Below are 492,498 nucleotides of genomic sequence, written 5' to 3' on the forward strand. Positions count from 1 at the left end.
CAATTCCCTGCATCAACTGCCGAGTGCTGGGGTAGTTGGTGCCACTTCAGGGAATTCTGAAGGGAAGATCCACAGGACAAATGGTCCTGGCAGCTGCTAGGGCCTTGCTCCAATATTCCCTGACTGGGGCTGGCGAGCCACAAGCAGCAAGGCTCCTGGCTGGCTAAGCCCAATTTGTTACGGAGTCCAAGCTCGCTCTGCTCACCGCACGACAGGCCAATAAATCAGGAGACGAGGTGTCGAGGCAAGGAATAGTGACTTTATTTGGAAAGCCAGCAGGCCAAGAAGATAGCAGACTAAAGACTCAACATAACCATCTTATCGGGATCTGGATACCAGTTTCTTTTATAGAACAGAGAGGGGGAGGAGGTGAGGAAGTAAAGTAAAAAGGCCGTTTGTCTTGCAAAATATCTCCTTGCTTGGCCGCATTGAGGAGGGGATGTGTTAATTTCTTTTTTCTGCAGCCATTCACAGGTGGGCAGGGTCAGAATGTCTCTCTGTGAGCTGAACAAAGGCACTGTAGTTTAACAGTCAGGCATAGGTGCAGGGTTCCCTGTGGCAGGCCATTAAGCTTACAGTTATAGACAGTGATTCTAATAACAAAAGCAATGAAAAGCAAAGGCTAAAGTAAAAGAAACAGATCCAACATGGAGTCAGAACTAGCTCTTCCCTATTACAGTAAGATATTTTCTAAGATAGGCTTTTATTGTTTTCAGATAACATACATTTTCTTTCATAAGTTCTTTACATGGGTCCCATGTTGATTTGTTGTGGATGCTTTTGTTTATTTATTGTTTTTCCTATTTATTGATCTTTAAATGAGGAGAGATCTATTCAACCCTGACACTTGTCGAAACGTAGGATGGGCAGATTGCTCTCCAGCAGCACCCTCTCCATGGGTGTTGCAAGAATATACTTCTCAGAGCTAAAACTCAATGGTGACTTGATGTGCCATTGTATGGATATACCAAGGTTTACTTTTCTGTTCCTATGTAGATAGACATTTGGGTCAGCATGAATAGTGCTGCTACAGCATTCTTGTCATGCCTCTTGGTGTACATACTCATGCATTTCTTCTGGAGAATGAAATGTTGTGAGAATGAAATGCTGGGTCATGTGGATTGCATATTTTCAGTCTTAACAGATAATGCCAATGCACTATGAATAGCAAACCAAAACCACTTAAATATCCAGTAACATTTTTTATTTGATTCAACAAGCTGGCATATCTTCATAGTTAACAAAATGTTGGAATGAGACATGAGAAAATTTTCTCTTGAAGTAGAGCCTCTAGGAAACACCAAAGAGAATAAAGCTCCTTCATTTGATTATTATTACGGAAAATCATTTTAAATTATTGGGAGTTTAAAGAAAATAAATCTATTTTCCTCATGCATCACATATTGACAAGCCCATAAGAGCTGCACATCTGAGGAGAAGCACAGATGACTGGAGTGCTCTATGATGATTTGTACAGCTTCTTTTTAAAAAGATCATAGTCTGTAAAAAACAACACAAATATTTATGATTACATCATCTTTTTAGAAACAATCATTATCAGATCATCCAAAAAATTACTGTGATACAATTACACAGAGTCCTGGTTTTGAAGTCACACAGCCCCAGACATATCCCAGCTCTGCCACTTACGGGCCCCATGATCCAAACGTTTCCTAACTCACCTCAGTTAGTCTCAGTTTCTAAATTCTACAACTTGAAAAAAGACTTTACATTAACTGGTATAACTTAAAAATTAATATGTGTATATAGTAAAAAAAAATTCAAACTACAAAAGGACAGAAACATGCGGAAAGTAAGCCTCTTTCCCCCCAGTCTGACCTACAGTGCTGTTTCCATGCCAGCAACTACTACTTACCAAGTTCACGTTGATCTTTCCAGGATTATTCTGTGTATATTGCAAGCATAATGCATGTATGTACATGTTCGTATATCTACATAGGTATTTCTAACTTATAACTACAGAATATGACACACAAAGGAAAGTACAAAAAAAAATCATTGTACAGCTTAATGAATTAATGTGTACTACTCATCTCTGTAAATACCACCCAGGGCAAAAAATCCCATAAGCTCCCACTTTGTTCCAATCACAACCCTGTTCTTACCCTCTAAAAGAAATCACTATTCTGATTTTTATTTGATTTTTACAGTAATCACTTCCTTGCTTTTCTTTATATCATTACCTAAGTGTACACTCCTCAACACACAGTTTAGTGCTGACTTTGAATTTTATATAAATAGACTCATACTGTAGATTTTTTTTTTGGGATTTGGCTTCTTTCAGTTCTTATTATATTTGTGAGATTCATCCATGTGTTTGTCTTTAGTTCTTCTTCATTCTTTTTATCTGCTGTAGAGTAGGAATTAACAAACTTTTTCTGCAAAGGGCCTAACAGTAAATATTTTAGGCTTTGTGGGCCAAAAGACAAAATCAAGCATATTATGTAGGTACTAAAATAACAAGAAAGAAAACAAATTTTTATTGATAAAATTCAGAAGACAGTAATAATAATTGACTACAGTTTTTTGTAATACAGGTCTCCTGCAGAAAAGAATGAAACTCTTATTTAGGGGATAACATTTTGCTTAATTGGGGTTCAGGTAATTTAAATTGATTGCAAATGTTCATCTGTTAATGGTGATGTGTAATGAGACTTCCCCCCATTGCAGTTTTGAAAATGTCTTTCAGACAAATATTATATGATATCACTTATATGTGGAATCTAAAAAATAGTACAGAACAGAAACAGACTCACAGACATAGAAAACAAACTTACGGTTACCAAAGGGGAAAGGGGCAGGGAGGGAAAAATTAGGAATGATTAATAGATACACACTACCATATATAAAATAGATAAACAATAAGGATTTACTGTATAGCACAGGGAATTATATTCAATATCTTGTAATAATGTACAGTGGAAAAGAATTTTAAAACTGAATCACTTTGCTGTATACCTGAAACCAACAAAATATGTAAATCAACTGTACTTCAGTTTTAAAAAATGTCTTTCACAGATAGGTGCTGGCAATACTGATCTCAATCCATAAGCATGTGCTTTTAATTGTGCATATTTATTGCTTGGAAGGCATTTATAGAACTCCATTAGATTCTTCTCTTGATATTTGCCTTTTAGCACATCATTATAATGCAGATTAATCACTTCCATGAAGGTTAGATGGACATGCCTCCACTGCACAGTTAAATAACTTTGAAATACGGAAATTTCCTTTGCACTTGTTTCAAGGTCCAAAAAACGCTCCTGGAAGTATAGTTTAAGCTCAGAAAATACATTCACTGCAAATATGCATGGGAATGGACACCTTGTTTTTTTAGCTTTGGTAGCACAGGAAGTATATAAAGCAGCTTACTATTTCTTGTGATTCAGACAATGTTAGTTGCCATTGAAATGACTTTATCATAGTATAAATTCTACATACAGGTTCTGTTTTGCCTTGTAATTTTAGGTTGGATTCATTAAAAAATGTTACCAAGCCTGCAGCAAAAGCTAATTTCCAAAGTCATTCAGTGTTCCATGATGGTGGTTAAGGGTAGTTTTCTTAGAAAAATCTCAATCTTGTTCTGAGCTCAAAAAATCACACAAAAATGCTACCAGTGCTAAAGCATCAAATGTCATGGTGGTAGGGCAAGTCAGGATATTCTGCTATTTCTGACAAAAAAAATTCATGGAACAATGAATTAACAATGGATAAATCCATGAGGCTGAGTGAGGATCACATTGACACAGCTGGCTAAATAACACATGATAGATTCAAACATCTTTCTACTAGTAAAGGGGTTATCTACCAAAAACCTAAAGCTGACATTCTGGGGAAATTTGGCCTTACGTCTGGGGCTCCTCCAGATTCCAATCCGTCATGCTTGCTCACACAGAGTTTTTAAAAGTCTTGCTGGTTTCTGTTTCCCTTAGTAAAGTCTTAGAACCAGATTTGGCCAGTGCCTCAAGGGAAGAAAATGGCCAGTGATCTTAGATCACTTAGGAAGGACTCTTTCCTCTCTACCATTTTAGTTCATCGAGTTCCCCTTTGTTGCCAGAGCTCTTCACTGTCTCTGAAAGGTTACATTTACAATATATCCATAATTTTCTCTAATTCTTGAAGCTACCTACTGTATCTACTTAGAATCAGAAGACATGTCTATTTTGTTTTATTAATTCCTGTTACTTTTGTTTCCTTCCTTTTACTTTTTCTGCATCTAATTTGCCATTCTTTTTCTAAATTCTGGAAAAGGATACTTAGTCTTACTTTCACCTTTTCTCTTCTAATAAATGCCTTTAAGCCTACAAATTTCCATCTAAGCACCACATCAGTCCCATTTCACATGTTGGAGATATATGTAGCATTTTGGTCATTTTTCAGTTCAAAATATTTTCAAGTTTCTATTCTGATATTTTCTTTGATGAACAGATTATTTACACCTGAACTTCCTAATTTCCAAACAAATTAGAATTATCTTGTCATTGATTTCTAGTTTCATTCCATTTTTATCAGAGAACACACTTTGCCACGATTTCAACTTTGAAATAGTTGACACTTGCTTTATGACACAGTATATAGTCAGTTTTTGCAAATGTTCTCTGTGTGCTTGAAAATAATTTGCATCCTGGAGTTGTTGGGTAAAATATTCTATAAATGTCCATTAGGTGAAATTTCTTAACTATATATCTCAAATCTTCTATTTTTTAGTTTTTTTTCCTCTGCTTGCCGTATCAGTTCCTGATAGAGATTAAAATTCCCAGCATTATTATGGATTTTTCTATTTCTCCTTGCAGTTCTCTTAACCTTTGCTTCATATGGTTGAGGCCATGTTATTAGATATATTCAAATTCTGACTCATTATACCTTCCCAATGAATTAAACCTTTATCTTTATGAAGTGTCCCTCTTTTGCTCTAGTAAGTACTTTCCGGCTTAAAGTCTTCTTTGTTTGTCATTAATATAGTTAACATCAGCTTTCCTGTGGATGGTGTTTTCATGGTGTCTTTTACTTTCCTTTAACTTGTAACCATTCTGCATATTTAGATTTTATATATAAAAGGCATACAATTGAGTTATTTTTTTAATTCCTTCTGACAAATTTTGACTTGACTTTGAGCATTTAGTCTATTTACATTTAATGTAATTAAATGATGAGTCAATGATAAACACCTACCATTTTATTCAGAGCTTTCTGTTGGTTCTGTTTCCTTTTTCTCTCCTTCTGTCCTCCTTTTGTACTGAGTGTTTTTTATTTATTTCATTTTCTTCTATTAGTTTAGATGTCATACATCTTTTCACTATCCTTTAGGATTTATCCTAAAGGATACAAAATGTTTCCTTGAGTTATCAACTGTAATGTTAGGTGATACTTTTATCCTCTTCCTAGACAATGCAAGTGGCTTGGGACAATTTAACCCATCTATGCCCTTTCTGACTTATATACTATTGTTGTTGTATAACTGTACTGCTGCTATTGTTGCTGTTTCTTCTAATTGTTGTTATATGCCATCAATAAATATTTATCCACATGTTGATCCTTCATTTATCTCCAACCTTCCAACTGGGATAATTTTCCTTCTGCTTGAAGAACACCCTTTAGTAATCTATTGTAGGGCAAATCTCCTACTGACAAATTTTCTGTTTCATTTATCTGAAAATGTCTTTTATTGTCATTCTCAAGGATATTTTTGAAAGGTATAGAATCCTATTTTATTATACTATTTAAGCATATTGAAAAGATCATTCCAGTATTTTCTGGCTTTGTTTCTGGTGAGAAGTCAACTCTCAGCTTAATTATTGCTCTTTTGAAGGTAATTCATCTTTTCTCTCTCAATACTTTTAAGATTTTCTTTTCTTTTGTTTTCAGTAGTCATATTAAAATGCATCTAGGTATAGATTTCTTTTTATTTCGTCTACTTGGGGTCAAGAAGCCTTCTTAAACATTGACCCTTTCATTGGTTTTAGAAAATTCATATTTTATATGATTTCCCAACATATTTCTTCTCTTAGAAGTCAAATTTCTTGAATCAGTTGTCCATGCCTACTATCCTTTTGTCGCTTCCTAAGGATTAAGTTATACTACATCTATCCTTTTTTTCTGTAGTTTCCAATTCTTTGTCTCTGTGATTCTTTCTAGATAAATTATTCTGATCTTTTAATTTACAAATTTTCTCTTCAGCTGTATATATCCTGTTCTTAAATCTATTCATTGAGTTTCTCATGTTGACTTCTGTATTTTTAAATTCTAGAACTTCTGTTTTCTTCAAATCTGCTATATCATTTTTATCATTTCTAGTTCTCTTAAAAATTTCCATATTGACTTTCATTTCTTTGAACATGGTAAGTGTCTTAGCTCAGGACGCCATAACAAAATACCTTAGACTGGGTAGCTTAAGTAACAGAAACATATTTTCTTTTTCTTTTTAAATGAGAACTCAGGATTTACTCTTTCTTTTTTAAAGAGAAACTTTTTTAAAAAAATTAATTAATTTATTTATTTTTGGCTGTGTTGGGTCTTCGTTTCTGTGCGAAGGCTTTCTCCAGTTGTGGCAAGCGGGGGCCACTCTTCATCGCAGTGCATGGGCCTCTCACTATCGCGGCCTCTCTTGTTGCAGAGCACAGGCTCCAGACGCGCAGGCTCAGTAGTTGTGGCTCACGGGCCTAGCTGCTCCGCGGCATGTGGGATCTTCCCAGACCAGGGCTCGAACCCGTGTCCCCCACACCGGCAGGCAGACTCCCAACCACTGCGCCACCAGGGAAGCCCCTAAAGAGAAACTTAAAAAAAAAAAAAATTATTACTTATTTATTTATTTTTGGCTGCATTGGGTCTTTGTTGCTGCATGTGGGCTTTCTCTAGTTGCAGCGAGCGGGGGCTACTCTTCGTTGTGGTGCACGGGCTTCTCATCGCGGTGGTTTCTTTTGTTGCGGAGCACGGGCTCTGGGTGCGTGGGCTTCAGTAGTTGTGGCACGTGGGCTTAGTTGCTCCGCTGCATGTGGGACCTTCCTGGACCAGGGCTTGAACCCATGTCCCATGCATTGGCAGGCAGATTCTTAACCACTGCGCCACCAGGGAAGCCCAGGATTTACTCTCTTAACCACTTTCATATATAACATGTAGCAGTGTTCATTATATTTATCATGTTTATTACATCCCCAGTACTAATTTGTCTTGTAACTGAAAGTTTATATCTTTTGATTGTCTTCATCCAATCTCCACTTCTCCCCCCACACCTCTGGTAACCACAGATGGATCTCTTTTTCTGAGTTTGTTTTTGAAGTATAATTGACTTACAAAACTATGTTTGTTCTTATTACACAACATAGTGATTCGATTTTTCTATACATTTCAAAATGATCCCGATAAGTCTAGTTATGATCTGTCACCGTGCAAAAATATTACATAATTTTTGACTATATTCCCCAAATTGTACATTTCCTACCCAAGCCTCATTTATTTTTGCAACTGGAATCTCCCTCACCTATTTCTCTCTTCCATCCACCCCCTCCCCTCTGGAAACCGCCTCTTCGTTCTCTGTAGCTATGACTCTCTATATGGTTATGATTTTATTTTTTCTTTTGTTTATAGATTTCACATATAAGTGAAATCATACAGTATTTTTCTCTCTCGGTCTGATTTATTCCACTTAGAATGATATCCTGTAGATCCATCCATGTTATCACAAATGGCAAGGTTTCATTCTTTTTTATGGCTGAGTAATATTCCACTGTGTATACATGTACCACATCTTCTTTATCCATTCATCTACTGATGGGAACTTAGGTTGCTTCCATATCTTGGCAACTGTAAATAATGCTGCTATGAACATAGGGGTGCACATATCTTTTTTAATTAGTGTTTTCATTTTCTTTGGATAAATACCCAGGAGTGGAATTGCTGGATCACATGGTAGTTCTATTTTTAATTTTTTGAGGAATTTCCGTACTGTTTTCCATAGTAGCTGCACCAATTGACATTCCCACCAACAGTGCACAAGGGTTCCCTTTTCTCCACAGCCTTGCTAACACTTGTTTTTTGTGGTCTTTTTGATAATAGCCATTCTGACAGGTGTGAGGTGATATCTCATTGTGGTTTTGATTTGCATTTCGCTGATGATTATTGATGTTGAGGATCTTTTCATGTGCCTGTTGGCCATCTGTATGTCTTCTTTGGAAAAAGTCTACTTGGATCCTCTGCCTATTTTTTTAAATTAACTTATTATTTATTTATTTATTTGGCTGCATCGGGTCTTAGTTGTGGCATGCGGGATCTTCATTGTGGCATGTGGGATCTTTTGTTGCAGTGTGCGGGCTTCTCTCTAGTTGTGGCGCATGGGCACCAGAGCACACAGGCTCAGTAGTTGCGGCATGCGGCCTCTCTAGTTGTGGCATGCGGGCTCCAGAGTGAGCGGGCTCAGGTGTTGTGGTGTGCAGGCTCTCTAGTTGTGGTGCACAGTCTCAGTAGTTGTGGCACACATGCTGTAAAGCGTGTGGGCTCAGTAGTTGTGGTGCGCGGGCTTAGTTGCCCCGTGGCATGTGGGATTTTAGTTCCCTGATCAGGGATCAAACCCGCGTCCCCTGCATTGGGAGGCAGAGTCTCAACCACTGGACCACCAGGGAAGTCCCCCTCTGCCTAATTTTTAATTGAGTTTTTTTTTGATGTTGAGTTATATGAGTTCTTTGTATATTTTGGATATTAACCCCTTACTGTATATATCATTTGCAAATGTCTTCTCCCATTCAGTATGTGGCCTTTTCATTTTGTTGATAGTTTCCTTAACTGTGCAAAAGTTTTTTAGTTTGATATAGTCCTATTTGTTTATTTTTGCTTTGTGTCCCTTGCCTAACGAGACATAGCAAGAAAAAAAATACTACTATGGCCAGTGTCCAAGAGCATCCTACCTGTGTTTTATTCTAGAAGTTTTATGGTTTCAGGTCTCATATTTAAGTCTTTAATTTACTTTGAATTTACTTTTGTGCATGGTGTGAGAAAGTAGTCCAGTTTGGTTCTTTTCCATGTAGCTGTCTAGTTTCCCCAACACCATTTATTAAAAAGGCTGCATTTCCCCATTGTATATTCTTCCCTCCTTTGTCATAGATAACTGCCCATATAAGTGTGAGTTTATTACTGGGCTCTCTGTTCTGTTCCATTGATCAATTTGTCTGTTTTGTGCCAGTATCATACTGTTTTGATTACTGTAGCTTTGTAGTATAGTTTGAAATCAGGGCGTATCGTACCTCCAGCATTGTCCTTCTTTCTCAAGATTGTTTTGGCTATTAGGAATTTATTTTCTCACAGTTCTGGAGGCTAGAAGTCCAAGATCAAGGTGCCATCACGGTCCGTTTCTGGGGAGGACTCTCTTCCAGGCTTGTAGATGGCTGCCTTCTTGCTATGTCCTCACATGGCAGGGAAAGAGAGAGAAAGCAAGCTCTCTGGTGTCTCTTCTTATAAGAGCACTATTCCCATCATGAGGGACCCACCCTCCTGATATCATCTAATCCTAATTGTATCCCACAGTCCTCATTTCCAAATGCCATCATATTGGAGGTTAGGGCTTCAACATATGAATTCTGGGGGGGGGGGGAGACAATTCAGAGCATTGCATTCCATCCCAGCCTCCCAAAATTCATGTCCTTCTCACAGGCAGAATACATTCATTCCATCCCAGCAGCCCCAAAGTCTTAAGTCATTCAAGCATCAACTCTAAGGTCTGAAGTCCAAATTCTCATCTAAATCAGACGTGGGTGAGACTCAAGGTATGATTCATCCTGAGGCAATATTCCTCTCCAGTGGTGAAGCAGGCACATTATGTACTTGCAAAATACAATGGTGGGACAGGCCTAGGACAGATATTCCCATTCCAAAAGGGAGAAATCAGAAGGAAGAAAAGAGTAATGGGTCCCAAGCAAGTCCAAAGCCTAGCTAGACAAATTCTGTTGGATCTTAAAATTCAAGATTAATCCCCTTTGGCTCAGCATCCTACCTTCCAGGTCCACTGGGATGGCAGCATTACTCCAATGGCTCTGGGGATGGCCCCACCCCTCCAGCTCTGTTGTCCCCCATCCCCACAGCCTCGGTGGGGATCCCATCGCTGCACCTCTGCCAGGGTAGGGTGCCATAGGTGGTCCCATCCTTAAGGTTCTGGGCAGAGGCCATCTGACCTGTTGAAACCGAGGAAGTGGTTGATAAGCCTTCAGGATTATTTTTCCCTCTTCTTAAATGCTGCACATTTGCAGCATAATGGCTCTATCATGTCATCCTGTCAAATCCAAGAAGTCTGATGCCTTCCTTCATCTTATGTCCATTCCTTCATTTCAAACTGGCAGAGTTCCTACTCTTATAATTCCATAGACTCTTTATCAAATAGGTGTTCAGCCACACCCTTAGTGTTATTTTTCAGAATGGATTTTCTCATATTTTGAAATATGGATAGGCTGAGAATTTTCCAAATCTACAAGTTCTTGTTTGTTTTGCTTAACTATTCCTTCTTCAGTTCATCTCTCTCCATTCATATTTTCCTATAAAAGCAGTCATGAGGAATCAAGCTGCTCCTTCAACACTTTGCTTAGAAGTCTTCTCAGCTAAATATCCGATTTCATTGCTCAGAAGTTCTACATTCCACAGAACACTAGAACAAAGTTCAGCCAAGTTCTTTGCCACTTTATAACATGGATTGCCTTTCCTCCAGTTTCCAATAACACATTCCACATTTCCATCTGAGACCTTGTCAGAATTGCCCTTAACACCCATATTCCCAGCATGCATCTCAAAACTCTTCCCACCTCTACACATTATCTAGTTCCAAAGTTGCTTCCACACATTTAGGTATTTGGTACAGCAGTGCTTCACTTGTGGTGCCAAAATCTTAGATTGGGCTGCCATAAAAAAATACCATAGACCTGGTGGCTTAAACAACAAAAATGTATTTTCTCACAATTCTGGAGGCTTAGAAGTACATAGCAGTAAGCATAGTTATTCTAAAATCTGTGTCTAATAATTCCAATAGCTTAGATCCCTTTAGGTCTGTTTCTGTTATCTGTACTTTCTGCTGCTTGTTCAAATTGTCATGTCTCTTCATATACTGGATATCCTTGCTGTGTTCTGGAACTTGTTCATGAAAAATTGTGAAAATAAATTGAGGTCTAGGATGATGCCAACTTTCTCCAAAGGGAATTTAAGTGTTGTCCCTGACAGTTTCCTTGAGGCAACAGGAATCAAGGATCTTCTAAATTTGTTTTATGGGACTGAGGGTTTTTTGATCTTTCAGATGATTAGAAGCTAAACTGTAGTGTATTCGAGGGGTGATTTACTTCCAGTGAACACTTTCTACTAGGGCATAACCTTATGGAGTCCCAGCCCAAATGGAGGAGGTTTACTAGGGACTCAACCTTGACTCCAGTTTTTGTCCCTCTAGTTTTGCAAAGCTTGTGAAAGTACTGCTCAGCTTTTCAGCCACATTTACTAGAATCTGCGTATTCTCTAAGGAAAAAAATGGCTCCAAATGCCAGACTCAACTCCATGGATTTTACTACTCGTAAATCTTCCCCCAGAAATGCCTCACTATTTTATTACCTCTTTTGTCTTTAGCTGATTTAAAAATTTTGTTTTTAATCAGTAGTCCATGCCTACTGACCCTCTCACTAAATATTATGAAATAACCTCACATCTGTCCTTCCCTCTGAGAGAAGGAAGAGGAAGTGATATATACTATGGGGGCAACTAAGCATCATGTTCCAACCATTTAATAAAGTATTAAGAAGATACTGTATTAATTTATTGGTTAACCTTCCTTGCTGAGTGTCTGTAGCTAGCCTGGAAAGTAGGTTTTTTTTGAAACTATATTTTATAACCACAACATGCTTTACATAGTGAAAGTAAAATACGTTTCATTAAAACCTAAGTATAGAGCTTCCCTGGTGGCGCAGTGGTTAACAATCTGCCTGCCAATGCAGGGGACACAGGTTCAAGCCCTGGTCCAGGAAGATCCCACATGCTGCAGAGCAACCAAGCCTGTGCGCCACAACTACTGAGCCTGCGCCCTGGAGCCCACGAGCCACAACTACTGAGCCCACGTGCCACAACTACTGAAGCCCACATGCCTAGAGCCCATGCTCCACAACAAGAGAAGCCACCGCAGTGAGAAGCCCATGCACTGTAATGAAGAGTAGCCCCCACTCGCCACAGCTAGAGAAAGCCCATACCCAGCAACAAAGGCCCAGCACAGCCAAAAATAAATAAATTAAATAAAATAATTTTTTAAAAAAACAACCTAAGTATAAAAGAAAGAATCACTTTAAAACTCTTATGGCTTGATTTCAAAGATCACCGTAGATGTCATAGAACAGGTGTTATACTCAGAAGTAAATGCAGATGTATTCAATTCAAACGATGTAAATTATTAATCTTATTTAAGTGGCATGGAAGAAAAATGACTACCCCAACGTTAAAGATGATTTATTTTTAATTTTTAATTTATATTGGAGTATAGTTGATGAACAATGTTGTGTTAGTTTCAGGTGTACAGCCAAGTGATTGAGTTATACATATACATGTATCTCTTCGTTTTCAAATTCTTTTCCCATTTACGTTATTACAGAGTATTGAGCAGAGTTCCCTATGCTATAGAGTAGATCCTTGTTGGCTATCTATTTTAAATATAGGAGTGTGTACATGTCAATCCCAAACTCCCCCCCACCATTCCCCACTGGTAACCATAAGTTCGTTCTCTAACTCTGTGAGTCTCTGTTTTATAAATAAGTTCATTTGTATCATCTTTTTTAAAATTCCACATATAAGTGATGTCATATGATATTTGTCTATCTCTGTCTGACTGACTTCACTTAGTATGATAATCTCCAGGTCCATCCATGTTGCTGTAAATGGCATTATTTCGTTCTTTTCTATGGCTGAGTAGTATTCCCTTGTATATATGAACCACATCTTTATGCATTCATCTGTCAATGGACATTTAGCTTGCTTCCATGTCTTGGCTATTGTAAACAGTGCTGCAATGAACATTGGGGTGCATGTATCCTTTTGGAGCATGGTTTTCTGCAGATATATGCCCAGGAGTGGGATTGCTGGATCATATGGTAATTCTATTTTTAGTTTTTTAAGGAACCTCCATACTGTTTTCTATAGTGGCTACACCAGTTTACATTCCCACCAACAGTGTAGGAGGGTTTCCTTTTCTCCACACCCTCTCCAGCATTTATTTTTTGCAGATTTTTTAATGATGGCCTTTGTGATTGGTGTGAGGTGATATATCATGGTAGTTTTGATTTGCATCTCTCTAATTATTGGCATTGTTGAACATCTTTTCATGTGCCTCTTGGCCATCTATATGTTTTCTTTGGAGAAATGTCTCCTTAGGTCTTCTGCCCATTTTTTGATTGGGTTGTTTGTTTTTTTGATATTGAGCTGCATGAGCTGTTTGTAAATTTTGGAAACTAATCCCTTGTCGGTCGCATCATTTGCAAATATTTTCCCCCAGTCTGTGGGTTGTATTTTCACTTTGTTTATGGTTTCTTTTCCTGTGCAAAAGCCTTTGAGTTGAATTAGGTCCCATTTGTTTATTTTTGTTTTTATTTCCATTACTCTGGAGATGGGTTGAAAAAGGTATTGCTGCGATTTATGTCAGAGTGTTCTGCCTATGTTTTCCTCTAAGAGTTTTATAGTATCTGGTCTTACATTTAGGTCTTTAATACATTTTGAGTTTATTTTTGTGTATGGTGTTAGCGAGTATTCTAATTTCATTTTTTTACATGCAGTCCAGTTTTCCCAGCACCACTTATTGAAGAGGCTGTCTTTTTTCTATTGTAAACTCTTGCCTCCCTTATTGTAGATTAATTGACCATAGGTGCATTTATTTCTGGGCTTTCTATCCTGTTCCATTGATTTATATTTCTGTTTTTGTGCCAGTACCATACTATCTTGATGACTGTAGCTTTGTAGTATAGTCTGAAGTTTGGGAGCCTGATTCCTCCAGCTCCGTTTTTCTTTCTCAGGATTGCTTTGGCTATTCAGGGTCTTTTGTGTTAACATGCAAATTTTAAAATGTTTTATTCTAGTTCTGTGAAAAATGCCATTGGTAATTTGATGGGGATTGTGTTGAATCTGTAGATTGCCTTGGGTAGTATAGTTATTTTGACAATACTGATTCTTCTAATCCAAGAACATGGTATAACTTTGCATCTGTTTTTGTGTCATCTTCGATTTCTTTCATCAGCATCTTATAATTTTCAGAGTACAGGTCTTTTGTCTCCTTAGGTAGGTTTATTCCTAGGTATTTTACTCTTTTTGATGCGATGGTAAGTGGGACCGTTTCTTTAATTTCTCTTTCTGATCTTTTGTTATTAATGTATAGAAATGCAACAGGTTTCTGTGTATTTTGTATCCTGCAACTTTACCAAATTAACTGATGAGCTCTGGTAGTTTTCTGGTAGCATCTTTTTTTATATATATATAAATTTATTTATTTTTGGCTGTGTTGGGTCTTCATTGCTGTGCACAGGCTTTCTCTAGTTGCAGCGAGTGGGGCCTACTCTTCATTGTGGTGTGTGGGCTTCTCATCACCGTGGCTTCTCTTGTTGCAGAGCACGGGCTCTAGGCATGTGGGCTTTAGTAGTTGTGGCACATGGGCTTAGTAGTTGTGGCTCACGGGCTCTAGAGTGCAGGCTCAGTAGTTGTGGCGCATGGGCTTAGTTGCTCTGTGGCATGTGGGATCTTCCTGGACCAAGGATCAAACCCATGTCCCCTGCATTGGCAGGCAGATTCTTAAGCACTGCACCACCAGGGAAGTCCCTTTTGGTAGCATCTTAAAAAGAGTTTCTATGTATAGTATCATGTCATCTGCAAAGAGTGACAGTTTTACTTCTCCAATTTGGATTCCCGTTATTTCTTTTTCTTCTCTGATTGCCGTGGCTAGGACTTCCAAAACTATGTTGGATAATAGTGGTGAGGGTGAACATCCTTGTCTTGTTCCTGATCTTAAAGAAAATGCTTTCAGCTTTTCAATTGTGAGTATGATGTTACCTGTAGGTTTGTCTTACATGGCCTTTATTCTGTTGAGGTAGGTTCCTCTATGCTCACTTTCTAGGGAGTTTTTATCATAAATGGGTGTTGAAGTTTGTCAAAAGCTTTTTCTGCATCTACTGAGACGATCATATGGTTTTTATTCTTCCGTTTCTTGTTTTTTTTCTAAACATCTTTATTGAAGTATAATTGCTTTACAGTGGTGTGTTAGTTTCTGCTTTATAACAAAGTGAATCAGTTATACGTATACATATGTTCCCATATCTCTTCCCTCTTGCATCTCCCTCCCTCCCACCCTCCCCATCCCACCCCTCTAGGTGGTCACAAAGCACCGAGCTGTTCTCCCTGTGCTATGCGGCTGCTTCCCACTAGCTAGCTATTTTACATTTGGTAGTGTATATATGTCCATGACACTCTCTCACCCTGTCACATCTCATCCCTCCCCCTCCCCATATCCTCAAGTCCATTCTCTAGTAGGTCTGTGTCTTTATTCCCGTCTTGCCACTAGGTTCTTCATGGCCTTTTTTTTTTCCCTTAGATTCCATATATATGTGTTAGCATTATTGTATTTGTTTTTCTCTTTCTGACTTACTTCACTCTGTATGACAGACTCTAACTCCATCCACCTCATTACAAATACCTCCATTTCATTTCTTTTTATGGCTGAGTAATATTCCATTGTATATATGTGCCACATCTTCTTTATCCATTCATCCGATGATGGACACTTAGGTTGCTTCCATGTCCTGGCTATTGTAAATAGAGCTGCAATGAACATTTTGGTACATGACTCTTTTTGAACTATGGTTTTCTCAGGGTATATGCCCAGTAGTGGGATTGCTGGGTCGTATGGTAGTTCTATTTGTAGTTTTTTAAGGAACCTCCATACTGTTCTCCATAGTGGCTGTATCAATTTACATTCCCACCAACAGTGCAAGAGTGTTCCCTTTCCTCCACACCCTCTCCAGCATTTATTGTTTCTGGATTTTTTGATGATGGCCATTCTGACTGGTGTGAGATGATATCTCATTGTAGTTTTGATTTGCATTTCTCTAATGATTAATGATGTTGAGCATTCTTTCATGTGTCTGTTGGCAATCTGTATATCTTCTTTGGAGAAATGTCTATTTAGGTCTTCTGCCCATTTTTGGATTGGGTTGTTCGTTTTTTTGTTATTGAGCTGCATGAGCTGCTTGTGAATCTTGGAGATTAATCCTTTGTCAGTTGCTTCATTTGCAAATATTTTCTCCCATTCTCAGGGTTGCCTTTTGGTCTTGTTTATGGTTTCCTTTGCTGTGCAAAATCTTTTAAATTTCATTAGGTCCCATTTGTTTATTTGTGTTTTTATTTCCATTTCTCTAGGAGCTGGGTCAAAAAGAATCTTGCTGTGATGTATGTCATATAGTGTTCTGCCTATGTTTTCCTCTAAGAGTCTGATAGTGTCTGGCCTTACACTTAGGTCTTTAATCCATTTTGAGTTTATTTTTGTGTATGGTGTCAGGGAGTGTTCTAATTTCATACTTTTACATGTATCTGTCCAATTTTCCCAGCACCACTTATTGAAGAGGCTGTCTGTTCTCCACTCTATATGCTTGCCTCCTTTATCAAAGATGAGGTGACCATATGTGCGTGGGTTTATCTCTGTGCTTTCTATCCTGTTCCATTGATCTATATTTCTGTTTTTGTGCCAGTACCTAACTGTCTTGATTACTGTAGCTTTGTAATATAGTCTGAAATCAGGGAGCCTGATTCCTCCAGCTCCATTTTTCGTTCTCAAGATTGCTTTGGCTATTTGGGGTCTTTTGTGTTTCCATACAAATTGTGAAATTTTTTGTTCTAGTTCTGTGAAAAATGCCAGTGGTAGTTTGATAGGGATTGCATTGAATCTGTAGATTGCTTTGGGTAGTAGAGTCATTTTCACAATGTTGATTCTTCTAATCCAAGAACACAGTATATCTCTCCATCTATTTGTATCATCTTTAATTTCTTTCATCAGTGTCTTATAATTTTCTGCATACAGGTCTTTTGTCTCCTTAGGTAGGTTTATTCCTAGATATTTTATTCTTTTTGTTGCAATGGTAAACGGGAGTGTTTTCTTAATTTCACTTTCAGATTTTTCATCATTAGTGTATAGAAATGCAAGAGATTTCTGTGCATTAATTTTGTATCCTGCTACTTAACCAAATTCATTGATTAGCTCTAGGAGTTTTCTGGTAGCATCTTTAGGATTCTCTATGTATAGTATCATGTCATCTGCAAACAGTGACAGCTTTACTTCTTCTTTTCCGATTTGGATTCTTTTTATTTCTTTATCTTCTCTGATTGCTGTGGCTAACACTTCCAAAACTATGTTGAACAATAGTGGTGAGAGTGGGCAACCTTGTCTTGTTCCTGATCTTAGTGGAAATGGTTTCAGTTTTTCACCATTGAGGACAATGTTGGCTGTGGGTTTGTCATATATGGCCTTTATTATGTTGAGGAAAGTTCCCTCTATGCCTACTTTCTGCAGGGCTTTTATCATAAATGGGTGTTGAATTTTGTCGAAAGCTTTCTCTGCATCTATTGAGATGATCATATGGTTTTTCTCCTTCAATTTGTTAATATGATGTATCACGTTGATTGATTTGCGTATATTGAAGAATCCTTGCATTCCTGGAATAAACCCCACTTGATCATGGTGTATAATCCTTTTAATGTGCTGTTGGATTCTGTTTGCTAGTATTTTGTTGAGGATTTTAGCATCTATGTTCATCAGTGATATTGGCCTGTAGTTTTCTTTCTTTGTGACATCTTTGTCTGGTTTTGGTATCAGGGTGATGGTGGCCTTCTAGAATGAGTTGGGGAGTGTTCCTTCCTCTGCAATTTTTTGGAAGAGTTTGAGAAGGACAGGTGTTAGCTCTTCTCTAAATGTTTGATAGAATTCGCCTGTGAAGCCATCTGATCCTGGGCTTTTGTTTGTTGGAAGATTTTTAATCACAGTTTCAATTTCAGTGCTTGTGATTGGTCTGATCATATTTTCTATTTCTTCCTGGTTCAGTCTTGGCAGGTTGTGCATTTCTAAGAATCTGTCCATTTCTTCCAGGTTGTCCATTTTATTGGCATAGAGTTGCTTGTAGTAATCTCTCATGATCGTTTGTATTTCTGCAGTGTCAGTGGTTACTTCTCCTTTTTCATTTCTAATTCTATTGATTTGAGTCTTCTCCCTTTTTCTCTTGATGAGTCTGGCTAATGGTTTATCAATTTTGTTTATCTTCTCAAAGAACCAGCTTTTAGTTTCATTGATTTTTGCTATTGTTTCCTTCATTTCTTTTTCATTTATTTCTGATCTGATCTTTATGATTTCTTTCCTTCTGCTAGCTTTGGGGTTTTTTTGTTCTTCTTTCTCTAATTGCTTCAGGTGCAAGGTTAGGTTGTTTATTCGAGATGTTTCCTGTTTCTTGATGCAGGCTTGTATTGCTATAAACTTCCCTCTTAGCACTGCTTTTGCTGCGTCCCATAGGTTTTGGGTCGTCGTGTCTCCATTGTCATTTGTTTCTAGGTATTTTTTGATTTCCCCTTTGATTTCTTCAGTCATCACTTCGTTATTCAGTAGTGTATTTTTTAGCCTCCATGTGTTTGTATTTTTTTACAGATCTTTTCCTGTAATTGATATCTAGTCTCATAGCCTTGTGGTCGGAAAAGATACTTGATACGATTTCAATTTTCTTAAATTTACCAAGGCTTGATTTGTGACCCAAGATATGATCTATCCTGGAGAATGTTCCATGAGCACTTGAGAAAAATGTGTATTCTGTTGTTTTTGGGTGGAATGTCCTATAAATATCAATTAAGTCCATCTTGTTTATTAATGTATCATTTAAAGCTTGTGTTTCCTTATTTATTTTCATTTTGGATGATCTGTCCATTGGTGAAAGTGGGGTGTTATAGCCCCCTACTATGATTGTGTTGCTGTCGATTTCCCCTTTTATGGCTGTTAGTATTTGCCTTATGTATTGAGGTGCTCCTATGTTGGGTGCATAGATATTTACAATTGTTATACCTTCCTCTTGGATTGATCCCTTGATCATTATATAGTGTCCTTCTTTGTCTCTTGTAATAGTCTTTATTTTAAAGTCTATTTTGTCTGATATGAGAATTGCTACTCCAGCTTTCTTTTGATTTACATTTGCATGGAATATCTTTTTCCATCCCCTCACTTTCAGTCTGTATGTGTCTCTAGGTCTGAAGTGGGTCTCTTGTGAGACAGCATATATATGGGTCTTGTTTTTGTATCCATTCAGCCAGTCTGTGTCTTTTGGTGGGAGCATTTAATCCATTTACATTTAAGGTAATTATCGATATGTATGTTCCTATTCCCATTTTCTTAAATGTTTTGGGTTTGTTATTGTAGGTCTTTTCCTTCTCTTGTGTTTCTTGCCTAGAGAAGTTCCTTTAGCATTTGTTGTAAAGCTGGTTTGGTGGTGCTGAACTCTCTCAGCTTTTGCTTGTCTGTAAAGGTTTTAATTTCTCCATCAAATCTGAATGAGATCCTTGCTGGGTAGATTAATCTTGGTTGTAGGTTTTTCTCCTTCATCACTTTAAGTATATCCTGCCACTCCCTTCTGGCTTGCAGAGTTTCTGCTGAAAGATCAGATGTTAACCTTATGGGGATTCCCTTGTGTGTTATTTGTTGTTTTTCCCTTGCTGCTTTTAATATGTTTTCTTTATATTTAATTTTTGACAGTTTGATTAATATGTGTCTTGGTGTGTTTCTCCTTGGATTTATCCTGTATGGGACTCTCTGTGCTTTCAGGACTTGATTAACTATTTCCTTTCCCATATTAGGGAAGTTTTCAACTATAATCTCTTCAAATATTTTCTCAGTCCCTTTCTTTTTCTCTTCTTCTTCTGGGACCCCTATAATTCGAATGTTGGTACGTTTAATGTTGTCCCAGAGGTCTCTGAGACTGTCCTCAGTTATTTTCATTCTTTTTTCTTTATTCTGCTCTGCAGTAGTTATTTCCACTATTTTATCTTCCAGGTCACTTACCCGTTCTTCTGCCTCAGTTATTCTGCTATTGATCCCATCTAGAGTATTTTTAATTTCATTTATTGTGTTTTTCATCATTGCTTGGTTCCTCTTTAGTTCTTCTACATCCTTGTTAAATGTTTCTTACATTTTGTCTATTCTATTTCCAAGATTTTGGATCATCCTTACTATCATTATTCTGAATTCTTTTTCAGGTAGACTACCTATTTCCTCTTCATTTGTTAGGTCTGGTGTATTTTGACCCTGCTCCTTCATCTGCTGTGTGTTTTTCTGTCGTCTCATTTTGCTTATCTTACTGTGTTTGGGGTCTCCTTTTCAGAGGCTGCAGGTTCGTAGTTCCCGTTGTTTTTGGTATCTGTCCCCAGTGGCTAAGGTTGGTTCAGTGGGTTGTGTAGGCTTTCTGGTGGAGGGAACTAGTGCCTGTGTTCTGGTGGATGAGACTGGATCTTGTCTTTCTGGTGGGCATGTCCACGTCTGGTGGTGTATTTTGGGGTGTCTGTGGCCTTATTATGATTTTAGGCAGCCTCTCTGCTAATGGATGGGGCTGTGTTCCTGTCTTGCTAGTTGTTTGGCATAGGGTGTCCAGCACTGTAGCTTGCTGGTCGTTGAGTGAAGCTGGGCCTTGATGTTGAGATGGAGATCTCTGAGAGATTTTCGCCATTTGGTATTACGTGGAGCTGGGAGGTCTCTTGTGGACCAGTGTCCTGAAGTTGGCTCTCCCACCTCAGAGGCACAGCCCTGATGCCTGGCTGGAGCACCAAGAGCCTTTCATCCACATGGCTCAGAATAAAAGGGAGAAAAAATAGAAAGAAAGAAAGAAAGAGGATAAAATACAGTGAAGTAAAGTAAAGCTATTATAAAGCAAAGCTATACAGACAAATTGTCACCCAGAAGCATATACATATACACTCACAAAAAAAGGAAAAGGGGGAAAATTAATATATCCTGCTCCCAAAGTCCATCTCCTGAATTTGGGATGATTCGTTGTCTATTCAGGTATTCAACAGATGCAGGCACATCAAGTTGTTTGTGGAGTTTTAATCCGCTGCTTCTGAGGCTGCTGGGAGAGATTTCCCTTTCTCTTCTTTGTTCGCACAGCTCCCGGGGTTCAGCTTTGGATTTGGACCCGCCTCTGCGTGTAGGTCGCCTGAGGGCGTCTGTTCCCCGCCCAGACAGAATGGGGTTAAAGGAGCAGCTGCTTCGGGGGCTCTGGCTCACTCAGGCCGCGGGGAGGGAGGGATACGGATGCGGGGCGAGCCTGCGGCGGCAGAGGCCGGCGTGACGTTGCACCAGCCCGAGGCGCGCCGTGTGTTCTCCCGGGGAAGTTGTCCCCGGATCACGGGAGCCTAGCCGTGGCGGGCTGCACCGGCTCCCGGGAGGGGTGGTGTGGAGAGTGACCTGTGCTTGCACACAGGCTTCTTGCTGGCAGCAGCAGCAGCCTTAGTGTCTCATGCCCGTCTCTGGGGTCCGCACTGATTGCCGTGGCTCGCGCCCATCTCTGGAGTTCGTTTAGGCAGCGCTCTGAATCCCCTCTCCTTGTGCGCCGCGAAACAAAGAGGCAAGAAAAAGTCTCTTGCCTCTTCGGCAGCTGCAGACTTTTTCCCGGACTCCCTCCTGGCTAGCTGTGGCGCACTAGCCCCTTCAGGCTGTGTTCATGCCGCCAACCCCAGTCCTCTCCCTGGGATCCGACTGAAGCCCGAGCCTCAGCTCCCAGCCCCCGCCTGCCCAGGTGGGTGAGCAGACAAGCCTCTCGGGCTGGTGAGTGCTGCTCGGCACCGCTCCTCTGTGCAGAAATCTCTCTGCTTTTCCCTCTGCGCCCCTGTTGCTGTGGGTTCCGCGCTGATAGCCGCGGCTCGTGCCCGTCTCTGGAGTTCGTTTAGGCGGCACTCTGACTTCCCTCTCCTCGCACACCAGGAAACAAAGAGGGAAGAAAAAGTCTCTTGCCTCTTCGGCAGCTGCAGACTTTTTCCCGGACTCCCTCCCGGGTAGCTGTGGTGCATTAACCCCTTCAGGCTGTGTTCACGCCGCCAACCCCAGTCCTCTCCCTGGGATCCGACTGAAACCCGAGCCTCAGTTCCCAGCCCCCGCCCGCCCCGGCGGGGGAGCAGACAAGCCTCTCGGGCTGGTGAGTGCTGCCCGGCGCCGAGCCTCTGTGCGGGAGTCTCTCCGCTTTGCCCTCCACACCCCTGTGGCTGTGCTCTCCTCCTTGGCTCCGAAGCTTCCCCCCTCCGCCACCCGCAGTCTCTGCCCGTGAAGGGGCTTCCTAGTGCATGGAAACCTTTCCTCCTTCACAGCTCCCTCCCACTGGTGCAGGTCCCGTCCCTATTCTTTTGTCTCTGTTATTTCTTTTTTCTTTTGCCCTACCCAAGTACGTGGGGAGTTTCTTGCCTTTGGGGCGGTCTGACGTTTTCTGCCAGTGTTCAGTGGGTGTTCTGTAGGAGCAGTTCCACGTGTAGATGTATTTCTACTGTATCTGTGGGAAGGAAGGTGATCTCCGCATCTTACTCTTCCGCCATCTTCTTCTCCTCCTCTTCCGTTTCTTAATATGGTGTATCACATTGATTAATTTGCAAATATTAAAGAATCCTTGATCCCTGGATAAATACCACTTGATCATGGTGTATGATCCTTTTAATGTGTTGGATTCTGTCTGCTAGTACTTTGTTGAGGATTTTTTTATCTATGTTCATCTGTGATATTGGCCTGTAAATTTTCTTTCTTTCTTTCTGTTTTTTTTTTTTTTTTGGTGTTATCTTTGTTTGGTTTTGCTATCAGGTTGATGTTGGCCTCATAGAATGCGTTTGGGAGTGTTCCTCCCTCTGCTGTATTTTGGAAGAGTTTGAGAAGGATAGGTGTTAGCTCTTCTCTAAATGTTTGATAGAATTCACCTGTGACCTGCCATCTAGTCCTGGACTTTTGTTTGTTGCAAGTTTTTAAATCACAGTTTCAATTTCAGTACTTGTGATTGGCCTGTTCATATTTTCTATTTCTTCTTGGTTTAGTCTTGAGAGATTGTATCTTTCTAATAATTCATCCATTTCTACTAGGTTGTCCATTTTATTGGCATATAGTTGCCTGTAGTAGTCGCTTATGTTCCTGTGTATTTCTCTGGTGTCCATTGTAACTTCTCCTTTTTCATTTCTAATTTTATTGATTTGAGCCCTCTCTCTCTTTTTCTTGATGAGTCTGGTTAAAGGTTTATCAATTTTGTTTATCTTTTCAAAGAACCAGCTTTTAGTTTCATTGATCTTTTCTATTGTTTTCTTCATTTCTATTTCGTTTATTTCTGCTCTGATCTTTATGATTTCGTTCTTTCTACTAACTTTGGGTTTTGTTTGTTCTTCTTTCTCTAGTTGCTTTAGGTGTATGTTAGGTTGTTTATTTGAGATTTTTCTTGTTTCTTGAGGTATGATTGTATTGCTATAAAATTCCCTCTTAGAACTGCTTTTGCTGCATCCCATAGGTTTTTTTTTTTTAATGTATGTGCATACATGTGTGTGTACAGAAGATTCTTTGAGTCAGAGACAAGGACCACTTACTACTCACAGAAATAGCATCAACTATAGCAATAGTGTGTGTCAGTTTCTTGAGTATCAGTTCTCACAACGGTGATTTGGTGAGGGCTAGATGGCACATGCACATGTTTTGGGGTACAGTATGGATAAGGAACCCCATGGTGGGAAAGACAGACATTATATAGGGCTGCTGGATTCCTGTCCATATGAGAGAGAGAGAGAGAGAGAGAGAGAGAGAGAGAGAGAGAGAGAGAGAGAGAGAGGGAGAGGGAGAAAGAAAAAGAGAAACATCTTTGCTGTGGAGTACAAGAGAGTAAATTCCATTCCAGAGAGGGAGACTGATATTTTACTCTCCTGGGAGACGTCCTCCATCTGTGCTGTAAAAAAAGCTGCCCTCTCTGGATTGAAGTGTTTCATAGGTTTTGGGTTGTTGTGCTTTTGTTTTCATTTGTCTCTAGGTATTTTTTATTTCCTCTGATTTCTTCAGTGATCCATTGGTTGTTTTATTGCATACTGTTTAGCCTCCATGTGTTTGTTTTTATAGTTTTTTTTCTTGTAGTTGATTTCTAATCCCATAGTGTTGTGGTCAGAAAAGATGCTTGATATGATTTAAGTTTTCTTAAATTTACTGAGGCTCACTTTGTGGCCCAGCATGTGATCAGTCCTGGAGAAGAATGTGCCCTTGAGAAGAATGTGTATTCTGCTGCTTTTGAATGGCATGCTCTATAAATATCAATTAAGTCCACCTGGTCTAATGTGTCATTTAAGGCCTGTGGTTCCTTATTGATTTTCTTTCTGGATGATCTGTGCATTGATGAAAGGGGGGTTTTAAAGTCCCCCACTATTATTATGTGGGGGATTTCTCCTTTAATGGCTGTTACTATTTGCCTTATATATTGAGGTCCACCTATGTTGGGTCCATACATATTTACAATTGTTGTATCTTCTTCTTGGATTAATCCCTTGATCATTATGTAGTGTCCTTCTTTGTCTCTTGTAATAGTCTTTATTTTAAAGTCTGTTTTGTTTGATATGAATATTGCTACTCCAGCTTTCTTTTGATTTCCATTTACATGGAATTCCTTTTTCCATTCCCTTACTTTCAGTCTGTATGTGTCCCTATATCTGAAATGGGTCTTTTGTAGACAGCATATATATGAGTCTTGTTTTTGTATCCATTCAGCCAGCCTGTGTCTTTTGGTTGTGGCATATAATCCATTTATTTTTAAGGTAAATATTGATATGTATTTTCTTATTGCCATTTTGTTAATTGTTTTGGATTTGTTTTTGTAGGTCTTTTTTCTTCCCTTCCTCTTTTGTTCCCTTCTCTTGTGATTTGATGACTGACTTTAGTGTTGTGTTTGGATTTCTTTTCTTTTTTGTGTGTTTATCTATTGTAGATTTTTGGTTTGCCGTTCCCATGATGTTTTGATACAGCTGTCTATATATAAACAAAATTGTTTTGAGTTGCTGGTCTTTTAATTTCAAATGCATTTCCAATAGCCTGCATTTGTGCTCTCCTTTTCTCACGATTGCTGGTTTTGATATCCTATTTGTGTGTAGATGATTTCCTACCTTTACCATATGTTTGCCTTTACCGGTGAGTTTTTCCATTCATAATTTTCTTGTTTCTAATTGTGGCCTTTTCTTTTCCACCTAGAAAATTTCCTTCAGCATTTGTTGCAACGCTGGTCTGGTGGTACTGAATTCTCTTAGCTTTTGCTTGTCTGTAGAGCTTTTGATTTCTCTGTCAAATCTGAGAGCCTTGCTGGGTAGCTTATTCTTGGTTATTGGTTCTTCCTTTTCATCACTTCAAATATATCATGCGACTCCCCTCTGGCCTGCAGAGTTTCTGCTGAGAAATCAGCTGATAACCTTATGGGAATTTCCTTGTATGTTGTTTGTTGCTTTTAAGATTTTTTCTTTGTCTTTAATTTTGGTCAATTTCATCACTGTGTATCTTGGTGTATCCCTTCTTGGGTTTATTTTGCCTGGGACTCCCTGCACTTCCTGGACTTGGGTGACTGTTTCCTTTCCCATGTTAGGGAAGTTTTCAGCTATTATCTCTTCAAATGTTTTCTCAGGTCCTTTCTCTCTCTTCTCCTTCTGGGACCCCTATAAAGCAAGTATGTTGGTATGTTTAATGTTGTCCCAGAGGTCTCTTATACTGTCCTCATTTCTTCTCATTCTTTTTTCTTTATTCTGTTCCACAGCAGTGATTTCCACCATTCTTTCTTCCAGCTCACTTATCTGTTCTTCTGCCTCAGTTATTCTGTTATTGATTCCTTCTCATGTATCTTTCATTTCAGTTATTGTATTGTTCATCTCTGTTTGTTCTTTAAAGCTTCTAGCTCTTTGTTAAACACTTCTTGTATCTTCTCAATCTGTGCCTCCATTCTTTTTCTGAGATCTTGGATCATCTTTACTATCATTACTCTGAATTCTTTTTCAGGTAGACTGTCTATCTCCCCTTCACTTAGTTGTTCTTCTGGAGTTTTATCTTGTTCCTTCATCTGGGACATATTCCTCTACTGTCTCATTTTGTCTAACTTTCTGTAATTGCGGTTTCTGTTCTGCAGGCTGCAGGGTTGTAGTTCTTCTTGCTTCTGCTGCCTGCCCCCTGGTGGATGAGGCTAAGAGGCTTGTGTAGGCTTCCTGGTGGGAGGGACTGGTTCCTGCCCACTGGTGGGTGGAGCTGGCTCTTGTCCCTCTGATGGGCAGGGCCATGTCAAGGGGTGTGTTTATCAGGCAGCTGTGTGCTCGGGAAGACTTTAAGCAGCCTGTCTGCTGATGGGTGGGGCTGTGTTCCCGCCCTGTTGGTTGTTTGGCCTGAGGTGTCCCAGCACTGGAGCCTACAGGCTGTTGGGTGGGGCCAGGTCTTGGTGAGAAAATGGTGGCCTCCAGGAGGGCTCACGCCAATGAGTACTCCCCAGAACTATTGCCGCCAGTGTTTTTGTCCCTGCAGTGAGCCACAGGTGCCCGCCTCCACAGGAGACCCTCCAATACTAGCAGGTAAAACTACCCAGTCTCTTATGAGGTTACTGCTTTTCTCCCTGGTGCACACGGGACGCTGTGTGCACCCTCCAAGAGTGGAGTTTGTTTCCCCCAGTCCCGTGGAATTCCTGTGATCAAACCAATGATGGCCTTCAAAGCCAGATTCTCTGGGGGCTCCTCCTCCCATTGCCAGACCCCCAGGCTGGGGAGCCTGACATGGGGCTCAGAACCTTCATTCCTGTAGGTGAACTTGTGTGGTAAACTTATTTTCCAGTTTGTGGGTCACCCACCTGGCATGTATGGGATTTGACTTTATCATGGTCCTCCTACCATCTCATTGTGGCTTTTTCTTTGTCTTTGGATGTAGGGTATCTTTTTTGGTAAGTTCCAGTGTTCTTTCTTTTGTCAATTGTTGTTCAGCAGTTAGTTGTGACTTCAGTGTTTCCATAAGAAGAGGTGAACTCATGTCCTTCTACTCTGCCATCTTGTCTCAGCTGTGTGTCTAGGCTCATTGTTATAATTTTTACTATTGCCTTAAGTTAGCCCCCATCATCTCCTATCTTCCACCAGAAAGCTGGGTCTGTTTATATGTCCAGAGAATGCTGTGATATGCTGTCCAGATCACTGTTTCAGGACCAAGGCACTCAATTCTTCAGCTGCATGGAGAATTGGCTAGCAATGCCATGCACCTGAGCTCTTCCCAGTGCATACTCTCAGCTTCCTTCACTCACTCTCCAACATCAACCAGATGATAGGGAGAGACCCAAGGGACCTGACAGAGGAACTGCATTTCTAAGGCTGGTTTTTGACAATAATAAGAGGCAAAATGCTTTGATCCTTGAATTTATGTTATATAGATAGTATATAACATTATATGTAAATACATGGCTTATATCTTCAGTGATTTCAGAGGTTATTTATTTCATTATTAATAAAAAACAAAGGATTTTCTGCTGTAATTTTCAGCCATAGTTTGGTATTTAAGAATTCTTTATCAGTTTTCCCTCTACTCTCTTTCTTAACTGCCCCCTCATCTGAAACTTCCTTCCATGTGCCTCTGAGACTTAAGGTCCCAATAGATTTCCCTGCAGAAGGTCTCTTGGTCACATGTTCATGGGTAAACCTCAAGTGAAGCGAATTATTTGTATAAGATTATATAGTTAGAGGTAGAGCTACCAACACCCAAACCTTCTCAGTGCCAGGTGCAAATTTCCCCGTAAAGCCTTAGTGCCTTCCCTAACCTGAGAGCACACCCTCAAGGTCAAAATAGCAGATGATGTGCCTCTACCATGGGAGGGTTAAGGGAGAAGGTAGAGGCAAAAGGTTTACTCCGTTTCCCCTTCTCATGAGAATTTTACTTTGAACTGACCCTCTAGCTCTATTTTCCAGTAATGTGATAAGGTGGTATGTGTCAACTGTGTTACTAAGCAACACTACTTACTTAAGGTGAAAACGACCCCTGATTGGAACTAGCATCTGACTTGGAGGAATTATAAATAAGTTATTAATACCTAACAGGAAACTGTAACTTTGAGGTTTCCTGAGTGTGCTGACTTTTGTAACTGGGCAAATTCATTGGGGGGGGACCCTGGAAACTATGCTGATGGAATTATTACAAGAGATACTGGTCCAGGAGCATGTAAACCAGGGCAGCTCCTGCACCCACCCAATGCATCTGGTCTCTTTTCCTTGCACCTGAGCTTTGTAACCTGGGGGCTAAAGGAAATAGCTATGTGGTCTTCTGTGTGGATTCAGTGAGAGCTCCCACAGGAAGAGAAACAAACACCTAATGCTGCCCTGCTAGAAGCTGTGGGTCCTGTATTATATCTGTCTTTCTGAGTAGAGTGATACTCAAATCATACCAAATATGGCCTATGTTAGTCTTGTGAGTATGAATGTTTAGTTGCACCTAAGACCAGGCCCCTGGTTGATACTGCAGAGGGCATCAGGGCTAGAATTGGGCAGGCTGTGCCTCATGCCATGTTTATAGCTAGAACAGTGCGATGTGGAGTTAGACAAGGTACCCCCTAAGAACAAGCTTTTTTTTTTTTTTAATAACACTGACACATTTTGTAGCTTTATCTGTGATGGCATACAGTCATATGCTAAAAGAACCTATAAAAGTAATTTTGAGTCCCGTTTTCTGGTCACAGGAGTCCAACTGCTGTCATATCAACTCTGTTCTCTAACACTTTCAATAGCAGATTCCATAGAAATGCACTAATTTTTCCCCCTGTATTCCCCCATTCAATCTGGGCTGCCATAATCAGACAGACAGAAAGCACGAGGACACTTTTTTCTTGCATCTGTAGTGGAAACCTTAGCAGACAGTAACTGCTTCAGGCCTGTCAAATAGATGCATGACATGCACCAGTTTAAATGGGAATGCCTCATTTTCCATGTTAGGATTGTTAGAGTACAGCACAGAGCTGAATGGTGCTGCTTGTCCTCCTCTCTACTTCCAGATGGAAGAGCAAACTCACCTTAGCTGTTTTGCTCATTTTCAGTTTCTCCCTCAAGTAGCTCAGTGTCTGATGCTTGCTGTTGCTCAACAGAATGCTTCTCGAGCACGTCTTCCATGTGCCTGTGGATGACCTGATGGGCTGCGAGGATGTGCTTCTGCTGTGCATTCCTCACTGTGCCAAAGGGACAGAAGACTTATTACTCCGCAAGTTGGAACATATCATTCCCAAAGATTCTCAAGAGAGTAGTGACAGAAATGGTAACTTACTTTGCAAACCACATATTCTCTTACTTAAGCCTGACTGGATTAAAGAAAAATTACCTGCTCTCTGTTTTGGAAGGATACATTCCAAGGGTAACTCAACCCAAATCTTACTATTGCTGCTCCCCCTGTTCCGCTCTCTGCTCAGTCCAGTCCTGCTCCTCCCCACCAGGTTTGCCTACATTCTACTGCTTAGCAGCTTCCCTCACCTGGAATGCCTGCACTCTAAATCCTGCCCTTCTGCAAAGCCCAGCCCAAGTCCCAGCTCCTCCAGGAAGTCTCCTTTGACTGAGTCAGCCCACATTTACCATGACCACACTTGAGTTTGTACAAACCTATTGAGCACTGAAGTACTTCATGTGAGTTACATTTTGTTTACCTAGATTGTAAATGACTGACATAAAGGTAAAGACCTTGTTTCATACTTCTCTTTGAGCCTTAGTCCCTAATATGAAGGGTACTTGTTGAATGATGAGTTTCTGAGCTCCTGGCTTTAAAAGTTGGTCCTAGTTCCACATTCTAAGAATATTTATTACCAAGACTTAGTACATTAAGCATCCCGTTTGCCTTGGAAAGAAAGAGGTAATTGTGATGATGATGATGATGATGATGATGTCCTTACTCTGTGCCAGGCACTGTTTTAAGCAGTTGGCATATACTTACTTACTCATTTAAGCCACCCACAACCCTAAAAGAGAGTATTATTAATATCCCCATTTTCCGACACGGCAACTGAGACACAGAGAGATTAGGTAATTTGCCTAGTCATACAGCTAGTAAAGCATAATAAGCAGTACTGTGGATTCTGTGCTATTGAGGTGTCAGCTAGTTTATACAGGGTAAATCACATAGCAACTTACAACACTTCAGAGCAGTATGGTCGAAAGAATGGGGACTTTGGAGCCACACAGACCATGGTACAATCTGCAAACTGTATAATGTCTCTAAGCACTAATTTCTGTAACTGAAATATGAGAACACATCTATAGATGTTGTTGTAAGAAATTTAAATAAGGTATTTCTAAAAATGCTTAGTACATTGTCTGGAACTTACTTAGTATGCATTTAAACCTTGGTAGTTACTATTATTTTCATCTGTATAAAGGTCTTCAAGGTCATTCCCTTCCATGAACTTTTAGAAAAATGAGAGTTGGTGGATTAGGAAGACTCTGAGCTCACCTCCTCTCATGGGTACACCAAAATTACTATTTACAGAGAAACTACTGATGAGAAAGACCAGAACCTACCAGAAAAGACCTCTACAACTAAAGATATAAAGAAAGAACCTCAATAAGATGGGTAGGATGGGTGGAGTTGTGGTATACTCAAGAGCTGTACCCGTGGTAGGTGACCTACAAACAGGAAAATAACTAGAATTGCAGAGGTTCTCCCCAAGGAGTGAGGGGTCTGAGCCCCACATTGGGCTCCACAGCCCAGGGGTCCTGCACTGGAAAGATGAATACCCACAATATTTGGCTTTGAAGGCTAGTGGGGCTTTCTTTCAGGAGACCCTGTGGGCTGTGGGAAATAGAGACTCCACTCTTAAAAGGTACACACAAAATCGTATACACTGTGGCACCCAGGGCAGAAGCAGTAATTTGAAAGGACCCTGGGTCAGAACCACCCACGGATCTTGGCAAGTTTCCTGGGGTGGTAGGAGACAACTGGACCTCACCCTGGGGACACAGACACTCATGGTAACCATTTTGGGGAGCTTGTTCTACCACATGGACACTGGTGCTGGTGAGCACCATTTTGTAAACCTCCCTCTAGCTAGCTCATCAGCCTCAGGACCCAGTACTGCCCACACCCACCAGCCTGTAGGCACTGGTACTGGAATGCCTCAGGCCAAGCGACTAGCTGGGCAGGGACACAGCCCCACCTACCAGTGGGCAGGTTGCCTTAAAACACCCTGAGCCCACAGCCACTCATGGACATGGCCCTTCCACCAGAGCGCACAAGCACTAGAACTGGGACCCCCAGGGCCTGCAGCAAGAGACCTTAGGACCTGGCTCAACCCATCAGTCGGCTGGCACCAACCCCAGACCTGCTGGGCCCCAGCCCCACCCACCAGCAGGCCAATACCAGCTCTGAGACACTTTGGGCCCCTCAGCCAGCCTCCCCAGAATCTGGCCCCACTCACCAGACATGGAATGGATAAACAACAAGGTCCTACTGTAAAGCATAGGGAACTATATTCAATATCCTGTGATAAACCATAATGGAAAAGAATATAAAAAGAGAATGTATATATATGTACAACTGAATCACTTTGCTGTACAGCAGAAATTAACACAACATTGTAAATCAACTATTCTTCAATAAAAAAATAAGGCAGAACAGCAACAAAAAAAGGAACTCTAGAGAAGAATGGATGAACAGAGTGAGAGGTTAGAAGTTTTTAACAAAGAGTTAGAAAATATAGAGAACCAAACAGATGAAAATATAATAACTGAAATGAAAAATACACTAGAAGGAATCAACAGTAGATTAAGTAATACAGAGGAATGGTTCCATAAGCTGTAAGACAGAGTAGTGGAAATCATTCAAGCTGAATAGAAAAAAAGAATAAAAAGAAATGAGGACAGTTAAAGAGACCTCTGGGAAAACATCACCCATACTAACATTTACATTACAGGGGTCCCAGAAGGAGAAGACAGAGAAAGGGACGGAGAACATATATGAAGACAAAACAGCTGCAAACTTCCCTAACCTGTGAAATGAAACAAACATGCAAGTCTAGCAAGCACGGAGAGTCCCAAAGATGATCAACCCAAAGAGGACCACACCAAAACACTCTGTAATTAAAATGGCAAAAATCAAAGATGATAAAGGGATATTATTAAAAGTAGCAAGGGAAAAGCAACAAGTTATGTACTAGGGAACTCCCATAAGGCTATCAGATGACTTTTCAGCAGAAACTCTCCAGGTCAGAAAAGAGTGGCAAGATAGAGCTGAAGTGATGAAAGGGAAAACCTACAACCAAGAATGCTCTACTTGGCAAGTCTTTCATTCAGATTTGATGGAGAGATCAAAAGTTTTACAGACAGGCAAAAGCTAAAAGAGTTCAGTACCACCAAATCAGCTTTGCAAGAAATGTTAAAGGGACTTCTCTAAGTGAAAAAGAAAAGACCACAACTAGAAACATGAAAATTATGAAAAGAAAAAGCTCATTGGTAAAGGTAAGTATATAGTCAAGGTAGTAAATCAACCACATACAAAGCTAGTAAGAGGGTTAAAAGACAAAAGTAGTGGGCTTCCCTGGTGGTGCAGTGGTTGAGAGTCTGCCTGCTAATGCAGGGGACACGGGTTCGAGCCCTGGTCTGGGAAGATCCCACATGCCACGGAGCAGCTGGGCCCGTGAGCCACAACTACTGAGCCTGCGCGTCTGGAGCCTGTGCCCCGCAACGGGAGGGGCCGCGATGGTGAAAGGCCCGTGCACCGCGATGAAGAGCGGTCACCGCACCGCGATGAAGAGTGGCCCCCGCTTGCCGCAACTAGAGAAAGCCCTCACACGAACCGAAGACCCAACACAACCAAAAAAATAAAAAAAATAAAAAAAAAAAAAAAGACAAAAGTAGTAAAATCACCTATATCCACAATAAGCAGTTAAGGGATGCACAAAACTAGATATAAAATACGATGACAGGGCTTCCCTGGTGGCGCAGTGGTTGAGAATCTGCCTGCCAATGCAGGGGATGCAGGTTCGAGCCCTGGTCTGGGAAGATCCCACATGCCGCGGAGCAACTCGGCCCGTGAGCCACAATTACTGAGCCTGCGCGTCTGGAGCCTGTGCTCGGCAACGAGAGGCCGCGATAGTGAGAGGCCCGCGCACTGCGATGAAGAGTGGCCCCCGCTTGCCACAACTAGAGAAAGCCCTCGCACAGAAACGAAGACCCAACACAGCCATACATACATACATACATACATAAATTAAAAAAAGAATGTAAGCAGACAAGAATAGCATTAAAAAATAATAATAAAAAAAAATACGATGACAAAAACAATAATTGTGAAGGGAGGGGAGTAAAAATGCAGAGTTGTTAAAATGTGTTAGAAATTAAGAGATAAGCACTTAAAATAATCATATATAGATACAGATAGACCTATATACATCTATGTATAAACCTGATGGTAACTATAAACCAAAAATGTATAATAGATACACACAAAAAAAGAGACAGGAAGCCAAACAACACTGAAAACAATCATCAAATCACAGGAGAAGAGAAGGAAAGAAGAAAAGAACAAAAAAGAATTACAAAAAACAACCCCAAGGCAATTAAAAAATGGCAATACCTACCTGTCCATAATTACTTTAAATGTAAGTGGACTAAATTCTCTGATCAAAAGACATACAGTGACTGAATGTATACAAAAATAAGAGCCATATATATACTGCCTACAAGAGACTCAGTTGAGATCTAAAGACATACACAGACTGAAAGTGAGAGGATGGAAAAAGTTATTACATGCAAAAAGAAATCAACAGGAAGCCCGGGTGCAATACTTATATCAGACAAAATAGACATTAAAACAAAGACAGAAGAGCCAAAGAAGGAGACATTACATAATAATCAAGGGATTAATCCAAGAAGAAAACATAACATTTCTAAATATATATGCACCCAACACAGGAACACTTAAACATATATTAACAGATGTAAAGGGAGAAAATCAACAGTAGCACATAATACTAGGAACTTTGTGTGTGTGTGTGTGTGTTAAAGAATTTACTAATTTATTTTACAGCAAGACCTATAATATGGGTCCCTCTGTCACAGGCAATGAAAACAGGCAATCCCTACTGAGGAATGAAATTATTCAGAAATTTCTCTGCAACAAAATACAAACAGATTTTCTGCAAGAATAGTTTTCTCTTCATCTAGAAATTTACATATTTATAGAAAACCCACAGACATTTTAATCTTTACTCTCTCTTTTGACTCCATCCAGGTTTCCAATACAGTAAGTCCCCTACATGTGAACCTTCAAGTTGTGAACTTTCAAAGATGCGAAAATGCCCCTGTGTGCCAACTGTTGTACTGTTCTACTGTACTTTTTGAAGTACTGTACTGTAAGATTAAAAATGTTTTCTATATTTTTTGTGTTTTTTATGTATTATTTGTGTGAAAAGTATTATAAATCTATTACAGTACAGTACTATGTAGTTGATTGTGTTAGTTGGGTACCTAGGCTAACTTTGTTGGACTTATGAACAAATTGGACTTACGAACATGCTCTCGGAATGCAACTCCTTTGTATGTAGGGGACTTACTGTACTAGGGACTTTAACACCCCACTTACATCAATGGACAGATCATCCACACAGAAAATTAATAAGGAAACACTGGCCTAAACGTCACACTAGACCAGATGGACTAAATAGATATTTATATAGAACACGTATTCCAAAAGCAGCAGAATACACATTCTTTGCAAGTGCACATGAAACATTCTCCAGGGTAAATTACATGCTAGGCCACAAAACAAGTCTCAGTAAATTTAAGAAAACTGAAATCTTATCAAGCATCTTTTCTGATCACAGCTCTATGAGACTAGAAACCAACTAAACAACCAATGGATCACTGAAGGGATCACTGAAGAAATCAAAGAAGAAATTTTTAAAAAATACATGGAGACAAATGAAATAAAAAATGCAGTGAGCTGAAATCTCTGGGATGCTGCAAAAGCAGCTCTAAGAGGAAAGTTTATAGTGATACAGGCCTACTTCAGGAAAGAAAAGTCTCAGATAAAGAACCTAACCTTACACCTAAAGCAACTAGAAAAAGAAGAACAAACAAAAGTTAGTAGAAGGAAAGAAATCATAAAGATCCGTGAAGAAATAAATAAAATAGAGCCTATTTCTAAAAAAGTAGAAAAGATTAATGAAACTACGAGCTGTTTCTTTGAAAAGATAAACAAAATTGATAAATCCTTTATGCAACTCATCAAGAAAAAAAGAAAGGGCCCAAGTAAATAAAATCAGAAAAGAGAAAGGGAAGCAACTATATGGCAATAAAATGGACAACCTGGAAGAAATGGACAGATTCTTAGAAAGGTATAACCTTCCAATACTGAACCAGGAAGAAATAGAAAATATAAACAGACCAATCATAAGTAAAGAAATTGAAAATGTAATTAAAAATCTTCCAAGAAACAAAAGTCCAGGACCAGATGGCTTCACAGGTGAAGTCTATCAAACATTTAGAGAAGAGCTAACACCCATCCTTCTCAAACTCTTCCAAAAAATTGCAGAGGGAGAAACACTCCCAAGATTATTCTACAAGGCCACCATCACCCTGATACCAAAACCAGACAAAGATATCACACAAAAAATAAAATTACAGACCAATATCACTGATGAACATAGATGCAAAAATCCTCAACAAAATACTAGCAATCACAATCCAACAACACATTAAAAGGATCATACACAATGATCAAGTGGGATTTATCCCAGGGAAACAAGGATTCTTCAATATTACGCAGATCAATCAGTGTGATACACCATATTAACAAATTAAAGAATAAAAACCATATGATCATCTCAGTAGATGCAGAAAAAGCTTTTGACAAAATTCAACACCATTTATGATAAAAACTCTCCAGAAAATGGGCACAGAGGGAACCTATCTCAACATAATAAAGGCCATATATGACAAACCCACAGCAAACATTCTCAATGGTGAAAAACTGAAAGCATTTCCTCTAAAATCAGGAAAAAGACAAGGATGTCCACTCTTACCACTATTATTCAACATAGTTTTGGAAGTCCTAGCCATGGCCATCAGAGAAAAAAAATACAAATTAGAAAAGAAAAAAAAACTGTCACTGTTTGCAGATGACATGATAATATACCTAAAAAATCCTAAAGATGCCACCAGAAAACTACTAGAACTAATCAATGAATTTGGTAAAGTTACAGGATACAAAACTAATACACAGAAATCTCTTGCATTCCTATACACTAACAACAAATGATCAGAAAGAGAAATTAAGGAAACAATCCCATTTACCACTGCAACAAAAAGAATAAAATACCTAGGAATAAACCTACCTAAGGAGGCAAAAGACCTGTACACAGAAAACTATAAAACACTGATGAAAAAAATCAAAGATGATACAAACAGATGGAGAGTTATACCATGTTCTTGGATTGGAAGAATCAATATTGTGAAAATGACTATACTACCCAAAGCAATCTACAGATTCAATGCAATCCCTATCAAATTACCAATGGCATTTTTCACAGAATTAGAACAAAAAATTTTACAATTTGTATGGAAACACAAAAGACCCTGAATAGCCAAAGCAATCCTGAGAACGAAAAACAAAGCTGGAGGAATCAGGCTCCCCAACTTCAGACTATACTACAAAACTACAGTAATCAAGACAATATGGTACTGGCACAAAACCAGAAATATAGATCAATGGAACAGGATAGAAAGCCCAGAGATAAACCCAGGCACTTATGGTAAATTAATCTATGACACAGGAGGTGAGGATATACAATGGAGAAAAGACAGTCTCTTCAATAAGTGGTGTTGTGAAAACTGGACAGCTACATGTAAAAGAACGAAATTAGAACATTCTCTAACACCATACACAAGAATAAACTCAAAATGGATTAAAGACCTAGGATGTAAGAGCAGATACTATAAAACTCCTAGAGGAAAACAAGCAGAACACTCTTTGACATAAATCACAGCAATATCTTTTTGGATCCACATCCTAGATTAATGAAAATAAAAACAAACATTAAAAAATGGGACATAATTAAACTCAAAAGCTTTTGCTTTTTGAGCACAGGAAACCATAAAAAAAAAGACAACCCACAGAATGGGAGAAAATATTTGCAAACGAAGCAACTGACAAGGGATTAATCTCCAAAATATACAAACAGCTCATGCAGCTCAATATTAAAAAAAACCCAATCAAAAAATGGGCAGAAGATCTAAATACTCATTTCTCCAAAGAAGACATATGGATGGCCAAAAAGTAGATGAAAATATGCTCAACATCACTAATTATTAGAGAAATGCAAATCAAAACTACAATGAGGTACCACCTCACACCAGAATGGCCAGAATGGCCATCATCAAAAAGTCTACAAACAACAAATGCTGGAGAGGGTGTGGAGAAAAGGGAACCCTCCTACACTGTTGGTGGGAATTTAAATTGGTACAGCCCCTATGGAGAACAGTATGGAGGTTCCTTAAAAAAATAAAAATAGAACTACCATATGACCCAGAAATCCCACTCCTGGGCATATATCTGGAGACAACCACAATTCAAAAAGATACATGCACCCCAATGTTCATTGCAACACTATTTACAACAGTGAAGACACTGAAGCAACCTAAATGTCCATTGACAGAGGAATGGATAAAGAACATGTGGTACATATATACAATGGAATACCACTCAGCCATAAAAAAATAATGCCATATTCAGAAACATGGCATTATCATACTAACTGAAGAAAGTCAGACAAATACAAATATCATATGATATCCCTTATATGTGGACTATAAAAAAATGATACAAATGAACTTCTTTACAAAACAGAAACAGACTCAAACTTGAAAAACAAAGTTATGGTTACCAAAGGGGAAAGATGGTGGCGGCGGGGATAAATTAGGAGTTTGGGATTAACACACTATTATATATAAAATAGCTAACCAACAAGGATCTACTGTATAGCACAGGGAAATCTACTCAATATTCTGTAATAACCTATATGGGGAAAGAATCTGAAAAAGAATGGATATATGTATATGTATAACTAAATTACCTTGGTGTACACCTGAAACCAACACAATGTTGTAAATCAACTATATTCTAATATAAAATAAAAATTTAAAAAACAAACTGAAGAATAAAAGCCATACGATCATCACAATAGATGCAGAAAAAGCTTTTGACAAAATTCAACATCCATTTATGATAAAAAACCTCCTCCACAAAGTGGGTGCAGAGGGAACATACGTCAACATAATAAAGGCCATATATGAATTAAATGAAAAATGAATTAAACACCTAAATGTAAGACCAGAAAGCATAAAACTCCTAGAAGAAAACACAGGCAGACACACTGACATATACTGTAGCAATATTTTTTGGCTCTGTCTCCTAAGGCAAAGGAAACAAAAGCAAAAATAAATAATTGGGACCTAATTAAACTTAAAAGCTTTTTGCACAGCAAAGGAAATCACTGACAAAATGAAAAGACAACCTACTGAATGGGAGAAATATTTGCAAATGATAAGACCAATAAAGTTATCCAAAATATATAAATAGCTCATACAACTCAGTATCAGAAAAACAAACCCAGTTAAAAAATGGGCAGACGATTTGAATAAACATTTTTTTTTGGCCGTGGCATGTGAGATCTTAGTTCCCCAACCAGGGATCAAACTCACACCCCCTCCAGTGGGAGTGCAGAGTCTTAACCACTGGACTGCAAGGGAAGTCCCTTGAATAAACATTTTTTTAAAAAGAAGACATACAGATGGCCAACAGGCACATGTAAAGATGCTCAACATTGCTAATCATCAGAGAAATGCAAATGAAACCCACAGTGAGATATCACCTCACACGTGTCAGAAGGGCTATCATCAGAAAGACCACAAATAACAAATGCTGGAGAGGGTGTGGAGAAAAGGGAACCCTCATGCAATGTCAGTGGGAATGTAAATTGATGCAACCACTTTGGAGAACAGTATGGAGGTTCCTCAGAAAAGTAAAAATAGAACTACCATATGACCCAGCAGTCTCACTCCTGGGTATATATCTGAAGAAATGAAAATACTAATTGGAGAAGATACATGTACCCCAATGTTCATAGCAGCATTATTTACAATAGCCAAGAAATGGAAGCAACCTAAGCGTCCATTAATAGAGGAATGGATAAAAAGACATGGTGTGTGTGTGTGTACACACACACACACACACACACAATGGAATACTACCTAGCCATAAACAGAATGAAATTTTGCCATTTGCAACAACATGGATCAACCTGGAAGGTATTATGCTTCGTGAAGTAAGTCAGAAAGAGAAAGACAAATACTGTATGTTTCCACTACATGTGGAATCTAACAAATCAAACAAACAAATGAATTTAACAAAGCAGAAACAGATCCACAAATATAGAGAACAAACTAGTGGTTACCAGTGAGGAAAGGGGAAGTTGGGAGGGGCAAGATAGGGGTAGGGGATTAAGAGGTACAAACTACCACATATAAAATAAATAAGCTACAAGGATATATTGTACAGCACAGGGAATATAGCCAAAATTTTATAATAACTTTAAATGGAGTATAATCTGTAAAATTTTAAATCACTTTGTTGTACACCTGAAACTAATATAATGTTATAAATCAACTAGACCTCAATAAAAAAAATTTTTTTTAATTCATCCAAATAAAAATTAATAATGAGATATCTCAAACAGTCTGTATGTAATATTACTTAATTTGGGGTAAAGAGTATCTATAACACATGGATGTCTTATTTGGAAAGAGAAACAAAATGTCCTAGTGCGTGCTCCCTGTCCAGGTGGCTTTCTTCATTTGGGCTACATCCACACAAAGGGAAGAAGTTAGGACTTGCCCAGCTTGCCCACAGACAAGTCCCACTGATTCCTTTACATCTTGTGCCCGCTCCAGCTCCTCCCCCTCAGAGCCAGGAGAAGCTGGGGAGGGGGGTCACAAACTAGTAACTATTAAACAGAGGATTTCCCCCCTCCTTCAATTCCCTCAGGTGGAACTGATCTGAAGCAGGTTGGCCTCACCTTGGACAGAGGAGGAGAAAGGAGTTGCATATTTTCTTAAGGATCTAGAAAACATAAGATCCCTTTTATAATATAAGGTGATACAAAAATATTATTTGATTTAATTTAACAAAATAAATTTTGTTGGTAGAGGCACTATCATACACTGTTGATGGGAGTATGAATTAGAACAATCTTTTTGTGGGGGCAGTTTGGTGGTATCTATCAAAATATGAAACACACCTTATTTCCAGCACTGTACTGCTAGGAGTTCACTCTCAGAAGCATGACCAGAGTGTTCACTGCTATTTACAGGAAAACACACTGGGAACAAACTAGATGCTGATTGCTGGGGTGGGTGCTGGTTTAAAAATTAAAGTACAGTCATGTAATGGGAAAACAAGATATTTCTTTGTTCTCGTCCAATGCATTAGAACTACCATTCCTTTCTCACTGGTTACGTGATCTTAAATATTAACACTTCTCTTAAACCTGTCTAGAATTCCCCTGCAAACTCTAAAGCCTCCCAAGCTCTTATTTCACTTAAATATTAATCTTCCAGTTGCATCCTTCCCTCTGGGATCAGGACTGTCACCAAGAGTCTGAAAGCTCCGGAAGAACACTGTTTTTAAAAACATATTTTTTTCTCCTTCTCTATTGACTAAAAGCATCAATCTTTAAAAACATGCCACTTTTGGCAAACGATAAGTGAGGATATTTATACTGAGATCAGTCCTGGCAGGAACAGGAGATATTGTGACTCAGGCAGAGCTGCAGAGTCAATTTAGGTCTGTCAGGCTTCCCAGCTTTTCAACACCTGCCTTGCATGTGCCCTGCCTGCAAAAGGCTACTACAGTTGGAAAACCCTGTATATTCTCAACATTTGCTTTATATTGAAAAAAAATCAAATTACAAAATACAAACTTATGGTTACCAAAGGGGAAAGAGGTGGGGGAGGGATAAATTAGGAGTATGGGATTAACATATACACGCAAGTATATATAAAACAGATAAACAACAACAATTCACTGTTATAGCCTGGGGAACAAAATTCAGTATCTTGTAATAACCTACAGTGGAAAAGAATTAGAAGAGATATATATATATATATATATATATATATATATATATATATATATATATATATATATATATATATAATAAACTGAATCACTTTGCTGTACACCTGAAACTAACATAATATTGTAAATCAACTATATTTCAATAAAAACCAAACCAAAACAAAACAACAACAAAAACCAAAATACACCTCTTCTGGGAACTTGGGAACTGCCTCTCTCTCTTTTTTTTTTTTTTAAATTGGAGTGTAGTTGCTTTACAATGGTGTGTTAGTTTCTGCTGTAGAAAAAGTGAATCAGCTATATGTATACATACATACCCTCCCTCTCGAGCCTCCCTCCTACCACCACCCCTCCATCCCACCCCTCAGGAACCGCCTCTTCAAGAAGGTTTGGATTTTGATGCTCCGTCAAACTTATTAGAACTGCACCCATCCATACTAGAGGTGATTATATTCTGCAGTCAGACAGCATCGAGAGAACCTGACAACTCTGAAATAAGAAAATTCAGTGATTCTTCAGAATTTTCCCCGTACCTCTGCTCAGTTTTAAATCTCTGGAATATTGAAAATAGTTTCTATCTTTAAAAAGATCATCACGTGAAGCATTTACATTGGCTTACCCTTTTCTTTGACAAAGTCCTTTTGCAACTCTGGGATCAGGAAACTATAAACCAACTCGGCAACAATCTCCTCTGACTGAAGCTGAGTTCGACTGAAAAATAAAAAACAAATTAAACGAGTATTTCCTTTGTTGCCTTACTTGAGCTGCCGATTTATAGTTGGATCCTCCTTGTTTGTGTAAGGAACTCCACTGCTCAAATCCCACCACTGCCTTTTCCTTAAGTGATCTGAAATAGCACATTCCTGGTGAGTTTGGTTAACTCCATGGAAAATCCAAATTTGTCCTTCACTTACCCTGCCTACCAGGAAGGGAGTGTTAGAGATACAACTTATAAATGGAAGCCAGAAACCCTGTGGTGATGTCCAAGTAAAATTGGACATACTTATTCACATTGCTTTCATGCTTTGTGGTATTCTAAAAGTAAGAAATATGAAAGTGCTCCAGGCTGCAGAGGATAACTGAAAATTCTATTCCCAATGCTCTTACCATACAAAGGTACAGGCCTGCTGGCTGCTGCCAAAACAATGCATACTGAAGCATGAGTTATATATTTGTTTCTCCTTGGTGGTGAAATCTTAAGCTCTTGAAAAATACATATGAGTAACAGCAAAAGGCTGTCCATCCCACCATCTGTCCCCTTGGTACACACCGGCTTTCCATTTCATAAGCAATGTCATTGATTTCCTCAGCCATCTTCTCTATTTCTGCCCTGGCTTGTTCTTCTGCAGTAGTCTCTTCAGTGTTCAGTATTATATCCTCCAGATAGGAAGTTACAGTACTTTGGTGAACTTTAATTACCTGCAAAACCCCAAAATACTCCAGTTACTCAGAACAGGAATGCTACTACCGTACACAAGAAAAATGCATGAACATTGGTTGACTTTTTTAGCACATCTACTTCATTCATCAGTAGTCCCCTCAATTCATTATTCTTTTTTTTAAAACTATAGATGGTCTGTTTCTAATCCACCGATCTACCCACTCTGGGCAGCCCCTTCCTATCTGGCTCATTTTAGAATTACGGGGTGGGCAATACAACACTGCAGAAAGATCATGGGCTTGAGTCAATAACCCTGTTTTGGATCCTGGCTTTGTTCTTACCAGCAATGTAATTTGGTCAAGCTACCTAACTGTGGCAGAGACTAAGATGTATTACACAATGTCCTTTCTTTATTCCTCTTAAAGGATTCTTACAGGGAAAGACGTAGCTTTTTTTTTTTTTTTTTTTTCTCTTTTCATTTCTCATTTCATGGGGACAAAATGCACCAGTCATCTTAAACTGCCAAGAGGGTCACACCCAAGGGACAGAAAAGCAGGAAGCTAGAAGGATCCTGGGTCTCTGGTGAATTTTTTTAACTTTTTTAATCTTTTCAGCCCTGGACTGCTTCTTTTTAAAGCTTTCTTGAAAGAATATAGAATATACATTTAGAAAAGTGCAGAACAGGGAGATCAGCTCAGTGCTTTGTGACCACCTAGAGGGGTGGGATAGGGAGGGTGGGAGGGAGGGAGATGCAAGAGGGAAGAGATATGGGAACATATGTATATGTATAACTGATTTACTTTGTTATAAAGCAGAAACTAACACACCATTGTAAAGCAATTATACTCCAATAAAGATGTTAAAAAAAAAAAAAAAAGGGGCTTCCCTGGTGGCGCAGTGGTTGAGAATCTGCCTGCCGATGCAGGGGACACGGGTTCGAGCCCTGGTCTGGGAAGATCCCACATGCTGCGGAGCAACTAGGCCCGTGAGCCACAACTACTGAGCCTGTGCGTCTGGAGCCTGTGCTCCGCAACAAGAGAGGCCGCGATAGTGAGAGGCCCGCGCACCGCGATGAAGAGTGGCCTCCGCTTGCCGCAACTGGAGAAAGCCCTCGCACAGAAACGAAGACCCAACACAGCCAAAAATAAAAATAAATAAATAATAAAAAAAAAAAAAAAAGAAAAGTGCAGAGCGCATAAATGTACAGTGCAATGAATGAGGGTCAAGCCACTGCTAGGATCCCAGAGGTCACTGTGAATTCTACCTGACCACAGACCCTTCCCACTCTCATGAGTTGATGGTAAAGACTTCCTATTCTTTAGAGTTTTGCTCCCTAAGTCAACCATAAATAATAGTTTAGTTTTACCTGTTTTACAGGTAGATACCAAGGAAGTATCACAAGCATCAAGGGTGTCATACTTAGTTTTGTATGCATTCTGTCTCAACAGATTTTGAGCTTTGGGGGAAGGGCACTTTTTATTTAATGTGTGAGTATTTCTTTGTATCTGAGATAATGCTTGGGACTCAGTAACAACTCAGTGCCTGCTTCTTGACTGGCACTGCAGCAGGACTCTGAATATGAAATGTTTACTGAATATCTACCTGTAAAACACCAAGTCCATAACCTTGAATTCCTATGCCTTCCTTATGGGAGAGACCCAATGACCAGTTTAATACAGTTCAACCGAACAACCAACCAACCAAAATATATTTTCTCAAAGTCTGTTACGTGCAGAGGGCTATGCTGGTGCTGTGGAAGGCACGTGCCTGCTCCATGGGGACCACAGACTTATTCAGGAAACAAGTCATACCTAGATGGAACGGTTAGACAGTTGAGTCTTGTAATAGTTCAGAGGTGGAAAGTTTAATGTGGTTCACCTCTAGTAATACATGTACTTGTGTGTTTACATATATCTTTATAAATGTGTATGTTTCTGGACACATTTGTGCTTGTATGTGCATAAGTGAATAAGGAAACATATGGGTGGCTATATGTGTGTACCTCCCATCTTTGCTAATATTGTGCATGTGGGCTTATGTTTGTGAGTGTGTCTTAACTTATAGATGTGCAAAAGTGTGTATGTGTTTAAAATATGAGTCTATGACTTTCTGTATCTATGATTCTCAATATCTACATGTTATTTTTCTGGAAATTTACTCATGTGTACATTTCTTGGTTTTGGTCTATTTATGTGTAAGCATATTTATCTTTAAGAGGGTCATATGATGGGAGATAGGGAATTTAAATGATGCTGGGGTCCAGAGATGGATACTTATTTTACATAAATGATCCTTAAATCAGGCTGGAAGGGTCATCTTAACCCTTTCTTGCCCCTCCTAGACATGCTGACATTTCCTGGGATCATTCCCACTTAAAAGATAACTTCCTAGAAGCCTTTCACCAGCTTCTTCCTTTCCGTGTTTCTGAGGATACTGGTTCCTCTGTCTCTTTCCTTTTATTCTCACTCCCAACTGGTTCTTCCCATCCCAGCTGGTTTTTCCTTAGTGATATTAGGTAGAGGAGAGTAAATTCTGGTTTGCTAAAAATTTCTACATTTCAGTAACTCTTTTTAAGGAAAAATGTGTTAGGATGGTAGGAAGCTAGAATATGAATTATTATTATAGGCTGTATGACACTACAGTTAAAAAGCTTTAACCCAAAACTTTTTTAAGCTGTATAGTAGATGGGAAATCTGTTTAATTTTAATCAATTTCTTATCTGAAAAAACACACACCAAATACTATTCAGGGGTCAATCCTAATTCCATGGGAATTGGGTAAATCCTTTGAATCCCAGATCAAATAAGAAGACCCCAACTTGACATAGCATTTTTTTTTTTTTTTAACCTGAGGAGCTCAAAACTATCCACATATATTAATACAATTCAGACAGCCTCTTAGATAGGAATTTTTTTAAGTTCCAGGTTGGCTTTTTTCTGCCTTTCCCATCTGGCCCACATCTGACGCAAGGGAAACTCACACAGCCTTTGCCTTCATATATTCTGGGTGTTCTGGCCGCCCCTGCAGCCTCTTCTGTGCCCACCTCCCCTCAGCCTGCCCAGCTCCCTCCTCTCCACTCCGGGGGTGAGACGCCCTAACTGAAAGAATACACATCAAGCTCTCCAAGAAAGGGGAAGTACTCGTCCCCACCTCTGGGTGTGATTTTTGGGGGGAATTAGTCACAGCACAGCTCCCTTTAAAGAAATCTTCCTCACAAATCCCCTCCAGTTTTAACACTTGAGCTTTTGTATACTTGATGAGGGTGAGAGTGCTTTGAGATATTACTAGTTCCTCAGATTTCCTCTGAGTTTGCATCTTGGTCACTTTGGAATTTCACATCTCTTGGGTCTTGGTCAGAATTCTGATTTACCAGCCTGGCATTCCTAATTCCCAAGATTGTATCTTTAGTCAAAATCTCTCTTCTAAACTCCATCTTGTATATCCATCTGCTGAAATGACACCTCCACTAAGATGTCTCAAACTTAATATAAATCAAGCTCTTCATTCCACTCCTGCCCCTAAACCTATTCCACCCTCAGCTTTCCCGCCTCAGAAAATAGAACCACCCCTCAGAAAATAGAACCACCATCTCCCCACTCACTGACACCAGAAACTGGACATCATACTTGACTTTACCCCATTTCTCACTCTGGCCTGAGTTACTTCATCAGCCTCCTTCCAGGTCTCCTTGTTTCCACCCTGTCCTCCCTACAACCTGTTCACACAGCAAAGCAGAGTGACTTCTTCAAAATATGTCACCGGGCCCCATTTGTTTCCTTCATGAAACTTAACACATTTTCTGATCCTACACTTATTTGCATGTTATATAGGATTTAAGCACCAGGAGAGAAGGGGCCACACCTGGTTTTTCCCTCCAAAGTACCCCACAATGCCTTTGCACAGTGCTGGGCATATCATAGGAACTCGATACGTTATTTGTTGAAGACAATGAAAAACAAAAAACGAAAGTCATTTCATATCATACGTTTCCTGGCAACGTCCCCACTCGCCTCCTTAAATATCTGGTCCTCCTCCTGCAGGCGCCTCTCTTCCACCTGGCGCCGGCCACTCTCTTCGGCTTCACGCATCCTGCGCTGCCGCTCGGCCAGCATGGCCAGGGCGTGGACCCTCCTCTCCTCCTGCAGTCTCACCAGCTCTTTGGACAGGAAGTCAAACATGTCTGCCAGCACCCATCCTTCCAGTCCGGCCAAATGGTTTTCAACCAGTGACACCTGGAAAATAATAATATAACTATGAGGATACAGATTCCACTAAGAATGGTGATTTATGAGGAGGGATGCTGGATTATCCTTGACAGTCACTTCACTTTCAGAATGCACTTAGTTTTTATTAGGACTGTTATCTCCAGACTGGCCCCAACCCAAGGGTTTTACTAGGAAAACTTATGATACAAACTTAGACTTGAGAAAGTAAATTGCTCAATCAGTCACTGCTGGATGATAGTCTTCAAATTATAAAGAGGAGTTAGCAAAACATTTGTTAGTGTCCACACAGAATTTTTTTTTCTTTCAATTTTATCCAGAAGGTAAAGTGCTTGGGTCTTCCCAGACATGAAGGGAAATGTCAAGGTTTTTATTAAAAGATAATATTGGAGTTCAAAAAAATAGAATCTCTTAAAAATTCACTCATGATACCTTTTAATTTTTCAATGCTTTGTCCTTTAACACAAGTTCGGGGAATTTTAAGATCTTCAGTAACATGAAAGTAGAAAACCTTAGTACTTTTTATTCATTTAAATAATTTCAAAGTCATTAAGAACTATCTTTGAAACAGAGCAGGAAACAAGCCTACATGTCTGTGTAATCACTGAGGTAAAATAGGGGCCTAGAGTTCTTGGCCAGGAGTAAGCCACAGTATCTATTTATGGATGTCTCTGTGCTGGCTTCGGCACAGGAGGAATAAAAGTGAGAAGATTGTACTGTGTTCCTGCTCCTATCCTCAGGGATAAGGGGGAAAGGCTCTTCTCCCAGGCACTTGCTGCTCTCACACTGACGGTTCTCCTTCAATATGAGAGAAGGAGAAAATGAGAGGATCGGCTTTGCTGTAGGTACCCGTGGGGTGCCCACTCCCCCAGGTGCCTGCATCTTACTGGTGTATCCAGGAACAGCTGAAGGTAAGCAGGGCGAGTCTGTGGCTATGTGACAGTTCTTCCCATTAATTCCTCCCTTAGCTCTTAGCTGTCATGATGTCTATCAAGTATTTATCCACTAAATGAGGTAGATGGGTTGAAAATCCTGGATTGTCTTAGCTATAGCTGCTAAAGTCTATAATCAGAAACCCTGAAGGGGCCAAGGAGGGCATTTTTCCGTCCAGGTCCTGGGTATTCTGCTGCCAGGGCATTCTGCTCCCTATCTGAACAGAAGTGCAGCCCGTCTCCATCATTCCCAGGGCTCCAGGATGCCCAGATTTAGAGACTCCAGTGTCTGCATTCTCCTCTTCTTTCCCTGGTTCCTCTGCTGGGTCTCACAGTCTGTGGCTTTCTTCCTCCCTCCCTGCAAACCAGCTCCCATCACTCAGAGACCATCCCCAGTCCTGCTGTCATGTAAAAGGAATAAAGTGGTGCTCGTTTCCGAGCTGCTTCACATTTGTGCCTAATTCACAAAACAAGAGTTACATTTGTTACTAAAGGTGGGTCATGTTAGCTTTGACGTAAGTTTACTTTCTTTTTGTTTGGCCGTACTGCGCAGCATGTGGTATCTTAGTTCCCCAACCAGGGATCGAACCCATGCCCCCCCTGCATTGGAAGTGCGGAGTCTTAACCACTCCACCGCCAGGGAAGTCCCAAATTTACTTTCTTGTAACACTAAACTCTGTGCAAATTGGTTCTTTTTCATTTTGATTTACAGATAAGTGGGACAGATAGTAAAAGTGTATCTAGGGCTTCCCTGGTGGCGCAGTGGTTGAGAGTCTGCCTGCCAATGCAGGGGACACGGGTTCGAGCCCTGGTCTGGGAAGATCCCACATGCCGCGGAGCAACTGGGCCCGTGAGCCACAACTACTGAGCCTGCGCGTCTGGAGCCTGTGCTCCGCAACAAGAGAGGCCCGCGCACCGCAATGAAGAGTGGCCCCCACTTGCCGCAACTAGAGAAAGCCCTTGCACAGAAACGAAGACCCAACACAGCCAAAAATAAATAAATAAAATTAAAAGTATGTGTCACATTTTAACAAAAACAAAAAAAAAAGTGTATACTGTAGTCAACCACATTAAATACTATGTGTATATAGACAAATGCCAGAAGAAAGTAGGAAACACATTTACAGTGGTCGAGTTAGAGCTGCAATTAGCAGCTACTGTCAGTCACACAGAGCTCAGATGACCCGGTGAAAGTCACAGAATATCATATTAACATATTTAATATGCAGTTTAAGGAGCATGAGCTATGTACAGCTCCAAAACTCATAAATGAGTGTGGATAGTTTTTAAAATCCCATTTCTCACTTTTTTCTTATTGCTTTAATTACTTATTCATTCTGCTAAGCTCCCACTGAAATATAATAGAGTCACCAAATATTTAAGAAAGATGGGAAGAGAAAACCTTTTAAAAATGTGGGGTTTTTTTCTTTTCTTTTTGCAAATAAAAAACTAAGAGCAGACTCAATTCAGGGAGGGCACAGCCCGTTCAAATTCTGGACTGCAGCACCACTGATGAAAAATGCTGGGCTTGTGGGAGGTGTTTCTTTTTCCTCACATCATTTATTGTTACTATAATGTTGCTTGTAGAATAATAAAAATCAAGGGCGAAAATGGGACAAGAAAAGGAGAGGAAAGGAAAGAACCTTGTGCTCGTGCAAGTTCCTCTGTCGCTGCAAGGCCAGGGTCACCTGCTTCTCGGCTTTCTTCACCAGCCTGTCCTCTTCCTGCAGTGCGTGGCTGGTGCGCAGCTCCTGGATCAACTCCAGCCGCTTCTCTTTCCCTTCAAACATCTGTGTCAAATCAGATCAGAGAGAGACTTGCAAATCAGCATCCATTGTGCCAGGCACGAGGCCTCGCAGGCAGTGACCTGTGAGGCGCTTGTGAGCAGAGGGTTCTGTTCTGCCTTTCGGGGCCACAGAGCAGGTGTGCGCCACAGAGCTAGTGGTCAGCCCTCTTTTCTGTACCTTCAGCTGCTCAGGCAGAGAAGGAGCTTAGCTATAGGTTAGTTATTGACTCAGTTTCTTAAAATGCCTCTCAAAGACAAGGTGACAACTATAGGGTCATGTTAAGAAACTAGAGCCTTCTCCTCATTTCCTCTGCTCCTTCCCTAAGAAGCCTGGGGGTGGTATTTTTCATGGTCATATTTTCTTTTCCGAGAGATTTGCCCCTCATCTGGAATACATGATCTGCTGTCTGAACCTAACTGCTGTGTTTCTCCTGGGGAAATACTGGCAGGAGGATAGAGAATAATGCTGAACACAGGATGCTCATCCAGCCTCCCTGGACTTACCATAACTGAGTCTCTTAAGAGTTACAGCTGTCTGGGGAGAAAAAATGTTTCAGCTGAGGCTTTGTATCAGTCCATTTTTAAACTGAAGTGTGAGCTTGCTCTAGTGGCACAAATAATCTGGCTAAAGCTTTTAGTCAGGAAGACCAGAGTTGAATTTGCTGGCAGTTAACATAATCCCTCTCAGACTCATATTACTCGCCTGTAAAATGGGTAATTGATACAAGAAAAAAAAAGAGCTGATATATGTAGAGCAAAGAATATATAATGGGGGCTTCCCTGGTGGCGCAGTGGTTGGGAATCTGCCTGCCAATGCAGAGGACACGGGTTCGAGCCCTGGTCTGGGAGGATCCCACATGCCGCGGAGCAGCTGGGCCCATGAGCCACAACTGCTGAGCCTGTGCGTCTGGAGCCTGTGCTCCGCAACAAGAGAGGCCGCGACAGTGAGAGGCCCGCGCACTGCGATGAAGAGTGGCCCCCGCTCGCCGCAACTAGAGAAAGCCCTCGAACAGAAACGAAGACCAAGCACAGACATAGATAAATAAATAAATTAATTAAAAAAAAAAAAAAAGAATATATAATGTGAGCATATGGTAAGAGTTCAAAACTGTAGTTATTACTTAGCTATTTCATTTATTATTCAGGTATTGCTAGCTATATACAAACGCAGATAATTGTATTACAACTTTGTGGAAAATTAGAGAATCTACTTGTGATGTTTAGGGTCAAAATTCAGGTATGAAAATTGCTGGATTTAGCAATTCCAAGGAAGACATTAGCTTCACACTGCCTTGGTTACACTACAGCAAACAGCAGGCGGTCCTTTCTTGCCTTGTTACTGTGCCACTCGGGCAAACTATGGCAATGCAAGAGCATAGTTCCATAGGACAGCAGGGTGCAAGAGGCAATTCACCCCAAGGAACCAAGCACATATGTGTTCTGTAAATCTGTTCTCAAAGGAGAAGAACAGGGCCAGTGGTTGCAACCTACACACCATGTTCTGAACGACTCTGCCCCGGAGTAACTTTTGAAGGTAGATCACAGCCATTTCTATATCTTCTTCTTCCTAAAAGAACAAAGGGAGAACCAAGCAGCTTGAGAACAGCAGCAGTCAGCATCAAATACTTTTTTGAAGATTTATATCAAGCAAAAGATTTATATCTAGCAAAAAGCTAGATGCCAGAAGGATTTAAAGAGAATAAAACATCATCCCTCTATGAACATACAGGACTTTAAATGAGTGTTACTTACTGTATTGTTAAAATTCATTATTATTTTTTCATGATAAGTAAGATATTAATAAATTACATCAGAAGCAAAAAATTCACCCACTGTCATGGTATCCTTACAAATTAAGCCATTTTCATTTTTTCTATATTCCTTTCCAGCAAAATCTTTCTTGAAGAAGTAAGTATTGCTAATAACATCCCTTTTGCAATAGTATTTTCATGTTTGATCATGCATAGACAAAGAATACAGCTGGTCTATATCAGTCGAAAATGAGGTGCTTTTCACAAGAATTTAGCTAAACTGGTAAAATAAGAATATAATGGATAAGATCAGCTATCTACAAAAATCACCTTAAATAAGTGTATGTCAAAAGCAGAAAGATCAGAGTCTGCAAATTTACTTAAAGCCCCTCTGATTGCAAAAGTAATCAACAGTGGAATCAGTGGCATTAACACTCGTGAATGACAACGTGTTAACCACAGGCAGTGGTCGGCACAAAGTCTAGAAAAGGGGATACTGCCCAGAAGCACATCGTGTCCAGTCAGCGGGAGCATTCCAGTCCTTCCAGAGACATCGGAGCCATCGGAGGTGCTAGTGAGATCTCCCATCAACTCCCCTCCCTCTGACAAAGCACAACAACCCTCTGTACAATTTGGCTTCTTGTGAGAACTGCCCTGTATTGGGAGATAACAAGCTGACCTCCCGAGAGCAATATCCTGATATACCAGGCAGTTACATATTTCTCCGTAAAGTGACAAATTTGCATTGTGGCATCTCCAGCAGTTTCTTGTAGGTTTAGTCTGAGTCAGTCCTTTAAATCCTAACCAACTATGGAATGTTGACCAAACTGAGTCTGGGACCCTGCGAAGGTGAGGTACGGCCCTGGTCAGGGTGAACTCTCTGAGCCAGTCTTGATGACACCTCTGGTATTGCATTCCTCTCTAATTCCAGCTGTCATCAGCCACTTCCTCATGTGGGAAGACAGTTACAGTAACTGATCATCATTCGATCTTTTTTTTTATTTGACGTACATCAGAATTACCTTCTGATGCCTATTTTTCTTGGGAAGATTTTCTTCTTTGTGTTTTTATTCTTGAAAAGGATTGACTTTAGATTTCATTTCATTTTGCTTGTTTTTGTGTGTGCATTTGAAACATAAGAATAAAGGCAACGTAAGTCAGATCTTGGGAAATGAACACTGTTATGTTAGGTTTGTTTTTAACCCAAACTATCTGGAGAATAAACAGCAATACTGAATTTAGCTTTTCAAATAAAAGAAGCTTCAAACTTACATTGGAACTCAACTCCAAAGTTGGAGTTGGAAGTCGAGGTTGAGGTATTGGCTTTCTTTGAAGAAAACGCATTGGTTTCTTTGCTTCGAGGCCCTTATTCTTCTTTTCCAACAGTGCCTGAAATAACACACCAGTGTCATTTCTTACCTTTGTATTTTTTCCCACTACCAAATCTAGGCCACAGATCTGAATATCAATCAGAAATAATTTTCTCTATGGCCATGCTAGGATGGTTTGAGAAAGTCCAAACCAGGGTGCATCTATGATATTCCCATGCATAAGTTAACCACTGAACAAACATGAAACATATTCTAGGTGTATCCATTTTAATCAAAAGTTTTGGAGACTTTAAACATTTTTTTTTTTGAGTTTTTGAAAGGTTCTGTCATGTGTATATGCAAGCAAAACCCCCAACTCCTATTCTTCCACATGAGCTAATTTGCTGTTTTAAATGACTGCCTGGGCAATAGAAAATTGTCCTGTGTAGTAAATGACTGAAATATTTAGTATGTTTTGTTGTTATGGGGGAACTAAGGGGCATTAAATGGCAATTATCTCCAAGTGAAGAGAGCTTTACTTTGGGCTTGAAGGCCTACACATCAAGATTTTTGAACATGGTTCCTTGTGGAAGAGTGTATGTGTTTCTCTTTAAACATGCACTTTATTTTCTTACTTTTGATCATCAAAAATCCTGCCAAAATTATACATAAGATTTTGTTCATCAGTTCCATTTTCAGACATAGGGGGATACTTTTTAACTTAAAAGTATCAAAAATTCTGATCTCTGTGATTTTAAAATCACACTTTCATTACTTTTTCATCACATAATTTTTATATTATTTTTTCCATAAAAACACAAATAAGTGATAAAACACTTAAATAAGTGATAAAGCACTAAGCCAAGACTTGAAATTAATAAAAATATGAAAATTATGAGTAAAATTTGGAACCACATCCAATTATTGTGGTTGTAACAGAGCATCCGAGTTTCCTGAAAATAAATCTGACGGCAAATATATATAATAGCTCTATGATAACCCAAACTAATGAATCAATAGGAAGCAGCAGCAGTTTAAAAGTACAGTTTGCCCTTGAACAACATAGGTTTGAACTGCATGGATCCAGTTATACATAGATTTTTTTCAATAAATATATTAGAAAAATTTGGGGAGATTTTTGACAATTTTTAAAAACTTACAGAAAAACCACATAGCCCAGAAATATTGAAAAAGTTAGGTATGTCATGAATGCATAAAATATATGTAGATATTAGTCTATTTTATCATTTACTACCATAAAATATACAAAATCTATAAAAAGTTAAAATTTATCAAAACTTATGCACATAAACACTTACAGACCATACCTGGTGCCATTCAAAGTCAAAAGAAATGTAAACAAACGTAAAGATGCAGTGTTAAATCATAACTGCATAAAAGTAACTGTAGTAGAAACTATACTACTGTAATAATTTCATGACTACCTCTTATTGCTTCTGCTGTGAGCTCAAGTGTTGCTAGTATCCACTTAAAATGTAGGGTGACACTAATCATCTATGAGTGAACAGTTCATCTCTCCAGTAAATTGCATGTCATGGTAACAAGTGATCTCTAGCAGTTCTTGTATATTCTTCATTGGGTTTAGTGCAATTCCGTAAACCCTGAGTAACACCATGGGAGCCATACGAAGTGCCACTAGTGATGGTGGGAGTGCTCCCAAGAAGCAGAGAACAGTCGTGACATTACAAGAAAAAGTTGAATTGCTTGATATGCACCGTAAATTGAGGTCTGCAGCTGCAGTTGCCCACCATTTCAAGATAAATGAATCCAGCGTAAGGACCATTGTGAAAAAAGAAAAATTCATGAAGCCATCACTGTAGCTACACCAGCAGATGTGAAAACCTTGCAATCTTTGCAAAATACCTTTTTATCGCATGTTGAAAATACAGCTTTAATGTGGGTGCAGGATGAAAGGCATACCTATAGACTGTAATATGATTCACGAAAAAGTGAAGTCATTATAGGAGAACTTAAAGTAAAAGGAAGGGGAAGGATCTAAAGCTGGAGAATTTAATGCCAGCAAAGGATGGTTTGATAGTTTTAGAAGGAGGTTTGGCTTAAAGCAAGGTAACAGGAGAAACAGCTTCTGCTGACCAAGAGGCAGAAGATATGTTCCCAGACACCACTAAGAAAATCATTGAGGAGAAAGGATATCTGCCTGAACAGGTTTTTAATGCAGATAAAAGTACCCTATTCTGGAAAACAATGCCACAAAAGACATTTATTAGTAAGGAAGAGAAGCGAGCACCAAGATTCAAGGCAGGAAGGGACAGGCTTACTCCACTGTTTTGTGCAAATGCAGTTGGGTTCTTATCAAGACTGCCCTTATCTACAAAGCTGCTAACCCTCCAGCCTTGAAGGGAAAAGATAATCACCAGCTGCCAATCTTTTGGTTGTAAAAGAAGGCCTGGATGTAAAAAAGGCCCTTTTTCTGGATTGGTTCCATTAATGCGTTGTCCATGAAGTCAGGAAGTACCTTGCCGGTAAGGGACTGCCTTTTAAAGCTCTTTTGCTATTGGACAACATCCCTGGCCACCCAGAACCCCATGAGTTCAACACCAAAGGCGTCAAAGTGATCTATTTGCCCCCAAACACAATGGCTGTAATCTAGCCTCTAGATCAGGGGGTGATAAGGACCTTTATGGCTCATTACACATGGTACTCTGTGGAAAGGATTGTCAGTGCTATGGAAGAGAAACCTGATAGAACACCACAAAAGTCCAGAAGGATTACACCATTGAAGATGCCATCATTGTTACAGAAAAAAACTGTGAGAGCCGTTGAGCCCAAAACAATAAATTCCTGCTGGAGAAAACTGTGTCCAGATGTTATGCATGACTTTACAGGATTTATGACAATGTCAATCAGAGAAATCATGAAATAGATTCTGGATATGACAGAAAAGGTGGTGGTGGGGTGAAGGGTTTCAAGACATGGATCTTGGAGAAATTCAAAAGCTAAAAGACAGCACACCAGAGGGATGAACAGAAGACGACTTGATGGAGGTGCGTGCTCCCAAACCAGTGACACACAATGAGGATGAGGATGTCGAAGAAGCAGTGCCAGAAAACAAGTGACATTAGAGGATCTGGGAGAACAATTTCAATTATTCAAGGCTGCTTTTGACTTCCTTTTATGACACGGACCCTTCTATGATATGGGCACTGAAACTAAAGCAAATGATGGAAGAAGGATTGGTACCATATAGAAACATTTTTAGAGAAATGAAAAAGCAAAAAAAGTCAAACAGAAATTACAATGTATTTCTGTAAAGTGTTCCTGCCTCTCCTGCCTCCCCTTCCACCACTTCCACCTCTTCCACCTCTGCCACCCCTGAGACAGCAAGACCAACCCCTCATCTTCCTCCTTCTCTTCAGTCTACTCAACGTGGAGACCACAAAGATGAAGACCGTTATGGTGATCCACTTCCACCTAATGAATGGTAAATAATCATCATGCCATACAGTTAATAAACTACTTATCTGTTGTTTATGTGTGTGTCTTTGTGTAAAAATCTAATAACTATACAAGATGTTTTCATGTCATCATGATCATCATCACCTAAGTATTCACTGTGTAGAACATTGTGTCCAAGACTTGTATTGAGTTCAGTGAAGTAAGGTCAAACAAGAGAGCTGTGTTACAGATTTCAACTGAAGAAACTGTTTTAAGAAGGAGAGAGTAACCAGTCAAGTACTGCAGAGAGAAGAGAATTGACCGCTGTGTGGTAGTTAGCAATGTGGAGGGCACTGCTGACAACAGCAGATTCATTGGAGAGTCTTTGTTTTAAAGTCTGTTTTGTCTGGAGAAGATCAAGATGGTGCAGTAGGACACAGAACTCACCTCCCCCAACGAGTACATCAAAAATACATCTACATGTAGAACAATTCTCACTAAAAACTAACTGGAGACTCAGAGAAACACTCTGGCACAACCAAGGCTGTAAGAAAGATCCATATGGAACTGGGTAGGAAGAGAAAAGAAATGATCAAGTCACAACCTCCCAGAAGAGGGGGTTAATACAGGCAGAGATCCTCCCTAGGGAGTGAGCAGTTTGAGTCACATATTGGGCACCACAGTCCTGGGGTCTGACACAGGGACGACAAATCCCCTTGGCTGGTTAGAGGGACAGTGGGAGTAACAGGTGGACTGTGGGAGCCTGTACTCTGCTTGGAAGGAGCATGTGCATGCTTGCTCACAAAGCAGGGCAAAGAGGGCGGACTGAAAATTTCATGGGTGGCTGGCTGGTTTCCCATGAATGCCTCGGCGTGCGCACCAGCCTGAGCCAAGAGAATGCTCCAGCCCTGCTTAAAAGCTTGGCTGTGAGACACAGAAGTAGTTCAGACATAAAGCAGCATCTGAGCAGGGTGGGGACAGCCATTGCTGGTGCTTACACAGGCAGGGCATCAGGGACAGTCCAGATCTCTGGCCCCAGCCAGACTACCACAGTCTGTGCCAAGGCCCGTGCTCCAATCCATGCCAAGTACTCTATACCAGCCTCTCTTGCTCCAGCATTGCTCTCATTTGGCGTAAGGGTGCCAGTGCTGGGAATGGGGAGAGTGCACACTTGGAAGGAATGGAGCCAGCCCAGACCTGACCCTCAGGGCTTCTGCTACATCAACGTGGTATAGGAACCCACCCTTGATAGGGCGGTGATGGTCACTGAGCAGAGGGGAAGCCCTGTGTTACAACAGGCTTTGGCCCTAGCACCTCCATCTCCAGCCCCACCTTCTACCAAGGTGATAGTTGCCAACATGCCCTGAGAAAACGTGACTTGTGTTCATGTCAAATCCAGCTCTCCCACCAAAGCCACTGGGTACAGACAGACTGTATAGGGATGCTCCCCTATAAGGACACCCCTTCAAAACCACTATAGGTAACTGTTTCATCTAATTTCATAGAAACAAAAGAAAAGCAAAATAAGAAGACAGAGGAATTTGTCTCAATTGAAAGAGCAAGACAAAACCCCCTGAAAAAACAACCAATTAAACAGAAATAAACAATTTACCAGATAAAGAATTCAAAGCACTAGTAATAAGTATGATTTCTGAATTAGGAAAAAAGGATAGATGAATACAGAGAGAATTTTAACAAGGAACTAGAAAATATAAAAAAGGACAGGTCAGAACACTGAAGAAGACAATAGCTGAAATGAAAACACAGAAAGAATGAATAGGAGATTGGTGATAAAGAAGAACATATAAGTGATCTGGAAGATAGAATAATGGAAATCACCCAATCAGAACAAGAAAAGAAAAACAAAAAATGAGAACAGTTTAATGGATCTATGGAACAACATCAAGGATATCAACATTTACATTATAAGGGTCCCAGAAGGAGAAAAGAGAGAGAAGGGGGTCAAAATGTATTTGATGAAATTATGGCTGAAGCTTTCCAAACTTGAAGAAAGAAAACATATCCAGGTACTATACAGGAAGCACAGAGTGTCCCAAACAAGGTGAACCCAAACAGACCCACACCAAGACATATCATAATTAAAATAGCAAAAGTTAAAGATAAAGCAAGAATTCTAAAAGCAGCAAGAAAAAAACAAAGAGTCATATACAAGGGAACCACCATAAAGCTATCAGCTGATTTTTCTGCAGAAACTTTGCAGGCCAGAGGGAGGGCCGTGATATATCCGAAGTATTCAAAGGGAAAAATCTGTAACCTAGCAAGATTATCATTTAGAATTGAAGGAGAGACAAAGAACTCAGACAAGCAAAAACTAAATAAGAGTTCATCAGTACTAAACCTACACTAAAATGTTAAAGAGTCTTCTCTAAGTTAAAAAAAAAGCCTATGACAAGGAGGAAGAAACTATGGTAAAGGAAAAATCCCACTAGGAAAGGAAAATATACAGTAAAGGCTGAGGATCAACCACTTAAATAAACGAGTACAAAGGTGAAAGACAAAAACTGTAAAAGCAAATATAACTACACACGTAGTGAAGGTATAAACATGAAGACATAAAATAGGACATCAAAACACAAAATGTGGGGGGAGGGAGCAAAAAAGGTAGATATTTTACAATGTGTTTGAATTTAAATTACTACCAGTTTAAAAGAAGTAGATTTAGTTATAGATCAACATATATGAATCCCGTGGTAACCACAAATCAAAAACCTACAGTAGTTACACAAAAATGGAGAGGAAAGGAACATAAGCACACTACTAAAGAAAATCATCAAACTAAAAAAGAAGAAGCAAAAAGAAGACATGAACAGAGAAAAACTACAAAAACAACCAGAAAACAAGTAATAATAATAAGTACAAACCTATCAATAATTACTTTAAATATCAATGGACTAAATGGTCCAATCAAAAGACATGGGGTGGGTGACTGAATAAGAAAGACAAGACAAGAAAGCAGGGGTAAAGTGTTTTGTTTGGCTAATTGAAACTTTGGCTCTCATACGCCAGTGCCCAAGCTCTTGAGCCTAATATTCCTTCCTCAACCAGTAGCCTTGATAAAACTTACAAAACTCTACTTGAAGAGTTTATACTTTATTGCTCCTTTTCTCAAACCAGGGAGAGGTTCCTAAGGTAAAAGGAAATGTCTTGTATCTGGATTGTGTGGAGCTGACTTAGGGATATGTATTTTTGAACTCATCCAACTCTATATGCAACTATGTGTATTTTCTTATATGTAAATTATACCTCAGTCAAGCTGATTGAAAATATTCAGATAAATGTGTACACACACACATACAGGATGGTATTAAAATATTACCCCTTTAAAAAAAAAAAAAGCAGGGGTAGCAATACCCATATCAGATAAAATAGACTTTAGAAAAGTCTATAACAAAAGATAAAGAAGAGCTTTATGTAATGATAAAGGGATCAATAAAGAGGATATTACACTCATTAACATGTACGCACCCATTACAGGAACACCTAAATATATAAATCAAATATTAACAGACATAAAGGGAGAAGTTGATAATAATACAATAATAGTAGGGGACTTTAAATCTGACTTATATCAATGGACAGATCATCCAGACAGAATATCAGTTAGGCAACACTGGTCTTAAATGATACAATAAACCAGCTGGGCTTAATAGATATCTACAGGACATTCTATCCCAAAACAGCAGAATATACTTTGTTTTCAAGTGCACATGGAACATTATCCAGGATGGATCACATGCTAGGCCACAAATCTCAACAAATTTAAGAAAATAGAAATTGTGTCAAGCATTTTTTTTCTACCACAATTGTATGAAACTAAAAATCAGTTACAGAAAAAAAAAAAGGGAAAAGCACAAACACGTGGAGACTAAACAACATGTAACTAAAAAAAAAATAGGTCAGTGAAGATATCAAAGAGGAAATACCTCAAGACAAATGAAAATGGAAACACAACTTTCCAAAATTGGTGGAATGCAGCAAAAGCAGTCCTAAGAGGAAAGTTTATAGTGATACAGGCCTACCTCAAGAAACAAACAAAAAATCTCAAACAACCTAACGTTCCATTGAAAGTAATTAGAAAAAGAAGACCAAACAAAGCCAAAAGTCAGCAGAAAAAATGAAATAATAAAGATCAGAGAGGACATAATAAAACAGAGACCAAATAAATAATAAAAAAGATCAATGAAACCAAGGGCTGGTTTTTGAAAAGATAAACACAGTTGACAAACCTTTAGCCCGGCTCCTCAAGAGGAAAAAAGAGGACCCAAATCAACAAAATGAGAAATGAAAGAGGAGAAATAACAACTGATATCACAGAGATACAAAAAATAAGGAAATACTATGAATAGTTATATGACAACAAATTGGACAATCGAAGAAATGGACAAATTTCTAGAAACATATAACCTTCTAAGACTGAATCAGGAAGAAATAGACAATCTGAATAGACAGATCACTACTAGTGACTTGAATCTGTAAAAAACAAAACAAACCAAAAAACCCTAAACAAAACACAACAAAAACCCTCCCAGCAAACGGAAATCCAGAACAAGACAGCTTCACAAGGGAATTCTACCAACCTAGCCTTAACTTTTCCAAAAAATGGAAGAGGATGGAGCACTCCCAAAATCATTCTATGAGGCCACCATTACCCTGATACCAAAACTAGACAAAGACACTGCAAAAAAAGAAAATTACAGGCCAATATCTTTCATGAATATATATACAAAAATCCTCAACAAAATATCCGCAAACCCAATCCAACAATATATAAAAAGGATCATACACCATGATCAAGTGGGATTTATTTGAGGGATGCAAAGATGGTTCAATATTCACAAATCAATCAATATGATACATCACATTAACAAAAGGAAAGGCAAAAATCATATAATCATCTCAACATAGGCAGAAAAAGCATTTGACAAAATTCAACATCCATTCATGATAAAAATTCTCATCAAAGTGGATATAGAGGGAACATATATCAACATAATAAAAACCATTTATCACAGACCCACAGCTAACATCATACTCAATGGTGAAAAGCTGAAAGCTTTTCCTCCAAAATCAGGAATAAGACAAGAATGCCCACTCTTGCCACTTCTATTTAACATAGTGTTCGAAGTCCTCATCACAGTAATCAGACAACAAAAAACAAAAAACCTCATCCAAATTGGAAGGGAAGAAGTAGAGCTGTCACGATTTGCAAATGACATGATACTATATATAGGAAACCCTAAAATTTCCACAAAAGAAACTATTAGAACCAATAAAGTAATTCAGTAAAGTTACAGGATATGTGCTTTTCTATATACTAATAATGAACTATCATAAAGAGAAAGCAAGGAAACAACCCCATTTAAAGTCACATCAAAAATAATAAAATACCTAAGGAATAAACTTACCAAGGAGGTCAAAGACCTCTACTCTGAAACTATAAAACATTGATGAAGGAATTTGAAAATGATACAAATAAATGGAAATATATACTGTGTTCTTGAATTGGAAGAACTAATATTGTTAAAATGTCCATACTACCCAAAGCAATCTACACATTTAATGCAATCCCTATCAAAATATCCATGACATTTTCAACAGAACCAAAACAAATAACCCTAAAATTTATATGTACCACAAAAGACCCTTAATTACTAAAGCAATCTTAAAAGAAAAAAGCTTGAGGTAACATGCTCCCTGAATTTGGACTATACTACAAAGCTACAGTAATCAAAACAGCATGGTACTGCCATAAAAACACACATAGATCAATTGAACAGAATAAAGAGCTCAGAAATAAACCCATGCACTTATTTTCAATTAATTTTTGTCAAAGGATGCAAGAATATACAGTGGAGATAAGACAGTCTCTTCAATAAGTGGTGCTGGGAAAACTGGACAGCTACATGTAAAAGAATAATATTAGAAACTTTCCTCACACCGTATACAAAAATAAACTCAAATGGATTAAAGACCTACATGTAAGAATGGAGACCATAAAACTCGTAGTAAAGAACATAGGCAGAAAACTCTTGGACATAAATTGTAGCAATATTTTTTATGGATCTGTCTCCTAAGGCAAAAGAAACAAAAGTAAAAATGAACAAATAGGACCTAATTAAACTTGAGCTTTTGCACAGCAAAGGAAACCATCAACAAAATGAAAACACAACCTACTGAATGGAATAAAATACATGCATATAATATGACCGATAAAGGGTTATTATCCACAATGTACAAACAGCTCATACAAGTCAGTATCAGAAAAACAAACAATCCGATTAAAAAATGGGCAGAATGTAGTGAGGTGGATGGAGTTAGAGTCTGTCATACAGAGTGAAGTAAGTCAGAAAGAGAAAAACAAATACAGTATGCTAACACATATATATGGAATCTAAGGAAAAAAAAAAAAAGGTCATGAAGAACCTAGTGGCAAGACGGGAATAAAGACACAGACCTACTGGAGAATGGACTTGATGATATGGGGAGGGGGAGGGGTAAGATGTGACAGGGTGAGAGAGTGGCATGGACATATATACACTACCAAATGTAAAATAGATAGCTAGTGGGAAGCAGCCGCATAGCACAGGGAGATCAGCTCGGTGCTCTGTGACCACCTAGAGGGGTGGGATAGGGAGGGCGGGAGGGAGGGAGCCACAAGAGGGAAGAGATATGGGAACATATTTATATGTATAACTGATTCACTTTGTTATAAAGCAGAAACTAACACACCATTGTAAAGCAATTATACTCCAATAAAGATGTTAAAAAAAAAAAAAAGGGCATAAGACTTGAATAGACACTTTACCAAAGAATACATACGAATGGCCAGTAGGCACATGAAAAGATGTTTAACATTGATAATTATCAGAGAATGCAAATCAAAACCACAATAAGAGAGTGGCTATCACACTCACACCTGTCAGTGTGGCTATCATCAAAAAGACCACAAATTATAAATGTTGGTGAGTATGTGGAGAAAGGGGAACCCTTGTACACTGTTGGTGGGAATGTAACTTGGTGCTGCTACATTGGAAATCAGTATGGAAGTTCCTCAAAAAAAAAAAGAAAAAAGAAAAAATGAAACAACCATGTGATCCAGAAATTCTACTCGTGGATATATATCCAAAGAAAACAAAAATACTAATTTGAAAAGATACATGTACCCCCATGTTCAAAGGATCATTATTTACATTTGCTAAGACATGGAAGCAACCAAAGTGTCCATCAACAGAAAAATTCATAAAGGAGATGTGGTGTATATATACAATGGAATATTACTCAGCCATAAAAATGAATAAAGTTCTGCCATTTGCAACAACATGGATAGATCTAGAGAGTATTATGCTCAGTGAAGTAAGTCAGACTGAGAAAGACAAAGACTGATGTTATCACTTATATGTAGAATCTAAAAAATTAAACAAACAAATGTATATAACAAAACAGAAACAGATCCACAGATACTGAGAACAAACTAGTGGTTACCAGTGGGGAGAGGGGAGGGGGGGAGGGGCAAGATAGGGATGGGGTGAGATTAAGAGATATAAACTACTATGTATAAAATAGATAAGCAACAAGGATATATTGTATAGCACAGGGAAATATAGCCATTATTTTGTAACAACTTTACAGTATAATCTATAAAAATCTTGAATCACTGTGTTGTACACTTGAAACTAATAAAATAATGTAAATCAACTGTAATAAGAAAAAAGATTGGAGTGGATATCTTAACATAGGCACAAGGTGAGTGATATTTAATATAAAATTAATAATGTGTTAGTTTTATTATTGATTTATAACTTTGCTTTCAAAGAATTACATTACCGTACCAAATGCCTCTCTCTCTCATAATTTGAGAAACTGCGTATCACCCTATTACCACAGGTAAGTGACTTTTTAAAAAAATGTAACAGTGTTTCCAAGTCTGTATTATGAATATGACTGTAATACTATAGGCCATTAAAATTTTATAATAATTCATTCATTAGTGTATGGGCTAGGCTATGTGAAGAAATTGTATTGATTACACTAGGCTACCATTAAGCAATCATATTGCCGCTTCTTTGTTATCAGTGCATGAATCGTTATTCCCGTAAGTAAAAATAAATTTTTTAATGTAATTTTTTCATTTTTAATGTTGGTATTAGTAGTACATATAACTTCTACTGTATTTTGTATCATATAATGCAATACTGACAATATTGATATAGGTAGATACTGACTGACAGAGGATTCATCTTGTCAACAGATGACATAAACTTATGGTATCAATAAATACAGTACAGTACTGTAAATGTATTTTCTTTTCCTTATGATTTTCTTAATCTTTTCTCTTTATTGTAAGAATATAGTATATACTACATGTACAAAATACATGTTGATTGACTGTTTATGTTATCAGTAAGGGTTCTTGTCAACAATAGTCTATTAGTAGTTGGATTTAAGGGGACTCAAAAGTTTTAAACAGGAGTCAAGATGGCGGAATAGGTGGATGCAAGGTTCGTGTCTCCTCACAAGTAGGGCATCTACTAGGCACTGGTGGGGGACCTTGGACACCTAAGGGGATGGGAGGAATCCCCATGTGACCAGGTAGGACGTGGGAGGGGGAAAAAAAGTGGAGGTGGGATGGGACCGATGCCCCTGAGGGGGAGCTGGGGGAGGGGAGAGATTCCCACACTTGGAGTGGCCCACTCATGGCATGGGGATTGGTGGGGATGGAGAGGGACTTTTGGAGGGTCGGGGGATCAGAAGGGAACATGGCCAGTGTCTCCCCCACCCCCTCAGACCCCAGAAAGCCTGCTGGGGTCCTGGGCCTGAGCCCCCCACCCCCAGGGCCCCCTGTGGCCGGCTGGGACCCGGGTTTGAGCCCTGCCCTCCCAATCCAAGGCCTCTCCTGGCTGTGTGGGTACTGGGCCTAAGGGCCCCCCCACACACACACACGTTTTTGTTTTTTTTTTTTTCTGTGCGAGGGCTTTCTCTAGTTGCGGCAAGTGGGGGCCACTCTTCATCACGGTGTGTGGGCCTCTCACTATTGCGGCCTCTCTTGTTGCGGAGCACAGGCTCCAGACGCGCAGGCTCAGTAGTTGTGGCTCAAGGGCCTAGTTGCTCCACAGCATGTGGGATCTTCCCAGACCAGGGCTTGAACCCATGTCCCCTGCATTGGCAGGCAGATTCTCAACCACTGCGCCACCAGGGAAGCCCCTTTTTTTTTATTTTATTTTTTCATTTAATTTTTATTTTTTCATTTTTTTGCTGTGCTGGTTCTGTTTTGCTGTGTTGTTGTGGTTTAATTTTAATTTTTCTAATTTTATTTTATTTTTTATTCTTTGTTATTGTTCTGTTCTTTTTTATTTGTTGCCCTTTTTTTTCTTTTGCCATGTCACATGGCTTGTGGGGTCTTGGTTCCCAGGCTGGGGTTGGGCCTGAGCTCCTGTGGAGGGAGCGCCAAGTCCAAACCACTGGACTAACAGAGAACCTCAGGCCCCAGAGACTATTAATAGGTGTGAGTTCTCCCAGAGGTCCTCTTCTTGGGCCTTAGACTTTAATAGGTGTGAGTTCTCCCAGAGGTCCTCATCTTGGCACTTAGACCTGTCTCCAACCAACTGCCTGCAAACCCCAGTGCTGGACGCCTCAGGCCAAACAACCAGTAAGACAGGAACACAGCCCCACCCATTAAAAAAAAATGAGACGACAAAAAAATACGTTAGAGATGAAGGAGGAAGGTAAAAACCTACAAGACCAAATACATGAAGAGGAAATAGGCAACATACCTGAAAAGGAATTAAGAGTAATGACAGTAAAGATGATCCAGAATCTCAGAAATAGAATGGAGGCACGGATCAAGAAAATACAAGAAATGTTTAACAAGGATCCAGAAGAACTAAAAAACAAACAGTGGTGAACAACACAATAAATGAAATGAAAAATACACTAGAAGGGATCAATAACTGAGGCAGAAGAATGAATAAGTGAGATGGAAGATAGAATGGTAGAAATAACTGCCAAGGAGCAGAAAAAAGAAAAAAGAATGAAAAGGGAGGACACTCTCAGAGACCTCTGGGACAACATTAAATGCACAAACATTCAAATTATAGGTGTCCCAGAGGAAGAAGAGAAAGAGAAAGGGTCTGAGAAAATATTTGAAGAGATTATAGTCAGAAACTTCCCTAACATGGGAAAGGAAATAGCTACCCAAGTCCAGGAAGCGCAGAGAGTTCCATACAGGATAAACCCAAGGAGAAACACTCTAAGACACATATTAATCAAACTAACAAAAATTGAATTCAAAGAAAAAATATTAAAACCAGCAAGAGAAAAGCAACAAATAACATACAAGGGAATCCCCAAAAGGTTAAGAGTTGATCTTTCAGCAGAAACTCTGCAGGCCAGAAGGGAGTGGCAGGATATATTTAAAGTGAGGAAACGGTAAAACCTACAACCAAGATTACTCTACCCAGCAAGGATCTCATTTAGATTTGACAGAGAAATCAAAAGCTTTACAGAAAAGCAAAAGCTATGAGAATTCAGCACCACCAAACCAGCTTTACAACAAATGCTAAAGGAACTTCTCTAGGTGGGAAACACAAGAGAAGAAAAAGACCCACAAAAACAAACCCAAAACAATTAAGAAAATGGTAATAGGAACATACATATTGATAATTACCTTGAATGTAAATGAATTAAATGCTCCAACCAAAAGACACAAACAGGCTCAATGGAGACAAAAACAAGACCTGTTTGGGACTTCCTTGGTGGTCCAGTGGTTAAGACTCCATGCTACCAATGCAGGGGGTGTGGGTTTGATCCCTGGTCAGGGAACTAGATCCTGCATGCTGTAGCTAAAGATCCCGCGTGCAACAGCTAAGACCCGGCACAGCCAAATAAAAAAACAAACAAAAAAAACAAGACCTGTTTATATGCTGTCTACAAGAGACCCACTTCAGACCTAGGAACACATAAAGACTGAAAGTAAGGGAATGGAAAAGATATTCTGTGCAAATGGAAATCAAAAGAAAGCTTGAGTAGCAATACTCATGTCAGATAAAATAGACTTTAAAATAAAGACTGTTACAAGAGACAAGAAGGACACTACAAAATGATCAAGGGATCAATCAAAGAACAAGATATAACTATTATAATATTTATACACCCAACATAGGAGCACCTCAATATATAAGGCAAATGCTAAAAACCATAAAAGGGGAAATCGACAGTAACACAATAATAGTGGGGGACTTTAACACCCCATTTACACCAATGGGCAGATCATCCAGACACAAAATAAATAAGGAAACACAAGCTTTAAATGACACAAAAGAACAGATAGACTTAATTGATATTTATAGGACATTCCACCCGAAAGCGGCAGAAGACACTTTCTTCTCAAGTGCACACGGAACATTCTCCAGGACAGATCACATCTTTGGTCACAAATCAAGCCTTGGTAAGTTTAACAACATTGACACTGTATCAAGCATCTTTTCTGACAACACTATGAGATTAGAAATCAGTTCATGAAAAAAACTAAAAAACACAAACACCTGGAGGCTAAACAATACACTACTAACTAACCAAGAGATCACTGAAGAAATCAAAGAAGAAGTCAAAAAATACATAGAACCAAATGACAGTGAAAACACGAGCACCAAAACCTATTGGACGCAGCAAAAGCAGTTCTAACAGGGAAGTTTATACCAATTCAATCTCACCTCAAGAAACAAGAAAAACCTCAAATAAACACTCTAACCTTACACCTAAAGCAACTAGACAACAAAAAAAACCCCGAAGTTAGTATAAGGAAACAAATCATAAAGATCAGAGCAGAAGTAAATGAAATAGAAACGAAGAAAACAATAGCAAAGATCAATAAAACTAAAAGTTGGTTCTTTGAGAAGATAAACAAAATTGATAAACCCTCAGCCAGACTCACCAAGAAAAAAACGGAGAGGGTTAGGACCCGTGCAGAAGGGGAGAGGCACCACATGGAAAAGAGGGCCTCTGGAGTGTGGAGTTCCCGAGTTTGGAGCTTCAAGATGGCAGAGGAGTAAGACGTGGAGATCACCTTCCTCCCCAGAAATACATTAAAAATACATCTGCATGTGGAACAGCTCATACAGAACACCTACTGAACACTGGCAGAAGACCTCAGACTTCCCAAAAGCCAGGCGGCTGACACAGTCTTGGTGCTCCAGCCGTTTGTCAGGCCTGAGCCTCTGAGGTGGGAGAGCCAAGTTCAGGACATTGGTCCACCAGAGACCTCCTGGCCCCCCGTAATAGCAAATGGTGAAAGCTCTCTCAGAGATCTCCATCTCAACGCTAAGACCCAGCTCCACTCAACGACCAGCAAGCTACAGTGCTGGACACCCTATGCCAAACAACTAGCAAGACAGGAACACAACCCCACCCATTAGCAGAGAGGCTGCCTAAAATCATAATAAGTTCACAGACACCCCAAAGCAGACCACCAGACGTGGTCCTGCCCACCAGAAAGACAAGATCCAGCCTCATCCACCAGAACACACACATCAGTCCCCTCCACCAGGAAGCCTCCACAACCCACTGAACCAACCTTACCCACTGGGGGCACAGACCAAAAACAACAGGAACTACGAACCTGCAGCTTGCAGAAAGGAGACCCCAAACACAATAAGTTAAGCAAAATGGGAAGACAGAGAAATACACAGAAGGAGCAACGTAAAAACCCACCAGACCAAACAAATGAGGAAATAGGCAGTTTACCTGAAAAAGAATTCAGACTAATGATAGTAAAGATGATCCAAAATCTTGGAAACAGAGTGGAGAAAATACAAGAAACGTTTAACAAGTACCTAGAAGAACTAAAGAGCACACAAACAATGGAGACAACACAATAAATGAAATTTAAAATTCTCTAGAAGGAATGAATAGCAGAATAACTGAGGCAGAAGAATGGATAAGTGACCTGGAAGATAAAATAGTGGAAGTAACTACTGCAGCGTAGAATAAAGAAGAAATAATGCAAAGAATTGCGGACAGTCTCAGAGACCTCTGGGACAATATTAAACACACCAACATTTGAATTATAGAGATCCCAGAAGAAGAAGAGAAAAAGAAAGGGACTGACAAAATATTTGAAGAGATTATAGTTGAAAACTTCCCTAATATGGGACAGGAAATAGTCAATCAAGTCTAGGAAGCACAGAGAGTCCCATACAGGATAAATCCAAGGCGAAACACGCCAAGACACATATTAATCACAAAATCAAAAATTAAGCACAAAGAAAAAATATCAAAAGCAGCAAGGGAAAAGCAACAAATAACATACAAGGGAATTCCCATAAGGTTAAGAGGTGATCTTTCAGCAGAAACTCTGCAACTTAGAAGGGAGTGGCAGGACACATTTAAAGTGATGAAAGAGGAAAACCTACAACCAAGATTACTCTACCCAGCAAAGATCTCATTTAGATTCGACGGAGAAATTAAAACCTTTACAGACAAGTAAAAGCTAAGAGAATTCAGCACCACCAAACCAGCTTTACACCAAATCCTAAAGGAACTTCTCTAGGCAGTAAACACAAGAGAAGGAAAAGACCCACAATAACAAACCCAAAACAATTAAGAAAATGGTAATAGGAACACACACATTGATAACTACATTAAATGTAAATGGTTTTAATCTGCAACCAGAAGACACACACTGACTGAATGGATACAAAAAGAAGACCTGTATATATCCTGTCTACAAGAGACCCACTTCAGACCTAGGGACACATACAGACTGAAAGTGAGGAGATGGAAAAAGATATTCCATGCAAATGGAAATCAAAAGAAAGCTGGAGTAGCAATTCTCGTATCAGACAAAATAGACTTTAAAATAAAGACTATTACAAGAGACAAAGAAGGACACTACATAATGATCAAGGGATCAATACAAGAAGAAGATATAACAATTATAAGTATTTATGCACCCAACATAGGAGCACCTCAATACTTAAGGCAAATGCTAACAGCCATAAAAGGGGAAATCAACAGTAACACAATCATAGTAGGGGACTTTAACACCCCACTTTCACCAATGGACAGATCATCCCAAATGAAAATAAAAAGGAAACACAAGCTTTAAATGATATATTAAACAAGATGGACTTAATTGATACTTATAGGACATTCCATCCAAAAACACCAGAATACACTATCTTCTCCAGTGCTCATGAAACATTCTCCAGGACAGATCATATCTTGGGTCACAAATCAAGCCTTGGTAAATTTAAGGAAATTGAAATCGTATCAAGTATCTGTTCTGACCACAATGCTATGAGACTAGGTATCAATTACAGGAAACAAATCTGTAAAAAATACAAACACATGGAGGCTAAACAATACACTACTAAATAACCAAGAGATCACTGAAGAAATCAAAGAGGAAATCAAAAAATACCTAGAAACAAATGACAGTGTAAACACGATGACCCAAAATCTATGGGATGTAGCAAAAGCAGTTCTAAGGGGGAAGTTTATAGCAATACAATCCTACCTCAAGAAACAAGAAACATCTCCAATAAAAAACCTAATCTTACACCTAAAGCAATTAGAGAAAGAAAAACAAAAAACCCTGAAAGTTAACAGAAGGAAAGAAATCATAAAGATCAGATCAGAAATAAATGAAAAAGAAATGAAGAAAATGATAGCAAAGATCAATAAAACTAAAAGCTGGTTCTTTGAGAAGGTAAACAAAATTGATAAACCACTAGCCAGACTCATCAAGAAAAAAAGGGAGAGGGCTCAAATCAATAAAATTAGAAATGAAAAAGGAGAAGAAACAACTGACACTGCAGAAACACAAAGCATCATGAGAGATTATTACAAGCAACTGTATGGCAATAAAACGGACAACCTGGAAGAAATGGACAAATTCTTACAGAAGCACAACCTTCCGAGACTGAACCAGGAAGAAATAGAAAATATAAACAGACCAATCATAAGCACTGAAATTGAAACTGTGATTTAAAATCTTCCAACAAACGAAAACCCAGGACCAGATGGATTCACAGGCAAATTCTATCAAACATTTAGAGAAGAGCTAACACCTATCCTTCTCAAACTCTTCCAAAATATAGCAGAAGGAGGAACACTCCCAAACTCCTTCTATGAGGCCACCATCACCCTGATATCAAATCCTAACAAAGATGTCACAAAAAAAACTGCAGACCAATATCACTGATGAACATAGATGCAAAAATCCTCAACAAAATACTAGCAAACAGAATCCAGCAGCACATTAAAAGGGATCATACACCATGATCAAGTGGGGTTTATCCCAGGAATGCAAAGATTCTTCAATATACTCAAATTAATCAATGTGATAAACCATGTTAAAGAACTGAAGAAGAAAAACCATATGATCATCTCAATAGAGGCAGAAAAAGCTTTCAACAAAATTCAACACCCATTTATGATAAAAAGTCTCCAGAAAGTAGGCATAGAGGGAACTTACCTCAACATAATAAAGGCCATATATGACAAACCCACCCCCAACATCCTTCTCAATGGTGAAAAACTGAAAGCATTTCCTCTAAGATCAGGAACAAAACAAGGTTGTCCACTCTCACCACTATTATTCAACATAGTTTTGGAAGTTTCAGCCACAGCAATCAGAGAAGAAAAAGAAATAAAAGGAATCCAAATTGGAAAAGAAGAAGTAAAACTGTCACTGTTTGCAGATGACATGATACTATACATAGAGAATCCTAAAGATGCCACCAGAAAACTACTAGAGCTTATCAATGAATTTGGTAAAGTTGCAGGATACAAAGTTAACGCACAGAAATCTCTTGCATTCCTATATACTAATGATGAAAAATCTGAAAGAGAAATTAAGGAAACACTCCCATTTACCACTGCAACAAAAAGAATAAAATACCTAGGAATAAACCTACCTAGGGAGACAAAAGACCTGTGTGCAGAAAACTATAAGACACTGATGAAAGAAATTAAAGATGATACCAACAGATGGAGAGATATACCATGTTCTTGGATTGGAAGAATCAACACTGTGAAAATGACTATACTACCCAAAATAATCCACAGATTCAATGCAATCCCTACCAAATTACCAATGGCATTTTTTACAGAACTAGAACAAAAAATCTTAAAATTTGTATGGAGACAAAAAAGACCCCGAATAGCCAAAGCAGTCTTGAGGGAAAAAAGTGGAGCTGGAGGAATCAGACTCCCTGACTTCAGACTATACTACAAAGCTACAGTAATCGAGACAGTATGGTACTGGCACAAATGCAGAAATATAGATCAATGGAATAGGACAGAAAGCCCAGAGATAAACCCATGGACCTATGGTCAACTAATCTATGACAAAGGAGGCAAGGATATACAATGGAGAAAAGACAGTCTCTTCAATAAGTGGTGCTGGGAAAACTGGACAGCTACATGTAAAAGAATGAAATTAGAACACTCCCTAACACCATACACAAAAATAAACTCAAAATGGATTAGAGACCTAAATGTAAGAGTGGACACTATAAAACTCTTAGAGGAAAACATAGGAAGAACACTCTTTGACATAAATCACAGCAAGATCTTTTTTGATCCACCTCCTAGAGTAATGGAAATAAAAACAAAAATAAACAAATGGGACCTAATGAAACTTCAAAACTTTTGCACAGCAAAGGAAACCATAAACAAGATGAAAAGACAACCCTCAGAATGGGAGAAAATATTTGCAAACGAATCAACGGACAAAAGATTAATCTCCAAAATATATAAACAGCTCATGCAGCTCAATATTAAAAAAACAAACAACCCAATCGAAAAATGGGCAGAAGACCTAAACAGACATTTCTCCAAAGAAGACATACAGATGGCCAAGAGGCACATGAAAAGCTGCTCAACATCACTAATTATTAGAGAAATGCAAATCAAAACTACAATGAGATATCACCTCACACCAGTTAGAATGGGCATCATCAGAAAATCTACAAACAACAAATGCTGGAGAGGGTGTGGAGAAAAGGGAACCCTCTTGCACTGTTGGTGGGAATGTAAATTGATACAGCCACTATGGAGAACAGTATGGAGGTTCCTTAAAAAACTAAAAATAGAATTACCATATGACCCAGCCATCCCACTACTGGGCATACACCCAGAGAAAACCATAATTCAAAAAGACACATGCATCCCAATGTTCATTGCAGCACTATTTACAATAGCCAGGTAATGGAGGCAACCTAAATACCCATCGACAGACAAATGGATAAAGAAGATGTGGTACATATATACAATGGAATATTACTCAGCCATAAAAATGAACGAAATTGAGTCATTTGTAGAGACGTGGATGAATCTAGAAGACTGTCATACAGAGTGAAGTAAGTCAGAAAGAGAAAAACAAATATCACATAGTAATGCATATATGTGGAACCTAGAAAAATGGTACAGATGAACCGGTTTGCAGGACAGAAATTGAGACACAGATGTAGAGAAGAAATGTATGGACACCAAGGGGGGAAATCAGCAGGGGGGTGGGGGTGGGGGTGGGATGAATTGGGAGATTGGGATTGACATGTATACACTGATGTGTATAAAATTGATGACTAATAAGAACCTGCTGTATAAAAAAAAAATTAAATTAAAAAAACAATAAAAACATTAAAAATAATGTTTATGATAAACAATAAAAAGAAACCCAATTAAAAAATAAGCAGAGTATCTGAATAGACATTTCTCCAAAAAAGATATACAAATAACCAAAAGGCACATGAAAAGATGACAAAATTCATTAATTATTAGACAAATACAAATCAAATCCACAATGATATATCCCCTTACACACTCTAGGATGGCTATAATAAGAAAGATGGAAAATAACAAGAGATGGAAAAGATGTGGAAAAATTGGAATGCTCATACATTGCTGGTGGGAATGTAAAATAGTGCAGCCACTTTTAACAGTCTGGCAGTTCCTCAAAAAGTATAATATAGAGTTATCATGTGACGCAGAAATTACTCCTAGGTATAGACCCAAGAGAACTAAAAAACATGTACATGAATGTGAATATGAGCATTATTTATACAAAAATAGACAAAAAGTAGAAACAACTCAAATTTCCATCAACTGATACGTAGATTAACAAATGTGGTATATCCACACAATGGAATATTATGCAAGCATAAAAAGTAAGGAAATACTGAGACATGCTCCAACATGGATGAACTTTGAAGACATTATGCTACATGAAAGAAGCCAAACACAAAAGGCCATATGTTGTATGATTCTATTTATATGAAATGTACAGAAAAGGCAAATCCATAAAAAGAAAGTAAATTAGTGGTTGCCAGGTGGTAGGGGGAAGAGGGTAATTGGGAGTGACTGCTAATGGTTATGGGGTTTCTTTTGGGGATGCTTAGAATGTTCTGGAATTAGACAGTGTTGATGGTAGAACAATCTTATAAGTATGCTAAAAATAACTGAATTGTATACTTTACAAGGGTTAACTTTATGGTATGTGAATTATATCTCAAAAAAAAGTAAAGGATTCATACAGACTTCCTGAGACAAATAAAAACTGAAGGAGTTCATTTCCAGCAGACCTGCCCTGTAATAAATGGTGAAACAAGTTCTTCAGGCAGGAGAAAAATGACATACATCAGAAACTTGGATCTATATAAGAAAGGAAGAGTGGAAGATATGGAATAAATAAAGGTAAAATGAAATATGTTTTCTTATTTTTAATTGACCTAAAGGATAACTGTTAAATCATAGTGATAGTAAAAATGTATTGATAGTAAATGATATGATAGTAAAAATGTATTGGGTGATTATAGCATATGGATCAATGAAATGAATGACAGCAATGTCACAGGGACAGTAGGGAGGAATTGGGAATAATCTACTATAAGGTATCTGCATGACATGTGCAGTTATAGTATTATTTCAAGGTGGACTTAGATTATTTTATATGTAAAATCACATATTCTAGTTCACAAAGCAAGCCTCACTAAATTTCAAAGAATAGGTATCATACAGGCCAAGATCTCTGACGATAGAGCAATTGAGAAATTCATTAGAAAATTAGTTACAATTCCTGCATATTTGGAAATTTTAAACACATTGTTAAATACTCACAGGTCCAAAAATCACAATGGATGTTTTAAAAAATTAGATATTAATACTAATGCCAAAGTATATCTCAAAACTAATGGAATGTACCATAATCAGTGTTTTGAAGGAAATGGTTAGCTTTAAATATTATATAAAACTGATGAGTGCCTGAAAATTAATGAGCTACATGTCTATTTTAAGTTAGGAAAAGAACCACAAAACTAACCCAAAGAAAGTAGAAAGAAAGATAAAATAAATATGAGTGGGAATTAATGTAATTGAAGAAAATATACATAGAGAAAATCAACAAAATCAAAAGTTCAAATGTTTGAAAAAAATACCAAGAAAATAAACCTCCAGTAAAATTGATTAAGGAAAATGAGTTAAAGTACAAATAAATAATATTATGAATGAAAAGAGTGGGCATGATTATAGATAAACACTAAAAAGATTTTAAAGTATTGATAATATTATCAACAACCATATGCAAAAAAATCTGAAAAGTTAGGTGAAACGGAATTTGTAAAGAAAACATAATTTACCAAAATGCTGCAGAAAGTTCTGTAAGTTGTAAGGAAACTGAAGGAGTGCTTAAAATTTTTCCCATGAAGAAAACATCCGTCTCAGATAATTTTATATGAATATTCTACCAACCTGAAGAGAAAGATCATCTCAAATTTATTTAAACTCTTTTCAAAGTAGGAAAAAAGGAATACTCCCCAATTCATTTCAGAAGACCTGTATAACTCTGACACTGATGCCACATATAGTCAAACTGAGAAAGAAAAATAAGGCCATTTCGCTCATGAATATAGAATAAAAATTCTGAACAAAATATCAGTAAATCAAATCCAACAACATATTAAAAATAATACATCCTGACCAAGTTATGTTCCTACTAAGTATGTGAGGACAGATTAATATCTGTAAAAAACTATAAATGTTCCTTATTACAATAATAATTTTTTAAAGAAAAAATATATAATTATCTCAATAGATGCAGACAAAACATTTGATAAAAATCAACATAAACACATGATTAAAAGCTTCAGTAAATTAGGAATAAAAGGGAACTTCCATACTCTAATAAAGAATATCTACAAAAACTCTTACAGAAAGAGAAAATGATGAACATAGAACTCAGAATCGGTAAATGGAGACGGGGATAATGTGGGAAAGAACCACACAGATATAAGTAAATAATTGTCAAGGTCTTAATTTTTATCTTGAGTGTGGGCTCCCATGGATCTTTATGCTATTACTAACTGAACAAACAAACATGCATGGACCAGTGATGACGGTATGTCATAAATCAGTGAGTCTCAAAGTGTGGTTCCTGCAACATCAGCATCCCCTAGAAACTTGCAAAAAAAATGCAATTACTCCAGCCCCACTCCTACTGAATCAGAAACTTTGGGGGTGGGGCCCAGCAACATGTGTTTTAACAAGCCCTCCAGGTGATTCTGATGCAGGCTAAAGATAGAGCACCACTGTCATATACTATGGATTCAAATGTATCCATGTCTGAACACCTATAGTCCAATTAACAAAAGAGAAAGCCAAGCTGACGGATGAAGCTGCACAGCTGGCTCATGGGAGATGACCATCAAACTTTCTCATTTAGCTGAGTTTAAACTAGATGAGTGGGATGCTGAACATGACTCCCTTTCTTCATGATGCCCTGGTAACAAATCTAAAAGGGAGAAAATGAGGCCTATTACACTATTAAAATCAACAGTAATCCTGAACCCTAGAAACCTGTTACACCTCAATGTTGTGTCACATTTTACTGTGTAGATCCAAAGTCAGAACCACTTTTAGAAAGTAGCGTGACTTCTGCAAATGGGGAGAATAACCTCTAAGAGGTTTTCCTACAGTTTGAAATGAGGGGGAAAAACACTGATTGGCACAGCACAGGTAACTGCCAGAAAAGTCTAGAGAGGAGAAAGAATGTAGGCTTGTGTGTTGAGAACTACTGGACATTGCTGCCCAAGACAAAGTGCAATTTTTGGAGTGTAGTATATCTCTGTAAAAGTCACACTAGAAGCATCTTGTCTTCCAGATAAGAATTATACCTTATGAACCTCTGCCAACTCATGGTCCATCCTTGCAGCCCTCTTTAGAAAACCATCTTTGGTGGTAGTGACTTTTGGTTTTGGAGGTCTGATTCGGGGTTGTGTCACAAATTCTGGGAGACATGACTCAAGTTCGACTAATCCTGTAGGAAGGAAGTACATGTTTAGTATCCGGTGCTTAAATACATCATTTGGAAGTATGCTGTTAATTTTAGTAGCTGTGTGCCAAGTGGTTTCATTTAGAATTATTGATAAGGTGTATCTCATATAATTGAATTGTCCCTGAAATATAAAGGAAATTTCTATATAATTATATTCTTGATGACTTAGATCATAAAATAAGAAATGCATTCTAAAATGAAAACATTGCCCTACAAAAATGTAACATTCCACAATAATAGACAGAAAATTAATGATCATATGAAACATGGCACCACCATTCTAAAGTGGATGTACACCAGGTTATCATATTCAGCTCTGGAGATGGTCAGCCAGAGGTGCAAGTTCAATTGTGTGACCATCAACTCATGATCTTGGCCATGTGATACTCCAACCTCTCAACTGAAATTTAAATAATTTTAAAAAGCCTCTCTTGGACTTTATAACAGGTATAACCCTCTCCACTAATTTATCCCCTACTTATCCATCCCCTTGCCCACTAGTTTTCTGGCATTTCTTCATAAAGAGCCAATTTCATTAAATATTTCTTGTTTGCTTCACAAACCTGGTATAAAATTTTTTTCTATTTCATTTTTGCAAAACTTTGATTTTACTGACATTAAACATGTTTAAATGTTTAGTAGTTTACTGACTTTACTCCTTAATAAATTGTTGCATAGTGTATCCATTTATTTATTTGGGTCTTAGCAGTTTTTATTGGTTTCTGTGAACTCATATTATTAATAATACTAAACATGCAATTGCTATTTCTTGCAAATATTTTAATTTTTGATTAGCTTTTAATCTAAACTGCTATATTTTATATATTTATATTTCTAAGATAATACTCTTATACTAGACTTGTAATTATGTGAATTGCTTACCTTCATAGGTGTTGAGATAGTGGTTTTTTACTACAAAGTCCTCTGAGTTGTTGTCTGTGAAACGACCAAGGCGAGATAGAGGTCCATAGACCTGTGATGCATAATCAGAATAATCCTTGATGATATTTCTTCTCTCCAACTTCCCTTCTATATTCTTTCCCTTTCCCAAAAGTTTTCTGATTGCTAAAATAAAACATACCTCCATGACTATCTCCAAAATATTGTTCTGAATGGTCCAAATGCAGACTAGTAAACCATAGTTTTATTCACAGGAAGGCTACTGAACTGAATTTCATTACGATCACTCACTGCAGCCAGAACACTTAAAACATAGATCTGACATCTGTGTGATCCAGATTGTCATGAGACAGGTGGCCATGACAGAAGCTGAATCAGCTAGTGTTCTCAGTTGGTACTCATCAAAAATCTTTTATAACTGCATTCTAAGCTCTGGGCCAGAAAGAGGTATTCAATGAAAGTTTGTCAAATGAATGAAAGAAACTCAAAGTAACTGAAAAATATGTGTTCAATAGAGACTGAGGGAATTATTCTCTCCTAAGAGAATAATTAAAAGGGAAGGAAGACTACAGGTTCTTCAAAAATTTCTGTCCATCTTGGCTAACACCAGAATAAATCAGAATATATCCAAGCTTATAGATTTCAGAATTGTTTGGCAGTCTCAGCTGTACACAATAGGAGTTTACTCATCTAAGGAGTCAGGCTTACTACTTCCACCTGTTCCTTTTCTTTCAATCCCATCACAGACCCATCCCCTTTTGAAGGCTCTACATCATGCACTCAATGGGTGTAAAACAATATTATGAGATTTTGAAGTCACAATTGAAAGAGGTGGTTGCACTTGCCACTGCTGCCTTTTGGATGTTATTTATATTTGATCCTCAGTGCTTCTGTGTGTGACTTGGGATTTCATAATTACATAAAAATAGTTTACATTTTAATAGTTATTTATAAAAATTAGTCAACCCATCATTGGTTATATCTAGTACTGAAAAGAAAAAACTGTTGACCATATCTAAATGCATACCTAGCACCTAGTTAAGTAAAAAGTCATTTTCTCACACACACACACAAAAATTCAGGGGCATATAACAGTGAGAACAGATAACAGGGACCTGATTTATCTGGGGGCAGGGGTCCTTGAAGGTCTCCCCTGAGGAAGTGACATTTGAGTTGTGCCTTAGCCTGGGTTCCCCCACAGGCAGAACCTGAGACAAAGGCATGTGTACAGGTAGTTTATTTGGGAAGGTGATCCCAGAGGGCAAGAGAGAGGGACAGGAGGAGTAAAAAAAAAAAAAAAGTAAGTCAACCCATCACTAGTTATGTCAACTACTGAAAAGAAAAAATGTTGACAGTATCTAAATGCATAGGTGCAGCTAGTTAAGTTAAAAGTTATTTTCTCACATCAAGAAAAAGTTTAAAAGTTCACTAAAAATAATTTTTAAGGAATTAACTTTTTGTAATTGTTTTGCTAGGAAAAATATTTTGAATAATTTTTAATGTGATTACATTGCTATTATTATGTGTATAAATTGCTAATTTGCATATATAAGCGATGCATTACAACTTTTATAAGTTAATTATATTAAAAGTCACTCAGCAAATACAGCAAATAAAGCTAAATGCTAATAAGTTAAATTTTCTTAATTTAAATTTTAATTTAAATTTTTTATTTAGTTATTCTTAATCCTCCACTGACTCCTCTTTTTATGTATAAAGTACAGATATATTTATAGTACATAAACAGATATACAGTATACCTGTGGTATTAAAATTTCATGGCAGGGGGATGAATTGGAAAAAAGATGTCTGAATGTCTTTTTTAGTGGAAACAATGAAAAAAAGGTTGAGAAACAGGGCTCTCTATCCAGGGCCTCAGCCCATGAATATGGGGAGCCCAACACCTACACACACGCCCCATAATGTCAATAACTTGACTACCTGTTAGAACATCATTACTTGATTTTCTTAGTGAGGAATTTTCCTCCACCCTTCTACTTTTGAGAAATAACTCATCTCCTGTTCCTTATCTATTAAATAACACTAGGACCAAAAAAGAATTATATCACAGTTAAGTCAGGTTTGGTCAAAGACCCAAAGCAGAGCCAACTTTTCCATTCTCTTCACGGTTCATACTGCACCATCACCTGATACATGTGTGCGGTGAATCTGTGCCAACTTTGCCTCCTTCACCTCCTGAAGTTTAGACCACTGGGCATTCAAGCACGCCATGTTTACTTCATTTTGATTCTCATCACGCTTCTTCAGCAGCTCTTTTAGAACTTCCAGGCGAATCTCCTGCAGTCTTCAAGTAAATCACAAAACATAAAGAAGTCTACAATCTCTCAAATAGGGTGCTCTACTACAGAGAAAGGGAACACTTGCCATAAACAGAAGCTTCTCTTTGGGCTGGTATCATATTCATGTATCTTAAAAAGACCACTCTGGCAAAAGTGTGACAAATGAATTGGGGGTTTGGGGTGGCAACTCAATAGTGAGTCTCTGTATAAGAGGAATATGTATGGGTGTAGTTCTGAAGGACAAAAAAGAGTTTGCTAGGTAGATGGGGTAAAAAAGGGCTCTCCAGGCAGATGGGCCTAAGTGAACAGCAGAATGTTTGTGCACAGTTCCAGGTCGACTGGTATTGCTGGAGGGTTAAATAATAGGAGGAGTGAGAGAAAATGAGGTTGTGGCATGCAGCCTTAAGTGGTGAATGTGAAAATGCCAGCAGCTGACACATATAGATAATCATTCTTCGCTTCCCTTCCCCTCACCTTCACCTTGTTCTCCCAGGACTACCTTGCTTATGTGTACATATGACTTCAAAATTTGTACTTCAGCCCAGGTATTTCTGAACTAGAACTTCTATCTACTTGAATCTCCAGCTATATCCCCTGACAACCTCAAAAAAACCTCACTCATTTTATTCCCCCAGAAATCTACCCCTTCTCTTACCTTCTTCCCTCCTCTAATGATTCCTTCTCTAAAACACTTCTTACATCTGTTCCCTAGCCCATGTCTTTGTCATCTCTCTCCTGACTTGGACTCTGGTTGTTAGTCTAGTCTTTCCTCCTTTCAATCTTTGTTCCACATAGCGGTCAAGATTTTCCTTCCTAAAATGGAGATTTGAATATTTTACTCTTAAAAATTTACACAGTAATTTATTCAGTCACTCATTTGTCAAATATTTATGCCAGGCAGGGAATAAACAATGGTGAACAAGATAAAATATGTTGTCTCAAGAAGCACTGTTCTAGTGGAGTAGGCATATAAACCAACATTTACAACACAGGGAAATACATACCAGCCCAAAAGAATGAAAAGACTCCTGTGGGAGAAGAAATGGCAGAGCGCCTCTTCTAGCACTATTCCCAGTTGATCAAAGGGAAGGAGGGGGATGGTGGGGAAGCCTTCCTTCAGGAGCCATTAACCCAGCACTTGAGGATAAACAAGGGTTGAGATTTGCCACATTGACAAGGGAGAAGTGCGGCCTCAGCAGAGAGAGCTGAATATTCTACTCAAAAGGACTAGAGACAGGGCAAACATGTTATACTGGTGGAGGTTCTCAAAGTGAATACACATGGGAGGGTAGGGAAACAGTGACAAGTAAATACAGGGAGGTAGGCGTTTTTAAAAATAAGCACACACCAACAGTCCCCTTTCTTTATAGAGTTGGAAATCCTAGGTTCAATTCTCAACTTCATCACTTACCTCAGCCTCTTCAGTCATAAAATGGACGTAATAATAGTATCCATCCCCTAAGGTTGTTGTGAACGTTAAATGAGTGAATGTACACAACATGCTAGAACAGTAGTTCTCAAACTTGAGCATACATCAGATAACCTGGAGGACTTGCTATGACACAAATTGCTGTGCCTCGCCCCCTGATTCAGTAGGTCTGGGATGGAACCTGAGAATTTGCATTTTTAACAAGTTCCCAGGTAAGTGCTGATGCTACCCATCTGTGGACCACACTCTGAGAACTACTGGCTTAGAACTTAGCTCAAGCATGAAATAAGCACTCTGTAAGTGCTGAATGCTTTATGAATATCATCATTATCATCTCCATCACCATCATCATCATCGATATTATCATCTACCTGATAGCTTTTTACTCATCCTTCAACATACAGCTCAGAAGCTACCTCATCTCAGTACTTTTCCCAAATATCTACCCATCTCAAACAGAACTAACTCTTCTCCTGCCTGGGTTCCCCTAGCTCTTTGTGTATAGAGCAGCACATCACCTGAAGATCCTGCCTGCGAGTTATTGGTTTGAAGGTCTTTCACTCCATCCCCACCCACCTGCCCCCCTTCCACCCCTCACCCCCTGTTCCAATGGTCCATAAGAAGCCCTGTCAGGGTAAAGCAGTTTCCTGTTTCCAGTCCTGAGGTGGGACTCAAAATATATTTATTAAAATTAACCTCAGTTTAACCAAAGTACATGTTCTCAGGTGATATCTTCATTCTGGCCAGATACATTTGTAATATTCTTAATGTCCTTCTGACAAGAATATTCCTCTTCAAATTGCAGCAATAAATTTAAATTTCTGCAGACAGGATTGGGTATGTGACACCTACTCTGCCCCAAACACGATTTTCTATTAAATTGCAAGCTTTTACCAAACATCACAGTCTGCATCCAGGGTTCATCAGAAGGTGTTGCAAAAAGATAAACATATTTTGAATTCAGAACCACACTGAATCCCTAACTCTATTGGTCCCTAGCTTGCTTGCATGTAAGCACACTGTCAGGGGCTTGGTAGTACTGCTGTGAGCAATGAAGTACCTCAGCACAGCCTGGAACAAATGGCACCCTCAAACTTCCCTTCCTTTCCTTCTTGCTAGGGAGCTGTAATTTTTTGGTCCTCATCATTTCTACATATTCCAGAGACAACCTCATTACTGAAAATACATCAGTTAAAATGACTGAAAATTCAACCAGAAATACCTTAGCATATTATTACTTACGTACTATGAGCTCATCTCTTAATTGAAAAGTTCCACTGTTTGTCTTTTAAACAGAAAAATGCCTCATTGGCTATAGCTAGAACCCAAGGTGTACTGACGGTGAATCTAGTACCAGGGGGAAAGAGATGGGGTCAGCCAGGAGGCTGTTTGATGGATAGGAAGAGGGCCAAAGTCTAGGGACCGTGGCACTGGGAATGAACAGAAAGGGACAGTTTGAAAGACATTTTGCAGAAATCAGTGGGATTCTAGGTAAGACCCTAAAGAGAAAAGGGAAGAGAAGAATCAGAGATGCCTTGAGGAACTGTTTAAATTTGGGTTCCACACTGAACTACACACACAAAGAAGGCATTATACATTTTTATATTATTGGAGAGAAAATTATAGAGCTATTGCTCCTGAAGCCCAATTTCCTAACTACAGATTAAGGATTGCTTTTAAACCCATACATTTGGGAAAACGCTCTAAAGGTTAAAAGTATTAACATTAATCCCATCTGTGCCGAAGCAATTATCTGGGTGATTAAGAACCTACTTTTCGATCTCCTGCTCTCTGAAGGCCCACTCCTTCCTCTCCATGGCATTCATCATCCTCCTCCTCTTCTCAAACTGGGAGGTGTCACTCAGAGGGGGGAGAGTGGCTTCCCAAGCACGCTTCTCCCGGGCACGTTCTATCATCTCTACCTCAGCTTGTCCTGCCGGGAGACCTCGACCTGGAAGATGAAGCAGAACACTTTAGAAACACACAGACAAACTCATGTACCTATCAGTATTTAATTTACTCCCTTTCAGTTCCTGTCCTCTTTAAATTCAAGGGCTATGACAGGATGAAATGATATCAGGACACATCTCCAGATATGCCTCAGAGTTTATTATCTGCCCTGCACTGTCTCTTGTTAACAATTCAGCCAGAAGACATTTTAGTTACATGTAAGATGCTAGAAAGTATTTGAAGATATTAGGTGATTATGAAATAATCACACCTTGGAATGTCCTATATTGGAAAAATTCATATTTTGAAATACAAAGAAATATCAAAATAACTTGCAGAAAGGTCATAGTTAGTACGTGGTGAAACTCAGAATTTGCAAGTGGCAATCTGACCCTTACGGTCTTATGTATTACACTATACTCCCCCTCTAATAAAAACAAATATGAAACAAACATGAACTATACAGACCAGCCCACAGCTAATATCACACTCAACAGTGAAAGGCTGAAAGCTTTTCCTCTGAGATCAGGAAAAAGAAAATGGTGCACTCTCTCACCACTCCTATTTACATAAAACTGGAAGCCCTAGCCAGAGAAATCAAGCAAAAAAAAAAAAAAAAAAAAAAGAGGGCTTTCCTGGTGGCGCAGTGGTTAAGAATCCGCCTGCCAATGCAGGGGACATGGGTTCGATCCCTGGTCCGGGAAGATCCCACATGCCGCAGAGCAACTAAGCTCGTGTGCCACAACTACTGAGCCTGAGCTCTAGAGCCTGCAAGCCACAACTACTGAGCCCAAGTGCTGCAACTACTGAAGCCTGCGTGCCTAGAGCCCATGCTCCACAACAAGAGAAGCCACCTCAATGAGAAGCCCGCACACCGCAAGGAAGAGTAGCCCCCGCTCGCCACAACTAGAGAAAGCCCACATGCAGCAACGAAGACCCAACACAGCCAAAAATAAATAAATAAATAAATTTTTAAAAAAAAGAAATAAAAAGGCATGCAAATCAGAAAGGAAGAAGTAAAATCATCTCCGTTTGCAGATGACATGATCTTATGTAGAGAAAACTCTAAAGACTCTATCAAAAAACTGTTAGAACTAATAAATAAATAAAGTTGCAGGATACAAAATCAATACATGAAAATCAGTTGTATTTATACACACTAACAATATCTATAAAAGAAATAAAACTATTCCATTTACAATAGTATCAAAAACAATAAAATTCTTAGGAATAAATTTAACCAAGGAGGTGAAAGATCTATACAGTGAAAACTATTAAAACATTGATGAAAAAAATTGAAGAAGACACAAGTAAAAATATATATATATCCCATGTTCATGGATTGGAAGAACTAATATTTTTAAAATGCCCCTACTACCCAAAGCCATCCATAGATACATCCCTATCAAGAGTCCAGTGGTGTTTTTCACAGAAATAGAAAAAACAATCCTAAAATTTGTATGTAACCATAAAAGACCCATATAGCCAAAGCAATGTTAAGAAAACAAAACTGGAAGAAACACTTCCTGATTTCAAACTATATTACAAAGCTACAGTAATCAGAACAGTATAGTACTGGCATAAAAACAGACACACAGAGCAACGGAACAGAATAAAGAGCCAGAAGTAAACCCATGCATGTGTAGTCAACTAATATTTGACAAGGAAGTCAAAAATAGTCAATAGGGAAAAGACAGTCTCTTCAATAAGTGGTGCTGGAAGGGCTTCCCTGGTGGCGCAGTGGTTGAGAATCTGCCTGCTAATGCAGGGGACACGGGTTCGAGCCCTGGTCTGGGAGGATCCCACATGCTGCGGAGCAACTGGGACCGTGAGCCACAACTGCTGAGCCTGCGCGTCTGGAGCCTGTGCTCCGCAATGGGAGGGGTCGCGATAGTGAGAGGCCCGCGCACCGCGATGAAGAGTGGTCCCTGCACCACGATGAAGAGTGGCCCCCGCTTGCCACAACTAGAGAAAGCCCTCGCACGAAACGAAGACCCAACAAGCTAAAAAAATTAAATAAATAAATAAATAAATAATGTAAAAAAAAAAAAAACATTAAAGCACCATAATCTCAAAAAAAAAAAAAAAAATAAGCGGTGCTGGAAAAACTGGGTATTCACATGCAGAAGAATGAAACTGGACCCTTATCTTACATTTTTCACAAAAATTAACTTGAAATGGATTAAAGACTTAAATGTAAAACGCTTAGAAGAAAAGATAAGGGAAAAGCTCCTTGATATTAGTCTTGGCAATGATATTTTGGATATGACACCAAAAGCACAAGCAACAAAAACAAAAATAAACAAATTGGACTACATCAAACCAAAAATCTTCTACACAGCAAAAGAAACAATCAACAAAATGAAAAAGCAACCTATGAAATGGGCAAAAACATTTGCAAACCATATATCTGATAAGGGGTTATATTCTAGATATATGAGGAACAGATATTACTCAAAACAAAAAACAATGTGATTTTAAAATGGGCAAAAGATCTGAATAGACATTTTCCAAAAAAACATATAGAGATGGCTAACAGGTACATGAAAAGGTGTTCAACATCACTAATCATCAGGGAATTGCAAATCAAAACTACAGTGAGATATCACCTCATGCCTGTTAGAATGGCTATTATCAAAAAGAAGAGAGAGGACGCTCTCCTCTTCCAAGATGGACTGCATTCTGCCTATGGAATGTGTATCTCTGCTTTCATTTTACTATGGTTTAATTCTTTCTTGTACGAAGCCAAGGACCCTCACTCGGCGGCCTATCCCAGGAACTCACCCGAGACCTGGGACATGACCACCCTCTTCAAGCCCCATTTTCCTGCAACCTCTTTACAAAGGATATTAATAAATCTACTTCTTACCCCCCCCCCAAAAAAAGACAAGCAATAACAAGTGCTGTCAAGGATGTGGAGAAAAGGAAACCCTTGTGCACTGTTGGGGGGAATGTAAATTGGTACAGTCATTATGGCAAATAGTTCCATAAGAATTCCATAGAGGTTCCTCAAAAAATTAAAAATAGAACTACCATATGATCTAGCAATTTTCCTTCTGGGTATATAGCTGAAGGAAATGAAATCACTACATCAGAGAGGTATCTGCACCCCATGTTCATTGCAGCATTATTTACAATAGTCAAGACGTGGAAACAGCTGAAGTGTCTATCGGCAGATGAATGGATAAATAAAGTGATATATATATATAAAGTGATATATATATATATATATATATATATATATATATATATAGTCACAAAAAAAGAAGAGAATCCTGCCATTTGTGATAACATGGATGAAACTTGAGGGCATTATGCTAAGCAAAATAAGTCGGTCAGAAACAGATAAATACTGTAAAATCTCATTATATCTGGAATCTAAAAAACTGAATTCATAGAAACAGAGAGTACACTGGTGGTTGCCAGGGGCAAAGTGGTAGGAGAAATGGGTGAAAGTGGTCAAAGGGTACAAACTTTCAGTGATAAGATGAATAAATTCTGGAGAGCTAATGTACAGCATGCTGACTACACTTAACAAAACTGTATTGTACACTTGAAAGTTGCTAAGAGTGAATCTTAAATGTTCTCACCACACACACACACACACACACACACACACACACACACAGTAAATATGTGGGGTGATGGATGTGTTAACTAACCTTATTGTGGTAATCATTTTGCAATATATATGTGTACCAAATCATCATGTAGTACATCTTAAATTTACACAATGTTACATGTCAATTATGTCTAAATAAAGCTAGGAAAAAGAACTATACATAAACAAAATATAGTATATTTTTAATTTAATATTTACATATGTGATATTTTACTATAAATATTCTGTTACTTGCTTTTTTATTCAGCTTTGTTTTGGGAATCTGGCCATGCCAATATATAGAGACGTAATTTCTTTCTTCCATTGTAGGACTCTACCACAATTTAAGCTATCTGCTCAAATTGACATTTAGATTGGTTCTAATTTTTTGATTATACATAATAATGCTGCAACAAACATCTAATACTGGTCTCATTATGCCCATGTATGAATTTCTCTAGGAACCTTAGAAGGATCTAGAGCCTAGCAACTAATCACAAAATACAATCATTTAAAATATTTCTGAATATTGCCAAATTTGCCTCCACAAAGCATATTTTTTCTCAAGCTTTCTGAGATTCTCCTGACCCTCTTCCACAGTCCATGCTACCTAGTCTCAGCTGCTTTTCACAGTCCTTACAAGTATTTAGTGGTTCAAAGACTCATATATACATGAGTTTCACTGAGAATGGAATTTGTTCTTGGGAGTTGTTCTTTTGGAGTTGTGCTTGTTGCTTTTGTGTAATTTCTGGGAAGAGAAAAGATGCTGATTTACATACATGGTTACACTGCGAGTAGAGATTTGGATTAGAATTGCTTGAAGATATAAAATACTTGTGAGAGAAATAATACTTATTCAAGCATGAGTCTTCCCATTTATAAACACAATGTTCCTCTTTTTTTGTCAAATCTTTGTGTATGTGCTTAAGGAACAATTTATATTTTTCTCCATAAATGCCTTGTGCATGTTTTATTAAGTGCTTTCCTGGGACTTTGTTATTTGTTGTTATTAAAAATATGATTTTTGATTTTTCAATAATATTTCTAATTACATATTGCTCATACATACAAAAATTACCAATATTTGTATGTTGGTTTCATAATAGGATACCTTATTAAACTGAGGTTCTTAGTTCTGATAATTTATTTCATTTGATTTTTCTATATGAGTACATTGTCTGCAAATATAGTTTTGCTTCTTCTTTCTAATCCTCATACCTAATTCTTCTTATCTTACTGCACTGACTCAATTATTTCTCTATCAGGATGCTATTATTGTCATATTGGGCAAACAATTAATTGTTGGATGAAACTGCCCCATGCAGGGCAGGATGTTTAGTATCCATGCCAGCCTACCTCCCCCAAACCCAACCCATTTGTCTCATCATTATTACATACAAAAATACCATCCAGGTTTCCAAATGTCCCTGGGGGTGATAGGTCATAGCCTAGTTTAATATGCTCTGGGCTGAGATCTTCTCTGCATTGCTAAATAATAGTGGTGATAAAGGAATCACTGTCCTTTTCTTTATTTTAAGGGTAAAGCTTCTCAAGTCTCACCTTTAGTATTATGTTTATCGAAGATAACCTTTATTAAGTTCCTAAAATTTCCTTCTGATCTCAGCTTATTTAGAGTTTATAACATGAATGCATGTTGAATGTTATCAAACAGTACTTTTCCTGCACCTATAGAAGCATTTTTCTGACATTTTCTGTTAAAATGGTAAAATGCATTGGTTAGTTTTCTGATATTGTACTAAACTTGATTTTGTACAATTAACCCATTTGGTTATGATAAGTCATCTTTTTAAAATACTACAAGAGGGCTTCCCTGGTGGCACAGTGGTTAAGAATCCACCTGCCAATGCAGGGGACACGGGTTCGAGCCCTGGTCCGGGAATATCCCACATGCCGCGGAGCAATGAAGCCCATGTGCCACAACTACTGAGCCTGTGCTCTAGAGCCCGCAAGCCACAACTACTGAGGCCACGTGCCACAACTACTGAAGCCTGTGCACCTAGAGCCCGTGCTCCGCCACAAGAGAAGCCACGACAATGAGAAGCCCACACACCGCAACAAACTGTAGCCCCCGCTCACTGCAACTAGAGAAAGCCTGCGCACAACGAAGACCCAACACAGCCATAAATAAATAAATAAATAATAAATAAAGTGTACAATTCAATGGTGTTCATATAAAAATAAATAAATAAATAAATAAAATACTACAAGATTTGATTGCTGAACCTAGGGTTTCTGCTCCAGCAACTTGGGAGATGACCCTGCCCCAATAGGGCAGTGATGGCCACTGAGCAGAGAGGAAGGCCTGCCTCACACCTGGCTATGGCCCTACCCCCTCCATCTCCAACCCTACCTCCTACCAAGTTGATAGCTGCCAGCACACTCTGAGTAAACAAATGACTTCTGTTCGTGTCAAATCTAGCTCTTCCACCAAAGGCACTGGGTACCTGCAGAGTATATAGGGACACTTGTACATAAGCCCACCCATTAAAGATCGCTGTAGGTAACTGTTTCACCTAAATTCATAGAGACAGAGAAAGTTAAGCAAAATGAAAAGACACAGGAATGCATCTCAATTGAAAGAGCAAGAAAAAAACCTCTGGAAAAAATAGTGAAACAGAAATAAACAATTTATAAGATAAAAAATTCAAAGCATTAGTAATAAGAATGCGAGCTGAATTAGGGAAAAGAATAGATGAGCAGAGTGAATATTTTAACAAGGAACTAGAAAATATAAAAAAGAACCAGTTAGAACTGAAGAATACAATAACTGACATCAAAAACACACTAGAAGGGGGACTTCCCTGGTGGCTCAGTGGTTAAGAATCCACCTGCCAATGCAGGGGACATGGGTTTGAGCCTTGGTCTGGGAAGATCCCACATGCCGTGGAGCAACTAAGCCTGTGCACCACAACTACTGAGCCTGCGCTCTAGAGCCCGCAAGCCACAACTACTGAGCCCATGTGCCACAACTACTGAAGCCTGTGTGCCTAGAGCCTGTGCTCCACAACGAGAAGCCACTGCAATGAGAAGACTGTGCACCGCAACTAAGAGTAGCCTCCACTCACCACAACTAGAGAAAGCCTGCATGCAGCAACAAAGACCCAACACAGCCAAAAATAAATAAATAAAAATAAATAAATTAATTAATTAATTAATAAAAAAGAAGATGAATAAAAGCTTGTCTTTAAAAAAAACCACACACTAGAAAGAATGAATAGCAACTAAGTGATAAAGAAGAATGCATAAGTGATCTGGAAGATGGAATAATGGAAATCACCCAATCAGTGCAGTAAAAAGAAAAACAAACTTTAAAAAATGAGAACAGTTTAAGAGATCTCTGGGATAACATCAAGTGTACCAACATTCCCATTATAGGGGTTTCAGAAGGAGAAGAGAGAGAAAGGTTGTGAAATGTATTTGAATAAATTATGACTGAAAACTTCTGGAACCTGAAGAAGGAAACAAATATCCAAGTACAGGAAGCAAAGAAAGTTCCAAACAAGATGAACCAAAACAGACCCACATCAAGATAAATCATAATGAAAATGGTAAAAATTAAAGAGAGAATTCTGAAGGCAGCAAGAAAAAAACAAAGAGTCATTTACAAGGGAATACCCATAAGGCTGATGTCTCTGCAGAGACTCTGCAGGCCAGAGAGAGTGACATGATATATTCAAAGTGCTAAAAGAGAAAAATCTGCAACCTAGGATACTCTATCCAGCAGGATTATCATTTAGAATTGAAGGGGAGATAAAGAACTTCTCAGACAAGCAAAAAACTAATAGAGCTCATCAATACTAAACCTACCCTAAAAGAAATGTTAAAGGGTCTTTTGTAAGTGGAAAGAAAAGGCTATAATAAAAGGTAAGAATCTATGTGGAGGAGGGGCGTAAAAAGGTAGATATTTTGAATAGGTGTGAACTTAAATTACTACCATTTAAAACAAGTAGATGTAGTTATAGGTCATAATACAGGAATTCCATGGTAACCACAAATCAAAAACCTACAACAGATACACAAAAATGGAGAGGAAAGGAACATAAGCATACTAGTAAGAAAATCATCAAACCACAAAGGAAGAAAAAGAAACTAAAAGAAGAAGAAAAGAACAGGAAAGACCTACAAAAACAACCAGAAAACAAGTAACAAAATGGCAGTAAGTACATAACTATCAACAATTACTTTAAATGTCAATGAACTAAATGCTCCAATCAAAAGACATAGGGTGGCTGAATGGATAAAAACGCAAGACCCATCTCTAGGCTGCTTACAAAAGACTCACTTCAGAACTAAAGACACACAGAGACTGAAAGTGAGAGGACGGAAAAAGATATTTCATGAAACAGAAATGACGAGAAAACGAGGGTAGCAATACTCATATCAGACAAAATATACTTTAAAACAAAGGCTATAAAGAAAGACAAAGAAGGGCATTATATAATGATAAAGAGATCAATAGAAGAGAGGATATTATACTCGTTAACATATATGCACCCAGTACTGGAGCACCTAAATATATAAATCAAATATTAACAGACAAAAGGGAGAAATTGACAGTAATATAACAATAGTAGAGGACTTTAACACCCTACTTATATCTTTGGACAGATCATCCAGACAGAAAATCAATAAGGCATTAGTGGTCTTAAATGATACAATAGACCATATGTTGGACTTAATGGATATCTACAGTACATCCATCCAAAAACAGCAGAATACACATTCTTTTCAAGTGCATATGGAATATTCTCCAGGACAGATCACATACTAGGCCATAAAACAAGTCTCAACAAATCTAATAGAAATTATATCAAGCATTTTTTCTGACCACAACAGTATGAAACTAAAAATCAATTATGGCAAGAAAAATGAGAAAAGCACACACATGTAGAGACTAAACAACATGCTACTAAAAACCAAAGGATCAATGAAGAAATCAAAGAGAAAATCAGAAAATATCTTGACAAATGAAAATGGAAACACAACCTTCCGAAAATTTATGGGATGCAGCAAAAGCAGTTCTAGAAGGGAATTTTGTAGCAATACAGGCCTTCCTCAAGAAACAAGAAAAATCTCAAATAAACAACCTAACCTACCACCTAAAGGAATTAGAAAAAGAAGAGCGAAGCCCAAAGTCAGCAGAAGGAAGGAAATAATAAAAATCAGAGAGGAAATAAATAGAGCAAAAAAAAAAAATTAGAAAAGATCAATGAAACCAAGAACTGGTTCTTTGAAAAGATAAACAAAATTGATAAAACTTTAGCCAGGCTAACAAGAAAAGAGAGAGGACCCAGGTAAACAAAACAAGAAGCAAAAGACGAGAAGTAACAACCAATAACACAGAGATTTACAAACTTATAACAAAGTACTACTAACAGTTATAAGCCAACTAATTGGACAACCTAGAAGAAATGGAGAAATTTCTAGAAACACACAAACTTCCAAGACTGAATGAGGAGGAAAAAGATCATCTCAACAGACAGATCACTAGTAGTGAAATTGAATTTGTAATTTAAAAAACTCTTACCAAACATATAAAGAAGAGCTAATAATATCCTTCTCAAACTAATCCAAACACTTGAAGAGAATGAAACACTCCCAAATTCATTCTATGAGGCTACCACTACCCTGATATCAAAACCAGACAAAGACGCTGCAAAAAAAAAGATTACAGGCCAATATCTTTGATGAATATAGATACAAAAATCCTCAACAAAATATTAGCAAACTGAATCCAACAATATATAAAAAGGATCATACACCATGATCAAGTGAGATTTATTTGAGGGATGCAAGGATGGTTCAGTATTTGCAAATCAATCAATGTGATACACCACAGTAACAAAAGGAAGGAGAAAAATCACACAATCATTTCAATAGATACAGAAAAAGCATTTGACAAAATTCAAAATCCATTCATGATAAAAACTATCATTGACGTTGGTATAGAGGGAACACATTTCAGCATAATAAAGGCCATTTATGACAAACTCACAGCTAACATCATACTCAAAGGTGAAAAGCTTTCAGTCTTTACTCTAAAATAAGAAAAAGACAAGGATGCCCACTCTCACCCCTTCTATTTAATGTAGTATTGGAAGTTCTAGTCACAGCAATCAGACAAGAAAAAAAATGCATCCAAATTAGAAGGGAAGAAGTAAAACTATCACTCTTTGTGTATGACATGATACTATATATAGAAAACCCAAAGTCTAATACCCGAAAAGGTATTAGAACCAAAAATGAGTTCAGCAAAGTTGCAGGATACAAGATTAATACACAGAAATCTTTTACTTTTCTATATACTAACAATGAACTATCAGAAAGAGAAAGCAAAACAGAAAAAAATCCCATTCAAAATCCCATCAAAAAGAGTAAAATACTAAGAATAAACTTAACCAAGGAGGTGAGAGACCTATACTCTAAAAACTATAAAACACTGATGAAGGAATTTAGAAATGATACCAAGAAATGGAAAAATATCCTGTGTTTTGGATTGGAAGAATTAATATTGTTAAAATGTCCATACCACCCAAAGCAATCTACAGATTTAATTCAATCCCTAACATAATACCCATGACATTTCAACAGAACTAGAACAAATAATCCTAAAATTCATATGAAACCACAAAAGACTCCAAATTGCCAAAGTAATTTGAGAAAAGAGAACAAAGCTGGATGTATCATGCTCCCTGACTTCAGACTATACTACAAAGCTACAGTAATGAAAACAGCATGGTACTGGCACAAAAACAGATATAGAGATCAATGGAACAGAATAGAGAACTCAGAAATAAACTCATACTCCTATGATCAATTAATCTATGACAAAGGAGGCAAGAATATACAATGGAGAAAATACAGTCTCTTCAATAAATGGTACTGGGAAAACGAGACAGATACATGTAAAAGAATGAAATTAGAACATTCTCTCACAACATATACAAAATAAACTCAAAATGGACTAAAGACCTAAGTGTAAGACCTGAAACCATAAAATTCCTAGAAGAAAACATAGGCAGAACACTCTGACATAAATCATAGCCATATTCTTCTGGATCTGTCTCCTAAGGCAAAGGAAACAAAAGCAAAAATAAACAAATGGGACCTAGTTAAACTCAAAAGCTTTTGCACAGCAAAGGAAATCATTGACAAAATGAAAAGACAACCTACTGAAAGGGAGAAAATATTTGCAAGTGATATAACTGACAAGTGTTTAATATCAAAATATATAAACAGCTCATACAACTCAATATCTAAAAAACCAAACAACCCAATTAAAAAATGGACAAAAGAGCTGAAGAGACATTTTTCCAAAGAAGACATACAGATGGCCAACAGGCACATGAAAAGATGCTCAACATCACTAATCATCAGAGAAATGTAAACCACAATCAGATGTCACCTCACACCTGTCAGAATGGCTATCACCAAAAAGTCTACAAATAACAAACATTGGGAAGGATGTAGAGAAATAGGAACCCTTGTACACTGCTGGTAGAAATTAAAATTGATGCAGCCACTATGGAAAACAGGAGGTTCCTCAAAAAACTAAAAATAGAACTACCATATGATGCAGCAATTCCACTCCTGGGTATATATTCCCCCCCCAAAAAACAACCCCAAAACACTAACTTGAAAAGATACATGCACCCCAATGTTCATAGCAGCATTACTTACAGTAGCCAAGATATGGAAGCAACCCAAGAATCCATCAACAGGTGAATGGATTAAGAAGATGTGGTGTATGTATACAATGGAATTTACTCAGCTATAAAAAAGGAATAAATTTCTGCCATCTGCAACAACGTAGATGGACCTAGAGCATATTATCCTCAGTGAAATAAGCCAGACGGAGAAAGACATAGTGTATGTTATCACTTACATGTGGCATCTAAAAAATAAAACAAAGGAGCGTATATAACAAAACAGAAACAACCTCACATAGAAAACAAACTAGTGGATACCAATGAGGAGAGGGAAGGGGTGGGAGGGCGAGACAGGGGTACGGGATTAAGAGATACAAACTACTATGTATAAAATAGATAAGCAATGATGATATATTATACAGCACATGGACATACAGCCATTATTTTGTAATAACTTTAAATGGAGTATAATCTATTAAAAATTCACTATGCTGTACACCTGAAACTAATATAATCTTAATTTTTAAATGTAGGGCAAAAGTGATGCATAGTGTTCTCTTATAGTCCCTAAATCGTTTAGTCTATAGTATGTCCCTCTTCCAATTCTAATACTCTTTATTTGCAACTTCTGTCTTTGTTCTTGATGTTTCCCACAAGAAGTTTCAGTATATTATTAATCTTTATCCAAAAAATTTATGATCGTAATGACTATTTCTTCTGCCTTTTTAAGGTTTCTTATTGGTTTCTGATTTAAAATTTATTATTTACTTAACTTGTGAAGATTAAATAAGTTAAAAACATAAAGCACTTGGAACAGTTCTTGGCACATAGCACTCAATGTTTTCTTAGTGCTTTCGGTGTCAACCTTTTACTGTGTCATTATTTTTTACTTATTTTTATGCAAACATTCTACTAATGTATAATATACACACAGAAAGGTACACAAAGGAACATCCCAAATAACCAGCACTCACATCAAGGAACAGAATTTACCAGAACCCTAGATTGCCCATCATACTCCCTCCCAGTCTCTACTTGCCTCAAGGATAGCCACCAGCCTGAATCCTAACATATTAATTTAGTTCTGATAGGTTTTGATCTTCATATAAATGAAATCAAAATGTAGGTACTCTTTAGTGTCTTACTTCTTTTGCTCAGCAATATGTATGTGAGATTCACCCATGTGGTTATGTGTAGCTGTACTTTCATTCTCATTACTATATAGTATTCCACTGTGTGAACATACTACAGGTTATTCATCCGTTCTATGGTTGATGGACATCTGGGTTGTTTTCAGTTCAGAGTTACTATGAATAGTGCTGCTATGAACATTCTTGCATTGTCTCTTGGTGAAAATTATATATGCATTTCTTATAGTAGAGCTAAGTACTCACTTTTCTTGTGTATATAGTGAGGGATGACGTTCCTGGGTTGTAGGTATTGTGTCAGCTTTAGAAGATACTACCAGTTTCCAAAGAATGGTTGCAATATATACATGCAGTATATGAAATTCTCTTTGCTTCAAATCCTTATCATCACTTAGTAATATCAATCTTTTTAACATTGGTTATTCTGGTATGTCTGTAGTATCAAACTGAGATTTTAATTTGCATTTCCCTGATGACTAATCAGGTTGAACACTGTTTCATATGTTGATTGGCCATTTGAAAACCCGTTTTATCAAGTGACTGCTCACATCATTTGCTAACTTTTCTATTGGGTCGTCTTTTTCTTGTTGATTTGTAGGATTTCTTTATGTGTTCTAGATATGAGTCTTCTGTCATATGTAGGTATTGCAAATATCTTCTCCCAATATGTGGTTTGCCTTTTCACTATCTTAATGTATTTTGGTGAACAGAGGTTCTTAATTTTAATGTGATCTAATTTCTTAATTTTCCCTTTATGGTTAGCATTTTTTGTTCTATTTAATAAAATGTGTGCCTACCCAAGATCATGAAAATATTCTCTTATGTTTCCTTCTAAATTTTTGTTTCACCTTTCACATTTAGACATCTGGGATTGGTTCAGTTTATGGTGTGAACTAGGAATCGAGTCACTGTTTTCAAGATGACTAATTGACTCAGCACCATTTATTGAAAAGGTCATTTTTTTTCTAGTGTACTGTAGTACTATCCTTGTCTTAAGTCAGATGATATCTACTTGTGGGTTAATTTCTGGACTCCCTATTCTGTAACAATGATCTATTTGTGTAGCTTTGAGAATATACCACACTGTGTAATTACTGCAGCTTTAAAGTAAGTCTTTGTATCTCATAGTGTATACTGTTCTGTTTCTTCACATTTGCCTTGGCTACTTTTGACCCTTTGACATTTCCATATTAATTTTAGAATCAGGTTATCAATTTACACACACACACACACACACACACACGTTGGGTTTTTTTGTTTGTTTTTCCCAGTACTGCCTGGAGGTAGAAATCAGAATCAAAGTTCACTTTTGCACATGGATATCTAATTGTTTCATCAACATTTATTGAAAAGACCTCCTTTTTCCCACTGAATATAGTGGCATCTTTCTCATAAATCAAATGACTATAAATGTGGAGTGAGAAATCGGCCAGTTCAAAGGAGCCCAGAGCCATAATTATTTCCTTGAAATACTACAGCCAAGTTATTTCCACATTCAGTTTCTTAATGCATAATCAGATCTACAGCAGGTCTCGCCATGGCTTACCACATGCAAACTCTTTTATGTGAAATACATTAAGCGTCTTGTTCAAATCACCTAAATCCTAACTTTTGATAGCTTAATCTGAAAGAGGAGCATTAAAAAATCTTCCACTGTGAATAGGAATTTGTCCATGTTTCCTTGTGATTCAATCAATTTTGCTTTATATTTTGAGTCTATGCAGACTAAATTCCAATTCATAACAGATATAACTTCTGGTGGGTTTTTCCTTTTATAACTATTTCATGTTCTTCATTATCCCTTTTACTGTTTTCTGATTAACTTTGGTCTAATATTAACATTGTTACACCAGCTTTTTTTGCGTCAGCTTTCAGTATATTTTCCACTCCTTTATTTTCAAAGTGATAATGCTATTTTATAAATAGCAAGCTGTTTTTGCTGGGTTTTAATGAATTCAATCCAAGAATTTTTTAATAGGCAAGTTTAAGTCACTTTTATTATATATTTTGATTATTAAAATATTTGAACATTTTCCCTACACTTTACTATGTATTTTCTATTTATCGTGTTTTTTCTTTGCATTTTCCCCCATTTCTACTGTTATTTCCACTTTTTCCCCTTTACCAATTGTGAAATGATATATTTCTTCTCTTTTTTCCAGAGGTTACACACAAATTTTTTAACCTAGAAATTTCCACTCATAGTTTTCTAATAAAGTCTAAAGGTAATTAATATTGCTCTCTCTCCAAAAGAAAATAGAATTTTCACATGCTTTATTCTTATTTCTTCTTAACTCCAGTACTCAGTGTGGTTCTTAAACCAGCAGGAGCAGCAGCATCTGCGAGCTTGGTAGAAATGCAAATTCTCCACCCTTTCTCAGACCTAGTAAATCAGAATCTCTGGGATGGGGCCATGAATCAGTGTTTTAACAAGCTCACCAGATGATTCTTATTCATGCTAAAGTCTGAAAAGGACTGATCTAGAGCAGAGGTCAGCAAGCTTTCTCTGTGAAAGGCCAGTGAGTAAATACATGAGGCTTTGTGGGCCACACAGTCTCTTTCAGTTACTCAATTCTGCATGGCAGTGCAAAAGCAGGCAAGGACACTACGTAACAAATAAGTTTGGCTGTATTCCAATAAAACCATTTTAGGGTCACTGGAATTTTAATCTCATATCATTTTCACATGTCACAAAATAGTACAAATAATTTTCACATGTCACAAAATAGTACAAATAATTTTCACATGTCGCAAAATAGGTTTTTTTCATCCATTTTTAAATGTAAAAATCATCCTTAACTTGCAGGCCATATAAAAAAAGGCAATAGGCCAAACTGGCCTATGGACCATAGTTTGCCAATTCTGATCTAGAGTTTTAGTACTTGCTTCATTCTTATTTTTTTTTTTAAGTATCATTTTTAAAAACTCAACACTTTAAATTTTTAATTACATATCTTTCTCTTTTTTTGCTCATCACGTTCTTAAACCCTGCTTCTTCCTTTTGGGCTTATTTTTCTTCTTGTTGAAGTATGTCCTTTTGTTCTTCCTTTTCGGATTAATAGCTAACATGTATAGAATGCTTATTTACATACTAAGCACTGGTCTAAGCACATTACATAAGTGAATTTAAATTAATCTTTACAATATCCTATGAGATAGACCTATGAAATGTCCTATCCTGTGAAAGTGTCCTTATTTCACCTTCACTCCTGAATAACAGTTTGGCTGGTATAAGAATTCTAGATTTGGGATTATTTTCCCACAGCACTTTAAAGATAATACTACAAAATGCCCACCTGGAGTACTCCTGCTCTTAGAGAACCTGGAATTCCTTGCATAAATGGCCCCAAGCCCACTTCCAAAATCTACATGGGCCTCTTCTCAGGATTCAGACTCCTGAGGGCAGACTATATGCTGCTGTTTGTTCACCCTTAAGCCCAAGGCATGGCCAAGAGGCAGCTGTTTGCAAGGATGTGTAAACAGAAAATGGAAAAGCCAGGTGGGGCAATCATATACATGCATGACAGGCCCCTCGTGATGTGGAACAGAGCCAGAGAAAAGGGCAGGCCACTAGACAGCCTCTCCCATTGCTGCCACATTCCAGCATGCAATCCCAAAGAGTCTAAGAATTTTAAATGTACATTTGTCCTTTCAACTTTTTAGAAAGATTTATTTGTGAAAAATATAGAACGTATTTTATCTAACAGATAGTAGCTTGATTTATAATTTTTAAACATCTATACATATATCAATAGTATATGGGCCTCTATTTGAACCTCCACCCAGAGCCTCACCAATGAAGAGGTAGGCCTAACTCATGGAGGTTTTTATTGATACTTCAACCCCAGAGCTGCCAGTGGCAGGGCTCCAGATTAGGCCTTTTACCAAGTGAAGCACTTCTGAGCCCCTGCCCAGATTTTTTGTTTTAGATATCCTGGTTCTGGTCCTCCTGCAGCTCAATGCTAAGCCCTTGTCACACCAAGAGGTAAAGCCCAAGGCCCCAGGTAGGAGCACTTGGCTTAGACTGGCAGGCACTGGGCTTCAGTCCTATCTGTGGGCAGGAGAAAAGTTTCTGTCTCCTTTAGTTTAAGCAGGTAACTCAGATCTGCTCCCCACTGTTCAGAGTCCCTGCTTACCATCACAGGTTCCCAGCTATTTCTTTCTTTTAGGAAGAAGTCTCCACTTCTAGACTATGGAAATTTTCCTCCTTGCTTTTAAGTGTGGTTATTAATCTTTATAATATGTTTTTTATGTGCTCAGAGCAAAGGGAAAGATGTCAGCATACTTTTAACCTGTCATCTAGACCTGAAATTAGAGCCTCTGGTTTAAAGTGTGGGTGTCAAGAATGCTTAATCTGTATTCATAAAGTGGGCCAGGAAACAAGAATCAAAACTAGAACTCAGATATGAACATCTTCTTGGCCTGTGATGCAGAATTGATCACAGCAATTAATTACATTGGGGAAACAAAAGTGATCTCATTTTAATAAAAATCATTACAGTGTACCAACTATCTCCATGACCTTAGAGGAGTCAGCCTCTCTGGTTCTCAGCTTCCCAGCTACAATCAAGTGGGTTCAATAAGCTAATGCCTAATAGTTTCTAAAGGTCCCTTCTCTTATTAATTTTTATAGTTTCACATAATAAGGGCCTAGACCAGAGTGAATTTCTATACTCTGAGAGTGAATTTCTGAGCCTGGAAGATATTAGAATTTCAGAGATAATATCAAAAGAAATCATCCAAATCATCAAATAAAGTATATATAAGGGAGCCTTGATAAATTGCAAGATATTTTAGCAAAGAAAGATAATATTATTACATATGTTGGAATACGCATTCAGTATTATACACTCAAGAAAGGTTTATGTGTAAAGAAGGAGTATGAATGCCTCAGTGAAAAAGAACTGATTCACTGGGAGAAACAGTGAGAAGAGGGAGGGGAGTCGTCAGCAAAGTAACCACAAAATTAAGCCAAAATATAACTTCAGCTTCAGGGGAAAAGGACAATAAGCCTCCTTACAGTGAAAAGGGCGTAAATACCTTTGAACAAATCTATCAGAAAATGTATGAGTCTATGAAGTAGCCCTACTGAGCAAGACACTTTAAATAGCAATACTTTAAACCACAGTTGCCTCTATGTGTGTCATTTCCAAGAACTCAGTAGCATGTGTGCTTATCAGGACTGTCATCTGCAAATATTCAAAAGAATTACCAACTCACCCCAAGTGAGAGTTGCCAGGGTCAGCAGTTCAGGGATGGAATCCTGACATACTATGTATTCTGGAGAATACGGGTCTGTTTGAACTTCGGCATCGCGATAATCAGTCTGAGTGCCCACAGTATACTTTGAAGGAATGGGGAGGTACTTAGTAGAAGGAGGAGGAAAAGTATATGGCTCTGCCCTAAAAGAGAAAATCATTTTAAAAATTAAAACCTGATACAATCACTTTATACCTATCAATAGGTTTTGAAACATATATGATAAAGAGTTAAACAGTCTTTCTATATAAAATGCCCTTGTGAATCAATAAGACAGTTAAATAGCCACAGAGAAATGGGTAAAGGACAGTCCAGAAAACAAAAAGTAAAACTTCTAACAATCATATGAAAAGATAATGAACATAACTAGTAATCTAAGAAAAGTAAATTAAAACAGCAAGATGCTATTTTATTATATAACATAAGCAATGATTTAAAAGTTTGAAAGTACCTAGCATCAATGAAGTTGTGAAGAAACAGACATTCTCATAAACTGTTGATGGAAATACAAATAGGTACAACCTAACTAACAGGTAACTTATCAATATATATCAAACCCTTAAAATACCCTTTTGCCCCAGCAATTGTACTCCTAGGAATTTATTGTAGGAAATAATTCAATGACTGTGCAAAGATATATGCAAACATGTTTACAAAGTCTCATTTATTAGAGTAAAAAACTTTTTTTAATGGCCTATTTTTAAAAAATGGTTATACCTGGAGTCATTAGGCATCAACCTTGGACCCATTATTTTCACCTTTGTTTTTTTCATTCTGTCTATTTTTAAATACAAAAAACCTCTTTAATTCACTTAAACATATGCCCACCCTTACACATAATTTCTTAAACAATAAGTATGACAGCACATATGGTTTAATGTTTCAGTGCAGTGTTTTCTTGTGCTTTTGAGTTTGCATCCCTCAATCCCTTTTTCTTCCTTATCCACCTGTAGCAGTACCTTCTCTATATACCCAATATCTAGGGTATGTATCTCAGTTGTATCCTTGAATTATGTCTTCCATATTTTTTTGCACACTTATTTTCTACACTGACACAAATATACACAAATATAGTGTTATTTTATCATTTGACTAACATGAAATCATACTATAAATATATTTTTGCATCTTGCTTTTTCGACTAAACAACACTTCACGGAAACCCTTCCCAATCTACTCATGTGACTCTTTCAAAAAAAAAAATTACAAACTTAATCACCATCAGTAGAAAAGTTGTTTTTTAAAAAATGGCACATACATAATGGAATTTATCCAGCTATTAAAACTTACAATGTAATGTATATTTATGAACAAACAAAAATGTCTATGATCCAAAGTAAAGTAGAAAAAATAACACTGTAAAGCAGTATGTACATTAGGAGTACATTTTTATGCTTTTAAAGACTGTGTTATTAGGCACATAAAAATGCCTAGATGGACACACAATAATGAAAGCAATTATTTCTAGATAGTAAGGTTATAGAGAGAATTTTTTTCATGTTTATAGTCTTCCGAATTTTCTAACTTTTTTTTTAACCTGTATATATACTACTTATAAAATAAGAAAAAAATATATAACCATTTCCATTTAAAATAAATCATTTTGAAGAATTGGTTAAATTACACAAACAATAAATAATGGAGAAAAAGAGAGAGATTTCCATTATGAAAAAGTCAAAGGCAAGGGGAGGTGCTTATACATGAGCACAGCATGTACAGCTTAGCTCAAAGAAAAATGCATTTCAAGCCAATTAGAAAGAAGTGTCTATTTGACATTTCGACCTGTGATGGAACAGTACTTTAAATTGTTTTTAATGCTGAATTCTAACAGGCATTGAAATCATTTTTCAGCAGCTGCTATTAATTTCTAACACATGTAGACGTATAGCTTCTTAAGTTTTCAGCAGAAAGTATGCTACTATAAAAATTCTACTTGAGGAAATAACTTCAAATTAGCTTTATCATCACAGATCATGTGAATATTATAACACCATAAGTTGAATCAAGAGAATTACTGTTTTCTAAATTAAATAATTTCACATTTGACCCATCTGATCAAATGTGCTAGGATTATGGTAAAGCCTGAGGAATCCTTCTGACTAAGCTTTCTGCTGACTTGGGACCCTTCTATGTGGGTCTGAGGATAGGACGCAAAGGAGGAATGCTACTTTGACAAAAAGTCCTATGCAACTCAATAGTACAGTTTCTTTCCCAACCGACTTGTTATTTTTCTCCAACCTATTCTTTTTCTCTCCATTTCAGTTGGTTTTAGAGGAGAGTAAAATGTGAATAAGAAAGAGCAAGAATCTCTTTCCCACCTCTGCCCAACCTCGATCGGGACCCAATGCCAGAAAGACTCCATATCTGCTTCCTACTTGGCTTGAGCCCTGCCTTGTCGTGGATCCCATCCTCAGCCTTACTTAGTCTGGCTTTGGTATCTTTACAGCAGCCACTGCTGCTCTATTCCCTTCATCCAGGCCCCTCCTCCTCTACTATGGGCCACTACCAGGAATATGTACTGTCTGCCACACCCAGTCTTCTAGATTTTCCCTTCCAGCCCCAAGTGAATTGCACACAAAGAGGAGCTTCACAAAGCTAGCAAATCTTGTTTTGTTATTATGAACTCTATTGAATGTCTGCATTTTTTAAAGGCAATTTTTTAGAGCAATCTTAGGTTCATAGCAAAATTGAAAAGAAGGAACATAAACTTCCCATATACCCCCTGCCCCACACATGCATAGCCCGACACATTATCAACATGACTCACCAGAGTGGTAGCTTTGTTACAATTGATGAACCTCCATTGATACTTCACAGTCACCCAAAGCCCACAGTTTACTTTAAGGTTCACTCTTGGTGTTGTACATTATATGCGTATGGACAAATCCTTACATGTCTATGTATACATGTATAATAACGTGTATCCATCATTATAGTAACATACAGAGTATTTCCCCTACCCTTAAAATCCTCTGTGCTCCTATTCATCCTTTCCCCATTCCCCCCAACCCTCTGGCAACCAATGATCTTTTTACAATCTCCATAGTTTTGCCTTTTCCAGAATGTCATATAGTTGGAATCATATAGTATGTAACCTTTTCAGATTGGCTTCCTTCTCTTAACTATATGCATTTAAGATTCTTCCATGTCTTTTCATGACTTGATAGCTCAATTCTTTTTAGTGCTGAATAATATTATATTGTCTCAATGTACCATAGTTTATTTATCCATTCACCTACTGAAGGACATCTTGGTTACTTCCAAGTTTTGGCAATTATGAATAAAACCGCTATAAACATCTGTGAGCGGGTTTTTCTGTAGAGATAAGTTTTCAACCTCTTTGGGTAAATACCAAGGAGCAGGATTGCCAAATCATATGGTAAGAGTATGTTTAGTCTTGTAAGAAACTGCCAAACTGTCTTCTGAAGTGGCTATAGCATTTTGCATTCCCACCAAAAATGAAAGTTCCTGCTGCTCCACATTTGGTGGTGTTAGTGTTCCAGATTTTGCCCATTCTAACAGGTGTATAGCGGTATATTGTTTTAATTTGCATTTCCCTGATGACATGATGTGGAGCATCTTTTCATATCCTTATTTGCCATCTGTATATCTTCTTTGTGAGGTATTTGTTAAGGTCTTTGACCTTTTTTAAAATCAGGTTTTTTGTTTTCTTACTGTTGAGTTTTAGACTTCTTTGATTATTTTGGATAACAGTCCTTTATCAGATATGTCTTTTGCAAATATTTTCTCCTGGTCTGTGACTTGTCTTCTCATTCTACTGACATTGTCTTCTGTAGAGCAGGAGTTTTAAATTTCAGTGAAGTCCAGATTCTCCGTTATTTCTTTAATGGATCATGACTTTGGTGTTGTATCTAAAAAGTCATCACCATACCCAAGATCATCTAGGTTTTTTTCCTATGTAATCTTTTAAGAGTTTTATATTTTTGTATTCTACATTTAGGTCTGTGATTATTTTGAGTTAATTTTGTGAAGGGTGTAAGGCTTGTGCCTAAATTCATTTTTTTGCACGTAGATGTCCAGTTGTTCCAGCATCATTTGTTTAAAAAGACTGTCTTTGCTCCATTGTATTGTGTGTTCTTTTTGTCGAAGATTAGTTGATTATATTTATGTGGGTCTATTTCTGGGCTCTCTATTCTATTTCATTCATCTATTTGTCTATTCTTTCCACAATACCACACTTTCATTATTATAAAAGTTTTACAGTAGGTCTTGAAGTCAGGTCATGTCAGTCCTCCAACTTTGTTCTTCTCCTTCTATATTGTGCTGCTTATTCTGAGTGTTTTGCCTCTTCATATAAACTTTAGAATCACTTTGTCAATATCCACAAAATAACTTGCAGGGATTTTGATTGAGATTACATGGACTCTATAAATCAAATTGGGAAGAACTGACATATTGACACTATTGAGTCTTCCTATCCATGAACATGGAATATTTCTCCAGTTACTTAGTTGTTCTTTGATTTCTTTCATCAAAGTTTTGTAGTTTTCCTCAAGTAGATCTTGTGTATATTTTATTAAATTTATACTCAAGTATTTCATTTGTTGATGCTAATGTAAATGGCACTGTGTTTTATATTTCAAATTCCACTTGTTCTATATAGGTATATAGGAAAGCAGCTGACTTTTGTATACTAACCTTATATCCTACAACTTTGCTATAATCACTTATTAGTTCCAGGAGGGTTTTTTTTTTTTTTTCAGTAAATTCTTTCATATTTTCTACATAGATGAATATGTCACCTGCTAAAAGACAGTTTTATTTCTTCCTTTCCAAACTGTATACCTTTTATTTCTTCTTCTTGTCTTATTGAATTAGCTACGACTTCCAGTATGATGTTGAAAGGGAGTGACGAGAGGGGACATCCTTGCCTTTTTCCTGACCTTAGTGGAAAAGCTTTGAGTTTCTCACCATTAAGTATGATGTAAGTTTTTGGTACACAGTCTTTATAAAGTTGTGTAACTCCTCTCTAATCCTCTCTAATCCAAGTTAACTGAGAGTTTTAATCATGAATGAGTATTGGATAATGTCAAATACTTTTTCTGGCCTCTAGTAATATGATCATGTGATTTTTCTTTTTCAGCCTGTTGATGTGATGCATTATATTAACTGATTTTCAAATGTAGAATCAACCTTGCATACCTGGGATAAATCCCACTTGGTTGTGGTGTATAACTCTTTTTATACATTGTTGGATTTGATTTGCTAATATTTTGTTGAGGATTTTCATGCCTACATTCATGAGAGATGTTGGTTTGTAGTTTTCTTTTAATGTCTTTGCCTGGTTTTAGTATTAGAGTAATGCTGGCCTCAAAGAATGAGTTAGCTTCTATTATCTGAAAGAGACTGCAGAGAATGGTATAACTTCTTCCTTAAATGTTTGGTAGAATTCACCAGCAGACCCATCTGGGCCTGGTGCTTTATGTTTTAGAAAGTTATTAACTACTGATTCAAAAATTTGTTAATAATAATATAGGCCTTTTCAGATTTTCTATTTCTTCTTGTGTGAGTTTTGGCAAATTGCTTTTCAAGTAATTAGTCCTTTTCATCTAGAATATCAAATTTGTAGGCATAGAGTTATTCACAATATTCCTTAATTATCTTTTTAATGCCATGGGATCTGCAGTGATCCTTTTTCATTTCTGAAAAGGGGATCCTTTTTCATTTCTGATATTAATAATTTGTGTCCTCTCTTTTTTTCTTAGTTAGCCCGGCTTGAGGCTTATCAGTTTTAGTGATCTTTTCGAAGAACTTTGTGGTTTCACTTATTTTCTCTATCGATTTCCTTGATCAATTCTGCTGATTTATGGGACTTCCCTAGTGGCACAGTGGTTGAGAATCCACCTCCCAATGCAGGGGATGTGGGTCCAATCCCTGGGCAGGGAACTAGATCCCACATGCATGCCGCAACTAAGAGTTCGCATGCCACAACTAAGGATCCTGCGAGAAGCAACTAAGGAGCACACATGCTGCAACTAAAAGAGCCCACGAGCCACAACTAAGGAGCCCACAAGCTGCAACTAAGACCCAGCACAACCAAAATAAATAAATAAACATTTTTTAAAAACTACATGGCTTATACTCTCCATACACTTGAAAAAAAAATTCCATTGATTTATGCTCTAATTCTTATTACTGCTTTTCTTCTGCTTGCTTTGGATATAATTTGCTCTTCTTTTTCTAGTTTCTCAAGGTGGACGCTTCAATGATTGATTTAGATCTTTCTTCTTTTCTAATACATGCATTCAATGCTATAAATTTCCCACTAAGCACTGCTTTCATTGCATTGCACAAATTTTTATAATTTGTATTGTCATTTTCATTTAGTTTAAAATATTTTAAAATTTCCCATGAGATATCTTTTTTGATCCATATGTTATTTAGAAATATATTGTTTAATATCCATATATTTGGGGATTTTCAGTTCTCTCTCTGTTCTTAATTTCCAGTTTAATATCACTATGGTCTGAGAGCAGACATTGTATTATTTCTATGCTTTTACATTTATTAAAGTGTGTTTTATGGCCCAGAATGTGGCTATCTTGGTGAATGTTTCATGTGAGCTTGAGAAGAATGTGTATTCTGCTGTTGTTGAATAAGTAGTCTATAGATACCAATTATATACAACTGATTAATAGTATTGTTAAGTTCAACTAGGGCCTTACTGATTTTCTGTCTGCTAGATGTATCCATTTCCAACAGGAGGTGATAGTGGATTCATCTACTTCTCCTTGTAATTCTATTACTTTTTGCCACATGTAGTTTCACACTCTGTCATCAGGCACATATACATTAAGGATTATTATGTCTTCTTGGAAAACTGACCTCTGTATCATTATGTAATGCCTCTCTTTATCCCTGATAATTTTCCTTGCTTTGAAGTCTGCTCTGTCTGAAATTATTATAGCTATTGTTGCTTTCTTTCAGTGTTAGTATGCTATAGTTTTCTCTATCCATTTACTTTTGTTCTTTTTTTACATTTTTTAATTGAAGTGTAGTTGATGTGTAATATTATATGTTACAGGTGTACTATACAGTATTTCACAATTTTTAAAGGTTATACTCCATTTATAGTTATTATAAAATATTGGCTATATTCCCTGTGTTGTACAATATATACTTGTAGCTTATTTTATACATAATGGTTTATACCTCTTAATCCCCTATTCCTATACTGCCCCTCCCCCTTTCCCTCTCCCCACTGGTAACCACTAGCTTGGTCTCTATATCTGTGAGTCTGTTTCTTTTTTCTTATATTGACTAGTTTGTTGTATTTTTTAGATTCCACACATAAGTGATATCATACAGTATTTGTCTTTCTCTGTCTGACTAACTTCACTTAGGATAATACCCTCCAAGTCCATCCATGTTGTTGCAAGTGGCAATTTTCATTCTTTTTTATGGCTGAGTAGTATTCCATTGTATATATATACCACATTTTCTTTATTCATTCATCTGTTGATGGATGCTTGAATTGCTTCCATATTTTGGCAACTGTAAGCAATGCTGCTATGAACATTGGGGTGCATGTATCTTTTCAAAATAGTGATTTTGTTTTTTTCGGATATATACCCAGGAGAGGAATTGCTGGGTCATACGGTGGTTCTATTTTTAGTGTTTTGAGAAACCTCCCTACTGTTTTCCACAGTGGCTGTACCAATTTACATTCCCACTAACAGCGTAGGAGGGTTCCCTTTTCTCCACCTTGCTAACGTTTGTTATTTGTGTTCTTTTCGATGATAGCCATTCTGACAGGTATGAGATAATATCTCGTGGTTTTGATTTGCATTTTCCTGATGATTAGCAATGTTGAGCATCTTTTCACGTTCATGTTGACCACCTGCATGTCCTCTTTAGAGAAATGTCTATTCAGGTCTTTTGCACATTTTTTAATTGGGTTGCTTAGGTTTTTTTGATGTGGAGTTGTATAGGCTGTTTATATATTTTGGATATTAACCCCTTATCAGTCATATCATTTGCAAATATTTTCTCCCATTCAGTAGGCTATCTTTTCATTTTGTTGATGGTTTTCCTTGCTGTGCAAAAGCTTTTAAGTTTAATTAGGTCCCATTTGTTTATTTTTGCTTTTATTTCCTTTGCTTTAGGAGACTGCTCCAAAAAAATATTGCTACAATTTATGTCAAAGAGTGTTCTTCCTATGTTTTCTTCTAGGAGTTTTATGGCTTCAGGTCTTATATTTAGGTCTATGAGTTTATTTTTGTATATGGTGTTGGAGAATGTTCTGATTTCATTCTTTTACATGTAGCTGTCCAGTATTCCCAGCACCACTTATTGAAGAGGCTGTCTTTTCTACATTGTATATTCTTGCCTCCTTTGTCATAGATTAACTGACCATAAAAACATGAGTTTATTTCTGGGCTCTCTATTCTGTTCTAATCTATCCATTTACTTTTAATCTATATGTGTCTTTATACTTAAAGTAGGCTTCTTAGTGACAACATATAGTCGGTTCTTGTCTTTTAATTGGTTCATTTAGACCACTGATGGCCAAAGTGATTATTGATAGTTGGATTAATATCTACCATATCTATTTGTTGCACTTGTTCTTTGTTCCTATTTTATCTTCCACCCTTTTTCTGTTTTTTTGTAGTTTTAACCACGTTTTATATGATTCCATTTTCTCTTCTTTATTAGCATATCAGTTATACTTCCCTTTATTTTTTACTTTTTTAGTGATTGCCCCAGAGTTTGCAATATACATTTACAACTAATCCAAGTCCACTTTCAAATAACACTATATCACTTCTCAAGCAGTGTAAGTACCTTATAATAACAAAATAATCCTCATTCCTCCCTTTCATCTCTTTTATTATTGCTGTCATTCATTTCACTTATATATAAGCATATACATGATATATTCACGAGCATACATAATCAAATACATTGTTGCTCTTATCATTGTTAATTTTTTTTCTGAATAGGCTCCTTTAATAATTAGTCAAAGAGGAAAAACAAACTGCCCACCATTTGTCTTCCATTGTCTTCCTTTTTTTAAAAATTGGAGTATAATTGCTTTACAATGTTGTGTTAGTTTCTGCTGTACAACGAAGTGAATCAGCTATGTGTATACATATATCCCCTCCCTCTTGGACCTCCCTCCCATCTCCCCCCATGCCGCCCATCTAGGTCATCACAGAGCACTGAGCTGAGCTCCCTGTACTACACTGCAGGTTCCCACTAGCTATCTGTTTTACATATGGTAGTGTATTTATGTCAAACCTAATCTCCCAATTCATCCTACCCTCCCCTTCCCCCCTGTGTCCACACATCCGTTTTCTACATCTGTGTCTCTATTTCTGCCCTGGTGGTCTTAGTATTTTGAATAAACTGTTAAAAAATAAGTTTTTATTTCATCTTCATTTATTCTGTCTTTGATGTCCTTCTTTTCTTTATGTAGATCCAAGTTTCTGACCTATATTATTTCCCTTCTCTCTAAAGAACTTCTTCTAACATTTCTTGCAAGACAGGTCTAATGGCAACAAATTCCCTCAATTTTTGTTTGTCTGAGAAGGTCTTTACTTTGCTTTCATTTCTGAAGGATATTTTGCAGGATACAGAATTCTAGGTTGATTTTTTTTCTCTCAACACTTCAAATTTTCACTTCTCTCTCTTCTTGCTTGCATGGTTTCGGAGAAGTCAGATGTAATTCTTATCTTTGTTCCTCTATAGGTGAGGTAATTTTGTACTTTGGCTTCTGTCAGAATTTATTCTTTATCTCTGATTTTCTTTAGTTTGAATATAATATGCCTTGGTGTAGCTTTTTTTTTTTTTTTTTTTTTTTTGGTGTAGCTTTTTTGATATTTATCCTGCTTGATGTTCTCTGAGCTTCCTGACTCTGTAGTTTGATATCTGACATTAATTTGGAGAAATTTTCAGTCATTATTGTTTCAAATATTTCTTCTGTTCCTTTCTTTCTTCTCCTTTTGGTACTCCCATTATACGTATGCTATGCCTTTGTATTTGTCCACAGGTTTTGGATATTCTGGATTTTTCAGTCTTTGTTCTCTCTGCTTTTCAGTTTTAGAAGTTTGTATGGATATCTGCTAGCTCACAAATTCTTTCCTCAGCTATGTCCAGTCTATTAACAAGCCTATCAAAGGAATTCTTCATTTCTGTTTCAGTGTTTTTGATCTCTAGCAATTTTTTTTTTTAGTTCTTTCTTAGAATTTCCATCTCTTTGCTTACATTGCCTGTTTGATCTTGCTTGAAGTCTACTTCACCCATCAGAGCCCTTAGCATGTTCATCACAGTTGTTTTAAATTCCTTTTCTGATAATTCCAACATCCCTGCCATGTCTGGTTCTGATGCTTATGCTGTCTCTTCAAATTGTGGTTTTGCCTTTCAGTGTGCCTTGTAATTTTTTTTCTTACAGCTACACATGATGTGCTGAGTAAGAAAAACTGTAAATAGGTCTTTAGTAATTTGGTGGTAAGGTGTGGGGGGAAGGGAAGCATTCTATTTTCATATATTAGGTCTTTCTTTCAGTGAGCCTATGCATCTGGACTATGAGTTTCATAAGTGTTTTTCAGTTTTTTCTTCCCCCTTAGGTGGGGCAGGATGGCAAAAGGGGACTGAAGTTGGGTATTTCCTTCCCCTCTCAGTTAGGCTCTGATAATACCCCAGCAGGTTAGGCTCTGGCTCACTAGTTTCTCCTGACAGCCGGCCTTGTTAAGAAGAACAGAGTGCTCTAGCATATTTCAAAGTGGTTCCTTTTTCCCTCCTCCTGCCAGAAGCATGGGGGGATTTTTCTCCAATATTTACTGTGAGAACCTGGTTGAGTTCCTGGAGGTAAATCACAAAATTGTGGGAGCCCCCATGACTGGGTCCTCCTGGAGTTTTTCATTCTCAGAGTCTTCCACACTGAATCTCCAGCAACTTGTCAATTACAGTTCAGGTTTTCCTACCTAGGAATGGTTCTCAGGGCAGTTTCTACTCATGAATCTCTGTTCTGGGTAGCTATTACTCCCTGTATTTGCCTGTCTGTTTTTAAAATCTTCAGTTAATAGTAACTTCCAAGCACGTCATATGTGGAACTGGAAACCACTATTGAACATTTTAAAAATATTACTTTTTATCCTCTTCACCAAGATGCTTACATAGAGTCCAAAGTAAAGGTTCCAACAGCTAGCCATGGAAAGAGTGTGGCTGGAGAAGGCCAGCTGTCCCCAGACAAGTCCATACTTGCTAACATAAAGTGGAATTATCCTCACCACTCAGAAACTCAATGCTGCCAGAATTCCAGAGTTGACTTCACAGATGGTTACTGATTCATTCTTTAAAACTTCTGAGAAAGAAAGAGACTATCTAGAATGTCAACTGTCATGCTTTAACTCTCAAAGGAAATCTTTATCCCTTACATCACAATTAGTTAGGAAGGAGTGGAGGGGCCCAGTGTTCATCACTGTAGACCTCAGAACTCCCCACAATCAGCTGAACAATTTTTAGACCTAATGTGATTATGACCTCCAAAGCAGGAGAGCCAGTGAGCCTGCTTCTAAAGAATTACCAAAGGTATCTATAAGGAGATACCTGTCTTATAGCTTCTCTTTTGCTCATACAAAGCATTTCATAGAAAACAAGTCTGCAGTTGTCCCCAGGTAAAGTGACAATACACAAAGTTGCTCTGTCTAGGAGGAGAGCAGAGGATCTTTCCTCCATCCATGTAAGAGCCAAAGGTATCCATATACAGTCTTAAAAAATTAGAGGGGAACTGGGATCATAATTGGCACTTATATTGAGGATTACAGACCTTTGATAACATATATCCTATTCCTAAGATGCTATATCATTAAGAGTAACCATATCCTTTAAATGCATGTTTGAAAGTCAAGCCCTATCTAACTTTCTATTCAGAAATCTGAGACCTTAAGAAAGGTTTCTTTTCCCGTTCATTTCAAGAATACCATGGATTTTTTTCTCCTACAGAAATTTTAAGTTATATTGACATGGGAAAGAGTATAGCAAAAATTAGATGAGCATATGTATGTATCTATTCAAAACAAAAGTTATAAGCAAAAAACAACTACCCTCAATATGTCTGATGCTCTTGGTTATTTTCTATTCTATTTTGTTTTTTAAAATGCTGCTCATGACCCACTAGAAGACCTTCTAATGGTTAGTGATCCAAAGTTTAAAAATATTGATTTAGACAACTATCCTCTGGAAACAAATATGGAAGCAAATAATAAATAAAATAAACTGGAAAAAAAGTTTTTAAATAATGGTTACTTACCTGGTTGATGCAAAAACAACATTGAATGGCATCTGTTGATAAAATGGAAGGAAAGGCCTGGGGGAGAAAGGAAAACACAAATGTGTGGGACTTTTGCATTGTGTGCTCTCTGAGCTTTCGTCCATTGTTAATATTTGTCCCTTGAAATCAGTGAGTTTGAATACTTCATATATCAGTAATTCTCAAACTTTGGCATACACAAAAATCACTGGGGAGTGGGAAGATTCTTGTGTAAAATTCAAATTCCCAGGTCTAGCCCAGGAGATTCAGTAGATATAAGGTAGAGCCAGTGAATCTGCATTTTTAATAAACATCCCAGTGTGTTCTCTGAAGATGGGAAACAAGCCATACTCTGAGAAACAGTGCCGTATACTTGGGCTTCAGCTGGTCATTAGTCCCCAGCAACTTCTCAAGTTCCCTGAGATATTCTGAAATTCCCAATGATTTACTTAAAAAAATTTCCCCCAAAAAATCTAGAAATTGAGTGTAGTATGTTAAGAATTTAACATTTCTCTGAAAAAAAATCAGCATAATGTGGACTACAAGTTTACTTTTCTCAAATGAGCTTATGTAGATATAACATCAAGACTATTTTGCTAACTCAGGACCTATAGGGAAATCCTCATCTTATTTTAATCTGATCTGAGTGTATGATTATCACATCAGTATTACTCACAAATGATACAAAGTGAATCTTTTGACCATGTTGGTTTTGGCAACATTCACACAGAGAGAGCATATTTCACCTATTTGCTCTCTTTTAACACTTTCCCCTGCACTACGGCTGTCATGGTGTCTTTTTGCTCTATCTCACTTCATTTGACAACTTCATTTTGTTCTCAAATATACATTCTTATTTGTAATTAGTACCTCTAATGTCAGGCAGACTTAGTTGGAACCCCAACTCTACCACTTGCTATTTATGTGACCTTGAGCAATTTACTTCTCCTCTCTTGGTCTCAGCTTCCTTACTGGTAAAATGGGGATAATATATCTTATCCTATATTTCTGTTCTGAAAATTGATATTGTATACGTAAAGCACTTATAAAGTGATGCCTGGCACACTGCATGCACTTAAAAATGAGAGCTGCTATCATTATTACAAAGTGGCCTCTAATAATATTAGGGCTCATATTCACAGTAATTATTTTCTACCTTTCAAAATATTTATAGCGATTCTTTCCAGTAACATCAGGATCTTCATAAACTTCTTTAGGCATCTGAAAAGAAGTGTCAGTTCTAAAACGAAGCAGGAAAACATTATTCAAGTCTAACATATAATTTCCAATTCATATTTATATGTCTATAAAGTAGGGGATACACAGGGTAGCTCAGACTGAGAGCAAAGTCTTCTATAACATGCATCTTACTGTCCTACATCTCAGACTAGAATTGTTACTTTCCCTGAGCCAGGAAACCAGGAGCCAACAAGTAGAACTGAAAGCTAATAAATGAGTAGACTTACGAAATCTCACATACGAAACTACCCACTTTTAGTTAATGGCACATGAGAATTACAAAATTTTAAAAAACGAAGTTTTATGTCTAGGCTGTAAGGTAGCATTTTAAAAGAAATTTACTAGGTATGAACTTGTAAATATCCCTTAAAAGAATAAGCAATTCAAGAGATCTGTCTCTGAAGGTGCCTTGGCTGCAAGTCTCCAAAAAGTGTATTTGGATACTAGCAGAAAAGTACACTTGCAATTTCTAAGATGAATCAAAGAAACAATAAACGCATTCACTTCTACCTTTGGTGGTAAGTTATCACTTAATATACATATGCACTCCAACCTTTGGAGAACATCTACTGACCAATAAACCTATAACCATTGCTCCTGAATCAGGCTTGTTTTGGTCAAAGGGCTTAAGAAAGAGAATTTGAGCTCAACTGGTCTAGGTATAACATCACAATTGTATATTTTTTTTTAAGATTTTTTTCTTTGATGTGGACCATTTTTAAAGTCTTTATTGAATTTGTTACAATATTGCTTCTGTTTTATGTTTTGGTTTTTTAGCCACAAAGCATGTGGGATCTTAGTTCCCTGACCAGGGATCGAACCTGCACCCCCTGCATTGGAAGGTGAAGTCTTAACCACTGGACCACCAGGGAAGTCCCTGTACATTTTTAAACAATACAGAATGAATAAATAAAATTTTTAAGAAGAACAATGCATTCATTAAAAACATGAGTAGCAGCTGAAGCTACCGGACACTTACACAGCAAGTTTCCGGAGGGCTTCTTTGTGTCTCTCCTCATGTCCCTTCCAGTCCTGACTGATGAATGATGGAACAGGATCTGCCTTGCTCCAATACACAGAATATCTTGGATAATGAATCAGGCTACTGAACATGGTTCTATACCTGGGAACCCTTCTCTAATGTTAGGACAGGAAGGCAGGGGAAAAAAGGACAAAATTATATCATCAGATTTTCTAAAGTATTTTACTACTGCAAACTTTTTAAAGGCACAAAACAGTGTATATGACATAGGCTATTGGTATATGCATAGACTATCTCTAGAAGGGTATTCAAGAAACTGATGCTAATGGATGATTATGTGAAGAGGGCTAAGGGTAGCATTTACTTTATACCATGTAAGCTTTTGTACTCTTTGAATTCTTTCAACACAGGCATATATTACTTTTCTCATTGAAATAACTTAGGTTATAATGAGTCCTTTATTCACTATTAGTTAGTTAATCCTCACATTGGGCCACAAGTATTAAGATACTTTGTCCCCTGGTAATCGTGGCAAAGTAATCTCTGCAGAATATAAAATCCAGTGGAGATTTGGTGATTAGCCAATCTGATCAGCGCAGTTAGCCAAACTAGATGGTTCAGGTCCATTAGGCTGCCTTAGTGGATGAATAAGACCTACCAGTTTGCTTCGAATCAGGGTGGCCTGAATATTTGCCTGGCTGTGGTCTTTCTCACTTGACATGATAAACAATGGATCTGTGAAATAAACAATAAGGTAGTATAAGGAATAGAACATATCTACTCCTAGGCAGAGAATAGTAAAGAAATATAATTTCTTAATTGGAAAACAAATTAGAAAATTTAGATATTGCCTAACTCTGCAGCAGCTCATAGCCTTATTACTCTACCACCAGTGAGGGTCTATGAGATGCATTTCTTTTCTGTGTATTCCAAAGTCAGTTAATAGAATCAGAATGCAAAAAGAAGGCTGAACGTGTTTTCAAGCACCATAGCCTAAATAGGCTCTCTTCTCTCCTATGAACAAACCGCCTTCTGGGTCTGGATAGTCCTGGAAATACTGCAAGAAGAAAGACCATGTATATACACACAACACCCATTTCCAAGGGAAAGAAACAATAACTTTGGACACTATCTCCCATATTCAGTTCACAGGAGAGATACAAACTCTTAACAGTGTTTGAGTTTAAACTCTATCACCCATAACTGGTAGACAGGGTAAGAAAATGTCATTCTCTAATAAGAGATAAAGAAGATCAGCTATTTTTAGAATTCACCCCTTAAGATGGGACTAAGTTATTTCTCCCAGTTCAAAAAAGATTGCCCTGCTGCTATAAGTATGGGTTTGTTAGATATATCTCTAAAGTGACAAAGAATATTCATGATTGATTATACTACCCCTTAAAATCAAACAATTTGACATTAAGTTCACAAGCAACCTTCAGATACAGACTTGATTTATCAAGTAGACATCTCTTGAGAAACAAATACCCTGACCAACTAGTCTAGACATCTTGGTAACATATATTTCTCCACAGAAATTATTAAATTGGTATTGTGATTTAGAAATAAATCTCTTTTGAATTTAGATGATGTAAGTCAATTTCCAGAACCTAATGACTCCTCAGTTACCCAGTTGCACACGAACAGCACAACTGCAGCCACTGACCCAGTGATTTCTTTTAAATCATTTAAAATAAGAGTATGTAGAAATTTCACTTTGTCCTATACTATTTCCAATGTATCAGAGATGTTGAAGCTATAGTCGTTCTTCTGTTTAAACAGGTGCATTCATTCTGTCTTCAAATTCAGTAGCCTATAATTTGAGGCCATAAAATCTGGTCTCTTCATTCCTAATCAGCCCAGTTTCCATCACTTCTCAACTCGATATCACTGGGTCAGTAGTTGCAATTGTGCTGGTCAACTGAAATTAATTTAACCCACATTTCTCCTAAGTCTGAACAATAAATAATAAACCATTCTCCTCTTATTTCCATAAGGAGTGTGGAGACATGACATCTACAGGAACATTTTTACATCTATAAAAGATAATGACACAATACTCTATGATTTGTGACTACACATTCTACAACATAGCCTAAAACTGTGCTCAAAATCAGTGCTCAAATGGCAATGGAGAGGTCTCTGAGATGCCCAAGTAATAGCAGTCACCAGGTCATTACTTGCTTACTCCTAGACAGTTATTAAGTGCTTTATGTGCAATATTCCATTTAATCCTCAAAAAACCCAATGAGGTCGGCACTAGGCCTCCATTTTATAGAAAAGGAAACCAAGGCTTCAAGAAGTCAGCAACTGAGGGGATCAAAATGGTGGAGTAGGAGGACATGGAGCTCACCTCCCCCCATAAACACATCAAAAATATATCTACATGTGGAACAATTCTCAATGGAAACTGGCAGAAGAACTGCTATACAACCAAAGCTGCAATAAAGATCTCCATGTAACTGGGTATGATGGGAAAAAAAGGTATCGGATCAGGACCTGCAACCCTGGGAGGGATCTGAAAGGAAGAAAAGGTCCACATGGGTGGACCTTCACTCTGGGGAGTGAGCAGATCAAGCCACAGTTTGGGCATCCAATTCCTGGGATTCCTGCACAGAGGAGTAAAGCCCCCTTGCCTGCTGGGAAATTCACTGAGACAGACAGAAAGACTGAAGAAGCCTAGACTCTACTCGATAGGAGTGCACGTGTGCTGGCTTGCTAACAATCAGGGATGAGAGAGCCTTGCACTGGTGGCTGCCACCTCACCGCACTTCCCAATCCAAATGGGCGAATGGCCTAGCCCCACTCAGTCCACACCACAGCTTGGCATGAGATCTGGGCAGAGACCTGGTCTAGCTATGCAGAGACAGATCAGAGGGCCTGGGAGGTTATCGGGGTTGGGGGGCCCTGCAGAGCCCATTATAAGTGCACGCACAGGGGCAGTGGGTCTAGCTGGGCAGAAATTGTCAGCGTGTGTACCTGGTGGCACCACAAGAGTGTGAAGGGGCTAAGTACTGAATCTCGGGCAGACAGGCCCTGGGCAGGGGTATGCAGCAGTTCATTTCCCAGCAAGAGCGCCCAGCCTCCGCCCACTCCACACCACAGCTTAGCACTACATCTTGGGAAGAACGGTCCTGGGAAAAGACTGCCACAGAGGCAGCCCAGATCTCAGGCAGCAAAGCAGCCAGCTCAACTCCTGCAACCACAACCTGACTGCCAGCCCCAGCCTAGCAAATGCCCCAACCCCATCCACTCCACACCACAGCCCTGCACTAGATCTGGGATGAACACAACAGAGAAAGGGACGTGAACTTGGACTGCTTCTGAGTGGAACCACGGATGCCCACACAGGTGGTGCACAGGTCTTCTGTGACCACACAGGCCTCATTTGCTTCAGGATTTACCTCCCTTGGGGCAGGATGCACACTCAAGGGCTACAGAGCCTGATCGAACCCAACCCTCAGGCCAACTATTCCAACAACTGGGGAGCAGGCCCTACCCCCAAAAGTACGGTGACAGTCACGGAGCAGAGAGGAAGCCCTGCCTCACATCCAGCACAGGCTCTAGATATGACAACACCAAGCACACCTCCTATCAAGGGGGTAACGACAAGCACACCCTGAGGAAAAATCTGGCTGGCATCCATACCAAAACCAGCCCTTGCACCAAAAATACTGGAGACATACCATCTTTGCAGGGTCAATCCCACATAAAAACACCCCTTCAAGACCACAGTAGATAGCTGTTTTCTCCTAAATTCATAGACAGGGAAAGTTAAGTAAAATTAAAAAGCATAGGAACTATTTCCAATCAACAGAACAAGAGAAATCCCCTGAAATAACGAATAATGAAACAGACCTCACCAGTCTACTAGACCTTGAGTTCAAAAAGAAGGTAATAAAAATGCTAAAGGAATTAAGAAAGATTATCAATAGAAATGCAGATCACTGTAACAAGGAACTAGAAACTATAAAGATGAACCAATCAAAATTAGACAATTCAATTGCTGAGATAAAAACCAATCTAGAAGCAATGAATAGCAGACTAAATGACACAGAAGAATGAATAAGTGATCTGGAAGATAGAATAATGGAAATTATTCAATCAGAACAGCAGACAGAAAGACAAATGAAAAAAATAAAGGCAACATACGAGATCTATGGGATAATATGAAGTATGCCAACCTACACATAATAGGGGTTCTAGAAGGAGAAGAGAGAGAGAGATAGAAGGGGATCAAGAATGTATTTGAAGAAATTATGGCTGAAAAGTTCCCAAACCTAAATAAGGAAACAGATATCCAGGTACAGGAAGCAAAGAGGGTCCCAAACAAGATGAACACAAACAGACCCACACCAAGACATATCATAATTAAAACAGCAGAAGTTAAAGATAAACAGAAAATTCTAAAGGCAGCAAGAAAAAAACAAAGAGTTAGTTACAAGGAAAACCTCATAAGGCTATCAGCTGATTTCTCTACAGAAACTTTGCAGGCCAGTAGGGAGGGCCATGGTATATTCAAAGTCCTGAAAGGGAAAAAACTGCAACCCAGGATACTCTACCCAGCAGGATTATCATTTAGAATAGAAGGAGAGATTTAAAAATACCTCAGACAAGCTAAAACTAAATGAATTCAGCAATACTAAACTTACCCTAAAAGAAATATTGAAGGGTCTTCTCTAAACAGAAAAGAAGCAAGAAACTATAGGAAAGGCAAATATATGAAAGGATTAAATATCATTTAAATAAGCCAGTACATAGATTAAAAAATATTTTGTAAAAGCAACTATAACTACAATTAACAGTAAAAGGATAAGCATGAAGATGTAAAATAGGGCATGAAAATCACAACATGTGGGGGAGGGGAGTATAAAAATGTAGATCTTTTAGAATGTGTAAATTTAAAGCAAGTGGATATAGTTGTGGGTCAACATAATTGAATTCCATGGTAACCACAAATCAAAAACATACAATAGGGGGACTTCCCTGGTGGTGCAGTGGTTAAGAATCTGTCTGCCAATGCAGGGGACATGGGTTCGATCCATGGTCCGGGAAGATCCCACATGCTGCAGAGCAACTAAGCTCGTGCTCCACAACTACTGAGCTTTTGCTCTAGAGCCCGCGAGTCACAACTACTGAGCCCACGTGCCACAACTACTGAAACCTGCACACCTAGAGCCCGTGCTCTGCAACAAGAGAAGCCACCACAACGAGAAGCCCACGCACTGCAACAAAGAGTAGCCTCCGCTCACCGCAACCAGAGAAAACCTGCACGCAGCAATGAAGAACCAACGCAACCAAAAAAAAAAAAACACAGATTCACAAAAACCAAAAAGAAAGGAACTCAAGAATACTACAAAAGGAAAAACAAAAAGAATACATGAACAAAGAAGAACTACAAAAACAACCAGAAAACAAGGTTTAAAATGGCAGTAAGTACATACCTATCAATAATTACTTTAAGTATGGATGGACTAAATACTCCAATCAAAAGACATAGAATGGGGACTTCCCTGGTGGTGCAGTGGTTAAGAATCTGGCTGCCAATGCAGGGGACATGGGTTTGAGCCCTGGTCTGGGAAGATCCCACATGCCACGGAGCAACTAAGCCCGTGCACCACAACTACTGAGCCTGCACTCTAGAGCCCGCAAGCCACAACTACTGAAGCCTGTGCACCTAGAGCCTGTGCTCCACAACAAGAGAAATCACCGCAGTGAGAAACCCAAGCACTGCAGTGAAGAGTAGCCCCCGCTCGCCTCAACTAGAGAAAGCCTGCACGCAGCAATGAAGACCCAACTCAGCCAAAAAAAAATTAAAAGAATAAAATAAATAAATTAAAAAACAAAAGATACTAGCAAACTGATTCCAGCAATACATTAAAAGGATCATACACCATGATCAAGTGGGATTTATCCCAGGAATGCAAGGATTCTTCAGTATATGCAAATCAACCAATGTGATACACTATATTAACAAACTGAAGGATAAAAAACTATGATAATCCCAACAGATGCAGAAAAAGCTTTCCACAAAATTCAACACCCATTTATGATAAAAACTCTTCAGAAAGTGGACACAGAGGGAACCAACCTCAACATAATAAAGGCCATCTATGACAAACCCACAGCTAACATCATACTCAATGGTGAAAAGCAGAAAGTATTTCCTCTAAGATCAGGAAGAAGACAAGGATGCCCACTGTCATCACTTTTATTGAACAGTTTTGGAAGTCCTAGCCACAGCAATCAGAGAAGAAAAATAAATAAAAGGAATCCAAATTAAAAAGAATAAGTAAAACTGTCATTGTTTGCACATGACATGATGCTATACATAGAAGATCCTAAAGACGCTATCAGAAAACTACTAGAGCTCATCAGTGAATTTGGTAAAGTTGCTAGATACAAAATCAATGTACAGGAAACTGTTGCATTTCTATACACTAACAAGGCAATATCAGAAAAAGAAATTAAGGAAACAATCCTGTTTACATCATATCAAAAAGAATAAAACACCTAGGAATAAACCTACCTAAGGAGGCAAAAGACCTCTACTCTGAAAACTATAAGACACTGATGAAAGAAACTGAAGATGACACAAACAGATGGAAAGAATGAAACAGATGGAAACAGATGGAAAAACCATGTTCTTGAATTGGAAGAATCCATATTGTTAAAATGACCATACTACCCAAGGCAATCTACAGATTCAATGCAATCCCCATCAAATTACCAATGGCATTTTCACAGAACTAGAAAAAAAATTTTTTTAATTTGGATGGAAACACAAAAGACCCCGAATAGCCAAAACAATCTTGAGAAAGAAGAACAGAGCTGGAGGAATCACACTCTCTGACTTCACACTATACTACAAAGCTACAGTAATCAAAACAGTATGGTACTGGCACAAAAACAGACATACAGATCAATGGAACAGAATAGAGAGCCCAGCAATAAACCCATACACCTACAGGCAATTAATCTATGACAAAGGAGGCAAGAATATACAATGGAGAAGAGACAATCTCTTCAATAAGTGGTGCTGGGGAAACTGGACAGCTACATGTAAAAGAATGAAATTAGAACATTCTCTAATACCATATACAAAAATAAACTCAAGATGGATTAAAGACCTAAGTGTAAGCCCAGATACTATAAAACTCCTAGAGGAAAACATAGGCAGAAGACTCTGACATAAATCATAGCAATATTTTTTTTGGATCCATCTCCTAGAGTAATAGAAACAAAACCAAAAATAAACAAATGGGACCTAATTAAACTTAAAAGCTTTTGCATAGCAAAGGAAACCATAAACAAAACAAAGACAACCTACAAAGTGGGAAAAAATATTTGCAAATGATGCTACCAGCAAGGGATTAATTTCCAAAATACACCAACAGCTCATATACTTTAATATCAAAAAAACAAACAACCCAATAAAAAGTGACCAGAATACCTAAATAGACATTTCTCCAAGAAGGCATATAGATGGCCAACAGGCACATGAAAAGATGTTCAATATCGCTAATTATTAGAGAAATGCAAATCAAAACTACAATGAGGTATCACCTCACATCAGAATGGCCATCATTAACAAGCCTACAAATAATAAATACTGGAGAGGGTGTGGAGAAAAAGGAATCCTCCTACACTGTTGGTGGGAATGTAAATTGGTGCAGCCACTATGGAGAACAGCATGGAGGTTCTTTAAAAAACTAAAAATAAAGTTACCGTATGATCCTTAAATCCCACTCCTGGGCATTTATCTGGAGAAAACTCTAATTTGAAAAGATACATGCACCCCAAAGTTCATAGCAGCACTATTTACAATAGCCAAGACCTGGAAGCAACCTAAATGAACATCAACAGATGAATGGATAAAGAAAATGTTGTGTGTGTATGTGTGTGTGTGTGTGTGTGTGTGTGTATATATATATATATATATATATATATATATATATATACACACACACACACACACCCCACATATATATATATGTATATACAATGGACTATTACTCAGCCATAAAAAAATAATGAAATAATAACATTTGCAGCAAAATGGATGGACTTAGAGATTATCTATCATATTAAGTGAAGTAAATCAGGCAGAGAAAGACAAATATCATATGATATCACTTATATGTGGAATCTTAAAAAAATGATACAAATGAACTTATTTACAAAACAGAAACAGACTCACAGACGTAGAAAACAAACTTATGGTTACCAAAGGGGATAGTGTGGGAGGGGAGGGGAGAGATAAATTAGGAGTTTGGGATTAACATATACACACTACTATATATAAAACAGATAAACAAAAAAGACCTACTGTATTGCACAGGAAACTATATCCAATATCTTACAATAACCTATAAAAGAAAAGAATCTGAAAAAGTATATACGTGTGTGTGTATATATATATATATATATATATATATATATGTATCTGAATCACTTTGTTGTACATCTGAAACTAACACAACATTGTAAATTAATTCAACTTAAATTTTTTAAATGGTTAAAAATTTTAATTAAAAAAATTTTTTTAAGAAAAGATGAAAAGAATATTTTACGAAATACGAGAAGAAAGAGCTAAAAAGAATTAAAAGTTTTCCCTCTGGGAGGTAATAATTAAAAAGGCAGGACAGTGTGGGGAAGAGAAGTGCTGTTTTGTTCGGTTCTGGTTTTGGTATGTTTGGATCAGCCACTTCATTTACATGATTTCCTAAACTTGTAATTTGCAGATGTCTGGAGCTCTTGCCAACTTGTTTCCTACCAACTAACCACAGCAACAATTTCTGTTTTGGCTCAACCAAGCTGCAGTCCAAGCAGCAGGCACAGCCCAGTGTCTCTTTACCTCATGTCTGCACCAAGTGTCCCTCACCTTCCCCTTAGTTTTTCTCTGTGACCTGGAGAGGTGCAAATCCATGGGAAATGCATATCACCTTCGCATGTCTCTTACTGAGGAGACATAAACCAAGGTTTTAACCAAAGAGAGACAGAAGCCAGCAGGTAAATTCTCCTTCCACTCCAGGGCTGGATTATTGATAGGCAAAGTAACACATACTGCTTCTCAGAAAAATGGTTTTACTTTTACTTGATACAAACTTTGTGGTAATCACCCTGGTAACACATAAGTCTTATTTTCTCTCTGACATTCCCTGTCTCAGTCACATTTCCCTATCTCTGGTTTCTTTTGGATTGTACTTCTTAATAAAGTAGTAGCCTATGAACGTTTACCTCAAGGTCTGCTTTGGGAAAAGCCCACAGGAAAACAGCTGATATCAGGGGAAAAAAAAAATTGAAAAAGAAGAACAAACAAAACCCAAAGTCAGAAGAAGGAAGGAAATAATAGAGATCAGCGAGGAAATAAGATAGAGATAAAATAACCATAGAAAAGATCAATAAAACCAAGTGCTGTTCTTTTGTTTTTGTTTTTTTTTTTTTTGAAAAGAGGAACAAAATTGACAAACCTCTAGCCAGGCTCACCAAGAAGAAAAGAGAGAGGACCCAAATAAATAAAATAAGAAATGAAAGAGGCAAAATAACAACTGACACCACATAAATACAAAAACTCATAAGACAATACTGTGAACAGTTATATGCCAACAAATTGGACAACCTAGAAGAAATGAACAAGTTTCTAGCAACATACAGCCTGCCAAAACTGAGCCAAGAAGAAACGGATAATTCGAACAGACCAATCATTGAGGTGAAACAGAATCTGTAATTTAAAAAAAAAAAACTCCCTCCACATTGTAAATTAACTCTACTTAAAAAACAAAACGAAACAAAACTCCCTCCAAAGAAAAGTCCAGGTCAGGATGACTTCACTCGGGAATTTACCAAACTTACAAAGAAGAATTTATACCTACCCTGCTCAAACTATTCCAAAAAATTAAGAGGAGGGAACACTCCCAAAGTCATTCTGTGAAGCTACCATCACCCTGATACCAAAACCAGACAAAGCCACTACCAAAAAAGAAAATTACAGGCCAATATCTTTGATGAATATAGATACAAAAATCCTCAACAAAATATTAGCAAACTAAATCCAACAATACATAAAAAGGATCATACACCATGATCAAGTTGGATTCATTCCAGGGTAGCAAGGATGGTTCAACATACACAAATCAATCAATGTGATACACCATATTAACAGAAGGAAAGACAAAAACCACATGACCATCTCAATACACACAGAAAAAGCATTTGACAAAATTCAATGTCCATTCATGATAAAAACTCTCACCAAAGTGGGTATAGAGGGAACATACCTGAACATAATAAACCACAAACCCACAGCCAACATAATAGTCAATGGTGAAAAGCTGAAAGCCTTCTAGCTAAATTCAGGAACAAGAAAAGGATGCCCACTCTCACCACCTCTATTCAACATAGTATTGGAAGCCCTAGCCATAGCAATGAGACAAGAAAAAAAATAAAAAAGTATCCAAATTGGAAGGGAAGAAGTAAAACTGTCACTATTTACAGATGGCATGAGACTCTATATAGAAAACACTAAAGTATCCATACAAAAACTATTAGAACTAATAAATGAATTCAGCAAGGTAGCAGGATACAAGATGAATATACAGAAATTTGTTGCATTTCTTTATACTAACAATTAAATATCAGAAAGTTAAAAAAAAATCCCATTTAAAATTGCATCAATAAAAAAATATCTAGGAATAAACCTAACCAAGGAAGTGAAAGACCTGTATGCTGGAAACTATAAAACACTGATAAAGGAAACTGAAGATGATTCAAAGAAATGGAAAGATATCCCATGCTCTTGGATTGGAACAATCAGTATTGTTAAAATGGCCATACTACCCAAAACAATCTACAGATTTAATACAATCCCTATCAAAATACCCATAACATTTTTCACACAACTAGAACAAATAATCCTAAACTTTATATGGAAACACAAAAGACCCAGAATTGTCAAAGCAATCCTGAGGAAAAAGAACAAAACTGGAGACATACCCTTCCAGACCTCAAACTATTCTACAAAGCTACAGTAATCAAAACAGCATGGTATTGGCACAAAAACAGACACATAGATCAACAGAACAGAATAGAGAGCCCAGCAATAAACCCATGTACCTATGGTCAATTTATCTATGACAAAGGAGGCCAGAATATACAATGGAGAAAAGACAGTCTCTTCAACAAGTGGTACTGGGAAAGCTAGACAGCTAGCTACATGTAAATTAATGCAATTAGAACACTCCCTCAAACCATTTACAAAAATAAACTCAAAATGATTTAAAGACCTAAATATAAGACATGAAACCATAAAACTCCTAGAAGAGAACATAGGGAAAATATCCTCTGACATAAATTGTAGCAATATTTTCTTAGATCAGTCTCCTAAGGCAAAAGAAATAAAAGCAAAAATAAACAAATGGCACCTAATCCAACTTAAAAGATTTTGCACAGTAAAGCGAACCATCAACAAACTGAAAAAACCTACGGAATGGGAGAAAATATTTGCAAACAATGTGACCAACAAAGGGTTAATAACCAAAATATACAAACAGCTCACACAACTCAATATCAAAAACAAACAGGGACTTCCCTGGTGGCGCAGTGGTTAAGAATCCACCTGCCAATGCAGGGGACACGGGTTTGATCCCTGGTCCAGGGAAGATCCCACATGCCATGGAGCAACTAAGCCTGTGTGCCACAACTACTGAGCCTGCACTCTAGAGCACGCGAGCCACAACTACTGAGCCCATGTGCCACAACTACTGAAGCCCACGTGCCCTAAAGCCTGCATGCCACAACAACTGAGCCCACGTGCTGCAACTACCGAAGCCCGCGCACTCTAGGGCCCGTGTGCCGCAACTACTGAGCCCATGTTCTACAACTACTGAAGCCTGCACGCAAAGAGCCCATGTTCCACAACAAGAGAAGCCAACGCAATGAGAAGCCTGCGCACCACAATGAAGAGTAACCCCTGCTCACTGCAAAGAGAGAAAGCCCGCATGCAGCAACGAAGACCCAACGTGGCCATAAATAAATAAATAAATAAAAACAACCCAATCAAAAAATGGGCAGAAAACCTAAATAGACATTTTCCAAAGAAGACATACAGATAGCCAAGAAGCATATGAGAAACTGCTCAACATGACTAATTATTAAAGAAATGCAAATCAAAACCACCCTGAGGTATCACCACACAGTGGTCAAAATGGCTATCATGAAAAAGTCTATAAATAATAAATTCCTAAGAGGGTGTGGAAAAAAGGGAACCCTCCTACACTGTTGGTGGGAATGTATAAATTGGTGCAGCCACTATGGAAAACAGTATGGAGGTTCCTTAAAAAATTAAAACTAGAGCTAATATATGATCCACTAATCCCACTCCTGGGTATATAGCTGTAAAAAATGAAAACTCTAATTTGAAAAGATACCTGCACCCCAATGTTCATAGCAGCAGTATTTACAACAGCCAAAATATGGAAGCAACCCAGTGCCCATCAGCAGATGATTGGCTTAAGAAAATGTGGTATATATATATATATATATATATACACACACACACACACACACACACACACACACACACACTGGACTATTACTCATCCATAGAAAAAGAATGAAATATTGCCATTTGCAGCAACATGTATGAATCTAGAGAATATTATACTTGGCAAAGTAAGTCAGACAAAGACAAATATTGTACGATATCACTTATATGGGGAATCTGAAAAATAATACAAATGAATCTACATACAAAACAGACTCACAGACATAGAGAATAAACTTATGGTTACCAAAGGGGAAAGGGAGGTGGGAGGGATAAATTAGGAGTATGGGATTAACAGATACAAACTACTATACATAAAATAGATAAGCAACAAGGATTTACTGTAAATTAAATATAATAACCTACAATGGAAAATAATCTGAACTATATATATAAATAACTGAATTACTTTGCTGTATACCTGAAATTAACACAGTACTGTAAGTCAACCATACTTCAAAGAAATTTATTAAAAAATAAATAAGTTGGCAACTTATTGATTCGCAGTTGATTTGAACACCAATCCTTTCGGCTCCCAGGCCTAATGTTATCAAAAGCCCATGAATTTAATGGGGGAAATTTTTCCATGGAAATCATGAAACAGCCCCTCAGCCAATTTACCCATATTGTAAAAATAATTCTAAGAAGCACAGGAAGTTGTCACAACAAAGTAATGGTGACGATGAGGAAGTGTTTCAAACCCCAAAATATGATGATTACTTTTTGGGAAAACTATAATCAATTGCAGATTCTGGGGGGAAAGAAAGGAGGAAAGAGCTCTTGATAAACCCAAGAAGTATTTTAAAATATTTTTGAAAGCTAGGAAAAATATATCATATTTAAAAGACTTTAATTAGCAGGGCAGTAGTGTAGCTACTAATCCATCAACAAATGTAGATTCAGGGAAGTGACAAAGTATTGTGGGCACTTCGAGTGAGACACTTGAGAGATACAAAGCATTAAAGTCAAGTTAAATGCAAAATGGTATATAAATGAGGTAAGATTTATAAAAGAATGGTGTTAACTCTAAAGTACTATACAAATGTAAGCAATCATTACACATTCCCAACACCAGGAAATGGCTACCCTAAAGATTCCCATCCAAAGGAGACCCTGGGATTCCCAGAGGAAATAACACGTGGTTAAAAGTAGGGTGATGAGGGCAAAACTGGAAAAAATCATGCTTTACTTATTATAATTATTTTAGTAGTAAATTCAATAATTCAAATAATTCATAATAAATTACATAGCACCTAACATATGTACCAGCACTGGAATAAGTGCGGAGAAGGCTACAAAAATGTATAGAACAAGAACTTAAAGAACTCAGGGAACTTATGGTCCAGTAGAAGAGACAGAACATAAATGAACAATCAGGTCGTTAAAATAAACTGGGGCTTTACTGGCCCAAAGGACCTAGTGGACCTAGTTTATAAGCAACACTTTGATGGATAAGAATAAGCTTAAATAAAAAGAGAAACCTCAAAACAAAGATGAGATAAACTGGCCCTTCTTTACCTAGAATGCCAAATTTGGAGTTGCCCAGGGAATGGAAGCCGGAAGGTCATTCTCTTTGGGCATTTTATGCAGTTTGCATGCGGGAGTGTTGAGTGAATCTCCAAGTCAGAACGCCAGGAACAGGATTCAGGACGATTGCTTAAGGCTGTGCAAATTATCAGAAAAAGAGGGTGGAGAAGAGTCAGGTGTTCCCGCTCAGTGCTCTGAGATGCAGAGCGCACCTGCGGTCTCCGAGACACACCACCGCCCCCCCGTTCCCCGAGAGCGTCACCATCTGGGGGGCTTGGAGCTGCCCCCACCCAACAGAAGACGACCGCGGGCAAAGGATCCGTCCTGAGGTTCGTCTTTTGTCCGCCGCGCCCCCGGCCAGGTCCCACCGTCTCAAAGCCCACCTGGCCCACGAGTCGGCAACTCAGGAGGGAGGTCTGGAGCCGCCCTTACCGTATAGGAAATCATATGTTCGATTGGCAGAGACTTTGCCCCAGGGCCCCGACCTCCCTCCGCACCGGGTTTGAGACACCTGCAGCTTGGCCTGGGGCTCTTCGATGGTCACTACGTGACTCATGGTGCCGGCTCTTCCCTGCGGCCAGCCAGGACCGACTACGGAGACCGAAATACTGTGTGCAGTGTAGCTATAGTAACCCCCGCGAGGAACGAGGGCTGAGCGAGGACACACAGCTAGTCCAGAGGAGAGGGGCGGCACTCGCGTGAGAGAGGAGGAGCCGAGTGACAACAAGGAAGGGGCGGGGCGAGGAGCAGGAGAGGCGGGGCTGAGCGAAGTTACGGGGCGGGGCTCGTGAAGGGAGGGGCGGGGCGGGCGTGGTGGAGGAGGAGCCGAGTGATGACAAGGGTGGGGTGGGGCGAGGCGCAGGAGCATAAGGACCGGAAAGTGCGCGGAAGAGAGGAGCGTGAGGTGTGGCGGAAGAGGGAGGGAGAAAGGAGGAAAGAAGGGCAGGCCTGGGGAGGGGAGGGGAGGAGGGAAGGGAGAGGAACGGCCTCGCTTCCCACTTAACTCCCGTGACCAAGCCACGAGCATTTAGCCGCCCGCCAGGGTCAAGGCCAGGGGCCCGCAGGCTGGGGAAAAGGCTGCTGCTTGAATCCTGCAGCCATCGGCCAGTTACACTCCGTAGCCTCTTTCGGAAATGCCTGGGAAATCGCAGCACCTTCTAGAGTAGCTGGGGGTTTCATTTCGGACATCCCCTCTCCGCGGGGCTTGTTCGAGCTGAGGAATCCAAGCTCCTGAACGTCAGCCTTTGGCACACTGAGCTCTGGCCGTGAGTGTCAGCGTTTGGGGTGGGCTGGGTAATTAGTAACTGTTGATTCGCATTCTGCTACCCTTTTCTGAGCCCTGGGCATTAAATCAGCTGAAGATGATGTGGTGTAGTAGGCACTGGCTCTGCTTTTTAAAACTATTATGGAAAATTTTTTAACATAGGCAAAAGTGAATCCAGTTTTAGTAATGAACCCTCACTAACCGTCACCAAGATTCAACAATTATCAACATTTTGCCAATCTAGTTTCATCTATCGCCTACCCCCCTTTTTGCTTGAGTATTTTAAAACAAACCCAGACATTATTTTACCCTTAAATTAATCTGCATCTCAAAATGATACGGATTTTTAATTTAATCGCCATCTTAATTTAATCGCCATGTTTAACTTAATCAACATCTAACAAAATAATTCCTATGTATTTAATACTCAGTATGTATTCAAATGTCGCTGGTTGAGTCCAAGATGTCATTAAATAGTTGTTTTTTTCTGATCAAAAGATCCAAAAAAAGTCTTCACATCGCATTTTGGTATCTCTTAAGTCTTTTATGCTAGAGCAGTGAATTTCTGATACCTTCAATAGTTTTCTTTATTACCTGGGATTCCTCTGTAAAAAGAACTTTCCCTCACCAACTTATTGGTTATCCTGAAATACAGGGATCATAGAGAAAAGTCTGCATGAATGCTGGATTCTTTCACTTTAGTTATCAAATTTCACAGAAATGAGTTGGTGCCCTAGCAACCTCCAATGTTAACCAATAAGATTTTCTTTGATTAGTATCATTATGAATGCATGCATTTGTACATATCAGATTCTTTTAATACATTATGATCCTTATACTTTATGATGCTCAAATTATCCCATTTGGCTAGTGTCGCACATTAGAGTTAGCGTCTTTGTCTTTTTGATAAAATCCATAGACACTTCAATAAGCCTCCTGGCCTGCTATCCCTCTTTCCACACATACTCCTGGTTTTATTTTCTCTACTCCTGAACTTCTTGGGTTTTTTGCAAACCAGCCAGATATTTTGCCACTCAAACTGATTCCTTTCCCTAAAATGCCTTTTCCTGTTTATGCCCCTCAACTAATTTAGGTATTCTTCCAGACTCAGTGCTAATTTTGCCACCTTTATGTGGTCTCCCAAATCACCCAAATAGACCAAGGCTTCTTTCTTTCTTCCTTCCAGTGCTGTAGTAGCACCAATGGCATTGACCACCTTGTATTAGTAATTGTTTGCAACTTTGCTCTCCACACCTGTGAGTTCATTGAGGGCACAGGCCTTTACATGTCATTTTGTATCTCTGAAGTACCTGGTACCTGAAAGCTTAACAAAATGATTCCTAAGTGAATAAATCCATCCATTTATAATATAAATTTACTGTCTACTATGAAATAGGTATTGAAGATCTAAGATAATTTGTACAGCTCACTGTATGATGGAGAAAACAGACTCAAAAACATGTAAAATACAGTGTTATAATGGCATGATAATATTTTTCTGTCTTCGGGCATAGCTACATTTCCCACTTTCTGTTCCTTCTTCCCAGAATGCTCCTCACCCCTACCCCCATCTTATCCCTGCTGACTCCTCATCATCTAAAGTCTCAGCTAGAATGTCCCATCCTCAGAAAGACTTTTCCTCACTCTATCAGATAAATTATCTGAAGTAGCCAACAGTCAGCCCCCTTGATAAGCATAATGGAAGACACTAACCAATAGAATATGTCAAATGTAGTGGTTTATATATGATGACGTGATTGTTTTACATAGACTGTAGTAACTCCATTTTGCTGGAGTTGCTCACTCTCTCCCTTGCTGGCTTTGAGGAAGCAAGTGGCCATGTTTGGAAACCCCAAGCAGCAAGGAACTACAGGTAGCCTCCCAGAGATGAGGGTGGCCTCTGACCACAGCAAGTGAAAAACCAAATCCTTCAGTCCTACAACTGCAAGAAACTGAATTCTGCCAGCAACCTAAATGAGATTGAAAGCATATTTTCCCCCAGTAGAACCTCAGATGAGACCACAGTCTCAGCCAAAATCCTGATTGCATCTTGAGACCCTAATCAGAGGAGCCACTTAAACCATTCCCAGATGCCTAAGTACAGAAGTGAGATAATAACAAATAAATGTGTATTACCACTAGGTTTGTGGAAATACTGTTGCGCAGCAAGAAATGACTAATATGCAATCTTTATGAAATTAAGTTGGAGAGGGGTGCTAGTTAATAATCCAGGTTCATTAAAATCAAAGTTACACTTTGTAGGTTTGGGAGACAGTTCTCCATGGGTCTCTCATGCGTATGCTTGTCTTGCAAGGGGGTAGCTGTCTGCCCTTTCCTTTGTTTGTGTAGGAAACAACCTTGGACAATAGAAATAATGTCTATCTCTGGAGCAAGGGGCAGGTTTGCTTACAGCCTTAGAAGTCAGAGATCCTGTCTCCTTTTGAGCAAAGGGCAATCCTTCTTACTGCCCATTATTAAAGATTTGGGTTTCCTAAGCTTCCTTTTCTGTGTTGCAACATCTATGATGTCACCTGGCCTTCTTCACATCACCCTGTGGGAATTGGGGCTCAGGGAAGTGGTGCAGAAATTCTGATACTTGGTTGCTTCTGCTATAAGTAATAAATGATCCTTCATCTCTGACTCAGCAGTTTGCTGGCTTCTACCAGCATTCGTGGAACTGTGGCAGGCAAACAGGGTAAATCTCAGACACTTCAGGGTTCTTGAAAAGCTATAGAGAATTTATGTACAGCACGTATTTATCTGCGGCAATTGGAAAGCATATTTTTTGCAGCGGCAGAAATGTAAATACTACACAAAGTTTCTGCTGAACCTATTAACTAGACAAGTGAGAATTCAAGCCTTGTAATTCTTCTCTCTCAGCATGTGGTGTCACTCCTTCTCTACCAACTTCAACTATCCACCCTTACTTGATAAAGTCTCCATACCTGGGGTTAGTTAGGCATGAAAAATGGTTAAGAATACCTTTATCGTGGTGAGATTTTAGAAAGTATTTCCTTAGTTGTTGCTTGTTACATCACCAGGCCTGTCATCCCATCCACAGAATGCCTGCTTGGTACCACCTGTAGCTATGGTACTACGGTATGTGTCCCCATAGAACCATACAATAACAGATTCACTGTACTATGAAAAAGTCCATTACAGTCACCATTGCAACTCTTGCTGCCTACAAATTTAGCAATTATAGCAACAGCAAAGAGTGCCAGAGGCTTAAAAGTAAAGTATTGCTGGTTAAAATTGGAATTGGGAAGTAAGAACTTGATATAAACTAACCTCCGAGTTGCCTACGTAAACAGCAGGTTGAATCCAATTTTTCATTATTTAGTCTCCATGGCTACCTACTCTAAATTTAATCTCTAATTACAGGTCTCTCAAACTGCTGTGTTTTTCTTGGGGGAAGTGAGTTATTGAGATTTTTTCCTGGGGTAGAATGGGAAACATTAAATTACAATATTTTATACTCCTTTTTCTTTAACTAAGGCCATCCCATAAGTATAAAGGCATTTAGGCTGTGTAAGAAAAGTAAAGCATGGTGTTAATGTAAAGATCAATAATTGATCTGAACACTTACTTATTCATAAATTAAAAGGCAGAAGAAAATATAACCCATGTGTGTGGGTTAGCTGTACCATTCTGAAACGAGAGGAGAGTTAAATAGCTGGATATAAATGACTATTTCACTTTGGAAAGGAGTATCCTTTGGTCTTTTATTCAAGGGCAGAAGAATATTCTGTCCCAAAGAAGTGCTTGTTGAAAAGAGTTTAAGACCCACAGTGCTCAGGGAGGAAAACAAGGGCTTGTTTATATCTTGAACACAGCAAGTTAAAGGAAGTGTGGGTGGGGCAAGGCCTGCCAATACTAGCTTACCCTGAGAAAGTCGTAGAGTGTGCTCACTGCAAGTATCCTGTCTTCACTGAAGCAGGGAAGGACAACGGGCAAGAAAAATCTTTTCTCAGTTGCAGAAAGGCTGTTTCAGTTTTTTGGTCTATAATCTGTGTCTACAGTTTATCACAATTCATTAACTCCCTAAACTCTCTTGGATATTTCTCATTTCTTCCTTGTTCATTTCGTAGACACAAAAGTTCAGTTGCCCAATTAAATACAGAACAATGATTAATTTTAAAATAATATTCACCTTTCATTTAGACAAATTAAGTGAGATAGTAGATAGACCACGGACCTTAGAGGGAGAAGATGTGGAGACTCAGGGCTGTCACTTACAAGTTACGTGACCTTGAACAAATCATGTCCATCTATGAACCTCAATATTCTCAGCTATAAATGTAGATAACACAGTCAACTGTTACTGAACCCAAGTTCATGTGCCAGATGCACAGTGAGGCCAAACAAACTGAAACATTGGAGTTTGGAGCAGAGAAATGTTTATTACAAGGGCCAAGCAAAGAGAATGAGCAGCTCATGCTCAAAAGACCTGAACCTCCCCCATGGGTTTCAGGGAAGAGTTTTTAAAGGCAAATTTGCGGGGAGAGCCACAGGGTGTGTGACTTTCTTCTGAATGGTTGGTGGTGAGGTAACAGGGTGGTGTTCCAAGAATCTTAATCATCAGCCGTCTGGTTCCAACCAGTCTGGGGTCCCATGTGCTTGTGCTCAGGTTGCAGTTACCATCCTCCACCTGGGTGGGGGCCTTAGTTCCTGTAATGGGACTCAGATCTGTATCAGGTTGTTATGTATATCCTTTTAGGAGGAACTAGGAGTCTTGTGACCCTATTGTTCTAATCACTAACTATCTGAATGTGTACTTTGGGACTCAGGGAAAGTCTAGGAGGCTGAAGCCTTTTTCCTATAAACAAGAAACAAGGGACCTAGAAAGGCTTTTGTACCTGGGAGGGCCCCAAAGGGTCCCTGCTTGGTTTCACAACTACTGTGAAGATTAAATGATGGTTCACAAACTCAACAGTCCTACATATATGGAAGGTATTGCAGTTGAAGATTATGTTGTCATTTCAACTGATTATTCATTCTAAGTGAGCACATTCTAAAAAATCTGGGTTCTCTGTGAAGAATTATCAGTTCCAGGGACTTCTCTGGTGGTCCAGTGGGTAAGACTCCACGCTCCCAATGCAGGGGGCCCAGGTTCGATCCCTGGTCGGGGAACTAGATCCCGCATGCATGCCGCAACTGAAGATCCTGCATGCCGCAACGAAGATCCCACATGCTGCAGCTAAGACCCAGCACAGCCAAAATAAATAAATAAATAAATATTTTTTAAAGTGATGAAAAGAAGAATTATTAGTGCCAATATGAGTTATTGGACAGTACTAAAAGGGAAAATCAGTTCAAACAACATTTTCTTTTGTATTTGTTTTTGTTTGTTTCTCTGCTTATTTAAGGGAGATCTTTCTGTGGAAAAAAGTGCTTCCAGATTCTTGGCAGCAACAGGGCAAACTAAAGCTTTGGGGGAATAATTTGTCTGAGTAAAAAGCAGTTATGCTGTGTCTCATGTGCTAACTACTGTTGGGGGCCCAAAATGAGTATGACAAGATGACCACACATCTTCTAGAAAGTCACAATACCTCTTTATGACAAAATGATTGTTTTTACTTAGAAGCAAGGAAGTGGCTTAACCCTTAGAATAAAATTTTCCACACCACCTAAAAGTGTAGTTTCTTTGTTCCACACCACCTAAAAGTGTAGTGAAAGAGGACATTTTAAATTCCATTTAATTAAATTCCATTTCTACCCCATAAAGCAGTGTTTTCCAAACTGCATAGAGCAGGATGCAACCAGCATAGTTGTCCTTGGTCTTCAGGCGCAGGACTTAATTGTCCTCCTCTGTGCATGACACATGATCATCATTGCTCCCTGCAAGGGTACTTTAGTTGCATTTATCTTTATTCTCTGCCCCCACTTGCCTCTCCTTATAGGCAACCATTCTGTTTAAATAAGCAAATCATTTCACACATGTGTTCGTACACGTATTTTTGTTTTTGCAACCTTCTTTAAATATATGCAAATAGTACTGGGCTATGTATCTATTCTCTTTCTTTTTTTCACTACCCATGCTATTTTTAAAATGTGTGCATTTTACTATGTGGGTATGTTGTCAATTTCTTCTAGTTTGGACCCTGTACTCCACATTTCCCTATCTACCTCCCCAGTGATGAATGCCCAGATTGCCTCCAGTTCCCTGCTACATAAATATGCTGTGACAGTTATCCCCATAACATGTTCCCTTATGGACTTGCTGGGAAGTTCTTTGGAATATAGATCCAGGAATAGAACTGCTGAGTCATAGGATATGCACCTATTCTTAAATTAACTGGGTACTGCCTAACTGCCTTCCAAAATGGCAGGACCAGTCTCCATACCCAAGGATTCCTGCATACTCATCAGTACTTGGCATTATCCAAGTACTAATCTAATTTCAATCTAATGGGTGTAAATGATACCTCATTGTTGTTTTATTTTCCATTTTTATGATTAGTACTCTTGGAACAGCCCTTTTTGTGAGTGCTGACCTTGGATTTTCTCTTCTACATATTCTACATATTCTCCTGTGTTAAATAGGCAGAGAAACAAACAAAAAAATTTGCTTGAGTATTTTTGCTTCTATATATTGTCTGTTCATATCTCTTCTCCATTTTTCTATTGAGGTTGCTGTTCTCTTATTGTTACTAAGTTCCATAAGTATTCTAGACATTAATCCCATGTTGGATTTAGATATTTCAGGTATCTTTTACCAGTTCGTCATCTATTTGTTAACTTTGTTTACAGTGTCTGTTAAAAGACACTGAGGCATATTAAAATTTTTAAGAGTTTAATTGAGGAAAAATTGATTCCAACCAGGAAGCGCCAAACCAGAAGTGGTTAGGAAAACTTCAACAGGAGCTCCGGGAGAGGCTTTTATAGAAAAAAGGTGGAAGAAAAGTAAGGAAATTAATTATTGACTGGCTACAGCTTAAAGCCTAGTTAGCTGCTTGCGACTGGTTTCCTTTAGCATTTTTTTAACCTTGAGGCATTTATAGGCTTAAATTTTGGTTTGCTTATGTAGGTCGCCATGTCATTAGCGCCACATCAGTCTAATGGCCTCCTTATTTTGTTACAGATCCCCAAGAGGTCGGTGACCCCTCAATGGGTCCTTTGCCTGGAGTTGCAAATGCCAATCAGATGAACCCGGGTTTGGTATAGCAGAGCAGAAGCTTTATTCATTGATCAAGGAATGGTGAAGAGAGAGCTTGTGTTCTAAATATACCTTCTCCCCCAGGGGAGGGGAGTAAAGGAATTTTAAGTGGTTAGGAGGCAGGGACATAATCAAGGCTCTAGGAAATGGGGGGAGATTTTCAGGGGCATGTGCAGTCTTCCACACTTCTTTGCACACTGCATGGATTGTGCCTAGCAAAGTGCAAGTTTCCCCCCTGGGTGGAGATTTTAGCATAGTAATGAAGCAAAGGTAACTTTTGGACACTGCCAGGTTTCATCTGCGCAGAAACATTTCTGTGGTCAAGTCAGAGCCGGTTCAGGTTGGTTGACCACTGCACGTTTCTGGAAGCACAGCTGTAAAACATCTTTGACAAATACCCGGTGCTTTGAAATAAGCAAAGAGATAAATCAAGGCAAGGATCCTTTAGCTCTTAGAGGCAGATATGGGTAACAGTTTATATAATTCAGCATGTCCTTTGTAAATCCTCAAGCCTTTATTTTCATGTAATTAACTTCATCAATTTTTTTACTTACAATTTGTTCTTTTGAAATGTCATCAAACAGGTTGTTCCGCACCCCTTGGTATAATCTCCTCTATCTTCTATTAATTTCTTAGTTTGACCTTCCACATCTAGATGTGGAATTTAATTTTTTCCAGTTTATTTTCTTTTCCCCATTGATTTGTTGAACTGTGTTTATTGCATACTACATTTCCAAGCGATGTCGACGTTGCCTGTTCAAGAAGCACTCTTTGAGTAGCAAGATAACTGAACAATGGGAGTGAACAGCTAGTTGAAATAATAGTGGATAAGGGTGACTTCAGGAGAATGTAAGGGCAGGATGTTGTATTATTAAACATATCAATGCAGACTGAAGTAAAAATCATGCTAATTAGTAGTTTTCAGATGACGAAATGGGGATGGTCTTAGTATCTTCGAAAATACACACATAGAAATTACTCCTACAGGGCACCAGTTCACAGACACTCCTAAGGATTCCCTGAGCTAAATCTCTGAAATACAGAAACAAACCTCGGTTAGGTGATACTGAAAGTTTGATTACCCAAAATATCTATCCCTAGGCAGCTATTTTACGAACGCCTGGAAGTCCTGCTCTAAAAAATAAGTTCATTCTTTCTCCAACAGTTCTCTGCAGAAAAAACCGCAACGGTATGGGCATTATATTGCAAATAACGTAGGCACCAGTTTACTTTCTACTTAGGTAGATAGGTGTTAACTGAATTTGAGAAATGACGAGGAAAAAGCATTTTTCTAACCGGTATATTTGCCCTGTGACTGGACAAGTCATACTGAAATCAAATCAGTTGGAGAGGAAGCTATAAATACCAACTAGCTGAGGATTTAAAGCGTGTGGGGTGAGGTATGAGTAGCAGAGAATTTTTTTTTTTTTCAAGACTTGTGAATTGGATTGTTCAAATTGAAGGGGGGTGGAGAGGACAATAAAAAGGCAGATAATGCTGAGCATAAAATACTGGGAACTAATCTGATATTCAAGAGGAACTGGCTTTCGCTAGTGGTTTCTCTTGTTTGGCGTGGACAAGTCATTTCACCTTCTCGGGCTTCTGTTTTCGACATTCGTGGTGGGTGTAGGGTTGAGATATCTCCGAGTAACCTTCCTACTTTCATCCTTTGTGGGTCCTCCCCAAGTTGATTTACAAACTCGCAGCACTTTCATCTCGCCTCTCTGCGCCTGCGCTGAAGAGGCGCTCTCGCGTTAATGGCTTCATTTTTGCCTCTTCTGCGCACGCGTCTTTTTTCCCTTTTTAATCCCTTCTTCTCCTTCCCCCCACCCCCAATTGTCAGAGGGAGGTAGGACTTCCTGTTCTTTTCACAGCGACTACCGGAAGTGATTGCGGGTAATCGGCGGCGTTTGCGGAGGCTGGAGAGTTTAGGGTGTCTGTACTAGTTGCTGCTTTGGGCGCGAAAAATGCCGGGTCTGGCGGCCGCAAGCCCTGCCCCATCTGAGTCGCAGGAGAAGAAGCCTCTGAAGCCCTGCTGCGCCTGCCCGGAGACCAAGAAGGCGCGCGATGCGTGGTCAGTGCGCAGCCAGGGAGGGGGCGGCCGGCAGGCTCCGCGCGCTGCGTTCGGGCGCCTCTGCCCGGCGTGGAGCTGGTCGTGGCCCTCGCTTTGTCGTGCGGCGCTCTTGAGGGTTGTAGAGCCCGGTAGGCTTCGCAGTCAGCTGTCTGTAAACTGAGCCCGTAGCTCAGGCTGGGGAAACATGAGGGGATTGGCGAGAGATCGGATTGACCCGGGCTCGCTTCGTCCGTTCCTTCTTTACTGCAAAGGGTTTCTGAGCATCTGTTATAGGTCAAGCACTGCCTTAGGTCCGAAGACGTAGAAATGGGTAAAGATGCTGCTTGATTTAAAGGAGCTTAAAGTTAATGGAGCATTAAAGTTAATGATTGCTGTACCAGGTTTGGCAGTATCAAAGAGTAAGTTTTCTGGTAATTTCTGCCAAAATTTAGACATAGTAGGACACAGGACAGGGTACGTTTCTTAACAGTAGGGAAGATCCCCTTAACCCCACCCCTTTTAGATAGATGATTTAAAAATCAACCAGGCTATGACATAGGTGACATTATAGTGTTGAGAATAGTACATCTACAATACCATCAACCCGCAAAAGGTTTTGTTTGTTATTATTGTATACAGCTATTGTATACAGCAAGGACCCCCAACCGGGCTGCACAGCGAGCCATGGGTGAGTGAAGCTTCATCTGCCGCTCCCCAGCTCCCCATTGCTCTCATTACAGCCTGAACCATTCCCCCATCACTCGCATTGCAGCTTGAACCAACACCTACCCACCCCGCCACCCCGACCCTGTGGAAAAATTGTCTTCCACAGAACTGGTCCCTGGTGCCAAAAAGGTTGGGGACCGCTGGTATACAGCCTCTATTGTGGAACAAATCTCAGAAGAAATCTTCAGATAATGTGGATATACACCTCTCCCTCCAGCCCCTTTTTGTCCTCACATAGAAAGTAAAGAGATCATAAGTGGCATAGTGGGGGAATAAAGTTGTAGGAGCTCAGTGCTTTTTATTAATACTCAGTACTTTGCAAATAATACTGTGAAGGTAGAATTGAAAGACTACTATGATCGGTAACTATACTTACACACTTTAACAGTAAGTACTTATTGAACCTTCAGATATTATTGTATTATGATTAAGAGTCTGGGATCCAGTGTCAGGGTTTGAATTCTGGTCCACCAACCAGCTTTGTGACCTTGAGCAAATTATTTAACATATCTGCCTCATATCTGTAAAATGGTCCTAATAAAAGTATCTGCCTCCAGGATTACTGTGCTATAAGCCACATCAAGTGCCTAGCACAGTATTTACAGCATTCAGTAAACGATCAGGGAGGGCTAGCTATGATTTTCATAAGGACCTTGCTATCCCAAGCAGACAGCCCTTAAAGTTATCGAAGGATACGTAGGATTTAGAAGGAAGGAGAACCTACCTTTCTTTAAATTACTTCTGCATCAATTACCTCTGACTGCTATGGCTTCTCCCCAGATATCTAGAGTCAGGAGTCAATTTTTTTTTTTGTAGTTGAATTTGGCTTAACTTGATTCTTTGCTAAAATTACATTTTCAGGCCCTTAGAAATAAAGCTGTGTGGTCCTAGTCTTTCCTTTTACAAGTAAAAAGTTCTTTGATCATCATGAGTGGGGCTCATCAGGCTGCTCTTGGCAGCCAAATGTTTTTTGCTCTTTGTGTTGGGTGTCTTGTGGTTAGAAGTAGATTTACTTAGGTGTATTTGAATGTAGAGCAGAATCAAAAATTTAATTCCTCTGGGATAGGCAAAAAATTAAGCTCTTCTTTCTGTCCATTTAATGTTAACTTTTTATTCAGTTTATTTCATTATAGAGCGGTATTATTCCTTGGATATTGTCTAGAGGCAATATTTAATATGCATAATTATTTCTTCTAATCAGATTCCTTCTTTCCCCGCCCCCCCCAAAACTAGTTATCTGTGGGACATTTTCATGGGCAAGGAAGTATCACAAGAGCCAATAAAACAAAGCCATTTGGTATAATAGCATTTTTTAAAACTCCAGTTGTATTCAGTGAGATCCGTGTTCGGCCTCACTCCCCATCACTGTCTTGCATGCTGATTTACCACTAATGTGCTTAGTGCCTACTTTGTTAGATAACAAGTACATTTTGTTTTATAGCATCATTGAGAAAGGAGAAGAGAACTGTGGACACCTAATTGAGGCCCACAAGGAATGCATGAGAGCCCTGGGATTTAAGATATGAAATGGTGAGCACGCTACTGTCTTATTGGGAAGGTAATACATAGGCTGATTGCTTCAAATTTGTGTATTGCTTTACAGATTTAGCGGTCATTGGGCAACATTCTCTCTGAAAGGTAGTTCACCTGGTTAATCTAACATTCCTAAGTATCACTGGAAAGATAACGTCTCAGTTTCTAGTGTACGGAGTAAATGATGCTAATAAATTGAGAGGGGTGGGACTTCCCTGGCTGTCCGGTGGTTAAGACTCCACGCTTCCACTGCAGGGGACTTGGGTTTGATCTCTGGTTGGTAGGGATCCTGCATGATGCGTGGTGCAGCCAAAAAAAAAAAAAAACTTAGAGGTGTTTGGTGGATTTGGGAAGGGGAGAATTAAGCTTTCAAGAAAGGGCTTGGCAAAAGCCTTTAGAGTTATGTTAGAGACAGAGGAATCACGGCTTAGGAAGTTCAAAATATTCACTTGTCTGACTTAAAAGGGAAGTGTTCTCTATTTTTTGTTTCTAATCTTGTGAGTTTTTAGGAAGTGTTTTTAAATACGGAGTAGGCAGCTCATGGAAGCATTGCTTTCTGCAAAACAGAAATGGAATCGTTGCTGTTTCTTTTGTACCATGCTTTATTCTAATAAAACTAAAACCTCAGACCATTATTTGAAGAACTTTGAATTCAAATTTTAATGCTGAAAGTGACCTTAAGTGACGTGTATACAACAATACCACAAATAAATTATCTCCTTTTGTTTGGAACTCTTCCTTCAGATAGCAACCTGACTTACTCCCTCACTTCAGATCTCTCTTCAGATCTGTTTTCAAGCCTGCTAATTGGAGAGGCTTTCCCTCAACATTCCATCTAAAATAGCATCCGTTCCCCATCACTCTATCCTGGCACTGTCCAGTAGAACTTTGTGTGATAATGAAAACATTCTGTGCCTGCACTCTACAGTATGGTAGCCACTAGCCGTATGTGGCTGTGGAGCCCTTGAAATGTGGCTAGTAAAGCTGAGGAACTGAATTTTTTGTATGTTTGTTTTTTTATTTTAATAGCCACATGTGGCTAGTGGCTGGGCTACACCATTGCCTGCGTATTTTGTATTTATTAATCATCCGAATTGCTTTACTTCAATTAGAATGTAAGTTCTGAGACAGAAATTTTCTATTTACTCACTGGCATATCTCCAGGACCAGTCACAGTGCCTGGCACATAATAGTTGCTCAATAGAGGATTGTTAAATAAATCAACAAATGAGGAAACTAAGGCCTATAGATATGAAGTGACTTCCTATAGGCAGGGTCAGAACTGGAACCTCTGTCTCCAGAGGCTCCCTCTGCTTGGTGCCCTTACTCCCCCATAAGATCCACACCACACCACCACTTATAACTTAATAATAGCTGAGAGATAATGCCAAAGCTACATACCAGTGTAGGAGTAATAGAGAGCCTGGCTTCTTTCCCTTTCACCTCTTTCCTGCCTCTTTGGAATTTTACATGTGGCCAGTCTTCCTCACTGAGCTGTGAAAAAGGAGGGATAAAGAACCTGTCCTCAGCTGATAAGAAGTATCACTGTGTAGTGGAAAACAGTCTAGGCTGGAAGTCCTGAGGCTTAACTTGGTTCTCCTGTTCTCTAGCTTAGCATGTGTTTTACTTTAGCTACATCTATATTCATCAAGACATTAATCCTATCTGGATTTCACTTTTTTCATTTATAAAAAGAGAACCATAATATATTTTGTGATTTTACACATGGTATGATATCTGTGTATACAGGATATACTTAAGTGCTGTTAAGATTAGATGGTTATTTAAAGAAATCCCATGGTGAATCATTCTGTAAAATAAGTAAATATGGTTGTGGGGAGCTATTCTTAAAAAGTATAACTATTGATTATTTCAAAGACATGAAATCTCAACATTTGTACATGATTTCCTTGTTCCTAATCTAACTTTCTTCGTAGTCAGTTTTGTTAGCTGTTGCTTAGGGTTAAACCTGCCTTGATAAAAAGGGTGATTTGTAAAAATGCTAATTTTTAGGAGCATCAGAAGTCTCTTGGACTTCATGTGGACCTCACAGGTGATAGAATTATTGCTATAACTAGCATATATTCACGAGGACCAGACGATATCATGGTTTTCTATGTTATTGGGACAGAGAGTAAGAGTGATTCCTGTGTACTTCATTTGTGTATAAAAGAAAATGCAAGAGCTTTGGGCTTAGAAGACCTGACCTTTAACTGATTGTACTATCTTGGGCAAGTCCTTAACTTTCTGAACCTTAGTTTTCTCATGTGTAAAGGAGAGAGAACAGTACATGACCAAACTACTTCATTAGAGTCATTATGATGATTAAATTATATATGTGTGAATAGGCTTTGTAAACTGTCAAAGGGAAACCAGAACAGAAGAGCCATATCTTGGAAGTCATGGATAGCAGACATTCTATTGAGGTCTGTTTAATATATGTCCTGATTATTTTTGAATCCTGGTTACAGAAAGAAGAATCTGAATCCACATAGGGCCTTTCTAAGAATTTAAAATAATCATTTTTAAATTTTCAGTATAATACTACTTTTGGAGGAGGAACAGGTGTTTGGATCTGCATTGGTCCCAGGTGTCCTATTTCCCTGGCCCCCATGGGGAAATGGAAGGACAGTGAAGTCAAAAAGAGACTTGCTCAAGTTAAGAGTGGATAGTTGGTGGCATTAAAACTAGAATCTAGGTCTTTCTTACTCTCCAAATCTCAAGCACTTTATACTTCACTCCCTGCACTTAATGAGATTTTATTCCAACATGTTCATTTTTAGGATTACACATAGTCTTGAACTTCAATCCTAAAACTTTATTTTGAATGCTAATTACAAAGACCTGTTGTTGAAATGCATAGGTGTATATAACTCAGTAACCAGGTCAGTGACTGTAGGGTAAAATCCAGTGCTACTGTCTGCACTGTTACAAGATAAACTTAACTAAATTGGTATTTCTTAAACTATTAGACCACATTTTTCCGAGGATAGCTTCAAAAGAAAAATATTTTGCAATCTTAGATATTCCCAGTAATGATCATGAAACTTCCTTAATTCGAAAACTTTTGTAGATTTTAATGTTATTTTCTAAATAAGATAGATCTTAATTGTACCTTGAATCCAGTAAACTGGACTTAGTATGAAAGTAAGTGTACCTGTATAATCACCCGAGGAATGTTTTCCAAAATTCACAAGCCTGAGCCCTGATCTGTACGTGTTGACTCAGAAGCTCCTAGATAATTTTCAAGTGTCCTCCTCTTTAAGAACCACTGGCTTAAGCTGAAGACATAGTAGGGATAGTACTAAATATAAATTGTCTAAAGATTTAATAGCAGCAAAGGCAGAGACTTGAAAACTACTCCTAAGGAAAAACAGGGTGTGATGGTGGTGATTCTAGTCACTTCTAGCTTTTGACTGCTTCTTTTACTGAAAGAGAAACTAGAGGAACCTAAAACCTGCTTAGAAATGATGTAAAGAGGAAATGGCAGCTGGTATCTTTCTGCCTTTAGGAGCCAGGAGGAACCTAGAGAATCCAGCTCGGGGGCTAAAATCATTGAAAGAAATTAAAGGACCGTCACTGAGTGGTGGTGATACTCAGTATTTATTAAGCTTAACTGAACTTAATAGTTCACACACACAAAACGCACACAGAGACAACTGATGATGTATTAAAATATGATCCTGAGAGTCAAGAAAAAGGGTCATTTCTGCTATTTGAACATTTATTCATTCAATAGATATCTATTGTTTAAAACTCTAGAAAATGCCAAGATGAGAAGACACAGGGTCTCTTCTGTCAAGGACTTTATACCCAGAGGCTTTCAGTGGGTAGCCCCTCCTGATGTATAGTAGCCGGTAACAAAAGCGGTAGCAATGCTATGTAGACTGCTATCTGTTGAAATGTTGAGTGGCTTCATTTTTGCTTATCTTTAAGTGTATTCTTCCTTTGAGCCTTAGAAAAGAGAGAGTTTATATATTTACATTGTTGTTAAGGCTTATCTTCTTTTCTAAACCAAATGCAGGGAATAGCTAGGTGAGGGAAGCGCTTGAATTAGACTTGAAGAGTTGGCTAGCCCAAATCACTCAGTTACCTTTATGGCATTGTTCCTGTCTTCTGGGATAGGGGGTGGGGGTGGGGGTGGGGGTGGCGTGGCTGCCAGCTGTCTGGAGAGAAGCCTGGTACACCAGCAACCCCATCCTCTGCTGCTCTCCCTTTTTGATCTTTCCAAATTCATTTCAGAAGTGTTACCCTTACTTTGCCCTTGGGATTGAGTAACTTTCCACAGGAAATGCCTGTGTACAGAGCTGACCTTCTGCCTTCCACTTCATGGATCTTTGCCAAACACTTGAGTCAGAACGGAGGGGGCTACAGGTCTCTTCTCTTTAGTATCTGCAAAAGTAAACTCCCTTAGTCTTTTGTGGAAGATGTTTTTGAGAAAATAAATAAATGTGTAGTTTTTACTTCAACAAAGACTTTAAAGGTTAAACCTTGTAATGGATTAAACAGTTTCCGTGATGTTTTTATTTAAACAGAACTAGAATTTTAACATGTGGATCTTTTATTTCATGACTGGTTTAGAATAATTGTGGCAGTTAGTTAATAGTCCTCAGCTGAGGCACTCATTTCTAGCATCTTAATTCCCTGACTCCATAGGTCTGACATGATGCTTGAAACCTGACTTTCTAAAATATATCTTTTTCTGCAGGTGGTCTGCTCTGGGAATGAATAATTCCTGAAAACTGAAGAAGATTTAATAACTTTGGGAGCTCTTTGATGAACATTGATAAATTAAAAAGTATTTATAACTTATTAAAAAAAAAAGAATATCCCTGGTCAAAAGTCTTCAGGTGTGTTTCTTTTTGTGTTCCTCACATGGTGTTTATGTATTTATTTTTCTTAAAGAATACCTGTGGCCATAATTCAAAAAGAGTTATGTACCACAATGTTCATTGCAGTTCTGTTTACAATAGCCAGGACATGGAAGCAACCTAAGTGTCCATCAACAGACGAATGGATAAAGAAGATGTGGTACATATATACAATGGAATATTGCTCAGCCATAAAAAGAAATGAAATTGAGTTATTTGTAGTGAGATGGATGGACCTAGAGACTGTCATACAGAGTGAAGTAAGTCAGAAAGAGAAAAATAAATACTGTATGCTAACATATACGGAATCTTAAAAAAAAAAAAAAAAGGTTCTGAAGAACCTAGGGGCAGGATGGGAATAAAGACGCAGATGTAGAGAATGGACTTGGGGACACGGGGAGGGGGAAGGGTAAGCTGGGACGAAGTGAGAGAGTAGCATGGACTTACATATACTACCAAAGTAGATAGCTAGTGGGAAGCAGCCACATAGCACAGGGAGATCAGCTCGGTGCTCTGCGACCACCTAGAGGGGTGGGATAGGGAGGGTGGGAGGGAGACGCAAGAATGAGGAGATATGAGGATATATGTATATGGATAGCTGATTCACTTTGTCATAAAGCAGAAACTAACATACCATGGTAAAGCAATTATATTCCAATAAAGACATTAAAAAAAAAAAAAAAACCTGTGGGTTCCTCATCTGTGGATTCGACCAAACTTAGATCAAAAATATTGGGAGGGGGGGCTTGCCTCGTCGCGCAGTGGTTGAGAATCTGCCTGCCAATGCAGGGGACACGGGTTCGAGCCCTGGTCTGGGAAGATCCCACATGCTGCGGAGCAACTAGGCCCATGAGCCACAACTACTGAGCCTGCGCGTCTGGAGCCTGTGCTCCGCAACAGGAGAGGCCGCGACAGTGAGAGGCCCGCGCACCGCGATGAAGAGTGGCCCCCGCTCGCCACAACTGGAGAAAGCCCTCGCACAGAAACGAAGACCCAACACAGCCAAAAATAAATAAATAAATAAATAAATTTAAGAAATTCTCCCCTCAATTAAAAAATATATATATATAGTGGGGGGTGGGGGGTGGGGGTGGGTGAATTCCAGTAAAACTTGAGTTTGCTGCTTTTTCAACTATTTACATAGTATTTACAACTGTTTACATTGTATTTACAAGTACTTGCATAACATTTACATTTTATTATGTATTGTAAGTGATCAGGAGATGATTTAAAGTATATAGGAGGATATGCTTAAGTTATATAGAAAAACTACACCATTTTATCAATATATAAGGGACTTGAGCAAATGCAGAGTTCAGTATCCACAGGGGTCCTGGAACCAATCGCCCAGGATCCTGAGGGATGACTGTGGTATAAACAAATCTTGTAATACAAGCCCTGTGGTCCTATTAGCTGCTTATGAGCTAATGAGACAATTGGTCATATTCTGTCTTCAAGTAAATGGAGCTTTAGATCTCAACAACAAAAGACACTGAGAAACATAAATAAGTGAATATGTAGGGTTCATGTATCACGATTGGAAAATTGCTTCTTACAAAAGAGCTGAACTAAAATGTTCCGTAAGATTCCTTCCTAGTTAATTAAGAGCATGGATTCCTTCCTAGTTAATTAAGAGCATGGCTTCAAAGTGTGACAGACTTAAGTTCAACAGCTGGCTATGTGACCTCAAGCAAGTCAGTCAACCGTTTGTGTCTTTCTCATCTGAAAGAAAAAAACAGGGAGAGTAGCAATACCTAAGTTACAAGATTGTGCTTACGCATTGAAATGGTGTACATAAAGCATTTGGCACAGTAACATTCAGTGTTACTAACATTCTAATTCTTTGAGTCTGTATTCATATTTTTCACTTTAATATTCGTTTGGATGTAGAGTTTTTATTTTATTGATAGTAAGCACTTTATAGTTTTCAGAGCATTCTTTTAGGGTGAAGAATAGCATCTTGGACTCCTAAGGCAGATGATGTGAACCAACTTTCCACCCAATACAGATCCTTGGCAGATGGTTATCCAGATTCTGCTTGAATATGTCCTGGGACTACAAAAGGAAAAAAAAAAGAAAATCCCTAACCTTATCATCTCCCAATGTTAATTTTTGCTGTTCCAAACTTTTATTATACATTTTTCTAAAACAAAAAATTAGATCATTTTTCTATACTACATATTTTTAATGCAATCACAATATTAATTGCCTTTTCCCCTTGATATATTTTACCACCTGTGAGTTCAGTTCTACAATATGAGTTGTAGTAGCTATGTATAAATCTACTCTATGGCTTACCAATTCCCTATCTACATACATTCAACAATCAAATGTTTTATAGAATGCCTGCTGTGTGTCAAATACCCTTCTAGGAATTGGGTCTCAGAATTGAACAGGATACATACCAGATACCTAAATTATTTCTGATTTTAAAATACATTGTTTTGCTGGCTGGTTTTATGGAAACATGTAAGGAAGAAAGAAAGAAGTCACCTGAAATCCCACCAGTCTACAATAGGGCCACTTTTTGGTGACCTTCTTGCCATTTATCTCTTTCTGCATGTATGTTCACTTTTTATTTTTTTGCTACTCCATTATAATACTGCAATGGAAGTTTCTATAGGAAAGTCTTTACAAGTGTCTTTACTAATCATTTAACTAAGGATGGGCCAGAGTTTTCAAGGCTTTGAATGAGTACTGCCTGACTGATCTCTAGAAAGGGGGTGCCCATTTATAATACCTTAATACCTGTGGGTGCCTGTTTCCCTAAGCTCTTAGCAAGGTTAATTTGTTTCAGCCTTTGCCAGTTTGATACCCTCACCTGATTTGTAAAGAATTAACACACCCTTCTTGACATCGGCCATAGTTAAAAGTACATCTCACAAGACCCTCTGCCCACCCTTCTCTAGTGCTTAAGCCTTCCCAGGAATCATGTGCAGCATTTTGGTACTAACGGTAATAGATGTCACCACAATAATTTGAAAAATGAAGAACTTAGCTTCCTAATAGGTGATCACCACATTCTGACCACCACATACCTCTTTGCTAAGCCCCTGCTATTCACAATACATCCCCAAATCTCAATACAGATACATTCACACTATTCTCTATAATTAGTTCCCTTCGTCTAACGTGAAACATTTGCCTTGAAGGTTGATAAGAACAGGACCATGTCCCTAAGCAAGATCTCCATTAGGTTGACTATACCTTCTGCAGGTCTGATGTGAGGCTGATGGAGAAACTATAATCCCCATTTTACAGGTGAGTACAGGCACTCAGGTTAAGGAAGTTGCTCTGGTTAAATATCTGGTGAACTGGGATGTGAGTCTTGGTCATTAGAGTTCAAGCCCAAAAGCCCAATGTTCTTTCCTGTACCAGGTGTCTAATATAAACATCATATATTCATAGTTGTAAATTCATTTATTCACTCAGTACATATTTAGTGAAGGCTTATTATGTGCAAGGAACTGCCCTAAGTGTTGAGTATTTATGTATGAACCAGACATATCCCCTGTCCTCAAGAATAGAGGCTGCTTGACTCAACATTTACTGAGGACATAGTAAATGCCAACTATGTGCTAAGTAGTGAACAAAGATTAGTAAGACATGGCCTGCTCTCAAAGAGCTTATATTCTGGTGGATATATGTATATAAGTTATAAAAATATAAAGTTGAATATTCAGTGCTATGATAAATATTTTCCTTAAAAGAGTACATGTGTGACTATACCCAGTGTTTCTTTCTTTAGCTATTATAAACTGCTAGATGGTAGTTCTATCTGTGTTAATTATGGTGCTTTTGACAGCTAAGTAATACAAAATCCTCATCAAGGGAAACACATAACTGGCAGTCCAGGGTTAGGGAAAGCTCTAGATGCAATGATATCAAGGCTCAGTGGTGCCATCCAAGACTCAAGTAACTTTCATCTCAGAGCTCTCTCCTAGGACTAATGAAGCTAATAATGTACTTTCTTGTTCAAGTGCAGCAGAGGAAAGAGAAATCATTCCTAAGGCATGAAGTCCCCACACCCACCCCCCTTTTTTTTGGTCTGATTGAGCCAAATTATGTTATGTGTATTTTTATGGACCAATAATAATTGTCAACAGAATGCCTTTTGCTGACTGGCTTAAACAGGATTTCCTCCTTGGATCCATGTGTAGGTGAGATATCAGAACAAAACTGGAATTCTGTTACAAGGAGGAAGTGGTAAATGGTAAATGGGTATTGAGTAGACAACCAACTTTGCACTAAATCATCGTGTTCACTTAACAACCAAGTCATCCTGAATGGTCAGATTGAGTTTAAAGGAGCAGTTCCTCTCAGTTTACTCAGACTTTTGAGAGAAAATTATTGGTAGCAAATAACAAGTCATATGACGTTCAGTTTTCATAGAATAAAACAATCAGCAGATGTTCGGAGAACTGTTGGTTGAATAGTAGTCCTTACGGAGATCCTTAGGGAGATCGGAATCTGAATGCCTTCAACTGCGAGTACCAGAATACCCAACTACAGAGACTTAAGTAATAAATGTAATTTATCTCCTGTCATAAAGTCTGAAGGTTGAAAGTTTCAGGTTTGAGACAATGGCTCAGTGATACTTTGAAGAACCAAGGCTTGTTCTATTTTTCTCCTCTTTAACCTTCTCATCCTTAGGCCTATCCTATTTCATGGGTACAGTGGCTTCAAACATTACATCATCATACAACTGTATTCAAGCCAGGATGAAAGGTAGTAGCCTTCCTTACTGTCTCTATCAGAGAGTATACGTTTCCCCAGATACTCCCACACACGTGTCCTCTTATGTCTCATTGGTCACATGTCCACTCCTAAACTAGTTGCCATTGTGGGGAATGGGATATCGTGCTTGGATTTGACCAGTCTTTTTTTTTTTTAACTTGGAAGTCTTTTTGATACCAGTTTTTATTGTTTTTTTAAAAATATTTATTTATTTATTTGGTTGTACCGGGTCTTAGTTGCGGCAGGTGGGCTCCTTAGTTGTGGCATGCGAACTCTTAGTTGCAGCATGCATGTGGGATCTATTTCCCTGACCAGGAATCGAACCCGGGCCCCCCGCATTGGGAGCTCGGAGTCTTATCCATTGCACCACCAGGGAAGTCCCTTGACCAGTCTTATTTCAGGCCCTGGCAACTGGGAGAGAAGCCCACCCTCCTTTACATATCGCCCAAGCAAAATCAGAGTTCCATAAACTGGGGGAAAAAGGAGAAATGGATAAGGAACCAGTAGTGTCTGCCTAAGATCAACTCAGCAGTATGTGTCCAATGCCTAGAATCATGCCTGTGTTCTATTTTAATAACTATATTAGGAAAGCATTAAAAGCATCAAGCCCAGTGTTTCTCAAACTACCTGTGGTGAAACTACATGTAGTTTCTCAAACTATAAGTAGTAAACTACTACTACTTTAATTTTTTCCAATTCACAGACTAATAAGTTTCCTGTCAAACTGTATAAAGATGTCTTAAGTTCTCTCAGTTTCTGTCCATATCTCATCATGGACCAGTAACAGCTCTCGGGCCAGCCATGGTCCATGACCACTCTTGGAGAGATGGTGTAGCCGGCTGACTTCGTAATCTGGCCCCGGCCTGCCTCTCCTGCCTCGTGCCCTGCTGCTTCCTTTGATTCACTGGTAACAAACTGTTCTCTGTTACCAGAATATGCCATGTATTTTCATTTTACTTCTGGACTTGACTTCACATTCTGTTCTCCCTTCCTGGAATGCCCTCCCCTAGCTGGGGAACACCTACTCAGCTTTTTAAACCAGCTTAAATGTCATCTTCCCTTGTGATGTTTTTCCTGAATTCTTTGCTCCCCTATCAGTGCTTCCTTTGAACCCCTTCCTATCTCATGGTTGTGGTAGCGTCAGGCATTATATCATCACACAACTGTATTCAAGCCAGGCTGAAAGGTAGCAGGCCTCCTTACTGTCTCCACCAGGGAGTAGACTTCTTCCAGAAGCTCCCTGACACATTCTCTTATGTCTCATTGGTCCCATGCCCAATAAGTGTATTTTTTGGGTTGTAGTTCTTTCTGGGTCAGTCTCCCTCACTCATTGTCTTCCTCATCTTCTACCCCCAGTGCCTGGCACACATACTTTGTCCTAAGTAAATGCTTATTCAATAGAATTGACTCAACAAATGATGTGACTTCTGTGTCTTTCCTTTTATTCTCCCCAAATATTTTCTACCGTGCTTCTGCCTGCGTATTTGTGGCTTTCCTTGTAAGAACATTCCATTTTGACACACACTTTTTTCTTTCCTCTTCTATCAAACCTGGTTTTAAAAACAAAGATACAGCTTTTCACTGTATTCCTGTCATAGGTCCCACCCCACAGGCATCACTGTCACTGTCACTACAGGCAGCATGTGGGGTTTATGCCACCCCAGCGGCATACTCAAATCCCTGGTAGCAATGAATGAGCCTGCATATGGACACATATTAACTCCCCAAAGTACCTGGCAAGGTGGTACAGCACAGAAAACAGACAATTTAGAGTCACAATGGCCTAGGCTTTAGCCCCTATTCACATACTATCTCTGTCACCTTGGGGATGTTCCTTAACCTCTCTGAGCTTGTTTCTTTCATTAAAAATAAAGTATCATGGGGAGACATGAGGAAACAATAACTGCTTGATAAATGTTAGTACCTTCTGCTCAGATGAGCACATTTGTGGATTGACAAAGAAGGCAGGCTGAGAGCAGCAGTCAGTTGGTCTGCCTGTCTCTTTAAGGGCTCAGGACCAGCCCATTGGTCAGGCTTGCTGAGAAAGATGACCTGCTTTGAAATTCTATCTTGGGCAGAGCCTTGGTTGTTTCTGTTCCTGTGCTTCTCATTTCCTTGCTCACAGCTGGCAGAGACAGCCACTCTGACAGCTCCGGGGGTGAATGACTAAGGTGGAGGGATGAGCAGCTGCTGCTTGCTACAGGGGGTGGCTTGGCCAGGGGGCAGGCAGGTGACAGAAAAGCAGCATATGGAAATCCCCAAACTCCACTGCTGAAATGACATCAAGGACCCAAATGGTTGCTGTGGGAAAGGCTGGGGGCGAGGGCCGCGGGATGGGGCACGGGGCCCTTCTCCAGGAGCTCTCTAGCTCTTTTCCTTTGCCACTGATTTTCCCCCTCAACGTTAGAAAAAAGGGAATAAGATGCACATTTGTTGGTTAGGTGATTGTAATTAAAGAAGAAAAAAACCAGCTTCTTTCAACATCCCATACATTTTCACACCTCCGTGCCTATGCTTCTTCTGCTGTTCTCACTGCTAGAAATCCTCTTCTCCCTCTACCTGGCTAATTCAACCCCTGCACCCCAAATTCCTTGTTAGCACCTGTGTCTTCCTTCTTCAATGCCACCTTCCTTCTAGGCTGCCACCTCTCCTAAACTCAACTCAGTTACTATGCTTCCCACACTGAATTGAGGTTGTTTTTTGAGGTATCTCTCCCTTGATAGAGTGAAAGCTCTTGGGAATCTTTGATTCTCTAAGTGCTTGGCTCATAGCAGGCACTCAATGTGTGTTGAGTTGAAAACTTCTACTCCTCTGCATATTTGACAATTCCTAATTTCTCACTAATTTTAGTTAGGTTACTAGCAGTATAATAAAGGTCCCTATGGATTGAGCACTTGAATAGTTCTGGAAGGTTACTGGGTGCCTCCACCCCCTGTCCCCGCCCCCATACCTCAGGGGCTGTAGGAGTAATGGTAATAAGGAAACAAAATCAAGGAGTCATGTGGAAGCCAGAGGGACATTTCTTAGTTTAGTGTTTGCATATTCCCAGATTTCAAATTGATGACCCAAGGTAGACCCCAGGTTCATCCAGAAGTTCCTGAACGTCCTCAGACTTTCTGGGGGGAGTGGAGTTAGGAGTCATGGATCTCGTCCTGTATTTCCACTAACTGTGCAAACTACTTGGGACACAGCAGTTAAGTCTGATAGATGAGATCAAATCCTGCCTCTGGGACTTCCCTGGTGGCGCAGTGGTTAAGAATCCGCCTGCCAATACAGGGGACACAGGTTCGAGCCCTGGTCTGGGAAGATCCCTACATGCCGTGGAGCAACTAAGCCCGTGTGCCACAACTACTGAAGCCCGTGCGCCTAGAGCCTGTGAGCCACAACTACTGAGCCCACATGCCACAACTACTGAGTCTGCGCTCTAGAGCCCACGTGCCACAATTACTGAAGCCCGCGTGCCTAGAAGCCCGTGCTCCGCAACAAGAGAAGCCACTGCAATGAGAAGCCCACGCACCGCAACGAAGAGTAGTCCCCGCTCACCGCAACTAGAGAAAGCCCGCACGCAGCAACAAAGACCCAATGCAGCCAAAAATAAATAAATAAATAAATTTATTAAAGAAAAAAAAAAAATCCTGCCTCTGTCACTTACTACCTGTTGGAACTTGTTACCTCTCTAAACCTCAGTTTCTTTCAGATGTAGAAGGAGGATAATATTTATTTGGAATGGTTGTGTGATGACTAAATCATGTGTATGTAAAATACCTAATCTGCGTTTGCCATTTTGTAGGTGTTCAATAGGTGATGGTTATTATAATTTGCCAATATTGGGGTGGGTGGGGTGATGGTCTGAGCAATGTATTACCATTGTATTAACTATTACTAGATCCAGATACACGCAGGAGAAAGTCAGAATTCAAAAAGCTGCTTTGCATAGCTAATTTTGTTTAATGGTTGTCAAATAAATGCTTATTTCAAATAAAGTCATATTTCCAACGTGACTTCATAAAGGCCTTCAAGGGGTTTTCCACTTCTCACTGTTAGCATTTTTTCTGATAATAGTCCCACACTTTCCGACCTTGAAGTGTCCTCCTACCTCAGGAGAGCCCCCAGCCCTCCCAGAGGGGGCTCTGGACAGTGTCCTGCCTGAGGTGTGGCAGTAAATTCTGTGCTCACTTTCCCTTTGCCCACCCTCTCACACACACACACACACACACACCCCCACATGCCTCTTTTGCCCCAGGTCTTATCTTGTCCTCTGGGGAGGTATGTTAAGTGCTCTTCCAGCCTGCCTGTGTGCCTGGCCTGTTTTTTCTCACTGCCAGTACCTCTTGGATTCCAATTCCAAACATGGTATCCGTCTGGGGTCACCCTTTCTTCCGGTGCCAAGAGAGATGCATTCCAAATGGAGCACAAATGTGCCTCCCGTGCTGGGCTCTCCTCATTCTGTTTGGGGACAACGGAGAGCAGGATGTGGCTGCTTTTTTATCCCTCACTGCTGAAGTTTTCAGCCCCATAGTCCTATCTTTTCCTCAGGACAATTTAGGTTTCCTGCCAGGAGCCAAGTGTGAAGACCGTCCTAAGAAACCTGGAGCCGTGCACGCTCGTCAGAGCTCTGCAGGGAGGGCCAGAGCCTTGCTGAGGGAAAGAGAAAGAAAGGTTTTCAGTTCTCCATGAAGTGTATTATGTTCTGCCATTCATTCCCCAAGCTACTGGAAGCATTCCTCCCAGGAAAGGTGGAGCTGTGGGGAGAAGCCAATGGTGAGATGACATCTGAGAGGACAGGCTAACCCACTTCCTGGATTTCCCACGTGGGGACGGTCTTAGAGCCCGACAGGCTTTGAGGCCCGAAGATGAGCAGCAACGGCAGCGCAGTGGGCCAGCTCCTCTGGAGCGGGCCGCTGTGCGTCGGCTGGAGGCGGGACCAGGAAGGGGCTGTCTACCACCTGGCCACCTGCCTCCTGCTCCTGGGCTTCATGGGGGGCAGCGGGGTGTATGGGTGCTTCTACCTCTTTGGCTTCCTGGGCACGGGCTACCTGTGCTGTGTGCTGTGGGGCTGGTTCGATGCCTGCGGCCTGGACATCGTCCTCTGGAGCGTCCTGCTGGCGACTGCCTGCGTGCTCCAGCTGGCACACCTGGTGTACCGCCTGCGCGAGGACACCCTCCCTGAGGAGTTCGAGCTCCTCTACAAGACGCTGTGCCTGCCCCTGCAGGTACCCCTGCCAGCGTACAAGGAGATCATTCGCTGCTGCGAGGAGCAAGTCTTGACTCTGGCCACGGAGCAGACCTACGCCATGGAGGGCGAGACGCCCATAGACCGCCTGTCCCTGCTACTTTCTGGCCGGTAAGCCGCTCCGTCAATGCCCAGCATTTCTTCCCCACGCCCACGCTTCTAATTTCCCAGTGCCTCCCTTTCCATTTCACGTCCCTTCCACTGAGGAAGGATGTGGCAAGTCAAACAAACCAAAATAGATTTTTCTAAGCATGCGCTTGCTTCCCCTTTCTTAGCATTTTCCATGAGGAAACTAGCTCATGAGGCACCTTGATTGGCAGGAAGGATTGTGTGTGCACTTGTGCTGGGAGGTGTGGGCTGAGCGTTTCTTGAGCTTGGGTCTGAAATGACCACACCACACACACATGCCAGCACGTCATGCCTAAACTGCAGCAATATCTCTGTAAGCTTTGGAAAACTGGACATTTCAATAAGATTAATTCATTCCTTCCATATGCATTCAACATTTGCTAAGTGCCAAGTATGTACAAGAAACAGTGCCAAAACAGAGGGGGTTTCCTGTAACCCCTGTTCCCTCCAGGGCATCAAAGATCTTGGGGAATATCCCATACAGATTCTATGGTAAAGCCATTCTGTATATACCCAGGTATGGAGCAGGAATACCCCTTGTCCACTTTTCCACTTCCAATTGTTCTATTGAGATTCTTACAGACGAAGAAGTAAAGTGCTATAAACCTGCGGGCCAGACAGCGAGGGAGGAGTAGTGATGCCCACGTGTGTCTCTTTGAGTATATGGTGGAGACACCTGGCTGACACCTTTTAAGGAGGCTGACAGTCAGACCTTAGCAGAAATGGGCTTTGTCAGGATTAGTGTATGCCTGGTCAGGCTGCATGCGAGCATTGGCCATTGACTGACCTCTTCTGAACAAATATACCATGGAGCTCTGTGCTGCACAGTTGGTAGGAAATTGTGAATTCTTTGAAATATTGCCCTAGTGGGACTTGTATGTGGAGCTAAGCATCTTAACCTGGTATGTACTTGGGCTGGCTCTGTGGAAAGCAAGTAGAGTATTTCAAAAGCTTTGTCCTTAATTTCCTCTTTCCTGCTTTCTTGAGACCAGGAGAATGTGGTAGAAAGACAAGAAAGTAATCAGAAGGGTCTGATTTCAAAAAAAAAAAAAAGAAAGAAACCAGATAACACCGCCAGCCACAGTGGGGAAAAAAAGGAGTTTGACATTGATGATGATGGTACTACAACAACTACTGCTACTAGTAATAATATGCATTTATGTATTAATGTATAGAATCAAAGTGTGATGTATACATGTTTTTATTTTGTTTGGAGTCTGAGGTCCTGGGTTGAATGAGCTATGAGGTTTTGTGATGTTTCATTTCATTTATGGGTGAACTGAAGTGTAAATAAACCATACATCAGGATTATTGTATGGTTCAGGTATCTTTTATATAATGGATTTACCATGAACTTGTAGAAGACCACGTCCCTGTGAAGAGGAGAGGGGGCCTTGCCCTCTCAGTGTGGCTTTTCCTATTATACTTAGCATCCAAAACCTGAGTCAAAACTTAGACAATTTTGATATTTTTCTTGCTTTGCAAGGTTTGGAAGTAAGAGTTTTGTTTTGAGATCTTTCAACGTCATCCTGTCTCAACTTTGCTAAGTTGGAGCTGGGGAAAGGAGCTTCTAGTCTATATGACCAGGCTCCAGCTTTAAAGGAGAATCATCATACCTTTGGCTGGTGAGGTACCAAACACCACAAAGCAGCAGACAAGAACTCCACGCCAGGAAATGGAGGCTTCTTGTGGAGACCTCCCCAGTTCACGTGCAAACTCTCATCTGGAGCGCTTTGCTGAAATCTCAGACATCCTTTTTGTTTTATTTTCATAAGGCAGTCAATCCCTTTCAAGACTCAGAAAGGCAAAGTGACTTCCTCAAAGTTCATCACCCTGTTAAGCTGTGCTTACTGTTGGAGATTTTCTCTCATATACAATCCCAAGCATGAACTCCTGAAGAGGCAACTAACTGTCTAAGCTCTTCTTGGAGGATGAAATTACCTGATGTCCAGGAGATCAAGAAGGAAGAGGAGACTCAAACTACAAAGGATACAATATACAATGTGAATGGCTTCAGGGAGTCATGCAGGCTCATTAGATGTTACTCACACTCTAAAATCTTGTCCTTCCTCAGTGGCTTGCTTGGGTGTCCAGATTCCTTGCCTGGGGAGAGGACGGGAGGATCTGATGTGTGTGGCAGCAGCCTCATTTCTTTCCTGTTGTCTTCATTCCTTTGTTAGAGAAGCTTTTCTTTGAGGTTTTGGTCCCATTTATGGTGACACAGTGAGTTCATTTGTTTGATCGTTCCTTCCTTCTTCCTTTCCTTTCTCCCTTCCTTCCTCCCTCCCCCTTTCCAAAAATATTTATGAAGAGGGCTAGGGACTAGGGATCTTGTGTTAAAAAATGAAAAATATTTTCTTTGTACTCACGGAGCTTACAGTCTATGAAGAGAGACACTAATTCATGTTTGACATAGTGGTGAAAAACAGACATAGTATTTCCAAGGAGAAAGGCAAAGTGCAATGAGAGCATTTAAGCGGTGGACCTAACTTTCCTGGGGCAGCCAGACAAGATTTCCTGGAGGAAGGAATGTTTAAGCTGAGGCCTGAGGAGAAGGTGGGGATTGGGAAGAAAGGCAGCTGGAGGGGACAGAATATGTGAAGACTGTGAGGTAGGAGAACGGGGCACTTCATCTTTCCTTGTATCCTTTCATTACTCAGGGAAGTTCTGATGGCTATCTACACATATTGATAGGTCTTGTAGGAGCAGGTGCGTTTCTGCCATCAGAGAGTGTAGGTTGACACCACATCCTGGGCTTGGTTTGAGACCTACGTCCCCTTCTGTCTTCCATCTTTAGGTTGTCAGATAATACGCAATAATTTATTAATTGATGGTGGTCTTTGGTAATTTGCACACATACATATATATCTAGGCATTCACTAGGAGCAAGGTGTGGAGTGCTAATATCCCCTTGGCCAAAACGTAATCACATGGCTCTACCTCACGGCAAGGGGGGTAGGGAAATGTAGTTTAGCCGGGCAGCCATGAACCCAGCTAAAATTCCAAATATGGAGGAAGGGAAAAAGCAGATACTGGAAAACAGAATTCCACACTGGATTTCTCAGATCTCCATCCCTATTCTGATCTGCTTCTCAATATCCTATTCATTCTTCAAAACTCAGCTCAGATATCATCTTTGAGAAGTCTGCCACTTGGAGAGAACTAAGCTCTCTCCGTCCTCTAGTCTCCTGTCCCACAGTAGCACACGCTGACTTACAGCCAGTTATTTATGTGCCTGTGACTTCCACTAAATTGTGACGTCTTTAAAGGCAAGGATCAGATCATCTCCACATTCCCAGATTTCCAGGAACACAGAAGGTGCTCCATACATAATTGTTTAGCCAATAAAGCTCCAGAAAAAGTGGAACAGTAGCTCCTTCCAAATGGACAGGATGCACCTTAAAGATCTTTTTGATCTGCCCCCTCTGCCTGATAGAGGAACCTTCTTTCCCAGTATAACTCACTTTAGAGGAGAGGTTGAGGCTGAGACTCTGAGTTTTCTGGGGAAAAGAGGAAAGAGCCCATACTGGACCCTAATCATTTTCCACTTTTTAACATGTAACTTAGACTTCGGAGAGGATTCGGGTAGCCACTTCCCTTTTCCCACACAGTCTCTTCTCTCCCTTTGCCAGGGTTCGTGTGAGCCAGGACGGGCAGTTTCTGCACTACATCTTTCCTTACCAGTTCATGGACTCTCCCGAGTGGGAATCGCTGCATCCCTCTGCGGAGGGGGTCTTCCAGGTAATAGGGAGCCCCATGGCAGCACCGCCCCAGCCCATCCCACTGTAACCCAGCAATATCCCTGCCTCCATCTTTCCCCTCTTACATCTGTCACTTGAACAACTGCCAATATGATGCTCCGGGTGGGAGCACCCTCCTCCTGTGGAAAAAGTGCCTGGCAGAGGAAGGGTGGGGTAGGGAGGTGCAGACCCCTGAGAGGGGGGCTATGTCACTCCTATGCCGAAAACTCTTCCAGAAGACCCCAGTGACCACAAGGGAAAAGCCCACACTCCTTAGGGAGTAACTCAAGACCTTTAGTGACATCCAGCCACATCTCTAGTCCCTTCCTTCCTCACAGTTCCTGCTCATACCAGCCCTACCGAACTACTAGTACTTCCCTAAACACACCACATTGTTTTGCAATGGCCATGCCTTGGCTCCTACTGTCGCTCCTATCTGAAATGCACTTTCCTCATCCAGAGGAGGCCATGGCATCTCACTTCCTCTGAGGCCTGCCCAGGCTGACCTCACCAGCTTCCGCCCTGCACACCGCCTACGTGCCTCTTCTATTCCTTTTACCATGCTGACTGCGCACATGTCTCTAACGATTTGGTTTCCTTTCTGTCTTTCACACAGTAAACTCCTTGAGGTAGAAATCTGGGCTCTCCTCTCCATCTTCAGGCTCCAAAGGGCAATACCTTGTGCACAGTAGTAGGTGTTCAGTAAAGGTTCGCTGAACTGACTCGGCAGTGGGCAGCTGGTGTCTCAGAGGGCTCCAGAGGACATCACATACACACTCCAAGTTCAGGGCCTGGCTGCTAGAGCCCTCCTCTCTTCTCTGCCAATCCTTCAGATTCCAGTTACCTTCTTTGTAGTTCTCACTTACTGAATGGCTAGCACGTGGCAGGCACTACCTATTTTATTGCCTTATTAATTCTCACAACCATCCTCTGGGTTGAATGTTGTTATTAACATGTTTAACAGATGAGGGAACTAAGGCTTAGAAACCTCAAGTAATTTGCCTAAGGTCTTCATCTAGAAAGTGGCAAAGCCAAGTGGCCTGACACCACTATTTCTATTCTTTTTTAAAATGGGAGGGTTACCAGGAGAGTGGAGTTTACATATACCCACCATTATAGGGACTCCCCTGTCCAGATAGTTTGCCAGTACTGGGTTCCCTGTGTCTCCTACCAGTTCTATCAGGGAGTCCCTCAGGCGAGCATTCGAGCCAACCCCAGAATAGACACATGCCAGGCAGTGCCACCTGGCTGGGCCTGCTTCCGCCCCACCCTGACTCTTGGCTCTGTGAGGACAGAGCCTGAGAGGCAATCCTGATCCCACTGCCTAGACCACCAGCCACAGATCCCCTCTGAACGTGCCTCGTCCACCACACACTCACGTCCTCTCCAAGCCTCCCAGCAGTCTCCTTTGAGAACCCTCCCAGGACCATAAGAACCCTCAGGAGGCCTGAGTCAGGTCCTGAGCCAGCCAGACCAGGCTCTGTTTCTGACACTGAAACTGAGAAACAGGTGGTGGATAAGCCAGGCGTCCTCCCCTAAGTTATGCTTGAAAGGAAGGGCTGTGACCCCAGATGGCCTCTCAGTCATCTGAGAGGGATGTAGGGACTGTCATATTTCTCCCATTTGTATTTTTAGCATGCATCCCCATTGGGAGCAATGAGATCCACATATTTGCTCTTGGTTCTGTGAAGTCCCATTTCCTCTTTGCAAATGTCAAGTGTTGTCTCGGGTTGTAGTTCATCTTGTCCTTGCCTTTGCAATTGCATAGTCTTTGTTGACTAATAGGGAATCCACAGTGACTGAATCATAATTCTTACTGAGTTTACCACAAGGGAATCAACATTCCATCACACCTCTCAAGAATTCAATTAAGAATTTATTGACTGTTAAGCACTGTGACCCTCTCATTAGTCACCAAGAACATAGCATGGGAGGGATCACACAAAAATCGGCATTATTTCTCCAACTTGCATCATGTTTTACTGGACCCAAGTTCTCTTTACGTACATCAGCTTATTTAATCCATTCACCCAGCTTCGAAGGTGAGGATTAAAGAAAGAGCTGGTCAAAACTTTATTGGGCTTCCCTGGTGGCGCAGTGGTTGAGAATCTGCCTGCTAATGCAGGGAACACGGGTTTGAGCCCTGGTCTGGGAGGATCCCACATGCCGCGGAGCGGCTGGGCCCGTGAGCCACAATTACTGAGCCTGCGTGTCTGGAGCCTGTGCTCCGCAACAAGAGAGGCCGCAATACTGAGAGGCCCGCGCACAGCGATGAAGAGTGGCCCCCACTTGCCACAACTAGTGAAAGCCCTCGCACAGAAACGAAGACCCAACATAGCCATAAATTAAAAATAAATAAATAAATAAAAATTAAAAAATAGAAGTTTTAAAAAAAACTTTATTACAGACATGTGCATGTGTATGTGGGAATCAGTCAAACCATTGGTTTCCTGAAGACCTTTAGGAAGGATTTTACATAGGACATGAGAAAACGACATCAGGTTGTTTTGCAACATACAAGATTGGTAGTCTTCTCCTGATTTCATTCATTCACTTCAGTAGTATTTATTGAGCAGTTATTGTAACCTGGGCACTATCTTTTTCTTTTTTTTTTTTTTGGCCACTCCATGTGGCATGTGGGATCTTAGTTCCCCAACCAGGGATTGAACCTGTGCCCCCTGCAGTGGAAGCGCAGAGTCCTAACCACTGGACCGCCAGGGAATTCTCACCTGGGCACTATTAAAGGTGCTTGGAATATATCAGTCAATAGAACAGATGAAGGTCCCTGCCTTCATGCAATTTACATTCTAGTAGGGGAGACAAAAAATAAGCCATAGACATAATGAATAAGTAAATTATGTAATATGTTAAAAGATAATAACTTCTAGTAAAAAAAAAAAAATAGAGTAGTGTAATTAAGGGAGAGATAAAGTTGACCCTTGAACAGCACAGGAGGTAGCGGCGCCAACCCTTCACGCAGTAGAAAATCCATGTATAATTTATATAGTCCAACCGCCAAATATATGTTCCCCCATATCTGGGGTTCCACATCCTCAGATTCAACCAACCGGCCAATTGTGTAGTACTTTAGTATTTACTATTCAAAAAAAAAAATCCCCATTTAAATGGACACATGCAGTTCAAACCCGTGTTGCTCAAGGGTCAACTGTAGTTGCAATTTTAAATGGGGTGTTCATGGAAGTCTTTGTTGAATGGGCGACATCTGAGCAAAGACCTGAAGTGATTGGTAGTGTGAGCTCTGAGAATATCAGGGGGAACAGCATATTAGACAGAGGGAAGAGCCAGTGCAAAAGCTGGATGATGGGAAGGACTAGCGTGTTTGAGGTTCAGAAAGGAGGCCAATGTGGCTGGAACAGAGAGAGGGAGGGGAGAGTATAGTAGGAGAGGAAGTCAGAGAGGTGATATGGAGCCACATCGTCTAGGGCCAGAGCGTATATTTTCTAGATAGAGCCAAAAGGATTTCCTAATGCATTGGATGTAGTGCATGAGAGAAAGAGGATTAAGAAAACCTCTAAGACTTTTGACCTGAGCAACTGGAAGGATGGAGCTGCTATCAACTGAGATAAGGAAGGCTACAATAGTATCGGCTTTGTGAGAAGAGAGGAAGTCCAGTTTGGGGAGGGTTAGATTTGCGTCATCTATGGACATTTAAATGGAGGCACTGCAAAGGCAGTTGCATATTTGAGTCTGGAATTAGGGAACAAGGTCTGAGGTTGAGAAGTCATAGCACACAGATGATGTTTAAAGCCATTGGATAGGACAAGATCACCAAGTGAGTGCGCGTAGACAGAAAGGGGGTTCAAGAATCCATTAACCCTGGGATACTCTAGTGTTAAGAAGTTGGAGGGAAAAAGAGGAAGCAGCAAAGGAAGCTGAAAGGGACCAATCAGGAGATTATACCAGGAGAGTATGGCATCCTGGGAACCAAGTAAAGAGTATCAAAGAGGAGAGACTGAATGCTATGAAAACTGACTGTCAGACTCAGCAATGTAGAGGTCATTGGTGACCTTGCCAGGAACAGTTTGTGGACCACTGGGGCAAAGCCTTGCTGGCTAAAGAGAGAGTGCAAGAGGAATTGGTAACAGCAAGTATAGACAACTTTTTCATGGAGCTTTGCTGAAAAGGAGAGCAAATCAATGGAGTGTTAGCTAGCAAAGGAAGTGAAGTGAAGAAAAAGGATTTTAATTTTAAAATTTTGATTCATTTTAATATGGAAGAAGTAACAGCATGTTCACAAGAATGCCCACGGTCTTTGTGTTCAGCTTTGAGGACGCTGTTTGCGTCCAGATTAGCTCTTACGCACACCCACTTCATGTGCAGCACCCTTATTTCTTGTTTGGGAATTGTTACTAAGTACATCGAAAGTATGGGTTATGGCAGATGTGACAATTACTTGCTGAACCAAATTAGTAATGGATGGATTGTGAGTAATAATTCTTTCCCATGAGGCAACAAGCCCGGAGAGATTAAGCAATTCATCTGATGTCACACAGCTAGTAAAGCGGTAAAGCAAGAACTTTAAACTTGTTTCTGGTCTTGATGAGTTAATTTAGAGCCCTGACTTCAGTGCTGATGATTGAGGGGAGGGGAGGGGGAGTTCTGGAGGCAAAGAAATAAAAGGATTATATATGATCTCTAACAAAGAATGTTTGGAAAGCCAACCCTACCTTTAATGAGACGACCCACATAAAGGATTTAACACAATGCCAACATGTGGTCGCCTCTCAGTAAATGTCAGCTGCTGTCCTCCTCCTCCTCATTTCCACTGTCTCGATTCACAAATCATCTTGAGCTCTGCCAACCTGCTCACGTTTAAAGTATTATGGCCAGAGTATAAAGAATTGTGTGATTCCACACCCTTTTTCTTTACTATCCTAAGCATGTTTTCATTTGAAACCTAGCTTTACCATCATTGTTTTAACAAGGTTTATCAAGCACCTACTCTGTGCTGGGCACACGTTATTGACCCTGCTAGTGTAACTTAGCTTTGTATCATGGGCACATAGTGAGTGCCCAGAAATTTCTAGATGTCTAAATAAATGGAGAGTGGGGTGTCCTTCTACTCTGTGCTCTTAAGAGTTCCTCTTGGGACTTCCCTGGAGGTCCAGTGGTTAAGACTCTGTACTTCCAATGCAGGGGGCACGGGTTTGATCCCTGGTCGGGGAACTAAGATCCCTCATGCTGCAAGGTGGCGGCCCCCCCAACCCCAAAGAAAGAGTTCCTCTTCCTCTGTGCCCTTTTTCTGACTTCAGTAATCGGATCCATTTGGTTCCTTGTAGGGCCCAAGTCAAGAGCAGCTCACGGGCCTGAATCCCAAGCCAGCATTCTGTCCACTGGATGCAGCCTGGCTCTTCTCTCACTGAAATTCTTTCCAACTCTTTTTTGTGTCCCCACTCCAATATATTATCTTTTTTTATCCTTAAAACAAAGTGTCATCAGCATCCTGACCTTTCTTCTGAGCACTAGGTGGCCCTTCTTCTCTCCTGTAATCACAGCAGGCTCAGAACCTTCTGTAGCCATTAGTGAGATCAGCCATGGGACACAGAGTAGGAGAGCTGAGGAGACCGGAGGCGGATACTCAGGCTGCAGGAGGTGAGGGCCCAGCGAGTGAAGGGCTGATCTCAGGGCTCCTGACAAGAGCACCCACACACACACAACCACCCCCCACCCCTGTCATGTCAGTGCACGCAGTAAAAGTCAGTCATAGGACCTCTTCCAGGCAAGGCCATGGAGAGCTACTGCCACAGCTTCTTCAGGAAAAGTGCAGCAGTTTGCCAAGTAAATGCTGTATTTCTCTGTGCTAAGCATGGACACATTTTCTAGTTTCAACCTTTACTCTCTGCTCCTGACCCCTCTCAGGTCACTCTGACAGCCGAGACTGAATGTAGCTACATTTCCTGGCCCCGGAAAAGTCTCCACCTCCTTCTGGCCAAAGAGCGTTACATCTCTCGCCTCTTCTCGGCCCTGCTGGGCTATGACATCTCGGAGAAGCTCTACGCTCTCAATGACAAGCTCTTTGCTAAGTTCGGGCTGCGCTTCGACATTCGTCTCCCCAGCCTCTACCACGTCCTAGGTCCTGCTGCCCCAGATGCAGGACCAGAGTCTCAGAAGGATGACAAGGACGTCCGTGAGCCTGCCGCATCTCCCCCTCCTCAGGCCCTGCCCACATCTGTCCAGCAAACACCCCCTAGCTCCCCACCTCCAGCGGCCGCCAACCCTCCTGCACCTCCTCCCTGGGTCAGGATGTCCAGGCCCGACAGCAGTGTCCTGGGTGAGGACTCTACCAGTCTGGTGCTGGAGGATTTTGAGGAGGTGTCGGGATCAGAATCGTTCATGGATTATCAGAGTGATGGGGAGTACATGAGGTGAGGGGAGAACTAACATGGGCACGGCTGCCGGGCTCAGGATCCTGTGTAAGTACTCAGAAGGCAGCTGCCACTTTCTTGCCAACAGCTGGCCTTAACTGGGTTTGTAAGGGCAAAAGATCGTTTCATGGAGCCTGTCCTCCCGAGGATTCCCAGAAAGTGGCATTAACCCAACCCTGCAGATAGCAACTCACTCTTGGTGCACGCAAAGCATGAGAGTTTAAAAAAAATTTTTTTTTTAACTCATCCCTTATTAAGTGTGATTGCATTTTTGAAAGTGGGCTGGCTGGTCAACATTTTGAGCAAGCAGATAGGTGGCTAATTTTTTTTGCAAGGTTGTGCTAATAACTAAGGCCACAGCTAAGACTAAAGGGGATTTTATTTGTGGCATGCATTTTAAAGGATTTTTTAAAAAGCTGGCATGGTTCTAATTCCTAATGGTTCTTCTTGGCATATAGTCAGCTCTGGAAAGCAGTCATTATTTAGCCTGGATTGGACAGGTACCTCTGTTAACATCGAGTATTTCGAAGAGGCTTGTGATTAGAGGCTAATGACTCTGGGAGGAAAATGTCCCCACCTTGCTCTCCTCTGTGCCAGTGGAAAGTGTGTTATTTGCTCAGGCACAGGACTGGACACTGCTGTGACTGAATATTACTATGATAGGGTGACTTTCCCAGAAAACCACACCTGCGGGAGGTAGAGTGGGCGTAATCTGGGTGGGACTAACGTGCAGGATTTCGCTCACACCTTAGGAGAGTGTACAAGAAAGTGTGTGCTGAGCAGTTCTGGGTAACTGCTTTCATGTTCCCCCTGGCTGCTCTCACAATGTTGTGTGACTTATTCCTCTAGGACTCCAGCCAACCATGGTGCAGGCCTGGCTTTTCCTGAGGAAAATCCCACTGTTCCCAATTTGGAAGGCATTTCCAAGGTGGGGGAGGGTTAGCTAAGAGATTAATCATTCTTTAGGAAACACTGACTGTTTTCCCAAGACACTAGTTCAGTGAGGAAGGCATTTAGGGTACGTGAGGTAAGTAAGTGAAGGTTTGTATATTTTGAAAAGCAAGTCATATAAATGATGAAAGAGGCAAGAGAGGCAAATGATAAAAGGTTAGCTATTTGGTTTCATAGGTGTGGAATTGATAATCTATGGAAGCAGAGTCCTTACAACCAGCGTCGGGCACCTGAAATCACTTTCTTGACCTCCTCCATTTGTGTTGTCCTCTCCTGTTGCCTCCTTCCCACTGTGCCCTACTCGCCCACCCCCACCAGTGCATATGGATTCTGTCCTGTGGGTCCCTCTCTTTGTCCGACACAGCTACCCACCTGCACACACTCTGAACTCACAGCAGCTCCCTGTGTCCTCATGTTCTTCCTGGCTTTCTTCTCTTTTCCAGGCTCTGTTTGTTCTCCTCTTTCTCCCTTCCTTCTGACTTCTGCTCAGTCCTTGGTTCCCTCAGTTTGCTGCTCTTAAGAAGAAAAAGGCCTGTTTCTTCTTCTCGGTTAATTTCCCCTCTACATATTTGTCCTCCACGTCTTCCCCATTTTACTGTTGCTGTATTTATCTCTCTGTTGCCTTCTTCCCATTTGCCCCACTTCCTATTTTGCTCTATCTCTTCTTCCTAAGCTGCCCTGTATCCCCAACTTAGTTTTTAATCCTGACTCTTCCAAGATCAGTACCTCTCCCTCTGCCTATAAAGAAAACCATTCAAGTGAAGGTGTGAAAATTCCCAGCTTTGGTGGCTACACATCTTATGCATGAGTTATCCCAAACGTTAAGAGGCAGGCGGGGTTGTAAACAAGAAAGAGACCCACACTGGGACCCCGAAGTCCTGGCTGCTATGTCTGGCTCTGCTACTGATTGCAAACCACACAACCTCACTGAACCTCACTTTCTTCATGTGAGTGTGTTGGCCCAGCTGGCCCCCAAAGGCCCTCCTGGGTTTATGTGAGAAGGCAAAGGATGTGCTGTTCAGAGGAGGAAAGAGAAGCAGCCAGTCAACAGTATAATGGACACAAGCCCCAGGACATCAGCATGTCTTCCAGCAAGAACTCGCTGCTGTACTTCACTATGATTTCTCTTGTGACTTGGGACTGTCCTCCTCCCTGCTGGGTGGTAGGTCCTGCTTGACTAGGAGTTCTCTCCATTCTGTACCTGTGAAGAGTCTATCACCTACCACGTGATGACAGTGCAGATGCTCATGTGCAGGGCGGTCACGACTCCATCTCCCAGGTCCTCCACCCTTAATACTATTGCATAAAAGGCCTCTTTCCAAATTCAGCCTTTTCTGAGGCTCAAGATGAGAAAACTGCTAACATAACTCACTTTCTAAAGTACTAGTATTTGTAGTATAAAGAGAGTAGGTTTTTAAATGTTCTTTGGCTTAAGTAATAGAGAGAAAGGAAAAAACACATTGTTTACTTCTACAGAGTTTTCGGAACAACTTGAAAATGTGATCAAATCGGCCAAATTTTAGACGGCTTTCGGTTTAGTCTGTGATAATGGGATAATTTAACCCAGAGACCTTTTCCTCGAATTGTGTTTTAGGGTGTTTGGTTTGACTTATTTGCCATCAAGCTCCTTTTAGGGTTATTACTGTAATGAATAACCATAGTCCCGCGTGACTGGTAGCAATTGACTCTGGTTTCCTTACTAAAGCAGGGCACAATTCACCATCTAGTCCCTGGCTCTGCAATGACCAGAACTGTAAGCTCATCGCTATTCATCCCCGCCCAGCACTTACATAAGAGGCATGAAGCTGACTGGATTCTGCATTGTCAGGACACAGCTTCATCACACTTACGCCAGCGCTTGTCCCTCACACCAAGCCAATTTAAGACCAACTAAAAATAGTCAGAGGTTCTACTGGAGCTTATTTTTGAAGAGAGCACATTTTTCAGTTTGGTGGTGCCCAGAATTATCCACAACTGGGTGCTACTTTTTTTAACATGCAAAGCAGTGCTGTAGGATAATGTATTCACGCAGGGTCTTACAGTTAGACCTCAAATTAACCCTGCCTTCACTAGAATCTTTCCAGTTAATTCTATGAACACACTCCACAATGCTCCATTTGATGTCTTACTTAAAGGAGATGCTCAATGAATGCATCTCTGAAGTGGTCAGTTAAGTCAGATAATGAGTCCATTATCACAAATTAACTGGAAGCTGTCTGAAATTTGGGCAATTTTGCTTATGTTTTCAAGTTGTTCTGAAGACTTTGTGGTTTGAAAGTAAATACTGTATATTGTTTCCTTTCTCTCTATTATTTAAATAAACAAACAAATGAGAAACAGATTACAACATGGAGGCTAACTGTGGTCAGGGAAGGAGGCCAGGACCAGGACATAGTACCAAGGGCCAGAGAACCAATTCAACAAACATTCACTGAGTATCCACTGTGTATTTCAGGCACTGTGCCAGGTAATCACATTATGAGTAATCATGAGTAACAGCTGGAAGAATGTAAGATGCTTAATCTGCAAGAGATGGACAAGAGTAATACCTTCAAATTTTGAAAAGAAGAGGAATTACAATTTCCCTTAATTTGGTGACGTTCTTGAGGACAGAAATGAATTAAGGGCTGAAAGCTATAAGGAGAGGATTTTAGCTCAGTATTAAAAATGGATTTGCCTCAAGGAGTAGTGAGTTACTCGTCACTGGAAGAATTCAAATAGGGATCAGAAGAAATCTTCTCAGAGATTTTTTTTAAGGTGATTCAAGCTCTGAGAGAAGGATGCCGTAGGTTATTGCTATTAAGGTGCCTTCTAACTCCGTGATGCTATGATTCTGTGATTCTAAGATGTGACTCTAGTCCTGCCAGTTAACCACCTTCAAGAGCAGTTCCTCATCTGCGAAACAGGGCTAGTAGTCTCATAGATAATTAGTACCTACTGAGAAGTAGATAGGTAGCCTCTGTCTACCTTACCAGGTTGCTGTGAGGAGTAATTGAGATTAAGTACACAAAGGCAATTTGTAAGCTATAAAGCACTAGTTTAATGTATAAGGTATTTTAAAATTCTGTTCTGTATAGAATTATTTAACAAACTCCTCCCCACGCTGCCCCTGCTTCTCTCTTCCGCTCCCTAGCCCTCCTCCTCTGAGATACATGATTTCCCATCTTATTTCCCCCAGTCTGGTATTCCAAGGAAGGTAGCAGCTGACAGGATCCCCTGACAACAAAAGGAACAGCAAAAAGGTGGTGATCCAAAGAAAGCACACACTAGCTCCTTGGCCCCTGAATAACTAAGCTATAGCCAGACCTTCACCTGTTTTATTTGCCCAGGAGAGACTGATCACCGTCACACTATATTCAGGCTCTTTCCCTCGGAAGTGGCCATAAGGTGCTTAGTTAGCTGTCAGTGTTGTTAAATAGCATGTTTCTCCCAGAACCACTAGAAAGCCTCCTGCGGCAGAAGACTTGCCCTTGAAGGTGGCATGGCAGGAGCTGCCTGGGGCCTCAGGGTCTGGGTCTCTAGATGGTAGCTCTACTCAACCTGCCAAGGCTCCGTGTTCAGGCAGGTAAGTTAGAGGCAGCAGTTCCCTCCCTGCCCTCGGGATCCCAGCAGCCTGCAACCCCGGGCCCACTCCCAGGTTATTCCTCTACTTCTGTTTTACAGGCCTCATTTACCTATCCCTCTCTTTGTCAAAATAAAAGACAGGGTTTTATAAAACTCACCAATTTTCTATGCAGAATTTTGAGAACTCATTCCATAATGTTAGGTAGGATTCTTCATAGGAAGCGTATAGATTCTTCACAGGAAGCAACCGAAGTTGATCTCTTGGTCTCTTCTCCTATAAAATGAGAGGACTGGACTATGTAACTTCAAAGCTGACTCACCCTAATATTCTAGAAGGAAATGATTCAAAGATACATCTGCCCCTAATATGTTAGGCATTGGGTACACTTAAAATATTGGGAACTGGTAGAGGAAAAAAAGACGTGAAAAGAACCCTGTGAAGTTATGCGAGCTATCTGGAGCCACAGTGCTGAACTCCTTCCTCTGTCTTTCCACAGCTTCTAGAACTCCTCTCCAGAGCTACTCTCAAGTTATGTCCAGGGGACGGGCCCCCTTGGCTCCAACTCTGACTCCTGAACTGTAAGGATCAATGGACCATCCTTTTCTCTGGCCACGTCAGTCCTCACAGGAAGGTCACTCGTGTGCACACCCCTCTTCTCACCCTCTGGAAGGCTCATGGGCAAGGTCGGAGCAGACACAGAAGATGCTAAAGTGCTGCAGCCACACCAAGGCCCCCGAGTGACTTTTAGAACTTTGCCTTCACCAGCCTTCCTTCCCAGAGAAGGCATCCAAAAGTGCAAAAGCACAGATTCTATCCTTTACTAACTGCAGTATCTCAGGCAAGTCACATAGTCTCTCTGAGTGTCTGTAAAGTGGGGATTATAAAACCCAGTTCACAGGGTTGTGAGGATTCAATGAGTTGATTCAGGTAAAGCACCCTAGGACATGGCGTGGCACCTAGTAAGCACTCAATAAATCACTCATTTCCTTTCCTTATGTTGTTTCTTTCAGCGTTCTGAAAGGATCAATGAAGTCAGCTATCCAAGAAGTTTTCACTGTTTTTGTCTTGTTTTATTTAAAAATTTTTTCATTAAGGTTCAACATAGGGAAGTAGAAATTTTAGAACCTAGTTTGCCATTAAGCTTTTAGGTTCAACTTACAAATCTTTCCCTCTATTTATGACCATAATATTAGACAGTAGTTTTTAGAGGGATTTTTACAAATCTATTTAATTAAATTTCCTTAAACATTTTAAAGTAGACTTACAAATTTAACATATTCTATTTTATTTTTTTCCCCCAAATACCGCCACATGTATTCTGGTTACCTATTGCTGTGTAACATTCATCCCTAAAGCAGTGAGTTAAAATCATCACGATACTTTGTTTTGCTCACAAAAGTGGGGCTTGGCTGGGCTCAGCTGGGCTGTTTGCACTCAGGGTTTCTTGTGTTGTTGCATTCAGACAGTGGCTACAGCCAGAATCACCTCAAAGGCTTCTTCATGCATGTGTCTGGGGCCCAGGCTGGGAAGACTCAAACAGTTGAGGGCTGAAACAGCTGGGAATCCTTGGGCAACCCTTGCTCTCTCAAGAGTTTGTTCATTTTGTTGCTGTATAGTACTCTGTTGTGTGAATATACCACAATCTACTTATCCATTCCACTATTGATAGGCATTTGGGTAGTTTCTAGCTTGGGGCAATTACGAATAGTGCTACTATGAACATTCTTGAACTTATCTTTTGGTACACATATGTACACATTTGGGGGGGTATATACTGGCATTACTGAGGTATTGGGTATGTATATGTTCAACTATAGTAAATACTGCCAAACACTTTTCCTAGGTGATTATACCCATTAATATTCCCACTGTGTATGAGTGTTCTGGTTGCTTCTCATCTTCTCCAATAGTTGGCGTTGTCTTTTTTTTTTTTTTCATTTTAGCCATTTGGGTGTATGTAGCAGCATATCATTGTGGTTCTTTTTTTTTAAAATTTATTTATTTTTGGCTGCATTGGGTCTTAGTTGCTGCATGCGGGCTTTCTCTAGTTGTGGCTAGCGGGGGCTACTCTTCATTGCAGTGTGCGGGCTTCTCATTGCGGTGGCTTCTCTTGTTGCAGAGCATGGGCTCTAGGTGGGCAGGCTTCAGTAGTTGTGGCACACATGCTCAGTAGTTGTGGCTCAAGGGCTCTAGAGCGCAGGCTCAGTAGTTGTGGCACATGGGCTTAGTTACTCTGCAGCATGTGGGATCTTCCCGGACTAGGGCTTGAACCCATGTCCCCTGCATTGGCAGGCAGATTCTTAACCACTGCACCACCAGGGAAGCCCTATCATTGTGGTTTTAATTTTCATTTCCCTGATGAATAATAAGGTTGAGTATCTTTTTGTGTTTTTATTAGCCAAATGGATATCCTCTCTTGTGAAGTGCTATTCTAGTTCTTGTCGATTTCTCTATTTGTTTGTATTCTTTTCTCATTGACTTTAAGGAATTCTTTAAATAGTCAAGTTAAAAGTTCTTTGTTGCTTATATGTATTCAAGTGTATTCTCCCAATTTGTGACTCTTTTTTTCTCTAAATGGTGTCTTTTGATGAACATAAGTTCTTAATTTCAATATAGTAATTTATCAATCTTCAATCTTTTCCTCCATCACTAGTGCTTTCTGTATCATGCTTAAGAAATCTTTTCCTCCCTTGGAGATATTCTTCTATGTTACCTTCTAGATGTTTCATTGTTTTACATTTCACAGTTAGATCTATAAGTAACCTGGAGTTGATTTTTGTGTATGGTATAAAGTAAGGATCAAATTTCTTATTTACTGGTGGATATCCAATAGACAGGAGTACTTATTGAACGGATTATCCTATCCACACTAGTGTTCAGTGTCCCCTTTGTCATAAATCAAGTATCCATATATCTGTAGGTCTGTATCTGGATCTTCTATTCTGTTCCATTAGTCTATTTTTCTACCTGCTGACAATACAACCTGGCTGTAATTATTGTAGCTTTATAAGTTTTGATATCTGGTGGTCTTCAAACTTCATTCTTCTTCAAGTCTTGGTTATTCTTGGCCCTTCCCTTTGTATTTCCATATAAATTTTAGAAGCAGCTTGTTAATTTCCACAAAAATATAAACTCTGCTGGAATTTTATTAGAATTACGTTCACACTGTGGATTAGGTTGGTAAAGAGTTGATATATTTATAATATTGATTTTTCAATCTATAAACATAATACTTCATTTACTTTGGTTTTTAAATTTTTCTCTCAATAGTGTTCTGTAGTTTTCCATACAGATGTCCTTACACAGATTTTAGCAGATTTATGTCTAGGTATTTGATGAATTTGGTGCTATTGTAGATGCTATTATTTAATTTTTAACTTTCTAATATTTTATTACTGGTATACAGAAATATAGTGGATTTTTGTATCTTCAACTTCCATCCAGAGATCTTGATAAATCCACTTATCAATTCTAATTACTAATCCATGGAGTCTTCAGAATTTTCCATAGATACATTTATGTCATCTCTAAATAATGCTTTATTTCTTCCTTCTTGACCTATACTTTCTCCCTGCACCCTCTTCCCACTCTTCCTCCTCCTCCTTCTTTTGGTGACTTGTTGCACTGGGTAGGACCTCAAGTACAAGGATGAATATCAGGGATGGTGAGGACATCCTTCTGTCATACCTGACCATAAGGAAAATGTTTTCAATATTTCACCATTAAGTATGACATGTGCCATTAGGTTTTTATAATATCCTATCAGATTAAAGAAGTTCTATTTCTAATTTGCTAAAAGGGTTTTTTAAATCATGACTGAGTACGGAATTTTATCAAATGATTTTTCTGCACTAATTGAGTTTACTTTTCTGCTTTATTCTGTTAATGAACTACATTAATAGATATGTGAATGTTAAAACAAACTTGCACCCCTGGAACAAATCCAATCTTATTATGATGTATTTTCCTCTTTATGTATTTATGAACTTGGTTTGTAAATATTTTGTTTAGGAGTTTTGAATCTATGTACCTTGTCATATCATTGTCAGGTTTTAATATCAAGGTTATGCTGACTTTGTGAAAGGAGTTGGGAAGTTTCTCTCTCTCTCTCTTTTCCCCTGTCCTATGAAAGAGATCTTTAAACCAAAAAAGTTTTATAACTCTTCATTCTCATTCCACTCAGTTGCCCAGGCCCAAAACCTTGGAGTCTTTACATCAGTCTTGTTAGTTCTACCTTCAAAATATACCCCCAATTCAACTCACCATGTCCATTGCCACCACTAATTTTGAGCCCCCATTATTTCATAGCTAGATTAATAGATTTATAACTGACTCTTGATTTCTCCTGTCCCTCCTCCCCATAATCTATTCTACACAAAGTGGTCATTTCAAAATGTGTATGACGTCTTCACTCTCTTGCTCAAAATTTCAAATGACTTCCTATTCCACTTAGAATAAAATCCAAATTTCTTACCATGTGATATTAGTCAGAATCAGCTTATTATGACTTAATGGCACACAGATTTATTGCTCTTAAAGTCTACTGAGTATCTGTGTGACTCATCAGGGCAACTGTCTTCATGTTGCAACTCAATGATTCAACCTGCTTTGACCTTCTGGCTTTGTCACCTTAAGAAAGAAACAGCTTGACGTTCCTGTGCTGGCTCTTTGATGCTTTGGCCCAGAAGTGACACGAATCCCTTCTACTAGTCACATGGACCTACTTAATAATCAGTTCTGTGTTCTGTTGATTAAAGGGACTGGGCAATGTGGGAGAGTAAAAGGAATGCTGACGAATGCTACTCTTTTAGCTACTTATGACCCACAAGACCCCACCTGCCTGTCTCTCCAGCCGTACACCATTCTGCTCTTATTCTCACTCATCGTGTTTCAGCCACACTAGACTTCTGCGTGCTCCTCAAACACACCCAGCTCCTTTCTATATCAGGGCTTTTGCAGTTTTTCTTTCTCTCTGCAATGCTTTTCAATCATACCTTCTCCTGGCTGACTTCTTCTGGTCACTCAGTTCTCAGCTCAATGTCACCAACCCAGCTAAGACACCCACCTCACCTCACCACCACCGTCTGTCCTCTTGCCCTGTCTTCAGGGCTGCCCTGTGTTCTCTTTCCTCACCTTTTAGGATTCCGATTATGTGCTTTGTAGAACTTTGCAGTGTGTTCTATATTGCTCTTCTGTTCTTTTCTCATTTTTTTCCCAAAGTTATACTATGTATTTATTTTCTTTCTTGTTGGAATTCTGTCTTTTCCATGTACATTTCACAATAGAAGCCCTTTGTCAGTCTTGACAAATGCTACGGCTCTCTTGTCAATCCTTGAGGGCTGTTGTAGGGAGTGAATGAAGCAATAAACAACAAAAAAGCTCCTTGTACGTTGTAAACTGAGACTCAAAAATGTTACCCGGGGTGTGGGGCCACCCCCCCAAGCTGGAGGACGGCCAGGCAGGGCTGTTGTTACACACATGTGGTATATAACAGAGGTTCCTCAGGATGGGAACCGCTTTTAATGTGTGTGTGTTTGTTTTTAAAAGGATCAGACCTTATCGCTTTTACGTGGAATCTAAAAAAATGGTACAAATGAACTTATTTACAAAACAGAAATAGAGTCACAGATGTAGAAAACAAACTTATGGTTACCAGAGGGGAAATAGTGGGGAGGGACAGATTGGTAGTTTGGGATTGACATGTATATACTACGATATTTAAAATAGTTAACCAACAAGGACCTACTGTATAGCACAGGGAACTCACTCAACATTCTGTAATGGCCTATAAGGGAAAAGAATCTAAAAAAGAGTGGATATATGTATATGTATAATAACTGATTAACTTTGCTGTACAGCAGAAACTAACACAAAATTTTAAATTAACTATACACCAATAAAAATTTTTTAAAAATAAAAATTATGGATTGAAATCCTAAAAAAGAAAGAACTTGAGAAGTCATTTAGCCCATTATCCTTCCTCCCAGGCAGGATAGCATTTAAGCTAACTTTGGAAAGTGATTTGTATTCCTTTCTTTAAAAAATAAAAATATCAGCAAGGACTGCCACAAAAATAAATAAATAAACAAATAAATAAATAAATGGATCAGACCTTAACGTGGTAGAAGTTGTGCTTTTATTATCTAATGTCATATGTAATGGCATAAGACATTTGGATTCCAATAAGGGTTATAGATAAATTTGTAGATTTAAAAAATTTACCACAATGGTATCTTTACCTATCTGAAACAGAGCATTACATATATGTACAAAGCATTGTTTTTATTCAGTCTCCATAATATTGTTGACATTATATGGATTTGTGAACCTCTTACAAAATCCCATGCTAGAGGTCCACACATGTGAAAATAAAATCTTTGGGTTACAACTTCATGTATTCTGGAATAAAGCCTGACATATAGTCAGATTTGCTCTAAGGAGAGGACAATAAATATTCTTTTATCTCATGAATACTTACTAAATATCCACTGCTGTCAAACACTATTCTGGACACCACATGCTTTGCTGGGTGAATCACTCATGGTCTCTGCCCTGAAGGAGCTCCAGATCTAGAAAAGAAGATACATGAATTATAGGCACTCTCCCACATCTCCACCAAGGCCTTATTAAGTCAAGCTCCCTGGGCCTGACTCCTCTGAAGATTAACAGGCTTCTTGCGGCTCATAACCAGTTTAAGGTGAAGCTGGATCCCTGACACATATACAAATAAGCACTACTCCAGTCCATTGTGGAAAGCCTTACATGAGTAGTTGAAACCACTACAAGAGCTACAGAAGTTCAGCAGGTGTCACTTCCCATTTCTGGGATCAGGAGGGGTTCGTGAAGGAGCTGACTTTGAGCTGTGCCTTAAAATACAGAGAAAGGTAGGCAAAGCAGAAACAAATTCAGGTAAAAGATGCATGTGAGTCTGTGAGCTGGAGGTACAAGTAAGGCATGCTTGCAGAAGAGAAGCAACAGCTCTCAGTGACCAGCTGTGGAATCTGAGCTCCAGTCACAACGCAGTGGGACGTGAACCGGGAAGTGGTGCTCTCAAAGAAGCACGGAGGGAGACTGTGTTCAGTGCACACCACAGCGCCTGGCAGAGCATAGCTGTTTCCCAAATATTCAAGTTCTGAGGGACTTGAGTAGAGAGAACAAAGCCAGGAGAATAATCAAGGCCGTTGAAATGGTCAGTGGGTTGTGAGATACTGTTATCGAATGCAAGTCTGTGTGTCCGACACACAGTGAGGCCAAACAATACCAAAACGTCGGAGTTTGGAGCAGAGAAAAGTTTATTGCAGGGCCATGCAAGGAGATGGGTGACTCATGCCTTAAAAATCCAGAACTCCATGAAAGCTTTCAGCCAAGCCCTTTTATAGGAAAGGTGAGGGAGGAGCGTGGTTAGTTGTTGCAAACTTCTTGGTGTCAGATCCTTTGTTCTTGAGGTCAGGTCACGATGTTCCTGTAAACCTCCACCAAAACAAATGTTATTCTCTGTTCTGACAAGAAAGGGCAAGGTCCCAAGGCTCAACCTTCACCCTCCGAGGTCCAGGTCCTGGCTAAGAGGAGGGGGTCCCTGCGGGGGCCGGCTACCCTGCCCGGGAACATTCATCCAGCACCCAGGCTGGGTCCACCTGCCAGTGCCCAGGCCCCGGCCCACGAGGCAGATCTCAGCTGGTGGCGCCCTCAGGGCCAGGTCCCCAGACCCTGCCCAGCCGTCACCACTGAGGACGCCCGCCAGGCGCTGGGGACCCAGCCGGCCCTCAGGCTTTTCATTTACACTGGAGAGACTCATTTGTGTAGGATCAGGAGTACATGTTGTGGCGAATACCAATCAGGCGAATTCCCAGCTCGCAGTCGCAGACCACCACAGAGGCGGACCTGGAAGCAACGACGTGCGACGTCCTTGCAGCCTAACCCTGACCTCTGGCCGCCTCCTAGGGGTAGACAACCGGTCTCGGCTGTACCAAGTTTTGAAACTTGAATGGAGAGACTGAAGCTGGTTGAAGCTGTTACCTTAATGGCAGTGTCCATACACCCCAGTTGCTGAGGCCTCCATGGACTGCGGCCCCATTAGGTCGCAGAGCTGGGTCCTGGGCCCGGCCAGTGGTCGGCCGTGGCGAGCGCTCTGGAGCTCTGCGGGACACAGCCCTCAGCCCGTCCCCGGGCCCCCCCAGCTCACCCACCGGCCCCTCGGCCAAGGGCCCTGGCTGGCGGAGCGGAACCTCTAACTACTGCGCTAACGTCTCGCGATAAGAGCCCTGCGAGGCTGACTGCTGGCGGAGCGGGACCTCTAACTACTGCGCTAACGTCTCGCGATAACAGTCTCCGGCTAAGAGCTGCGCTCCTGCTCCGCCCCTGCCAGAGGCCAGAACGTGTGATGGCGAAGGGAAGAGAGAGGCAGTCACCTGTGCGGGACCCTGGGGGAACTGCCTGGGAGGGGAGTCGAGTCCACATTAGAGGCTCTGTGCCTTCTTCCCTGTATGTTCTGGACACCCTGGTTTCCTGTAGACGCCTCCGCAAATCCTGATGACTGAAGAAGTGTGAGCAATGCCCTCAGCAGTTTCACTTCTAATCGTCATTGAATTTATACACTGACTCCTACTCAGAAATTCCCTGGAGGTCATGGGATTTTATTTCACTTTTGGTTCACTTATCTGACGTGAGGCTTCCCAGGAGTCCTCCTCTGCACAGCACATGATTGCAATTGCCAACTGCTCAATGGCCTGGAATTGCCCTCTGCCCCTCCCATCAGCCCTGGACCCTATTCGTCCCTCAAGGCTAGTGTCAACGTCCCCTCCCTTCCCACACTCTCGCCATTTCCCTCCAGCTCTGTCAGTATCACCAGTCCCCGCAGGACCCTAGATCCTCTGGGGCCACCTCGCCCAGCCCTCCTCTCCCCCTAGACTCCCTCTGGAGGCACCAGAGGGCTGGGCGGACTACGACTTGTGGCCCTGGTCCCGGCACCTCACAGGGTGCTACAGGTCTGGCGTTTAGGTGGTAACAGAGCTTTGCTAAACTCAGTTGCTACCCATTTCAATTTGGGTCAGATTAACACGTGGGATTTTAGAGACCTCTAGTTCTGCTTTGCAGTTTTCTTTGGCTTCTGTTCACTATTCAAGCCAGAACTCTTTCTCTTTGACTCATGTGTGACTGAGGAAGGAGGTCCTTTCTGTCTGGTGTCTCCAGGCTCAGGCCTGGTATCCCCCATCTCCTGCCCCTGGACAGCTTGGCCTTCATGCCTGCTCCTTCCTGAAGTGTCTGAGAGGAAAACACTGGCGACTCCTTCTCCTTTCTCCGATTTGGTTTCTTCTCTTTTCCCTGTTTCTTGCAATTGTTACTGAGGACAAATCCGTGTGCCCGAGGCACAGTGAGCCCAAACAATACCAAAACATCAGGAGTTTGGAACAGAGAAAGGTTTATGGCAAGGCCGTGCAAGGAAACACGTGGCTCATGCCTTAAATAACCCGAACTCTCTGAAAGCTTTCAGCAAAGCCCTTTTATAGGAAAGGTGAGGGAGGAGCGTGGTTAGTTGTTGCAAACTTCTTGGTGTCAGATCCTTTGTTCTTGAGGTCAGGTCACAGTCAGGTCACAATGTTCCTGTAAACCTCCACCAAAACAAATGTTATTCTCTGTTCTGACGAGAAAGGGCAAGGTCCCAAGGCTCAACCTTCACCCTCCGAGGTCCAGGTCCTGGCTAAGAGGAGGGGGTCCCTGCGGGGGCCGGCTACCCTGCCCAGGAGCATTCATCCAGCACCCAGGCTGGTCCTCCCACCAGTGCCTAGGCCCGGCCCAAGAGGCAGATCTCAGCTGGTGGCACCCCCAGGGCCAGGTCCCCAGACCTCGCCCAGCCATCATCACTGAGGAAACCAGGTGCCCAGGACCCAACCCGTCCTCAGGCTCCTCAGGCCGCCCAAACGGTGGTTAGGAGGCCAGGCCCCACAGGCTGCAACCCATGCAGACTGCGGCTGTCATTAGGTCACAGAGGCGGGGATGGGGGAGAGGTTCACCGCCACGTCGAGGCCTGGGCCGGGCCAGTGGATGGCCATGGCGAGGGCCCCCAGCCTGTTCCCTGGGCCCCCCAGATCACCTGCCCAAGGCCGGGTGAGCTGGAGGGCCCCGGGGAGAAGGCCGGGATCCGCCTCTCACCTCACTCTCCTTTGGAGGACCACTACTCTGCCCACCGTTGGCCGAGCGGGGCCACTAACGGTGGCTCATTGACAGTTGTTCGTTGGGGGAGGGGCCCACTGCGGCGCCAAGCAATGGCCGAGCGGGACTTCCAACTGCCGCTCTAACCATCCGGCGTTAGTGGTCTCCCGGTAACCGTTGCCTGGTAACGGGTTGCATGGTAACAGAGCGCTGCAACAGCCGCGTGCTAAGGGCTGCGCCCTGCCCCACTCTATCACATAACCCGATTCCTCGTTATTCACGGCTCCCCTTATGTTTCTTTCCTTTTCCCCCTTCCAATAACTCCTAAATGATTTTAACATCTGTTTTCTTTGTCACAAACATAAGCATATTTTTAAAAAACTCTCACGTTTATACTGTGTTACTGTAACCTAGTAAACCCCACTTTAATGCAACTAAATATATATATATTTGAGAAGGCCTTCATTTTGTGGGTGTGTGGGCGTGTGATTCCACCTTCCAGCCTGGGATCCGCAGGCCAAGCTAAAGAAGCACCTCTGGCGGGGTCGCAGACATCAGAGCTGCCAAGGGATGGTTTAGCCCTGGAGACCCTGAGATCCAGAGAGGAGTCATGGAAACCCTACCCCTTTTCCCTAAGTGGTCAGAGTTCATCATCCCCCTCCCTGCTTCCACTATGTCTGATGCATAATTCTTTGTTTGCAACGATCCCATTGAAATTATTTGTTTAGAGCAGTGATTCTCAACCCTGGCTGCATATTAAAATAAACTGGGAAGTTTTTAAAAAATACCAATGCCTTACATAAAACAAGACAGCCACAAGAGTTGATAGTTGTTGAAGCTGGATAATGGGTACATGGAGATTCATTATGCTATATTTCTAATTTTGTATGTGTTTGAAATGTCCCATGATAAAAAGTTTAAAACTAAATATATAATATATATATTATATAAATATATAAAATAATATAAAACTGGGCCTATAGCAAACCAGTTAAAATTGAATTTCTGGGGCCCCTAGGCTTAGAATCTGTAGTTGTAAAAGTTTCCCAGGGATTCTGAGGGTTGAGAGGGGGACATGGGGACATGAAGAGGACTGAAGCGATTATAGTAGCTGCCTCTGGACTGTGAGCTTTTGATGAAATGTCAGATGACTGCCCCTAAAGTATTACTCCTGATTTGGATAAATGATCAAACATTCCAAGAATGGTGACTAAAGATAACTCATTTATCACACTGTCTAGCTGAAGTATTTTAAAGTAAATTATAAGACCACCAACACTGGCACATGATGGCTCACTAATGTGTGAGCTTCTGAAGAGAACAGTCCTTTCTGTTTTATTTGTATTTTCATTCTTGGCATGTAGCACATGGCCAGACACTTTGTCATTACCAGTAAATGTTTGTTAAATTAAGTTTCTTTAAAAAGGAGATGGGGGTGACACAAGTAGACATTGGGTTAGGATGCCCTATCAACATAATGTTAAGAATATGAAACTCTGGAGCTGGACTGCCTGGGTTCGAATTTCAGCTCTGCCACTTAGCCTTGTGTCATTCACAATCCAGTAACTGAACTGCTCTGCACCTCAGCTTGTTCATATGTAAAATGACAATAAAAAAGAACCTATCTCATATGTTTGTTGTAAGAGTTCTCTCTCTCTCTCTCTCTCTCTCTCTCTATATATATATATATATACTTAAAACCATGCCTGGCACATAGTAAGCATTCAGTAGGTTGTATTGTTAAGAAGACTGCCCTCAGAACGGTGCCTGGTACACAGTACATCACTGGCTTATAGTAAAGGTTTGCTGAATGAATGAATGAACATTCTGCTTTTGTGATTACTTGCCTCCAGTTTTATCCATTTCATTGTATTCTCCAGATAAGGAATATAGCAGAGGGTAACTTCTGAATGGAAGGTTAGGTTGAGAGTCAAAGGGAGTGATCTCGAGGTTGGGGTGGATTCAGTTTCAAGCCCAAAGCAGGAGGGCTGAATGAACACTGGGAGTTTTAAAGTTGAGAGTCCTGGTGACTGCAAGAGAGAAGGGGCATTTTTAGTTGAGTCAGTCTGACCCCGGTGCCATGAAGAGGGGTGCCCACATATTGAGCTGACCTTCCCAGGATATAAACCTAGATTTCTTTCCACCTCTCCACCATCCAGCTCTGTCTAAAATAAGAATCTGTACTGGCTTAGGCCTGGATTGATGTTAGAGATCCAGAGCTTCAAGGCAGCAGCAGGAATTTACTTCCAGATAAACACTGTCCTTTGTTTATCTTCAAAACGTTATTAAAGCTCACACTTATGTGCAATGAAGGTCATGTAGAGTTACTAAAACCCAACAGAAGTGCAGCCCAGGTTTGGAAGTGCAATATAAATAAGAGAGGGGTTATGTTTTCCTCTATTGGCTGACGACCTTGGGCAATTCCCCTAATCTTTCTGGGCCTTGGTTTCCTCCTCTGACACTCTGTGGCTTGATGACTAATATAAAAGGTTATTTAAAGAACATAATAATAATAATTATAGTGGATCAACCCAGCAGGGGCTAAAGATTTCTTCTGGTAAAGAGTAAGAAAGAAATCAAGGAAAAAAGATAAGGATTTAGCCACAGCGAAAGTTCCTGAATTCTAGGTTAAGAAGTTAATGAAGCCCTTAAGCTAAAGACATCAGTGAAAATTTTGGAGCAGGAGAATGATAAGTTTAAAGAGTTTATAGAAGGAATTATCTGCGCAGGTAAATAGAATGGACTAGAGGAGAAAGAAGCTGGAGGAAAAGAGACGAGTTCGAGGTTGGTACCGGATCCAGGGTCTTACCACATGTCTGAGGGAATAGGCAGGAAGGGACACGTATCAGGCAAATTTTGAAGAAAGTGACAGTGTCTGAGTGTAAATCAAGTATTAGGAGGAAGGAGGGAAATGAGCTTTTTTTTTTGACCACTGTGATGTTCTGAGTCAAAGATGACTTAGGCTTCAAGCCTGGATGGCGGATGATGGTGGAGGCTATTACAGTATGGAGAGGAGGAACAACTTTAAGGGAGATGTTGATTTGATTTTGCATGGATTGAGTTTGGGCTGCTGTCAAGACACTGAATGGCCACATAAATCAAACAGTATGGTTTCATAAATGAGAGGGTGAATCCTGAGGATCAGGGAGGATTTCAGGGCCTTCAAAGGGGCATGGAAGGACTCAGGCATGGCAATAGTCCTATCACCTCAAAGCTCTCCTCTAAGGGGAAGGAGCCACCTCTTCTGGGGTAGAGGCAGGGCTATGATTGGTCACCCCTGGGCCTGGGTGTGCTCAAGAGTGAGGTCAGAGGTGTGTTTAAGGCTGAGGAAAGCAGTATGTCACTTTCAGAATGTCACTTAGGACCACTCAAAAGGAGATCAAGGACTGGATGAGAATGCAGCAATTTGGGAAGATTTATGTTTCAGTATAATTTCCTTTACATGTACAACCAGAGCTTCCTCCTGTAGAGATTTTAAAGGTTAAAGTGTAACAATGGCAGGTGAAATTTTACAACAAGTTGCATAAATGAAGGCCATTCCTAAAACTTATGAAAAGACACCAACCTTTAGAGTTAAGCCACCCTGTGCCTGATCTTCTCTCGTTGCCTTTTTTTTTTTTTTTTAATGTATTTATTATTTATTTATTTATGTCTGTGTTGGTCTTCGTTTCTGTGCGAGGACTTTCTCTATTTGCAGCAAGTGGGGGCCACTCTTCATCGCAGTGCGCGGGCCTCTCATTATCGCGGCCTCTCTTGTTGAGGAGCACAGGCTCCAGATGCGCAGGCTCAGCAATTGTGGTTCACGGGCCCAGTTGCTCCGCGGTATGTGGGATCCCCCCAGACCAGGGCTCGAACCCGTGTCCCCTGCATTGGCAGGCAGACTCTCAGCCACTGCGCCACCAGGGAAGCCCCCCTCTCTCGTTGCCTTTGTCTACATAATTAGAGTATTGTCTTTAATTCAATTCAAGGAGCTTTTATTGCATGCTTACAACGCGGAAGACACAGAGAATGAGAAAACATAGTCCTTGCCTTTAAGGACCTTACAATCCCATCCTAGAAACCTGACCAACATGGAATAAGCTATTAACTGCCATAGCGAGGCTGCACGGGTACCAACTGCAATGACATGTGGGTGGCAGGCTTCCCGGGGGAGGTAGAACTGGAAGTGGACCCAGAATGACTGGCAGAATCTGAACAGAGGTGGTGGGGGCAGCAGGTGCAAAGGCTTGGAGATGGCATTGTCCACAGTATTTGTTAGAGGATCCTGGCTTAAGCACATTGAGGGAAATGGCAGGTAACTTTAGTTAGATTGAATGGGGCCAGACTGAGGAGATCTCTCTTTAGATATGTTGGTTAAGACATCTAAATACTAGAAACCAACCTCAGCAAGTTTACATGTATAACTATAATGTGGAGGTTAGAGCCCAGATGATGGAGTCAGATGGCTTGGTGTGAATCCTGATTTCACTCATTGCTAGTTGTCTAACCGTGGGGAAGTTGTTTAATTTTCCTGTCCCTCAGTTTTCTTATATGTAAAATGAAGTAATACACAGAATTGTTGGAAAGATTACGTAAGATAATTTATATAAAGAGATTAGAATGCTACCTGACACATACTAAATGCTCAGGAAGTTTTAGCTTTTCACTTTCTCTTACATAGCATTCTGTATTGACTGAAAAATTTTAAATTAGTTGAACCTTATAATCATAAAAAAATAGGCTTTATTTTAAAAAGTTCAGCATAGTTCATCCATAGGGAGTTTCACTGCTCTGAAGACTACTCTGTCTGAATGAAAGTCATTTCAAAAAGGTAGTAAAATCTCAGGCCCCTATACTTCTGAAGGAGAGCGCATCATTCCAATTTCACAGATGCGTAACTGGTCGGCCAACTTGGAAAGTGTTGAACAGCACATAGTAACTCCATAGGAGAAATTTGGTGATTTGGGCTACTTATCTTAGGGAAGGAATTACTTGAATAAGTAATCGCAAGGAGACTATTTCTTTCAACCGTTGTCAGAGTGTATGTGAATTCGTATGACATTTTCGGATAGTAATCCAGCACTGCTAACCTTTTGATATATCTGCTGACCTAGCTATTCTCACCAAAGAAATCTATCATATAGAAATGAAGGCACCAGTATGAGAATAGATGTACAAAAATACTTATTGCAGCATCATTTGTAGTTGAAGAAAACTAGAAGCAACCTTAATATTCATCACCAAGAAAACAGTTGGCTAAATTATGAAATGCCCATGCTGTGGAATGTATACATCCAGGGAATAAATTAAGTCTATGTGTAGCCCAGAAGGGATATTCATGATATATTGTGAATAACAATGGAAAATTGCAGAATGATGTGTGTACTATGATTTCACTTTTGTTAAAAAACAAAACAAAACAAAAAACAACAACAATCATGTGTGTATATATTTGTATTAATGTGGAGAGATGTGTAGGGCATACACCTAGCTATTAACATTTATTACCTCAGGGCCACGAAAACTATGTGTCTACAGTCTGACTTGTTAAAATGCACATGTATTGCTTTTGTAATTAAAAAAATATATATATAGTAAGGTGGGGTGGATTTTGGGGGGAAATTAACATGAAGACCAAGATTGAAATCACTCAACTGCTTTAAATCAATCCTGGTACTCAGACCCTGAATTATAATCTTGTTTTAGGAAGACTTTGTGGGGTAACTGGGGTCTTTATTCAGTCATCACTAGATAATCCCAAAGAGAAGAGGTAGAAAACGGTGGATGAATATATTTGCTACAGTGGTCAGAAAGCAGAGACTCTTAAAATTAGAGATCAGGAAGTTTGATGTTGATTCCCAGCAAAGTCCAGGAACAAATCACTAAAAAGTTTGCTTGCATGTATTTAGGAAATAAAGTAGCAATTTTTAGGAGTCTGCATTTCTGGGAATTAAGTCATGCTAAAGTTAAATTAATCATATTTTAATCAGGGGATTGTTGTAAATATAAAGAATTGAAAGTTTTCTCATAATATGTAAGTAGCCAAGATAAACATGAGTTAGAAATATACGTGAAGGTTCAGAGTATTGACTGATCTTAAAGATGCTTCTAGAGGTAGGTGTCTACCCTTGACCTTCTCCTTTCAAGTTCTTAGCTATAGTTATGAAAAAGGAGTCTACAAAATATGTCATATATCTGCATATAGATAATAGATATAAATGACATAAAGTTTGGAGGGAGAGCTAAGTATTCTTAAGGATAAGATTAGCATGTGAAAAATTCCCGACAGGTTGGAGAGACTACAATAATAATAATATGTGAAGGAACTGGGTTACATGGAAAGTTCATTCAGGTTCAAAAAGTCAACTCCACAAGAAAGCAAGCAAGCTGGATCAATAAGAATACAGACCTTTAAAAGCTGAAGTATTGTGGGTAACCCTAAAGCGACTCTTGGGTGAAGCAATGGAGGATTACAACAAAGAACAAATGCACGTGTGCCTCTGGTGTACCCTGGGGGAGAAGGCCTGGTATACGGAGCCCGGTCCTGGGACCGCAGTACAAACTGAACACACTCAGAGTAGAGTGACCAGAGAGAGGAAGCCTCTGGAATTCATGTGTGCAGTGCCACGTAAGGGCAGGGGTTGACTCTTGAATTACTTGTGTGGTAGTCTCTGTTCAAGAAAAGTTCTTTGCAGGGGTTGGGAGCGACAAGGGTGTGGAGGGGAAACCCTTGCTCTGCCTTTGCCCTGCCATCAAGCAAGTTCTGTTACCGCTCCCTTTTTCCTAACCCCACACACATTCCACCTACGTAAAGCCAGGTTTTCTAGAGTGTGGGCAGTGTACCCCTGGGCAAGACAGTTTAAGGTAGCACATAGACCCAGCCTTAAATAACATCAAATCTCATGGTGAAATTGCTAGTCCGGCTCTAAATTTCTTTCAGTCCACTGATTACATATATAGAAGAAAGTCTCTGTTTGGTGTTGATAAGTTTTTGACATCTCCCTTATACTTGTTAATCTTTTCTTTTTAATAAGGAAAAAACAGGCCTGGGGCATAGAGCTTGCAGCAAGCCACGGTATCTAGTTGGAATTTTAAACATTGTTATGCTCTCATTGTATTTATTTTTAGGATTAATTTATGATAAGGGAAACTGGTTTTCCATTTAAGGTAATGATCTAAAGTTTCTGATGGGGAGCAACATAAAATGTGAGGGAGTCTAACAGTGATTTAAAGTAAAAGAACAGGAAGTGCAGCCTCATACAGCCCAGGGTAGGTCTGTCTCTAGGGAGGTTCTTGCTGGGAACCTGGGTGGACTAAAGGGAGGGATAAAACAAAAGAGGGGTTTGGGTTTTGGAAAAAAAAAAAAAAAGAACTCCAATCCTGCATATTGAAGAAGTTTCTTCAAACATGTTGTTCTACCGACTGGGGTGGACGGTGCAGAAAACAAAGTGTGTCTGTGAGCATTCACAATGCATCACCTGTACTTCCGACAAAGGCTCCCTCTCTCTCCTGGTGACCTAGGTGACTTGGCCCAGTTGGAGCAGTTGCAGCCTGTTGCTTGCATCATTCACCCAGCCTTTACTGTGGAGAGTGAATCGGCAAGTCAGCAGTTTCCTTTCAAAGCCCATTTATTTAGGTTTTTTAAAAAAAATTCTCAAACATTGTATGTATCCCCATGTTCATAGCAGCATTATTCACAATAGCCAAAAGGTGGAAGCAATCCAAGTGTCCACTGATGGATGAATCAATAAGCAAAATGTGGTTTATACACACAATGGAACATTATTCACCCTTAAAAAGGAAGGGAATTCTGACACATGCTGCAACATGGATGAACCTTGAAAACATTATGTTAAGTAAAACAAGCCAGATACGAAAGTAAATACTGTATGGTTGTATCAGGTACTCTAGAAGAGTAGAATTCATAGAGACAGAAATTAGAATGGTGGTCACCAGGGGCTGGGGGGAGGGGCAATGGGGAGTTATTGTTTAACGGGGACAGAGTTTCAGTTCGGGATGATGAAAAAGTTCTGGAGACGGATAGTGGTAATGGCTGCACAACAATGTGAATGTAGTGAATACTACTGAATTGTACACTTAAAAATGGTTAAAATGGTTTTTAAGAGTTAAACAAAATCATTAAGTATAGAGGAATCCAGGAATACCTGGCTATGGAGTAAGCAGTGAAGGTATGTGCCATGTCTCTCTGTCTGTTCCCACGGCCATCGCAGCCATTCTCACCCTTCTCTGTCCTGCTTTATACCCCGGGGCCACATCAACGTGCCTCTTGCCTTCTGGCTTCTGGTTGCAATCACTCAGTGGGAGTACCAGAAGAATGGGGGAGGAAAGAAGAGTGAGGGTGGAGAATCTTTTTCCCTGGTTCTCTCCCTGCAGGATTGCTGCCCGATGACTGTTCCTTGACCAAGGGTCCCTCAGACCTCTCTGTCTCCAGACTCTGGTGCTCCTTCCTCTGGCCTCTTCAGACATAGGATGGTAGTAGCTCCCACTGCCCCCAGTCCCAGGGAACTGCACTGTCCCTTGTGGTTTCCTCACTTCCTACTAACACCTTTATAAATAGTTCTTTTATTAAATTCTCAAATTACACAATTTGAGCACACCATCTGTTTCTTGTTGGACTGTGGCTTGATACAAGGTTATTTATAAACATCAAAGTCTGGGAAACACTGACCCAAAGAAAATCCACCTATATTCCCAAAAGATCTCTCTGATCCCCCAAACCTTCCAGATACCCAGAGAAGGCAATGGTAAGGGATGGTGAGTGGCACCATCTTCCTCCCCACCCTCCACCCCCTCTCTTACACGAAGCACTTCTTTCCAACTGTTATTTTTAAAAAACATTTATTTATTTGGCTGCCTTGGCTCTTAGTTGCGGCACGCGGGCTTAGTTGCCCTGTGGCATGTGGGATCTTAGTTCCCTGACCAGGGATCGAACCCGCATCCCCTGCATTGGAAGGCAGATTCTTAACCACTGGGCCACCAGGAAAGTCTCACAATTGCTATTTTAATATAGAGAATTCAGCATCTACTGTTTTCTCCAATCCCACAGACCATAAATCACATTTTTTGTACACAACAGAATTCCATACCAATAAAACAATTAAACGATTCAGATATTCCATGGAGTTTTATTTGAAAAAGAAAAAAAAAAAGAGCCTTTTTCCTGTATATGTTTCTATTGAATCCTAGGTACAGATGTCCAAGGATATGGGGCAATTGCAGTTAAGTATGAATAGGAAAGTTGAAATGGTATCTTTGTAAGCTTCTTTAAATTCACAATGGAGATAAAGCTCTGTAAAATGAGCTCTCTCTCCTCTCTAAGGTGGCTAATTATGGGGAAAATAACGAAGACTTCTGCGTTCTTTCTTAGTAGTAATGACTTAGAATAAGCTGAACCGCCACCCCCAATCCAGGGAGATGTATCCTGCCCTTATATTAACTATATACAGGTTATTTTCAGGTCATGAGAAACAGTCTCACTTGCTTGTAAGTTCACTGGCTCAGGTAAGCAGACCGTCTTTTTACTGCAAGAGAAGAGCAACAAGAGGGTGTGTCCTCAGGGCAGGTTCCTGGTTGGTCGGGAGAGAGGGCTCAGAGTTGCATGCGCCTGTGTTTCCGTGATGTCAGGTGAAAGAATTCTACAATCGTCTATGGGATGATTACTCTTGGATTACTACGAGCCCACTCCTGTCCTCTGAGGGCCAGGTGTTGTAAGACTAATACTCTAAATGCCTGCTAGAGGCAGGGTAAAGGGGACAGGGATTCTGGATCCACACCCACGACTGTGACCAGTGGAGGCCAAAGAAGAGGAAATATGCAATGAGCAATGTTTGTTCCAATAAAATCTTACAGAGAAACTAAGTATAGCAGGTAATAAAACATATATATATATATAAATATATATTTTATATATATTGTATGTTATAATTATCTATACATATTTAATATATATATTTCAGTTAAAATGGAGTTTCTTATATTAAGGTGGGGATGGGGAATTTAAGTCCAACCTCTTTGTCTTCTTAGCGTCCCAACCCAAGATGGCCCTGCAGGAGGTCACCCTGGGTCTTTGTCACCTCCGCATCAAGGAAGCTCATACCCGTGATGAGATTGCACCTCAGCAAGTGCCACATCTAAGGTCAGGATTGGTCCTTGTGGGTGTGTCTGGGGCGGGGTGGATACGGGGCTTACTTGTCATTGATGGGCAAAGGAGCAGTGCAGAACTTCCCGATAATGACAGTCCGGTCTTTTTTCCAAACTCGGTGGGAAGGCTGAAACTTGAGTTTCACCTGGTTTATCTGGCACTGAGGGCTGGGGTGAGCTATGATTCCTTTCCCGTGGCGTTGCTGTCTAGGTCTGTAAGGGAAAGGCAAAGTAACTTACTGCCGCACATGTTTGGCCTTTGCCTCCCCTTGGCTCCTAGGGGCTCTGCGGGTAGCCCGGTCCGTTAGTTCCTGGAAGGTGGGCTCCACGGTCCTCTGCATCACCCTTACCAGCCCCTCGGCCCACACCCTCACAGCTTTGAATGTGATGCAGAAAATAGGTGTTGCTTTTTGAAAATAAATAAGTGGACCCTGCAGCAAAATAGTAGCCCTTGGATTTTCACATCTGGAAAAGGGTCCGAGTTAGTGAAGATCTGAATTCAGGTTAGTGAAGATCTGAATTCTGATTAGTGAATATCTTCAGTCTCAGGTCCATCTACCTGGAAGTAGAGGCCTCTTCTAGGATGTTCAGTTCCAAGAATTTTGTGTGAGGACTACTCTATTTTAGACTGAGTGTGAAAGTGTAGATGGAAACAAGTGAACAAACACACAACAGGCCTCGAAGCCAGACAGAGCTGCGGTGGAGTCCAGGTGTGGTCTCCTCCCAGCTGTGGCTTTGGAGTCACACAGCCCTAGGTCTAAGCCCCAGCCCCCCCTCCCCTGTGCCCTGCTCTGGCCTGTTCCAGTCCCCTCTGGGCTCAGAAAGAGGCATTGTGAGAAAGAGGGAGAGCCCGGAGGGCACTGCTTTCCCCTCCGCTGTGGCACCGGGTGTTGTCTAAACTGAGCATGGTTTCCCTTTCCTTTCTGGCCTCTTCACACTGATGAAATGTCTTCTTTGTGTACTTTCTAACCCAGGATTAGTCATATAGTTTGTTTTGTCCTTTTGAGGATGATTCGGTAAAACTTTGTTTAAAAGCTGTTCCATTTTCTTAGTTTCTCTCTCTCTTTCTTTCTTTCTTCTTCTTTTTTTTTTTAGATTTCAAAAGTGTTTTGAAGTATTTCAGAGGAAAAAATAAGAAGATTATTCACTTTAAGAGTCTGCTTGGATGGAGAGCTTGCAAACTAGAAGGGCTACAAAGGACACTGTGAGTGAGTGGCCTGGGGACTTGGCCTGGGTAAATTTTCTAATTGGAAGGAAATCTTGGGGTTTCACAAAGTTATAGAAAGTAGGGGAAAGACCACACATAAACCCCCTCCCTTCTTTTCAATTTCTGTTCTGCAAGAGGAAACAAGAACCAAGGAATTGAAGATAATCATGTTCTGATAGCCTTCTTCAAAACAGTAACGCAAATCTCTTTGGGGAGAAAGAAGAAGGAATCTGTGGATGTCCATTCCGATCACTCAGGGAGCTTCTAACAGTGTAGTGGTTGAAGCCATACCTGGAGATTCTACTGCTACTGGTCTGGGGTGGGGCTTGCTGTCAGTATTCTTTAAAGCTCTCCAGGTGGTTCTAACAAGCAGCCAGAGTCGTGTGTCATTGTCATGATTCCTGCCAGTGTCGGCTCATCTACCAGTAGGCTGGAAAGGTGATAAAAACACCCTTGCAGAAGTAACGTGACCTTGAACTGATCTAATGAAAATTACTCAGCTATAATCTGCAAGGCTCACGTGGCCACCCCAAGATCTGTGTGGGTGTCCTGACTGGCTGCTGTCCTGTGCTGTGCGGCCTGGGTGAGTTGGAACCCTGCCTGGTGGCAGAGTGTTTGGGAGCCCAGACGTGAGCTCCTCCCAGCAGAAACTTGTCTTTCCCTGACAGCACCGTTAATGTCCATCACTGCAGCCTGAGAAATGTTTCCAAACCCAAATCTGATCCCGTCACTCTCCTGCTTAAAATTCCCAGCAGCTCTCCAAACTGCTCTCAGGATAAAACCCCAAATCCCTACCCTGTCCTTCCAGGCATGGCATGGTCTGACCCTGGCTTGCCCCTCCAACCTCCTCTCCCCATGCCTGGTCCCACTGCTGTCTGCTCCCCGTGTCGTATCTCACTAACCCCTGGTCTGGGGGGAAGGATCCTCCAAATCCTTCAGATCTCAACGCAAACACTGTTTCTTCACACTTGGTCAGGCTCTATCTTATTTGTTCTCGTAGCCCCTGCCACTGCTGACAATTGTGCACTTCTGTGTATGGGCACTGGTCACGTCCCTGTTTGTGCTCCATCCATCCCCCTGCAAACCACGTTTCTCAGGCTCCCCGGCACAGGGGGGAGACTGCTTCAGGCAGTGATTCGGAGCAGCTGCGTTTCCTCCCTGCTTCCAACTCCTGCCAATCATTCCCACCCTCCACCCCCCATCCCATTCCTTGTTCTACCAACACCACCTGGCTTTGTCCCTCGGGCTCTGGGGTGGAGTGACTCCTGTTGCTGATCTCTGCATTGCCTCCCCACCCTCCTTTTGGGTTTTCAGTTCTCCCAGCACATTTGTAATTAGCTCTTTGTGTTAATTTCCTTCTATTGGAGTGCCTGGCTTGGGCTCTGGTTTCCAGACTGAGCCCTGACTGAGACAGTGATTTATCTGATTAGTCTGTCTCCTGCTGGCTTGTGAGTAACTAACCAATGACTTTTTTAAGAAACATGCACCACTGCTGCTGAGTTCCTGTCCTCTGCCAGGCTTGCGACTCCCTGCACTTGAGGCTCTCTGCCTGCTTACCTCAAGCCTGGCCCCACCAGCTGCGAGGCCCAAGTGTGACCCAACAAAGGAAGGAAATCAGCCCCAGTTCCAGGGATTGGCACCACTCAGCATCAACCCGGCTGGCCCTCACCTTGCACTCATTTGCTAACTGACCCTCTGCCTGAGAGTCTGTTCTAGAAACCCATCTAGCACTGCTCCCCTCTCCTCGCACCCCTCCGCCCAGGAGTAGGTGCTTCCCAGGCTCTGGCCAGCCCTCCCTGGGCCAATGACTGAGGCCTTCCTACTTGCTGACATCCCTAATGCCCCCTGCCTGGATTCCTGACGCTGTTTCCTATCAGGGACCCAGTCCCCAAATTCTCACCACCTGTTGGGACATTCCATTACTGCTGTCTGCCTGCTTGTCTGCTATTGTCTGAATACACTATACTTGGACCCAGTACTGATCCTGAACCTGGAACAGTTGCCCAGCATGTGTCTGTGGGTCCATCTGTGGTAGGTGCCACCCTCACCCCCATCCCCAGCTCAGCTGGCTCCACCCACCCCTCAGTGATCACACAGTGCCTGTCCTGGGCTATATGTGCATGTATGTAAATGGAAGGAGAGAAGCCAGCCATGTGGGACACTTACGTACATGGTGATCTTGACCGAGGAGGTGACGCTGCTGCTAAGGAAGGTGACCGTGATGCAGGTGTCCTTGTTTCTCGGCTCCTGCAAGTAAAACTCCACGAGGCTGTGGTGCACTAGGAAACCAAAGCAGAGCAGACAGCTGGGCCAGAGATCAGTGGGTGCAATGCACAAAATGTCCCAGAGAGCAGCAGGGCAGTTAGGACATCTCGCTCTAGCTCTTAGCAGCTGTGTGACCTGGAGCAGATTACCTGTTGTCGCAGGTTCTCAGCTTCCTCTAGTGTAAATTGGGATCATAAAATTACATACCCCACAGGTCTGAATGAGAATTAAATGAGTTAATGCATATAAAGTCCTTAGACAGTGCCTGTGCCTAGGAATCATTCAATACATGATAGTTTTTATTATTACTTTTAATCCTAGAATGTGCCACTCTGGCACTGTGTCACTCTTTGTTACCAACAAGTGACATTATCCTGATGGTGTGATTTTGAAAGAACCAAAAAGGGTCTATCTTATACTAAACAATTAACTCATAAAATAGAGCAATGCCCCTCCCCCCCCTTAGCATACACCCTGTGTCGGGGAACCCACCACGTGTGCAGGAGGTGACTACTGCCCTTCCTGTGGTGGCTGGGTGCCTGTGTGGCATCTCCACCCACTTGGGCAGCACAGACACTGAGGCTCTCAAAGCTGGTATTGTCGACACAGACTGGCTGAACAGCCTGGTTCACGGTGATATCCCAAGACCTGCTGTCCCTTTGACAAGAGAGGTTAAGAAGGATTACAGCTTCCCCAGCACCCCATCCTTTCCTCATTTAGGGGTAAGCCCATCTGGTGGCACCATGCAGTGACTTCGGTCTCCGAACATTTTCACAGACTCCTTTGGTGGTTGGGACATAGCTAGAGCTCTGCCCTACCTGTACTTTTTCATTTGTCATGTTTTATGGGTGAATATTGGGAGGAGGGACTAAGTGAATTTAAGGAGAGTCAGTCTAAGTTGGAGGAGTGATGTGGTCCATCGGGGCTCATGAGGTTAGTAACAGGACTCACTGCCAGGAACCCAGAAGAAGACAAGAGAGGGCTACACGCTCCCCCCTCCACAGAGCGGAATATTAGATGCCATGTCCCTTCTGTCTCTCTTTCTCAGTTGTTTATTATGGATGCAGATTGTTATGTTGATGGGCAAGGGCTGAACTGGAGTGGATATTTGCAGTGTGGAAAAAAGGCTAAATTACATAGCTTTAGGAATTTAATTCTCTGGGCTGAGTTTGATATATTATATCGCTTCTTCCTTTATCAGCATGTATCACTGATTAAGAAAGTTTCCTGAGGTTCTGCTTCTCTCTTCTCTGATTACCCTGAAAGCCCTAGGAGGACCAGGTCTGCTAACGTTGGGTGGGTGGGAGCTGCTAGTGAAATCCAACCTGCTTGGGAACATGACATGGGAAACAGCACATGAGCCCTGGATGGTTTGCCAGGGGAACTGGGTCCAAGGCCAGGCCTGCTGCTTACTAGTTGTATTGCCTTGCCTAAGTCACTGAACCTCTCTGTGCCTCAGTTCCTTCATCTATAATCAATAACTCCCAACATCACCTCACAGAACATGATGAGGGTTAAATGAGGTGATGCGGAGAAAACATTTCGGGTGAAACATTGCTCTACAAGAGAAAAGTAATATTGTTAGAAAAATGAATTTTTTGGAGAAGATTCTCTGTCCATTCTGATGCCTGCCTGGCAGAGGCCAAGGGTGACTGCAGGCCAAGAGTGCTGGGCAATGGGAGCTCAGTGCCATGATGGCTTGGGAGTGGGTAAGAGCGGGAGCTGCCAGGTGGGCTGCCAGGTGGGCGCCCCGTACCCCCCACCCCCAGGAGAGGGAAGACTCAGAGGAGGCAGGCCCGCTGAGGTTTTTAAACAGACACAGCCATCCTTCTGGGGGAATGGGGAGGGAGTCTCACAACAAAAATGCAACAGTCAGAAAATGTATGGCTTGGTGAATCACGCTTAGCAGGGACCTAAAAGTGCCTTTAACTTCCAGGTGTTCCTCGGGCTCCCTGGCTGTGCGTACAGAGAGGAGCCGCCGTGAAGCTGCCCTGGAGCTGGAAGTAGAAACAGGGTGTCTGGTCCCAGCAGCCCTGCCTCCGACCCGGACAAGGTCCTCCCTCAGGCTGGCCTCTGAGGGGCGGCAAGACCCAAGAGTAACTGAGAAATACAGCTGAAAAGAGCGGGTTCTTGGAAGAGGGGGCAGAGACACAAGTATGGAGGCAGATGATGACCTGGAAAAGGTAAAGATTTTGGAGTCAGAAGACCTGGAGTTGAATGCTGACTTCTTCACCCACCCATGTAGCCTTGGGCACATCACCGCTCGGGGCTGGGTTCTCAGATGAGCTGATACATGTGGAAAGCCCACCGATGACTCTTGTAACCCACTTTATTCCTAAGAAGTAACCACGTATTCTCTCTGGCATGAAGTTAGAAACACCCCCATCTCGTCTCCCAAATTCTCCCATTGACAGAGGGAAGGGAATTATTACTTACTGAGTTCCAAGCACTGTGCTGGTGATTGTCTGTGTACTAGGTATTTTATTTTATCCTCACAATTGATTCTTTGAAATAGGTACTGTTATTTTTCCCATTTTCCACATAAGTATATAGAGGTTCAGAAAGGTTAAAAAAACTTGCTCCTGATGACACAGCTGGTAAACGGAGAAGCCGAGATTCAAATCCAGGTCTGAGTGACCACAGAGCCTGAGCTCCGGGCTCTGTCTCACACTTCACCAGGCCCTCTAGTACCAGGAAGGTATAGCCACAAAGATCCCTCCACCAACCAACCAGACACCAGCTGATCAGAAAATCATTTAGAATTAGGGTGGTCATATAATGTCCCATCCAAACCAGCGTACTTCTATTCTGAACACACAATAAACCAGGATAACAGGACCCCAGGATAACAAAATCAGGAAGTATAGTCAACCTAGTTAAGATGAAAATAGCATAGGGAAGGAGGATGGTTCAGCCTGTAATGTATGTCATAGATTCTAAGACACCCTTTTCTCTCACATTAAACATCTCTCACAATCGCTGGCATCTTAGCTTCAATGAAATGCAGTGGTTAGGAGCCATAGTAAACAGCTGGAATATGTATATGAAGGTTCAGTATTCCTCACGGATCCTGACCTAGGAGGGCTGCCAGAGTGGGAGACACATAGGATGGGCAATAAGGAGGGGGAAATGTATGAAGGAAGGAGAAATCCAAAAGGTACTCCCAAATACCACTCCAGAGAGAACCTACACTGGAAGGCAGGTTTCCATGTTGGGGTAGGGAGGAATGAGAACCAGTGTACCGATAGTAAGGTAAGACGCCCCCAGGTTCTCATCCATAGAGCAGTGGTTTGGGCTAGCTCTGAAAAGTTTTGGTTCCATCTAAGACCAGTTGCTGCTGTCCCCCACCTCTCCCTTCCCATGGCATTTTTGCCCCAGTTCTTCACCTCCCACTTCAGCTACCATGCTGGGCTGGACACAGCCCAAGACGGAGCCCTGGACTCAGCTGGGCAGCACACTGGCTGAGCTGAGCAGCTCATTTGCCCGCACTCACCACAATATGGAGCTGTGGAAGTGGTCAGGAGGTAGACACTCACTTCCTTGGGAAGCGGCTCTATCTTAACACCACCTTGTTCCACCAACCCTGGAGATAAAGAAGCAAAGACAGCAGAGCCCTGAGGAGGTCATTTCAGGGCTCCACAGCACCCAGCCATGTATCGATTAATTCATGTACCCATTTATTCCACAGACAACTGCACCGTATACTCATGATGTGCCATGCCCTGCAGTGAGTCCTGGGATACAAGCAACCCCATCCAGATGGGAATAAACATATAGGTAGACAAAAAATACATTCTGCAGATTACCTGACCCATTCCCAGGAAGTATTTATAAGAAATTTGAAATGATGTTTTCAACTTGCAAAACAATCTATATGACAGTTATTTTAATGGCATTTGTATCCTGCGCACTGGGGCACAGGGAGGTGTTTGCGCTGAAGAATAGTGGTTGACAAGTCAGAGAAGGGCATTCCAGGCAGAAAGTACAGTCTGGGCAAAGGGACACAGGGTGAGGAAACATGAAGTACTCTTGGCAGTATGAGTAGTTACAATCCCTGCGGTGTTTGGAAAAAAGGGAAAGTCTAGCGAGAGACGAGGCAGGGCAGTGTGAAGTTAAACCGTCTGGTCCATCACATCTGTGGGAAACAGTGACATATGCCCGATGAGTAGGAAGTAATGTTGATTTGCTTTATTATGGGAAACCACCCCTACTTTAACATTTTGTCAAGCTGATATTCATTTCATTTCTATAAGCAATGGCAGGCTGCTGCGGTTCTGAGTGGCAGCCAGGAGTGGGAAGTGGGAGAGTGAGGGAGGGGGAGGACCCATTTACACTACCCAGGCGTTTTCCTGGAGCCCTCCACACTGGATGACCCCAGGATATTCACAGCCATGATCTGCACAGGGTGAGTTGAGGCTGGAGCCTCAGCCTTCCTGAGCCCTTCTCTCCAGACTGGCCTGGATCATCCAGGAGTGTGCCCAGGCCACTCGGCAGTTAGGAACCCCTCCAGCTGGCATGTGGTCTCACACCTCTAAGGTGGGCACAGTGTGCCAGCCTCGGGGATTCCCCCAAAACACTTTGACTTACAGCCTATCAGGATTTGGAGAATGGCTGGCCTAGCGAGGAAGACCTACGGTGAGCAGCGGGTCCGAGAGTGGGTACAGGCAATCTGGACTATACCAGTGCTTCTGGAGAGCATCCTGAGGCTGGACTTACATGCCAGTGCCTGTGTGTGTGTGTGTGTGAGGGTTGTGTGCAGAGCCAGTATGGCATCAGGTAGCAGTATAGAGGGTGAGGGGTGGGACGCAGAGAGCTAAACACCACCTTCCAGGTGAGGACAGGCTGAACGACTCATTGCTTAAGTTTTCTTTACCCCACTCGGATAGACCTCTTGACCATAGGAGATCAGGACTTAAAGAGGTGACAAGACTTGAACTTTCCCCAAACTGTCAAAGGAAGCCAAAGGGGTAGCATTTACCGATCCTTGGACAGGAAAGCAGAAAAGGGTTGAAACAATCCAGACAGTGTCCAGCAAGGAAGACCTTGTAGCTGGTACAAGGAAAGGCCATCAATGGACAGGAATTCTCCAGGGCGCTGATGTAGAGGTGCACAGCCCTCATGTGATCACAGATCAGATAACTGTAGCCTGAACAGGGCAAAAAGAACACAACGAAGGTTTCAGTTCAAGACAAATGGAAACTCCCTCCATGCTACTTACTGTAATTCTATTGAATTTTATACTCCAACAGGCTATAAATACATGGGATGTCCCCCGAGCCACATTTTAAAAATATTAATGAACATGGTTACTACACTCTCACTTTTCTTTTTAATTTTCCTGGATAACTTAGTTAATTTACCAAGAAAATTGTTTACATACACACCCATTCTTCCACGATCATAAAAACTCTCTTTCAGAAAATGGGAGCATACAGAGAGCTGGTGATCCTGACCCTCCCTCTCAAAACGGATATCTGTCTGTACATTTTTACCTTCTTCAGCATCACCCACACAACCGATTTTTTACAACCTCATTATACCCAACCCAGCAACAAGACAATCAGGGGAGTCCCCCACAGTTCACAGTCCATCCACGAAAGCCAATGCGTTAGACCTTCAAGATGGCACAGTAAGACACGGAGATCAACTCCCTCCCCACAAATACATCAAAAATACATCTACATGTGGAACAGCTCCTGTAGAACACCTACTGAACGCTGGCAGAAGACCTCAGACTTCCCAAAAGGCAAGAAAATCCCCACGTACCTGGGTAGGGCAAAAGAAAAAAGAAAAAACAGAGACAAAAGAATAGGGATGGGATCTGCCCCTCGGGAAGGGAGCTGTAAAGGAGGAAAGGTTTCCACATACTAGGAAACCCCTTCACTGGAGGAGACGGCGGGTGGCGGAGCGGGGGAGCTTCGGAACCACAGAGGAGAGCGCAGCAACAGGGGTGTGGAGGGCAAAGCGGAGAGATTCCCGCACGGAGGATCGGTGCCGACCAGCACTCACGAGCCCGAGAGGCTTGTCTGCTCACCCGCCGGGGCGGGCGGGGGCTGGGAGCTGAGGCTCGGGCTTCGGAGGTCGGATCCCAAGGAGAGGACTGGGGTTGGCTGCGAGAACACAGCCTGAAGGGGGCTAGTGCGCCACAGCTAGCAGGGAGGGAGTCCGGGAGGAAGTCTGAAACTGCCTAAGAGGCAAGAGACCATTGTTTCGGGTGCACGAGGAGAGGGGATGCAGAGCACCGCCTAAACGAGCTCCAGAGACAGGCACAAGCCGCGGCTATCAGCGCAGACCCCAGAGACGGGCATGAAACACTAAGGCTGCTGCTGCAGCCACCAAGAAGCCTGTGTGCGAGCACAGGTCACTCTCCACACCTCCCCTCCTGGGAACCTGTGCAGCCACCACTGCCAGGGTCCCGTGATCCAGGGACAAGTTCCCCAGGAGAACACATGGTGCGCCTCAGGCTGTTGCAATGTCACACTGGCCTCTGCTGCTACAGGCTCACCCTGCGTTCCAATTATAACTACTGTACCCCTCCCTCCCCCCAGCATGAGACAGCCAGAGCCCCCTAATCAGCCGCTGCTTTAACCCCCTTCTGTCTGGGCCGGGAACAGATGCCTGAGGGCAACCTACACGCAGAGGCAGGGCCAAAACCAAAGCTGAACCCCAGGAGCTGTGCAAACAGAAAGGGAAATTTCTCTGTGCAGCCTCAGCAGCAGAAGATTAAATCCCCACAATCAACTTGAGGTTCCCTACATCTGTGGAATACCTGAATAGACAACAAATCAACACAAAATTGAGGTGGTGGACTTTGGGAGCAATGGTAAACTTGGGGTTTGCTGTCTGTAACTGATTTGTTTCTGATTTTTATGTTTATCTTAGTATAGATTTTAGCACTTGTTATCATTGGTGGATTTGTTTATTGGTTTGGTTGCTCTCTTGTTTTTATTATTATTACTTTTTAAAAATAATTTTTATTTTATTTTATTTTTTTTCTTTCTTTCTTTTTTTCTCCCTCTTCTTCTGAGGCGTGTGGCTGACAGGGTCTTGGTGCTCTGGCCTGGTGTCAGGCCTGAGCCTCTGAGGTGGGAGAGCTGAGTTCAGGACACTGGACCACCAGAGACCTCCTGGCCCCACATAATATCAATCGGCGAGAACTCTCCAAGAAATCTCCGTCTCAATGCTAAGACCCAGCTCCACCCAACGGAGCTGGGCATGGCATAGGGCATCCAGCAAGCTCCAGTGCTGGATGCCCCATGCCAAACAACTAGCAAGACAGGAACACAACACAACCCATTAGCAGAGAGGCTGCTTAAAATCATACTAAGTTCACAGACACCCCAAAACACACCACCGTACACAGCCTTGCCCACCAGAAAGACAAGATCCAGCCCCACCCACCAGAACATGGGCACCGGTCCCCTCCACCAGGAAGCCTACACAAGCCACTGGACCAATCTCACCCACTGGGCATAGACACCAAAAACAACAGGAACTATGAACCTGCAGCCTGCAAAAAGGAGACCCCAAACACAGTAAGTTAAACAAAATGAGAAAACAGAGATATATGCAACAGATGAAGGAGCAAGGTAAAAACCCACCAGACCAAACAAATGAAGAGGAAACAGGCAGTCTACCTGAAAAAAGAATTCAGAGTAATGATAGTAAAGGTGATCCAAAATCTTGGAAATAGAATGCAGAAAATACAAGAAACATTTAACAAGGAACAAGAAGAACTAAAGAGCAAACAAACAATAATGAACAACACAATAAATGAAATTTAAAATTCTCTAGAAGGAATCAATAGCAGAATAACTGAGGCAGAAGAATGGATAAGGGACCTGGAAGATAAAATAGTGGAAACAACTACCACAGAGCCGAATAAAGAAAAAAGAATGAAAAGAATTGAGGACAATCTCAGAGACCTCTGGGACAACATTAAATGTGCCAACATTTGAATTATAGGGGTCCCAGAAGAAGAAGACAAAAAGAAAGGGTCTGACCTACAATAACAAACCCAAAACATTTAAGAAAATGGGAATAGGAACATACATATCGATAATTACCTTAAATGTAAATGGATTAAATGCTCCCACCAAAAGACACAGGCTGGCTGAATGGATACAAAAACAAGACCCATATATATGCTGTCTACAAGAGACCCACTTCAGACCTAGAGAAACATACAGACTGAAAGTGAGGGGATGGAAAAAGATATTCCATGCAAATGGAAATCAAAAGAAAGCTGGAGTAGCAATTCTCATATCAGACAAAATAGACTTTAAAATAAAGACTATTACAAGAGACAAAGAAGGACACTATATAATGATCAAGGGATCGATCCAAGAGGAAGGTATAACAATTGTAAATATTTATGCACCCAACATAGGAGCACCTCAATACATAAGGCAAATACTAACAGCCATAAAAGGGGAAATCGACAGTAACACAATCATAGTAGGGGACTTTAACACCCCACTTTCACCAATGGACAGATCATCCAAAATGAAAATAAATAAGGAAACACAAGCTTTAAATGATACATTAAACAAGATGGACTTCATTGATATTTATAGGACATTCCACCCAAAAACAACAGAATACACATTTTTCTCAAGTGCTCATGGAACATTCTCCAGGATAGATCATATCTTGGGTCACAAATCAAGCCTTGGTAAATTTAAGAAAATTGAAATTGTATCAAGTATCTTTTCCGACCACAACGCTATGAGACTAGATATCAATTACAGGAAAAGATCTGTAAAAAATACAAACACATGGAGACTACACAATACACTACTTAATAACGAAGTGATGACTGAAGAAATCAAAGGGGAAATCAAAAAATACCTAGAAACAAATGACAATGGAGACACAACGACCCAAAACCTATGGGATGCAGCAAAAGCAGTTCTAAGAGGGAAGTTTATAGCAATACAAGCCTACATCAAGAAATAGGAAACATCTCGAATAAACAACCTAACCTTACACCTAAAGCAATTAGAGAAAGAAGAACAAAAAAAAAAAACCCCAAAGCTAGCAGAATGAAAGAAATCATAAAGATCAGATCAGAAATAAATGAAAAAGAAATGAAGGAAACAATAGCAAAAATCAATGAAACTAAAAGCTGGTTCTTTGAGAAGATAAACAAAATTGATAAACCATTAGCCAGACTCATCAAGAGAAAAAGGGAGAAGACTCAGATCAATAGAATTAGAAATGAAAAAGGAGAAGTAACCACTGACACTGCAGAAATACAAACGATCATGAGAGATTACTACAAGAAACTTTATGCCAATAAAATGGACAATCTGGAAGAAATGGACAGATTCTTAGAAATGCACAACCTGCCGAGACTGAACCAGGAAGAAACAGAAAATATGAACAGACCAATCACAAGTAATGAAATTGAAACTGTGATTAAAAATCTTCCAACAAACAAAAGCCCAGGACCAGATGGCTTCACAGGCGAATTCTATCAAATATTTAGAGAAGAGCTAACACCCATCCTTCTCAAACTCTTCCAAAATATTGCAGAGGGAGGAACACTCCCCAACTCATTCTACAAGGCCACCATCACCCTTATACCAAAACCAGACAAAGATGTCAAACACAAAAAAAACTACAGGCCAATATCACTGATGAACATAGATCTAAAAATCCTCAACAAAATACTTGCAAACAGAATCCAACAGCACATTAAAAGGATCATACACCATGATGAAGTGGGATTTATCCCAGGAATGCAAGGATTCTTCAGTATATGCAAATCAACCAATGTGATACAGTATATTAACAAATTGAAGGATAAAAAACTATGATAAACTCAATAGATGCAGAAAAAGCTTTCGACAAAATTCAACACCCACTTATGATAAAAACTCTCCAGAAAGTAGGCATAGAGGGAACTTACCTCAACATAATAAAGGCCATATATGACAAGCCCACAGCCAACATCGTTCTCAGTGGTGAAAAACTGAAACCATTTCCTCTAAGATCAGGAACAAGACAAGGTTGTCTACTCTCACCACTATTATTCAACATAGTTTTGGAAGTGTTAGCCACAGCAATCAGAGAAGAAAAAGAAATAAAAGGAATCCAAATTGGAAAAGAAGAAATAAAACTGTCACTGTTTGTAGATGACATGATAGTATACATAGAGAATCCTAAAGATGCTACCAGAAAACTCCTAGAGCTAATCAATGAATTTGGTAAAGTAGCAGGATACAAAATTAATGCACAGAAATCTCATGCATTCCTATACACTAATGATGAAAAATCTGAAAGAGAAATTAAGGAAACACTCCCATTTACCACTGCAACAAAAAGAATAAAATACCTAGGAATAAACCTAACTAAGGAGACAAAAGATCTGTATGCAGAAAACTATAAGACACTGGTGAAAGAAATTAAAGACGATACAAACAGATGGAGAGATATACCATGTTCTTGGATTGGAAGAATCAACATTGTGTAGATGACTATACTTCCCAAAGCAATCTACAGATTCAAAGCAATCCCTATCAAACTGTCAATGGCATTTTTCACAGAACTAGAACAAAAAATTTCACAATTTGTATGGAAACACAAAAGACCCCGAATAGCCAAAGCAATCTTGAGAAAGAAAAACGGAGCTGGAGGAATCAGGCTCCCTGACTTCAGAATATAGTACAAAGCTACAGTAATCAAGACAGTATGGTAGTGGCACAAAAACAGAAATATAGATCAATGGTACAGGATAGAAAGCCCAGAGATAAACCCACGCACATATGGTCACCTTGTTTTTGATAAAGGAGGCAAGAGTATACAATGGAGAAAAGACATCCTCTTCAATAAGTGGTGCTGGGAAAACTGGACAGCTACATGTAAAAGAATGAAATTAGAACACTCCCTAACACCATATACAAAAATAAACTCAGAATGGATTAAAGACCTAAATATAAGGCCAGACACTATAAAACTCTTTGGGGAAAACATAGGCAGAACACTCTATGACATAAATCACAGCAACATCCTTTTTGACCCATATCCTAGAGAAATGGAAATAAGAACACAAATAAACAAATGGGACCTAATGAAACAAAAGCTTTTGCACAGCAAAGGAAACCATAAACAAGAGGAAAAGACAACCCTCAGAATGGGAGAAAATATTTGCAAATGAAGCAACTGACAAAGGATTAATCTCCAAAATATACAAGCAGCTCATGCAGCTCAATATCAAAAAAGCAAACAACCCAATCCAAAAATGGGCAGAAGACCTAAGTAGATATCTCTCCAAAGAAGATATACAGATTGCCAACAAACACACGAAAGAATGCTCAACATCACTAATCATTAGAGAAATGCAAATCAAAACTACATTGAGGTATCACCTCACACTGGTCAGAATGGCCATCATCAAAAATTCTACAAACAATAAATGCTGGAGAGGGTGTGGAGAAAAGAGAACCCTCTTGCACTTCTGGTGGGAATGTAAATTGATACAGCCACTGTGGAGAACAGTATGGAGGTTCCTTAAAAAACTAAAAATAGAACTACCATATGACCCAGCAATCCCACTACTGGGCATATACCTTGAGAAAACCATAATTCAAAAAGAGTCATGTACCACAACGGTCATTGCAGCTCTATTTACAATAGCCAGGACATGGAAGCAACCTACTTGTCCATCAACAGATGAATGGATAAAGAAGATGTGGCACCCATATACAATGGAATATTACTCAGCCATTAAAAGAAACAAAATTGAGTTATTTGTAGTGAGATGGATGGACATGGAGTCTGTCATACAGAGTGAAGTAAGTTAGAAAGAGAAAAACAAATACCGTATGCTAACATATATATATGGACTCTTAAAAAAAAAAAAAAGGTTCTAATGAACCTAGGGGCAGGACAGGAATAAAGACGCAGACGTAGAGAATGGACTTGAGGACACAGGGAGGGGAAAGGGTAAGCCTGGACGAAGTGAGAGAGTGGCATGGACATATATACACTACCAAATGTAAAATAGATAGCTAGTGGGAAGCAGCTACATCGCACAGGGAGATCAGCTAGGTACTCTGTGACCACCTAGAGGGGTGGGATAGGGAGGGTGGCAGGGAGACACAAGAAGGAGGGGATATGGGGATATATGTATATGTATAGCTGATTCACTTTGTTATACAGCAGAAACTAACACAACATTGTAAAGCAATTATACTCCAATAAAGATGTTAAAAAAAAAAAAAGAAAGGGGAAAGGTTGGTGTGTAAGCACATTCATTGTATTATTATTAACAACAATAATAAAAATTGGAACCAACCTAAAAAAAAAAGCCAGTGTGTTGAGGTTCACCTCACCAAGTGACTGATACACTGAATTTGCCAAATGTCCCAATATAACAGACATTTGGTTTTCTGGTTATTGTTGTTGTTGACTATTTTATTTTATTGAATTTTATTTTATTTTATTTTTATACAGCAGGTTCTTATTAGTTATCTATTTTATACATATTAGTGTATATATGTCAATCCCAATCTCCCAGTTCATCACACCACCACCACCACCACCCACCCCCACTTTCCCCCCTTTTGTTGACTATTTTAAAATTTGTAATAATTCACACTGAATGCATTTGCTGGGGCTAAGAGGTCTATAACGAGCCATAACTCCAGGGTTTAGGGTCTTCAGACTCTTCTTTCACCTTGGGACCCCCTCTCTGGGACCAGAACCAAGTCTGAGCTGCCTGCTGACTTTCCTTTCCCCCAGAGTTGGGACACTGTCTATGGCCAACCTCCTTCTAGCTACAACAGGGAGCTGGGAGACACAAACTAAACCCTTCTCAGATTGTGTTATGAAGAAAAAAAAAAGTGGCCAATTAAAATGCCAAAGAAATTTTCAAAAGCCATTAAAATCAAACTATCCCATCTGATCAGAATTGCTGAAAAATTTATGAATTGTTAAAAGAAACATGTTTTTGGAAAATCAGTAAAGTTGGTAAGTTTGGATTAGTGGTTACTCAACACAGTTGTCAAAAGAATCCTTAAAATGTTAAAATTTTGGTAAAGCAGGAAAAGGTTAAAAACATAGTAATCAGAAATCAAAATAAAATTCCCATATGAAATGTTGATAGGTTGGCTATATTCATAAGAATATAAGAAGACTACACAATCCTTAACGCTTAGCTTTTGATACATTTAAAATTATTTAAAATTATGCTAAGAATATATTCAATTAATATATCCAAAAAGAACATTCCAGAAGAATAAATTTAGAAGAGAAGAAATGTATATTCACTGAATGTATTCAAGAAGATTATCTTGAAAGCAATTTTAGAGAACTTAAATTTAGTTAGTCTGGGGAAATGGTCATGCACTGAATTGATCCTTCAGCTAGCTAGCTTTGGGCACATCAGTCTGTTTCTGCCACAACGAGGCTCTGCAGAGGATGTAGCTGCTGTGGACTCTGCCACAAAGTGGGGCCCAGGAAGAAGAGAGGTTATTGGCTTGAGTGACGTTGGATCACAGCAGCGCCTAAGAAGTGGGGAGGGAGCCTAAATATGGAGCAGGCTTTTAATTTCAGGCACTCCTCCCCTAGAATTCCTGGGCTCCAAAGACATCCATTTAATAAATGCTGAGTAAGCTTGATGGGACACAGCAAAGGACACTGTAAGGAAGACCCCCTTATGGCCCATACTGGCTGACTCAACACGAAGCCTGTTGGTAAATTCCAGTCTCTGGGGCAGCCAAACACCAACTCTCTCTGGCTTTCTGACCTGCAGAAATGGAGGTGGGACAGCCGGGTTGGTCTTGGCCTCCGTTGACGAAGTAGTCCACATGTCCAACAGGAATCCGAATACCCAAATCTGCAAGGAGGCAGAACCCCGTTACCCTCTTACTGCAGGGGCCTATTTTCCAGGTCCCATAGCAGGGTCCACCGGCAGCAGAGCCTGAGGTCTGACCGTGGGGGTCCACCCCCTCTCTGTGCTGAATGGGTGCCCACTTCATTCCTAAGTGCTGGGAGACTACAGAACTAGCCCTCAGATGGTTTTCTAAACAGGTTTTGCCGTGCTGAAAGGAAGCTAAGAAGAAATTTATAAGAAGATACTCATATTTGCCTAATAAAATCAAGAAAAATATCCCTTAATATAAGTTTTTATGAATCAGTAAATGTTATAATAAGCTTGGTAAATTTCCTTGTTGAATAGTTTCTATTTTGCTTTAAGTGATAGTTCAGATATGTGTGTGTGAGACCACATTTCCAGTCTCCCACATATTTTTGTGCTTTCATGACTGAGCAGAAATATAATCTGGCTACAAAGAGATGACTTTGAGAGGCTGTAGCCTGCATCTCACCATTGTGACTCTATCTGACCCCTCAGACTCGGTCAGATTCAGCTGCCAAAGACCCTGATTTTCTTCTTCATATTATCTATCACAGTTGTAAGCAACTGAGTGTGTATTACGTGCTTAACGTCATCTATCCAGGGGTTAAGTGATGACCTAGAATTCATCCTCGCCCATCATCTGTCGGGTCAGCTCTACCTCCAAAATATATTTTGAGTCTTTCTACTTCTCTCTGTCTCTACTGCCACCACCTTTGCCCATGCCACTATTGTCCCCCTCACCCAGGCCACCACCGCAAACACCCTCCAGTGAGCCTTCCCTTACTGCCCACTGGCAGTCCATTCTCTGCCCAGCAGCCAGAGTATTCTTTTAAGGAAATCCAAACCGCCGCCCTCTCCTCACTGATCATAGAATAAAATTTAAACTCCTCGCCATGTCCAGCCTGGTCCTCCTCCCTTTTCTCAGCACATCACTCACTGCGCTCTAACCACGTGGCTCTTCTGTCTGTCCCCACCCACAAGGCTTTCGTTTTGGCTGTCCTCTCCCCCTAGAGTGTTCTTCTCCCCGCTCTTTCCAGGGCTGGCTCGTTCTCATCCACAAAGTCTCACCTCAAATATCACCTCCTTGGCCAGATTTTCCTCAATAATCCTATTTGAAGTAGACCCCGAACCCCCTGCTGAGTCACACTTCTCCCATATCCCTCATTATCATAATCAGAGGGTGGAATTATCTTGACTGCTCGCTTGTATGTAAGCTCCACCACGGCAGGGCCTTTACCCGTCTTTTTTCCTGCTCTATCCCCAACACCAGCACAGTACCTGGCACACGTTAGTGCCAAATACTTATTTATTGAACAAATTAGTGAACGAATGCTTGCCGATTAGCTTGTAAGTTCCATGTGGGCAGGGATCTTATTTGGTGCCTTGTGCATTGCAGTATTCTCAGTGCCTGCTACATAGATCATAAAGACCGACTGAATAAATGGAATGCCTTTTTTTTTTAAAATCACATTAGGAAGTGGCTCCAACTTTGAAGGGGACTGAGAGGCTTAGCACAGGTAAACGGGGACCAATGAGTCACCTATTTAGCAAATTTAGGAATATAAGGCGTTAACCTTGTTAATTGACATGGTTAATTAACTTAATAGCTAAGCAGAGGGCTATGGGCTTTGGTTTCCTATCTGTGAAATGGAGGTGGGAAAGAGGGTTGAATAATATGATTGCATGAGTTTCTTCCAGAATCCTGAATCCGTGAGTCTTGAATGCTAAAAGAAGGCTTCTAGCCAAATGGAATGAGACATGGCCATCTCTCAGTTGAACTGCAAACTCTTCTGGTCAGAGACAAATGTAACTTCTTGTACCCAACACACTGAGCATGGGGCCTGGCACCAGACTCTGTGGGTGTTTGACGTCGAGTAGAAATGAGGAGGAGTGCCCGCTGGTCAGAAGTGCTTAATTTGGTCATGATGGATTCAGAGCCGGGGGTTCTTGCCTGTGCTTGTCATTACTGGAGGGGGCAATTCTCACTCTTCACTAGACTGAGGGCTGGCCTTATCCTCTGGGGAGGAGGGAAGTCCTGATAGGTTTGAGTACCTGCCCCAGGAGTGGAATGCCCCAATTTCCTGGGGCCAGGCATGTTCACCCTGAAAAAGTAGCAAGACTTTCCCAGGCAGAAGTACCCTCTGAGTACTACCTCAGACAAAGCTTAGTGTTGAATCAGAGTGAGACTCATGACCAAACAGTTTTGGTCCACAAATGAGAATCCTCCTTTCTGCTGCTGGCTAAAAATAAAATCATTCATCTCAGTCTTCAGAGAATGACAGAGCTGGAAGAGACTTTCAAGATCATGCTGGTAAACTCCTCACTGCAACAGAAGCTTGGAGGGGAAGGGTCTCCTCCCAGGGCCACACAGATAAATGCCAGCCTCCTGGCCTCTGCCCTGTGCTTATTCCCCCACCCCAGCTCACTGTCCGTGTCTGTGTGGATGGCTTCCACAAAGAGGGCGTCCCCAGGGTCCAGGCGCTCCTCCAGGCTGGCTCTTGTGTACTCCGGTCCAGCAGGGTCCAGGCCTGCAAGGACAGACATGTCAGGGGCCCTTTCGTGTCAGCCACAGGAACCCTCATGGACCCACTGCACACCTACATGGGCAACCCTTCCAGTTCGGATCAGAGTCCCCCAACAAGGACCCAAGGGCGAGAGAACTAGCTCAGGACCACCTTTCCCAGGAAGCTCTACTCTGTTGTCTCTAACCTCTCAATGACCCAGTTTCTCTGGCTCTGAAATGTGCTTGCTAACACCAACCATTTGGCAAGGATTAATGTCAGTAATATTAATCCTCAGGTAGTAATAACAATGGCTATAATTTTTTGAGTAGTTACTATGTGCCAGGCCTTGTGCTGGGCACTTTCACACTTTCTAGTCCTTACAACAACAGAGCAAAGTAAATATTACTCTCCCCAGGCCTTAGCTTGGATCCCTTTTCCTCTTCCTCCCAAAAAGCAGACTATGAGACAAGGATTTAAAGTGCAAGTAGCTTATTTGGGAGAAAATCACAGAAAGCGTAGTGAGGGAGTGGAAAAACCAGTCAGAGAACGAAAGAAAATTTTAATGAATAGATTATCTCTTTGGGTCTCATCCCACTGGGGTCCCTCTGAAGGACTCTGTAGAACATGACTCAGAATTATCTCAATGAAGTGCCAGGAAGCCAGAGTATTTACCACACAGCTCTGGTCCCTTATTGATTGAGGGTAGCTCCTGAAGCATAAAGTTCCCAGCACTTTGTAAGTATTTAGCAAAACTGTCTAAAGGTGATTTCCATAGTGGGCCAAGGATGTATGAGCTGTTACAACCCATTTTACAGTTGTAGAAACTGAGGCTCAGAAAGAAATACATGGCCTCTAACACTGACATTAGAGATCATGCAATAACAACACAATACCATTTTATCCAAAAGGGCCACAATAAGTAAATTTCAGGGGTGATTGATGACTTGATCATAAGAACAAAGGCCCAACACTTCCCTCTGCCTGCCTTAGCAAAGGCTCTTCCAGGTCATGATCTCTCTCTCTCTCTCTCTCTCTCTCTCTCTCTCTCTAAACCTGAGAGGATGGGCAGGGAAGAATGTTACCTGTGATCCGTCCCAGCTGGCCTTTGTAGAAATGTCCTACCATGCCCCCCACGTGGGCCCCCAGGCTGACACCAATGATGTGGATTGAGGACTCTGACACACCCAGCACCTAGAACGGGCATTTACAGTGAGTTACATTTGTGTCACAGCAGCCCCTGGCCTTACAAGGGTAACACTTTTCCCTGAGGCATCAGAAGCAGAAGGTCTTGGGCATGACACACCAGCCACACATGTTTTGGGAAAAAGTGCAGAATCTCACCCTGTTAATCACTTGCCCTCTCCCTGGGCTCCCCACCTTGACAACCCACTCACTTTCCCTTTGGTGTCCAAAGTATGTGAGGCATGACCATGGCCATTTCCTCTTGAGGACCTAGAAGAGTCAGCCATTGGCACCGCTGAGGTAACACACAGTGGCATGTTGTACAGAGGAACAGCGGGAGGCTCAGAGAGGTTCAAAAACCTGCCCAAGGTCAGCACTGTACGTGGCTAGGTTGGGATTTGAACCGAAGACCCACAGACTACTGGGTGGCTCTGCTTCCACCTAAAGCTCCTTCTCACATGTCATTTCTTTCTTTCTGACCCCTTGCTTCCCCGTAAGCAGCCAGAACTCACCCTAAGCTCTTCTACACCTACCAGGAGTTTACTGAGGAAACGGGAGATCTCGAGTCCCAGCTTAACCACATTTTCCACGGCTGAGAAGTAGACACCTGTAGAGCCATAAACCCAGTCGACAGCGATCACGTTAACATCTGCTGCCTGCAGAAGGGCACCGATGAATTTATCAATCCAGGAAGGCTTTGTTCCTAAAGCCCTAGACATGGGGCCAAGAAAGGATAGGAAAATTATCTTCCCAGCCAGCATCCATTGTCATGGAAATTACAATGACATTTCTATAAACAGAACAAACCCAGAGAAAAGGTCACAAGTAAGCAGGGGTGGGGTGGGGTGGGGGCGGTATGGGCACTAAATCCTACAATGCTTTGAGCATAAGGAGGACATAATCTCAAAGTTAGCAGGGCTCCTGACTGCACATGTGGAGCCTGTGTGTAAATTATAAAAGAGTACCTTTGTTCCAGGTGGATGTAGCCTGAGGCCAGGGCTCAGAGCTCAGGTCAGTGTTCAGCCCCACCGGCCCTCAGTCAGGTACCTTTGTGTAATGCATACACCACACAAACCACTGCGCTGACCCTGCTTGTGCTACTCATGGGAAAGAAAAGATAGCTTTGTGTATTAGAGTTAAGATTTGCAATCTTAATTCTCATTCTATAATATAGGCTCTTTCCTTGAGGATGTTTTCATTTACTCATTCATTCATTCACTCTTTCCTTCATTCAACAAATGGGCCAGGCAGTATGCCAGGTGCTTTGTGAGAAATTAAGATAAATAAGATATATTCCTCATCCTTCTGGAACTTAGAGTATAATAGGACTTTTCTAGGAAAAGAAGAAGAACAGGAAAAATTTCAGAGAGCTTTCCCAAGAGATTGGGAATGGGGAAGAAGTTTTCTCAATGGCCCAGAGCTTGCTCGCGTGGACAGGGGAGCCCAGACTGGGTGTATGCCAGGGAACGTGGCTTTGGGGCATCTGGGAGCGGGCAGCGTGGTGAGGCTGCTGAGCTCTTCAGCTCCATTAGCTACCTCTCGGTTGAGGGCACACACTCAGCCTTGGGTAGTGGCTGAATGCAAGATTTGCCAGAGAAGAGACCTCGGTACAAGAGAGAGAAGGGATGCCTGAGGGAGGATGTGGCTGGGACCCTGGAGTGAGGGACTGGAGAGGCAGAGAGAACCCAGAGATGAGGAAGTGGGGATCCTCTGTGCAGTGCCCCACTGTCCACCTCTTCATCGGGCACCCCCAACTCCAGCTGCTCCACAGCGCTACTCTTTCACCATGTTCTCTCCCTCTCTCCTCTCAGCAACTTTTTTCTGTTTCCGGCATTCTCAGTGGGCTTTGGAGAGAAGATGTTGGAAGGAAGGGTGGTGATTAAATTGGGACTCAGAGACTATGCATTGTAACAAAATTTGGCCTGCAGGGCCTCAAAGAAGTTGAAGAAGTGTGTAGCGCCTGAGAAACGCTAACCTCTGGGAGTGATGGAAGTGAAAGTTTCTTAGGTCATGAAACCCAGGAAAAAGAGAAGAAGAGGAGATAAAACCCTGGATAAAAACACCACGATTTTACCCCTGAGTGATTGCACAAAGCCTACGTCCTCACTGGCTGAGATGAATCATGCAACCCACGCTTCAGGGAGGAAAGGATCACTGAGACAATCTCTACAACTTCCCTTTTATTCAGATACGGAAACCGAGCCTCCGTGTGCTAAAGTGACTTGCCCAGGGTCACACATATTTACAGTTGGAGAGTGTGTCCAGGGTCACACGTATTTACAGTTGGAGAGTGTGTCCAGGGTCACACATATTTACAGTTAGCAGAGGAGTAACGTATGTGACCAACAAGAAAGAACAACACGATGTGTGTTCAGGCTGCTATGAGACATCTTCAAAGTCAGCAGGAGGTGGGCAATGGGACCTGTGACAGGCAGTAAATCCATCTCTCCTTTCTCTCCCCACTAACTTCCTATGGCATTATGGTCACTTTCTAGCTCTTAGCTGAGGTGATCCTATTGGTTGGTTGGCTCCCACCTGAATCCATGGATAACTAGCTTGGTTCCTAGAGTGGCATTGAACCCCGAGTTCCGGATGTCACTACTTTCTTCCACGAGCTGCCCACAGCGAGGATCAGAAGGGGTGAAGAGGAGAAACTGGACTTTGAGATTGGTGCCTCGGAGAAGATTAGCATTCTGGAAGTCAGTGCACTTTGTCTGTGGGGTAGGAGGTACATCTCCTAGAGGAAAAAACAAACAAACAAATAAAAAACCAAGAAATATCCAAGGTGAGGTCATCTGTTCTTAAAAGGAAAAAAGGTGTTCTTGAAAGGAAGAGAGAAACAGGAGCTTATAGGCATTCATCATAAATGAGCAAGTGTAATAATCAGACTCATTTATTAAAAGCATCACTTCTGTAACCAAAATCTGTGAATATTTTTCATGTATAAAGATAAAACACCAGAGAAGAATATGAATATTGCTCAGCTAGAGAAGATTAAAGGCCATGGTGAAATGGATATTGTCATGGGCTAAACTGAGTCCCCCCACCCCTGCAAAAATTCATGTGTTGAAGTCCTAACCCCTAATACCTCAGAATGTGACTATATTTGGAGATAGGGTCCCTACAGAGGTAATTACATTGAAATGAAGCCATTAGGGTGGACCCTTATTCAGTATGACTGGTGTCCTAATAAGAAGAGGCAATTTGGTCACAGAGAAGAAAGATGATGTGAAGACACATGGAGTAGACAGCCATCTACAAGCCAAAGAGAGAGGCCTGGAATGGCTCCTTCACTCACAGCCCTCAGAAGGAACAAACCCTACTGCCACCTTAATCTCAGACTTCCAGCCTCCAGAACTGGGAGATGATAAACTTCTGTTGTTTAAGCCACCCAGTCTCTGGCATTTTGTTACAGCAGTCCTAGCTAAATAATACAGTTTTCTGGGCTGTGAAATGAGCAGTTGCCCTGGGGACTAGGTCCATTCTGGTCTGAGCACCCCATTCCAGAGGGTTTCGAACTCCCCCCTCCAGCCTCCTCACTTCTTTTCCTTATGAGCAGTCCAGAGCCACTCCAGAGGCTTCCAGCGCCCAGCACATGGCTGCCCAGCCAGATGGTAGAGAGGACCCTTAATGAGCTGTATGTATTCTACGGTGCCTTCCAACAGGTACGTTTAAACGGGATATTTTATGGTCAAGGTCACTGAAAGGCCTTCTACAATACTGAACGGAAACAGCAGCATGAAACTCCTGCTTCCCAGGGAGCTAAAAATCTGGCCTATCTTCAATACCCAACGGCCCACCCTCATGCCTGTGATAAAGAGGGGGGGCACCTGCCACCCATTTGGTCTTACAGAAAGAGACCGGCCGGAGCAGCAGGGCACACACTGTCGCACTGGCCCCCCAGCCCCGAAGTCCTGGTGCTGTTAGCAGCTACCTCACATTCCTGCCATGGGACAAAACTATCTGCAGAATCAGAAGACAGGTCCAGATTGCACACTGATTTGTGCAGGGCTCTTCACGAGGAAGACAGCTATTTCAGGTTTCTGGAATGGTTGTCTGCCTTCAGAGGTAACGGGGGAGCACATGTACAACAAGCCAGTGGATCTGGGGTGCGCTGGGCTGTGGTACTGTGAGCAGATCGTGGGAACCGCACCTTTAGAGAGTGCTGACAGCGGTTTCCTCACCTTTGCACCTAAGCCCCAGACCTGGTCCCCGAGCCCCCTTGTATCTCCCTTCTGAGCAGCCAGGTCTTGGACACCCCGGCGATGAAGCCCACTGTGACTGTGCAGGCCCCCAGGCTCCTCAGCCTGTGGCAACTTGAGCTCCCATGGAACACAAGAGAAAACGATGCCTGACTTGACTGCTTCATCTGCCTTCCCCCAGCTTTTTGAAGAAAAGATGAAAGGACTCTGCTTGAGCATGAGACTTGAACCACATACATGAATACATTTGCTCTATTGGTCATGTAGGGAAGTTTGCATCCATCAGACAGAGAATTAAGAGTCCTTTTAAATAAGTATAGTATGTCACAGAGCAAGGCCCAACAAGCATCACAGAATCAATATATTCCAGACAACGTTATCTAAATAAGACGTAATAAAATTAGAAATCAGTAACAAAAGTTATTTAAAGACACATTTGGAGATTTTAAAATTCCCTTTTAAGTAATGAATGAGTTAAAGAATAATCACAATGGAGACTAGAGAATATTAAAAACTAAATAACAATAAAACCAATACAATATCAAAACTTGAGTTAAAGTAGCTAAAACAGTACTAGGCTGATATCTATAACCATAAATGTAAATATCAGGGGAAAATGGGGGAAGACACCGATTAGGTAAATTAACCTTATAACTCAGAAAGCTGAAAAAGAATAATACAGCAACACCAAATAAAATGTAGGGAAAGAAATATAAAGGAAATAGTTAAGGGACTTCCCTGGTGGCGCAGTGGATAAAAAAAAAAAATCTGCCTGCCAATGCAGGGGACACAGTTTCGAGCCCTGGTCCCGGAAGATCCCACATGCCATGGAGCAACTAAGCCCATGTGCCACAACTACTGAGCCTGCGCTCTAGAGCCCAAGAGCCACAACTACTGAAGCCCGCGTGGCTAGAGCCCGTGCTCCGCAGCAAGAGAAGCCACCACAATGAGAAGCCTGCGCACCACAACAAAGAGTAGCCTCCATTCACTGCAACTATAGAAAGCCTGCGCACAGCAATGAAGACCCAATGCAGCCAAAAATAAATAAAATTAAATCTTAAAAAAAAAAAAAAGGAAGTAGTTGAAATTAAAGAAAACAATGAATATGAACAGCATCAGTAGCTGCTCAGTCCATGCAGTTGCTCAGGCTGACCTTCCTGGAGAAATCTTTTACACTTTGCTTTCTGCCACCCCTGTACAATGGTGAGTAAATCCTCAGAACACAATATTCAGAATTAAACCATTCTCACTACCTACACTGGCACCACCTTGGTTTAAGCCACCATCATCTCTCAAAATTATGTAGCCTGTAATGCTTTTCCTGCCTTCATTCTTGTCCCCCTTCAGTCTATTTGCAACACAGTAGTAGAAAAGTAAATCAAATCATGTCACATCTCTGTGCAAAAGCCACCAAGGCATTTCACTCAGAATAAAATCCAAAGTCCTAACAGTGGAAGAAAGCCCTAAATATCTTAGACCATCCCCTTGGGGAGCCCTTCGCCTGTCTGACTATTGCTTCCTCTGTTCTAGACACTGTCCTCCTAGCTCTTCCTCTCTCTAGACAGGTTCCCACCTGAGGGTCTTTGCACTAGCCATTCCTTCTGCCCAAAGTGTCTTTCTCTGGACAACCACGTGACTAATTCCCTCTCCTCCTTTAAGTCTTTGCTTGTCAAATGTCATCTTCTTTCCTCTAACCCCCTATTTATTTATTATTTATTTGGCTACACTGGGTCTTAGTTGCGGCATGTGGGATCTAGTTCCCTGATGAGTGATCAAACACAGGTCCCCTGCATTGTAAGTGTGGAGTCTTAGCCACTGGACCACCAAAGAAGTCCCTAACCCTCTATTTAAAATTGCAATCTGCCTATGTGCCTCACCTCCGTTCTCTCAATTTTCTTTATCCTGATCTGTTTATTTTTATAGCAATCATCACTTAATGAAGATTTTTTATTTACCAGTTTATTATTAAATGTATTGTTTATTAATTTCCCCACATTAGAAGATACTTTCAAAGAAGGAAGGGATTTTTATCCATTCTGTTCACTCTACTGCCTAGAATAGAACCTGCCACACACAATAAACACCAAAAGGTAGTTCTTTGAAAAGAATAATAAACCAGATGTACTTAAAAAAAAAAACCAGATGTACTTTTGATGATAGAGTAAGAAAAAAAGGGGGAAGTCACAAATAAACAATATAGAGAATTAAAAAGGGATGTAAGTCCAGTAGATTTTTTAAACCACAAAATAGCATGTTTATACCCATCCAACAGTTAAAAAATAGATATTTTCCTAGAAAATTGATAATCCCCTAGAAAACTATAGCTTACTAAAACTTAGTCAAGAAAGAAAAAACAGAAAATCAAATGTAAAACTGTAGTATAAAGGAATTGAAACAGTAGTTTTAAATCTATTCATCAAAAAACTCTATCAGGACAGATTTCACAGAGAAGTTCTAACAATCCTTCAACTCCTATCTTACACATACTGTTCCAGAGAATAGAAAGGGGAGAAAGAATCCAAACTCATTCTATGAAAATAGCCAAAATGTCAAAACTGGACAAGGAAAGAAGGAGAAAGGAAAACTAAAGGCCAGTTTCACTATTACACACAGACATAAAAATCCTAGATAAAATGCCAAATCCTTCAAGGATAACAAGTATACATCATGGCCAAGCAGGGTTTAATCCAAGAAATGAAAAGATGGTTTAACATTAGAAAATGTATTAATGTAATTCACATATGAACAAATTAAAGAAAAAAACCATATGCTCAACTCAATAGATGTAGGGAAAAAACACACAATAAAATTCAATACCCAACACTCCTTAACATAAGAAAGGAAGGGTAACTACCAAAAGTCTATAGCAATGATTATAGTTATTGGTGAAATGTTAGAAGCATTCCATTCAGAACTGGGAACAAATGAGAATGTCTGCTATCAGTGCTTCTATTAAATACTGGACTGGAAGTTCTAGTCCTAGTTAGTAAAACAAGACAATAAAATAGGATAAAGATTATAATGTCTGAAAAGGGGGAGAAAAAATTGCCAATATTTGCAGACGATAGGATTGAACTGTCCGTCATTCAAGACTATGGAACGTGGCACAGTGAATCATGCTCAGATACCCCATCCCTCCAAGCACCACTTCAGCCAAAGAGTAGTGACAGATGAATATCCAAAAGAGAGGGAGAAAAAGACATAGACGATCTCAAACATAAAAATAATATCTCCAAAACAGGAACAAGAATAGAATTGCAAAATGGTGATGGGTTCCAGGTCTGACAGAAGACAGTGGTTTTAAGAATTCAGTTTTGTGAGGTAAGCGGGATCCAAAAGTGCTCCAAGTCAGGTGTGGAAGACCCACCAGTGGTAGCCAGCGGTGGAGAGGGGCTCCCCAACTCAGGAAAGGAAGCTAACAACAAAAACAATACAAACAAACACAGCTATTGACTTTTTACTGGGGCTCTAGCTTTATCTAGGGAGACAGGATACAAAGGCAAGGCCTCACTCACAGGAGCTGAGACAACGCACATTTCTGGAGGAGAGAGGGCAAAGATGGGGGCTCGGGTGGGGAGACAGAGAGATGAAGAGAGAGACTGAAAACAAACTTTTCATTGAAAATTAAAATGAAACTTATCTATTGTGTCAGAAGTCAAGATAAGAGTTATCTTTGGGTCAGTAGTGAGTAAGATGAGATACAGGGAATGGGTTTTAAGAATCTGGTAACATTTTATTTCTTGATCTGAATGATGGTTACACAGGTGAAATCATTCTGAAAATTCATTAACCTGTGTATTAATAATCTGTGTACCTTTCTGTATGTATGTTGTACTTCAATAACTAGTTTACTTTTTAAAAAGCTTGAAAACAAATATATAAAGAAATCAAATGTTTACACAGATAGTCGATAAAGCCAATAAGTGGATCATGAATTCATTCCAGGTGAAATAAAGTTTTAAAAATCTTTGACAAAGCTTTAAAATAAGTATGCTGAGAATATACAAGGATAAAAATAAAGACAGAGCATAAGAAATTATGAAATAAAAACGGGCATAAATGATAAGATATATAGTAAAAAGCTAATAAGAAATGGAAATGAAAAAGATAGTCATGGAAATAAAAATGGAATCAATGCTATAATGTCTAGTACAGAAGAAGTAAAAGAAGCTTTTTAATATGAAAGTGCAGTTAAAAAGTATAGACAATAGATGGAGAGGCTCCAACATTTAACTAGTAGCTGTTCTCTAAAGGAAGAGAATGGGAGAAGAAACAATATTTTGAAAAGGTAACTGCTAAGAATTTTTCATAACGGAAAAAAGATATGAGCTGTCTAATCACAAGTTATACTCAGGGTAATGAGCAAGATAAAAAATAAATAAATCTATACAAATAGGCAGATGATAGTAAAACTGCAGAACATTAAGTATAAAAGATATTCTTAAAAATTCCCAGACAAATGCATTGGCAAATTTAAAAGCAATGAAAAATATAATTTCCTGAAACTGACTCAAGAAGAAATAAAAATCCAAATAAACCCGCTAGCACCAAAAAAAGAAAAGATCAAACTGGTAATCAAGAGTCTTCTCTGGCCCTAAAATACGCTAGAGCCAGATGGTTTTATTTGAGAACTCCACCAAACCTCTAAATTACAAGTAACCTTTATCTTATATAAAACTGTTTCATAGAACAGAAACTTATTTTATGTGGTTATAATCATCTTAGTATCAAGACCAGAGAAGGGCAATACAAGAAAAAAAAAATGACAGATAAATTTCCTTTATGAACAAATATACAAAATAATAAATATAAATATATACAAAAATAAAAATAAATGTTGGCCAATAAAATTCAACATCATATTAAAAAATACCCCACAGGAGTAGGAAAAAAACAATACCCCATGACCACAAGATTTGTCCCTGGTGCTCTTCATCTAAACCCATAGAGTTTAGAAGAAAATATGAAAGATTATTTTTATAAGAAGATTGCTTAAACAAGACACCAGAAGCACAAATCACAGTAAGAAATAAAAATTAAGACAACAGTGTAATACTATTTTTTCTATGAGATTGACAATATGAAAAACATTTGATAATACAAAGTGTTGTTGGAGAGGGTGGGAAAACAGACGTGCTCACGTACTAATCAACAGTTATAACTTCTTTGCAGGGCAGTTTTTCTCACATTTGTCAAAAATGTGTAAGACATAAATCCTTTTAGATCTAGTATATAGTGTATAAACAGCCACTTCATAAAACAAGATATATGGTCACTTTACATACACACACGCACACACACACACACATGCACTCAAATAAATGATTGCGTTAGGAGAAAGCACACATGAAGCTAAGTAGCACCTTTTCAACGCCAACCGTTGATGCAGGGAAGGGGTGAGCAGAGGCCTGTGGTGTTGCAAGGGAAGTATGAATCATGGAGACCTTCTTGGAAGACGTGAAGAGCAGAAATAAACAAAAAGGTAGTGTAAGCAACTACAGGCAGAAAGAATGACACACCCTAAAGCTGGGGAATGAGAATTAAATGTCTCGTGGACCTGACACAAAAGCAGTCTCTGCTGTTGGGGGCAGAGGGAAGGGAGCTTTCCAAGGGTGATGCCACTGCTGGTCAGAGAGGAGGGGATTTTACTCCTCCGAGATGCCCTACGCCATAAGAGGGTTTAGATTTGCTATATTAAGCAAGGGAGAGCGGTGGGTGGGGTTTTCACTGGGAAAGGCACGATGCAAATGGCATCTGAGGGAAACTGTGCTAAAGGTCATTGGTTATCTGTGGTGAACAGGACTAGTTATCATAGTACTGCCAGGAGGGATGACAGGCCTGAACTTGAGCTGGGTCGGCAAGATTAGAAAGGACCTCTAACAATCTCAATGACAAAATTGTTGTTAGTTTGGAAATTTTAAATTTTAAAATTAAATATATCTTGGAACAATGGATATTTATAGGGTGAAAATGAATCATGTTTTGGAATTAATCACATTTTATGTTTTTATACTCTTCCTGGCTTGTGCAAGGTGAAAAGGAGTAACGCAGATTTTAGAAAAATGAGTAAAACAACTAGAGGAAGTTCAATTTTTGTGACTTAAGAAAGTGCTGTCATTCCCATTATGATTGAAGGTTTTTTTCTCCCTCTTTTAAATTCATCTCAGGAGAGGGCTTTTAGGGGACCTTCCAAAGGTTAGCGCTACATAAATAAATGGCTTGAAAAAATAGAATTATTGACCAAAAGAAGTCCCACCCAAGGCCCCAGCCCCCGACTTACCTGTACTTCCAACACTGAGCCACAGAAGGAGCCCCCATGACCAGAAGCAGCCCTCCCAGGGGTCTGGGGGCATCGTTGAGCTGGAAGTCTCAGAGCTGGGGCGAAGCCGACCGCTAATGACAAAGAGATCTCATAACCCAGCCTCTCACAGTTTTGAACACTAAACACCCACTTGGGTCTTACTAATCATTAACTGGCCTCCTGACCTGTAACAGGTCTCTCCCTATTTGTTTAACTTCCCCAGTTTTTCTGTTTCTTCTCAATGAAAAGAAATATACTTTTTTCTTTTCTTTTTTTTAAAGCAGGGGACATTGAAACACATTGCCCTTCCTCTCTGAGCCAAACATCATCAGGAAACTATTTCCTGCACCTCTCCCACTTCCCATTATAAAATGTTAGTAAAAACCAAGGCAGAAGTCTTTCATCTCTAGGGGATCACAAACCCACATTGTCCCGGAGTCTGTGGATGTGTCTGCCCCCCAGGAGGACTCTGAGCAGCTTGAGGGCAAAGACCTTCTCTATTCATTTTTGAGTCCCCAGTGCCCAGCACAGAGCTGAGCCAACAATGTATTAATATGTTTAGTGTACATTTAACGGAAATAACGAAAGAAGATGAAGTTGGCCTCTGAGAGTACTATCCTTTGATAGAATCTTGGGGCTAGAAGTCCAACCTCTAAGAAGAGTCGTTCAGTGTCTTGAATTCACTGATAAGAAACAAAGAAATAGAGAACAAAAATGACCTATGGAGACCCTTCTGCTGGAAGTGGCAGAGCTGGCCTGGAACCAGGGTGTTTCCAGTATACCGCATGGCCTCTTCACCCAAAGGAGTGGCAGAAACCACAGAGTGCTACTTCTAGACGGGTCAGGGGAAGGGGGAGGTGCCGTACTTGCCCAGCTCTCCTTAATTGCAGCACATTGTTGTGAGGCAGAGAACCCACCAACAGGGCAGTATGGAACTTTCTGGACCATAGCTCTGTGAGGGGAGTACTATCTACATACAACTTCAGGGTATAGAGGGGTTAAGTACCTTGCACAAGCTCATGCAGAGCTGGGGTTTGAAGCAGGACAACCTAGCTCCCGAGGCCATGCTCTGAACCACTCTGCCAACAGGCGGCACCAACCACTGCACCAAGCTGTGCCAGGCCTGCCCAAGACAGGGATGAAATGATTTTGGAGGAGCCAGCCCTTGCTTCCCCTCCTGCACATGATGCCACTGCTCAGGTGCTGTTGCCACCAGGAAGGGCACTACTGAAGGCTGTTCTGATGTCAGAGACCAAGCCAGGTGTAGAGGTCCAGGTCCTCAGAGAAAAGAAGCCAGGATGGGACTAGATGTGCAAGAGATTTCTCAGGGATAAGACCTGTGACGAATAAAAAGGGGAGCTGAAGACAGTAGGGAGACCCTTTAGACCCTGCTGCAGGGCTGACACCTGCGAAGGACAGGGGGAAGGAAAGAGGATCGCACAGGAAGTCCCAGGACACCATGCAGTTCCTAGAATGTCCTGGCCAAGGCAGTGGGGAAGCCTCAAGCTGAAGTCTCTTATGAAAATGAGCTGTATTAGCAACCTCGCCCTGCCCAGTCACTAGCTGGGGGCAGTCTCAGCAGAAGGACGAGGGTAGATGCAGAAGGGCAGCACCCAGGATCGTCAGTCAGTGAGGTTCCTCACAGCAGGAGACTGAGGTCTGCATTCTCCTGGCCACTCCATCACACCCAGAGCTGGCGCGTCAGGCCAGTCACTCCAGCTTTTCCAGCACAGTGTTCCCTGTGCAACATCAGCACAGCTGACGTGTAGCGTGCCGTCCCTGTCACATTCATCGTCTGGTGCAGTGCTCTCCGCAAGGGGCTGGAGTGGTCCTGGGCAAGACCACCTGCCTCAGAATCACCCAGGGGACGGGGGGCAGACCACTGGGCCCAACCCAGACACACTGAATGAGACTCCTTGGGGTTGGGCCCCAGACTCTGCAGTTCTAGCAGGCTCCGCAGATGACTGTACGCACGCCAGAGCCACTAGTCTTCTGTTAATTCTAACCACAGCCATCTCCGTTTCACCAGTGAGGAAACTAAAGCTCACAGAGGCCAGAGACCTGGGGAGCACTGCTTCAGGGGGCCAAGAGAGCGGGGTCCTCCTGGAAAGTGAGGTGACGTGTTTTAGAAGGTGAGGTTGGAGATCTTTCTACAGGAGACACTGGTAGGGAACACCAGCTTATAATCAGTGTATGTGGTCCATCTTCCCCAGGGAGAATGTCAGCCTCGGGACGGCAAAATTCTGGTCTCTTTTGTTCAGTGAGGTGTCCCCAGCACCTAGCACAGTGCCTGCCACACAGCCAGTGCTCTATCTTTGCTAAGGAAAGGCATGGTACCTCTGGTACGGTGTGCTCATTTAGAGAGGGCAGTGGGAAGGGGCCTGATCCCAAGACGGCATCGAGGTCCCCCTCGTGAAGTGGAGTCAGATGGCTTTACTTGCCTAGGATCTAGGAACACAGGGAGGCAAGCAAGAGACCAAGGACACCGGCTTCAATATCCAGTGCTCATTGCTCAGGGCTCCCTGTTGTGTGCCTGCTGCTTAGAACTGTGCTTGGCACATAATAGGTGCTCGTTAAACACTTGTTTTGAAAGAAGGAGAGGAGAGGAAGAGAAGGGAGTGGAGGGGAAGAGAGAAGAGAGGTAGCTACTGGCTACAACCCTTGGAATCCACAGAATCTCTTTCGGCCTTTCCTGCCCGCCCGTTCCCAGCTTCCTCACCTTCCTTCAGGATCCCGGGCTGACAGTTCCATAAATGAATACGCCTTTACGTGTGTGTGCATGTGTGCACGCACACGTATATAGAAGCATGGCCTTCAGTTTAGGGGTGGGGTTGGGAGTGGGGGGAATATAAACTAACATACTAACTAATATAAAATAATCTTAGGAAATTATAATTCTGAGCCTCACCAGTTTATTCTATCCCATCCTTTCTGAACTTTTTACACACTTGCTGACCCACTACACAAACCCTCTGCACCTTGCTTTTCACACTAAACAAAATTCTTTCCACCTGCCTCATTTGTTTTTTAAGGGCGCATAGAAACCCATTAGAATTTCTCATGAAATTTTAGTGCACAGCCCAAAATGACTCAAGCCCCTATCCTACTCGATTTTCAGGAAGTCTGATCTTTTGCCAGGTTCGTTTCCAATTTGAGGTGAAGACCATGATTTTGGAGCCTCCACTCCTGGTGTTCTATATGTACTGCATGTGTATACGCGTGCATGCACAGGCATGCACGCACATACACACCCATTCTCAGAACAAACCATAATACACGAGCATAAGGCCATCTACACTCTCGTAAAGAGAATACTTCATGCCCTTTGTGCCCCAAACCGCATAACTTTGCTTTCATTTTAAAGCTGTCTATATTCTGTCTCTGTTTTCCTTGGAAGAACGGTAGACCCTTGCTTTACACTTGTCAGGAGAATGTGTCACAGGTGTCTCCAGGCCTCCAAATTTTGAGAAAGACTGAAAATTGCAGCTTTTACATGACAGTTTGATGCCAAATTCTATGGTTTAGTTTTTGTTCCCTGAGATCTCCTAACCTCAAAGTAAAATGACCTGTAAACCTTGAGAGCTTGTTGCTGGTGTGCAGGACTGTAGGACGATTCCACGAGAAGGTCGAAGGAAGAGGACACCCCGGGGGTCCCCTGGGTTGTGCCTTCTAAGTGGTGGAAGAAACTGGCTGGAAGTGACCCATCTGCCCATTCCACGGGTTTAGCTGGGCTCAGCTCTGCCCACTCCTACCCCTGCCCCCAACGTGCATCTCAAACCCACCACCATCTTTCCTTTTGACGTCACCTCATAGTTGTGGGAAGGTGGAGAGAGGCCACAGGCTGCTGCCAGCACCATCTCACTCCTGGGTTTCATTTTGGCTTTGTCTAAGGAAACATTTTCTAATTATAGCCAACAATTAGAGTGTGGTAGGATTGGAGACAAGCAGACCTGGGTTTAAACTCCAGCTCCATCTCATCCCAGCCGTGTGACTTTAGATGGATGGCAGCTTCTCTGAGCCCCAGTTCTTCACCTGTTAACAAGCTCTAGTAAACTGCCTGACGCACAGCAACTCTTTCTTCCTCCTCTTGTCTTTCCTTCCGCAAAGGAGAGAGTCTCACCAACTCCCTAGGTGTCAATATCCCCAAACCCACACCCCAGGGATGAGAAAATGATGCCAAGACTGCCCTCTCTGCCATGCCTGGATGACCCCTGGGTCCCTAACCAGACCCCATTCCTTGAGGAGCTGATCCACTGGGATGGTTGACTATGAAATCGTCAGAGTCTCCATTCCCTCCCTCACCACCCCCAGCAGCTCTGGCTGTTTTAAAAAGATGCACATTTACTTGCCCTGGAGAGGTGGAGACAGAAGAGGAAATGGAGAATGTGTGGTTGAAGAAGCTTGGAGAAGGGCAGATGAGGCCAATGCAGATGTTAAAAACGTATATATTGCCAAGACTTCTAGCAACATCTAGCAATCTTAGGTACCAAAGAAAGCAAATGAAGTACCATCATTTAGCAGGTCAAAAAATACCATTAATCCCTGTAAAGTTACTCATGACCTATTCTGTTTTTCAGAACACAGATGTTAACTTGATTAGCATGACAAGTTCATACTGTCATTCAGGTCATCTTTTAAATTTACTCTAACATTATGCATATAATTAAGTCTGTTGTCTCTTTCCTCTATTTATTCTGGTCCTCCCTCCTCTCTCTCTCTCTCTCTCACACACACACACACACACACACACACACACACACACACACACCAGCACTCACAGTCAGGAGAGAAGGCAGAGCCCAGGAGCCCAGGTGCGGGTAGGTGGAGACAGAGATGAGGATGGGTGTGACAGTTGTTCTCTTTCGATGGCTTCTATTTTCTCAGAGAAATAGGAAGCAAAGCTGCCAATTGAGAGTCAAGTTTGGAAAGGAGGTTTTGAGGTTTGAGAAAAAGGAGTCTGAAAGTCTGATCTCTTTCTGAATTGTGACTGCTGTGAAGAGTGAGAATTTGCATAGCAAATAGAACAGGATCTTAAAAAGACGCTATCTCTTGTCTCCAATTGCAGCTGAAGTCCTACCAGCAAACAAAAAATGCTACGTCTCCACCCTCCTACCCTGCCGGGACTCCATCCCCCCCCACGCACACACCTCCACCACCACATTCTAAAGAGACTGGAAGGCCTTGGAAAGACAGATCCCAGTGGGACTTACTAGGAGGCAGCAGAACTGCTCTAGGAGACCTCCCTTCCCCACCTCCCCTAGCCGAAAATCAGCCGTTTGAAGGAAAAATCACAAGAATCATAAGTTCTATGGGGGGGTTTCCCATGCCTTCCTGAAAGGGAAGGAAAGGTGGTGCTCTACCTCACCCTCACAACAAAGCCAAGTGAGGGGGCCTACCAGCTGAGAGTGAGGGTGACCACATAAAGGTGACAGTGGCGTCTGCTTCCGAGTCGGCTGTCTGCTAGGCAGCCTGATCTGTCCTCAGGATCTGTCCTATTTGAGAGGGATGGGGGAAATGTAGACAGCAGCAGGTGGGGCAGCCTGACCTCTCCCTGGTGGATGTCACCGGGAAGGATGAGTTTCCCTTGGGTTGAGTAGAGCCCTAGAAGACAACTGGCTTGACCCTTTCTCATCAGGGCTCCACTGGTGAGGGTGGTCTAGGGTAACACTGGAGAGGGACAGGGAACCCCAAGAGAGGGAGGCAAGGAATGAAAGAGACATCCACGTCTCCACTCCTCCTCTAAGCCCTCTGGGCCCGGGACTGACTGTGGTGGGGAGAAAGGAGGACATGACATTAAAGTGTTAGAATTGATCAAACTGGACCGGGATTCCTACTTCTGGGTATATATCCAAAGGAAATGAAAACAGGGTAACAAAGAGATATCTATGTCCCATGTTTATTGCAGCATTATTCACGATAGCCAAGATATGGAAACAACTCAAGGGGCTATCAATTGATGAATGGATAAAGAAGATGTAGTACATATATACAATGGAATATTATTCAGCTATGATAAATCCTGCCATTTGTGACAACATCAATGGACCTTAGGGCATTATGCTAAGTGAAATAAACCACAGAGAAAGATAGATATTACATGATATCACTTACATGTGGAATCTAAAAAAAAAAAAGTCAAACTCCTAGAAACAGAGTAGAAAAGTGGTTGCCAGGGGCTAGTTGGGGGAAGCAGTGGTAGTGAGGGAAATAGGGAGAGGTTGGTAAAAGGGTACCAACTTTCAGCTATAAGATGAACAAGGTCTGAGGATCTGACGTAAACCATGGTGACTATAGTTGATAACACTATATTGTGTAATTGAAATTTGCTAAGAGAGTAGAACTTAAATGTTCTCACCAAAAAAAGATAAACATGTGAGGTGATGGATATGTTAACTAGATGAAGGGAAACCTTTCACAATGTATATGTCTATTAAATCACCACAAATGTACACTTTAAATATCTTACAATTTTACATGTCATTCATACCTCAATAAAGCTGAAATTAAAAAAAACTAGACTGGGATGGACTGGATTGGGTTTTTAATACCCGCCACCACACCCCCCATCCCAAGACCAAAAAGATGACGCTACGGGGCAGGAAAAGCAGCTTCAATGGAGTATGTATGAAGGCAGTAGCTAGAGAAAAAGAAACTCATTCCATGTTTCTTCTCACTAAATTCAGACCATTCACCAAACCAGTTACAGAGGTAAAACAGGTCATGCTTCAGAATCCACTTGTTAAAATACTCTTCTTCCCTTTTCTATATTGTAACATTTAAGCATCTCAGTTCTGCTGTTTGGGCAGTGCTAACTGAATTCTAGCTCTCCACCTTAAAACTTCAGGCTCTCCTGACTATTGATAAAAGAAACCCCAGAAAGACCAGGAAAAGATGTTTCCTCTTCTCCTACAGCTGCAGAAAAGCACACACTATTCTGCACTATAATGTCAGTTTTTATCTAGTGGGAAATTACAAACAGTCACGAGAGTCTCCATCTTAATCTTCTGTTCAAGAATCTTGTGTAAAAATGTATGTACTGTTTTCTATTATTCTAAAACTGTCCTCAAAATATTTCTACAGGGACTTCCCTGGTGGTGCAGTGGTTAAGAATCCGTCTGCCATTGCAGGGGACACGGGTTCAAGCCCTGATCCGGGAAGATCCCACATGCTGTGGAGCAGCTAAGGCCGTGCACAACTACTGAAGGCCGCGCTCTAGAGCCTGTGCACCGCAACGAAGAGTAGCCCCGCTCGCCGCAACTAGAGAAAGCCTGAGCGCAGCAACGAAGACCCAATGCAGCCAAAAAAATAAATAAAATTAATTAAAAAAAAAAAATTTCTACAAAGAAGTCTTCTTGTACACCTGAATTTAAGACACCTGAATCTAAGAGGTTATTACCATGTTCTGTAAATTGTAAATCCCCACCCCTAAAGTCTGCAATTCTGATTGTCCTGCTGAAGAATCTGCTGTCCTAGTTGTAATATTTAAAACATGTCTGTTTTCTGAAATATATAAATACACGTTTTTTTTTTTAACATTTTTATTGGAGTATAATTGCTTTACAATGGTGTGTTAGTTTCTGCTGTATAACAAAGTGAATCACCTATACATATACATATATCCCCATATCTCCTCCCTCTTGCGTCTCCCTCCCACCCTCCCTATCCCACCCCTCTATGTGGTCACAAAGCACTGAGCTGATCTCCCTGTGCTATGCGGCTGCTTCCCACTAGCTATCTATTTTACATTTGGTAGTATGTATAAGTCCACGCCATTCTCTCACTTCGTCCCAGCTCACATCAGAGTTTTTTGAACCAGAAAAAAGAGTTTTGGAATTTTCTTCTCTCTTTATGTATAAAAGAATGATAAATCTCATGCCTTTGCTGGAGTCCTGCTTCAAATACAGAGTTGAGAGCTTTGTCTCATTTAAGTCAGCACACAGGCCTGGTTAAAGCATCAAACCCTCTATCTCTTTCAGGCCGGCACAGGTCACTCCTGACAATCATGAAGTAGAGGGCATCTGAAACAGATGAGGCACTGCATATTGAAAGCATTCACATGAACACAAATTGATGAACTTCCAAAGTAAATACTGAATATCTCTAATGGGCCAGACGGGGAGGCGACAAAAAGAATAAGACACAAGTAGCCTGAGATCGTCCCCAGAAGACACACAATCACCACACAACAGGATCAGTGTGGTGAGAGGGCTAGAGACAGAAGGCTGTGGGTGGAGTGAGGAGAGAGAGCCAAGAGCCTGAACAGTCAGAGTAGGTTTCATCTACGAGATGCCACCTGAGCTGGGGCTTGAAAGTGAAAGAGGAGAGGGAAGAGCACCAAGAAATGAAGAAAGGGGGTGAGTATTCATCTCACATGATTAGAAGTGCAGCATGATCAACTTGTTATTTGTAAAGATCACCCTGGAGGGCGATGAGGAAGGCAGTACTGGAATTAGAGGCCCCAGATAGGAGGCTAATAAACAACATTCATTTAATATATACTGATTAAGTATCTCCTGTGTGCCCAGGCACCATGCTAGGTTCTGCCTAGAGGAGAATAAAGGCAAGCAAATAGGCAGCAACCAACTGGCGCCATGTCCAGTGCCATGCCCAGGAAATTAGAGGGCACAGCTAGGAGCAGCATGTCCTCAGACCTGAGGAGCCTGGATTGCAGAAATCTGGCTGAAACATACTTGGTGCAAAAAGGTAAAAGAATGACAGATTTGAAGGATATTCAGGAGGTAGAACCAACCAGCTGATGCTACTGGGACCCCACATATACCCCTCACTGTTCCCACGCGCCATACAGCTTGCCACTGCAAACATCTCTGAGACTTTACCTGAGGACACTCATGTTTGGCTGGCACGAGAGGCAGGCCCGGAAGCACCAGGGAGTTAGCACGCCTGGGAGTGGTCCTCCACCAACATCAGATAGAAGTCGGTGGGACAACCCTGAGTGCCTTACGCAGAGGACCCGGACGGACCGAGTCCCAGCTGCCCGCATTGGTAACGTGCTTGTTAACGCACCTTGTCCTGGCTCCCCTCCCTTCCCTGTCTCACTTCCCCATTCTCCTAACAGTGCTTCCTGGAATCATCCCCCAAATAAACTACTTGCACTCAAATCCTTGTCTCAGAGTCCACTTTGGGGAACCTACCCTAAAACAAACAGAAAAAAACTTAGTGAAAGATTAGATGGTAAAAATGAGGACTCAATATGAGGCTATGAGATTTCTAATTTGGGAGACGCTGATGCCATCAACTGAGATAAAGACTCTTCAGGATAGGAAGAGGGGTAGATTTGGGGTGGGGGGCGAGGACAGGATAAGTTTGGAAAGACTGACCTTCAGGTGCCCAAGGGACTGTTATCTCAAAATTCCCTGAGTACAAGGTTAAGACTCTTGACTTTGAAAAAAGTGAAACCGAGCAGAAAAGGGACTACACAAGAGGAGAAACCACCAGAAATGAATGTCACTTCTCCCTAAAGGGTAATTACGGTATCTTCCTTTGACCTAAGAGAATACAAAGCCCTAGCTATCTCTTCCAGCCGGTTTCTGTATTCTAGCTTCTCATAGTTGGAGGGACTCACTCCTTTAAAACCATACATCACTCCCCACCAACAGCCAGCAATGGCAGCTGTAGAATCACTGTCTCCACCGTGGAAAAAGGCTCGGTGGGCAAGCTCCTCCCAGGAGTCTCCTGCAGCCAGGATGGCATCGTAGGCAATCATGGGGGCATCGTGTCCACTGCTGCCGCCCCAGCCAGAGTAGCTCACGGAGGTGTAGAACTCATCCCTCTCCTTCACATCAAAGGGCTTGGGGAAGGTAGGGGCTGATCTGCCATCCCAAATCCCTCTGAGTTTTAGGTACTTTTTCCATTGGTCTTGGAAGTAAGACCTGTAGGAAGGAAAAAAATCTACAGTCAATTGAAAAAATGAAGTCAAAAGCCATTAGGAAAGGTACCAGATAGATGTGCGAGCAGGGAAAGCTCCAAGATGACTTCAACTTCTGGTATTAAAATCATATGATATAAAAAAATCAAAATGAGCTCTAAGTGACATTCATTCAATACATTTTTGCTAAGGAATGATATAAATAAGGCATTGATACCTGTTGCTACATAAAGAAGATATACAGCAAGTTAAAGGTGAGAAATAAAGCCTTGTTTTTCCTGAGTTGAGAATCATGGCAAGTGTCAACTTTCAAGGGTGAACTTTATGTATTTAGCCTGTCATTATATATTTTATTTTATTATTTACTTTATATTATTTTCTTAACAAAAATTGTACATATTCAAGGTTGTACGACATGATGATTTGATATACATATACATAATGAAATGATCACTACCATCAACCTAATTAACACATCATCTCCTTATATGGTTACTATTTTTTTTAAGAGAGAACTTTGGAACATCATGACCATGGGTGTTTTCATTAGAAAGCCTCTGGACCTTTTTATTCTAAGAAAGGGAACGTGAAATGAATTCAAAAAAAGGGGAAGATGTGGCCTTACCACTTATTAATTAGCTGGTGGAAAAACCTATCTCTAGATCATTTTAGCCAAGGATTTCACAGTATTATTTGTGTGTCAAGACAACACGGAAAAAACAAGTTCCAGGAAATAAGCAGGGAAGTTCATCTCAGTAAAGAATAGCCATAGGGGGCTTCCCTGGTGGCGCAGTGGTTGAGAATCTGCCTGCTAATGCAGGGGACGCGGGTTCGAGCCCTGGTCTGGGAAGATCCCACATGCCGCGGAGCAGCTGAGCCCGTGAGCCACAACTACTGAGCCTGCGCGTCTGGAGCCCGTGCCCCGCAACGGGAGGGGCCGCGATAGTGAGAGGCCCGCGCACCGCGATGAAGAGCGGTCCCCGCACCGCGATGAGGAGTGGCCCCCGCTTGCCGCAACTAGAGAAAGCCCTCGCACGAACCGAGGACCCAACACAGCCAATAAATAAATAAATAAATAAATAAATAAATAAATAAATAAAGTAGCTATAAAAAAAAAAAAAAAAGAATAGCCATAGGGACTTCCCTGGTGGTCCCGTGGTTAAGGCTCTGCGCTTCCACTGCAGGGGGCATGGGTTCGATCCCTGGTCAGGGAACTGAGATCCCGCATGCCACGCGGTGTGGCCAGAAAAAAAAAAAGAACAGCCACAAAAACTATAGAGAACAGGATCCCTACGCATGAGGGAAGCAGTGTAGCTGCCTTACTCCCTGAGCTCTTCACTTGGTGACTTGGTGGACACCACCACTGGGACTGTACTTGAAATCCTTAGCAGGTGGGTGGGGAGGCAGCTGGATGCGGTGGACGACAGAACTGGATGGTGAGAACCAGGATGGTTGCTCTGATCTCTGAGTTTTAGGCATACACATGCACGCATGTGCGCACACAGATTCAACCATCTTCTAGCAGGAGCGTGCACCTACAAACTTACCAATGTTGCAGATTCTGCTCCACGAAGTAGCCTGATTGGACAATGTACTTTTTAGCTTCCGGTAGCACCTCCATCAGTCCTTTTCCCCACTGCTGGGGAGGCTTGCCATTCACAGCATACGCTGTAAAAAGAGCAGACACAAGGGCTCCCAGGAAGCCTGTGGGATGGTGGTGGGTCATCCGGCCACTCTCGATGCTCGCCTGGATCAGGGTGTCCAGCTGGCTGTGGTGAGGGAACCGGAGACCGATGCACATGGCCCGCACGGCAGCCCCGCAGCCACCCTCGTGGCTGTTAAAGGGAATCCTCCAGCCATCGGCTTTGTCTGGCTCCAGCAGCATGGCGTTCTGCATTGAGGCGCCCCCTGGGGAGAGTCCGGTAGGGCATGGGGTCAGTGTACCGAAGCGAAGGACCCGCAGGATGAGAGAACCAAGCCCTGTCTCCAACTTTCCTTGATGGAACGGGAAAGCCGAAAAGTATGATGATGAATGTCCCCAAACTCCAAACCCCAAACCCCAGGGCAACGTTGTGCCTTACTTACACCAGAGTACTTATACTAGACGCCCCTGGGTTTATGGGGCGGGGAGCTTTTCATCAGGAGGTGTTATTGGCTGAACTGTATTCCCCAAAATTCATATGTTGAAGCCCTAACCCCTAGTACTTCGGAATGTGACTGTATCTGGAGATAGGGCAGAGGTGATGAAGTTAAAATGAGAATGTTAGGGTGGGCCCTAATTCAGTCTGATCAGTGTCCTAATAAGCAGAGGAAATTTGGAGACACAAAGAGACACCAGGAATGTGTGCTGTGAGAGGGCACAGCTAGAAGGAAACTGTCTGCAAGCCAAAGAGAAAGGTCTCCTTCAGAAGAAATGAAATCGACACTTTGATCTCAGACTTCTGGCTTCCAAAACAGTGAGAAAATAAATGTCCGTTGTTTAAGCCAGCTGGTCTGTGGTATTTTGTTACAGCAGGTCAAGCTAACTAATACAGGAGGAGCTAGGGGAAAGGCGATTCACATCAGCTGGTGGCCCAAGTGGCTGTAAAAAGTTCCCAAAGTGAGCAGGAACCACCTGTGAGCAACCTGGAACCAGAAAAGGGGACTCTACACAACCTTTTCCAGTCTTCTTTAAAAAGAAAAAAAAATTTCTTTATTAAAGAAAGCTCAGAAGCTACAAATAAGTAAAATGAAAATAAGAAACTATAAATACCCCTATCACCCAGATACAATGATTAACATCTTTGTGTATATTCTTCCAGACCTCTCCCAACAGAGATATACATATATACTTTTAATGAAAATGGGTTCAGAAATGAAATTGAGTTATTTATAGTGAGGTGGATGGACCTAGAGTCTGTCATACAGAGTGAAGTAAGTCAGAAAGAGAAAAACAAATACCGTATGCTAACACATATATATGGAATCTAAAAAAAAAAAAAAAAGGTTATGAAGAACCTAGGGGCAAGACGGGAATAAAGATGCAGACCTACTAGAGAATGGACTTGAGGACATGGGGAGGGGGAAGGGTAAGCTGGGACAAAGTGAGAGAGTGGCATGGACATATATACACTACCAAATGTAAAATAGATAGCTAGTGGGAAGCAGCCGCATAGCACAGGGAGATCAGCTCGGTGCTTTGTGACCACCTAGAGGGGTGGGATAGGGAGGGTGGGAGGGAGACAAAGAGGGAGGGGATATGGGGATATATGCATACGTATAGATGATTCACTTTGTTATAAAGCAGAAACTAACACACCATTGTAAAGCAATTATACTCCAATAAATATGTTTAAAAAAAAAAAAAAGAAAATGGGTTCATAAGATACATAGTGTTTTGTAACCTAATTTTTTTTACTTAATATACAATATCTTTCCATATTGGTAAATATCTATCTGCATAATTTAAATGGCTGCAGATGTGTCACCATAATTAAATAAATTACAGAACATTCAGGTTGTTTCTATTTCTGTCACAACTATAAAAACTAATGTTTCCTTGATATTTAAATCTCATTCAACATTTTTAATGATTTCCTTGGGCCTGTTTTATTCTCCACTTGCCCAGGACCTCCACTGGCTGCTCTCACCTGGCGCCCGGCCGTTCATGTCTCCCATGCAGTCTTGGTAATGCTTAGCAAGGATGGAATACAGGTGAGCCAAGTCCGAGACTTTGCCGGCTTCCAGGAGAGCGTCTGCCGTGGCCAGGTGCATCACCGTGTCATCACTGACTCTCCACCTCTCCACATCTATGGCATCCAAGCCACCAAGCTGGGCCAGCTGCCTGTGAATCTTTTCCCCATTCCGGAGGAACTCCCACTTCCCGTTGAAGTACCCCAAGGCATCTCCAGCTGCACTCAGCACCATGGCTGCCACATACTTCTTGATCAGTTCCCTGCTCATGGTGAGGCTGTCTCTGGGGGAATATAAAGACACACGGGATGGGGAGAAAAAAAAAAATCAGAAAAAATAATAGCCCTATCTACATTTTACTGAGCACTCACACCTTGCAGGCACAGTATTAAGGACATCTCATTTAATCCTCACAACTGCTCTATGGGGAGTGGAATAGACCCATTTTACAGATGAGTAAATCAGCCACGCAGTATCATAAATGTTATGTGACTTATCTTAGGTCACAGAGCTAATTAATGGCAGGGCTGGCATTCCAACTTAGATCCATCTGACTCCAAACCCCCAATTTAACTACGATTCCATCTTTGCCTCTCTGTGAGTGGCAAGCCCATTAAATTCTGCAAGTCAAACCAAGCTTGTCATTTTCTCTTTTTGGTTTGAATTTGGCCTTGGAATGCATCCCTCCTTTACTTAAACATTAACACTTTCCATTGGTATCACAATACACTGTTTGCAAAGCACCCGCACATCCTGCCTCATAAGTAGGCCCGGATTACAGCATGCACTTCACAGATATTGCAGCACTATTTACAATAGCCAGGTCATGGAAGCAACCTAAATGCCTATCGACAGACGAATGGATAAAGAAGATGTGGTACATATATACAATGGAATATTACTCAGCCATAAAAAGGAACGAAATTGGGTCATTTGTGGAGACGTGGATGGATCTAGAGACTGTCATACAGAGTGAAGTAGGTCAGAAAGAGAAAAACAAATATCGTATATTAATGCATATATGTGGAACCTAGAAAAATGGTACAGATGAACTGGTTTGCAGGGCAGAAATAGAGACACAGATGTAGAGAACAAACGTATGGACACCAAGGGGGGAAAGCGGCGGGGGGGTGGGGTGGTGGTGTGATGAACTGGGCGATTGGGATTGACATGTATACACTGATGTGTAAAAAACTGATGACTAATAGGAACCTGTTGTATAAAAAAAAAAAAAAATTCCAAAAAAAAAAAAAAAAAGAAAGCAGGGTCAGAGAGGGTAAATTCACAGAAGCAACAAATGGAGGCACTGGGACCCAAATCTTCTGATCCTGGGCCCTTGCCTCAGCACAGACCTACTTACCTTGAGCAACCTCTTTGTGCTTCACCCTCTACATCTGTAAAGTGGTGGCAAAAACAGTAACAACCTCGTGGGTTTGTTATGAGGAGTAAGTGAATTAATTTTTATAAAGCACCTAGAACAGTGCTTCGCACATAGTAAGCAGTATTTTCATTATTCATACACAACCAGGGAAAGTGATTTTTCTATTAATTGAACTAGAAGACCGTACTTTCTCCCACAACCTTCCTTTCAACAGCAATATTTACATTTTGTTTTCCTTCTAAATGATTGAGTTCTAGTGTCCTGGGGTCTCAGCTAACACTCTCTCCATGAATCTGATCCCCAGTAAAGTGCTGGTTTCCCTGTCGGTGCGTTTCCAGTTCCCCATTGTGCCCCATAGCCTGCAGCGTTCACCTCCAAAGCCCTCCACTGTCTGCTCCCACTCTATCAGCCACTCTACTTGCCCCGGCCAGGAGAACACTTTCAAACGCCGGTGGCTCAGCTCACCCTCCCCTCAGCTCAAGTTCTTTCCCCATCCAAGATGCCTTCCCCTCCTCCTCTTCCCTAAAATCTATTTACTCAGGGTTAAGTTCAAGTCCTTGGGCTTCCAAGAGTCCTTCTGCAGCTGCACTGCTGTGGGCCAGGAAATACAGACTGGCAAGCACCTGAGAAAAATGATGACAGACTGAGCAGACCACTACTGAGTTGCTGATCATGCTGAGTTTCCTGGTTCCCAAAGACTATTTGTAAAACATTACTTACATATTTTACTGTTTATAAATGATGCTTAGGAACTGGCGTTCTGGGCTGATAGTCCTGGCTCTGCCCAGAATCAGGTGTGTGATTGTGGACAAGCCACCCATCCTGGATCTCAACTTTCCCATGGTAAATTGGATTGCGGGGCAGGAGCGGAGCTACCGAGGCAGCCTGGGCTCCTGTCTCTGCGCTGAGTGCTTCAGAGACCAAGCTTAGTTGGCTTCTGAAGACCAATCTTTAACCCTCTGTACCCTCTTCCAAAGTCCTCAGCTTCTTTTCTGTAATTCCTCTGGCTCCACCCGAATGTGTTTTTGTGAGTTTCGAGTGAGGCTGGGGGCGATGACCACCTCGTTCTGTGGGAAATTTCCTTTAGCTTTTACACCGTACTGCTCTGGCCTCCCGCTCTCAGAACGCCGATATTCTCTAAACTCCTCTAACTTTTACAGTTTATAGTCTCATCCCCGAACTATAAATTCACAACTGAGATCTGGGCAGCTGCTTCCCGGCAGTCCTCTGCTATTTTGCGGGGGGGGAGGGGGGGAAGCAGGCGAGTGGGGAACAGGTCCAGGCCCGACAAGGGGTGCGGGGTGGCCCCCGGGTCACCGCGGGGAAGGAGCCCGCGGGGGACGCGGGCGAGGAGGGTGGGGAGGAGGGGCGGGCGGCACTGGTCGCCGGCAGGCGAGGAGCGCGGGTGTGGGAGCCGACGGCGGGGAGGGGTACCTGCTGGCCGCGAGGAGGGCACGGCGCGCGGGCTCAGGGCGGGGCCGGGCGCGGGGAAGTCTGGGTGCGAGGAGGCCCAGGGCGGACCCCGCCGCCGCGTCCGCGGACCACGCCCAGGTTCAACGGAGCGGAACGATTGCCGGGCGCCGCTTTCGGCTCGGGCGAGGCGCGGAGCCCTCAGCGCCCGGGTCGGGCGGCGGGACCCGCGTCACCGGCGCCCTCGGTTCCGGAGGGCGCCGGGGAGCGCCAGGCGCCGCGAAATGGCGCTGCTCCGCTCCCCACCCCCACCCCCCGCTTTTGAGAGACTGTTGGGGACTCACTTGTGATCTCGGCCTTTCCTCCAGTCCAGCTCCTCTGGGCAGTAAACAGCATGTGGCCCCTGACTCGGAAAAGGGTGTTTAGTGTGTGCGCGGCCTTTGTCACGGTCTGGGCCCCTCGCGCATAAAATGGGACAATAATAGTACCTACCTCTTAGGTTGGTTGTTAGAATTAATTAATTTTAACTCTTGTCATTTATTTGGTTGCAGAATAGAATTTTTTCATCCTGATAGCAAAGAAAAGCAAAGAAAAACTAAGTATTTTTGTCTGAATAAATAATATCATCTGAAAAATACTAGAATCACCATATGCAAGTATTCTATATACTTCTCAAGAATTTTGATTTGCTGTGCTTATCTTTCTTGCTACAGGCATTAAACACCTACTGTGTACCAGGTGGATGCTAGGTCCTGGCACAGCCCTGCTCTCATGGACTGCACCCAGCTGAGTGATCTCATCTTAGCCTGTTGATTTGTTTGTTTTTTAATAAAATGTTCCTTTTTTATGATAAAAAATAATGCATACTTCCAGTAGAAAAGTTGAGAAAACTTTTAGAAGTCTCTCTTAAAAAACACATCTCTCAGGGACTTCCCTGGTGGTGCAGTGCTTAAGAATCCACCTGCCGATGCAGGGGACACGGGTTGGAGCCCTGGTCCGGGAAGATCCCACACGCCAGGGAGCAACTACACCCGTGAGCCACAACTACTGAGCCCGCGTGCCACAACTACTGAAGCCCACGTGCCTAGAGCCTGTGCTCCACAACAAGAGAAGCCACCACAGTGAGAAGCCCGCGCACCACAACAAAGAGTAGCCCCTGCTCGCTGCAACTAGAGAAAAGCCCGCGCGCAGCAACAAAGACCCAACGCAGCCAAAACTAAATAAATAAATAAAATAAACAAATAAATAAAAACTCTCATGTGTTCACAAAGATAAATGTTTCTGGATTTCTTTGCAGAATTGTTTCTCATAGCAGAAAATTGGAAATAACCTCAATCTCTGTTTAGAGTGGAGAATGAGTTTCCTTCTCCTAAATTAGGGCATAATTATGAATAAATTATTCATAATTATGAATTATTATAATTACCTTTCCAAAAAGGTAGACATTTAAATCAGTAGACTTTGGGTAAATAATCAGGCTCACAAGGGAAGAGCTTGCAGACATTTCGTTAAGTAAAAAAATTAAATTTTCGAGTGACTAATATACATGGTCTTATTTATGTAAGAAAAAAGAGCTCTGTGTGTGTGTGTGAGTGTGTGTAAAATGACTGAAAGAATACATGTCACACTGTTAGTAATGATTATAATTACCTCTCAGGAGGCTAATGGGAGAGTTTGCTGGGAGTAGGGAGAGAGAGAAAGGGAAATTTTTCACATTAAGAATTTTTATTTTACATGTAGAAAGAAACTTTAGAAAGCACAGAAGAAAAAACACATTCCACCACTCAGATTTTAAATACTTACAATCTTTATTTTATGCACATTAAAAAAAAAATCGGGTCATTCTGTATATACAATTTTATATCCTTTTTTTTTAACCACTGAGCTTCACATTGTAAGCATTTCTCTGTGTCATTTGTGATAGTATCATTACTATAATTGAATCCAAATGTTCAGATAAGGTAATGCCTCTAGGGTAAACTCCCTTTCACATTGATAACCAAGAAATATGAGGCTCTGATGTTCAGTTCCTCTCCAACCATACCATGGCCAAGGCTAGTTCAACAGAAGGAAAACAGAAGCATAGATAACTGAAAAACAGGGGATTAAACAAATCTTTGCCACTTCATGGGCCTGAATGTGTAATACCATGCCACCATGCCTCATTAAATCATGAGAGCTAAAATTAAAAAAAAAAAGATAGAGCTAACAGGAAATGGTTAATAGACAGGGCCCCTTGAACTCTGCAGCAAACACAAAATAACAAAAAGTTTCAAAGGAAAAACGTACCACAGAATAGGACCACAATACACATCTGTTAAAATGATTTAAAGTGGGTAAAAAATGAAGTAGAGGCTTTTTAGAAGAAAACAGAAGAAAGCTAGTCCAGGAGAAATAGGAAGCCAAAAGCGGCTGTTCACATACATATCCTGTATCATGAACTCACTTCAGAAGACTTAGTGAGCATCTGTGATGGTTAATTTTATGTATCAACTTGCATAGGAAATAGTACCCAGATATTTGGTCAAACATTTTCTAGATGTTTCTGTGAAGATATTTTTAAGATGAGATGAACATTGAAATCAGTAGACATGGAGCCAGCTGATTATCTTCCATGTAAGTGGGCCTTACCCATTCAGTTGAAGGCCTTAATAGAAAAAAGACTGCTCTCACCCAATGAAGAAGAAATTCTACCAGCAGACTGTCTTCAGGTGGAGCTGCTGCTTCAACTCCTCTTAACCTGCGTCTGCAGCCTGCTGGCCTATCCGGCAGATTTTGGACTTGCCAACCTCCACAATCTCATGAGCCAATTCTGTAAAATCAATCTCTCTCTCTTTCCATATATGTATTGGTCCTGTTTCTCTGGAGAACCCTGACTAACACGGAATATAAAATGTGCTAGACACTTTGCTAGGCAGCTACTGGGGTAGGGCAAGAATCACACAAATAGAGGAGACTTCGTAGGGTGTAATGACATTAGGCCACGAGCACTGTGACGAAGGAGAACGGTCAAGGTACAAGGTGGGCGAATATGAGAGAGACATTATCAGCTTACAGCGTTCACAGAGGCATCTAGAGAAAATTATGTCTGGGCTAATTTTTAAAGGACAATTAAAAGACAAACGAAAATTTCCAGAAGCCCAGAAATAACCGGAGCAGCCAGTGCACAAGAGAAGCAAAGATTTTTAAAAAATACTAAAAGTAAAAGCAAAGATTCAAGTTTAGGTTGACATTTCCTCCCCAGTAATGCACGGCTGCTCGGTGCCACCTCAGTCCTGAGGCGTGAGTTATTTTCCAGTCGGACCTGTCACTGGGTTATGAGAGCGGTCACGGTCTTAAGCTTTCTCCTTTCCGTCTTACTGAATCATTTCCAAGCACATCTTCCGTAAGATTGAGCACCAGCTTTGCACAATGGAAATCAGGTATCTGCTTGAAGGATTTTAAAGAAGGCTAGGAAAAAACTTGAAGATCAGCTTATCAACAGGCTCTCTGGCCAATAGTCCCAAAGTACTTTTTTTTTTTTTAAAAATACATTTATTTATTTATTTTTGGCTGTGTTGGGTCTTCGTTTCTGCGCGAGGGCTTTCTCCAGTTGTGGCGAGCAGGGGCCACTCTTCATAGCGGTGCGCGGGCCTCTCACTGTTGCGGCCTCTCTTGTTGCGGAGCACAGGCTCCAGACGTGCAGGCTCAGTAGTTGTGGCTCATGGGCCTAGTTGCTCCGCGGCATGTGGGATCTTCCCAGACCAGGGCTCGAACCCGTGTGCCCTGCATTGGCAGGCAGATTCTCAACCACTGCGCCATCAGGGAAGCCCCCAAAGTACTTTTTAAAAAGAGAATCCATATGTACATAAGAGCAAAGTTTAAATCACAAAATGTTAGCGTCAGAAGGGATATTTGCACAACCTGTTACTTTATAGTGAGGAAACTGAGGCCCAATGAAGTGAAGAGAGTTCCTTAGGGTCACACAAGCAGAGGGAAGTAGGCCTGGAGTCCACCGTCTCTGAACTCTCAGTCCAGGACTTCTTCCATTCTCTCTACTGCCATTTACACAAACTTTGAAATGATATGATAGACTAAACCCTGAGTTCATTAACGCTCTGAACCTCCTGAATCTGATTTTTAAAATATTTCATGCTCCTTCCAAAAGAGGCCTCTGCTTTACGACAGTGTAAAAGTAGCATTTAAAGAAAGGTCTAAGATATGTGCTGTAATTCTAATAAGCAGGCAGTAATCAAATATGGCAGAGGGTGGGGATGGGAACACTGAGTGGAGAGATAAGTGGATACAAATTGGTGTTTTAAGAGCTGGCAGTGGCTTCTATCCTTCTAAGCAGAACAGAAAGAGACCTGGGGAAGTCCATGTTCCTGCCCGCCCCTCTTCCCCCATGTCCCCGAGTGCTCTAGCTTGCTTCTGTAAGTTGTTTTTTTCCCAGCCTTTGATCTGGAGACCCACGTAGATTTTAAAACCTTCTTTGGTACATTTTCTACCAGATGGCCCCCACTGCTCTGCTTCTCCCACTCCTGCTGGGATTTCCGACAGGGAGGGGAGTTCAGCTGGTCAGCCGAGTTCCCACGCTCCCCTTCCCGGCTTTTCAATGGACCTTTGGTGCTCCTGGCCACAGGTTCATCCTAAAGGAACTTCACTGCCCACAAGACTGGCTCTCAGTGGGTGAAAATATAGCTTCCAGGAAATGGAAAGTAACTACTCCTTAAACCAAAAACCTGGGGAGCCTTGCTAAAGTTCCCTGCCTGTGTCCCCTGCCCCCCTACCCCCTACCCCTCCCTCCCCCACTCCCTCCCTCCCCACTCCTCCTCCACTCCCTCCCTTCCCACCCCTCCCCACCCTCCCCCTCCCTCCCCACTCCTCCCCCCTCACTCCCTCCCCACCCCCACCCCTCCCCCACTCCCTCCCTCCCCACCCCTCCCCCCACCCCCAGCCTCTGCTCCACAACCCCTCCATCGGGTCAGCCTAGGCTAACCTACCTGAATCCACTCTCATTTTTGTTTCTAGCAGAATCCTTGGGACTATGGGTAAAGAAAAACCTAGTCAGGGGACACTTAGGTGCTCTCAGATTTTTAGCCCTCTCCTCCTCCCTCTGATGAGGTGTCAGTTCCCTCATCCTTGGTCTCTGGTGTTCATTCCTAAAACTGCTCTTTGGAGACAACTGAAGTTTGGGGTGGGGAATCTAAAAAGAGTGAGAGTGAAACCAAGACTTCACAGAGGAAGCCGGTTTAGGCAGGTTTCCTAGTAGTGACAGCCACTGGAGAGTCCCTCAGCCTCCCCCTGTGGACACCGGCAAAATCAGTTCCAGGATCGGGAGGGAGTCAGTGTGAGGGTGCTGTTAAGGCCCTTCACTCCATCAAATTCTGCTCTTCACGGGGCAGTCCTTGTATACATTGGGCTGCAAATGGCCAGATTTCTTCTCCTATTCAAATAGCAGCTAAATGTGTCTGTGCAACGTATACTTTAAATGTTGCCCTTTCTGGGAAGAGTTGATGAGAGATAAATTCCCCCTTTCCACTAAAGCCATGCAATTTCTCTTTAATTTTATGCATGGAATTAAACTACTCCTCTACCCCCCTTTTTTTGAAATATGGAAACCATGACCTTTTGTTAAAGGTTGTTTTTCCCCTAGATTACTTTGTCACTAAGAAACAAAGGGCAGCTATCTATTTCACTTTTCAGGAAAATATGCAAGAAAGAAGAAAGAGGAGGAGAGGGAGGAGAAGGGGAAGAGGAAGGGGAAGAAGAAAGAAGGAGGAGAGTAAAGGAAGGTGGTTACTTCATCTAAGGGGTGGTTAAATAGTTTAGTGTGTTTAAGCAGTAAACACCCTACTGTTCAATCTTTTTTTTTTTTTTTTTAAGGAACTCCTTTATTTATTTATTTATTTATTTTTGGCTGTGTTGGGTCTTCGTTTCTGTGCGAGGGCTTTCTCTAGCTGTGGCAAGTGGGGACCACTCTTCATCGCGGTGCGCGGGCCTCTCACTATCCCGACCTCTCTTGTTGCGGAGCACAGGCTCCAGACACGCAGGCTCAGTAGTTGTGGCTCACGGGCTTAATTGCTCCGCGGCATGTGGGATCTTCCCAGACCAGGGCTCGAACCCATGTCCCCTGCATTGGCAGGCAGATTCTCAACCACTGCGCCACCAGGGAAGCCCCCTGTTCAATCTTTAATGGGCTGTTCACTTGTCTCTTCAGCTTTCATTTATTCAAGATTGATTTCATGACAGCTACACTGTCCCATTATGAAAGCACCAAAATCATCTCTGTATTCTTCTACTGCCAGATGGTTGGCTCCTTACTGTTCCTTGGGGAACAAGGAAAACGAAATACAAACTGAAAAAAGTATGACTTTTGTAACTTTGCCAGCAGCCCTAATGGACAGTGTGGGTAGGGGGATAGCAGGCAATGTCTGTGGTAACTCAATCCCCAGAATCCTAGAATCACAAACTGCCAGGATTCCAGGGCAGGCCCCTACCCTCAGGCAGAGAAGCCCAAATGCTGATGGATACAGGGTTTGTCTCTTCTCTTAAAGGATCAAGTAATAAAACACTGCAACTTCCTCTGAAATTTGCCCTTTCCAGTTTCATCACAAAAAAACAAAAACAAAAACAAATAAAACTTCCTTAAACACAACCAAAATATCACCGGCTTCAATTTAAGATTATTTTCTCTAGTTTGGTCATCCACAGAAGTAAAGGGCATTTACATCCATTAAAAGCTCAAGGCAGTGAAAGATCATTATCAAGAACCTCAAAACCCCTTGGCCAGTCTTAAAAATATCTCAGCTCTCCTTTGATTGCTCTTTTCTCTGAATTACCCAGTTTAACATCTGTTTTATTATTGCTTGTTACTTTTTTCTGGATCCATTTCTACATTTAGTTTGAAATCGAATGTTATATTTCAATAAGGATCTGGGCTCATGTTGAAAGATAACAAAGATAATTCCCGGCCATGGTATGTCTTATTTCCACTCATACCTCCCAATATTTTGTTGCCATTTTCACCATCCTGCAGCCTCAGATTTGGCCGGTTGCCCTGATCTTTTCCTGCGATTGCTTGTTTCTTTTTCTTAGGGTCTGTCCATCTTGTTCTTCTCTCTCTCCCATTCTGTTCACCTTTGCATCCATAGTGCTTGATACAGTTCTAGGCACACAGTAGGCACTCAGTAAATTAGGGGGGATTGGCTAGATGTGACAAAGGAGTGGTACAGACATTAGGAGCTCAGAGAAGGGGAAGAGCAGATGGGGATTAGAAGAGTCAAAGAGAGCTTATTGAGGAAGTGACATTTGGTATGCTCCTTTATGGAAGGAAGATGTTTGGATGGGCAGAGAGGATGGGGAAAGGCGGTGTAGGAATTATGGTAGAGTCAAGGTTTTCAGGCACAGAGTAGAGTGCCAAATGCAGGAGGGAGAGAGGCAGTGGGCAATAGGGAAAGAGCCCTTCGTTTAGATCAGGGTTAGCTCTGAATGTCCACTTCTCTTTTCGTTTTAAGAATTCTGGTGATTTCCATCTCAGAGAACCAGAAAGAATGTGAGAGCGTACAAAGAAGAGGTGACTGCTCTCACACTGGTGGCTTTTTCCACCAGCTTTAACAGACTGTGGCACCACACGGGAGCACCGTGGTCTTAAAGCCCAGGTCTGGCCACCCCATTCTGGGTGCAGGCTATATAGATGGGTTTGAATGAAGCTGAGAAAGGAGTCACAGGGGCTCCACTGAGAGGCTGAAAGTCACTGCAACAACACTCCAGCTCCATAGCAGAAATCAGGGTGTTTGTTGCCAGGTGGGTGCCCTGGGGGACTGACCTGAAACAGAGGTCAGAAAGCTTCTCGTGACTCTTCACTGCTGGGATTGCAGCCAGTCTTGTTAGAAAAAACAAAAACACAACTTCCTGAAAATTTTTGTTAATGCAAAAATGGGTTTGTTTCTTTGGCAACAGAGAGTCCACTGTGGGAAAGGGGTTTTCTCAGCACCTAAGCTGTCCTAGCACCTTGGACCCTGAGTATGCAATATGCAAAGACTTTGCAGTAGCCCTGGGGTCCAGCCTGACCCTGCCCCGTGGCACAGTTTTAGCTCAGCCTGGCTTTTATCAGCTTGAGGAGAGTGAAACAGCTCTAAGGTCGAGAGAGGAAAGATTGAATCATCATTTTACAAAGATCACCCTGTTCAGGGCCAAAACCAAGTGTATTGTATTTACCATATTCATATACCATGTCTCCTATCGTTTTCTTTTTTTCCTCTAAATTGACTCACCTTTTTACTTCTACACATTTATTTTAGATGGGAAACCATTGTATCTCTACCATATAAGTATCCCTCCTGCCTTAGCCTAGATTCTCCAGAAAGCAAAGTTAGTTACAAAGCCCTAGATTGTTGGGAATGTAAGTCCAGTGGTGCAGGACAGGGGAATTGAAACAGGGAAGGAAGAAAAGCCAGTCCAATGGTGTCTTACCACGTTGGCCTCTGCTGCAGGCAACTGGTACTCCATCCCACCGGGACCTTCTGGAAAGCCTCATGAAATGTGTCTCTCAACTCTCCATCTGGGTGACAAAAGTAATAAGCAGTCATCCATCATCTTCCAGCCCCTTTTGGTCAAGAGTAGCCCCATGGGTTTTAAGCCCCTCATATTTCCAAGTTGCACATGCTTTAGTACAGAATTTCCAAGGGGATCCCATGCCAAGGCAACAGAGAAGCCCCAGTGCCAGAAGCAGACTGAGAATGGTGCAGGCTCAGACAAGGTGCTATCAAGTTCCACGGGTGCAAAGGAGATCCACTGGACCAACATGGGTTGGCTGCTCACCCATGGAATGCTCCAGAATTCTACACAGAGGTAGCAGGCTGGTTGGAAATTGTCAGGGGAGGACTAAAGTCTTCCTCACCCCACCCCTTGGTTCTGTCGCTGTGTTCACCTGAGGGTTACTCTACTGGGGCTGGGGTGATACAATGTCCAACTTGGCTAGCAGGCGCCCACTCCGTGAAGATGGTGGGGGTGGAGGGGTGGGAGTGTAGGTAAGGGTGGCCTTGTAAGCTAAGCACTCTCCCAAAGTGTCCACTACACATGAGACGGGTGGTCCACTGCTGCAGTGGCATGACTGTGACTAGGGAGGGGGTACTTCTGGGTGCTAAAACAAAACTTGAGACCAGCACAGAAACAGCCAGCCCATGAGGCTCGTAGACGATCTACCACCAAAGTCGATGGGTCGGCCCCTCCCACGGTGGGGCACCTCTCTACCCCCTCCCCCAGGCGGCCCAGTGCAGCTTCCTCTCCCCTTGACACTGAGGCAGTGCTGACACTAGGTGAGGGAGGGTGGCTGTGTGGTTTGTGACACCATCTGGAGGGGACAGTAGGACAGCAGAGGGAGCTTCCTCAAACTGCACATAAATAACACTGCTCGTCCCCTGATTTGACTTAAGTGTTTCTGAACATCAGCGTTCTCTACCAAGTAAAAGGACATTGGGAGGGGAAATGCCGCCTCTGTTAAATATCACGCAAAGGTAACTGAGTGACTTGCCAGTAGTTTGGAGACAGCAAGAAAAGAACAGAAGTGGGGCCTCATCCTTCGATTTTCAACACAAGAGAAAAAGAGGAATTGTTCTTCAGCAAGTAAGTACATTTACTGTTATCTTAATATGGGATAGCTTGGTAGACCTAGTGACCAACAACCTGACTGCTTTTTAAACAAATGTACCATCACTCTTACCTCCAAGATGCATACTTTCCCCCCAAAGGGCCTTCAGGGGGTCTCTTATTCCAACATACTTGGAGAATCATCATCAGAGTTATGGCCCGTTATTTTAAGTTTCCTAGGTGGTAGAAAATATTAATTTTGGAGGCTGAATTTGAGTTTTCCAAAACCAGTAAAATTCTGATGAATAAGTGAATCCAAGCTAATCCTGACTAAAAATGGAGTGTGGCTGATAAAACAATCCAGTTTGGCTGAAAAACTGCCTCAAAGAGGGGTCCCAAACATTTCCCGGGTAGCACTAGACTATGTCTCTGGTGGCAATCTGAGAGGATCACATAGGAGCACAGCTTTCATTTTTATTCCTAAAGTTTAATATATTTACTAAAAAAAAAAAAAATCAGCTTCCTCACATTATAGTATATAATATAAATAAGTAATGTTTTCAGCATGTCTTTTCTCTTCCCTTTTTACTGACACTTTCCCATTGATTGAGATCCTCTACCCGTTTAAGACATACTCTTTGTGTAGAAGTATTTAAAAATGGAAACACTTGTTTTTCTCTGTTAATACATTAAGAAAGAAGTAGTTTCGTGACTTAAGTACTGCCTTGGACAAAATATGCCCTCCCTGGTGCTCTGTGTTTTCGGTATGTTCTGAAGAGGGTCCAAGCTTTCATGGGTGGGCTTGCTGATATCCAGGGCCCTTAGAGTTCTCTGTGTTTCTAACAGTCTTCATCATCCCTTCTGGCATTGGGAGAGCTGTGGTTGGTTCTTGGAACATGCATGCACAGGCAGGGTCACCTCCGCAGAGGTCCGCCAGTTTTTGCTTTTCCCTCGAGATTGTGCCATGATTTAGAGGTTGCTCAGATTACGATCCCTGACTCATTTCAGGCGGGCAACTAACAGGTTTTACAACCCATGGTGGGCCAGTCTTCCTTCCTGGGTGACTTTTAGTTTTTCCTTTTCAGGTTGTGAAAATAAATCCATAATATTTTATATTTAGGAGTTTGGACACCCAGGTACACCATCCAGCCTCTCCTCAGTGTGTTTTGCAAACATTGCGAGAGAACCCTCTGTGTGGGGGCAATTGAATTGTCTTCTGCCTTGCCTGGTGTAAGCTGTGAGGTGCCCGAGTCTCATTTGGCTTGAAATTGTTTGCTTTTGTTTTCCATCCTCATCAGCAGAAGCCATGGATCACACACTGAAGTGGGGGACACTCCCACCCAAGCGCCCATACCTCAAGCCCTTTCAGTTCTTGGTGCTGGCCGGTCTTTTTTACTTCTGTTCAGGTAAGCAACCTCCAGGAACTTGACTGAGTCCACTGCTTCAGGGTTTAGAGAGAGGAAATGGTGTTCTCTGTGCTGCCTCCTTCTGTGAGAGAGAAGGGACCTTCAGGGTATTTCAGTTCATTTTAGGGATGAGAAAACAGGTCCAGAGAGGTTAAAGGACCTGCCCTTGATCACACAGCAAGCCAGTGGCCAAGTTAGCTCAAGAACACAGACCTTAAAGGAAAGGTGGGGCAGTGTTATTTTAACAAAGCCAAAAGCTGATTCAGAAGGACAGCTCAGAGTTGTGATCTCTTCCACTAGGTGCTTGTTTACATTTTGTGAAACGCTAAGGCACTGGCCTTGGGCTCTGGATCCCAAACTACATTTCTATGAGACAACACAGCTAAAGTCTTCTGCTTCTAAAACTAAACAATGATGATCTTCTTTCCAAGTTGAAGGGGGAAAAGAAAGTATTGATAGTTGTAACATACAATCTTCTTAATATTAAAATTTTCTCAATATTTATTTGTATGCTTTAGGTGCTGATGCCCTTTGTCAACACAGGCATCTGACGTTAAGTAGTATCAGATTTAGCACAAATCATATTTTGAGTTATTTTTAACTTACTATATAGGTATTTCAGGTGTGTCCTACAAAGGATATTTGGACTTCTGGAGGCTTTTGTTCCATCTCAGGTGCTGAACTTGGGGGGCTGTTGGGAAGGGTGGTGCTGATCCTGCTGACAGGGTGGCTCTGACTTTTTTTTTAAAAGCCAGAACAAATAAAAGATCTGCTTTGTGCTGAGCAGCATGCTACTTGGTTTCATCAAAATAAAGAGGAGGCTTTGCCTCCTGCAGCGTTTCCTAATCTGCAAAGAGCCGAATATCAAAGGGCCTTGTCTTAAGCGACGGTTACTTAAAACTGCAGCCATCACCCAGAATGACTAAGGTGTGAGGGAGGGCACTGGAGGGAAGGGATTACTGTGACTCTGGTATTTGTACATTGTCTGTCCTGAGCTGTAAAACTTGCTATTTTACACTGTTGCTGAACCAAGAGAACCATGAGTCAAGTTTCACATCAGATTTTGTATATCTGATGGACAGTAATATTTCCAACAGTTACAATTTTCTTTTGGGTAGTCCGGGGCAGCACTCCCAATCTAGAGTCTTCTGGGGAATCTTAATGAGTTTTAAAAGATTCAGAAGGAAATTTACAGGCTTGCTAGAAATGTGGTATGTGTGCATGCATGCGTGCAAGCGTGTCTGTGTGTGTGTGTGTGTGTGTGTGTGTGAGAGAGAGAGAGAGAGAGAGAGAGAGAGAGAGAGACAGATGGAAAGTGGATGAGGAGAGAGAAAGAAACAATAAAAAAGAGAGAAAGTATAAAAAGAATATTAAAACCAAGGCTATAGAAATTATACCAGAAAAATTAGTCAGGGGCAAATGGAAGGAAATGAACTTTGAGCTAAAGAAAGATATTTAGGAAAGTACCTTGTTCTACAGCTACATCCAGATTTTATTGTTGCTATACTGAGTCAACAAAGGAATCCATGAGTTTCTTTTGTCTGAACACCTACTGTGTATCAGATGGGCCTTAAAAACTGAGGCTGGGATTCCTGCCCTCGAAGAGATGTGAGTATGTTAGTTGGAGAAGGCAAAACAAACCCACAAGCAAGTGAAGAGCAGTGAAGTGACTGGCCCTGACTGTAAGCGCCCCAGACCTGGGAAAGCTGGGACCAGGGTGGGCTGCAGCAGCGGGGCAGGCTTTACGGTGGAGGACGCGGGTGGCAACAGCATTCCGGCCGAGCAGTAGCATGAACAAAGGCACAAAGGTGAGGATGAGCCAGGGGGAAAAGGTTTATTCTTTTGTTTAATCATTTATGAATTCAACAAACACCGAGCATCTCTCATGTACAAGACACTTTTCTTGGTCCTGGGGACAAGTTGTGAGCAAAATTGACTTGGCTTTTGCCTTCATGGAATTTACAGTCATTAGGAAGAAGATGAAGATTAATCAATCATTCAGATGAATGTATGACCGAGAAACTCTCTGTTTCTCTGCCAGAGGGGACAGTGGTGAGAGTGATCTGGGTGAAGGCGGAAGGAGCAGCATGTGAGGGACACGGAGCAAGGAAGTGAAGGTGGGCAGTGTTGGGGCGGCAGGGACCCAGGGACCAGACTCCACAGGGCTGGAAGGCCAGGGATCTGAATGTTATTTGGAGGCACTGGGAAGCCATAGAAGGATTTTAAGCAGGGGAGTGACACGGTCTATACCAGCGCTGCTCACACTTTAATACATGCCAATCACCTGGGGGTCTTGTTAAAAAGCAGTTTCTAGCACAGGGTTTTTTTTTTTTTTTATATTGGAGTATAGTTGCTTAACAACGTTGTGTTAGTTTCAGATGTACATCAAAGTGATTCAGTTATACATATCTACTCTTTTTCAACTTCTTTTCCCATTTAGTTTATTACACAATGTTGAGCAGAGTTCCATGTAGCACAGGGGATTTTTAGAGCAAAGAAAATACTCAGTATGATACTGTAATGGTAGATGCCTGTCGTTACACATTTGTCAAAACCCATAAGACGTACAGCGCCAAGAGTGACCTCTAGTGTAAACTGGACTTTGGGTGATAGTGGTGTGTCAGTGTAGCTTCATCGACTGTCACAAACGTACCACTCTGGCGCCGGATATCGGTGGTGGGGAGGCTGTGCCCATGGAGGGGCGGCGGTATACGGGTACGCTCTGTACTTTACGTTTGTTTTGCCACGAACCTAAAACTGCTCTAAAAGATAAAGTCTGTATATATTTTTTTAAATGCAGTTTCTGCTTAGGTGGGCCTGGGGAGGGGCCTGCATTTCTTTTTTTTTTTAATGTAATTCTTAGGGAGGGCTAACTCTTTTTTTTTTTTTAATTTATTTTTTTATTTTTATTTATGGCTGTGTTGGGTCTTCGTTTCTGTGCGAGGGTTCTCTGCACTTGTGGCAAGCGGGGGCCACTCTTCATCGCGGTGCGCGGGCCTCTCACTGTCGTGGCCTCTCTTGTTGCGGAGCACAGGCTCCAGACGCGCAGGCTCAGTAGTTGTGGCTCACGGACCTAGTTGCTCCGCGGCATGTGGGATCTTCCCAGACCAGGGCCCGAACCCGTGTCCCCTGCATTAGCAGGCAGACTCTCAACCACTGCACCACCAGGGAAGCCCCATTTCTGTATTTCTAACAAGCAGTCAGGGGATGCTGATGCCGCTGGTCCACAGACCTTTAGCTTTAGTAGTAAAGCTCTAAATGATATATTTTTTTTAAAAATGGTGTTGCTGAAGCATAAAGAACGGCTTGTAGGGCAGCCATAGTGCCTGCCAAAACCATTTAGTAGCTTATAGTACTTGATGATAGCTTCGATGAAAAGAATGGGATTGGAGGGAGATGGAGGGATTGGAGAATGTGTCTGATGTAGAACTGGTGAGGATTTGCCAGACTGAAGTGCAGGTGTGGATTGTGCATGGCCTGTGGGAGACAAGACTGGACAAAGAGAGTGGAGTACAATCACGGAGGACTTTGCTCAGGGCAGGGGATTTGCACACTACCCCCTCCTTTCCTCTCCTGTGTAGGAGAGCTGCACTTCCCCCTGACACCCCATCCATTTCTGCCCGCGACAAGGGACCTCTCTTTCCTGCACAGGGTGGGACCAGCAGGGCTCCTCTCCACTTCTAGTGTGGTTTGTGGAGGCAGAAACACTGGACTCATGTGCTCCAGAAACTGGTGGTTGTCTAACATGGGCAGCTTTTCCTCAGAGCTGCGGTCCTCTCAGGGAGACACAGCTCTCAGGGGAGGGGAGAGCCCTTGGGTAGGAGTAGGCCAGGGATGCAGGAGAGGTGTTGGCCTGGAATTCTGTGGCATGAGGAACACTGAGCTAGAGGAAAAGAGTGCCCTCAGAGTGCCGCTGTAAACAAAGCCTCTCCCCTCCCACCATGTTCTGTCTGCATGCTGCTGGCCAAGGCGTCCTGAAAGCCACGCTTCTTGCTGTGACTACTGTGATATCAGCTGCTGAAGTCCCCGAGGATTTTAGACATATACTGTTTAGGGAGACACACAAAAGTAAGGATCAGATTTATAACGAGTATATGGGCTGGGTCTATAGAGGAGAGAAAGTTGGGAGCAATGTAAAAATCAGGTGACAAGTCTAAATCTGTCAGCTGCTGGAGAGCAGTTACCTTTTAGCCTCCTTGTGTGCCCAGCACCCAGCCTGGGGCCCACACAAGCCCCGAGGATGCTGGTTCACTTAATCAAAAGCACTTAGAAGGGTCCAAAAAGGTCACTTCCTTTGTGTTAAAGGTCACACAGACCATTAACAGTAAATCACCAGGTGGTGGGATTACAGGTGACTTTTATGCTTTTCTGTATTTTTCATTCTTTGCAAATTTAATGTGTGTTTCTTCTAGAGTCAGGGAAAACCTTTATTTAAAAAGCACACCAAAGTCCTCAGTGAGATACATTACGGTACACGGTGATATAAGCTGCTGTGCGCACCTGATTCTTTCTCCTTTAGGAGAAGTGGTGGTGCAGCCCTGCTGACCATTGCTGGGGTTCACCTCCGAGGAAGGGGCATTGTGGCCAGCCCAGTGTCCACACTGCCTCACTCTAGTTTGGAGGGACTAGGGGAGACTCATGGCTTCCTAGATTGGGTTCTTATTTTTTTAAAGCTATAAATTAAATTTTATTATTGTATCTCCCAATTGTCCTGTATGTTTTTTTTCCCCCTGCAGTGACATAAAATTCACTGTTTTAAAATGTACGATTCAGTGGTTTTTAGTATAATCACAATGTTGTGAAACCATCACCACTATCTAATTTCAGAACATTTCTATCACTCTAAAAAGAAACTCCATACCCATTAGCTGTCCCTCTCCATTCCCTCTGCCCTGTTTCCTGGTAGCCACTAATCTTAATTTCTGTCTCCATGAATTTGCCTATTCTGGACATTTCTTCTAAATGGAGTTATATTATATGTGGCCTTTGTGTATGGTTTCTTTCACTTAGCATAATGTTTTCAAGGTTCATCTATGTTGTAGTAAGTATCAGTACTTCATGCCTTTTTTGGTTGAATAATATTCCATTGTAGATTGAGTTTTGAGAGGTACGTTATTTGTCTAAAACTAGTGACCTCTACACTTGTTGGCAAAAAGCTCCCTCTCTTGGGGGTTTATCGGTGGAGAGTTGAAGTGGTCAGGAAGGGCAGGGGTTGGGGACTTGACTCAGTGCAAGTGTCAGCCGGTTACCACAGTGATTCTGGCCACATCCTCTGTGTGATTCAACACATGAGGTGCTGTGTCTGAGAGAAATAGCCCCATGAAAAAAATCTGTATAGCTTTTACAGTTAATAAAACACTTTACATCTGGGTGTCATATGACCCCCATGGTAATTATGTGAAGTCGGGGAGATAGTATTATGCCCATTTTGCAGAAATTAAACCTTGGCCCAAGGAGTTTAATCACCTTGTTAAAGGTTATGATTCTAATGCACAGCGGTGGAACCAGATTTCATCTCCTAATGCTTAGCCAGGCATTCAGCAAATATTTATGGAGCACCTACTATGGGCCAGGCCCCGTTCTAGGTTCTGCAGATATGGCAACAAGCAAAACAGATAAAGCCCCTGCTCTCATGGCCCCCAAAGTAACTCCAGCTGATATATAGCAGCTGGAGACAAGCTCGAAGAGAAATAAATCAGGGCAAGGGGCTAACAAGTGGCAGGATGGGTGGGGTCAGGGAGGAAGGTGCTGGTTAGGGAGAGTCAGAGAAGGCCTCACCACAAGGGGACACCTTCCCTGAAGGAAGCAAGGGACAGGGCTGTGTGGATGTCTGGGGAAGCCAATGGTCCGGGTCGTGTGCCTGGCACCATGTAAGGTTTTACTTGCATTCCCTCACAGAAACCTCAACCCATGTTGTTAGGTAGGTGTTGCTAGGCCAGTTTGTAAAATGGCAAAGCAAGCTCAAAATCCAACTATTTAGGCAGTGATGCTGAGACCTGACTTTCCCCTCCAGAACCACTGAAGCGGACAAAACCCTTCAGAAATCTTTCGACCGTTTTCTTGTAAACGCGTGTAGCAGTCCCTGAGTATGGAAGCCAGGTCCTGGTGGGAATTGCCCAGAAGATTTTTGGTTCCTCTTTTCAGTCTGGTTCTTCCTCACCACCAGCGTCTGGTGAGGGGATCTCACATAGGAACATCGAAGAGCCCATTGATGGTTTGCTGTTGACCTTTAGACAAACACCCACACTTCTCCTCAGATGGCTGGACAAAAACTCCTTAAGAACTATGATTGAAATTAGCTCACTTTCAGTTAGGATTTCTTTTTGCTAATGTCACCACATGTCAAAATCATTTAGAAATCCTGGATTCTTTTTGGGTGGGAATAAACAGGGCACAGGAAAGACACAGTTATTTAGGACCCCGGATGAGTGAGTTGCTTTCTATCATGGGGTCTGTCTGGTCCATAGCAAGACCAGGGTTCCATGTGTCTGACATAACCCCTGAGTGAGATGAAAGAGACCAGAAAGTAACGAGTTGGGGGTGAGAGGAGGGAGAGAGAGGAAAGGAAACTCTTACGGAAGACCTGCTATGTACTAGGGACTTTTCCATTTATATCATTTTATTTGAATTTAAGTTTACAGTGATCCTGAGAGGTAGGCATCATAACATTTTTACAGATGAGGAAACAGGTTAATCAGAAAATGGCTGAGCTGGGACGAGACCCCAAATCAACAGGAATCCATAGTCCATGCACCTTCTACATATCATTTTGCTTTCGTTGTATCTCTTTTTAAAGAGAGTTTGGGTTATTTAGCTATTCTTTGCTCCCCTCAAGTATACCTTTTCATTTATTTCCCCCTTTTCAGTTATATTCCCTAAATCGAGGGCTGGCAATGTTCAGCACGATTGCCAGAAGAAGTGCCTTCGATCATTCTGAGGTACTTCACACTGCTGTGAAAATACCTACCATCACAATGCTCTCTTCCTAAATGCTGCGGTAGGGCCACATCCAGTCTGATGGAGGCAGGTAGAATAGCTGGTGAGATGGAGAGGTGCTAGTGTCCCATGATCCTACTGCCCAAGGAGAGTGGGCCTGGAGATGAGATCCCTATCCTAGTGAGACATGGGCCTGCCCAGGGGTTCTGTGTGGCTCTGGAGGATACCGAAGGGAGGATGTAACATGGTAGCACTGGGGGGTTTGGGGGGGTGGTCAGTTGTGAAAGCGCCAGGGCTTTAGAGGAACTCTGCTTTTAGGTCAAGCACAGCATAGGAAAAGTTACTATGCCTTCTAAACCAAAAAACCAGAAAATATAGTCTGACAGGGATTTTGGTGCTACTGATGAGTGCTTAGGAAATAACAAAAAGATGGAGTTTGGATGCTGAAATATTGATATTTCTGAGATATGCTGATGGGAAATGGGCAAATGTTTTAAATGGGGACCCTCTAGCAAACCTAGGTTGTAGGGCACCTGTTGTGTGGATGGCAGATAGCCAAGGGAGATAAAGGCAAGATATCCATCTGTTTAGGGTAGCTAGAGAGGGCAGAAACAGTCCAGAGGAGTAACCGAAGCCTTGTCAGGTGGGGATGAGGAGAGTCATTTCAGAATGACGTCATGGGTCAAGCTGGGCCTGGAAGGAAATGGACTGTTTCTCAAAGCAAAAGAGCCCAGTGATGGAGCCCAGCTGGGAGCGGGCAGTGCTGGCTTACTTATCCTAGAACTGGGCCTCAAATTGGGGAAACCAGTAAACATGGAGAGTGGCCCAAAAAGTTCTCTGCAAAACTGGGGCAGTTTCCTTTCCTGGGCTTAGTTTCCTCACCTGTAAAATAAGACCACCAAAATGATCAGGGAAATTCCTTCAAAATCTCACATTCCTTAACTATGGCTTTGCTATCCCTGTGGGACTGATAACGTTAACTGGTAGTTGGCACTCATATGCTTGGTCTCCTAAAGTCCTTCTTCTTTTGGGACTAGTGTGCCTTCTCTCTCATTGTCCGTGGACAGACAAATGGGTAAAGAAAATGTGGTATATACATACAACGGAATATTAGTCATTATCATCATATCCTTAAAAAGGAAGGGAATTCTGACACATGTAAAACATGGAGGAACCTTGAGGGCATTATGCTGAGTGGAATAAACCAGTCATAAAAAGACAAATACTGTATAATTCCACTTATATTAGGTATCTAAAGTAGTAAAATTCATAGAAACATAAAGTTGAGTGGTGGTTACCAGGGGCTGGAGGGAGGGAGAAAGGGGAGTGGTTTAATGCATACAGAGTTCCAGATTTGCAAGATGGAAAAGTTCTGTTTCACAACAATGTGAATATACTTGATGCTACTGAGCTGTACATTTAAAAATGGTTAAGATGGTAAAATTTATGTTATTTTTTAATCACAATTTTTTAAATGGAGAAAAAAAGCACTGGAGACCAAAGAAACCAAAATCAAACTGAACACTCCAATCCTGCTTGGTCACTGGATACAACACTCAATTCTGTTACTGCCAACTCCAAATTCTTGCTTGTGCAGGCATCTATATTTAATAGATATAAGATCTTGTTCTGTTTGCCTCTCCATAGGCGTCATCCAGGTGACCAAAACAGTGAAAGAAGCAGCAATGCTATCCTGTGATTACAACATATCCACTGAAGAACTGAAGAGAGTTCGCATCTACTGGCAAAAGGATAATGAAATGGTGCTGGCTGTCATGTCTGGAAAAGTGAAGGTGTGGCCCAAGTACGAGAACCGCACCATCACTGATGTCACCAATAACCTCTGCATTGTGATCCTGGCTCTGCGCCTGTCGGACGATGGCACCTACACCTGTGTTATTCAGAAGGCTGAGAAAGGGTCTTACAAACTGAAGCACCTGACTTCGGTGAAGTTAATGGTCAGAGGTCAGTGGAACTTTCTGATTTTCAATAAGCCAGCAGACTCTTGATGCCCTTAAAGACATACTCCTATTGATTTAAGTGGAAATTTTACCAAAGAGGGGTGTATCTCACTTCATTTCTTAGGGTTGAGTCTCTAGTTTTACAGTGAACCCTAACTGTTTTCTCAGGATGTCCTGGAAATATCTATTAGTTGCATTTCTTGCACTTCGACAATCCAAGTTCATGACAATCACCCTGGAGAACTCTAATGACCTGCAGTATCTTCTGAATCATAAAGGGACACATTTGATTTGATGTAGCTATACTATTAACTGGATTTGATCCAGTAATATATTCTTGTAAAGTATGTTGAAAGGTATAAGAGCAATGCAGGCATAAATACTATGGCTATTGTACTATTATATTTATTGTATATTTGAAGCTCTCCTCTAACGGTCATTCCTACAAAGTTAGATGTTAGAGAACTGTGAAGGGCAGGGTAGGAAGAAGCCGTGACTTAACCACAGGTGATACTGCTAGAGGATACTAATATATCCTGAGCCCTCATTGAGAAATGGTAGTCCTGGGCCATTCCCTCATACTTGAAATTCAAACACATTTCTTTTTCTTCCTGGGCACTTGAGGCTTTAGGGGAAAGACTCAAACCCTTTAATAAAGGATAATAATTAACCTTGATATCAGTTAACTTAAGTGGATCCTTAGTGAAGTCTTCACTGTTCTTCCCTGCTTTTGGTCTTCAGTTATGTTGAATCTTTAGCTGTAACAACCAGATCATACCTAAAGCTTAGGAGGTAAGCCAAATTTACATTATCTTGAACTTCACTCTGTGTATTCCCTACCCATGGAGAAAGCAAATGATCATATGGTGGTGAGATGTGAGGGGTTCTGAGAAGCCCACCTCCTCCAAAATTCAGACCTGTGTCGATTCCTGGAGTTCCCACTATTATAGCTTCTCCTGCTAATTTCAGCATTTTTTCCCCACAAGATCCCTGTTAAAGATAAAAATGTGTTCCCTGGGGGAGATGCCACCACAGACATATTAGCCTGTATTAATTAATTACATTAGAGACATAGTTAGTTTTCTAACAGAATATCCAGACAGAAGTAGACTCAGAACATGTACATTTTGATAGAAAGATAAAGAAGAAAATCCAAGGAGAAGAGGCAGAGTTTCAGGGAGGGCAGGCCCTAGTAGCAGGTTATCGTAGGAGACCAAGGACAGCTAAAGGGGTAGCATGGGAGTGCTGAGGGCCTCAAAAAGGAAGGTGGGGCACCAAAATCAGGTAAGGGAAGACGAAAATGGAAACTCTGCTTGCTTAATTAGACACAGAACCAATTCTGGTACTTCCAATTGAGTCAGTTAGAACAGTGCTTCCCAAATGATAAGGTGCCTATAACCTGGGGATGTTGTTAAAATGCAGATTCAAATGCAGCAGGTCTGGCGCTTCTAACAAGCTCCCTGGTGAGACCTGTGCTGCTGCTGAGGATGGCAGTTTGAGAAGCAAGGCCAAGGTGACCAACTGTCCCGTTCTGCCCAGGACTGAGGGATTTCCTTGGACATGAGATTTTCAGTGCTAATACTGAGAAAGTCTCAGGCTAACTGGGACAAGTTGCTTTCTCTATATTTGCTAAATGATGTAATAGCAGCATAGTATCAATGGATGAAAGCCTTCATTAAGCAGCACATTTGAGGAGCTAGCTATACTAGTTAACATATTAATATGTTAATTAACTAGTTAACATGTTAACTTTCTAAAACATATGCACCTTTTCCTTTCCTAATAAGATATTCTTACCCTACCTATTAAGAGTGGTGAAAACTTGGGTTAATTGATTAAAATGAGAGACAAAAGAATAATTCTTTGATGGTTCAGTCTTGCAAAGCCTTAGGAGCTGTTACTCTAAACAGATCACCTTATAGAAGGGATAGGAGACAGAGCTTGGCCTGTTCTAAGCCCAGCCAGACCTTGAAAAGATGGTTTTTAATATGATCCTTGGTATTAGTGGCATTCTTGTGGTTAAATGTTTCTTAGAAAAGCGAAGTGCAGAAATGAACATGAATCGAAATTAGGATATGAGTTACTTGGATTTGTTATTCAAAGTTAAAACATGACATACTGATGTTATGAGAAACAGAATATTCTTGTTGTTAGCTACCACTGTAATCATTTGATCTTATAGGATAAATTAAAGGAGTAAAAAATAATAATGTCAACTAAAAATGGTTCGAGACAATGTCAAACTTAATTTAGGAACAGGATTAATTCAAAAAAGAAAGGTGACTCTATCCCTAACCAGATCCAAGTTTTTCTTTTTCTTGGCATTTATAGTCACTTGTCATAACTTTGTGCCACCAGACAGTCCTGGAAGCTTTCACCTGGCAACTTGATTTAAATGAGGGAACTCATCTAAAAGAGGACAAATTTAAGACTCACATTGGTCTATTAACTAACTTCCTGTGTGTCAGGCTCTGTTCTATGTGATTTATATTAACGATGTCATTTAATTCTTACAACGCTGGGGGCAGGTATTATCATCCCCATCTTACAAATGAGCAAACTAAGACTAAAAGTGGTTAAGTAATTGGCCCAGTCTTAAAAGGCAAAACTGGTTTTAAAACCTGGTCTTGGGACTTCCCTGGTGGTGCAGTGGTTAAGAATCTGCCTGCCAACGTAGGGGACACCGGTTTGAGCCCTGGTCCGGGAAGATCCCACATGCTGCGGAGCAGCTAAGCCCGTGCGCCACAACTACTGAGCCTGCGCTCTAGAGCCCGCATGCCACAGCTACTGAAGCCTGCGTGCCTAGAGCCCGTGCTCTGCAACAAGAGAAACCACCGCAATGAGAAGCCTGTGCCCGGCAACGAAGAGTAGCCCCTGCTTACCGCAACTAGAGAAAGCCCACACGCAGCAACGAAGACCCAATGCAACCAAAAATAAATAAATAAATAAAAACAAAACAAAAAACCTGGTCTTGATGACCACTGTGCTATACTACATCTCTCTGTGAGACTCTGAATTCTGAAAAGAAAACTAATATATGAGATGAAGTATGGGGGGATTGGTTCCCCACATTTATGCTAAGAAGTATAAATTCTTGAAGCCTAACAATAAGTGAGGAAGAGGTGAGGGGAGTTTTTTCCTGTGTTCTCTGCAGTCATATCACTATGCTTTGCTTTACTTTAGTATCTTATTAGGGGGCAAATACACAAATGAAAGAGTGCCTCAAGTATCTTGGAGGAATATTAGGAAGGTCTCTCTGTCCTCATAAGGCATATCAGAAGAGCAAGGGAATCAGTAAAGTACAGTGGTTGAGATTACAGGCTCAATAGTGTAAAACTTACACAGAGGTTTATCTGATTAAAGACTACTTTTGAAAAAGTAAGGTAATGCTAAACAAACTTTAGAGTAGTGTTACCTCAGGTGTGGGAAGTAGGGAGACAGCAAAGTTAAGACCATACAAGTAGATTTACACAAGTTACTGTCAATATTCTGGTTCTCAATTTGGATGGTGGGTTCCCAGGTGTTTAGTATAGTATGAATTAATAAATAGATACATAAAAGAGAGCTACTTTGTATACCTCAAAAATTAGGAAGAAAGAGAAGAAAAAGAAGTAAAAGAAAGGAAGGAAAGGAAAGGAAAAGAAAAGAAGCCAGACATATTTTAATCTGCTTGTTTATATCTCTAATACCATGGCATTAGTATTTTTCTGAGAATATATTTTTCAATATAATCTTATTTTTAATGTTTTAATAAAACAGCAATGTTTGAAGCTCTAAAAAAAAAAAAAGAAAGAAAAGAAAAGAAGTCAGGGGAAGGGAAAGGTCTGGTATCTGAAAAACTTGAATTCAAATCCCAGTTCTGCCACTTATTGGTTGTGACTTCTCTAGACCTCAATTTGATTATTTATAAAGTGAAACATTGTATTAGGTTAAATCGTATGAAATTACTGATATTTGACCTTTTTTGATCTACAACCTACCTCCTAGGGTTGTCGTAAAGACGAAATGAGATAATGTCCAGACCTAAGAAACATTAACGTGTTGTCTATTATTTTTTTCTTCACCTCTTGCAAATGCAAGTGTTGATACTATGTCAATATTTATTCACATGAACCTACTTCTTTAATAAGTGCCCTCTTACCTCCTTATGAAGAATTGATATAACCAATTCAAACCAAAGTTAGTCTTTGAATTATACATAAATATTAATGACTTAATGGGAAGTTGCAAATTATATTTTATTATTCTTATTAAAGCTAGGTATTTATTAAAAATATAAACACACACACAAATATGTAATGATATGTACTTACATCCTTGTTCTTTCTTCAGCTGACTTCCCTGTCCCTAGTATAACTGATCTTGGAAATCCATCTCCTAACATCAGAAGGATAATTTGCTCAACCTCTGGAGGTTTTCCAAAGCCTCACCTTTCCTGGTTGGAAAATGGAGAAGAATTAAATGCTACCAATACAACACTTTCCCAGGATCCTGAAACTGAGCTCTACACGATTAGCAGTGAACTGGATTTCAATATGACAAGCAACCACAGCTTCGCGTGTCTTGTCAAGTATGGAGGCTTAACAGTGTCACAGACCTTCAACTGGCAAAAATGTAAGTGATATTGTTCTGGGAAGTTTCTGCTGTGTAGAGTCTAAAAAGAAAATAACTCAGCCAGATGCATTACAGAATTATGTATATTGACTCTGATAGTATTTTTTTTGCAGTATTTTTAGACATGCAAATAAAATGATAATGAAAGTATCACTATGACTTATTAAGGTCCCTGTACAAGGTTTGACTATAATGTTACTAGACTAATTTTATTTTCTTTAATAAGCATTCTAAAATTTAGACATCCAAGTAAGTTCTATCCATCAAGTCAACATCTTAGGAAGTTACTATAACAATATTGTTGTTATTGAAAGCACTAAGAATTGTCCTTCTTTGGAATTGCTCTCTGGGCTTTGGCACTTTCATTTTGGGGGCCCCCTCCCCATGGTCCCATGATGTCAAATCATTGTCTTTTGAGGGTGAACGTACCTTTTAAGAACTACTGGTTCATTCAGAACCAAATCTGGTAAAGAAGGTGAATGACAAACTACTTGAGGACAATGCCTGAAAAAAGTGGTCACTTTTAACCAAAACCATGACCAAATAGTTTACCCTACATGTAGTAAACTTAAAGAATTTTCTTTCCCCAAGAGGTGAAATCATCTGAAAATATAAAATGGAAAAAGTTGGGCTTTTATAAATTTATGCATATTAAACCCATAATGGGTTATTACAGAAGAACTCAGATACTTGAAATACATTTCTAACTTGTTTGGCTGATTATATGGAGCACCACCAGGCCTCTCCCTACCCCCAGCCCCACTTATAACAATATGTTTTGTGGCTGCATAGTAAAAAATTATACATCGAGTATAATATATTATGTGTAGTATGTCTTACATCTTCCTCTTATTTTTGCTTGTAGTAGAGGAGATATTTTAGATGGTCTAGTAGATCATCTTAGTGAATGATTTACTCTAGATCTTTCTATCTTGAGTGGATTCTTTATTTTCCTCAATAGGTAATGAGATAAAATTTGGGGGGAAAATTAATCCAAGTTTTGACATGATTTTATTAATAGTCCAAACTCATCTCTATCATCTTTTATGTATTCTAAAGAATTTATAAAAATGAATTTTGAATCCTATAGTAAAACTAGTTTATTAATTCAGCATTCTTGTCACTTTATTGATATATAATTATTTAACCAATTTTAGATTATCATGACTAAGGTAGACAGTAGTACACAAATTAGTAACAGCAGCTTCAATTATATTTTATTTTGGACATCATTTATATTTGGAATATGAGTACATATGATATTCTAGGGCAAGGGTTGACAAAAATTTTCAGAAAAGGGCCAGATAGTAAATATTTATTCTTTACAGGTCATATGGTCTCTGGCAACAACTCAGTTCTGCTGTTATAGCATGAAAGCAGCCATAGAAAAGACATAAATGAATGACATAGCTGTGTTCCAACAAAATTTTATTTAAAAAAATAGGTGGTAGGCCAGGTTTGGCCTGTGCATGGTAGTTTGTTAACTTATAGGAAATAGAATGTATTCCTTTATATAAAAGGATGGAGCTATTATTTAAAGATGATTTAGACTGCCCAGCTTTATCATCTTTTCCCTAGTTTGCCTTCTCTCAATTCTTCCTTCATGCTAAGGATGAGCAGTATCCCTTTTCACGATAATTCAAAATACTAGTTCTTTGTCCTATTTGGTCCACATTCACAATGACTAATGGAGAGATGATTAACAGTATGTGTTTAATCATTCCTTCTTGCATTCAGTTTTTATTAAGTAGTTATCACATACCAAGCATCCTGCTAGGCACCAGTGTTGTCTCTGTGGTCAGAGAGCTTTAAATACATCAGATCTCATGAACTGGACGGCAAGTATCATTTAGAGTCAAAAGCAAATAATGCATTTGTGGGAGAGGTCAAGGGGTGACTGCATAAACAAACGTAAATTAGGTGTATAGTTGATAGGAATAGTTATAAGTCAATGTGAATAAAGCTTTACTATTTAAATACCTACTCTTTATCCCAAATTTATTAATTAAACAGATTGGGTCTATGGATCTTTTAGCCTGGGCCTGCCCAGTTTGTTAACCCTTGATGTACTGGAAGATATGTGTGTGTGTGGAAGGGGTGAATCAGGGAGTCCCACTCAGGCTGTCTAATGAGCTATATGTACAGATGTCCTCATGCAACTATGCACTTGGGATTTTGGGTCTGCCCTGTGGTGCCTTACCAGGTTCCTAATAGGCATCGCAACAGAGCAGGTTTGCTGCTACTGGTTCCCCCTTCTTTCTCTTAAACACATACCTTCTTTCCAGGCTGAGTGAGGCTTGAGGATGGATGAGGAGCGACCTCTGAGAGGAAGTCAGGAGTGAGTTGGAACTTGTGAAACATCTGGACTCCCAGGATAATAGCAAGAGCTTCTTTGTTATTTTGGGTGTCATTCTGGTCTGCAGAGGCCAACCCTGCTAATCACTCGATGTCTCCACCCAATCTGGTGTTTTAGAGAAAAATAAAAAAACGACTTTCCCTAGTCTCTAAGTAGTAGGTGCTCTATGGTCAAATGTGCATTTTATAATGATCACTGTGGCAGAATGTGTAGGAATTATTAGAGCCCAGAAAACCAGAGGCAAAGAGACCAATATAAAGGCGACTAAGTTGGAGTTCAGAAAAACCTGAACGAAGGCGGTTGCTGCAGGAGATTTGGAGAAAAGGAATCAGTTGCAGAGATTTTCTCAATACAGCACAGAAAGTCAGTGGGAGCTACTGGGCAGTGAGCACAAAGGCAAGCCTCCTCTTTTATTTGGGTCACTGATGATGTTGCCATTCGCTGAAATGGGAGAATGCAGGTGGTAGATATGCTTTGGAAAGAATACATGGATACTGAGTTCAATTTTAGTCAGGTGGAGATGCTGGCATCCAACCATATAGTCAACGGCTGAAAATACAAATTTGGGGCTCAGAAATGAGATCAGAAATATGGTATACAGATTTAGAAATCAGCTGGTGTTTCCAACCTTGGGTGTGGATGAGATCACCCCATGATTACCGGGGCCAGTGAGAGGAGGATGGGACCACAGATGGAACCATGGGGAACAACAGTAGTTAAAGGACAAGAAGAGGAAGAAGAGCCTACAAAGAAAACTGAGTCACAACAAACAGCAACTGAAGAATGTGGTGTCATAGACGTCCCAGGAGGAAGAGTGTCAACTGGGCCGAATGCTGATGAGAAGTCCAATAAGCTAAAGACCGAAATTTATCCCCAAGGCTTGTAATCAGAAAAATGAGAAACGGTACTTTAGTAAATGCTCAATATTTATTTGTAAGCCATTCCAGAGAAATCAGAAGAGGGTGAGCTGCTAATATTCCTTTTGTGTCCCTGCCCTTCTCCAGATGTTGCTAACTCTTCCTCAAAGGGGTTGAAAATAAATGGTGTAGCTGCTGCTCCTGAGCAGGAGGGACTGACAGCAGTACCGCATACACCTTTCTACTCCCACCCGCAGCCTTCCTCGTGTGCCCTGTCTTTTCTCTGTTCCCTGTGTTCTACAGCTGATAGCCAGTTTGTAGAGCTCTCCTTCAGGATGATCCTACCTACTACCAAGCCACATCCACGCTTGGTTCTTTGCTGGGTCTCTTCTATTCTTCCAGAAGCTCTAGGCTGTATGATGAAAAATGTGTATCTGATAATGAATGCAAAGTGGCTTCTGTAGCTTTAGGCAGCTACTGTAAGGGGTGTGTTTGTGTGTGTGTGTGTTAAAGAGGACACCCTAAAAGGGAGAAGTCATGACAGAGCTGGAGAAGGGAAAAAAAAGGTATATCTAGAACACAATATCAACTATTAGTAGCAATACATAGTAATATCAGCTATAGAAATGAGATACGAAGACAAGATAGCTTTTAAAGGCTTTCCTGAGAATCTTTTTTTATGCCAACTTAACTCAGTAAATGCAAAAGTTCAAATTTTCTTTTTCACATTTAATATCTGACATCTGGTATTAGTTGCTCACAAGTATGTGTCTGATTAAAGAGTTATGCAAGAAAAATGCTAGAAGCTGCATTTTGGAGAGCTGACCAGGCAAAAAAGTGAAAAATGCTTTACAGTTGTGTCAATATAAGGGGCACAGAATGGGTATCAGGCAGTTGGAAACACATTAGAGCTGACACTATTCTTTTCCTTCAGCAGCCAAACCAGCCCCTTCTGCTAATCAGCTCCTGCTCTGGGCCATTATTATCCCAGTCTCAGCATGTGGGATTTCTGTGATCATTGCAGTAACACTAACATGCCTGTCCTGCAGTAAGTAATATTGTACTATCACAACGATCTCAATTCCTGGACACCCAAACTCTACCAGTATGGGTCAGCACCTCTCCGAGGTTGTAGCCTATTTTATTCTCATTTTTGGAGCAAATCTATGGAAACTTTAGTGTCTCCTTTACTTGTCTCAGCAAGTTCTGTTCATTCACTGGACAGATATTTCTTGGACACCTACTATGTGCCTGGCACTCTACTAGGCACTGGAGTTACAAAGATGAGAGATCACTGCCCTCAAGACACATTCTAGTTTAGTCCTTTTATTTTTCCCCTAAATGTATAATATTTTCTTGGAGACACTGAGGCTTGCTAACTAAATTGAAAACATATCTGATACAAAGTGATAGTCTAATCTTTGATTTGGAATTGGAGGAAACGCAGAATGACAAGGTTTAGGGGCAAGAATCATTTTCTTGGAGGAGGGTAAGATGCACTAATGAGATGTAGTTGAGCAACTATATGGCTACAGGTGATTTTACCAATTCTCAATTGTTCAGAATTTATTTTTGGATGAAAGATCAGGAGTGAGGAAAGAAGAGATATCTAGGATATTTTTTTCCTATGAATCTAAATTTTTGGCTTTACACATATGCTACCCTCAATCTGTAATTAAATGAAGAGGAACTGCTAGGCCAGCGCTAAGGCTATAGTCATCATGAAGGAACACCAACCTTTCTTGGAGTAGAAATCTTGTACACTGAGCAAAGAAAATTGGAAGACCAACATCTGCTGATTTTCCCAACTTTCAGCACAAAAAAATGTCAAGGCTCGAGGAAGTGACTAGAGACTCTTTGCTATGAACAACCTACCCCATGGGTAGGATAAAGAGGTCTGGTGGGCTCAAGGGTGTTTCTAATACAGACTGTGAACCTCTCTAGTTCAGAGTTTTTCATCCTTAGTACTACTGACTTTGGGAGCTGTATACGTCTTTGTTTCAGGGGGCTGATCTGTGCATTGTAGGATGTTTAGCAGCATCCCTAGCCCCCACTCACTATATGCCAATAGCACCTCTTGCCCCCGTTGTGACAGCCAAAGATGTCTCTAGACATTGCACATGCCCCCAGGGGGTGATGGTGGTGGTGGCTGTGGAAATCACCCCTGGTTGAGAACCACTCCTCTAGTTCTAAGCCAGTTGAAGGTTTGCTGAAATACATGGGCGTGATTTAAGGGAAACTTACCTCCCTAGATTTTTATTGCTTGTGCTTTGTCTTCAAGGACATGCTGCAAGGTGGAGAGAGAGAAGGAGGAATAAGGAGAGCATGGAAATGGAAAGGATGTCCTCATCTACATAGGATCTGTGGAAGGATTGGGCTGACCAGAACACCTCGAGGTATCTTCTCTACCAGTGTGGGATATGTGAGGTCTTGTGCTCGTGAACACAGGGTTTTCTTCCTCTCAGTACCAAATTTAAGATCTTTTACTACTACCACCTTTTCAAAATCCACATTCAACGTACTCTAAACAGATGGTTGGCACCTCTCTCCTTTCTCCCCACATAAAATTTGCTTATTGTAACCTCGTCCTTTGCCGTGCCATTCTGCCATCTTGAAATGTTCCCCTCTTGCCAGTCAACTCAGTGTCTTTCAGTATCTGTCAAACACGTGTACTATTCCTGGGCTATCTCCTTATTTTGATCACTCCTTTTCCCCTGTATCCCTCAGTACTGTTGGACACAGACTGGGGTCACTCTGTACTAATTCAGTAACATCTCATTGATCTGTCTGCCTCTTACTAACAGAGTCATCTCCCACTGACCCAATTACAGAGCCGAATTTCATAAAGAATTACCTCTCCGTGTCATTTTCTCACTTAAAAACACAGAAGAGACCCCAGGGTCTACAGGAAAAGTTTCAGAACTTTTTACTTTCCACATTCCAGTTGATCTCTTCAGTCTAAACATCCTCAGTTGTTTCTATTGTTCTTCACACGGCAGTTTCCAGAAGCTCCAGGTGAACACACTAAATGTCAATAAATGGTGTCCAAAATTTTAGATTTGATCTGATTCTACATAGGATGGGGTAGTTACTATTCATCCAAGGATGTTAAGGAAGCCTAAACACAGCATCAGCTTTTGTGAGTCACACTATTAATTTACATCAATTCTGTGCTATCCTAAAATCCCCAGGTCTTTTCAGGTAAGAGAAACATTGAGACATTAGAATCTAAAAGACCGACATCAGGACCAGGGTAAACCACTATAAATCAGTCTCCATAAACAGTTCAGTTTTGACTTGTGAAGTTTAGGGTAACAGCGGCGTTAAACAATGAGATTCTGCAGAGTTACCTTTAAAAAGAAAGTGAACTATAATACCTGAGACTTACATAACAGGTTATGTTTTACAAAAGCATTATTTCATTTCGCCTTATAAAAATCTCTATGAGCAAGATCTTTCTATCTCCGTTTTATGGGAGAGAAACCCAAAGCTCCCGGAGGTTGAGTGATCTGCCTAAGGTCAGACAAATAAGGAGCAAAACCAGGACCCAAACTCGACATCAAGCTCAGGTTCCTTTCACAGCAGCATAGCAGCCTATGCATATTTTCCCCACAGCAGTTTCTCAGCTTCCTGTCCTGCTTTCTTTTCATTTCAACTTCTTGCTCATTCTCCAGGATGCCCTTCCCAGGATGTTCCCCTCAGTTCTGCAGTTACCTAGCATTTCCCTGACTTTCCTTCCATCGTAAAAGTTTTCTGCTCAGTCAGCTGATCCTTCATAATGAAGCCAGGAACCCAGTCTCCTTCACAAGCATTCTGTGGCCATCTTGCCCAGTTCAAGCAGTTCTGCCTCTGACCACTAGAGCAGTGCTCTCTCTAGCACGTCACTCTCCACCCTGGGTTTATTTTCATGTGCCACGTCTTATATCCTTTACCAAATTGTAGGCTTACTGAGAAGAGCAAGCGTGCCTGATACACCTTTGTTTGCCCCACACATAGGTGAATGAGTGCCTTGATCTATAATGTTTGGTTGGTTGGTGATAGCTGGTGCTTAATATTTGCCTGATATTTCATGTAGTAAAAATTGTCAGACTTGTCCTAAATTCTCCCATAATTTAGACTTGCCTTTATGTTCTTTAGCCATCAAGACTAATATCTACAATGTTACCTCAAGCTGGGAATACCCTTGTGATAAAAAATATAAAAATTTTTAATGTTTTCTTCAGGTCCCACCTCCATCTGAGATCGACCTCTTCTTGGAGCTTCCTCAAATGGCCAGGATTATCCCACCTCGACCTTCATGTATCTGTTCTCTAGGAGCCTCTTCATTCCAGTGGCTTTGCTGAAAGTGACTAGAGGAGTATGATGGGGACAGAAGTAGCTCTGGTGACCCTGACCAAGGATTTGGAAACACAGAATTCTTTAGGCCTGGAAGAGACATTAGTGAATACTAACTACTCTTACTAATGACAAGGACATCAAAGTCCTGGGAGGTGACTTGAATTGTAAAGGCCAGGGCCAGAACCCAGATTTCCTGGCTCTGGTGCTCTTTTCCTTCATCAATCCAGCTTTGTGCTATTAACTGCTATGTGTGTGTACGTACACACACACACACACACACACACACACACACGCACACACACACACATCAGTCAAAGTGCTTCTGGAAACAGAATTTATCCAGTATCAATCAATCAGGTCAATTTCAGAGACTTGATCTGATGAAGGAATGGAGAAGGATGTTATGTTGTTAAAAGCAATTTAATGTTCATGTGTGGGAAGTATGGTGTATGTACACCTAGATGAGGATAATGGAAATATTGGTGTTTAGCCAGTACTTCATTTTCATTGTGCTCTCCTTTGTTGTTCTCCCACTTCTCTACTAGGTTCAGGAGGAAGTAGATCCATCTAAAAATAATTTCCTCTGACAGGTAGAATGAATGACTTATACAGTAAGTCCCCTACATACGAATGAGTTCCATTCTGAGAGCGTGTTCGTAAGTCCAATTTGTTTGTAAGTCCAACAAAGTTAGCCTAGGTACCCGACTAACACAGCGGCTATATACCGCTGATTTTACGCTTGCTTCCGGACATGCTGGGCTTGAAATAAAGATACTGTTACTACTGTACTCTATACAGTACTGTAAAGTACACAAAAGCATAACGATGCACGCACGTGACAACGTATGCCAGACACCTGAACTAACTTATGTGATTGGACATGCGAACACATGTTCGCATCTTCAAAAGTTCGCAACTTGTTAGTAAGCGCAAACAGAATGACTTTATTTTTTGTTTTGTAAAGTAAATCAAACTTACCAGATCATAGGTCAAACAAGAATAGATTTTATTGAACTGGTTTTTTTCTTTTAATAGGAGCAACTAAAAAATAAATCAATACTATGAAAAGCCCAGATGAATGCTTCTTGATAATTCCTTGGAAAAAATTGGTGAGCCAAAGTAAATACTGTATTAGAGAACAAGGGCATAGCAAAATACTTAATACACACTGCTAACCTCTGTGGTTAAGACTGACGCAACCAATAAACTGTTAAGGAGGAAAATGCAAACTTCTCTAAGAAAAGATTTAGCAAAAGTTGTGCATGTGTACAAAACACACACAAACTTTTTTTCTATTTAAAATTTATGAACTAACCAATAACTTGTTCTAGAAAGTAACCGCAAATGAAAACAGCTTCATAAGTTCATTTTTGTAATAAAAATTGGCATATCTATTTGGTTACTTCAAAGACACATAAAGGAATTAAAATTTATTTTTAGTTAAATTAAAAAAAAAAACAGTTCACAACTTGAATGTTGGTATGTAGGGGACTTACTTACACCTCAAAGCAATAGTAAGGTTGGAGAGTGATAATTTGTTTAGTTCACATTGGACTGATACTCTCCTTAAATGGCTTTATGCTAGTTTAATCTCATTTGTAAAATCTTTATGAGAAGGTTCTCATTTAAAATGAGATAGGTTTTATTGTGTATGTACTAAAGAGTAAGCTGTCTTTAGCAGAAATTGATTGAAGTAATGAAAATAGCACTCCATAGGGCTTCCTTAGATCCCTAACGTGGCTTTTCCTCCATGGTATTTCTGGATCCCTCTGACATCAGCAGAGAATTGAAAAGAAGGAAGTGGCCAACTACTGTTCCTACATTACTTAACTCATGACTCCTCTTTCTCTGAAATTGCCTTCCATGCTCATTGGACCAGGAGTGGATGTGACTTAACCTGGGGCAATCAGACATTCTCATTTGAAAATCTGGAGTTGCACAGCAAGTTGACCAAGTTTCTCAAATGGGGCTGGATTTAAAACGTTTAATTTTGGTAGCTGTAAAGGGGCTAGATTACTCTATATAGTCTAAGGAACAGAGGTACACTTTTAAATGGTTGCTCATAGAACAAAATTACAAGAATTTAAACAAACAAACAGCAACCAAAAAAAAAAACCACACCAGGAATTGCCACATTTAGTTAAGATTCATAATCCTTGGACATGATCAAAAGGAGACCTCTAGAAGTAACCACAAAACAGTACAAACCTAAGAGACAGCTTACTTGTACTTTAAATAAATTATAGTAAATTATTGCTTATTACATTTAATAAATGTGTTACTACTATTTTTTCAAGGAGTAGTATTTTTTACTTTTATTATTCTGATATTTTTGTGATATGAATAAAATTATTTTAAAACCAACCATATAATTTTATAAGTTGAAGGATTTAATCTCAATGTGGTTGTGAATAAAACAATAAACAGATTGACTAAGTGCCAATTTGTCAGCAATTTATGAATTGGATAATTAAGAAAAACATGCTTTTGGGAGTGTGGCAATAATATGTAAATCATGGTGAAAATGTGCTGGTGCGTATCGTTTTAACTGCTAATACCTGTTGTTAGATAATGCCCTGTGTGCCGCAGCATTGTGCTATGTTTTACAAACATCGTTTCATTTAATACTCATTCTGAAGTGGATACTGTTTCATTTGACAGATGAGAAAACTTGAGACTTAAAGTAAAATGGCTTGGCTGCAGGTCACATGGCTGCGAAGCTCCAGGGCTGAGATTCCAAGCCAGTTGTTCTGCCTCCAGAGCCCACGGCTTTAGCCCCTACTCTAGGCTGCTTCACAAACCCTGCTCACGTGAACAACAGTATTTTCAGAGTAGGAACCAAGAGGTCTAACCCCAAAACAAAGCACTAGCAGTTTTTTCCTCTCAGTACACTCAATTCAGTCATTCTCACCTCTCATTTAGTAAAAGTTATAATCTGCAGGGCGGCTTCCTTCTCAGGCAGCAAGCTCCTGGAGTGTAGAGACAGTGTATCTGTTCTGAGTAACTCCTGTATACTACAGCAGAGATACTTTGTCAGCATTACTGAGAGAGGAAACAAGGTCGGGTTGTTTCTTTAATAATGCTTATCTACTTCCTTTCTGTTAAGTTTTATATTATTTTAAATGGCACAGGAACCATCTTTGATTTTTATTAAGACAGAACCAAACACGACTACACATTTAGGTCCTTACTGTTTCTAGGACTCAAGGGCACAAGGGTTTCACAGACCATCTGCCTTACCTGGTTCCTTCCTCTCCTTCTCCTAGTGATCCCTGCAGTACTCTTTTAAAGGGCTACAAGAATAAATTTACAACCTGTACAATTCAACTTTAATCTTTTGGGAAATCTTAATTTACTATTGTATAATCCAGGGAAAAGAAATCTATATTGATCAATCAATATAGATATAATGTCAAATATATAGATCAATGTAGGGCTTCCCTGGTGGCGCAGTGGTTGAGAATCTGCCTGCTAATGCAGGGGACACGGGTTCGAGCCCTGGTCTGGGAAGATCCCACATGCCACGGAGCAGCTGGGCCCGTGAGCCACAACTACTGAGCCTGCGCGTCTGGAGTCTGTGCCCCGCGACGGGAGGGGCCGCGATAGTGAAAGGCCCGCGCACCGCGATGAAGAGCGGTCCCTGCACCGCGATGAAGAGTGGCCCCCACTTGCCTCAACTAGAGAAAGCCCTCGCATGAACCGAAGACCCAACACAGCCAAAAATAAAATAAAATAAATAAATAAAGTAGCTATTAAAAAAAAAAAAAAAAATATATATAGATCAATGTAGATACAAGTATGTACTTAAATTTAAGGATGAGTAAAGTAAGAGTACAATAGCCCAATTCTTGGTTAAAAAAAAAAGTAAGAGCAAGTCACTGCCACTACAGATGCCAGTGCTTACATCTGTCAGCAGTCCGATCAACTGGCATTCAATGGACATGGCGACACAGCTCCTTTCAACTCTCCAATGAGTTTTAAGTCCAGAGCATGTTCAGTCTTTGTTTTGTTTACCTGCTGACGAAGGGTTTCTAGGAAGATTTAGCAGTGCTTCAATTTTCTTAGCATCGTCCTTGGATCGATTTTTCTGTAAATTACTTTCAATTTCTTCAGGGAGGAGCTCAGTAAAGTGTAGTCTGGTTTTCCTGTAATCAAAGAACAAGAAGCATATATCAAGTACTGCTCTATTTCTTTGGTTTTTAGAGAGAATTTTTTTTAGAAAGATAGTGTTTGTCTTATACTCCCTTACAACTTGTGAGCAAACATTGCTCCTTGCACTTCAAATACAATGACTTTCTTCTCTCTCCTAACCTGTTCCACTTACAAGCCAGCCAGGAGTCTCACATTACCAACGTGGACATTGCCAGGGCAGTAGCTCTGATCCTTAAGATATTCGAGTTCTCGAAGGGGTGACATGCAGTTGCTGAAGCACCCTGAGCTAAGGTGTGAGCCTCGAAACCAATCTGTCCTCTTGCCCTCAGGGCCCAGGGGGGATGTGAAACCCCCTGCCACTCTGTTAAACTCTCTGTTGACAGACCTTGTGGGACATGCACAAAGGTTATAACATTGGTAATCTCAGTACGGAAAAGTCACATAGGGCAACACTACAGACGTATATTTACTAGGAGTTAAAAAATCTAATTTCCAAATAACAGATCAGTTCTTTCTCCAAGTCAACTATTAGTGTCTTCCTTTCTTTAAGTGATTATCAGGGTCACCTATGACTTTCTTCTCAACTCTTCATAACCAGATTTGACCATATCTTCTTTCATAGCTCTATGGAAAATACAGCCAATGTTCTGTATTTTCTGCTCACTATATCAATTTTCTAGATTCTCACTTTGTTGATTTCTCTATACTGTAGTTATTTTCAAGCAAAGAAGCAGACATATAAAAGGTTCTTAACTATTTATTAACTGTCCTCAGAAATACCACATATATATTATATATATATGTATATATATATAAATAACCTATACACTTCTGACACTATTTCCTTTCCAGTTGTTGTTTTTACCCATTCTTGAGGTTTTCCATCTCTAAATAACTGACCAACTTCTCTAGTTTTTTTTTTCTGGTTTCCTTTTTTTCTGATTGGAATACAATTATTATTTGTTCATATTTTTCCAAATGTTAATTCTTCTATAACTTCCTATATCAGATTCAAATAACCAGATATTTTCCTTACTTTTCCAACTCCTTTCTCAAAGATTCCTTTTTAAAAAAGAAGTCTCTTAGGACACCTAAAGGGCTAGAAATAAGCTAATACTTTCATGCTTTTAACTCTTCATAATATCAAATTTTATGTTGGCATTCAGAATTTTAAGTACTTTATCCTAGAACCTAGAGAGCTGCATATCTCACTCACCTTCTTACTATGGAGAAGAAGACCGAACAAAACAAACGTATGTTGAACACTGTGGTGTGATTCTGCCCTTAGAACAGCTGAGAAAACTGAGTGCTTGAAGTTAAGGAAAACATCTACGGTCACAGAATTAATCAATAGTCTAGCTGGGATTTAAGGTTTGTTTTCAAGGTTTCATTGGCTCTAAAATCAATGCTTTTTCTCCTATAGCACCTGTCCTTGGACAACAGATCTACAGATATTAAGAATTTACGTGTGTGTGTCTGTGTGTGTGTGTGTGTGTGTGTGTGTGTGTGTAGCACAAATGGAAGTTTCAAATAAAACCATGGGTAAAAGAAGACTGCTTATCTACCAAACTACCAAAGTAGCAGCAGCAGATGTCATCTTAGTGGCCAGGAAGCAGAACCATGAGAATCATTTGTACCAAAGTGCTAGATGGCAGCCTATTATGATGATCTTAAAAAGAATTAGCATTTAGTCTGTTATTGCTGGACCCCAAGGAGTGACTAGATAAACAGGTGACAGTCTGTATCGTTCTCAGTGGCATCTAGTCCATGAACAGCCACTATATCTACCTAATGCCTATTGCGTCCACAGCAAGAAGTAGAATCTTTGAATGTGGAGGCCTAACCTGCTCAGTATTGTTCATAGACGTATGTGTAAACAAGGATATCATCTTTTAAATAAAGCCAAGTAAAGCTCACTCATTGCTGTTTATTTCCTTTAGGTAATTTCCTATGCAGTGAAAAAGATAGGAAAAGAAAAAATATGCAACCAAATGAGATTTACAACATTTTAACTTAAAAAAAAAAATGTATCTAAGGAAAGATTCTCAATTAGTGTCTTTCAGTTTTCCATTCTCCTTAATTAAAAAGGATTAAAAGACCAGGTAAGGTGCCAGGTGAAGGACTCAGTAAACAGACTCTTTGAACTGAGCGGCAATTTAGAGTACTGATTTCAGAGGGCACCACTGTCCACGGATAGGAAAGCCAGACACCCCAGTCTTAACATGCTCCTTACCGCTCTTCCAGTTTCAGCTCCTGGAGTGCTTTTCGATCCTTCTGTTTTCTCTCCTGAACTGTCTCACCACAGTACTTCTGAAGTGCCATCAACAGGCTTCCTATAGGAGTGCTGAGGGGGAGGCAGAGGGAATGCTTAGGAGAAAGAGCTGTTAACCACGCGAAATATGAGTGTCTCTGCTAAGGTGTGAGCAGCACCAAACGAGCCACTTGGTCACTGACAGGTACAGGAACATTTGATAATTAAAGTGTCCTTGTCAAAAAAATATTAAGATAATTTCCTTCCTGGTCTGAACAATAGGAAAAACAATCATTGCAACTTCCTAAATTTAACTGGTATAAAAACAACAGGTCTATAAATTAGCTCTGATTTTTATCATGAATGATAAATAAACCGGGAAAAAATATATTTATGACAAGTTCTAGTAAATAGCTTTATACTGAAGGTTTCTCAGAAATGAAATTAATACCAGGAATGGTGCCAGAGCCCCTTAAGGGACAAGAAATGTGGAGGGTATTGAGGAAAGGATGCTACTGGCTTTTGGGGCTGAAGCCGCCAAAACATCCTAAAATTCAAGAGTCTGGCACAACTGTCTCGCCCAGAATGCCAACAGTTATCCATTGAGAAACTGATTTAGATAATAATTATTACAGTAATGAAGAGGGTTTGGTTCATGTTTTCAAAGAGAAGTTTTTGACTCTGACACAACTTAAATTCCTTCTGGTTACAACTTAAGTTGTAACCACATTTTAGAAATTATTTTTGCTAGGTGGAAATGTTCATTGATGATGAATGGATAAAGAAAATGTGGTACTGTATATACAATGGAATATTATGCAGTCCTAAAAAGGAAGATCCTGTCACATGCTGCAACATGGATAAACCTTGAGGACATTATGCTAAGCGAAACAGGCCAGTTACAAAAGGACAAATATTATATGATTCCACTAATAAGAAGCACCTAGAGTAGTCAAAATCACAGAAACAGAAAGTACAAAGGTGGTTGCCAGAGGCTGTGGGGTGGGAGAAGGGAGAATTAGTGTTTAATGGGTACAGAGTTTCAGTTTTGCAAGGCGAAAAAGTTCTAGAGATCTGTTGCACAACAATGTGGATACAGTTAACATTACTGAACTGTACACTTAAAAGTGGTTAAGATGGTAATTTTTATGTTATGTGTTTTTTTTTACCTCAATAAAAAAATATTTTTGCGGCTAATTTCAGCAATTTTTCCCTTCAAACCAAGCTGGTATATTAACAATACAACAAAAACATCAGCAATAGATTATAATATGTTGAATTTTAAAACAATTTTTTAATTAAAAAAAAAAGAATCCATAAAGTTACAGTGTTTCCTCCCCAAAGTGGGGTAGAAAAAGGGAGGGTAAGGGAGAAAGAACTCTTCTATTCAGATAAATGCCAACTAATAAAAACAGAAGAAATGACAGAACTAGCAAATCAACACTTCGCAACTTTTACAATAACTGATTACATTAGGGATCATCAATGGATCATTGAAACCACTAGAAGAAAGACATCTGGAGAACGGGCTATTTACACAGTCTCACCCCACAGATTCCTTATTAAGCACAATGGGAAAAAGATACCTTTGCAGTGGAGAAATTTAGCAGATACCAAATGTGGTAGGCAGAATTCTAAAATAGCCCCCCAAAATTTCCTGCCCTAATTTCTCAACTATGAATATATGATGAAATATTATGCCCATGATTAAATTGTTACATGGCAAAATGGATTTTACAGATGTACTTAAGGTTACTGATCAGTTGAATTCGAGTTAATCAAAAAAGAGATTATCTGGGTGAACCCTTTGCAAGGAGAGAGTTTTTTCCAGTTGGTGGCAGAATGGAAGTCAGAGAGATTAAAAGTATGAGAAGGATTCCACATGCTGGTTGCTGGTTTGAACATGGAGGGGGCACGTGAGAAGGAATGTGGATGTCTCTAGGAACAAGGTGGTGCCAGCCAGCCAGCCAGCCAGCCAGGAAACGGGGACTTCAGGCCTACAGCCACAGGGTTCTGTCAACAACCTGAATTTTATAGAAACAAATTCTTCCCACAGAGCCTCCAGGTAAGAACCTGCCTGGCCAACACTTTGATTTTGGCCTTCTGAATACTAAGCAGAGAACCCATCTGAGCCTACCCAGACTTCTGATCTACAGAAAAGTGATATTGGGTTGGCCAAAAAGTTCATTTGCATTTTTCTGTAAGATGTTATGGAAAAACCCAAACAAACTTTTTGACCAACCCCATATAATAAATGCGTGGTGTCTGAAGCTTCTGAGTTTGTAGTGATTTGTTACACAGCAACAGAAAACTAATACACCAAGTTAACATCACTTACAATGGGTGACATAATATGTCTCTTGATGTGATACACTGAGAAGGACACAACCTCACCTATGTTGTATTCTTGGTGAAAACATTAAACCTAAATCTAATCATGAGGGGATAATCAAACAAAATTGAGACATATTCTGGGCGAAAAAAAGGCAGTGGAACTGTTTTAGCTTAAAGGAATCTAAAGAGACATAACAACGAAATGTAACAATTAGATCCTGGATTTTAAAAAATTATATATATTTTAAAAATCAAAAAAAAAAGTATATATATATGGCATTATTGTAATAACTGAGGAATTCTGAATATGGACCCTATCTTAAACAGTATTCAATCAATCAATGCTAAATTATTTATTGTGATAATTGTATTGTGATATCATTGGAGAATGTTCTTCATCCTGGGAAATACATGCTGATGTATTTAGGGCTGAAGAATTATGAGGTCTAAAATACTTCAAATGGTTTAACCAAAAGAAAAAAAAATAGAAAAGGAAATATACACATGTCCCACATATACACAGAGAGGTAGAAAACAAATATGGAAAAATGTTAACAACTGGTGAATCTAAGTAAAGGATTATATGGGTTATATGGGTGTTCAGTGTTCAATTCACTCAAGTTTTCTACAGGTTTGAAATGTTTCAAAGTAAAAAGTTGGAGAAGAAAATTCTTAAAGTTTATTAAACTAAACAAACAAAACCTAACCCCAAATTTTTTTATAGAATGTGCTTGTTAACTGTTTCTTATTCCTTTTTCCTGCTGCTTATAAGTACCTTTGCTCAAACCTCAAATAGTTTCAGGTGTTAGAGATATTTAAACAGTTTTTATCCGGTGAAAACTAGAAGTAAAATTAACAACTGGGGTACAATCAGAATTGGACAGTCCAAGCTACTGCTAATACAAGACTAGAGACCTTTTATAGGCTCTAAGTATTAAATTTGTTCTTTAGAAATGATTGCAATTTTTAACAGAGAAGGCATTAATGAAATTATACTAATTTAGAATCAAACCATGTTAACACTTACCCCAGCAAGGCTCCAATTATGCCACCAGCTACCAAGCCATGCAGGCCTAAGTTTATTCTAAAAAGACTTCCAGTGATAGCTATTTTAAAAGAAACAAACAAAGGGCAATATTAAATCATCTTTAAACACCAGAGTTCCATTTAAAAATGTTCCTCCATAAGAAGGACATAAATCTCCAAGTAAGCTTTTTGAACCCAACATAAATATACCACCACAACCTAGATTTCCTGAATCTAAAATGCCAATACAGCCAGCTTCTCATCCACTCTGCAGGTTCAAATGAAGAAACGTTCCTTTTACAAACAGAATTGCTCAGTCGGTTCTATGGACCCAGCCTCTTCTCATTCTGCTTCATTTTTGCCAACCTCGCCTTAAAAATCTGTTATTTCTTCACTTCCACCTCTTTCATTTCTTCCTTCTTTAAGGAAAGTTTTCCCCAAATAAATAACAAAACCTTCACTAGCCCCTGCAGTTCATGTCCTCCCCCAGCCTCTCCTTTCTGTACTGCTACGCTACACCTCTCAAGCAGGCCTGCAAGTGGGCAGTTGGCCTACAACGCCACCTGGTGGCCGGGGCATAGGTCCTCTTTCCTTCCCACTAAGACTGTACACCCAAGATGTCCATTCATTTTCCTCTTTCACTACGTACAACACGATGAATGACACTTCAGGTGGTAACAATTTTAAAATTAACATTTGAGGTTTATAATTCTTATTTAAGTACTACATATTCATTGTTTTAACTTTTCTAAATTAAAAAAAAAATTTCAAATGATGATATGAAGTTGTTTGTAATACCCTATTATTATTTTATAGACTATGCATTTAGAGCATCCAGCATACCCAGTTATCCAATTCTTTAACTTTTTTTTTTTTTTTTTAATATTTTGGCTGTGCTGAGCAGCATGTGGGATCATAGTTCCCCAACCAGGGATCAAAACCCACGCCCCCTACATTGGAAGTGCGGAGTCTTAACTGCTGGACCGCCAGGGAAGTCCCCGTCTTTTCTAAAATTTTAAATTAACAAGAACAAAAATCACCTTTAATTCCATTATCCAGAGACAGCAAAAAATCTGGTCTTTTTTTCTAGGCTTCTTATCCAAACAAAATATTTTTTAAAAACCTATTAGGGGGCTTCCCTGGTGGCGCAGTGGTTGAGAGTCTGCCTGCCGATGCAGGGGACACGGGTTCGAGCCCTGGTCTGGGAGGATCCCGCATGCCGCGGAGCGGCTGGGCCCGTGAGCCACAATTGCTGAGCCTGCGCATCTGGAGCCTGTGCTCCGCAGCAGGAGAGGCCGCGATAGTGAGAGGCCCGTGCACCGCGATGAGGAGTGGCCCCCACTTGCCGCAAATGGAGAAAGCCCTCGCACAGAAGCGAAGACCCAACACAGCCATAAAATAAATAAATAAATAAACCCAAAAGTTAAAAAAAAAAAAGTGAGGCAATAAGTTTAAAAAAAAAAAAAAAAACCTATTAGAATAGCCAAACTCTGGAACACTGACAACATCAAATGCTGGTGAGGATATGAAGCAATAGACACTTGCATTCATTCCTGGTGGGAATGCAGAATGGTAATGTTACTTTGGAAGACTGGTAGTTTCTTATGAAACTAACACACTCTTACTATACCATCCAGCAATGACATAAGAGTTGAAAACTTTTGTCTACAAATACCTGCACACAGGTGTTTATAGCAACTGTGTTCATAATCATCAAAACATGGAAGCAACCAAGATGTCCTCAACAGGTGATGGAAAAATAAACTGTGGTACATCCAGAAAAAGAACCTTATTCAGCGCTAAATAGAAATGAGCTATCAACTCATGAAAAGACATGGAGGAATCTTAAATGCATATTATTAAGTAAAAGAAGCCAATCCGAAAAAGCTACATATTGTATGATTCCAACTATACAACATTTTGGAAAAGGCAAAACTATGGAGATAGTTAAAAAGATCAATGGTTGCCAGGGGTTGAGGGTGGAGCATGGGGATCAACAGGCAGAGCACAGATTTTTAGGGGGGAAAATACTTTTTATGATACCATAATGGTGGACATATGTCATTATACATTTCCCCAAACCCATAGAATGTAAAACACCAAGTGTGAACCCTAAGGTAAAGAGGACTTTGGGTGATAATGTATCAATTTAGGTTCTTCAATTGTAACAAATGTACTGGGATGTTAATAGCCGGAGAGACTATGTGTATGCAGCAGGGAGGAGGTATATGGCAAATCTTTTATCTTCTGCCCAATTTTGCTGTGAACCTAAACTGCTCTAAAAAACTGTTTATTAAAAAGGGGGTCAGGGGCTTCCCTCGTAGCGCAGTGGCTGAGAATCTGCCTGCCAATGCAGGGGACACAGTTTCGAGCTCTGGTCTGGGAAGATCCTACATGCCTCGGAGCAACTAAACCCGTGCGCCACAACTACTGAGCCTGCACTCTGGAGCCCGTGAGCCACAACTACTGACCCCAGACGCCTAGAGCCCGTGCTCCACAAAAGAGAAGCCACAATGAGAAGTCCACGCACTGCAATGAAGAGTAGCCCCTGCTTGCCACAACTAGAGAAGGCCCGCGTGCAGCAATGAAGACTCAACGCAGCCATAAATAAATAAATAAATAAATAAATAAATAAATTTATTAAAAAAGGGGGGTGGTGGAGGACGAGTGGTGGGGTTTAGAAACTGCCAGAAGCCAAACATAAAAAATGGAGTCACACTCTTTGTTACACAAGACCATATTTCTGTGAACAGTCTTTTTCAATCTGGATTTTTTTCTTTCTTTTTCTTGCCTGAATGCACTGGCTAAAGTCTCCAGTATAATGCTAAATACAAGTGTATTCATCTACTTGTCTTGTTCTCAATCTTAAGGAAATCATTCAGTCTTTCACCATTAAATATGATGTTAGCTGTTGTTCATAGATAATCTTTATCAAGTTAAAGAAGGTCCCTTTTAATCCTAGTTTGTTTTTATCATGAATGTTGGACTTTTGTCAAATGCGTTTTCAAACTAAACTTTAATTCCTTAAATAAGTTCCACTTGGTCATGGTTATAATCTTTATTCGTTGCTGGATTTGGTTACTAATATTTTGTTAAGGATTTTTGTGTATATACTCTTGAGGGATAGTGATCTGTAGTTTAGTTGTCTATCTTCATCTGGCTTTGGTATTAGGAAAATATTAATAGCCAGGGAAGCCATCTGGTCCTGGACTTTGTGAAAAGATTTTAATTAAATATTTAGTTTATCAATTTGTTATAGGGCTATAGGGATTTTCTATTTCTTCTTGAGCAAATTTTGGTAATTTGTATCTTTTTTTTTCCCCTTGGTCAGTCTTGCTAAAGGATTGTCTATTTTGTTGCTCTTTTCAAAGAACCAACTTCTGGTTTCATTGATTTTTCTCTTGATTTCATTGAGTGTCATTCTAATTCTATTATTTCCTTCTGCCTGCTTACTTTAGGTTTATTTTGCTCTTCATTTTCCAGTTTTTAAAGGTGGAAGCTTAGATTATTCATATGAGATCTTATTTTAATTTGACTACACTTCATAATTTTTTCGTTTTTTTTTTTCCGCACTGTGGCATGCGAGATCTTAGTTCCCTGACCAGGGATCGAACCTGCACCCCCTGCATTGGATGTGCGGAGTCTTAACCACTGGACCACCAGGGAAGTCCCTGCACCTCATAAATTTTAATATAATGTGCTTTCATTTTCATCCAGCTCAAAATATTTTAAATTTACCTTGTGATTACTCCTTGGTTTACTTATGAATGTGTTGTTTAATTTCCAAATATTTGTGATTTTCCCCCAATTTCTTTTTAGTTTAATTCCATTGAGGACAGAGAACATACTTTGTGAGATTTCAATCCTTTTAAATTTATCGAGACTTGTTTTATAGCCTTGCACATGGTCTAGCTTAGAGAATGTCCCCTGTGCACTTGAAAAGAATGAAAATCCTGCTATTGCTGGGTAGAGTGTTCTAGAGATGTTACTGTGTCATGTAGATTGATAAGTGTTCAAGTCTTCTATATCCTTGTTGATTTTCCCTCTAGTTGTTCTATCCATTATTAAAAGTGGAGTATTAAAGTCTCCAGCTACTGTAAAAGTCTCTGGCAACTGATTGAGTTGTCTATTTCTCCTCTCAATTCAAAGTGTTTGCTTCATGTATTTTGGAGCTCTGTTGTTAGATGCGTATGTTTCTAAATGTTGTATCTTCTTGGTGGATTGTCCCTTTTTTTTTTTTTCCTTTTAACATTATAAAATGTCCTTCTTTGTCTTCTAGCACTTTTGTCTTAAAGTCTATTTTGCCTGATACTAGTATAGTCACTCAAGCTCTTTTTCTTACTGTTTGCACAGTATATCTTTGTCCATCTTTTTATGTTCAACTAATTTGTTTCTTTAAACCTAAAATATGTCTCTTGTAGACAGCATATAGTTGGATCCTTTTTAAAATACAGTTGGACAATCCCTACTGATTGGAATGTTTAATCCATTCATGTTTTAATGTTTTTATTGATATGGTTAGATTTAGATCTGCCATTTTGCTATTTGTTTTCTATATTATCTAATTCCTTTTTGACCTTGTTACTATTTTTTAAAGTTACTATCTTATTATTTGCTTTAGGGATTATACTATGCATCTTATCACAGTCTACTTCAGATCAGTACTAATTCCAGTAAAATGTAGAAACATTGTTCTAATACAGTTCCACTCCTCTCCCTTCTTTGTGCTATTATTGTCATTTATGTTATGCATATATGTTTAAAAACAACAATACAATGTTATTATTTTACACAACCATATGTATTTTAATAGGGTTAAATGGTTGTGTAAAATAATAATAAAAACAGTTAAGAAAAGAAAGTGGAAACAACAGATTCACAAACTCTTTCAGATTAACCTATGTATTTACCATTTCTAGTAATTTTCATTTCTTCCTGTGGAGCCAAGTAACTATTTGGTGTCATTTCATTGCTCCAATATAAGTCCATTCCTTCCTCCTCTTTTGTGCTATTAACATAACACATAGCTTTAAATGTTATATGTCCAACACTTCAATTTTATTATTATGTAACTTTTTTAGATCAGTTAAGAGAAGAAAATATGTATTTATACTGCCTTCAAGAATTACTTATATAATTATCTTTATCAATGCTCTTCATGTAGAATCAAGTTACCATATGATATCACTTCCTTTCAGCCTGAAGAACTTCCTTTAATGTTTTTGTAAGGCGGGTCTGCTAGCAATGAATTCTCTTCGTTCATCTGCCAACGTCTTTTGCCTTTAATTTTGTAGGATGGTTTGCTAGATATAGAGTTACTGATTGACAGTTTATTCCTTTCAGCACTTAGTCATTCTACTGCCTTCTGGCTTCCACTGTTCTGATGAGAAGTCAGCTGTTAATTTTATTGGGTATTCCAGTATGAGTTGTTTTTTTCTTGTTGCTTTCATGATTTTTCTCTATCTTTCAACAGTGTAACTACTATATGTCTAAGTGTGAATCTGTTCATGTTTATTCTTCTTGGAGTTTGTTGAGATTCTTGCATGTGTAGATTAATGTTTTTCATCAAACTTGGGAAGTCTGTGGCCATAATTTCCTAAAATACTTTTTCTTCCCTTTTCTTTCTTTCCTCTCCATTATCCATGGGTTAGTATTCTTGATTGTGTCCCATAGATCTCTGAGGCTCTGTTCATTTGTCTTCATTTTAAAAAATTCTGTCCTTGATAAAAGATAATCTATATTGATCTTCAAGATCACTGATTCTCTTATGCTCTCTCAAATCAGCTGTTGAGCGCCTCCTCTCCAGTGAATTTTTAATTTCCATTATTGTATTTATCAACTCCAGAATATTCATTTGATTCTTTTTTAAATAATTTCTATCTTTATTGATATTTTCTAGGTAATTGTCATCACACTTTTAATTCTTTTAAAATGGCTTGAAGTCTTTTGTCTGCTATGTCCAACAGATGGCCTCTGTCAGAGACATACCCAATGACTGCTTCTTCTTAAGTCTCCTGTTTTTGTATATTGTGTGACATTTTGTGTGTGTGTGTGTGTGTGTGTGTGTGTGTGACATTTTTGTTGTTTTTGAAAACCAGCCATTTTAGGTAATAAATTATAGCAACACTGGAGTTGGAACATCTCCCTACCCAGGGGCACGGCTGTGGTTCTTTGCTTATGTAGTGATTTGCCTGTACCAATTCTGTGGAGTCTTTGTTTTTTGTTGTTGTTGTTTTTGTAGAGTGCAGCCACAGAAGTCTCTACTCAGTTTTTATTTTTATGTTTGGCTTCCTAGGAATCATACCAGCTTGGTAGTCAGTCAATGATTTGTCAGAGGTTGTGATTACACATCTTAAGCCAGTAAGCCTGCTACCTTTTGCCAGTGGATCTGTCTGTGGCTTGAAGAATGCACTCAAGGTTTAGGCAGTTTATAAATCCTTTCTGGCTTTTACTTTCTGTGTTCATGAGGCCTCACAATTAACCAAAGATAAGTAGTTTGCTAGGGCCCTTACCAGTCTCTCCTGAGTGTGCTTACACATACAGGTAACTTTCTGGAGTTCTGGGGATTAGTAAGATCTTACTAAAGTCCTCTTTGGCTTTCTTGTTCCCTGGACATCCCTGGTAAGATTCTGCCTCATCTGCCAGTCTATTGCTTGCCCCAAACAACATCAAAGCCTCAGGTTAGCTGTGTGATGCTGTCCTTCCTTAACTGTTTGCTATTGTTTTCAGCAACACCCTTAGGCATGGAATTTTCTGTGCTCTGCTCCATATCAAGTCAGTCACCTCAAACAGCAGAAGTGTTGTTCCTCCCAGCCTGCCCTGCCCTGCCCTGCCCTGGTGGAACTTCTACACCATGGAGCTGGGCGTTAGGAGGTGGAACCAGCCCCAAGCTGAAACACTACAGACTACTCCCACTGTCCTTACTGAGATTCAGTAGAAATTCTTGAATAAATGCTTCTCAATTTGTTGTGTGCCTCTGGTCAATTCTCAGAATCTTTAAATGGTTGCTTTTGATAATTTTGTCCAGTTTTATTATTACTTTTGAGGGAGAGGATTTGCCAAGCTCCTTACTGAGGCATTCTGGATGTTGAATATACTTTTATGAATGTCCAGACCAATGCCAAATAATACTGGTGAGGGAAGACATCCTTACCTGAGTCTGACTTCAGGATAAATTAGTGTTATACCATTAATTTTTTTTAAATTAATTAATTAATTAATTTATTTTTGGCTGTGTTGGGTCTTCGTTTCTGTGTGAGGGCTTTCTCTAGTTGTGGCAAGTGGGGGCCACTCTTCATCGCGGTGCGAGGGCCTCTCACTATCGCGGCCTCTCCTGTTGCGGAGCACAGGCTCCAGACGTGCAGGCTCAGTAGTTGTGGCTCACGGGCTTAGTTGCTCCGCGGCACGTGGGATCTTCCCAGACCAGGGCTCGAACCCGTGTCCCCTGCACTGGCAGGCAGATTCTCAACCACTGCGCCACCAGGGAAGCCCTATACCATTAATTTTAATGTTGGTTGCTGGTTTGAGATAAAAATATATATTGTATCAGATATATTTTTCTATTTTTATTTTACTAATATTTACATTCAATCAAGAAACCTTTATTCTACCCTGCTATATGTTAAACAATTGTGAAATAAAAGGCAAACACTTTCTCTGAATTCAAGTAAGTCGTCTAGTAGGGAAGCAAAACAAGTAAACAGCTACAACATAGTGTTATAAATGTTTTGATAGAACTGTTTACAGTGAACTGTGAGAACACAGGGGAAAGGTACCTAAGATAGGAAAATGTGAGCTAGGAGAACCCTCTAGGGAAGCTGAAGCTGACAGATGAAGTGAAACTTGAAAGACAGGTTAAGTATAGAGCTGAATGAAATTAGTTGTGGGAGTTGGAAGGTGGATTCAAGCAAGAATTCTTGTAAAGCAAGAATATGCTGGGTTTGAGAAATCCAAGTAGATTATAAGTTTTGGGCAAGAGTGGTGCATGGAGGTCAGGTCAAGAATCGACACTGGAGTGATGGGAAACGATGGAAGAATCTGAAGCAGAAAAGTGTTAAAATCTTATTCATATTTCAAAAAAGTCAGATAACAGTAGAGGTGAAGCAAACCAAGATTAGAAACAGGGAAGACCTGTAGTAGCAGTGGGAACAAAGAGCAGGTGAGAGTCCATATATATTTAAGGAATAAGACCGATAGAACTAGGGCTTCCCTGGTGGCACAGTGGTTAAGAATCAGCCTGCCAATGCAGGGGACACAGGTTCAATCCCTGGTCTGGGAAGATCCCACATGACGGGGAGAAACTAAGCCCGTGTGCCACAACTACTGAGCCTGTGCTCTAGAGCCTGCGAGCCACAACTATTGAGCTCACGTGCCACAACTACAGACGCCCACACACCTAGAACCCATGCTCAACAAGAGAAGCCACTGCAATGAAGCCCGCTCACTGCAACTAGAGAAAGCCCGCGCACAGCAACGTAGACCCAACACAGCCAAAAATAAATAAATAAAATAAATAAATTTTTTATAAAAAAAAAAGACTGATAGAACTAGAAGTCTGGAAAGGGGAAATAAAGGGCAGAACCACATCATTAACTGATTTCCAGTTTTGGAATTTAACAGATGACAGAGAACATGTAACAGGAGTAAATTTGCAAGTAGGGGCAGAAAGACAAGAGTTTGGTTCGGATATAGGCACTTGAGCCTACAGAATATCCATGTAAAAATGTTCACAAGTTAAAACAGGGCAAGTTCTAGCTGCTACAATGCTATTAATGCCTATTTCTAGTTTTATATTTTTAAATGTTTTCATTAAAATGTTAAGCTCAAATTACGTATATGTGCGTTTGCCTGTGTGTGTATACATAGAGAAAGAAAGAGTGCACCCAAAATAAAAGAGAGCACAAGTGATAAAGCAAATGGGCTAAAATGTTAACAATAACTGGGAATTCCCTGGTGGTCCAGTGGTTAGGACTCTGTGCTTTCACTGCCGAGGATCCAGGTTCATTCCCTGATCGGGGAACTAAGATCCTGCAAGCCATGCAGCTGGGTGGGGGGGTGGGGGTGGAGTTAAAAAAAATGTTAATAACTAATATCAGTACTAAAGGGTATTGCTCATGGTGTCCCTTGTATTTTACTTTTGCAACTTTCCATAAGCTTGAAGTTATTTCCAAATAAAAAGTAAAAAACTGTTATGTGCAGTATATGTATGTTTTTGTATGTGAGAGAATGTACATGAATTAGTGAGTGTTTGCATGTATATGCAGTAAACTTCATTTACATTCCTGGAAATGTACTGGATTTGTACTGGAAATGTAACGAAAATGTTCAACACTTCTTTTTTTTTTGAAACATTCATTTTAAAGAGGGCATTATCTACCAGAGGCAGAGAGCTTTAAAATAAAATCCAATCTCTTACCATGAAAAATCTGGCTCCTTTATACTTCACCTTACCAATCTCATCTCAAGCCATTCTTTCCCTTATTCACTATGTTCCAGTCATATCATACTGCATTTGAGAAACCTTAGAGCCTTCACCCTTGACGTTCTCCCTGCCTAGGCTACTCTTCGTTGCAAGCCTTGCTCCTTCCCATTCTTCAGGTATCAGCTTAAATGTCACCTCCTTAGAAAGGTCTTCTCCAGTATGGTACTGGCACAAAAACAGAAATATAGATCAATGGAACAGGATAGAAAGCCCAGAGATAAACTCACACACATAGAGTCACCTTATCTTTGATAAAGGAGGCAAGAATATACAGTGGAGATAAGACAGCCTCTTCAATAAGTGGTGCTGGGGAAACTGGACAGCTACATGTAAAAGAATGAAATTAGAACACTCCCTAACACCATACACAAAAATAAACTCAAAATGGATTAAAGACCTAAATGTAAGGCCAGACACTATCAAACTCTTTGGGGAAAACATAGGCAGAACACTCCATGACATAAATCACAGCAAGATCCTTTCTGACCTACCTCCTAGAGAAATGGAAATAAAAACAAAAATAAACAAATAGGACCTAATGAAACTTAAAAGCTTTTGCACAGCAAAGGAAACCAAAAACAAGACGAAAAGACAACCCTCAGAATGGGAGAAAATATTTGCAAATGAATCATTGGACAAAGGATTAATCTCCAAAATATACAAGCAGCTCATGCAGCTCAATATCAAAAAAACAAACAACCCAATCCAAAAATGGGCAGAGACCTAAATAGACATCTCTCCAAAGAAGATATACAGATTGCCAACAAACACATGAAAGGATGCTCAACATCACTAATCATTAGAGAAATGCAAATCAAAACTACAATGAGGTATCACCTCACACTGGTCAGAACGGCCATCATCAAAAAATCTACAAACAATAAATGCTGGAGAGGGTGTGGAGAAAAAGGGACCCCTCTTGCACTGTTGGTGGGAATGTAAATTGATACAGCTACTATTGAGAATAGTATGGAGGTTCCTTAAAAAACTGAAAATAGAACAACCATACGACCCAGCAATCCCACTACTGGGCATATACCCTGAGAAAACCATAATTCAAAAAGAGTCATATACCACAATGTTCATTGCAGCTCTATTTACAATAGCCAGGACATGAAAGCAACCTAAGTGTCCATCGACAGATGAATGGATAAAGAAGATGTGGCACATATATACAATGGAATATTACTCAGCCATAAAAAGAAACGAAATTGAGTTATTTGTAGTGAGGTGGATGGACCCAGAGACTATCATACAGAGTGAAGTAAATCAGAAAGAGAAAAACAAATACCATATGCTAACACATATGTATGGAATCTAAAAAAAAAAAAAAGGTTCTGAAGAACCTAGGGGCAGGACAGGAATAAAGACACAGACATAGAGAATGGACTTGAGGACACTGGGAGGGGAAGGGTAAGCTGGGATGAAGTGAGACAGTGGCATGGACATATATACACTATCAAATGTAAAATAGCTAGCTAGTGGGAAGCAGCTGCATAGCACAGGGAGATCAGCTCGGTGCTTTGTGGCCACCTAGAGGGGTGGGATAGGGAGGGTGGGAGGGAGACGCAAGAGGGAGGAGATATGGGGATGTATGTATATGTATAGCTGATTCATTTTGTTATACAGCAGAACTAACACACCATTGTAAAGCAATTATACTCCAATAAAGATGTTTAAAAAAAAAAAAAGAAGGTCTTCTCAATCACCCTGTCCACATTAGATCCCCCTGCCCCACCTATTTGTTACTTTCTATCTTAGCAACGTGTTTTTTCCCATCCACATTAGATGATAAAACTCACTGAAGGCAAAGACCTTATCTGTTTTGTTCAACAAGTACACCAAGGACCAAGCACAACGTTTTCCATACATTTTGCATGAATGTTGAATGAGATGTGATGAGAAGCCAACCAAAGAATTCAGTAGCCATGACTTATAAGTCCTTACATATTTCCTAAACCATATTTGAGATTGAAAAATGTAAACAAAACAAAAATGTCTTACCTCCTGCAATGACAAAATGGCTTAGGGCATTTTTATTTCGGTACACATTTAGACCAGTGTTCACTGTACTGAGAAGAAGGGAGGAGGAGGAAAACATAATTTAAAGCATATCTCATTTACCTTCTTGACTGTAACTTTCACTAAAGTGATACGTATTAGTTTAGAAGAGCCTACTATGTCAATCCCTGGTGCTAGTCTAGGCTCCTTCAGTGTGTTTCAGATTGCTAATATGCCAATAAGCAACAGAACGTAAAGAAGAGTTCTGCAGAATTCCTCTGACTTAGCAACCCTGCATCTATTTTGATATTAGCTGGCAGACCTTCATCCATGCATACAAAAGTACAACTGAACCAATCTTTTAGGTAAATAGATAACAGTTCTTAAGAAAAAGGTATCATGAATCATTTTATATGGGCGTTCAAATTTTATAATTCCACTGCTCAAAATATGTGCTCCTAAAAGAATACCCAAGACTGTTCATCACAATTCAGAGAACTTACTTGAATATAGTTACAAACATGGCCGTTCTCCAACTCCAGCGCCAGCCGTACCGGATGAAGCCTCGTGTGGCAGCACGATGTGCAGATTGCTAAAGTTAATAAAGAGGCTGTGAGGTTCTGAGACACCTTGACACTTTCCCTACTTTAAAAATGTGGTGGAGGAATGTCAGCTAGGCATTAAGTAGGGAGACCTAAACACATAGAAACAATAGGAAAATGTCTAGAAATATCATTCTTTAAGTACTGAAACTTAAGTGAAAATGCCATGTACATCGTATTCTATCAGGAGGGGTAAAAGGAACTAAGAGATGCAGTGTCAAACAAGTAATCCATCAATTAAGTAGCAACTAAGAATCTATATAACAAACACTATGACAGACCTAAAATCAGTATTAGACATACTTTTTTTCAAGAAATTGTGGGGAAAAGAAAAACACAAAATAAAGAAGCAGCACAGAGTAAACTGTAAAGGGTAAGGATTAAAGTAATACAGATGTGCAGGAAAGGAGGAAAGGAAGAAAAAAAAAAAACTTAATCTTTACTGACCACCTTCTATGTAAAAATTGTTAACATATTACCTCATTTAATCTTTACATTTTCTTCAAGCAGATGTTTTAGTTTTAACTAAAACATAGAGAGGAAGTTTTTCTCAGCCAATAAGGAATAAAGTCAGAACTGGAAGTTAGGTTGTCTGTTTCCACAACTCATTTTCACTAGACCACAATGAAGCAAGTCTGGCATAATATCATGAGGGTGAAGCCAAGATTTTTAAAGAATGTGACAGAATCCCTAAGTGTACTCTTAACTACTATATGATATTGGGCAAGTCAAAACCTCTCTGAAAGGTATATCAGTGCGAACTCATGGGTTTTAATAAATGGGTAGATAAATATAGAAATAGATATAGAAATGTGCATGAATGTGTATATAAGTCACACACACATACATACACATACACATTTCCTAACTCTGCCTAGAGCCTAGAAGCCATGATACCTCAGTAGCAGTGAGCATACCTAGCACTAGAACTTGGTTTTTAAATACCATTTTCAAAGAAACTATAGCTCCTTGGTGAAATGGGCTTATGCCAGGGCTGGTGCTTAAAAAGTAAAAGATGGACCAGAAACACCCTGCTGTGCCTTTTAGAAAGTAAAGGCGTGCTCAAAGAGTAATGGGGACATATCAAAAGGACACAGGAGCTAGCGTTAAGGTGCTCCAATGGTCCAAATCCAGGCCAATTTGAGTATCAAAATAAATGATGATAATGGATTATAAAACTACAGAATAAAATAAGAATCCATGAGCCCACACTGAATAAATAAATTATAAATAGACAAATAAATAAATAGAGGGAAAGTGAAAGCTCTTCCTTACAGTAGAATACTAACCAATAAATATAAATGGAATGATGGAATTAGAAAATGGCCATTTGGCAACCACCACAGTAATAACTGCTTTAGGCAAAAATCAGCATTGAATACTAAAACTAGAGGCTAGAAATTTGATGAAAAATAGGATGCTGGCATAGTCTCAAAGTAGCTAATAAGTATTCATAAGACACTTATTAATTACAAAGAGAAAAAAACAGTAATTTTACAGCGGATAAACCTGGCAGGGACCATCTTAACCAAGTGACTAAAGTAAGCATAACCAGTTGAGGGACAAATAGATATCTTGTGCTTCTTATCCTTACTTACTGAGGAATACAACATCAGTTCTAGGGTATTCCTGCGAAAACACATAAGTGAAATCTAATCACAAGAAAACATCAAACATCCAAGCTGAGGGACATTCTATAAAATAAATGGACCATGGTCTTAAAAAATACCGAAGTCATGAAAGTCAAAGAACAACAGAAAAATTGTTCCAGATTAAAGGAGACTGACTATAGAGAGGCATGACAGGCAAATGCAACACCTGATCCAGTATTAGATCCCGGACCAGAAAAAAAATTTTTTAATGAATTGTTTACTTTTAAAATAAATTATATTAGTGGGACAACTAGCAAAATTTACATAAAGTCCATAGGTAAGATAACAGTACTCTGGAAGTGTTAATGTCTTGCTCTGCATAATAATATTGTGGTTATGTAAGAAAATGTCTTTGTTTTTAGGAAATGCATGCTGAAGCACTCATTGTGTCTATAATTTACTCCCGAGCAGTTCACAACAATATAATAGTATGCCTTATACAGAGAGAGAATAAGAAAGCAAATGTCGTAAAATTTTAACATTTGGAGAATCTGATTGAAAGGTATACAGGAATTCTTTGTATAGTCAGCCCTCTGTATCCTCAGATTTGGAACCTGAGGATGTGGAATCATGAATATGGGGGGTCTATGGTACTGTGCCTTTTTATACAAAAGACTTGAGCATTTTCAGGTTTTGGTATCCGCAGGAGTCCTTGGATCCCAATCCCCCTTGGATACTGTGGGACACTGGTACTACTTTTGCAACTTCTAAGTCTGACACAATTTCAAAAAAAACCCCTCAAAAAACAAGTGGTGATCAGTTCTGAAGATAAGAAAAGTGGTCTGAAGAGGCTTGTGTATGCACTTTAGCATTAGTACTTCCATTGTTGTCAAGTACAGACTTTGTTTCCTGAACCTTCTCAACCCTACCACCTAACTAGATGACTAAGTGTAAAAGGAACAGCTAAACTGGCGTGCCCTCAAATACTATTAGAACACCAGTACATACCACTGCATCAAGCTGGTTGTGGTAAATTTCTGCTTGGCTCTGCTCAATATAGTGCTGTTTAGCATGAATAAAAGCTGGTATACCCCCATATGCCCAGCCAATGATGCCTGCTGAAATTGCCGCCTTGTAAATATCCTGAAGTTCTTTTGACGTTCTCTGCTGTTCACTAAAACATCAAAAAGACAGTGTTGTTTGGGATTAGTTTATGCACACTGCTCTCTTCAAAAGACAGTATGATCAGAATTATCCTAAATGCTAAAAGGGCTACTTTTCATGATGGGCAGAACCAGTTAAATCTTCTGATGAATTAAATAATTATATTACAAGTAGCTCAAATCTCAGCCAAAACTAATCTCTGTTTTCAGAAATTAAGCTAGTGGTTATTCTTGGGAAGGCAGTGACAGGGAAGGGGCACCAGGGGGAGATTCTGGGATGCTGTTAACAGTCTTGGGGCTGCATACACAGCTACGTTTGGTTTGTGAAAAGTCACTGACTGGTATACTTATGTACATTTTTCTAGGTGCATACTATACTCCAATAAAAAGGTTTTTTTTTAAGGTTATTTGATGACTATTACAGCTCTACTATATCCCTGTAAACAGAAAGAATTTGTGAACTGGATGTACAGATCAATATTTCCCTTTTTGAATTTTTAGATAACTTTTGGAAATTACACGAGCTTATGAGATTTTAGGACAACATAGGCCAGAATGAATTCCTAGATGTAAAAAAAAAAAACCAAAACTTTATCTTTCTGAGTATTTAATTTTTATGGCTCAGATGGGCCTGTACTATTAAAGACCATTGAATAAGAAAGCTCACTATGCAGTGGGCAACACAGACAAATCTAAAATAACAGGGAAAAACTACCATTTCATCCAATCTATTACTCTCAAAAGCATAAGAAACCAGAACCCATACTGGAGCTTCCAAGATGTCCTCTGGAAATTGCTCTAAGAAATAGCTAAGTTTGTAAGTGTAAGTTTGTAAGTGTTCAGTTACTATAAATAATGGCCCTCGTACATAAGTAAACTACTAAATGTTAATTTTTTACATTACTAACTTGCTTTCTTCAGAGGCTGTACAAGTATTTAATTCTAATTGCCAATAACAACCACTACATTGTTGAAATCAGAATCAGTAAGTTTTTATAGTTCCTGCATATACAAGAGAGAAACCTAAATAAAATCTCTTAGGAAACTAATTCCTCTTTCAAGAGGAAAAACTGCTATAAGCTGAACTTTATATTTTATCTTTTATAATGAATAAGGACCAAAAACATTTACATAAAAACTGGTAGAACTCAGAAAAGAGTAAATGTAAAAGAGCTTAAGATTTAACAAGCCAGGAAATGCATATGCTTTCCTCTTTCTCATCCTCTGAAAAATTCCATGACATAGGTGATATTTTTCTTCATTTTATCGATAGACGCTCTAAGAAGTTACATGATTGGCCCTAAGAGCTAATGAACGGTGAACAAACAAGGCACAGGACCTGGCCTATAAGTAACAGCAATGGGGTTGTGGTTCTGGTTCTGTCATCCACTGCTAAGTGACCTGCAGCCAGAACACAACCGCTCTGAACCTAGGTTTCCTCACCCATGACATGGAAGGGAGAATGAAAGTCACACTAAATTATCTTCCAAATCTCTTTCAGCTCATCATTCTGTTGTTTATAAAGCTGATCAAAACAACCCTTTCCTGTTGTGTACTACACAGGATCGTTCACAGGTATCTCAAATTTTGGAACGACCAATGAGAAGGGCGGCCTCGGTATCTTTAAAATGAGATGATGAAACTAAATAAAGTAATTAAATACAATTCCACCAGCTCCCCTGCCCTACCTCAGCAACATAATAAAACTTAAATGTTAATTTATCCACTTGATAACACAGTGTAGTATATGGTAAAGTACTTCATGAGAGGACTAACTTTTCACCAGTAAGTGATGAATTTTTTTAAAAATGATGAAATTAACTAATTATCCTGAGGTTTCCATTAAAGTTAGTTCAAAGGCTTATTTATTCTTTATTGTGAAACATCCTTATTTGTGAATCCAGCTAATATCTTTTCTTTTATAAACTGATGAGATAACAGTTGTTACTATTTTTTATATATTCCTTATTGGCAGAATAAAAATTTTACAACTCTCTGTTATCTCTCCAACCTCCACTTTTATGGCGAGGAGGAGGGCTGCTGTTCATGAAAATTTGGGATCAAGTGAAACATGAAAAAGAATACTGGAGTGGCGTCCTGCAGACGTTGGTTCTAGGATCACTAAGTAGCTTGGTTCAATTCTTCTAATCTGTAAAATCGGGGGATTACGCTAAAACTATAGTCCCTAAAACTCCTAAAAGCTCTGACTTTCAGTTAGTCTCACCCTTACCACCTGAAAACCGGTCTGTCAATCAACAGAACTACCAAATGGCAATGTTAGGATACAAACTTGGAATACAAATATTAGAACCCTAAGTCCCGTAAAAATAAATCCCACCACCCTGGGGTCCTTCGCCCTAGATGACCCAGGCAGCAGGTCACCTCCTTCGCAGCCCCTCCCCACAGACAGTAGGCACTTTTACTCTTTGACAAACAGCTCTCGGAGGCGGTCCCATCCGGATTCCGGGTATTGGGGTTCTGGGACGTGGGAAGGCAGCTTCTGGTCTTCCACAAGAGCCTTGGGATCGGCGGCCACAGCTTCGGCAGCAAAGACCCGAGGGAAAGGACTCAGCGCCCTGCAGAGGAAGCTCCGGGGCGCCGGCGGCCGCACCTCCATGGCCCTCTGCGAACCTGCCGACAGACACTCGCTTGGGCGCTCAGGGAGCCAAGGCCTCCCGGAGGCGCCGTGGGAGAAGAAAGAGGATAACTGCAAGAAGGAGTGGACGAGTACCCGTACACTAGGCCTGAGCTAATTCGCGGCCGTAACCGCCGCCACACCGCTTGACAGACTTGCCTTCAGTGCCGGGCCTCACTTTGGAGGACCTTCGACACACGAGACAGGAAGTCCCGCCCCAACGAGGGCAAAAGCCAAAAGAGGAGCAAGGGCGGAGCCGGAGCCGAACACACTTCCGGTTGGAGGCGGGACGGACCTCTGCGGTGCCGGGCCGGTCCGCCGGAAGTGAGGTGGCGGCGAGTAGACACGCTCAGCGCCCTGTGGCCCCGCCTCCGGCGTCCTCTGCCTGGCCTTCCTGCGCCAAGAAAACGGGGGTGTTGGGCAGTTTGCAGGCGGTGAGACGTGTTTGGAAGGTAAAGTAGGTTAGCGTATTTAAAACGGCAGAAACCCCATGTAGGTGAAGAAAGTGCAGTGTTCACTACAAGTGGAGTACGGAAAGGGGAAGGCAAATTTGCGCAAATACAAGCCCAGCTAACCCTGTCACGGACTCCCGGGCTGGGTGGGGTCCATTCTGGTTTTCGGAAAGGACCGAGGCATTGAAGAGGGGTCTTGGTGCCAGTTTCCCCGAGATTTCCAGAACACTTTTTAAAGAAATAGGCCCTGGGCTTCACAAGATGGGTTTTACTCCCCTTAGTTCGTATGCCTACTGTTTCTCGAAAGGCAGGACAATTTCTGGAATTTCTACCAGGCGTTTGCTTGATAGTCCAGCAATAATTTCCCGTCACTCAGTCTCCACTAACATGTGCTTCAAAGTATAGGTTTTATTAAAATGCACGCATTTAAAATATTCTCAAACTGGTTTGTGTAATTCACTTAATCTTTGCTAGCAACCAAATATAGTCACATGTTCTCTTTGCCAATCCCTACCCATCCTTGATTCCTTTCTAGGTGTAATTAGAAATCGTTACACTCTTTAGTAGGATACAGTAAATAGAGTTCTGGAATTTGATAGCTGGAATTCTATAGATAAGGCCCAGGAAGTGACTGATAAGAGTGACTAGCTGAGTCAGTCACGGCGCCAGGAAGATCTCTCTGGTGTCTGGGAGACAGGATTAGATTCAGTTCGCAACGTAACATTTACTATATTGCATCATGATTTCTTATTTGCTATGTGTCTCAGTAGACTAACTTTGAGGTCAGAGACCGTTTATATTCATCTATTTCCAGTACCTATCATGGCTGGCACATAGGTTGTCCAATAAAGAATTCAGATCCCCTGACTCCTGGCTCTGGCTCCAGGTTGCTGCCTACCCCATACAGGCGGAGGTGGGCACCAGGATAAAGTCCCAAGGCCTGAAAGCCCAAGGAAATGGCTGTCCAGTCTGTCTAGTCTACATGTGGAAAATCTAAATGCTTAAGATGACCCCAGAATCATTCTGCGATGAGGAGAACTTTGAATTGGAGGGTGGGAGTGTTGGGCAGTTATTACTGAAATCATTTATATACAACTCAAATGTCCCCCCACTACCTTACAGATACAGATGAGGTTATGTTAACGGGCACATTTTGCTAACTCCGTAGCTGGCTTCTCATTTGGGTAACTAAGCCTCATTTGTAAGGTTCCCTTGCCATCTGGTCGCTCAAGAAGTCCGCAGACCCTAGGCCCCGCTCACACTTTGGCTGCTATTCCATCTCAGCTCCTCAGACGACTGCTCTGTCAACCTCCCACTCTCCTGCTGCTCCAAGCCCCCTGGGGCTTACCTTCCTTTACCACTATGAAAATACTCTCCCTGCTCTGTGGTCTGCCTTTTTGAAGGGTCTCAGAGCAACACTAAGCCAAAAGGTGTCACGTGGTGCACTCAGACCACCCTTTCACATTTAGCTCACTCCTCCTCAGGATGTGCGTTTGCCACCACAGTAGAGGCATCAAGGGAAAATTTCAGTGCAGTCAGCACAGTGTGCCTGGAACCACCACTATTCTACCCTCAGACCTTTTGCTGATTTCTGCTCATAGAACCCAGTAGCTTCTCCCCCTATCATGAATTTTCTCCCAGGCGGCAGAAGGTTCCCTTTCCCTGCTAGGTTCACCAGGTACTGCCCTTGCTACATATATTACATTTTATTATATTATATATGACATAAACTGTTACCACAGGTAAAGAGAATGAATTCTGAGAACTCCAAGGACCACTTCATTTAACCATCCCTCAGTGTAACTCAGTTTTACCTCCAGTAAGTTTCCATCTGCACCAGATAGAAATTTCTTCTCCCTCTAAACTTCAAATCCACATTGTCTTTATAATTGGCCTTATGATTAAGGCCTCATATCACCTTAATCACCTTCTGCCTATGAAGCCTCTCATATTATTTTTACTTTATCATCTCACCTAGAGAGCTCCTTCATGCTAGGGAGCCTGTTGTAAACATTTTCTTACCTCCCACTGCTTGTGCACAGTAAATGCTCAAGAAGTATCTGATAAATATTAAATGAGTGATTTGTAATTGTACCCCTCTGCTTCACCCACAACATCTTACCTTGGGATGCAGTAGGATTACGTTAAGTGAAGGCATCTTTAGATGCATGAGAAGATGGTTTTTTTTTTTTTTTTTTTTTTTTTTAGAAGATGGTTTTTTAATGTATCTGTGTGTGCTCTTGTTCATAGTCAGTGCAGGGGTAAAGGGTAGGGAACTATCCTCTTCAGAACGGACCCAAAGGAGCCCATTAAATTTTTTTCTCTTGGGAATTTTGGGCTGAGAGACAGAGCCTGGCAGTCTCTGGAACTGCACACAGCGGCACTCCAGAAACTATCCAAACCCTTGTTGATACTCCTGAAACTGCTCTGCTTTCTACCCTTCCAACTACTCGGAGATGCCCTCATATCCTTCTAAAAAGTTCTTTTGCTTAAACCAGCTAGAGGTGGTTTCTTTTCTTTTCTGTTAGCAAAACCTGATGTAACAGCAGAATAAGGTGGCACATTGACAACATCACACAGATGATACTCCCCAAATAAAGGAAAATCATTACTTGTGTTATCCAAGTATCCTACTTCACTCAAATAAATTCAATTATTTTCTTTCCTTGAAGAAAAGTGTGGCTTCTAGCTCTCTGAGGAAGAAAGGGTAAGTTTGAGACCCAGATAGTATTAACAACAAACAACAACTTCAAAAGTTATGGAGATAAAAATTATTTTCAAAACCATACATTTTACATATCATTACACACCATCTTCATACCATCTACACAGAGGTAAACAAATAACTGTAAAATCTGAATAACATTTGCTGTACTTAAATACAAAGATGTTCTTATTAACTCTTCAAAGGGCAGGTGAGAATTTGCATTGATCCAATTCTTACAGTCTTGTCCAGTCCCCCTTGAAGTCAACAGCTGGGCAGTCTGTAAATAGGATTTAGTTAAGCCTGCTGTCCCCATCCATCCATCCATCCATCCATCCATCCATCCTTCCAACATTCTTCTGTGCATCGTGCTGTGTGAGACACTGGGCTGGATAATGGAGAAATCAGGTAAGTAAAAAATGATTCCCACCCATGAAGAAGCTCACAGAACAGTAGGAGAAACAGTCAAATAACTACAGTGCAATGTGATACCATATAATACAGGCATGAGCAAAGTATTATGATAGCCTCTAACTGCCTAGAGGAATGAAAACAAGGATTCTGAAAGAAGATGATGCTTGAGCTGAATCTTGAAGCAAAGTAGGAAACACTCCCAGGGAAATGCACCTTCAGCTCCTAATCCAAAGGACAGAAAATTTTGCTCCTAGTTTAGTGAGAAGAAAATTAAAACAGAATAATGTCTACCAGGGCCTCCTATTGATAAGGCAAAACCACAGTACAACTCAGAAATCTGGACTGCTTATCGCCAGACTTATAGCACCTAAGGACACAGTCCTCATGAGTTTTTAATACTCAAAAAAAATACAACTTTAAACACCTGCCTTATTCTATGCAATGATCTTACCAGAAGGTCCTCTAAGAAGGTCCGTAGGCTTACGATTTTGTGAAAGGAGTTTAAAAGGCCAAACACGTTTCACAAGTGGAATAAAGTTCCTGATTTTATATAACTGAATCTCACATTTACTAATTTTGAAACCAGTTAATACCAAACAGTTCTTAAAAGGCAAAGGAAGAGTTGATTTCTCTGTGGAAAGTTTGGGCCTAAGGGACAAGGATGGTTCTGTGTCATCGGACTATATGGGTTTTTTTGTTTGTTTCTTTTTGTTTTATAAATTTATTTTATTGATTTTTTTTGGCTGCATTGGGTCTTCATTGCTGCGCACGGGCTTCCTCTATTGTGGCGAGCAGGGGCTACTCTTCATTGCGGTGCACAGGCTTCTCATTGTGGTGGCTTCTCTTGTTGCGGAGCACAGGCTCTAGGTGCGCGGGCTTCAGTAGCTGTGGCACACGGGCTCAGTAGCTGTGGCTCACGGGCTCTAGAGCGTGGGCTCAGCAGTTGTGGCGCACGGGCTTAGTTACTCCGCAGCATGTGGGATCTTCCTGGACCAGGGCTTGAACCTGTGTCCCCTGCATTGGCAGGCGGATTTTTTTAAATTTAATTTAATTTATTTATTTATTTTATTTATGGCTGTGTTGGGTCTTCGTTTCTGTGCGAGGGCTTTCTCTAGTTGTGGCAAGCGGGGGCCACTCTTCATCGTGGTGCGTGGGCCTCTCACTATCGTGGCCTCTCTTGTTGCGGAGCACAGGCTCCAAACGCGCAGGCTCAGTAATTGTGGCTCACGGGCCCAGCTGCTCCGCGGCATGTGGGATCTTCCCAGACCAGGGCTCAAACCCGTGTCCCCCGCATTAGCAGGCAGATTCTTAATCACTGTGCCACCAGGGAAGCCCCAGCAGGCGGATTCTTAACCACTGTGCCACCAGGGATGGACTATATGGGTTTTAATCTAAAATTTTTTATTCATTTTCAACTATGTTAGGGAGAACAGCCTGAGAGATTAAACTACTATCCAAGTGTCTTTTTCAAAAAGGGAAAAGGAAGCACTCCAACATGGATGTGCACTATAACAAACATCTCCTATATAAGTAAGTGCTAAAGTTGAATGCTCTAAACTCCCAACTTAACACCATTTCACACATGAAGACTCCTTGAGATCCCTGCAAGCATGGACTACTGCCAACTCAAGGAGGAAAAACATTAAGGGCGTGTGAAGAATGAGGAAGAGATGCTGGTTTATGCACAATTCCTCTAAAAAGTAAGGACCATTTCCTAAATTTATTAAGAGGTTTTTATCTCTTTTTTTGGAAAGAGAGCATAAAGAAGGGTGTGAAGTTACAAAAAGGGAACTTGAAATCCAATTGCAAAAATTGCTCATGCAATTGGCCCCCTTCTACGTGGCTTTTTAGAAATCTCCTGAGTACCAAAGAGTTTAGGCTTTTACAGAAGAGAGCTCCTACATCATGGCATGGCACACTACTGCTTCCTTAGACCTTTTAGGAAATAATCCCCAAGTATTTTTCACAAACCCTAAAGGGCTTTCTACATTAAAACATAGCGACAGAAATCAAGTGTAGAATAACTGCAGAGCTGTGGTGATGGGTTGTACTAGTTCCAAATGATTGACTTTCTACTCCAAACAATGAGACAAAGGGCATTACCACGTGGGCACAGTCGGTTCCAAAGTGAGGGACATACACATGTGGATGATCTGAGGCACAAGCTGTGATTGGTCCTAAGAAAATGAAAGGCGGAATCGGGTTCAAAACCCACATCTCATGATTTCTGGTCCTAATTCAGCCAAAGCGTTGAGCTGCTTCATATCTATATTAAACACATTTTGGATCTTTCTCGAAAGTTGCTCTTGGTGCAGCATGATAAGGAAAACCAGATATTTGGCTTGGTAATAGTATCCAAGGTATAGGTGTCACACTCACAGTGAGCTTCTCACCACAGGATGTCTGAGATCTGCTGCCATAGAGAGGACTATGGCTCGATGATGACTACTAGAGTTCAGTTTTCAAAATTTTGGGAATAATCTGATCATAGCCTTTCCTTCTTGTTACATTATAGGACAGGAATTTAGAGTATTCAGTCAACAGGTTCTCCCAGTAACAGGTGATGTCATCCATCTGCAAGTGGTTCAGAATAAACTGGCTTCCCCTAGAGACAAGATTAACAAGAATATTTAAAGCACACCATTGAATAATACTAGTAGCTTACATTTGAGTGTTTACCTGTGCCAAGCACTGTTCAGAGTACTTTATATAAATTAACTCTGATCTTCAGAACCAACTCTATAGCCATCATATCCACACCCACGCATTTGGAATTAGACATGATTTTTTTTTTCTTAAAAACAAATATGTAAACAGCCTATCCTCAGAAACAGTACTTGAATGACTTCAAAGATTTCAGTCTAACTCTACAAAGGATGGGCTTGGGACATATGTGAATGTGTGTTTTCCCCCAAGACAGCTTTGATTCTGATCATCTCTGTATAATGAGGTTGAAATTCAGGTATCACCATGGTAACAGCATTCTTATGACATTAGCTCAGGCAAAATGGGGATGATAAAGTAAAGTGGAAAAAGAAAACTGAACAGAACTTACCTTTCAGCAATTTCTTGAGCTACATCATCATTTGCTTTTACAAACTGCAACAGCTCCCTAAAATGGAAAGAATTATTAGGCTCTGAAATACAGACCAAGCTCATTAGTACTAAGTCAGAGAGATCATAGATTGAGGTCTATCGTTAATCTCTAGATATGTGGATGGTGAATTATGTCTTTTTTAAAGCAAAGATATCAGGTCCTCACAGGAACAAAATAACAACAACAACAGCAGCGACAAATATCTCACACATAGGCGAAGGACAATCTCTTGTAGTTCCGGAACATATTTGGAAAAATAGAGAAATGTTCAATGATACACATCAAAAATCAATAGTAAAGAAAAAAATTCCCCTCCTGTTTCTTGCTCTGGCCCCCAGAAGAGGGCACTGAGCTTACATTTCTGGCCCTTCTCCATTCCTCATCCTAGCCCCTCCCATCATGAGAGGAAATTTGCCTCAGTTTCACTGAGGGCAATTTTCATGCTGTATCTGAAAGTCCTTTTGACAATATAACACAACTGAATACCCATATCTCTAGTCTTTGAGAGATTAGAGCTTTTTCACTGCATACTGTCTGAATGTTACATTTTGAATCAGCATTAGAGAACTTTAAAAAATTAAATCCCACTCAGCCTACTTGGATAATAATGCAATACTATCTTTGAGAACCAAATAAGAAAAAAAAAAAAGCTTTCAATGGAAAAAGTCATCAGGAGTAAATGTCTTAAATGGCTGGGGACTTAGAGGCAGATTGCGGGAGTCATCGGAAACTCTGCTTGGGGGAGAGCTGCTTACTGAACGTCGGAGAGATCTGTTTTGACTGGGATATAGTGAACCCACGGCTTCAGCTGTGGATAGAAGAATTCCAGCCACTCGTCACCGACATGGAAAACAAGTGAACCACAAAGAAAGAGGTGTTTTAACCGGAAACTTGCAGCTACACCCCGAAAATTAAACAGATACCTGGAAAAGAAAGAGCAAAATATACTTGAAACTATATGCCTACTTGCACAAATATGACCTTTTTTTCTTACTCCTTCTTCCCCTTCTTTCGTTTTATTACCCCCTCTCCTTTCTTTTTCCATTTTCAGTCTTCAAGGACACATCAGCATGTCCCTGTGAAGTTTCTATAAACTCCTTGTTGTTCCAGGGGTTAGAGGTTGTTCCTGGGAATATCAGGGTGAGGGGGAAAAGAGGGATACTTTCTCCAGGGAGAGACAGATAGGGCCAGCAGCTGGGTGCTGGGTACAGCGGATACAAGGCTCAGATGGAAACAGTACCTCACCCTTTGCTACAAGTTTTTCTAGGCCTAAAGTCTGGAACTCATCATGGCCTCCCAAAGCCTTGTTTTTCCCATAGGGTACCCTACCTGGTCAAAGGCATGCCCTGTTCCCTATTCCCTCTTATGAAATCTGGAGAAGACACCAGGCATACCTAATCAGTCTTCAACGAAATGCCCCCTGGAAAAAAGCTAACTTAGAAAAGAACTTTCTTTTCAGCATTTCTCATGCATGTACCCCTGTCTCCAACCAGAGCTGCTTCTACCCTACAGTTCCCACTGTGCAGTATAATCAGCATTCATCTCTCTGAATCCCCCCACTGCCCTCCTCCTGACCTGGTTTTACCGGTGCATATAATCCTTAGTCCTGGCATTTAAATATAATACATTAGTTACATATGCTTTATTCATGTTGGACCGTAAATTGTTTTTAATAACCTAATAAATACTTGATCTAACTTCAGCTCTTGGCTGGGCGGGGTGTGGAGAGAAGGAATCCCATCCCTTTGATTATAAGCACGCAAGCTCTTTGGAAGCAGGGACCACATTTCATGTCTCCACAGTTCCCACAGAACCTAGTTCAGAGCCTTGTGCACAGCAGACTCTGAGAAAATAATAGCTAAGTGAATTAATGTGACTTTCACAAACCCCGGCTGGACCCTAGTATTAAAACTCTCACCCAAAGTGAAGCTATTCCAAAAGCAATAGGGAAACTAGGAGAGTCAGGAGTTCTGGAAGTCTTACTTGTATTTGCAGTGATCCACAAGATGGACATCCTTAGCAGCTGGCTTTCCCAAGGTATCCTTTCAGTGAAAAGGAAGTTATTAATACTAGGAGTAGGAGCATTTATTGAAGACCACTGTGCAGTAAGCATTGCTAAACATTTCATCAACATGACCTCATTTAAGTCTTATAATAAACAGACTCAGGAGGCATGATTATCCCACTTTATAGATGAAGCAGCCAAGGCTTTGAAAAGTTGGGAGGCTTGCTCAGGGTCGCATGGCCCTAAGTAGAAGAGCTCGGGTTTCAACCTGGTTCTGTCTGATTTTAGAGTTTAAGCTCCCGTGGAACCATGTGAATCCCCTGAACTCAGAGGTCATGGCCTGCAGTACATTTCACTCTGTGTAAATCATACTGCACAGGAGGTTACAAATGGTGGCTGATGGGCTTAGCGGTGTAGCCCACACACAAATTTTGTTGAGCTCACAAAGTACTTAAAAATAAATATTCTAACCACTGCCAACATTTATAGGTGGTAGGATATTTCTTAACAAAAACCCAGATTTCCAACTTTTCTTGGGGAAAAAAAAGGAAGATTTGGTAAAGCGAGCTCCTATTCCCCTGGGCAGCAATGACCGGAACTTCAGCACTCTCTTCTGCTCACCACTGCAGCCCCTGGGGGTATCGGAGTTTGAGACCCCCATCTGTATTCCAGCCACCTTAGCAGAGGGTAAACTTGATGAGGGGAACAAGTCTTGTTTGCTTTTGCAGCCTCCCATAGTAGATGCTGGGCTGAATGGCTACATTTTTCATATTTTTATTTTTTAACAAAGTTTCTTATACTGCATTTGCTCCTGTTTGAATTAAGCAGTCACATAATAAATACATGCAGCTTTACTTAGTATTTCTTAGTTTTTACTTAGTTTTTCTGACAAGAATTTTAAACATTTTTCTCATATCATCCTCATATGGTATATGGAAATTTCAGATGAGGACATTTAGGGCTTAAAGTTCTTTGAATAAGGCAAGAAAGAGTTAAGAGGATAGAGATAGACTTCAAACCAAAGAAGCCAGTCATTGCTTTCACCTTAGAATCACTTGGGGAGTTTTAAACAAATGAAGATGCCTATATGCCATTTCCAGAGATTCTGATTCATTCTATTCATTTTTAAGTTCTCTGGTTGGATTGTATAGTCAGGGTTGAGAACCACTGGTTTAAACCAGGGGTTGGCAAACATACAGCCCACAGGCCAGATCCAGCCCACTGCTTATTTTTGTACACAACCCATAAACTAAGATTATTTTTACCTTGCAAATGGTTAGAAAAAAATCCAAAAGAGAATATTTTATGACACAGGAAAATTACATGAAATTCAAATTTCAGTGCCATAAATAAAGTTTCGTTGGAACACAGCCATGCTCATTCGTTTACATATTGTCTACGGCTGTTTTCACACTGCAATGGCAGAGCTGAGTAACTACAACCCAGACTCTAGAATCTGCAAAGCCTAAAACATTTACCATCTGGTCCTTAACGTAAAAAGTTTGTGACCTCTGTTTAAACCTTCAAAATTGTATAAAATACAAGTCATAATATGGGCCAGAAAAGCAATGTGAGTTTGAAAAAGAATAATTTCCATATATGCTAATTTTAGTCCATGGAACTTTCTCTATATTCATTCCACCACTGAGAGGAAACCTAATCTGAAATTCTACCCAGGTGGCAATGTTCTTTGAGTGAGAATGTTCACTGCTGTAGTTCTAGTCAGATGATGGGTGATTACTTTCATAGATTTCCAGGCCTGGTTTTTGGTGTATTCTGCATCAACAAGTTTTGGACTTTTCCGAGATAGAAGAATGAGAGGATCTCGTTCTGGACTTGTCCTATAAAAGAAACACATGACATAAAACTATGTGTCCTACACCATAATACTGTTCCCAATCTCTGAAAGGTAAGCAGTAATCGGAACCAATGAAAACACTATACACACAGATGGACAATTCATTGGTTACTTTAATAGAAGAGGAGGGGGATACTAGATCCTACAGCAACTAGGAGGTCCTGGGCTGTTCTCCACTTTACCCTTCAGGGAAGGGGAGTATTTGGCCCTTCTTTGCTTGCATTCTAGTCTTTAGGATTATGTTGTTCTGGGCACTATAGCCACATCCCAGGGAATTATTTCCCCTTTAGAAGATTCATGTAACCTCTAATCACTGGTACTCATAGCTGTGTGACTAGGTAATCACCACTCACCAAAATAGCTACGTGACCTTTGTGGGGTGTGCTCTGTAAAATCCAGTATAATATTTAAATTAAAAAGAAAACTGAAGGGCTCAAACACCTGTAAACTGCATGTAGAAAAAGTCCTAGTTATGGTCCTAGTAGCAGATGGTCTTGACATTTGAGGGGTCATGGACCCCCTGAGAATCTGATGAGAACTGTGGACCCCCTCTCTAGAAAAATGCACATATCCCCATATAATTTCAAGGAATCCCTAAAACCCCTGAAGTCCACACATAGGTCCCAAGTTAAGAATCTGTGATCTGAAGATCTGAGAACCAGAGAGGTTGATAAGGAAGCGTAAGCAGTTGTTGTTGGGCCGAAGTCCACTGCGAGTGAAGAGAGGCTGTGACCTCGGACAAGGATGCTCTGAGAAAACTGCAAAACTCTCTCCCTTCACATTCTCTTTTGTATTCATCTGTCCAACAGATACTCATTCTGCATCTGTGTGGTGGGTACTGTTCTTAGCACCGGGGATATGGAGCTGAACAACATGGACAGGGTCCTTCCCCAACCTTTTCTCTTTCCCTCTTCCTCCCTTCCTTCCCTGCTTCCCTCTCCATTTTCACCAGTCTCAGTCTGCGCTTCCACCACTATTTGGCAACCACATGGTCTGATGAAAAAGGCAGTCAGAAGAGCTGGTGATGGTTCCCGCTCTGCCATTAAGTGGCAGAGTGACTGTGGGCATGATCATAAGCTATTCCTAGGAAACTGTAATCTCTCAGGCAAGAGGACAACTCACTGTTTTGTTCAGCATTATATATAGTCAAAGCCCATCACACTCGTGGCACTTTGTAAATGTCTGTTGAATGACTGGACAGATGAACTTTACTTCTTTGGATTTCAGTTCAACTTAGAGTGATTTGGGCAAATAATTTGAGTTCTTCTCTAGTCTAAAATTCTGTGATTCTATGTTTATTTCTTAGTTATCTTAGCTTTCTCTTTAAACTAGGGTTCCTCACACCCTCAAAATTACTTATATTTTGCACATTAACTGGAAGGATATTTTTGTAAAACGTCAGAAAGTATAATCACCTTGATCCTCGGAAATATGCTGTGGAATTTTTCTTTTTCCATGGCCACTGTGCTGCTGACCTAAAAATAGATTTCATTAGTTTCTATGTTTCTTCCTTAACTATATAAGGATGTCTTTGAACCACTTCTGAAGATTAGTTGAGATCTTTACATTTTTAAATCAGTCTGATCCAGGCTACTCAAAAGGAAAAGCTCGAAATAACATTATGTTCCCTTTTGTTATTACTTCATTCCTATGGAGATGCTAGCAAGCAATATCTGCAAATATACGGTTTGGTAAATAAGTTAACAACATTGAAAGAAAAGTTCCCCAAACTAAGTGACATGTTTAGGGCTATTTAATTCAGTACAATGAGGATTTCTTCCCCACTTCAATTAGAGTCTATTGATAAAATTAACAGGCAAAGACAACTGCAGAAAATATCAGAAATTGAATTAAGGGCAAGGAAACAAATCACTTCCTGACTTCATGTTTTAGATGCATAGGAGTTATCATCAGATTTAGTCTGATTTTGCAAAGCACCTGGTATCCCCAAAACTGTACTTAGTGCTCCATAAAGACAAAGTCCCTGAAACTCAGGTCTCAGTGCCCATTACCACAGCCAGCCTTCCTTGCGGAAACTGCTAATCCACAGATGCGTCATTCTTAACTTACTTTGTAGGAACCCTTCACAGAAGTTTGTGTAGCGGCTTCCTCTGAAAAAGGAGGGGCTTGGACTGAACTGGAGTTAATGAGGGATTGGTGAGCTACTTGCTGTAATGGGGAGACTTAGGACATAAACTTTTCAGGCAGAGATACTTTTCAGATTCAAATAGTGTCCAATTACCCATTTTCTCTCAGGTGAGACGACGGCTCCCTATTTTCCTGGCTTATCTTCTATCCTTTCTTGCTGGATCATCTTTACCTGATTCTCCAGTCCAACTATTTCTCTGTCTCATATTCCCTCCCACCAAAATATAAACACTATAGCAATGGGGTTTTTTGTTTTACGATTTTTTCTGTTTTTTTTATTTTTAATGAAAAAATAGTATATACTCATTATATAAAATTCTAATAGTAAAAAAAATTCATCTGGAATCTCCCCACCCACAGATAGCTACTTTTAACAATTTAACGTTTCAGTGAAGAACTTCCTTCCAATCATCTCTCCACATCAGTGGTTCTCAGTTGGGGGTGATTTTGCCCCTCTACCCAAGGGGATATTTGGCCATATATAAAGATATTTTTTGATTGTCACTACTAGGGGATTGCTACTGGCGTCAGTGAGCAAAGGCCAGGGATACTGCTAAACAACCTACAATGCACAGGACAGCCCCCTACAACAAAGAATGATCTAGCCCCAAACATCAAGAGTACCAAGACTGAAAAACCTTGCTCTATATAACAGAGATCATACCATGCATGCTGCTAGCTAACATTCTTATTAGGACATATTATAGATAATAATAAGAGCCAACACCTATATAGCACTTACCATGTTCCAGGCAGTGTTCTAAGTGCTATATAAATATATAAACTCATTCTCATGAGCTTACAAGGTGGGTTTCATTAACCCTACTTTATAGTTGAGGCCCTTGAGAGGTTAAGCAATTTGTCCAGAGTCACACAGCTAATAAGAGCCAGGGTTTGAACCCAGAGTCCCTGTTTTTAAGTCCTATGCTACCTTTACTTTCCATTCATGCACAGTATTCCATTTTATAACCATGTCGTAATTCACTTCATTCCTTATTAGTGGGCTTTCAGGTAGTTTTAAACTTTTTTCTTTAAGAAACAACACTGAAGTGAATATCCTTGTACTCACATCTTTGCATGCTTGTCTAATTATCTTCTTAGGATAAATTCTTGAAGTAAAATTGCTGGGTCAAAGGATACACACATTTTACATTTTCATATATACTGCCAAACTACCCAACAAAAAATGTATCAATTTATACTGAAATTTTGAGTATAAATTTCCTTGGTCCCTGGGGAAAGCCGCATACACAGACTTGAACCGAGTATCATCTCTGTTTTTTCTCTCCCTCATTCTTCCTACCCACCTACCCACCCCTCAAATGACCCATGTTAGGACCTTTGTCTCCCGGCAGGCACTAACAGTGGCCACCACAGCTTGGTGCTGCCCCAGCCCTCTTTTATAACCCCACCCCTCCGCTGACCATAGAGTGAATTCTTTAAATCCACAGGGACACTGAATTCTTCCACAGAGTGAAAAGTAAGTCAATGGGGATAAACTCCCAAAAGTTTATAAAAATAGGAAAATGCCAGGCAGACATCAGTGCAGATAAGCAAGCAGATTACTAAAGTTTCAAGGTGAGAAATGAAATCATGGGGCTAGAGATTCTGAATGGAGGGCTCTAAAAAATAAAATTGCAATTCTATAATCATGAATAGATTCAATTGAAGAATAAAAGGGGAAGGTATCAAAAGGAAAACAAATTCACTTAAGATTAGATTTTAAAACATATGCTATCTCCCTAAAAATTCCTTATTAGTTTACAAGGGCGGTAACTACACAGTAGAGGAACCTGATAGAACACCTTGACCAGGTGATCAAAATTAACATCTCTAATGAGAGGTGGATGCACACAAAATCACTTATGTAAGTATCTGAGCCAGCAATGCATAAACTGAATCTAATCAGGAGGAAATAGACAAAACCAACCTGAAGAACATTCTATTAAAAATGTTCAGGGTCACTGTATCAAAAATGTTCAGTGGCCTGTATTCTTCAAAATGTCAGAATCACGAAAGACAAAGACAGACTGAAGAGCTACTGCAGATTAAGGATTAAAGAGACGTGAGGACTAAATACAACACATGATGCTGGATTGGTTCCTGTACTGGAGGGGGAATGTGCCTTATGGGACATTATTGGGACAACTAAGTATTAAATTAATATTGTTTTCTGTAATTGACAATTGCAATGTGGTTATAAAAGAGAACACTCTTGCTCTTAGGAAATATGCACAAAAGTATTAAGGGGTACAGGGTCATAAGGTATGCAGCATATTCTCAAATAGTCCAGAAAACAAGAAATTATGTATATATTACACATGCAGCCTACATATCCATCAAAGGACACAATAAATTAAATTACTATCCGATGGAATACCATGCAACTGTTTAAAATAATGAGGTCATTTTATATGTACTGACATGGAAAGATTTCTAAGACACCAATAAGCGGGGAAAAAGTTGCCTAGGTTGGACACATTTATAAATTTTTATGAGCGTGTAAAGGTTTCATATTCAGAAAAAAATTGTTTTTACAATGATTTTAAAAACAAAGTAGATGTACAGCAGGTGGGAAAAGAGCTACAAAAAGACAGAAGAGTGTGAAAAGGGTATTTGCAAGAACCTGAAAAAACAAAAAAAGGATTAGAAAACTAAAGTCAGGAATAACTTGGAGAAAAAAATGTTAAAGACATTTTTACTTTTCCCTCTCTCAAAATTATGTTCAAAATGAAATGCTAAGTAAGAAATGATGGTCTCAATGTCTGGAGAACATAGGAAATATTAACTAGTCAAGTGGAGAGAATAACGCACTTGGAAACCTAGACTTCAGGCCTAAATTGGTTCCTTGACCAAGTCACTTAACCTCTCTGAGCCTGAATTCCCTCCTCCCTGAAATAAGGAGTTGGACAAGAACAATTTCCAGGTCCCGTTCTATGAAGTATGAGACCAAGTTATCTTAAAAAATAACTTCCTAATTATACCTACTGAATAATACACTTGTTTCTTTACCCAGTGGCTCTAGCTGCCACTGAGGACTGTGGCCTTATATGCTTCTCCAGAGAAGGGACTTTCTCTTCATCTCATTTAAATCTCCAGCCACACTTAGTATAGGTGATAGATATTTGTGAAAATGAAGTTGAATTAAACTATTGCTTTCCCTACATCTGAGAGAATACCTAGAAAGGCTGTGTTTCTAGAATTTTGCTCATTAGGTACGAATGTTGTTAGAATCATTCATGTAAAATGTAGCTAGGTAAGAAACACCTACAGCTTGATGACCTGGACAATCTAAATTCTGAAATAATGGCAGGATACAGTCAACAGGCCAAGGCAGGTTTCAATTGTGAATCAGAGAGTATTTGGAATAAGCTTGTACTTGAGATACCTATGGGACATTTATGCCCACACCATCCCTGCCTGAAGGACTTAGCTCTTAATTATAAAGTACATTTATGTGTTTCCAAGTAATTTTCTATCCTTCCCCACAGTATGGTCATTCATTTTTTCCTACTTATCAAAGTAACTCACTCTTATTTAGAGAACCTTAACAGTACAGAAAACTTTAAAGAAGAAGAGGCTTCTAGAATCCCTCCCACAGAAGCATTGCTGACACTTTAGGGTAGGTTCTTTTGCTCTTTTTCTATGGATACATAAATATTTTTATACTCATACAAAATTGCTTATGCTATAGTTTTTTGTCTTTTATTTTTCGCTTAAAAGTTAGTCCTTTTAAACAAAATTAATTTTTTATACTTTACTGTTTACTTCAAGACGACCCACAAAGAGGGATAAATAAAACCTCTCTAAAGGACCTACTTTACCAGGTCTTCTCTGAAGAGGTCCCACCGTCCAAGACCAGTAGGATATATTGGCCAAACAGCGGGTCCTCCTTCCCAAAATGTCCAAGCAGGATACATGATATCATGGTACTCTGATGTCTTCAACAGAAACAGAGAGGTTATTCTAAGTCAGTCTCAGAGCAATAGAAGAAGCAGCAAACTGCATTCATGCCACGGGATCTGGAAAAGGCCTTGCCCCAGTGTTATATTGTGAAAGATATATTTTCCCTAGTCTGCGAAGTCTAGACTCTAGATGCTAAAAGGCAAAAGTGACCATGGGTTAAAATTCATGGGCTGACTGAATCCCAGAATACGAAATCACACTAAAGGTCAACTTTTCCAGTTCCCCAAAGTTCTGTTTTTCTAGAGGACATACACTGTTGGAGTTTTTAGTTTAAGGAAATAATATACCCAATTCTGAATGATCACATAGCTGTCTCATCTTTTAACTGATACTACACTTGGAGTGTATACTGTCTTACCAGTTCTTAGTTATTTCCTAGATAGGTCTTTTAGGAGCAAGAATTAGGAAATATAGTGCAATGGTTGAGAGTGTGGGCTCTTGAGAAAGATCATCTGACTCCACCTCTTTCCAACTCTAGGCAAGTTACTTAATCTTTCTATGCTTCAGTTTCCTTACCTTTATAACTGGATAAATAATAATATCAATAATATTATCTATCTAATAGGCTTGTTTTGAATATTAAATGAGTTAGTACATGTAAAAAACTTAGAACAGTGTCTGACACAAAGTGAATACTCAATAAGTGTTAGTATTACCTATTACTGTGGCACTGCTGAGCTCACATTGGTTGGTCAATAAATTCTGAGTTATTTTTTGGTTATTTTTCTTTTTTGATCCGGGTCAAAAGTAGTGATGAGCAGAATGGGGGGGAGGGGTGTTATCCCACATCTTTTGAAAAAGTTTGAAACCATTTGTTCCCTTTACATGGTTACTTCTCTTAAAATTCTGGTCACTGATAAGCCTCTAATTCTACTGTTTCTTCCATTGGCACTACATATGCAATATGCTATTTGCCTTCTTTCAAATATTTAAAAAATGGTATGTGATTTATCAAGCACCTCAGGCATAACAGCTGCTCAAAAGAAACTGCACATTTATTATAAAGCTGACAGACTAAAATCCCTCCCTTGCAAACTAAGAGTCACTGGTTCAAAAAAAAAAAGGGAGGGAATTAAAGATGAAAGGAAAGTTAGTATACTGATGGTCATACTTATTATCCACAGAAAAAACAGATAAGTAATAAACACAAAGTCCTTACTGACTTACATGGGAGCCTCTATCTGTTCTTCTGAGAGGGCTTCATGAGAAATAACGGGACCAAGCACTTTTGAGAAATGAGGCTAAACCATGGGAAATGCAACACAAATGTGGCCTCAGCCCACTTGCAACACAGGAAATAAACAAGTCTAGAGAGAAAGTAAACTGTGATAAAGAAAAAGTGGGGATAAAAAGTTCCTCTGCTTTGGAGACACCAAATCAGAAATGGAGTTATTTTCTCAAAGTTCAGAGGGTTTTCCTAAACCCACTCTTCTCCCATAGAATCTCCCATCCACTCTTTTCTAGCCTGCCCCCATCCCTGCCCCCAAATGCTTTCATATTTAGTCTCTAGGGAATGAAGGCCCATTCCTGCTAATACATCATGTACAAGAACCTGAGCACTAAGATATTCACTGTCCCAAGTTCTCCAAGCCCACAAGTGTGTCCTAGTACTCCTATCTCTCCATAACTAGACCCAAAGATCACCCCCTCACATATCCCTCTCGGGTATTGCAGGCATACCCCCTCACTGCATTGGTTGGGTGCAAACTGTGTGAAGTTATCTAGCACCTTCAGTCTCACTGTTAGCCAGGCTGGGACCCTGGGATACAGTGGCCGGACAGACGATACCTAATACTGTGGTTGATACATACATTGTAGAAGCTCAACAAATATTTTTTTTGAATGCAGGTTTTCCCTAACTCCAAGCCCATGAGTTTTCTTGGGCCACTCTCTCCCACGCTCTGTAGGATCTCTGAATCCCACCTCCAATGTCCTAGAGGTTCCTCAGGCCTCTCTCATTCCCTACCCTCCATCCCTAGCCCTATAGACACAAGCAACCTTACTCACATCACTTGTGGGTCCTCAACCCCATCTGCTCAGTCTTATCGTTCAATGACTGTGAAGCTAACAGGGACACAGACCCACTTTTGGACCTCAGGCCTCATCCTCACCATCACCCATCAGACTCTGCCACAGACAGCCATCTCCTGCTTATATGCTAGAGGACCACCCTCCATCCCCTCATATGGCTCTTCCTATACTTACCTTACTGAAGGAGAAGACTGGAATGGCAGGCTCCATCCATTTAGGAACCTGAGGATAATCTCGTACATTGATCACCATCTCCATGTCAGGGAGGCGCCCAATAACTTCCAAAATAAAGTGTTCAACACCACTGCACCTGTCAACCAGAAATACAACTTCACCAGAGCAGTGCCTGCTCTCGGACAAGGCAGGGTCCTGCTTACACTTTCAAAGCAAGACAAGCCAGTGTTCAGATCATCAGCCTCCTGCAAAGTGTCCTGAGAGCAATGCTCCTGAAGGGACTACTCCACTCTTCCATATGGTGCCAGTTATCTTTCCCGGCTAAGCTGCTCCAGCTTACAATACTTAATAAAATTTTCTAACTAGATCATCCTAAGTTTCAAGGGAGTGTTATTGCTACTCCTACCATTTCCTCTCCTCTTTTCATTCCCAGCATTTCTTTATTTCTCCTACATGGAATCGTTTAATTAGTAAGCAAGATACAAATTTTGATAGGAACTGGAAAAGCTGATTTTCTAATTGTGTCCCTTGGGCTTTGCATCTCACAAAGACATTATTTTTACTTCCACTGTAACTAAGCCTCATAGTTTATGAGGAAGGATAGGAAACCTTTCACTACCTTCAACCTGAATACAGAACACTATCAAAATCAGTTTTGCAAGCCAGAAAGGGTGCCATGTATATAATCACAAAGACTGTAATATTGCTTTCAGAATAGACTTCCTGGGAATTCTCAGAGGATTTCTGGAAAAAAAGTGAGTATACACTGACAGCTAACTTTTCTGCCCCATTCTTTGAGGTCCTGACCAGCACTATACTGGGGGGCAACATTCCAAGGCCTGACCAAAATTTTATGGCAGCATGAAAATGAGTGATTTAAAATATTGATTTATACACAGGGTGATAACTACAAAAAATATCAATAGTTCATAAACATAAGAAAAGATGGTCAACTGTACTACTATAAGGAAATGCCCCCAAAGCCAAACTTATAAAAACAGAGAAAGTGCTTAACAGAGGCTGAGGAATGGGGGGAAAGGACAGATGTTGTTTAAGGGTACAAACTTGCAATGAGCAGTAAATAAGCCCTAGAGATCTAACACACAGTGTACTGACTGTAGACAACAAAATGGTATTATAATGACCAAACTTGCTAAGAGACTAGAACCTAATCATTCCCACTACTATAAAAGAGAATAATTATGTAACATGATAGAGGTGCTAATTATCACTACAATAGCAATCATATGAAAATAAATGTATCAGATTAACATGTTATACATCTTAAATTTATACAATGTTATATGTCAAGTATATTTCAATAAAAAAATTAAGTATCACCATGACAAAAGAAAAAATCTAGTGAAGCTAGATGCCAGTTTTCATCAATCAGATTGTCAAAGATCAAAGAGTCTGATAATACATAGTGAGAGTGTGAGGTCTATTCTGAGCACATGATACAAGGCTGGTGAAAGTGTAAACAGGCACAACCTCTTTGGAGGACAATTTGCTTCTATTTATCAAGATTTTAAAAACACATTAATTGGCCAATTAATTTCACTTTTAGGAGTTTAGCCTGAAGATATATTCACATGAGTGTTCAAAGGTCTAAGTTCAAGGATGTTTACAGCATCATTGTTTACATTAGTCAAAAATTAAAGGGGAGGACCTCCCTGGTGGTGCAGCAGTTAAGAATCCACCTGCCAATGCACGGGACACTGGTTCGAGTCCTGGTCCGGGAAGATCCCACATGCCGTGGAGTAACTAAGCCCATGCACCATGACTACTGAGCCTGAGCTCTAGAGCCTGCGAGCCACAACTACTGAGCCTGCGCACCCCAACTACTGAGGCCAAGCACCACAACTACTGAAGCCCACGTGCTCTAGGGCCCGCGTGTCGCAACCACTGAGCCTGTGTGCTGCAACTACTGAAGCCCGCACACCTAGAGCCTGTGCTCCGCAACAAGAGAAGCCACCGCAGTGAGAAGCCCACGCACCGCAATGAAGAGTAGCCCCCGCTCACTGCAACTAGTGAAAGCCCGTGCACAGCAACGAAGAAGACCCAACACAGTCAAAAAAAAAAAAAAAAAAAAAAAATTAAAGGGGAGTGGTGGGGAAAAATTTAAGTGTCCATTGACAGACGACTCAATAAAGAAATCCATACAATGGGTTTTTATGCAGCTAAGAAGAGTTCTCCATGTACTCCTATGGAACAATTTCAAAATCTACTGTTACATGGAAAGGAAAAGAAAGTTGCAGAACAGAAGATATAGCATGTTCTAGTTTGTTGATGAATCTAGATAACTGTATATGCAGAGATTATTTCTGGCAGGATGTAAAAGAAACTGGTAATTGTAGTTGTCTCTTGAGAGGAGGACTCAGGGACTAGTGGTCTGGTGGAGGGGGGTGTAAGGTGGTAGAGAAACTTCCTTTTCATTGTACATACTTTTGAGTTATCCAAATATTTTACCATGTGCATGTAACACTCCTTTTTTTTCTTTTCTTTTGAACACTTTACTGGAAATATGAGCAAATGCAATAAAGCAAGAATATTAAAGATATATAATGGGAAGAGAAAATTTTAAACTGACTTTATTTGTAGATCCATGATCATCTATGTAGAAAATTTTAAGTAATCTAGCCAAAACCTATTACAACTAGTAAATGAATTTAGAAATGTAGCATATTTTATATACTAACAATGGTCACATAGAAAATGAAATTAATAAAGTACTATTTACAATAACATCAAAAATATGTAATACCCTGTGATTATTTTGACAAGAGACATTCAAGACCTACATACTAAAATCTATGAAACAATGGAGAGAGTAATTAAAGATGTAAGTAAATGGAAAGATACACCCTATTCATATATCCAAAGACCCAATATTAATTTTTTTTACTGAAGTATAGTTGATTTACAATGCTGTGCCAATCTCTACTGTGCAGCAGCAAAGTGACTCAGTTACACACATATATAAACTGTTTTAATATTCTTTTCCATTATGGTTTATCACAGGATATTGAATATAGTTCCCTGTGCTATACAGTAGGACCTTGTTGTTTATCCATGTAACACTCCTTTGATACTGAAAAAAATTCCTCGTTAAAAAGTTTTTAAAAAAATGTATTACTGCAGTACATTTACATGTAACAGCTGAAACATTTATTTTCTTTCCCACTCAGCTTTTAAAATAGCATTCTCTCACATACTGTACAATTCTATTTATATAAAACTCTAGGAAATAATCTATAATGAGAGAAAGTAGATCAGTGGATGCTTGAGGACAGGGGTGGGAGGAAGGCATGGCGGGGAAAGGGGGAGAGAGGGATTGCAAAGAGGCACAAGGCAACTTTTGGTAGTGAGAGATATGTTATTTTGGTTATATATATATACTTATCAAATTGTACACTTTAAATATGTGCAGTTTATGTCAACCATACTTCACTAAAGCTATTATTTAAATAATACCATTATTCTCTACCTTTGAAATGATGTGACTCCAGTGGTTTTTTTTTTTGTTTGTTTATTTCCGGTTTTTTTTTTTTTTGCCACGCCACATGGCTTGAGGGATCTCAGTTCTCCGACCAGGAATTGAACCCAGGCCTTGGCAGTGAAAGCCCAGAATCCTAACCACTAGGCCACCAGGGAACTCCCTCCAGTGTTAATTAGATGGTGCTCCAGTTCCTCAGCAAAATCTCTCAGCTCATCCTTGAAATGCTGAGTTTACATTTTCTTTTGTTCAGAACTGAATACTTTAACTGTCATAGATATTTCTCAAACTGGGTGAAGTAAAAGTATCTAGACCTAGAAAGATACTACTTTTGGCCAGATGAGAGTCTGAGATATTACACAACTGTGTCCATTTCATTAAGGACACTGGTTCTGAATATTTCATTTTATTTCTCTTTTGTTTAACTCTATTTTCCTTAGTTGTATATGTATTAATAGTTGGAATAGGGAACTTTCAACACATTAGGACCTTTCATTGTCAGTGAAAGGCCCTGTGCTCTCTTAATATTTCTAAGAGCTCATGATTCTGACCGAAAAGCTCTGGGGTCTGGAATAACAGCCATGTGCCTTTCAGAAACTTTGAGAGTACTACTTAATTTGATCTGGAGATTGTTCAGCTAACTATTAAACATTGGAAAAGCTTTCAAAGCCCAACAATGTCTATATTCATATTTTCTTTCTCATTTGTAGAAATTACAAATTCCTCTATGCTCATAATTTGTAGTTAAAGTCTCTATTATTGTTCCAAGTAATGAAACAAATCTCTATTTAAAATACCTCAGTGATTTTCCCCACTACCACCTTATTTGCCCCTGACACTTGATAACCAAAATTGTGATTACCTCAGACTGTGGGATATTAAATGATCTTAATTTTTTGTTGTTGTTATTGTTTTTACATATTTTACATTACAGTGAAAATATACTAATTTATAATAAAGTTGTTATTATGAACAAATAATATAAATCCTTATGACCAAATGGATGCATGTTTTTTACAATACTGCTCATTTATTTTACTTGTAATGACATAACATCATTTAGAAAAAAGATCTTAGTAAGGGAATATCCTGCCTTCTGGGTTTTGTACTTTGTAATTTTATAAAGAGTAGAGGTTTTGCGTGGTTTTTTTTTTTTAAAGACTCCTGGGAATTCCCTGGTGGACCAGTGGTTAGGACTCTGTGCTCTCACTGCCGAGGCCCCGGGTTTGATCCCTGGTCAGCCGAGCGGCATGGCCGGAAAAAAAAAAAAGACTCCTAAGAGGAAGGTTTATCACTTGTTGTACATAATGCTGCCTAAAGCCAACTTGCAGGCTTAGTCTGTGACCCTCCCTCCTCCCCGCCAGCCCTCAGCCCACTGATATGTAACTTCAGCTCTCACATCTAAAGTCCTGGCCAGTGGAGCCTGCGTAATCTGCAGCACCAGTTATTTCTCTTGCTTTTCCACCACCTTCCTTTGAATACTTGGTATCTAGAATAGTAGTTGGCCCCTGACAGACAATCAGTCAACGCTTCTCCTCCTCCTTCAGCCCAGCTCACTCATGCTGGGTCTCATCAGCCTGTGTCCTGAAGCTACTATAACTGGGGAAGGAGAAAGGGCAGAGTCACAGCCAGCACAATCAGTGATGTGCCCCAGCCTTACAAAGAGAGAGGAGACAGGCTTTGATATAGGAGATGGGAGAAGAGAGGTTGGCAAGAAAAATTCCCAGGCAAGCAGAAGAGTTTGTCACTATTTTGTAGTCCTTCTGAAATGTGAGGAAGGGTTTACCTGTAAGTCCCTTTCATTGGACTCTCTGTAAGAGTAGTATCAAGTAAGCCCTTATGCAATAAGATCAGAAGATATATGTACCTCACAGCTCTTACCTTGAGGGGAACATGCAGTCATTTTCTCGGTATAATCTGTTGTTAATGACCTGATAGTGGGTCCCTAGCTTCCGTCTGACTACCTCCGCCATCATCTTCCTGGAGATACCTCCTCGGAAAGGGGTCAGATCCTCTTCTATGACACTGGGAAAGAATGGGAATCATCAAGGAAGGCAGAACAAGAGAATCATACCATTCCACCTACTTCCTATCTGTGGGTCTAGGCTTAGTATTAGAGAACACACTAAGCTATGGGAAAGAATAGAGGGCAGGAATGAGCAACCTCTTTCCTGGAAGCACCTTAGGTGATCTAAAATATCAACAACGACAAAGCCACAAAAAGGAAAAAGCAAGTCAATATCTCTTCTACCTCCCTCCATCTGGATTGCCCCTCCTTGGCCTGATGCATATTCCTCCTTCACTACTCATGCCACACCCACGTTCTCCCAGTCACCGCAGTCCCACTGACCTCCCCTTCTCTGAATCCCACAGAAGATATGGTTTACGCCTTACAGCCTGACACTGTTTGAGTCCCATGTTCTAGTCTGTTTGGCCCCTACCACCCTGCATACTCTAGCAGTATGTATGACTGACAGGAGTAACCAGAAATTACACTATTTTGAATCCCCTTTCAAGTTCAGTACATAGCAAGTTTTCAGTTAAGTATCACACACATCAGGTGAATTTTTTGAGGAATCACAGCATAACATAATGAGGAGTTAAAGGACCCTGTTATTTAGCTGATGAGGAATCTGAAACCTAGAGAAGTGAAGTGTCTTGGATCTGGGACTAGAACCCAAGGCTGATTTCAAAGTAATCTTTCTACCATAACACACTCCAGCCCTAATTTGCATACATTAAAGATAACCAACAAGAAACTTATGATTCGATTCATTTAAATGTATGTTCATTCCTTCAACAGTATTTATTGAGTACTTACTGAGAGCCAGCACCAGGAATATGACAGTGAATATAAGACATAGGTCTTGACCTCAAGAAGCTTTCAGTCCAGGGGAGAAAGAAGACAAGTACATGTACTAATTCCCACAAGGAGCTAACAGGCACCTGGGCCTCTCCTCTCCCAGGGTATTTTTATCCCCCAGAAATAAGAAAACCACCTCAAGGACCCTGTCTGCTCTCAAAACATGCTTGGCTCTCTGACCACTGCAACCAAGGTCTCTTGGGGATTTTAGGGAATTTCCTCCTGACAAGATCTAAATTCTTAAAGACACGTCAAAGAAAAGAACTCACCCATGGTAGCAGCTGCAGTTTTGACTTGAACATGGTTCATAAATCTCCAAAGCCCTGTTAATTTGGTCAATAAATACTTTCCATTTTGAACCTTCAAAAAGTGAAGTAAATGAAGGTTAACAAAATATCCCTGAGCACTCTTATTCACTAGCAGCAGGCAGGCAGAACCAACAGAAGGTCAAAACTTTTAGACACCCTCTTCTCCTCCCACTGGTGGAAATGAACCTCCAGGAAGGATTCATTCTACAGTTCTCCTGCACTCAGATCAAGTCTGCCCCTTTACTCGGGCTGCCAGGTATCCAAGAAATGGGAAAAATTCCACGCTTGACACTCAGAAGGTTATGGATAAACTGGTGACACGGATTCCCAACTTTTACTAATCAAACTGAGCCCCACAAAGAGGATCGATTAAAAGCCCCAGGCATTATTAACCTTCCCTTCATCTCTTCTGGCAATGGACTAAGAACACTACACACACACACACACACACACACACAAACACACACACACACACACGAATTATCCCCCAGTGTGTTAGGGAGGCGCAGGGTAGCCGAGCGTGGGCCATACCCTCTGTGGGTAAACAGGGGCATGGCCCTCCCCTCCCCTCTATCACTCAATTCCGGAGGATGGGTTACTCTCCAGGGTCCTGGGCAGGAGAAGCACCGCCAGACACCTAAACGCACTCTCCGCTCCGAGATGCCCCCGTGCCCCCTGCCCAGCTCTGCCCCGCAGCGACCACAGCACAAGCGTGGCGCCGGTCGCAACAGGGAGCGAGGGGCGCGGGAGAGCGCCTCGGGACCGGGCCAGACCCGAGCCCCAGCGGTGGGCTCGGCCCTGTCCGGAGCCCACCTGACTCCTTCTGGCGGCCCGGGGGCAGGAGTAGCAACAGCAGCCACAACCGAAGCTGAGAGCGAAACCACCGCTCCATCGCCAGCCCACCCACTGCCGAGTCCCGGCCGCAGCGCGAGCGGGCGGAAGCGCAGCCCCGCACAAAGATGGCCGTGGAGCCGCACCACGTGGGCGGAGGGCCGCCCCGCGCTGAGACTGCCCCGCGCAGCTCTGCCTCCGGATCCTGGTCCCGAGCCCGGCCAGCAGCACAGTGTCCCTGGGAAGACGGCGCGGGGAAGCTGGGCACCCACCGCGCAGCTAACCACAATGCGGTGCGGGCAGGCTGCAGCTGATCTGCTCGTTTGTTTAGAGCCGAGCTGTCCACATATCCACATATATAGCCACCTCTCTCCCTCTGTCTCGCGCGCGCTCTCAGGTGAAATCGGATCCCAGGAGAGAATGAATAAATGGCGTCCCCAGGGAAAAATATGTGTAATATTTGTCTCTTACATTCTATAACATCTTGAAAACATCTTATTCTCTGCAGCCAGAAAACTGAAGGCCAGAGAGGGTATGTTTTTCGCCCACAGATTGATAGTTACTGGCACAACCTAGGCTAGTAGTTCTTGCCACAACCTCGAACTGCTTCTTACTAAATAGCATAGATTTGTTGAGCACCTGAATGTGTACAGTACTCTTAGACCCCAAAGGGTTGCATATAGTATATAGCACACATCTCTTTGTAATAGCAGTTTATAACAGTTGGGGTGACTCAGGAAAATAAACAGTGGGCAACACTTTGCTGTTCAGTATAGGTATACAGCTATATATGTTATATAAAGGGAAGTGTAAATGAAACGGCTTATTCGTTCTTGCAGTCTTGTCTTTAAACCCCAAGCTCTCTGTGAAGATTTTCTTGGGATTGACACCACCACCCACGGAGCTTAGTACCGTGTCTTGCATGCTGTCTCTGGACTTTGGGCATACTTTTTTTTTTTTTTTAATAAATTTATTTATTTATTTTTGGCTGCGTTGCGTCTTCGTTGCTGCGCGCGGACTTCCTCTAGTTGCCACGAGCTGGGGCTACTCTTCTTGGGGTGCGCAGGCTTCTCACTGGGGTGGCTTCTCTTGTTTCAGAGCATGGGCTCTAGGTGCACAGACTTCATTAGTTGTGGCACACGGGCTCAGTAGTTGTGGCACACAGGCTTAGCTGCTCCGCGGCATGTGGGATCTTCCCGGACCAGAGATCAAACCCTTGTCTCGTGCATTGGCAGGTGGATTCTTAACCACTGTGCCACCAGGGAAGTCCCCTTGGGCATACTTTTAGTGTTATATTTATTGTAATAAATTGTAATTACTGTGTTTTCCTGGTGTCTTGTTTCTTCCACTAGACTGTGAGCTCTTTGGGGTATTCACTTTTGTAACTCCACCATCTACCTAGTCCTTTTCTTAACATAAAATAAGCGCAACATTTGTTGCTGAAGCACGACTTGGCGGCTCGGTCTCCTTTACCTAGCAGTGACTTCAGCCCAGGTGATGTCTCCCAACCTCCCCCATCTGTAAAAAGGGGGTTGATAACTTGAACACGGTTGTTACTTGGAGTCCATGAGATAACAGGAATGAGCCCTAACATGATTGTCCGCACGTCGTTGGAGCTTGGTGACTGAAGCCCAGGGAGGAAATACGTTGGTTAGTGCTAGCGAGGAAGGCGGGACCGCGAGCCCAGCGGCGAAGGCGAGTTCCACTGCGCAGGTGCACGCAGGAGGGGGTGCGGTGCTCACTCCCTGGCTCTCGTGTAGTTCCGGGGCCCTGTTCGCGGCTGGGGCGGTAGGCCGTCGCGGCGCTGACGTCACCACTGTGCGCTGCCACGTCTGCTCAGCTCCGCGGTAATGGAGGCTGAGGATGAGCGCTGACGGGGCCGGGCTCTGCCTCTAGCTTTAGCTCTGGCTCTGACTCTGGCACTGACTCGGTGTCTGGGTCTGGCAGCGCGAAGCCTGGACACCTTTTCTCGACTCTCCGGGAGGGGACGGCCCGCGGGCAAGCAGCTGGTTTGGAGCGTCTCAACCTGGGCAGGGAGTTCTCTTGCCTGGGGTCCAGCCTGTAAAGCCGCCTCCTCCCAGGGATCCCTCCCCACTGGCCTGGCCTCCTCCATGCGTGAGTATTACCGAGCCGCCGCGCTGTCCGATTGTCCCTGGCCTGCTTCGACCCTCCAGGTTGCGCGGCGGGGGCCGCTTTGTCATCCCCTCTTAGGGGCCAGTCTATTGAAGTTTGTGGTCCTCTCGCCGCCCACCTTCCTCCACCCCATCCTCTCGCCCTCTTCCGTCCCAATTTTTTTGCTCCACACTTTTCTTTCCCTTTGCTCATTAATTGAGCAAGGACCAGCTGCCCCTACATCCAGCGGTTTGAATGCTTTGTCTCACCTGGCGTTTGTTAATCTGCAGCCGAAAGCTGTTAGGAATAGGGAACAGAGGATATCTGCTGTAACGTTTTGAAAACCAGGGTTTTTCCACGGTGTCATTACTCAGTTTTTAAGTTGTATTGTTTCGGAAACAGATTTTTGGTATCCATATTGGCGGATCCGTGATTTTGCCATAGATTGATAAAAACAGTTTCTTTTCAGTGATGGTCTTTATGTATTACTTGTCTTTTAATCCTGCAGTTTCAGTAATTTCTAAATGATTTTACATCAGTTTTCCTGGAGTGGCCATCCACTTGAGCTCTTTCCAGTATTTTCACTCTAACATATGGAGATACCACTTGAACAGTTTTACTTTTAAAGCGTTAAAAGACCTTCTGATGTACTTTCACGCATCTTTGTCAGTCCTGACAACCACCTCTGTAGGACAAGGAACGCTTTTTTTTCTGATGAGGAAACAAACTCAGAGGTTAAATGCCTCAAAGTCAGATCATAAGTGACCCAACTGATCTCAGAATCTAGATTCCCTTGATAACAAAACCTAACATTTTGGACAGTGCTGATTCTTCTGCATTTCAAGTGGCTTACTGTGAAATACTACTTTTGAACTGGAAATGTATATATTCAGTGTTTCTTGTAAATTTCTACCTGATTGTAATATCTTTCAAACAGAGCTTAGATTAGAACTTAGGCTTCTGACCCATTGGAGACTGAGTAGTCCTTTCATTAGAATAAACTAGGTAATAGACATTGGGAGCATTTGTTTGACAATCTGGTTTTACAAGGTCTGCTCACTCAGTTCTTCTGGTTGTTTTGTTAAACTGCCTACTTTAAAAATAGTAAACTGATATTTAAATGTCTCTTTTTGTTCAGTGTTGAAACAGGCTGACAGCCGTTAACCTGGGTTGCAGCTACAGGTGGCACTGGAAGCAGACTGGTTCCTGGACATGCCCGGTGGAAGGAGGGGCCCTAGTCGGCAGCAGCTAAGCCGTTCAGCTTTACCTTCTTTGCAGACTTTGGTTGGTGGGGGCTGTGGCAATGGAACAGGCCTGAGAAACAGGTAAAGAAGAAATAAGACTTTGCGTAATTTGTAATATCCTATGATCAGTAAGACTAATACAGAAGTCATCATGTTATTCAGATATTTGCTTATCAAGATTGTTTTCTGACACTGAAGTAGAAATCCTGACCCTAAAGATTGAAAACCTAGTATTTCAGAATACTTTGGAGATAGAAAGTTGTGATGCCCACAAAGTGAAAACAGGCTGATTCATACTTATGGCTGATAATCCAAATTCTAGTCATCACCTTTTTTTTCAGCTATTAAAAGAAGGGAGAAATTAATTACAGTTCAAGATGAGTGTGATGGTTTAACTACTTACTAGCATTCTTTTTTGCGGAGGGCAAATTAAAATTGACAGTTAACATGAGATTCTAAAATTGTCATATTCTGTCAAGGGTCTTAAAAATTATTTTGTTCAAAATGAAATGAATAAACTATCAGCTGTAGCCTAAACATCTTAAGATTTGTGTCATGTTGTACGAGAATAAAGAATTTGATTTTCTTAATGGAAATTTATCTCTATTCCTAATTTTCAAAAGTTAGAGTGAATTATTTCTAAAATTATCCAGGATAACTCATTTCATCAGGAGTTTCGATCATGTAGCAGTAGAAAGAGATGGCTTTTACTGGATTGTTTGGTCAAGATAATTTTTTTTTTCTGCTTCCTCCCTGAATAGAGTTTTCTCTGGCCTGGATTCTAATTTTCACAGCTAGCAATCAGTACTACTCTTGTCTTTTCAGGCCCTCCTGATGTTATTTGTGCACTTTCTCTTTCTGGCCTGCCCTTCTTTCTTTCTGACCTTCCACTCCAAGCTCTACTCAGTCTTCAGAATCAGTTCTGATGTTGTCATTTCGGTGGGTCTCTCCCTGAAATTCCAGTTTGAAGGGACTTTCCAGGCTCTGATTCTCATTATACTAATTTTCAATCCAAATTTTATATTTACATATGTATACAGAGTACTTATAATTTATCCTAGAGTAATATTTTTACTCTCCTGTTCTTTGGATTTCCTCATTTTAAAAACGGTAATACTTTCTGCTTCATAAATACTTTATGCTTGGAAATAAATGAAGTAGTAAATTGCAGTAACTTTTAAAAACTTTACTCTGAATTTTCCAAAATTTCTACAAATAACATGTGTTGTTTTATTTTTTTAAATAAAGAAAAATGAAAAAATGAGACTATATGAAAATGCTCTTGAGGAAAAGTACTATCCAGCATAGATACTGAGATGAAGGATGTTTCCTATTTGAAGTTCATGCTTTAATTTTACTAATATATACTGACCATCAGTTTAGTGATTCAGTACTTTCAAATTGCAGTAGAAAATCATAGCTGTGCCTAGCTAGGATTCTAGCTAGCTAAAATATTCTAACTCTGCCTCTGTATTAACTCCAGTAGTTCTTTGTTCATTACTTTGACTTTGAGGATTTCCCTAGATTCTTAGATTAGATTAGATTCTCATACCGTCCCATGGAAACCCTCCTCAGTGTTTTGGGCTGCTTCTAGGAGCACATAGAAGGGAGAAAAAGTCATTCAGACCTAGTAGTCTAGGCTTCAGTTTTCCCAGTCCTCTCTTAATGAGACTAACTTTTTCTCCTGTGTATTTTAAATATTAGGATACCATGTAAAATATCTTTTGGGGGAGGGAATATGAACTGTTCTGCTATTTAAAAAGAGCTGAAAACCACATTCTCAGATGGTTCTGCATGTACTTGAAGTCTGCAGATAGAATACTGGGAAGAACTAGGAACGTTTAGAAAATACCTCTGCTCTTAAATGAGTTTAGCTCTGAGCATGTGATCTGTATTCCTTGTAGCTCTTCTATCCTGGCTTTCCAGGATAGAAACTGAGGCTCAGGGATATAAAGTTACTTTCTCAAAAACCACAACTGGTTAGTGGGAAATCTGGGACTGGAACTCTCCCACATTGTATCTCAAACATTTGTGTCACTTTGCTCTTCTTGAATCTATTTTATATTCTTTCAGAGGAACAGTACTTTTTTTTTTTTAATTTATTTTATTTTTGTTTGTGTTGGGTCTTTGTTGCTGCACGTGGGCTTTCTCTAGTTGCAACGAATGGGGGCTACTCTTCGTTGCGGTGCGCAGGCTTCTCATTGCGGTGGCTTCTCTTGTTGTGGAGCATGGGCTCTAGATGCGTGGGCTTCAGTAGTTGTGGCACGTAGGCTCAGTAGTTGTGGCTTGCAGGCTCTAGAGCGCAGGCTCAGTAGTTGCGGCACACGGGCTCAGTTGCTCCGCGGCATGTGGGATCTTCCCGGACCAGGGATCGAACCCATGTCTCCTGCATTGGCAAGCGGATTCTTAACCACTGCGCCACCAGGGAAGCCCTAGGAACAATACTTTTAATTTTTCTTAAATGATACCTCCGTAATTAATTTTCTGAGATGTATTGACCGAGTCTATGTATTTTAGCTCTTTTTTTTTTTCTTTTTTTGGTTTTAAGATCTTTGATCATATCTCCTCTCAAACGTTTAACATATAGGAATACTTTCCTCTTTCCAACTGATTCTCTGGATCACTATATTTGATGTTTGTCTCTTTGTCTTTTGGCTTGAAGTATAATAGCCAAGGCTGTATAGGCTATCACAAATAACAGATTTTTTTTTTTTTAACTGACAAAACAAAAGACTTTATTTGGAAGGGGCACCCGGACAGAGAGCAGCAGGGTAAGGGAACCCAGGAGAACTGCTCTGCCACTTGGCTCGCAGTCTCAGGTTTTGTGGTAATGGGATTAGCTTTCTGGGTTGTCTCTGGCCAGTTATCTTGCTTGTGCCATATTTGGTCTGACTCGGTACTTCCTGGTGACGCACGCATCTCTCAGCCAAGATGGATTCTAGCATGAGGGTTTCTGGGAGGTTGGCGGGACATATTATGGGCTGGCATCTCCTCCCTCCTTTTGGCCCCTCCCGAATTCTCCCAGTTAGTTTTCAGCAGCAGCCCCATGTTCCTTATTGGGATCTCCTGTTATGAGATAACTCATGCAAGCAGTTATTATTGTGTCTGGCCAAGGTGAGTTGTTTTGGTCAGTAGTTCTCTAACATCTTGATTTCTGATTACCCGTGGCTTACTGTCTACCAGGGGAGAGAATATTTCAATACTGTATGAAATGATAAGTGTGATAAGGGAACTAGGGACAGAATTTAATGGGCGTACAGAAGAGTGGCGCTTTTACAAATATGGGGGAGGAGGATTGAGGGCATCCTTTTTTTTTTTTTTTTTTTATTTTTATTGGAGGACAGTTGATTTACAATGTTGTGTTAGTTTCTGCTGCACAGCAAAGTGAGTCAGTTATACATACACATATATCCACTCTTTTCCCATATAGGTCATTACAGAGTACTGAGTAGAGTTCCCTGTGTTGCACAGTAGGTCCTTATTAGTTATCTATTTTATATATAGTGTGTATATGTCAATCCCAATCTCCCAATTTATCCCTCCACCTCCTTTCCCCCCGGTAACCATAAGTTTGTTTTCTACATTTGTGACTCTATTTCTGTTTTGTAAATAAGTTCAATTGTACCTTTTTTTAGATTCCACATATAAGCTGTATCATATGATATTTGTCTTTCTGAGTCTGACTTACTTCACTTAGTATGAGAATCTCTAGGTCCATCCATGTTGCTGCAAATGGCATTATTTCATTCTTTTTTATGGCTGAGTAATATTCCATTGTCTATATGTACCACATCTTTTCTATCCATTCATCTGTCAGTGGACGTTTAGGTTGCTTCCATGTCTTGGCTATTGTAAACAGTGCAGCAGTGAACATTGGGATGCAGGTATCCTTTCGGATTATGGTTTTCTCTGGATATATGCCCAGAAGTGGGATTGCTGGATCATATGGTAGTTCCACAAATATAGATCTTTTGTACTTTGTTTTGAATATTTTTCTTGAAGCCCAGAGTGTTATTAACTTTGTTAACAGCAGAATTAGTCTGCTTTACTTAGGAAAATTCTATAAAAACCTTTAAATCATAACAGATATTTTAAGGGATTTTTTTTTTTTTAACTTTTGGGGTTTTTAAAATTTATTTATTTATTTATTTATTTATGGCTGTGTTGGGTCTTCGTTTCTGTGCGAGGGCTTTCTCTAGTTGCGGCAAGTGGGGGCCACTCTTCATCGCGGTGCGTGGGCCTCTCATTATCGCGGCCTCTCTTGTTGGCGGAGCACAGGCTCCAGACGCGCAGGCTCAGTAATTGTGGCTCACGGACCTAGTTGCTCCGCGGCATGTGGGATCTTTCCAGACCAGGGCTCGAACCCGTGTCCCCTGCATTGGTAGGCAGATTCTCAACCACTGCGCCACCAGGGAAGCCCCATAACAGATATTTTAGCATGTACTTTTGACTGAAGAGGAATAAGAAATTTTATTTGTTCTAGAGAATGTTTAGTTTGTTCTAGAGTAGAGGTTCCTCATCAGAATTTTTTGTTTCCATATTTTATGATTAAATGGAGTGAGGGAATAGAATGGCTGCTGGCATTAATTCTCTCCAAGTCCACCAGCTCAAACAACTCCAGAGGGCACCTTTCATGTTGTATTCTGTGTGAAAAATACCTCCTGGAGTTGTGCAGTGCTGTGGCCCATCTCCCAGAACCGATCAGAGGATAGTGGTGTATTAATGATTGGTTTATGATTGAGCAAGTAAGGTTTTGAGACCTACTGGTAGATCACAACCTACTCCTTGGTAAGCTTGTTCTATTGGAGTGTACTCTTGAGAATGAGGGGAAGAAATTTTTATAATTTTTTCCGACCCTCCCCCCATCCCTGTTCTTCCCTTCTAGCTCTTCTGAGTTTCTGCCTTGGTATTCTTAACTGTTTAGAATGAGCAGAGTTCATATTCCCATGAGTCACTTAAAGTACTGTAAATGTCACATACTACTGGTAGAATTCTATATTTGAAAATTTTAGAGTAGAATGGTAACACTAATATTGTTCCTTCTCTAGAATCTTCTTTGGAAATAACCAAACCAAGCCTGTTTTCCTTGTTCTATTAGCAATAGTAGACCCTTAGATCTCTATTCACAGGCATATAAACAATGGGAAATTTTATTCCTTACCCTCATCTTATCATTTTATTTATTTATTTATTTGGCTGCGCTGGGTCTTAGTTGTGGCACACAGTATCTTCGTTGCGTGTGCGGGATCTTTAGTTGCAGCATGCAGGATCTTTTGGGCGCGTCATGCGGGTTCCAGTTCCCTGACTAGGTATTGAACCCGGGCCCCCTGCATTGGGAGTGTGTAGTCTTTACCACTGGACCACCAGGGAAGTCCCTCATCTTATCATTTTAGATAGCCCAGCTATTTGTGACTTACAAAAGAGCTCAGAAGAAAGAACAAGAAGAAGATAGGGATTAAAATCTCTATATTTTAATTTGTGTTTTAAGAGATCTCCCTCTTTTTCATGACTGTATTGGTCTGCTGTCTCCTCAACCTAAAGATATGTATTTGCAGTGAACTAGGAAAAGTACTGTCTCTGTCCTTAAGATTATGATCTGATAGACAAAAAGATGTATATAAAAAAATTATACAACAGTATGAAAAAAAAACTATAACAGTATGAAAAGTGCAATAAAGGCAGAGTTTAGGTATAATGGTGGCACAGAGGAGAGATGAATCAGTTTTGATTGAGTGAGTCAGAGTAAGCTTTTAGAGGATATGTTTGATCATTTTAGAAGTCTTGAAAGATTTTGTCTGTAAATGTGTATGTGAAGCTTTAAGGAAGGTGATTTTGGAGGGCATTGCTGGTAAAAAGAATGGTGTATACAAAGGAATAGCATGTTTATTCACAGATAGCAAATAGCATGGGTAGTATATAGGGTGCATGTGGAGGAGTGATAAGAGATGAGAGTAGTCTGTTAAGCAGAGGGCCTCATAGGACAGACTGAAGATTTTTGGATATTATGCTATTAGTGGAGAGCCACTAAAGAGTTTTAGGCAAGAGAGTACACTATCAGAGTTTCACTTTAGAAAGATCTTTGAAGGCAGGTTGGAGGATTTGCTCAAAGTAGAGTTGAATTTAGAGGGATTACCTCAGTAGTTCAGGTGAAAAATGGTAACTCCTTGAACTTAGGCAGTGGGTTTAGAGAGGAGAGTGCAGTTTGGAAAAAGATTTATAAAGTGGAGTATATATGATTTAGAGAAGAAAATTCCTAATATGACTCCCAGGTTTCTGATTTGGGCAGCTAGCTGGGTGGGCCGTGGACTAGGGTCAGGATTTTAGGAGGAGAACCACAGAGATGTCCAGTAGACAACTTGATATCATGGATCTAAAATGCAGCAGTGAACTTTTTGGAGAGATTTTAGTTTTCAGCATGTAGGAGATAATGGAAGCCATGACCATGTATTACATTATGGAGAGAGAGTGTACAGAGGGAAAAGAGACAAGCAGAAGGTCCCAGAATAGAGTCTTGAGGAAGCCCAACAGTTAAAGTGTAGGTGAAGAAGGAAGCAGAACCCCTTTGTGCTCTTTGACACTGAAAGGTATCACCATTTGAATTAACCATAATTTTCTCTTTTCAGGAATGGTAGTGCTATTGGCCTTCCGGTCCCACCTATCACAGCCTTAATCACCCCAGGTCCTGTTCGTCATTGCCAGATTCCTGATTTGCCTGTGGATGGGAGCCTGCTCTTTGAATTTCTCTTTTTCATCTACTTGCTGGTTGCTTTGTTCATTCAGTACATCAACATCTATAAAACAGTGTGGTGGTATCCTTATAATCATCCTGCCTCTTGTACTTCATTGGTAAGTCTTAACAGGCCTTTAAGTTCTTCATGTTACTTAGCCAAGAAACTAGTAGGAAAACTTATGTGTAGAAATTATTTTTCTTAATTTTTCTTGGAATAAAATGTTTTTATATTAAAGCACAGATTACCTTCAGAATATAATGTCATAAGATTGTTAAATATCTGGCTTTGGTCCATAACCAGAAGTAGTAAAAATATAAATGAAAATGCAGAAAACATTTAAGTAGTTTTATTATAACCATATCACAGAAGGGTTTTGATATTTAGCTTTCTCTACTCCATGTTAAATTTGTTGAAAGTTTAAGGTGCAAGTATGATTATATTCCAGGAACTTTACCCTTTTGATGGCTATATGAGGATAATGATAGCTTCTGTAACAAATAAACCGCAAATTGTATAATGCCTCAAACATGTAACAGTCTGAGGCAGTTGTCCTGGTTGGCAAGAGTAGCACATTTCCATTGGCAGGGGACCCAGGCTGATGGAGACTCTGCCATCTTCTAGCATGTGGCCTCCAAGGTGGCTGTGGTCTGTCCCTGTTCTCCAGAAAGGGGAAAGAACGGAGGGAAGCATAAAGGAGAATTTCTTATACGCCAGGCTCACGTCATTTTCACATGTACCCACTCCTAACTGTAGGGGAGGTTGGACAATATAGTACCTTAGCTGGGTTCATTGTTACCCTGAGTAAAATTGGGTTCTGTTACAAAAATAAAATGAGATAAGAACTAGCCATCTCTGCTGAAGTACATCAGCAGTTATAACTCTTTCCAGTTATTTAGTGTGCTGTGGTAATCTTGATGCCCAGAGGGTTCTCCACAGATGGGCATATAAAATAACAGTTCAGGATAGTCAGGTGACCTAGTAGGTAAGTGGTCAGCAATGGCAGATTTGGATGGATAATGGAGATATGCTCTAGGAGAAAGAAGATTATTGTCCTGGGTAGATTGTATGTGTCTGACACTTATAAATGATTAGAAAACCTCCCTGGCCTAGTGAACATAGAAAGGAAGTGTGGACCAAAATGTTCAAGATAGTATGAGAAGGGAATAAACATTTTTATTTTAAATCCTTCTTTGGCCATGGTATTGTAAAATGAGGTTGGATTAGATGATCTTTAAGGCTTCTTCCAGCTGTATCGTTTTATAAGTAAATACCTCAGTATCTTAACAGTGACATTGGCAAATACTTGCTAAGATGTTTACTATGTTATTTGCAAGTATTATCTCATTTATTCTTTCTAAAAACAGGTAGGTACCACTCTAAGACTCGCATTTTATAAGTGAGCAATATAAGACCTAGAAGTTATGAAACTGGCTTAAAATCACATGTGACAAAGTGAACACTCAAACTCAGACCTATCTGCTATGCTTTACTCCCTGTATTTATTCTGTGTTTACTCCATGAGTACTGTTGGTTAGTTCTGTTATACTGTTTTCACTTTGACATCCCATGGAAACTTCTCACTTACTGAATTTTAAGGTAATCAAAGAGCTCTTTTCCCAGCCCACCATTTCTGACGGGAGTTCTTGTGAAAGCCCCTTATAAATGTTGCCTTGAAATGGGGGGAGCCAGTGCTGCTATGGCTGCTGACTCCAGAATTAGGCTTCCTTTGCCTGACTCACGCCACCAAATGGGTGCCTTTTACCCTGCCCCTCTCCCCACTTTACTCAGTTTATGTGATTGGCAGACATTAAATCAAATCTAGTAACTTCAGTTACAGGAAAGTTCGGAAATGTAGTCTTTAGCTTTCCAGTCTCTACAGTAGAAGAAGGCACACTTAAAGGAGGTTATCATGTGGACTGGCTAACTTATCTGCCACACATAATCCTTGATCACACAAAGCTTAAAATTTAATTGTGGAGCTTAAGAGTAACATATGTGGAATAGCAAATAAGATTTTAGCCCATGAATCTGAGGGCCTGCATCAGTGAGCTGTTAAAGATGAATGGGCTGCTGCAGACCTAATTGCTTCCCACCACTGAAGGTATTCAAGCATGGCAGGTGGCAGCTTGACTGGGATGGTCGCCAAGGGACTTACGTCTTAACTAGTGGTTTGTCTCTTTTAAGTTTTCTTCTGTTAGGCATGCCTGACTCAGAAATTTGTCAGATTTATATATATGGTTTTTCTTTTTCATTTTCAAGATCTTAATAATTATCAAAAAGAAAATGTGGGCACCTGAATATGTAAAGTTTCATTCTAGCTATCAAATAATTAGCTGAGTGAGTCTTAACCCTAAGAAACATAAAAGCTAAAAGTGGTGTAGTAAGTTATTCAGAATATTCAGGAGTGGAGTGCTTTGATTAATCAAATATTCTGGTTTACAAAGAGTTAATCATAAGTAGATTACTAGTTTTCAGTGATTTAGAATATAACAAAATTTGCTTAACAATGAGGTACATTAGGCACTTAAATTTTTCGATATAAAAAATGTCTTAGATGGATTGGTGATACATAAGACCCCCCCAGACATTAGCTAGGGGGTGTAGTGTATTTGCTTCCATTATTTTGGAGGAGTAGGATGAGCAGGGAGGAGTGTCAAAACTAAGAGGGGATAAATAATTGTTAGAATCCAAACACTTAAAGAGAGACAGGGAAAAGGAAATGGTCTGACGAACGGTAAGCCACTCTCTTGATATTCTGACTGCTTTACCTTTAAAATGTATCCCAAATCTGGCCACTCCATCGCTACTGACCCTGTTCAATCGATCATGTTTTCTCATCTGAATTGAAAGCAATAGCTTCTTAACTGATCTTTCCCCAATACAATGTATTTTCCACACAGCAATCAGCGTGATAATTTTAAAATACAAATAGAATCATGGCACCCTTTGCCTAAAACACTCTTATGACTTCCCCATAGGAAAAAATATATAAACTCAATCTTTTATTGCTCATTACCTCATTCCAGCCTTCTTGCTGATTTTCAGACATACCAGGCCTATATTTCCCTGCCTTAGAGCCTGTGTGATTACTTTTTCCTCTGCCTGGAGCTCTCTGCCCCCAGATCTTGTCACGGCTTGTGCTTTTTTGTCATTCAGCTGTCAGCCCAAGTGCCACTTTCTCAGAGATATCCTCCCTAAGCACCAATTTAAATTGGTTCTGCACTTCCCTTCCCAGTCATTATTGTTTTATTTCTTACCAGCAGCATAACTATTTGAAATGCTTTTGCTTGTTAGTTTGTTTATTGTCATTGCCCTCCCCCCTTAAGCAACTTTATTGAAGATGTGGGTTTAACTGCTGTAACAGGGTGTCTAAAATGGAACAGATGCTTATTTCCCTAGTGTATAAAAAGTAGGTAGGTGATATAAGGCCAGTGTGGCAACTCTTCGTATCTGTTGCTCTGCTACCCCCAGTTTGCTTCTTTCAGACACCGTGGTCCAAAGGCTCCAACTCCTGTCATCACATGCAGCTGGCAGGAAGGAGGAAAGGAGAAAGAGACAGCTCTTTCCTTTAAGGGCATGGCTTGGAAGTCACACACATGACTTTCCCTCATATCCCTTAGCCGCAAGTAGTTATTGCAAGGGAGGCTGAGAAATGTACCTTTAGTCAGCTAGGAGTCAGTGTCCAGTTAAATTTTGTGATGGCAGAAGAAACAACTAGTAATCTCTGCCATCCCCTTTCTCTCTCACACTGCAGTAAAAAGTAAGATCCAGGAGAGCAGGAATCGTGTCTATCATTCTTCAGCATTGTATCCTCAGTATCCAGAAGACTACGTGGCACGCTGTGGGTGTCTAGTTCATATTTATTGAATAAGTTGAGAAATTCTGGAAGGAGGACTGTGGAAACTTACAGACCTTTTGACCATCAAAATGAAAATACATCCCAACTTTTTTTGTTGCTAATGACTTTTCATTTTGTTTATTATCACAGTTATATATATACAGACTTAGAACTAGAAGGAACCATACACAGCATCTAGGTAATGCTATCATTTTATAGGAAGAAGAGATCAAATATAAGACATGTTTTTAAATCAAGTTAAGGGGAAAGACTGAATGTATTGATGTATCAGTGAGTAGGGAGTTTAGATTAGTAGATGCCCAATTAGATTAATATAAGCTTTCATAAAGAGAGACCAACAACAGTAACTCTTGAAGCCTGGGAATTTAAATTTGACACTCATTATAAATATGGCATTTTAGATAATTATTCTTGCCATAATTCTGCAGGTTATCACTTGTTAACCCAAAACCGTAATCTTTTCCTTCTAATACAGTAAACTTGCAAAAAAAGAGAAGGTTACATTCCAGATAGTTTAAAATAGTGTTTGAAAAGTTAAAGCAATTTGTCATGAAAGAAATAGAAGGTAGGTAGTCTCTTCAAGGTCCCTCAAATTCCTGTGGTCTGTAAGTGTAAGATGATATAGGACAATCTTTTGAGGGGGCAAACCTCTTCATGTAGTAGTTCCAACTGGATACACATTTCTTTCTGATACAGTTATTTGTTTCTCTTGTAGAATTTTCATCTCATTGATTACCACCTGGCAGCATTCATCACAGTGATGCTTGCGAGGAGGCTTGTATGGGCCCTCATCTCAGAGGTAACAGCTCATTCACTGTATTCTGTCACTTGTAGCTAGAGCTAGTTAGAGGTTGAAAATGTGAAATGTCCAAGTATAATTTGAATGCAATTATAAATTAATTTCTTTACTCTTACATGAATTGTGCTAGTTCTTTTTAAAAGGTTTTCTTACAGTATATTTAAAATTCAAGTGTGATATACTAATTCAACCGTTAGAAATCTCATTTGTCCAATAGGAGCTTAGTTCTAGTTTCTGAGTTCTCCAATACAATCTTTCTAATTTTGATAGTTGCAGTAAAAACAGGATGGATTTTAGGTAACTATTGTTAAGAAGAGTTGTATGTATGTAAATAAAGAGTTGCATCTAAAACATTGTTTCAAGTAACATTCACTTGAAATTATTTATTTACCATTTGTGGAGTTGCTAGCAAGAGACATTTGTTTGAGTTTACTAAAACTTAGAATTTTAAAATGACAGCATCCACACTTGCATAGGACTAATCTTGACCCTCCCTAGGTTAGGATCTCCTGTTATTTACTCTCCAATAGCAACATACTCTTTTCCTCATCACACTCATCCCAGTGTCACCAGGGCAGCAGAGCTTGAATGTATTCATCATTTTTGCCTTATTCCAAACCCCAAGCTCTTAACCACTGTGCTACCTATATGTGACAGATACTACACAAGGTCCTGGGGATACAGTGGCGACCAAGACAAGTAAGACCTCTTTTTGAGGTCCTTATGATGTCTTTATGAGGCTGCCCAACCAAGAAAGACAAATATTAAACTTAAATTTATTACTAATCCTAAACATTTGAGAATGGAGGCAATGGAGTAATTCCAGTGGCTTAAATGCCTTCCCTTGACTTTGGCACATGAGGTACATTGGCATGAGGTATGTATCAGGGGAGTGATATGCAACTGTTTGTCCTGCTGGGCTGAGAACAGCTTGAGCCTGCTCTACAGTTTAAGGCCCAGGCCGTAGTATTAATTCAACTGCTTCTTTGCATTTATAAGTAACTACACAAATAGTATATATTGTGTATATATTATATATGCTATGTAGTATGTTGGGTGAACTAAGAAATGGATATATAGGAGGGACCTGTAAAACTCCTTCTCCTTGCCCATGTGCTGTTGACTCCAGAAAATTGTTTTTCTGAGTTCTGACACTGCTGTTTTAGAGGTTATAAGAATCTGTCATTTTCCCCTGCATTTCACTCATTCCTTCCTAGTTCAGTTTGAAAGAAAATGACATTGCAGAGCTTCATGTTTAGACAAATATGTTTTCTTACTATATTTAATCAGTTTTAAAGATCTGGGATTAAAGAAGAATATTTGAACAGCTGTGATGTAAAGAACTAGAAGTAATGATCATGCATTATTTTCATATTTGCAAAAGTCAAAAAAGAAACATTTATTTATATAGGGATTTGTCAAAGAAGATCTGATTATTTTTTGAAGTTTCAGTAATTTATTAAACATTAATTCAGCAAACAGATTGGGAGGAGGATTCAAGGAAAAATAGAAACACTGTTGCTGCTGTTGAGGCCATTGCAGTCTAGTCCGTAGTCAGATAAATTAGTGGCTCACTATCTTTATGTATATAAAAATCACTTGTTGGTTTGTTAAAGTACAGGTTCCTTGACTTGTGATTTTTGTTCCCTATATCTGGTGATGAAAGTCAGTAGGAATTTGCATGTTCAGTAAGCAGCCCCAGTAATTCTGATGAGTGTGGTTCATGGAACATACTTTGAGAAGCCCCAGTGTAAATAAATTAGACGATATCATAAGAACTTAAAGGAGGTCTTGTGAGGGACTATGGGAATTCAAGGAGGAAACAGCTAACTGTCCCTGGAGAGATCGAATCTTCAGGAATGAGGAAGATAAGGTGGGATGGGCAGTTTTTCTTCCTTCCTTCCTTCCTTTTTTTTTTTTTTTCCCACAGCTTACCTTCCACTAAATCTACTAAGTCCTTACTTGAGTCACATTGCTTTTGAGTAAAGTCACTTATAAGCTTTTCTTTTTGGTGCTTCCAAACTTACAGGCCACTAAGGCAGGTGCAGCATCAATGATTCACTACATGGTTCTCATATCAGCTCGCTTGGTGCTACTTACTTTGTGTGGATGGGTACTTTGTTGGACCCTGGTCAATCTCTTCCGAAGCCATTCAGTCCTCAATCTCCTTTTCCTTGGCTACCCGTGAGTACTCCAGTTTTACTATTTTATTAGTAAGTCTTAAGAAATTATTTGGGTCATGCAAGTGATGGTATTAAAGGGCGGGAAATGAAATTCTTCAATATAAAGCAGGAGTTCAGAAAATTGGAAAAATCAGTGGTTAGAGTGACCATATAATTTATTTTCTAAACTGGGATACAGCTGGGACAGTAGACATAAACTAAGATTATCCCCAAGAGGTATGGCTCTCCTACCAATGAAGAATATTTTCATTAGCTCTGTCCACCAAATAAAATTCATATACAATAAAATTCACAAATCTTGTGTACATATGCTGAGTTTCGATAAATGCATATATCTGTGTAACTCAAAACCTCATCCCAGTATGGAACATCACCATCACTCCAGAAGTTCTTTCATGTCCCTTTCCAGTCAAACCCAACCCCCCTGTCTCCCAGAGGCAACAGTGTTTTGATTTTTTTCCCACCATAGATTAGTTTGCCAATTCTAGAATTTCATATAAATGGAATTGTACAGTATGTATACACTTTCAAGCTGTCTTTGACTCAGCATGTTGTCTTTGAGATTTGTCTGTGTGGTTGCATGTATCAGTAATATTTCATGGTATGAATATACCACAATTTGTTTATTCTCCTATTGTTGGGCACCTGGGTTGTTTCCAGTTTTTGACTACTATTAAAAAGAAACTGTTATGTACATTCTTATACAAGTCTTTTTTTGCAAAGATACCTTTTCATTCTCTTGGAAGAAATATGTAGGAGTGGCACTGCTAGGCCACAAGGTAGGAGTATGTTTAGTTTTATAAGAATCTACCAGACTTTTTCCCAAAGAAGTGATACCATTTTATTCTTTCAGCAATTCTATAAGAGTCTGGTTGCTACACATTTTTGCCAGCATTTGATGTTTTCCATTTTTAAAATTTTAGCCGTTCTGATGGTTGTATAGTGGTATATTATTGTACATATTAGCTTATTAAACTATTTTGCATAGTTTTAACTTGTTTACATTTGGCTAAAACCTTCTTTGTTAGATGTTAACAGATAGCTATCATTTATTAAGCTCTTGTTAAGTGTTAAGTGTCGGGCTAGGTGGTGCTTATAAACATCACCTCATGAAATCATCACAGTGACCCAAGAGGTAGTATATTTAGTCTGCTATAACAGATCCAAAATGCTTGTGGCTTTAAAAAGTTAGAAGCTCATTCCTCTCTCCTGCACAGTGTGTGTTTAAGCTATCTCGGATAGTTGTGATAGCTCCGTGGTGTCAGAACTCAAGCTTCTGCTATCTTTTTGCTCCACCCTCCCTAGCAGGATAGATTGTAAGGGAGGCTGGAAAATTAAGTCTTTAGCAGGGCAGCTGTATCTCAACTAAAAATTCTGTTGCTATGATCCCCATACTGGGCATTAGTCACCTCACTGTGGTCAGGGTAGGTAGACCTTTGTGCTCTCCTATCCCCTGGAGTGAAGCATTAATAGGCTGAGCACTTAGGTGTTGTCATTCTCTTCCATCAGCTGGCTAAGACAGGACCTAACCACCTTTGACCATGGAGATCCAGGCTGGGTTCTGCTGGTGGCTCACAGAGGTTTACATCTTCTTTGGTGGCATTGTCTCATGTCATGCTCGGGATGGATTTTTCTAGCTCCAGGTCACCCTTTTTGGAAACTATCTGCCTCAGTTTGCTCTGCTCTATGCCATAATAAAGACTATTATTTAAGCCCGCTTTCATCTTGGTGTTTGCTCACTGTTGGACTGATGTTGAGAGCCATATTGGACTGTCCGGATGAAGAGGAACAGGTTTTGTGAGTGTTGCAAACTTTGTATACCTCAGTGGGGATAGTATCATGGCAGAGAATAGTGTTCACTCCAGTTGTGGTCTAATTTGCATTGTTGTCCAAGGCCTCCCAGGGTAGACTGCAGGGCTCTGTGGGACTAATGTTGAGTCCTGGATGTCAGAATTTTTGGTGGGTTCAGAGGTCACCCTGAGATGAGGACAGTTGTGAGAACCACCAGTGACTTTGGAGCTGCATGAGAGTGGAAGTCGTGTAGTCCAGGCATGTGATTTTTAGGACCCAGGCAGAGTTCCTGGATAACTCAAGTGGAAACACCTTTCATTGCTCACCAGTCTTCATTGCTACTGCAACAGAATCCCTCCCATGTACAAGGAGAGGTGATGGAGTTAACCTATGGTTGGCAGAGTTCTACTGAAAAGGAGATTCAGAAAAGAGATTCAGATTTTTATGTGAAGCCAATTTCTATTAAAACTTAATTGAGCTGTATAGTTGGTATGCATTGAAATGAACGTACCTAAAATGTACAGCTTGGTAGGTTTTAATACTTGTAAAGCCACGGATCCATCATCATAATAACAAACATACAACACCAATGTCTACCTTCTGACGTGTCTCCCAGGACTCCCAGGCAACTACAGTTGATTTACTTTTTTTCCCACTCAATTAGTGTTTTCTAGACTGTTAATGTCATTGGCATCTTAATATTTACTTTTGTATTTGTCTTTTTCTTTCATGATGCATAATTATTTTGAGAATCATCTGAGTTGCAGGTGTGAGTAGTTCATTTTCTTCCTGAAAAATAACAGAAGGGGTTTTGTGGTTTGTTTCCAGTTTGGCCACCACAGATAAACTAACTATGAACACGTGCATAAAAGTCTTCATATGAATATATGGATTCATATTCTAAAATGAATAACGGTTACCTTATGCATTCCCGTCAACAGTATGGAAGCATTCCAGTTCCCCTGTAGTCCTCACCAGTATTTGATTGGTATGGTCAGTAGTAAAAATATTGCCTGTTTTAAAGTGTGTAGAGGTATCTCACTATAGTCCGATTGCATTTCCCTAATGATTCATATTGTTGAACATTTTTATTGTGTTCATTTGCCAGGTGTATGTCTTCTTTGATAAAATGCCTGTTCTTTTAAATTTTATTTATTTATTTATTTATTTTATTTTTGGCTGTGTTGGGTCTTCGTTTCTGTGCGAGGGCTTTCTCCAGTAGCGGCAAGCGGGGACCACTCTTCATCGCGGTGTGCGGGCCTCTCACTATCGCGGCCTCTCTTGTTGCGGAGCACAGGCTCCAGACGCGCAGGCTCAGTAGTTGTGGCTCACGGGCCTAGCTGCTCCGCGGCATGTGGGATCTTCCCAGACCAGGGCTCGAACCCGTGTCCCCTGCATTGGCAGGCAGATTCTCAACCACTCACCACCAGGGAAGCCCATGTTCTTTTATTTATAACTGAGAAGACAAAAGAAATGTGTTGGAACTTCACTTTTCTTCAGTGACTTTGCTGGGTGGAATAAATGTTTCTGCTATTCACACACAAAAAAAATTCTGTTGCTATGGAAGAAACAGGAGAACAGTAGCTATGGGCAGACAATTAGCAATCTTTGCCATAGGTAAAGACTGTGATTAAGTGGTTAAAAAATTTTCCCATGGTTAGACAATTAATGAGAAAGACTCAGGTCTTTTTGATTCAGAGCCCTTGTCTTAACCACTACTCTAAATTCAGTAGTTCTGAAAATGTGGTTCCCAGAACAGCAGCATCAGCACCTCCTGGAAATTTGTTAGAAATAGAAATTCTCAGAATCTACCCCAAACTGAAGCAGAAACTCTAGGAAGTATGGCTCAGGATTTGTCTTTTAACAAGCCTGCTAGATGATTCTGATGCTAGCTCAAGTTTGAGAACCGTTGCTCTATACTGTTTATGGTGCTGCAGTGTAAGCATGAATTTATATGGGTAGCGACAGTATAAAATAAAGGCATACTCAGAGATTGTGTGGCCAAGGATGGCAGGAAGAGTCTTTCTATTGGTTGTACTCTGTTTCTAATTAAATTCCTTAAACAATTACTTAAGACACCCATCAACTGAATTCATACAGAGTGAATTTTCTTTGTTATAAACATTATTTTTCATGATTCAGATTTCTTATAAGGTGTATATTTTACATCAGTTGTTTCTGTATTTCTAGATTAATATTTCAGCTGTTTGAGTTGGAAACAAATGATTTAGTTATTCTATTTATCAACAATAGCTGGTTGAATCATTTAGAAGGTTAACCCTATCTAACTTGAAAGGCTTATTATGGATATATTGAGGAATATTTTGGCCAGACTGAAGAGGATTACCATCATCAAATGGCTAGCAAACATTTTCATTTTTTTAGATATGTCAATAAGCTTTCTTATTCTTGGAGGCTCTCCACACCCCTATAAAACAATGAAATAAGCATGTAATTTAAACAAATTTTATGTCTAAATATTTACTAACCCTCTAAAATTCATGAATCATTTTCTTTACCTTACAAAGCTCTCCATGCTCTAAGCCTTTGATGTTACCCTGTATCAGTTATCTGTTGACATATGATGCTGTAACGAACATCCACAGAGCCATGGTAGCATACCACACTATGTATTTACTGTGTATGTGTTGGGATCAGCTGGAAGTCAGGAGACTCTCCTGATCTTAGCTGGGTTCAGTCACATCTGTGAGATTGACCGGCTGTCAGTTTAGGCAACTAGGACAGCTAAACTCTGCTCCATGAGTCTCTCATGCTCTGGCAGGCTAGCCTGGACATGGTCACATGAAATTGACAGAGTGGCAAGCTCATTTCAAGCTTATGATCCTAGCATGATACTTCTGCATTTACCCCCTCCCATCCTACTACTCCAGGGCACATTCACAGTGGATCCCAGAGCTACTGCTAACCATCCTCTTAACTTAGCAAGAAGCTCATCCTTTCTCCCTCTATAGAGAACTATGAACAAGTGACGTTTGTTAATTTTTTTAAAATAAAATTTATAACTAAATAAGATGTCTTTTTATTTGCTATTTTTAATATCTAAATTTATGTCAATGAAATGACCATTTTATTTATTGGGTTGGCCCAAAAGTTCATTCTGGTTTTTCACAAGATGGCACAGAAAAATGCGAACGAACTTTCTGCCTAACCCAATACAATACATACCTATACATACCTACGTTACAATGTGGAAGTTACTTAATGAGGACTTGGGGAAGTGTTTAAAATTTTTTTAAGGAACCAAAGTTGGAGCAACTATAAGAAGTTTTGAAAAGTCTCACAAATTTTCAGTCCTTTAGCCAAGTAATTTTACCTGTAAAAATTTATTTATTGTACTTTTAGAATTGTTTTCATTAATCCTTCAAGTGTTTATTTAGTGCCTAGTATGTTTCAGCCACTATTCTAAGCATCAAGGATATAGCAGTGAACTAATAAGCAGACTAAAATCTCTGGTTCTTGGAGCTTACATTGTAGTGAGGGGAGGATAGACCAAAGGGAAAAAACCCAAAATAAAAAACATGTAAAATATATGGAGTGGTAAGATCAGTGGAGAAAAATAACCAGGCAAGAGGAACTAGGAGTGCCTGTGGGAGTATGGTGGGTGATGTGGTGGTGGGGGTGCACAGGGGAACCCCCTCACTAAGAAGAGGAAACTTGAAGGGCAAGCCATTCAGAAAATACCAGATGTACACAAAAATCTGTGTGGGAAGTTACTTATCCCAATGGTATTTATGGTAGTGGAAAGTAAGAAACAGGCTGAGTTTCTAACAAGAGAGAAATAAGTAAGTTATGGTATAGCTACATGAGAATACTATAGTACCTTTTAGAATTGTTGCAGAAAAATATTTAACGACATGAGAAAAAGCTCAATATATCCATGCTACATAATCACACACCCAAAGTTAAAACAGCAGTATACAAACCAGTTTATACTGTATGAGGCTAAACATATAAAAGAAAAAGTATAAAGTCTGTGCACCCAACTGTAAAAATTATAAAAATGATTATTTCCGGGTAATTTCTATTGTCATGATTTTTTGTAGTTTCCTGTTCTACAGTGAATATATATTGCCTTTGTGGGAAGAAATTAAAGAGCTTCCCAGATAATGAATTTACCGTCAGCAAAGTCCCCATTATACTACGTTCACTCTGATGAATCATGACTATTTTACTAACACAGTTATATGATCTGATCTTAGGTGGCTTCTGTGGTCTCATTTTCATACTCCCTTTTTTCTACAGGTTTGGTGTTTATGTTCCTCTCTGCTGTTTCCACCAAGATAGTAGAGCTCATCTTCTTCTTGCAGACTATAACTACATGGTTCAGCACCAGGCGGTAGAGGAAGGTGCCTCGACTGTGGGTGGCTTGGCCAAGTCCAAAGACTTCCTCTCCTTATTGCTGGAGTCTCTAAAAGAACAGTTTAATAATGCCACACCCATCCCCAGCCACAGCTGCCCCCTGTCTCCAGACCTCATTCGCAATGAAGTAGAATGTCTGAAAGCAGATTTCAACCACAGAATCAAGGAAGTTCTCTTCAACTCTCTCTTCAGTGCCTACTATGTTGCATTTCTCCCCCTGTGTTTTGTGAAGGTAGGTGGTTACTTGCTTTTATGTGCTTCCTGGATTTGTGTGTGAATGACATAAACTGGGTATTTCTTATTTAATCCCCCTTTTCTCTGTCTCCCCTTTGGCAGCCTGGATGGTGGAGTTCGGCTGCATCTGGAGTGCACCAATACCTGGTTGGTGGATAGATATTTCCATATCTGTGATGCACCCGTGGTGGTCCCCTCTTTTTTTCTTTGCTTTTCTTTCTTATTTTTTTTTTTAAGATTTTTTTTTTCCCCCCAGTTTCTGGGGAGAATAAACTTGTACTTAGAATCCGTATGTGGTAGCTTAAGAGGACTGAGGTTTCAGTAAAATTCAGCCTACCGTGGTTGATCTTAACATGGTTATCAGGAGTTTCCTTGAATTTAATCTAACCTTTAAACTTTACTTTAGTAGAAAAGAAAAATGGTCTGGATGTCACTTGGGCCCAAAATCTTTTGGGTCATTTTAGTGCCCTTCCTTCACCCATTGAGAAGCATATCTGCAGCTGGAGTGGTCATTCACAGAGATCATTCACTTCTAGAAAGGAAGCACTTAAAGTATAATTGCCTCTCCCTCCCAACCCTAACTCATACAGCCAGAAAGTCAGGTTGAAGGATTTTGGAGGACTCTGCTCTTGAACTTTCTGCACAGACAGGAGGACAACAAATGCATGTGCGACTCAGAGTGGCATTTGTCTGCAGGGCGTGTGTACACGCACCCATCCCTGCCTTCTTGCTCACCAGTACGTGGATCATTTCTCTCTCTTCTGATCTCTTCCAGAGTACCCAGTACTATGACATGCGCTGGTCATGTGAGCACCTCATTATGGTGTGGATCAATGCTTTTGTCATGCTCACCACACAACTGCTGCCATCCAAATACTGTGATTTGCTACATAAATCAGCTGCTCACCTGGGCAAGTGGCAGAAGCTTGAACATGGGTCCTACAGCAATGCTCCACAGCACATGTAAGTAGGTTAGAGGATAAAACCATTTAACACCTTTTTACATGCTGCTGATCATGTTTATTTGCTTTGTATGTCATTCTTGTTCTTGGCTTTGAACACTTAATTTTTAGTTTTTGTCTACGTGGGTGCTTATCATCCCTCTAAACTGAACGCAGGGGACATTAACTCATCTCCACCACCATCCCCAGTCCCTCCTTAAATGCCTCCTACCTTTCAACTCCCCAGTCACTCTAGAATGTGTAATTTATTTCCCAAGCTATAATCTTGGAGTTTTCTTTCAGTCCTAACCCTTTGCCCAAATTCAAAGAGTCATGACATATTTTTAATTTTCTTTAGATGACTGTGAGATTCATCTTCTCATCTTCATTGCCACAGCTGAGTAGCTGCAAGCTAATTGTCTTATACTTAGGCAGCTGGAATTTGCTTCTCTCATCTTTTCTTTCTAATAAATGTAAATTTGTTCTAGTGATTTTCCTAGCCCGCATTTTAATTAATTTATTTATTTTTGCTTTTTGGGTTTTTTGTTTGTTTTGTTGTTGTTGTTTTAGCCTGCATCTTTGTGTTTTTCTTTTCTTCCTAAACTCACTAATGAATGTTGCCCTGCTTTTCCTAAATTTAAGTGAAAACTGTCCCTAAGTGAGTTCTTTCTGAGTATTCCTCTCATTGTCTCATTGTGTCCCCCTATTAGTCATTTCTCTGCATGGTCCCTGTGGTCCAGAATGACTGACTTTAGAACCCTTTTATTCACTTGCTTCTGAGCCTTTCATCATGCCTCTCTCTCAGACCTGGACCATCTTCATCTTCCTTTTATAATTTGAACATTTCACAAATTTCGTCACCTAGAAATTCTTTCCTAATTAAGTGGGACAGATTGAGGTGACATTCCCTTCCCCCTCCCCCTCAGAGTGCTCCCTTCAATTATTTGCCTTGATGTCTGATACAGATTAGCACAGGCCTTCAAGCCCAGGAACTGAAAGAGATTGGGCCAGGCTGAAAAGAAACCCGACTGTGGGCAAAGGACAAATTTCAATAAAAATTGAAAATACAATCCACAGTACTAGTACTGTACATCTTCAGGCTCCTGATGGCACATGGCCATGAGGTGTATCATCACTTTAATGCTGGTAAGTGTGAGCAAGGCCGACGGAACATTTTCTGAACTGGGAAAGCTTCAGGGTGCTAGAATTTTTTTTTTCTTTAACATATTTAAAATGCTGTCCCAGTTCTTACCCTAGGAAACTAACCTTTCCAAAATCAGGAAGAGATGAATTAACTTAGATTTTTTTAAAAAAAGCTTAACCTGAAGATCCCCATCCCCACCCCAACTCCATTACGTTGGTGCTGGAAAGAATGAAGCTTCTTCCATAACTTCTTTTTCCTAGAGAAACCTCTATAAAAAAAACCCAAGAAAGTGGTAAAAAGAAAAGTCTGTGTGTCGGTACCTTGTGTGTCTCTGTGTTCTTCTGTATAGCTTCTCACATATATGAAGCATTTGAAGTGTGTGATAAATGAATAGATTTTCTGTAGCTTTTTGGGATGTAATTCTGCAGTAAATGTCGTGCTAGTTTGATAATGTGTGAATTTCTCCACTACTCTTATTACCATCCACTCTCTCTTCTTGTTTGTTCCCTTTAGCATTTCCACCAATAGACTCTGCTCACTTGGGATTGAGGTGACAGTCCACCTGCTTACACCGGATTTTCTGGCTCATAGATGCCTTCCTTACACATTTATTTCTGCTTGTTCTCCTAAGCCTCTTAAGTCCTTCGACACTGAGTTAACTTTGCAGTTTCTCTCTACTGTATAGCAATGAAGTTATAATAAATCCTTTTTGACTGCTTCCAGTTTGACCATGGAATTACTGTATTTTCAGAATTCAGGCAGATGAAGCCTTGAATACTTAATCCTTTCCATAGAAATATAGCTGGCCTGGCCAGGCACTGTCTTATCTGTAATTGCCAATAGGCTAACATTGCATTTCTTTCTCCCTTAGTTGGTCAGAAAATACAATATGGCCTCAAGGGGTGCTGGTGCGACACAGCAGGTGCTTATATAGAGCCATGGGGCCTTACAACGTGGCGGTGCCTTCAGACGTATCCCATGCCCGCTTTTATGCAAGTACCGCTTATTTCTTTTCAAACATAAGCTTAGGAGTAAGTGTTAGGAGGTTACTCTGTGTGTAAGCATCTAGCACAGTGTGTAGCACATACTAGGAAATTAAGACAGGGTAATTATTTTACTACTATAATGGCCTCTGTCCTTTGGAAATATCTTCTGAAAGGCAGATTGAAGGTGAAATACCTATATCTCAACTTTAATAGCTTGACTGGTTTCTCTAGTTACATTGGAATTTGTTGAGTCTAGTATTACTTGAAACAAGTACACAATTATTTAAGACTTCCATTTTTTCATCTTACAACTTTTATTTGTAATAGTTTGGTTTAGTGGTGTCCTTATTATAATATATCTGTGTATCCTTAAGCAATATTTAATATAGTAATAATGTGATGGTTTTATTTTTTGGTATTTGTCATATATATCATCTCCTTAAAATACTTTGACTTCCCCTTTGAAACTCAGGCAAATGCCATGATCTGTGGCCTTTTACCTTCTCTTGGATTAAAAGGAAAAAAGGCTTAAAAGTTTAAAAGGAAAAAGCAGTAGACACCCATTAAATCCAGCTTCTGTTCTATTTGAATTTACACCTTGGATTATGTTCTATTTGATCTTTCACTTTTCCAGAAATTCTGGCTCTAGGAGGCAAATGTATTTACTTATAAGAGAAAGGCCAGCTGATTAATGGGAGTGGGGAAAAGAAGGTACATGCAGGGAACTGTTTTTAGTAAAAATGTACATAGTGCAGTGCATTGCCTTTGAATGGAGATCATATTCTGAAAAAGAATTGGAGATTTTATTTATTTATTTATTTTTTAGATACTTGAATCCCTTTCTCCCTCCCTCCATCCCTCCCAGTTCCTTATGAGGGTACTTGGATTTTCTGGTTCTGCGGGTGTTTGCAACTAAGAGCCTTTTAATTAAATACTGGAAACTTGCATCAAGGCAGGATGCTTATAAATAACATGGTAGGGGAGGGTGGGGCAAGGTGAAAGGCCTTTGAATGAGGGAAATACCATAATCTCCTAGACTCCTGTGGGATTGCCTTAAGATGAAGGAGTGGACTTAGGTTACAACTACATAAGCATTTGGTTTCTACACAGAATATTTAATTCAGCCAGCTGAGTTCCACAGGCCATTAAGGACATCTGTTGGCTCTTGCAGTCCCCTGGAAACCTACAGTAACTAGATAGTTTATTAAAATTTTCTGCTTGAAATATAAGTATTTTCCTTGCTAGTGTTGGACAGCTGAAGAATCAGGTGGAATCCATAGAAGAAGATTAAGGAAATTAACTTATTACTGATTTTGCGTGACCAAAGTAAATCAGTGCTTCTCAAAGTGGTGGTTGGGTCACTTAGAGTCAGAATCTCTGAAGGATCCTAGGAATTTGCAGCATTTGCATATTTGGAAATGATTCTTAGCCACACTGTTTAAGAACACTCACTTAAAATGTGCCTATTACCTGCAGCTCTGGCTGTCCTCACATTTTTACTCAGTTTATAGCTTACCTGCACATTTAATTGTAATTGTTATAATTGCCATAGAATCTGAAATTGCCTAATTTTTTTTTTTAGAATGTTAACTCTGAGCCAATTTTATACATGATATTACTGGAGATCATGTAATAAAACCCAGGTTAAACATGTTCTTCCTTCCGCAGAAGGATCCTGAGAACCCAGTTACCTTTCAGAGCTGTCATGATGATTTGGTTTTATTCTCAGATTCGAGTCCTGAGGTCTAAATTATTCTTTTAGATCTGATATACTACCATTACCACAGTTTGCAATCTTTGACCTCTATCTTCCTATTCATAATACATTTTTATTAGTCAACCAGGATTTAGCCTCTTAGACTGAAGAATTTGGTGGGAATGAAAACAGTGAGGTCTGTTTTTAGCCAAACTCTAATTCTGACTAATTTTTCCTTCCTTCCTCATTGTTCTGTCTTTGTTCACCCTACTTTTCAATATCCAGAAAAACTGAACAAAATAAAAGAGACAGCATGGTGGGTAACAGTTTAAGAAAAAAATTAAGAAATTATTGATATTTCAACTTATATTACCACTGCCCCCTGCAGACTTGTCTAGTGTAGGTGTTTATATCTTAGACCAGCCCACAAACTAACAATGATTTTTGTATTTTTAAGCAGTTACATTTTAAGTGGTTATGAGTTACCTACATATAATATCCTCAATTTTTGTCTCTTGACTTGAGAGTCTAAAATATTTCCCATTTGGTCCTTTATCCAGCCCCTGTCTTAGATAAATAAATATACTTTTGGTTATCTCAAATAAAATATATACCTAAGATAAAATCTAGGAAAAATTTTTGAGGCAGAGTTCTTTTGGATATAATCCCTTTTCATGTCTCAGGGGCGTTGAAATAAAATGTATTTCATTATTCCTTGAGCAAAAAAGAAAGGGTTTGGGTCTCTATAGCAAGAAATAGCCTGATTGATATTCAATAAGCAGATCTGCTTGTTGGTGCACATAGGAGCCTGTAAATATGAAATGATTTTAGAAGAAAAATGTGAGAATAACTGCAGTCTTTTCTATGAAATAACATTTTGCTTTTTAACTTCCTTACAGTTCCTGTTTCATCGTCCATTAAGGCTGTTAAATCTGCTTATCCTTATTGAGGGCAGTGTTGTCTTCTACCAGCTCTATTCCTTGCTGCGGTCGGAGAAGTGGAACCATACACTTTCCATGGCTCTCATCCTCTTCTGCAACTACTATGTTTTATTTAAGCTCCTCCGGGACAGAATCGTATTAGGCAGGGCATACTCCTATCCACTCAATAATTATGAACTCAAGGCAAACTAAGCTGCCTCTCAACAATGAGGGAGAACTCAGATAAAAATATTTTCATACGTTCTATTTTTTTCTTGCGATTTTTATAAATATTTAAGATATTTTATATTTTGTATACTATTATGTTTTGAAAGGTGGGAAGGGCAAGGGACATTAAATGTATCCATAAACAAGATGATGTGATCTTTCATGTCTTAGTATATTTGAATAATATACAGAGGAGAGGTGTGCCTCTCCAGTAAAGAGATTGATTTGTTTGTATGACTCTGGAATAACTCATTCCCTTATGAACACATCTCATATATCACTTGACACAGTACCTTTTGTGTGTCTGCTTTCCTTCCAGTCTTTCTCATTATCTTTAGTCCTTAGCTGGCCTTATTGCTACAGAAAGAGAGAGATCAGTGGAGTTGCCTGACAGCACTCATTGTCTTTTTTTTTTTTTGACTGGCAGATAGTATTGGAATGCATGGGGCAAAAGTGGGTTTTCGTCCTGGTGGGGTTCTCTTTGCTGCTGCCTACTGGGAGGAAGCATTTCTAAGGTAGGAACTGAGCGTTCTATCTGCCGTATGACATTTAAATATACTTTTGTGTAAGCTCTTACCCTGAAACAGGATATTGTTCTCATTTTCCCTGTTCTTTCACTTCTTTTGCTTGTAAAGATTTTCCTTTTATTGTTAGCTGTTTTGAAAGAATACTTTTTAGGACAGAATAGAGTGCCCAAACTTATGAAGGAGCTGGTGTGTGATTAGATCAGTGGGAGAAGATGAGCACAGATCCCCTGGGCTGGGGTCTGGGCAGGTTGAAGACACCAAGTAACTGGAGGAATGGATGCAGTCTAGCAGCAACCCTCCTACAGTGGCATGTTTAGAGTTACGAGCAGAAGTGAAATATGAGAATTTACTTTTTTGTCCTCAGGTAGTTTGATCTGTGTGTGTTTTTAATTTCGTACTCCAGAACCTTCATGTCTGTTTCAGTCCATTTTCTTGAGAGGTGATATACTTAGTCAGTTCATGTCACTAGTCATCTAAATTTCTGAGGCCTTGTCTTGAGAGCCTGAAATACATTCTCATGTGTTTTCTGTGCTCACTTTGGCTTTTTTACACTGAAACACAATATGGCTTATGAAGTAAAAAAAAAAAAAAATCACGTAATTCATAAACTGGCTCTGAAAACAGTTCTTGCAGAAGGGTTCCCAACAGGTTTTCAGCAAAGACAGCATTGTGAGGAGTAGGTGTGTGTACAGCTACCCAAGGTGACTGCTATGTGTAACCATTGTTTCCTTAAATATTTTGATGGATACACTTTTTTTGTTTTTAAGTTACATTATTTGGCAGTCAATCTGAGTGTATTCGGTCATTCAACAAATACGTGTTGACCACCAGGCACTATTTTATGCACTGGGGATATAGCAGTGAGTGAGAAAAGCAAAGGCCCTACCTCACAGAGCTTACCATGCAGGGGTCGGGGGGGGTGCAAAATATGCTGTAAACAAACATATATAATTTAATGTCTCCTGATAGTAGCAATAGGTGTGGTAAAGCAAAAATTAAAAACAGAGCAAGGAAATAGAAAGTGCTAGGAATGGTATTGCTAGAAGACATCTTTTTTTAAAAAATAAATTTATTTATTTATTTATTTATTTTTGGCTGCACTGGGTCTTCGTTGCTGCGCCCGGGTTTTCTCTAGTTGCGGCTAGTGGGGGCTACTCTTCGCTGCGGTGCGTGAGCTTCTCACTGCGGTGGCTTCTCTTGTTGCGGAGCACGGGCTCTAGGCGCACGGGCTTCAGTAGTTGTGGCTCACGGGCTTCAGTAGTTGTGGCGCACGGGCTTAGTTGCTCCGTGGCATGTGGGATCTTCCCAGACCAGGGCTCGAACCCATGTCCCCTGCATTGGCAGGAGGATTCTTAACCACTGTGCCACCAGGGAAGTCCCTAGAAGGCATCTTCGAGGAGATGATTTTTGAGCAAAGATCAGATGAAGCAAGACTGAGGAGAATTCCATGTTACAGTAACAGCAAAGTGAGTGCCCTCAGGTGGGAATAATTTTGGTACATTGGAAAAATAACAAGATAACCAGTGTGTTGGTTGTTTTCGTAAAGTGGTTCAGCCTAAATATGGTGGTTCTTGAGTGGGGGAAGGTGGGAAAGCTGCCATCTCAATATTCTTTCCTTAGGGTCTTGAAGATATGCTTCTTTTGACCAATATTTTAGTGAGATTACTTGACAGCTAGGAGCAAAATGGGTGGCCTGGGCATAAAGATGTCTCATCACGATGGCCCCAGATTGGTTCTGTCATTGAAAAGTAGCCCAGATAACTGGGCTAATAATAGACTAGTCTGTTATTAGAGATAATAGACTAGTCTTGAAAGCTGACATGATTCCCCCTTCTGGTTTGACCTGTCTTGGCCATATTCTAAAGAAGTAGCACAAGAGGACCAGATGCCAACCTGGCCAAACAAATGAGTGAATATAATAAATAAAAATTAATTTTGACTAAAGGAATTGCAAAATGCCCCCCTTCTCCTTCCAGATATGACAGCATCAAGGAGATAAAACCCTTCATTTCATCATGCTTCTACCCATTTTAGCTGACATTTGTAGGTGCCACATTCAGATGGGGGAGAGAAGAATTACTAGTTACCTGTGTATCCTATTACTTAGGGATCATGTGATATAAAGGACACCATCTTTGTTTAGTGATGGGGGGAGACGCATGCCTGTTAAAGAATGGCCTTTTTTTGTAATTGTTAAATATTGGGAAATGATGTGTGGAAAAAATGGCATAGCAAAAGATCAGTTAGGTGAACTTGGGATACTGGAAAAGGAAAGAAGATGCTTGACCAGTTGTCTGGGTGGCTTAAGGTGAGTAAATGTTTCAGAGTAGAGGAGGGTAGTTCACAGGCATTATTAGCATGATGGAAACGTTCCTCAATATCCTGTTTACTCTGATTCCATGTTTTATTCCCTAAGCTGCTGTCCCTCCCCTCCCTGTCAATTACCTCCACACCACCCCTCTCGTTTCTATTTACTGAGCAATTACTATGTGCTAGACACTGCTGAGTGCCAGAGATACTCATGTTCAGAGCACATTTACTAGAAGGCAAAAAAGTAAATCGATAATTGTAACACGAATGTGCTCAGTCAAGGAAGTATATGCAAGAGACAGAATTAATGAAGAAAAATGATCAACTTTGCTGGGAAGCTGCAGTGTCAGGGAATGCCTCACTGCGTCAGTAACACACATGATGCATTTTGAAGCAGCACCAGTTTACCACAGAGATGAGAGAGGGAGGGAGGGCTCATGCAGTGTGAACAGAATAGGCAAAAACCCGCATAGATTTGCACTAAGTTTTTGACTAATAGTTCAATAATGCTAAAGAGCTAGGCAAGGAATAGATTACAGAGGGACTCGAGTTCCACATTAAGTAGTTTGGATTTTTATTATCTTGTAGGTCACAGATTGTCAAAGGAGTGATCCATGGGCACTGCATCAGATCTACTAAGTGAGAATCTTGAGGGTGAAGCCCAGTAAAATATACTTTTCACAAGCACTTCAGGTAATTCTTAAGTGGACAGAAGGCTGGGGCCTTTTGTAGACAGAAGCTATCTAATGAGAGATTTTAAGCCGAGGACTTACGATGACCCAAAGAGTTCTCAGGTCAAGGGTTCTGGAAGTGTAATTTTTGGACCAGCAGCATCGGCATCACCTAACTGGGAACTTGTTAGAAATGGGAATTTTCAAGCCCTAACCCAAACCTAAGAGTCAGAAACTCTGGATGAATACAGAGGTCTGTTTGAACACACTCTCCAGGGGATTTTGATGAGAACCACTATCCTGTATTAGATAACTTTGGCAGCAATATGTAGGATAGGTTTGGAGAATGGGGCGATGTGAGACTTAAAGCAGCGAGACCAGTTAGCCAACTACTTAAAAAGTCCATGTAAGAGAAAATGGGAAAAGTGGGGGTGGGGTGTCACCACTGTGTGATAGAAAAAGCCACGGACATGAATAAGATAATGTAGGGGAAGTATGTACAGTGAAAAAGGAAGGACAGAATTCTGATGAATAACAACATTTAAGGGCAGAGGAAGAGGAAGCTTTCAAGTGAACAAGACTAAGGAAATGGAAGTCCAAGAGATGAGGTGAATTAGAGTTTCAAGAAAGGAATGATTACAGTATCAAATATAAAAGGTAAGTCAAGAGACTAAGAATCGACTGTTGGATTTGATTGTGAGACCACTGGTAACTTTAGCAAGAGAAGTTTAATGAAGCAGTGAGGGTGGAGCTCAGGTTGCAGTTGGTTCAGAGTAGTGAATTGGGAAGAAGGAGCCGTTTGGAAGAGGAATAGCACTTCTCCTGAGTTAGAAAGGAGTTTAGGGACATACATATGAATAAGGGAAGTGGCAATGTATCTGATAGCATAAACTTGTGAAGTAAGAAGCAATTATGTTTTCGAAGGAGTGGTCCATCTGGGAGGGGGAATAGCCTTTGTGAATTTTGGGAATGAGGCCACTGCTGAGGTGGTAAGCCATAAATTTACAAAGGCTTTCATCATGGTTTTATGATTTTCTGTAGTCTATCTCAATAGACACAGTAAAAGGGTAGTAAGATGGGTGGTAAGAGTCCTGGTCCTGGTTTGTAGGTTTGCCAAGCAGGTATAGCTGAAGGACTAGTGGCCAAGGGAGTTATGAGAACAGCTGAGCTGATGCACCTTGGGGTCTGGAAAGGCTAGGGAAGAAGAATGAAGTCTGGTGGGGGTGCTGGCCATCAGAAAGAGCAGGGCTGGGTCAGGCATTAGTGATCTTGAGCAAGTAGAAGGAATAAAGGAGCAAAGATAGGAGTTCTGAGAAGAATATTGGGAGTTCAGGATCATAGAGTTCTGGGTTATGAAACAGCCTGATGTGTAACCCTGGAAGCAAATGGTCAAAATTCAGTAGAGGCAAAAGCTGTAAGCAATTGTGGCAAGGGTGCAGGATGAGTTTTCCTCAGGAATGTTGAAGTCATCCAGGATGACGATGGGACAGGAGGTAGAGAGGAAACAGGGAGCCTGGTGCCAGAGACTGGGAAATCTGGCACATGGACTACATCATGGCCACAAAGAACAGAAAAGGTAAAATAGCTGGATGCCATAAATTTCAGTCATGAGATTTTTGCATGAGATGGGAAGAAATGGTGCATAAGCAGGAGTGGGAAACTGGATAAAATTTCTGGGCTTTTTGTAGTCTGTGTAATGTGGGAGAAATGGGCAGGGAAAGAAGTGTCCTCAGGTGAGTGTCAAGTTTTACTGAAGTCTAAGGAGTGGAGGCAACGTTCAGTGAAGAGATTCAAGGAGAGAAGGGCTCTAGAGGAACTGGAGGAAAGATTAGGAGTGAGGGGAACTGTGTGTTTTCAGTTTGGCAGGGGGGAAGGGTGGTAGGCTCACTCAGAGAAACAGAGGAGTGGGGATCTGGGAGTATATAGGATAAAGGGCATTTATGGCAGCAGTGAAGGAACAAGAGCAGGCCTGAGTGGTGTAAAGTTCTAAATAGAATATTGCCGAAATGCTAGAATTTTAATACCCTTGGCAACAATATTTTTCACTGCAAATATCACCAAGTTGTGAGCCTAGGCTGTATGATTGTTTTTTTAAGGGCCTGTCATTTCAACTCACTGAGTGCCTCTCCCCTCCCCCAACCCCCTTCTGTGATAATATATGCCAGGATAGCAAACTTTTGCTTTTTTTCCCTCAGAGCACCATTAATAAAAATCACTGAAAAAAATAGTCCTCCCTGACTAATTCAAGAAATAGAAAAATTGAGTTCACATCTTTGCAGGTAGACCCACATAATTCCTTAAGCTGTGGAGTTTTGAGAAGTAATAGCTTTTTTTTTCCTTCTCATTTTTCATGACAACATCCATTGATTTATACTGGGTATCTTGGGTGACATGTATGATTGCAACAGTAAGAGAGTGAAGTTGCAAATATTTGACAATTATTAAGATGTAAAATAACAAAGCAAGAAAATTTTACTGAAGCAAACGATCAGGACTTTTGCTGTGAGGAGACCAAACCTTGAAGCAATAAAAAATGACATCAAACAGAACAAAGTAGAACAATGAGCCTGAATGCATAAAGTCCACTTTTCCTATTATTGATTTTGCTGATCCCATGTCCTCTAGTTCATAGTGCCGTCATGAGCATTATGTTTTATATCATTTATTAGAGTACATTTTTAAAGCATAACAATCTGTTTTAATTACACTTAAATGTCTCTAAGGATAGGTTTAATATTTATGCTTTTTTAATCAATAGAAAAACATTTTGATTATATCTTTGGAAACATATTTGTCAAGCTCAACAAACTGCTGAAATCATGTGGCTTTCTAATAGACTCCTTTGAGAAAGTGCTTTACCTTACAGAATTATAAGCCAGGAAGTACTATGGCATTAAGTTAATGCAAAGCATTGTGATTCATCCAGTAAAACACATGGCTCTGTATTTAATAGGTTTCTTATATGTAACTACATCCTCCTTCATCCTCATAGAAGTGATCCCTGCATTGCTTATGAACTTCAACGCTACTAAATGATCTACTGTGTGCCAGTTGATCAGTGGTGGCCCCAATTTTATACTATCTGGACTTACCCTGATCTTAGGCAATCACCCTTCTACCATCTCCCATTCCTCTCCATGCTTGGAAAGGTGCTTGCTCCCTCTTCTGGTCTAACTTTGCTAGGAAAGGTGTTGACGAAGGAGGACACATGCTTTGTCATTCCACATTTTGAACTGACCTTCCTGCTGGAAATGCCTGAAATCATACTCCTGGCAACATTTAACCCCAAGATTCATGTTGTCATCAGATAGGACAGGCCATGGTAGAATGTGGTCCTAATCAATCCTGGTGGGAATTGGACCTACCCTGAACCTCTCCCATTCCAATCCCAGACAAATGAATCTTAGGTTTCCCAGTAGCTCTTCAGGCAGAACACAAGGCCTGTCTGTGTAGACAATCGACTGACCCACCCAACTTTAGGCAAATGTGATTATCATGTGCTAAACATTAGACATGAAACTAACAATTTATCTTGGACCTATGACTTCATCATCAACAGGAGTTAACCCATTTTGTGATGATGGAAGTGTCTAAAACCCCCTCTCAAGGAGTATGGAACCCTGATGTTACCTGGCTCATTTGCCAAGATCCAACAAGACTTCACAGCCAAACTAATTAAGACCATGCAAAACCTCAGAACTATTTATTCTTAGTTACCACTCTCTTAAGTTTTTAAGTGATCAAAGCAAAATTCTCAACACCTGAATGTCTTCCTAGTACCTTCTACTGGATTTGTAATTGTGTTTAATTTGATTAAAGTCAGTAGGTAACTTGAACACTATTAGCAATCATATTAAAAGATGCTAAGTTGCTACCTGTTTTCCCCTGCTGCTTTCATTTGGTAACTTAATGGTTCTAGATCTTGCTCCTGGTTGCTTATAGGCTGTTTCATTTGCTACCATCCCTCTCCTCTTTTTCATTAGACTCTTCAAGAATTTCAGAGTTCTGAGGTACCCAGTGCAATATTACTAAGCTCTTCATAAATATTGTCTGTTGAGGATGATGATGTTTACATTTTAAATCTCCCCAGAATTCAGAATTTTGCCTTGGCCAATATTTTGAATTTTAGGGCTTAGATTAGGCTAACAGTGTCTTAATGGGGTTTTTGATCAGGCCCCTTCGTATTCCATTTGAAGCAGAGAATAAAAACTAAATTCCCTTTACCTGCTACATTTTGGCAAAAAAGAAAAAAAAAAAAAAGGTTGGCCTGGGAGGACCATTTTGCCAATAAATATAGGTTATTATCTTCTTAGGCAACCATTAACACTGAAAGAAACATTAGAATATGCATGCATTTCACTTTAAATTCAGCCACCCCCATTTTGATGACTCATAGTTGATTTGAAGGTGCCTTTTGAGAATTTGTTTCTGTAGCCCTTTCTAGGGCACCATGTAGATCCTCCTATAAATAGCAGCACCTCTTCTCTCCTTCCCCTAGATGGAAGCAGGCAGTCTGATTTCCATCCAGCCATTCTCAGGGGGTTCATTTTTCAGTCCCAAGTGGATGACCAAATAGGTAATCTCAGGAGATTTTGGGGGAACGATTTCAAGGGGAAAATGTAATGAGTTTTCCTTGTCATGGAATGGAATTTCATCAGTGCCAGGCTGGCCCCAGCCCACAGGAAGTTTATGATTAAGGAGAGGTCCATACTTTAGCAGCAGGACACTGACCAAGAAGGTGAGTCAGCTTCCAGGGCCTTCTGGCTGGGAAAGCTCAGAGTAGGGAATATCTCCAGACAGTTGTCACACACACTGTGTGTGTGTGATGACATGTGGATGACATCCACACACTCACACTTCTGAAGATGATGCTACAAATGAAAGATGTCAGAGTCTAAGGAACATGGCAGCCATTTAATCTACATAGGTGCCTCAAGTTGAACTCACTTGTTAATATGTAAATGGTGGCTTCTCAGTCTATCCTCAAATAAAAATATATCCTCTAAGTGTTACAAAAATTTTAAATAATCATAAAATAGTTTAAATATTTCATTACTTGGCTCAGAGTTCTGATGGTGAAGCAAAGTGCAGTTCCCTCCCTCTCTCACATCCTAACTGGAACATGGTCTTTGTCAAAATGTAGACACCACAGTGTACTGATATTGACATAAAGCCTGTCTGCCACATTTTCTGATAAGGCAGAAATGTACTTTTCAAATCTCCTGAACACGGCTTTCCTCATCTGGCACCACTATATTCCTTTACCTTTCTTGCCTAGGTGAAAAATGCTATACCTTAGGACTTTTCTTATGGGTTTACATCTCCTTGGCCGTTGGTCCAATGTCATGCTCACCCAATGCAAAAACCACTGACCAAAGGCCTATTAACTGCTCCCCTTGCTCACTCAGTGCCCTCTGAGAGCAGAACTCGTCAGCTGGCTTGCCATTTATCTCTGTCACAGACACTGGCTTGAAAGGTATAGGACAAGATTTCAAAACTCTCTGTAAGGCGTATCAGGGAAGAAGGGAGAGGGGGATATGTATCTGTTGCAGGACATCAGCTTCCAATTTCTCACTGCAGGAGGTAACTTCAGTTCAGCCCCTACCCAGCCCATTGCCAGCCTTGGTTGTGAGGCCTGCCCAGAGGTACTGCTAGCTCTTAGAGAAATGTCTGCAGCGATTGAGCTTCTGGACAGAGTTCAGCCAGCCTTGAACCTGAGAAGAGGTGCATAAAGCTAAAAATAGGTCCGATCTTTCTTTGTTTCTCAAACAAGGTAGTTGTCTTAGAAGGTTTGAAAGTGTGGATACCCTGATGGGTTTTGCATTGAGAAGGGCTCCTGTGAAGCCCTTTTTGGAAGAGCACCAAAAAATCTGCCAGCAGGTTATGTTAATTCTCCTTCCTCTCTCCAGCAGAAAAGGAAAGAACCATTTGAAGTTCTAAATAACTGAAGTAAAATCAGATTGGTTTATTGCTTCTGCTTGCATATAGACAGGAGAAGAGCAAATTTGAGTGCCTGGGGTGGGTGCTGGATGAGGGGGATTATGGAAGGGGGAGGGGTGCCTCAAATCTGCTCTTGACCAATGGAGGGGGAGGGAGGAAGGAAGGCACCCACTGGCTAAAATGAAATACATTTTCAAGAAGGGCAGCTCTCACCAAGCGGGAGTGATGGCCACCCTGCAAGCGTTCTTCCCGCTCCTTCTAGGGCTCCCCGCTTATCCTCTCCGGTACTCTGGTCCCAGCCTAGCGTGGAAGGAGAGTGAAACTGAGCTAGAGGTGTTTTCTGCGAAAGTCCCACCGATTTAAACACTTAACGTTTGGAGTGTAGTTCTGCCTACGTGTGAGGCTTTTCTCTATGATGACAATCTGTTCGTGAACTCTGATATTGGAAGGAGAGCAGATCACTATCTCATACTAAATGAAGATTTAGCACATTTCATTGAGGTAACCCTCAGCTCAGCCCCCACCCTGCCCGACTACTGGATTTATAAATCACAGGGCAGGATCGTGGCAGCTGGAGTCCCAAATTAATAAAAAGCCAGAGCCAGAAAGTTTTCTTGGATTGTGCCAGTCTCAGAGTTTGCTCTTGAGTATAGATTCTGATTTTCTATGCTGGTATATGGAGCCATCTGGGATAGATCTGCAGGGATTCCAGGGAAAGCATGGCTATATTCACCCACTTGGATGTCTAAGTGTACATTAGTTTGCATTTCCAAACCTGCTTCTACTCTGGATAGTACACTTTTACAAAGCTTATCAGAAAACTGGTCTAAAAGAACACATGCTTTAAAGAGCATTAAAAAGCATGAAGTAAATAGGAGGCCTTCAAACCTCAATAGCAACATTTTCCAACACAGGCAAAGGATTTCTCTTTCTTTCAAAAGACATTATCACATCCAGCTCTCAACAGTACTAGATAATAGCAATGGGGGAGTGATGCAACTTATAAGCCCCAAATATCACTGGAGGCCAGCATTTCATCCTTTTCCCTAACCTGACTTTTCCCTGCCTGCTCAAATAGGCTTATTTAAATGTCATCTCTTGGTCCTTCCCTTGACCTCTCTTCTGGCAAATGGCCTAATTAATAAATGGTCAAAAGGCTGAAGAAAGAGAAGAGGCCAAAATGAGCCCAAACTTGGATAACCTCTGCCTGGAATAAAGGCAAGTTGCCTCTGTAATAACTTCCAGATGAATCATGACATTTTCTCAGACACCATCAGGTGAACTTATGTCATTCTATTTGCCTCCCACTTCTGCCATCCAGAATCACTGATCTCCGCTGGGGCTGGTAAAAACAGCTTGTTGAGGTCTCCAGTCTCTGGCCATTCTTAGGGATGGTCATTTTATTCCTAAGTGTAACCCCTTCTGGTGTGACCCATGTGTTTTCTGCCAACTCCCCACAAAGAAGGCCAGGGGAAATTGTCTGGGTGGGACTTCTGATAGGGGACAGCAGGACCTTGGAATCTGTCACTGTAGATGAGGGGGGTGGGTGGTCCATAATGGGGAAAGGAGGACTGAATAAGATTAGGCTCTGAGGTCTTCCTGGTCTTGACCTGTGGAAAGGCTTAGAACCCCCTGATGGTCGCTCTATTTTTGAAGAAAGAAGGTTGTCCCCAGATGGCTCTGTCTCTGATGTGCGCTTTCTACATTGCACTACTGCATCCTGAGTGGAGAGCAGGTTAACTAAACCTGGTTCTGGAGAAAGGGTGGATCCCTCGCACATGCGAGATGCAGTGGCATCCATTGGTAAGGACTCAGTGGCTCCTGTATCTTGCTTTGGTTTCTCTTCCTTCGGGCTTTCCAAGGAGGAGAGAGAATCATCTTTGGCAAGTTTCTGAGAGGTCCCACCAGTTGAGCCGGGTTCCTCTTGGCTCCTCTCCAGGGGCTGAGCCCCACTCTCCTCTGAGCTCTGAGAGGGCAGGGGCTGTGGGATCTGGGTATACTGAATCTTGGGTGGGATGACTGGGACTGCCCTGGCCTGGCACATTTTGACCATGAAGGAGGTTCTCACAGCTGACACACTCACAGGAGCTGAGTTACGGCGGCCCGTCAGGGCATGAGCAACAATGTCCAGGTCCTGAGAGTCCTGGGAGTAAACCCTCCAGGGGTCTACTTTACAGTGAGATGAGGTCATCCATGTGATCTTTGGGTCTCCTGGCTCAGAGAGCTGCATTCCAGGTGAACCAAATGAGGCCACATTCTCAAACCGGAAGAGGTCAGTGATGGGAATGGCAGAGTCCAAGTTGAGAGAAGAAGGCCTATTTTTCCCCTTTGGGGGCCCACATTCAGTGCTCTTCAGCTGTAACTTTGCGGGATGCTCTCCAGGTGAGGTGCTGTCCTGCACACCCGGTGAATTCTCCTTGCTGTTTTCTGGCCCAGGATCACTACCTTGCTCAATTTGAGGGTTGTGTGGCCCCAGGTGTGTCCCCAGTTCCTTTCCCTCTGCTAGACTGACAGGGCTGGATTCTGCTGATTTGGGCTGCAAACCACCTGGTCCCTTCTGGTTGTGAGGAACCTCTGTCCTTTTCAGGCCAGAGAACTCTTGAAAGGACCTCATGGCTTTCTCATCCCATCCAGTAATCTCGCTCCTGGGTGCCAAGGGCTGCAGAGGGTTGGAATTCCTCTCTGCTTCAAGATTAGCACAGCTGCTGGAGGAGGAACCCTCAAGAGTCCACTGGCTCTTAACCATGGTTTTGCCATCTAGAGAATGGCTCTGGCGAAGGCTAGGCCTGTGGGAAAGCCTCTTCTCCAATCGGTGGCCCTGGGGGCCCTGCATCTGGGCCTCTTGTACATCTTTAAGGGTGGGTGAGTGCAGGGGACTTGTCACCCACTGGGGCTCCTCCCAGGGCTCCACCATCTCCAGGCCATGCTGGGCAATGTCTGTCACAGTGTCATCTTCATCACAGTCTGAGGGCTCCTGTACTAAGTGGGCTACATCCTCCTCTCCTTGTGGGGGAATCTCAACTTCCCTGGTTGGGCTTGGAAAGCTAGAGCCTTTGCCCTCAGAAGCAGCATTCTTTGAATTTTGCTTTTCACTTTGTTCTGAAGAGGCCTCCTCTCCCTGACGAAGACTGGGGATCCCAGGGCTGCCTTTGGACTTCAGCTGATCTACATATGGATTTGTTCTCAAATTCCCAGATGAGTCTTCTCTCTCAGGGCCACCCTTCAATAGCTGGACTGGAGGCGCCCCCTCCAAAGGAGCTGGAGGAGGAGGAGGAGGAGCAGGCAGGAGCAGAGGAGACAGATTCCCTGGGCCCCCCACCTCCACTGTTGCTTGTGGAGAAGACTTCTCAAATGGAACCATTTCCAGAGGAGTCAGGCTGGCGGGGTCTGGGCGCTGGCCCTTTTCAGGCTCGGATCTATGGAGGATGCTGGTTGTCTCTGACTTTTCTCTATTGGCTGCTGCGGAAGTGCCCTGTGTGCTCTGATTGGTTGGATCCTTAGTCCACTCCTCCAGAGGGGCGGAAACTGGAGCTGGGGCGGAGCCACAAGGCAGGCTCCCAGGAGGCTCCGGCGAAGCAAAAGGCCCTGGACTAGACTCAGGAATAGGCTGAGTTGCGCCGATCTGTAGAGCAGGTGGTGGCAAGGAGGAGAGTTCCTCCTCAGATTCAATAATTTTCAGCTCTTGTTGAATCTCAGGCCAGATCAGGGCGTTGGCCAGATCATCTTCATCCTGAAAAACATCAAGAAACTGATTACTTAGAACCAAAGACCCTCTCGGCGCGCACATCCGCGCTGTTTCCCAGGGAGAGTGTAGGGACTGGAGCAGTGCCTGGCGGCGCTAACCTCAGTACACAAAGGATACAGCGTTAGTGATAACTGTGGATGTTTATTCATGCTTACCGTGTGCCATGACATCATTAACTGTATTTTCTTAATTTCCCCAAGAACCGTAAAAGATAAATACTACTGTAATTACTCCCATTTTACAGATGAGGAGACCTGTGTTCAAACAGATTAAACATTTTACCGAAGCCACACAGCAGCAGACCAAGATTGAATTCCAGCTCAGTCTGCCCCAGAACATAAGCACTTAATCCCTGTGCACTGTTGCCTAATAAAACAAACCAACCCCTGATCTCATATAACCTCAGGTTGACCCGATGGCTCACAAGAATGAGAGTCTCCCAGTGGAATGAAATGTTAACTCTTGTCCTGACACCTGCTTTCCAAATAAATAAAGATAGCTTTCCCCTCTTATTACCAAAGAAATACATATTCCACATGGAAAAAAAGATTGGATACATATTAAAAGAAAGAAGGATGAAAAAGAGCAAAATGATATCTTCCTACTGCCCACAGATAACCGCTGTTAACTGTGATGGGTGCCTCCTGCTCCGTCTTATTTGTTGTCCTTGTCTCCCCTCAAGCCCAGCTTCTCTTTGCCCTCCTCGGCCCCTCCCTTTCCCTACACAAAGCCCACAGCTGCAGAAAAGAAAGGGATGAAGGGAGGCCTGGTCAGGGCCAGGGAAGCAAACTTCAGTTCCTTTTGTTTCTTATCTCAAAGCCTAATTCTGTCCCGAGGAGAAGCAGTTTGGGGAGGCACTTCTATCCCGAGGGGCAGACGGCCCTTCTGGGAAGTCTGACTTGCTACCCACCTGACATCGCTTCTCCCCTGGCTCTGATCACATGTCATTTCACATTACAGTTAATTGGATGCTTGTCTTGTCTTTCCCAATGGACTGTGAGTTCCTCGATCGGGAGTTGTGTTCATCCATCTTTGATTCCTCAAGGCCAAATGATGCCTGGTATACTGTGAGTAATTGCTCAATAAGGGGTCTGTGAATTTAAATGGATTCATTGTTTTCTTTTATTTCCTTCTGATAACTTTCCAGGAGTAGGATTACCTGGTCGGAAGGCAGGGGTATTTTTGAGATCTAATTCTACTATACTGCATTTATCTGTGTACGTGTCTATTTTGCCTACTAGACTGTGCCCTCCTTCAGGGCAGAGGCATCTCTTTACTCTCTGCAGCTCCTACATTATTGATCTCTTACTAAGAAACAATACATTTAAATGAATAAATGAACATCTAAACTCCCCTCCACCCCCAGTCTGCCATTTCAGTTAAGTGGACCATAGTGCATGTTTTGCTCAGATCAGAAACTCATGGGTTGTCCTTGATTCTTCCTTCTCCCTCACTCCTTATCCAGTCCTTCACCAAGTCCTATTCACTCGACCTTCCAAATAGCTCTGAAAGCCTTCCATTTCTATCCCCAGTTCCCCCACTCTAGTCTAAGCCACCATCTTTTCTCGCCTGGTCTGCCACAGACTAGCCTTCTAATTGCCATCCCTGCCTCCTGTCTTGCCCTTCTCCAAGCCATTCTCCTCACAGAATAGAGTGACCTTTAAAAGATAAAATTCTAAGCAAATCAGAAGAGTTTCCTTTGCCCTTAGGTTAAGCTCCAAATCCCTTCCAAGCAACCCTGCCTGACGTGGCTCCTGCTTTGCTCTGAGCCTCACTTTCTCTAGTCCACGTTCCCGTTCTCCAGCCTTGTTCTTGTTCCTTGAATGCTTCGTGCTCTTTCCCATTTCAAATTCATGGCACATCTTACGCTTTCTGCCTGAGAGTCTCTCCCTTCCTACTCTGCTCCCTACCACTTTCTCCTAGCTAAGTTCTCAATCTAAATATCTATTCTTCAGAGAAGCCTTCCCTGACCCTTGTGACCCCCCCCCTCCTCCCTCTGACTAGGTTGCATCCCCCTGTTATATGCTCCCACAGAACTCATACTTCCATATCACCCTAGAAAAGACTTGGTTAATGACCTTTCACCTACTAAGCTGTCAGCTCCGAGAAGACAGTGATGGTGACCGTCTTGTACACTGCAGTGATCCCAGTGCTCAGCAGAGTGTCTGACACAAAACAGTGTTTAATACATGTTTTTAAATGAATGAATGAATTGTCGCTTTTACTTGTTTCCATGAATCCAGCCTGGTTCTCCTTCTAGCATTAACTTCATCTGCTTCTCAAAGCAATGTCATTCATACTTGATCCCTCCCCAAATTCAATCCCCATGATGCTCTTTGCAACCTTCTCCTTCTGTAAATACGAACACACCTTACAGGAACCCTTATTCAGCCCTCCGGAGGCCACTGTGGTGTGCCTGCACTGCCCTAACTCCCAGCCCACAAGCCTTTTGTGCGTGTCCCAGAAACCAAGTTCCTGGAAGCAAGTTAAAAGGCAAAGTGTTTTCTTTTCCCCTTTGGCACACTCCTCCAGGTCACAGAGCTATTTCCCAAATGCAAGACTCCTCCCTGGATGTCCCTGGTAAACCTCCTCACGACTTCATCTTGAGCAAGAATATCCCCCCCGCAAAAGACCTTGGAAAATCCCACCTCTAAAAAGTGGAAAAGGTTTAGTACGCACTGGCATCATGTTTTAAGTTCTCCAGAGCCATCGGAGGAAGGAATAGATCCTGAAAATCTTACAGAAGATTTTTACAGATAAACATAGACAACTGTCCATCCAGGATGTCTGGAAGAAGAGAGCTGGCCCCCATGAATGGTCATCACGTTTGGGACCAGGACACGAGAAGCAGGTTTTGTGCTGCTTCCGGGATTGAATGTCATTACATTCCCAGGACATGTTACTGGTTTATGGTGACTTCAGGTCAGAAATATTTAAGAGTTGAGTCGGTCCTAGGGAATCTGAGCTGGATGGTTACTTCGTATCACCATAGGATCCCTGACAAGTTCACTGCAAAAAAATCCCAGACCTGATTAGAAGGCTGTGCCCTAAAGTCCCTTTGGCAGAAACTGGTTCTTCAAAACAAACAACAGCAACAAAAAACTTTAAACTGTACCAAGAGCCCCTGGGAAAAAGAGGACCCTACTGGCTGGACCGGGCAGTGAGTCCACCTTACCATCTCATGGAGAAACACTGCTTCGGCCCTGGCCCCAGGGCTCTCCTGCAGAGCGCTGGATTCCACCTGGCCAGTCTCTCCACCCTCCTCCACCGCCTTCTCTGCATCCAACTTCTTCTCTAATTCACTTGAATGTCGAGAGCCTAGGGAGTGTTCTGAGGTTTTCTTCTCCAGTTGGCCGCCTGGCTCCTGGGGAAGGCCTTTGCTGCATTCCAGTGCTCTCACTGCATCGGGTCCTGGCTTAATATTCTCAAGAGCTGCCTTCTTAGGTACAGATGCTGCAATGAGGATGAGAGTTATCAGTGGAAGGAGACTCCATTCAAGAGAGGCCATTCCCCCCACAGTTTTTGTCCCGGGCTAGTTCTGTGTCACATGGCTGGAGGGAATTCTGCCAGCTCACTGCTCCCTCACATCCTTTACCCTTTCCTCCTACCAATGATCTGTCCTCTGATCCCAGAGTCTCAGACTGTTGGAGATGGGAGGGACCTTGAAGATCATCTAGTCCAGTGGTTTTCTATTGGCAACCATTTGCTCCTCCCCTCTCCAGGGGACATCTGGTGATGTCTGGAGACACTTTTGGTTCTCACAACTGGGTGGTGGGGAGTGGCTACCAGCATCTAGCGGGTAGAAGCCAGGAATGCTTCTAAATATGCTACAAAGCACAAGACCGCCCCCCACAAGGATTACCAAGTCCAAAATGTCAATAGTGCTGAGGTTGAGAAAGCTGGCGCTAATCCAGTCTTTTGCCTGTTGCCTAAGGTCACAGAAACCTGTGATTTACACCAGGCTACAAAGATGTATTATGATTATGATTGCAGCTTCCCGTGTGACTCTTCCCAGGGGTGATCTGCACATCAATTTGGATATATCTTTATATCTAAAGTGATTAAGCTCTGATCTTAAACATCTACCAAGACACTAGAGAGGGAGGCAGACTTCATGTTTGGCCCCTACTGCCTTGCCTGAAGAAGGTCCTATTTCACTGTATAAGGCTGTTTCCACAATGTAGGATTACAGGCTCAGTACTTAGCAGTGCTTGTTACATAGCAGATCCTCAGTGATATTATTATTGTTTACATTGGAATTAAAGAAACTTGAGTTCAAATGCTAGTTTCTCAATGAATCTTGTAACCTTGATACAATGACATAATAATATATAATAATATATTACAGGGCTGTTGTGAGGATAAAGTAGATTAGAGAGGCAAAGCACTTAGTACAGTGTCAGACAGACAGTAGAAGCTCAGAAAAGTTTACTGATTGAGAATGAACTCTTCTCATTGTCACTAGTTATGCTGGTGACTTAAGGCCTCTGACCACAGTGCTGGCTTTGAAATCAGACCCAGTAGTAGCATTCTGATGTCAGAACTAATAATGCTTCAGAACTGACAAAGTGCTATTTTCCTCTGCCCATCACTTAGCAGGCTTGTTTTTTGAAATTTAACTTAATTTTTGAATATGTAAAACAACTACAGAGTTGAAAAGTTAAAATTATATAAAAAAGTGGTCTCAGAAAAGTTTTGCTTTCATCCCTGTTGCTTCCATTCTGTTCCACACCCCCACTGTCTCCTATGGACAACCATTTTTACTAGTTTCTGGTTTATTCTGCCAGAGTTCATTTTTGCATATATAAGCAGATACTTGTACCATATATATATATATATATATATATATATATATATATATATATATATATAATTTTTTTTTTTTTTACATATTGCCAGTTTATTTCTTTGTTCCAGTTGGACTTATTCCCCACCTTTATAACACAAATTATAGCCTGTGATTTATACTGTTCCATGGTTTGCATTTTTTTCACTTAAGAACATATGTTGAAATCTATGCCATATTAGTAGTATAAGTAGGTTAACTGTTCTTTAGGATGTGGGCTAGTTTGAGTTCCCCTCAAAGTAGAGCCTGAGCCAAGGTCCTGGCAGCAGGTAGCTTATTTGAAAGGTGGTCCCAGGAAGCAGGAGTGAGGAGGTGAGACAGTGATGGAGGAAAAATCAATAAGTGGTTACCACAGTGAGCAACCAGAACTCAGTCCCTGGTGACCCTCTGAAGAACCACGAGGAATGTGCCCCATAGTTATTCCACCAAAGGGTGTACGGCTGGGGCATTAATCCCCTGACTCCCATCTCCTATTGGGTGAGAGCTGCCTCAGTTAACTCTCCATATACTTCTGGGCTTTCCTGAGCAAGGGCTGGGTGAGTTCCTCCCTTCAGAAAAAGCCCCGAGGCAGAAAACCAGAAACACAAGGCAGACACTTCAGATACAACGCCTTCTGTGTGCAAAGAAACTGTCCCCCGCAGATGAACAAGAGTTTGAGGAAATGGTGCCGGGCCCACAAAACTATGGACTCCATGGGACTCAACTGTGAGTGATGCACCTTAGTTATTCAATCCATCTCCTAAAGGTGGACATTTGGATTGTTTCCTGTTTTTTGCTATTACAAATAATGCCGTGATATGCATACACATTTTGTACTTGTGCAGCTATTTATTTAGAATAAATTTTTGGAAGTGAAACTTCTGGGTAAAAGGGTAATGCGTCAGTGATTTTTTTTTTAATATTTTTTTCTCATTTTACTAAGAACTCTTAGTTGGATGTTTGCCAGTGTCTCTTTTTGTAAAGCTCAGGGTCTTCCATTCATTGACTGTGGACTCTTGAAGTGAGGAGTGGAGGAAGGGTCTGCATGACATGTGAGCTTGTTCAGATCACTCACTGTCCTGCTCAAAGCCCTCCTCACTCTGGCTCAGCCACACATCCACTCTTCCCCCACTCCCCTGCGTGACACTGAGCAGACCTGCCACCCCTGACAGGCCTTATACTCCCCCACTCTGGTCCTCCCTGAGACTCGGCTCTAACCCAGTCTTCAAGACGCTAACCTAATAACACCTCTTTTGGAGCCTCCCCAGACCATGCTCTCCTTCCCTCCACTTCCTGCAGCACTCACTGTAATAACCCGTGCGGTGCCAAGCCATCAGGTTACCATTTTCTTTTCACTTGTATGTGGTGCCCATCCCTGGGTTAAGTTCCTCAGGACAGAGGCAGCATCTATGTCTAGAAACTATCTTCTAAGGGCCTAGGAGTCCAGTACGTGTGGTTGCTGGATACTTGTAAGCTAAAGAGTCTCTGTAGCTCAGAACGGAAGGGCATTGTCAGGTTCCCAGCATGGGATGCTTTATGCATGAAGTGGGTGACCATGGAGACAGAGACTCCTAACGTCCCCTAGTATCCAGTCTCTTCCTCATTTTGAAATAGAACCTTCCCTGCCGCTCAGGTTTCGCTAGGTACCTGGCCATGCAGCCAGCGATGCTTCTCAGCCTCCCTTGAAGGTCAGCATGGCCATGTGAGTTTTGGCAGATGGGATGGAGGTGGAAGTGATGGGTGCAACCTCTGGGTCCACCCTTCAGTGGAAGCTGCTTGGGCACCTCCCCTGACCCCCTTCCCACAGGCAGGAATGTGGTGGTGGGGGGTTGTTGCGCTCACTTGGACCACACAGGCAGGAACAACACCCCTGGGGACGGCTGAAGGAACCTGGGACCCCAGAGCATCTCCCTGAGCGCTTCCACCTACCTCTGATATGCAAGATAGAAATCGACTCCCATCTTGTCTGAGCCACTGTGTTTTGTTCTCTGTGTTACAGCAGCTTGGCCTGTACCTTAACTAACAGAACCTTGGGTTTATGAGATAGGCAAAACATATTTCTGTAGGTAGACTCCTGTTTCAGATGCACTAAAATATAACTATTTAAAAGAATTCTTTTGTACATTCTTCAGTAGAAGAATGAGGCAACTCCTAATATCTCTTAGGGTAATCCTGGAGTTTGATTGATCAGGCCTCCTTAAGTTTATATGGTTACTCTGACCTCCCTCCAATAAGCATTTCTAGAAGGGGACCCAGAGAGTGTTAGTTATAGCTTGTATGTCAGCCCTTTCAGAAGGATCCAGTGTGTGGTCCTTTCCTCCCCCGCCCCACAACCCAAGGATGGAGGTTACCAAGACGTAGCCTTGAATCAGGTAGAAGTCAGACAATTAATTATTATGACTAATTGAATAATCCTTTTTTTTTTTTCATTCAAAGTGATCAATAATCTAACTGTCAACACTTTAGTTATAATGCAATACTTACTTGGTATCTCTTACTTTTTGGGTTGCACTGGAGTTTTTCCTAGTTTGGCCAAAAGTAGAAGAACGGGTTTGAGCAGAGTGACTAAAAATTTGAATCAGGTAACCTGGAAAATTGTCTTTAATTCTATTTCTTTTATCTATTGCTACCGTACAAAAGAAAGAAAAAATAATTTATTAAGGAAGGTGAAGTTCTTCATTTGGAATAATTATGGAAGAAAATAAGTAATCTACGTTAACCTAACTCCATCAGAGAGAAAGGTGAGGGGCCCTCCGCTGTCGCTGAAACTTTTGGCATCTCCCTCTGGCCATTGGTCCTAGATCCACGTGGCTGCCTCCTCCAGGGTCCCTTGTTCTGCCCTGGCTGCCACTAATCACAGTCAGGGAAGCAGACTGGAGTCTCCATCAGTGTCTTTCCCAGACCAATTTGATACAGACTGGGTATTCTGAATTACAGAGAGAAGGAAGGAGAGAGAGAAACAAAGTAACAGACTGTCTGCCAAAGACCCCTTGGGGCCTGGGGACCTTCTCTTTTGGAAAGGACAGCCAATCACATAAAAGCCTTTGGAAACACTTTTTTCCTCAAAGGCTGCGCCTCCTCTTCTAACCCTCACTCTGTTCCACCCACAGCAGCCCATGGAGCATTCTCCAGACAGGGCATCACTTAATTCCCCTACATTTTTGCTCCTCTTGTGCCCCATCCTGAAGGGAAGGGGGAGGGGAAAGGGACTGATGTTTACTGAGCATCTTCTGAGGGCCACACCCTGAGCAGGCATTTCATGAATATTTTCCCATTCAGACCTCATCCCAGCCCTTGAGATAGGAGCCATCCCTGCTTTGCAGAAGAGAAACAGGCTCAGAGATACCAACCAGCTGTCACACTGCCCCAAAGTGGTGAAGCTCGGATCTGAATCTGCCCAGCTGGGGTCCAAAATCTATACACTTCTCACAACAGTCAGCACCTCTCAGCCCATTATGCCCTTTTCCATCTTTTCTGCATTTGGAAGTCCTACCCATTTATGAAGGCCCAAATGTCACCACTTCTGAGAAGTGTTCCTGGAATCCTCCTGAGAGGGCTGCTTCTTTTAGATGCCACTGAAGTCCTTTCTGAACACCCCTTTCATGATACTTTGGGTACTTACGCTCTCCCTCATTCAAAAAGCCCAAAGGAGCACATATCCAGACAAAACTCTAATTCAAAAAGATACACGCACCCCTACGTTCATAGCAGCACTATTTACAATAGCCAAGACATGGAAACAACCTAAATGTCCATCGACAGATGAATGGATAAAGATGTGGTACATATACACAATGGAATACTACTCGGCCATAAAAAAACACACAAAATAATGCCATTTGCAGCAACATGGAAGCAACTAGAGATTATCATACTAAGTGAAGTAAGTCAGAAAGAGAAAGACAAACACCATATGATATCACTTATATGTGGAATCTAAAATATGACACAAATGAACTTATCTACAAAACAGAAACAGACTCACAGACACAGAGAACAGACTTGGGGTTGCCAAGGGGGAGGGGTTGGGGCAGGGATGGAGCGGGAGCTTAGGTTTAGTAGATGTAAGCTATGATATATAGGATGAATAACAACAAGGTCCTACTGTATAGCACAGAGAACTATATTCAATTTCCTGTGATAAACCAAATGGAAAAGAATATAAGAAAAGAATGTGTGTGTATATATATGTGTATAACTGAATCACTTTGCTGTACAGCAGAAATGAACACAACATTGTAAATCAACTATACTTCAATTAAAAAAAAAAAAAGCCCAAGGAGGGTGTTAGGCTACTTCCACAAGCTGACCCTGTGCTGCAGGTGGGTGCAGAGTTTCAGTTTCCCTTCCTAGTTTGTGAGCTTGCTGGGGGAAGGGATTGCAACTTAACAATCGTTTTAACTCTACAGCCCATAGCAAACACGTGAGGGATCATGGCAGAATGCTTAAAAGCATGGATTTTTAAAAATCTGGATTAAAATCCTGGCTTTTACACTTCCTTGCTATGAGTCCTCGGGCAAGTTAATAGATTCCTCTCTAAGCAAAGGGGGATAATAGTAACTACCTATACCTCATGGAGTTGTGGTGAGAAGAAATGCAATAATACATGTAGAACACTTAGGACAGTGCCTGACACCACGATAGGTGATCAGAAAAAGGTAGCATATATTAATTTTTATTTTTGTGTATGGTGTTAGGGAGTGTTCTAATTTCATTCTATTTTACATGTTAGCTGTCCAGTTTTCCCAGCACCACTTATTGAAGAGACTGTCTTTCTCCATTGTATATTCTTGCCTCCTTTGTCATAGATTAGGTGACTATAGGTGCGTGGGTTTAGCTAATATTAATTGAAATAGAAATATTCTTAAACCACAATGAGCATTTATTGGTTTATCTCTCAGCCATCTTTTCCTCTGAGGCCCTCATTACTTCCCTTTTGTGTGGCTCACAGTTGGTTGTTGGTTCTCACTCCAGAGATGGCCCAGGGACTCTCGCTTGGCCAATCTTAGAATCCTATTAGTCTGGCAACAGTGACTGGTCCAAGGCTGGGCATGTGACCCAAGCATGTGGCCCAAACACAGAGATCTCCCTGTGTTTTTTTAAAAAGGAAATTGGGAGGAGGATACTCTTTCTCACCGCTAGGGCTGCTAGCCAGGTTCTCTGCAGATGTGAGGTAGAAATGTGGGATGGGTGGATTGTGTCTGGAAGAGTTGAATCCCCAGTTCCAGCTCTGCATTCCATTCCGTGAGCTTTCCCTCCTGCCTTACATTGACTGAGTACTTACTGTGTATGAGACCCTGTTCTGATAGCTTTACATCTATTAACTAATTTAATATTCACAACTTAATATTAACATTATCCCTAGTCTGGTTTTTCCTCTCTTGCAATGGAAAGAGACCCTCTCCCTTGCTTTACCTGTAGAAGTCTCAACTCCCAGTGGCTTCTCGTCTTCAGGCCAATCTCCACTCTCTGAGCCCTGGAAAGAAAACTCTTCCAGGCTGGAAAGAGACTGTAGCTCCTTTGGGGGGGTTCTGCATGGGGTGCTGTTGGTGCTGATGACGGCTGACACGCGGAGTGGCACGGACACAGCGAAGGGCTTGGAGATGTTCAGGGCCTTGCGCTGGTGACGGGGAGAGGGCTCCATCTGGAAGAGGCTGCTGGTAAAGACAGATTTGCTGGGGCCGTCGTTTGAGGTGTAGAACATGCCCAGCATCTTCGGGGCTGTTTGCTCGCTCTCGGGATCCTCGACGGGTCGGAACACCTTCAGCTGCTCAGGTGGGGCCCGGGCCTGAGCGCCCTGCAGCTGGCTTCGGTCACTGCTCACGTCAAAGCCCCCCTCGGCCCCCGCCGGCATCCCCTCCTGGCCCCACTCGCCCTCTTGCTTGCTGAGGTCACATGAGCTGCCAGTGTTAGTCGAGTGCATTTTCGCTGCTGGGATGAAAAATCCACCAGTGGTGACTGTTCGATTGAAATTTCCTTTGGTTTCTTTCCCTAGTGAAAAAGCAAACGAACGTGGTCAGTAGCCTGAGCACACGTATCACTGAGCAGCCTTCCAGGAAGGGCAGGCACGCAATACTTGCATATTGGAAAGGCATAGCACGGTAATAAGGGCATAGCTATCCTAATAAAGACAGATACATAACACTTGGTTGACAAGAGGAAACATCTCCTTATGTGCACAGAATTTTGTCATAATGCCCTGATAGAACCATTTTGTTGTATCATATGTATCTGTTTTAAACTTCGCAGGTAGAGCAGTTTCCAAAAGAAAGACACGGCTGAAATTGCTATATAGAGCAGTCATCCACCAAGCATTAAATGTGGATCATGAAAAAATAAAAAGAAGATGGGAGATGACAGAATGATGTTTGCTCAGAATGAAGATAAAAAGGCCAAAATAACAGAATCTTGTTTCATTTTAAAACTTTAAAACTTATTGTTTTAAGTCTTCTCTGGCAGATGGACCCAAACAGGGGTTTGATTTCCCAGCAAGGAAACAAATGCTGTTCTCAGCTAGACCTTTCCGCCTTTTCCCAGGCTTCCTCCTGCTGATTCAGAGGATGAGAAACTAGAAATGTAAATTAACTAAATGTTAGAAAGCACAGTTGTGAGGAGTGAGTTCCTGACTGACTTAGAAGTGAAGGCAAAGAAGAGGAAAAAATCTGTGTGGGAAATAAATAAGCTGGGAGACAACAACTGAATTGCCAGGGATCTGGAAAATAATTCCCCACTAGGCACTAAGTGCTACATCTTAGGTAACGTTAGGTTTAAAATTCTTAGGAACCACTCTGTAGGAGAAGTGTAATTGTCTCCCTTAACACATGAGGAAACCGAGTCTTGAGAGGTTAGATAACCTGCCCAATGCCCACGGAAGTGGTGACCTAGCTTTTGGTGTTTTTTTTGTTCTGTTTTTTAGCTTTTGAAATATTAAATCCTGCCAAACTGGGCAAGAACTGCCCCCAAGAGGTTTCAAAACCAAGCAAATTGATGAATATAAAGGTGAGAAAATGCTAAAAGGATTGAGCCAGCTTAAAAAGATCTCATTGAATATTTTACAAGTTTAGTATTATTTTTTGAAAGTTGTTCTAAAGATTTTCTGTTTTGTTTCAGGCTTCCTCATTTATCAAAGAGCAACATATCTTGTATTAGAGGGATTCGAAAGTCATGGTACAATCATGGGGGAGTTTAAACAGTCTGCTGCTAGGGAAGCCCTGTGTCTTGCTAGTTGTAGAAGTGCTTGTTGGCTGCTTAACAAAAACAGAGAAGCAAGGGCTACAGGCAAGTCAGTCCTTAAGGCTGGAGCTGTAAGAACTAACATGGTGAGGTGCCGCTTTGGTGATGGGTGTCACCTGGCATGCAACTGTACGTACATCTGCTCCAACCAGCAATGACCAGCTACGTGCCAGGCTGGTGCCTGTCAGTGTTTATTGATGAATGAAGGAATGAATGAATCTACCAACTCAAAATCATGACTTGACAAACACAATGAAGCTAATGCCTATGGAAACACCTAAATTCAAAACTCTTCTTTATGCCCCAGGGGGAGCCTCTTCTGCCTTAGTTTTCAGGTGTTGACCTTTTTTTTACCTGGCTCAGGATTGAATGCAAGGAGGCTGCTGTCTCCAGCTGTGGGGAGACAGGCTGGAGAAAGAGGCCTCGTGGAGTAGGGGAGGTTACTGCAAGGGCTGTGTGCGCCCCTTGAGTTCCAGAAGGTCAGGGAGGGATCTGGGCCTGGGGGATTGTGTGTGACCATGACTGGAGATGAGCAGGGTCTGCGGTTTAGGAAGGCAAGTCTGGTGTGGGAGCGCCAGTCTCCCAGTTGTAATCCCCAGTTCCAAATCCAACTGAAAAATCTCACCTTCCACGGGCACTGAGCACAGCGAGTCCATGCTTTTAGCTGGTCGGATAGTAGCCTTTTCCACTAAGGACAAAAGAAAAAATATCCCTGATGAATGCTTGTTCGGAGAAAGTGTTTAGAACAATAGGTCAGGCTGTAAGTACAAAAAGGAAATTTCTTTAGGAAAGTTTTTCAAGTATTTATAATTTTCCCCTTTGGAAAACATTCCCCACTCCACCTTAGATGTTCCTACTTTCTTGGTGGGACTGACCTTATAAAAATAGGGCATTTGTAGATCAAAGGTTTATTAACATTTTACAGATAAAGGTAAATTACAATTTTGTCACATAGCTATTAGCAAATGAGGAGTCCTGAATCCGATTTTATTGTACAGAAAAGACTCAAAGATTCATCCATGGAGTAGAATCCATGGGGCTCCAGGCAACCCCTCCTATTTGACAGGCCAGAGAGCAGAATTCTTGGCTGCAGCCACATCGCTCAACACCCAGGGATTTGGTACAACAGGTGAGAGAGAGCCCAGGGGTACTTTTCTCCCTTTCTCCCGTGTGTCACCTTTCTCCACGTGCAGCTCTGCTCCTTGACGTCTGCAGCCTCGTTGTTCCCCCAATGCTCTCACCCACCAGCCTCACCCTGGAGCAAATCCCAACCACACGAACCTTTTCTGAGCCCCTGCTGTGTGCCTGGTGGACTCTATGCATCTTTGTAAGCCACCTAGGTAGGTTTTCAGAAGAGTATGGTTTAAATAAATCAAAACTTATTATCTCAGGCATAGGCTTAGGCACTTTCACAAACACCATCATGTCTTTTCAGGAAGGCTTCCAGGGCAAACTTGCTAGGAGGGGAGAGAGGGCAATTTAGAAGCTGACCGGGAGCCCCAGGACTTGTGGCTTTAAGGTAACTCTGGATCCAGGCAGATCTGGCTTTGAATCCCAATTCTCCCACTTTTGGGCTGTGTGACCTCAGAGAAGCAACTTACCTTTTGGAAACTTCAGTATTTTGGCATGAAAAGGAGGAACCGTAGAGCTGTTGTGAGGATGAAATGAGTAGTGCATATAAAATAGGTTGCATTAATCTAGAATAGAGTAAATGCTCAAGAAGGAGTAACTATTGTTTATTGTTGTTGTTGATGTTACTCAAGATAAACTAGGGCTCAGCAACAAGGGTAAACCCAGGACATGGTTCTAAAGGAAGCACTCAGTGTTGGCCCTGACCCAAATCGGGCCCTAACTCACACTTGCTTTGTCCCTCTTTTAAAGTTCTTTTTTTCCTTCTTGCTCCAAACCCTGCTCCTTCTGAGAGGCTCTGAATTAGCCCCTTGGCCTCCCAGGCTCAGGGCTTCTCTCTGCCTGGGTCCCACTGGGCTCTGGAAGGACACAGCAACGTTCACGCAAAGCCTTGGTGACGCCAAGATTGCCTTCCACCTCCTTACTTCCAGAGGTAAGCCAGAATTCTCATTCTTAGAAGATTGACTATTCCCACAAGTTTACAAAATGGCTTCTAAAACTGCCTGGCCAGCCTCCCTTCATTCGTGTATTCTTTTTTTTTTTTGGCCACACCACGCGGCTTGTGGGATCTCAGTTCCCTGACCAGGGACTGAACCCAGGCCATGGCACTGAAAGTGCCGAATCCTAACCACTAGACCACCAGGGAACTCCCCATTCGTGTATTCTGAGACAAGATTTTGCCTTTGTTTTCCAAGAGCTGCATTTCTTGGCCTCCCTCTGGGTTTCATATATCACCCTTCAGGGGTAGTGACCAGGTGTCACTGAGTGTCACGGAGGATGGGTAAGAGTTCTGGTTGCAGGGCCATCAGTGTTCACCTTTCCTGCTGGACCCTCTATCTGACAACACAGCTCCTTCTGGTCCTGGTGGCCACAGTAGCTGCTTTTGGGAACAGTCTCCAAGAATTCCCTGGCTCCTTGTCTAGATAGAAACTAAGCACTCAGGACTCCTTGGCCTATGACTACACAATCGTCCTTGGTATTTTTGGGGGACTGGTTCCAAGACTGCCACGGATACCAAAATCCATGGATGCTCAAGATCCTTATGTAAATGGTGTACTGCAGCTGGCCTTCCCTATCTATAGGTCCTGCATTTGCGGATATGGAGGGCTAACTGTATTTAGATTATATTTTTCTGTCTGGGACCTTGGCCTCATGGAAATGCATCCACCAGTTTTCTTTGGGTCCTTGGGTTCCCCTCTCTTGGTTTATCTCTATGGCTTTATTTCCCTACTCAAAGGAGTTCACTTTGGAGGGTTCCCTGGAATCTTCCTGTTTGATAATATACAAATTCCAGTACACCAGTGTCTGGGAGACTCCAAAGTTTATGCATCTCCATTCAGTCAATACCCAAGTTTTTCTTATCCTTTAGTATTTCCTATTTCTGTTCCATTTTCTAAACATGGTTAAACATCCCTTCATCTGCCCCCGCACCAAAAAAAACCCCCAATACTATATACATGGCTTCCCTGGTGGCGCAGTGGTTGAGAATCTGCCTGCCAATGCAGGGGACAAGGGTTCGAGCCCTGGTCTGGGAAGATCTCACATGCCGCGGAGCAACTAGGCCCGTGAGCCACAACTACTGAGCCTGCGCGTCTGGAGCCTGTGCTCCGCAACAAGAGAGGCCACGATAGTGAGAGGCCCGCGCACCGCGATGAAGAGTGGCCCCCGCTTGCCGCAACTAGAGGAAGCCCTCGCACAGAAACGAAGACCCAACACAGCCAAATAAATAAATAAATAAATAAATAAATAAATAAATAAATAATTTAAAAGGTGCTAATAATTAAAAAAAAAAAAACCCTTCACCTGCCCCCGCACCAAAAAAACCCCCCAATACTATATACATGGTGAATCAATTTTTAAAATGCTCTTAAATATGGAGTTTTAAAAAAAGATTTTAAAAATTATTTATCAATAAATATGTTAATCCACTGATTTCCTTTTTTCACACGCATATTTCAACATAGCAAGCCCATGTGCCATTTACAGTGACCATGCTGGTGGGTTATGACCAGAAGGCTCCCCACTCCCTACCCCCAAGTCTTTAGTTTCTAGGGATCCAGCAACACTCTTCTGGTGAAAAGCAGCCACTCGGGCAGTAGTCAAGGTCACAGAGAGCCACTTATATTGACGCTGATGGTTCTTTAATTTCACCCCCGCATCCCATCAAAATGCAGCCAGTTTGATGAACTATCTCTGATTAGCTTATTCATGAGATAGCAGTGGTATTCAACACCGGCTGCATATCAGAATCACCTGGGGAGCTTTTTAGAAATTACCAATACTCTGACTTCACTGCAGAACCCCTGAGGCAGAGCTGCTGTGGGTATGGACCACACTCTATGGGTGATTCTGAGGTGCGGCCGAGCTGAGAAGCTGGCCAGGGACATCCTGTGCATTCTGTGAGTTTACCGCTGTTTGATCCAGCACCTGGGGCTTCTTCCTTTTGAAAACCACGTGGGGGTGGAAATCTTCATAAGTCAAGATCAAAGAAAATCATTTAATCTATTTTTACTCGATTGTTTTGTTCTACTTTTTTTAACTTTTTGTTACTTGGGGAAACTCTTTCATTGTGTCACTGATTCTGTAACTGAAGGGCTCTCTGATGTGCTTCAGCAAATCTATTATTAGATCAGGGGTTTCCTGCCAGGTACTCCCCCTTAAATTCTCCATTGAGAATCCTAATTTCTGATTTGTATGTGCTCTACCATACCTATAGCAACCTGCCCTCTTCACCTGGCCATCTTGCCATTTTGTGAAAGACATTTTTCCCTATATAATGAATATTGTAGATGCCTACCCAGAATCCATTTCCCTTTCCCCTTCTCACAGAGCCCTGTACATCTTGGGTGCATCTCATTCCTCACACAGGGGTGTAATGCCATTCCTCATGCCAGTGATTGGTTCGGGAACCCAGACCTAAGCCAATCAGCACAGGGCACTCCCATAGCCATAGGGATTGACCCATGTGACTCAGTGAAGGCTACTATTGTGGGGCGGAGGGAGGGGGGCAGACAGACACTTAACTGGGGCTTTTGGGAAAGAAGGGTCCCTGCCCTTAGGAGCAACCTACTAGAAATGATGTTCTTTCTCCTTCTGGATATAGTGAGAGTCAAAGGTAAAGCCTAGAACTATTGTAGCCACTTTGTGGAGGCAAAGGAAGCCAGTCTGGGGATAAAGCTGACCTACAGAGGAGGGCATAGCTGAGGAAAACACGGAGAAATGGAGACAGAGCCACTGTACTAAACCACCCCTGAAGCCTTCCCTACATCTGGGTGTCCCAATAAATTCCCTCCTTGCAGAAGCCAATTGAGTTGGATTTGTCATTACTTACAGCCTAAACCACTGTACTTACTATACCCTGTGACATCCCTCATTACTCCAATAGGCCAATGTGACAATTTCTAACATCTGTGCTTTATGATCCTTGGAGTACAATTATCACTGGGCTTGAGGAAGGTCCTTAAAAATATTACCTCATTTTTTCCTATTGGCATTAGTTTTTCCTCCTAAATCTTTATTATTAAGAATTTCATACATTCAGAAAAGTTGAAAACCTCTAGACCTATCACCTAGGTTGACATTTTGCCACATGTCTGCTTTATCTATCTCTTTCTATCTATCTATCTACCTACATACATATGTTTTGCTGAATCATTTGAAAGTGAGTTTCAATATTTTGACAATTCATCCTTAAATACTTAAACTTTAGCATATGTCTCCTAAGAACCATCAGCACCCTATGAGAATGTACTATTCTTCAGTATCATCTAAAATCTAATCTATTTGTCCCCCAAATTATCTTTTGTAGTCCTTTTTTTTTTCAAACTAGTATTCAATCAAGTTTGCTCATTACATTTGTACATTTACCTTTTACTACTTGCTTTCATAACAATTGCCCTCATTTTTAAAATATCATGCTTTCAATTTATAACACTAAATGTCTTTGTGGCAAATTTCTTTGGCCTCCGCTTTCTGACACAATATTCAGCCGGACTGGTTATATTCCCCATTATATAGTGGTTCCCTCAGTTCCCTCCTGCATCAATTCCTATTCACTACTCAGATATAATTCCCACAGGGCAGCATTCCTATTTAAAAATCATGACCCTGGGGCTTCCCTGGTGGCACAGTGGTTAAGAACCCGCCTGCCAATGCAGGGGACACGGGTTCGAGCCCTGGTCCAGGAAGATTCCCACATGCCGTGGAGCAACTAAGCCCGTGTGCCACAACTACTGAGCCTGCGCTCTAGAGCCCATGAGCCACAACTACTGAGCCCACGTGCCACAACTACTGAAGCCCACGAGCCACAACTACTGAGCCTGCGCTCTAGAGCCTGCAAGCCACAACTACTGAGCCCGTGTGCCACAGCTACTGAGCCTGCATTCTAGAGCCCTTGAGCCACAACTACTGAGCCCACGTGCCACAACTACTGAAGGCCACATGCCACAACTACTGAAGCCCGTGCACCTAGAGCCAGTGCTCTGCAACAAGAGAAGCCACCTCAATGAGAAGCCTGCACACTGCAACAAAGAGTAGCCCCCGCTCGCCGCAACTAGAGAAAGCCTGCGCACAGCAACAAAGACCCAATGCAGCCAAAAATAAATAAAATAAATAAATAATTTAAAAAATAAAAAAATAAAAATCATGACCCTCACCGTGGGGGAAAAGGGACAGATCTTCCTTACAGTAGAGTTAAATTAATAAATGTAGAAGGAATGATGGAAATGGAGAATGACCATTTGGCAAACACCACAGTAATAACTGCTGCAGGCAAGAACCACTGATGGATGTTAAAATGCATGGATGAAAGTATGATGAAAAAAGGCTATTTGCATAGTCTGAAAATATCTCCCACAAGATACTTATTAATTGCAAAGGAAAAAAATAGTAACTTTACAGGGACAAACCTTGTAGATAGCACTTTAACCAAGTGCTCAAAATTGACATCACCAACAATAAAATATTGACTTCATGTGCCCCCTGATATGACACATTGAGACATAACCTCAATCTAACCATGAGAAAACATCAGACAATCCCAATCTGAGGTATATTCTACAAAATAAATGGCCAAAACTCTTCCAGAGTGTCAAGGTCAGGAAGACTGAGGGACTGTCCTAGGTTGGAGGATTAAAGAGGCATGACATCTAAATGCAATGCAGGTTCCTGGACTGGATCCTGGACCAGAAAAAGGACATCAGAGGGACAACTGGCCAAATATGAATAACGTCTGTGAATTATTTAATAGTATTATATTGATATTAATTTTCTGGTTTTGACCATTGTATTACAGTTATCTAATATGTTAACATTTGGGGGAGCTGTGTGAAGGGTCTACAGGTTCTCTGTGTACCATTTTTGCAAATTTTTTGTAAATCTAAAGTTATTTTAAAATACCAAAAAGACTCTTCAGTTAATTTATAAGTTTCTCTTTCAGGGTTAGTGAGTTTGACATAATCAAACCAAAGACTTAAGAAACAGAACTGAAAAAAAAAAAATCTTATAAATGTAACTGCCATTGATTCTTACCTGAGAGCCTCTGTCCTCTCACAAATACACTCCCATTTCTACTCAGCTTTGATTTAGAGTCTGATCCAGAACGTCCCAGGTTAAATATTGATTTCCACTTCTTTGATTTACTGGAGAGCTTTCTTCTAAAGGAGCCAAGCCACAGGGGGTTAGTTTGGTAACTAGCTATTTCAGTGGGACTTTTAAACTAAGAAGGAATACCCCAAACATGTTCTTAGTTATGAACAGCTCTGACATATCAGGAAATTCCTCTCTAAAATCCAAGTTGAGCCTGACTCTCACCCTGTCTGGGGATGCCCATCATGACCAAGTTAGGTTTTCATGAGTCAGAGTGAAGGACCACATTCCCCAGGGGAAGGGACAAAGATGTGTATTACAGGCAGGGGAGGGGGGCAAACAGAGACAGGGGTTGGTGGCAGACTCAGAGGTCTCAAGCAACCACAGCCCTGGGAATTCTGGTAGGAATTCTGGTAAGCACTTCAGTCCTGGGTTATCAAAGATACTTATTTTTTTTACAGGAGTAAACACTAAAGACCAGAGACCTCAGTCCTGTTATGCTCCTTGCACTGCACCCACACTGCTGGGACATCCACAGGCGAGGAGGGGGCTGGGGTAGACTTTGGTGGACCGGAAAGGGGGTGGATGAGAAAGCAACTTAGAAGAGAGCCTGGTCTGGGAGAGTTGCAGGCTGCTGGGTGTGGTCAGCGGTCACTGCAGAGAAAGGCAGAGGGTAGTCACTGTGTTTCTGGCTTTGTCTCTCATTTCTCTGATGAAGCAGGGAAAGTTGAGTGCTAGACTGGGCCAGAGGGCCTGGTGCCACCAGGGTTCATCACAGAGGCCTTGCCCGGCTCTAGCCGGCCTTGCTATCAGACTTCGTAAAGTTCCAGGATGAAACCCTGCAACCTGTGGGCTCCACAGAGGACCTTTTCTCTGCAGGGTTCTCATAGAACATCGAGGTCTCAAGCGCAGCATGACTTTACAATCCATCAGAGATAGATCTGCAGTGCTTAGTGGTTTCTATTGGATCTGGCCTGATGTTTTCAAGCACTAGGTCTTGGGGTGGATTTGATATAATCACATACCTTGAGGTATGGTATGAAGGCACAGAGAAAGTGAACTTGATTGTCCTTCAGAGGTACTCTTCCTGATCCCTGAGTGGAAGTCTTATTCTCCAGGGATTTAGGGGGAGGGGCAGTGGGGATCAGTCTTTCGAGACAGAGAGAGAGAGAGAACCATCCATGCACTTCAGGAAACAGAGGGGTTTCTCACCAGGTGAGTTCCAGGTGCCCTTCCCAGAGCACACAGTGTGACAGGCGCCCCCTACCCCTGTGCAACGTGGCAGCACTCTTTCTCCCTCCCCAGGGGGAAACAGCCTTGCCATCGTGAAGAAGACGCTGATAAGAGGTCTGAGAGGTCTGTTTTCATACCTCCTTTCACTGACCAAACAGCGAGGCGGACACTCTCCAGTGAAAAGATTGCCTTTCGGCCCCTCCACCTGCTGTCTGCCTAGAATTTTGGACCCCTGCTTCAGTCACTGCCTCCTTTTTACAGTGGGGCATGGGGGTGGGAGAGGGATGTGTGGAGACCAGGGTTACCACAGAATACGTGAGAAGGAGAAGGGAGGGAAGATGTGAATGAGAATGGTGTTTGGTTTTGGAGGGGAGGGAGGGCTCCAACAGGTAAGAGAGGAGGGACAGAAGCCAGGATGCACGTCCCCAGGCGCCATGTTCCCAGAGCTCCCAGTCCAGAGCGGTGCTCTCTGTCAACTTGCCCTCCGCTCATCCCTACGCCTTCCATAGGTCCCGTGGGAGGTGCAGGGTGGGAGGAGGGGGTCAAGTTTTTGTGTTTTGCAACCTTCCTTTTGAAAATGTCAAGCTTATTTTGTCTCAACTAAGGAGTAAAGGGTTTTAGTTCTGATTATTGACACCTATGAGCCCCACCCACACCATGGTACTAGGGATCTCCGGTGGGAGCTCAAGGTCTTGATGACTTTGGGGCAGTGAGTGAAGGCATCAGCCGCTGGTGAATGTTGTGGAGGCAGCTCCCTTCTCTTCCGGAATGCTTCCTTACCCCCCAACCCAGGCCACACCCCCAGCCCATGCTGCCATCACAGCCCTGAGACTCTGTCGCTTCCTCCTCCGTCCCCCTCCACCAGAACTTGGAAGAAGGACACTTACTTGTTGTCTGGTAACTCAAGGACAGTGTGGAAGAGGGTGCCCATGGGAGGGACGATCTCAGGCAGGCTATTCTCTCTCCTTTCCTTCCGGGCAGGGTGATTAGTAGCTAGGCTCCGGGCCTGAGCTTCCTCCAGACTCACCAACTTCATGGGCAGAGAGAGGGCTGGCAACGTCAGGCTCTTCATGATCGGCCGGTTTTCTGTAAAGAGGAGAGAAGAGCTCATAGACCTCCTGGGAGGAGGCCTGGGCGCTGGCTCCAGCCAGAGCCCCCATCCACAGCCCCTCCATTCCTGACCTCCTGACAGGGGCTTCTCCTGGGCGTGGTGGGGTCTATAGGGCAGAGACTACACTCTGGGGGATCTGACAGCTCTCCTGGCTGGACCAACCAGAGGGCACACAGGGGCTTCAGAAGGTAGCCTGCATTCCTGTACTTTTCAGACTATTCATTCATTCATGCACACAACAGATATACTGAGCACTTACTGTGGGCCAGAGTGACAGTGGTGGGTATTTGCCCCTGGGAGCTGCCTAATGCTTTGGTCAGGCAGGAATGTGCGTTCAGCCACAGAGGCAGCCTCGCTCAGCTAGGGTAGGGCAGGATACTGCCGCTCCTCTCCGCAGCTGGAGAACACAGGCTCCAGGGGCACTGAAGGTTGGAGGCTCGACTTTCCTGAAATTACCTAGCCTTGTATCTCTGCAGTAGAAAGACATTTTATGGCTATGCTATTCCCTAAGAGATAAGTGGCTTTTTATTCACTACCTAATCATCTTCAAGTGTATGCAAGCCAGTTCTTTCCTTGTAAGTTTTTTTAAAGAATGGAAGGGATGATGACAGATCAATGGTGTCCACGATTATCTCTTTTCTCCAAGTCAATTTTTTTTTTTCAAATTGGGGCAATCTTGTACTGCCTGTCTCCAGCCAGGGACATTTGGCAATGTCTGGAGACATTTTCAGTTGTCACAGGTGTGTGGGGGAATGCTACTGGCGCCTAATAGGTAGAGCCTAGGGATGCTGCTAAACATCCTACAATACACAGGACAGCCCCTCGACAAGAATTATCCAGCGCTAAATGCCAGCAGGGCCAAGGCTGAGAAACTTTGATCTAAGTAAAAATATATCCTAGATATATAAAAATGTATCTACCTCCAAAATATATCCTGAATCCAGCCACTTTCCTCCTTTCCACTGCTAACATGCACAGAGAGTCCCCAACTTCAGCAGTGGTTCAACTTACAATTTTTCGACTTTAGGATGGTGTGAAAGCAATATGCATTCAGTAGAAACCGTACTTAGAATTTTGATCTTTTATCAGGCTAGTGATACTCTGTACAATACTCTCTTGTGATGCTGGGCAGCGGCAGGGAGCCTCAGCTCCCAGTCAATCACGCGATCACAAGGGTAAACAAGCAGTAAACTTATAACCATTCTATTTTTCACTTTCAGTACAGTATTCAAAAATGACATGAGCTCGTCAACACTTTATTATAAAATAGGCTTTGTGTTAGATGATTTTGCCCAACTGTAGGCAAGCGCAAGTGTTCTGAGCACGTTTAAGGTAGGCTAGGCTAAGCTATGATGTTCAGTAGGGTAGGTGTATTCAATGCATTTTTGACTTAACGATATCTTCAACTTATTGAAGATACGTTTATTGGGACGTACGTGGAGGAAGATGTAGTCCAGGCCACCATGATTTCCCTCCTGACTTCTGCCATAGCTCCTTAACTGGTCTCCCTGCTTCTAGCCTTTCTGTCTCTGCTCCACACAGCAACCCAGATGCTCAGATCCTGCACGCCCTGCTCAAACACCTCCAGTGCTTTCCCCAGCACAGAGGACAAACCAAACTCTTAGCATGACCGACCAGGACCTTCCATCTGCTTTCCCTCTGTCCTCTTTGCCCACTGACACAGTGGTCTATAAAAATATACAGTAAAATTTTTTCAATGTATACTCCCATTGTATACACATATATATAGTTGTAAATTATACATATATACCACTGTATTTGTTTTATGTGTAATAGAAAACATACAACATCATAGAAATTACAAAGTATACAATAAAACCAATGGAAAAGAATTCTAATAGTTTCTTCCAACACCCATACTTTGGTACTTTGGTCTTTGGCATCCCCTGGGTGGGGCACCCCACTTTGGAGACTGCATTTCTGTAGCTACACTGGCTGACTTTCTGCCACGCGATGAGCTCCTTTCCACCTCAGAGCTTTTACACTCCCTGTTCTCTGTGTTTGGAACGTTCATCCCCCAGATCCTCACATGACTGGTTTCTTTTGTCATTCAAATCTCAGTTCAAAGATCACTTCCTCAGAGGCCATGTCCACTCTGTACCAAAATTACACCCCCAAGTCATTGACCCCATCGCATTATCCTGCTGTACTTTCTTCCTGGCATTTATCGTCTTTGAAGTGATAATGTATTTATCTGTAAACTTATTTATTGTTTGTCTTTGCAACCAGACTATAGCTCTATGCAGGGCAGCGGCTTTGCCATTTTGGACACTGTCCCCAGTGTCTGGAACAGTGTCTGGCACATAGGAGGTGCCCAATACTACATATTTATGTTTTAATAAACCTTGGCATATCACAATCTCTCTGGCCTCATTGCTCTCATCTATCAATTAAAGGTGTTGGATTCTATGACTTCTAAAATCTTTCCGATTTGAAGTAGAACCCTATTTCTAAATCTCAAATTCCAGAGTGTATGACTTATTCCATTTTGTGTAAACATTAAGTATGGTACTGCAGTCAATAAGAATTCATAACAAGAACATTTAAATGAAATGCACTGAATAATAATTATTGGAGGCAATCAAGAGTTAAAGGCTCAAGAGGAAATTGGATTTCAATATGCAGGACAAAAGCTGATTAAGGCAATGGTCATAAAAAGAACAGGCATTTCCAGGTTGGAATTAGGAACATCCTTAACATTAACAGTCATGAATGGAATCTGCTGTCAAGAAGGACATTTCCCAAGAGTCATTAATTCTCCACAATGGTTTATTTATCTGTTTAACTATTTTTTCCTCTAAAAGTCAGCACAAGGTAAGGAAAGAGCACAGGCTGGAAGCTTTAGGTTCAGTGTTCAGTCCTACCAGACACTAAGCTTTTCTGGTTCTCTGGTTCTTCATGTATAAAAGAGGGTTGATAACTTTATGATGGTTGTTGTGATAAGACCATGAGATGATATATGTGGAGTGCCCGCCATGGTTCCCGGCACAGAATAAGTCCCCAGTAAATTATTGGTTGACTCAAAAGGATGAATGAATGAAAGCATATTATTTCTCATTTACTTTCAAAAAGGATTTATATGCTTACAATAAAAAATACATCCGTAATGTGTGAGTTAAAATAAAGATAAAAGAAACGTCAGCCACTCCTAAGTATATAGCCAAGAGAATTGAAAACATATGTTCACACGAAAGCTTGTACATGACTTCACAGCAGCATCGTAATAACCAAAAAGTAGAAACAACCCATATGTCCGTCAACTGATGAATGTATAAATAAAACGTGGTATATCCATACAATAGAATATCATTCGGCCATAAAAAACAGAAATACCGATACATGAGAACATATGCTAAGTGAAAGAAATCAGTCACAAAAGACCACATATTGTGTGATTCCACTTATATGAAATGTGCAGAAGAGGCAAAATCCACAGAAACAGAAAGTAGATTAATGGTTGCCAGAGTCTGGTGGGAAGACAAAATGTGGAGTGACTGCTTAATGGGTATGGGGTTTCTTTTTGGAGTGATGAAAATGTTCTGGAATTAGATAGTGGTTATGGTTGCACAATTCTGTGAATACACTAAAAACCACTGAATTGTACACTTTAAAATGATTAAAGTGGTGCATTTTATGGTATGTGAATTTTAAAAGAAAGATCATAAACCACATGGAGGACAGGATGGGGATGGGAACAATTACACCAGAAATCAAAATTTGATATTAATTGCAATTGATTACTTTGATGGTTATACTTGATTTTCCCAAGTATATTAGCCAAAGTAGAAAAGAATGTTTTGATCAGCTAATACAAATATTTTGCAGATACAGCTCTCATACACCACTGGTTTCCAAGTGTGGGCCCTGACCAGCAGCAGCTCCATCACCTGGAAACGTGTTAGAAACACAGATTTTCGGCAGCACTCCAGACATGCTGAATCAGAAATTCTGGGGATGAGATCCAGTAATCTGTGTTTCAATAAGCCCTCCCAGTTATGTGATGTATGCTAATACTGGAAAATCACCTTCACACAAATGGTAGCTACCAGGCTTATTGATCAGCTGGATTTTTGATTTTTACAAATTAGGCTCATATGAGTTCAATCAGCATAAACCAATACCAGTGCATTCCTAGGGTTAATTATGTTAGTATGAGACTACAGGACTGAAACATCATATCTTGCATCTCATCACATCCAGCGTGAAATAGCTATATTTCTCTTGTATATAGTGGGTTTCAATGCTAGCTAGTCTGCATACACGCACCCACACACTCATTGCTGTATGCCTAGTGCCCTATGCAGGGCAGAACAAAGTAAGCACTCAAGAAATGCTTGAGAAAAAGACAAATATTATATGATACCACTTATATGTGGAATCTAAAAAATAGTACAAATGAACTTATTTACAAAACAGAAACAGACTCACAGACATAGAAAACAAACTTATGGTCACCAAAGGGGAAGGAGAGGAGGGATAAATTGGGAATATGGGATTAACAGATACACACTACCATATGTAAAATAAACAACAAGGATTTACTGTATGGCACACGGAACTATATTCAATATCTTGTAATAAACTATAATGGAAAAGAACCAAAAAAAGAATATAGGTTCATATATGTATATATATATATATATATATATATATATATATATATACACACACATACACATACACACACTTCGCTGTACACCTGAAACTAACACAATATTGTAAATCAATTATAGTGCAATTATTTTTTAAAAAATGAAATGCTTGCGAAGAGAAGGCATTCTGAATATATATGTGAGTATGAATAGGACGCCTCTTAATTCATTCACTTAAGACTTCTGAAATATCATACTGAAAGTAAAGATGAAATCTAATAGTCGGAGGAATATTGCCAGTGTCTCTAGCTAATAACTGGAAGAGTTTAAGTACTCACTAAAAGCAACAGAAGGTATTCCAGTTCACCACACCACATTCATGGGATAGGCCATGTATGCAACTGATCAGAAACATGCTAGAGCCACACGCACACATACCACACTTTTGTTGCACAGGCACACATGTATGTACGCACGATCCCCAAACACACGCAGTGTAGTCAGCACACACACACAGTTGACACTGAGAGCTAGATCCCAGCCCACCCTAACTTATTCTTGAGCCCCATGCCTAAGGCAAAGGACGGTGATTGGTAGGGTGTACGCCAGAAGGAGCCATTACCATCGTTCTCCAGAGACCCGGGTGCACCGTTGTTAAAGATTTGATCCACATGATTCAGTATGAATTCAATCACCACCTGCTGGACCCGGACTGCAAGGAAGGCTGCATCTCCATTGCAACCAGTGGCTTCAATTTCTTTGGACCTGAACCGTGGAAGAAACACATTCAGTGAATGAGCCTGCCCTACCACTACATTCAGTGAATGAGCCTGCCCTAAGCATAAGGGGGGGCCAGTGGGCCTTTTGTACAAGCCCCCAGTTCCTAAATGTATAGTTTGTTAATTTGTATTACTTTAACTATTTAAGATCAATTAAAGGGACTCTCCAAACAAACTGAACAAATTCGAAACAGTTACCAGGTATTATACATTGCAAAACTGTAAACACTATATTAGTGAATATATAGGAATTGATTTTTTTCTTCATAGGATCTTCTTCCACCTCCACACAATTGTTCTAAGGGCAGGTCATCATTTATGAAGTCATATGAAGCAGCTGATTCAGGTTATAGCCAGCTAGGACCCCATCAAAACCAACAAAAGCAAAGGAAGCCCCAAAGACTCAGAAAGCCCTTTTCAGGAAATTATAACATACAGACCCATAACATTGGCCACATCCTGGTAATAGCCAGAAGATACCTCTGGGTTCCAGAGTTTCCATGGTTAGCAGGCAAAGGCTATTAAAAATCACATTTGGGCTTCCCTGGTGGCACAGTGGTTAAGAATCCTCCTGCCAACGCAGGGGACACAGGTTCGAGCCCTGGTCCGGGAAGATCCCACATGCCGCGGAGCAACTAAGCCCATGCGCCACAACTACTGAGCCCGCGTGCCACAACTACTGAAATCCGTGCAGCTAGGGCCCGTGCTCCGCAACAAAAGAAAACACCGCAACGAGAAGCCCGCGCACTGCAACGAAGAGTAGCACCCACTCGCTGCGACTAGAGAAAGCCCGCGCGCAGCAACGAAGACCCAGTGTGGCCAAAAATAAAATAAATTGAAAATTTAAAAAAAAATCACCTTTAATTCCCATGTGTGACAACCACTTAGCCAAAGGTTTGTCTACAAGGGGCTTCGGTTTTGAAGAGTCCAGTCTTCGTTTGGATGGGGGGCTGCTTTGAGCTCACTGAGGTAGTGAGGTGAGGGGTGGTGGTTACCTGAGGAGGTTTGGTGCCCACACCAGGGCCAGGTTCCTGGCATGCATGTTTGTCTTGCTGCTGAAGGAGGCGATGTGGGCCAGGTGTCGAATCAGGTATTCCAAGGTCCTGTAACGGTTCATTTTTTAAAAAGCAAAGTAAGAAACTTCGGAGCCTGTGTGAAGCCTGAATCTGGAGATAATTTCTAAAGTTTGAGTTTAAGAGACTCTAAAGTATTTCTATCTCATGAATTTTGGAGGACTATCAGGAAGATATCAAGATAGATGGAAGCAATTTTCTTAGCCTCAGGAATACTGGCTGTGGGTGGGGAAGAGGTGGGTTTGACAGAAGTCAGCTGAGGCCCTTGGCGCACCAGCCAGAGACAGAATAGGGGACTCACATCCCTTGGAGCCTGTGCCTCCTTTCACCCGGGGCAGCACTGCCTCATACTGTCTTGAAATCGGGCCTCATCTCAGCTTTTATTGTAATTCTCGCACCTACGGGTACCCTGGCACTTGTTAGGGAGCTCATTTGATGGATGAATAACATCTGTTACTGCTACGAAGCCCTTATACCACATCAAAACCTGCCCCCCCTGGTAAAAGCTGGGCAGGCTTAGGGAGCAATGGGAAAGGTGGTAGGATTAGGGGCTACATTGTGAGAATGAAACGAAAGGATGAAATGATGGAAGGGATGGTACTGATGAGCAGACAGAGAGATCAGTCAGCCAAACGCTTAAGAGCAACAGTCAAACCCTGTTTAAAAACCATCTTGGTTTCCATAGATTTGGTTATGCTATGAACCTCGGCGAGAACCTAGACTATCTCTGTGAGGCTGGCTTGTGTGATCAGAATGATTCTTGCGGGACTCTGAGGGGTGCTCTGCAAGTAACTTAGACGTGGGCTGTCCCTTCCCGCCAATGTCTCTGGTCAGGCACCAACTCACTCTGATAAAAGTGACCTGTTCTCTCCCCTCAACTTGCCCCGGGAAAGCCACTGTCCACCGAATTTGTTCCCTTTTATGATGCTAGCCCGCATCTATGGTATTACATCACATTGAGAGGCTGTGAATTTCTTTTACCAAGGATTCTTACCTGTAATGGGATGGGGGGAGCTCCTGGATAACATTCTGGATTCGGGCCAGTTGGCCTTCTTCCGGGCAATGGGACACCGCCTCCTGCAGAGAGGAAATGAAGCAGTCCAGTGAGTGCTCGAGAAGGGGGATGCCCACCTGCGTCTGCGGGTTTTATTTAGGCTTCTGGTACTCCAGCCTCCCAACCATGCCTAGAGATTGTCCTTCCAGGAGGCATGCTTTTCTAGAAAAAACAAACCACCTAAAATCTCTGAGGGTTCATGATGGGAGGTGTCTAACAATGTGGGCACATGGGGTCTCTGTGCCTCCTCAGATGTTTGGTAGGTATCTGGTAAAAAAGGTGTGGAATCTTGGGTGTGTCCCGTGTGGCAGAGAGAGTCACGGGGACTCACCCTGGGAGAGAGAAACAGAGACAGGGAGACAGAGTGAGATGGAGATGAGAGGTTGGCTCCCTGTTTACTCAGCCAGCTATCTTCTGGGGTGCAAAGAGCCACTCCCCACCTAGCCTGAGACTATCCCTTGACCCGGCTGCCTGTCGTTGATGCTGGGAAGCAGGAACGACGTGAAGCCGTGCCTTCTCAGCAGGATAAGAGCTTTGCCCCTGAGACCTGGTGGCCTTGTCCGGACTTGCTCTCTGGTTGTTTCCTGTGTGGGTATTTGGTTCCCCCCTCAGCCCAGGCCCTCAAGGAGAGGCTGGGGCTTCAGTAAAGGCAGTGTGGTCACAGTCCTGCCCGGGGCTCCTGCACAACACAGGTGTCCCTGGGCAGATTCCCCTGTGTCCCGTCCTGAGACTCTGTCCCGCCTGTGCTCAGGCTCAAGGGCCCCTCCCAGTGCAGTGGCCGAGTGCTCAAGACTGCCAGCATGGGAGCCATACCTAAGTTCAAGGTCAATGGTAATTACATCGTTTTTTTTTTTTTTTTTACTGAGGTATAGTTTACATATATTAAAAATGTACAAATCTTCTGCTACAGCTCCCTGAGTCCTTTCATATGCATAATAACTATGTAATCCCACTCAGGTCAAGAGATACTTGAAAAGGGGCTCCTAAGCGCTCTTCAGACCTTGTGATCCTGAATTCATAGGCATATGTGACTTACACAGTTTTGTATTTCCTCACAGTGCTGGAAACTTGCTTTGCATTTATATATAATGAAAAGTATAATCAGAAAATATATTCTCTAATTTGAAGATCCTAACCGTGGTGTGGTTTTCTTATGTTGTTCAGTCATTACTGTCATTTCTTGCTTGAATGCAAAGGCTGAAGTTCAAACCCTCAGTAATGAGAATTTTGAGGCACAGAAAAGTGGAAGGAAATGAACTTTTTGGCGCACCTTCTGTTTGCTGGACCCTATCCTAGGCCACACTTGCTGTGTCTGTTCTGGTCTCACCTGGAGGAGAACTCCAACACGCTCCCCCAACCCAGACCTTCCAACTCCCCTCGCTTGTCTCCATTTTTTCCCACAGCACTTGCCATCATTACTTATACATGTAATGTACTCATTTATTAGGCTTATTGCTTGTTGTCTGTCTCCCTTGCTAGATGTAAGGTCTGTAAGCGCAGGGATGTGATGAGTCTCAGTGCCTAGAACGTGCCTGCCACACAGTAGGAGCTCCTTGTCGATCTGTTGGACTACCCGTGCTCCATTTCCCTAAGTGGGACATCATGCCAGAGCTTTGACCACCAAGTTGTTTTTGTTTGACTTTTCTACTTAATTGAAGTAAAGCATTCACAGAAGCTAACAATTTTCAAAGGCAATCAAAAATTTCTATGTGGGAAAACTAGATTTCATTTCCTAATCAGAAGTGGGGAGAAATTCGGGGCTGGGAGGGTCACAGTCACAGGTGTCTCAATCTTCTGGTGGGTTTGCAAGCCTGTGAACAGAGCCGGCATAAGCATGATCTCTGTGGCAATCCTTGCTTTTTGAGACGTGCAGGATGTAGAGGGTGAGGACAAGCATGGGGCCTGGAGTAAGCACCTGATACCTCTGCCCTCTTCCTGCGAGCTGTCATTTAGAAAACAGATTTGTGGAGAAGACCCTGACTCCCAAGACAGGGAGAACCTCATAAAGCAAGTGAAGGGAGAGCTCAGGGGAAGGAGGGGCGGAGGAATGCGGGCGTGGATCCTCCCACATTCTATCCTGAGAACGGGGAGGAGAGGGAGGCCTCTCTTCCTCTCTCGGCAAAGCTGGGATGAGCTTTGCAAAGCTTTGCACACACCCTCTTCCCAAGCCTCCCCCTCTTCCCCCCACTTTCTAAAAATGTGTCTGGGGAAAAAAAGGTGTAGGTCAGTTCAACAGCCCTCATGGAAAGTTCCTTTAATATTTTAGGAAGATGTTATTCTAGTCACCTTTGTTCTGAGAGGCTGGGCGGGCTCACCCCTGATGCCTGCAGGTCCCATTAGGGACTGGTGTTCATTTCACTATTTACAGCCTCTCCCCATCGCACCCCAAACCTATTTGGAAGGTCTCTAGATCTTTGTTTTTCTCCCAGAGGGTCTGCTCACTGCAAAGCTATTTTTTGATCTCTTTGTGTTCCCCCATTAGGAGAGCAGAATCCATCAGTGGGGAATTGAGGGAAGGGAGTTGAAATTTTGCCCATCCCAATTTTTTGCCTGAAAGAGAATTTCACTCAACATTAGCCAAGCCAATCTTGCTAATAGCTAAACCTTAAAAGATCTAGGTTGACTCTGTGACTATTTGTTCTCTTCCAATCAGTATCCCTAAGACCAGCTTCCTGCCCTTTGAGGACTCTTGCGTAGGCCGGACTCCAGTCCCCTCTGGCGGGGCCCAGGCTCTACTTTCCTCTGCTTACCTGAATACCACCTCTACCCCTGCCGCCCGGGCAGGCCCATCACCGGGGGGACAAACAACCCGTGGCTGTCCCTTCCAACTGCGCCCAGCCGCAACTCAGTTTTTACCCTTTATTTTGTATTAATTATTTAAAAATTATTATAAAGCCACCTGTATTATTTTTAATTATTTTAAGCTGTTAGGTTAAAAAGTAATTCATGCACATGATTTTAAAAATGCAAAGCATTCAAAGGAGTACACAGAAGAAAGTTAGTCTGCCTTCCAACTGCAGACCCTGAGTCTCCAGAGACAACCACTGTTCTCTTCCAGACAGTCATTATACCTACCTGTCTTTGTCACACCCATGGCAGCAAGCACAACTACGTGACCTGGCCCATCTGCAAATTCCCTGTCTCCCGTCATTTCCTCCTTGCCTGCTCCCTATGGGCCACGCTGGCCTCCATATATTCCCTCAAGCAAGCTCGGCATGTCCTCGACTAGGGCCTTTGCACCTGCGGTTTCTTCTCGGCACCCTCTTCCACCAGATATTTACACAATTTGTTCCCTCACTTCATCCTTGTCTCTGTTTAAATATCACCTCATAGAGAGACCTTTGATTATCCTACAAAATAGCAGTCCCCATCATTCTCTGCCCTGTACCCTGCATTAACTGGCTTCGTAGTGCTTATCAACAGTTCAGATTATAGAGCTTTGCTTTAAATTCGTTTATCATCTATCTCCTTCATTAAAATGTAAGTTTCATGAGAGCAAGGATTTTATCTGTCTTGCTTACCATTAAACCCCCAGCACCTGGAACTGTGCCTGCTTGGTATACATACCAGGTGTTCAACAGACATTTGTTACATGAAATGAGTCCGTATTTTGCTTTGTATTTGAAAATGCCAGAAAGCCCCATTTTGGCCACACTTCCAGGACACTACCATCGAGAACCAAACCTCCTGAGTGAGGAGCACCAGCTTTGCCAAGACAATTCCCCTCAACTTTTGGCTCCTGGCAGGGTGACCAATCAGCACAGTTTGCCTGAGATTGAGGAGTTTCCTGGGACACAGGACTTTTCAGAGTTAAAAGTAGGGCAGTCCCTGGCAAACCAGGACAGTTGGCTGCTGCCCCATTGGCAGACATCTTGAGCTCACAGCCAGTCAGCCTCTGTCTGATGCCACACACCAGTGGTCCACCCCCGGTGACACTTCAGATGACATGTGTGGGTCAACCAACCTGCCAGCAAATGTTTACTAGGTAATTGTCACAACATTCTCCAGTAGCTGGAGAGCAGGGAAAGGAAGCACAATAATGAATAGAATAAATACCGTTTCTGTCCTCAGGAAGCTTATAGTTTAATGAAGGAGACTGATACACAAAGACATAATTTCAATATAAAATTTAATACCTCTCTAAACTGCCTTCTCTAAAAATCCTAAATCAGCAACTTTTCTCTATCATGGGTGTAATAATTTTAGCTGAATCAATCTGACCCAAATTGAATTTTTCCTAAAATGAACTTTTCTTCTGATAAAAATAAAATGCAGGGTAGTAGGTTGAATAGTTGCTTCCAGAGATATCAGATCCTAATCTCTAGAACCTGAAAATGTTACCTTATTTGGAAAAAGAGTCTTTGCAGGTGTGATTAAGTTAAGGCTTTCGAGATCAGGAGAGTCTCGTGGATTATCCAGGTGGACCCTAAATCCAATCACAGGTATCCTTAAAAGAGGGAAGCAGAAGGAGATTTGACACAGACAGGAGAAGGCAGTGTGACCATGGAGACGAAGATGGGAGTGATGCAGCCGCAAGCCCAGGCATGCCAGCAGCCAGCAGAAGCTGGAGGAGGCAAGGAACAGGTTTCCCCCTCGAGTCTCTGCAAGGACCATGGCCCCGCTGACACCTTGATTTCAGCCCAGTGAAACTGATTTCAGACTTCTGGACTCTGGAGCTGTGAGAGAATAACTTTCTGTTGTTTAAGCCACCAAGTCTGTGGTAATTTGTTACAGCAGCCTCATGAAACTAATACACGTACTCGAAGGAAATAAAAAGCACCCGCTATCTCACCACCCAGACATAACTACTATTAACCTCCTCACATGTGAAGCATTAAAAGAAGCAATCTGTCCGGGTTCCCCAGCACCAGATGTGAACACTGGCATCATTTCCTATTTAGTTCCTACACTGCTTCTTTCCATTTAACTTTACATCGTGGACAGCAAATAGTCTTCAGAAATATGACTTTTCACAGCTACACAGGATTGAAAACAAGAGATTTATTATCATTTATTTAACCCATCCCTTAGTGTTAGACGTGTAAATACTCCCCAGTTTTGTTATTGTAATATGGCAGTGAAATATTTGTAAATCAATTATTTGTGTGTGCATCTGATTATTATCTTAGAATGGAGTCCTAGAATAGAGTTACTGTCTTAAAAAATATGAGCATTTTAGGACTCTTGATAGTAATTTCAAATGACTTTCTGCAATGTCCAGCCAATTTACGCTTACTTGCAATAGAAAACTATGAAACAGCCAGTGTCACCACAGGCTAGGCAGCATGAAATACTAACATTTAAAAAATGTTTCTGGGCTTCCCTGGTGGCACAGTGGTTGAGGGTCTGCCTGCCGATGCAGGGGACACGGGTTCAAGCCCTGGTCTGGGAAGATCCCACATGCCGCGGAGCAACTAGGTCCGTGAGCCACAACTACTGAGCCTGCGCGTCTGGAGCCTGTGCTCCGCAACAAGAGAGGCCGCGACAGTGAGAGGCCTGCGCACAGCGATGAAGAGTGGCCCCTGCTTGCCACAACTAGAGAAAGCCCTTGCACAGAAACGAAGACCCAACACAGCCAAAAATAAATAAATAAATAACTTAATTAAAAAAAAAGTCACTCCATTAAAAAAAATGTTTCTTTAATATGCAAATAAATTTTTCTAATACATTTATATTTTTTAAGTTGGTTTTTATTCATTTTTTTAAGTTAATTAATTAATTAATTTACTGGCTGTGAGGCTTGTGGAATCTTAGTTCCCCGACCAGGGATTGAATCTGGGGCCTCGGCACTGAGAGAGCGGAGTCCTAACCATTGGACTGCCAGGGAATTCCCCATTTATACTTTTTAAATAATTTTATTTCTTCTATGAATTGTCTGTCGAGGTTCTTTGCTCATTTGTTTTGCAGGGTGTTATATGCTTTTTATTTTTTATTGATAGGAGTTTTATATAATTAAAAATATTAATCTCCTGTCATCTTTATTGTAAATGTTTTCCATAGTCATTTGCCTTTTAATTTTGTTAATGTATTTTTAAATAGAGAAAACAATATTTAGTTTGTTAAATTTGTCTTTGGTGATTTTTCTTTCCTTTGCTTTTATTCTTAGAAAGCCCTTCTCCACCCTGAAATTTGCTAAATGGTAAGAATGTAACTTGACTTCTCCCCTTTCCCAACACTTAGCCAATTTTCCTAACATTGTTTATAGAATTGTTCCTTCACCAGTTTGGGATGTTTTCCTTATTTCATATTAAATTATTTAATACCTGAGCTTATTTAAGAGCTGTTACATCTATTTTGAAAATAGTGTGGTAGTTCTGAGACAGAATGTTAAATCTTCACTTCCACTTACTAGCTGTACAAACCCAGGCAAAAGTCACTCGGAGCCTCAATTTACTCATCTGTAAAAGAGGCAATAAAACCTACTTCACAGAGTTATTTGAGGATTGAATGAAATAATATTTGTAATAAGCTTATCATATAGTAAGCACTCAATAAGTGGCAGATATCATAATTATTATTATTCTATTAATATTTTTCTAATTCTGTTATATTCCATTGAAATGTTATTCTACTTCAACTGTGCAAGTGAGTTTAAATAAATCATTGTAAGAATGCGTGACAATGTAATAGAGCTGTTCCCATGTCCCTGGAGAAGGTTTGCTTATATTTTCATAATTCGTCACTGTGATCAAAGCAATCTACTCAATGATAAATTTTTCTACATAGTTAACATCACTAGGTCCTACGTATGTAGAGCTCAGTTGTCACAACAGAACATTTTTGTTTTATTTCTTAGTGTCACTAAACTATGTTTAAATAAAATGTTAAGTTTTCTTGAGACTTGACGACCAGCGGACAATAACATTGCTTTGGTATTTTTTGTCGCTGTGGGAGATAGAATGATTAGCAATGTCAGGGAACACAAGTGGGGAGAGATCAGCATGGGTTTTCTTCTGAGCCGCTAAACAAGATCTAAGAAGAAACTTGTATTTCTCAACTTTCTAGACAAGAATTCCTATCTACCCCCATCTATCATAAAATGAAATTTAGTTAAATTAGACTCATTCAGTTAGTTAACGTGATGATATTGTAGTCTTATTCAAGGATGAAACTGTATACTGATAAGAAGACTAAAACTATGCAGAAAACAAACACAAAAGTCTCACGCACAAATTAAAAGAACAGTAAGATATATTTTTGGTTGACGGAGATTGTCAAACAGTTTAACAAATTGAAAATACCCAGTGTTGGCAAGGCTGCAGGAAAAAGAACATTCTTGTCTCTCTACAGAACCATTTGGCAACATGTGACAAAATTTTAAATAAGCACTTTTTACTCAGTAAATCTTCTGTGATTTTTTTCATAAGGATATAAATAGACAAAAGTATAAAGATATATGTACAAAAATGTTCACTATAACGTTGTTTATAAAAAGCAAAGTGTTAAGAAACAAAAAGTCCTGGGACTTCCCTTGCGGTCCAGTGGTTAAGACTTCCACTGCATGGGGCATGGGTTTGATCCCTGGTTGGGGAACTAAAATCCCGCATGCTGCATGGTGCGGCCCAAAAAAAAAAAAGAAGAAAGAAAGAAACAAAAAGTCTAAATGTCCATCAGTAGGAAACTGGTTTAAGAAATCATTGTGTATATGAGAGAATACTCTGTAAAAATACTGCCTCTCTGTATTTGTTACCATGGAAAGATGGTCACATTGTTGAATTAGCACCATTCCAAAACAGCAATATGTAGTATTGAGGAACAAAAGTTGGGAGAGAGAACGGGAGAGACAGAGAGAGAGAGAAAGACAGACAGAGAGATCTGTAAGGATGTCTCCTGAAATGTTAATAGAAAATATGCCTAGGACGTGAGATTTCAGGTGATTTATACTTTCTCCTTTATATTCTTCTGGATTGCTTTAATTTTTACAATAAAAATTTAGTTTGGTTCAGAAAAACAGAACACAACAAAAACATTATGCAAAGAGTAAAAGAATGAAGGAAATAACCCTGTGTTAATCGTAGTTGTCTTTGGTCTTTAAGAAGAGAGACCAAGGGTTCCTTTCTACTTTCCCCCATTTTCCAAATTGTCTTTTATTGAGGATGATTATTTTTATTGAGTATTGTATATCATGATGATGATGATAATCTGACAGACACACGAGACCCACAACCTTTCCTCCTGGTTCCCGGGAAAGACTCCTCTGTGGTTGGAGGGTCAAAGGCTGCCGTTATTAATGACTTAGCCATGCAGAGTGGAGGCTCATTTGCCTTCTGCCTTAGATCTCAAGGTCCTCTTAGGTCTTTAAGAGTCCCCTCAGCTGGTTTACGCTGGCTTTTCAAGTGATCAACATTTATGCCCACTTTTGTTTGTTTGTATGTTTTGACCTAATTTTTTTTATTAAAAAATTAATGGGGGGCTTCCCTGGTGGCGCAGTGGTTAAGAATCTGCCTGCCAACGCAGGGCACACGGGTTCGAGCCCTGGTCCGGGAAGATCCCACATGCTGCGGAGCAACTAAGCCCGTGCACCTCAACTATTGAGCCTGCACTCTAGAGCCCACGAGCCACAACTACTGAAGCCCGCATGCCTAGAGCCCATGCTCCGCAACAAGAGAAGCCACCGCAATGAGAAGCCCGCGCACCGCAACGAAGAGTAGCCCCTGCTCACCACAACTAAGGAAAGCCCGTGTGCAGCAACAAAGACCCAATGCAGCAATAAATAAATAAATAAATAAATTTATTTATTTATTTATTTATTTTTAAAAAATTAATGTATGTTTAGTGGATAAGATTTTGAAAGTTGGGCTTCCCTGGTGGCGCAGCGGTTGAGAGTCTGCCTGCCAATGCAGGGGACACGGGTTCGAGCCCTGGTCTGGGAAGATCCCACATGCCGCGGAGCAACTAGGCCCGTGAGCCACAACTACTGAGCCTGCGCGTCTGGAGCCTGTGCTCCGCAACAAGAGAGGCCGCGACAGTGAGAGGCCCGCGCACCGCGATGAAGAGTGGCCCCCACTTGCCACAACTAGAGAAAGCCCTCGCACAGAAACGAAGACCCAACACAGCCAAAAAATAAATATAAATAATAAAAAATTAAAAAAAAAGATTTTGAAAGTTAAAGTATAAAGAAGCAGGGAAAACTATCTATAATCCCGTCATTGAAATAAATAGCTATTAATCTTGTGAACATCTTTCTTTTTTTTTTTTTTTTTTATGGATTGCTTTTTTTTGTTTGTTTATTTATTTTTGGCTGTGCTGGGTCTTCGGTTCGTGCGAGGGCTTTCTCTAGTTGCGGCAAGTGGGGGCCACTCTTCATCGCGGTGCGGGGACCGCTCTTCATCGCGGTGCGCGGGCCTTTCACCATCGCGGCCCCTCCCGTTGCGGGGCACAGGCTCCAGACGCGCAGGCTCAGTAGTTGTGGCTCACGGGCCCAGCTGCTCCGTGGCATGTGGGATCTTCTCAGACCAGGGCTCAAACCCGTGTCCCCTGCATTAGCAGGCAGATTCTCAACCACTGCGCCACCAGGGAAGCCCAACATCTTTCTTTTTAATCATGTCTTAATATACAACTGTGTACCTGCTTTTTCCAGTTATCATAGTGAGTGTTTCCCGGTCTCACTGAAAACTCCTAAATCTATTTTAATGGTCCACACCCAATTTTTAAAAAGCATTCATTTATCCCTATATAATTTCAAATTGAAGTACAGTTATATGCTCAAAATAAGTTCATTACAAGAGCCATAAGAAAGATTCCTTCCCATGGTTAGAGGCTAGATCTGGTCCTTACCAATAATTGCAACTCCTTCCTAACCTTAATTTCAAACATCCCCTCTGACCACCCTACTCCAACAGTCTGCTGACCTCACTGGGATGAATGACCCATTGATCTACTTTTTCACTGTTACTCACCTGCCTTAGGCCTTCATTTCCCTTCTTATCTAGACAAAATTCTATGGTCAATTATTTCAATCACTCCCTTGCACACACTCTCATATCCCTCCTCCTCTTTTTCTAGCTGAGCCTCAACCTTGGTTAAACCCAACTCTTCACCTACTGTGCACCTCCCCACCTGCAGCCAAATGTCCAAGCCCTATTTTTAATGCTGTCTTTAAAGACATGCTCTAAGGGTGGGAGGGAGGGAGACGCAAGAGGGAAGAGACATGGGGACATATGTATATGTATAACTGATTCATTTTGTTATAAAGCAGAAACTAACACACCATTGTATAGCAATTATACTCCAATAAAGATGTTTAAAAAAAAAAAAAAAAGACATGCTCTAAGCATTTATTCTCCTTTCTCATTTTCCTTTGGGGACCCTATTTGGTGACCATACAGCTGCTATATAGGTGTTCTGCTCTTGCCCATCCATCCTCCACCAATCCAACTCACTGGCCTAACCTTCACCCTCTCGGCTGCTTTTCCCAGAATCTTTTCTCTTCCCAGCTTTCTGACCTCTCTGTTGACTTCTGTTTGTTCTCTCTCCCTTCTCTACCCACCTACCTCTTTGTGCAACCCCCCAAAGAAACACAGAAGGACTAGCCTGAAATGAATTAGCCATGGGGGTAGCATCTGGAGCCTCAGGTTCCTGTCCTGCTAGGGGGCAGAGTGACCTTGGGACAGTCACTTCATTCTCTGGTTCTTAGCTTCCTCCCTATATAATGACATGCATTTGGTTACATAAATGTGGAGATGATTTAACCCAGTTCTTACACACAAACAAACATGATTCTGAAAATTTAAGAAAGGAAAAATTTAGCAAACAGTCCCACTACCCTACTTTCCTCACTATACCATCCTACTTCCATCACCAAGATAATGGCAACCATCTGGTGAGTATTATTACTGTAATTTTAGTGCTGAAACTTTCCTTGGCCCATCCATGCATCCCACCCAGTAACCATAACGGAAATCCAAACACTCACCGTGAATTTCTCATAGAGCTCATAAGTCAGGAGGGGGTTGGGCAGCTCCCTAAAGTAGAGCTTGCAGAGGGAGCCCACACAGTGGATGTCCTGGAGGTACACTTCCCTTGTCAGATCTGGACATTGATCTGAGCCAAACTCTTGCCTGAAACAACACAGACAGAGACATAACAATCCCAGGAACATGTGTTCCATGTCAGCAGCTACTTGGCTGCTTAGGGGGGTAAAAAGACCCTAAACTGCTGATTTGACCATATTTTTGACCTTGATTCAAAAAGACCTTCTATTTCAGGCACAAGGAAGCTACAGGAAAGATTTCCACTTCAGGTCTGGATCTTCCCTGCAGAAGCTGCTGTAATTAGAAAGACATAATCCCATTCACAAATGGATTTCCCATGGCATTCTGTCTGTAGTCTCAATTATGGACAGTGGGGAAATATGAAAACAATTTTCCAAAAACCCTGTTGAGAGTTCAGTTTTTCCAAAATATTGTTTTAAATGAACTTCTCTTTCTTGGAGGAGAGACCAAAACCAGGGTGAGTCAGATTGTTATCGTTCACGTCCACATATTCATGTCAGCAAACTTGTTTTATCTGGAGACTCAAACTCAAGGTTTGAGAACTTCAATCAACTCCTCTCTCTTTGATGCTGAATGGAAACTTCTAGGCTGCTTGATAGTGACTCCCACAGGACAAATGAGCTCATAAATATCTTCTTAAACCATCTATGGTGGGGTGTTTGGGAGCATCATCAGATTCCAGGCCTCATTTCTAATTAAAAAAACATTTACTAACAAGGTTACATGAATATACTGCCTCAAATAGTATATATACTTACAAGTTAAAAACCTATTTAAAAGATGATAAATCTGAGCTTTAATGCAGAAGAGAAGTTAGCTTTCTTGAGAGTATTCATTTGGTCAAACATGTAGTGGTGACAAAGTCAACCGGACTCTCAGAACCAGCATCTTGAAACAGCTTGCTGCCCATTCTCCTGTAGTCGGGTTCTGCCCCTTTAATAAAGGGAAGGGAAATCCCTGATGCTGTCAGAACCTGACAGGAACTGAGTGAGGCCTTGAAAAGAGAACCATGCAATGGCCTCAAATTCATAGGCATGTGTTTTTCTTACGAGGGCAGAACACAAACAATCTAGAGCTTATTCATTTAGTTAGCCAGAAATTTCCCTTGTCAAGGCTAAGGTCAGTCCTTAAGTGAAAAAGAATTGGCCATTGTCCAAATGTCCTTCCACGATACCAGCTACTGTGTAGTATGTTTCAGAGCTAAGAGTAAACCGTTAAAAATACTTGCTGTTGAAACTCCGAAAAATGTCACATGAGTAAATTAGTGAAATGATGTAGCACATAGATTTAAAAAAAATTTTGTTTTTACAAAATTTTTTTTTTAACAAAAAACCTTTGGCTGCAATAAACCAGTTATTTTTTTTTAGCAGCTATCACTTCTCTGGGAGTAAAAAGAATGTTTTATTCCTTTGGTATAGTTTCATGACAATTGAGATTTGAGGAGGAGGGGCAGAAAACTAAATAGGAAGAAGGTAAAAAAATGAATTACCTGCACAATGTAAATTTTACATATTAATCTTGTAACAAGAATGTTTTACTTGAAAAGTCTACATTTGTAACTAAAGAATATATAATAAATATATTAAAGTATGTTCTTTTTGTATAAAGAACAATATTCAAAATACATAAACCTATTCTTTTAGTCATAGAACAGTACATATGTTATATATAATGTATATACTCTATATATACACACTATATACACTCCCTTTATTTTACAGATATAATACATATAAAGAAGATTAGTGTCCTCTTAATTCAGTGTGATAGAAATTTCTTCCAAAAAATTCTAGGATGCATTTTAGAATTGTTTAGGATAAATCCATAGAATTGGAAATAGTTCCTCTATCAATAATTTTAAAAGTACAGGCATCAATTAGAGAAATGCACAATCATGCAGACTTCTGATTTCTCGACCAGATGAAATATCAAATGTTGAGTGTGTGCCAACAGAAAAACTCAGGATGATCTGCAAGTTCTGAATACCATGTAATGGGGATCTGAGCTGTGGGTAGGCAAGTGAGTAATAATAAATCATTTTTTCCAACTTGCAGTTTAAATCATTTGAGTTCAATTGAATCCACCTAAGAGGAATAAATCTGTTGCAAGACATAGGAACAGATGAAAAGCCCTCAGGAGTTTTTGTTGGAAAGAATTACATCAGACTGGAGAGCTTCCTGATTAGATTAAGAAGAGTTAGGCATCTGAAAACATCAGCACTTGATCTTCTGCCCTGCCATCCTTCCCTCAATCCCTTCAGTTTTTAATACCCCCAACACCTGCAGATAGAGGTATGAACAGAGGAAGGATCAAGGAAGAATCCTTTGGGGGGCTGTTCTTTGGCTTACCTTAGCCGTTGTATGTTTGAGGTGACTCCTGAAAGCCGATAAATTCCATCCACAATGCCATGAGTCTCTATAAATTCTGCACAGCTCTTCAATACATATGGAACTATGCAAAGGAAAAGAAAAAATAAAGTATTAGGGATAAGTCTGACTGTCTTTTAAAGATAGCCTTTTAAAAATCCAGGTAACTTCAAAGAGAAGTAAGTATGGAATGCATATGAGCTACAAGTGGAAACAATTACTTGTAAATGGTAGATGATGTTCTTTGATATTTAAAAAAAATCATAGGGTTTTGTTAAAGTTTGGAAAACCCATGTGTTTTAAGAGTTAAGACTTTTTCTTTTTTTAAGAATTTGTAAAATATGCTAACACTTAGATTCTTGAAACCATCAGTGACCTTGGAAATCCCACAACACAATCTCCTCATGTCACTGGTTCTCCCAGTGTGGTCCCTTGACCAGTAGCACCAGCATCTCCTGGGAACCTGTTGGGAATGCAAATTCTCAGGCCCCACTCACACCCACTGAATCAGAAATTCTGGAGGTGGCGCCCAGCAATCTGTGTCTTAAAAAGCCTTCTAGGTGACTGTTATGTGATAAAATTAGACAACTCTTGCCTAGTCTACACATGAAGAAACCAAGGGGCAGGTAAATTTATTTACCTCACTCAAGAGTACTTGTTGCTTATGAAAAGTAATTAACACCTGGAAAAATGCTTATGATGTAGGTAGGTAAAAGAAGAACAAGGCACAAAATCAAATATACCCTGTGAATTCAGCTATGTTTAAAAAACTGCAAAGGGAAGAAAGATTGGAAGAATATCTGCCAAAATATTAAAGGTGATTTAAAGGTGTAAGTGTTTTTTTTTAAAGGTGAGAACCTCCCCCCCCCCCCACCCGGCACCACCACCACATGGGTCAAACCAGTCATTGATAGAATGGACCTCATATAAGGGACCAACATGGCCTCTCAAATTCCTGCCACTCCGGAAGTCCAGTGCCTGGGTAGAAGGGTCTGGCTATGCTGTTCTCTCCTCAGGGCTGAACCTGATCAGCCCAGCCAGCTCAGTGACCCAGAATGGCAGCCACAGGCCTTCTGGATGGCATGGAGAGAGTGGCAAGTCACTTGTCACTTTGGTCTTTGGACAGATCCACCGGAGGTCCCTCTGTGAGAGTGTTGTAGATGGTCTGGAACTACCAAAGCCTTGGGTGCTGAAGTCCTCAGGCACAGAGGTGGTATGGGAACTCCATGAACCAGGGCTTGGGCTGGCACTGTGCTCACTCCCCCAAAACATACTCAGTCCATTAATGCCTTGGATGAGACTAAAGCCAATCCATTAATGCTTAATGCACATGATCATACCCACACACAATACTAAGCTGGACTGGACCTTTACATGGGTCGATACTAGATGTTCAGGCTCAACATTCTTCCTGGATTCTCTATTACCATACTTTCTAAACAACTCCCCCATCATTTCCTTCAACCACTAACTATCATTTTAGGTGCTGAGTAAAATTCATCATATTTAAAGTATTCCACCCACCTCTCACAGGCTGTGCATCCCCAGAGCCTTTCTTCTCCAGGACACATCCATGTTTTGCCCCTGTCATTCATGACCAACTAGTGGGAAGCTTCTTAGTTACCCAAGGTGGAAAGAGGGCAGGAAGTGAACTTGGGATTGGAAATATTGAGGCCAGAGACCACAGAGGTGGAACTATTCCCTGTGAGTGAATACGGGGTAGGAGTGGGTGTGATGGAGGAGGGGCTGTGAGTGTGGGCAGGGGTCCAGAGCCCCTTCCTGGCTTCATTTAGAAAAGCTATACTTTGATCTATTTTATGAAATAGGGTTCTTGGTGAGAACCCTATTTATGCCTCATGCCTCTAAATAAATTTTATAAATAAATAAATAAGCAAACAGACTTCCCATGCTTAAAAAGGCTGTATTGTTTTAAAAAAAAAAATCCCTATTGTGCACAGTAGGTCGACTCTTTCCCAACCCCAACAAGATGTTGTTCTGTAACCTGCCACGCAAGGTCATGGTCAAGAGCACAGGTTTGAATGCCAAACTGCCTTTGTAACCTTGGGCAAAATATGCAATAATTCCATTTCTTAGTTTCTACATCTGTAAAATGAGGATAACAGTGATATTAACCTCATAGCTAGGATTGAAGTAATACTTGTAAATACTTAGCACAGCCCCTGGCATATAAGCAGCATTCTACAGTGACAGTTATTTCTATTTGAAGCTTCTATATGATGTAAATTTACCATTTGTGAGATTCAGTCTTGGTGAAAACAGTTTGCTGCCTCCCATCTGACAGGCAGTTGGGGTAGAGCTGACCAACCTCTTACAAGTCAACACTCACCTCCCTATTCAGAATGGCTTTTGTGTCCCTCTCTGGTTGAGGTCACTTTTCTATGCACTGAGGTGTACCTTCATAATACAAAGGCAGCAGTCCTGACCCAACAGTGTACAGATTTCGTTAGCAGTCTTGGAACTGTGCTTGACCTTGATGCGTTTCACAGTGTGAGTCTGTACCAAGGTATATGGCTGTTGCACGGCACAGGTGGCCTTGAGAGCTCGGAGCATTCCCGAAGAGGACTCAGAGACAAAAGCCTCAGCCTCAAAGGGCTTCTATAAGGAACACTCCACAGACGGGCAGTGCAGGGTCACAATCTGTCCTATCCCATCCTCAAAGACCCACCTCCCAGTACCATGGCTCTCAGTTGTATAAACTCAGGCTCCGTTTGTTTTAAAGGTGAGGAAAACACATTCCCGGATGGAGCCTCTGCCATAAATTTGGTACAGAGGCCCCAGAACCTCTAGTCCACAGCTCTGTTTAAACAGGAGGCAATATTAAAACAACCCAAGGGAAAAGGCCATGGTCCTGGTCCCTGAGGCGTGTTAGCTTTCTTGGATTCTTGTCTTGGGCTGAGTTGGAAGACGTAGGAATTCTCCATCGTACTCAGTAAATGAGAAAGGATCCACTTGATCTCTGTAATCATCCAGCTCTAGAGCCAGAGCAGTGGTTCTCAGACTGTGGTCCCTAGATGAGGTCCAGCAGCTGCTTCCCAGGTGATTCTGATGCATGCTGAAGTTGAAGAACGACAGTCTAGACCAGAGCTTCTCATATTTTAATGTGGATACAAACCCCCGGGATCTTGTTAACATGCACATTCCAATGGGAGGGTGGAGGGGGGGAGTCAAGAATTTGCATTTCTAGCAAATTACCAGGTAATTCAGATACAGCCAATCTGCAGCCCATACTTCGGGGAGCAAGGCTCTAAAGGTAATACTGGCTGGTGGTGTTGCAGGGGCTGCCAAGAGTATCGTCTCAAAGTCTCAGAATTCTTTAGACTGTTGTTCCTGGGGCCCAACCAAATTGGGGACACCCTAGGATTCTGGACAGGATAGAAGCTTGATACAAAATGGCTGAGTAGGTATAGATGGAAAGAAAGCCTCCATTGCCTGTTTAGGTTGCTATAGAAGGTTTGAGCCATAGAACTAGTTCTGTGGGATTTATCATGGACCCAAAGAACATTAAGTCTCCTCCTACAGAGGTACACACAGTTGCTGATTATGATATAACATTATGACTTCTTTGAATTTTCGCACTGATGGTTCTCTAAGTCCCTTTTTTGTTTGGTTTGGTTTGGTTTTTCCTGGAGCAGCGATCTTTAACTTTAACTTTTAATCGGAGCACAAGATAAATCCTGAGGTGGTTTCTGACAGAAAAGAAGGCTTTGCCTTTGATTTATGCTTTACAATTTACAAAACGTTTTAAAGTCCTTTGTTTCATTTGGTTCAACTTGGTACAACTAAAAGTCATTTTATACCATAAATAACGTGGTGGTACTTCTTTCCTCAATTCCAAACTTTTTCAAGGGTTTAGGGCAGAAAAGGCCAGCAATCAAATCATTTCTCTGAATCCCCCCAGAGGCAATGCCTGCTAAGCTGCCCCACTTCCCTGTATGGCTGGAATCTGATCAGATCTGGAGATGGAGATTGGAACAAACACAGTTTTATTTGATCAGTTATGTGATCATGGCAGCCTCATTTTTTCACAGTGCAAATTGCATTTGTGTTTTAGGGAAATATGGCACTCCTCCCACCCCATTCTGGATTTTTGTTAAGGTCCTGTACTGGTCATATTTCATTCCCTCTCTGGGTCCTGCATCCCTAACCATCAGGGTAAAGTCTAGTGGTACATATATACAATGGACTACTACTCAGCAATAACAAGGGATGATATAGCATATGGGCGATAGAAGCCATTCTATAGAAGAGTACATGCTATATGATTCCATCCACATAGAACTCAAGAAAATGCAAACTAATTTATAGTGGGAGAAAGCAGGGAAGAGGCAGGAGGCAGGAGCTGCGGAGGGGCCGAGGAAACTTTTGGGCATGATGGATATATTCATCACCTTGACTGAGGTGATAGAAAGGACCAAGGATCACTGGTGGATGAAGAACTGATACTTGCAGGGGGAGAGTCAGAGAGAGACAAGCCGCTGAACAGGGAAGAAATCTTTTGAGAATCTCCTGCTGTGCACAGGGGAGAGAGTGAGGGCTTCAGGCAGCTCTGCTGTGCTGTGAATAAGCCTGCTCTACTACAGCATTTTTTAAGAGATGAAGTAAAGATTTCAATCACTTTTCTATTATTTCTGGTTGTCAGCAGAGAACTTCCCAGCTTTCCATTCCTCAGGAATCTGTCATCACAGTGGCTCCTGTACTTTCTCTCTCTGCCAGCTCCTGCTCTGTATTTCTGTCCCCTCCTTCCTCGATCCTGCAACTCCATCTCTCCCGCGCCTCCATCTCTCCCGAGCCTCCATGTCTCCCGAGCCTCCATGTCTCCTGCGCCTCCATGTCTCCTGTGGCACGCTCCTCCCAGCCTCTGTGGGCCTTGGCTTGCCTGAGGGGTCGCTGTCCTCCTGCAACTCTCCCTCTTTGATTCTTCTTTCTCCTCCCTGTTTTAACCTCTTCTGTCTTCCTCCTGGCCTAACGTAGAATTATAGAAAAGTCTGAAAATTCGTGGTGTTTATTTTTTAAAGTATAATGTTCTCTGTTCTTTACCAAAAGCAAATTAACTGCTTTCCAATTTTCCAAGGAAAATTGTTTTTTAAATATGTCAGGATTTAGCCTGTCCTCCTTGGAGTAAAGTTTCTTTTTCTGTTTCTCTAAACTTTAAAAAAAATTGAGATATAAATCAAATGTCATAAAATTCACCCTTTTAAAGCACATAATTAAGTGGTTTACACTATATTGAGAGTTAAGCAACAATCACGTTTCAGAACATTTTCATTATTCCAATTCTAGAACATTTCTATATCTACAAAGTTATTCATTGCAGCAATTTTTGTAATAGCATGAGATCGTTCATCAATAGGAAGCTATTTATATAAATAATGGAATATCCATATAATGGAATACTATATAGTCATCAAAAAGAATGAGGAAACTTTCATGTACTGATATACAGCAGTCTCCAAGATATATTGTTAAGCAGAAAGAATGAGGCACAGACCAGTGTAATGGTATACGAGCATTTGTTTTTTTTAAAAAGAGAGAATAACAGAACAGCTATACAATTCCTTTGTATATGCATTAAATATCTATGGAAGAATGCACAATAAAGTGATAACTTTAGTTGCCTATGGGAAAAGAAACTGGGAAGCTGAGGCCAGGGCTATGAGTAAGAGGGAGACTTCTCATTGTATACTCTTCTATACTTTTGAGTTTTGAACTATAAGAATATATTACATTTCCCCAAAACTTTTCATTAAAAAATCCAATTCAGCAAATACTTATTGCAAACCTGCTCTTATCCAGCACTAAGTGCTAGGTGTTGCCTGAACCTACGTCATCTCCATCACTAAGTTGTGAGCTCTTTAGGGACAATGAGGATAGTTCTGTCTCATTCATCTAGAATAGCCTTGAAAACACAAGCACTTGAAATGTTTTGCTAAACAAGGGATTGGTCATTACTCTCCAGATGGGTTTTCAGTCCTCCATTGATATCTGGGTCCTTCAAAGAAGACAACACTTTTTATGTGCCAGGCACTACATGAGGTGCTTTTTTTTCTCTCTCTCTCTCTCTCTCTTAACAGCATTCTCCATTCTATAATCATAGCCAATCCACAAAAGACATAAAATTCTCCATTTTGAAAATGTGAAAGCTGATTCTCAGAGAGGTTAGGCAAGTTGCCCAACATCACACAGCTAGTAAGTGTCAGAGTTGGGATCCAAACCTAGGTTTGTCTGACTCCAAAGCTCATGCTTTTTTCATGGTACCACACTGAGGAGGAAGTTTAGAAAAAGCCCCAAGCTACACCTACCTGACTCAAACCCTCCCCATCAAGAGGGCAGATCCCATGAGTTAGTGGCCAGGTATGGAAGCACCATTTAAGGAGAGCTGTTTGGTTCCTTGCCCTTGACTACCCATATGCCTGAAACTCTACAACTGTAGTCCCTACCTTACTGTGGTGATGTCTTTTAGGTGTTCAACACCTACTGGTTAACATCTATTTTTAAGTTCCTTTTGAAAAAGTTACAGAAGCAATATATACTGATAAAAAAATGAAAAACACTCCCTGACTTCAAGCCATACTATAAAGCCATAGTAAACCAAACAGTATGGTACTAGCATAAAAACAGAAAAGAAGATCAGTGGGAAAAAACCGAGAGCCCAGATATAAACCCAAGAATATATGGTCAATTGCATTTCACAAGGAAGCCAAGAATACTCAATGGAGAAAAGACAGTCTGGGAAAATTGGTGCTGGGAAAACTGGATATTCACATGTAAAAGAATGAAACTAGACCTGTATCTTATACCACTCACAAACATTAACTTGAAATGGATTAAAGACTTATATATGTAAGACATGAAACCATGGAATTCCTAGAAGAAGACATAGGAAAAAAGCTCCTTGACATGGGTCCTGGCAATGATTGTTTTGGCTATAACACCTAAAGCACAAGCAACAAAATCAAAAATAAACAGGCAGGACTACATCAAACTAAAAAGCTTCTGCACAGCAAAAGAAACAATCAACAACATGAAAAGACAACCTATGGAATAGGAAAAATATTTGCAAATCATGTATCTGATAAGGGGTTAATATCCAAAAGATATAAAGAAGTCAAAGAACTCGATAGCAAAAAACCAAATAAAAAATGGGCAAAAGATAGACACTTCTCCAAAGAAGATATACAAAAAGCCAATAGATACATGAAAAGATCACTAGATCAACATCACTAGTCATTAGGAAAATGCAAATCAAAACCACAATGAGATATCACCTCAAGTTAGAATGACCATCATCAAAAAGACAAGAGAGAAATCCTGGCAAGGATATGGAGAAAAGGGAACCCTTGTGCACCGTTAGTGAGATTATAACCTGGTACAGCCACTATGGAAAACAGTATGGATCCTCAAAAAAATTAAAAAGTAAAACTGCTATATGATCCAACAATCACACTTCTGGGAACATATCCAAAGGAAACAAAACCACTAACTTGAAAAGATATCTGCACCTCCCTGTTCATAGCAGCATTATTTACAATAGTCAAGACATGGAAACATGTGTCCATCAAAAGATGAGTGGATAAAGAAGCTGTGGCAGGGACTTTCCTGGTGGTGCAGTGGTTGGGAGCCCGCCTGCCAATGCAGGGGACACGGGCTCGATCCCTGGTCTGGGAAGATCCCACATGCCTTGGAGGGACCATAAGCCTGTGCACCACAACTGCTGAGCCTGCGCTCTAGAGCCCGCCAGCCACAACTACTGAGCCCGCGTGCCTGGAGCCCATGCTCCACAACAAGAGAAGTCACCGCAGTGAGAAGCCCGCGCACCACAGCAAAGAGTAGCCCCTGCTCACCACAGCTAGAGAAAGCCCACGCACAGCAACAAAGACCCAGTGCAGCCAAATAAATAAATAAATCTTAAAAAAGAAAGAAGTTGTGGCATATATATACGACAGAATAATATTCAGCCATAAAAATAAGGAAATCTTGCCATTTGTGACAACATGGATGGACCTTAAGGGTATTATGCTAAGTGAAATAAGGCAGAGAAAGACAAATACTGTATGATCTCACTTATATGCGGAATCTAAAAAAAACATGAAGCTCATAGAAAAAGAGATCAGATTTGTGGTTACCAGAGGAGGGGGTGGGGGAGGTGGGGAGCAGGAATTGGATGAAGGTGGTCAAAAGGTACCAGCTTCCAGTTACAAGATAAATGAGTACTAGAGCTGCAATGTACAGCATGATGATTATAGTTAACATTGCCGTACATTATATACGAAAATTGGTAAGAGAGTAAATCCTAAGTGTTATCATAACAAGGAAACATTTTTTTCTTTCTTTTCTTTCTCTTTTTTTTTTTTTTTTAAATAAATTTCTTTATTTATTTATTTTTGGCTGTGTTGGGTCTTCGTTTCTGTGCGAGGGCTTTCTCCAGTTGTGGCGAGCGGGGGCCACTCTTCATCGCGGTGCGCGGGCCTCTCACTATCGCGGCCTCTCTTGTTGCGGAGCACAGGCTCCAGACGCGCAGGCTCAGTAATTGTGGCTCACGGGCCTAGTTGCTCCGCGGCATGTGGGATCTTCCCAGAGCAGGGCTCGAACCCGTGTCCCCTGCATTGGCAGGCAGATTCTAAACCACTGCGCCACCAGGGAAGCCCTTCTTTCTCTTTTTATTGTATGTATATGAGATGATGGGTGCTAACTAAACTTACTGCGGTAATCATTTCACAATAGATTTATGTAAGTCAAACCATTATGCTGTACACCTTAAACTTATACAGTTGAGTATATCAATTATATCGCAATAACACTGGGGAAGAGAAGAATAAAAAATGAAAAAGATACACAAATATAAAGAGCAAAGAGTGACTGTCCCGTTTACACAACCCTTCACCATCTCTCAAATGATAAAAGACACACACACTGAAAGGCTAATAGTATGTTTTTGCTTTTCCATATTCTTCATTTTGCTTTTCTGAATTTTCTATAATGAGGGTGAGGTAGAAATAATTTTTTTTAAGAAAAAAATAGGTTTTTAAAAAAACAACTTTCGTTAAAGAAGCCCAAGGGTTTTCTAAAGTTAGGGAGGCAATTTCTATGTGTGTTGAAGTCCTTTCCAATGACCCTGTGAGGTAATTACTCCTTGTTAAATAGAAGTATTTGCCTAACCTGCTGGCCTGGTGTGACCAAGGACCAGCTCTGCTCCACTGCTGGGTGAGGTTCCTGATGGAAGACTGTATCCTGGAGTCCCCTCCCCTCCTCACTTCCAGGGTTTCAGATGCCAAATCAAGTCAGCTCTTTCCCACAGAAGTGCCCAGGCCCTCCCTCTGCTCCACACCCTGACTCATCCCAGCTGAGCTCTCAGGTCTCTGTCATCCGTACACCCACTCCTCCCAATGACAACGATTCTCCTTCTACCAAAGCAGATGTACCGCAGGGCTATCCAGCCCAAGGGACAAAAAGGTGAATAAGATCTTTGCCCTCTAGAAGCCAAGAGGGAACGGACGATTACTGTGTACCTACTACGTGCCGACCCCTGAGCGCTACACTTTCATGCATGATTTGTACCCAGTGCAGTCCTCACAACCACTTTCTGAGGAAGGTATTTATCTTTGCTTTGTAAATGAGGAAATTGAAGCCCACAGGTATTAAGTAACTTGGCCGGTATGAAACGATCAAGCAAAATATGTTAAGGGCCGTTGAGAGGCACAGAAACGTGACAGAAGTTCTTCTAAAAGATTACACAATGGTGGGGGAAGTCAGGCAGGGCTTTTAGGTGTTGAACAAGAACAGGAAATTGTGTACATTATAGAGAGCTGACAGTATGAGAGGGACCTTGTTAGAGAGGGCTGAGGCAGGACCCTCACTCCGGGGCCGCACGACGCTGTGAGATTGATCAGTGGATAAAGGAGGACGTACAAGGCTATGCAATAAGAACTCAGACACTGGTTCCTAGGGGGTGATTTGAGATGCTGTGATGTGATAAGATACAATGTGATGCAATTATATACTGTGATACATGTAGAAAGCTTAAATAAGCTTCCGGCATATAATAAGCACTTTGTAAACATCACTCACTTTCTGATGCAGCTAGAGCAGGGAATGGTATAAACAAGGTGGGAAAACAAGAAATAATGTGGTGAATTCCAGGAATGCTGACTAGACCAGTCTGGTGGAAGAGAAGGTAAATTCAGGTAAATTGGAGTTTTGACAGCCTAGGAAGACTGCATTCTATCTTGAGCTCCACTGCCAAACAAATCTTTCTAAAACACTATGGAAAAGCTCCCCTATTCCAAAACATTCACTGGCTTCCCATTGCCCTTAGAATAATGTCCAATCCATGCAGCTGCCTCAGTAGGGGTAACCCTGGAATTCTTCCCTTCAAGGGAACAGGCTTTTGAGAAAGGTGGGTGGAGGAGGGGATAATATTAAGGAAAAGACTTGCCACAAACATATCGATCCAACAAGGGAAAATAAGGTGTCCCTTTAGGGTCAGTGCAGAGGACCTCGAATGCTTTGCCGAGGATGAAAGGGGAGGTGAGAAGCCTCACTCTTTTCTAGTTGCTTCCGAAATTTTCTTTAAGAAATGTAAGTGCCTTTGTGACTCAAAGATAAAAGGCTGGTTGAGGGCAGTGAAATATCTGGGACCACACATCATCAGTTAATGAGCGAGTGGAAACAGCCTAGGAGGGACTGTGAAAGGAGCCTCCGGGGTGTTTTGGGTTTGGGGGAGGGGAGGGTTGTGACCACGAGGGAGGGCAGAACTGACTGGGGAAACCAGGTGGGGTGTGATGAGGTTACACAGAGAACAAACCTGGAGAAGCCCTCACATGGCCTTGGGCTTAGAGCTGGCCCTGTTCACCTGGTACACAGGAACGGTGCAGAAAATGTCCCTTTGCTGAGAATGTCCCTTTTGTCCCTTGCTGAACATGGAGGCTGCTAGGCTTTGTATAATTTATGAAAACTTTTTTTGGCTTGTGCTTCCTACTGTCTGACTTTGCTCTCAGGGGAGTTGTCGGGCAGACATCACTCACTCCATAAGGCTGCTTGCGGATGCCAGAAAGCTCTTTCAGGCATGCCCCAGCACACTCCCAGGCCCAGCTGTGAGCATCAATTCCCTTATCATTGCCAACAAGTCGTTTAACTCCTCAGTAGAACTGCGTTAAGACCACAGTCAGCTTGGATCACCCAATCAAGATTTTATTTCCCGGACTAACAGACCCTCTCTTTCTTGCCACCTACTCCTTGAGATGCCACGGATGGAGGCTCTTCTGCAGTGATGGATAAAGAGGATGGCCACGTCTGCCTCCAGAGAGAGTCCCAGAAGGAGAAGGGATGGAGCTGAGCAGGTTAAAGAGACAAAACAGGGAAAATAAACCAGCTTCTTGAACTGTATGGGTGACTAACACCAATCATCTGAAGAATGAGGACAATGTAAGTTTTTTTCTCATCTGAGTGTGTCCAGGCCATTTTTTTTTTCTTTTTTTGCATGCCTTAGTAGGTGGTCATGGGATGCACTAACCAAATGCTATGTGGGGTCCCATGCTTAACAATCATTATTTCATTTAATTCTCACAACTCTGAGGTGTAGACATTACTATTCCTATTTTATAGATGGAAAGCTAAGGTTTGGTGTGGTTGGATGGCTTGCCCAAGGTCAAACAGCTAGTGGCAAAGCTGGGGTGCAATTATGAGTCTGTCTGAATTCCAAGTTCATGCACTTTCCAGTATGTTTTATAAGCCTAACCTCCACACCAGGAAAACCCAGGCACAGACCAGGCATGGGGAAGACCAGAAAGCCACAGAAAGCTGAGCTGATTTCATGTCTAAGAGCAACTTGATGACAGAGAAGGACTTAACAACAAGGAGTTAAGGAACCTGGGTTCTAGTCCTGACCTCCAGGTACTAGATTTCAGACCTTTGAGGAGAGTAACTGTGTTCCTCTCTGAGTTGCCCGCAGGTGACTCACAGGTACCAGGTGCTGGGTACCTATCAGTGAAAGCAACATGAACCAGCTGTATATCCTTGACCAAAAAAATAGCTACTACCAGCCTCAGATTTTCATCTGCACTAGGTTCAAGTTCTGGATCTAGACGATTGCTAATGTTCCTTCCAGGCCTAACATCCCATGACCTGTGAACTTCCTGGATGAAGCTGGGGAGAAGCTGGGCTAGAAATGAAGAAGGCGGATCTGACTTCTACCTGCAATGTTCAGGTCTTCGCTCCTACTGGTTCTGGTTTTTATCTAGGTCTTCTAGGGCAAAGCATTGGCATTCTTTTTCGTTAGTTTTGGTTTTGTATTGTTAATTGACTCCCCAGCTTGTCCCACCCATAAGAACAGAAATTTGTGTTAAATAAATATAAACTTCAATCTCAGGAGGTTTACACGTATCTCCTTTGGTATGGCTGGACTCCTATTAACCCCAGTGCTATTTTGATTATTATGGAGCCTGGAGTCCTCCAGGGACTTGGCTTTAAATGGTGCTGAGTTCATCTGAAGGTACCCACCCCCCCGACTGAAGGGACCGTGCCCTGAGAGCAAGAAATACCTTCCCTTGCTTATTTTACCTTCTGGTTTCCTGGGAGGCTTAGCTTCCTAATGGTTTCCAGACCTTTGGCACCATGGGTTCTTTTCATTTCTGTGTTTTCCTAAAATCATCTTTGCTAATGAAAGATGGGGAGCGTTTAGAAAAACAACTTCCTCATTGGCCTGCTAGGCCTAAGTGAAGAACAGACAGGGAGCGCTTATCAGCTCCTCTGGCACACCCCCTCCCAGCGTCCTTTCATTTCCTGCCCAATATTCCCGAGCCACAGGCAGCCATTGTTTCGAGAACCGCTCTGCTTGGAAGCCTGGGTACTGCGGCCTCCCAGAGCTTCCTGTTGTTACAAGGCCCCGCTTTCCTGCTGAAAACAACGGCACTTCCCTGGCTGTGTAACCCTTTTGGGGCAACTCATTTCTTCCATGAGCTTGTTCCGTGCTTGCAAATACTGGATGCTCATTAAATTTATCTTATTTAGCGTTTTCTTTTTTCTTAGTAGACAAGTACTGCAAGTAGAAAAAAATGTAAATACAGATGAGCAAAAGAAAAAAAAAAAATCACCAAATCTCACCCTCTTCTATTAGAACTTGAAACCTCTTTAGTGTTCATGGTTTATGACTATTCATCAACATACACAGAATTTACCCTGGACCCAGGGCCAACCATTCCCAATGGTTGAAACGGAGGCAGGGAATCCTGCCTAGAAACCAGCCTCCTGGAGGTTCTCATACATTGGTGTGCAAAAGAGGCTCTCAGCAGCTTAAGAAACGTGCAGCTTCCCAGAGATTCCCCTGCAAATTCTCGGGACTACTCTCGGAGAAACTCTGAAAGAGATCCTCTTAAAAAGTTTGTTAAGGGCTTCCCCTGGTGGCACAGTGGTTAAGAATCCGCCTGCCAATGCAGGGGACACGGGTTCGAGCCCTGGTCCGGGAAGATCCCTCATTCCGCGGACCAACTAAGCCCGTGCGCCGCAACTACTGAGCCTGCTCTCTAGAGCCCGCGAGCCACAACTACGGAAGCCCGCACGCCTAGAGCCCATGCTCCACAACAAGAGAAGCCACCGCAATGAGAAGCCTGCGCACCTCAACGAAGAGTAGCCCCCGCTCGCTGCAACTAGAGAAAGCCTGCGCGCAGCAACGAAGACCCAACACAGCCAAAAATAAATTAATTAATTAATAAAAAAAAACACTGATCTGATTGCGTTTGTCCCTAGCGAAGACCAAGAGCCACATCGGGGCACGCTCGGTTCTTTGTGATCCCTTTGCCCACACTACCCTCTCTAGTCACAGCAAACCCCCCATGGGTCCCTGAAGCCCATGCTTCATGCCTTTGCGTTCTCCTTCTTCTGACTGAGATGCACCCCCCCATGCAGATGCTCCATGGTCCTTCAGAACACTACTCTAGAGCCTTTCCTGTAAACTCAAATAGAGTAAATCGCCAAAAAACAGGACACAAAGCTCTGCTGTATGGTCTAGAATTCTGGACACTAGTTTATGATGCAAATCAAGATAGTCTAATTTCTTTGAGTTTCTGTCTTTTGGCCTCAGGGAACATAGTTGAGGGATATGATGTAGAGTATTTTGGAGACTAACACTCCTCCCTTCCCCACCTTTCTCTCTGAAACTCTGACACATCACAACAAAAAGATATGCTCCTCCAGAGACTGCACCTTTTCCTTTGCAGGGAGTGCATTATTCTTTATGTAAAATCAGGCAAAATTAATGGCGATCTGCGGTTTGTTAAAACAGCGAGGGATGATGATATTCAAGCTTTTATCCTGAGGTTTTGCAGCTCATGAATTACTTAGTATTCTCTGAACGTCTCCTGTGCAGAACTAGCTTCATTCAGAAGCCAGATACTATAATTCCCTGAGCCTGATCACTCCTTCCCTTACCACTCTGCAACTCCTCCTTTCAGCTCTGTTTTTAGACAAGATCCTCACCAGATCTGTCTAGGACTAAGGCTAAATGATAAAGATGGCACGAAGGATTACTGTCAAAGTTCTGGGCACTCTCTCAGAAGAGGAGCAGTCATAAATAATACCTAAAGAACAGACAATTAATAAAGAAAATGCTACTTTACCATGCAGACACTTACTTCTAGAGTTAGGGAAGCTAGGTATCAACCAGCTTTCTATGCTTTTAATTCCTAACTTTTGGGGAATTCCCTGGCAGTGCAGTGGTTAAGACTCGGCACTTTCACTGCCGTGGGCCTGGGTTCGGTCCCTGGTGGAACTAAGATCCCATAAGCCGCGCAATGCGGCCAAAAAAAAATTTTTTTTTTTTCCGAACGTTTGTTCTCCTCCCCTTTTCCTTAACAGCTTCAAAACTGGAATTTTCTGCTGCTTGTTTTTTGCTATAGAAAATGTCAGTGGTCAGATCTGATCCAACGGTAGCCCAAGAATGGGCAGTTTTTAAATGGTAAGGCTCAGGTTCTGATCCCTTTTCTTGGGTACCCAGAAGGGGTCAGGGAAGGGGTCAGGGATTCCACCCTGGGTTCTCTGGCACTAGAGGGCAACAGCCTGTGCTGGGAGTAACAGCCTAAAGAGGCTCCAAATGGGGACTGAGTCTCTACCCAAGCTTGCACACAAGGAGGCCACTGTAAAGCTTCCATGAAGAAAACCATGGCAAGAAATTGGTGTTTTAAAAGATCTGTCAGTACTAATTACAGTGAGGAGAACCTAGAAGCAGAGAAACCTTCTGGGAGAGAATCTAGGCACAGGGTGACTCACCACCAGGTCACCTCTTCGGGGAAGCCATCCCTGATCCCCAAAAGGACTGAGTACTTGTTATATAGTCTTAGAGCAACCTGTACAAAATTCATACTTGATTGAGTAGGTTTTGTTTCTGTGTTTTTAAACATCTGCATTTTTTCTATTCCGTATACTCCATGAGGAGCTATGTCTATCTTACTCAATTTATAAGACACCGCCCATGATCTAAGCTCATAGTCTAGCCCTCAAGCAGCACGCAGAACAAAGCAAAGTGCACACACGGATGGATGATGAAAAGAAAGGCGGGGCCAGGTGCGTGAGCATCAGCTGGACCTTATGTAGGACGTGGCGAGATGACATTGTCCTAGCAAGGACCAGATTAGATGCAAAGTACACATTTGTTTCCAGGGCTTTTTTTCCTTCCCAGCTCCGTATTTATTTTCTCCCTCTCAGCCATCCCATCCCCACCTGCAAGCATCTGCTCCATACTCCATTCCTGATTTCCACTGGTTGGTCAACCAGAATCCTGGAATTTTGGACTGCCAGAGTTGGAAGGGACCTTAAAATCACCTGGTTGAACCTGCTTGATTCAGTGTCAGGAAACTGAGGATCCAGGAAGTTTGGGGACTTATCCAAGGTCACTCAGCTGGACAGTGGTAAAGCCCTAGCGTTAGAGGGAGACTGAGAAAAGGGTACAGGAGTGTTGAAAAGTCATTAGGATTTCCTTTCTTTCCAGTTTTGAGGATTAGGGTTTAAGTGCCTGGAAGGCCTCTCTCTGGTCCAGACTAACACTTTGGTGTCAGAAGTAATTTAGGGTATTTAAGCTGAGGCGCATCCTTAGCAGTCAAACCAAATTAAGTATGTTTATTGGATCTTCACGTGTAAAACACTGTGCCAGATTTTGGGGATTCAAAGAAGTATCTTATAAGATGCTGCCCGTGACCTCAGCTTATAGTCTAGTGAGTTCAATTACATGCAGTTAAATTGTGGGTAGAACAAAAACGTCAGGAAGAGTTCTTTCTTGTTGGTTCTCCATCTGTCAGGCAGGAGTCAGCTGGGTTTAATGATATCTTTCTGGAGAGAGAGGAAAAGGAGGCAGCTGCCAGAGGCTTGTCTCTCCCCTTCTGAAAATGTGCTTTCTCTTCTTAAAAAGTGAGTAGCTGACCCTGAACAAGGAGGAGGGGTTTGTTTAGTGTCTTAAAGACTCCATGATTCCTGTTTAAAGAGGGTGTGGCCTTGCAGTGGCTTAAATTCCCTGAAGAGAAAGAGACGGAATAGCAGCCTTTCAGGGCGCTCTCCCAGCAGTGTGGCAGGTGTGGCCTGGGGACACAGAGCAAAGCAGGCCTGAGCTGGTTGAGGAGGCTGGGGAACCTACAAGGAGGATCAGCTCTATACGGAGGATAGAGCAGCTCTGGTACCCTGTGGAGGACCCTGTGGAGGACCCAGTGGACGGCAGTCAACTGCTCAGGATCCAGGCCATGTGACGGATTCTCAATCCAGGGGATCTGAGAGGGATTGGAGAGGACAGGCAGTGAGTGCCCAGGTGTCCACATAAAGGAGGTGGGCAAGGGCTGACAGAGCCCTTCATGACTCAGTCTTGAGAGCAGACTTCACAGTGTTATGTCGCGACATCTTGGTTTGGGGTCACTTGCTTAGCTCACTTAGTAGTCCTCTCTCACTTACCTTCTCTCAAGCATCTGGGAAGAGGGACAGATCAAGGGAAGAGAAAAAGGTCCCTGCCCTAGTCTTCTACATTGTTCAAGCTGTGCTCATGTCCCACCCCCACCATGAAGGCTTCCCAGACTCATCTGTCCATCAGGTATGTTTTGGCAGCCACTCTATGTTTTGGGTGCTGCATGCTAGTCGTCAAAGATGCCACGGAAAGCAAAACAATAGGCCCCATCTTCAGGGACCTTAGAGTCTGTAAGAGGGAATTCATCTAAATGAATCTCCTCCTCTACTGTTCCTGGTTAAGGGGACGAGGTCTGGAGCCATCATGCCTGGATTCAACTCCTCCCACTGCCACTTTCTGCCAGTGAGATGTGGGCACATCTCCTAGAGGTCGATGCCATAATCCTAGTGTGCCGGATGGGTGCCAGGTTCTGCCTGTCGTCCTGTGTAATTACAGATAGTAACCCCTTTCACTTTACAATGTTTCCCAATTTGGGTAAAGAATCATATGCTTATAAGGTTCAGTTTCCTTATTTGTAAACTGGAGTTAATAATAAAGTCTACCTCATAGGGTGAGATTTAAATAAAATAATCCGAAAAGTGCTTGGAACAATATCTCAATAAACTTCCAATACATATTGAAAGTTGCCATTGCTGTTAGTATAGTGACTATCATTCCACTGGACTTGGTCATCTAGAGTGAGTGGATCCTTATATCCAGGACTGTTTTACTCCTCTCTGGATCCCTAGCGCCCAGCACCATGCCCTGCACAATGGTAATTTTGACTCCATGGCTTCCCAAAGGAATTGTGTCACAGGCTTTAGCCACCCAAGGGTACACTTGCAGGATAGCTGATTGGTGGCCTGTCCAGAAATGCTGCTTCCCATCTGGTATCAGACAGAATCACAGGAGAATGGAGGATGTTCTCCTAATTCCCTTTCTGAGTAGGGTTGCCAGAGAAAATACAGAGCACCAGTTAAATCTGAATTTCAGATACACGATGAATAATTTTTAGTGTAAGTATTTTCCCAATGTTGCATAGGATATATATTAGAATATGATTTGTAATTCACCTGAAACTCAAATTTAGTTGAGTGTCTTGTATTTTTATTTGCTAAATATGGTAACCTTATTTCTGAGTCCATCTCCTACTGTTTGCTGTCCCTTCCCCAAAGCAGTGTTCCCTTTAAGCCTCACACTCACAAAGCCACATCCATAAATCTTCCCTGACTCCTATTTACCCTATTGACCCACCTTAGGCCTATCCATGGGATACCTCTCATGATTTACCTCCCCCCAACAAGATGACGAACTGAGAAAGGGGTGGGGCAGCCCCAGGTGTGGATGTGTCAGGGAGCCAGAATCCTCACTGGGTCAGAGGCATCAGGATGTCCAGAAGTGTCCGTGGGCTCCCCTCCCAGTAGAGATAAGCGGAGGCTATTTCCCCACCTGGTCTCTCGGAGAAAAGGGAGAGAGAACAAGGATGAAGCCAGTCTTGACAACCTGATCAGGTTTCTCTTCTCATAGGTTTCTTTGTCTTCTAAGCCTGCCTCCGCATGTTCCCACCTCCTGGTGGCCCTTCTGCTTGGCTACAAACTATATTTTTGACTGTATGAGTGGGTGGATGGGTGAGGATATTTTTGCAGCACTCTTTTAGAAAAGGTGGGAGCAAGATACCAGGGTATCTATGACTTGAGGGAATATAAATTTTTGGAGTACCAACTCCTTTTTCCTTAGAACATTTATTGTGTGCCAGGCACTGGGCTAAGTATCTCATATGTATTACTTCATCCAATCCATACAACCCTGCAAGGCAAGTATAACTATCCTCATTTTACAGGTGAGAAATCAGGGGCTGAGAGAGGTTTACTGTCTTGCTGATCATCATTTGGTTTGCAAATAGTGGAGCCAGTATTTAAGCTGAGTCTCTCTGACTCTGAATCCCTCTCTTAATTAGCTTCCTATTATTGCTCCTTTTTCAGAATACACCCTGGCACCTACTAGGTGCTCAATCACTATTTCTTGAACGGATGCTTGACTGAATGTATGAATGAATGTATCTAGACTCAAGGAGCCACACTTAACCTCTGTAGACTCACCAGACAACAATCACCAAAAGAATGATTTATCATGATGTGTCTACATATTTTTGATTTTGAAAATTCATCAAAGTGTAATTTGTGATCAAATATTTCATGGCTACTAATTTCATTACAATATTTGGTGTATTTGTTTTTAAATGGAAATGTTTTTGTTGTGGGTCCTGAGTTCCACAGACCTTGATGCTCCTAGTTATAGTTTGCATTTATTACAGTGTTCTGGGGAAACATATTCCCTGTGTAATTCAGGAGTCAGCTGGATTTTTGAGGAATCATCCTTGTGGGATTCTCAAATCATAGCCTCTGGCTGGTCACAGCCTTTTTAAGAATTTTACTGACACATGCTCTGACCTTCAATTTTATGTGAACCAGCAGTAACCAACGGTCTCTGCATAGCTCTGAGTATTCTATTGAGAAATTTATTTTTTCTTTTGATCTTGATGTACATTTGGTATTAATTTTTTTCTTGGTGTGTTTCCATTTACACATGAATGACCTCAGTTTGTTTTTAGCAGAGCATTGCTACAGCTGGATGAAGATGCAGGGCTTATTAAACAGAAAAAAATCCTTGAAGCTGCTGGCCTAGGACAGAACCGCTTTTTCAAAGCACATACTGTCATAGCACACATTCTGTTACATACAAATACACACACACACACACACTGAGTCAGAGGACATCAGGCTGTGAAACACAGAGGGACTTTACTTTGAGGAATGTGACAATGAATATAAAGAAGTAAAACAATCATCATCTTAAGAAAAAAGTGATGGGGACCAGGTTGGGTACAAGCTGTGCTATGCAGTCTGGTATGGTTTAGATCATCATTCCAGGAATGCCCAGAGCTTCTAAGTCTTGTGTTAGAAAGTGAGAGGACACCTGGGAGACCCCTGAGAGGTAGCAGGAATGTCTTGTGCACAGATTTCTGGTTCTTACATAACATCAGCAAGGGGCTTTTCAATTGAGATATGTGCTTGGACATGCATTAGCATACTTCAGAGAAGAGCAAGGCAGAATAATACGTATGGGATTGTCTCATATTCTTGGCCATATGGTCAACAGAATTAAACTGTTCCAGAAAGAGAGTCACTTAAATTCCTCCTGGAGACTGCAGCCTTAGCTTGTGTGTGAAAACAATACCCACACTCACACTGAGAACTAGGATGGATACCTCATATCTGTGGGTTTTGATCTGATCCTCACAACACCCTGCAAGGTAAGAATCATCATTCTCATTTCCAGAGGAGGAAACCGAGACTCAAAGAAAGAGGTCCCTTTTCACATCCCACAACTGGTAAGAGGCCCAGGCTCTGTCCACCCCACATAACTATTGCTATTCGACGGCTGATGGGGTCAAATGGCGCCAATTCTCATAGACACTAGAGCTACTCCTATATCTAATTAGTCACTAAATCGTACTGGAATTATATACTGCATTTGGAAGAGATACCTCTGGAGACTTTTGTGGAGCTCCAAATTTGGAGATACCACTAGAGCACTGAATTTATATGATAAAATGAAAAGACAACAAGTCACCTTAAGAGATGGCCACTGGGGTGAGCTAAGCTCTTTTGCTGGCTAAATTATTAACTTCTATACACCAGACCCTCAATGTCTGCCATAAATGTGTGGCTCAGCAAAATTAAAAATGACTACATGACAAGTATCTCACTGTGGTTTTAATCTGCATTTCCCTAGTGGCTAATGATGGTAAACATCTTTTCATGTGCTTATCCATCTGTACATCCTCTTCAATGAAATGTCTGCTCATATCTTTGGTCTATTTTCTAATTGGATTGTTCAGGGGTTTTTTTTATTGCCAAGGTTTGAAAATTCTTTATATATTCTATACATTAGTCCTTTGTCAGATATGTGGTTTGCAAATATTTTCTCCCGCTCTGTAGCTTGTCTTTTACCTCTTAACCAGGATCTTTTGCAGAGCAAAAGTTTTTAATTTTGATGAGCTCCAATTTATCAGTTTTTTCTTTTATGGATCATGCTTTTGGTGTGAAGTCTAAGAACTCTTTGCCTAGTCCCAGGCCCCAAGGATTTTATTTTTTTTCTAAAAGTTTTATAGTTTTGTATTTTATATGTAAGTCCATGATCCATTTTGAGTTAAGTTTTGTGTAAGGTTTAGGTGGAGGTTCATTTTTCAGCCTGTGGATATCTAATTGCTCCAGCACCAGTTCTGGTAAAGGCTATCCCTCCTCCATTGCATTGCCTTTGTACCTTTGTCAAATCCGTTGGGTGTACTCATGTGGGGCTGTTACTGGGTTCCCTAGTCTGCTCCAGTGGTCTATGTGTCTATCCCTTTGCCACACTACCTTTATACTGTAGCTGTGTACTAGGCCTTAATATTGGGTAGAGTGATTCTTCCCATTTTCTTCTTCTTTTTCAAGATTGCTCTACTATTTTAGGGCCTTTGTTTTTCCATATTAATTTGAGAATAAGCTTGTCTTTGTCTACAAAAAAAACTTGCTGGGATTTTGATAGGAATTGCGTTAAACTTATAGGTCAATTTAGGGAGAAATTGACATCTTTCCTATACTGAGTTTGTAAGAACCTTTTGATTTGTTCCTTCTCCACTCCTGTAACTCCCACCCAAAGGAGAATGTCATTAGTTCATGTCTGAATTACCTGACTAACTTATAACTCGCCTTTGGATTGTGTTCTTCTGTTGTCCCCATTCATCTTGTATATTGCTGCCAAAACAATGGACCTCAAGCCCTCCTCCACAAAGTTCTTGTCTGGGAGTCTCAAATGGCTTTCTACTCCAGACCCAGGCTCAGGTTTACCCTCTCTGCAAACTCCCCAAACTTCCACTTCTCATTCATTCTTGATATACCCAGTAATTCATGACTCTGGACCTTTCCCTATTCCTAGAACTTAGCCAGGAATTCCTTCCACACTGTGAAGCTAATCTGTTTCCATTTTCTTCTAACAATTCAAGCTTACTCCACGCAAGAAATATTCCCTAAATAACCCGGTCACCTTGTACGTGCTCATACACAACAGCATGCCCAGCACACCCAACATCTAGAGCAGGTCCTTCTTAATGCCATCTTCCTTTATATAAAGGAATTATTTTCAGCAATAAGCATAGAATAGTAATACAGTAATAATTGTTCATTGTTATTTTCTTATTTTGTTTTAAATCAATTTATTTGAAAAGGAAAAATAGAATTCTATTTTAAAGATATTCATATTCGGGCTTCCCTGGTGGCTCAGTGGTTGAGAATCTGCCTGCCAATGCAGGGGACACGGGTTCGAGCCCTGGTCTGGAAAGATCCCACATGCCACGGAGCAACTGGGCCCGTGAGCCACAATTACCGAGCCTGCGCATCTGGAGCCTGTTCTCAGCAACAGGAGAGGCCGTGATAGTGTAGGGCCCGCGCACCACGATGAAGAGTGGCCCCCGCTTGCCGCAACTGGAGAAAGCCCTCGCACAGAAATGAAGACCCAACACAGCCATAAATGAATAAATAAATAAAGAACTGATTGAAAGACTTTATTAAAAAAAAAAAGATATTCATATTCAGTAAAGTGTTTCATGCATGAACTAAAATTTGCACTTATGAAACAAAAATATTATACCTTGTAGTTTACACTCTATTTCACTATTTTAAATTTTGGCCATAAATAAAAACCTCAAGTTCTCATATAATGACTTAAGTTTTGTTTCCCCCTATTTGTAATCACTCTGTTACTGTTGTTTACTTGACACCTACTGTTTAGATGCAGGAATGTGTAGAACCACGGGGTTGGAGACACAAGCTGCATCTGAAACAAGCTCAAACTATTCAAACCAATATGAACCGATTGTTAAAATGAACACCTGTAGTCGAATCCACATGTGTTAGGGGATGGCTGTACAAGTTGGAGGTCTCCAGGCTAACGTCCTTGTAGAATACAATGTTTATTAAAGGACAAGTATTAAAAATGTACCAACATACCAGATATGTTTGCACATATATTACTAAAACTCACAGTCCCTCAAAATATTAAACATAGATTTACCACGTGATCCAGCAATTCCACTCCGAGGTATATCTACCCAAGAGAAATACAACATATATCTGCTCAAAACCTCATACATGAATGTTCACAGCAGCATTATTCATGAAAGCCAAAAAAGTGGAAACAACCCAAATGTCCATTAACTAACGGATAGATAAATAAATGGTGGCATGTCCACACAAAGGAATGTTAATCGACAATAAAAAGGAATGAAGTACTAATACAGGATACATGGGTGGGTCTTGAAAAGAGTCTGTTAAAAATAAAATAAGGGGCTTCCCTGATGGCGCGGTGGTTGAGAATCTGCCTGCCAATGCAGGGGACACGGGTTCGAGCCCTGGTCTGGGAAGATCCCACGTGCCGCGGAGCGACTAGGCCCGTGAGCCACAATTGCGGAGCCTGTGCTGTGCAACAAGAGAGGCCGCGATAGTGAGAGGCCCGCGCACCAAGATGAAGAGTGGCCCCCGCTTGCCACAACTAGAGAAAGCCCTCGCACAGAAACAAAGACCCAACACAGCCATAAATAAATAAATAAATAAAATTAAAAAAAAAAAAAGAGAAATAAAATTTTATATAGTTAAGTGAGTCTTCTATAGACCTTTTGTTCAGAAATCACTGTTTTTAAACTCAACCCCAGGATCTAGATTCCCTGTACAGTTGATCAACACAGAGCGCCCTATACTGATGAACTGTGAACAATCCATAGATATGTCTGCTGCTCTTTCCAAATCCAAAAGCAGTAAAAGCCTGTTCCCATGGCTTTGGAGACACTAGCCCCGTGGTTATCCCACCTCCCAGCCACGGCCCAAGGCCGCTGCTCCTCTGAGTCCAGATTCCCACGGCAGCATGGCTACCACATATGGCCCTTCTGACTGAACCTCCAAACCCTGCGGGAGCCTATGTGTTCTCCCCCTCCACACCCTTCTCCTCCTGTATCCCTCTTCCCCCCCACTCACAATGCCACCAGCTCCACCTCGGGAGGACACATTTTCCCAGCAGCTCCCAGACCTGCCCACTACCCTACCCAGCTCACAAGAGATTTTGTCTCCACTTTGAGGGTCGGAGTTAGGGTTCTTGGAAACCTCACTTGCCTCCTGGCAATGTCATAAGTGGTTGTCAGTTCTTATAGTACTACAAGTGCTATTTTTAAAGGACTTTCAGGTACATTGTCTCCTGTGATTCTTGCACTTTTTACAAGCTAGACATTATTTCTAGCTTCTAGAACATTTTCTAGACATTTTCGCAATTTTGATGATAAAACCGAGGCTCAGAGAGGTTAAGTAACTTGCCCCAAATCACACAGCCAATAAGTAAAGGAACTATGATAGAAACCTATGGCTTCTGCTTCCTATTCCAGTTCAGTATTACGCAGAGGAGTAAACCACAATGAAATTATAGTCTGCATAGACTTTTGTTGATTGGCCTTGGAGCCTAACCACCATTTTAGACCTTCTTTTTTCCATGGGAAAATGCATTTCAAATTCTAAGCATTCAATGTGCAAGTGTTCCCCTGCAGCATAACTCATTTTTAATTTGGGGGCTAACTCTATCATCTCTCCACCAAAGTTTCATTTTTATTGATTCCATTATTATACTGGTCAGGACCCAAAGGGAAGATTCAGAACAAAGATTTTGGAGTCAGGCTTGGGCCCGCCACTTATTAGATGTCACCTCAAGCAAATTACTGAACCTTTTTGAGCTTCAATTTCCTCCTCTGTAAGATGGGGGTAACATTATACATATAGGATTATCATATGTATATTACCTGAATAGGCAGGTGTGTAAAGTGCCCAGTGTGGTGCTTGGCACTGAGTCCATCTGCAGTAAATGTGTAACGTTGCTTTACAGAGTGACTACAACCCGGAATATATCCCCACTGGCCAGGAAGGGCCCCTGTTTATCCAGTTGTGCAGGTGAAATTAGTAATAGTGCCCCCTTCCATTCTTCAGGTGCTCCAGTATGGATGATAAATTACATGGTTACCTTACCTGCAGATGGCTGGCCGGTAGGGCCCAGGAATGGTGACTTTAGGGGAATCACACGGCCCCAAGGCCGGAGCTCCCTAATTACAGGAAAATCTGGCCTTTGTCAAGAGCATCTCACCAGGGAGCTGAGAGCTACTGTTGGGATGTTTCCAGAAGCAGAATCGAGGGTCTGAAGCCAGGAAGAGAGCTTGCAGGGATTAGGGAGCTCAGCCAAAGGAACCAACAGTCACGCAAGTGTCTGGTCTGCCAGGACTCCTGCCAAGGAGCCAGGCCACAAGGGCAGGGTGGGAGTTGGAGAGGGGGCCAAGATGGCAAGCCAAACAGGAGGTGAGGGTGAGCCAGGAGACGAAGTGTCAGGGACACCAGTAAGGGAGGTCAGCAAGGTGCCGGAAGGGCGATGGGTCTCACTGCGCATGGAGCGGGTGCCTGGGCATCAGGCCCCCGTGGTATCTGGCTCCATCCTTCCTCATCTTTATAGGGGTTGAGGCACTGTCTAGGGCACATCCAGGTTGTACCCTCTGTGATACTGCATATATGCCAGGGTTGATCAGTGACTCTGAGACTGCCGGTGATAACAAGGACCAAACACAATGTAGGCAGTGCCATTTAAACCTCCAAAGGCAACGTTTCCTCCATCTGCTCGTGTCAATTTGCCATGTTCGATAAATAAAACTGGCAGCTTATTTCAGTTTTACCTGAGTACTGACTTCTCACAAAGTCCTGACTTCTCACGAAGTAGCTGTCTCATAAATGAGGTGTAATGATCAAAAGGCCTACTAATTAAGAGGCAAGCTTGATTAGAAAGAAAGGAATAATAGGGTGGGAGTCAGAACTTCTATCCTGGTTCTGCTTCCTTGTGATCTGATTCTTGAGATGAGTCATTGCACCTCCCTGGGCTCATTTTCCCCAGCTGTCTAGGAGAAAATAATTGTTGTGAAGGTAAACAGAGAGTATGGGTACACAAGCATTACAAAGATTGTGGAGTGCTATAAAAATACAAGCTAGACATAGCTCCAATATAATAATAATGTAGCAATCTCTCCTAAAGCAGCCATTTATCATCTGTATTAAGAAGCTCAGAAAAATAACATTATGTTTAAAAAAGAATATACCTGGGGTAGATGTAATGAACAGATTCCAGTATACTAGAATCAGGACAACTTCAAATACTAAAAAAATACTCCTTTACATGCTCCTTGAATATATTAGTGGGAGTTGCTAACCTCACCTCCCTCTAGAAACATACAACAGTTAGAAAACATAAATATCTTCCCCCAAAGTTGGGATAGATACAGGGATGATAGGCCCATACTAGAATATTCATACTAATGGGATTAGGGAGCTCAGCCAAAGGAACCAACAGTCACAAATTCACAGTCCCCTTTTGAAGAAGGAAGGACAACCTTTTCTTTCCAACAAACACTCCTGGTTCAAACCGGAATGCTGAGTTGATCGGTTCTGGTCCAATATTTCAGCAGATGGAACAAATAGCACCTTTGATCAAGGCAGCATAGTGTTACAGAAAACATGTGGGCCTGGAATCTGACGAGCCTGGGCTCCTTACCAAGCCAGCCCTGACTGCTTCTCTATGACTTTAGGCAATTCATTCAGCCTCACTGAGCCTCGGTGCACTCATCTGGAAAATGGAAGTGGCAGTAGCTACCTAATCGAGTTGCTATGAGGACTGAATTAAATAACATCTACCACATTTCAAGTATAGCACCTGGCACAGAGGAGGGGACTCATTGTCACTATGAGAGCACCTTGACGTCTGCCCTGTGCTGCCAGGAAGCCCGGGACAAAGACCATGGCAATTGCCTGCTACTAGTCAACGTGGGTGAGCAGTGAGACAAGGCTGCCAGAAAAGTTAACCCACCCCAGGCCTTGCGAATGGAAACATAGGGTCTCGAACTTGTGTGTGTGTGTGTGTGTGTGTGTGTGTGTGTGTGTGTGTGTGTGTGTGTGTAGTCTGCTCCAGTTAGAACACATCCCACATCTGGACCTCTGGCTGCAGCTTGCAGAAGCCCATCTTAAAATACAGGGCATCCAGAGGAAGGTGAAGAGGAGTCCAGAGGACCTGAACACTACCTCATTTGAAGAGTGGTTGAAAGAGCTGGCGGGGGGGTGGGGGGGCGCTGAACCCAGAAAAGAGAAGTCTTGGACAAAGTGAGAACTGTTTCCAAATAAGTGAAGGGTTTCATGCAGGAGTAGGTGAAGACATATTCTCCGTGACCCTGGAAAGCAAATCACGACCCAGAGGTAGAAATGACAGACTCACTGTGTGGCTCAAACGCAGGAGGGGCTCTGGATCACGGGGAGCTCTCCACCTAGGGGAACGTCACTTCCCGCAACTCCTGGGGTCCAGGATACCCACGCTGGGCTGGGCGGAGATTAGCTGCCCTGTGAGGCCCCTTCTGAGTCAACAGGCCCTCAGCAGAGCCCTGGATCTTACAATCCTGTTATAATTTTTTGGTCCTTATTAAATCATATTTTATAAATCTCAAATTTTTAAAAATGGTTGATCGAGGTGATTATGCCTGAGACATGTTAAGAGCCAGAGGAGACAGTGAATATGTTAGAGTTGTTTGCCTTTGGTTATTAGGTTCAGAACACTTTTGATGATTTCCATTCCAGTCTGGAATTAGAGAATACTTCCTGAAGTGCAAGGAGCTTCATATACATAACTTCCCTGACTCCTCCTCCCCACTCAAAATCCATCCTGGAGTCAGAGTCTTATTTATTACTGCTTTACCCAAAAGTTAAATTATTTTCAAATTTAAAATCTAAAAATAGTTTATATCACGTTCCTTAAGCCCTTCCATTTTTATTCTTTTCTCTCATATCGTTCTAAAGTTCAGAACATATTTGTGCAGAAATACTATACACACACGTAGAAGGAAGCTGATTAAAGAGCCAGTTTTGATCCTCTTTCTCCCCCAAATACAACTGTGTAAATGACATTTTTTATCTCGTCTCAAGCATGAAGTGCTACAGAAGTACGATTCACTGCTCACACAATGTTCAATTATTCAGCGTGGGACCCTGGGAACCCTAAGGTCCTAGCCAAGCACCCCTTGAACTCATCAGAGCAAGGGCAGACCATCAGAAGTGAACGTTTGAAATATGTCAGCAGTTTCAGAGGAGCATCCAATGACATTTTAATCTGAAAAATTATAAACAACCCCACTCCCACCACCAGCCCTGCCACCTCCTGAGGAATGTGCAGCGTGGTGGATCTGAAGGAGCCATTGATAAGCAGAGCAGCTTTAAAGTGCCCTGGTGAGGGGAAAGTTTGACAGCAGAGATTATTTCTGATGCTTTCAAAGGCGCACACTTTATAAATGTTTTGCACATATATGGCATAGGTCTGTTTCTAGGCACGGCATATATACATGACTGTCTATTTAAAAGCATTTCAAAGCTCATTTAGTAACGGCTTCTCCTAAGTGCTGCGGGGCAAAAGATGAAGAGATAAAGAAGGCCAGGTCTCTCCCCAAAGTACTACAGAATGCCCTATCTGCCAGCTACTTCCACGCCATCTCCATCTTTCTCATTTAACAGATGAGGAAACGGGGATTCCAAGAGGGGAGGTGTTAGGGTTGTCAGAAAGTTAAGCCTAGGTCCAGGTTTCTTGATTCTAAACCTAGAGTTTACTACGTGATGGTGGAAAGAAAATATCCACACTGTAAACCACAAAGCAATGCTAAAAACAGGCAAAGCCAGTGGGGGCCTGGAGCCCTGGTTTTCATCCCAGCAAAGGAAGGCACACCCTGCCCCATTTTTTGGCCACTGCGATACAGACCACAGGGTTCTCACCCTGGGTCACAGAACAGTCATGCCACTGACATGCAATGCAAGATGGTGGAGCATTCCTACGAAGCTAGCAGGCTGAGCTGCTGGCATCACCCTGCCTGCAACGAGCAGAACTAGCCAGGCCACGCCCCACCCCTGGTGCAGCCCTGGGTTCTCTGTGATTGCTGTTTCAATCCACTAAGGATTTGAAGAGGCAAATGGGAAAAGACACAAACCCCAGCTCCTAGATTTCGCCAACGTGAAGCTCTTGCCTTTCAGTCTGGTTTGCGCCTTTCCTGAAGGCTCAGGCTACAATACTAACCAGAGAGATTAGATCAGTTCAGACATCAGTCAACTGAGTGGAAATATCTACCACACCAGTTGGGTTTATGAAGCAACTGGCGGAGTTGCTGATGAGAGTGGAAAAGCCGCTCGCCTTAGACACAGCCTCATTCTCCTCTCCATGGTGACCCCCTCAGTGTCTCTGTTTGTTTACCCAGATGAGGTCTTCGTTTACCGGTTTCTCGGCCCCAGTGAGGACCCACACAACGAGGCCTGGGGACACTGCGGTGGGGACGCTGCAGATGCGGCGCGGCCCCAGAACAGTCTGTCCTTTCACGGCTGCTGTGGAATGAGCGCGGCTCTGCTAGCGGGCACGCAGGGCATCTTCTGTCTCCCGGCCAAGTCCGGTTTCCAAGTTCCCTACCGTAACCTTGGATACGGCTGGATGGGGGTGGCAAGGCCCTGTGAGGGGTCTTTGTTTGTCACTGGAGGCTCTTTAGAAGGAGGGTGTGGATAGCTGGGTTCTGGGCCTGGCAAAGAAGGAGGGAAGTGAACGGGAAAGAGAGAACGGAACTGCTGCAGGCCGACAAAGAAAGGATCCCGGCCGGGACAGATCCACCACATTAAGCCCTCCGTGTCTCTAGCTCCCCCTCACCGCCTCTTGTTTCCTCTTAGCTGCTCCCGCGCACACAGGCTGCGAGGATTTTACGCAGGAGGGAGCATGTGGGGTTTGCAGGGCACATGGTTCTGGTCCTGCAGCGGCACCGTCAGGCAACCTTAGGGGACTCGACGCAGGCTGTGCTGACCTGTGGCTCCAGAGACTAAGCAGCAGAGAAAGAAGAGCTCGGTGACCGTCTGCCACCACGACGTAAAAGGCAAAAGTAAAAGTGGCAGGGACCCTCAAAGTTCCTAACTCAGGGTGTCCTTTCGGGACTCTATACCCTGGGCTCATATTCTCAGACAGACTTCCTTGCCATAGGCTTTTTAGGTGCCTTCCAAGGTATGTGATCATGTCATGAAGTCTCATCATGGGTGATTTAATTGTCCAATGGATATTTCTTGGAATAATAAGTATTATTATTTTTCCAGGAGCTATCATTTCAAGCATCTATTATATGCCAGACATCTACATACATGATTTCATTTCCTCTCCCCAACAATCCTGAAAAGTGGGTATGATAATCCCCTTTAATAAATGAGAGGGCTTCCCTGGTGGCGCAGTGGTTGAGAATCTGCCTGCTAATGCAGGGGACACGGGTTCGAGCCCTGGTCTGGGAAGATCCCACATGCCGCGGAGCAACTAGGCCCGTGAGCCACAATTACTGAGCCTGCGCGTCTGGAGCCTGTGTCCGCAACAAGAGAGGCCACGATAGTGAGAGGCCCGCGCACCGCGATGAAGAGTGGCCCTCACTTGCCGCAACTAGAGAAAGCCCTCGCACAGAAACGAAGACCCAACACAGCCATAAATAAATAAATAAATAAATAAATAAATAAATAAATAATTTAAAAAAAAATAAATGAGAACACAGAGGTTCAGAGGTTAAGGCTGCATGACAAGGAAAGTGCAGAGGTGGCTTGTCTGTCTGACCCCAAAGCTTGTATCTTTTTTATTTTTTTAATTTTTATTGGAGTATAGTCACTTTACAATGTTTTGCAAAGCTTGTATCTTTATAATAATAAATATAGATGAGAAAGTAGTAGGGAAATGCCGCATTCAATTTTAAAACTTTTTATAAATTTTTTTACTGCCATATAACGTGTATTCACTTTTGAGTATCACTTTTTCATCCCCGAGGGCACAACTCACTGCCCTGCTGTTTACACCAGCCAGAGAGCACATGACTTCCAAAGTGAGACGTGGCTGACAAGGACAATGAAATCTCTCAGGCTGCATCACCAGAAAGCACAGTGTCTAGAAAGAGAGAGAACACCACTCTGCGCTCCTCAGTTGACACCCGGCGCATCAGGTCTCTTTTTGGGGAACACAGTATAAGAGGGGCACAGGCAAACTGGGCCAGGTTCAAAAGGGTCTGACCTTGAAGTTCAAGTGGACCCTAAACAATGTCCTATGCAGAAAAACGGAGGAACTGAGGTTATTTGGCTCAGAACAGAGTTGGAGTTTCTGGCAACATGTAGGAAGTGGGGTGGTGAGGAGGAGAAGGGATTCAGCAGATATCTTCAAACTTTGAAATGCTGTCCAGAAGAAGAATTCTCCAGTGTGATGGTAATGAGCAGTTAGTCCTTTATACTTGCATAGTGTAAGAACATTGCCAATGGCTTAGCAGAAGGAAGGGTTTCCAATATGTGGAGCTGTTCACTGACAGAAGTGTCTGCTTTGTGAGGCAGTGAGCTTACCATCACTGGAGAAAACAATCATCCATGACCTTTAAAGTCACTTCTAACCCCTAAATCCCACAATTCACCGGTACATTTACCGTCGTAAACATCCCCTCAGATTCTATATTTCTTCCTCCTAACAGCTCATTTGCATTTAATCTGTTATAGTTGGTGGACTTTACTTTTTCCCTTCACTTGAATTAATTCTATTTTTTAAATACTTCAATATGAAATTAATAATTGATGGTTGGGCTTCCCTGGTGGCGCAGCGGTTGAGAATCTGCTTGCCAATGCAGGGGACACGGGTTCGAGCCCTGGTCTGGGACGATCCCACATGCCGCGGAGCAACTGGGCCCGTGAGCCACAACTACTGAGCCTGCGCATCTGGAGCCTGTGCTCCACAACAAGAGAGGCCACGATAGTGAGAGGCCCGCGCACCGTAATGAAGAGTGGCCCCCGCTCACCGCGACTAGAGAAAGCCCTCGCACAGAAACGAAGACCCAACACAGCTAAAAATAATAAATAAATAAATAAATAATATTTAAAAAATAATAATAATAATTGATGGTTTTATGAGGTATTCTTAAAAAAAATATTTTTTTTCAGATATTTGACCTTTTTGATCAGCCAAACATTTAATCCTAGATTTATAATACAGGACATCTAAAGCAGATCTCTTGTCCATCAAGGAGGGCAACTTATCTTTATGGACACATTATTCCAAATTTTCCTACCTAGTGACCAAATACTGTCATCATTTCCCCTTCTAAAATGGAACAGTAGCAAGATCAATTCTTTTGGTTTCTTCTGCCCCGAATGTTGAAGTTATTTGTGTTGGCAACAGCATTGTATATGCATTCAATTCGGTTCATTCCTTCCTTCATTCATTCAGTCAATATTTGTGGAGTGTCTAATATTGTCCTAGGCACTGGGAAAAGGCAGTGAATAACACAGACAAAATTCTCTGCTCCTGTGGAGCTGCTTTTTAACGGAATGAGACAGACAGTGAGCAAGATTTTTTTAAACATAAATATATACAAGATAAACGAAATATACATTAGATGGTTCTCTTTAGATGTACTAAAGAGAAGAATAAAGCAGGAAGAAGTGTATGGGAGGGGTGGGCAAAAGAAAGGATGTTTCCATTTAAATAGGGTGGCCAAGTCCCTTTACATATTGTTTAAATAGTGGGAAGCCCACTATGTAATGTGACAGTTGAGTTTAAAGTCTCAAAGGAAGTGAGTGAGTGAGCAGGGTAAGTATCAGAAGAACACTCCAGGCAGAGGGAATAGCAAGTGGAGATGCAAACCCTCAGTCATGTTCTGGACACCTGCTGTGGGCTTAGCATCACATGTGACAAAAAGAAGTAAAATACAGGTCTCTGCACAGGGATCCTGAAGAGGAAAGCACACATGTGCACCTGAGACAATAGGCAGTCAACTGCCAAGGGCTAAATAGTGTAGATCAGTTCACTGAAAAACTTCTCCTCTTTCAGTTACAGTGGACCAGCATCGTCCCCCAACGCACACCTTGCATGCTTCTGACTGTCCACCATACAGGCCAGAATGCTTCTGCTCTAGATCTTACACAACCTTCCAAGCCCGGCCCGAACTTGTCCTCCTCCAAGGAGCTCTTCCGGGCCTTTGGATTGTATGGCTAAACGATAGCAGGCCTCACCCTCCACCTACTGAACGAGAACCCCCATCTTCACAAGACCCATGGGTGATTCCCGCGCACACTGAAGTCTCAGGAGCTCGAAGTCACTCATCTTCAAATGCGGCTGCACACTGTAAAACCCTGGGGAGCTTTCAAAAATACCAAGGCCTACTTCCACCTTCAGAGATGCTGATTTAATCAGCACGGGGAGAGAGCTGGGTGCTGAGATTTTTTTGAAATTCCCAGGTGATTCAAATATGCAGCAAAGTTTGAGAACTACTGGTAGCTCTTCTCTCATTTCCCTCAAAGTCCTCTCCGCACTGTCTTTCCCTGGCTGTCAAACACTCCGCCTTCAGGCCTGGCCATTTTTTTTCCTTAGGTGGATTCTTCTGGCATTGGCACCAGAAGTGGCTTCCCCTCTACCCTTTGTCCCCTGGCTCAACGGCCCTGTGCTCACCTCCCACCCGGAGGTCTGCACAGAGTGAAGATGACAGTCGAAGGAGATGAGGGCAGTGGGAGGGGCAAACTCTGAGCAGACTTGACACCTGGCAGTGTGGCCTTGGGCAAGCCGCTTAAAGTCCTCTGTGAAGAGGGAGCAACAGTTCTCTCCAGTCTGCCTCATGCAGTCACAGGGTCTTGGGGAAGATCAACAGAGGTCGTCTGTGAAAGCGCTTCCAAAACTGTACGGTACTAATGTGCCTGAAAGCTGGCACGGTTTCCTGGCCAGGAGTCCTAGGATGTTCATTTCAAACTTAAAAATCTGCCTTTCCCCTACTTCTCAAACCTAAGCAAACAATTTTAAGCAAAATTTGATCTTTAACATCCCAAAGGAATGGCTATGACTGTACAGTGTCTGTACTGACGTGGGTAAGTGCCATTTAACAGTCAGACCTCGCTGCACCATCAGTTACCAGAAGGCAGTGATTCTGTGGCTTGAGGATATTTTGATTAGCACCAAACACCCTGTGAGTGTTCAATAAATATTAACCAATGAGGCCTAATTTAAGATGGGACGATGTTAAGACCACAGTACGCCACTATTGAAGTGAAGAGTACTTACTTATCACTTAACCACCTGACCGAATTTTCACCTTTTAAGGAAAAGCATAGCACCTTCATTAGCCTTTTTGCTGATGCGCAAACTGAAAGACCAAGAGACCCTGGCACATTCAAAATAGGTTCTCTGTTTTACTAAAAGGAGTGGTCCACCGAAAGTCATGCTAATTGCTAAATGCCAGAAGTTAAGAACAGATACAACTGTACTGCCTTTAACTAGACCAAGTGCTAGCTGTTGAGAGAGTCTAGAAAGGCCTCTTTACCATATATTTTCCTCACATCTCTCCTTAGAAATTCTTTGAGGTTCTCATTCTGGCAGTTTCTTTGAATAGATACAAATGCCCTCGGGAGGGGCAACAAGAAGGCCCTAGCATCTCGGTGTGAACCAGATGTTGAACAGAACAATGGTGCCCAGGCTTTCTGGTTTTCATGAATCAATTTAAAAAGATTTCAGGGGACTCACATAGGTTTACTGATTTTTTAATTTTTCTGAGAGAGGACATCAACTAAAACCAATAAGAACCATTATTATTTAGTAGTAGAATGGACAGTTCAAAATAAATAAAGTTATAAAGAACATAATTTCAGAATAAAGGAATGTCCTTTACAAGAGAGGACAGTTGAAGTCTTACAATTGCGATGATACCACAGATAAACACATTACATGGTCCCTACTTTTCCTGTGGCTCTGCATTTGTGCTAGGAGGATTTGAAGTGAATTCAAAATATTTAGTGTCCTGAAGATGGGTGGGGGGCTAAAGAAGGTGGCATATTCTAAAAAGGTGGAAAGAAAGAAGAGAGGAAAGCTCTACAGCAATCATTTTGTCTCGGATTACTTGCAGATACAGATAACAGATCCCTATCACGTTGTTCCTGCAGGGAACTTCATCCCTTGGTTAAAAAGCAAGGATGGCAGGAACCTCACATATTATACTTGAAGAAAGAATGCTCACAGTGGCAGAAGGTCCCTGGTGCCAACTTTTCTTTTTCATTCATGAGTGAGTGTACCTTCTCTGTCTCCTTGGGGGACCCACCTGGACAGAAGGGCAAGGATGAAGGAGAGGAAACATGGAAACAGCATCAATAGTCCAAACCTACGTTAGAATGTAACTAAACTGCAAGGCGGGGAGAGCAAAAGGAAATCTCTCACTATAGCTGAAGACTTTCACCATGAAGTTAATCCCTCCCTTTGAAAGGATATGAGCCGCAAAGGTGATATAAACATTTTGTGATAAAAGATTCGCTCGAGCCGCAAAGGTGATATAAACGTTTTGTGATAAAAGATTCGCTCCATTTCGCCCGAGACCCTGAAGCTCAGAGGACCTGCCCGAGACCCTGCAGCTGGTGAGATCCAGCCCCGGACCCCGCCCTGCCCCAGATGGCCTAACCAGGCCTTGAGCCAGCCCCCCTACCGGTGTTTCCACAGGTTTCCCTCTCTCAACTGATACTATGTCACATGAGGCAATTAAAACAATTTCCTAAAGTTCTGATGTATCCTCTCTCTTTCTTCCTCTCCTGTTATCTGACAGGTTTCCCTTCTTCCTGGATGTGGTTAAGAAAACAAACAAACAAAACCCGTGTTTGATGTTCAGGGCACCCCTCCTCCCTCTGTTCTTGCTCTGGGTGCCGGTTTGCACCCTGACCCTGGGTGAGGACCCCACCCTCTGCCGGGGCCGCACCGACGCGAGTTGCCCGGGCGGAGTGGGGGCCTCCGGTGGCCGGGGACCCCGGCTGGCTCCCGGGAAGGCGGCGGGAGCGAGCGGCCGGGCTGCGCCCAGGAGTCCGCCGGGCGCCGAGTGACTCAGTGTGGTCCGAGGGGTTTCGGGAAGCGGCGGGAGGCGCGCGGGGGCGCAGGGCTTTCCCCGAAGCCGCAGGGGGTCGGGCTCCGGACGCCTAAAGGGGATCAGAAACCCGTGGGCGGAGCGGCGGGAGAGGAAGCCGAGGCGCAGGGAGAAGAACCCTGCCTCATTGTTTCTTTTGAGAGGGATCCGAGGGAACCTGGCCTTGACGTTAGGAAAGCTGAAGAGGCGGCCTGAAGGGACCGAGCGCGGCTGTGCGCCCCCGGGTCCCAAGGACCTTTAGGGAGGAGTTTCCGTCTCCCCAGCTGGCGGGGGGTGGGGGGGGGCAGGGCTGGGGCTGCGGATTGGAGGAGGGGAAGGGAGTGGCAGGGGGAAGGGGAGGGGGGGTCTCAGGACCCCGCCGCCTGGGCCGGGCTGGGTCGGTGCCCCTGTCCCCTGTCCCATCCCTGACACGGAGCCCGGCGCGGGTCTGACCTAAACCCAGGTCAGCAAGCAAACGACAGAGGAGCAGGCAAAGAGGGAAATGGAGTGAAGTGAGGGGCTCTGCCGGAAAAGAGCGCCCCGCGCACCTCCCCTGCTTGGCCTGTCCTTCCCGAACCAGCCGGTTCTCCATCAGAGATTCCTTTGTTTTCCACGTTGGCCTCCCAGCACTGGGGTGGGCGGCTGGGGTGGGAGATGGCTGGGCAGGGCGGTCCGAGTGGAAACAGAGATGGGGGTGTGAGGTGCAGGAGCTGGCGGGCACGGGGGAGACATCCAAGGAATACAGCCGGCCAAACGGAGAAAAGGTGCCAGGAGGAGTGATGGGTGAAAGCTAAACCACCACGCAAGGCAAGGTGATAAACAAAATCTTGGCTCTAAAAAAAAGATGTAAGATGGTGCAGGGTTGTCACTGTGGGTTAGGCACTTGAATTGCATTATATCTGTTTTCACTTATCTCTGTAAGATAAATGCTATTATGCCATTCCAGAGACAAGAAAAAATCAGAAAGCTACAATTCCAGCCTCAGGCTCCAGCTTCCTGAAGCCAGCACCCCCAGCCCCTACCCTTGCTTTTGCTCAGGTTTGCATATATGAATCAATAACCACCAGCCCCTTTTTTTCTTAGTAGTTTGAGTTCCTTTGCTCCCAACCAAAAAAGTCCTAATTATACACCTTTTAATCCAGTAATTATACTTCTAGGAATCTCTTCCAAAGAAATATTATAACGTAACCAAAGAGCCATATGCCTCGAAATAGTCACTGCCGCCTTCTTTGTGATATTAAAAAATATATAATCTAAATGTCCAATAATGGGGAGGAGTAAATAAACTGGCACATTTACATGATAAAATATTAAGAGCCTTAAAATAATGTTAAAAGTACAGTTTGATGACTAGAATAAAGACAGGTTATAATGCTAAGGGAGAAAGCAAGACACAACATTAGATATATGCGATGTAATCACAATTATGTGGAAAATATACATAGAAAAAATCCTGGAAATAAATTATATCTTTGTGTGGTAGGATTAACCCAAGTACTTTTTTCTTTCTAAAACACATATTTTCTAATTTCTGTACAATGGGGATAAGCATGTATCATTAATTAAAATATTGAGACATTTATTTAAAAAACTTTACATATATAATGTATGTTTTATGGATATATATATTCTTAAAGATATAAATATATATATTCAGTAGCAATTTCATTCGTATATGTGTGTGCATATATATATATAGGAAGTCACCAGGCCTGGGTGAAAGAAGATAAGAGGTACTTGAGCAATTTTCCCATTAACTGAAAGATTTTCCACAATTTAAAGGGTATGTGGGAGTTAAAGGGGATGCGTAATTTAAAAAAATTTTTTTTTGTTGAAACAGTTGATTTACAATGCTGTGCCAATCTCTACTGTGCAGCAGAGTGACACATATTGATGTTCTTTTTTTCATATTCTTTTCCATTGTGGTTTATCACAGGATATTGAATATAGTTCCCTGTGCTAGACAGTAGGACCTTGTTGTTTATCCATCCTATATAGAATAGTTTACATCTGCTAATCCCAAACTCCCAGTCCTTCCCTTCCCCACCCCCTCCCCCTTGGCAACCACAAGTCTGTTCTCTATGTCTGTGAGTCTGTTTCTGTTTTGTACTGGGTTGGCCAAAAGTTCGGGTTTTTCCATAACATCTTACAGAAACACCCGAATGAACTTTTTGGCCAACCCAATAGATAGGTTCATTTGTGCCATATTTTAGATTCCACATATAAATGATATCATATGGTATTTGTCTTTCTCTTTCTGGATGATGATCTCTAGTTGCATCCATGTTGCTGCAAATGGCATTATTTCGTTCTTTTTTTATGGCTGAGTATCCCATTGTCTATATATACCACATCTCATTTATCCATTCATCTGTTAATGGTCATTTCAGTTGTTTCCATGTTTTGGCTATTGTGAATAGTGCTGCTGTGAACATAAGGGTGCATGTATCTTTTTGAATTATGGTTTTGTCCAGGTATATGCCCAGGAGTGGGATTGCTGAATCATATGGTAATTCTATTTTTAGTTTTCTGAGGAACTCCACACTGTTTTCCATAGTGGCTGCACCAACTTACATTCCCACCAACAGTGTGGTAGGGTTTGGGGATGGGCAATTTTTATGCATCCAATACATAAATGAAAGGGAAGGACATGCCTCCGATAGCCAGAGGAGGGGCAAATATCTGAGTATTAGAATACACAAAAAGGAAATGATGTGATTGATCGTAGCTGATTCCTGATTGGCAAGGACATGCTGATTCATGGGCGGAAGGGAACAAGATTGGAATACAACTCTTAATGGCAAAGGAAAGAATACATTTATAAACATAATTACTTAGGAAAGGAGATAAGGGAGTAAACGGTAAGGTAATGGCACCGTGAAAATTTCTTTTATAATAAATATATTTATCGGGAGAATATTTTCTAATCATGGAGATTAGATGTGCAAAATGAACTTGACATGTTCCTGTTTAGTCCAAGGCTGTTGATAGCAGTATTTTGTATCTCAGCTCAAGCTGATGATTATGGATTGAGAAATGCTTAAAAAAAGGTTTAACAAAATGGGCTCCCTTATTTGGAGACCATTCCTTTTCCATAGGGAGGGGAATGGGAGAAAACCAAGAGAGCCTCATATCTACATGCTGTGTGTTCCTGAGATCCTTATGCAGAAGTGAAAATAAACACTAATTAATAAAAGCAGGTTTCCTTTGGTTTTGTGTGAGGATCTGGTAGAATGAAGAAAACAGAAGTATCCTGCAAATAATCTAACACTAGATACTGTATGAAAACAACTGATGGAGCTGAAATTATGTTGAAACTATGTTAGGTAGAAGGCAAAGCTCTTGTTCTAGGATTGAAATCTAGGTTTCCCTGGGTGGTGAACATGGAATTTACCAAACCATACACAGAAAGCTCTCTGTTTGGGCTTAATGATGTCTTGGGTGATTCCAATTCCCCTCCCTTGATTCTTCCCCTGCCAGGGGAGATCCCTTGTGGATCTCACCTCTCTTGCTGTTCTCATCATGTGCGGACCCACTCAGTTGAGGGCTAGAATCTGGACCTTCGTGGATTCACTGTCTTCCCCTAACAACACTCTAATCTCCCCTACATCATCACCCTCCAGCCTCCCCAACTTTATCACTCTATTTCCATCCACTGGAATAGCTTAGAGTGGGTAGGAAGAACCAATTATGGTTCTTTTCAAACTTTCACAGTTAAAGGCTAACTAGAGCCAGGAGCTAGGACGTTTCAGCACTAGGACAATGGTACGATTTCTACAAACACTTGTTGGTTAAATGAAGAAATAGGGAGCACGATGTTTGGGTTGCATATGACTTTGTATGGGTACCTAGATGGAAGGTGGGAACTGTCTTGTTTGGTATCCTGCAACTCATGGAATGCAGTGAAATTTAGCGTCTTAAAAAGTCTTATGCTACAAGGTACAGTGATTTCTTAATAACTTCCATCAAAAAAAAAAAAAGCAGCAGAGAAATCATCTTATTTAAAAATTATAATAGTGGAACAGAAAGCACTTCTGTTTACTTTGCCTAAAATCCAAACACCAAACATAAGCATTTATATGACACTTGGGCTCACAAAATAGAAGAACTTTTTGACCCTGTCCTAAAACAAACACACAAACAAACAAAAACCCTCTAGACTGTTTTATAAAAACATGTGATGAAATCCAGAAGGTGCTTTTATCTCATAACACCCATACCAGAAGATTAATCTCTGTGGTTGGGGTCTTGTTCTGGTTGGGGATATGTCTGAGCCCAGCTTTGGAATCTTCTTCAGTTAGAACATCTGCTCCACAGTTGTTAATGTTTGTTTGGTACTGCCCAAAAGAAGGCAGCAGAAGTGAAGAATTTTTTAACAATGAATCCCAAGATAGACTAGATCAGCAGCATCGCTTATTTTGAAAGGCATTTTTTTGGGAGCAATGTGACCTGTACGTAAAAAAAACAAAACAAAACAAAACAAAAAAACGGGCATGTCGTTGGACCAAGAGATGGTTGTCCATCCAATACTGGAATGTAGTTTAGCTTGTTTTCATTACTTCTCAAATTTTCTTCCCAGAAATATTTGCTCATTGAATTATTACTACAGTCCACAAAACTAGCTGAGCTTAGTTTTTAAATTTTTAGACAGAGATTTGAATGTTTAACTCAAAATAAATCATAAATGAGAGACTGATTCCACAGCATTCAATTAAGAGTACGCAATTATAAAAAAGTCCTAGCTGTCTTAGGAAGTCTAAATAAGATATGTAAATAATCTATATCATTTGGAAATTTGCTACGTTAGGCAAGAAAAAAGGACAGTGTCACTTCTTTAGGCTCTGTGAAACTAAATTAAATTAGTTGATCAATAAGAAAAATATCTCATTTTTCTAAATAATGTGAGGTTCATGAAAAATCAAGCGTACTTGCATTTGCAGAGTGGAAAAGTTACATTCAAGGCAAAATTCAAATTATTAGATGATTTTTTAAAAAAGATTAGAGCATAACCCCTCTGTCAATAGTGTTATCTTTAAATTATTCTTATCTCAAGAGTTATTATTCAAGAGTTCCAATGGAGGTAGTTTATATCAATTTTAAATTCTACCTGGTGAAAAACCGTTGAGACCTAGCATTTGAAAAACTGTACACACAGATGGGTTTAGTTTCAAAGCTCCAAAATTAAAATGAAAGAGGGAAAGAACCTAATCCTTGAAACCATCTGTTCAAAGAACAGTGAAAAAAAAAAAAAAAATGATGACAGTCTTCAGCTGGGGAACAACAATGGCCTCTTAACTGAAATCTGAAAGTCCCCTTCCTATTCACAGTTTCAGCTGATCCTCACAACATCCCTGTGAGGTCTATAAAACAAATATTTTATCCTCATAAAGCAGATATGTGTTACTCCATGTCACATGGAGTACTTAACCCCACATCACACAAAACATCATTAGCAAAGGCAGGACTTCAACCTAGGTTGGCTGCTTCAAAAATTCTAAAGTTACTTTTCTGTACCAACTTCCAATTCCATTCTTCCTTCCTATCCCCCTTCCTTTCTTTTTTCCTCTCTTTTCTTCTCTTTCATTAAACATTCATTGGGATGCATCTGTAGTGCCAGAAGTTATGCTTTGTTGCCAGTGTTCACATAAGAAACATTTACATCCACAATGCCAAAAAGGCCAGAAACTATTCATAGATATTTAGAGAAGTGGCATTAAGGCCAGCCCTTCAGCTCTGCTTCATTTCTTTACTGTTTCCATTGAAAATGGAACCTTCTCACATCATGTAAAACACAAAACAGCACGTTACATATCAGGGCAGCCTCCCCACTCCCTCACCCCCAGAACTGACTTTGCATGTCTATTCTGAAGGCTCTGTGAAATGTCTTATCTCCAAACAAAACAAGACACAACACAACACCTGGACTGCGCAGAGGAAAGGTTCCAGGGCGAACCTAAGGGCAGCAGATCCAGAGAGGAGATATTAGTGAGGTCAGAAGGGGGCATGGGAGATAAATAGTTGGCTGGGTGGGTGACCATGAGACAAAAAAAGTTTTGCTGATTTGCAGATTTAAGTAGTAGTGGTTTTCAGACTTTTCTTCTAAGCATGAAGTGCTTTGTTCAGATAAATTTCACCCTGAAGCATAAAACAAAGAGCGCTGAAGAAAGCAGAGTGTTCTGGCTTAAGCAAGGTGGGGGGACCCCAGAGCCCTCCTTTCAGGCCTCTCTAGTGGCCCCTGCTATAAGAAAAGCATAGCACAGATTTTTAAAAAATAATTAATTTTTACTGGAGTATAGTTGCTTACGATGTTGTGTTAGTTTCTACTGTACAGCAAGGTGAATCAGCTATATATATACATATATCCCCTCTTTTTTGGATTTACTTCCCATTTAGGTCACCAAAGAGCACTGAGTAGAGTTCCCTGTGCTATACGGTAGGTTCTCATTAGTTATATATTTTATACATAGTATCAATAGTGTATATATGTCAATTCCAATCTCCCAATTCCATAGCACAGATGTAAAGTTATCTGTACTTAAATAGCCCTCAAAATAAGCAGGCAAGCTCAGTCTTTTAGGATTAAAATATGGTCCCCCAAGCAACTATTTCAGGAAGAGCCCCTAACTCAAGCCCACTCCAAGCCAGGGGATTTGGAGAGAAGAAGCAGCTGGTCAGGGATGCCTCTCTTTCCTGGAAACCTGATTACTTATCTTCAAAGCAGAGAATCTACCCGAAGAGGGACAGGGGGTGTGAAAATAGAAGGTTTGGGTTCCTAGGGAGCTGGCTGGGGGTTATTGGATTGTTGTGGACTGTATTAAGTTTATCCAGTCCTAAAATAACAGTTCTCTTTAGCAAAAGTTACTCTCAAACACATATCCCTCAGTACCACACTGGGAAATTAGTCATACTTTATAATCCTTTAGCAATTCACTATTTTCAAAGCACACTATTTTCACGTCCATTGTCTTGTCAGATCCCCACCCCATGAGGCAAGCTGGACAGGTGTTATTAACCCCATTTTACAGATGAGGAAGCTAAGGTTCAGAAAGATGAAGGGAATCCCACAAGGTCACATGACAAATACCTAGGTCTTCTGATTCCCAATCCAGAGCTTTAAACATGTACGCGATGTACATAAATCTTGTATCCTAGTGAGTAGTAAGCAAAGGCCACAGATTTGGCATGATTAGTTTTGTGTCTTTTGGGAACAGCAGTGTCCTTGTTATGCAGCAGGTGTAATGATGACCTGCTTCATCTAACTCACAGGACTGTGAAGCACAAAAGAGATGATTTGGTGCAAGCACTCTGTAAGGTGCCATCTAAGGGTTTGTTACTCCCCAACCCCCAGTCCCCTGCAGTCTTGGCAGGTTCTCTGTCCTTCTAGTAGCTTGGACCTCACTTTTACAAGCCCCCCCAAAATGTATCTCACACTCTGTTGGTATCATGCAAGTCTCTTATGAGTGTCAGCCAGTGGCCAGAGCAGGCAGCCAGCCATGATTTTGTACAACCTCAAACCAAAGCTCTCTCCCTACGTTGGGGCTTCAGGGATGCGATGCCAAAGGTTTCCAAGACTGCTTTACCCTGAACCCCAAGCAGTGGCCATGAGGACTGTAGGTCCAGCTGATGTTTAGGGAGGGACTCGAGAGGTGTGTGCATGGGCCCCCGTGGAGTCATCACAGGTAGGAGGGTCTTTGTCTTCTTGGCAGAATCAGAGCCTGAATTTGGCAGGTTCATCTGAGAGTGATTTGTCCTCTGCAACCAAGTTCTGAGGGGACGACTTTGTAAAGTCAAATGGCAATGTCATCATTTTTTATAGGAATTCACAATTGGGTCTAGGCTCTATATAGATGAGGGCCTTGCATAAGAGAGCAAGCTACAGATGACAAAAGGTGTCTGATGAACACAAAATCAGAGTAAAGAAAGTTGAAATTTAGAGAATATGTATGCTTTTACAAAAATGAAAATACCTTATTGTTTTTTCAAAGTATAAACATACATGTTCATCATTTAAAAAAAAAATTCAGACAGTAGCAACACAGCAAAGTATACAGAAGAAAGAGAAAAGGATCCATCCAAAGAAAGCCATTGTTAACGTTTTGAGCATATTCCTCCAGAATTTTTCTTACATGTATTGTTACCAAAATGGAATTACGTATACTTTAGGTGTTGTTTTGTAAACTCGTTTACTTAAATATTGTTGGACATTTTTCTATGCCAGTAAATATATGTCATCCTTTTAATCAGCTATATAATAAAGGATATTTTCCTCAAGCTGTGAGGCAGTCTTATGAATCCTCCTTCTCTCCTAAAGGCATCATCATCTGAGCCTCTTCTCCTGTCTCAGGGATCCCTGATGCTGGTTGGGTCTGAGAAACACGCTGACCCATGACTTCTGGCCAACACCAATGAGCAGCCAGAAAACCTCACTGGACCAGCTGCATCTTTTCGGGCAAACAACTGTACTCTCCAGGGCCCCAGGTTCTCCATGTGTTAAATGAGAGGTTTGGATAGATAGACTTCCTAAGATTCTTTCAGCTCGAACATGACGAGTTAGCTTCCGGTTCACTTATCTCTGTGTTTGCCTTGGTATAGGATGATCCTGGTGCTGAGTGAACAGGGTGCCACTGGAGCCCCAGCTGTGCACCTGCATGACCTACTCCAAGACCCTGAAGATCCTCTGCTGGGAGCGGATGGTTGAAGCTGGAAGGGCTGGGGGAGGCACAAGGCTGTGTGGGAGGGTCACATAAGGGAAACAGCTCTCCTGATTTCCTTCCAGTATGGCAGTGAGTGATGTCTACAAGGAGGCATCAGATTCACAGCGTATCAGTAAGTACAGCCTTTGGGGCCATTCAGCCCTTTCTGAGCACTAGTGTCTAAAGTGTAGCATAATTACAGTATTTATTTTCCATTTTAAAAGCCCTCTTCCATATATTATCTCATCAAATTCTCATTCCTGTCTTTTAGATGAGGAAACTGAGATTCAGAGAGTGGGATGACTTGCCCAAAACCAGATGATGCTTATTTGCCGAATGAAGACTCCCTAAGCTCCACCAGTGCTTCACCAAGCTCAGCCAGCTCCTCCTGCACCTCCACAGTCTCCACATTGAAACGCAGACACAGGACAGATGCACACACATGTGCAAAATACTCATGCAGAACACACCCTCCATCCCCACCCCACCACCACACACACCCAAGACAGCATTGCCCTTCCCTGGATCCATCCACTCATTCAACACATATTTGTGAGCGTTATGCTAGGCGCCAGTGGTAAACTGATAAATCAGGAGACATGGTTCCTGATCTCACAGAATTGATCCAGGGTCAGCTAGAGTCTAGAATGAGGCAAGAATAGGGTGGGGGTGAGAGTGGTACATTCAGTACAGGGTACAATGGGAGCACACAGGAAGGGCCCCTACCCCCTCCTCAGAGGGATCAGGGAAGGCATCCTGGAGGACGAGACATCCAAGCAGAGACCCAGAAGATGGGTTGGAGTTGGCAAGACTGAGGTGGTGGAGCTAAAAAGAGAGACAGGGAGAGACACGGAGGGTGGAGCATGTACAAACACGGGGAGGCAAGAGGAGCACGGCACTTTCGAGGAACCACGAGAAGTACAGCGTGGCCAGGGGACCTGCTCAGGTGGAGAGGTGGTGTCCATTGAGGCCGCAGAGGATGCAGGTGTCTGAGTGTGATGGGCTGGTAAACCTTGTTGGTATTTGTGGAGTTGATGTTTGTCTCGAGGGCATTGGGAAGCCATTGAAGGGTTCAGTGAGTGACGTTGGTGAAAAGCTCTCATCAAGACATTCTCCTTTTGGCCACTGTAAGAATCTATGATCATAACCAATTTCAATCCTACTTTAAGATACACTCTGGCTTTAGTTTCTGCAAAATATATGTATGATCAACTTTAGGATACTTTTCCTGTTTAGGCTGCCACCTCCATTTCACCTGCTTTTGCTGCTCTTCCTGGGTCTCTGTGGTCTGGGCCAGGTTGGCTCAGATGACCAGAGCACTGTGATCAAGATGCCATGGATATGCCAGCAAATAGCTTCTTACTGTTCCCTGCTCCCAGCCTCAGCCTTAACCTGGGGCCCGGACTCCACGCTGACAGAATATGGGCTGACCAACCAACATCCCTCAGGAAGACTGGAAAACAAGTTTAAAGTATAATAAGAAGTAAGTGAGCTAGGAAATTCTACCCTCATCATAAGCAAAGGGAAGCAGTATTACTATTCAATAAGTTACAGATAATAGAAATTGTCAACGAAAATGATGCATGGCCCATACAACACAGTCAATAAATGCTAAATCAATTGAACAGTATTTAGACAATAAGAGAAGCTTTATAGGGACTTGTAAAAAAGAGGAAGATTTCTATATAAAGAAATGGTTAAATAAACTATGGTATTTTAATGATATCACATATATGTGTAATCCAAAATATGACACAAATGAACCTATCTATGAAACAGAAACAGACTCACAGACACAGAGAACAGACTGGTGGTTGCCAACGGGAAGGGGACTGGGGGAGGGATGGAGTGGGAGGTTGGGGTGAGCAGATGTAACCTTTTATATACAGAATGGATAAGCAACAAGGTCCTATTGTATAGCACAGAGAACTATATTCAATATCCTATGATAAACCGTAATGGAAAAGAATATTAAAAAAAGAATGTATAGGGACTTCCCTGGTGGTGCAGTGGTTAAGAATCCACCTGCCAATGCAGGGGACACGAGTTCGAGCCCTGGTCCGGGAAGATCCCACATGCCGTGGAGCAACAAAGCCCATGCACCACAACTACTGAGCCTGCGCTCTAGAGCCCGCGAGCTACAACTGCTGAGCCTGCACACCTAAAGCCCATGCTCTGCAACAAGAGAAGCCACTGCAATGAGAAGCCTGCGCACCATAATGAGGAGTAGCCCTCGCTTGCCACAACTAGAGAAAGCCTGCATGCAGCAATGAAGACCCAACGCAGCCATAAATAAATAAATAAATAAATAAATTTATTTAAAAAAAGAATATATATACACACACACATACACATAAAAAAAGAATGTATATATATATGTATAACTGAATCACTTTGCTGTACAGCAGTAATCAACACAATACTGTAAATCAACTATAATAAAAAATAAATTAAAAAAATAAATTATGGTATTTTATAAAAAGTATATATATATTTGCTTGTACATGCACAGAATATCTATGAAAGATTTCCAAGAAAATTAACACTAGTTTCTTCCCAGGTGAGGAACAGGTAGGATGAGGACAGGAATAGAAGGGAGATTTTTTGCTATAGCTTTTAAATTCTTTTACAATTTGAACCACAGGAATGTAATACCTGATTTTTTTTTAAAAATTAACTTTAAAAACCATCCATTCAGCAGAATCTCAGGCAGTAATTAAAGAGAGTGAGATCGAACTATACTTACAAAAATGGATCATTCTCCAAGATCTATTGTTATTTAAAACAGCATATTTTAGAACATATGTATGTTGTAACTTTAACTTTGTGGGGAAAAAAAACAAAGAGAATCATTCAATAAGTGTATTTTTTAGTACATACACAGAGAAGGGTCTCTGTGTTGTTTGATGCAGTAGTCATGAGCCACATGTGGCTACATAAATTTAAATTAATTAAAAGTTGGAGGATTACTGGACTGAATGTCAATATTATGACATAGTATGAGTGTGTTTCATGTTTGGTAATTGCAATCATTGTTGCTTTTGTTGTGGTCATCCATGTACAATGCTTGGTGTCAGTCTATTTATCTCTTGTAAAAATAAAATACAGTGTGTGTGTGTGAAAAAAAAAATATCAATTAAGTTCAAGAGCTCACATGCAAGTCCATTTTCTTAAGTATTTTGTTGCTTCTCTGAGGGGGTCAATAAATAGTTACTGAATAAAAAAAAAAAAAAAAAGTTAAAGTTCAGTTCCTCGGTAGCACTAGCCACATTCAAGCCCTAACAGCCAGATGCGGCAGTGGCTGCCATATTGGATAGTGTAGATAGAGCATATTTCCCTCAGTGGGAAAGTTCTCCTGACAGAACTGGTCTCAATGAATCCAGCCCAGACCGTGACCTGTCAAATGGGACTGCAAGGATGTGAGAAGGGACTTTGTACTTTATAAATCTCTGCATCGTTTGGATTTCTTTTTAACAATTACTTTTATAATTTTACAAGAGTAGAGGATGGCTCACACCTGTAGCAGGTATTTACTGCTCATTAAAATCGCATCCTGCATTTTTTCATGACCCCTGCCATTCCTACTCAGGAGCCAAGGGATGGCAGAGCACTGCTAGAGGAGTTACCCCAGTGAAGGGGGGAGAGAGATGCCCGTTGTCCACAGTGAACACAAGCCCCTGTTGCGCCCTCAGGCAGCGGCTGACCATGCTGCCAGCCTCACTCTCTTCTGGGCCTCTGCGATTCAGTCACAAGGGACAAAATCAGTTTGAGTGCCTGCCAGCAGGAGAAGCAAAAACTGAAGTATTTTTAGTTCTTGGAGTTCTGGAATTTGGCAAGGGCAAGGCGGGCACAAGACAGGGAGGCCCACCTCCAAGGGACCCTGAGGTCTCCTCTGAGATGGGACCTAGGCGGGTGGGGTGGCGGGGAGAGCGCTCTGAGGTGGGGACAGCCAGCCCAGAGTGGAACGGGAGCACACGGGGCCAAGCTCAAGAGGGCACCCGGGAGCAGAACCGGCAAGAACAATAGGTCTGATATCTGCTCTGTGGTTTCTTAAATTGGGGGATGACAGAATGAAGAGGAAGCTGGAGGGAAAAAGAGATGGGACGGAGTAGAAATGTGAGCGGGAGGCAGGTGGGAACGACTGTCACAAAAATGTTCATCTCAAATAAAACGCGGATTTGAAATGTTAAACATCACTCTGGTTACCATCCATAAGACAGAGAGAAATGAAATTTCCTAAGATGGAAAATAAATAGATGAAATAAACTCTGAAAGCCTGAGTTACAGCTGCGTGGGGCACCTCACTTTTCCTCCACCTGAAGGAAGTTTATTCCTAGACTGGGGTCCAAGTTTTTCTCAACAGCAACAATAGAAACAGCAAAAAGGACACACACTTTAAATGTGGCTCGAGATTCTTCTTCCTTTCTCAATCTGGGACTTACTATAAACCTCATCCAGGCAGGTAGGTGGCTCAGGCTTCAACCTTGTTCCCTTTGTTCTTCTTTCCAGAATGTTGATCCTGCCATACTGTTTTACACCTCGACACCTTTACTTATATTGTTCCCTCTGTCTGGAATATCGCCCCTTCAGGCAGAGACTACTTAGATTCCACTCATCGTAGAAGATCTAGCTCCTCTGAGTCAGAACTGATGATATCCACTTCCTCCTGTGGTTTGTGTGAGACTCAGCAGAGGATGTGTCCATCCCCTGCATGGGATTGTGAGCCCCTACAGGGACAGACAATGCCTGTCTATCCCTGTGTCCCAGCTGACCCCGTGCCTGGTGCATGGAAACTGCTTAGTAAATGCTGATGTCCATCTATTCCTCCACTCTCACAGTCACCACCCTATTCCCTTCATTCACATTATTAATATCTATAGAGCCAACCATGTGCTGTGGGGGAAACAGACTGTGGTAGGTTGAGTAATGGTGCCTCAAAAATGTCCAGGTCCTTATTCCTGGCATCTGTAAATGTTGCCTCATATAGCTAAAGGGGATTTTGCAGATGTGATCAAACTAAGGATCTTGAGATGAGGAGATTATTTTGGATTATCCCATGTAGTCACAAGGTCTTTATAAGAGAGAGGCAGGAGATCAGACAGAAGGCCATGTGAGGACGGACCAGAGGGAGCAAAGATTCTTCCTGAGAGCCTCCAGAAGGGAACCAGCCCCGTAGACACCTAACACACAGGTGAACAGAGAAAGGTCAGTCTTCAAGGAGTTTATTTTCTTTCTACTCAAGGAAGGAGACAATTTAGGAAACCATGACAGTCGTTGGAGATGAGACGTAATAAAGGTCTAAACTTCACCACCCTGATCACCTTCTCAATATACTCCCGTGTATAAGCTTCCAGCTTCAAATGGAGCACTGAGAAATGAACACAGACTCCCTATCTGATTCAACCTGTGAAGAGTGCAGTGTGGATCCCTTGATCCACACCCTCTACAGCCTAAGATGCTGTTCATACAGCCTAAAATTGAGTCAGATACACCTCATTCAGTCAACTGTCAAAATGCAATTGTGGAGCAAAGAAATAGGCACATGTGAAATGTCATACAGGCCAGCTAAAACCCCGGCTTTACACTGTTCCATCAACGACAGAAACAGACTCATTTTCCAGATTTATAACTCTCCTGAAATACAGATGGAAAGTAGAAGGTTGGATGGCGGTCACCATGATTATAGCCTTTCGCCAGAACCCATAACCCTCATCTTATTTCTTTCCAGTTTTGTTTTTAAATTGTTTTCTTTTTCTGATTACTAAAGAAATGTAAAATTTAGAATGTTTACCACATTCCCACCCCAGAAATATTTATCAACAGATATGAATCTTAAAACCAGCATTTTTATGCATTCAACCAAAGAAAATAAATAATTATGTGTATATGAGAGAATTAAAGAAAAAAAAAAAAGAAAGAAAGAAACCCCTAGGGATATATGGGAGACTTGGAATATTTGTTCTCATCTCCTTCTCAACTTCCTTGTCTGTAGCATTACTCAGGAACCACATTCTGAGTAATGAGGCTGAAACAGGATAAGATTTCTAATCACCAAGGAAATAAGAACCACAGTTAACACTTATGGAAGGTTAACTAAATTCCAGGCAGTGCACTAGTTTATTTAGTCCTCATAATGACCCTGTGTGATAGGCACTATTATTCTCACAATCCTCACTTTATAGGTGAGGAAACTGAGGCACAGACAGGTTTGGTAGCTTGTCCATGGTCACACAGCTAGCATGGGGTAGAGCTGAGACTTGAACCAAGGCAGACTATCAGCATAAAAGCCACATACTAGCCTCTTTGCCACAGGCACTGCTTCTCAGAGAGGTTAATTGATTTCACTAAACTGCATCTATTAAGGCAGGATACCAAACTAACAGGCTTTATGAAGATTATGTTTTTAAATAAGGAGTGGAACAAAAGGGCTTTATGAAAAATTCAATGAATCAAGATACCACGATCCCATAATAATTTTAAAAGATTTTTTCCCCTCAATTTAAGTAGTAAAAATCCATGTTCACTGTTGAAATTTTGGGCAATATAAAAAGTATAACGAAAAAAAAATCATGTGGTTTCACTTAGCTGCTTCTTTTTACAAGCTAGTCAAAGTGAGATCAGTAGGCCAAAGATATCACAATCGCCTGGAGCTCATCTTCAAAATGTAGATTCCTAGGCCCCATCTCAGAGCAGAATCTCTGAGGGACTGACCTCAGAATACTGACCTGCAATGGCACTTTACAGCTTTCAGCCTTATAAACTGTAGAACTCATTCCGTGGGATCGTGTGTTCTCCACAGACCCAGATACTACTGGACCTATGCAAATGCCCATTTGAAACTTTTATTAGATGTCCATTTTGTTTCAAGGAGTCCAAAAGGGAATTTAAGGAGTATTTCTAATACTCCTTAGAGTGTACTAAAATTTAACCAATATTTCTCCAATTCTGAAATTAAATTTTAAATGAAATTAAATTTTAAAAGTAAACACTCCAGTTTTAGTCATCCTGATGCCCAGTAAAGTTTGAGTATCATTGCTAGAGCCTTAAAAAGAGAGGTCCAGAACTCTTGGACCCATAAGTCAGAACTCATACTCTCCCCTCCCACCTGCCCCCAGAACAGCCTCCCTCCTTTCCTTTCTGAAACCAAGTTGACTTTAGGAGCAGTAAAAAAAAGGGGAACTGAGGAAACCAAGTCTCATTTGAGAGTCAGGCTTGGGTGAGGGAAAACAGGTTACTGGATGGATATATTTTCCTGACCTTCAGCTGCAGGCTCTGTGTCCAGGGTCCAACAGCTATAATGCAGCCCCTGAGAGCCCTCGAGTGGGGTTTGTGCCCTCAGCTCTGAGCCGGATTCAGGGCCCTGCATCCAGCTTTGCTTTTCCAGAAAGCAAAATGGCTTCTCTCCACTAACACCAGGCCCATACTCTAGCTATTAGCCAAACAAAGGATTTTCCAAATATGGACCCAAGAAGCATGTGCACTTTGAAGGCCACAATGAAGCTGAAATAGCTAAAACATATTAAAAAGAAAGCCAACAATTGACGCCAAAAAGCGTGAGTCCTTAAAGAACAGAAAAGCAAGACAAAAGCCAGAAAGAAGAACAAAAATATGCATTGTAGGGGAGGGGCAATAGGGAGGTGTAGATTTATATGGAAGAGCTGACATCATTGTTTCCCAATAATACTCAGCATGCAGGAAACAGATGGGGAAGCAGTGGTGGAAGGGGCTACTTATGGTAACAGGGTATGCTCTCTGTTTAGAATCCTGCCATTTGGAACCTAAATGTTTGACTTTGAAAAACTGGGGATGGGAACTCCATTGCCAGCAGTTTTGTTAAAGTTGAACTAAATCCTGCTGAACTTATCACCTTGGCAATGCATGGTTAAATGGAGCTCTGCGTATCAGACCCTGATTTACTGCCAGCATAACTGCAGCTGTTTGGGTCCAGAGGAGACACAGCTATGAAAGCGGAATTTAATGTCGGACAGACATGGTTTGACTTCTGGTTCTCCCAGTTCCTAGCTGGGTGATGTTAGGCAAGTTGCTTAATCTCTCTGAGTTGGTTTGCATATATAAAATGGGGGAGGGGGAGGATCCCTGGTGGCCTAGTGGTTAGGATTCCGAGCTTTCACTGCCATGGCCCAGGTTCAATCCCTGGTTGGGGAACTGAGATCCCGCTAGCTGTGTGGTGCAGCCAAAAGTAAATAAAATTAAAAATAACAATAAAATAAAATAAAATAAAATAAAATGGGGGGCAAAAGAGAACTTTCCACACGCAGTGGGGAGAGATCGAGGCTGCACATTTATGCACATTTAGATTTAATCAAGAAACATACTTAGGGTGGTCAGTTGACATCATTTTAAAAGTTTTACCTTCTAACAGAATGTCCCATTCCCCTGCTCTTGGGCCGGGCACAGACACAGCCAGACCAACTGCCACACTTGTGATCAGCTACAGTGCCTTCTCCCGACAGTAGGATCACTCCCCTGCCACTGAAGACAGCTTCTGTCACCCCAGCCAGGGTCCCCCCTCCAAGCCTGGCCATTCCAAGTCACTCTCAACTACCTTTCCCACAGTTTAAGCATCTTCTCCCCCAGGGCTCAGGAGGGTGTGACCAATTACAAGCATCAGGCAAAACCATGTGGTTTCCTGTCTGTAGAAACCAGCCACGCTATCTCCCCGTATCTCCATCATTCCTCACGGGTCAGATGATGTTTATTGTTTTATTGATTTATTCCCCCCTTACAAACAACCCACTCATAGTTCTCTTTCACTCGGTTGCCTTGAATGTTAACATCTCCCGCTTGCACTTTCTCTAGAGCCCTCATTTCATTCTTGGTACTCTTTTGGTTATTTTCCTGTCTTACACAACCCACTAGGCTGAGAGCAACTTGAGAGCATCTTGTAAACCCCAGAGTGTCCGGCATATTAGAGTCCCATTAAATATTTGTTGCACTGAATTGAAAGCCCCATACAAGACGGTTTCTGAATAAAAACATGAAAAGAGCCAGGGAAAGAAATATGCATAATTACACAAATTAGCTCAATTCACGAAGGCTATAGATTTATTTAGTTTACCAGACTCCTACTTTTTATGTAAGGCTGTTTTCTGCTGTCTGTAACAGCAAGAGCTGGTATAAGTTCCTTTTGGGGAGGGTGACATTCACCCCTCTCCCTCTGGGGGTGGTGGCGAGGGGGCCCCCAGAGGCATACTGGGCCAGCATCAGGCCATGGGCATGGCACCAGGGCATGGTATGCATCAGCCAAGCTTGAACTAGAACAAAGAGTGCCTGAGACTCGATCCCAGAAACTCAGTTGGTTCTGGGGCCCCGCCAAGAATGTGGTTCATACCAAGGAGTGACTGGTGAGGCACTAGGGAAAGGCAGTGTTTCTGGGGCACCCTGTGCAAAGCCTGAGTCCATTTCTAACTGGGAGTAGCTATGTGCCCTTGTGGGGAACCTTGAACAATCTTGGATTCCTGCTGTTCCAGCACATCAGCAATGTCCCAGGTCCTGAGCTTCCTAGAAGGGCTCTAACTCTGGCTTCCTGAGGAGGAAACAGGGTCGATCAATCATCTGCTGTGTGTTAGCCTCAGGGAGGCCAGCGAGCTACCCAATCTGCATGAGCTGCCCAAGGCCACCCGCCTTTAGCCGAGCTCAGCGTCCACTTGCAAACACAAAGCCAGGGAGAAAACAGAGTATCAGGTACAATGAGGATCAAATTGGGTGCCCCTGACTCTAAGGCAAGGGCTGTTCCAGGAGGGAAGGAGGATTGTGGCTGCAGTAGGCAGGGAGGGGCCTGGGACGAAAAGGTAGGGGACTTGAAAGTTAGTAGGTGGGGTTAGAGTAGGTGTGTGAGAAAAGCTCCTGGCAGAGGGTGAAGCGCTATGCAAACGTTAGCTGTTATTATTACTATTCTCCATCTAGGCTGGGGGATGAACAACGCAAGGCTACAAGAAAAGGCTACTTTTTGCAGGTTAGTTCTTTTTTTCTTTTGACAAAACTGTAACATCAATGTCAAATTATGAAATGTGCTATTTTGGGAGATTGTGTTTGTGCCTAAGACAGGCATGGCTTTGGGAGTCACACTGGACTGGATTTAAATCTTGCCTCTCTTATCTCTACAATCTTGGCAAGTGATTTAACCTCTTGGATCTCAGTTTCCTCCTCTGTAAAAAGGGTAAAAATGCCCAATTCTTACAGATTTCGAAAATATTACTTTGTATGTATAAAGTGACTGGCACCTAGTAAGCAACGAATGCAGACTGTAACTCTACAAATAAAAATAACAAGCAGGTGTGGTTTGGGGCTCAGCTTTCATTTCTGGGTCCCTTCTCTCCTTCCAAGACACCCCCCCCTCCTCCCCCTTCCTTTAGCAGCCTAATGTTCTCAGCTTTCTCTATCAAAAGCTGCTCTTAAAAAAATCTAGCACCAGTATCTGTCTCTTCGGAGTTGAAGTCAGCATGCTTTCTCAGGGGTTCCTTATTTTAAGGCTTACCTAAAATTGCATACTGGGGGGAAGATTAGCGGGACGGTGGGGGGCTGCTATCTAGACGCCTAAAGTTCCATCAGGCTGTGGCTCCACCTCAATCAGGACTCGAGGACAGTCCTTTGAGGGAGGAACATCAAAACCTATGAAACTGAAGGGTGACATTTGTGTTGGGGCATAGAGAGAAACAGAAAATCAGGTGGGAATGCACCTGTAAGCAAAAAGAAAATTAATCTGAAGTGTGACAAGTGGGAAAATGCCACCTTGGCTTCAATACAGGGCAAGCAATGAGTGAAAAAGAAAACAAAATAGAAAGCCAAAAGAGCTAGTAGCGCCATGTTCCTGGGCCTCAAGACTGGGGTGAAGGAACCAGACCGAGGAAAGTGGAGTCCTGAGACCCAGAAAGTGTGGGTTGTGGGGGGGGGGGGAGGGGGGAGGGGGGAAGGTGCCCGACAGCTCACACTGACTAGCCTGTTCTGGAGGAAATAAGCACTGGATAGTCCCAACCAGAGGGTCTATCACTACTTTGGTCCAGAAAATTTTAGCTACAATATCTAATGGAAGAGGAGTTGGGGGGCACTTCTTATCCCCAGACTGAGTCCTGGACCTCTCAGCCCTGTCCTCCTCTTCTACCCTCAGCCACAAAATCCCAGGAAACTTTCTGCAGGCAGGTGAGTCCCAGGAGCAATCGGTCCCTAGCAGGTGCTTCAGAACTGCCTTGGTCAGTCAGCTTCTGGAATTTAGAATGTGTTCTCCCCTCATCCCCACTCCCACAGGAAAAGGTTTCCAGGCTAGCCCACAGATGCCTAATGGATTAAGGGAGGAAATAAAAAGAATGTATCCAAAACTACAGCTCTAAAGGCATTGGGGAGCTTATCCACCACTTACAGCATCATCTACGGGAAAATGTGCTCCCAGTTCCAACTTGTTTCTCTCTGCCCCAGCAGATGGTCCACTGGGCTCTAGGGCAGGTCTAGGGCAAGAGGGCCGAGGGCTACCTTAGCAGTCCCAAGGCCTGGGCCTCCAGCGGCTGGAAGGCATCTGGGCAGCTGCCAGTGGGGGTGGTAGGGGTGGAAGAAGGGCGAGGCTATGCCTGTGGTCAAGGGGCTCTTGGCAGAGGTCTGGAGACTGGGCAGGAGGGAGGGATGTGGGTAGGTGGAATGGCCGTTTCCATCCTCTGGGTGGGTTGCTTGCCATATCCAGACCATAGAGAGTCAGTTACAGTTTGGCTTCATGCTATCAGTCAGTTTGCTCCAGGTTTAAAAGCCTTAATTCTCCTCTTTTAGTTCTTCCTGTTTCACTGTGGGAGCCCAGATTCGGGGATGCCCCTCTGAACTCAAGCCCATGAGGTGGCCGCTCTGTCTGCACAAACTCCACCTCCAGGACCTGACTTCTCTTTCAGTTCCCTGCAGGTCCGGGAGTGGCTGGGTACCTTTCTCAGACCTTTCTGAGGGCCCTTTAGTTTCAGGTTGACATTTTGCTCTCCCACCTCTGTATACTGATGGTCCACTCCCCAGCGGCTCTGGGAAATCCCTCCGTGAACTCTCCATTCAATGGGACAACTAATCTGCTTCCTGTCTCTCTTGGTGCTTAATTAACCCATCTGACCATATCATTTACTCGCTTCATCGGAGCCCTCGTGCATTCAGTCATGGATAGTATGTGGTTATGCTAGGGCAAGTCCAGGGTGTTATGATGATAACAGCTACATTTAGAGCTTACATTACACATGCCCTCTGCTAAGTGCTTTGCCCATAGTAACTCATTTCTCTTCACACCAGTCCTCTTATCCTCAATTCACAAATGAGGAAAGTGAGACCCAGAGGGGGTAAGTAACTTGCTCCAGGGTCACTCAGCTGGGAACAGGCAAAGTTAGGATTCCACCCCAGGCTGTAGGCTTCCAGAACTTCTAATGGGAGCCCCCAGCAGGGGGCACCTGACTTGGGAGGATCAGGGAAGGTTTCCAGAAGCAGCTGAGACCCAAAGGATGAAGAATTAGCTAGGAAAGGTGTGATAACGATGTGCCAGGCAAGACGCTGGGAAGGAGACCACTAACCCAAAGAGAATACCCCTGCCCTGGGTCTCCATTCAATGTTAAATCTTCTCTTGAACAGAAAAATATTCACCTTCCTTGCTAACACTTTGCTTCTGTTTATGTTTGGATTTTTTGTCTATTTAATTGAAGATAAAAGCTTTTGCATTTTCTCCTTCAGTCATGACAGCTAACTTCAAAGCTTAATTGAGCCATTGGTTTCTGAAAGTTTGTTCACATCCCTTAGACTGTAAATTTCTTGAGTCTGGAGTGCCTGTTTCTTTCTCTCCCACCGTACCTCCACAGCGCCTTATACCGGTTCGTTAAATAAGTGAATAAACAAAGTGAGAGAATGACTTAGCTTCAGAAATGTAGAATAGCTACGCCTCAAAGTTCCCATTGCCTTATCCTTGCTCTTTGAAATGCTGGGGCCATCTTACTCTCATCAAGCTTAAAATTATATTTTGTAATGGGTGTTTATTCGTTATGAACCTTTTGTAATCCCTCAATTCAAATACATATATATTTTTTCTTTTCAACCTGATGAGAACTAGAAAAAAACCTTCAGGAATAAGGTTCTTATCAAACGTTCAGAGGGTACATTCTGAATAGTCAAGGCTGCTTATCCAGGGAGAAAATGATCTGTAAACCCCTATGCTATAAGCAGTGGTTCTCAACTCTTCTTGCATACCAGAATCATCTAGGAAGCTTTTAAAACATACCCATGCCTGGGCACCAAGAGATTCTGATTTAATTGTTCTGAGAGTGGGCCTGGACATCAACATTTTTTCATGCTCCCCAAGTGATTCTATTGCGCTACCATCATGGCAAACCACTGCATCGACAATTATCCCTTTTTACCAGGGAGTGAGTCAAATGGCAGAGATTGTTGGGAAGGGTGAGGAAGTCCTCAGCCCTTAGAGTGGGACCAGCACGGAGGCAGAAGATAGCTTTCCTGTAATGTCCTCTTACTGGTCCCTTGAGTCCTGGCCCCAGCATTTCCAAGCACTGTGGGAAGACCCAGAGCACTTGATTCAGAGGGGAGAGGTAGGAAATGCTCATGGATGCACTCTGGCCTCACAGGGCTTCATCCACAGCCTCCCAACTGCAGGTGACACAATGAGGTGGTTTTCATCACATAGCTGCAAGCAGGGGTCTTCGTATTCAGTGGTCAAAAGGAAGAAAAAGAAAGCTATACTATTTTCAGCATCAGGAGTGAGGAAGGGATGATCTTCTCCCTCTATTCCAGACAGGAAGAGAAAGTTCTCCGGTTCCCAGGGGAGAGCTAGGGGTTGGGGCAGAAGCCACCGTGCTGGAGGGGAAGGGAAAGAAACACTGGCCAAGTTGGCCAGGAGCAACTTCATGCCATTCTTGGGTGATCTCACCAGCCTGGAGAAAAGTGGCCAAAGAAGAAAAAGGGGGAAATTGGCCATTCGTATCAACCCTATGTGCAGCTTGGGATGACCAACAGCAGGGCCTGAACATGGCATCTGTGTGGATGCCTGAAGAAACTGTATACACGATTTGTGTGTGTGTGTGTGTGTGTGTGTGTGTGTGTTTCTAAGGAAAGGTTTCTGTTTTTCATCAGCTTCCTAAAGATTAAGGACAACACTGGCCCCGAGCAACGTCTGCTCTAAGCTAAACACCTATTTGTCACCCTGCCTCATTAGATTTGTCCAGTTGAAGGTAGCAGGACTGGGTTACAGCAGTTGGCAGCAGTGGATGACATTTTTCCTCTGTGCTCAGTCCAGGGGTATAAATTCCTCATGTTCAGGTGGTCTGAGCACAGCTAATTGTCACCAGCTTTGCCTTGCACCCCAGCTCAGGGATTTCCCTCCCTCCCCAAACACATGGGTTCTCTTGGATTCCCCACATCTCTGTTCTTTCCTTCTGCCCTTGGGTTCCCAGACCTGAATCCATTTTTCTGTCTCATTCTATCCTTGACCTCCAAAGTTGAGTAACTGTGATGTCAGTCTTGTGAGGCCCTCCCCAGCCTTCTAGATCCTAGCTACCATGCTGACTTGTCACCCTTAGGATTCTGGGCTGAACTTCCAAGGTGGTGGGCAAAGGGGCACTGCCCAGGTCAGCTTTTCCTCCCTGGGGGCAGAGTCCAGGCCTTGTCTATTAACCAATATGTGTTTCAGAAAGTCCATGAGGAAGACACATTGTTTTAGAGAAAACATTAGCACTGACTCTATTTATTGATGCTACACTAAAAGAAAAATAAGAGACAGCTGCTTAACTAGTTTTAGATGTGGGAAAAAAGAAATCCTAATTATTCTCATTTATATAAGCTGCTTATTATGCCTGCCTAATTCCTATGTGGCACAATAATGGTGTATGGATCATTAAGTGGGTCAATTTCCTCCTGTTTCAAAGGAACTTTATTCAGGTATGTCAGTCTTGAAAGTTTGCTGATCCTGGGGCAGGGCTGTCTGCTTTCAATTAACAGGAAAAAAAATCATTAGAGGAGAATGTTGGCCTAGATAAAGGATGCCAGGGAGGGGAGAGGAGCCTAGTGGGCCAGAGCCCTCTGCGTCCTTCATGATTGACTGTATGACCTTAGGCCGGTCACTTTACCTCTCCGGGCTTCCCTCCCTTCTCCCCAGGGCAGGAAGCACGGGGTACTGGTTTCCATTTTTTTTTCTTTAAGAGTAGCCCCTTTTCTTTTTTTTTTTCCTGAACGAAACATATATAAAAACCCAAAATATAAATCAGGTGAAAGAGGAACTGTTTAAAGCTGCCTTTGAGGAGTCTTCACAGAACCCTGGGATTCCTTGCTCATCCTAGGATCTGTGACATTGTAAGAATGAGTCAGGACTGATGAGCACCTCCATGCAACCCTCAGCTTTGGAGCGAAGGCTCAGAAGAGCACCCACTTGGTGGGAGGTGGTATCCACAAGCATTCGTAAGTGAACATAGACATGAACCTGAAGGCCCCCTGCAAAAACAGGTGGAGGAAAACATTTCACTCTGAACTTCTGAGGGTAGTGATTAAGATGCATAGTTGGAGTTCTCTCACACTCAAAAAAACTCAACCCAAGGATGTTATTTCAAATCTACCTCTCCGGATTGTTGGAGAGGATTACATGAATTGACTCCGTTGTGTCCCAGTTTCAAAAGAGGCAGTTTTGAAACCTGTGGTCCCCCAAGCTGTAAAATACTAAGCCATCTGTCCTAATGACATGGCAGCCCCTGAACCCAAGGACACCACAGGAATAGCACACCACTGCAAATTACTAGGTGGTGCTAAGTCCTTAAAAAAATGAAATAGAAACAAAGGCACTGCTCTGTTTTTGAGATGCACATTTGATATGACCTAATCAAATAGTTTTTGAGATTATTTTCCTGGAGGCAGAGTTATTCTGCAGTTAGCCCTTCAGTTTCCCCCCTTTGTTGTATCTATCTATGTATAAACACAAGGCCCATATAGTGGACTTCTTTCTCCCTCACTGAAATTTCTGAAGACAAGGCCTTTTTGTCACGGGTAAGTGCAGGGCCAGTCAACCTTAACAAAAGCCGTCATTTAACGCTCAATTTCCTCAACTTTCCTTTGATTAAAAACTTCTCACTTCAAATGCTGTTACTGTATTCTAGATTGTTTTCTTTCGCCCTTCCCCCCCAACAAATGTTTAATAAGTTGTCTCTACGCTGGAGGATTCCCCTTTTTTTTCCAATCCGACCTTGAAAACAGAGTCTCTCCTTTTCATGTACATACCCTAAACTATTTTAAAATCAAGGCCCTCTGACCTTTTTACAACACTCTTCTTGTCAGACACACCAAACGCTAATCTGAAAACCAAGAGGAGGTAGAGGGTCTGAGGGGTTGGGAAGGGGAGGGAGGGAGCTACTATATATTTGGCATCAGTTCAGAAATTCAGAAAATGTTTGTGCAACCACTCCCCCGGCCAGGATCCACCGCACCCCCGCCTTCCAGCACATTAATAAAAAAAGATGTGAGCGGATGAAATCGGAGAGCCCGGGAGGGACACCTAAGGCAGTCATAATTACGTACCCAGAGAATCCCACTGAACACCACACCACAGATCCAGCCCTCCTCCCTCCCCTCCGACATCCAAAGTTTGGGAACAGGACCTCTCAAGCCCCCCACCCCCAAGCCCCAGAGGTGGCCGGCTAAACGTGTAGCAGCACCGCCCATTAATGGCTTGGGTGACACAAACGGAAGGGCTGATACAACCTCTGCACGTCGGGGTGGCAGCGTAACGCACCTTAAGAATCATGTATGTTTAAAAAAAAAAAAAAGCACCGTGAGCGCTCAGGCCTGGAATACATTAACTTGGGAATTGAAGGCAACACGCCCTACGAGAGTCCCTCTCTCTCTCTCAAACAAAAAGAAGCGGGGTGGGGCGTGGGGGGGGAGGGGGGCGAAGGCACTTTACCATCCTGTCCTGAGCTTTCCAGATACTCCGTCAGGTCACAGCCAAAGGCGCTGGCGGCTCCCTTTCGTTTCAGCTTCTGCTTGGCACCCTTGTTCTTCATGAGTTAGTCCCAAAGAGGTTGTCCCTCCGTCTCCTCCTCCCCGCTGCTTGGCACCGCGCCTGCGATGGTCTCCGGGGGAGGTTAGATCAGTGGTTGCGGCGCGGCGCTGGGGGGCCGCATGGGCGTGGGGAAGAGCCTGGGCCCGGGGCAGCGCGCATGGAGCCCGCGGGGCGCGGAGCCCGGCGCGGGCGCGGAGCCTGAAATCCACGGCGCTCTCCTCCAGGGCCGCGGTGCCGCAGGCCGTGCGGAGCTGGCAGCGGCGGGCCGGCGCGCTGGGAGTGTCACTTCCTCACTTGGAGTCCCAGGGACTTTCACGGGCTCCCGCGGTGTCTTCGGGTGTTCTCCTCGGCTTCGGAGGGACGGCGAGCTCTCCGGTCCGTCTTCTAGAAGCCCGGGAGTGGCCGAGAGCGCGGGGAAGCCGGCGGCGGCCAGGGGCGCGGAGACAGCCCGGGGGCTGCCGTAGGTCCTCTGCCCGGCGCGCGCTGTCCTGCCTTCAGACGGCTTTGGTAGAACGAAAAACAAGCATCCTGTCTCTCTCGCCCGCCCTCACGCCTTCCTTTTTTTCCTGTCTTACAAATCCTAGGATCATCCAGCTCAGGAAATGCTGGAAGGAAGTTAGCTAGGGAGGGGGGTGGAGGGTGGAAATTTTTGGCAGCTCCGTGCTGGTGTGTGTATGGAGCCGGAGGAAGTAGGTGGGTGGGTTGAGGAGGACGGGGTGGGGGAGAGAACGCGCTCTTCGGAGAGCTGCTCTGCGACTCTGGAGATAACTGGGCAGCTCGGGAGGAAATCGCCGCTCTCCTAGGAGCACCCGCAGCCCGAGCCGCCCGCTTCCTGCCCCACCGACGGCTCTTTGAAGACAGCAGGAGGAGGCGCGCTGGCAGAAAGCGTGGAGGGGGTTAGGTGGGACTGAAAAAAAGTGGCCTGCCTTGTTTTTATCGTCATTGTCATCATCTCTTTGACACTTTCTATTTCGGTGCCTGTCTGCTCCTACACAGACACTTAAACAGTAATGACAGAAACAAAGACATGGATTCCAGCGGAGAAACCTGACGGGGAGCGGTTTTCAGCCGGCCACTCCCAACCTTCCATCCTCCTTTCCGGCGCCCAGGTACCCCCAACCCAGCCAAGTCCCCTCCCAAGCTGAGGGAGGGATGGAGGCTGCCGCTTTGTAACCACTGCTCAGGAAATCAGAGTTCTGGTTAGAGATTCAAGCACGCGCGCGCGCGCACACACACACACACACACACACACACAAACGCACACACAGGCGTTATTGCAAAGTTTGCTAAATGGAAGTGATTTGGGGGGGAAGTCTCAGATTTAAGGTGACTCTGATATTCTGACCAGATGTGGAGAAAGCAGTCTCCCAGGTTATTTTATAATTTGTCTCAAGTTTTCAGGAGGGCATGTTTTTTCTTCTCCAGTTAATTTGAAATTCTTTGACTTCTGTGTACTCAGAACACAATAAGCACTCAAATTCTTGTTATTTAACCATTTTAGGATTAGATTAAACTTCCTGGGTAAATTCAAATCCATATAATGCCTGAAGGGTAGGGACAGTCATATAGCTCAGAAGGCTGGAAAAAGCTTTAGGTATAGTATTTTAGTCACTGAATCCCTTTACAGTCTCTCATCTCCCTATGTATCACCAAGACAGTTTATGAACTTTGACCCTTGACCTTCTCTCTTTGTCAGAGCTTACAATTGATAGCGTGCCTGCCAAATCTGGCTCACAGATGTGTTTGGTTTAGTACATGCGATGCTTTAAAATTTTTTTAAATTAATTGCCAACATTAAAGAGTTAACATTTTTCCGCATAGGAGATCTGGATTTCTGGCTTCTCTTGAAAAAATGGAAGATCTGGTCATAGCGAAAGGGCATTTCCTCATGGCAAGGACCGCTGATGCCAAGTTGTAGCAGCCCGCATGGCGGCACCACCTTCTTTAGAGAGTGAGCCCTCCAGTTTTGAAGCCCCCAGTGCCCATCTTACCCACTGGAGTTTGCGGCCCAAGCTCTGTGTATGGTATCTCCTTCCTTCTATTTTCCATCGGTCTCTCGGTGACACCAGCATTGCCCCAGTCATCTTGGCAAGACATCTTCAAGTAACCACTGACTCATTTCTCTCCACCGCCACCTCCAGTCTAGTCCCGCCCAAACGGATGAGTCCTTCAAAATGCCTCTCCTCTGGGCTTCTTCCGTCCAGTCCCATTCAGTGAGGACCATTCACTCCTAAATTATTAGAATAACTCCTAGTGGGGTTTGCTGAGTCCGGTCTCTTCCCACTTCATCCTGTGCACTAAAGGCCTGTTGAGTCTTCCTGAAGTATTGCTGTTGTTGTTTGCCTGCTTTGCTCAGAACCTGTCAATGACTCCCTGTTTCCTACTCCCACGACAGCAATTTCTAAGCTACTTGGAGAATATTTGGTAGGGTATTTAGTATAATGACTTGTTCCTTTATTTACAGAGAAGCATCTCCACGTGAGACTATAATTATTACTATTAATATTTATTTAGGAGTTTACTGTACCAAAGACTTTCATATTTGTCCTACAGTGCATTTCATCATTTTGGCAGCAAAGGAGAGAGGCTAAAGGGTTGCTCTTTTCCTGGGTCCAGGCCCCAAAGCACAAATTATGGATAAGTTGTCAAGCCCTGTGAATTACCTTCTAAAGCTTTAAAAACATTCTTTTAACTTTTTATGTTGAAGTAATTTCAGCTTATAAAAATTTTTACAAGAAAATAGTCAAAGAATTCCCATATACCCTTCATCCAGCTTTCCCAAATATTAATGTCTTATATAACCAGGACACAATTATCAAAGTTAGGAAATTTATATCAATACAATAATATTAACTAATCAGCAGACCTTATTCAAGTATTAATTAATTTTTAATTATATAAATTTTTTATTAAATATGGTCTTTCTGACAATAAAGTTCACCAGTTAAATAAACAGTAATTTACAAGTAATTCTCAAAACACTTCACTTTATAACATTAGCTATGTACCAGATCCCCTTAGGCACCAACAAACCCAGCAGGTGTAGGTTGTCACGAAACAGGGCTGCCTAGATGAACCATAAAGCTAATGACTGACTCAGCCCAAAGATTCTTCTGTGCTTTACTAAGGATTCCCCAAAGTGACACCAAAATCACAGAATTTTGATTCTGGAACAGCCTGAGACCTTTCAGCCCCTGCTGCATGATAAGCTGGTTTCAGGTTGTTTAGGGTTCAGAGTTGAGGTAATAATGAACAATGGACAAGGTGTCTGTTACATCTGGACCAACTGAACAAACTTTATTTGAAATGTGTACATGGTGGTTCTTTGTCTCTACCTGATAGCTCTCAACTATCTACACCTTATGGTGGGAAGAACTCACAATTTATCAAGCTGGATAATGAAGCTACACGGTGACAGCCTGACCCAGGGAGCTGGAAGGTCGCCCTCTCCCGGTTTGCTCCCTGCCCCCTCTCATTGCTGAGTAAGCCCTGTGATAATTGCCGAATTTAAATCTAGCCCTTGTTCTGGCCACTCTCCTTCTATTTTTCTTTCTCTTTCCATTTTTCTTTTTCTCTTTGCTTACTCTAAGATGTGTACCTTCCTCTGGGTCTGTGGAAGGAAGTCAGATTTGGGTTCCAAGGGGTTTTTTCGCAGGGCTGAGGATTTCCCAGGAAGCAGTTTACATGGAAATAGTGTAGGAATGTTAAACAGGAGGACTAATTAAGCTATCTGGTGATAATATAAATTATGCCTGTAGCAGATTATCATGGTGCAAAAAGCACTTAGCTCACATGGAACTCCCACAGAAGAGTTCTGTCCTTGCCTATGATTTATCTTATCTGCAATTGGTTAAGACTGATGCTTATCAAAATGTGCCGTCTGCTTCTTTCACTCACCAATGTTGGTAGCAATCTTCTCTGCTGTAAATAAACAGATGCAGAAGACCAAGAGTGAATATTGGGAGATTTTTTTTTTAATTGAAGCATAGTTGATTTATGATGTTGTGTTAATTTCTGTTGTACAGCAAAATGATTCAGTTTGTATATATATATACATTCTTTTTTTTTTCATTCTTTTTTATATTCTTCTCTATTATGGATAAGAATAGCCTTCTCATAGGATATTGAATATAGTTCCCTGTGCTATACAGTTGTTATACATGACCTTGTTATTTATCCATGCTTTATGTAACAGTTTGCATCTGCTAACTCCAACTCCCAATCCATCCCTCCCTCACCCCCCACTCAGTATTGGGAGATTTTAATGTCACCTGTGATTTAGTCTTTTCTTTTACCCAGTGGGCCCACAAAGCAGAGTTAGAAATCAGCAGTTTTAGAGTTCTCCCTCCTCTCCTCGTGCCCAGCCAATTAAATATTCATATAACTCCTTGTTCATGGACTGTGCTGAATTCTTTGTTCTGGGGTACATCCTTCTGCTACGTACATTTTCTCTCCCCCTTTCTTCTCCCCCTTTCCAGTTTAAAGATGCTCGTGTTGGGACTTCCCTGGTGGCGCAGTGGTTAAGAATCCACCTGCCAATGCAGGGGACATGGCTTCGAGCCCTGATCTGGGAAGATCCCTCATGCCGCGGAGCAACTAAGTCTGTGTGCCACAACTACTGAGCCTACGTGCCACAACTACTGAAGCCCACGCACCTAGAGCCGGTGCTCTGCAACAAGAGAAGTCACCGCAATGAGAAGCCACGCACCACAACGAAGAGTAGCCCCCACTCGCCACAACTAGAGAAAGCCCGCGTGCAGCAACGAAGACCCAATGCAGCCAAAATTAAAAATAAAAATAAAAACAAACAAACAAAACAATAGTTCTCTGTTTAAAAAAAAATAAAGATGCTAATGTTGTCACTGATTGCTGGGTGTGATGGGCTGAATTGTGCCCCCCTCCATGTTCATATGTTGAAGCTCCAATCCCCAATCCCTCAGAATCTGACTGTATTTGGAGATAGGGCCTTTAAAGATGTGATTAAGTTAAAACGAGGCTATTAGATTTGGCCGTAATTCAATCTGACTGGTGTCCTTGTAAGAAGAGATTAGGACACAGAGAGACACCAGGGATGTGTACCACAGAGAAAAGGCCATGTGAAGACACAGTGAGAAGGTGGCCATCTGCAAGGCAAGGAGAGAGGCCTCAGGAGAAATCAAACCTGCTGACACCTTGATCTTGGACTTCCAGCCTCCAGAACTGTGATTCTGTTATTTAAGCCACCTTCTCTATGGTATTTTGTTATGGCAGCCCTAGCAGACTGATATATTGGATGAGGTTCTTCCATGATAGAGGTCTTGTGCCCCTTCTGAGCCCAGCCACCACTATTCTGAGGGTTTGAAGCCAGTAGAGGATGAGGATGGCCAGAGCAAAAGGGCTTCTAGAAAGTGATGTATCCCAAACTCATTATTGCATTACCCTGTGCTATGGGTTCCCAGTGTAGGTTATAATGCAAATTGTTGCTTCTAAGTGTCCAAATGAGATTGGATAAGCATCCTTAGTGGGGTTGAGGGAGGTCCACATTACCAATCTCTAATCAAACAGAACAAAGTGGAGGAGAGGTCAACTTGATGGGAGAGAAGGAACGAGAACCAGAATCAGTCTCCCCATCCTAGAAGCAGGAATAACCTTTAGTCTGCAGGCTGTACATCCTGAAACATGGCAGCTGACCTCCCATTGCTCCACCACCTCTGCAACCATGAAAGCCAGTTTTGCTTCTAAATGGGCTTCTAAGAGCAAGCAGGTGTGGTGATAACGAAGAAGGAAGAAGGCTTTAAATGGTCCCACTCCCAGCTTAAAAGGTGAAAGACAGACATAGTTATTATTATAAATGATATTCTCACTCTGTCTCTCTCTTTGTTTCTGAAGCATTGTGTATTTTAGTTCCCTTTCAGTTCCTAGAGTTGCAAAACTGTATTGCTCAGGGCAAAAAATAAATAAATAAATGAAAATCATTGGGAAACACAGCTTTACAGCCTCAGTTCCTTAGCTGAAAATGTGATTCAGTTGCTTCCCCATCAACTAGGCATTTTGGAGTAGAAAGGGCAGAAGGTGAGGGAATAATGAGAAAGAAAAAGACTTGGTTTCAAAAAAGAAAGTCTTACTAACTTTTTATAATAAAATTGCATTGATCAGTGCCCCTACCGCTAATTCAGAACCTCAGACTTTTATTTAAAAGACGAGATGTAGGAGGGGGTAGAGTCCAAGATGACTCCAAGTTTATCGGATTGGGGGCTGGTAAGGGTAAACACTATTTTTTGGAGAAAGATAAAACATACCTGTCAAGGGCCATGTCAGAACTTTCAGGAGGAAAAGTCCTGTGATAGTGTAAAATGCAGGACTGGGTAGAAGTTGAGAGGTTAGGACTAGAGATTAGATGAGACACCTGCACAGTATTTGAAATTATTTGAGAAATAAGTTTTCCCCTTCCAATATTTTAGTTACATTCTAATTTCTTTGCATTGAATGTTGCTCAAAAACAAGAGGTTTGGAGATCTTTTGCGTCCTGCAGAGTGTTTTAAAAACCGTAGCCACGTTTGACCCATAATGCACAGTGTAGCACTAAATGAATCTTCAGTGTTTCAGAAACGATGAACAAACCAGGCAGCACAAGACCCTCTTGTCCCACTCCACGTGGGCGCTGGACTCAGCCAAACAGCAGTGGGAAACTTCCTTCCTAGAGTCACATGCAGAGCAGAGACTTCACAAGGCCGGGGGGAGAGCCAAGTGCCCTGGGTAGAGTCACTATTATACCGACATGGGAATCTGTGCAGGGTCTTTTTTTTTCTTTTTTTTTAGTTCTTTTTAAAATTTTATTTTATATTGGAGAATAGAGAGTTGATTTACAATGTTGTGTTAGTTTCAGGTGTATAGCAAAGTGATTCATTTATACATATATCTGTTCTTTTTCAACTTCTTTTCCCATTTAGGTTACTACAGGGTATTGAGTAGAGTTCCCTGTGCTACACAGTAGGTCCTTGTTGATTATCTATTTTATATATAGTAGTGGCCTTTGTTTCTAAGTCTGAATTTGGATCCCTTTGGGTGGAGGTGTCTGTTCGGTGGCCCAGAGGGAAAGATGTCTGGGTTGGGGGGTGTGGGGCGTTGCTGGAACCGGCAGCCCCTGGAGGCCTGGCTGGGTCTGTCCTGAGGACCTAGCAATAGGTTATGGGGTCCCTCTCAGCAGCTGGGCTTGGGATCACTTCTCTCACTCCCTGCTCTGTATCTTGGGAGTTCCTAATCTGAACAGAGACTCTGGGAAGAAAAAACTAGATTCCTCATAGAATTCAGGAGTCCTTGGGATAGGGGATAACTTAGCTATCTGGCTGATTTCATTTATCTTAGTGTCTTGTTTGTTTTGTTTTGTTCTGTTGCCTCTTATTTTGCCTCTGCTTCCCACTTTACTCTGTTCTGCACCCCTTTGGGAACGTTGCCTACTTTCTGGCTCGCAGATAAAAGGAGCAGAGATGGTGGTTCCAGCTCCATCTGTCTCCCCCAGGGTCTCTGAATACTGAAACGAGTGATTTTCTTAGGTGGGTGGGGATCTGTCTCCACCCCGCTCATTGTGTTCCAGAGTTTCCTGTGCATTGCCTGTAACCCTTTACCAATCTGCCAGGAGCCTTTTAACACAAAAGGGAGGAGATGGGGGAAGGGAGTACTGAGGAAAAACATCCCTATAAATAGCCCTCTTGAACAAAATTGTTTTCCCAGTACACAGTTGTTTTTAGGCCTCCATGCCCTGTGATCTACCTCTGCACTCTCCTCCTCATACATTCCAGCCTTCCTCAACATGCCCGGTGTTCCTACTCCGTCCTCTCTGGATGAGGATGCCCTAGAGGCGCAGGGTAGAAGCTTCAGATGCCCCATAGGCCCCTCACCAGCTCCGGGTGCATGGCCTGTGGTCTGGGGCTGAGCTGGGTTGAACAAATTTCTTAACCTCTTTGAGCCTTAGTTCCTCCACCCGATAAATCAAGGTCATAATAACTACCTTGTAGGGTTGTTGTGAGGATTAAATAAGATAAGGAAATAGTCTAGCACTTGGCCTGTATTTAGGCCAGTGCTCAATACACAAAGGAGAGTGATTTTTTTTTAAATTGAAATATAGTTGATTTACAATGTTGTGTTAGTTTCAGGTGTACAACAAAGTGATTCAGATACTTTTCCCATATAGGTTATTACAAAATAACGAGTATAGCTCCCTGTGTCATATAGTAGGTCCTTGTTGGTTATCTATTTTATATATAGTAGTCTGTGTAGGTTAATCCCAACGTCCTAATTTATCCCTCCCCTGCTTGCCTCTTTGTTAACCATAAGTTTGTTTTTTTATGCTTGTGAATCTCCTTTCTGTTTTGTAAATAAGTTCATTTGTACCTTTTTTTTTTTTTAGATTCCACATATAAGCGATATCATATGATATTTGTCTTTCTCTGTCTGGCTTACTTCACTTAGTATGGTAATCTCTAGGTCCATCTATGTTGCTACAGATGGCATTATTTCATTCTTTTTTTATGACTGAGTAATATTCCATTGTAGAGAGTGATTTTTACTATCTTCTCACTGAGCAATATTTCTGCTTCCTCCATCATGGTCCAGTTCCTTGGGATTATTTTTCCCATTTCCCCATCCTGGTCCCATTTCCCATATAAAACACATTTATAAGACTTTATTTTATTTTCATTTATTTATTTATATCTTACCCAGTTCCAACACGGTTTGAGATGATTTACTTTACATTTAAGTGTTTAGAACCAGGAAACATTTTCAGAAAAGGTAAGATTGCCTCTTGTTAAACAGTTTTCTAACAAACACTGAAGATATATTGCCTTTTATGGGCAATTTGGGAAGCAGTTCTGATTGTGGCTCTGACTTTTCTTACATCTCTGGTGTCCCCAGACCTGTTTTTACTCCTATCTTGAAAGCACAATATGCAGAAATTAGTTTGAGGACAGGAATTATGAGAGCTTACAGATATAAGTTACCTCAGTATAGAATTGTATCCCCCAAATTGTAAACATTTGGAAGTTGGACAATATATTCGTATTGTTTTTCATTATACCTTTTGGATATGTTTTCAAGGTCATGGGGGTTGGCAGTGGTGGGAAAATGGTACCAGTTTGTAAAAAGGATTATACTTGAAAAATCTTACATCTATTTCAGGGAACATTCTGCTTTTTTCAATCCTCAGTACACAAGTATTTAATTCTGCATGCGGATCCTGAAAGAACCTAGTCAGATGTACACAAATATCATTTACTGGTGTGCTTTAAGACTGTGTGTCTGTATATCTATCTATCATCTGCTTATCACACATTAATTTAATTTCATGGGAAGTCCTCACAGATTTCGTGGGAACTGATTATTTAAAGCAGCTGCAGGTTTCTGCTCTAATTCTATCTATTTAGAAGAACTTCTTCAGTTGGATATCTACCTTGTGGTGTGTTAAAACCTTTCAGATTAACATGCACGTGCCTGGATTTACTCTTAAAATATCCTCCCTAAACCCCTACATTTCCCAGACAGTCCTGATTTCAAATATTCTGCCCCATTGTCAAACCACATGCCAAAGGATGTGTACTGATTTTTGCTTTAGAAAATACGGCCAATGTTATAAGATGAATTGTGTCCCCCACCAAATTCACATGTTGAAGTTTTAACTCCAGTACCTCAGAATGTGAACTTCCTTTGGAAAGAGGGTGGTTGTGATGTAATGAATTAAGATGTGATCAAACTGGAGTAGAATGGGTTCCTCACCCAATACCAAAGGTGTTCTTAGAAAAGGGGGAAATTTGAACACATTCATGCACACAGGACAAATGCCATGTGAAGATAAAGGCAGAGATTGGAGTGATGATTCTACATGCCAAGGAATGCCAAGGAATGCCAAGTATTGGCAGGAAACCACCAGAAGCTAAGGGAGAGGCATGGAACAGGTTCTTCTTCACAGCCCATAGAAGAAACCAACCCTGCCAACACCTTTATCTTGACTTCTAGCCTCCAGGACTGTGAGATAATAAATTCCTGTTGTGGAAGCCACCCAATTTGTGGTACTTTGTTACAGCAGCCCTAGTAAACTAATGTAGCCAGCATAGTAAACAAGCAGAGCTAGCCCCCAGTCCTGCGTTGGAAATTGTTACTCTAATGATCAGATTGGTAAGAGTCTAAGTAAACTCAGAAGTCTCTTGGTGGAAATATCTGTATCTTTAGCTTGCACTAATGTTAAGCACTTTTATACAGAGAATGCTCACTTCAGCAAGGAGCTCCAATGGAGGTCAAGGAGAAGAGTTACAGAAGTATACAGGGTTTCACCTGATTGTAGAGGATGGGTGGGATATGGGAGACTGGCGGAGGTGGGGGGCGGGCTCCTTCCCACATACCTTAATGTTTTGAAGCATGTTTGGGGTACCAGAGAAAGGAAGCTCTGTGGGGCCTCTGTGATGGCGCTGTGGCCTCTTGAGTGGACCACTCTGGCTCCGGCTCCTTGCTCTTCCATCCCTTCTCACACCTCTGCAAGGGATCCAGGAAGGAATTACCTTCCTGAAGGCTGGAATTTTCAAGAGTCTGCAAAGTCTATTTACACTCAGCATTTACTCATTTATTCAGCCAGTCAAATTTCCTGAGCGTTCTCTACATGCCAGATACTGGGTTTGGTGCTGAGGACACAAAGCAGAAAAGACTCCATCCATGCCCTCGGGAGCCCTCACCCTAGTGGCAAGAGAGCCAAGCACACTGGCAACTGCAATATCAGGAGATAGATGTCACGATGGGAGCCCTGAAGTCGGAGTGACTGATTGCCTGGCTGAGTCGAGGGGATATCCTAGAGGAGGTGACTCTGGTGGAGGCTTGAAGAGTGACAATTTCTCCTGCAGATAAGAGGGGAGAGGATTTTCAGGAAAACAAGGACAGCATTTCTAGGGACACAGACGTGTGTGAGACCAGGACTTGTGCAGGGAGTGGAAAGCGTCAGCATGGTTGAGTGTGGGAGAGATTGGTGGCGTGGCTGGCTTGTGCCAGTCCAGAGTTGATCCTGCAGTGGGAAGTTCTTTAAAGAACTTGGAGCAAGGCGGTGTCAGCCAAGCCTGGCAGAGATGTGGGGGTCAGGACAGGGACAGAGGGAGGCGGCAAACTAGGGGGAAGGGCACCAGCATCCCTCCTTGCCTACTCTCTCACCTTACTGAGAGGTGGAGATGCTGGATGGATGATCCTGGTTGATGCCTAGTTTCTGAAGTTGAACTACTTGGGGTCAAATCCTGGCCTTGTCACTTGCTTTAGTCCCGCAACTAGTTCATTCTGAAGCCGAAATATGAAATCAGATGGTCTATTAAGGGAATTTATCTGCACTAATACTATATTTTGCACGAAAAATAAGTCACAATAGATTCTAGAAACTGTGGAGCTGTAAGTTTAGCCTCTCTCCCTGGGAATTATTTGTAAGAACATTATCACAAAGTTAATTTGCATACGCCTTAAACTGTATATCATACCTTGGCCTTAGAGGAATTTGGCTTGAATTATTAAAATGCCCACAAAGGGCATCCCAGTTACCGTTAACGTCTGAGATGTGGGTTTGCCCTCTAGTGGGCATTTGTGAGTGTGTATGCATTATAGATACACATACAGCACACATACACACAGAGTTTCCATCAATGGTTCATAATCTTCCTCCCCTACCCTCGACACTTAAAGGTCAAATGGTATTTTGGACACATCAGTATTTGTAAAAGTGTCTTCGTTTATATGAGTCAGGGTTACGAGAATGTTTTATTATGTGTGTGGTTGCACACACAGTGGGGAATAATAGTCTCACATGGAGGTTCATTTCAAATTACATGTACTTATATAGGTATATACATATATACACATGTATAACCAAATCACTTTGCTGTATACCTGAAACTAACACAATATTGTAAACCAAGTATACTTCAATTAAAAAAAAAAAAAACCAACAAAAAAACCTTCAAAAAAAAAAAGCAACAACCCACATGTTCTCCTCCACATCTGCTTTTCTTGCTTCTGTTTGAGAATTACTGATCCAGAAGAGAAAGTAGAAATATATATCACCACCATAAAGGTATAGTGCCTGTCCCATAGTAGATACTCAGTAAACATTAGCTTTCTTCCTCTTCTTTTCCCTATACTTTCCCATAAAAGCTATTCCAAATTATAATTCAACAGTAAAATGTGCATTTGGTGTGAAGCATTACTCTGTGTGAAGCATGCTGTTGGCTCCTCAAATACAAAGATGAATAAAACTCCACTTCTATCTTTAAGATGCTTACAGTAGAGAAACTTATAGCTTGTAACTAAATTCCCGCAGGATATGTCTCAAATATTTGTTTGGGGTAGATTTTGGGGAAATTAGAATTTGGTTTTCTTTTAGAAATAGCATCATAATAATGCCAGTTTCTCCCGACTAAGAAGAAAGACCCTTGTGGTAAAAGATGAAATGAACATCAGGGGAAGGTTGATTTCTATTTGAACGAGTAGAGACTTAGAATAGGCCCAGAAAGAAAGGGGAGTAAAGGAGACTAGAGTCAGCGTGGGAGGTGTTTTCTTGAAGTTTGAAGAGGAGAGAGATTTGGGAGCAGTTACCATACGATGTGAGACATTGAGAGAGGGGCAGGGAAAGAAGATTTGAAAAGGTTTTATAATGTATTGTGAGTGGAGACCCCTTTGATGTTTTCATGACACTGCAGTAAAGATTTAACTTGCCTTTCTGTTATTTTTGGATGTGGGTTAGCGTTTTTCTGTTTTTTTTTTTTTTTTTTTTTTTAAATCAGACCGTGTGGAGACAGGCTGTGAAGTGTCTTAGGTTTATCTGGAAAACATAAGTGATCAGACCATAAAACTTTAAAAATAGGTACATTATAATTTCCTCATGTGCCTTAAACCTAAAATTAAACAAAACTAAAATGATAAAATTGTATAAGAACTGTCTATGATAAAAGTAATATATGCACTTGGTTAAAAAATTCAAAAGGTATGGAATGGTATTCAATGGAAAAAGAAAAAAGTTTTTTGCTTCATTCCTTAAACCTCTCCCCCACCCCCATGTCTCACCACCGAAAGGTAACCACCTTTAAGAATTTGTTTTTAATTCTTTTGATGGTTAGCGCTATAATTATAAACTCTATGCTTATATCACTATTTCTTAATTTATATACTTTATCCAAGGTCTGTTAACCCCCAAGCTATGAATGATAATAAATCTAGTTCATTGAAACTATCTCTCCATTTCTTTTCCCCTTCATGTGCTCTGTTAATGATATTATTTCCCATGTATCTTTTGGTTATCGTTATAAATTTAAATACCATGATTAACCTTTGAATTCTTGCTCCATTAAGAATAGGTAGTGACTCTTGATTCCCTATTAGGTAGCAAGAGAGAAATAGCACCCTCATATTACTCTTCACCTCTCCCCTTCCCCTCACTTCCACCCAATCTCTCTCTGTACCTCTCAATTTCTATCTTCTCTACCTTTACATTTACAATGTTAGGGTTTATAGCATTTTCATTTTGTTCTATAAGTATTATTAATTTTTCTATATTTTATCTGTTGATTTAGTTTAAAAATTGAAATCAGTAAGTTACTCTGTAGCATAGTTTGTGCTTATGCAAATATAATTTACTATAGAATTTTGAGTCGTTGGCTCAGAAGATTAACATTCAATATCACCAAATCTGAGCAATTCAAAGGAGAATGAAACAAGCATCAAGGCCAAGTAGATTCTTCTTTCTTATACTACATAACTTGCTCAATTCATATCATATTTCATGCTCCATTTTTAAATTTTATTTTTAAAAAATATTCATTTATTTATTCATTTACTTGGCTGCATCGGCTCTTAGTTGCGGCCCGTGGGATCTTCGTTGCGGCTTGCGGGATCCTTTGTTGCGGTGCGTGGGCTCCTCATTGCGGTGCACCGGGGTTTTCTCTAGTTGTGGTGGGCGGGCTCTAGAGCGTGCGGGCTTAGCTGCCTCTAGCCATGTGGGATCTTAGTTCCCCCACCAGGGATCAAACCCGCGTCCCCTGCACTAGAAGGCAGATTCTTAACCACTGGACCACGAGGGAAGTCCCCCATGCTCCCTTTTTAAAAACTTTCTTTTTTTGGTTTTACTTAGAGTTTGTAATTGTTCTTTTTCAAAATTGTTTTTCAGAGTCCTAGGTCCTTTGCATTTTCATATGATTTCTAGAATTAGCTTTTCAACTTCTGAAGGAAAACAATCTGCTGGGATTTTGATTGGAAAGGCATTGACTGTACAGATCAATTTGGGGAGGAATGACATCTTGACAATATTGAGTCTTCTGACCCATAAGCAAAGTACATATCTTTATTCATTTAGGTCTCTTGAATTTCTCTCAACAATGCTTTGTTATTTTCAGTATAAGACCTTTTACATCTTTTGTCACATTTAGCCCCTAAGTTTTTCATATTTTTTATGCTATTATAAGTGGTATTTTAATATTTCAAGTTCCAACTGTTCATTGCTAATATATAGAAATTCATTTTTGAATATTCATCTTTTTCTTGCAAACTCACTAAACTCATTAGTTTTTGTAGCATTTTTGTATGTTCCATTAGAATTTTTATAGAAACAATCATGGCGTCTACGAAAAAGACAGTTCTTTTCTTCTCTCCAATCTGGATTCATTTTATTGCTTTTTTAGAAATATTATTTCATCTGATTTTTCTTTTTAGTTTGCTCATATGATGAATTACAGTGATATTTGAATTACATTGATTGAATGAATTACGTTGATTGATTCGTGAATCCCATTCGTTTATGATGTAGTATCCTTTCTATATGTTGTTGAATTTGATTGTTAAAATTATGTTTAGGGGGGCTTCCCTGGTGGCGCAGTGGTTGAGAATCTGCCTGCTAATGCAGGGGACACGGGTTCGAGCCCTGGTCTGGGAAGATCCCACATGCCGCGGAGCAACTAGGTCCGTGAGCCACAACTACTGAGCCTACGCATCTGGAGCCCGTGCTCCGCAACGAGAGGCCACGATAGTGAGAGGCCCGCGCACCGCGATGAAGAGTGGCCCCCGCTTGCCGCAGCTAGAGGAAGCCCTCACACAGAAACGAAGACCCAACACAGCCAAATAAATAAATAAATAGATAATAATTTTTAAAAAAAATTATGTTTTGGGTTTTTGTATCTACATACAATGTTGAATATAAGTAGTGACAGAAGACATCCCTGTCTTGTTCCTGATTTTAGTGAGAAAGCATTGTCTTCCATCATTGAACATGTTGCTAGCTGTAGATTTTTGTAAATGTCTTTTATCAGGTTGAGGATGTTCCTTCATATTCCTAGTTTGCTAAGAATTTTTTGTCAGTAATGGCTATGGGATTTTGTCAAGTGCAGTTTTTGCATCTATTGAGATTATTATGTGGTTTTTCTCCTTTGGTTTGCTAATATGGTGAATTACTGTTTGATTTTTTAACATAAAGCAATCCTGCATTCTTGGGATAAACTCACCCCTCTTGGTCATGTTGCATTATCCTTTTCATACTGTTGGATTCAATATGCTAAAATTTTGTTTAGAATTTTTGCTTCTATGTATGTTTGAGATATTCATCTGTTGTTTCATTTGTTGTAATATTTTTGTCTGGGTTTGATATGAGGGTAATGTTGGCCTCATGAAATGAGTTGAGAATTATTCCCTGCTCTTCAAATTTTTGGACAATCTTGTGTAGAATTAGTATTATTTCTTCTTTGTGTAAAATTGGTATTAGTACAAATACTAATTTGTGTAGAATTTGTGTATTATTTCTAATCTTGTGTAGAATTAATATTATTTCTTCTAGCTAGTGAATTCTATAATTCTATAATTTACTAGCTATCTGGGCCTTGAGATGTCTATGTGGGAAGGCTTTTAAGTACAGTTTCAATTTCTTTAATAGATAAAGAGGTGTTTAGTTCATCTATTTCTTCCTGTGGGAGCTGTGGTCATTTATGTCTTTCAAGGGATTTGTCCATTTTATCTAAGTTGTGAAATTTATTGGCATAAAGTTATTCATAAAAATCTATTTTTATCCTTTTAATACCTATAGTATGTGTGGTGATGTCACCTCCCTAATTCCTGATATTGAGAATTTGAGTCTTTTTTCTTTTTCCTGACTAGTCCAGCTAGAGCTTAATCCATTTTGTTTATCTCAAAGAAGGACAAATACCATATGATATCACTTATATGTGGAATCGAAAACATGACACAAATGAACTTATCTATGAAACAGAAAGAGATTCACAGACATAGAGAACAGATTTGTCGTTGCCAAGGGGGAGGGGGGTAGGGGAGTGATGGATTGGGAGTTCAGGATTAGCAAATGCAAGCTATTATATATAGGATGGATAAACAACAGGTCCTACTGTGTAGCACAGGGAACTATATTCAATACCCTGTGATAAACCATAATGGAAAGAATATGAAAAAGAATGTATATATATATGTATAACAATCACTTTGCTGTACAGCAGAAATTAACACATTGTAAATCAACTATACTTCAATAAAATAAATTTAAAAAAGAATAAAGTCACTCTCCTATATAACCACAATACAAGGATCACATGCAAGGAATTTAACATTGACAGAATATTATCATATAATATATGGTCAGCTTTGATTATCTATTGCTATGTAACAAATGACCCCAAAATTTAGAGGCTGAAAACAGCAATGTAGTACTATTATATCTCATGGGTCTGTGGGTCAGGAATTCAGATATGGCACAGTGGGGAGGACTCATCTCTGCTTTATGATGTCTACGCCTCAGCTGGAGGTGAATCTGAGTGGTTGTTGGCTTCTTCACATGGCCAGTGTGGGCTTCCTCATAGCATGGTAGCATCAGGGTAGTTGGGCTACTTACATGGTGGCTCAAGGTTCCAATAAAAAGTGATTCCAGAGATCACCAATAATAAAAATAGGTATCACACATAAGGCGATGTTTGAGGACATAATATCATCTTTATCATATTTCTGCCAAAAATGCACAATTTGAATCCAATCATGAGGAAACAATCAGATAAGCCCAAATTAAGGAATATTTTACAGAACAACTGGTCTGTAAACTTCAAAAATGTCAATGTCATGAAAGGAAAGGATAGATGAGAAACGATTTCAGATTAATGGAGACTGTTTTAGTTAGCTTGAGCTGCCATAACAAATACCACAGACTGGGTGGATTAAACAACTGAAATGTATTTTCTCACAATTCTGGAGGCTGGAAGTCCAAGATGAAGGTGTTGACAGGTTGGTTTCTTCTGAAGATTCTCTCTTTGGCTTGCGGGTTGCCACCTTCTCCCTGTGTTCTCACATGGTCATCCCCAGTCTGTGTTGTCTCTGTCCTAATCTCCTCTTCTTTATAAAGACACTGGTCATGTTGGATTATGGCCTACCATAAAAACCCTATTTTAACTCAATGACCTCTTTGAAGGCCCAATTTCCAAATATAGTCATGTTCTGAGGTACTGAGAGTTAGGGTTTCAACATCTGAATTTGGAGGAGATTCAATTCAGCCCATAACAGAGACTAAGGAGATTTCTTTTTTTTTTTAAGATAGAGTTATTTATTTATTTACCTATTTATTTTTGGCTGTGTTGGGTCTTCGTTTCTGTGCGTGGGCTTTCTCTAGTTGCGGCGAGCAGGGGCCACTCCTCATCGCGGTGCACGGGCCTCTCACTGTCACGGCCTCTCTTGTTGTGGAGCACAAGCTCCAGACGCGCAGGCTCAGTAGTTGTGGCTCACGGGCCTAGTTGCTCCGCGGCATGTGGGATCTTCCCAGACCAGGGCTCGAACCCGTGTCCCCTGCATTGGCAGGCAGATTCTCAACCACTGCGCCACCAGGGAAGCCCCAGGAGATTTCTTTATATGTGGTCTTAGATTGGAAAAAAGTTGTTTTGAGGTATATTATTGAGACAATTGGAAATGAGTATGTACAGCCTGGTAGATTAAAAATAGCCTCAAATTCTTTGACAGTCCTCTCACTGAGAAATGGGGCTATATTGCCCCTCCCTTTAAATCTGGGCTGGTCTATGACTGCTTTGTCACATGGGAGAGAGTGAAAGTGGAAGCAGAAACTGCCTTTAAAAGGCTGGGCTCAGAACTGGCATAGCTTCACTTCCACTCTCCTTTTTTTAAATCTACCATGTTGTGCATACTCATTTCCAATTGTCTCAATAATATATCTTGTAATAAAATTTTTTTCCAATCCAGAAGTTTGTTTTTTTTAAAGATTTATTTATTGTTTATTTATTTATGTTATTTATTTTTGGCTGCGTCGGGTCTTAGTTGCGGTGCGGGCTCTTCGTAGTGGTGCGCGGGCTTGTTTCTAGTTGTGGCATGCAGGTTTTCTCTTCTCTAGTTGTGGCGCGGGCTCCAGGGCGTGTGGGCTCTGGAGTTTGTGGCTCGCGGGCTTCTCTCTAGTTGAGGCGCACAAGCTCAGTAGTTGTGGCACGCAGGCTTAGTTGCCCCACGGCACTTGGGATCTTAGTTCCCTGACCAGGGATTGAACCGGCATCCCCCCAAATTGGAAGGCGGATTCTTTACCACTGGACCACCAGGGAAGTCCCAGTCCAGGAGTTTTGATGTCAAATCTCCTCAGTCTCATTTAATCTGAAACATTCCTCATCTTTCCTTGTCTTTCATGACATTGACATTTTTGAAGTGTACAGGTCAATTGTTTTGTAGAATATCCTTTAATTTGGGCTTGTCTGACTGTTTCCTCATGATTAAATTCTAGTTATGCATTTTCGGCAGGAATACAATAATGGTGATGTTATGTCCTCAGAGCATCGCCTCATGTGTGATGTCAGTTTGAACTATTGGTGAAATTAACGTTGAGTACTTGGTTAAGGTGTTATCTGCCAGATTTCTCCAATGCATAGTATATCCTCTTTGTAACTGGTAAGTAACCTCTAGGATATTGTTTTTTCTTTAAAAATTTCAAAAAGAGCTTTCCTGTATCCTGTGTCAGACAATTCCAGTATCTGATGTCCTTGGGGGGGTCTAAATCTCTTGGGTATTAGTTCTGCCGGCTGTCCTTACGCGTGGGCTTCCGGTGCTTGGTGATTTTTTAAAAAATTGTTTAAATTGTTTTTTAAAATTGAATTTGTTTGAGTCCTATGGAGTATGTATTGAGGATATATCCTCTAAAGTGTGTTTCCATTGCTCAGAGCACAAGAGACTTGGGAACTCCTTAGTGCTCTTCTGCAGCCTTGGCTTGACGAGGAAGGCGCAGGTTTGGCTCTTCTCATGTCGGTCCCAAATCCGTGTCTGCGGAGACTTTCCGTATGCCCTCAGCCCCAGGTCTCCTGCTTAGAGTCTAAGGATCCCAGCACTGGTTCTTACCATGTTTGTTCCTTTTGGGGTAGGGGTGGTTCTTGGAGACTCTTCCATTGAGTGGAAGGGTTTCTTGGAGAATCTAGTCTTCTATCCTGCCTGCCTAAGCAGAACCCACTCTGCTTTTTCACTCTAATCTTTAGTATAAATATGATTCTGCTTGGCTTTTTGTAATAATATCTTTGAAGAAATTTGGATGTCTCACAACTGGTTCAGTTAATATTCTCAGTAGTCCTGTGAAATGGGAAA

The 492,498-nt window shown here is 41.4% G+C and overlaps 10 protein-coding genes, 1 long non-coding RNA gene and 1 other non-coding gene across 37 annotated transcripts; 5 read left to right on the forward strand and 7 right to left on the reverse strand.

Annotated features, from left to right (window-relative positions):
- Positions 1-251: 251 nt before the first annotated feature.
- On the reverse strand, positions 252-130,818 carry CFAP91 (cilia and flagella associated protein 91). 10 transcript variants are annotated; one of them, XR_009502927.1, is made up of 20 exons: positions 130,578-130,818; positions 116,733-116,809; positions 116,072-116,229; positions 115,010-115,093; positions 113,854-113,910; positions 101,541-101,722; positions 83,725-83,902; positions 80,370-80,527; positions 78,205-78,387; positions 77,162-77,304; positions 52,519-52,635; positions 50,991-51,062; positions 49,353-49,499; positions 46,565-46,786; positions 42,444-42,592; positions 41,793-41,884; positions 29,073-29,225; positions 10,001-10,178; positions 9,255-9,413; positions 252-1,500 (listed from the first exon to the last, which is right to left on the reverse strand). XR_009502927.1 is itself a non-coding variant. In XM_059921040.1 (19 exons), the coding sequence occupies exons 3-18, from the start codon at positions 116,793-116,795 to the stop codon at positions 29,074-29,076; spliced, it is 2,157 nt and encodes a 718-aa protein (XP_059777023.1). In that variant the 5' UTR covers positions 116,796-116,809; positions 130,137-130,281; positions 130,643-130,818; the 3' UTR covers positions 252-1,500; position 29,073. The 10 variants fall into 10 exon arrangements, 6 of the variants coding, with proteins under 6 accessions (XP_059777023.1, XP_059777022.1, XP_059777024.1 ...); XR_009502928.1 differs by lacking the exon at positions 252-1,500 and adding an exon at positions 6,282-6,794 and having other exon boundaries at positions 9,255-9,406; XR_009502926.1 differs by lacking the exon at positions 252-1,500 and adding an exon at positions 6,282-6,794.
- Positions 28,821-28,951, reverse strand: LOC132365615 (small nucleolar RNA SNORA31). The gene has a single exon (XR_009503143.1). It is a non-coding gene; the product is annotated as a small nucleolar RNA SNORA31 (small nucleolar RNA).
- Positions 130,819-140,407: 9,589 nt separating the features above from the next.
- On the forward strand, positions 140,408-147,722 carry LOC132364820 (cytochrome c oxidase copper chaperone). Its single transcript, XM_059921043.1, has 3 exons — positions 140,408-140,642; positions 142,789-142,877; positions 147,589-147,722. The coding sequence occupies exons 1-2, from the start codon at positions 140,536-140,538 to the stop codon at positions 142,871-142,873; spliced, it is 192 nt and encodes a 63-aa protein (XP_059777026.1). The 5' UTR covers positions 140,408-140,535; the 3' UTR covers positions 142,874-142,877; positions 147,589-147,722.
- Positions 147,723-156,932: 9,210 nt separating this feature from the next.
- On the forward strand, positions 156,933-173,621 carry POPDC2 (popeye domain containing 2). Of its 3 annotated transcripts, none has more exons than XM_059921047.1 (4): positions 156,933-157,832; positions 161,483-161,591; positions 167,471-167,882; positions 172,989-173,621. In XM_059921047.1, the coding sequence occupies exons 1-4, from the start codon at positions 157,342-157,344 to the stop codon at positions 173,072-173,074; spliced, it is 1,098 nt and encodes a 365-aa protein (XP_059777030.1). In that variant the 5' UTR covers positions 156,933-157,341; the 3' UTR covers positions 173,075-173,621. The 3 variants fall into 3 exon arrangements, with proteins under 3 accessions (XP_059777030.1, XP_059777029.1, XP_059777028.1); XM_059921046.1 differs by having other exon boundaries at positions 167,471-168,024; positions 172,989-173,079; XM_059921045.1 differs by having other exon boundaries at positions 167,471-167,976; positions 172,989-173,076.
- An 18,125-nt stretch (positions 173,622-191,746) lies between these two features.
- On the reverse strand, positions 191,747-224,529 carry PLA1A (phospholipase A1 member A). Of its 2 annotated transcripts, XM_059921048.1 has the most exons (11): positions 224,286-224,527; positions 216,339-216,540; positions 214,337-214,514; positions 213,704-213,812; positions 212,544-212,645; positions 210,007-210,096; positions 201,232-201,399; positions 199,747-199,836; positions 196,159-196,267; positions 192,830-192,994; positions 191,747-192,162 (listed from the first exon to the last, which is right to left on the reverse strand). In XM_059921048.1, exons 1-11 carry the CDS (start codon positions 224,356-224,358, stop codon positions 192,078-192,080), a joined length of 1,371 nt encoding a protein of 456 aa, XP_059777031.1. In that variant the 5' UTR covers positions 224,359-224,527; the 3' UTR covers positions 191,747-192,077. The 2 variants fall into 2 exon arrangements, with proteins under 2 accessions (XP_059777031.1, XP_059777032.1); XM_059921049.1 differs by lacking the exon at positions 191,747-192,162 and having other exon boundaries at positions 196,155-196,267; positions 224,286-224,529.
- Positions 224,530-231,971: 7,442 nt separating this feature from the next.
- ADPRH (ADP-ribosylarginine hydrolase) lies at positions 231,972-241,050 on the reverse strand. Of its 3 annotated transcripts, none has more exons than XM_059921051.1 (4): positions 241,000-241,050; positions 237,822-238,147; positions 235,740-236,100; positions 231,972-234,196 (listed from the first exon to the last, which is right to left on the reverse strand). In XM_059921051.1, exons 2-4 carry the CDS (start codon positions 238,132-238,134, stop codon positions 233,782-233,784), a joined length of 1,089 nt encoding a protein of 362 aa, XP_059777034.1. In that variant the 5' UTR covers positions 238,135-238,147; positions 241,000-241,050; the 3' UTR covers positions 231,972-233,781. The 3 variants fall into 3 exon arrangements, with proteins under 3 accessions (XP_059777034.1, XP_059777033.1, XP_059777035.1); XM_059921050.1 differs by lacking the exon at positions 241,000-241,050 and adding an exon at positions 240,680-240,763; XM_059921052.1 differs by lacking the exon at positions 241,000-241,050 and adding an exon at positions 239,966-240,407.
- Positions 241,051-243,795: 2,745 nt separating this feature from the next.
- On the reverse strand, positions 243,796-300,133 carry TIMMDC1 (translocase of inner mitochondrial membrane domain containing 1). Of its 9 annotated transcripts, XR_009502933.1 has the most exons (12): positions 299,719-300,133; positions 297,141-297,306; positions 294,442-294,530; positions 293,942-294,009; positions 282,458-282,536; positions 279,079-279,189; positions 276,708-276,838; positions 267,417-267,603; positions 264,842-264,963; positions 251,580-251,713; positions 250,359-250,461; positions 249,110-249,197 (listed from the first exon to the last, which is right to left on the reverse strand). XR_009502933.1 is itself a non-coding variant. In XM_059921054.1 (9 exons), exons 1-9 carry the CDS (start codon positions 299,910-299,912, stop codon positions 244,343-244,345), a joined length of 1,059 nt encoding a protein of 352 aa, XP_059777037.1. In that variant the 5' UTR covers positions 299,913-300,133; the 3' UTR covers positions 243,796-244,342. The 9 variants fall into 9 exon arrangements, 5 of the variants coding, with proteins under 5 accessions (XP_059777037.1, XP_059777041.1, XP_059777039.1 ...); XR_009502930.1 differs by lacking the exons at positions 250,359-250,461; positions 251,580-251,713; positions 264,842-264,963; positions 267,417-267,603 and adding exons at positions 246,373-246,963; positions 247,637-247,802; XR_009502931.1 differs by lacking the exons at positions 264,842-264,963; positions 267,417-267,603.
- Positions 251,532-272,823, forward strand: CD80 (CD80 molecule). Of its 2 annotated transcripts, none has more exons than XM_059921059.1 (6): positions 251,532-251,631; positions 260,215-260,532; positions 264,861-265,142; positions 269,290-269,403; positions 270,637-270,751; positions 272,579-272,823. In XM_059921059.1, the coding sequence occupies exons 1-5, from the start codon at positions 251,532-251,534 to the stop codon at positions 270,711-270,713; spliced, it is 891 nt and encodes a 296-aa protein (XP_059777042.1). In that variant the 3' UTR covers positions 270,714-270,751; positions 272,579-272,823. The 2 variants fall into 2 exon arrangements, with proteins under 2 accessions (XP_059777042.1, XP_059777043.1); XM_059921060.1 differs by having other exon boundaries at positions 269,293-269,403.
- Positions 300,134-303,172: 3,039 nt separating the features above from the next.
- POGLUT1 (protein O-glucosyltransferase 1) lies at positions 303,173-326,396 on the reverse strand. Of its 2 annotated transcripts, XR_009502934.1 has the most exons (12): positions 326,260-326,396; positions 325,408-325,498; positions 324,157-324,300; positions 318,780-318,915; positions 316,428-316,549; positions 311,876-311,935; positions 310,344-310,443; positions 308,581-308,639; positions 307,353-307,520; positions 306,556-306,612; positions 305,880-306,105; positions 303,173-303,474 (listed from the first exon to the last, which is right to left on the reverse strand). XR_009502934.1 is itself a non-coding variant. In XM_059921062.1 (11 exons), exons 1-11 carry the CDS (start codon positions 326,336-326,338, stop codon positions 305,949-305,951), a joined length of 1,173 nt encoding a protein of 390 aa, XP_059777045.1. In that variant the 5' UTR covers positions 326,339-326,396; the 3' UTR covers positions 305,526-305,948. The 2 variants fall into 2 exon arrangements, 1 of the variants encoding a protein (XP_059777045.1); XM_059921062.1 differs by lacking the exon at positions 303,173-303,474 and having other exon boundaries at positions 305,526-306,105.
- A 1,686-nt stretch (positions 326,397-328,082) lies between these two features.
- Positions 328,083-355,755, forward strand: TMEM39A (transmembrane protein 39A). 2 transcript variants are annotated; one of them, XM_059921064.1, is made up of 9 exons: positions 328,086-328,392; positions 329,528-329,714; positions 336,257-336,479; positions 340,939-341,022; positions 343,052-343,206; positions 349,260-349,608; positions 350,386-350,573; positions 352,567-352,687; positions 355,277-355,755. In XM_059921064.1, the coding sequence occupies exons 2-9, from the start codon at positions 329,602-329,604 to the stop codon at positions 355,508-355,510; spliced, it is 1,467 nt and encodes a 488-aa protein (XP_059777047.1). In that variant the 5' UTR covers positions 328,086-328,392; positions 329,528-329,601; the 3' UTR covers positions 355,511-355,755. The 2 variants fall into 2 exon arrangements, with proteins under 2 accessions (XP_059777048.1, XP_059777047.1); XM_059921065.1 differs by lacking the exons at positions 352,567-352,687; positions 355,277-355,755 and adding an exon at positions 351,517-352,556 and having other exon boundaries at positions 328,083-328,392.
- Positions 355,756-358,739: 2,984 nt separating this feature from the next.
- On the reverse strand, positions 358,740-473,508 carry ARHGAP31 (Rho GTPase activating protein 31). Its single transcript, XM_059921063.1, has 12 exons — positions 472,804-473,508; positions 411,197-411,299; positions 408,770-408,914; positions 397,795-397,877; positions 396,723-396,830; positions 395,571-395,713; positions 390,112-390,310; positions 387,935-388,059; positions 381,402-381,464; positions 378,959-379,534; positions 371,894-372,171; positions 358,740-368,703 (listed from the first exon to the last, which is right to left on the reverse strand). The coding sequence occupies exons 1-12, from the start codon at positions 472,901-472,903 to the stop codon at positions 366,262-366,264; spliced, it is 4,365 nt and encodes a 1,454-aa protein (XP_059777046.1). The 5' UTR covers positions 472,904-473,508; the 3' UTR covers positions 358,740-366,261.
- Positions 473,509-473,771: 263 nt separating this feature from the next.
- Positions 473,772-477,705, forward strand: LOC132364832 (uncharacterized). The gene is made up of 3 exons (XR_009502935.1): positions 473,772-474,011; positions 476,245-476,384; positions 477,381-477,705. It is a non-coding gene; the product is annotated as an uncharacterized LOC132364832 (long non-coding RNA).
- The last annotated feature ends 14,793 nt before the right edge of the window (positions 477,706-492,498 follow it).

This window comes from Balaenoptera ricei, chromosome 4 (genome assembly GCF_028023285.1).
Source record: "Balaenoptera ricei isolate mBalRic1 chromosome 4, mBalRic1.hap2, whole genome shotgun sequence".
Taxonomy (NCBI): domain Eukaryota; kingdom Metazoa; phylum Chordata; class Mammalia; order Artiodactyla; family Balaenopteridae; genus Balaenoptera; species Balaenoptera ricei.

Coding starts and splice junctions, on each gene's coding strand:
- LOC132364820 (XM_059921043.1), top strand. CDS start 140,536: ATGCCGGGTCTGGCGGCCGCAAGCCCTGCCCCATCTGAGTCGCAGGAG. Junction 140,643..142,788: donor AAGAAGGCGCGCGATGCGTG/GTCAGTGCGCAG, acceptor TTTGTTTTATAG/CATCATTGAGAAAGGAGAAG.
- CFAP91 (XM_059921037.1), bottom strand. CDS start 130,701: ATGAGTCACGTAGTGACCATCGAAGAGCCCCAGGCCAAGCTGCAGGTG. Junction 116,810..130,577: donor AACATATGATTTCCTATACG/GTAAGGGCGGCT, acceptor TTTATTTCACAG/ATCCATTGTTTATCATGTCA. Junction 42,593..46,564: donor AGGACCAGATATTTAAGGAG/GCGAGTGGGGAC, acceptor GGGGTTTTGCAG/GTAATTAAAGTTCACCAAAG.
- PLA1A (XM_059921048.1), bottom strand. CDS start 224,358: ATGCCCCCAGACCCCTGGGAGGGCTGCTTCTGGTCATGGGGGCTCCTT. Junction 214,515..216,338: donor CTAGTTATCCATGGATTCAG/GTGGGAGCCAAC, acceptor CCCCATGTCTAG/GGCTTTAGGAACAAAGCCTT. Junction 199,837..201,231: donor GCTTTCCTGTCCAAGGATCG/GTAAATGCTACC, acceptor CTTTATCTCCAG/GGTTGGTGGAACAAGGTGGT.
- CD80 (XM_059921059.1), top strand. CDS start 251,532: ATGGATCACACACTGAAGTGGGGGACACTCCCACCCAAGCGCCCATAC. Junction 251,632..260,214: donor TCTTTTTTACTTCTGTTCAG/GTAAGCAACCTC, acceptor GCCTCTCCATAG/GCGTCATCCAGGTGACCAAA. Junction 265,143..269,289: donor GACCTTCAACTGGCAAAAAT/GTAAGTGATATT, acceptor CTTTTCCTTCAG/CAGCCAAACCAGCCCCTTCT.
- ADPRH (XM_059921051.1), bottom strand. CDS start 238,134: ATGAGCAGGGAACTGATCAAGAAGTATGTGGCAGCCATGGTGCTGAGT. Junction 236,101..237,821: donor CATGAACGGCCGGGCGCCAG/GTGAGAGCAGCC, acceptor GACTCTCCCCAG/GGGGCGCCTCAATGCAGAAC. Junction 234,197..235,739: donor GAGCAGAATCTGCAACATTG/GTAAGTTTGTAG, acceptor TCCTTCCTACAG/GTCTTACTTCCAAGACCAAT.
- ARHGAP31 (XM_059921063.1), bottom strand. CDS start 472,903: ATGAAGAACAAGGGTGCCAAGCAGAAGCTGAAACGAAAGGGAGCCGCC. Junction 408,915..411,196: donor TCAAACATACAACGGCTAAG/GTAAGCCAAAGA, acceptor GTGTTGTTTCAG/GCAAGAGTTTGGCTCAGATC. Junction 390,311..395,570: donor CGGGTCTCTGGAGAACGATG/GTAATGGCTCCT, acceptor TCCTCTTTACAG/AAAACCGGCCGATCATGAAG.
- POGLUT1 (XM_059921062.1), bottom strand. CDS start 326,338: ATGGAGCGGTGGTTTCGCTCTCAGCTTCGGTTGTGGCTGCTGTTGCTA. Junction 318,916..324,156: donor GACTGCATGTTCCCCTCAAG/GTAAGAGCTGTG, acceptor TCTGGTTGACAG/GTGCAGTGGTGTTGAACACT. Junction 307,521..308,580: donor GTGGATCACTGCAAATACAA/GTAAGACTTCCA, acceptor TTTCTTTTCCAG/GTATCTGTTTAATTTTCGGG.
- POPDC2 (XM_059921045.1), top strand. CDS start 157,342: ATGAGCAGCAACGGCAGCGCAGTGGGCCAGCTCCTCTGGAGCGGGCCG. Junction 157,833..161,482: donor TCCCTGCTACTTTCTGGCCG/GTAAGCCGCTCC, acceptor TCCCTTTGCCAG/GGTTCGTGTGAGCCAGGACG. Junction 161,592..167,470: donor CTGCGGAGGGGGTCTTCCAG/GTAATAGGGAGC, acceptor GACCCCTCTCAG/GTCACTCTGACAGCCGAGAC.
- TMEM39A (XM_059921064.1), top strand. CDS start 329,602: ATGCCCGGTGGAAGGAGGGGCCCTAGTCGGCAGCAGCTAAGCCGTTCA. Junction 350,574..352,566: donor AGCAATGCTCCACAGCACAT/GTAAGTAGGTTA, acceptor TTTCTCCCTTAG/TTGGTCAGAAAATACAATAT. Junction 352,688..355,276: donor TATCCCATGCCCGCTTTTAT/GCAAGTACCGCT, acceptor ACTTCCTTACAG/TTCCTGTTTCATCGTCCATT.
- TIMMDC1 (XM_059921054.1), bottom strand. CDS start 299,912: ATGGAGGTGCGGCCGCCGGCGCCCCGGAGCTTCCTCTGCAGGGCGCTG. Junction 279,190..282,457: donor ATAATTGGAGCCTTGCTGGG/GTAAGTGTTAAC, acceptor CCTCCCCCTCAG/CACTCCTATAGGAAGCCTGT. Junction 249,198..276,707: donor TAGAAACCCTTCGTCAGCAG/GTAAACAAAACA, acceptor TTTGTCACCCAG/ATGGAGAGTTGAGAGACACA.